The following is a 503824-nucleotide window of genomic DNA, read 5'->3' as shown; positions in this document are numbered from 1 at the left end:
TTTAATTTCCTTATTCCTCAAACTCAAAAGCAAAAATTACAACTGCTTTCATTTAAATAGCATGGAAAACAAAACATGGTTCAAGTTATCAAGATTTAATACTTAATACGTGGTTAGCCTCAGCAGGTATTAATCCATTATTTTTGTGGGTTTTTAATATAATGGTACAAAAATCTATAAAAATCAAATTATAGCAAAGTCCCAAGATTTTAATTAAAAAAGCACAGCTTGTACAAAATAAAGTTCTATACCCTAATGAAAACTTTAAGACAGGTTTTTTGTTTTTTTTGTTTTTTTAGAGAAAGCACTTAAGTCCTCCAGTATCAACTGCATTCCATATGCTAGTCTTCCTTCTGAACATAAAATTCTTCTTCCTTTGAAGTTGTGACTAATATATATTGACACTAATAGTTTTATACAGGAAAAAAAATCAACATTTAGATTTAATACAAATAAATACAGGATAACCCATATTGCATAGTGTGCTTGCTTGTCCCAAGTTGTTTCCAAAAAGGTTTCACAGTTTGAGGATTTACTTCTAGTGAAATGATAAAACTAGACAAAGCAAATTCAACCATACTTGCCATTTTCTGCCAGCCATATTAGCTAGTCTGATATCCAGCCAGAGCAGAACCATAAAGTAAGGGACATCTTTTTAGGAGGGAGGGGAGAGAGATGAGCACCACCACCACGTTCTTTCTTTAACAAACCCCATTGAAACCTAGGGCTTGAGCATAAAATGTGGCCAGAGAATTGTGCCTTATAACGTCTCACTTTTGCAGTTAAATAAAGCTCCATCCATTACCACAAATATACTGCCTCTAACACAGATATGAGTGGTGACATTTTGAACTCCAAACTAGAATATGGAAGAGGAAATGTGTGCCAAGTCTGTCTAAAGTCATAGTACTTTTAGGATTGGCCTGTACTTGAGGGTGAGTGCCTTCACCACTCCTCCTGTTGCTCCCTGGGTTCAAGGAAGAAAGGAACAGAGCAGAAGATGGTGGAGGAGAATGATGAGCTAGACAGCATTCACCAGCCTACCACTCCCTGCTTCTCCACACCTCCCCTCTATTCCACTCTTTTCAAATCCAGGGGGGAAGAGGAGTGGTGAGGCAGCAGCAGAAAACATACCACCAGAGTATGGTGTATTCCTCAGTCACTCAGGCCAACCCTGAGCACTTTCAAGTCCCTTTGCAAGGATTATTTGGGTGAATTGCAGACTCCAGCACACAATCCAAGAATTGTCAGTGCCCAACTGAATTGTCAAATGGTGCCCATTTAGGCACCAACAGAACTGGAGACAGCCTTTTTGTATTGCAGCAGGCAAGTTCTTCACCCACAAAACATGTATGTGTGATGTAGGTGCTCCATATTAGCTTCCTCCCCTTTTGTGCTGCTATTGTACTTCAAAGGAGTGGGGGGGGGGAACACACAAATGAGGCTTCCATGCAGAACTCCCACATCACACATTATGTTTGAGCACAAGAAGCTTGCTCACACTTCAGCCATACAAAGACAGTTGACAGCTGGGAAAAGAATTTGAACCAGGTTGGATTTAAAGCTTGTCTGTAAAGCATGGCACCTAATATTCCTCATGATGAAATTCTTGCACCACTCCAACTCCACCTGTATGTTTAAATCACATGGATGCTAAATGCAAGCAGCAGCCTGGGTTTGGGGCAGGGGCCAACGCTGGTGTAGGCATTACTGCCATGATTCCCTTCTCCCACGGTTCAAACAAATATTACTGGAGTGACATTATTCCTACACCATGGGGAAGCAAGTCCCATGCCCCAAAGCTAACATTTGATTTGGCCCAGAGTCCTACTGAAATCAATGGGATTTAAATTGCAATTCAGTCCCACTCCACTGCTTTCAATGGGACTAATCCTTTACTGGATTGTCCCCTTAAAATTTTGCTATTACAAAGAACAGAGACAAGCGCTCTTGGACAATGTTGTGGCTTAGATCCAGACATCCACAAACTACATTCCATTCACTGTTTCTGTCTCCTTGCTACACCCACCTGAATACCCTTCCAGCCACTCCTAAGGGTTAAAGAATTTTCTAAAACAGCCTGAGCATGGCATGCAGAGGGCTGAAGGGGAGAATGCTGTGGAGGCAAAGCAGCCCTTTTGATCCAACACATTGGGGGTTGGTAATACAAGCCTCCCTGGAATCCACAATTCCCTGCTCCCTCCCATCACCCTTTATGTTCATTACAGTTGTGCTAAATGTCTCTTGCTTTAACAAAACAAGCAGGCACATAGCCTCTTGCAATTACTGTATGTCTTTTGCTTTAACAGGCAAGCAGGCAGGCTACAATGGAGAGTGAATGTGAACTTCCTGTTAACCTTATGAGAGTTAAGGTTCACTCTCCCCTCTAGCCTGCCTGCTTGCTTGCTTGTTTGTTAAAGCAAGAGACATATAATGATTGTACAGAGGCTGTGCATGCCTGCTTGTTAGGTTAAAACGAGATATTTCGCGAGACTGTAATGAGCATCAACAAGGGTAATGGGCAGCGGGGCGGGGATAAGGTTCCCCCTTATCTGCAGTTTCCAGTATCAGCATGGGGGACACACACGTATGCCCTACGGATATCAAGGGACACCCATACTTCATTCAGTGCTACACTGCAAAAGGTGGAGCCTCTAACAGAGAGCACTCTAGGCTGGTAGAGAAAAAAAAGTGAGCCACTGGATCAGATCCCATGGCTTCCACATCAGCTGAGATTTAAGCACAGACAACCACTTTATTGGATCTGTTTCTTGTATCAAGAGAGGCATTTAAAGAGGGCAGACTGGGTGAGTTTTCCCTTCAGCTCCCAACTCAACAACATAACTCACAGCGATGCTTTTTAAACCACTTCATTGTTATGGCTTGGATCCTATGGCTCAATAAGAGAAACAACACAAAGAGAACCAAAGAATAATATTCCCACAGTAGCAGAATTTTCAGACAGAAGAACATATTAGGCAACAAGCAAGAAAAAGAATCACCAGGACTTGTACACAAGTACACGAATGACCTTGCACACCCATTCACACATACTCTATGCTAGCATAAAGCTCTGCAGTCCATTATTAACCTTTTTGTCAGCTATGTCCATGGAAATGCTTTTTTAAGGCAGGAAGTATTTAAGTTAAGGTAAAGATACCTTTATTTAATTCTTTGTACCTGTAAAGTCATTTGTACAGATTTTTTCAATAACAATCGCAGAAACATAAATAGTAAACCTTTTGAACATTTCCTAAAATTAAGCTGCAAAAGTTCTCTGGAAGACATTCATTGAAGGCCATCTTAATACTTGGTTTTGTTTTAAATACAAATCGCAGATGGATTGCCCCAGCACAGGAAAACAAGTTATTGTAATTCATCATGGAAATGAGCCACGGAGCAAAGGTGGGATAAAACCATCACTCCATGGATTATCACTTAGCTGCAAAACCAGCATAATTGTAAAAATAAAAATCAATACAGTCTGCTGTAGCAATCTGATCACTACCCAGGTGCGCCTTTTTCCAATGAGTTTCATGACCCCTGGAGGGTTTAAACAATCCAAACATGTTCTAATGTTTTGGACAAATCATATGCCAGCATAAAACCTAATGGATGAAGCTTTCACCAGCAGGTTTCTGCTTAAAATAATGAAATGCAGGACAGTACTATAAACCCATGGCAGCAGCCAAGAGCTCTGTGGGATTCAATGCACACAGAGCTCTAGGCTGGTAGAGAGAGCCACGTGAGCCACCAGAGGCACTGGATCAGATCCCATGGCTTCCACATCAGTTGAAGTTTAAGCACAGACAGCCACCTGATCGGATCCATTTTTTGTAGCAAGAGAGGCATTTCAAGGGGCAGGTAGGGTGAATTCTCCCTTTAACCGCCATCTCAACAACATAATTAACAGTGATGCTTTTTTTAAAACTACATCATTTTTCGTTACGAACACAGACATTTGTTGCTTTTTTTTTGTTATAGTTGGTTGCATCAAACCAATAATCCTGTTTTTTTCAAGTCTGGGATATTTTCCATAATGAGCCAACTTGAAAAAGGAAAAAAATTATTTGAAAAATATATATTTTTTAAAAAAATCACTTGGATTGTTTTTGCACATGGAACACTAATGGTTAAGTTTGTCTTGGATCTCCAAATTCCACAAAACGGCAGGAAGTCATCCAGATAAGCTTGCATGCGAATTAATCCTCCGATGCACGCACCAGAGGAGGCACTGTGCATGCCGCCCAGTGAAACAGGCCAACTCTGACAAAAACAAGGCCTGTAGAACACCCTTACCCTCAATACTGTCAGCTTCAAGCGATCAACCTGAAAAATCCTTGATATAGAGCGAAGAGGATGCCACACTGCAAACCTGTTAGCTGTTGCACCTAGAGTTACACAATACCATTTTGCTCAAGTTCTTTCTTTATGCACCATTGATTCAGCGCAGGAGGGGTGAAATTCATGGGTTTTTTTTGCTCTTCTTTCCCAGTCCATTTTGTGTAACGGTCTGCTTTGATACTGTCACTCTGAGAAAGAAGCCACAAGAGCCCTCATATTTCAGTGTGATGGGGAGGGGTGTGGTGGGGGCTGCCTGCAAAGGTCCGTTCCTGCGTCCTTCTGCCATCCAAGCAGGTTTGTAAATGATTGCCATCAATTTTGTCATAGATTCATGCGCAAGTGCTCTGGTCGTTTGGAAATCATGGGGAAGGCTTGTTTTTTGTATGGCCCAGTGTTTGGTTGCCGGATCGGAAGCGGAGCAGAGGCCTCTCCACATACTGTCACGTCCATTTGTTCTATCCCACCTGTCTCCATTGGGTACTCAACAGATGCCTGAGTGTTTGCCACACTAGCAGAAGTACCTCGTCCCCAGAAGTCCCCATGGGAGAACTTGACAGGGCTTTAAAGACAAAACATTTCAATTAAAAGAGTTTGACATAACAAACGAAGTTTCTTTTGAACTAATGAACAGAAGTATCAGGCTTGACAGGTTTTAATTCTGGCTCCTTTTTCTGCCTTTGGAGCTATTTCCTACTCAAAGCTACTCTCAAAAGAAATTCAGCAGGGTGTAGTACATCAAGCACTTGGAACAGGTCAATCATGAGCTCTCTATGAGTGGCCTCAAGCAAGTTGCTTTCAGCCTCAGTTTCCCATTTGTAAGTGTTCCTCCTAGGAACATAGGAAGCTGCCTTATACTATCAGACTATTGGTCCATCTAGGTCAGTATAGTGTACAGCAACAGCAATCCAGGATTTCAAGACCAGGAGGACTGATCCTGGGACCTTCTGCAGGCAAAGCAGGTGCTCTGCCACTGAGCTACAGTCCCTCCACATTCTCAGATGGATCACTTCTGAAAACAATTTCATATAAAACAAATACCCAGCATTTATATATTGTTTTAAACTGTTTAAAGCACTTAAGTCACATTGTAAGGTCTGATCTATATATGCAGAAGAATGGGATGAGATGTAACACTTTGGAACACAGGTGGGGGAAATCACTTTTTTTAAAATGCCCCCCTGTTTTGGTAGGGGAACCTTCCCACCATGCATAGAAAATCAGCACAAAAGGAAGCAGCTGGGCTAGAACCTCAGAGCATTCAAAAATGATATTCCCCCCACCTCCGCTTCAGAAGTTGTTTGTTCCCATGGGCTCGGAACGTGTCACTTCAATCTGCCAGTAAGTCTGACCACAACCCTGGATGGCAGCTCAGGATACCATAATCTTTTGAACTAAAGATAGTTCATCACTAAAGACGGTTCATCACATAACTACAGATAAGCAGACATCACTAGACTACATTGGTATTATTGTTATTAACAACAGATTTGTTTCTCATTTTTCCTTCACTAAGGTCATGTTTCCAACATCAATTTTTTAGAACCCTTCCATTCTGAATGAGCTGAAATTCTGGGGTGCCTGATGTACAAGGGCAAGGGAGACACAATATATTAATTTTCTCTTTGGCAGCATCAAAGCTTGCAATCAGCAGTCTGAAAAAAACTGTGTTGGAAAGTCAACAGAATATTCAGCATATACCCATAATGTGTTTTATCCGGCAGACTTCCAGGCCCCCTCCTCCACAACTGCAAGCAGCAAGACACACTAAACACAAGTTGCACAAAGGTACATTAAGAGCTGCCAAGGGAAAGATCCTGACTTACAGCAGTGATGAGAGACATTTTGCTGCTACTCACTAAGCAGAACAACCACAAAGATACCTGACTGGTGTCCGTGGGCTGCCAATGAATCTGCGAGGTGATCGGATTTTTGGTTCAAAGGAAAACTTCTCTTTTACGCTTTCAAGTACAGATGGAGCCACATATGTAAAACCCTACATAGGAAAATATTAACAAACAAAAATACTTGGGTTTTTAGACAGAACTAAAACTTGAGGTCAGAACCACCATAACCCCCCAAAAACCTATCCCAAACACACCCCAGTTGTGTTACCAACAGGAACTAAAAAACACATACTGTACTATCAGGCTGCTGGTCCATTCTTGCCGACTCCCACCACCAGTGGCTCTCAAAAGACACTTCCCAGCCCTACTACCTGAGACTCTCAACTGGAAATATCAGGGATCTGATCTGGGACTTCCTGCATGCAAAGCATGTACTTAACTCTGGACCAGGGACAGAGTTTTATTTTATCAGGAGGTAACAAAGTTGCTTTTAGGCCCCTTCCCAAAGGGGTGTGTGGCAATGGGAGTGGCCAGAATGTGGGCAAAACAGGCAGGGGGAAAGTGGCAACAGCTGGAATAGTCTTTGGAACCCAGGTATACCAGTCTTCTCAATGCAGAGCTAAGGTCTACCTGTCTCCCCGGCATTGGCAGCTAGATACAGTAACATGGAAAACCAAACACACTCCTAAGTCTCTTTAAAATCTTTCAAATATAGAAAATCATTGCAGGAGATTAGTTATCATTGTATTAGACTCACACTAGAATGGAGAGTGTCCTGTGTACACCAAAACTGATTTCTACAGCAGCTGTGGTCCCACAGCTCTGTGGCTGAGCCACTCTACACTCCTTCATGGTAATCTGGATCCGCAAACCAAACAGCTACTGTAGCAGATCAGTTTCCTCCAAGATGTGACACTGTTAAGGAATGTAAGCATTCCTGGGCTTGGTGTATATGGCTTGTGGCAGTAGTCTGCCTGCCTGCCACCTCTGCCTGCTGCTCCTGCAAGCCTGCAGTGAGGGGGGGGAGGCAGCGCTGCGTCCTGAAGCAGCCCCTTGGCCAGCCGGTGTGCTCTGGCTGCTGTCCAGAGGCTGTATTCCACGGGAAGGCAGCAGGGAATCAACCCCCCTGCTCAGAGAAAACAATCAAAGCAGGATGCCTAGAAACCTGGCTACATGTTACAACCACTGCAGGAAAAGTTGCAGGGTTCTAACCGGTGAGAACTCTGAAGCTTATGCGGCTTTAAAAACTGAGTACGCAGAAGGGTCTATCAATAACTACTAGTCTCTATAGCAGCTACTGCTAGCCTGCACTAAGTAGGAAGAACAGAAGGCTAGCAATCTGACATGTATTTAAGTTTACCAAGCAGGCATAGGGAGATTCAGAAAAAGACTAGCTTTCAGAAAGCAGGGCTGGCGAAGACAGGCAACTTCTTTCTTACAGGTTGTTCAAGAATTTGCATTATGGAACAGGCATGCACTGCAAACTGTAGGACAAGGGACTAGGATTCTGCCAATTTTTGGACAATCCAGTACCTTGTCCCATATTCACTTACCAAGAAGACCTGGTTGGCACTTTCACTGAGAGTTGAATCATCAGGGCTATCAACAGGAGTCTGACGTGTAAACTTTGCATCAAACTGGCTCACATCCTCTTCGGATTGCTTTGCAAAAACAGAATGGATTAAGGATTGTGTGTTACAGATTATCAACCGAAAAGCCTTGAGTAGCAAGTGAGGAACCAAACTTCAGGATGGAGGAGTGTTCTACATGAGGAAAACCCTAGAGGAATGCAAGAGGAAAGGCTCCTATGGACAAGTACACTAGGAAATAAAGGCAAGGCAGGAAGGAAAGAGAATCACAGATCAAAAAAACAGAACATAAGTTTTAAACAAAGTGCTTTAAAAGCCAAGACTTCAAAGTGAAGGGGTGTTTTTTTTTGAGAAGTAACTGCCCATATCTTGAAAGAATACTATACTGGATAACTCCCTTATCTTCCATTCCCAAACCCTGCTACAGTTACATACTATTATATGAAAGTAGTTGATATTCTCATGCAAAACAATAATGTTGTACAGTGGACAAGCCTATTTGTAAGCTCCCCAAGCACTGATTAAGATGCTCTGATGTCATGGAAAGCTTTAAGTTACCCACTTTATGCTTGGAGAACTATGGAATTTTATCCTGCTGCGATGGAGGGGAAATAAGAGCACCCAGCAGTACAACAGTACCACTGCCTTTTTTAGAAGCGAAACTTTCATCTTAACCCACTGCTTGTTACATTTAAAAATAAATGTTACAATCCAAAACCACAGGGAAGAATTACTAACACGTACCAATAATGGTTTAAATGGGGGCTCCACCTTTCGAGCTAGCAGCTCTTCCCAGTTGATGTGTCTGAAGAAAGGATGAGCCTAAGAAAGATCATTAGAGCAGTCAATACCCCAACCCAGGCAGGCAAACATTTAAGAATTGCAGCTTCTTGTTCGTTCCTAGAATACAAAGTGAAGCAGTCTGTCAGCTGTGCTAAAGAAGACTTAGAATATCAAGAGAAGCACAAAATTACAGGGAAAAAAATTGTAAGAGCTCCTTTTCAGTTATTCAAGCTTTGGTTTAAGGCCCACTTACCTGGAAACAAGTTCTATTGAAATAAGCAGGACTTCCTTACAAGTAAATGTATTTGGCAAACCGGTACCAATACTTACAAACAGGTTTAGTTGTTATGCTTCCCTTCCCTCCCTCTGTGGTAACCACACTGTGTCATCCCAGAAGTAGGAAAAATGAAAGGGCACCAAGAGTAACAATGAGAAAGAGAAACCTCAGTGCACAGAGGATAGTTCATTGGGCCAGCACAACCTTCAAGACAACCAGCATACCTCTGAATATCAGTTTTTAGGAAGCAAAAGAGCTATTTGCCCACAAGTCTTCTGCACTTCCTAGAGGCATCTGGTTGACCACATGCACCTTCTTATGACCAAAAATATTTTCCACACCATCTCAGAATAATTCTAAGATGGCACAGAGCATACATTTTGTTATCTGAAGAACCAAACCAGGTTGCTCTCAAGGAAGAGTCAACAGATTCAAACATGCTGAACCAATGAACCAACTTCTGTGAATAGAGACCTGGAATTCTCAAAGTGCATAAACATCTACAGTTTCTCCAAGTTTACTGGAGAAACACAGGACAGTTAACTGGTTTGAAGCCAATCCAACTGGTAATATAATGTAGACATTACACAAGTCCCTCAAATTGTTATCTAACCACCTCTCTGGATCTAACAATGTCCACAGCATGAAATGACTTCCCTTGAATGTTTTGGAAAGTCTTTCCTAATGTCCCATTTCAACAAGATCAACCAGCAAAATATACCTGAACTTCTCCAGCATCTCCAGAACCAGCTCCTAGACGTGAGGCAGCATTTCTCTTTAGCAGCTTAGAAAAGAGAAACATTAAGTTAGGAATGTACGAATTATTCAAGAAAGGAATACTGTATTGGATGCAAGGAGCTACCTCAGTGTTATTCAAACTGTGAGGCGCGGCTCTTTAGGGCGGCTCCAGGAACTCATAGAGGAGTTGCTCAGCTGCGAAGAGTGACTGCTGCTGCTGCCCCGCCCTCTTCTCCCTCCACTCCGAGGCTGCCGCCTTCTGTATTTGCTGCATGTTGTTTCCAAAGCTCTTCAGACTCCAACCCCCATCTGGCAAGTACTGAGTATGCTCAGCTTGCAGTCCTTAACCCTCACTGATCCTTGTCTGGTTGGTTCCTAGTTCCCAGCCTGGGATCCCTTCTCATCAAAGTGAAATCTCTCTTTTCAACCCCCTCCCATTTCCACTCCCCCCTTTCGATCTCCAAACCTTCCCACTTTCCTCCCCCTCCCCAAATAAAATGCTTCCTATTTTACCAGTCATCAGGACTCTTAAAGTTGCTTCCATGCAGTTGGCAAAAGGGGAGAGGAGAGACAAGCACACACTTTACTTGGCCAGGAGCAAAAAAAGGATACTGTTTTTAAAGTGATTTATGAATCTTGTTGTTTGACTGAAGAGGAAAGGCTGTATTTTTAAAGTGATGAATCTTGCTATTTGAAGGGAATACTTATCAGCCACTGATGAAGTGATTGCCAGCCCAATCCTATCCACACTTTCCTGGAAGTAAGCCCCATTGACTCTAATGGGACTTACTTCTGAGTAGACATGCATAGGCTTGAGCTGTGCATCTCCTAGTATAGGAGACAAATCAGCTTCCTAACCAAACCCTTATCAGCTCTGGTCATAATATTTCATGGTCTATTTTTGTTTTCCCCACCAGCTGCTGGAAAAATTTAATTTCATTAAATTAATAAAGGGTTCAATCCTATCCAAGGAGAAAGGGAGAAATGACTAGTTGGATTGGGGTCCACAGGTGTGTGTGTGTAATGTTGGTCAGACTGGTTGTTCACAAAGTTCATTTGATAAAACAATTCTATTGTTATGCTTACAAAGTTTTAAAAAATGAGTCCTCCTGGACCAGACAAAATCTACCTACTCCAGCATCCTGTCTCCAACAGTGATCAGCAGCTGATCATTTATAAAGTATGTATATTGCTGTGTATTAATAATATATTTTTAAGATCTGCATTTAATTAATGATATGATTGATATAATTAATATAAATATAGTTATATATTTAATATATTATAATAAATATAATATTATAATATTATATTTAAAATAGTTAATATTTCTGGCCACTTCCTGTTTAATGATGTCACTTCCAGCCCTCAGGAACATGATGGGGAGTCATGGCCAACAGCCACAGGGTCAAGGGAGCCACTAGCCAGAAATGTTTGAGTACCACTGAACCACCTTATACTGAACCAGAATATTGTCCCTGTAGTCCAGTGCCGTCTACTGACTGCAGCTGTTCTCCAAACACTGGGGCTAGGTATTCCTCAGTCCTGTTAGCAAAAATCTTTCTACAGGGCAACCCCCACTGGTTTAGCCCAAGTCCCTTATTTACTAACAGGCTCACTAACAAAATATACTGCAGGTATTTCCTTTTTTGCCCTGTTTTTTTTTCCTGTCAGGCTTATTAAAGAAACAAAAACAAATCTATCAGGAACACACCAATTATTCAAAATAAAACATCAAACCCAAACAGCCATACACTGAACTTTGTTCCTATAAAACAAAATTCACTGTTTTCAGTACTTGAAAGAGCAATAAAAGCAAGAAAGGTAATTTTACTCTTTATGTATCTTGAGGCTGAGGAATTCTAGAGGTAGTGCTCCAGAGTCAGAATTAACAATGAAAACAGGAACATACATGGCTAAGATATTTATAGCAAACAAGCAATGTATTCATTGTTTTTTAAGCAGATTAGATTCTTACCTTTTTAAGCAGATCTCTGGCTTCTTGTGTGAGGTAGGGAGGCAAATTGAGTTTACACTTGAGAATCTTGTCAATAGTTTTCTTTCGGTTCTCCCCAGTGAACGGGGGCTGAAGAACAAGATTGCAAAGCAGGAGACAAAGAGATGGGGGCGGGGAGAAGGCAACATAAGGATATTTACATATACAATAAGATTAAAAATAAAGTCAGCTTCAAAGCTTTGTTTTGCTTTTTATAAAGCACGCATTACAATAAACCCAAATTTCTGAGCATGGCCATTATAAAAAGTTCCCTACTGTACAACTTTTGGTGATAGTTCAATTCTTGGGCCTCAAGACAATAAAAGCAGCACTAAGTTGGTATCTAGGAGATTCAAGTGTAAATCCCCTTTGAACCTCAGTGCTCACATGATAGTTCTGGTCAGGTCTATGTACCTGCCAATAAAGTGGAACACAGATGAGAAAATGCAATGTATTATCAGCACATGTTCTTTTAACTATGTACTACCATGAGAGAAGAGGTGGCAGAGATATGGGAACGCTGTTTTCAGCAGCACCCAGGTGTCTCTGGTAACATGTTGTTCCTCAGTCCAAGAGTAAGAACTGAGAAACTGCTGTGGACTTACTTCACCATTAACAAACAGCTCCAGGATTTTGAGTGAGTGAGAGACCTACAGTCCTGCCCACTCCTCATCCCCAACACATCTTGATCCAACTAAGAACACCCTGTTCATGTCACTTCCATCATCGTTGTGAGCTATAATAGGAGAGAAGATCTTGCTCCCAGGACACAAGGAAAGACTAATCAGCATTCAAATACTGCTAAGCTTCCCTAAACCTACAACACCAATAGTCTGCTTGGCAAGTCTTTCAAAACTTTCATTCATAGGAATCACTGGCAGCTGCTAGGTTCTGGTACCAGCTATGAATCCCTAACAATAGGCATATATAGTTCCAAGCAGAGCAAAATGAATTAATGCAATTCTCTCTAGTGGCATGAAATAAAAAACACATGCAGTTTTTAAGTGTGCACCTACTGCTCCAGTCAGCATGTCATACATTAATGCCCCCAAACTCCACCAGTCCACAGCACGGTTGTGCCCACTCCTCATCAAGATTTCAGGGGCCCTAAAAGGACAAAAATCAAGAACAAAAAAGTAACGTATGGAAGTGTTATAGATACAGATAAATACCCAGCTTTAATGTGCTCTCAACAGTATACTGATAATGTAGCAACACCACAGACACTGCTTAATACCCTGGTAAACAGTGTTAAAAACCAGGCTTGAAAATAGCCCCTCACATGAGTAAGACTGCCTGCAGGAGACTAAACAAAGTGGTTTTTGCAAGCTGAAGTTGTTTTATATGGATCTGTGGCTAACATCAGCCTGTCCCAATACAATATAAAGTTGACCTAGTGCCAACATGACCTTGGTTCAACATATCCTGGAAAAGAGAAGGAAAGTTTGGGGGGGGGGACAATCTACTCACTAGAAATGCTCAATTTCAGAATCCTGAGTTGCTGGAACTGCATGTAAAACTGTAAGTTTGCATCTCTTAAACATGTGTTCCACATTATGACCTGTGGATCAAGAGCCATTTTATGACCCTGACTTGGTCTGATTTTTTGATATCATGAGATGTATCAAAATATTACAAAATTAGGCCAAGTCAAATTTTCAAATTACACAGTGGTTTGCATCATGGGTTGCCAAATGTCTCACAACTATCTCTGTTATACACAGATCACAAAGTGCGCAGCACATATTTACCTGCTGCAACCTTGCAATGAAGATCCAATGACTCCAAATTTCTAACATCAGAATTCTTATCGAGTAGACTATGTACACTGGCATAAGGTCAACAACAGGATACCAAGTCATCAAAAATCCACAAATGATTAACACAGGAACATGCAGGCAAGTAAACTAGAAGCTATTTTTGAGGGCAGGCTAAGTAGCTTTTAGACCAGGGGCACCCAAAGTTTTTGGCAGGAGGGCCACATCGTCTCTCTGACATGGTGTCGGGGGCCGGGGGGGGGAGAATTAATTTACATTTAAAATTTAAATAAATTTACATAAGTTTTCATAAATGAATATATTAAAGATGAATTTATATGAATGAATGAAGGTCTTGCAATAGCTCAAGGCCTATAAAAGGACTTGCACAAAGCAAGGCTGGCCTTTCCTTTGCTGCCACTACTGCATCACAGATGTGAAACAACAAGCAGTGGAGCGAGTCCTCATCCCACAACTCACATGAGAGGTCAAACAGTCGCCCTCACTTTGAGAGCAGTTGCGTCGGGCCAGTGCGGGCTTCAACAAATCTCTGGAGGGCCAGAGGCTCATTGGAGACTGGGGGTTTCCTGAGGGCCGCATTGAGAGGCCTTGAGGGCCACAAGTGGCCCCAGGGCCGGGGTTTGGGCACCCGTTTTAGACCAATTCACATATGCCCCTTTAAGATATTCTCTCAACATTTACTCCATTCCTTTTCAAACATAGATAATGTTGATTGACCCCTATTAGGCATTCTCAACTCAAATATTCATAAAAATTGAATCCAGAAACACCTAAGGATTGGCTAAGAAACACCTAAGAATTGGCAAAAAATCTGAATATTGAGCCATCAAGTTTTTAAAAAGGTAAAATTTAGCTATTACCCCCAGACCAGAGTAATATTTTTCTGTTTCATCATGTGGGCTCACATGTATTCTATTGTTCCACAGAATGTATGCGTCACAGTTCCATCGTGAATGGATTCTTTACACAGTCCAAAATCAGTAAGCTTAACATGGCCTATAAGGAAAGGTGGGGGAAGAAAGTGAGAGAGAGAGAGAAGCATGTCATTCCAACAAGCAGTATCTAGGAGCACAACATGATGACATGTTTATACACTTTACCGCACACTTTCCAGCTTAAGAGCCCCAGGATGGTTAAAAAGTAAGAAACCACCCAAAACAAGATTCAAACATGACTCCAAATGCACAGCAGAATAAATAAGCAACTGCCTTTGTAAAGGTGCAAACAGTTGTACCGAGCAGGTTTAATTACATCATCAAGTTACCTGACTGGAGGAATGGAACCCACCTGGATTCTTCCCCCCAAACACACTACCTGGACAGACAGGCTTGCTGTCCAATTGGCAGGCAGGTCCATCTCTAGGCAGACTAGCTCCTCAAGGCAAGCAGTAATTTTTCCAATCCACAAATAAATGTGGCTAGTGCACAACAGAGTTTCCAAACAAAGGACAAGAATCTGCCAGAAGATTTTCCAGCGGCAATGATGGCTGGACCTTCACAAGAGCTTCCAGGGAGTTAGAAGTGCCCCAAAATAAGGAAAAAAGGCAAAAACGGGGGAGGGGGAACGCAAAGTATTGATTACACTTGCAAGGAAGCAGATGGTTTCTTTCCTAACCTTGATGATTGAGCATGATATTTTCTGGCTTCAAATCTCGGTAGATGATCCCTTTCTGATGCAGGTGCCCTAAAGCCATTGAGATTTCAGCCAAGTAGAAACTGCAAAGCAAAGACTTGCACTGTTAAACACTAATAGTTTCATAGAACTTCTCAGTACAATAACTCTGTGGATCACTTCAGATATTGCACCAAACCACAGCATGCACTAATTGTGACACAGAACCCAAACCATCTGTTTGAGGTTTCAAACAGAATCCTGCAAACCATGGTTTAAAGTTACTTGCTCACTTTCACTCTGCCCATTTAGCACTCCAAGGTCCAAAGGCCACAAATGTGGTCAATTCAATCATCACATCAAACCATGAATAGCACAAGTCATGGTTAACCCATTTTCGCCCAACCCACAGGTGTACACATTTGGTCCTTGTTGTGTATATGCAACGATGAGCAGAAATGGCTTAAATTCATTTTGAATCATGGACTCAAGATATTAACCAAATGACTCAAACCCTGTATTCCCCTGGGGATCTAGAATTAAGAATATTTATATACCATATTACAACAAAAACTATTCAAATTTTTGCCAAATAATCAAGCTCCAATTATCACTTCGACTTATCTCTGGCTCAGTCAGAGGGCAGAGCTTTTCAACTCTGAAAAGTTTCCTTTCTTGCTCAATTAGAAGCAATGCAAAGATTAGTTTCTATAGTAACTTTGCTGGGAAATTCCAGCCAAAGTTAACCTTTTATTCTCCTCTGTTCCATTTTGCAAATGCTGTTGCAGCCTGGTTTTGTTTTGCAAAGGCTTGCATTTAGCAGAGATCTGTTTTTTTCAACACCAGGATGGGATCCTCTTTTCCATTTGAAGCAAAGTCCCAGGCTACAATTCAATGCACCATCACTTAAGAATAACACTCATGGAAAGCAGTGGGTCTACTTCTGAGTAAAAAGGTTGCAAATATATGCAGCTGCATCTTTCTGCTGTGAATTGAATTGCACACTCTCAGTTATTTGTTATGGGTTGTATGTTTTATGTAGAGTTTCTGGCTGAACACACCAGACACCTTAAAGGTGGATTTGATTCATGGATCTCCTGCAGTGGTTCCCAACCTTTTTCACTTGCATATCCCTTGGCAGCCCATTTCCAAAAATTGTACCCTTCATATTAGCAAAATGTTTGTAATTAATAATACAAGCCCTCATCTCCTCTCTATGAAAGCCCAGACTTCATGTATTTATCACAGTGTTTTCTCTTTTTATCTGTTTGAAGAACAGAAGACTCTGCCTTTGCACTGTTTTGCACCAGAAGTTGCTGAGAAATTCTGGGTGATTGATCACTTTCCACATTATGTTTCAGCTTTTTTACTGTGCTGGTTTTCAATCACTGATTCAAATATGAATTGATGACCAAAAACTAGCTATTGGTGGGGCTTTCACAGCCAACTAGCTACCTTCCTTCCTGCCTTGCTGGCCCTGTAAAGCATTCTGGAGCAGGACCTGCCTTTTTCTGCCATTCTTTTTCAAGTACCCCTAAAGGTCCTGTTGAGTGCCCTTGGGAGTACATGAACCCCAGGTTGGGAACCACTGTTCTACTGGTATGTTGTTTACAGTGCACGGAAAGTGTTTACAAAAAGGTGGTGAAGATCAGAATTTAAAAAGAATAAAAATGTATCTTATGATCTTTTACTATGTTTTTAAAATATTAGAGACTATACAGTTCTTAGGTAACAATTAGTGGTAAGTTATTTTTCAGGATCTGGCCTCTGGTAAAATCAGTCAAAACTATATTCAGACCCCCCCCCCCCAAGTTTAAACCCCAACTTATCCGAGGGTCATAGAAAATTCCATGAATTTTTTTACTCAAAACCTGCCCTTGACTTATCTGTGAGAGTGACTTATAGGCAGGTGTCTGTGGTAGTTTACACAGCATGATGCAGTACAGGTGGGGCCTCTTTAGCCGCAGATTCGGGACGAATGGTTTTACCTCAATGCAGGTCCTGAACCTGTGGATCTCCCTATCTGCTGTCCTCCAAGCGTGACCAGAGCACAGCTTTGGTCACATTCGGAGAACAGAAGGTGGGGAGATGTGTGGACGGATTATCCATGGGTTTCTGAATCTGTGGGGGTTCGGGAACGAATCCCTCACAGATACCAAGGCACCACTTGAATATATATTCTGCATATAACTTGCTGTTCCTTAAAACAGCAAATAAAAACCAAAATTCTTTGCCCTGGAAGACCTTGTGCTAATCACATCTCTCAGTCTCAGGTTCCTCACCTATATGCCATGAGTAATAACTGGTTTGCTGCTCTGCAAAACAGTTTTAAACTTCTGTGCTAGAATAACTGATCTGCAGTAAAACAAATGAAGATTTACACTTGCATATGCAGGTTAACGTACTGTATGATTCATTAGATGCAGTAGAAACTTGACTCTGCCCCCTCAGCCGCTATTTTGTTACAATGGTGGACCTTGGGACACAAGTCAAAAGCAAAGCAGATATTGCAAGACTAAAGTCTGCCCACCACTACATGACTGCCTACCAATCATGACTCAAGCACCATCTTTTCAGATCCTTTCTAAGTCATTGGACAACTATCAGCAGCCCGGTTCCATTAGTTCTTAATGTGCTAAAGAGGACCAGCTAAACCGTTGTCTTTATAAATACGAATGTGTACAAGACCTACATGGTGCAGATCCAGTAACTGGGTTTGCAGAACAATTTGGTAAGTATCTGGAAATCACAGATACTCGAGCACTATAGGCTTAACAGTGCAGGATGCACTGTCAGGAACACACACTTGCAGGGCCTTCCCCCTTGCCTACAAAGGCCTGTGCTCTAATAGCTATGTTTTTTCTTAAAAGGTGGCCTGAAATCTTTTGTACAGCAATAATACTCTCCCTCACTCCATTCAACCCCTTCTTGCACCGACAGAGTCTTCAGGTCACATAATATCCCACGCAATCAAGTCCTAAAACTGGCCATGGAAGTTCTCATCTTGAGCCAGTCTCACAGTTTTGAAGAGTGCAGCTCATTTCTCTTACCAGGCTGTGTCTTCCATAAATATCCCCTCTCTTTCTAACTGCATGAACAGTTCTCCTCCTGCAATGAAGGGAGAAGAAAGATGGCTTAGAAATCAGTTGCACTGCTAAGCAAACATGCAAAACAGACTGGGCTAGCCACTCCAAAAGAATCTGGAGTCAGTGAGTGCGTTCGTAACAGTTTGCTGTGTTTGTTCTCTGGGGCAGCCACGATCTTGTGTTGATTCTATCAGAAGCCATTGAAAGACACTGGTTCTGCAGGCTACAATACCAAAATCCGCATTTTGACTATCAGTTACATTCTTACCACTGAGATACTCAAGAATGAGGTAGAGTTTTCCACCAGTCTGAAAGGCATAAATCAGATCAACGATGAACGGATGCTTGACTTCTTCCAAGATGTTCCGCTCTGCTTTTGTGTGAGCTGTATCTTTTGCGTTTCTTACAATCATTGCCTAAAAAACAGATTTTTCAATAATTAAAGACTCCCACTATCAAATCATAAGAGTCCACAACAAATTTTTACCCTCCCTCAAAACAAACATATCAATAGCTGTGGGTATCAATGAGAGCTAAGGCACAATGGTTGAGTTCGCATTTAATGCTCAAATGCTGTTTGAATTGGGACTATGCCTTGACTCACTCTCCCTCTTTGGTTCTCTGCAAGCTGAAGAAAACTGACCAAAAATATGGCCTGAAGTGGGTTTGCTGCATACCAGGAAGTTAGGGAAGAAATCTGAGCATGCAAGGAGAATAGAGGGAGGGAGGATATGTACCTAAAGCACACTTGTTACAATCAAGCCATGGTTTAGATATTACTTATATCGTAAGTATCATACAGAGATACACACTCAATAAAAGAGAAGTCTTTATACAAAGTTTGTGGATCACTTCACTAGGGCATAGCAAGAATATACTGCCTGGCCTCTTCCTATTATTTTATCATTTACGGCACAATCCTAACCAAGTTTCCTGCACTGGAATAACTGTGCCAGTGAGGCATGTGCTGCATCCTGCAGTTGTGTAACAGTCACAGAGGCCTCCTCAAGATAAGGCAATGTTTGTTTTCTTACCTCAGAGTCGAATTGCCCTTACCTCAGTGCTGGAAAGTTGGTTAGGATTGCGCTCTTAGTCTATCAATTATCTAGACTTCACAGTTTCTCCTCTGCTCACCACCACTCCTCATTTTTCTTTCTTGCTCTTCTTTTGTATTCTTTGTTACAAGTTAATTAATGACAAAGGGCATGATCCAGAAGAGCTCACCAAGTGATTAGATATCTCCCATTTTGAAATCAATGGGACTGTAGCTTACCTTGGTTAGACTACGCCTGCAATAATTAACATTTCAAGGGTTCTATGCCTTTGTTGATTTTTTAAAAAGTCAAAGAGTTAGTTACTTTGCTATATTGAGATAATATATTAAAAAATCCAATAGTATGACTATCTAACAGGCAGCTTGATCACAACTACTGCTGGCGCAGCCAGGCTACATGGCCTGCGCTGTATCCAGCACTAGCTGGGAGCTGGTTGGAGGTGTCCTGAGGGTAAGGGGATTTTTTTCCCTTACCCTTAATTAATACCCAACCCTACAGGGCTACTTAGATCTCCGTCAGCTATATTTCCTCTTTGCACCTCCCTGTTTTTGTTTTGTTTTCTCCTCTTTTTTCCTCTCCTGTGTTGCACTTCTCTTCTGTAAAAGCAAGGCTTTTAGTGATCTATTCAAGCATAGATCACCATCTTCAGCCTTCTATTTTTTGTAGCTGCTCTGCAACTCCCCCTTCTTCACAAGCCCTCCAGCCAGGCAACCTTTGCTTCTGGTATGCAGCTTTTCCCACTCGTGCCAGCTCAGAGAGCAACAAAGGTGGGAACAGGAAGGAGAAAGAAAAAAAGTCCCCTTTAATACGGCTGAAGTGTAGAGTGAGAAGCTCTGCTTTGGGCACCTCTCTTGCCCTTGCAGTCAGCGGGAGGGTAGAAAAGTCGAGTGGGGGAAGGAGGTTATGGATGGGGGCTCCCCTACTCCCTTGTGCTCCTTCCTTTAAGCACCTCTCTCAATGCTAGGGAGAGGCTACAAGAAGGAGCTGCAAACCCTTCTATCCATCCATCTCACCATCTCTCAAAGAGACAGGAGGTGAAGGAGGAGGAGGCAGCAGCAGGGAGCAAGCGGCTGTTGCAATGATCATGCAAGCACAGAGGGGCGACTGCTACTGTGCAGTCTCCTTCTATGGCGCCTTCCACTTGCCCGACTGTCATGTTCTCCTTTAAACAACATGAAAAGCAAGAAGGCTTTTTAGCTACCTAAGCTTGAACATATCACTGAAAAGGGTATGGGGCAACTCCCCTTAAAGGGGAACTCGATAATTGGTTAAGCAGAAGGCACCACAGAGGGAGAAACTGCCTGAATAGACACAGGAAGCAGCTTGGAACATCATGCTGACGTTCTGGCAGTCTCTCCCTCTATCAGGACTTCTGCTTGCTGGATCCTCGCATTCCTGCAAATGTAAAAACAAGACAAGCTTTTTATTAACTGAGAACAAACGGTAATGGAGGGTCTCTGATCCACAGATAACTGAAACCATGGATATGGGTTCCACAGATACGGGGCCTCCCTGGTATATAAACCAATAAAGAACTTCTCAATCATCTGAAAAATGACTGACAAATTTTCCAAAGGAAGTTTGTTTTTAAATAACACCAGAAGAAAACTCACCTTTTTAAGTACTTTCATAGCAAAAATCTTTCCAGTATTTGCTCCCGTAACTTTTCGGACTTGAAAAACCTGTATAACAATTTTTTAAAAATGGGAATTCATGTTAATGGTAAATTCACTGCAATGGATAACATTTTAAATATTTCTAATACCAATGAGTGGCAAAACTGAACTGTTCAGTTTCAAGCTGGCTTTAATATGAGTTGCTCTGGGAGCCTCTTTGCTGAATGTCTATCACAAGTACAGTAAGTCACTCATTAAATAATATAAGCCAGAAGTACTCTCAACATGGTCCCAGGTTTATATTACTTAACATAAAGAGTTTGTATTAGCTTAACTAATAAGAGTTATGTTTAGACTTAACAAGATGTTCTAGCCACTATCAACTGTAGGATGAGACAAAAGGGCAAGCGTTGAACTTCTCTATATGCACATCATGAATAACCAACTGCAAATGACTGTCCCAGTCTGAATATTTCCACATTCTCCTTATCATGTTCCTTATACTCCACAGTTCACAGGAGTATTTCGGAACAGAGGAAAAGCAACAGTTGGGAGATGCTGTGCCTCCTGCCTGCAGCTGTAAGGGAAAACACTGAGGAAGGACCTGCACTCTCTCAAAAGCATGCATGAAGTTGCGCATAAGGAATGAAAGGTTCAAGGTTTCTTACCTTCCCATAGCCACCTTTTCCAAGAACACGTAACAACTCAAAGCACTCTGGGCGTATCTTTTCTGGGCCTCTGTTCACACTCGTTTCTGAAATCTCAAATTTTTCACAATGCTCCATACCACTACAAGAAAATAAAATTAGGACAGTCTAAAAGTGCAAATAAGCACAAACTATCCTTTAGAGCTCACGGCCTTCCCATTAGATGCCCAATAAGAGGGATGGGTGAATGCTGTCACATCAGAAAAAATGGAATGACTTGTTGAAAATCTAAGACAAGTTTAATACAAACTAGATCTGCATATCAAGAGCGAACCCAACAACACACATTACCCTATTTTGGTTTCCACTTCACCTGCAAAAAGTTAACATTCACAAGGAGCATTTACTAAAACAACCAATAATGAATATTAAATTATATTGATCAAGTATAAGTATTCCTGAGTACTACCATCTGAAGATATTTTGCTTGCATCAGAAAAATACCAACTTGGGCCAGTGTGCTATGCACACGGAGATTAGACCTAGCCATTTTCAGTAACTGGGAAAACATTTTGGGCTGGAATAGAACAATGGGGTCACATAGGTGCAGCAACACAAATGCTAGATAGGTTGAATTGTTCTATGCAAGAAGAAACATTTAAAAAAACCATACAATTTCTTTCAGAAATTAAGTAGTTTTTTTTTTAATCAGGCAACTGAAACTATTAACATCACAGCATATGTCTAACTTGTACGAAGTCAAACACCCTTGTACACACAAACAGGCTGCCCAAATATAGCAGATCAGCACTGCCCACTCCAATACAGCCAATGGTTGTTTGGGGGAAGACAGAGGAAAGGATTCAGATGAGGGTACCATCAAAAGACAACACTGACAGAAAAGAATGGGAAAGATCATTACATATGGACAAGGGGAGAAAGGAGAGACTTTCAGAACTTTGAAGCTCAAGCCCAACCCCCCAGGTATAGATTTCTGTTCCCCCAAAACATAATCATTTTGTGTCATATAACCCATCTTGGATGTCTGTTTTCATGCGTGAATGAGTCCTGCTAGATCAAGGCAATGTATTTAAATCAGGATTTTTTGCTTGTTTAGATATGCCTACGGTTTTCAACAAGCAAAATATTATACCAGGGAGATCAGTAGCTGATGGTTAAATTCAGGTTACTAAATACCATGCTTTTTCTCCATTCATCCACCCAACAACTAACGGAGAGTATATGGAGATGCTCAAAGAATACGTGACATAGACACCCTGCCGGAGCAAAACAAGCCTTGATCTGGTTACAGCTTGGGCAGCAAACTGCCTGTGAACCCCATGTATGCCACCTCAAGTTTCATGATGAAAAAGGGAGTAACTGAAATTAAGGGGGGGGGGAGGAGAGATGACTGTACTCTCAAGACGACCTGGCTTGGCACTCTCCAGCATCTGCTTAAAGCAGTCTTCCGGTAGAAAATAAAAGCTGTATTGCTAGAGCAAAATAGTCATAGAAATGATTGGAACAGTTTATCAGAAAAAAAATATTTTTCAAATACTTCTACAAGACTGGATGGTTTGTATCCGTCCATTAACACTATAGTAACAATAAGTTATCCTAAAGCAGGAACAGCAACCTGTGCACTGACTGAAAAAAGATGATATTGTCCCCCTATCTTCAGCCATTCTACCATTATATGAACTGAATTCTCATTTAACTTACAGTTCATAAGGGCCAACTCCTCCATGGTCCATGCTTTCACTCAAGTGACCCTAAAATGAACATTAAAAAAAAGAGTCATTACATCATTGTAAACAGGTGTGGTTTAGAAAATGTGACAAGTTTCAGATTAAACATTAACTCAATACTGAAGACCAACAGCATTGCAAGGTTGCCTACGTAAGCATAGTTAGTGACGAAACATAGTAATTCGTTCACAGGGTTTTGGGGGAACATCCACAGAATTCTATAGAAGAGTTACTGATCCTTCAAATAGCAGTGCAGGGAGTCAGTGCTCTTTAACTGACTGCACTGTTACCAATTTTGCATGAAGTCTGCAGTTACAAGCCTTTACTCCAAAAAATGAGTACTCAGTGTAAAAACACCAGGACCCACAGCATTAAGAATTTATAGCAGTGCACACACTGACAACTTTCACTGTCAAGTTTATACAACATATGCCTCACACAGGCCTGTTTTGCTATATCTTAGGCCCCAATCCTAAACAGTAAAGCATGTTTGTGAGGCCCAGCACCAGTAGATCACCAGTGCTCTGACCGCACTGAGCCGCAGAGAGGTAGGTGGGGACGTGCGGGGAGGGAGGTGGAACCTGAGCCTCTGTCAGGTCCACCACCCGACACAGAGGCTCTTGATTCTACGGTGACCCAAGGGTTGCCACAGAATAAAGAGCCCCATTGCACGGCTACTTGCCATACCCAGGGGAAGGGGATGAAAGTCCCCTTCTCCGGAGGTGCCGCCAGCACTGCCTGGTTAGTGCTTAGGATGCTGCAACAGCCATTTTCAGTGCCTCTGCAGCCCCACGCTTCGCGCAGCATAGGATTGGGCTGCTCATCATTTATTTTACTGACTCATGTTTCTCCCTTCAATATAAACATTTCCAGGACATTCTGTTACAAGGTTAGGAGTACCCAATGTGCCCCCCATCCCAAGCTTAACCATGGTGTGGCATTACATCTACACCAAGATGACAGTTAAACAGTTAACTTCAAACTCAGGTTTCAGCCTTGATAATGCGTGTCACTGCAAATGCTGAAAAGGAAAGGGAGTGTGCAAGCATACAGGGTGTGCCCAGTCTCTTAATCACGGTTAAGATATTGGAAAATGCTATGTCTACACCAGGCTATAGAGTAAAAGCCTAGGCAACATCAGGAACCAATATCCAAAGTTTTGCATAAAGTATATAAAAATGGAATCATTTGCAAGGTCCTCTCAAACGTTTTCAAAACTTGTTCAGTTTCCTAATGTTCACTTCTGATATTTACAGAAAGGTATCACATGTAAAGCCTAATTCTCACAAACAGCAGTTGATGAACTGTGTTTGGACTGTACCACTCCAGACAGTGGTTCAAGTAAATGAATGCTCTTCCATTAAAAAAACATTGTTTAATATTAAAAAATGTTTAATATTCTTTGTCCCTCCATTTGTGGATTATAGAACTGCCTCCAATGATTAAGTCTGCCATATGCTCCATCACCAACATAAAAAGCCAGACTCATATTTTCTGGGAGTCCAATACAATGGTTCTCAGGGCTCCCTAATCACAAAAAAGATTACCATGCTATTGTGCATATCATGCTAGCTCTTACACTAGCAATATAACATTCTCCCAGGCAGTACAATTATTACCACTGTCAAGAATAAATAAATTCAGGCATTCCAAATAAATTACCATAGATACTCCCATATAAATCAATCCACAGACAAGGACAGGTTTTGAGCCACGAATCACGGAATTTTCTGACCCTTGGATAAGTCGGGGGGGGGGAACTTAGGGGTGTGCAAAATTCTTTGAAACTGACTTACCAGGAATTGTTCTAAGGCAGCAGCAAAAAGGAAAAAAGGAGATACTTTACATGCTTCTCCAAACAGGAAGGAAGATGAAGGTGCTTAAGACAGTTGTAGGCATTATGAAGAGTACAATGCTGCACTTCCATAGCAGCAGCCCTCATACAGACTACAGTTTCCATAAGCATCTTCACTCTTCCTGCATGGAGAAGCTAAAATGGCTATTGTTTTTTGTCTGCTTTCCGTTACAATTACTGGTAAGTAAAATTGCTCCTTTCCCTTCCACCACCCTATGTTCTGCTTCCCAGTCTGGTTCCACCCCCATCTCCTCACTTGGTAGCTGCTCTTAGAAGCTTTATTCACTGTATTGACCTGTGTATAAATCAACCCATGCTTTCAGGGTCAATTCTAAGGCATAAATTTTTTACTTATGATACTCTTCTTATCCTAGAAAATCTTGTGGCTCTTATGTTTTACACATATTTGCACCATTAACTATTACCAAGAACTAAAAGTAGTGCTTGAATATGCATTCACTCCCAAACAGCAATAAACTGTGTGTACATTGGGGGAGTAGCAACTGCCAAACAAGTTGGCCAAGTATGTCAGCTCTTAGAAGTTGAAAACCTATTTAATCCTAACACAGGAAAGGCTCATTATGACCAAGTATGAAAAGCTCTGCTACAATGCACAGACAGAATACATGAATCTACAATAGCTGAAACATGCACATTAACAAGAAAGAATAATGAGAACAAAGCAAACTTATGCAACAGTGGAAGGATAAAGAGCAGCCTCAAAAAGCAGTAGGATTTTTATTTACAAACTCAGGGCAGTACTTACAGACTCAAGGCAAATCTGAGTTTATAATGGCACACTTAACAGAAGATATTTTATCTTTTGTAGATAACACACTAATTCAAAACCCCAATGCACAGTCTAAGAGACAAGGTCTTTTAACAACACTGATGATGACAGGAATTGAACTGGTGACTTCTATAGGTTATTGCATTAAATGTCCCTTTGCTCAGCAATTTAAAAATAGCCTTGCGGTCCTTTGTAATGCATAACAGAAACATGAGGCAGCCCCTCAGGCAGCAGAATCAATAATTCTGTCCAGAAGCTTAGAATGGCTTCACTTTGAAGCAGGGACCCCTCCCTTCACCAGAGGGCCATTCTTGCAAGAATGATTTGCATTCTTTCAGGGGGAAGGGAGGGGTTGCTTGCCTGGGAATGAAACTGTTCTAAGTACCTGGAAAGAGAATGATTGATGGATTGTCTGTCAATTGACCTCTCCCACACAAAGGAGGCTATTGTTAAATGACTTGTTTTCTATGTTAAAAGCCCTTGTCTTCACATTGAGATAAACCATGGGTGAAAAATCAGTGGATAATTAGATTATACCTGCATATGCAAGGCATGTGATTCAGGGTGAGTACAACAGATATGGCCCCTCCCAGGGAATTTATCCCTTCTCTTTCAGCTAGGGCTAAACACATTTGGTTAAGCATTTAATTTATGTATTGGGCCTCCTATAACTTCACACTGTATATTATTTCTTGCTCCTTTTGCTTTTCCACAGATGCTGTTATATTGTTTCACTCCTGGTTATATTGCTAAACTGACTCTGAAGACCCTCATTTTTTTCCAATATATTTTATGTTCATATACTTTATGTTTTCATGAATATTTTATGCATTGGGCATTTGCGTTGGCAAGGGAAAGCCAGGGTAAAAATATTTTAATAAGTAAAATGAATTCACCACTGAGATAGAGACATTCCCAAGATTAGTGAAACAGCCTCTTAACATTCACTTGGGTTAAGTGAGGTCATTCTCACTGTTCCAAGGATGCCACTATTCTGGAGCAGCCTGAGAACCCAAGGCATTTTAAAATTTCAAGGTGGAATAGGAGTACTATATAAGCTACTCTCAACTCCAGTCAAGACAGGCAATATGGTGTCCATGTACCATTTGATCAGCAAAAATCCAAGTAAATTAATCCAACTTAAGTTAGTCATGATGACTCTTCGTGATTAAAATGCTGCTCAGTGATGACAAACTTTTTAAGGATACAATTCATTACAGTTCATTTCAAAAATCAATCAAATACATTTTCACTAAAGACCTGAAAAATATATACTAACAAGCAAAACTAGACTTGCTTAGCTACCTATAGGGTGACATCTTAACCATGCCAAAAACGAAGCCCCACAAAAATTAAAAGCAGCCAATTTCAAGAAAAGGCATGACTAGAACTTTAACTATGTACAAGTACATAGGATATCCACAAAACTTCTGGGTTGCTCCCACTACTCTATTAAGATTGAGTATTAACAAGCTCATTGCTTTACTTTAGAAAAGTATTTCAACATCCCTAATAAATTCCACAGGCTGCAGCCAAAAAATGCTTAAAAATAAGGCAGCAGAATCTCCTGGCGCCTTAATGACAGCATTTAAGCATTTATTGCAGCATAAGGTTTCCTTGGGCTATAGAACCTACTTCATCAGGTGCACAGCATACAAGAGAATAACCCTTCAAGCATATAATAAAATGGGCTCTAGAGCAGGGGTGCCCAAAGTTTTTGGCAGGAGGGACAAATCATCTCTCTGACACTGTGTCAGGGGCCAGGGGAAAAAAAGAATTAATTTACATTTAAAATTTGAATATATTTACATAAGTTTAAATAAACAAATATATTAAAGATGAACTTATATGAATGAATGAAGGTCTTGCAATAGCTCAAGGCCTATAAAAGGCCTAGCACAAAGCAAGGCTGGCCTTTCCTTTGCTGCCACTACTGCATCACAGATGTGAAACAACAAGCAGTGGAGGAAGCTCTCATCCCACAGCTCTTGCGAGAGGTCAAACAATTACCCTCATGCACAGTGCAGGCTCCAACAAATCTCTGGAGGGCCAGAGGCTCACTGAAGACTGAAAACTCCCTGAGGGTTGCACTGAGAGGCTTCAAGGGCTGCATATGGCCCCAGGGCTGAGGTTTGGGCACCCCTGCTCTAGAGCAGGAGTGTCCAAAGTTTTTGGCAGGAGGGCCACAACATCTCTCTGACACTGTGTTGGGGGCCAGGAAAAAAAAGAATTAATTTACATTTAAAATTTGAATAAATTTACATAAGTTTTCAAAAATGAATATATTAAGAATGAACTTATATGAACGAATGAAGGTCTTGCAATAGCTCAAGGCCTATTAAAGGCCTTGCACAAAGCAAAGCTGGCCTTTCCCTTGCTGCCGCAACTGCATCACAGACGTGAAACAGCAAGCAGTGGAGGAAGCCCTCATCCCACAACCCACATGAGAGGTCAAACAATCGCCCTCTCGCTGAGAGCAGTTGCGTAGGCCCAGTGTGGGCTCCAACAAATCTCCAGAGGGCCAGAGGCTCATTGGAGACTGAGGACTACTTGAGGGCCGCAAGTAGCCCCAGGGCACCCCTGCTCTAGAGTCACATACCCCGGCCCTAGGGCCACATACAGCCCCTGAGGCCTCTCAATGCGGCCCTCAGGGAGCCCCAGTCTCCAATGAGCTCTGGCCCTCCAGAGATTTGTTGCAGCCAGCACTGGCCGGACACAACTGCTCTCAGCGTGAAGGCAACTGTTTGACCTTTTTGCGTGAGCTGTGACATTAGGGCTTCCTCCACTGCTTGCTGTTTCACGTCTGTGATGCAGTTGTAGCAGCAAAAGAAAGGCCAGCCTTGCTTTGTGCAAGGCCTTTTATAGGCCTTGAGCTATTGCAAGACCTTCATTCATTCATATAAGTTCATCTTTAATATATTCATTTATGTAAACTTATGTAAATTTATTCAAACTTTAAATGTAAATTAATTCTTTCTTTCCCAGCCCCCCCCCCACGCAGTGTCAGAGAGATGATGTGGCCCTCCTGCCAAAAACTTTGGACAGCCCTGCTCTAGAGCAACAAAGCTCCCGCCACAATCAAACGCACTTAGAAGCAAGTCCAACTACTGTATACTTTAGTAGTTCTCAAAGTTTTAAGCATCAGTACCCACATAAAAAAACTTTCACTTTACCAGCTGCTCTAGTCTCTGTGGCTATAGGTGATTGGGCAGCAGTGCTCCCCCCCCCCTGTAGCAGGTTGTTTAACCCTTGATGCACATAGCCCAGAATGTGCCCTGTCAGTTTTACAAACCACCAAAAGTTGGGTTGACAGGGACCCACAGTTGGAGAACCACTGGTGTATCCATACTTAAGGCAAGGACTTAAGGCAAGGGGTGCATACAGGAATGTAGTCGAGACAAAAAAAGGAGCTCTTAGTGAGGCAATCAGATCTCCCACAGTCTATTTACACAGCAAAAAAGGTGCTCTTAAGGCAAAGAAGAAGCCCTCAGTCTCCAGCACCCCACGTGTCAGAATGTCTGCTGTTTACACAACAAAGGAATTGGATGGTCGTTCAACAATCTAATCGCATAACAAGGGGACTGGAGACACAGCCCTGTATCTGCCTGACAGCAGCTGACCTGCACAGCCTGCCCTGCCTATGGGTATTCAAAGGCTGCAATCCTACCCACGCTTACCTGGGAGTAAGCCCCACTGACGATAATGGGGCTTACTTCTGAGTAGACGTGCCTAGGCTTGGCTCTGCTCCCTGTGCCGGGGCAGCTCAGCCCCAGCCCTGCCAGCCTGGAGCAGGCTGCAGCAGGCACCCGAGGCTGAGGAGGCCCCTGTGCCCAGGCCAGCAGGCGCAGGAGAACCAGCACAAGGCTGCGGTCCTCTGCGCGCGCCTTCCTGGGAGGGAGCCCCGCTGAGCACGACGGGACTTGCTTCTGAGGAGACGGCGTGGACTGGGCTCTCGGGCTGCAGGCCCACCGCGCTCGCCCGGGAGGGAGCCCCGCCGGGTCTGAGGGAGACTTCCGAGGAGACGTGCCCAGCACAGCCGCCCCGCCGCCCGCCCCACTCACGCCCTCCTCCAGCTCCTCGTCCGAGGCGGCCTCCTCGGGCTGGTCCAGGTCGATGTCGAAGACGCCCGCCATGGCCGGCTCGCGGGCTCCCGCGGCAGGGGCGGGGCTGCGGTGGCGCGCGGGGGGAGCGGCAGGGCCGCCTCATGGGCCCGCGACGCCCGCACCGAGCGCCGCCATCGCCACCGCTCGCACTACGCCTGCCTCGGCCCGGACGCCACTGCACACGCGCCACGGGAGGGGACGTCGCACGGTCCAGACGTCACTGCGCACGCGCGCGGTGCGAAGCCCGGCAGGCGCACACAAGGGCGCGCATGCGCACAAAGAGGGCTGGTCCCAGAGGGAGGCGGGAGTCGACAGCCGACCTCGCGCACTTGCTCGGAAGTAAGGCCCATTATACTCAATGGGGCCTGCTCCCAGGAAGGTGTGGGTGGCACGGCAGCCTCAGAGCCCAGTCCTGGCAGCTCTGTTCGGAGGCGAGTCCATTGTACTCAATAGCAGTTCAGGAGCAGGTCCGTGAACACAGCACGCGTGCCCGCGTGTGCCTGGTGCTTAGAAGTCTAGGGGCAGGTCCACACGTGCAGTGTATACGTGTACATATGCGCGTGTGTGTGTGTAGCGGTTAGCCATCTAGGAGCACCTCCCCGGCAGCCCCAGCGCCGCAGGCACACGCGGCGTTTCTTCACTGGCAGGTGCGCACGCGCAGTGGTAGCCGTAACCGCTGCGCATGCGTCAGCGCAGGCGGGGAGTAACAGAGATAAGTAGACTAGAGTGACACGAAGAGTTCCGCACGCGGGATCCGGACTGCAATAGGAAGTGGCATTTTCTCCTCCGCTCGGCGAATGCCGGAGCGAGGCCACCCCTGCACCACAGCCTTTTGCAGGGGCTCGCCTCCCCCCCCAGTGGGAACAAAAGGAACCCGATGATATCTCGGAAGTGCGCTTAAAAGGTTTGCGCCTGAGCACTGCGCGCTTTCTAAACTTCTATGAAAATGTTCGCCGTGCTTCCGCGGTCTCCCTTACCGCGCAGGCGCACACCGGCCCGTTGCGCGAGACGCCCGTTCCGTGACGTCACAGGCCCCCAGCCAACAGCGGGCGCAGCCGCCTTCGCGTCTCTCCCTCCCGCGGCGCCTAGCAGGTTTCCCGCCTGATCCTGCGCATGCGCAGAAGTCCCTCTGGCTGGGGCTGAAGAGCCGGTAAGGTGGTCAAAGAAAGAGGGGTGGTGGGCACTGCGCATGCGCGTGGAGGAATGCTTACTAGTAGTAAGTAGTTAGTTATAACTACTAATAGTAATTATGTCACTATATTACTAGTAGGTATCAGTGCTATAGTAGTACAATACTAGTAGCAGTTAGTAAGTAGTAATACTAATTATTTTACACCATTAGTATCTGTACTTACTAATATGTACTAGTGACTGTTAATCACTATGTACAAAATAGTATACTACTAACTACTAGCTATTAGTAATATAGTAGTAATAGTAATATATAGTATATTAGTTTAGTAGTAGGAGTGTATCATATAAGTAGTAGTATAACTATAGTTATTAGTAAGTAGTAATACTTACTAATTATTTTACAATCGGCCTTTTCAGCCACACTAGACGCTGTTCCAGAACCACCATTCAGAGCGCGATACCATAGTCTTTCAAGACTGAAGGTTGCCAACAACATTTTACACCATTAGCATTACTACTTACTAATAAGTACTAGTGACTATTAGTCACTACTTACTAATAACTACTATACTACTACTAGCTGTTAGCAATATAGTAGTAGTAATAATAGTATTTAGTATAGTATATTATTATAATAGTAGTATATTAGTAGTATATAATAATAATACTGTCTAGAATACTGCTGTAAAGGCTTTATTATTATAAACATATATATATATGTATATGTGTATGTATATATATAGAATGTCTATCATCACAATACAACTTGGACAGTGTGGCAACCAGGTTGGTTATGAAGTATTTGATGCCATCTGCAAGGACCTCCACAGCACACGTGGATTGTGCTCCAAAAAGGAAAATGACTCCTACCAGGCAGCCTGCAAAGAGCGATTCTTCAGCGAGGAGAAACCTGGAGGTAAGATTCCTTTCCCCCTTTTCAGTCAAGACAGCACATCAGTAGCCACCAGAGTTCACCTTCAGCATCTGAGATTCTGCACATCATCAGACATGGCAAAACGGCTGGTTTTGTGGGTCAAAAGAGTATCTCTGCTGGCAAATTGTGTTTCCCCTAAAAGTCTAGAAGTCCTCTTGGTCTGGCGTGCTGGAATGCTAATTGTAAAGCATCACAATTTTTTTTAAAGTCACAAAATACTGTGACTTTATGATACATTGTTATAATAAAAATTACAATACATTGTTAGGTTAGAGTTAGACAGAACATAAGAACATCCCTGCCAGAACATCAGACCAAGGGTCAATCTGGCCCAGCTTCCTATCTCACAGTGGCAGACCAGATGCCTCTGAGAATAAACAAGACAACAAAAAATCTGTATCCTGTAGCCACTCCCTTGCATGTGGCATTCAGGGATAGGCTACCTCTAAAACCTGGAGGTTGCATATTGTCAAAATGACTTGTAACCTATGATGGACTTTTCCTCCCATAAATCTCACAATCCCCTTTTAAAAGTATTTAGGTCAGATGCCATCACAGGTTTTTATGTTCTTTCTCTTCAGTTCCAATTGCTCGGGCTGTTCTTGTTGATATGGAACCTAAAGTGATTGGTCAGACTATATCGATGGCCTCACGATCTGGCAGCTGGAAATATGGCCATCATTCTCACTTCTGTCAAAAGCAAGGATCAGGGAACAACTGGGCAAATGGGTATGCATGGTTGTATCAATGCTGGCAATGCTTATTCTCATTGTTTATTACTCAGATAAATACTCCATTAGTGTAGCTACAAGAGATGCCATACAATTAAGCAAAGGCTGAGTGCACACATTGCACAAAGTGATAGTTTGAGCATCTAAATTTTCCAACAAATAACCATGGTTTAGACCAGCAGGCACCAAACCCCAGCCCATGGGCTGGATCCAACACCTGTTGCAGCCCTTCCTCTGGGTGAATGGAGCTATTCTGCTGGGGAGCCTCTTTTCTGTGCCTCCAATCGCCCCCAAACTTTGCACCGGCCAGCCGCTTCCAGGTTTCATTGCCCCAGCAGGCTTTGTGCATAAATTTCCAGGCAAATGCACCTGGCCAGTGTGAAGGTTGAGATCTATCTGAGACACAATGGAGAAACTCCCGGGTGGAATGGTGAGCACCATTTGCGCAAGCGAAGGATTTTGCGGTGTGTAGCAGTCTCCACTTTGGAGACTGCTGGTTTAGACTAAACTACTTGTCTGCTTTAATTTTCTGTCTGCTTAGCACTTCAGACTGCAGTGCTCTTCAGAAATGGAGTTCCGGCCATAACAATGGTTTGTCAGTTCAGATGTCATTCCAAACCATGGAATCATGGTTCCAAACCATGGTTCCAAGCACAAATCATGGTTGGCAAACTGACTTCATATGATGGTTTCCAATTCCAGTTTGCCAGTTAATTCCAGACCTTGGACATTACCCAAAGTCATAGTTAACCCTTCTTAACCAGGATTTGGTGCAATTGAGTTGAAGTTATACAGTCATAAATATTTAAATGTAGTAAATGCTAAATGAAGCACAATGTGCTCAATATTAAATCTGAAGCCAATGAATAGTAGCAAAAAACAAAATGAAATCCTATACCCCACTCTGGAGACCAAATTTGACATTAAAATATTTTCAACTATTTCTAATGGAGCATGCCTTGTAGGACTTCTTCAAGACAGTGTTCCCTAGGACAGGCCCCAGTTCTGAATAATGTTAAGCTAACTGCGGAAGGAATCTGAACAGAGTGAGAGCAAGGGGCACTTTGAGACTGAATGGCAATATTAAAAAAATAAGCCCCCTGAAAAGCCTCTAAGACTTACAGTAATGGTTAACTACCAATGAACTCCTCTTTGTTTATTGTAGTGTTTTGACTGACTCTCAGTTCACTTATGTTCAGTTTCCATATATTTTCATCCTGCACAATCATCTTGTCTTATTCAGCTGAGTTCCTACACAAGACCACACCAGAAACCAAGCAAGCAGGCCCTAAAGTCTTAGTCCACCAATAATTAACCTTCACTTACTAATCAAGTAATGCTTATTTAGTCCAGTTCAAATGATCTGATCATGATTTAGCTATAGTAAATAAGCTGTAGTGAGCCTCAGGGTAATGTGCTCCTCTACTCCTGAGCACATGAGAAAAGACTGAAAGCTTTTAGTTTTGACTAGCCTAGCCACAGTTTCCTGTTACACGGGTTCTTGAAACAACAAACCATGGTTTGTTGTTGCATTTAAGTTGGGCTGTAGTTTCTCTTAAGTGCAAGATAGCTTAGAATTTTAGAAACAAATACAGCCGCTCACTCTTAGAAGGAGTACTTAACTTCAAAGAGATATTTACTTTGTCTGTTTGGGAATCTGCATTTTAGACTACTGTTACAGTACAGGTTGAGCCTCATTATTCGCATGGGTTCAGTTCCAAGCACTGGGATGGCAAAAAAATGCACTATAGCAAATCAATTTAAAAAACAAAGTTTCTTTGCTCCAGTGATTTAAAAACAGCCTTGATGACCTTTGTGATGTAAGATAAGAGTCATTAAGAAGACAATCCATCAATCAGTGGTCCTCCAAGCACTTAGAAAAAAGGCGCTTCATTCAGCTGTTCCCTTCACCAATGCAAAGTGATCACCTTTCTTTCAAGTGCTCAAGGGAGGGGTCTGCTGGAGAGAGCTAGATTGTCAGCCAGCTACCCCCCCCTCTCTCATTAAGGAGGCTTTTGTTAAAGGACTGTTCAGTTTTTTAAACTGATTTTAAAGGGGTGCATTTTTCCCCTTCTCCAGGGATCAGCACATTCCTTCGCAATTGCAGTGGCCATTCGTGTTGAGTCAAATTCGTGTATAAAAAATCTGTCTATAAATAGGCTGGACCTGTATGTGTGACAATAAACATTCACATCCCATCACTTAGTTTGGTCTGGAAGCAATGGGTATGCTAGCTTGTGTTCCACATAAGTTCCGTTTTTGTTTTCATTGTGGTGCAGAAACCACTCTGTCATTCCCCTCTCTCCCCCAGTTTCTGTCTTCATGGGCCCAAGCACAAAGAAGCAATCATGAACCTGGTCCAAAAGGAGGCTGAGAAATGTGACCGACTGAGTGGGTTTTTGACCATCATGAGTATGGCTGGTGGGACAGGATCAGGCCTTGGAGCCTTTGTGACAGCAAGCCTGCGGGATGCCTATCCAAACTCCTTTCTTTTAAACCACGTTATCTGGCCCTACGGAACTGGAGAGGTGAGTGCTGCTGCTCCATGAAAGCATTTGATTTTGCAAACTCTCTCAAGCAGCAGTGGCCCCTGTTGCTTGTTCTCTAGCCAGCCACTTCTGTTCATTCATACTTAAGCCAAGCTACTCAACTCTGCCTAACCTGGAAAGTTAATTTTAAAATATCATGTGCCACTATTTAAAATGGATTTTGCTATATTTCTGCGGGCTGGGTCCTTCATTTGGTGGAGCCATTGAGTGGTGCATGGACCATCACAGGCCTCTAATACTGCAGACTCAACTTCCATATCAACTCTAAATGCAAAGATTTTTCCTGTAAAATTAGTTCCCATATCCAGGGACCAAGCGTTGAGAAATCATGGTATATGTACAAGTCAGCCCTTGGTCTCCCGTGTCTGATCTGAAACATGCAATTGTATCCTATTCAACTGTGGTACAGGGTGCACACAAATCTTAAATATTGGGGTTTAGTGAGTCCCAAGGGCATGGTTTTGAGGGCACATGATAGAGCCAGCTTTTTGTTCTAAGCACATCAAGGACTGGTCAGTACCTGGATGGGGAAATGCCATGTATGTTGCATTGAGCTCCATGATAAAGGAAAGGTGGGCTATAAATACAATTAATTAAATGGCATGTGATAGGGAAGGCAGAGGGTGATCAAGTAGAGACGTGCCTAGTGGTTAGTATACCCCTGATCTCTGTTTTATCAATTTACTGAATCAGCACCTGAACCAGGGGGGATGATTCTATGTATTGCCACCATCCCAGTTGTGGGAGCATCTGGGAGAAACTTTCTCTCCCAGAGGAGCACAAAACTCCACAGTTCTAGTTTAAAACCAGATCATAGTAGTGTCCAGGAGCTAGATGTGACAAACCACGGTATTACCGGTGAGCATAGTCTAGGTAGGCAAGGAGTTAAGATATAACTATGTCATTAAAAATCGAAAAGAAAAAGGAATTAACCCATTTCTGCCCAGCCCACAGGTGTGCACATTTTATCCCTGTTGCATATATGCAATGTTTGGCAGAAATGGCTAAAAGAAAATGAAGAAGCAGTAGAGAAAAAAAACAAAAAAGTAGGTTGGTGGAAAATGCCTGAATTTGGCCTGATAGATATAATGAGCTTGACCAAATTGTATGCAGTGACTCATAAGGGCCAGCAGGAGGAGCTAGAAGCTACTTAAAAGAAAAGCTTATAAAATTCTGCTACACCAGTGAAGTTTGCTGGCTGTTTTGTGGTGAAAACAGCAAACAACTTAAAATTTAATTATCAAAATGCATTTAGGTAGAACACAGTCTCTGTTGCTAGCTGCTTACATAGCCCTAGAAATCCTGACTTTCAGCACTTACTGGAGAATCAGTGCATTAGCCTTCTGCAAACCAGCAGCTTGCACCAACACCATATCCAGCAAAACACATGTCCCTGGTATCCCTGTGCTTGATCTTAGGAAACCTATATTTGTTTGTGCCATAGGTTACCTAACTGGATGGGTGGAAATCACCTGGCCACTCCATCCTACCCCAAGCCACATGTGGGCTTTGTTGCCCCATTGGCAGACACATGCCAGTCTCATTGAGAAGGTTGGTTCAGGGCTCCTGTCTCTGGGGAAAGCCCAAACATATTGTGACATCCATCCATCCACATGTGGCCATTTGGGAATGGCATTTCAATCAGAGGCTACTGCAAGAGGTTGTCCTAGCAGCTGTTAGTATGCTGAGCCATCAACGAAGCCTCAGGGCAATTGTCCAAAAATAAGGAAAAATGGAAGAAAAACAGGTCATTCATCATGGTATACTAGTACTAGTTATGATGAGAGAGCAGTGGAATGGCAGGTGGCATTAAGCCAACACTGTTGCTGCTACCAGAGAAGAAACCTATGGCTGTTGCCATACCTGCCACCAAGGTTTGGGGAGGTTTGTCCCTTCAGCTCATGGCTCCAGTTGGGGACTGGGCCCAATCTTCTCCAAGGGGCCAAAGTTGGAGTGAGAAATACCCTTCCTTTGGTGCTTGGTTCCCAGCAGCTGCGGGAGGGTGCTGTGTCCTGACACCAGCCATAGAGAAGTGCTAAACTCTTAATTTCTGTCCTTCTCTGTGCTGTGTCAATTGAAGGACTTCGCTCCCAGTCCATCTTATATACTAGAACTGAGCCAAGACCACGGAAAATCATAATATGGGAGGCAGTCACCATTGGAGCTGAGCTATCACTTCTTGTATCTTTACCTTTCCAGGTTATTGTTCAAAACTACAACTCTGTGCTGACCCTCTCACACCTGTACCAATCCTCAGACGGTCTCTTGGTTCATGAAAACGATGCAATTCATAAGATCTGTTCACAGCTAATGAATATCAAGCAGATATCTTTCCGGGATGTGAATCGAGTCATCGCGCATCAGCTGGGAAGCGTCTTCCAACCTGCTTATTCCTCCAAAGGTGCCACTCAGTACAGCAGAAGCCCCTTAGGTGTGTGATGTTTACTATAGTGTTTGCCATTTTCCTCTTCCTGATAGTCTCACAAATTTCACCCGAGTCACAGATTATTATTTATGAAGTGCTGTCAACATGCATGGTGATTGATATGGGCCTTTTTGACCAAAAGAGAGCATACAAGTACTAAAATACATACCCAAAGAAAGAAAGGTTAGGCTGAGACCTTACAATGTACCTTTCAAAGTTTGGGGTGGCAGCAAAAAGAACAGCAAGGGTTATAAGGGGCAAATATGAGCAAATGGAATTAACACATACTTCAGTTTCATTTCAATCTTCAGTGTCATTCCCCTTCTTCAGGAGACCTAATGGAAGCTCTGGTCCCCCATCCTGAATTTAAAATGCTGGGACTTCGGAATATTCCTCAGATATCTGAAAATTCCCTTGCCTACAGCACCTTTGCATGGCCTGCACTCCTGAAACACCTGAGGCAGATGCTCATTGCAAATGCCAAAATGGAAGAAGGTAAAGACTCTCCGGATGAACTCTTAATCTGTTAGCTGTTTTGACAAGAGGGAAGTGTTTTCCTTTAAAACTCTTCCAACCATTCCTGCAACCCTTCTGCCAGTGAGTGTGTAGATAATTCTGAGCTAAATGGAGTAAGGTCCTAACATGGTATAAGGCTTTGCTCTAAGCCTTTTTATGTTTCTGCTCCTGTTCCAATTACAGGTATTGATTGGCAGGTGCGGCCTCCATTGCCTGGACTCACACTGTCTGAGAAACAGTCTCTGAACAAGATGGCTCATTTTAACACGTCCATCGCTAACCTGGTTACCTTGCGAGGAAAAGATGTACAAAGTGCAGATCTAGGTGAGAAATTGGCGTGGGTGGAGACTGCAATAGTTGTCTTCTCTTCTCAGAATCCTCCGCCTTCATCACCAGACTTTTCCAAAGTTATCTGCAGTGCACATAGGTAGTGTTGGGGCAAGGGGTGCAGCATGGAGGTCTATGATGGTGCAAGATTTCATGTATGAGGAAGAAGCATTTATGGAAGAGCAGGCTGATTTTGGACAAAAAGGCCAGTGGGAGTTAGTATAGGCAAAATATGAGTAAGAGAACATTTGGGAAGTGCAGATGCAGGGCAAGGTGGTAATCCAGTAGCCTTCCCAGGACCTAGTCACCCCAGGCAAATAGCCTCCGAACAGTCTGTTCTCTATAAGACAGGGCACGGGTCAATCACATCAGTTTTAAACTGCAGCCACTGAGCCTATACAGGCTGCCTACTGTACTTGCAACCAAGAGGGCAAACACCCAGGTCTGCCAAGTCCAGTTCAAAGTCACATCGAGGTGAGGGATTTTGAAGCAGAATGAGCTTGTCCCATGCATAAGGTGCAGTAACCTGCAACCCTGTGAAACCCTTTCTTTGCCAGAGAGAGAGCGAGCGAGCGAGCGTGATGGTTAGTGTGTTGCACAGGGAGACCCAGGTTCCCATCCCCACTCAGACATGAAGCTCACTGGCTTTAAAAAGGGATGAAATAGATTAATGGAAGAGGAACAGTCTACCAATGGTTATTTAGTTAAATAGAATTTCCATGAAAATAGGCAGTCTCTCTGAATACCGTAGGGAGAGCAGATTGCAGGAGCCCTGTTGCCTTTAAGCCTGGCTTGCAGTCTTCCTAGCCAGTTGGCTGACTTAGCTGGAAACAGGGTGCTGAATTGGCAGGGGCCCTCCTGCAGATGTTTACTGAGAAGTAAATCCCTCTGTTCAATAGTGCTTACTCCCTTCCTTAACAATGTGGTTAGGATTGTAGCCTAAATGGACTTAAGCCCAGTCTAACAGAGCTTGTTCAGTGGTCTCCTTATGACTCCACTCAATCAAACTAATCTCCCTCACAAGATTGTTGTGAAGATAAAATGGAAGGTGATGGGCACCAGGGCCATCCATGATTGGTTGGTGCATCCACCTTCCCTGCTCCTTCCACTCTCTAGATTTGAAATGGAAGAGGAAAATAGAGGAAATGTGGAGAAAAGGAGAGTGATGAGCTAGAGCGTGAGATGCTCTAGTTCTCCTGTCTCCACACTTCCATAAGAACAGCCCCACTGGATCAGGCCATAGGCCCATCTAGTCCAGCTTCCTGTATCTCACAGCGGCCCACCAAATGTCCCAGGGAGCACACCAGATAACAAGAGACCTCATCCTGGTGCCCTCCCTTGCATCTGGCATTCTGACATAACCCATTTCTAAAATCAGGAGGTTGCGCATACACATCATGGCTTGTACCCCGTAATGGATTTTTCCTCCAGAAACTTGTCTAATCCCCTTTTAAAGGCGTCTAGGCTAGACGCCAGCACCACATCCTGTGGCAAGGAGTTCCACAGACCGACCACATGCTGAGTAAAGAAATATTTTCTTTTGTCTGTCCTAACCCGCCCAACACTCAATTTTAGTGGATGTCCCCTGGTTCTGGTATTATGTGAGAGTGTAAAGAGCATCTCCCTATCCACTCTGTCCATCCCCTGCATAATTTTGTATGTCTCAATCATGTCCCCCCTCAGGCGTCTCTTTTCTAGGCTGAAGAGGCCCAAACGCCGTAGCCTTTCCTCATAAGGAAGGTGCCCCAGCCCCGTAATCATCTTAGTCGCTCTCTTTTGCACCTTTTCCATTTCCACTATGTCCTTTTTGAGATGCGGCGACTAGAACTGGACACAATACTCCAGGTGTGGCCTCACCATAGATTTGTACAACGGCATTATAATACTAGCCGTTTTGTTCTCAATACCCTTCCTAATGATCCCAAGCATAGAATTGGCCTTCTTCACTGCCGCACATTGGGTCGACACGTTCATCGACCTGTCCACCACCACCCCAAGATCTCTCTCCTGATCTGTCACAGACAGCTCAGAACCCATCAGCCTATATCTAAAGTTTTGATTTTTTGCCCCAATGTGCATGACTTTACACTTACTGACATTGAAGCGCATCTGCCATTTTGCTGCCCATTCTGCCAGTCTGGAGAGATCCTTCTGGAGCTCCTCACAATCACTTCTGGTCTTCACCACTCGGAAAAGTTTGGTGTCGTCTGCAAACTTAGCCACTTCACTGCTCAACCCTGTCTCCAGGTCATTTATGAAGAGGTTGAAAAGCACCGGTCCCAGGACAGATCCTTGGGGCACACTGCTTTTCACCTCTCTCCATTGTGAAAATTGCCCATTGACACCCACTCTCTGTTTCCTGGCCTCCAACCAGTTCTCAATCCATGAGAGGACCTGTCCTCTAATTCCCTGACTGTGGAGTTTTTTCAGTAGCCTTTGGTGAGGGACCGTGTCAAACGCATCCCTCAGTTCTCAGTTCCACTCAGTTCTCTTCCTCTTTAAATCCAAGAAAGAGGAGGAGGAGGAAAAGTAGGGATAGTGGCAGTAGCAACTGGAGTCACCACCAAGCAAGAGAGGGGCAATGAATGAATGAATAAACCTTTATTAGGCATAGATAGAGAAATCGTAAAAGCAAACATAATTAGTCCTAATCCCGTTTATCAAAAATGGAGTTAAGATACTAAATTACTAATAAAACATTTACAGTTCAACATAAAATATCAACATTTTCAACAAATTGCATTAAGAAGTCTTGGAAATCACCAAAAGTAAAAATTTAGAAATTCCCTCTGGCACATCTGGTGAGCAGTCATTTAGGAGACACTTCAGTTTTGCCTCATCCGAAAGCCCATTCATTTTGCCGAGAAGTGGAGTCATGTAAGTGTGGCGGGATCTAGTGTGCCGAGGACAATAAAAAAGAATGTGTATGATTGATTCAACATTTCCCAAATTACAAGGGCAGAGGCGTTCTTTATATGGTATTTGCCTATATCTGCCTTCTGTGACCTTGGATGGAAACACATTGAATCTTGCCAAAGAGATTGCATGACGTTCAGAGGGGTTGATCAGAATACTCAGATAAGGAGCCATTTGCCCATACTTTAGCGGGATAGAGAAATTAAGAGGGGAGCAAATTCTAGAAGCAAGTTGAAAGAGGTTTTGTGCCTCAATGTCTAGCATTCGTTGCTTTACCCTTTGATAAACTTCAGGGAATGGATAGAAACTTAAAAAATCCAATGAAAAACCAATTGATTTGATTTTTGATTTAATTTGACTATACCATTTAGAAGAGCCAGACTCAGATAGCATTCTGGATAGGAGACTGCCTGGTTTCACGTTATAATGTAAGTGGAGCCAATAGCGTATGGTTAAAAGCCATGCTCTTGATACTAAGAGCGATTGTCCGGTCTCCAAACATAATGCAGAGCATGGTACAGATTTAGGTAAACCCAGGATAGCCCTCAAAAATTTAGCTTGGATACTCTCAAGGGTGTGATTTATAGAGCTAATCCAGATAGGGCACCCGTACAGGAGCTGTGCCGATACCTTGGCATTAAATACCTTGAGAGCAGCTGGTATATAACGATTGCTCTGACTAAAAAAGAATTGATTGGTGCTCTGCAAAGTGACCTGCAAAGTGACCCTGCAAAGCCCAGGGAAAGCTCCTGGGCCAGATTTGGTATTGTCAGAGATCCTGAAAGTGGACCCCGAATGGTGGGCCCCTATTCTATCCTCATTATTCACAGTGGTGGACCAAACAGGTATAATACCAGCTGAATAAACAAATGCTACTATAGTGCCTATTTACAAAAAAGGCGACCATCGTGATCCCTCCAATTTTAGACCTATAAGCCTTTTATCAGTGGGGGGAAAACTTTATGCAAAACATCTCTTAAACAAGCTGCTATCCTGGATGGAAGATCTGGGCCTTCCAGGGTGGGATCAGATACGATTTCGAAAAGGATCTTCACCAATTGATCACTGTGCTGTTTTAGCTCATCTGATTGACAAGTACACAAGGCTAAAAAATCAAAAATTATATGTTGCTTTTCTGGATCTTAAAGGAGCCTTTGACTCCGTTAATAGATCGCTGCTATGGGACAAACTAGTTAAACTCAATATAGACCCTAGACTTCTAACTCTTATTCAGAAACTTTATACAGGCATCACCTGCCAAATTAAATTTACATCTTCGGGGAAATTGACCCCCAAAATTCAGGTTGAAAGGGGAGTGAAACAGGGGTGCATTTTAGCACCCACTCTTTTTAATCTTTTTCTACACGATTTTACCCCCTTTTTGCTTCAGATAGATGGACATTTTTCCAAACTAGGTTCAATGCATATTCCAGCATTGCTTTATGCAGATGATGCAGTGCTGGTATCCTGTACACCTATTGGACTTAAGCGACTTTTAAATAGAACTTCTGACTATCTGAAATGTAACAAACTTGAACTGAACTCTCAGAAAACCAAAGTTATGGTCTTTTCAAAATCATGGAGCCCAGTTACTTGGAGGGGCAATGTTTGGTAGGCAGCGCCAGGTGCTGGGAGGTCTTGGAGGGAGCATCACATAGAGGGTCTTGGAGGAAGGGCATGACAGAAGCACAGTAAAATAAAGGGCACAAAACCGAAGATGCACTTGCTCATTGCAGGAGGCTTCCAAGACCCTGCCTTGTACACCTCCTGGCTATGTGCTCCAGATGCCTTGGCTGTCTGGAAAAGCCCAAGAGCCTTTAATAAGTATGAAAAGTCCGCATCTCTGGTCAGCAACAGCCAGTTTTTGTTGAAGCCCATTGACAGCATTGTGGGAAAAGCCTGGAAAATGTTTGCTTCCAAGTAAGTGAGGGAAGGGGATGTGTGCTTTCACTGATGTGCTACAATCGAGCTTTGCCATTTGCATGGTGAGAGGCGTAGTGGAAACACTATTAATCAGCTGGAGCCCATGGGGTTAAGAGAGGAGGGATGTGTTGGGAGGACATGCTCACTCTGAACTCATGCTTTTAAAGTATTGGAATAACCCAAACCCAAATTCTGCATCTTGTATGTATCATGCAAATATGAAGTTTCTTTACTTATAAAAAGTCCCATAACAGCATCAGTACATCCCAGAGGGTGAAAGGACATTTTTCCACAAACACTGTGTGTGTGTGTGTGTGTGTGTGTGTGTGTGTGTGTGTGTGTGTGTTCATGCTCCATATTTTTTCCTCCTGCTGTTCCTCTCCCCATTCTCCCTCTTTTCACTCCCTCCTCTGAAAGAGCAGCTTTGTAATTTCCTGTTATTTTCTCTCCCACATAGATGTCACCTGAGCTCTCCCTTTGGCTAATTGGCTCCGTGAGCTCCACCCACAGAGTTAGTCTAATTCTTTGACTGACTCATAGATTGTCTGTCCTGTTCTTTCAGTGCCATGTTGTATAGGGGACAGAATCAAGTTGTAAAGCATTTCCCCATCCATAGGGTAGGGAGTAAAATGTTTGAAAGAAACGTTGCAAAAAAAAAAAAGGCCTTGCATGTAGAAAATAGCGTCCCTGAAAGCAGTCTGAACCAAACCCTTTCTCCTGACATGCTGTTTTTCTGTACACAAGGAGTAGCAGGGAATGCATTCAAAAATACACAAACATCCATCCATCTGGAGTGTGGTGTGGTTCAGTGCAGGAAAAATTGTGCTACTTCATTCTGGCAGTTGTGTAACCTGGTCTTCACATGCTCACCATCTCAGCTGTAATATCCTAGTCCCTGTTTAATCATTGCCATGCTTGGGCAGCCCCTGGTACTCTACAAGGCTGCCAGAGAAGGTTCAAGCTCAGAGTTTGTCAGGTCTCAGAAAAAGGCAGCAGTCTTAGCTCCTCTCCTAGGTGCCCTTAGGGCGGAAATGTGAAGCTCTTGTCCCAGATGCAGCTAATCTCAGTCACTGAAATTCTTACACTGCAACTTTTAGTTTAGCTGGAGCCAGGGTCCTCTTGCTGCACGGTTGTCTCCCGCTGACCAAATTTTCCGGTTTGTTTCTCTCCAGGGCTTATATTCACCAATACACAAAGTTCGGAATTGAAGAGGAAGACTTTCTGGACTGTTTCACAGCTCTAGAGCAGGTTATTGCCAGCTATGCCAGCCTCTAAGTTCAAGTTTGTCTTTGGCCAGCCATTGGCTGGACAGGTTTGAAATTCTGTGGAGGGGAAGATATCTGTAAATCCACAGTGGGTTGCAGGCATCTTGCAAAAAGCACAAGCATCACACGGCCTCTGTGGGGCTCAGAATGCCCTCCGGAAGCATTGAAAAGCCATTTCTAGTTTTCTACTGTGAGTCGGAATGCACAGATTTCATTATCTGTGAGTTTCAGTATCCATGGGTGGTCCAGAAATGGCTCCCCCGCAGATACTGAGACTACACCTGTATAGTATATTATTGTATATAAATTGGAACAATCCAGTTCTCTGGTTTCCTGCAAGTGTGTTTTCTACAGGCAAAGTTGTATTTATTTTGGATATAAAATAAACTTTGTCTAGTAATAGCTTTTATATACTTTTAAGATTTTTATCCTGCACTTTCCCCTCACATTAGCATTAAGAAGCATATTTACAGCTAGGTACATATCTACTTCCTCCAAGAAATACAGAGCTCAGGGTTATGCTGTTTTATCCTCATAGCAACCTCAAGAGTCAGCTGAGAAGTGGCAACTAGCCCAAGATCATCCTGTTTTGCAGTGATACTGGGATATTGGAACTTGTGACTTCCCCATGCAGGGGAAAGACTCCAGCCTCGCTCTCAAAATGTGCACGGGCATCTTTTTGCTACAAGATAATGGCTGTGATAGAGACATCTTGGGCATATGGTGCTTCTGTGGGTTGCAGTACTAAGTTGGAGCTCTGCCCACAGCCATGGATGTGTCCTCCACTTCTTGCCAAAGAGAACTTGCTTGCACTTGCAGGGCTATGTTACCATTCAGTCTACGACTGAGCCCTGCATGATGGAGCAGGTCCTATACCACTGCATCCTCATAGCCTAGCTATTAGGTCAGCCTCACCTTGAGAGAGAACAGGTGGCCCACAGTCAGTCAGCTTTGTGGCAGAGGAGGAAGTTAAGCCTGGGTATCTCTGTCTAAATCTAATTCATTAGTCTGATGTCCCTCCCATGTGGCTCTCTGTTGTAGACTTCGTACACTCCCAGGGTTTTGGGGTGCTCAGAGTTCTTGGTTCTTGAACCCTAGAGCACTCAAGACCCCTGTTCGGTAGTACTGCCACCACCCTGTATGTGCCAGTGTCTCAGTTCAGGGACACTGAGACCCTCTAGGCTTAATTCTATCCCTTGCAGGCACTGAGCACTCTCTTTACTTACTCGCAAGCTACTAGTCCTCAATGAGGATTTGGTAGCTTGCTGAACAGCTAGGCAGGTTTCTGAACCTTTGTCCCCAACAGACAATAAAACAACTTAGTAAAAGGATTTTTACTTTATTAAGTACATAGGGTTATATGAAGTTACAAAAGGCAGCAAATGCTAGAGGCATAAAGCTTCTATGAAACATATCAGCATTAAAATAACAAAGCTAACTGGCTATCTCTATTATCCCCTAGCTCTCACCTGGGTAAGCTTTCTTTTGTAGATCTTTCCTCCAAGTTACCTATGAGGCCACATGGCCCTGGCGGGGCAGGATGTTGCACCCATGCCAAAAGATAAAGACAAAAGACTCAAGACACCCCCTTGGGCTTTGTTCTTATACTTCTCATGCTAACAGGGTGGAAGTCACTGTACTTATTTAAACTGTCCAATCAGAACCCTTGGGGACAGAATCTTCCCGAAGTGGGGCTGGATGCTTACCCCACTCAGCTCTTCCCCTCCCCACTGGAGATTTATGGGCGCCTCTCTGTCTGCTTAGGACGGTGCTACATTATCACCTTCCATTGAGTTGTAAATTCCTTGCAGCTGGGACTGCAAGCCAGTTCTCTGTTACTGGGTTACTTTGGTTCAGGCTTTGCAGTGCTACTAGGCCTAAACCGTATATATTCACGACACTCTCTAGTCAGTAACTTCCTCTTTTCTAGGTACACTAGTCTGACTGGTTTCAAAATGGAGCCCAAACTCCCGAAGCCAGGACTACAGGAAGGTCAGGCAGCATGCTGCAAACAAGATGATCCGTAGCCCACCTGTAGGGCCACCCAAGGCCTCTCAGGGCCTGAGGATGCACACGAGATGCCAACCACCACCACCACCCCTGCTTCTCTTCCTCCACTTGTTCCCTGCATTCAGAAAGGAAGAGCAGGATGGAGAGGAAGCTGGAGCAGTGGTGTCACTAGGGCTTGCATCATCTGGTACGGGAGGCAAGTTGGCTGGGGGGAACGGGTGGCATCTGCATGTTGGGGTGTATGTGTGTGAGCATGCCCCCATCTACTTTAGGGGTGAGTTGTCATCTTGCTCCATGTGGTTGCAGTCCTATCCACACTTTCCTGGGCATAAGCCCCATTGACTCAAATGGGACTTACTTCTGAATAGACCTACATAGGTTTGGGGTCTGTGTCAGCTTAACCAAGGATCTTCACCTTTTCCTCCCCTTTCGAAAAAGAAAAAAGCCACTCTTGATCAGTCAAGCTTTGTCTCCAAACACTGATTAAAAAATAAAAATATCCATTCCTTTTCAGCCATCCCCCTTTTTCCTCCTACCTCCTGGGGGGGGGGGTACTTCCCATGTTGGCTGCTATTACAAGACAAAAGGCACAATCCTAGCTAGGTCTACTCAGAAGTAAGTCCTATTGTGTTCAGTGGGACTTACTCCCAGGAAAGTGTGGTTAGGATTGCAGCCTCAGAGTGCTGGCAGCCGTTTTTTTTTGTTTCTAGTCTATAATTATAACACCTTCATCCCCATTTTGGGGATGACTGAGGTGAGGTGATGGGGAACCAGGGAAGCCACGGGCTGGAAAAGTTCAAGAACCACTGCCCTTACCCCACTGGTTTTTTGGTCATAACTTTGATAGAGATATTTCAAAGCGGCTTATTGCATTCTGCTGTAAATTGCACATCAAATGGCATATAACATGATGGTATTATTCCTACAAACTGCAATTATAGCGATTTTGGTAACTAGTGGTGTCACCCCCCAATGTGCATCACCCCCCCTCACCCAGTGAAGGCTGCACCCCCTGCACCTCCTTAGCGACACCACTGAGCTGCAGCATGGCAGGTACAAGCATGAGAGACACTTTTGTCTGCTACCACTCTCTTCCCACTTCCCTGATCCCCTCCTTTTTGAAGCAGGGACAGGGGCAGGAAGAACAGTATTAGCAGGCTTCCCTTCTCCTGTCTGAGGCAATAGGCTACATTGGCCTTGGGGGTAGGTACCCTGTTTGTGCAAATGGGACCTCTGTCTGTATTTTTAAATGCAAATAGCTGGGCAGGGCCCCAACTGGGATCAGGACTGTTGGGGGGGGGGGAATGGGATATTTTAAAGGTTTGCCCAAATGCAGCCTGCCTCCTCACTCCTATTTTTGATACTTTTGCAGAAGCTGCTTCTGAGAGGTTGAGGAATGGGTTTTTCTTTTGTAGCCACAAGATGGCATCCTTGGCCAGCCCTGTACAGACAGCTGCTCACTGAAGGTAGGATTCCAGTTAGCACTGATAAGCCCCACACACACACACATCTACAAGAAAGCCAAGGAGAACGAACAAACAAACGGGAGATGTGGCCTTGAAATTCCTCAACTTCCAGCTTCTTTCTGGGCAATAGATGAAGCTGAATGAGGAATGAATGCAGTCCAATACTGAACAACATTTCAGCCACAGTAAACATTTAGGTAGCACCATCAATACATAACACACTTCAGAAGAAAAAATCAGCAAAAACAATACAGGTTCCTGCCCCCATGAGCTTACAATGTGAGCACAGAGGGCCTTCTCTTTTGCACCCACGCGTGCAGCTGGGGTGGCTTCAAGACGTACTTGCCACATGTGGTGAAACGGTACCTCTGGTGAACATGTGCCTACACCAAAAAACATAACTGTAGCTGAACTTAACATAGGTATGTTTAACTGAAATAAGAGCTCTCTCCTCCCCCCTCCCCAATGAAAGCAAAGGAGATTGGGGAGGCTTTCTGCCTCTATGTGAGATCAACCCCAGTGGAAATGATTGTAACAATGGAGAGAAAGCAGAACATTTTGCCAATTCTGCACAGAAACCACCAAACCCCCCCCCCCGTGAAGATTTTTGGAGAGCCCCAAATCTGCAGAGTGATCCCAGCAACCAGTTGGAGCAGCACCAGAACCAAGTCCAGAGCAGCTGAAGGAAGCACCCTGGCCACCAAGAGACAATATGACTGGACTTTCTCTCTGTAGAGATGCCATTCCTGAGATCCAAGCCACTGGAGAAATGCATTTTGTAGCCATGCATGGATTTCAGGAATCATTTGATTAACTGTCTGATGGTAGGGTTGGATTATGGGGCGGTTGGGGGGGGGAGAAGTGTGACTTTAGAAACGAAAAGTGGAAGAATAAACATGCAACAATATAGCCTATATAAATACCTGTGAACTTTAGAGGCGTAGAACTTCCTTCATGCAAAAAGGTTGCACAATAATGACGCCAGGAGACAGCCCAGTTTGCACAGGCCCACACCCGGCAAGACTGTGGTTTTGAAAAGGAAAACAAAGGAAGTCAACAGGTGACAAGGGCTGGGAAAAAATCATCCCCTCATCTGTTTGGGATGAGAACAAGTAATTGGGAAACCACTCTCGAAAGACTGATAAGGCTCCAGGAAAATGGTGTGGTGTGCTGGAGGATGTGGCATGAAATCAATAAACCTTTTCTGCCAATTAAAAAAAAAACACCACCACCAACCTCTTGAGGAAGTAGTGCAAAGTGTTTCATCCTGTGTGCCTAGCCTCCCACACAACGCCCATGTTCAGAGGCACTGTCTCCCTCTTGTATCAAAAATATTGGATAGAGAGGACTGAGGTGTGAATGAGGAAGACCTGTAAGGTTGCAGGTGCAGTAGTCGAGGCTGAAGATGACCAAAGCACAAAGCCAATGTGGCGGTTAGAGTGCTGGACCAAGGCTGGGGTTCAAATCCCCATTCAGTCACAAAATTTAATAGGTAAACTTTAGGCAGAGGGGTGATAGGGCTCCAAATTGGCATCCAAGATCACTCCACAATAATATATAATTATTAAAATAATTTTCGAACTATGCTCACTTTTATTATCAATAGGGTTTAGTTAATCATGTTGCACTTACACTTATCAGCTCACCTGATATCTGGCTGCTCCCTCCCTGCCTTTGAATGGCAAAGAGACTTGCAGGCTTTGTGGGAAGGGAGGATATGCTATCCCAACACAACACCATTTTCTGCTGGAGGGGGTAGAAGCAACAGCAGGGCTAATTGTATTATACAGCTTTAAGCAAGTCGCCTTGGGAAATCTTGCCAGACTGAAAGGCAGGATAGTCAAACAGGTAAAGAAGACGGCAAGTGCAAAGGCAGGCAGCTACTTGCTCAAACAAAGCAGGAGGTCAAGTCAGTATAGCACCATTGCTGCTTCCTGTTGGCCCTGTGCCTGCAAGTCTAACACAGTGCACTGAACACCTCTTGATTGAAGGAGGAGTGTAGGAGAAACTTGAACATTGGTAGCAACGGCCCAAGACCTTTGGGTGCCTTAGGCAAGGCACAAAATGCCACTCTCCATACTTGCTGCCTTCAACCCCCCTCCTCTTTGGCTACTACCCACGTGGTTTGGTGGCAGCATAATATGATCTGCTCAGTCCTCTTACCAGGCCAGTTGCATTTGCAAAAGGAAGAGGAAATGTGGGAAGAGAGGAGAGTAGTGGGCTAGAGTGTCTCTGTCGCTGCTCTTACCCAGGGGTGGGCAAACACTTTGGCAGGAGGGCCACATCATCTCTCTGACATTGTGGCTAGGAAAAAAAGAATTAATTTACATTTCAAATTTGAATAAATTTACATAAATTTATATGAATGAATGAATTTTACAGAGCTTATTTACAATACACATGAGGACTACAGTACAGGCATGTAGAACCACATGAGAACTATGAATTGTTTGCCCTACACCTCTTGCACAGTGAAAACATACATACCCAGCCAGAAAGACACAGATACATAAGTTGCTCAGAGGCAATTGGGGGGGAGGGTTAAAATAATGCCCAGGGAAAAGCAGAAAACACACAGAGACTATAAAAGGCCTTGCTCTAACTCAGCCCACAGCTCACGTCCGGCGGTTGCAGCTGGCAGTCGTGGGCCAGCATGGGCTCTAACAGTTTCTGATGGCCAGAGGTCCATTGGAGACTGGGGGCTCCCTATAGGCTGGATTGGGGGTCCCTGAGAGCCCACCCCTGCTCTAACTCACCACTTTCCTCTTCCAGACTTCCTCTTGTGTTCTGTCCCTCACAAATCCAGGAGTGGGCGCAGCAGCGGATGAATTCAAAGTGGATAGGATGGCAGCGGTAGCAACCCCATCTCCACTAACCCACACCAGCCTGTCTCATAGAAGGTTGCAACCTTGTTCTGTCTAGCTCACAAAGGTTGACACTGATGGGCAGCAGCTCATCAGAGTTTCAGACCAGGCTTTTTCTCTGCCCTGCCTGCAGGATTGAACCTGAGCCCTTCTGCCTGCAAAGCAAGTGAGCCATGGCCCTACAATCCAGAGAACATTTAGGAAGGTTTCTGAGTACAGCCATCTACCCAAACAGCAAGGTCTTAGCATATCAACAGCACCCCCTTCAAAAGAGAGAGAACCCCACTTAAGACGTCTGACTGGAAGTTCTCAAAGGCAATGGGGGAGTGGGGTCCTGAGCCTATTTGAAGCAGTGTCGCTTCTCACACCAGCTAGCCCTGGCTTTTGCTCTTGGGAGCATTAGACTGAGCTGGTCCTGGGAGGTTTGCTGCAGCTTCTCAGAAGCAGAACACAACTGTTGCTTGTAATGGAGGAAGTATGTCCAGGCACTGAGTTCCACTCTGCCCTCTCCTTCATTACACTCTCTGCCCTTCCTGCAAAAGAGACTGCCACTGTGCCCACCAAGCCGCACCCTGGGAGCAGCTGTTTATCCTTCAGGGAAAAGGTTACCTGCATTCTGCTGACTCACAGAGCCAAATGACTCCCTTATTGTGCCATAAAAGGAAGTGACCAGGGCAGGGAGGGGGAAGGAGGGAGGGAAAGCAGAAAAAAATATACAGGGAAGCACTAAACAGAAGTCAAAGTATGAAGAGAAGATAATATGTGCTTTGCTGGACTTTCTGGGGAAAGTCCTCTGGGGACACACAAAAGGGAACATGCAAATCACGAATTTCCCTTTAATAATACTTTGCAGAGGAGGAAGAGATGATGGGTGGCTTTTCTCAGTTCCTCAGAGTGCTTGTCACCTCAGTAGTGCCTATCCTGCAGGGCAGGGCAGGCACAACTACCCTGCAATGCAGGGCAGGATACTGTTAAGCTCTGTAGCTACTTACATCCAACCTGGTCAATTGTTTATAATTTAAAGCAAAAGGAACATACAGCTTAGGAGGGAAACTAAGCCTACCCTCTGCCCATCAATGACTTTCTCATAACCTCTCCCCCTAAAACATTTCCTCCCAGTCAAGCGCATTCCAGTATTTCAAGAGAAAAACACTGGAAAGAGAGAACAGACTGCAGAGAGGAAATGGCAGGAGAGGAGAGGGCTAAGCACCCTCACCCATCTGTTTCTTTTGGTCTAAAAGTTAGATCCCACTCTCTTCCAGTTTGTATGCAATTGAGAAAGATCTGGATTTAAAGGAACTGGTCTCCCACCAGCACTTCAAATTGCCCCTTGCCTTAAGAGAAGGCGTTCTGCCATTCCTCTGTACTGGGTGCGATTTGGATCAATTGATACACAGAAGCAAAAGCTGTACAAGGAAGCTGCCTGTTGTATCTCTCCACGAGTCACTACTGCAGCCTGGTCTCTTTTCAATCTGCCTCCACTGAAAGTGGGTAACTCTGCCATGTCCTCGCATCAATTGTGCTTGGATGATTCAGTCACTCCTGATCCAGAGAAAGGATACATTTATCTACCCTCAGAGGCAGTACATGCAGAACAGAGACTCCCACAGAAATACCATGTGTGCACACGCACATGCAATTTTAATGCAAGAAAAATATGTATGTGAGCAAGTTATTGGGACGTACCGAGAGCCACATATGCTAGATGAGAGGATGAGGTTAAGGGGACTTGCTGACCCACAGCTACTTCTCTGAATAAATGATGGTAGCTCAGACCACAAAACATGACACCAGTTGATCACCTGCCACTCACACAACCATATAAAGGAACCAGGAACCCCGCACACCCACCCAGTCAAACCATGTCCATTTTCCTCCCACACAGCAATGCTCCCAGAGGAATACACAGTAATATCAATCGCCCTCAGGTCATTCCTAGTGCAAGTGGCACCTGTTACTCAGAAGAAAAACAGCCCTGCCTGAGATAACATTGTCCCAGGTTCTTTTATTGCTCAGAACTTTGCATAAAAACGGGCTCTTGATTTTCTTGATGCTTTATCTCTTCCTGTTACTCATTCCTCACCTCAACTCCCTGTGACGCAAGGCAACCAGTTCTTTCCACACAAGGTTAGTGTGGCGAAGCACAGAGGCTCTGAGGCCCGGCTGAGGAAGTAGGAAGCAAAGAAAAGCCGGTTTTTATGCAAACACTCAGGGCAGAACGGATTCCTCGGAAGGGGCAAAAGTTTCAAGAAGCAAAAGGCCTCTCTTATGGGGCAGCAAAATGGGTGAAGTGCTCAACCAGTCCCCAGGTGCCTAAGCCTCACCTCTGCCATAAGTGCTCAAAAGGGATCTTATATAAGCCTCAGATCTCTCAGCCCCCCCTTCACTATTAGCAATATTAACTCATTGCCATATTAATTGCCATCCTGAGCTGTCCAATGAGTAGGAAAAGTGGGCTTTTTTAAGAACACCTGTGCACTGTTTGGACAGGGTCACACTCGTCTTAAAAAACCAAGTATGCCAGGTGGAGACCTGCACCTTGATCTTGACCAGACGCTGCCTCTGGCTGTCCAGGTAAGCACTGTGGCCAGGAGTGTCTTTTACCACTTTTGCCTGACACACCAGTTGCATCCCTAGAAAAGTCAGATCTGGCTACAGTTATCCATGTGCTGTTAACATCCAGATTAGACTTCTGCAATGCACTATGGGGAATATTCCTTTGAAAATGGATCAGAAGTTTCAACCAGGTCACTGAGCAGCTGCTAGGTTAGTCCTGGGTGCCAACTCACCTATGCTGTTCGAACACCACTGGCTACCAATTTGCTTTCAAGCCCAATCTCAAAGTGCTGAGACCAAAAGTTTCAGGTCTTTTACGTCTGAAACCAGGCTACCTGAAGAACTGGCTTCTCCCATATCAAACTTGCCCAGTCCCTGAGATCTGTTTTTAAGGCCTTACTCTCTTTGCCACCACTAGCAGAGATCTGTTTGGCAGGTGGCAGGGACGGGGCCTTTTCAGTAGCAGCCCCACAAAGTTCTGAAACTTCCTAGGGAAATCTGAATGACTCTACCTAGTTGCTGCTTTTATAAATAAATTTAAGTTCTTTTCATTTTATAGAGCTTTCTCCCATTACATTGTGTCCCTTTAAATATCCACAGCGCCTTTAACTATCCCACAGCACCGTGGTGCCCCTTTGAGGTCACTGCAGTGCCCAAGGTGCTGTGGCTCAATACTCTAGGAACCATGGATCTATACAGTTGCAACAATGTACCAGGTCATGCTTTGCAGAGTACAGGAGGGAAAGGTCCCTACCCTAAGAGGTTTGCAGTCTAATGACTTACTTCATCTGGACAGTTTCTCTTTTTTTGGATCCAGTCTTTGGTAAATTCACTGCTCAGTTTTACTCCAGTAGTTGGCAGATGCTGCAAGGATCACAGTGGTTTTCAGGGGTTAAGGGAAATGGAGCTTCAGTTCATTGCCTCACATCGCTCTTGACTCCTTCCTGAGATTAGCAAAATCAAAATGAAAATGATGGTGAAATACCGCAGACACTTGCCCACAAGTCGGCCCCACAGATAAGTCGAGGGCAGGTTTTAAGCCAACAATCATGGAATTTTCTATGACCCTCGGATAAGTCGGGGGTTAAACTTAGGGGGGTGTCTGACTATAGTTTTGTCTGATTTTACTCAAGGCCAGATCCTGAAAAATAACCCACCACTAATTGTTACCTAAGAACTGTAGTCTCTAATTTATTATAACACATAACTGGGAGTGTGCAATTCAATTCACAGCAGAGAGATGCAGCTACATATATTTGCAACCCTTTTTACTCAGAAGTAGACCCACTGCTTTCCATGGGTGTTATTCTTAAGTAAGGGTGCACTGAATTGTAGCCTGCTTCAAATGGAAAGGAGGATTCCCATCCTGGTGTTTCAAAAAACAGACCTGCTTTGCAAGCATTTGCAAAGCAGAACCAGGCTGCAGCAGAAGGAAGGAGAATAAAAGGTTAACAAATTGCTTCTAAGGAGCTGTGCCTGCCTGCTGCTTGAGAAACTTGGCACCTGTCTGCCCTTGAGAGAGGAAACGTTTCAGAGTTGAAAGGCTTTGCCCTCTGATTGACCCGGAGATAAGGCGAAGTGATAATTGGAGCTTGATTACTTCTCAAAAATTTCATGTACTATAGGTGAGTATCTAGGTAGTTAACACACAAACACACACAGAATGATTGTGAAATAAGAGAAATTATACAATTTTGCCTAAAAATTTAGCAGAGGATAGGCAGACTTTATACTTGTGGGATCTCACTTTGCTTTTTACTACTTATTTTGCCATCTCCCTCCTCTAATTCAGACTTCTGCTCTCCCCTCTTCTTTTTCCAATCCAAGGAGTGGAGAAACAGTGCAGGCAAATGGGTGGGTGTAAGTGGGCACCCCACACCAAGGTGAAGCCTGAGACAACTGCCTCAACTGGCCTCATGGATGGGCAGGCCCTACAGGTGAAAAGAACTGGGGCTGAAAGAGATGCAGTTAGCCCAAGGTCAGCCATGGCAGTGTTTTTTTTTGTGTGTTTTTTTACTTGCAATTCTTCTCACAATTGTTTCACTCTTTGGGAGTCCGAAACTCTTACCTACTTAACAGCAACCAATTCGGAAATCTACCTGGAGATCTCAATCTAAGGTCTGCCACTCCTGTTCTACAGGTCACAAAGTACAACTCTTCATTGGCATGTCTGAGTGCAATCACCCGCATTTTCAGGCGATGCCCCAGGAGACATTCCAAATCCCTTCTAACCTGACAATTCCATAATTCTTAGGTGTGTCTCATGCAGGCAGATTATGAAAACATCCCCAAGAGGTAGAAGTGAACAAGATTCCCCTCTTGAAAGCTCTCCTTTCAGCTGAAAAGCAACAAGGCAACACCCTTGATTATCAACCTAGAGAGACTAGAAGCAAACTGAACACACATTGGCTGGGGGCAGGGAGGAGATAGAACACATTTGTGTTCCTGAGAAAAGGATGTGGCAGAAAAAGAATAAAACCAGAGACAGCCCTTTTGGTTTCCCAGCAGCACACAGGAGCCACTGACTACTGGTTCTTTCGTGAGAGCAGAGCTCTGAATGTGTCAACAGGGTCCAAAGTGATGTGTTCAGAAAGTTGTGACCTTTGGATTTGGGCTAACATAAATCGAGGCACTCTCCACCCCAGGCATTTGGAGACAGACACTTGCGCAAGGTGGTGGGGTGCGCGTAAGACAAGTTGAAAAGCCATCTCCCCACCATATGTCAACCTCAGTCTTACAAATTTGTTTACACAACTGGACTTGCTTTGCCTCCCCCCCCCCCAAGCATTTAAGTGCTTGGAATTTCTGACTTTTATGCGTTTGGCAGCCCCACAGCATCACACATGCTGGCCAAGCCCAGTTCCTTGTTACAAAGAACAGCTCAACTGGAAACCATCAGGACAAATATCAGCTGTTTCCATTACATGGGCTTTTTCTGCAGCAAACGCCACAGAGCTCCCCCTGCGACAAGATCTTTGCCTCATTTGAAAAGCTGCTGAACAAGTGTGGAGAGAGCCAATAAGGAAAACAAATAAAAATAAAATGATGGATACACACGGATTCCTTCCATCTCAAGAGCCTCTAGCACAAATAAGAGCCAGGATGGTATCATGGTTCAGGAACTGGATTTAGACCTGGAAGATTCAGGTTCAAATCCCTGCTCATCCATGTAGCTTCCGGTGTGACTTTGGGTCAGTCACTCTCACTCTCACAGGGTTGTTGAGAGGACAAAAGAAGGAAAGGAACCGTGTGCACTACCTTGAGCTCCTTGAAGAAAGGGCAATATGGAAATGTGAAAAATTAAAATAAAATGCATGTCCATCCTGAGGTAAAAGGCAACTGTAGGGATCTGGATCTGTTTTGGGACCATGGAATGCTGAACTTTTCCCCCATAATGCCATGCCACGGTCCTTATGCAAGCTGGGCCCTCATGGCAAACTGCCTTGTACTGCTTCAGACCCTTGCTCCATCTTGTTCACAAGTCTTACACTGATGGGAAGCAGCTCTCAAAGTTTCAGGTTTGGGGTTTTTCTCCCCAGCCTTACCTGGAGATGCTGCCAGAGATGAAACCTGGGGCCTTCTCTATGAAAAGCAGTTGCTGCCTCACAGAACCTCCCATTACTGTGAGTTATTCACTATCAACACCAAGCACATCAATCTGAAAAACAGGTTCAGGGTAAGGTGCAATTTGCCCTCGACCAGAGGTGCCCAACCCACAGCACATGCGCCACTAGTGGTACATGGACACTTTCTGAGTGGCACACACACAGTTGCCAAATATTTTTGAAAAACATTTAATAACAAAGAAAGCAGCAGTTTACAGTTTGCTTGATTTCTTTGCTACTCCTTACACAGCACAGCCCCAAGTTTCGAATGCAGCAGTGGGCATGTTCAGAGCTGCCACACCTGCTCCACTTGATATGCTCTGGCTGGAAAATGGGGAGAAATTCAGGAAAAGAATAATGAACAGGAGAGATAATCAAAACGGCAGATGCTAGAGAGCTGCAATCCACTAACTGGTGGGTCACTTGCTTACCCAAGAAAGTCTGGGGCGGGTTGTGGAAGGCAGTGGAGGGGGGCAATCAGGGCAACACAGAGATGGCTAATGAGATCAGCAAGGCTCCGGTGGCCCAGCCATGCAGAGATACCATCTTTGGGGAAATCATCTGCAAAGAGATTCCACCAAGATCATCTTTGAGGAGGAGAAGGTGGGCAGGCAGAAGGGCAATGGACACACCTTATATAAACTTTGGAACAGGTTCTGCAGAGCCGGACTAAAGGTCCATGCAGGCCACCTTTTAGGCATCATCAGCAGTCAGCCAAGTATCTTTGCAAAGCCCCAAATAGGAAGCAACACTCTTGTGTTTCTTGTTTTGTACCTTGTGGTACATGAAGATATACTGCCCTTGAACTTTGGAGGATTTTATTTCGCTATTGCGGTAATCGCTAAAAGCAACATTAAGGTGGAGTGGCATATTCAAGATGCTCTACACAAAAAGTGGCACATGGCATGCTGTGGGTTAGCCACCCCTGCCCTAGACAGTCAACAGGTTCCAGAAGAGCTTCCTTGTGCATAACTAGTAGTTGAGGGAAATTCTTGCCAAAGAATACCACTTGCTTGAAGAAGTGAAACAGAGAAAACCCAAGATGGGTATGACCACTGGCATCCCTAGGGGGGTGTGGGGGGTGCGGGCCGCACTGGGTGACATGCCAGGGGGGGTGATGCGCCCTGGGGGAGGATGCACTATCTTCACGACGTTAGGAGTTACCCCGTCATGCCATATACCGTTGGGTGTGGAATGGCCAGCAGAGTGCAATGCAAAAAACCCAATTGAAATTGCTCCTTTCAATCAAACGTTATGGCCAAAAAAACAGAAGGAAAAAATGCATGGAGCCCTATGGAAAGTGAAAGTGAGCTGTAGTGCGCATGTACTCGCGAGTTGGCGTACTTGCCATAGTCCGTCGGAAAGAGCAGGCTGAGAGGAATCCAACGACAACCAGAATGGTCCCAATCCAATGAATGCAGCCCCCCAAAAACACCCAAGAACTCCCCCCTCCCAGCTGCGAGTCTGAGCCTGAAACGAAGCCACGTGGTCATGTTTACTCATGAGTAGGCGGACTTGCCTTAGTTGAGGCAGGCTGAGAGGACTCCAAAGAGGTCAGAATGGTGCTGATCCAATGAATGCAGCTCCCCAAAACACTGAGAAGCAGGTCCCCCCTCCCAGCTGTGAGTCTATGGAGCCCTATGGAAAGTGAAGCAGCCTCATGTCGCATTTACTCACGAGTTGGCAGATGTGCCTTGGCTGCTGGTCAGGCCAGGCAAAGGGGAATGTGAGGACACCATAATGGTCCCAATTCTATGGAGCTGAAGTGCAACAAATGTCCAGAGGCAGCCTCCCCCTCCCACTAAAAAGGACAAAAAGTGTCTTGAACTGGTAAGAAGTTTTCTATTTTGCACTTGCAAAGCCAGGTGGGTCTTTATCTTGATATGCCTGAAATAAAAGAACTTTAAACTGAGCACTTCGAGGGCTGGAAATCTCACTGATTCTTTTTGGGGGGTTGTTATTGCAGGCAGACTACAGAGTAAGCTCCATTGACCACTATGGGACTTACTTCAGAGTAAACATGCATAGGATTGGGCTCACAGGCTGCAACCCTACCCACACTTTCCTGAGAGTAAGCCCCATTGACCTCTAGGATTTGGCTCACAGGCTGCAATCCTACCCACACTTTCCTGAGAGTAAGCTCCATTGACCACTATGGGACTTACTTCAGAGTAGATTCGCTAGGTGGAACAGGACTGGCTCCCCCTTATGTAATTATTTTATTTTAATTTATTTATAATTATTTATTTTAATTTGCTTGATGATGTCACTTCTGGCCATGCCATCACTTCCAATGGAACCTGGACAGATTGTCATTCTAAAAAGTGGGTCCCAGTGATAAAAGTTTGACAACTGCTGCAATAAGGTGTTAATACGTTGACACGGGTGTGTGTGTGTGTGTGTGTGTGTGTGAGAGAGAGAGAGAGACTCTACAAGTTTTCAAAAATAACTAAAATCAGAGTGTGGAGGAATAAGACCATCATGTTATATATCAATCAATGAGTAATTTCATGCAGAATGCAATGAAATAAACCACATTGAAGTATCTGTGTTATAACAAAAGGTACAGCCAAAAAACCGGTGGGGGCGGGGCAACAGTACATCACCATGCCCACCTGGGGTGTTGCCCCGCCCACTGCATGGGGTGACACGCAGGTCTCCCACACCAGGTGACTCGAATCCTAATGATGCCACTGGGAATGACGTGGGAGTTTTAAAAATACACAATAGAAAGAGTCCTGATTTCTTCATGTTCCCTTGTTTGTTAAGGTAATCCCATCTCAAAATCTCTCTCTGCTTCACAGCCTCACATCCCTAGGCCTTATGGGAGATTATTCTCATATAAACAGAGGTTGCATCCAACTTCTCCATCTGCAAGAGAGGTGACGAAAAGACCTACCGTAAACATTTGTAAAACACTTTGAATACTCCTAAATATTAACTACAGCAACAGTCCAGAGGATGCCCTTTGTAAGTTTGGGTTAGGGACCAGAGAGCTTAGAGCAATACACCATAGAAAGGGAAATTCTCCCCTAAAAAAACTAATACAAATCCAAGGTTTTGGATACTAATACAAGGTTTCTAGGGACTGTATAAATGCCATGCCCTGCACTGGTCTTAGAGAAGGGGATTTTCTCTCATAAGAAACAATGGGGTAGGGCAGGGGTGCTCACACTTTTTTGGCTCAAGAGCTACTTTGAAACCCAGCAAGGCCCGGAGACCTACCAGAGTTTTTTTTTACAATGTTCGCGCCATCATTACATATAACATTTATGTGTATAATGGTGTACCTTGAGCCCCACTGAGTATAACAGGACTTACTCCTGAGTAGACATGCCTAGGATTAGGCTGTGAGGCTGCAATCCTAGCCACACTTACCTGGGAGTAAGTCCCATTGAGTACAATGGGCCTTAACCCCGGCATTTCCTCCCAGAGGCACCTGAAGGGGGGGTTGGCACTCCGCGATCTACTCATTTTGCCTCGCGATCTACCGGTAGATCGTGATCCACCTATTGAGCACCCCTGGGGTAGGATAAGGATAGGGACTGTAGAGAGTAGTATGCAATCCTGAACATGCATAAACTAGAATTACCCTCTATCCATTCATAACAACCCAGAACACAACACCTACATCATCCATTTTGAATCATTAATCATTTTAATTATCCTTACACTGATTTTCACATTAATAAGAGTATTTTTTAAAAGTTTCATGTGAAACAACACTAGCCAACATTGCTAATACCATTAAATCATGGTTTGCTGAAAGGCGCTCTGCATTTGCCCGGGCTAGCCCCCCCCATCTCATTGTTCCCAAAAACTTATTTGCGATCTATCCTATATAAAAACCCTCTCTAATATGTATTATAGAACTATAAAATAAAATAACAAAGTCAGTCCTTGCCCCCAAATCACCTCTATTTCATCAACATGATTCCTCAGAGAGCATGCGGACGAGACAGAACATTATGTGCATGCTACAAGCTTAGTGGACATAAAGGACTTAAATGCGGGGAACTTTATATTGGGGAGACGTAACAGGGATCTCCTGTATCTTTCTCACAGGTACCGCACTGCTCACCAGAATTTAATTGCTGAGACTTTCCTCCTGCAAGAGTCAGAATGTTTGTGAACATTCCGTGACATCATACTTGGGCCTGTGAAAGGAACAAGGGTCTCAAACTTCTGCCCAAGGTCAGTGGCTCCTGTGAATAGTAGACCATATCCAAGGTAGTAAGGAGAGAGAAAAAACAGCAAGGGAACCACATGTGTTTGCATGGGGGACAGCAAAAGGAACAGCTGGGCAATGGCAGCTTCATTTCTGGTTTGGCCTGTCCCCACCTGCTAAATATGCAGGGCAAGACAATCTGCAGGGAAAAGGTTTCTCAACTCAGGCCCCAGCCCAGCAAGTGAGCTTGTTTGCAGAAAGGAATGTTGGTGATGGCAGAGAAGAGATACTGTAAGAAAGATTGCTCCTAGCAACCCTTTGTAGCTCACACTGTCCCGTTTATCTGATATTTCTGGGATGCAAACAGAGAATTAGGCAACAGAACAAGGCATGGATTTACAGTTCTAAGGAGACAGTGAGCCTCCCTTCAAAGGCAAGGCTTTAGGATATAAAGTATGAAGATGCCTCCTAAATCAGTTCAGCTATTTGTGTTTTGTCTACTCTGACTAGCAGCAGTATATGTTGACAGTATACCAAGTACCCTGACCCAGTTGGACCAATGGTCTGACTGTGCATAGCAGCCATTTTCAAAATTCTTCTGCTTATGCCACACCACCTCTATGGTCTTCACCTCTTGTGAAGTCACTTCCAGCTTCCAAGAGACTGTTCCGGGTTCTGCCACTCGGTTTTTAGGGCAATTGTCTGTAGTAACGAATTGTCAGTCCCTCTTCCTCCGCCTGCAGAGCTGTTCATAGTCACCCTAAAAACAGAGCCACAGAACCTGGAAGAGATTTTCAGCAATTTTCAACCACTGTGTTCCAAACTGCGGACCTTTCACGGCACCCCAATGTAACATGGCACACTCAAAAATCACTGCTAGATAGGACAACTTTATACGCTGCAGTTGCATATCTTGGGGCAGGAATCCTCAACCAACTTTCACCCAAGTCTCCCCAGAACAGTATTTGAAAACAACAGCCGTAAGTACTGGCCCATTGCCAGAATGCATTCATAATGGTAACCTATTTCAAGTGTAAATTTGCCAGCCAGGTAATTGGTTTCTCAGTGTTAATTCTTTTCCACCAAGCAGTTTTTTTTTCCACCAGCCAACCTGCTCAACTGGTAAGAAGAGCCAGATTCATTTCAAATCAATGAGGACCAGAGGGATTAGACCCACTATGGAGCCTGCGGTTTGCAAATTATATGTTTGGAAGTGACAGGTGGATTGTAGTACCTTTGTGGGTGTATTTTAAGGCAAACACAGGTGTTGGGAACCAACTGGGAGGGTGACTTGTCCAGCTCAGAGTCTGGTCCTGGAGTATTCAGTTTGGTAACCTCAGCTGTAAAGGCACATGCAAATCTAGATTTATTTCCAAGGCTGTCTTCATAAACATTAACTTCAGTTTAAATCTCTCACAGAAAAGAGACAGCAACAAAACACACATTTAAAACTACCCAGTTCAGAGTAAACATCTGCCAGGCACATTATACAGTTGCAACCCTTCTACCTTCCCCCACAGCAGGGCTTCTGTACAACAGGTGTGCGATGGGTAGAAACATAAAGGAGTTAAGCATATCCTATTGCTGCTTGTCCCTTACTGGAAAAAGTTGGAACCGTTTGATTGTAGCTGGTTGCGCCAGCTGCTAAAGGCACAAAGTCCCAGATAAAAAAACAAAGCGAAAACCTCCAATGAGTGTCTGAGCTTGGGCACATCCACTCTCTGAGGCTAAATCAGTTTGAAAATGGGTTAAATATCACATGATCCTCCAAAGCATCTTGAGAAATAAAGGGTTTTTCCCCCCTTTTAAGCTGCTAATAATTCTTGTAACAGGGAACCGTAGCCACTTTTGCTGAAAGACAGATCCCAGCTACTTGGATTGAAACAGCAGTCTGAATGGTTTGGAACTGGTTATTATGTACACATACCCCTAACTAACCCTGGCCAAATCAAACAGAGAATACTATTAATGATTGTTATTACGCACTCTTTCTTAAGTGCCTTGAACATGAATTAAAGACTCATGTTGATGGAGGATTATATGCCTTCTGAACAGCATTTACTGATAAAAAACAAACTTAAGTTTTCTTCATGCCTTCAGATAGTGAGTTATACCACAAATTTATTTTAGTTATAGCTAAGGAAATTACCAGTAGTCATAACTAAGATTCATTGAATTCAGTGGGACATAATCATTCCTAACTAGCTTTAAAATACAGCCAAATAGTTCTTTTCATTATAGAGAGTTCTTTTCTAAACAAAAAAAGAGCAATTTTTCAAACAAAGAGGCAGTCATAGAAATATGAAAAGACTGGAGTGATACAGTCTGAACTTCTGGCAAAAATTACAAGTTGCCATTGGCCATGATTCTCTAGACCAGGGGTCTCAAAACTTTCAGCCAAAGGGCTGCATAAAATATCTGGCACAGTGTGGAGGACCCGAAAAAAAAATTGAATATAAAATTTAAGTAAATACATTAGAGATGGAACTTAGATGAATGAATTAATGGGTTCAAATGTCCAGGATTTCTCCAAGCACCAACATAGCCAAGGAAATAAAGCACACACAAGCACAACTCTGGTTCTGTTTGGTCAACTGGGCCAGAGGCTAGCCACAGGCCAAATAGAGGCTCTCTGTAGGTGGCATCTGGCCCCTGGGCTGGAGTTTGGAGACCCGTGTTCTAGACCAGTGATTTTCAACCAGTGTGCCGCAAATGGTGTGCCACAGGAACTTGGGAGTGGATCATTTATTAGTAGGATCACTGGGGGCTGTAAGTCTCCCTACCAGCAGCATGGTATGCCTCTCAATTGTGTGTTTTGTTTTTTAAAAAGAACAATTTTGTGCCTTAACAATTTTAGCACCTTGTCAGTGGGCTGTATCCTCTGGGGGCTGGGGATAAGAATAGGCCCTCAGTTTAGCTGTACTTGTCGTAAGAGGCGACTAAACAGCCACCAGGTAGATGGGACTCGTCAGCCTGGGAAGGCAGCTCATCTGAGAGAAGGAAAACTCTGATCCCAAACCTCCACTGCCTTGTGGCTACATCCAGTTATGGAAAAGGCTTCAGGAGTCAACCTCGAGGCAAAATCCGGAGCCGGAGTCCCTGAGGCAGTTCATGGCTGAACAGTCACGTTCTGGCAACTCCTGCAACGCCACTGGAACCAACCATATTGGCCTCTGCCTTTCCATTGGACCATTTCAGCGATGTGGAGAGGGTGGATTTGCTGCAAGGGTAACAGCCTATCCTCCATACCTACTTTACCCAGGCTTCGCACACTGGAGAGGACACTCTGTTCCAGAACCACCATTCAGAGCGTGACACCATAGTCTTCCGAGACTGAAGGATGCCAACAACAGTGGGCTGTGAGTGAAAACCACTGCTCTAGACACGCCATGGATTTAAAATATTATTTTTCCCACATAAAATAGGACCTGCATTAGAGAGAGCACAATCTCCTCTTTTTATTGCTACTTTTTGTTTTGGACCAAGATACACTGCTGGCTGGCCACATGTTAACATCGTGGCTTTCTCCTTAGATGTCCATGGGCAGCTCTTGCTTCCGGGGGGGGGGGGAGGTGATGGGGGGCAGAAGAGACGAGAAAAATGCCTTCTAGCATGAGCCACTGAAGTCTGCTATTCAAAGAATGAGATGAGTCACTGGTATTTTCTCATCTGTGTGACACTGATGTTAGAATTTGCAAGGAATTCTGGGGAAACAGCAATGAGGACCTCTGGGATACCATCCCACAGCTTCACTGAACTGGATCCTTCTTATAGGGAAAATGTGAGGCACATATGTGTGTCAATGAGTGAACAATACATAGAATTTACACAATTCACCATGATGTGTCCAAATGCAGTCTAGATGGATGTATCTGTTAAGTCAAAGGTGATCTATCCATAAACTCATTTGCAGACTGAGGAAAATTTCCCTTGTCAAAAGGAGAAAAATATCAACATTTCTGAGTTTATGCCCATTTTAAGGCTGCTACTTCCATTTTCTGTATCCATTACAGCAAATACAAAATGTGTTTTGAATGAGAACTCTTCTCCATCAGATCTCTCAGTAAAACTCATGTTTTCTGTTCAACCTTAGACTTCTTAATGCTCAACGTCAACTTTAATTAAGCCTAAATACATGGAGTTGCATTTATTTTCAATTTTCTTCTTTCTTTGGCTGTATCGCATTCTCAGAATATATACTTCAGGCTCTTTGGGAACAGAGACCTTATGAAACTATGCAAATCATCATGCACACTAGCTACTTTCAAATTAAATTTCTAATTTCACCCCCCACACACAAACCCACCCACTTAGGGCTAGCCCAAGAACTCATGACACAGAAGGCAGAGGACTAAATTTTGCTCCCTTACCTAGTGGCAGATTTGCCATCACCTCCCCTGCTGCTCCTGCTTCCTGGATTTAAAAAGGGAGTGGAGGGGAAAAGGAAGTGGGAAAGAGCATCATGGGGAGTTTACACCTCTCCTCTTCCCTTCTGCTCTATATTGCTCTTCCTTTTTGAATTCAGGTAGCAAGAGGAAGAGTGAAAATGACAGGGACAGAGGTGAGTGATTCCTGCCAATCTACTGTCATGAGGTACGTGCCTCATGGATAAGCCAGCCCTGAAACAAATCAGTCCAATTGACAGACATTTCTGTAACAAGGATAACTGATATGCTATGTTGTTGAAGCGTTGTGCTCTTTTGTGCTTATTTTCCACTACTATAGAAAATGTATGGAGACAACCTTAAGGGAATTTTTGTTCCATGAATCCAGAAGCATGAAGAGGACAGTTTGATGAAGAAAATCTTCAGATGTTTAATGAAATCCATTGGGCTAGATATTGATTAGCACAGCTTGCAGCATTGCAGCCTGAAGCTGTAGGAAGAGGCTCATGCATGCGTCTAACCCCATCTGCCATGCCAGCCTGCTCTTGTTGCCCTTGAGCCGGGGTGTGAAACTCGTTTCATACAGAGGGCCGAAGTTAGCATTCAGGGCGCCTGCTGAGGACTGGAAGTGGCGTAATTAATCAGAAAGTGACATCGTTAAGCAGCTGATGGCCAGAAATCAGCATTTTGTTCTCATTAACTGCAAATGACAGAAGAGAAAATACGCAAATCTTGATCATATTTCAAGATATGGGAGAGCCCAATTTTCTGTGGGCTGCTGTTTCAGCAATAACACCTCAGGACTGCTCAGCAGCTGAGAGCCTAAGGGCCTGATAAAAAGCTTCCAGGGGCCACATCCAGCCCCTGGGCCTTATGTTTGACACCCCTTGAGCTTCCCAAAGGAGCAATTGTCTATAAAGCCTTAAAAACTTTGGGTCTAGGATAGCTGCTTCCACTCCATGCTCCACTCTGACTACACATGTTCTCTTAGAGATGCAACATGTGCGTTGAATCAAATCCACATGACTTCATAGACAGGTGCTCTCAGTGGCTGCCCCATGACTTCGGGATTCTCTTCTCCTGGAGACTCACCAAAGCCAGATTCTCAATATCCAGGGCTACAATCTGAATGCATTTGAAATGAATCAAAGGAAAACATTTTGCCACCAAAATGCGATTCATTGTTTATTTGACCAACCAGACAAGGCATTTATTTGCAATTCTTTAGTTCTTAATTCAATGTTAAAAAACTTGGTCATAAAGTAACATAAGAGCATTTCCCCTCCGCCCTTCTCCCATCATTTAATCAAAAAGAGGCACATAAACCAGATTAAAACAGGAAGCATCAAATCAAAGCTAATACTTACAGGGAATCTTGCAAAATAATCTAAATATACACACAGACACAAATACAGAAGAGTGAGAGACTGGTTATTCTGCAGGACTTGCAGTGCAATCCTAGGCTTGTCTACTCAGAAGTAAGGCCCATTAAATTCAATGGGACTGACTCACAGTGTGTACAGGATTGCAGCCTTACTGAACTCCAAAGACTCTGGACAAGAATAAGGGCATACAAGAACTTGTGGGAATTCCTATTAAGTTATGTACTATTAAGGGACAGAGCATGGGAGACTGTCCTTGTGCCTTTACTCCTAACAATACAAATGAAGCCAAGACTTCCAAAGAGCTTTGACTCTGGTGTCATTGCTATGCACTCATAACCTCATCTCTCCGTTTCATCCCATTCACCACTCCTTCATACAGCCATGCATGGAGGTGCTGCTGATGACCAATAGAAGGCCAATAGGAGATCCTTCCTTGACTTTCCAGATGAAAAGCTCAGTGGTCCCAGGATAGTTTCCTGTTGCATCCTCAACTCCTATACATAGGAATAGCGTGAATGCAGGACAGAGATGTGAGGGGGCATGCTCAACAAATCCTTCCGTCAGGCAGCTTTTTTCCAACAAATTCTGCCCCTCCCTTTCACTGGGCTTGTTTCTAATCTTGCAGCCCAGCCTGGGAGAAAAAGTTGCCAAGAGAGGAGTTGGAGAAAAGAGGCTGGCAGGAAAAGAGTTAAGAACACAGATCGTTGCACTTAGACTGGTCCTCTTAGTATAGGGCAAACCACCATTCTGAAGAGAAGGGTGGCAAGGACTGCAGGCCAAAATTGAGGGAGGCAGGAATCTTAGGGCATGGCATGAAGCAAGGCTTCATGCTTTGGAAGTGCAAGGCTACATACACGGTGCTTTGGGCCCTATCTTTCTGTAAAGAGAAGTACTTATTCCACTGTAAACATTAAAATCAATTGAAGCTTTGTAGCTGATGTACTGGACTAGGATTTCTCCTTTGCCTGCAAAAGGCTTTCTCACCAAAAGGCCTTAGAGACAGCACCCACTCTTTATGTTTGGTTCTTTGATCACTCTGAAAACATACCTGTAGGAAAGACTTAGAAACATTACCCCAAACATGTCCCAGGATACGGTGACTTCACTAGAGGAGAAACGTTTGGTACAGGCAGGATTTCCTTTTCACTCATTTTGGTCTTAAAGACATACATACTAAAGACATCAGAGGGTGTTCGACAAGAGCTTGGAGATGGATGAACAAAACAGTCAAGATGAAAGATACCAAAATGTCAGACAGCCTACCGACTGTTGTTGCCATGACATCCAACAGTCAACATCAGTCTGATAAGCTATCCAACAGAAAGGTACGAGCCATGGAGATGTCACGACGGTAGGTAGGTGGGCAACACGAGCAGGAGTGAACAAACACACACCAACAACAACTTGCTTGACAAACTGGCTAACATGAATGTTGAAAGAAAACTAGTTGGTATTCAGAAGTGATTCAAGAGTTGGCAATAGAGAAAAACGTCCTAGGCCTTTATCTAAAACAGAGCTGTGAGAACGAAATGGCCAATGAACTCAACCTTAATTAGATGCTCACTCTAAAACGTGCTGATGCCCTTGAAGGAAAAGAGCCTTATCTAGCACAGTTTCAGAAGCACTGTATTCACAAGGGTGGTTGTATGCTTGATTCCTGCAAACTTAAGGCAAACCAGTTATGGGCAAGTTGTTCACTCTTGTACATCAAGGAAAAGGGAGGGAAACAGTAACAGTGTGTGACTAAAGGAGTACCGGGGATGTCTAAAATCAAATAAATACAAGGCACATAAAGCAGAGACATAGTTCTATGTTACAATGTTGGGAGTGGGAGGAGTGTTACCACTGTGTGCAATCAATGTGTACCCCAAACAGAGCAAAACAGTGGTCAATGAAGCTACCTCTTTCAGAGGGCCTATCTCATGCTTTGGAGAACTACCAAGGTCTCCTGGAGGAAGAGCAGAGTTTGGGTCGGTGGGAGGAGAAATAATCTGCAGGGGAGTAAAACAAAACCCAGAAATACACCGTTTTGTAGCAAAATTAAAAAAAAAGCAACTTAAGGGTATATTTGAATGATGTTTATTCCAGTTACCCTTGCCGCACCTTACAAGACACCTTCTTTTGCATTGTCTAATGATGCTATGCAAACACTGCAGAAGTTAACAATTTAAAAAAAACAAACACCAACACCAATTAACTGTCAGTTAAATAAATTAAAATGGACTGAACTGTGTCCAGAGATTTATGCTTTCTACATCCTTTGGATGCGTGAGAAGCTCTCAGGAAAATCCAAGAACAAAAGGCTCGGAAGGATCACAGGAAGCATTCAATGAAACAACAGTGGGGATCAATAATGGAAAGAAAAAACACAAGTAAAAAGGAGAAGAAGGGGGAGGAAGAGGATGACGAACGAGTTTTAAAAGACCAAGACAAGGAGGTCTGGAATGATCTAAGGTAAGTTTATAATAATAATTATTTTTTTGTAGCAACGTCATTCTAATATACAGAATTGAAAACACTCTAAACAAACAGAACTCCAGCAGTTCAACGATACCAGTCCGTCTGCTCACAACCATTATCAAGTTCAAAAATGTAGCATCCTTACTCCACCCACTGCACGCCTGGGGACGTGCACAATGACATGGAAAACTCCAGAGGCCCGCATGTTCCCACGAGGGACATGCAAAGTCCGTTAGCCAATCTAAGACTACTCATGTACGGTTCGATCGAACCTGGTCACCACAGGGGAGATGGTGCTGCCAACCTGGGCTGTTAAAATTTTGTGGTGAGCAGGATGCAACTTATTCAGGAAAGTCCGGAATTGTGCTGCTTGTTAAAAACCAGTGATTTCAGAAGTAAATTTAAGTGGAAAGCACCTATGTTAAAAACAAGAGCTTAACATCCCCTGTTATGTTTAACCTCAATGGATTGGAAAACAAAACCATGTACTTTACCGTTAATGTACAAATGGCAGTCAATGAGAATCATTTACTAACGGCAGAATTACAAAACCCAGGATGACTGTAAAGTTCTCTCCTTAATAACCCCACCTCCCTTTTTCTTCAAATAATGCCAATTTTTTTTTTTTTAATATTCCAAGGCTGGTCATCCAAATTAAGCTGGTTCCCTACCCCCCTTTTCCACCTCCACCCCTCACAGCTCATTTGGTTTTCTCCTCCGAGTGCATCTGCTGTTGGAGGCGCTTGGCATAACTTTGAGCCATGGAGTTAATAATGGACAAGATGAAATAGCACACCATAATGATAACTAATTTCTCGAACATCCACGACAGCCAGTTTTCACCCTGCGGAAATAAAAACACAAAAGGAAAGGGGGGGGGGAATGAAGGTTAGTTAGAATGCACTGAAAAGAAATAAGCTCAGATTGACAGGCAAGGGTTAACCAATGAGCAGGCATGCACACACTTACACATTCCATTGTCCCCTAAAATCCAGTACTTCAGTGATTCTCAATCTAACCACCACAAATTGACTAGTCTGCCTCAGAACCCCTGAATGTTGGCATTTGTGGGAAATATTTGAAGGCTGCATTCTCTCTGTGCCTGTTTGTGTGACTGGCCAGGGTTTCCCCATGTGGACTTTGCAGTGTGTGCCAAAGCACATCTAACAGCTCTCTCTTGCTTTGCTGGAGAGGATTTGCAGGACTGGGCAAGCTGGTTTTCAGGAAAGCTTTTGGCTTGACTGATTGTCTTATTGAGGAACTCCTCGATAAGCTTCCAAGGAACGCCTGGGTTTCGTTGGAATCCTGCTTGAAAACTCTTGCTGTGATTCCCCAGAATCACACTTGCACATACTTGTAAACAGAAGCCAGCTTAAACCTTGGCAGGCTCTCTCTTCTGGACTTTAAAAAGCTACAGTTGGCTTGGCAAAAGAGATCGCTACATTATTAGCGTGCGAGGGGTTAATGAAATGTGCACTGACATTCTGTGTTCTGCTCACTATCTGGCATTGATTCAAAGAGTTCATGCTCGGGACAACTGCGAAAAAACCTCAACCATCACATACATAATGCTGTCAATTGGCTGGCAACAGCAGTCTGCAAAGGGCCAATCCCCTTTGGGATTTTTGTTTGCTGCTTGTTCCGGTTGGCATCAGTTGTGCAACCAGCAACTGATGTAGCAGAAATAAAATTGCTATTTAAACGTTTGCCAGAAAAACATGGGAGGGGGATGGGACAGGACAACTAGCTGTGCTTCCCCTTTGGTCAAAAGAGGGCAGCATTCACACTTCACCCCAGTCCTCTCAAGCCGGATTTCCTTTCCTTTCCCTATCCCTCTTAGATGCCCACCTTTCAAAAGCAATTTAAGGCAGGGCATGTAAGAGGGCGACAGCAGGATGGCAGATCAAGCCAAAGGCATATTAGTGCTAAATACTCTTAATATGCCTTGATAAGGGTTAATTAACCTTCCAGGGCTTGCAGAGATAATACAAATCATTAGGATATTCCAGCTGGAGACTCTCTGATTTTAATCTTATCTAATTATCACGTTAACATATTTTCTCTTGAACAGCCAATAGGAAATAACATGTATTTGAATCTTCATAACAACCCAGGATACCCCTACTCACTTTCTTAGCTTGCTTCTTATAGCAATTTGGATTAGCAGTTCAGGCAACATGGCCCCAAAAAGGAATTTTTAAAAGGTAACATTTCAATGCCAATTATCATTCCAATAATTTCTTTCCCTAGCAAAGTTTTCTTTGCTACCCATAGAGTACGCAGGTCTCTTTCATTTGAACTGTGAAGTCAATCCTCTGAACAAAGTTTTGATAAGAAGAAATCTGGGACAAGGAAATGGGAAGCAGTGCCTTACCTGGGGTGCCCCATCTGCTCGGTGATGGAGTTTCATCCGCTGAGCTTCCAAATATTCTTGAAAGGGTTTCTGGAGTGAAGGACCTATGCGTGGGACAGCACTAATGCAGCCCAGAGGACCAGGCAGAAAATTTGGAAAGGGGAAAAAAGGAAAGGGAGGAAAGAGGGAAAAGGAATATAGGAAAAAAAAAGATTAAAAAAACTTACCGCCAAAATTCAAAACCACAGCTAAGGAGAAAAATCACCCCCAATCAGAACCATGTGGAAGACCCACAGGGGAGGAAAAAAAAAAGCAACACACGTGCTATCAGTTCTGTGGAAGAACCAGGTCTCTATCAAGAGAGAGAGACAGGAAAAAAAGCCAAAAAGCAAAAAGTTATTTGGCAGCCAAGTGCCTGCGAAGATCAGAGGACCAGCAGCAGCAGCAGCCGCTGCAGCAGTGTGGAGAGGGGAGAGGCTGAGGTTATATGCTAACTGTACTTCCTGAAAGCTAAGACTCAGCTGAGCTAGGAAAGCAGTGTGCACCAGGGCAGTGCCGGGAGTTCAGTGGAGTAACTTCTGAGAAGTCCCAACAATTTATCACCAAGGGTTCCTGTAAGAACTGGTTTGAACCGATTAGTAAGGAAATGACTTGGGCTTGTGTCATTCGCCCCAGTTTAAAAAAGAAACTGCCCGCCCCCCCCACCCCTCTGACTTGCCCCCATCATCTCAAAGGGAGGCGGGCCCTTGCTCAAACCAAGTCCTTATTAGGACAATTCCTGCGTCATCCTTGTCCAAAAAAGAATGCATTAGCCTATTCCAAAGACACCTCCCACTGAAAGCCAGGCAATAAAAGAAGAAAAAAAATACCAAGAAAAAGAAAAGAAAAAGTGGGTGATTAACAAAAAAGGAACAAAGGAGGAACTGTAAACCTTGCTTCTGAATCATTATGCTTTTTGACGGATGACTATGCAGAGAAACTACAGTCACTGAACACACCTTGCCCCGGGAGGAATAAGGGACACTGATAGTTTCTCAGAGATAGAGACCTCTGGAATCCCAACAGTGCATGCTGTCAGGAGGGGGGCTTGCTGCAATGTAGAGATCTACTGCAAGTATTTCCTGACAGAGATTTTTTTTTTAGGGGGGGGGGGAGGATTGTCCTCATTATTTCCAGGCCAAAATCAGATACCATGTACGTATCCTTTGTCACCAAAAGGAAAGAAAGAGCTCAAACAAGATGGAAGCATTGCTAGTTAAGTGGTTGTAGGAAAAAGCTACAAGGAGAAGTGAACCAGGGAAGGGGAAGCAACCAAAGCCTCTTCTGATGGTACCATGCAAAGCCCCAGAAAGGCTCACAATGATAAGTTCCATGTGGCTAGATTAAGCCTCAGATCCCTCACCGAAGTATAGTCCACTAACATCAAATGGATCTATACAGTGTATGACCTTCAGAATTAGGGTCCAAAACTCCAAGCTGATGGACAGAATAAACTTGGACCAGGTTAAAATCCTTGCTTATTCATGAAGCTCCCTACCGGACCATGGACCAGTCATCAACTCCCAGTCTCTAGCCTATCTCATACAGAATGAAAAAGGGTGTGTCTTGAGGGCGTTTTAATGAAACACCACCAAAAAGGAAACCAATTAATTAACAAACCAAGGGACAATTAAAGAAATTGTTACCTATAAAAAAATTATGGCAAAATTATGTATGGCAAAAATAATTGCCACTTTATATGGTCAATAGTGTTCCAATATTAGCCTCAGGTCTCTTTTCTTTGAGGGGGGCTGTAGAGGAGAAATTTTTTATGAAACACTACCAAAATTTTATCACTGCTTTTTTAATAATAAACACACAAAACTTTAAGTACAAATGCTATTCCTTCTTTTATCCCTTTCTTTGACTTACAAATTCTGTTTGGTTCCAATGGAAATTTGTGTCAGGCAACTCTTAAAATACCTACACAAATTTTACTGAAAAACTTGTTTTATGGAAAAGTTGTCAGCCTTGAAGCTGGTTCCTTATTTGTACCATATTCTTCACTAGTCCTTGAAAAGTAAAAGTGATTTTAACTGTAGCTTGGTTTTAAATGTTAAGATAAGATTGTGAGATCTTTTGGGACAGATAGCCATTTAATTATCTATCTGTAAACTGCTTTGTGAACTTTTTTGTTGTTGCTGAAAAACAACATATAAATATTCTTAATAATAATAAGTACAGTTCAAAATGGGTAACTCTGAAAGTGGCCAATTTGCCTTTAAAAAAACCAAGCAAATGGGTCCATACATTAAGAGAAAAGTTATGTCAGCTTTCCCAAGCTTTTAAAAAGGTTGAAACATAGACCAAACTGAGACTTAACATCTCATAGCAATTCTCCAGGATGACTCGTTCAGCAGAAACAAGTCACCACACTAGGGTCTAAATTTTCAGATGACAGAGAAGCCTGACAGAGAAACTTTCTCAAGGTAATTCTTTGCTGTAGCAACCTGTAAATGTGAAAATGCTTCGATAGTGAGAGTTGAATGACGGGTGAGAATTATTCAAGCCTTTTAACTGCAAGGGCTAAATCCATTCATTGGCCACCAAAAGTTAATTGCTGATCAAAGTTTACAACCTTCTTGATAGGAAGATTTCTTTCTGATGAATAAAGCTCTGTTATTTTTGCCCTCTTTTATCTCCTTATTCCCGAAATAGAAGAAAGTACAGAATGACAACTATGTAAATCCAATTGTGCAGTATTAATTTTAATGCAATTTTTTGGGCTTTGGGGGCAATTCATGAAATTACATAATTTTTTTAAATATCTATTAAATGTACAGCTTTGTCCAGAAAACACAGCATATGTGTTTAAAGAAGAACTATTAAAATAAAATAAAAAATTTAAGCTGTGGCTTCTGTTCACACAAACCATTATTTTCAATTTATTTTGTGTATTTTAACACCTATCTGGAATTAGTTTAGATTATGAATTAAGGGTCTCAGTTTTGGATATTTATTTCTCATTTATGTAATCTTTCAGAATGCTGCTCAGAAAAATGAGCTGCTGAAATACTTTTCAGGAAAAAGAAAAATGCATTTCTGAACTTTAGTAAAATGGCAGAATTTTGAGTACAGCAGGTTTAAAAAAGTAAATCAGCAGTTATCCTCAAACCTGGGCTCTTTGAAATGTATAGTTTATAGACATATCACCCCCCAAAAAGGTGTTATGTCTTCCATTGATGGGACAAATATTTCGGCTACTATCTGCGCAGCCGCGACCACAGAAGAATCAGCGGCTTACATCACCAATCTGCGCCTTTCAGAGATAAAACTTCTTGAGCTGCGGAGCAGTAACCCAGTTCTGCCTTTTTGGGTGCAAATTTCTGGGGCTTACTGGACAACGATGTGAACAGATGAAAACATCTGTTCTACTTTCAAACTGGGGCTATCAGCCCTCCAGTTCAAAAAGCTAAGAGAAAGTCAGAGAAAGTTAATTAGGAAATGGCAGGTACCGTTATAAAATTAAAAACCTGGTATTGGGGAATATCAAGCCAGTTGTTATAATTTGAGAAAAATGCTCCTACGAATTCTTGCTATTTTTAATTAACATTATTCCAACCAAGAAAATTATGTGTTTTACGGACATTTTGCCCATATTGAACCCTCCAAATTCACCTCAGATTTCACTTTAGAAGAAATTCAGGGACAGTTAGTTATCATGCTGAAAGATATTCCTATGGCCATTTAATTTATTATTTTTAAAATCCATGCAACTGCAAAATAACCTTATCACTGATTGTAGATGCCAGAAAACACTTTTGAACTGAAAATGATCAACAAGAAGAAAAATTGTGGATTGAATTATTGTGACCAATTTGACTGCCTTAATTTTATTATCCCAAGAAAACCAAGATTACGAATAAGTCAAGCACTAACTAAACACTTCCAAGCCACGATGAGTTCAGGAGAAGTCCTTTAAGCATGGGCTTAACCATGGCAGTGAAATCAATGGGATTTAAAAGTATTTAAATCTGATTGGATTTAGCCCCACATATATGAACTGGGCTTAATAGGTTCACTTTCAAAATGTAATGAGGGGCCACAATCCAACACAGAATTACAAATGTGTAAATTATTGAAATAAATTAGCAAAAGCATTTTTGTAACTGTGTTGGATCATGGCTACTGTTTACTAAATGTGTAATAAAAATAATATTTAAAAAATCTCTTTTGTACCATCCTAATTTTATGAAATAGGTGAGAATACTGTATAAACAAAACACCACATTTTACCTTTTTAATTTATTGCACAGTTCATTCTGCATTTTTGATTAAGGCAAACAACAGATTTCTGTCCAAAGTCTACCAAGAATCATAATTGCACATTTTGTACACCTGACATTTAAGATTGAGAAATACAAAATGTATCAAATACAAGTATATATTTAATCAGGATTTGTTTTTAGGCTAGCTATGTAACTCACAAAAAACGGACAAGATTTTTGGATAGATAAATCGCATTCAAAAAGGTTGCTCCTTTTGATCATTACAGCACAATACCTCTAAAACCTGTTTTGTTGTTTTCTTCCACTCTAAAGTTCTGTTTTCCAAGCCCATGCATATACAAAGACATTTCCAATTCCATGGCTTACATTTTCCTGTAATATGTGTCTCCAATTTTGCAACAATATTAGAACAGCTTGTTGAACTCTTGGCCAGATCAGAAACTGGAACACATTATTTATAATGCTACCTGATTATTACAGTAAGAGGATTTCTTCATATCATTGTTTTGGATTGCACCAAATGCATCTTGCCAGAGTTTAAAGTTAAAGTCTCACTGATTTCACTGTGATTGTATCAAAGGAAAGTTTAATGGGAGAATGGTTCCTCCCACTGAGACTCAATAGTGTGTAATGGGCTGGACTGTATCTGAAGTATATATCACATCTTTATTCTGTTGTTCCTCCAAAGAGCTCAGGGTGTCACCCCCCACACCCATTTTAGATGGTGAATGGGGTCTCCAACTTCATCTTCACAATGACCCTGTGAGGTCAGCTAAGCCAAGAAAAACCTGCCTAGGAGGGATTCGAACTCAGATCTGCTCAGTCCAAATCCTGTGCTTTGTTCACCACATCATACTGTCTCCACATTTAACACAGAATTTCATAAATTCTGACATTTCTAACCCTGCTTAGAACACAAAGCACAATTCACACATTTTTGGGATTTCCCCCACCCCACACAGTGGCAAACCAACCTGTGAGTCTCTTAACATGTTAGGTCTGTCACCTCCCTGTTTAGAAATTACATGTTTAGATGCAGCCCTACAGAAAGCCCATCTGAGTATTTCTTTCCCTAGAACTCATGCCATCAAGTGCTGGCCGTATCAGCGACTCTGAGAATCAAGTTTATACAAAAGAAAAAATGGGGAAGAATTTTCAAAATTTCAGCCAGCAAAAGTATGCCAGCTAGAGAAAAATGATCAGTTTCATGTATGTAACAGAAATCTGCTATTCTGTGGAATGACAATACTTCTGTATTAAGAATCTGGAACTGGTCACTGCCAATCGGCTAGACTGGACACTGTTCTTTATTGTAACAGCCAAATCAGTCAATGGCCTCACCGTGCCCAGTTTCCCTTCTCTGGTAAACAATAGACAGAAAATAATTCCAATTTTCTAATGAAGCAGCAGCATCCAACCATACAGGCTGAAATCCTAAGTACAGTTAAGCTTATTGGCACTTCCTTTGAAAGTCAAATAGATCTTTCCCAGAATTTGCTGTGCTTTGGACTTGTGTTTTGCCTTTAAGAGATTCTTACCAGTATTACTGGCATGATAAGACACATTTTCCTTAGGGACATTAGTGTCCTTTCATGGCCAGCTATGCTATCTGATTCCCATTACATGATCCCTCTTGTCCTAAAGCAGTGGTCTTTAACCAACAAGTCAACAAAACCTTTATTAGGCATAAACATTTGATAGGTGAAGACTCTGTACAGAAATTGTAGAGAGAGTATAAACCTAAGTAGGGTCTTTAACCTTTCCAGACCAGACCCTAGTTGATTTCTAACTTCACCATGGTTAGATCATGAAACTGTAGCATAAAAAAATCCCTCCCTCTCTCCCTTCCTCTATTTTATCTCCTCTTCACCTTTAATTCTCTTTCTCCCTTTCTCTGATTGTACCTATTTTTGTCCATTTTTTCCTTCCTCCTAGCCTTCTTCAGCAGTAGTTTAGGATACTATATAACTGCACTCAGAAGGTTAATTAAACACAACCACGTTCACACCCACACCTACCATTTTAATCTGCCGTCTCTAGGGTAGACCCAGGTCTGTTACTGCCGCATCTAGGTTTGGCCCTGAGACAATATCTCAAATCTCAACATTTTGTAAATTCTCTGTGAATCCGTATGGTGAAAATGACATGATGAAATGAAAAATCTGGTCTCTGTGAACCAGTATGGTGAAAATGCATTGGTACCAAAATGTAAGAAGGAACACTGATCACAGAAGTGGAAGCACAATGATCTGGGCTTTTGTACTTGTTTCTGTTATAACGGAACTATCTAACAATGAACAGACCATTTGTCCATCAAGTTCAGTGCAGTTTGTTCTGACAGCAGGTCTTCTTTCCTAGCCCCACCATCAGAGATTCTTCGGTCAGAGACACTGAGTCTTGATTATAAAGAGCGGAGGGAATAGAGCAGATAAAGAGAAACTTTCTCCATCTGCTTTATTCCCAACCACTCTTTATAACCAAGACTCAGTGTCTCTGGCCAAAGGATCTCTGATGGTGGGGCTAGGAAAGAAGACCTGCTGTCAGAGCAAACTGCACTGAACTCGATGGACAAATGGTCTGTTCATTGTTAGATGGCTCCATGGGTGAACTTTAGTCACCCTATGAAATGACTGGAAGAAGGTTCTCAGTGAACAAAAGCAAGACTATATTTGTGAAACGCATAATTTGCTTGTGGAATTCATTGCCACAAGATGCAATTGGTGGCCACTAGCTCTGGGATGGACAACACATTACCCTAAGGATGCTTTGGAAATTACAGAAGGCCTGAGCATGATGGACACCACAGCTAGCCCTCAACTTGCTTCAACCATTCACTGCTGCTGGATCAGACAGGCCGAGCATGGAGAGACTCCATGCCAGGCAGAAGAATTTCACAACGGGTGCTACCTGCTATGGCACTGGCATGGAGATTCCATCCTGTGGAAGTCATTTCCCAGTTCCCCAATGAATTAATGTGCAAAACCATGGAGAGGCAGTACTATCAGTGGTTAACAGGCAGGAACATGATAGATACAAATGATAAGAAACAGTATACTGCTTAGTCTTTGATTACAGTGTGGGGTGGGGCAAACAAGAGGAGAAAGGCCATTATTATTATGTTCAGCTTGTGAGCTTCCCAGGGATAAATACTTGACCACTCCTAGAGACAGAGTGTTGGTCTGGAGGGTCATTTTGTCTTACCTAGTGTGATGTTTCATATGTTCATATAAGCTTATGCATAATAAATATATGATCTGCCATCCAGTCATGGCCCCTCCAATACACAGGAAATGGATGGTGAAAGGTAATTCTGCAATCTGTCAGGATTAGCAGTTTAACAAGTACTGGCGAGCCATACAGAACACGTCTTAGGTCGCCCACTCCTAGGCCTAGGCTCTGTGCCACAGTGGGGTTGGGGAGTTGACCTCATAACCCTGAGGCCCCTTTCCAACTCTTGTTCTTTGAGAACATGGTGAGTCAGGACTGTAATCCTCAGATGTGGCCAACAAGGAATGGCATAGCCCATCCCTTTGGAAATTGTATCATAGAAGGGGATCATTGAAACAGGTTGTACTGAAGGACTGAAGGAAAATAGCTCAGCCATAATGACAAGTACATTATGCAAACTATACAATCAAGATTTCCAAAAAGGCACATACTTCTGGATGACTTAAGACTGAGTCACCAAGTCACAGTTTTCTGAATACAATCTTTTTAATTGCACCAACCGTGGTATAGAACTGCAAAGAAAAGCTGGCCAATAAGACAGTGATATAATGATGCAAACAGCATATAATTCAAGAAATTTGCTGCTACAAGATGTGGTGATGGCCACTAAGCTTAGATGGCTTGAAAAAGGGAATTAGACAAATTCATGGAAGAACAGAGGGCTACTAGTCATGCTGGCTAGATGGAGTCTCTAAATATGAGTTGCTCAGGAGCAACAGAGAACACAGGATTTTGCCTTCACCTCCTACTTGTGGGCCTTCCAGAGATGGCAGGAAACATAATGCTGGACTTGAACCTCTGTGCTCTTCTCAGGTTCTTATAGAGGTTGAGAAGGGTGTTAAAAAGCTGCAGTGCTGCCTTGTTTTTTGGATGACACCGTGGTGCAAACTAGGTCTGATGGCTAATGCAGGGCTGTTGCAGAAAACAGCAGTCCTATATCTCCTTCCCCTCTCTACTCCCCAACAGACAGGGAAGCTCAGTGGCACCCTGCTGAATATCCCTAGCAGAAGAGGGCGAGAATGAAACACAGGACTGCTATTTTTGGAGACAGTCCCGCGTCTGGTATAACGTCTGCTTTCACCCTGTTCCACACCTAACATGCCTTGCAGGAAACAGATCCTAACACTTAAATTTTGCTTTAAGTTTCCAAGGTCTCTCTCTCTATGGGGCCAAACATATGCCAATGACTGTATAGTACTGCTTTAATAACTCCACATCAGACTCTATAAAAGACTGCAAAATAAACAAGATCATCAGAGGCCAAATAATTGAATAACTTCTCAGCAGAGCTCCTTAGTCTGGTTACAGGGGGGTAGTTTCTGTCTTTCTTATAAAGAGATTTTCAGTGAGGTGTAGGGCCTGAATTCAGATCCTCCAGTCCAATAGCACAACAATAGCATAAGAGCAGCCTCCTGGATCAGACAGAAGACCCATCTAGTTGAGTATTCCACTTCTTAAGTGGCCAACCAGATGCCCCCAGGAAAACCACAAGTTGCTAATCTCTAGACTGAAGTATGCAACTTGTCACTTAAAACAGCCACAGTGTCAGAGGATTGGAGGAAAGCAAATGTCACACTGATCTTTAAAAAAGGAAGTAGGGGGGACCTGGAAAATTATAGGCTGTTCAGCCTAACATCTGTTCCAGGTAAGATGGCGGAATGCCTTATCAAAGATGAAATCTTTGATCAGGAGAGAGATCTTGGGGTGCTGGTGGACAGCTCAATGAAAGTGTCGACCCAATGTGCAGCGGTAGTGAAGAAGGCTAATTTCATGCTTGGGTTAATTAGATAAGGCATTGAGAATGAAATGGCTAATATGATGCCACTGTACAAATTAATGGTAAGGCCACACCTGGAGTATTGCATCCAGTTCTGGTTGCTGTATCTCAAAAAGGATATAGTGGAAATGGAAAAGGTGCAGAAGAGAGCGACCCAAATGATTACTGGGTTCGGGTACCTCCCTTATGAGGTAAGGGCTACAGCATTTGAACTCTTCAGTCTAGAAAAAATGCACCGGGGGACGACATCGGACATGATTGAGACATTCAAAATTATGGATGGATAGAGGGATGGACAGAGGGATACTCTTTTCCCTTTCACACAACACCAGAACCAGGGGACATCCACTAAAATTGAATGATGGGAAAGTTAGGACAGACAAAAGAAAATATTCCTTTACCCAGCATGTAACTAGTCTGTGGAACTCCTTGCCACAGGATGTGGTGATGGCATCTGGCCTGAATGCCTTCAAAAGGGAACTGGACAAATTTCTGAAGGTAAAATCCATCACAGGTTACAAGGCATTATGGGTATGTGCAACTTCCTGATTTTAGAAGTAGGCTACCTCAGAATGCCAGATGCAAGGGAGGGCACCAGGATGCAGGTCTCTTGTTGTCTAGTGTGCTCCCTGAGGCATCTGGTGGTGCCACTGTGAGATATAGGAAGCTGGACTAGATGGGCCTTTGACCTGATCCAGCAGGGATATGTTCTTAAGCAGAGCACACAGGCAAGAGCCATCTTTCGCTGCTGTTCTTCAGCAACTCGTTTTTGGGGTAAACTGGCCCCACACATGGAAGTTTTATTTTGCCATTATGACTAAAGCAACTGGCAGACCTCCATGAATCTGCTCGACACACCATTCACCGTGCCACAAAGTTAAAGTGATCTTTCCCTGGACCTTACAGTCCCTTGGAGATGCCTCAAGATTCCTTCTGTCTTTTTTGTTACATGTGTGACAAGACAGGTTGGCGTGGGTGCTCAGATGTCTAGCTGAAACTTGAGCATTATTTTTTCAAGAGAAAAAATAACCTGAAATCACAATTTTGAAAGTACACAGCAGTTCAGATGTGTGGAAAGCTGTAAGCTGAGGGGCAAAAAACAGAAGATTGTAAGGGCTTTAGGGGAGCCACATTAGCACAGATTCCTGTCTAACTAAACGTTTGCAAATTCTCCTCAACTAGTAAAAAGCTGCTGGTAGTAAGCCACAAGCAGGCTGCAAATTCCATACAAAGGCACCCCTCCTAAACTCCTGAAAAACAGGTTCCTTGCAGGGAAAAAAACACAACTGAACTGAGTGGGTGAAGGTCAGTAGTTGGTTTATTTCCATCACCTCTCTCTCTCTCTCTCTCTCTCTCATTCCCACCTCTTTCCACCTGGGTTATATGAACCTTGAAACGATGTATTCCTCCTCCCCCCCAGACGGTGATATAAACAGCCTTAACGGTCAGTACTTTTTAATGAGTTGTCATTTCCTGTAATGATAAAAGATTCTCGCAGCATTTAAAACCATCCGCTTCCCTGACGCTTTCCCACCAATACCAGGGCAGACGTGGTGTACGGTGATTCAGAACAAATCCAAGAGTCTCTGGGAGCCTGAGTCAGCCGTAATAGATTAGATTGCAGCAAAAAAACCTGGACTGGCTCCAAAGGAGGCCTGCCACTTCGAACAATGCCACCGTGGGGCCTGCTTTTCCAAAATCAGAGGGTGCTGCCGCTGGCTCATTCTTCAGATTATCTTCCATTTTAGCAAACAATTTGTAGTTTAAATCGCTTTTATCTGGTGTACCTCAGATACAGCAGGGGAAAAAATGGAATTGGGGAATCCAGTTCAACAGATCTACTTGTCTTAAATTATTTATGACTGAGAGAGATAACCCTAGTAACTGGGAAACTTTTTTTAAAAAAGTAATATTTAGCAGGGGAAGATCAACTACCCTATTCATTCCAGCACAGGATCCCAGGACTTTCCCAGTGGCTGTCTGTTGGTATCTCATTTTCTGTCATTCCTGATGAGACCCTCTGGGATGGGGAACCACATTTGCATTTCTTCTGCAATATAAACCACTTTCTAAACTTTCTTGGGCCATTGTTCTTGGAAAGCAGCATATAAACTAAATAATTTGAAGGGTTATTGGGGTCAAAGTGAACTTTCCCCCTCATCGGATCATGTAATTTAAGTGAGATCTTAAATGAAACCCCTCAGCAAAACCCTGAGTTTCAATATATGAGAATGAAAAGTCAGTTTCTTCAAAACCCACATAAATTGTGAGGGCTTTGACTTCTGCTGCAATCCTATACTGTACACACTTTCCTGGGAATAAACCCCACTGAATACAATGGAACTTGCGTTTGAGTAGTCATGGATAGGCTTGTGCTCTTAATTCCTCAGTCCTCTTGCTAAACAGAAACAAAGGCTACGCCTGGGTCATTACAGTTGCTTTAGTTCATTCCTTGTTATTTCTTGTCTCTGCCTTATGCCCCATGAAATTTGGACTATAAACCCCTTCTTGTGGGGTAGTGACACCTCTTTTGTATATGCTACTCTTGTGAATCAACATCAGCATTTGGCTTCTGTTATATTTGTCTATTTAGGCTAGCAATTTTCAAACTTTTTCTTCTTACATTTTTCTGCTTATGGTCATTGACCTCTATGTCACTTCCGGGAGATTCTTCAGGGTTTTTGGCTCTGTTTCTAGGGTAACTGTCTTTAGTAATGAATTGTCTGTCCCTCTTCCTCCTCCAGCAAGGGACAGACAATTTGTTGCTACAGACAGTTGCCCTAGAAACAGAACTATAAAATCCAGAGTATTTTTTCAGCGATTTTCAACCACTGTATTCTAACTGGGAGTTTCAGTTTATAGATGGCTGGATCCAATTCCCCTAACACAGTGTTTCTCAAACGGTGGGTCGCAATCCGATGTCTAGTGGGTTGCAAAGAGCAGTGCGCCGCCATCTTGGAAGCTGGCAACTGTGTGGGCGCCGCCATCTTGGAAGCTGGCAGAAGCTTTCCACAAGGGCCAATGGTGCTGCCACTGCCTGCAAAAGGGTCCCAAGCGGCTTGGAGGCAGAGGGAGTGAGAGCGGCAGAGGTGGTGTGATTGCCACCTCAAGGTGCCAGAAGCCCTAAGAGGAAAGGCTCTGGAGCGGCTTGTGGGGAGGGTGGGAGAGTGGCAGGCAGGCAGGCAGGGTGGGAGGGGAAGAGATAGGGACGGAGGGAGGGAGGGAGGGAGGGAGGAGGTGGTAGGGGGCTGCCTCCCCAAGCACCAGCAGCCGCCGCCTGGAAGGGAGACTCTGGAGCAGAGTCTGGAGCAGACTCTGGAGAGCGGCAGGCAGGGAGGGAGAGGGAGGGAGGAGGTGATGGTAGAGGGTTGCCCCCCAAGAACCAGCCACTGCCGCCGCCACCTAGAAGGGAGACTCTGGAGTGGCTTGTGGGGAGGGGGGAGAGCGGCAGGCAGGCAGGCAGGGAAAGGGAGGGAGGGAGGGAGGAGGTGGTAGGGGGCTGCCCCCCCAAACGCCAGCAGCTGCCGCCTGGAAGGGAGGCTCCAGAGTGGCTTGTGGGCAGGCGAGCAAGAGGACGGGAGAGAGGCAGAGGCAAGGGGCTGCTGACCCAAAGTGCAGAGAGAAGAAGGCTCTGAAGCGCTTTGAGGGGGGAAGGGAGGGGGGAGGGAGAAGCAAGAGAACTGCCACGGCTGCCCCAAGCACCTGGAGCTGCCTGGCTGGGGGCTCAGAGGAGTTTGGGGTTTCCCTGGCTCATTGCTTCCCTCCCCGCTCTGTAGCTGCTTTTTTTTTGGGGGGGGGGGATGAGAATTTAGAAAGGGATGAGTTGGGATACAGTACTATCCACACTTTCCTGGGAGTAAGCCCCATTGACATAAGGGGACTTACTTCTGAGTAGACATGCCTAGGCTTGAGCTCTCAGGCTAAAATCTTAGCCACACTTTCCTAGGAGTAAGACCATTGACTAGAATGGATGTACTTCTGAGTAGACATGCCTAGGCTTGGGCTCTCAGGCTAAAATCTTAGCCACACTTTCCTGGGAGTAAGACCATTGACTAGAATGGATGTACTTCTGAGTAGACATGCCTAGGCTTGGGCTCTCAGGCTAAAATCCTAGCCACACTTTCCTGGGAGTAATCCTCATTGAGTAGAATGGATGTACTTCTGAGTAGACATGTCTAGGACTGGATTCAATGAGAGACAGCCACACTCAAAGGCTACAATCCTACCCACGTTCCTGGGAGTAAGCCCCATTGACATGCTTAGGATTTTGCTTTTGATCCATTATGGCAGCCACTTCCTGCTTGGTGACATCACCTCTGGCGCTGGCATGGCACTTCCTGGCTGATGACGTCACTTCCAGTCATGACATCATTTCCAGGTTCATGACATCACTTCCGGTGGGTCCCGGACAGATTGTCATTTTAAAAAGTGGGTCCCATGCTGAAAAGCCTGAGAACCACTGCCCTAAGAGGTTTCCTATCCCACTGAAACGAATGGGACTAGTACTAGAGTGTGGTGGCCATGCTTTTGCACAGATCCCATTCTTTTCAACAGGGCTTATACAGGTGGATAGGGCCCATTATCTATGTAGTTTCAACATCACCAACAAGCATTCTAACTGCATGCCATCTCAAATATCTACCAGCAAACATCAAGTTAAATCCGTGTGGGCCTTTTCTCAACCCCACTATTACCGTTCTGTTGTGATCCATTTAAAAAGGGTTTAAAGCCCTGTGCATCTAGAATTTCCTCTACATCTGTGCCTTCTTTTCAAATGTTTGGATCTAAAACAAAACCAAATCTTTCCCCCTCCCCTTCTGCCTAAGTTGTCGTATTGTGTACAGGACTGTATTAGGGACATATAATTCCACTGGTTTCTGAGATACTTGTGGGAGGTGAAAGTTTTGCTGCACTGAGAGGAATTTTACCTGAGTTACTAAGAGTCCTACGGCCCCTTAAAGATAAGTAATTCATGACAACATAAGCTGTCATGGACTCCATAGTCCACTTCATCAGACACTGAATCATTGAAAAATGTCTGAGACCATTTCCATCTTGGGAGGCTTTGTTTCATGTGGTCCAACATGTTGCTTTAGCCAAGCACTAAAGCAAATCCAATTAAGATTACCCAGTTTTAATTCTTCCTGTTTCTTGGCTTCAAAAAGTATTTCAAAACCTGATGGGTTAATGGCCTGTCTGTCTACTTTATAGTCTTTTATTGATGCTCTATTCTAGAGCATAGATAAATAGATAGTGTCTAAAGAAGAGTTTTGTGTAATCTGGAAGCTCATTTTTTGAAATATGAACACTAGGCTGGTCTGATAAAATTTCAATTATGGTTCTTTGTCAAAGAAAAAAGTATGGGGGGGTATGGGGGGGGCTTTTAACTTAAAAGACAGTGTTACCAGTTTGGAAGACAACACCCTCCTTGCCCCATCAGAAAATGGTAAAAGTGACACAATGCTACACAGTCATTGCTATGCTCAGGAAAAAAAGGCTCATTCACACATACTCCACTCAAATCACATTTTTACTTACTCAAATCACTCAATACTTGACTACCTGCAGAACACGTGAACAGACTCCACTGAAAAACTCAGTCCGAGGCAGGGGCAGATCTATTATGAAACTATAGAAAGAAGCTTCAGGGCCCCTAATCCCAGAGGGGCCCGAGAAGCGACTTTAGTCCACATTGCCTAAAAATATTGGCTGCACTATTACAGTAATGGCTAAATTAAAACAATTTTTTTCGTGAGCTGCTACTGAACAACTCCACTGAAGAAGGAAACAGTGGTTACCAATACCTCACTGCTGATTGTGAAGGGCCCCCCAATAACAGTTCAAGCTTCAGGGCACCCCAAAAATGTAGGTCTGCCACTGGTCCAAGGCACTATAATTTAACCCGTGTGAACTGAAGCATGTTTAAATCAGGCCCTAGTTACACAGTGATAGAATTTTAGACTATACACTTCAGACCAACAGTAGGAGACTGGAGTTACATTTTAAAAAAACACACAAAAAACTCCCCAAATGTAGAAAACTAGCATATAAAGGGAAACAGCTTCAGCTTTCTCTCTGATGTGCTAGCTTACTATGTGCAGTAAGTTTCTTCCCATATTCAAAATTAAACTCTCACCTGCAGTAAGAATTCTGGCCCATATATTTTTAGGTACCTCACTGACCCAACACTTGCTGGACCCTGAGAGTGTCAGACCAGTGCTGCCACCACCACCCCTTACCTGGTGGCACAATTATCTGCTGTATCTGCCATTTCTGCTCCAGGTGATTTTGAAATTACAGGTGCGGCCTGTTTCCCTAGATTTGCCCCACTGCGAATGCTGAACCCTTGGATTGCCCCGCTGCAAACCTACCAGATGCAAAGGGAACCTTGTTTCCGTTGCATCTGGGAGGCTTTCTAAGCCTTGGAGAGACTGCGCGCCACCACACACCACCTTGCATGGCCTCTCCAAGGCTCCCGTAGAGATTTTCAGGCAACTTCTGGTAAATCCAGAAGTCATCTGAAAATTGTTCTGTGGGTCATTCTGAGCCTCAGAGAGGTTGTGCAAGGTGGTGTGCAGACTCTCTGAGGCTCAGAAAGCCACCCGGAGAGGCCACATGAGGTAGTATGTGGGCTGTCTGAGGCTCAGAATGGCTCCGAACACAGGCAGAGCAAAGCTCCAGTCGCATTAGGAGCAAAGGTGGGCTCTGAAAATCAGGGATTCTGTTATCTGCAATTTTCAGTATTGGTGTGTGGTCCAGGAACAGAATCCCTGCAGATACAGCAGCGCCACCTGCATAGTTCTATTAATGAGGCCTAAAATCACACTAGAATAATTGGCAATTGAGTCAAATTGCTAGCCAGCTTGTCCTCAACTGCAATTCTGAGATCCTTTTCATGCCTAGTAAGGTATTCCCTGTCTACAAATGTGCATTCAATTTCACTCGAATCTGGGACAACTACAGAGAAACTCATATTTTAGGTATAGGGCTACTTTTGGGGTACAACCTCTCTTCTGCCTAACATCACAAAACAGTTTATGAAAGTTAGGAATAATCCCCAGTGTAGATCTAAAATGGTTGTAAAAGGGATATATTTTCTCTCTTCCTTTCGGTAACTAAGCACTAGAAACTCATTCATCATAAGACAACAGAGAAAGAGAGAGTGTTTAAAAGGTTCTGTGTTTTTTAGTAAATCTTACAAGGGTACAGGCTGCCAAATTTAGTACATATTTGGGTTTGAGAAACTGCCTTTTTTTTTTAGAAGGATGCTGGGGATTCCTCATCTTGCACTTGAAAAACTCCACTTTAAGTAAAATATAAGCACCTGTTACACGCAGTAATGTAGCTAAAGGTTAAACAGGGGAAAAATATACTACCATCAAATATAATAATTTGCTTGCAATATGTTTTTTAATTAAAGTTGCTCAGCTATTAAAATTGGTTTAAAAACCAGAAAAAAGTATGCCATTCATTACTGGCTTCATCAGAATCATCCTTTCTTGAGCTAGCGGGTGGTGTGGAAGGCAGCCAAAGAGTAACAAAGGTTGCAGCCCTTGATAGGAATGGGTGGTCAATTTTATAAAAGGAAAGTTTTAAAAATATTTGGCGTTAAATATTTGGGATTTTAAAAAGGTGAGGTAAAAAAGCAAAGAGGAAAAAAGTGTGCATTATTACCTTTGCAAATATAAATTGACCCAAGCACAAGTCCAGAACTTAAAATGAATATCAAGAAGCTAAAGAAGTACAGTTACAATGTTAATACTGCAGACCAAGATTCCAGGAGCCTTGTGCCATACATGCACAAGGCGTTTCCCTGATCAGGCATCCCTCTAGAGCAGGGGTCTCCAAACCCTGGCCCGGGGGCCAGATGCGGCCCGCAGTGAGCCTCTACCTTGGCCTGGCCAGCCTCTTGTCCCCTGAAAGCCTCTGGCCCACTTGACTGAACATGACCAGAGCTGTGCTCTGATTGCATCTGGAGGGTGATCTGAGGGCTGGAGAGGCTGAGTGAATGAGCCCACTCATTCATTTATTCATTCATCTAAGTTCCAGCTCTAATTTATTTATTTAAATTTTATATTTAAATTTTTTTCCAGCCTTCAGCACTGCGCCAGATATTTCATGCAGCGCTCTGGCCAAAAAGTTTGGAGACCCCCTGCCCTAGAGCAAGGATGGGGAAACTTCAGGCTTGTGGGATGTACCCTGTAGTATACTACAATCCTGAGGTCCCTGAACTAGAACCAGGCAGCAGAGAGTTCATTCCTGACTGCATGGTATCCCATGCGACACACACACAGATGACCTGCGCAGCCAAGTACAAATGTACATCTGACTTAAAACAGCAAGGATTCTGACAGTCTGATTCAGAAAAGAAAAACTTTTTGACACTGCTGTTGTTAAGCAATTGGGAGTTGAAATCCTTGTAAAGTTGGATAATTCCCTTGAATCCTTCCATTTGCTTCTAGTGGGGCTCTGTGGGTGCTCGAGGATGTTTTATTATCTTCAAAAACACTCTAGGGCAGTGTTTCTCAAACTGTGGGTTGGGACCCACTAGGTGGGTCCCCACTCATGTCACTGTGTACTTATTATTTTATATATATTAGACTTGATGCTACCATGGTATGTGACTGCATTTGGGGAAATGTTACAGATCTGTTCATTTAATAGGCCTCTATTTATATGCTTTTATAGTAAAAAAGCATAGTACACATGCTTTTTTACAATGTATATGCTTTTAACAATGACAGTCAATGGGGCTTGCTCCCAGCTAAGTATGGATAGGATTATAGCCTTTGGGATGTTTGGGGATTTTGTTGTTTTTTTTTAAACAGATGAGCAACTGCTTGTTAGGAGGGTTCTTTTTTTTTTTTTTTAAACTTACACTTATTGTAAACTTTTAATTTACTTAATTTAATTTGATTTTGTCATATGGGGGTGTTAAAAATTTTCCTGCTTGATGATGTCACTTCTGGCCATGACATTGCTTCCAGTTAATGACATCACTTCCAGTGGGTCCCAACAGATTGTAATTCTAAAAAGTGGATCCTGATGCTAAAACAGTTTGATAACCACCGCTCTCGGTGTAGTGGTTTGGGAGGTGGACTTAGACCTGGAAGATCCAGGTTCGAATCCCCCCCAGCCATGAAACTTCCTGGGTGACCTTGGGCCAGTCACTTTCTCTCAGCCTCACCTACCTCACAGGGTTGTTGTGAGGACAAAAGGAGGGGAGCAGCTGTGTACACCGCCCTGAGCTCTTAGGGCGGTATAAAAATGTGAAAAAATAAATAAAAAATAAATAATGTTTCTGGTATATCTCACTTACCAATGAGAATTAAGTAAAGTATTTTGAATGTGAATTAAGTACTCTATTGCTATTCAACTTTAGTCTCTGGAAAAAGGGAAGCTAAAAATCTGTAAGTAATCTGTCCTGTAGATCAGCTGGGTAGTTACATTTTTATCCCATTCTTTCCTCCAAAGAGTTGAGAGCATTGTACAGCATATAGTCTCGCCTTTGCATTTTATACTCACAACAACCCTGTGAAATAAGGTTAAGTTATGATAATGGAATTGGTTCAAGGTAGGGAGAATAGAGTGGTGGGCTGGAGCGTCATATGTTAGAGCGTCATATGTTAGAGCGTCATATGTTAGAGGTCTACGAGCAAAGGTGGGAGAACTGGAATGTCTGGTGACAAGGGAAAATATTGACATAGTGGGCATAACGGAAACCTGGTGGAATGCGGAGAATCAGTGGGATACCGCAATCCCGGGCTATAAACTCTACAGGAGGGACAGGCAGGGGCGTGTTGGAGGTGGGGTGGCCGTTTATGTTAAGGAAGGGATAGAATCCAGCAAAGTAGAGATTGAAGGTGGGTCCGACTCCACCGTAGAATCTCTGTGGGTTAAATCACCAGGCTTGTGCAGTGATGTAATACTGGGGGCGTGCTATCGTCCTCCAGACCAGAAATCGGATGGGGACCTTGAAATGAGGAAACAGATCAGGGAGGTGACAAGGAGGGACAGGGTTGTAATCATGCGGGACTTCAATTATCCTCATATTGACTGGGTCAATTTGTGTTCTGGTCACGATAAGGAAACCGGATTTCTTGACGTGTTAAATGACTGTGGCTTATATCAGCTAGTCACGGAGCCCACCAGAGGACAGGTGACTCTGGATTTAATATTGTGCAGTACGCAGGACCTGGTTAGAGATGTAAACGTTACTGAGCCATTGGGGAACAGTGATCATGCTGCGATCCGTTTTGACGTGCACGTTGGGGGAAAAATACCAGGCAAATCTCTAACAAAAACCCTTGACTTCTGACGGGCGGACTTCCCTCAAATGAGGAGTCTTGCCCTAATGAGGAGAATAAAAAGGAACATAAACTGTGGCAAAAGAAATGTAAGAAGGTGATATGGGAGGCCAAGCGAGACTATGAGGAACGCATGGCCGGCAACATTAAGGGGAATAATAAAAGCTTCTTCAAATATGTTAGAAGCAGGAAACCTGCCAGAGAAGCGGTTGGCCCTCTGGATGGTGAGGGAGGGAAAGGGGAGATAAAAGGAGACCTAGAGATGGCAGAGAAATTAAATGAGTTCTTTGCATCTGTCTTCACGGCAGAAGACCTCGGGCAGATACCGCTGCCCGAACGGCCTCTCCTGACCGAGGAGTTAAGTCAGATAGAGGTTAAAAGAGAAGATGTTTCAGACCTCATTGATAAATTAAAGATCAATAAGTCACCAGGCCCTGATGGCATCCACCCAAGGGTTATTAAGGAATTGAAGAATGAAGTTGCAGATCTCTTGACTAAGGTATGCAACTTGTCCCTCAAAATGGCCATGGTGCCAGAAGATTGGAGGATAGCAAATGTCACGCCTATTTTTAAAAAGGGAAAGAGGGGGGACCCGGGAAACTATAGGCCGGTCAGCCTAACATCCATACCGGGTAAGATGGTGGAATGCCTCATCAAAGATAGGATCTCAAAACACATAGACGAACAGGCCTTGCTGAGGGAGAGTCAGCATGGCTTCTGTAAGGGTAAGTCTTGCCTCACGAACCTTATAGAATTCTTTGAAAAGGTCAACAGGCATGTGGATGCGGGAGAACCCGTGAACATTATATATCTGGACTTTCAGAAGGCGTTTGACACGGTCCCTCACCAAAGGCTACTGAAAAAACTCCACAGTCAGGGAATTAGAAGACAGGTCGTCTCGTGGATTGAGAACTGGTTGGAGGCCAGGAAGCAGAGAGTGGGTGTCAATGGGCAATTTTCACAATGGAGAGAGGTGAAAAGCGGTGTGCCCCAAGGATCTGTCCTGGGACCGGTGCTTTTCAACCTCTTCATAAATGACCTGGAGAAAGGGTTGAGCAGTGAAGTGGCTAAGTTTGCAGATGACACCAAACTTTTCCGAGTGGTAAAGACCAGAAGTGATTGTGAGGAGCTCCAGAAGGATCTCTCCAGACTGGCAGAATGGGCAGCAAAATGGCAGATGCGCTTCAATGTCAGCAAGTGTAAAGTCATGCACATTGGGGCAAAAAATCAAAACCTTAGATATAGGCTGATGAGTTCTGAGCTGTCTGTGACAGATCAGGAGAGAGATCTTGGGGTGGTGGTGGACAGGTCGATGAAAGTGTCGACCCAATGTGCGGCGGCGGTGAAGAAGGCCAATTCTATGCTTGGGATCATTAGGAAGGGTACTGAGAACAAAACGGCTAGTATTATAATGCCGTTGTACAAATCTATGGTAAGGCCACACCTGGAGTATTGTGTCCAGTTCTGGTCGCCGCATCTCAAAAAAGACATAGTGGAAATGGAAAAGGTGCAAAAGAGAGCGACTAAGTTGATTACGGGGCTGGGGCACCTTCCTTATGAGGAAAGGCTACGGCGTTTGGGCCTCTTCAGCCTAGAAAAGAGACGCCTGAGGGGGGACATGATTGAGACAGACAAAATTATGCAGGGGATGGATAGGGAAATGCTCTTTACACTCTCACATAATACCAGAACCAGGGGACATCCACTAAAATTGAGTGTTGGGCGGGTTAGGACAGACAAAAGAAAATATTTCTTTACTCAGCGTGTGGTCAGTCTGTGGAACTCCTTGCCACAGGATGTGGTGCTGGCGTCTAGCCTAGACGCCTTTAAAAGGGGATTGGACAAGTTTCTGGAGGAAAAATCCATTATGGGGTACAAGCCATGATGTGTATGCGCAACCTCCTGATTTTAGAAATGGGTTATGTCAGAATGCCAGATGCAAGGGAGGGCACCAGGATGAGGTCTCTTGTTATCTGGTGTGCTCCCTGGGGCATTTGGTCGGCCACTGTGAGATACAGGAAGCTGGACTAGATGGGCCTATGGCCTGATCCAGTAGGGCTGTTCTTATGTTCTTATGTAGAGCCCCTCCCCAGTTCTTCTGCTCTATCTCCCTCTTCCCTCTCCAATAAAGGAAGCAAGAGGAGCAGAGGCTGGCACATCACTGGGTAAGGGGGGCAGGATTTATGTCCAGGAGCCAGTTTGTTTGGACCTAGTCCTGTTACTAACCTTAAGAGATTTTAAGCACAATTTTACTGAAGTCAATAGTATTTAACTGTCTGAAAAATAAAATTAATTTAAATTAGTTCTATGACCAGTTTAACATTAGCATAGTGTGAGAAGACATTTATGTTTTGTATTTGACAATGACTAAGAAATTCTGAGTCTCGTAGTGGTTACACATGTTTTTATATACTACTATGGAGAAAAAATTGATGAGGTAATGTTAGAGACAGCACTCAGAGGGGAAAAAATTTAAAAAGTCAAAAGATATCAGGACATTCCAAAAATCTTCCCATCTCCAGAGAACATTTTTGAAACCTGACATCAACTTTCTAACAACATTCTGAAACCAGCAGAGGTTTTGCAATGACACACGCAACGCAAGAAGGCAAAAAAAAAAAAGGCTGATGGATAGCTGTGGAGGGAAACTACTACTTGTCTTGGATCAAAGATTATGTGTTTTAAAACATTCCTCAATCAGCATAACATCATCTCGCTGCAAAGGTAGCAAAGAGTCAGCCACTGTATAGCAACTTGCACATCAAGGACAGTCATTAATTAATGTAGATTAATTAGCTTAAATCTTTTTTTTTTTTTTAAAGCACAACAAAGATCCGTTTTGAAGCTCCGGAAGTTATAAAAACCAGATTTGTTCCAACACTGAAGCATTGAAGAATGTTACTTCAGACGCTCAGACTTCTTTGTATAATGCTACCCAAGTCAAGTTTACATATTTCCAAAGCAATTATTTCCAGACATTCCAGTTCTGAAAAGTATTCTCAAGACAAGCCCCCCCCCCAATAAAATAAAACAAAAAGATACAAGAGAGTAAATCATGGGTATTAGCTCTATCAAGCTACATGCTGAGCAAAAACTACAGCTTAGCCTTAGAGCATCAGAGTTCAGCTGGCAAGTTGGAAGACAAAAGAAAGCCATGGGTCAACCCAATGCAGGGTTCCGACCACTATTTTCTGTGATTTTTAAACACTTTTCTTTTTAAGAGTAGGGAAAGTGAGAGGATAAAGCAGAAAGACAGGGGATGGCACAGAGAGAGAAGAAGTGTGAGGAGAGAGAAGCAAACAGATGGACACATACACTAAAAATGAAACTGTGAGCCTTTCAGCTCAAAGACTATGGATTGTATCCTAAGACAGTTAGATGTGACAAAGCATCAGGAAAATCAATGAGGCAATTTAGTCGAGAGTAATTTAAGGGCCCAATCCTATCCAACTTTCCAGCACTGATGCAGCTACAATGCAACCCTGAGATAAGGAAACAAACATTCCCTTATTTTGAGGAGGCTTCTGTGACTGCCCCCCACCCCACAACAGAGGATGCTACATTGGCATGGCTGCATCAGTACTGGAAAACTGAATAGGATTGGGCTCTGAGTCTCATTTCCATGGAAGTTAGGATACAAACTCCTGTGTGGGTTAGAGTACATTATATATACAGCTCTCAGGATACTCTGTGCTCCCATAAAAACACCAAAGAAAACCCAGATTCTGTGGGACCAAAAGCTGAATTCTGCAAACTGCAGAAATGGGGAAGGGAGATCAAGCTCATCTGCAAAAATTGGCATTGTTCATTCTGCTCATGTGGAGCAGTAAGGAGAAGCAGCCAATTGAGACAACTTCCACTGTATCTGGTTCTTGACCAGAGGCCGCCAAACCACAGCCCGAGGTGCTCTAGAATAATAATTCCGGGTACGGCGCAGCAGTGGCAAAGCCTTACCATTCCAGCATTATGTCAGCAGTTTGCACACCCAAACATTGCTGATTCTAGTGCTGGGGAGCTGTTTCCCCAGGAAATCACCCCAGAAGGCTCTGCACCCTTATTTCCCAGGGATCAGCAACATTCAGGCAGTAAAACTGCTTGCAGCGTGGCAGAATGGTGAAGCTTTACCACTGTCACACCCAGAATCATGATTCCAGAACGCCGGATCCAGCCTGTGAATTGCAGTTTGGTGACCCACATTCTTGACATTTCATCAGACAGTGACCACAGCAGTCAGACTTAAGCCTATTATGGTTGCTACAAGAACTAAAAACCACTGGCTAATGCTGGTGTCTCCTCTTGCACCTTTTTCAATTGTGAGACCTCTTGGGACAGAGAATCTCCTACTTGGCTGCCACCAGCATTAAGGGCACAAAATGCACTCCCTGAATCAGCCTCACGCAGGGCAACATGGAGTTTGGGTGAAAAAGACCACATACAACCCAACTCTTAGACAGGTACATGCATGCCCATCTTTATCTCATTGTGAAAACATGAGAGAAATTGGATGTGTTGATCTTGTAGAATAGATTCAGGAGCTCCCATCCCCCAAACCCATCTGACTCAGAAGTAATACCACTGTTGTTGTGTTCAAATATTCAGCTAACATTATTCATGGAAAAACAATGAACTTTCCAACTGAAATTTCCATTATTTCCAAAATGCCATGTAGGGCACTACATTATTTTTAACTAAAAATCCAAAGGATATCATGATTTATGCAAAGTCACACCCAGTTGCTGCTGGGTCAACACTTTTGCAAGAGGACAGGCCATTTATTGATTCCCCCCCAACACGGGGGATGGTATGCATGGGAAATGAGCCCAGATTTATTTTAAATTAACAATAATTGCAAGCTTGTTATCTACACCCTTGCTCTATTTCCTGCTCATAAGAGTCAATAAATTCTTAGTTTTAAAACAAGTCTGAATCACTTCCTAGCAAACATGGACACTCATAGGAGAGGAGGGGAAAATATTTTTTTCCTCTTCTAGAACAGGAGTGGCTTATCCATGAAAAATGAGCAAGTTTCTCTAATGAAATAACATTCTGGCAACAGACTCAACAACTCAACTCTCATTTTGCAGATGGCTTCTTCAACATTTTGTAACATATTCTTGTACCAAGTCACTCTTTATAGGGGCTTTGTGTCTGCATACAAATAACATCAACTATTCATTAATTTAGTTATTTAAGCCACTAGACCAGTGGTTCTCAAACTGGTGGGTCATGACCCACCAGCTTGTGTAACAATGCCCCATTCCCTTTAAGGGGCAGGGGCAAGGGGAAAGCAGCAAAGCGATCCCCAGGATCGCGCCCCTGTGGGGGGAGGGGGTCTATTTTTTTTAACAAACCATAAGTGCTCCCAGGGTCTGGGGGTGTGGGGAGCCCTGCAGAGCGCTTGCAGGGCTCCCCGCGGCTTCTAAACAGTGAAAGTTCCAAGCACAATTAAACAGGAAGTGGAATTTCCAGTTTTGTTGCGCTTGGAACTTTCACTGTTTAGAAGCCACGGGGAGCCCTGCAAGTACTCCGCAGGGCCTCCCCATACCCCCTGGACCCTGGGAGCACGTACGGTTTGTTAAAAAATAGCTCCCCCCCCCAGGGGCACGATCCTGGGGATCGCTTAGCTGCCCCTGCCCCCGCAAAGACTTACCCCGCGAGTAAATCTCCCGGGAAGTTTGAGAACCACTGCACTAGACCATACTGCTGATGGTTTGGCTAGCAGTGTCCGACTGTACAATGAGTGCAAAATGTAATTAGCCGTTATATTTTGCCTCACCCAGGGCTACACAGGATGAATGGGTTATCCATCTAAACTCAGTGCTATCAACACAGACAGGGAAACAACTCTCTAAGATTTCAGACAGGTCTTTTACCAACCGTACCTGGAGATGCTGCCAGGGACTGAATCTGGAACCTGTTGCATGCAGCAGAGTGCTTGCGGCATCTCCAGGTTGGCTTAGAGAAGATCTCTGTCTGAAACACTGGAGAGCCACTGCCAATCAATGTGAACAATAACCACCTAGGCAGACCAAGGGTAAGAAAGACCTTACTCAATAGAAGACAGCATCATATAGGTTCATGTTGTGTGCTGACCTAGACCAGTTTCACACATATGTACATATAAATAAATAAAAGCTAAACAATCCAACCATTGTGCAGTCCCAGTAGCTTCTAAAGCTAGCTGGACTGATCCCAGCAGGGCTCTTATGCACTTTTTAAAAAAGAAAAAAAATTACACACATTCACAGAAGGGTCTAGCAGTGGCTATTTACTGTGATAGCTAAATGGAACCCCAACGTACGAAGACAGTATACCTCAGAACCCTAAATGCTGGAGACAACTAAAAGAGGAGAGACAGCAGTGGGAATATAATGCTGGACCAGAAAGACATTTAGTTCAATCCAGCAGGCCTCCTTATGACACCGTTGCTCCTTGCCCCTAAACCATTATCACAGCAGAAGCAAAACTATACAAAGTAAAAAGTATGCCAAGGTGCTTGTCTGATATTTCATTTTAGCACAACATACATGAGGTCCTGATTAATCTTCTCTTCCCTTCTTTCTCAGACACTATTGTTCTTAGACACTATTGGACAGGGATGACATCACTTGTGGGCCTTGTGCTCGGCCCTGTACACAGCTGGCATTAGAGCAGAGTTAACAGTAGTACTTTTCAATTTAACAAATAGAAGCACTAGACAGCGATAAAGTTACTCACCCAATTAGAGACACCATCTGTTCCACTATATGCTTGCTGAATGTTATAATCACAAACAGTTTCTGTAGGAAAGAAAACATCAGTCAGAGAGAGGTTTAACTAAAGTGGAAGCCAAAACAATAAACTATAACAGAGCTTGGTTTTGATGCAATTAAATCAAACTATTCAGCTTTTTTGTTATCCCTTTGCTTTTAGCTTTTTTCCAATGTTAGGGCCAAACTAGACATTGCACTAAACATGCAGCTACTGCTGAAAATGGCAGCTCAGGTTTAGAGTTGGTGTCACATAATGGCTAAGGAAATGAGCCAAAGAAGCAGATTTCACTGGCTCAAATCTTTCCTCTACCATGAAATCACTAGTTCGCTTTAGGCAAGCCACTCCCTCTCAACCTCTGTCTACCCCATCTGCAAAATATGAGGACAATACTTAACTTACAGGATTGTGTGATGGATTACATCATAATAATATATGTGAAGCACTGTGCACACTCAAAAAAGCACTATTTATTTATTTATTTATTTATTTAAAGTGGTTATATACCACTTTTCTCTGTTATTTCATAAGAACATAAGAACAGCCCCACTGGATCAGGCCATAGGCCCATCTAGTCCAGCTTCTTGTATCTCACAGCGGCCCACCAAACGCCCCAGGGAGCACACCAGATAACAAGAGACCTCATCCTGGTGCCCTCCCTTGCATCTGGCATTCTGACATAACCCATTTCTAAAATCAGGAGGTTGCGCATACACATCATGGCTTGTACCATTTCACAGCATTCAAGGTGGTTAACATAGGCAGGCGAATCTTAAACCACCATTTTTCAACTGAGTATTTACAATAGTGACCTAAATATTATTTTATTTATCTTCTTAGAATGTTTATATTCTGGATTTTGACCTTGATCAAGACAGAATTCACAGACATCACAGCAGCTTAATAATGTAGAACGGAAGCAAGAAAAACGCATATCATGACATCAAAACACAAGTTTGACTAAAAGCGCAATCAGTGCTGGGCCAGCGCAAGTCCCTTACACTGGCCTGGGAGTGTTGCAAATGTGCCATAAAGCACTTTGGTGCCTCTACTGGAGTCAGCTGGACTGGCACATGGAAGTGTTCTAACCCACGGAGGCCCGATCCAGCCTCCACCTTGATGGGACAGGGTACGTTCGTGCTGGCCAAGTCAGGGCAGTGTGGGGGTCGGGGGGGGGCGTGGGGAACGCAGGGAGAAGGTGTTTTGGGGCAGGGAAGGTGGTGGGTGGGCCCATCGGTAGGCAGGGTTGAGCGGGGGTGGGGCCAGGATCCAGCACTTATGCCAGACCCTAACCCCGTTCCGGGGCAATCCAGGGCAGCTCGGATCTGCACCACCTCTTTAGGTGGTGCAGATCCAAGCAGACCCATTGGGGTTGCTGCAGCCTTACCTGGGTTAAGGGGAAGAGATTCCCCTTGCCCCAGGTTGAGCCGCAACTGGCTCCAATCTCATGTGGGATGTGGGGCAGGCCTGCCGGCCTCCCCGTTCTAGCACAAGTTAGGATTAGGATGCCCATTCTACAGGGAATGAGAATGGAACTGGACACGGGCAGACTGGTCAAACATTTTCTAGTGCTTAAGGTGATGCATCAAATGCTGCGGCTGCCCTCCTTACTTGGAAGTCCGTCATTCCTCCTCCTCCCTGGAATTCAAAAGGAAAGAAGAAGAGGAAGCGAGAAGGAGAGGGGTGAAACATTTTGGCACACCACTCTCCTTTCCTCCACAATTCCTTTTCCCAATCCAGGGAGTAGAAGGAAGAGCTGTGGTGGAGGAGAGGCAGAAGCCAGGGGCTCCCCTGCCAAACTGCCAGCTGGGTTGACTGCCTCAGTCAGCCTTGTGTATGAGTCAGCCCTGGACACAAGAGTTTCAATTTTCATATCCAGTGTTACACATCTAGTGTTGCCCTTATTGTATTCCAGAATTTAAAAGCTGTGAAGAAAAAGTTATTCCATTTTTTAAAACCAATTGCCTTTCGTAATGCTGTTTGCATTTTCTTTTCAGTTTGGGTGTCTATGCAGGAACATAATCTCAAGCCAGAAGACCAAGTCACTCAGAAACATGAGTAACTACTTTAGGGAGAAAATGAAAACATTCATCACGTATCAGGACTGGCTGATTTTATGACATCACTCTCCTTACAAATACACATGAAGACAAAAAATGCAAGATTCCAGGAATAGGAGATCTAATCATCTTTCAAAGTCTCCAACTTTTTCCCCTCACTCTTAATGCTTATTTTTATCATTTTAAGGATATGACTCCAAAAGTGAGGGCAACGAGGCTTTCCATGCAAATAGCTCATTGCCTGGTATACCTATTATTGCACTGCACTACTTTAGATGGCAGTTGAGTAATTGCCATGACAAGAGGCAGGTGAGAAGCCTTTCCCTGCTTCTATTTTTCATGTGCACTTCTTATACCAAGGAACATTCTAACAAACAAATTTCCAACTTGTTTGAAATGGTACAGTCCAAGCCCAGTTTTAGCACTTGATAAGCCACCTGTTGAAAGAGTCTCTAAACTCAGTTATTCGAATTTGATAAAATCCGTCATGTCCTTGTTTTAGAAGTATCCTTGATCAAGGAAGGAGAAACAAGCAATTTTTTTTAGAAACTGGAAAATAGTTTCAGTAACTGAGATTATATCCCACAAAACTAGTGTGATTAATGTATTCTGTGGTTTGAGCCTATGTCCTAATCTCTTACTCCTTCATGAAATCTGGGGTGAATGAAGTATAACTTGGTTGTAACCACACTCTCTTGGGAGAGAATCTGTCTCTATCTGTCCACCTGCTTTCACTGCTTCTTCCTCTTCCTGTCTGGTGGATTTTAAAAGGAAGAGAGGAATAGACAAAATGCAAGTAATGAGTTAGGTTAGGGAATCTCACTGCTAGTGTTCTACCAGAAATAGGGTAGTTGGTGCACTGTAGATTGGGGGTGGGGGGGGTGACAGCATTACCTCACCACCTCAAGCACCAGGTTGTCTCTGGTTGGCTTTTCACACATCACATTTTGATAAAGCATTCGGGTTTTTTTTTTTTTTTAGGAGTGGCACATTGTATAGCATTTTGAAATGGGGAGAAAAATTGTGTAAACTGGATTTTGTGGTATGGATTAAAAGGCCAATGAAATGCAACGGTAAAACAGGCTACTGTGACAGCCCCAGAGGCTTCCTGTCTGGGACGGAGGATAGGGGATTTCATAGTAAATCTTTTATGACCTCAGTGTTTTCTAAAATCCTCAAATATGGTAGGAAATACACTTTTGAACTGTGGGTGTGTTTAAGATGTTGCCACATAATATGCTTGAATAAAAGACACACAAAATATAGTTCCAGGTTGTTTGAAAACACACACACACACACACACACACACACTTTTATGACAACTGAGTGCACAATAGCCTGGGAAAAAATGTTAACCCCCCTTCCCTTAACCACATGAGTATAGATCATTATAACTGACATTCTTTAAAAACAGAATAAAAAGCAAACACAACCAAAAACCAGCAGAACAGCATGCCCTCCACGATCTCTCTCAGCAAAGCAGGGATTTTCAGATTTCTAATCCTCAGGGAACGCTTCCTAGATTGTTCTATTCTTCCCAGCAATGTTGTGCATTGCAGAAGATTCTGCGGCAACATTCTGGAGTTGTGCTCACAGTTCACAAAGACAAACGGTCAGACCCGACAGACCAGGACTGTGTTCATATAAGCTTATAAAACTGCTCTATACTGAATCCACCTCACTTGGCACCAAACGCACTGACTGGCAGAGGCTTTCCCAGCCTTACCTGCAGCCAGAGAGTGACCGTAGGATTTTCTGCATGCAGAACTGGTGTTCTACCACTGATCTTGGAACGCTCCTGATAGAAACAGGAAGCCACCTTTCTATTATCAGACCACATGTTTCTCCAGTTCAGTATTGTCTGGCAGTGGCTCTCCAGGATATCAGATGGGAACTTTCCTAGCCCTATCTGGAAATGTTGTCAGGGTCTGAGCATGGGAACTTCTGAATGCAAAGCATACGATTGGTAATGGTGGACAACTTAGCTGCTGTTAAAGTTTTCTAATAAAAAGGTTCAACGAACTCCAGGGTTGTGTGCAACGTTATCCAAAAACTGCACTGACCCAATTCAACTGTTTGACCTCTCGTGTGAGCTGTGGGATAAGGGCTCCCTCCACTGCTTACTGTTTCATGTCTGTGATGTAGCAGCAGCAGCAGCAAAGGAAAGGTCAGCCTTGCTTTGTGCAAGGGCTTTTATAGGCCTTAAGCTATTGCAAGACCTTCATTCATTCATATAAGTTCATCTTTAATATATTCATTTATGTAAACTTATGTAAATTTATTCAAATTTTAAAGGTAAATTAATTCTTTTTTCCCGGGCCCCCAAAACAGTGTCAGAGAGATGATGTGGCCCTCCTCCCAAAAACTTTGGTCACCCCAGCTTTAGACCAATTGTTTTTTCTCATGTGCAATCCTATGCAGATTCAGTCAATTAATCAACTGACTCAATTTCACACAATTAATCAATGATGAATTATTTAATAAGGTGATAGCACTAATGATGATGTAATAAAGACTTTGTAATAATAATAAATAGTGCCAGAAATACACTATTACTTCTATGTGTGGCAAGACATTTTATTCTTGATAGTGAATGCAGCAAGACATTTTATGGCACCATAAAGACTGTATATGAATGTGATTTTTGTGAACTAGTGTCTTCTTGCATCTGAAAGAGGGGACTCTAGTCCAGGGGTCTCCGAACTTTTTGGCCAGAGGGCCACATGAAATATCTGGCGCAGTGTTGAGGGCTGGAAAAAAAATTTAAATATAAAATTTAAATAAATAAATTAGAGATGGAACTTAGATGAATGAATAAATGAATGAGTGGGCTTATTCACTCAGCCTCTCCGGCCCACAGAACACCCTCCAGACACAATTAGAGCACAGCTCTGGTCATGTTCAGTCAAGTGGGCCAGAGGCTTTCAGGTGACAAGAGGCTGGTTGTGGGCCAGACAGAGGCTTGCCGCGGGCCACATCTGGTCCCCGGGTGGGGTTTGGAGACCCCTGCTCTAGTCCATGAAAGTGCAGGTCACAATCTGTTTGCTAGCCTTTAGGGGGGCACAAGGCTCTTCACTGTTACAATAGACTAACACAGCTGCCCCTCTAGAAGCTCTTAGAAGTGTGTTGCTTTTTGCTGCTGTTTTTAAGTGTAGTAAGCTGTCATGCTTATAGAGTAAGCAAGATACAAACACCAAAATAAAGCATCTCCATTTTTCTTTTTAAATCATGCAACAAGTTCTCCAAACCCTTCCTCACCACCCTTCACACTCAAGGAAGGCCATCTTCAGAGCAGGATGAAAATGAGTGTACAAGAATGCGACCAAAAAAGGTACATTCACTATGACTGTGTGGTACCTTTTCTGTTTGAGTAAGAGGAAATTAAAAAAAAAAAAAGGTCTACAGTGCTCATGAGCAGAGATCACTCAGCAGTCCAAGTTTAAATAATATTTCAGTGAGTCTCTTGTTTAAGTTTGCCATTACAATTTTATTTGGGAGTATTGTCTTTGAACTATGTTAAGCATCAAACTTTGTACAAATGTTACATACATGGCCTGCCTTTTCTTGATGTCATCCATGCACTGCAATACATGGTACATGCATTGCAGACTGCTTTTGAAGATCTGTTTGAAACTCTAGTTACTACAAAATGCGGCTGCTAGGTTAATAACTGGGAGTAGTTATACAGAGAACATCATATCAGTCCTTAAACAGTGACACCATCTACCAGTTCATTTTTGAACACAATTCAAAGTGTCAGTGTTTACGTATAAAGCCCTACACATCTTGGGACCAACTGGAAACTCTCAAGGATCACCTTCTAAAATGGAAGCATGCCTGGATTCTGTACTTGTCACTGGAGGCTTTCTTCTGGGTTCCTACATCATCTGAAGTTAGGTGAGTGGTAACCTGGGAGAGGGTTTCTCAACTGTGGCACCCAGATTATGGAACATCTTTCTCACCAGGGAAGCTTGTCTGGTGCTGTTTATGATGCCATTGTGGTGCCATGCAAAGTTATGTTTAGCCAATCAGGAATTGCAGCACACAGCATATGCTGGTTTATCCTCTCTGCTAAATGTTTACACTGCCTCAATTTTTTTTCTTCTCTCTTGCTTAACTGTGATTTTATACTCTCTTAACTAGCATGAATCACATAATGTGATACTACGCCATGTATGGACTTAGAGGTAGAGCCTGTACTATTTCCTGGAACTTAGTGTACCTACCCACAAAAAGGGAAGGCAAATTTGACACAAACAGTCATATGCTCCATAATGCCTCAATTATCATGCATCGAAGGGGGCAGGATTAACATTCCAGGAGCATGGTTTAAACACTGGAGGCAGCAAGTGCTCAAACACTGGAGGAAAGGTGGGGAGGGGGAATGATTAAGAGGCCAACCTGGCAGCCATTTCAAAACAACAATGCATTGCTTTTCCAGTCCCCAAAGTGTTTTCCATACATCATTTCAGTAATCTTTACAGCAGCCTTGTAAGGAAGTCTAGTATCATTTCCCATAATTCCTGTGGAAGGGGCGAATCATGAGATGGAGTAACCTAGGGGTTTAGAAGCAGAGGCAAGATTTGAACCACGGACTTACCACTACTGCCAACAGGAAACCATATGTGATAGTTGCACTTACCAGGTGAAGAATCACAATTTCCCAGCAACTGCAGGGAGGGCTGCAATTGTCAGGCAACAGTGAATGGTGGGGTACATCCTCTGGACAAATCTGTGATAGAGAAGGGAAGTTTGCAGACCAGGCTGCAGTGTTTTGGTTAGAAGAGGCAAGTGTGATTACCTGGATGTGCATTTTGATTATTGCTTTTCCAATCAGGGTGGCACCGAAGAAAGTCCAAAAGGGAACTAGGAAGTGTCCACATGTTATTCCTGCCAGGTCGAAGAGAGGGTTTGGAATCTGCAAAGTTAAGGAAAAAGAAAAGGAGGTTGAGATGTACAATTACAAACTGTGTTTAAATTTATCAGATTATATCAGATCTATTTTTTCTAGGTGCTGAAGGGGGCTGTAGATTTCTCCCCCTTTTATGTTCACAACAACCATGTGAGATAGGTTAGGCTGCGGGAGAGTCAAGGCCACCCAGAGTACATTATGGCTCAATGGGGATTTGAACCAAGGTCTCCTCAGTCCCAGTTTAATACTCTAATCACTAAACTAGGCTGATCTCTCATGGATACTTTAATGATAAAAGCCACTAGGATTAAGATAAATTCCTAAATGGTTATTATTAGTCATGATGGTGAAATGAAACCTCCCTGTTCAGAGGCAGTCTACCTCTGCATAAGCAGCTGATAATTAACAACAGAGAAGGGCTGTGGCCTTCATGCCCTGCATTCTCCACTTCTTAAAGGCATCTGGTTGGCCACTGTGGGAAACAGGATGCCAGACTAGATGCAGCTCTGGTCTGAACTCACAGAGCTGCTTTTAGTGGTCTTAACTCGTTGGGGGAAAATTTAAACATATGAACTCTCCCTTTTTAAAAATAATTTTTAAGTCTTGTGCCCAAGAATGTTGGTATTGCAGCATATAAATTAAATAAAATTTAGAGACTTCAAGCTAGACAATGATCCAGACAAACAACAGATCCTGCTTGATTCACTTTTCTTATCCCCAGATTAGAAACAGCTAAACAGACGTCTTCCATATGAAATGCACAAAAACCACAGTCAGCCATTTTTATAGCAATATATCAACTATTTTCCCCCAACAAGTGTTTTGGCCCAGTGACTCAGCCTCTCAGACTGATCTCTTGTGAATTGCATCTGAAACAAAAGAGGGAAAAAAATCATAAAGCTGGTATTTACTGCAATGTGTGTTCAGTCTTTAAAAAAAAATCCCCCCAAAGATCTCTTCCATCTTTAAAAGCACAGGGCCGTAGCTGAAAATTATAAAGTATTGTTAACTGTTCTGAAGCATTCTGCCTTGGATTTTACAGACATATTATCATGGAACTAGGACAGAGATCAGCAACCAGCAATTGGGCATGCTGTGAGAGACCATTTGCCCCACCCACTGCCAACTCAGAGGCCAGCAACAACTGTGACAGTGGGACAAAGTAGTCTATTCTGAAGAAGTAATGATGGGTGGGCCAGGATTCCTTCCTCTACAACCGATATGGGTGGATATGGCAGAGTCTGCATCTTGGTGATAGAGGTGACAGGACAAATCCACCCACTCTTACTTGGGTTGCTCCAGCGCTAGCCTTTACTACTCCTCCTGTCCTACTTCTTGGATTCAAAATGGAAGAAGCAAACAGAATATAGGAAGAAGCACAAAGGAGGAGAGGAGAGTGGTAGCCTAGAGAGGAGACTTCATCTTGCACTTTGTTTACTCTTCCTTTTTTAGGAGGAGAAGAAGTGAAGGGGAGCAAACAGAGGCAGGAGCCCCTCCCATATCTGCTGCCTGAGGTGACTGCCTCAAGTGGCCTCATGGACCTGTTGGCACCATTAAGCAGAGATCTAAACACACCTTCATGTAACTGCCAAGGTGCGCAGTACTTGGTTTGTGGGTGCAAGACGCAGCATGTTAGATTTCTCTATTAAAATAGTCTATATGTTTGAGGTTTTTGTTTTTTTAAGTTTATTTCACTTAATAAAACAAACACTTGAGTCACTTTTTTCAGCCTTAGCGTAAAATCTTTATTTTATCCGTTTATTTAAAACTTTTTTCCCACCTTTCCAAGATTCAGGGCAGCTTGCAAAGAGTCCAAAGTGTAAAACAAATTAAGAAGGTCACACAAAGCTACAGCAAAAAGATTTTTTTAAAAACTTCCACATCACAGTGCAAGATCAGTAGAGTTAAGAACTAGCCATGCAGAGCAAAATCCTGCTGAAAAAGATGCACTTTACAGACCCTCCAAAAATGAGCAAAGAGATGCAACCACAAACTCATGTGCAGAGACTGTTCTACAGCCTTGGGGCAATTGTTGTATGGACACTTTTTCTAGCTACAATACCCTGTGGCAGTTGGAAAAAGGAAGAGGGTCTACATAGTCAGGATAACAATATAAAAACTTTCTCAAGGCATGGGTTTCCCCAGTGGTCACCCATCTAGGCAATGACCAGACCTAGACCTACTCACAGCCCAATCCTGACCTCGCTTGGCACGTGGCTGCAGCGGCAAAGAAAATGGCTGCTGCTGCATCCTGTGTACCAACGGCGGCCGTGGGCGGCATCTCCGGACAAGGGGACTTTCGTCCCCTTCTCCTGGGTAAAGGAAGTAGCCCTGCAATCGGGTTACTTGATTCACCATCGACCAAAAGGTCGGCAGTGAAGTAAGAGCATTTGTGTTGGGCACTGAGCCCCACACGAACGCTCTAGATCTGGTGGAGCAGAGATCCACTGGACCCGCCTCCCTCCCCGCTCCTTCCCCTGGCATGTCACCTCCCCGCCTCCCTGGAGCGCCTCCTGCCTGCCCCCCACCCCCGCTTTCCTCTCCGTGGCTCAGTGGTCCGTGCGACTGCTGAGTGGGAGAGGCCGGGTGCTCACCCGGCGCTAGCCCAGTGCTGGCCAGCGGTGGGCTAGCACGGGCACTCACCCGATGGAAAGCTTCGCAAATGTGCCTTACGGCACGTTTGCGACAATGTGCGCCGGCGGTAAGGCAGTGCGTCGAGTCCAGGATTGGGCTCTCAGTTTCCACAAGGTGGATGCATCATGTGTTCTCAGACCATGCCCAGGTGGTATGGGAGCGAATAAAGTGAGAGCAGCTCTCTCAGTAACAGAGCACCACATACCAGCCTGTCTTACAGGGTAGTTGCAAGGACTAGACACAATGCATAGGAAAGACTTGAACTAAACTGCTATACAAATGGTAATTATATAGCTCAGTTATTGTCAACCACTGTGCGGCGGCACATGGTACAGTGCGAATGTTCTGTAGGTGTGCTGTGGGAGTTTGGGAGAGGGGGTCATATATTAGTAGGGCAATTAGGGGCTGTGAGCTCCTGGTGTGTGGTGTGCCTTGTCAATTGTCAAAAATCTGATGGTGTGCCTTGATAATTTTAGTGCCTTTTCAGTGTGCCATGAGATGAAAAAGGTTGAAAATGGCTAATAGAGCGCCATGAAGCTTTACAATGAATGAGAAAAAAGGGACCCTGCCCTGACTGTCTTGCAATCTAGAAATGCACAAGAGAAACAATGGAGGAAGGGAAGGGAAATGGAAACAGAGATAAGCAAGGGAAGAATATGCTATTGTCTCTAATATACATACTTCAGTTTATTCACAGTAAAGGAAGAGGATTATTAAGTTGCCCTAGCTAAATTGTCAGCCTCAGCTAAATTGCCCATAATAAAATATTGCCTGCCACATCTTCAGGAAGAGTGTTGAAATGAATTACACATATTTAAATGTAACTCTTTATCCCTAGTCTAGACAAGGTATGCAGGAGAAGCATACCAACCCAGACTTAGTCTAGATCAACACATGCCTCCAGTCAATAGATTCAAGAGTGGCAGTCAGAGTTACAACGATGCCCCCAGCTTTGTGGCTCTTCTAGAAGAGAAGAAATATGGGCAAACACCCATCCCAAATCTCCTGCTATTTTACATGAGCTGAATTTTGCAGAGTTAGTAAACCCATAGGAGAGCATTGCTAAGTAAACCAATTAAAACAGGCTCTTGTAAGATACCAGGAAGATGTTGGTGTCCCATGCTGTGATTACTTTCATAGGCTTTAAAATAACTGATTTCCTTCTATTTATTTATGTCCTTACTAAAACGTTACTGATACAAGCCATAGAGAGTGACAAATCCATTGCTCCTGCGAGCAAAGCCTAGAGGATGTGTTTACTCATACTGGAGAAGGGCAGCACACAATGTTCTGTAGATTAAGCCTTGGATGTCGTAATGTACAGGGGAGGGAAGATGATTTGGGAGCATGTTCAAAACCAGAATCCCTTTTGCAAACTTAAAATAAAACACCACACACCAAAATCTGGACAGCACAAGTTCTTTCATGTTCACTACAAGTGAAATAAATTGTATGGAGTATCAATTTTCAGAGAAATCTTGATCCCAAGCTTTCATTTTATGTCGGTTTTCTGGGTTTCCAGGGTACGTGCCATGAACACAGAACTCTGGTCTACAGCAGGGACACCTGAATGGCTGGCCCAGCCATGAAGTGTCCTGATGCGGCTTTAGAGAGTGGCAGATGGTGGGGCAACAGATTTGGTGCCCCTTCACTCTGAAGTTGGCTGTCATCTCCTCTCCAGCTTGCCATGGATACTAGAGGCATCGACCCACTTCCTCACCATGCTCTGTTGTGCACTTTTTGCAAACCCGGAAGCGCAGGACCTCCAGTTTTATTTACTGGGATTGTGGCACTAAAACAGCTGGAAACTAGAATAAAACTGGAAGTCAGGAGCCTGCCAAAACCACGCAACAAAGCATGGCAAGGGGCTTTTTTTCTTAACACACTGCAGCAGAGGTGGCCTCAAGGTGGCATTCCTGGCTGTGTTGCCCCAGAAATCCATTTAGTGACCTGAACGTCAGCCTTTACTCTAATTTACCTCCAACAGTATCCCTACTAAACATTAATGAAGGTGTGGTGAAAGTTTTGCTCACATTTTCATTTGTAGGAAAAGGAACCAATGAGCCCCAATAACTCCCAGGTCCCTTCAGACCTTACATTTGTGTGGTCGCAGTCTATGCATTTGAAGCGGTGCGTGCTCAGCATTCCAGATCATGGGATCACTGCATGATCTCTGCAGACAAATGCTGCATGTGTGGAAGCAGGGCTTCAGGAGCATGTTGGAGTCAGGGCGGGCCTTGCTAGCATGCTCCTGCTCCTTTCCCATGCATGACTATGATCACACAGATGTAAGGTGTGCATTTCTATTTCACACTAAATTCTGCCCCTTGAATAATGGTCGCTTTGATGGTCCATCTGGCTGTGGTTCTTTAGGGCTGTTTATCCTAGCTCTCCAGCACTTTAAGCTGGAGATCGAACCTAGGTTCTTCTGCATGAAAAACATGTGCTGCCTCACTGAGCAATTACAGTCCCTCAATTGGGGGTCTCTTTCGGTAGCACCTCTGTGAAAAGTGGGGTCATAGCTCAATTGAAGAACACTTGTATTTCACACAAAGGGTCCCAGGTTCAATCCCTGGCAGTATCTCCAAGAAGGACTGAGATAGAACCCTTTCCATATGAAACCCTGGGGAGCTACTGCCAGTTAACACAGACAATATTGAGCTAGATGGACTAATGTCCTGACAAGAGAAGGCAGTTTCATATAATGTGCTGATGTGGACCAGACTAGGTTGTTGATGTTCTTCTTGCATATGAAGTCTTTCACTTGTGTGTTATGTAAACAAACAAGAAAAATATACAGCTACCTTGTCCCAAGTCAGCCTATAGGCCCCTCTAGTACCATCTACAGTGACTGCCAGCAGCTCTCTAGGATTCAAGCTCAATTCTTTCCCAACCCTATCTGGAGATGCTGCCACCTGACAGGTCTTAGCCTGTCAAGCATGTGCTCTATCACTGAGCTGCCGCCCTATTCTCATACATTCTTCATGCTTTAGCTATGTGAACATAACAGGAGTCTGACACACAGATACTTTATGGTCTATTTTCTCCTATGTGTGCTCCTTGATATTCTGTTCAACATCTGAGGTCCTGCTTTCTATGTTTCTGCCAAATCAAGTTCAGCAGGTTCTTTGAAGAGGAGGGTCTTCTTGCAGGTGGTTTCAACTTTATGGTATGTCCTCATCCCTATATGTCTTCAAGTATCAAGCCCAAACCTGGCTTTTAAAGAAGGTTTTTGGGCTAAATGAGCCTGGCTCATGGAACCACAGGTCTCCGATATATATACATATATTTTTCTAAAATATGTGTAGAGCCATCATATATAAAGCCATTCCAGAAGCACTGGTTAAATCCTGAGATCATGTCTAACACTTAGAGAGGCTGATTAAAATGAATCTGCCTGATTCCATATTAAGACTTGTATAAAATGCAGACTCCTATGGAGGCTATTTCATTAGGTCCACTTTCCCTCTCCCTGCTTTGGGTTAATTTCTCAGTTTCTTATGCCCAATATTTAAGCGAGAGAGAGAGAGAGAGAGAGAGAGAGAGAGAGAGAGCAGCAGGATGGAGAAGATGCTATGCCCCAGCTGGAAAAATTGTACCAAAGAAGGCACTGACAAAGCTCCTTACGAAGTAACAACCCAGACAAAGAAGAAAAGAAAGGGACCCACATACACACAAGGACAGTTTGCATATCTTGATGCCCCATGACTTCCAGTTAATATCTGACACTTCACTTTGGCTCAGATCATTGCAGCTTATTCAGAGATGCCTCATGAGAGAGTGACTGCGAGACAGTGAGTCAGACCCAGCAACAATATGCTATAAAAGCTTAGTTAAATTGAGCAAGTGAAAGGAGCTAGGCTAGACAACACAGATTTGCATTTGGAACAAGAGACAAAAACTAGAAGAAAGAAGAACTGAACAGTAAGAAAACTGAGATTGAGACACTGGAGAGGAGATGACAGTGATAATCTTTGACCGTTAATTATCCTAATCTCATTCAGATGATTGGATTAGTGGTTGATATCAAAGAATTCCAAGGTTAAACAAAGAAATTAGGGCCATGATTACTTAAACGGGATACAACATGCACTGCACGCATAAAGTTGTACACTTGAACCTCAGTCAGATATCTTGGAGAATCACCATTAGTCAGAGTTGAAAGAGCAGGGCCAAGACCTTGCAACATCTGCTCAGTTCCCTTCTTTCTTTTCAAAGCTAGGAAGGGAGAGGAAGACGCAAGTGGTAGAGGCAAGTGGGTGGGCAGAAAGACCCACTGAGAAAATTGACATGGACCCACTGGCCCCGCCTGAGATGATAATCTGAACTGGCCTCATCAATGGGCTGCCTCTGGCAGTATTGTTCGTTCGTTCAACCTTTATCTGGCATAAATATTTGGTAAATAAGGTCTCTGAACAGATACCATACCGAGAGACCTAAGCAATACACAGACAGACAGACAGACAGACAGACAGACAGACAGACAGACAGACCAGCCAAATTACAAACAGCCAATTACAGACTTTGCCAGGATGTGATCTACTCAATGGTTACTTGGGACCAATAGCTTGGCTTGGTTCAAGTTACTCAGGTTTAGAAACTGTGCAACTGAAAGGGTTATATGCTCGTCGTCACCCCCCCGAAGGTATTGAATTATAGCATTCTCTGAAAGCCCTGTTTTAGCACTGAGCAAGGGAAAGAGAAATTGATGTCTTAGCGTTTGATATTTAGGACAGCGCAGCATAACGTGTATAGATGATTCTACTTTGTCTAAGAAGCAGTTACACAAACGTTCTCCCCTGGAGGCATTTCTAAATCTGCCAAGTAGGTTATTAGAGGGGGTCACATTACAACATGCCAGGGTGATAGCCCTCCTCTCCGGGGGGCATATTAGGAGGGACAGATATTTTGGTTGTTGACCAAATGTAATTTTAAGTTGGAAATTCAGCAGGGAACTTTTTTTTGTGCTGCGCCTAAAATCTCTTGCGTCTGTATGTCATGTAGTCTGGTTGTCATAAGCCTGATAATAACCTCAGGAGAGGGAGCCCTTTGTAGATCAACCTCAAGTCCCATCTGTTGGGTTTTTTTTATAGAATAGGGCTAGGCAAGGAGTTATCATTGGATCGGCCAACAGCCCCTTTAGTAGCAAATCACAATCAGCCCTGAAAAAGACTTTGGCCCAGTATTTTAAAAAACTGGACCATGCATGTAGCTCCAATCTATGTTGACCTGACTCCAGGCAGAGTGCTGCATGCGGTAAGCCAAAAATTACCAATGCGGTCAGTCAAAAATTTTATAAAGGAATTTAGACTGGACCCTTTTGATTGTATCATTTAATGCCGGCATCCATACAGGCATGCCATACAAAATTTGAGGTATGACTTTGGCATTAAAAGCTTGCAAAGCAGCTGGTACAAATGAATTGCCCCCCAAAAAGAAAAAACGAGTTATGGCTTGGACAGCTGGTTTCGATGAATTAATTGCAATTGAACAATGGGAGGACCAGGAATGCTTATAATGAAACCGAAGGCCAAGGTACTGGAATACCTTGACCTGCTGTATTAGTTTTCCATTGAAAAGCCAAGACTGTGATTTCTATGAGTTCCCAAAAAACCACTATTTTGGACTTTTCATAATATATCTGCAGAGAGTTAGTTGTGAGAGTATTGTTTTAGACTAGGAATCAATGCTCAGACAACTTCATAAACTTACATGTAAGAGAAGTGATGATTCCTAGAATGGCTTTTGTGACTACTTGATGGGCAAATCTTTAGTGCTAATAAATCATATTTGCAGCTTGCTAGCCAGAACTAGTAAATTCAATGATGCTGCTAGGAATCAAACTCAAATCTAAGTTTAAGCAAATGGCGGATAAATTTCATTTAATAGAGGATGTTGGGTTTAGTTTTTTGTTTTGACTGAGTGTGAATGCCTGTATGCTGGCTTTAAACACTTGTTATCCATCCCAATCTCTAAGCAGAAGAAAGTAAATTGAATAAAATGTTGTTCCCATGGCTTGTTGGGAGCACAGTGGTCCAAACTGTAAATACAATGCCCCCCATCCATAATGGCTTCTTTTTTTCTTTTCAGAGAACAGGACAGCTTTGTCCACAAGCCCTCTGTGACCTCACAGGCACTCCCTACACTGCAGCATACATCAAGGAGTTGGTCATGCTCACTGGAGTGCCCATGAGGATTGTTTTAGAGAGGTAAGGCATTCACTGAAGTTCCACACTGCCATTCTCGCTTGGAACAGGGCACCCCAAAATTAGCATGCGCTCTCTCTTTCATATGTCTCCCTCACCCAAATCCTGGAGCTCACACTCTTGGGACAAGGTCAGACGTACACATTATTTTATTAACCTATTCAATGTTTATCGCTGAGAACTTACTGAAGCACATGCCAGGATGCCAAAAAATCCAACCTTCTGCACCAGATTCTGGACTGCCAGTTTAGCACGAGAGGCGAAATCCTGTGAACAAGGAAAAGAGCTAGTTAAGAAACAAGATGGGGGTGGAGGAACCACAGCTGGGAGTTATTTGCCAATCCCACAGGATGACAGTACCTCACACCTCTCCCTCCCCACCCTGCATTGTGCAAGTGTGTTTAATTAGAAAGCTTTTATTTAAAAAAAGAAAAGAAAAAAGGAAGGGGGAGTGAGAGAGAAAATGAGAACACAAAATTGACACATTTGGTAAACCAGACATCCGGCATGCTGAATCAAGTTGAAATTCTGAACAGCCAGATGCTCAGTCGCAATTCTTTCCTGCCAGCATGACCTGCTCTCAGTATCATGACACAGAGAAAGCTTACCATTCAAAAAACAACACACCCCTCCTAGCATTCCCGCTGACCCCGTCCGCAACCTTGAGCTGAAATTGGCACTGATACATGAAGTTTTGAGAAAGTCATAAAAATGTAATTACCACCCAATTAGCTACCGGCAAATCTTTGAATATCACTTTGGAAGGTGAGGATCATGAATCAGGAGTTCCAGGAAAGTCCCCTACAAATCTACCTGTGCTAACCCTGACACAATTTGCTCCTGCATGGTCCAAGGATGCAGAATGGGGTTCTACCTTTGCAAGGAGAAGGTACAAGACTTCTGTCCCTAGCATCTCCGCTTAAAAGGAGTCAGCAAGAACGGGAAAGACTGAAAGTGACCAAAACCTTGGGACATCACTGCCAGGCAGAACAGGCTAGATGAATACAGTAGATTCTATCTGCATTTCACCAATGTAATTTATATTCCATTCTTCCTCCAAGTTGCTCAAGGGCAACACACATGACTCCCCCGCACTATTTATTTTAAAAAATTCATTTCCTGCTTTTCTGAAAGAAATAAAGGCATCTAACAACCATTTTTAATGATACAGTCATTTATCCTCACAACCACCCTTAAAGATAGGTTAGTTGAGAGAAATGCTATTTCTTTGTTCTGTAAACCACGTTGATAATGTTTTTAATAGTGGCATATAAAAATTCTTAATAATGAAGATATAGCAACTGGCTCAAGGTCATCCAATGAAGTTGAGTAGAGATTATAACCTGGGTCTTTTAGGGCCAAACTCTATCAATTTTTCAGTGTCGGTGCAGCTATGTCAACGGAGCGTACACTGCATTTGGTGGTGGAGAGGCAGTCACAGAGGCCTCTTCAAGGTATGGGAACATTTGTTCCCTTACCATGGGTCTGCATTGTGGTTGCACCAGCACTGGAAAGTTGGATAGGATTGGGCCCTCAGTCTGACATTCTAACCACATTTATCCATCCCACACAGAGATATCTAGAGGAGATTATGTTTGCAGAGGATTCTGACGCAAGTTCTGGAGTACAGGCTTGGTTTGCACTGGTCAGTGTTCACCATCAACACATACAGATGGAGGGCGTAAAACACACATCATCCTCATGAATCTCAACACTTTACTGAGATGTTGGTCCAATGAAGCAATGTATGGAAATTCTGAATTAGAAATGCTAAAGTCTGACAACAGATAACCCCAGTTAAATGACTAAAACAAAAACTACGTAAATCCACTTGGGATGGCAACATGTTGTATGTTTTTGGCAAACTTTGCAATTCTGGGTTTGAGACTCTTATCATGGAATAGACAAAGCAACATGGGGCCATAAGGATAGGTACTTGATGCAAAGGAAGAAGCCACATCCAGCTTCCTTCTAGTTCCTAAGCATATGGGGGGGGGGGAAACAGTTATACATTCATGTCTTTCACTCCTCAGCTATGAGAACAAGAAACTTGTTCCTTTTTCCAAAACTAAAAGAAGAGTATATGGGGCAACGAACAACATTTCTGATTTTACTGACATTATTTCTGGTGTTTGAAGCAAGCTCAACATTGGATTGCTAGACATGCACACATTTACACCAAATTCATTGTGTGTGTCAGAACAATAGAAATTCCATACAGTTAATTTACTAAATGTTAAATTTATAACCCATCCAATTCCAAAGGGGTTCAAGGGCTCGTGGTATAGTTTTATAAGACACAGCGCTGCTCCAGAGAACATGACAATAAAAACTTTGACAAAAAAAATATAGCTTACTAATACAAAATAAATCTGCAACACATACATTGGTAAGAAATATAGCAAGGAAGAAATTCTCTTATTAATCCCAAGCAGAGCACTTGCACATTGCTTCTGGAAAATGCAACCACTTAATGTATTTAGATCACACTATACAGGATATATTCCACCAACGGCCTTTGAGATGGCTCACAAAAGCATAGGAAGTACAAAAATTAAAAGCCATTCAATAAATTTCACTAAAACAAATTCATAATTTAATAGTAATTAAAGATCACTACATAAATAATGCAGCAGCACTTTCTAACTTGTTTAAAAATAGCTGTCTACCTCACACTTCAGATACTTGCAAGAAGTAGGCCTGGTGTGTTTTTCTGAGGAGGGGGTTTCCAAGAGAGGGGGCACCACTGCTGAGAAGGCCCTAATCCCTGTTCCCATCCAAAGTCAGACAAAAAACGGATCTAGCATGGGAAGTGAGGATAATCTGCATTTTCCCCATCCATAATACTGCTTGAAAAAAAATTGTCTTAGATACAGATTAGCAGCTGGGCATCACCACCTGCCTCCATCCTTTGTAGTCTTGTATTCGGGTTTCCTGGAGTCAAAAGGGAAGCGGGGAAATGGAGAGGCATAATGGAGGAGATAAAAGCCACCTAACTGGTGGTTAAGCTGGAGGATAATGGGATGCCAATTCAGATTTGGATGTGTGTGTCCCCTGTTGTTTTACTAATATAGGAACTATACTTACTACCAGAGGAACTAGGTTAGTGGCCTTCAGCCCAAGTAACTCCCAACACAGTTACTGGTTTTCAGGGTGAAATGCAGTGTTCCTCAAACAGCAGGTCAGGACCCACTAGGAGGTTCATGAGCCAATTTCAGGTGGGTCCCCATTCATTTCAATATGTGTTTTATTTTTAATATATTAGACTTGATGCTACCATGGTACATGACTGCATTTGGGGAAGTGTTACAGATCTGTACTTTAAAAGGTTACTATGTATATGCTTTCAACAATGATAGTCAATGGGGCTTACTCGCAGGTAAGTGTGGATAGGATTGTAGCCTCTGGGGAATTTTTTTTAAACAGATCAGCAACTGTTTGGGAGGGTTAGAAGGGTTCTTCTTTTTTTTAAATGATTTTTTGAACGTATAGTTATTGTAAACTTTTAATTTACTTAATTTAGTTTATTTTGTCATATGCGGGTGTTAAAAATTTTCCTGCTTGATGATGTCATTTCTGGCCATGATATCACTCCCATGTTAATAACATTACTTCTGGTGGGTCCTGACAGAATGTCCTTCTAAAAAGTGAGTCCTAGTGCTAAAAAGTTTAAGAACTACTGGGCTAATGTATTCTTTTTACCTGTAGTATTTATGCTTTGTTCTTTTAATTTAGCTATCTGACCTGACCTGCCTCTCTCCTTTCTTCTTTGGTTCTTCTTTGGTAAATGGTTGTGGTGTTACTCACACAACCTGCCTTCAATAAGCTTGTGACCGAGTTGGGTGTTGCGCTTAAACCGCTGAATGTAGTTAATTAACCCACTGAATGCCAATTCATTAGGAGGTGGACAATTGGGAGTCTGGAGGTTGAGATGATACAATTGTTGTCTCTATTCAATTTCAGAGGGGTAGCCATTTAAGATCCCAATCCTATCCAATTTTCCAGTGCCAGTGCAGCTGTGCCAATGGGGCATGCACTGCATCTTGTGGTGGGGCAGCAGTCACAGAGGCCTCCTTAAGGTATGGGAACATTTGTTCCTTTACCTTGGGGCTGCATTGCGATTGCAGCGGTGCTGGAAAATTGGATAGGATTGGGCCCTATGTCTGTTATAATACCACACACAGTCTTGTAGTCTTATAGCTTAACTGTAGTATATGATTGTGGATTAGAGTCCATTTTAGCAGAAGACACTTGTATCCATAAAGTGGGCTCTAAGTCCACTAAGCTTCTGCCACAAAATGTTTTGTCAGCCTTTAAGCCATGTCAGTCATATCCCATTCCCTCCCCCCACCCTTTTTAAACTTTTGGGAACTTCTTCAACAGCAAATCTTAAGGATATGGGGTTCAAGTTCTAAATTCCAAAAAACCCCTACCCCCCATCCCAAATAAACTTGCCTTAATATCTACACTAAAATTACCACCAAAACTTGCTAATGCTTTAATTGCCAAACAAGCTTATATTGAATGAAGATTTCTGTGATTTTAGCAGGTACTTCTAGGCATAAAATACCTTACAAATATGCTCTTGGTATGGACTGCATATTTTTACATTCCCAAATGCAAACATTTTATACTTTTATGAATCCTTGCATGTAAATAGTCACACACACACACCCTTTATTAAATTAGCTATAGATGTTAACTGGAATTTGGAGAAGAAGATGGTCATTTTTTAAAAACAAGTCTAAATGGAACAACATTTAAAAACAAAACCAAATATGTTGTGAGCAAATATTTATGTTTAAATCTGTTACAAGTACAAAAATGAAGCAAGGAAGCCTTCAATGCAAATATTAATGAAGAGTACTAGTAATGAAGAGTTGCTGGGAACTGTTACATTCTAATCTAGTGTATGTTCTGTTTTCTATACTATTGCTAGGTTGCTACTGTTGTGAAGCTTTAACGAATTTTCTGGTGGCTTGAATTGTCTGTACTGATGACATTCAATTTATTGCTGATTTATTGAAAATCTTGTTGACATATCCTTTTATTTATAATGAATTGCTTTGATGTTAAATATTTTACATTATGTTTTATTGGTTTGATGTGATCCTCCCAGGGCACAATTTTATGCGACAGCAACACACAAATAAACTGACTGGGTTAGTTTGCAATACCAGGTTTGTCAAACACACCAGTTGAATCTGATTAGACTGGGTTGAATCCTTAGAAGATAGTCACAACTGAATCCCGTTGAAATTAATGAGTCATTACTAATGACTAACTTGTCTCATTGCTTTCAGTGGTGCTTAGTCATGAACAATGTTCTTAGGATCAAACCCCAGATCTATACATAATTGAGAACCATATAACCAAAGGGTATGCATATTTTTTCTTTTAAATAATTTTGGCAAAAATGCAGTTCATAAAAAATGCTAGACAATTGGCTATCAAGCAAAACAAAGGGTTTTATATTTCATAATGCCCTTATCACAGCTTCAAGGTGTAACATTTCCCCCTTCTCCAAGGTACAAAATCTACTGCTTGGGATGAAAAAAATTGAAAAATTCTAAATTAATTTGTGAATACATAGATAACCCCTCAGAATCAATACCTTACAGTCTCCAGAATGTTTTTTTCTAGACCCCAAGAGGGAATTTTTGATATAAACCAAATTTACAAATGGCTTACAGCCCGATCCTATGCAGGTCTACTCAGATGTAAGTTCCATTAGAGTCAATGGGGTTTACTCCCAGAAAAGTGTGGATAGGATTGGGCTGTTAGTCTTAAGTGAAAACTGACAGTAAAAAGGTTTCTCACATAAACTTTTACCTTTTCCCAAGTAGGCATGATTCAGCTGCCTTTAGATTTCTTGACAAGAAATGTATTAATATGAATTCTTAGCAACTTTTCAACCTTTAATACTGAATTATCTCTATTGAAATTTTTTTTATGATTTATTGATTTGCTTAAATCTTGTGTATTTAAATTTTATTTAAATGCTTTGTTGTATGTTTAATTGTTAAGCTTATTTAAATCTTATGACAATGCGGTTAAGGCTGTTAACCTACACATTTACCCTACCTTACACAATTTAAAACAAAACAGAAGATACTTCTGATTAAAAAAGGCTTTTGACTTAAAACTTGAACATTTTAGCCTAATCAAAGTTTACTTAGAGATATCTAGAAAGTAATGGTATTTTTCTGTTTCTCTTACTAATAATAATATTTGGGATGAAAGATGAACAAATGTCAGATTGCTAAACAGTTCCAAAAGATTTAGGCTTGATAGATGAACTCATCTATACTTGCAAATTTTAGCTTCATGTTTGCTAGTTATGGTGGTCGTGGATGGGTAGGTGTATTTAATATTCCAGATTATAAAATAAAACTTGTTTATTGGCTTTGTAAAAGCAAAACAATCTTCAATTTCATTATCTGAACATCACTTTTTGTAAAATAGTGGGACTGATTTTGAGAATTAACATTTACCACCCCCACTCCCACTTTTTAAATAGAAATCCACAACCAGACTAGCTGATGAAAAAAGGGTGCCCTGCTAGAAGGGCTAATCGTCTAGATCCAACAAGGCAATTCTTATGTCCTTATTTATGTTAATTTCCAGACTCGAAAGACAATGACCTGCACTATTTTATGTACAAACGGTGCATTTATTTCGATTGCGTATTCACATTAAATGCTGTTAATGACTAGATTTTGCTGGCTGCAGCAAACAAGTAAGTTGCAAAAAAGTGGGAAAACTTTCTCATTTAACAATACATTCTGAAAATGGACTAGATAAGTAGAAGTGTGCTACATGCCTTAATCAATTAACAGTGTTAGCTAAGATTTTCTTTAAAACATTGGTTGTAACTAAGCGTTGAATTAAAATAATCATTAACAAGAAGTCTGTTCTGCAACCAAACCCTTTGGCTACAAGTTTTGAGGGGTGCAATGCTTGAATTAAGGGACAAAAGGCAGGAGGGCTCTTAATGAAATACACAAGCTGCTGCCAACTCCCCCCAATATTAACCAAAGAGGTATCTCTTTGCTCACTGCTAACTGGGAAAGATACTTTTTAAAGTGATAGATCTCATATTTAACAGGGGGAGAGCAAGTGTCCAAATTCATCCCCTCACAGCATTTTCCCCCCAATGGCTGCTGCTCTCTCTCCCTCTTTAGATTGTGAATCCTTTTGAGACAGAGAACTTTATTGCTTTTACTATGTATACTACTTTGCAAAGTTGTTTTTTTTTTCCTGAAATGAGATATATAAATATTCATAACAATAGCCTTTTAAATAATCTTGAAATACAAAGCAAATCCAATAGCTAGCGAGGCCAACACAAAAGTTTGAGGGGCAGATGGCCTCCCCTCCCATAACTCGAATGCTGTTGATGTGTATGTATGTGTACCTTTGTATAGATTAATACAGGAAAATGAGGAAAAAATGTAAGCTAATAAAGTCTCTTATATGTTCCTTCTGTGAAAGTGACTGACATTTAGAGGTGTAGTAATGAGAAAGGCAATGTTTGCATGCATGCCGCCATCATTCAGGAGTTATTAATCTGCAAAAAAAATGAGAGCAAGGGCATGCTGTAGACTTGCTCATCCTCTGTCTAATAAACGCCAACCCTTGTGGTTTAGTGGAAGATGCTATTCACGACAACAAAACTGTTTAGGCACACCATTTGATTCTCCCTCTATAAAAATGTTAACACCACAGACTTCAAATTGGGAGCACTCAGAAAGCTTTGGCATTTGATGCCCATGAAACCTGGCAGCAGTGGAAAACGGCGTACCTCTACTAAGCCCTCTTCCTAAAAGCAGGCAGGGGAGATGGAAACTTCGTGAACCCAGTAGCAGCAATGGAGCATCTGGATTGGGACCACAATATACATACACCTGGTGTTTGTAGACATGAGAAACTGTCTCTCCTGACCCACAGAGGTTATGTGCAATGGGGGGGGGATTGCATGCAGATTGCCCCTTACTAAATCGAGACCCATAATTTTAATAAAAAGAAAGTCAAAAACAGAAAGGCCAGAAATACATTTCCTTCTGCTCAAGGATTTCATAAGAACTTTCCCTGTTTGCATTACAATGCTAGATTTGAGCATTACATTCTCAGTTCTCTATTTTGCCAGAACTATTTCACAAGGCACAGGCATTATTGTAACAGTTGCAATTTAAAAAACCTATGGTCTTTGATTGTGTTGCAAAAACCTACTTGTAGAATACAGTTAAAAAGACGTTTATAGGATGTAAACACCAAGCAGGTATGAGATACAGTACACACACAAAAATTTCCTTTGGATGTATATATTTTAATATCCCAGAATTCAATATACCGGTAATTGCCTTAGCAAAAGGGACTTAGGGCACAATCCTAACCAGGTCTACTCAGAAGTAAGTCCTATTTTGTTCAATGGGGCTTAATTACAGGAAAGTGTGGTTAGGATTGCAGCCTTATTTAGTTACATGCAATAAAGGATTTAGAGAATTATACTGAAAAAAGTGATAAAAAGTTTGAGAATGTAAAAGAGGAAAAACGCTAAGAAACAATAATGCATTTAAGTTTTCTGTGCTTGGAGAAAAGTCCTCTTCATGTGGGTATCTCAATCCTAAAGACCTTTTCTTAGAATGGAGCTTCCATGGTACTAATAAGTACCATAGATTTCAAGGAGAATTACTTCCACAAAAAACATGTTCAAGGTAGAGTAATGGACAACTAGCTACACAAAATAGAAGGACAGACAAATCTTGATTTATAAAAGGGATATCAAAACTACCAAGTTTAAAATAGGGAAAGGAAACTAAATTTTCCCTTGTAATTTTCAAGTGTTTTACAATGCAAACAAATTCTTGGCAAATTTTTTCACCTTCCAGATTAATTTTTTCTTTTTTCTTTTTAGTTTCATTTTAAAAAAATCAAATAGTCCAGGAGCTGCACATTCCTCATCACACATTCTAAATAAGAATTAAAGTCACTATTATATATTAATGACAAATTAGCTCACCTATCACAGGTGTCTTTTAAATTATATTTTTCTTATCACCCTCTCTTTCAGATTCTAACAACTGCAAAAGTTGGAAGCAGAACATAAAACCCAGCACAAAACCCAGCATTACAAATATAAAGACCTACTGAAAGCATATGGATCCCTAATTTTTGGAGGTAGAGAGTTTGAATTCTTCCTAACCCTTTTAAATTCAACTTCTAACCAGTTCTGATTTTATTTTTTTAATGAGAAAATAAAGACATTTTTTAAAAGATGTTTTAAAGACATTTTTTAAAAGATGTTTAAAAGACATTTGTAGTAATGAAAAAGTTCAAAGTTTCATTTCTCAGATGCTAGAAGCAGTCAGTCTCACAACTTTTTAGCCCTTGTTAAAATGCAAGAGGATAAAAAGAAATTTCACTCTGTTAAATACTTGTGTTTCTCCTTCAAATCAAGCTCACGTTTATGTAAGGAAAGATATATATTAAATCTTTAAAAGTTACTTACTGGTACAACATATTTTCCCCCAAATTAAAGAATTTAGACTTTCTTCTCCTCTCTTCCTGGCTACTGTGATTCATTTTCTCTAATGTAACTATATATTTTTTCCCCTCAAACTGTTCCTAGCAAAAGGATGACTGCTTTAGGCCTGGCAAACAGTTTCCTGCCACTAATGCCGTACTGGCTGGGAATAGTTAAATGATTAGTTATTACTTCATTGGATTAATCATCAGATCTCAAGAACTGTTCTGGGAATACACATATTCAAAAAATGAAAAGGATGTTGAAATAGGTTCCAATTCACAAGCTCACAATTGCAACCCTTTGTTTCCTCACATAATTCTATTTGCCCTCACCCGCAGACTTCAGTTTAATGGAAACTAAAATTAAAATCGGCACGAGCTTCAAAGTTAAATCGGAGGATTTCAATTTTTCTTCCCAAAAAAATTAGTTTCCAGCAGTGCAATCTTATGCATGTCTACTTAGAAGTAAGTCCACTAAGTTTAATGGAACTTACTCCCTGGTAAGTTTTTAAGGTTTGCAGTCTAAACGTTCTTTTGAAAGAAGAAAAAAGCCCCTGATCAGAGTTTGATTATCAGAGGAAGGGGCTCTGAGGCAGGAGTGGGAGAGCTCAAGTGGAAAGGGACTAAAGTTGGAGAAGAGTGTGAGTGAAGGAGATGCATGTGTGTTGGAAAAGAAGCCTGTTTCCTATCTGAATTTGATATTTTTACAAACAGCTTTCACCAGTTACTAGCTTTTACAAGAACACAAGGGACCTGGGGTCACCCAAAGCCCATCAGGTCCAGCATTCTGCTTCCTAGGTTCCCAAGTGGATGCCCTGGGAAGCTTCAAAGCAGGGCTTGCAGGTAATAACCCTCTGTTTAACCACTCTGTTTAACCAGCAATAACCACTGTTTGCTCCTCAGTAATTGGCATCCAACAGAATCTTGGCAACTCCATTTAGTTATCATGACTAAGAGCATTGCTAGACCTCTCCTCCAAGAACTGGCTTCACACCAATTGCAAGAGTTTGTCTGAAACTTTCACATGCACTGAAGTAGAGGTGATGTTCTGTTCCTTTAATGTATTTTGCATTTAAAGTATGTAAACCAACATTGTGACTGCAGGCGGAAAGGTGGGGGAGAGAAAAGAAGGCACGAGGCGCACGCAAACATGGATTACAAACAGGCCACAACTTTATTAGCTCGTTAGAGGTTACAGAGGCATAAGACAATAGGCATACTGGAGGGCAGGGACTCCCTAAATGTGCCAGTCTGACTGCTGGCAGTACAGTATTAATTCTCCGCCTGTCTGCTGGGAAGTGACTCCAGGGTGAGTGAGGTCAGAACAGCATTGATGTAAGGCAGCAAGCCTCTCTACACCCTCCCTCCAATGTGGGGGATGGAGAGTCAGCTTTGCAAAAGCCAGTTGGCCCCCCACGCCACCCTGCAATTCCCCATTGGGGGACACTCTATGTAAGGGACAAGGAAAAAACTCATCAGTTATAAAACATATTTTTTTCAGCGCACAAAAATGTGTAAAGTATACAAAGTGGCCCTTGTATTGAAAAGTTTGAAGATCCCTGCCCTAGATCATTCTCACACAGCTGCAAAACCAGGACATCCTGTGGGTACCTTGCTGCTGCTTCACTTTGCAGGAGAGGAACCAGCCTGTCCTAATATAGAGCCAGAACTGCAGGAGCCAGTGCTTAGGCAGACCAGTCACAGTGACGTTGTGGGAAAACATCAGCAAAAAGGAGAAAAGACATTCATTGGCCTGCCTACCTGGTCAAACATCTGGTTGGAGACATCCTTTCACCACTACCTGGATGACAGGGTTGCTGCCACCTGCCCAAAGGATGAATGGGTTTGCTCTCTTCTTGATTTCCATGAAGCCCATATGAGGACCAAGAGCCCTCTTCACAAGTTCGGTGGGACTTTAACAGTAAGGTGCTCTTAACAAATAGGAACACCAGGGTACAACTTGCTAACAAACATGATTCCCCGGTATCCAACCCAACCCTAGCCAATCCTTGACAGTGCCTCCTGACTTTGGCACTGTGCTTCTTGCAGGACCATGTCTGAACTAGACCATCCCACTGTAGCCTCTTTTGACACTTGGCCAAGGTATGATACAAGGTTCTGCCAGTACTCTATAGCACAATCAGCACTCCACATGAACCTTAAAACATGCACTAGAATCCTCTCCTACACTGCAAGCATTTGTTTAAGCCAGGGTGTTTAACTGGGGTGTCGCGATGCCCCAGCCAGAGAGCCCTGGCCACTTTCCCCTATAGGGGAGTGGGCAGCGGGGAGGCAGCAACGCGATCCCCAGAATTGTGTCACTAAGGGGGCTGCAGAGACTGGGATGCACTCACCAGTACCTGCAGCAGCCTGCGAGTGTCTGCAGGGCTCCCCGCAGTTTAAAAAGTGAAAGCACAGCAATCACGCTCCACTTCCGGTTTCGTAGAAGTGGAGCGCGATCGCTCCACTTTCACTTTTTAAGCCCTGGGGAGCCCTGCAAAAAGTTGCACAGGAATCCCTGCACCCCTGACAGGCTGCTGCAGGGACTGGTGAATGCATCCCAGTCCCAGCAGCCCCCGTAGTGATGTGATCCTGGGAATCGCGTGGCTGCCTCCCCCGTGCCCCCACAAGAACTTACTGCGGTCCAAACTCTCCTAGAGCAGTGGTTCTCACACATTTAGCACTAGGATCCACTTTTTAGAATGAGAATCTGTCAGGACCCACCAGAAGTGATGTCATGACTGGATGTTACATCGTCAGGCAGGAAAATTTTTTAGCAATCCTAGGCTGCAATCCTACCCATACTTGCCCAGGAGTAAGTCCCATTTATAATATTGTTAAAAGAATATACATAGTAGCTTATTAAAAGTACTGCATAGGTCTGTAACATTTACCCAAATGCAGTCACATACCATGGTAGCATCAAGTCTAATAAATTAAAAATAAAATATTGAAATGAATGGGGACCCACCTGAAATTGGTTCACGACCCACCTAGTGGGTCCTGATACACAGTTTGAGAAACACTGTCCTAGAGAGCTTGAAAATCGCTGGTTTAAGCAGACCCATCAGTTCGGAAAGGGTTCCTCAAAGGTAGAAAGCTGCTGGTGTACCCCAATTAATAGCAGCCTTCCCCAGTTCTGCTTCTTGGCATACTAGATGTCAGGGACTGGCATCTGCAGACATCCATGTTTGGTTTTCAGTTGCAAGTTTTGGGTACAGTTTTTGTCTTTCAGTCTAAGTGCCCCTGGCTATAACCAGGACTTAGTGCAAATATGCCTGCCTTTCAAGGCAAGTCCATTCATGTGAGCAGGTAAATGTTTTGTTCAGACATTTACTACACCCATCCCAACTTTATACACAGAATACATAACTTTAAAAAAAAAACCCATGGTTGAAAAAAGGATGCTGCAGGTTTGACCCTCCACAAAAGTATCTCATGGCTTTGCCCACATATCTCTGAACTCTCTCTGGCTCCACAGCGGGGCAATGAGACACACTGCCTCTGCACGCTGTCTATCAAATTCTGAGTTGGTGGATTTCATTTTAGGGATGTGCATGCCTTGTGTAACTACTCCCGCTATAGGGACTGGAAATTACATGGGATGATTTCTACACCAAAATTCACACACGCCGTAAGTCTTGCCACAAGATGCTCAGAGTGAGATACAAGTGGGGAAAATAATGCTCGAACAAGCGATACGAAGAAAAGGTCTGTAATCCCTCAAGAGTGAAGGAGAGTGAGCCAGCACACAAACATGCTCCCTTCCCAACTCAGAACCAGTTACTTCAGGTGGGGGGATTCAAGATAGCAGGCTCACCAACGATGCTCCTGCTGGTTCTTGCTCCTGCTGCAGCCATTACTTAGTTATACTTATATTCTATCTTTTAGTTCAAAAAGGAACCACCACCCAGCTTAAAATGATTGATTAAAACAACACAATTCATAGTACTTGCATAGCGCTTTTTGAGTGTACAAAGTACTACAGATGTTTTATCTTGCTGTTAACAGTTACTACAAACCTGTAACAAATGCACCACCATTATTCTCTCTGTATTGCAAATAGGAAGGCTGAGGGGCAACCCAATCCTGAGCTGCCCAGAGTGTGGAGTTGCTGTGGCAGCAAAAACAGCTGCCATGGCATCCAGCATGCCCCAGGCAGCTGCCACCGCCTCCTTGGGAGAAGGGGATGGGGCTACTCAATTCTACGACAGCTCCAGAGGTGCCACAGAATCAGAGAGCTCTGTGTCGGGCCACCGGGCCTGACATGAAGCTCAGGATCCAGTGGAGCTGAGCTGTGCTGGTCCCGCCCTCCTTCCGTCCCTCTGGCACACCTTCTCCCCACCTCCCCCACCTACCTCTCCGCCACCCAGTGGTTTGGGTGACCACCGAATAGCAGAGAACCAGCTTTCCACCAAGAGTAGCCCAGCTTCGCCTGGCACTGGGCTAGCTCCAGCACTGGGGGCTCACAAACATGCTTTATGGCACATTTGCAACAGTGCACACAAGTGGTGATCCAGCATGCACTGTTTAGCATTGGGCTTTGAGTTGCTTGTTCACCAAGCAAGTTTATAGCAGAGGCAAGATTCAGATGTGGAAATCCTGTTTTCCAACCCATGTTTTTTAGTTCGCTTGTTACACCAGCCTCTACCACTTAATACAGTTGGTATCCTAAAAACTGGATCCTAATCCTATCCAGTTTTCCAGTGCTGATGCAGCTGCGATGCAGCCCCTAGGTAGGCAGGGAAGGGAACAAACATTCCCTTAGCTTGAGGAGGCTTCTATGACAGCCCCTCCAACACAGAGTGCAGGGTGTGCCACATTGACACAGCTGCATCAGCACTGGAACATTGGATAGAATTGGGCCTGCAATTACATAAAAATTGCAATGAAATTAAAACAAGCTATTCTGTGCATAAAACTCTATGTACTATACAAAGAATCAAAATGGATCAGTCTCTGCCAAAATGAACGGTTTATAGTCAAAGGCTAGAACTAGACGTTACAGCAGATGTGGACTGCTGCCAAAACCAGCAGCCCTGTGTCTCACTGTCCTCCTCTCACTAGTAATATCTAGTGCTACAAAACAGGCTTGCAATGGATTACAAAATGGGTGATGATGTTGCATTCTCCCTGCCTTTGCAAGTGGCTGCCAGCAAAGTGAAGTGAAATGAGAAAATTCATGGGGCAACCACACTGTCCCCATGTCACCTGGTATGCTTTGTATCCAGGGCCAGCCTATCCAGGAGGGTGACTGAGATGGTTGTCTCATTCAGCATATTAGTGACAGTGGTAGGATGCCTGTCACACACCCAGTTCAGTTCAGTAAGACCTTTATTGGCATAAAATACAGAGAAAGAACAGAACAAGACAGGAATGTACAAAGACAACACAACATAAGCAAAAACATCAGTCACTGCCCAGAGTCCCAGGGCTCTGCCTGGCTATTACCCCAGATAAAAAGGAAGCAACATTATCCAGAGTCTCAGGATCAGGAGTGGAGAGGAGAGACTGAAGCATGGTTGAATCCTCCCAGCCCTGCATCCTAGCTAACAATGGACCTAGAAATTTCTTGCGTGACACAACATGTAGCGGGCAATAAAAAAAGGTATGCATTAAAGTCTCAACGCAATCCCTACCACACTTGCATTTCCTCTCTAAGTAGGGGATACCGCTGAACCTGCCCATTAACAAGGCTGATGGAAGAGCGTTACACCTTGCCAGTGTGAAAGCTCTCCGGGCCTGTGGGCACACCAGGTGGTAAAAGAAGGAGGCCGGTTTCCCAAAACTGACTGGAATATGAAGATGGAGTGGAGAACATGTGGTTCTGGCGGCACTAAACAGCTCTTGTTGTTCAATATCTAGAATTCTTCCTTTGACAATTCTGTAAGCTGCATCACAACCAATCATACCTAACTCTTCAGTGTCCAGCCCTATTGACTTAATTTTAGTTAGAAGATCAGTGATCTCAATAGGCAGGACTGGATCCGATAATAATTGTTGCATTAGATCAGAAGAGGTGGGGTTAAATAAAATCCTAAACCAAAATTTCAAAAGTCTTAACCATACAGTAGTCCTTAGTCGAATTAACCCCACCTCGAGACACAGGACCGAGTAGGGAACGCACCTGGGTAAGCCCAAAATCTTCCGTAAAAAGGAGGCTTGGATGCGTTCTAGTGATTGGTTAATAACCTTATACCAGACAGGAGAACCATAAAGAACCTGGGAAAGAACCTTTCCCTTAAACGCCTCCAGAGCAGCCGGAACATAACCATTTCCGCAGGTGAAAAAGAAACGGGAAATGGCTGAGGAAGCTAGTTTGGATGCGTTCTGCACTGCCCTGCGATGAAAAGCCCAAGTGAGTCTGTAATGGAAGTTGATACCCAGGTACTTAAAATGCTTAACCTGTTCCATTTTGTTACCATTACAAGACCACTTAAAAGCTTTCCATCTATTAGCAAATACCATTATCTTAGATTTAGCATAATTGATCTGCAATTTGTTGGTCAGAAAATACTCTGTGGCACGACTGAGCAGACGTTTCAGGCCAATCCTAGTACGAGATATCAGTACTGCATCATCCGCGTACAGAAGTAGCGGCACTTGGCTTGTGCCAAGCTTTGGACAATGGCCATCTACTTCCTTCACGGAAGGGGCAAGATCATTTAGAAATAGGTTGAAAAGCATGGGGGCCAAGACACAGCCCTGTTTGACCCCTTTGTTAGTGATGATGGAGTGAGTTAGATTCCCCCTCCAGGAGCATCTAACCCTACACGAGGTATTTAGATGGAGGGGTCACACACCCATTTGACTCCTCCTGCTCCCCTATATTTGAAAAGGAAAAGGGAGATGGAGTGGGAGAAGAAGTGTGAAGAATGGTAGATTAGATGGCAGCAGCTGGCACCTCACCAGAGAAGGGGTAGTAGAATTTGGCATGAAACTTCAAGTGTCAGGAAGACTTGAACTGTCCCTGTTTCTATCACTAGAAGTTATAAGGGCGAGAGGAGGATGGCCTGGGTGATGCAAGGCCCAGTTTAAGCAAAAGCAAAGACGCAGCACAAAAGGGATAAGAGACAGCAAATAAAAAAGCATATGTATGTGGAGTAAGGTAATATTATTTCACACATTACCAGGTGGAATGGTCACTGATGCTAGTTAGAAGGAGGAGCTCCATCTCTTCTTCCTATCTGTCACCACTTCAAGTCACCAGGTCTTGCTGTTCTTATCAAATGTCCATAGTTGGTTCCACTTGAGAAGCCATCTTCTATGTTGCCCGTCATCCCTCAGTCCACAAAAGAGGAAGCCCACAACATAGGGTCATTTTCTACCATCAGCCAGAGCCAGACCAAGATCTGAGGCAGGGGTGCCAAATGCTACTGCCATCCTTACCTGGCACCACCAAATGGAGCCCTCTTTTTCTAGTGGCACACCAGTAGGCATGACAGGTGCCACCATTCTATCTTTTTTCTGCTCCTGAACTTGCTGTATTTGGAAAGTAAGAGGAGAACATAGGAGAGGAGAGAAGAGGAGAGTGTCTTCTCCTCTTGGTGATGGACCAGAGTGTCTTCTCAGGGAAGCTCTAGACCACCACTTTCCTCTAGTTCAGGGGTGTCCAAAGTTTTTGGCAGGAGGGCCACATCATCTCTCTGACATTGTGTCAGGGGCCGGGGGAAAAAAAATATTTAATTTACATTTAAAATTTGAATAAATTTACATAAGTTTACATAAATGAATATATTAAAGATGAACTTATATGAATGAATGAATGTCTTGCAATAGCTCAAGGCCTATAAAAGGCCTTGCACAAAGCAAGACTGGCCTTTCCTTTGCTGCTGCTGCTACTGCATCACAGACATGAAACAGCAAGCAGTGGAGGGAGCCCTCATTCCACAGCTAACGCAAGAGGTCAAACAGTTGCCCTCACACTGAGAGAAGTTGCGTCAGGTCAGTGCGGGAACCAACAAATCTCCGGAGGGCCAGAGTTTCATTGGAGACTAGGGACTACGAGGGCCGCATTGAGAGGCCTCGAGGGCCGCAAGTGGCCCCAGGGCTGGGGTTTGGACACCCCTGCTCTAGTTCCTCTTCCATGTTGTTCTCTTCCTTTTCAAATACAGTTACCACAGGGTGGGCTGGGGGAGAGGAGAAGTGACAGCAAGGGTGGCAGCCAAGGAAACTGAGGTGGGCAGTGGTGGCAGAGGTGCCCAAAGTCCCCCCCACCAAGCAGTCCATCACCACATTACGGACAGGCAGACCTGCAACCTGCAGAAATTACATGGAAAATCTTTTCCTGGGTAATAGAGCTGATGGCTACAGGTGAGTGGAGGAATGTTTGAATGCTCTCATCACATAGCAATCTCCTGATACACAGAAAACTATCATGCCAGGGAGAAGATTTCAGTCTAGAGTTCTCTTTAAACTTTTAATTGATTTATTTATAACTCCAGGTTTCAGCCAGGACTGGCTTCCAAAGTAGCTTCCAATTTAAGAAACAATATATTAAGACAGTGATCAAATGCTAGTTTTCTATGTTTATGGAGTTTTCTCTGTGGGAAGGGCATTTTCAAACATGTAGCTTCTTATTTGAAATAGCACAATCCAAGAAAAATACTCAATTTCTTCAGATTGTATGAACTGCCTTGAGATAACAAATATCAATGGATTATCCAAGTTATCTAGAGAGAAGTCAATTCTCAAAACACTGATAGAGTAATAAAAATGTGCTCAAATTTTGCCAGATGGATGGCAGAGGGGAAAGGTTTTATTAAAACAGATGCAAGGACAGATTGCTCGGGGGAGGGGAATGTTGAAAATATATTGGGTGATTATTTCAACTATGGACTCTGAGGCTTCAGAGAAGGACAAGAGACGGACAAAAGCAGCTGACTGTTTGCACAGGAGAAGAAAGAAGCAAGAGATGAAGAAGAGGAAATGAAAGTCAATAAGGAACAAGGAGTGGAACAGTAGAGGGGGAAGGGAAGGGGAGGAGCCAATTCAGAAGACTGTTATAGAGAAATGGTGACTCCCAAACAATTGAACAAATAGTAATAAAAATGTATTTTAAAAATCAAGCCATTATGTCAGCTTAATTAAACAATTATATCTGCTGGTTGCTTCCACCACTCTTCTGAAATCAGTTCCTTGGATTCAGAAAGAAAGAGGGAGCACAGCATCTTCAATGCCGCTTTCCTCTCCTCCTTCAGCATTCCACTTCTTCTTTCTTTTGGAATCTAGAGAGTAACAGGAGGAGGAACAGCAAAGGCAGGTGCCTGTTGTTTAAGAAGGATGGCCCTGCCAGGAGCTCTGGCTGAGAGACTCATTGCTTGCCTAAAGCTGTCCAGCAAATCCATGGCTCAGGTGAGACTTAAAGTGCAGATGGCAGCAGGGGGAGGAGCTCAAACTACACCAGCTCACCACCACCCGGCATGGAAACTTATTTAAAATTACAGGAGTGACAGTAGAATGCTTTAGATCAGTTATCATGATTTATTGTTTCCTTTACAACATAATTCTCCCAGCAAAACTTCAAAGTTAATTTGAAATGCTGTGCCCTGCCCAAGGCCACCCGGTGAGCTTCAGGGCTGAGCAGGGACTTGAAGCTTGGACTCTTCACTTTCCCTTGGAGATACCTGTCTCATCTTCCAAATGAACAATTTGATAATTACTTCTTACTAGGCAGTTGAAGAAGCATGTGTGATGTACGATTCGTTCCAAACTCTCCAAATTTCCTACTTGGATGATGAAAGGCTGCTTTGGAGGCACTGGCATGAGAAGTAAGAAACTTGCTCTCATAGCCTGGGAGTTTTGAAACTCCATTTTTGAAGTTGCTGTTTCCGGGTTGGAGGGTAGGAGTGCATGGTGGTGGGTTAGAGGTGGCGGATCTCACTTGGCTGTCACTGTGCTGGAATACCAGCTGCTGGGGGATGCAACAGCGAGGGGAGGCTACTGCCTTCATGCTCTTCTTCTTGTGGACTTCCCACAGACATCTGGTTGGCCACTATGGGGAAACAGGGTGACCTTGCTCTGATCAAGCATGACTTATGTTCTTAAGGAAAAGGGGGGGACACGACATGCACAGGAAAAAATACTTAGCACACATTCTCAATCCAAGGCTGGCTTCCATTTTGCAAACCACAATTCCCCCAGAGCCAACATTATTTCTTCATGAGGAATTTAATGGAGCAAAGCAGATCAGGTCAAGAAGAGTCTTACTAGCTAGGCAGGGAATAAAATTGTTAAAAATAGAGGCCAGCAGCACAGCATCTCAGCTACATCCCTGCAACTATTTATTTTAAGAAATCAAGACTTCCAACACAGAAAGAGAAGTAAACATAATAGACTTTTTTTTGAGTAGGCTGACATAGCCAACAAAAAATCAAATCAGGGAACTCCTGGTATACATAAACATTTTGAGATAGCCTCCAAAAAGCCTATTTGTAAAACAGTGAAAATGGCCTGTTGACAAGGCAGTGTTATTCTGAGCCCTCACATCTCTGCAGAAGGCTGCGTCCCAGGTAGACAGTGCCAAAAATTCAGTAATGAAAGCTGCAGTTAAAAAAAGAAAAAAAGGGAAGTTGCTCTAAATAAGATGGAGCCAAACCATCCTCTCCCTGTTGCTTCCATAGCTGACTGCTTCATCCCACCTGCAGCCAAAGGCCACGGGCTGCATATACGTCAAAGAGCTAACTGGTAATGACAGACGCCCAGAAGAAGCAAGAGACAATTAAAGGAAGCATGGTGCAAAGGAAAAAGGAAAGAGTTTTCCATTCCAGCCTCTTTATCAGGCCCATCTGCTGGTGTTGCCACCTCATCCCCAGCTTGTCTTTCTTCAGGTCATGTGACTCACTCCACTTTAACACCTGGGCCTACATCCAAGCAGCCACTTGATGTATAACTAAGGACTTGCATGCACTCAGTGTTGACAAAACTGCTTTGGGAACTCCCCTCCCTTTCAAAAGTGGCTTGCTGTTTGCAAAAGACAGCTTCTGAGTCCCACCAGTTTGGTGGAATTTGTCATATGGCTCCTTAGCACCCAATCTTATTATTTCTGCCCTTCTCCATCTTCAAGGTCTATTTTCTGCTCTGTTAAGTTTAAAAATTCTAAGGTGGTCTTTTTGTTGTACACCTTTCAAAACTTGGTTCCCAAAATGGTTTTGTCAACATGTCATTGAGGGTGGGAGTTTTCTGTCATACGGGAAATAAAAGTAGTAACATCTTACTGGGTACATACAAGCCCTTGGCTGCGCTGTTTGGATGCAGGCCCTTCACTGTCTGATTGTAGGCTTCCCAAATGTATTTGGGAAGCCACTGAGGGATGCTGGGCTATTTGGGACTTTGGCTTGATCCAGCAGGGATGTTCCTATACATTTTTATTTTCCTGCCCTAGCCTATGGCTGACATTTGATCCCTCTTGGGTTGGGGGAGAAAATGTCAGAACCAGGTCCATAAGTTAGGGAGCTGTCTGCAGGTTTCAAGATCTTAATGCACACAGAAATTCAAACGAAGAGAACTTGTGAGTGCCTGATTTCTGGAAGGGTTTTTAGTTCACTCCTTTCAAGTCAGTTTAACAAAGGTAACTTAACACAGCCCTCTCGTCATCTTCTATCCTGCATACTGGGCAACAGGTGTGTGTGAGTCAAGAGAACACGACCAGCTTGGGAACACTATGTTCTCTTGCCGACAGCCAAAGAAATTGAGCAACGGAAGAAGAAAAAAAGTAGTGTTACACATTGGTTGCTCAGCACTTCTGCTGAAAGATGTCTTGCTGGTTAACTCATCAGTCACCCATTTCACTTGGGAAAGCACAAAGGCAGCTGCTTCACTCAAAACGTGACTAAACAAGAAAATAAGTCAGGAGAGTAATCCCTTGGACATCCTAAAATGGCCTCTAAAGAAAGAGGGTGAAGAAGAGAGTGGGATCCTGTGGGGCTTTGTTTTAAGCAATTGGCAAACTTAGGTCTAGCATCCTGAATGCACAAACTGGGCATGCATGTAAAAATGACGCTCACAGCGTATCATTATGCAAAAATTGCTCCCTTTTAAAAATGCTGGTTACAGGCTGAATACAGGACTAGGGGCATATAGTAAATACTTGAGTGTTTTTATTAGGTAAAGTTAACACAGGGCCATCTCCAAGAGTCCAACTAGCTGCCATTTCAATGGTGTGGCTTTAAAAAACAGTATAGTTAAGATTAGCCACATCTTTCTTTAAAAAAAAAGTTTTGCTGAACATAAGAACAGCCCCACTGGATCAGGCCATAGGCCCATCTAGTCCAGCTTCTTGTATCTCACAGCGGCCCACCAAATGCCCCAGGGTATTATTGGCAACCTTCAGTCTCGAAAGACTATGGTATCGCGCTCTGAAAGGTGGTTCTGGCACAGCGTCTAGTGTGGCTGAAAAGGCCAATCCGGGAGTGACAATCCCTTCCACACCGGGAGCAAGTGCAGTCTGTCCCTGGTCTGTCTCCCTGGCTATGGGCCTTCCTTCTTTGCCTCTTAGCCTCAGACTGTTGGCAAAGTGTCTCTTCAAACTGGGAAAGGCCATGCTGCACAGCCTGCCTCCAAGCGGGCCGCTCAGAGGCCAGGGTTTCCCACTTGTTGAGGTCCATCCCTAAGGCCTTCAGATCCCTCTTGCAGATGTCCTTGTATCGCAGCTGTGGTCTACCTGTAGGGCGCTTTCCTTGCACGAGTTCTCCATAGAGGAGATCCTTTGGGATCCGGCCATCATCCATTCTCACGACATGACCAAGCCAACGCAGGCGTCTCTGTTTCAGCAGTGAATACATGCTAGGGATTCCAGCACGTTCCAGGACTGTGTTGTTTGGAACTTTGTCCTGCCAGGTGATGCCGAGGATGCGTCGGAGGCAGCGCATGTGGAAAGCGCTCAGTTTCCTCTCCTGTTGTGGGCGAAGAGTCCATGACTCGCTGCAGTACAGAAGTGTACTCAGGACGCAAGCTCTGTAGACCTGGATCTTGGTATGTTCCGTCAGCTTCTTGTTGGACCAGACTCTCTTTGTGAGTCTGGAAAACGTGGTAGCTGCTTTACCGATGCGCCTGTTTAGCTCGGCATCGAGAGAATGAGTGTCGGAGATCGTTGAGCCAAGGTACACAAAGTCATGGACAACCTCCAGTTCATGCTCAGAGATTGTAATGCAGGGAGGTGAGTCCACATCCTGAACCATGACCTGTGTTTTCTTCAGGCTGATTGTCAGTCCAAAATCTTGGCAGGCCTTGCTAAAACGATCCATGAGCTGCTGGAGATCTTTGGCAGAGTGGGTAGTGACAGCTGCATCGTCGGCAAAGAGGAAGTCACGCAGACATTTCAGCTGGACTTTGGATTTTGCTCTCAGTCTGGAGAGGTTGAAGAGCTTTCCAGATAACAAGAGACCTCATCCTGGTGCCCTCCCTTGCATCTCGCATTCTGACATAACCCATTTCTAAAATCAGGAGGTTGCACATACACATCATGGCTTGTACCCCGTAATGGATTTTTCCTCCAGAAACTTGTCCAATCCCCTTTTAAAGGCGTCTAGGCTAGACGCCAGCACCACATCCTGTGGCAAGGAGTTCCACAGACCGACCACACACTGAGTAAAGAAATATTTTCTTTTGTCTGTCCTAACCCGCCCAACACTCAATTTTAGTGGATGTCCCCTGGTTCTGGTATTATGTGAGAGTTTAAAAAGCATCTCCCTATCCACTCTGTCCATCCCCTGCATAATTTTGTATATCTCAATCATGTCCCCCCTCAGGCGTCTCTTTTCTAGGCTGAAGAGGCCCAAACGCCGTAGCCTTTCCTCATAAGGAAGGTGCCCCAGCCCCATAATCATCTTAGTCGCTCTCTTTTGCACCTTTTCCATTTCCACTATGTCCTTTTTTGAGATGCGGCGACCAGAACTGGACACAATACTCCAGGTGTGGCCTTACCATAGATTTGTACAACGGCATTATAATATTAGCCATTTTGTTCTCAATACTCTTCCTAATGATCCCAAGCATAGAATTCGCCTTCTTCACTGCCGCCGCACATTGGGTCGACACTTTCATCGACCTGTCCACCACCACCCCAAGATCTCTTTCCTGATCTGTCACAGACAGCTCAGAACCCATCAGCCTATATCTAAAGTTTTGATTTTTTGCCCCAATGTGCATGACTTTACACTTACTGACATTGAAGCGCATCTGCCATTTTGCTGCGCATTCTGCCAGTCTGGAGAGATCCTTCTGGAGCTCCTCACAATCAGTTCTGGTCTTTACCACTCGGAAAAGTTTGGTGTCGTCCACAAACTTTGCAACCTCACTGCTCAACCCTGTCTCCAGGTCATTTATGAAGAGGTTGAAAAGCACCGGTCCCAGGACAGATCCTTGGGGCACACCGCTTTTCACCTCTCTCCATTGTGAAAATTGCCCATTGACACCCACTCTCTGTTTCCTGGCCTCCAACCAGTTCTCAATCCATGAGAGGACCTGTCCTCTAATTCCCCGACTGTGGAGTTTTTCAGTCGCCTTTGGTGAGGGACCGTGTCGAACACCTTCTGAAAGATTTTAATTTTTTGTCTTCAAAAAATTGAAGATTTTCAATTTTTTGTCATAAATAGCACACTTCCCCTCTCACCTTCCAAACCCATTAGTTCTTTGTTGCCTAAGTACAAGAAAAAGGGATCTATCAACCACTAATAAATAGGAAGCAAATAGCTGATGCAATATTGACTTATATACGGTTGTAATAAGAGCAGTAGGAAGAAAGCTAAACAATATGATCCCCGCACCCAAAACTTAACATCCATAACAAAAGAGACAGCGGGGGTGGAAAGAGGAAAGAGAAGAACAGCTAATACATAAAAATCCATACCCTCATACAGTCAATAGGGTAATCAAGTTAAGCCATTCTTCAAACAACATTCTCCACATACCAGAAGGGTTGTCACACAGAAAATGGGAAAGGCTTGTTCTCTGCTGCCCAAAGGACAGTAGATTTTGCCTGAGCATTTGGAGAAACTAATTAATGGGAAGAGCACCCAACAACAGAACCAATTCTCTAGCATGGTGGTCCGTTTTCCATTGGTGAAGGTCTCCAGGTAGAGAGTAGACAGCCATCTGTTCTGGATGCTCTAGTTCTGGATTTCCGGAATCAAGCAGGAGATTGAAATAAGTGGCCTTCAAGGGCCTCTACAACTTTATGATACATCACCAGCCATCTCTCTCTCTCTTCTTTAAATAAAAAGTAACTACTGGGGTACCATAAATTGGGACTGCTATGCAGGAAAAGAGGGGTTAAATACTAAAAAGAATACCCACTTTTAGTTCTTAGTTTTAAGTTATTACTTGAGTTTTCAGTTTTAATCCTTAGTTTTAGCTCTGAGTGTATTTTTAGTTGTTTTTTTTTTAGCTTTTTTAGCATTCAGTTTTTAGTGCTGAGTGTTTGTGTAGAACATTTAGCTGTTTAGGGTCCATTTAGTTTACTGGTATATTATTTAGACCACAGCACTTAGCCCCAAAATCATTCACTGTTTTAACATGGACTCCAGCCATGAAAGCTTCACTGTGTTTACCCCCCCCCCAATCTGTTATTTGCTGCAAAGAGTAGTTTTGGAAGCAAGATTTTCAGCACCAAAGCACCACACAAGGATGGGACAGAGCAGTGTTCTTCAACCTTGGATTTGGAACCCCAATGGGGCTATGAAGCCTCAGTTGTGGGGTTGCAACAATTTACGGGAATGAAAAAGGAAGATCACTGGACTAGAGCACCACCAGGTAAAAGGGGAGGCATCTGATGTACCCCTTCAGGTACTAGGAGACAGGTACCAGTCCTGCTCAGGTTCTTAGCAATTGGGCTAAAAATAGCTTTCACTAGTGCCAGGCTTCATGGTAACTTTTTTTGATCTCTCTAATAAGAATATTTGGTTACAATGAACAGTGCTGGGAGGGCAATAACAAGGCAGGAGGTGGGTGGAGCAGGTCCCAGGAGGGGGTTGGGATCAAAAGTGGGTCCACAGTTTCTTTCTTTTGGGTTGTGGCACAAAAAGGTTAAAGACCACTGGAATAGACCACCTCCGTTCAGCCCCAATTCAGATCAGAGATGCCGTGTGGCCATTTTTTTTTGTATAGAAAAAAAAATGGGTAATCCCATATACACAACTAAATGAACCACAATGATTCAAATATTACATCTGCCAAGAACCTAGTAGGTGGCCCAAGACAAACCACTCCTCTCCATCAAAATATTGGGTAAACACTGACTTGCCTTAAAGGATTGTTAAGATGTAGACAGAATATATGTGCCACAATCTCAGCTCATATTGCAGTAAAAGTAAAAAGAGGATTACACGAGCAGCAGATTCTCCATGTCAAATTTTTGGGTTATATGAGTGGCAGAATCTCCATGTCAAAGTATCACACAGTATCCAACTAACACTGTCAAATGTTATGCCTCAAATACAAATTTTTATGCCCATTTGATGAGATTATGCAGCAGTTCAACAATTCTGGAATGAAGTGTTAGAAAAAAAACTAATGTAATTACAGGGGAATTGCATTCCTTAAACACCACAGCTCTTGTTAAATATTCTTAGAAAGTTCGTGAGGAACAGAAACAAGGTTTTTGGTGAGCAATCTTTTGGCAGGTGCACAAGCGCGAATCGTGAAATGTTGGGAACATTAAAATGCAGGAAGGCCAGGACAGTGCAATCATTTTGCTTAGAATGCATTAGGAGAAATGCATGCTGTTCTGGAATACCGAACATCTCAGGGAAAGATACTTGTTCAGAAAGAATGCCTATGGTATTACTAAGGTTGTTGTCAGTGTGGTCACTGGTTCAAAAAATGCTAGTATCTAGTCAACCTAGTTCAGCAGATTGAATTGCTAGTATCTAGACCGCTAGTCAATTACTTTTTTCCCCCCTTCTTTGCATATTTCCCTATTATCTTTGAATGTATATTTCTCTTATTTGTATGTGCTCTTTTTATTATCCAAGTAAATTATTTTAAAAATTGAGAATACGTGATACAAACCTGACTATAAATGCAAAGTAGGACTGTCTAATCAACTTCTGGAAATCCAACTACACTCCCTTATTGGGAACACACTTGCTTTGCATGCAGAAAGTTCCAGGTTCCACTCCTGGCAGTATCTCTAGGTCGGGCTGGGGAATATCCATCTGATACCCTGGAAAATGTTTGTCAGTCACTGTGGACAACAGCCAGAGGAATGTAAGAAAATGTGAAGAATCTTGCTGGACAAGGCCATGGGCCCATCTATTCCAGCTTCCTGTATCTCACAGTGGCCCACCAGATGCCTCTAGGAGCACACAAGACAATAAGATACTTGCATCTTGTTTCCACTCCTTTGCATCTGGCATTCAGAGACCTCTAAAACCCAGAGGTTGCATATAGTCATCATGGCTTGTAACCTTGATGGACGTTCCCGCCATAAATCTGTCCAATCCCCTTTTAAAGGCACCTAGGCTAGGTGCTGTCGCAACATCCTGTGAGAAGAAGTGCCACAGATTAATTACATGCTGGGTAAAGAAATTTTTTGGCCTGGTCCAACTCTCCCGCCAGACAATTTTAGTCAATGCCCCCTTGTTTTGGTATTGTGTGAGAAGAAAAATAACTTCCCTCTATTCATTTAATGCACGGGTGTCCAAACTTTTTGGGAGGAGGGCCACATCATGTCTCTGATAATGTGTCGGGGGCCGGGGGGGGGAAAGGAATTAATTTACATTTCAAATTTGAATAAATTTACATAAATGAATACATTAGAGATGGATCTTATATGAATAAATGAAGGTCTTGCAATAGCTCAAGGCCTATAAAAGACCTTGCAAGGCCAGCCTTCCTTTCACTGCCACTGCTGCATCACAGATGTAAAACAGCAAGCAGTGGAGGGAGCCCTCATCCCACAGCTCATTCAAGACGTCAAACAGATGCCCTCACGCTGAGAGCAGTTGTGTCAGGCCAGCGTGGGCTCCAGCAAGTCTCCATTGGAGACTGGGGGCTCCCTGCGGGCCGGATCGGGAGTCCCCGAGGGCTGCAAGTGGCCCCCGGGCCGGGGTTTGGGCACCCCTGATTTAATGCATCATTTCATATCTCAGTCATGTCCCTGCCACAGGCACCTTCTTCCTAGACTGAAGAGCCCAGGTACAGGTCTTTATGCAAAGGGCCATAGCTCAATGGTAGTGCAACAGCTTTGCATGCAAAAGGCCTAAGGTTCCTTCCTTGGCAGCATCTCCAAGTAGGGCTGAAAAGGACTCTTTTTGTCTGAAAGCCTGGTAGCAGCAGCCCACTACTCACCCCTTCCTTTACACCTTCTCTTCCACTCCACCCCCTTTTCCTTTTTGAATCTAGGGAGCAAAAGGAGGTAGAGAGCCAAAGGTAGCAAGCAGGGCAGGAAGAGGTGGGTATCCTCTTGACCATTCCTCTGCCAATCACCTCATAGACAGAATGGCCTTGGGGAATAGCCACCCCAAACCCCTCCTTAGGTGTCCTGGCTGGGTGCACTGGATACAGAAACTCCAAGAAGATGGCTCTTCCCCCCCTCCCCAAAAGACAGGCTTCCAAAGGGGAAGAAGCTAGAACTAGGCACACTGTACTTTTATGTTGAGTTTTGGCCCAAAGTTGAAAGGGTTAACACAATCCACCCCTGCATGTATTACCAAAATGAATGCCTCAAGGTCCTGGAATGTACAACATGCAGACAAAACTTCTGGTGGCCACCCATTGAGGCAACAGAGGCCAAATGCAGAGAACAATTAATAAAGAAGGGAAACTGACTGAGGAGGAGGGCAGGAAAGAGTTGATGAGAAAAATCCAAGAGACAGCCAACGGTTGGCATTTGATGTTGGGTCCAAATCAATGCCCTTTGGGTGGCCGGAAAGGGGGGAGGAATGGAAGAGAAGAAGCGGAATCTCACTGTTTCCTCTGTCTCAAACATGGTACTCTCCTATCAACTTTCCTACTCCTTTTGTGAAATGAGCTTGTAAACTATTTTAAGCATGCCTACAGCTGGTTAATGAAGAAGTCACAGCAACAAAACTATACTGTCTGGCAACCAAGAGAGTCTTTTAGAGCGGGGGAAGCAGAGAAGACTCAGAAGCCAATTGGAGCAGATTTTTATGCTAATCAAGAAACCGAAGTTTGGCAAGTGGAAAGAATTACGTACAGCAAAAGATGTGCCCAGCTTAAAACATTCTCAAAGAACTGTGTAACTTTTCCACGTGTCTAGCAGGGATTTGGACTCCTGTTGTAATTTTTTTTGGTCACATTCGCACGTGTGCACACACAGCCAGCCACTTTGGAAACAGAGAGGAGTTTCAAAAGCAGTTTGTGACAGGACATGGGAATCAACTCTTCCAGTTGCTTATGGGAATCAATTCTTGTTAATTGCTTACATTTTCATTCCTCAGGGATCAGCCCCCCTTGCCTTCAATTTTAAGTTAAATCTCTGAATTGAGATTTTCTCATTCTTATTAATTAATTAGAGGGGCATGCCTCTAGCATCTCTAATGCACATAAATGTGCACATAATCACTAAGAGCACAATGGTATCATTTCACACAGTACTGCTAATTTTAAAATTATGAACATTAATTATGAATAACAGGATACTAAAGGGCAGTGCTATTCAAAAGTGGTGGTGTGTGGCCGTGCCAGTTTGCAAGCCACTGGCTGCCAGTCCTTAGTAAACTTACAGGAAAGAAAGAAAAAGCAGTAACAAGATGATGCAGATATGATATTGGTCCCATGAACACTGAGGGGTAAAAATTTCTGATCTGCCACATTCGATAGTTGGGGAAGAAATGTCATGGGGCATTTATGTTTTTCTTGCATACCTCTAATACCTTACAAATGCTTTCTTAGCTTTTAAATCAGAGAGGCCAGAGTGAGAGCAGAGGAGATGCAGGAAATCTAGGAATGTGTCATTTCACCTTTCTATCTGTGTGGAAGACTGTTCCTATCAGATATCATAATACAATGTCAGAAGCAGCTGTTTACATCACTAAAACCAAATAAAATCTAGAAACAGATTGAGGACAGTTAACTTAGCGAACTTTATAAATGAATGATTTAGCCAGAAACTCCACCTTTAGACGCACACACACTGTTGGGAGCTACACCTGCCACTGGGCAACCGTTAAATTGTCATGACTGTTCACCTAATGCCCTCCCAAGTTCCTAAAAGTGAAGGGAGTTGGGTGTGGCTGGTGTACTTTGTACACTCAGCGGCAGGAAACAAAAAAAGAGAAGAGAAACTTCACGCTGATAGGTGGAAAATGAACAAGTTCCCACTAAAGCTCTAAGAAATGCTTAGAGAGAGAGATTTCTCTGGTAATGGTCTCTGATTCTAGGAGTTCATCATTTTAACTCGTTGCAGATGCACAGTCCATCTCACTCTCTTGGGCAGGAAGTCATCTCATAGAACCCATGATGCAACACTAACCTGAAGACTAACAAGCTTAAGCTGAATATGAAAAAAAAATAGATATATACATCCCCCCCCCCCTCTGGAGTCCACGTTGACAAATTCTTTAACAAGTCCTGTGGTTACAGGGAAGCTGGTTTCATTCTGAGTCATCCCTGTTCAAACAGTTTACTGGAAATGGAGGGGAGGGGGAATTTTCAGAGAAATCATGTGATGGCCAGACAAACCACAACCAGCAAAGGTTCAGAGGAGTCAACGGAGGAGAAAAAAACCCAACCCCAGGCCCTAGGAACAACTGACACTCCATCATTCCCAACCAGTCCCTGCTTTATCTCTCTGGGTTTGGCTGCCTTAATCCTTCTCTGCTTTTGTATTTTTTTAAAGGAAGACAAGACAGAATTGAGAGAGAGTAAACAAAACAGCAAGCCACTGATAGTAACACAGGGCAACTGCCAAATATTTTTTTTGGCCAGGGAGCTCAATTGCACGGGAGCTGGAAGTCTGTGCGTAACCCGCGTATCCTTGAGAGATGGGAGTGTTGGGGTGGCTTCTCACGCAATGTTTTTTCTGCCACAAGGTGACTCCAGTTCGCTTTAGCCAGCGATAGATACCAAAGCTTCTTATGTGAATGGACAGCAAGTGCAGCTGGCTGCTTAACAGACCCATGAAGTGTTAGCATCTTTTGGTTCTCAGGTCCAAGGTCATCAGGTAGACATATAATTCCTTGTAGGTTGCATGTGTGGCTGAGTAGTAGAGCACGTAGAGTGCATGCAGAAGGTCCCAGCTTCAATCCAGGTAGAAATGGGAACAATCTCTGCATGAAACCTGAGACAGCTGCTGCCAGTGGACACAATGCTGAAGTATGCCTGACTCAGGCATCTACAGCCTGAGTATCTACAGTATCTACAGCCAGACTCAGGAGATAACAGCTTCGTAAGTGTGTATACGTGTAAAATATTTTAGACAGGAAGTGTGTACAGCTTCCAGGGGCCAGAGGAAGGAGGATTAAGGCGATTTATTTATACGTATTTCTTGAGTATGTTTGTATCCCAGTTTTCTTCTATCACAGAACTCAAGGCAACATGCAGAAGGTGCCCAGTCGGTCTCCCACCCAGGCTCTGACCAGACACAGACAGGCTTATCTTCAGCAAGGCGGCTGCATTGTGTTTGATTTGATTGTTTCCTCAGTGCAATTTCTTGCTTTTCATCCCAGACATCATAATCAGAATCCTGTCTTAATTCCTCAGGACTGTTTTACCCACTGCATGTAATATACCCAAGTTTGATCATCAGGCATACCAGCAGTGAATTCTAGCTCTCTGACGTGTACCTCTATGACATGTGCTTTCAAAACACCAGCATGTCATAGTCACACTTAATTTTTTTGAGCATATACCTAAAAACCCTAATATGTAAAGTGGCTCTCAAGGCTTTAAAGCCAGGGGGATGAACAAATGGGTGTTATGTTAAGGCTCGGAACCCCATGGATTCAAGAGGGGGCATCCATCTGCCTGCAGCCAGTATAACCCCCCCCTCCAATCCTCTCCCTGCTCTATGAAATCTTACATTTCTCCTACTTCCTTCCTCTCCCTTAGTCAAGTTCCTGCAAAGGCAACATTCTAAAATCTGGGCTAGTGACAGAATGGGTTCATTTTGCAACGACTTGAACAAAAAATTAGCCCAATTTATTCATGTTTGAAATTTTGTCTTCTTGTGAAGATAAACTCTAGACAAGTGATCTTGGCAGGTAAATTCAACAATCTTTGCCTCTCCACCCCAGGTCAATAGTTGCTCTGAGCTGAGAATTAGTAGGGGGTGCCCACTACTGTCTGCCCCAACCCCTCCACCTCTCCTCCTTTCACTCCCTAGATTCAAAACGAAAGAGGGGAACAGAAGGGATCTTAATTGTACCAAACTGCCCTTAAGCAAGGAGGTCCCCTCCCTCCAGCAGCGATAACTCCTTTGCCCAGATGAAACACTGTTGGTGTAAAATTTCATCCTCAGGATGCCCTTACTTGAGCAGTCTCTGCATGTTCCAGCATCTCCTCAAATTCCTGGTACTCCTCATCATCAGGTTCTGCTCCAGACAGACGGGCTGCTCTAGCCATGAAGTATGGAGGCAGCTCCCCAATGGCTGTTCCGGCACCCTGGAAATGGGCAGGAATAAAGAAACCATCATTTTCTTCCCTTAAATAAATTCTTATTAATTTGCTTCATTTACATATTTATATCCCACTTTTCCTGATAATATCACCACAAAGCAGCTTACAAAAGGTAAAAAGACACAAAAAGCCCAGTATAATGAAAACATATTGATTTAAGAAAAAACAATTAGAGAGACTCTGTGCATACACACCACACAGGGCTGATTAAAATTTAGAACACCAAATGGAATCAATGTCTTCCATTTTCATTTAAAAATGGCCCAAGAGAAAGCCAGGTGGACTTCCCTGGAGAAAGTACTACAGGGCTGCGGCACCATCAGTTAAAAGGGTCTCTGATGCTTGCCAGCTGAATCGCACTCAAAGGTAGGCCCGTGAGCCTCAGTAGTTCAGGGCCCAGAACAAAAATGTTCTGGATTAGAAAAAATGAAAAAGAAGTTGTTTTGCTGTCTTCTTCAATTAGCAGCATGCAGATAATAATCATGCCCAAGTTTTAAAGTTTTATTCTGTTTTAATATAAACACTTAAGAAGAGACCAGGTCAAAAGATTATGTAGTCCAGCATCTTGTTTCCCTAGTGAACAGCCAACCAGGTGCATCTGGGAAGCCCTGAAGTTGGAAATGAAGGCATTCTCTCTCACCTTTCTGAACATGGAGGTAGCATATAACCATTATGACTAGTAGCCACTGGTAGTTCTGTCGTCGTCCCCCCCCCGCTCCCCGTGAATTTGTCTAATTCACCTTTAAAGCCATCTAAGCTAGGGGCCATCATCACAGCTCATGGAGGCAAATTCTGTTTTACTGTGAGACTTTGGAAGACTGTTCACAGCCCAGATCTTTGGAAAAATCAGAGAAAAGTACAACAGATAAAACGTATCAATTATATTTATAACCTCTTTTGTAGCCTGTCTTTTCCCAAGAAGTTCAGCACGGTGTGAAGGTGCTATGGTTAGAAGTGTCTGAAAATGGGGTTATGTTACTCAGTAGTAAGCCCATTGTGTTCAGTAAGACTTGGGCTGTAAACCTATCTTACTCCCTGGAAATAAACACCTGTAGCGATGATCCCATTTAATATTGACTAGACGACCGTGCAGGGGTGTTAGGTTGGAAGATGGCAACTTGCACAATGGCAAGCGGGAAAGCTTTGCAGCCAAGAGGGCATTTTAACTTCAGGGGCAACCTGTTCCAAATCCAAAATGATACCCAATCCACCAAATAAGAAAGAAGAATTTTGGAATGGGTGGGAAACAACAGTGAACCCCCTTGTTTTATGTAAGCTTCTCCAGCTGTATGGTGCATATCAGTTTAAGCAAGGGAATGCCAGCCCTGACATTCCCTCCAGCAATGAAGAGTGATCAGGGATGTCAGGAGTCAAATGAAGACAACGGTAGCAGAGCTCAGTTGCATTTCTGCTACAAGGGAGAAAGTGGTATTTGTTTTTCTCAGGCCAGAACAGATTGTTTCACCCTGTCGATTAAAGCGCACCTCTTTGGGTGTTTCCGTCCAGAGAGATCCGCATTGGCCATCTGGCTAATCAAAGGTTAACGGAACAGGAAGCTTGGATCAGATTCAAGCAGTGGCTCAGAATGCAGGAAAGGTACAGAGGACAACAATCGGACAGCTGGCAGGAGGAGGGATATACCTCAGCCACAGGCAGATGTCTCTGCTCAGAGCTGCGGCTGAGTGACACATGCTTTTATCGAGTCCCTTTTCAAGCAGCTCTATAGCTCTTTGGCTTTCTTTGTTTGCCTCCCACAGGCAGCTGCTGGGGAGAACTGCAGCTGCTTTGTCTCAACCTAACAAAATCATCAGCTGGTTTTAAACATTAAAAATAAGATAACAATAACAGACAAAGATGAAGATGCTAGGATAACTGCTGAAGCCTGCATTTGGTTACAGAGGAAAAAAGTAACACACACACACACACACACACACACACACACACACACACACACACCCAGCCATAACACTCATGTGTTTACATTTCCATTATTATCCAGATGTGAACAAATTGCATTGAGGGAGGGTGATGTGTTCAGCGCAACGGTGGAAATTTTGGTCACTCCATACTCCGACCTGTCTCCTCAGTCCAAAATGTGGGGTTTCAAGTCACAGATGTAGGAATGATCTGTGCAGGGCTGGCCGAAGACCGCCTGGCACTTGAGGCAGCCTGCCAAATGTCGCACTGCCAGGTAAGAGAGTGTCGGCCACTGCCTCCACTGCTCCTCCTGCTCCCTGAATTTGAAAAAAGAAGAGAGCAAGAAGAGAGCAACAGAGAGTAGAAACGGAAGCAATGGAGAAGAAGAGAGTGGTGGGCTAGCATGTCTGAAGCCCTACCGGCCATTCTCCTCTCATTCACACTTCTTCTTCTGTTCTGTTCCCCTTTTCCTTTCCAAATCCAGGGAAGTACAGTACAGGCAGACATCTCCAGCAGTCTGCGGCCTGGGATGACCACCTCACAGTTGGCCTCATGGGCAGGCTGGTCTTGGACATTTCACACATTCGAATCACTAGAGTCTTGCAGTAGTGGGCAGCATATGCTTGTGTGGGGAGATTACATGTGATCAGTCGACATAAACATTTCTATGTGAACACCTTTGATGCACATGATTTTCTCCCCTGAAAAGGGGGGGGGAAGGATAGTACATCCTAGTTGTTTGTGCACCACGTCTACAACTTTACCTTCAACATGCAATGAGAGTTACTCAAAGGTCTGCATGCACACTGGGCATGCCAAATTCTCTCCTGACCTTGGTAAACTTGACCCAAGCTTAGAATGAACCAGTTCTAAGCCTCTTGGGATTCTAACTAGCTCTCATGGAGTCATGGTAAGAGAAGCTACTACATGGTGTGCAGCCTACAAGTTTTGTGCCCCTGATATGCAAGAATAAGAGATTACAGAAGGGACAAACACATCTTCTGCCCCCAAGGCCCTACTACTTCACAGATGGTCTCCAAGAGAAGCACAGTTGGGCTGCAGAAATGTGCCCTTAGAGGAAGTGGTTCCAGATGACTCAAAGCAAGCCAGTCAGGCTACACATGGCTGGAGATGTCAAAACTTAAAACCTGAAAAAGACCACTTCACCAAACCCCAACAGTGCGTTTTACACGGGAGAACATTTCATCCAGACCACAAACATGACTAAAACCTGCCAACCAAGTAGCACCTTTTAGTGATGCTTCTTCACTATATTTAGCAGGAGGAGAGCAATTCATTCCAGCATAACATCTCTTGCAGTGGCAGGTGCTGGTATCTCCCTTGCTTCTTTTTTTAAAGACTGTGAGCCTTTTTGGAATGCAGAACAAATGTTTCTATTTAATTTTGTTACGCAAACTACTTTGTGAATTTTTTTACCCCAGAAGCGATACATAAATATTCTTAAAAAATAATTTGTCAGAAGCTGTACATGAGAAAAAAATAATCCAGGCTCCAGGTGCTTGGACAATCCTGGTTTATTTACTTAACCACATTTCCTATCCCTCTAGGGCAGCTTGCAATCTAGTTCTAAAAACAATTTCAAATTATGAAAATCCACAAATGAAACAGCAACATCACAAGAGAAAAAAAACCAACACAGAAAAAAGTGAATCCACTAAAACAAATATTCAGCAATAGCATTAAGTTCCTTGAATAGCCTTCATAAAGCATCTAATAGCACCTGAAGGATTAACAAATTTATTTAACCCTTTTGTTTAAACAAGCCTTCTGAGTTCATGGCCTTTTTAACATCTTTTTAACATCTTTTAGTATTTTTTACAGGCCTGTGTCCTCTACGATCTGCTGCTTTATGCTCTTTTTATCTGACTTTTTATCTGACTACTGTTTTTATGGTATCTGTTAATGTGTTTTAATATGTTTTTATCTGTTTGTCAAATTATGTTTTAATCTGTTTTTAACATGTTGTAAGCTGCCCTGGCTCCCTTTGGGGAGAAGGGCGGGGTATAAATAAAGTTTATTATTATTATTATTATTATTATTATTATTATTATTATTTCAGCGTAAGTTTTGAAGAATGTTCCACAGGCATGAAGACATGAATGAAAAGACCATGTGCATCCATCCATCTCACCTCTGACGAGGAAACACACTACAGGCTTAGAAAAAGATGGATCCGCATATAAGCGACAAGGTTGTCCTTCAGACAGCTTTGTCTCAGGTTGCTATGGTCTCTAAGCTCAAAGAAACACATCAGTAGGCAGTTCCAATGGAATAATTATCAGTTATTAGTAACCAGTTCCAACTCCTCAATAGTGGGAGCAACATTCTGGTTCCTCTCAAATTTAAGATCTCCTGTATGTCTTTGACACCTGCTTGCTGCCGAGAAAGGCAGCCTTGTATCAAGTTCACTCATGTCATCATCCTGGTGTCGTTTCCCCCCCCCCCCCAAAAAAAACTGCCTGTTACTGACAGGAAAAGAGCATGGATAAGTGTGCCTAAATATTACAGAGAGAGAACAGTCTTGTGCAGAACTCAACTTCCAGTTCCACCCTAACAGAACAAAAGAGGAGTTTAAAACAGCTTATTGTGTACAAAGCTGTAATCTTCCTGTTTGCCAATGATGATTCAAAGCATGACTCTGACAACAAATGGTAGGGATTCTAGCCCCCTCCCACATCAACACGGAACTGGGAACAAGTTCTTGGAGTGATGATGCAAAAGCGAGGGGTGGGGGGAAGGTGTTGTTCCACAATAAAAATGCCACTTTGTTTTGGCTTCCATGTTGCTAACCTAGAGGAAAATAAAAAGCTGCTCTGCATGTACTGGAAGTGAACTTTCTCTGAATTAGCTGGGTCACATGCCGAGGGTTGCAAAACAGCTCAGACGTGCATGGAGATCATATGATCCCATGAAACAGACCTACCTAATAATAGTGTTTTCCAAACTTTTGACAGAGGAGGAACCTTTCTTTGCCTGAATTAAAATCAGAGGCCCCCCTTCATCCTTACAGACCAAAAGGTCTGCTTTAGAATATGAAGCCACCACCTGCCCTGGGAGAAGCCTGTGTGCTTTGGCACAGTCTCTGTTCAAGGTTGCTGGGGGGTGGATAATTCTGCTAACTCTCTTCCTTGACTGAGGTTGGATGTTGGTACAGAGGAGGAACAGAATTACCCCTCCCTGGAAGAGGCTGAAGAAGGTAAGTCCAGGGCAGAGATTCAGCCTCCGCTGAGGATAGGCAATTCTGGTTGAGTGTCAGTATCGAATGTTCCAGTCACAGCTGATGACAAGACTCAGCAGAGCTATCTGATTCTAGAGGAGTCATCCATGCAGAGACACAGCAGGGCAGCCTCTCCTGTTGGAGTTTTTAACAGAAGCTTTTAATTATTTGATTTGTTTCTCACAATACACAATTTGGAATCTCCCTGGATCAAGTCCAATGCTCCATTCATTATACCACACACAGCTTCTGATTGTCTGAATCCAGTATCTGTGTATAACAGAGGGAGAAGCTGGATGGCAAGTAGGAGGCAAGTCACTTTGGGTTCAAGCTTTTTGTGACTCATTCACAATTTTGCTTCATTTTGAAAAATTTACTGTATATATATTAATATTTATTATTAAATAAAAGAAATATTAAAGCAAAGGAAATATTAATTAGCAACACATTCCCATAGAGCAGGTACAATTCCAGTAAGTGATTGGACAGAAACAAAAGCCAGAGAACTTTTCCAATACTGGTTTCTCCAGAAAAAGTGTAGAATTAGAACAAAGGGGGGGGGAGGGAGAAACACTGAGAGATGCAGCTGCCAGCATCATTTAGCTTACAGGAAACTAGCAAGCAGTGTTTGTGCATTCATGTAAACAAGACCAAAAAAACATGTCATGACATCAGATAACAGTAGCAGGCGGAAGAGGATCCCCGCGGGGAAGAGTCATACGATGGCCTTCACTGGGAAAAAAGTGTCAGGACAGCCTTTATGGAGGATGCTCTAAAGCAGGGGTGTCCAAACTTTTTGGCAGGAGGGCCACATCATCTCTCTGACACTGTGTCGGGGGCTGGGGAAAAAAATTTACATTTCAAATTTGAATAAATTTACATAAATTAATATATTAGATGGAACTTAAATACATGAATGAAGGTCTTACAATAGCTCAAGGCCTATAAAAGGCCTTGTATAAAGTAAGGCCGGCCTTTCCTTCGCTGTCACTGCTGCTTCCCAGACACGAAATAGCAAGCAGTGGAGGGAGCTCTCGTCCCACAGCTCATGCAAGAGGTCGAACAGTCGCCCTCACGCTGAGAGCAGTTGTGTCGGATCAGCACAGGCTCCAGCAACCCTCTGGAGGTACACTGGAGACTGGGGGCACTCCACAGGTCAGATGGGATTTGAGTACCCTGCTCTAAATAATATACAGTATAGAAAGAGAGATTATAAACCTGCTGGCTGCTTTTATAGATAAGCTCATTTCATCAGGATGTAATGCTGTGTCTGTACTAGCTGTCTACTGAGAGCATACAATATATCAATTTAGATACACTTAATGCAGGCTGGTGTGACATCATGTAAATGCAACACTTACACACACCCACACCCACACCCACAACTCAACTAGGGCTGTCAATCAATTTAAGAAATGTTAATCTATCTAATCTGCATAGAAGTGGAACCATGCACACTGCCCTGAGTTCCTTGAAGTAAGGGAGGGATAAACACATAATTAACAATTACCAATAAATACCACAATAGTTCTCAAGGTATGCAGGTGTCATAGTCAAAGACATCTTATAAAAAGTAGACAAGAGCAAAGGAGAAATGCTAAGATGGCAAACAAGAGAACAGCATTGAAAGCCAAAAATGAAGATTCTGATGGGTGCAAGAGATCATTTAATGACAAAAGATAAGTACATTTTGAGCCATGCAGCTCTTGTTCAGAGGATAAAACAAGGAGGACAGGAGACAACAATGAGGATTCAGGTTCAGTACCTTCCTGCAGAACCATTTCACTCAGTAATAATCATTCCACCCCCTGAAAACATTCAAAATGTGTTGGGATTGCTACTAATTGGTGGGCTAGCCAGGGCCTAGGAGACGGGCGTAAAGGGGGTAATTTGTTCCTGGGCCCAGGGTCGGAAAGGGGGCCCAGGAGTAAGAGAGGGGGTCCAGAGACTTCCTGGAATCTTACATTTTCCTATCTCACCTGAACTGCACATGATGCTGGGGTCACAAGCGTGTGCAAGCAATGGCAACTGCTGCTGCAAGCCATGCACTCCGGGTCCAGGAATGCATTCACGACCCTCTTTAATAGAGTGTCAAATATGGGAGGAAGCTGACCTGCTACAGTAGCTCATTGGCTTGTGGATATGATAACCATGAAGGAGTATATAGGAGCTCAGGGATCCAGTTGCAGGGCTACAACTGCTGCAGAAGGTCATTTTGGTGCACAAAGTACACTGTCCATTCTAGTGCGAGCCTAACTACAATGATGCTGATTTTCTGCAATGGATTTTATATATTTTAATGATTTTTAGAGAGACTTAGGAGTGTGTTCGGTTTTCCATATTACTTTAGATGCCAGTGCCACATGGGTGGGTAGACCTGGGCTCTTCAAGAATCCTGGTAGACCTGGGCTCCAACGACTATTCTGGCTATCAGCACCTTCCCACTGCCCTATTTTGCTCCCTGTTCTGCCTGCCTTCATTGTCCCCCTCCCCCTTTGGGAAGGGGCCCAAAAGAAACCTTGTACCCCCTGATACAATTCCTCTCAGAGGCCCTGGGGCTAGCGAGAGCATCTCCCTTCTTCTTCCCCTCTGTTCTCTTCCTTTTCAAATCCAGGAAGAGTGGGAGTGGCAGTAGTGGAGGAGGATGTGGCCAGCAGCAGTGGCTCTTTCTGCCTGTTGGTGAGCCACTGAGCACATCACCCAGTAAGGGAAAGAGTGCCACGCAATGCCCTGCCTGTGGTACATCTTGGGCCAAAAATCTGCAGAGGGGTGGGTGAGTGGGCTTCCCTGAGGCTATGGGGGGAGGGAATGGACTAACCATTCTTATTTCACTGCTAAGACGACAATGAATAAATTGTTTTTCTTTTATCCTCAAATGAGCTCTTCCGTAGAGAAACATGCACACATCGTTAATAGCCACTGAGAAGTATTTAAGGCGCACCTTAAAACGCCTGTCATGTGCTGCTTTAAACATCAATTGCAGTTTTGCCCCTTCAAGCAGTCAAGGTACAATTCTGAGTATTTTCTCTCTCTCTCTCATTACAGCATGTAAATTTCACAATGCTATTTGCACCTGATCATCAGTGGTGAGCCAGGTTCACCTTCAGGAGGCCAAGCAAAGAATTGGTACTTCTTTCTTTCTAGCTATTGAGATGCCAACAAGCCCTAACACAAGTATGACTGGGTTGGACGAGCCAGTAAATATTGCAGACTGTTAACTGTTACAAAGGTATTTGCAAAGCTGCTCAAACTATAACGTTAAGCAAATTAAAGTGTTTGTTTCTTACCCACATGCACGCCTCCAGCCTCACTTTCGAAATGATAGTCCATAAAGAAATTGATCCCTCAACTCCCTCTACATCAGGGCATATAATGCGGTCAGGATAAGGTGGTTCAGGAAAATCGACAGAATTACATTCATAAGCAGCAAGTGTCACTGATGCTATGTGTGGACCCTGCAGTGGGGAAAGGAAAAGAAATAAACAAAGCATTACAGGAGAAACGTGATGCTACAAACAAAAAGTGCCAAACGTAACATTTGCGGACATATTTTACAAGGCTGGTTATCATTATCCATAATTAACCCTCAAGAACTTGGGCACAGCTTTCAAGTACCAACATTCTACTTGGCAAATGTTGTAATATAAGCACCTTGCAGGATCAGGCCAGAGTCCAGCATCTAGAAACAATATCCTGTTTCTCATAGTGGCCAACCACTTGACCCAGTGAAGCGCACAGACAGATAATGAAGGAAACAAATCTTCCATGCCATTGCTTTCCTGCAACTGGTATTCAGAGGCCAACTTCCAGTTGCTGAACCTGGACATACAATATAAACCACCATGGCTAAAAGTCAAACTAATGGCCATCACCACCGCTTGGGGCAGCGGGATTATGCGCTGTGTGAAGGAGTGTCTTTTAACCCTCCTAAAGCACATTTCAATTAATTTGAAATGTTTTCCTGGAGGAAAACCTCAGATTTTGGTGCTTTAACCAGCACAAAAAATCTCTCTCTCTCTCTCTCTCTCTCTCTCTCTCTCTCTCTCTTCACACTGCGCTTGATTGATTAGATTGCAATCAAGTGCCATCCCTCCTCTCCTGATCGCATAAATCTGTCACATAAGGAGGTGACAGAAATGCAGCCAGGCTGCCAAGGCCTGCACCAGATCCCAGTGAGCTTCTAGATTAATTATAACCAAATGGGTGTAGCGTACAGTACAAAAATATTTAATTTTGTGTTTTAAAACACAATTAAGCAACCCTAACAAACATGAGAAGCTATTTGATTTTTAACAGTCAAGTTTACACTAGCCTTTTATTATTTACTTAATTTTGAGAGTGCATTTATTGCCTCTGGTTTTTAAGTACTACAAGCAGCATACAAAAGAGACAGTGTGAAGTAACGGCTACAATGCCAAACTTATTTTAAGATGCTTATATGCCACCTTTTGGTCTCATCTAAGGGACCACCCCCTCAAGTACAGTAGCTTATAACAAAAGCTTGAAATCCAATAACAGCAATAAAACACAATTAAGAGCAGACTGCCAAACCTAATTAAAAGCCAGCACCACTGGATCCAACCTCAGGCTAAAAATCCATAACAGAATAAGTAAGTTTTAACTATCACACATCAGCATTGAAGGGGTCCACTTGGACGCCTCTGGGGAGGTAATTCCATAGTCTGGGTACCACTTCTGAAAAGGTCCTGTCCTCCATCCCCAGCCAATCAGATTTCCAGTGGCAATGGAACATGGAATAGGATGATGAATTCAGTGGATATGCAGGATGCTTTCTAACTAGAGGTGCTTGGGACTGAGCCTCAGAGCCTATACATTGCAAAGTGTGTGCTCCACCATGGAGCTATAGCTTCTCCACCCCAACATGCCAAAGAACTGCAGTGAGATTTTCTGAATTTTTACTTTGCACCGAAGTGCCACATAAGCAGCTTTTGAATTCTCTTTAATTTCTCTTTAAATTCTAATTAAATTAAGAGAATTAAATTCTCTTTAATTTCAAAAGCACCATGCGACTTGGTTGGTAAACACAAGCCCAACGTAAGAATTAAATGCACTATTCACTGGAAAATAGGAGCATATCAAGCTACCTTATATATACTGACTCAGACAATCGGTCTATGCAAGATCAGCACTGTCTACATTGACAGGCAGGGGCTCTCAAAGGTTTTAAGCAAGGCTCTTTCCCAGCACTACCTGGAGATGCTGACACAGACAGAACCTGGGACCTTCTGCATGCAAAACAGGTGCTCCAGTCAAAGAGCTTCAGTTCCTCCCCACTGGATTCTGGTCCTAGCAGAGAAGGAGCATTTTGCAGATTCTTCTATTAATTATAGGGTGCGATACTGTCATAGTCTCTGAAGGAATCTTGTCAACAGTTCGCACTAGTGCTTTCCTCTCCCTTGAGTGATTCACAGCCTGTTTAGACAGCAGGAGGTTGTGTCAAGTTCCCAAAGTAACCTCTCTTCCTCTGGAGAAGGGACTGGAAGAGAAGACTGGTGATTCATTCACACCTCCACCCCCATCTTGCATGACAACTTCACATCCATTTATAAATTAATACTACAGCAAAGATTCCCAAATGCTGGGTCATGAGCTACCAATGCTTCCAGTTCTCTGGACAAGGTCAACAGCTGTGCAAAACATGAGGTGTGGGTTTGATTTGTCCCAATCCAAAGATGAAGTGGAATACTCCATGTGCAAACAAGCCAATGCATATACAGTCCTGGTCCCCAGTACCAAAGTGAAAATGTGCATTTGGGTGACAGAGGCACGACTCAGTTGCGTACATGCATGGGGAGAATAGCTCTTTAGGGCAGTGGTTCCCAAAATTACCTGGGTCACAACACCCCCACAGCATCTTATTCCTGGCTCAGCCAGGCACCCTTGGATATCATGAAATCTTGTGAGATCTAAGATGGCGACACCCGGGGGGACGATAGGTAGGAGGGGCTACCAGGGACATCCCACTGCGCACCTGTGCGTGTGCTATGACACTCTAAGGTGTTGTGACACACTTTGAGAGCCCCTGCCTTAGGGTGAGTTCTCTACATCTGACACTGTTGTACTCTGAATAGCTGTGCAACATCTGGTACACTGAATAGCTATGTTCAGTTTGACACTGGAAGCAGAAAACAGACTAGGACTTCTTTTATATAGAAGGGGACTTAAAACACAGGCCCAATCAAAGCTGCCTTACACAGAGTTCAACATTTGGTTCACCTAGCTCAGCACTGTCATCAAACCCTAGCAGCTGCTCCCCAAAAAATCTTTCCCAGTCCTATTTGGACATGCTGCCAGGGCTTGAAGTTGGGATCTTCCACACACACAAAGCAGATGCTCTACCACCACCTGGGCTACAGCACCTCTCCTTAAAAAATAACTGCCTGCAGCAGAAACAATTCTGTCATCCTGATCCAGACATTGCTATCTGTTCTGCTTCCAGATATGATCTAGAGGATGATGGTGCTTAAGAACATAAAAAATAAGAATCATCCGACAAATCTGACAAAAAGTCTATCAAGTTCAGCATCCTGTTTCCCAGAGTGGCCAGTTGCCTCTGGGAAGCCTCGAAGCAGGAGATGAAGGCATATTCCTCTTCTGCTGTTGATCCCTTTCAACTGGCAAACTCTCCTGCTTCTGGGAAAGGTTTATTGTATGCCTACCTTAAGCTAGCCAAAACCTGAGTAGATATCAGGTGTAGGGTGAGAAAGTCTATTCTAGGGCAGAAGATGGAGAAGCTTGTCCCTTCCATAAACAATTTTATTCAAATATGTCTGCAAGCCATCTTGAACACCTAAGGCTTCCACTGCTTCAGTCCTAAGCAGTGGAACAGAGGAATATAAATCTGGTAAATTGTAAAAAGTACCCAGATTCTATTGAACAGGAGAGTAGGAAAGATCAAACTGTACCATGCTGTAAATGCCTCTCTCTTAAAAACCACAAAGAGTAATCCTTGGCAAACCAACACAAGTTAATTGACACTGCATAAACCCTGTTCAGAAGTCCCTGCCAGTCCTTTGCATGTACAGTGGCCAGAGGGAGAGAGCAGGATCTACTTCTATTGTATGCGTATCAAATCATAGATACCTATGCATGGAGGTAGCATCTTCTGTCATTAGGGACCCTGAAAAGCAGAGTTCATGATTGCACAGAGGGCTGCCTAAGTGCGTGTGGCTTTGTAAACATGGGTTTGCACACATGTACAACAAAGCTGAAGCATGTCACCTCTGCCAGATATTCATTCAGTATACATGCAAAAGTAACATCTGAACAGGGTGACAGTGTTGCTCAATATATTAAACAGAAGACACAATAATTAAAATGTATTTTTCTTACGACAAATGAAAAATGTTTAAACCAGAAAAAAACCAGTTCTAAATAATAACTTTTATCCTTGATCAACAAAACCCACAACCTCTTACATGGGGCTTTATAAGGAATTTACAAAGTTGCTTTATAGCGAGTCAACCTGTGGGTCCTTCCAATTCAACAATGTTGACACTGACTGGCAGCCCGTGGTGTTCCTAGAGAGGTTGGGGGGAAGCCCTAGAGCACCATGCTGGAGGAGTGGCAAAATTCTCCGCCCACCCAGTTGCAGCCACCCTTGGAGCCTTTCTGCACCACTCAGGGGGCCACCCTCATCTTCCACTATTTTTTTTAAAGTGGAGGAGAGTGGGCAGGTGGCTTGGTAAGGCTCAGAGAGTGGCTGTGCAGGTTTTCAAGTCACCTGCCCACCTACCTGCCATCCTCTGCTGCTTTTTAAAGCAGAGGAAGGAGGGTAGGTGGGCGGGCAACTTGAAAGGCTCCAAGAGTGCCTGAGATTCCACAGCCATTCTCAGAGCACCTTTCCGTGCTGCTCCATAGTCCCCCTTTCATCCCCTTTAAAAAGGGGGGGGAGAAGGAGGCAGTCCAGAGCGGTGTGGAACCACAGCGAGAATGGCTGTGAGCTCGCAGCCATTCTCAGTGCAGTTTGGGAAGTAATTGCAGTGACAGAATGATGTCACTGCAATTACTTCCAGGTAGGGGGGAATCATTTGTTCTTCCCAGCGTCCCCCCCCCCAACGGGGCACAGTGGCCAAGACTGCCAGTGCTGGCAGCAACTCTCTAGGATTTCAGGCAGGAATTTTTCCCTGTCCTAGCTGAAAATGATGGGGACTGAGCTTGGGTCCTCCTGCATGCAAAATCATGTGGTCTCGCCACTAAGTTACAGCCCATCCCCATCTTTGTTTCAAAAATAGTTTGCCATACAGCTTGGAATGGGGTGTGTATGTGTGGAGGAAGGCAGCTACTGTTCAAGAAGCACAAACCGAAATCCTTGTGGCTCACAGAACTTACTTTTAATTTTTTTTTTCATCCTATGTTATTTGTATCCCACCTATTTTTCTACTTTCTTCAAAGGACCTCATGAGATGACACATTTTCCCCTCCTCCCATTTTAATGTCACAAAACTCCTATTAATTATACTTCAGATAGTGAAAGGGGGGGGGAATAAATTTTGCTGGGGTTTTGAGGGGGGGAGAGGAGGAAAGGAGACAAAATTTGTGTTTAAGAAGATGCAGTGGCTCTGGTGTTGGACTTAGACCTGGAAGATCCAGGCTCATATCTCCCCTAAGCCATGAAGTTTTCTTGGGCCAGTCACTCCCCCTCGGCCTCACCTACCTCATAGGGTTGTTGTGAGGACAAAAGGAGGGAAGAAACAATGTATACCACCCTGAGCTCCTTGGAGGAAGGGCAGTATAAAATACGAAAAATAATACATTTGCCATAGCAGACTGGGTAATAATCATTTCCAAGAAGCCTCAGAAAAATTTATTTGTTAAGTGCATAGCCTGCCTTTTGCCAGCAGGCCCCAAAGTTGCCAACACGACATTAAAATACAAAAAAAAACTTTTGAAAAAATAAAAGCCACCATAAGAAACAATTCAGAGACAGAAGAACATCCAGAGAAAACAGTAGCAGTTATTCAGCAAAGGCCTGACAAAACAGCTGGCCCTCTTAAAAATTTTAAGGCCCTCTTAAAAATTGAAAGGAAGGGCACATTCTAAATTTCCCCCAGAAGAGAATTCCAGAGCTTGGAAACTATCACAGAAAAGGCCCTGTCCCAAATGCAAATTGCGGAAGACTTCATTGTTTCCATGTGGGGGAAAATCAGCCCAAAAGGTGGTTTCTGAACTTGGGTGCGCAAGATGAGAGTTATATGGCACCATGCTGGGGCTCTGGGATATAGTTCTAAGACATTGCAGAGACAAGGAGCAGTAAGGGAGAACAGAGTTTTGAAGGGACAAGAGAATTTGTACAGTGCAATGGTAACGCTTATAAATGAACAAAATGTGAAAAAAATTGAGAAATAAAGTGACTTGGGAAAAGTCATATATATCGCTCCTTACATACATAAAAAGTCATTATCTTAAAGAACAAGGAGAAAACTGTCCAGTGACCTTGGGTCAATGGTCTCATTGTTGGTTTTAGTCCAGTTCGGACATTAGAGGGGAACTCTAAAGCATTAATAATAGTTCATTTTTAAAATATATTTACACAGTATAGGCAGGAGTTGACCAGTGGAAATCACATTTCAGAGTACAGCTGTAAACATCCATCAAAACACCTGAAGGCTGGACCAATGGAGTAAGCTTCTTCTACTGAAAAGCAAACAAATCTATAAAGGGGGGGGAGAGGTTGGCGTTGTGGAACCCACAGAAACCACACTGCAACTGGAATGAAAAATAAGACATAAATGGGTAGTTTATAACGACAACCAAGTATGGAATATTCGGATTCAGAGAGGCAAGGAAACCAGTCTCCAGGCCCTTCTCTCTTACAGTCCTAGCACTCTCAAAGACAAGCAGCCCACATACCATGGTTTGGCATGAACTTACAAGAATATTTCCATCTGTTCTTCTGCGAGCTTGCACTTAAAGACCACATATGTATATACGAGGGACCTGGATTGCAATGTGTTCATGTTCTTGTTTATTAAGTAGCATTTTCCCTTTTGTACTCCAATGGTTAAAGTATAAAACTGTGGCCTTAGGCCATGGTAATGGCATGGTTTGCAAGCTTTTTGTTGCATGTGTGACTCTCGGGCTCATGTACTACCCCCTCCCTTTGCATGTGGTAACCGCTTTCCTCCTTCCCTACTTTGAGAGAAACCAAAAGTTTGCCATGCCCCATTCACACAGTATGCAGAGTGAGATGGTCAAATTCTGGTCTGCTTAACTTCAGACTTTTAGAAAGCTTTCCTGTGCAAAGACAACCCTCAGTGTATGTAATGTCATGGGTAAGATTAAAGAATTGTTAGATACTCAGCTATGAGTCACCCTTCAAACTTACACCCAGCTATGTAAATTTGAAGAAAGGGTGGGAATGGCAGCTTGGCTTTGAATTTCCCTCCCAAATGGCTAAATGAAAGGGGTGAAATTAAGCAGCCCTAAAGGGCCAGCACCTAGTTGTTCTGTGTGAAGAGGGTCAGAACAGAAGGGTTGTATCAATACTAGATTGCCCTGTAGAACTGAGAGGAATACCACTACCAAACTTATCCTTGTAAATAAACCTAGTTTCGTTTGAAGAGAGGTGTTAATTCATTCCTGCCTTACATGCTGGAGGAGTATCAGCTTATTGGAGAGTGAGCTGGATTCAGAGGAGTTGAGAAGGGAAGGGCTCCTACTCCCTCAAGACCTTGCAAAGAATACAGCCTTGATAAGCTAGGGACTAGAAGCAGCGGAAGAACCACCAGACAGGTCAGTGTCCGCACCTTGGGGTCCCAAGCCAGGAACTGAAAAAGCACCCCAAGCAATTGGAAGAAAAGTCTAGATCAGACCTGCCCTGGATGTTCTGGTTTTACTACATGCAGGATGCTTTGTTATCCAGTGGAACACTCAAAAATGATTCCCCCATCTACAGCCTGAGGGGGTCCAAAATTCTAACACTTCAGCGTATCACCTCACTCTGAATAATGTGTAAACTGGGTCCCAGTTTGGACACCACGAGAAAGGATGATTTGCCACAGGCCAGGGAAGAGAGGAAGAGTGTGTCAGCCTAAGAATCCAGCTAAGCTTCTTCACATAACATAAAGACTGTAGTTCATCTAAAACCACCATAGTGTGTTCTTTCTGATAAAGTTCTGCTCCAAGTAAAGCTGAATTTTGCAACCTATATAAACAAACCATGCCAGATGAAGCAAGTTGTTACTGATCAGGGATGTCAAACCCGTTTCATACAGAGGGCCAAAGTTAGCATTCATGGTGCCTGCTGAGGGCCAGAAGTGACATCATTAAGCAGATGATGGCCAGAAATAAGCACTTTGTTCTCGCGCAGAAACTCATTAGCTGCAAATGACAGAAGAGAAAATGTGCAAATCTTGTTCATATTTTCAAGATATGAGAGTGCCCAATTATCAAGCTGGGAGAGCCCAATTATAACGCAGGCCAGTTAAACTGCTTGCAGAGGGCCTCATGTTTGACACTCCTGGTATAGACCTATAAATCAAGAAAGAGCTTGCTGAGTAACCCAGGTCCATTCAGTCCTGCATTCTGTTTCCAAATGAAATTAGGATAAACAGCTCTGTTCACAAGCAAGGCAGGATGTTAAACAGCCATCCTTAAGTTTGCCTCCAGCATCTACAGTTCAGAGACACATAGAGGGAGTCTATGGAAGCTGTGTGCAGCTATCATGGCTAATCAGCAGAATATCTGCTCATTCTGTATCATGTATTCTGTCTTTGTTAGTCACAAGGAAAGGCAGAGCATGCTGTACAACACTGAAGCACTGTGCCTTGTTCCCTGGACACCCTGCTCACATTGTCACTACTCACATGCTTTAAAGCCTATCTTTCCAGTCATCAGGACTTAAAACAATTTTTTTTCTTAGAAGTTCAGTGCTTTTATTAGCAGCATATACAAAGAGATAGCATCTAATGTTATCGCACATCATTATTACAGTTAGAAACTTGTTTGCTAAATATTGGAGAAGATCCCAAATATGTGTGAATGAGAACACAAAGTACATGACTATGCTGTTTTATATGCATAGATACAACTGCCTTACACTGTGGCAGAACATTGCTCCATCTAGCTCAGTGCTGTCTATGCTGACTAGCAGAGGTAGGGTTTTGGATAAGGGTCTTTCCAACCCTGGATAACTTGCACACAAAGCATGCCCTCTGTCCACTGAGCTCCAGGCCTCTCCCCTATTCTAACAGCCCCTATCTTAGCTTGCATGGTATGAACCACATAGAAAGCAACACTGCAATACACTGTCAAGAAACTGCCACGTCTTTACTGATTGTTAGAAAATAAAAGCCAAGCTTATTTGTATTCTGCTTATTATGACATGTTGTACATGTTGGCAACCTTCAGTCTCGAAAGACTATGTTATCACGCTCTGAAAGGTGGTTCTGGCACAGCGTCTAGTGTGGCTGAAAAGGCCAATCCGGGAGTGACAATCCCTTCCACACCGGGAGCAAGTGCAGTCTGTCCCTGGTCTGTCTCCCTGGCTATGGCCTTTCTTCTTTGCCTCTTAGCCTCACTCTGTTGGCCAAGTGTCTCTTCAAACTGGGAAAGGCCATGCTGCGCAGCCTGCCTCCAAGCAGGCCGCTCAGAGGCCAGGGTTTCCCACTGTTGAGGTCCACTCCTAAGGCCTTCAGATCCCTCTTGCAGATGTCCTTGTATCGCAGCTGTAGTCTACCTGTAGGGCGCTTTCCTTGCACGAGTTCTCCATAGAGGAGATCCTTTGGGATCCGGCCATCATCCATTCTCACGACATGACCGAGCCAACGCAGGCGTCTCTGTTTCAGCAGTGAATACATGCTAGGGATTCCAGCACGTTCCAGGACTGTTGTTTGGAACTTTGTCCTGCCAGGTGATGCCGAGGATGCGTTGGAGGCAGCGCATGTGGAAAGCGCTGTTTCCTCTCCTGTTGTGAGCGGAGAGTCCATGACTCGCTGCAGTACAGAAGTGTACTCAGGACGCATGCTGTGTAGACCTGGATCTTGGTATGTTCCGTCAGCTTCTTGTTGGACCAGACTCTCTTTGTGAGTCTGGAAAACGTGGTAGCTGCTTTACCGATGCGCTTGTTTAGCTCGGTATCGAGAGAAAGAGTGTCGGAGATCGTTGAGCCAAGGTACACAAAGTCATGGACAACCTCCAGTTCATGCGCAGAGATTGTAATGCAGGGAGGTGAGGCCACATCCTGAACCATGACCTGTGTTTTCTTCAGACTGATTGTCAGTCCAAAATCTTGGCAGGCCTTGCTAAAACGAACCATGAGCTGCTGGAGATCTTTGGCAGAGTGGGCGGTGACAGCTGCATCATCGACAAAGAGGAAGTCACACAGACACATCAGCTGCACTTTGGACTTTGCTCTCAGTCTGGAGAGGTTGAAGAGCTTTCCGTCTGATCTGGTCCAGAGACAGATGCCTTCTGTTGCAGTTCCAAAGGCCTGCTTCAGCAGGACAGCGAAGAAAATCCCAAACAAGGTTGGCGCAAGAACACAGCAGCCCAAAAAATTTTTTTTAATGTTTTAAACAACCAACAATGAAAGTTCAGATTTGGGAGCCTGTTCTCCATTCACACTGAATTTTACCTCACACCAAGAAAGGAAAAGCACAAAGAGTATGTAAAGGTGTTAGAGACTAACACCACCCTTACAATTAATTTTCTCTTTATCACAGCGATTTGGCATGTGTGTTATTAATTGTAAAGGCAAGTACTGACAAGAGAGGGGAGGTGGGAGAAAACTATCAGGAGTTGCATTAGACAAACCTTTGATGACTTGGGCACAAAAAATGTAGTTGCCGCACACTTGACAGGGGGCCATCAGGAGCCTGTGGTTAGTCTGGAATCTGACTTGTGAGGAATCTGAGGGCGAGCTATAAATTAAAGAGAGACTAGGGCTGATCATAAGAAGCTTGATTAAATTTCTCAGGAGAAAGCATTTTTTCTCTTTTGCCAATCATAGGGGGATTTCGCAACATTTCCGTACAGTGGACTGTTGAAAATAACAGTGCCTCAAAACTTACAGGACCATGCTAGCCTCTAAGCAAAGACCTACAGAGTTCAAAACTTTCAGATATTTGAGAGTGTAACATAAGAAATCTTCCACAAGGTAATCAATTTCTGAAAAATGGGAGAAACCAATTGAACCTCTTTACCTAGATTGTCCCCACCCTTAAAAAAAAAAAAAAGACAATGAACTAAGCAGAAGTTATTATCATCAAAATGCTGACAAGACAGAGAGAGGAATGGAAATTCTAAAACAAGACTTTAGAAGACAAAAGACCATAAGAACTGAGATAGTCCCTCTTAAGGCTGTGTGCTTGTTGTAAACTTAGGGGGGTTTGGGGTGCTCAGAGTTCTCGAACCCTAAAGCCCTCAAGGCCCCCCGTCCAGTAGTACTGCCACCACCCTGTCTGTGCCAGTGCCTCAGTCCAGGGACACTGAGACCCTCTAGGCTTAACTCTATCCCGTGCAGGCACTGAGCTCTTTCTCCAATTAAAGCTTCAGTCCTCAAGTTACTAGACCTCAATAAGCACTTGGTAGCTTGCTGAACGGCTAGGCAGGATTCTGAACCTTTGTCCCCAACAGACAATGAAACAACTTGGTAAAAGAGATTTTAGTTTATTAAGTACATAAGGTTACGTAAGTTACAGTAAGGCAGCAAATGCTAGAGGCATAAACATCTAGGAAACATATCAGCAATAAAATAATAAAGCTAGCTGGCTATCTCTATTAATCCCTATCTCTCACCTGGGTCAGCTTCTCTTGTAGATCTTTTAGCTCCAGGCTACCTGTGAGGCCAGATGTCCATGGTGGCCAGGATGTTGCACCCAAAAACTCTGCCCAAGAAGGACCGGACACACCCCTTGGGGCACTCATTAGTATACTTCTTATGCTAATAGTACTGAGGTTCTTATTTAGACTGTCCAATCAGAAACTTTTGAGGACAGAACCTTCTCGAAGTGGGTCTGGTTGCTAGCCCTCCTAGTTCTTACCCCACCCAACTGGAGATCCATAGCTGCATTCCATTCCACTTGATCAGATGCCCCTCAGTTTACTGAGGTGTTAAACATTCCAATGGGTTGTAATTCTTGTCTGTCCTTTCTGGCCAGCAACGGAGAGACAACAATCTTTTTGTTTACTCACATTCTTGCAGCTAGGAAACACTAGCCACTTCTCCGTTACTGTATTTATTTATTTTCACATTTTTATACCGCCCTTCCTCCAAAGAGCTCAGGGCAGTGTACACTTAGTCTGGTTCAGGCTTCACATGCTAACCTAGGCCTAAACTGTACATATTCATGACAGTGCTTTAATCAGTTTCACTGGAAGATGAATCACTCTGTTGGTCCTACAGTGGGAGCCAATTTTTACAGGGGTGGGCGGGCTGTGAACTATTGATCTATTTCTCTGTGGTTCAGGCCATTTTCGTTCTGATGCTTTAGCATTAACAGGGAATGAAAAATTTATAAAATATAAAAATCCATCACACACACATGCAAATAAAAAAAGCTATGGCTTTTCCTTCTAACACCAAGTGGCAGTGCTCACTTGTTGACTGAATCAGTTTTTTGACAATCCGCTTTTGACCCTTTTCAGTTATAACCAGAACCCATACATGTGGCCCTCTTTTGATCTATTTTGACCTTCCACACACTTCTATGACCACACACTGCTTTTTAACATTTATTTTATTTATTTACAGTATTTTACCTTGCCTTTTTCTCTCAATCAACTTGGCACCATCTATTTGTTCAGTCTGTGTACTCTATAGAAGTTGTTCTCGGTGCACCACTTCAAAATTGTACACAGAGTGTCTCTTATATTTGCACTATGTTGTTTTTGCACGCATTCGCAAGTGATATTTAATGCGTTATTTATTATTTTTGGTGGCTACAGATGTTACTATCACCTATCAAGTAGCAAAGTTTGCCAAAGCCGCAAAAAAGATCCGTGCAAAACTCCATAAATCTTAAGGATGAGTGTTTTTATTGGTTATTGTTATATATTTTGTTGTTGTTTTTCTTTTAATGTATTGCGACGACCTATGGTTTTAAGCAAATAAATTGAAAAATTGAAACTGAAACTGGTGGCCAAAATGCATTAGCAAGCTAAGAAAAACGCATCCCTTTAAAATCACAGTTTAAAAAACTGCTTTTTACTACAGATGCCTGTAATATAGTTTTTTCTGAACTTAAGTATCTATACTGAAACTTTTGGTCATATGCAAATACAGGTCCAACCTTGTTACACACTGATTTTTTATACATAGATTTGACTCAACATGGATGGCCACTGCAAATGAGAAAGAATGTGCTGATCCCTGGAGAAGGGGAAAAATGCATCCCTTTAAAATCACAGTTTAAAAAACTGCTTTTTACTGTTGTAGAGAGACAGTTATGCAAGTGATTACAGGTATAATCTAATTATCCACAGATTTTTCTATATATGAGAAGTACCCTTTAAATTAAAGGAAAATAATCCTTTAAGAACAGCCTCATTAACGCAAGAGAGGGCAGCTGGCTGACAATCTATCAATCATTCACTCTCCAGGCACAAGGCAAATCTCTCCCTTCCTCCTGAGCAGGTGAATGAAGGTTAAATGGCAGTGATTATCACCTCTATTCTTTCCCCCTCACTGTGGCTCCTGGTGAAGGGAGGGATTGTTGCCTCCTAGTGAAGCCTAAGCACCTGGAGAGAGACAGATTGCCTCTGTGTGCATTACAAAAGGTCAGCAAGGCTGTTTTTAAATCACCTGAACAAAGGGACTTTGTTTTTCAGTTTGATTTGCTTTAGTGCATTTTTTCCAATCCATGTGAGTTCTGGGAATGGAACCCTCACAAATAATGAGACTCAACCTGTATATTTACTATAACCACCAGTTAGTAAAATGGGCAAGATGATTAATCGACTAAAAATGCTTTCCATCTGTTGATAGACCATAATTCTCATATCTATGAATGCAAATGGCATCATTCTCAAGGATCTGCTCAGCCCTGAAGGGGATGGGGGACAGACCGGTTCCGCAGAATTACTGGAAATATCTTTTTTATTGTATATCTAAGATGACTCAAGCAGATATCATTGCTTATTTTAAAGCTGGCTTCATGTACCAAGAAGAGGGGAAAACAACGCAACTAGGGATAGCACAATGGAGATTCACAACATACTGTAACCTTGCTATCAATGAAACACAGTTTCCCTCTGGCAATTTAAGTCTTTGGTGCAAGACTTGGGGGGGGGGCTGAAGTGTGTCATTTCATGTCTGATGAAGAACTTATTTTCTCATGGGAAATTAGCCTAGATACCTGACCACAACCGACGACTCATCCCACCATGTGCTGCCCCTTCTTAAAACCCATGCGAGCTTGAATGACACCATATTTTATATTTAGGGCAGGCAAGGATTCAATGCAGAGCCAACTGTTCAGCTGAACTCTGGAATAGGGCTTCTCAGATTCTGTCCTCTTCTTTCCTCCCTCCCCTGCCTTGCATCCTTACATGGATGAAGGACTCAATGAATAATTTACTTCCAAATAAGTGAATCTGAGATACAACCATTCAGAGTCTCTGAAGGAATTAAGAGAAACACAATGACTAGGATCTAAAGAGCTTCATGACTTAATTCTGGGTGTCCAACAAGGCACCTTGTAACAGTGGTCCCACTCCATGCCATATGGGTAGATATTGTTGAAACAGAGGATAGTTTCCAAAAGAAGTTTTTGATGTGGGATGGTGCCCTATGCTCAATGGGGGGGGGGGGGAAAGCAAAAATCACACCAGGGGCACCTAAACTGGTGGCTGTGTTATACTACAGTTTGGGTCCAATCCTATCCAACTTTCTAGCACCGATGCAGCTGCAAGGTAAGGGAACAAACATTTCCTTAATGTGAATGGCCTCTGTGGCTATCCCCCCCCCACTGCAGAATGCAGCAAATGCTCCATTGGCATGGCTGCATTGGCACTGTTAAGTTGGACAGGACTGGGCCCTTTTGTTTTATTGCGCATTATGCTCTGGACTGCTGCTTCATTTTATTTTTCTCCAATGTGCACTGCTTTAAGCACTTAGGAGGAAAAGCAGTTTATAGGTTTAATAAATTAGTTCTCTGCACTCAGGTCCATGTCTGGGTGGCAACAGGCTACCTCAGGTGGCAAATCTGGGAGTAATTTTTTTTAGCCCCTATGGGTGTGCTCTTTGGAATTATTGCCTCACATCAAGAGGTCTTGAGCTGGATGTTCTCTGGTACAATTGTGGTTAAAGGCGTCTGCTGTGGCACCTTATACAATTGATTATGGCATACTTTCATTGGGAATGGAGCCCACTTAGCATTATTTACATACATCTCATGCATCTAAGACGAAGCCTAGACACAGTTTCTTACTTAGACTAAAAAAAATAGGAAACAAGTGAAAGACCAAATTATACAAAATGTGCACCCTTTGGAGACAGGGAATTATTTTTTGATTTATTTTAATATGTAAATTGCTTTGAGAACTACTCTTGTTGAAAAGCAGTTTATAAGTATTCTTAATTATAATAAAATACATACTGTATACTTATATTTTTAAATCAAAATAAGAAACCTCTGGAGAACTCACTTGTTAAATGCTCCTAGTATAAGATAGTAAGACAACAAGCAAAAAGGGGGCTTTCAATAGAGCCAAAAAAGTCCACAAAAGACCCCCCCCACCCGCAAACCTTACTGTTTTGTGGTACTTTGCTGCTGCTTGTTGCCCCAAAGGGCTGCAACTTCAGCACAATTTTGTTTGTCTGAAAATAGTCTTCCTTATAGTGACAGTGATGTTGCTATGCAGCCATTCAGATTCAGTTACACAATGACAACACCGAAGGCAAGCAAAATGAATTTGGGTTGAGGGCAGATGCTGAAGCATCTGTCAGTCAAAGCTGCAAATAACTCAATTCTCAGGCATGAACTATCAAAATGGCAGTATAAATGCTGGGGGAAGGCAATGCTGGGGGAGTAGTATTGGGGGGTATGCTCCTGCTGCACACACTTGTTCCTACCCTCTGACTAAATCACCAAGAGACATAATTGTAGGGGAAGAAAGCAGTTGCATTTCTAATTGATAATTGGTAGGGCTGAGCTGGAATGGATAGCAGAGAGGGAGATGGATTCTGCATCATCCTTCTTTTTGAATCTCTCCAGGATCTCCCCCCTCTTATGAAGGAGGGGACACAATGACAAGTTTAGTAGGTTTCTGAGGATATAGCTCTGCAGCTGAACATATACTTGAAATGTTTCCAGTTCAATCTGATTGTTCTGGAGGAGCAGGGCTGAGAAAAGACTTGGAGAACTCATTCCTGATCATGATAGACACATACGGCTAGAAGAACTAATGGCCTGACTTAGGATAAAGCAGCTTCCTAGGAACATACAAGCCCTGCCCTCTTCAATATGCCAATCTTCAGTAGGAAAGGAACTCAGGTACAGATTTTGCCTACTCAGTGTCCCAAGTCCGGGGCTCAACAAAAATGTTATGAAATATTGAAATGACAAGCCCAAATTGAATCACACATCTGGCGATGAACAGATGGAAATATACAGTCTGGGTGAGTGCCATTTGCTTGGGGCAAAGCTGGCTGACGTGCAAGCAAGTGGAATCAGCATGTTTCTTGCAAGAAAGAGAAACAGGAGTTATTTCACGTTACAAGGGACTGAAGCATAGATCACTGGCTGAAATGCAAAGCCCCAAGGGATTTCAGGCCACACACCAGGTAGAAAAACTGGTAAGAACTGCAAGTTTCAAGACTGTGCCGCTGTCTAGGATTTGAAACTGTGTTCCTATAAATTCTGGAGGCTTCCAAGAAGATTCCCAGGGATTCCTCAATAAGAAATTCACCTGGGTCAGATGAAAACAATATTTGGGTAGCATTATCCTGTTGTAATCCTTGCAACCACCCTGTAAGTATTTTTATCCCCATATTACAGGTGGGGCACTGAGGCAGAGAGAGTGGCTTCCCAAAGGATAGCCAGTGAATTCAGGACAGAGGCAAGATCAAGGCAAGATCAAGGGTGAGGAAAATCCCAATACAGTGTGCTGCACTAGTCCTGAAACAATTATTTCTGGCCATTACCAATCTTCCCTTGCAAAAATGTACCAGTTACATTCCAGGACAATCCAGGCCCTTTAAGGACACAGAATTCAACACTCTGAACACTCATCTTTTCTTTCTAAAGATGAGGTTTCTAGACTCTATGATAACCAACATAAGCATGAAAATGTGCGCTTTTGACTCGGTGAAGTCTCGGAAGGCAGTGTGCGCGTGCATGAATGACAGAGAGGGATTTCCAGTTATCACAGGTGGGGTTTCAGTGTTCTGAATGCCTCATGCCCTTTGCTCATATTAATCACTGTAATTTTACTTCTGGTTTTTCCCCCCTTTCTTTCGTTGTCTCCCTCATAGTGGAAATTTAGACTGTAAGCTCTTTGGGGCAGGGACTTTTTTTTACTCAAATTACTTTGTAAAGCTACATCTATTTTGAACACTCAAAAGGTGCTATATAAATGCTAAATTATCGTTTAACAGAAATAATATCACCACCACTACCACATTCTTAAATGGCTGGCAGAATTGCACCACAAAAGTTAAGTTCTTTTCTGTTGCAGTCCCCATCATATGCCCATCACTCCTTGCCAAGGCAGGTTTGCCTCTTTGATATTTATCTGTCACTGCTTAAAAGTATATTTATTCTAGAAAGTTTTTCAACTTTCTATTATATTGCTTCTCCCATGGATTTTGTTTTTTTTTCAGACTTTGAAATTACTTTTGTTGATAATGTTTTAGTAATTTGATATTGTTATATTGCATTTTTTCCTTGTTAGCTGCTTTGGACACTTCCACAAGGAGGGGTAAAGTAAGGTATAACTTTTATATAAATAAAACTACACAAATTTTACCCTGTCTGCTGGATTTAATCCAACTTTCTTTTTAAACAAAGATTCTAGCTTTCCTCATTGCAGAATCTGGCTAAACTTGGTACAGAAGTTGCATTTCTCTGGGACAGAGTTCACACAGTCCCAAGCTCAGTTTACGCGTTGCCAGCACCTCTGGGAACATATTCCCCTGCGGTCACTAGGTCACTATCACAGACTGCACAGAAGTGATTTTCTAGAATTCCATGCTAGCAGCAAGCGTTCCAGGAAGTTTCAGCCCATTGTGAATCGCATAAAGACCAGAGAGAGGAAGTGTCTGAAAATCACGAAGGAAGCCCACGAGACAGATGGAAGTCACAAAACAATTCTCATACAAAAAAACACCCCAGGCTTAGTTTCAAGATTTTTTACATCATGTTCCGGATTTTCTCTCTCTAACCCAAAGGCATTCTCTCCAATTTGCTTGCCAGTAACCTGACCTCTGTTAAAAACACTGGTGGTGACTTACTTCGGAGATTAGCGCAAGCCAGTTTCGCAACACAGACATGCAACGGGAGAAACGAGCTACAACAGAGAAGCAAGTTACACTAAAGTCATTGAAGAACTTTTTTTTTTAAACAGAATGAGAGAAGCAAGATGTAGTCCTCAAACTTAATAAGAACTGTAAGCAGTAGAACTTTCTGGATATGGAGACAAAACCAGTGGCATGCAGGGATGTGCACAGCTCAGTGGTAAAGTGTTGTGTACCAAAGGATCTCAGGATCAATTCCAAGCATCTCTAGTTAATCTCAGATACAGGGCTATGGAAAAGCTGCTGCCATTCAGAATAGACACTGGCTGAGCTCCTGCTAGGCAGAGTAGAACCACTGTGCTACATGGTTTTTAAAGTTATTTTTTCAATATAATTTAATTTTATTGGATGCAACCAAAACTCATTAAAATCTATAGAAGTTTTGCCACTGACAAGAGGTGTGGGGATTACACCGCTATTGCAGAGGGCAAATTGGTACAGATAAATAACAGCTCTGCAAAAAGTGGCATATAATTTTTAACCAAACTAAAAACTGTGTGCCTTTCTTATATCCCCTCCAGTCAACACGCCCTTTATTACCCTCCACTGTTCCTTCTCTTCCAAAGAATTAGAAAAGCAAACCTAATTTCTGAGAAAGAGGAAAAAAGGCCATATGGCGGTTGTGCAACCAGATCACAACAAACCAAAAGGAGCACCCAGATGTACAGCAGCCTCACCAGTCCCCTTGCTCAGCACAACCTTCTCCCCTTGACTCTGAGGAAAGAAGATTTCATGCTTTGCTGAGCTTTGAAGTAGGAGTCTGCTTGCTCCAAATAAAGGGCACCAGGATGCAGGTCTCTTGTTGTCTTGTGAGCTCCCTGGGGCACTGGGGGGGCCACTCTGAGATACAGGAAGCTGGACTAGATGGGCCTAGGGACTGCTCCAGCAGGGCTGTTCTTATGTTCTTAAAGCCTAGCATAAGGACAGTATGGCAAAGTGGTTAGCATGTGCAACAAGACGTGGGGAGACAGAGGTTCCAGTCCCCACTTGGACACAAGGTTCACTGCTTGATCTTGTGAAGATCAGTGAAGGGAAGGTGTGGACAAACATGAACAGCTCAGTTCATGAAAAAGGGGACCCCCTCCTTTGAGTTGTCTGGCACACCTAGACAACTTGCAGGAGGGGTGGGGACAAAGGAAACTATTCATGACTGGCTAGTAAGCCAAGCCAAAAATCTGTGGACCTCTGCAAGTACAGATCTAATTTATGAACGACCTAGTCTCAAGACACTCAAATTTTTAAGCCATCTTCTAGATTAGAAGATAATCTTCACCCCTCTTCAGTCAGTTAACATCATAATGTCACAACACAAAATCTTTACATTTACCAGTCCAAACTAAGCTATTCAGATCTCCAGTTATAAAATAAGGGCTTGACCCCTGCTGGATCAGGTCAAGCCCAGGATTCTGCTTCCCACAATGGTCAATCAGATGCCTCTAGGAAGTCCATAAGCAGGGCATGAAAGCAGCTGCTGTTCAGAGGCATATTGCCACTGAATCTGGAGGAAGCATAAAGTTTTCATCACTAGTAGCCACACTGTGTTTAATGTTATGAGCCTCAATCATGCATCATCCACCCCTCAAAAAAAAATGAGATCCTCCATTGTGGACATAGCAAAGGTGACTGCTAATATCAAAGCTGACAGAGAAAGCTGTATGTGCTCAAAGTGATTGCCTTCATACTGATTTTTGTTTTGTTTAAAACTACCCAAACGTAGAGGAGACAAACACACATGTACAGAAGAATTTGCAACCATGTTCATTTTTTTTTAAACACACAAAACACTTCCACTCCATTTCTTCCAAATCAATCTGGCCCTGCTCAGAGGCACTTAGTCCAAGGTGCTTGAATTTCTGAAAACGGCAACCCTTCTAACACCTTGGCAAAGTACAGCTTCTGGTATGTTTTAAGGCAAAACAAGGAAGGTGCGGGCAGCCTTTAACTCTTGTGGAATTTACTTTGGTGTTTTAATAGATCTCTAAGATCCATCAGCTGGATCCTAAGACAAAATATTGGCTGGGATGGTAGATGACGGCAGAGTCAGATGCAAAACAGTGGCTTGGGGGGTGGGGCCAATTACCTATCACACCACGTGACCACCCTCTTGTGTTATCCGCATATAGTGTACACAAGTACAAATCTACGCCAGATACTACAGATCAGGGATTCCAACAGTCTAATTTGGATTTTTAAAAAGGCTTTTGTTGTTAAAGATCTGGGAGTCGGAAATTCTTGCTGACCTACCGCCAATCAGCGAGAGAGCCATCAGCAGATCTTTTGCTCATCTCTGGACTAGGGAGCCTACGTGATTGTTTCAGCCCAAACTTGTGACTTGCAACTTTTCTTGGTGCCCATCATATTGCATGGCCGTACCCCTCAGTTTCAGTGGCACTGCAAAAGCCTGGGTACGATTGCATCAATTGTGAATTAGCACCGGTTCTGTGAAAAAAACCCTCTCTCAATCAACAGTGCTGCACAGCATAAGAAAAGCAAAGCAACAGAGACCTCTAGGAAAAGCAGTCAAGCAGGAGCTTCGTTCAGTTCGTCAATCTGGCTTAAGACTGCCATGGCTCTATTGGGCTCTGTGAATGGCTTTCAGGTGAACAGGAGGAGGGGGGGTGGTCTGTGCAGCCAGACAGTGGAGGAGGAGGGGTACTACCCCAAAAGAGTTCAACAGCTAAAAACAAAACATGCTGTGGGCTGCCTTCTTCAGAGCCTTGATGCCTCCAAAACCACTGTCAAGGTGGAATTTGGCTCAGCTGGGTTGCCACTGCTAAAACACACAACGATATGGATGTTACAGGGGAAGACATAATTTGTTGCTACGTTAACCACGGCTGCCAGATCTGCTCTCATATATGCATCTCGACAAGTTCCTTTTCAAAAGTTGTTTGGAGAAATTCACATGTGCTGGAACCCACTAGGAGGCTACAGAGGTCTACTAAAACCATTACAAAAGTAGATGAACTGAAGGAGCCTCTTAAGTGAGTCTGCCAAGAAACCAGGTGTGGAAAAAGAATGGTAATTGTCACCATTGCCGCTCCTGGTACAAATTAAACCATGCTGCTGGAAGGAGCTGCTTTTGAAGCCGAAGAACAGCTTGCCTCATCAGCGGCACAAAACACAGCCAGAGTAATAATAGCTAATATAGGAAAAAATCAGCCACACCTAGTACGCTTCTCATCTGTTATCTAATGAAGGTTTACAACAGCCCTGTAAGGTAGGTCAGCAGTAACCCCTATATGGCAGATAACGGGAGCTTTGAAGCAGAGCAATATTGAGAAAGCACACAATGCTGCTGAAGTGCCAGGGTTCATTTGCCTGCATGTAAGAGGTGATTTGGGATCGTGGCCTTATTCCATGACTGCTTGAATCCCAGCCCTGGATGTGAAAATAGCAGGGTTCCAATCTCAGCCGAGATATGAAGCTCACTACAGGAGCATGCCATGACTACAAGGACCAACTTGCCTCACAGGGCCATTTGCAGCTATAAAACTCTTCCCTGAGCTCTTTGGGGGGAGAAAAGGGATACAGATGGATGAAACAACATCATCATAAATTATTGTTCTGTTGACCCTAACAGTAAGTTCTCACTTCGAAGAAACAACGTGCTAATCTTACAACTCTTTTTATACCTCTGACCTCCAAGCGACTCAGTATACCTCTCACACTGTTAGCAAGGTTTAATTTGCACCAAGACATAGTGCTTGGGCAGATGCAGAGTCTTTTCCAACATGGTTAAGAGCCCACAGTCCCTAGCACCCATCAGAGATTGAGAAAAGGGTTTCCAGGTGACAAAAACAGTGGAGTTTCCAGACAGCCTCATGCTTTAGCATCCTTTTTTCTGCAAACTTAGCACTTGTCTTTCTATGCAGCTGACCATTTGCTGTCAAACAGCACATTTTAAATGCAATTAAATGCAATTGCCGCAACCGGTTTGCTTTATTTCTGGCACAGACACTAAAACCAAAACCATGAGGAAAGAGGCATGTGACACCACTCACATAGGTGACTAGGACAATGGCTCCACCTAGTGTCTCTTATTAAGAAAACAACCTTCAAGAACAAACTTTTTTCTCCCCTAAGCCAAGCAATCTGGTCTCAGTTTAAGTAATTTTAAAGTATAATTCATTCATAACCCAGTGCGCTAAGAGACACCAAGTGGTGAATCTGGAAAGTATTATCTTTGTGCAATTAAGACCTGTGGAAATAGCTATCCATAGCCAAAAACAGTGTGTTTTATAGAACAAATATTTACTGGCAAAAAAGCAAGTCTGCTTTCTGTACAACACAGAACGCTTTCCTTAACTTTCAGCCACTTTGAAGAATGCTGTGTAAACTCTGAAGCTGGCATATTACTGTGCCAATAGAAGATGGCTCAATAAAAGATTAACACCTTGCATAATTTTTGGAACTCATTTTCTGGGAGTAAATAAGGCCTGTCAATGCTAACTAAGACTGAATTTGGACTCCAAACTGGAGAAATTTTTTAAAAAAGAAACCAACATTATGAGTATGTGGGGCTCCCCAGTCCCTGGCCCAGGTTGGAGAGAGGGCGCCTCCCTTGTGGTATTTGTGGCATTCGCTTGCTGGGCCTCGAGGTCATCCCCCTGCATCCACCTTGGAAGGATCCTGCTGCTTGGCCAAGAGACCCTTCTCCCTGTTGCTTCAGATTGGCTTTGAGAGGGTTATATAGCACCTGCTTCCTTCACCTCTCTCCTGCTTCCTCCACTTCTCCCTTCCTCTGAGCCTCTCTGGGTACTGCCTCCTCCAATAGTTTTGGAGACAGAGTCCTCAGCCTTGCGTCCTGCTGCCATTTCCTCAACACTGGCACTGATTGCATCCTGGGGCCTGCCTTATGGGCATGTGGTTTGACTCCTCCCCTTTCCAGTCCCAATCCTGCCTCCCTAAATTTGCTGTCACCCCAGCAACCAGGAACCCTGACTTGGGAGAAGAAGCACAGTCGCAGGACACAACTGTGGTCCACCTAGTGGCTGCAGTGCTTAATATGGGGTTAGTGACTAGTTTGAAAGCAGTGTGCTACTCACTTAGATTATCTAAGTGAACCCTAGCATGGGTCACAATGGCTGTACACAGGTGGCGGCAAACTCTCCCAGAGACTTGGTGGGTACAAGGACACAGCTACATTGCTCCTGGATAGAGTGGAATAGCAGAAATTAAAGAAGAACTTTTAAAGAAGGGGTGGCTAGTTGGCAGCCTTCAGACAATTTTATTTGGCTCCAGGTGGATGTTGTAAACATTAGTCTACATGAGACTGTTCTCAGAGGCTGAACAATTCTTGGACAACCCAGGATGGTGTAGTGGTTGTGGTGTTGGACTTAGATCTGGAAGATCCAGGTTCAAATCCCTGCTCAGCCATCAAACTGCCTGGGTGACCTCAGGCCAATCACTGACTCTCAGCCTAACCTACCTCATAGGGCTGTTGTGAGGACAACAAGGAGGGAAGGAACTATGCATACCTCCCTGAGCTCAATGGAGGAAGGGTGGTATAAAAATCTGAAAATCAATAAATTTTGATATTATGGGGAGAGCTTATATCCGCGGATCCCAAGCTCCCCTCACATTCAGAGGGTCCTCTGAGCCCAGCAGAGGCCATGGACATTCCAATGCCCTATAAGGCATGAAAAACGTCACTTCCTGTTTCACGGAGAAACTCTATGATATTTTTTCAGCTCTAGGGTTCAGTCTGAGCCCAGCACAGGCTGCAAATGGATGTCTGCAGCCTCTGCTGGACTCAGACTGAACCCTTTGGAAGCAAGGGGAACAAAGCTCCCCTCAGCTGCAGAAGGCAGGGGGAGAGGTGTTCACCCATATCTGAGGTTTCACGTAACTGTAAGGGGTTCCAAAATGGAACGCCCGCGGATATAAGGGCATGACTGTACATCTCTTTTTTTGGTTTTGCTTGCACTTTAAGGCTGCAATCCAAAGAAAATCCCAACTTTGTAATCAAAATGTTATAATCTTTGATCAAAATCCACTAAAGTCAACAAGGCTTGCTTCCAAGTAAACAAGTTAAGGACTGGTATTTACATCTTACTCGGAGTGCTCAAGAACTAAAATGCCACCAAATCATGTACTGAGCACAGAATTCAGTTTCATGAGGATCTCCAGTACAGTAACATATTGGGGGGTGGGGAGAATGGGATTGTAACGGCGGTGAATAGCACCTCCTTTTCATGGAAAAGGTCCCAGTGGCAGTGTCTCCAGGAAGGGCTGAGAAAGACCCTACCTGTCTCTCTGAAGAACCACTGCCAGTCAGTGCAGACATTACTGAACAAGATGGACAGATAGTTCAACTCAGTAGAAGGCAGCTTCATATGTTTTTGGGTACAGAAATATGCCAGAAAAAAACATGACCAATGTCTGCTATGATCTCAGATGACAGAGGAGTTGCGAAACACAATTTCCAGCAGTGGGCTGAGAGAAGAGGCTTTGGGCACCTGTTCAAATTTCTTACCTTTCTTGATGAATAGCAGAACCATGCAAAGTAAGACAAATGATGCAATTTTCTTAATCTCCAAAAAACAAAGAACTTAACTCTTCTTGCTGCAGAATCCAAATTACCTTTATGCTTAAAAGTTTATATCTTATATTAAATTCTGCAGTGAGGACATACAGACGTAGAACACATTTTTGTACACAACAAAATACAGACATAGATATTGTTGCTTACCAAGTAGAGCAGAAAAGTATGAAGACCTGTTCCAAGTCCAACCGAGGATAGAATGCCTAAGCCTACCCAGTAGGCACACCATAAGAGCTTTTTCTCCATATACTGCACATACTGAGGAAAGCCAAAACAAAAAAAAAGGCAACAGATGAAGCTTTCTCACAGAAGCAGAAATCTCCATGAGATAACAACAATGTCAAAATAAGCAAAAGCAGAATTTTAGACAGCCAAGAAGCATGACCTATAGTGATACTCAAGCATAAATCCCCTTACCCTAATGCAGCTGAAACTAAATTTGTATACCTAAAATAGCAGCACATTCTTCCCCTGTATACCCTTTGCTGCCTCTTTCATCCCCTTCTCTTTTGTTTCACTTGTGCCTAACTGCAAACTCCTTGGGGCAGGAACCTGTCCTCTCATTCATGGCAAAGAGCCTTGTATAGAGGTAGGAGAAAACGGTTTTATTTTTCACAGATTTTGGTATTTTACAAAGTTAGAAGTGCAGAAAGAGGTATTATGTGGTTTTATTCAAAATTTACATTATAATCACTTTAAAAGTAGGTAGGTCTGGTCTAGAGGGTAGAGCTTCCATTTGCCTGAAGATAACATCTGAAGGTCGCCAGTTCGAGGCCACCGGCACCATGCGACCTTGAAGCAGATGACAAGCTGAGCTGAGTTATTCCATCTGTTCTGAGCGTGGGAGGATGGAGGCCAGAATGTGAAACCAGATCAAGAAAGTAACACCTGAATGTTGTGGTTCTTGTAAGATAGAACATTCTTTCAAATTGTAAAAATCCCTACGGGGATTTAATAAGCCTGCCTATGTAAACCGCCTTGAATAAAGTCTTGAATAAAGACCAAGAAAGGCGGTACATAAATACCTGTATTAATTATTATTATTATTAGTGAAGTCAGTGTACTAGGTAGGTGATATAGCTAGTATAGTGTCTGCAGATGCAGCCACAGTCATTACCCATGTACTCCCCATTAAATAATAAATAAAATAAAATAAAATAAAGTGTTTCCTAGATTGAGGTTTTTTGTTTTCTTTTCCAGAAAAATGAGAAGTACAGAAAATGGTATTATGTGTTTTTAACTCGTTATCACTATTTTCTCTCACCTTCAGTCATGCATATAAATGGCAAGGATGATGTCTTGCTTAAGTTGGTTATGGTAAGAGGGGGGTATGTCCCTATTTCCTCAATCTTGGGAAAAGCTCAGGAAGCAGTAGTAAGACGCCTCACTAACTGGTGTCCAGCAGACTCCTTGGGGTCAAGCAGGAGGCTAAGGAATCCTCAGATCTTCTCCAGACTTGGGTCCTTCCAGAATAAAACAAGTGCTTGCCACTGGCAAGCTGTGGTGGACCAACTGGTGGTGTTAAGAACGTATCCAAGTACTTTGAACATTTGGAAAGCCTTGCATCACAAGTCAAACCCTTGGTCCATCCAGCTCAGTATTGTCAGCACTGACTGGCATTGGCTCTTCAGAATTTCAGAAGACAGGGGTCTTCAAAAGACAGGGGTTTTTCCTGGCCTATCAGGAGATGCAAAGGAATGAACCTGGGTTGTTTAGCATGCAGAGGAGGTGCTCTACCCCTGAGCATTCTCACCCCCAAACATTAAGTGGTATAATTACCTGTTGATGTGCTCCTTCAATATAATACGCAGACGTAAGAACTGCAAGTAGCAGTAAAAGAGACACCACGATACTTCGACGATGCCACAATCTTGGAGGAGGGAAAATACAAACTGCAGTTAAAATCATAAGGCTGGCAAAGGACCATATAATCATCAAGCCCCAGACTTCATCCCTGTCATATCGGTGCCTTGTCCACTCTCACAATGGCTTGTGTAATCGAGACTAAAGGCAAAAACCATTAAGAACCAACTTGCTGTATCATGCCATGTGAGAACCTGACAACAGCTAGTTAGAATGCGTCTGCGAGGTTCACAAGCAAGGTACAAAGGTGATAGTTCTTCATTTGCCTTCAGTAATCAGATGCAGACTGCCTCTGTACTTGGAGGGATCATTTAATTATCACAGATGACAGGCCTCTCTTCACTGTTTGATTTGTCTTATCCTTTTTCAAAAGCTGGGAAAACGTGCTAATCACCATCTCCTGTAGTAGCAAATTGCACACATCAATCAATCACTGGGGGAAGAGGTGGTTCCTTTCTGTCCTAAGCCTAGCTCCAATCCTCAGCACTGCACAACCATGGATTTTAGCATTACATGAGGGAGAAAGGTATCTCTCACTTCCTACCATTTTAAATTATAAGCTCATTTTATGCAACTCCTTAATCCAGTGATTCTCAAACTTTTAGCACCAGGACCCACTTTTTAGAATGAAAATCTGTCAGAACCCACTGGAAGTGATGTCATAACTGGATGTTACATCATCGGACACGAAAATTTTTAACAATCCTAAACTGCAATTCTAGCCACACTTACCCAGGAGAAAGTCCCATTTACTATCATTGTTAAAATCATATACATAGTAGCCTGTTAAAAGTACAGATCTGTAACATTTCCCCAAATGCAGTCACAGACCACGGTAATATCAAGTCTATTAAAAACGAAATATTGAAATCAACAGAGACCCACCTGAAAGGTCCTGACCCACAGTTTGAGAAACACCGCATTAATCATTTGTTGAAGTTTTTTGCAGAAGGAGCAGTGCCACCCCCCTCCCAGCACACAGCAAGGTGGTTTTGAACTCTGAACACACAGAGCAGGCCACTCTCTCAAGCACAGATATGAGCAGCCTGCACCACACAATTCAAGATACAGTTTGCTTTTTCATTTCCACTTTGACTCACCAAAGCAGAACAAAGAAAGCACAAAACACTTGGGAGGGATCTGTCCATTTGAAATTAGCCAACTGTTACAATGAACTCAGGACATTTCAGGCTTTCTGAAGTTTTTTCCTGTGAACAAGTTCATATAGCTTCATAGCAGTACAAGAGTGTTTGTTCAGTAGAGTGAAGACTGCACCGTAACCTCTTTTGGCAATATATCCCTGCTGCCACAAAAATCGTAACTCATGCACTGGGCACCTTAGGGAGATAATTCTGAAGAGAGGGGGTGGGATGCCACCACTGAAAAGGCTAAGCAGATGCAGGGAGGGGACACAAGAAGGTACAGCAGCAGGCAATCCTTGGACTGTAAAAGGCCAAAGATCTAAGCATCTCAAGGTCTGTCTGGTTCTCAGTGAGGCAGCAAACCTTAATCTAGACCAGGAGTGTTAAACTCACGTCATACAGTGGGCCAAATAGCACTCATGGAGACTGTTAAACAATAGCAACTTTTCCAGGATTTCACACAAGGGCCTTTCTCTACCATGGAAGCCCTACCAGGAAACATCAGGGATTGAATTCAGGATCTTCTGCATACTTCAGCCCCATCCCTTAAATGCACTCTCTCCCTCCCCACCAGCAGTCTGAAGTGGTACAGACCAAACACAGGTTTACCATCTCCATAAAAACTAGTCCAGATACTCTTGTCCAGAAGTGCATCTTCCTGCTCCCCATCCCATTGTAGTACTTATGCTGGAGATTCACTACCCACATATTAAACAGCACATCATTCACCTCAGGACCTCATTGCCATTGGATGCTGCAAGGGCCACTAGCCTAAACAGTTTTTTAAACATGGAAGAGAAACATTTATGATGGGAACGAACAAGGAAGAATGGAAAGTGCAAATCATTCTCTGCTTCTGAAGTTCTCCTAAGGAACGTGACCCTCCACTGTCTGTGAGTTTTGATCTGGCATATAGATTTGAAAATGCATGTCTTTTTCTTATTATTAAACATGGCAGTTTGCGAATAATGCCCAACCAGCTTAAATCTTATTCAGTTCAAACAGTACAAAGAACTGTGTGGATAAGGACACCTATATCAATTATTGTCTACGGCACAAGCAAAACAGTAGTTTAGGGACAAAGTTCTTTCAGATATTTCAAGCAAAAGTTCCACATAATCCTGAACTTTGCCCTGACAGCATGTTAACAGAAACCACTTAAGTTGCAAATGTTATCTAACAAAAATCTGACCTATCTAATTGACAACTTAATACCAATTCCTCTATTTGTTCTTTCCCAAAGTTCTTAAGGTATGTTTTAGACAAGAACATGGCTTGGAATCAAGGTATTTACTACATGTGTTTCTCAAACTGTGGGTTGGGACCCACTAGGTGGGTTGCAAGCCAATTTCAGGTGGGACCACATTCATTTCAATATTTTATTTTTAATATATTAAACTTGATGCATGGCATGTGACTGCATTGGGGAAATGTTACAGATTTGTACTTTTAACAGGCTACTCTGTATATGCTTTTAACTATGATTGAAGAGGCTGAAAGAGAAGATGTTTCAGACCTCAATGATTCATCGGGCCCAGATGGCATCCACCCAAGAGTTATTAAGGAATTAAAGAATGAAGTTGCTGATCTCTTGACTAAAATATGCAACTTGTCCCTCAAAATGACCATGGTGCCAGAGGATTAGAGGATAGCAAATGTCACATCAATCTTTAAAAAGGGAAAGAGGGGGGACCCGGGAAACTATAGGCCAGTCAGCCTAACATCTATACCAGGTAAGATGGTGGAATGCCTCATCAAAGATAGAATCTCAAAACACATAGACGAACAGGCCTTGCTGAGGGAGAATCAGCATGGCTTCTGTAAGGGTAAGTCTTGACTTACAAACCTTTCAGAATTCTTTGAAAAGGTCAACAGGCATGTGGATGCGGAAGAACCCATGGACATTATATATCTGGACTTTCAGAAGGCATTCAACATGGTCCCTCACCAAAGGCTACTGAAAAAACTCCACAGTTAGGGAATTAGAGGGTGCTTTTCAACCTCTTCATAAATGACCTGGAGACAGGGGTGAGCAGTGAGGTGGCCAAGTTTGCAGACGACACCAAACGTTTCTGAGTGGTGAAGCTCCAGAAGGAGCTCCAGAAGGATTTCTCCAAACTGGCAGAATGGGCAGCAAAATGGCAGATGCGCTTCAGTGTCAGTAAGTGTAAAGTCATACACATTGGGGCAAAAAATCAAAATATCACATATAGGCTAATGGGTGCTGTCTGTGAGATCAGGAGAGAGATCCTGGGGTGGTGGTGGTCGATGAAAGTGTGGACCCAAAGTGCAGAAGCAGTAAAGAAGGTCAATTATATGCTTGGGATCCTTAGAAAAGGTACTGAGAACAAAACGGCTAATATTATAATGCCGTTGTACAAATCGATGGTAAGGCCACACTTGGTGTATTGTGTCCAGTTCTGCCATATCTCAAAAAGGACATAGTGGAAATGGAAAAGGTGCAAAAGAGAGTGACTAAGATGATTACTGGGCTGGGACACCTTCCTTATGAGAAAAGGCTACGGCGTTTGGGCCTCTTCAGCCTAGAAAAGAGACACCTGAGGGGGAACATGATTGAGACATACAAAATTATGCATGGGAAGGATAAAGTGGATAGAGAGATGCTCTTTACACTCTCACATAACACCAGAACCAGGGGACATCCACTAAAATTGAGTATTGGGAGGGTTAGGACAGACAAAAGAAAATATTTCTTTACTCAGCGTGTGGTTGGTCTATGGAACTCCTTGCCACAGGATGTGGTGATGGCATCTGGCCTGGATGCCTTTAAAAGGGGATTGGACAAGTTTCTGGAAGAAAAATCCATTATAGGTTACAAGCCATGATGTGTATGTGCAACCTCCTGATTTTAGAAACGGGTTATGTCAGATGCAAGGGAGGGCACCAGGATGCAAGTCTCTTGTTATCTGGTGTGCTCCCTGGGGCATTTGGTGGGCCGCTGTGAGATACAGGAAGCTGGACTAGATGGGCCTATGGCCTGATCCAGTGGGGCTGTTCTTATGTTCTTATGATAGTAAATGGAACTTATCCTTTTTACTATTGGGGGTGGGAATTGCCTTCTGCAGCAGCCCTAAAGACTGTTACAGCCTTTAGACTGCTGCCTGATTTATAAATGCCAATGGATGTGGTGATTGGGTAGAGGTGATTGGCTAGTGGTAATTGGGTAGAGGTGCTCCCAAGTAGCACCTGGTTTAACCCTTGATGTGCATAGCTTAAACTGCCCTGTCAGTTTTGCAACCCACCCAAAAATGGGTTGTGACCCAGTGATGGTTCCCAACCCACAGTTTAGGATCCACTGTTTTAAAGAGTATATTGATTTCTACTTTTGGTATTTAAAAAAACAATATTTTTGTTGTGAAATTCTCAATCTTACAATGAAGAATTTGAAGACCTTCAGCAGAAAAGCAGCCTAAAAATACAAAAGTTTTATTTTTAAAAATCATGATTAAGCACCACTGAAATTAACAGAACTTAAGTTAGTTGTGGTTCACTAGTCTGACTGAATTCAATAGTGCTTAGTCAGGATTCACTTTCTCTGGACACAACCCTTAAAATAGAAACAGATATTACTGAGAAATCTAAAAATGTCAATTTTTTCCTATACAAGGAATTTTAGATCAAGAGGAAAGTGGATTCTAGTGAGTGTTAATGGGACACATTTTTAGATCAGTACAGGTTTGAAACAACATGGAAAAGATTAACACACCAGCAATCAACTAAAGTCCACAACAAATATATGGCAAAGAAATCTGAAAATAAAAACTTCTGTGATTGAGACTTTCCCTGGACAATGAAGCAACTCACATTTTAAACATGTTAAGATCTTGCACCCCTAACTTAGAGTTCTCTGGACCCCATAATTAGATGGAAAGGATTAAGTTCCACAGTGTGCTTTAAGGCAGCAGTTCCCAAATTGTGAACTGCGGTACACTCACAGAGGCAGAGCGCGATGACCCCAGTCGCCCTTCTTACCAGGTCTCCTGGGCACCATCATCTGGGATCTTTGAGATTTCACTAGCTGAAATCTGAGCCAGATTTCACTCAACCGAGCCAGAAAGAAGAGGCTGCAGGAGTGCCGTGACCCTGGTAAGTTTGGGAACCACTGCTTTAAGGTTTTGGCAGGAGGAGCTCAAGATGAGTAGCCCATCTCCACTCCTAGAATTTTCTATCAATACTGCCATTCTGATGAAAAACCAACAAACTAGTAGAACTGCTCAGAAGGATAGAAGAGTAGTTCTGCAGGATCAAACATCCCCCATCCCTTCAACTAATGAAGTCCTGTAAAAGTTGGACTCGGATGGGGAGAAAAGGAAGCTAGGGACTAGTTCATGCCTTTTACTGCTGAAAGCTTCTGCCCCCCACTCTCTGAAAGGTGAAAATGAAAGAGAAGTAATCTTTACTTTATGGTCCATTCTTTCAAGTTTATTAGTGCTTCCAGGAAAAAATACTGCAAGGTAAGGACTGGGTTCCTCCAGAGTACAATACTCTGCCGCTCTTCTCGTTCTTTTCGCTTCTGTTCACTTGGTGAAGACGGCTCTGCAAAAGAGAAGTGGGGGGGAAAGGAGGATGGAAGAATTAGTTTACAGAGTTACGGGAAGAGACAGCATCCAGTAGCCCCAAGAAGTCTCAACCCTCTGGGTGAAATGATAATCCTCATCTCCTCTTGAAAAGGATTTCCTCTGGGAGTGGAAGCCAATCAATTACATGCTCTGTGGACAGAGGACTAATAACTTGAATTGTCATTTGTCCCAACCATTGAAAGACTACCAGCTCAAGGGCATAATACTGTGTACTGAAATATGCCAACACAGGGCATGGAGAAACAAGAGAACGGAAGCCAGCAGAGAAAAACCTAAAGCTACTACTGACCTTCTGCCTGCAAAGCATGTACTTTGCCATGGAGCTATGGGCCTTTCCATAAACAGAAATGTGAAGTCGTCATATTATGAATCAGTCACATGATTCACATGAGTCACATGACTGGTTTACTAGAGGAACCAGTCACACCACTGGTTCATCTAGCTCTAGTAGAAGCTCTTCAGTGTTTCAGGCAGAAATCTTTTCCAACACTACAAGGAGATGCCAGGGAGTGAACCTGGGTCCTTAGGTATGCAAACGAGGTGCTCTACCACTGAGCAATGGACCTCTTACATCAAACTCAAGACAAGTACAGAATTTAGTAAAAGCTGCTGATTTAATGTTCAAAGAAGCTCAAATTGTTCGCGTGCGTTTTTAACCACAAGTTAAAACACCAAGTTTCCAGCCCTTGTGGACATAAACAAAAGCCTGAAAGTACGTCAGTGATGTTGGGGAGGGGAATCACCCAAGATGTGGATGAACAAAATTTGCAGTGACCAGAGGTTGTAGTAAGGCTTTGCACAGCTCCTTATCCCTCTCTCCAAAAATCAACAAGATCAGAATTAAGAAAAAAAATGAAGAATGCTTAGTTTACAAAACTTAAGTAGGTTGCACTAAGCTGGCTTTCTTCAGCACAAATGCTTAAATTTCTTTTTGGCCTTGGACATCGAGAATGCACAGTCCCATACTTAAAAGTCCCTCTCTCCCGCCTTTTTAAATAAGTGGTTTACGTGGAACCTGATTTGCATTATACTGCATTATTGTCAAGAAAGTCCCTTCAGTGTCAACTGTGGAACGAGGTATTTTTTATATACACTCTTATTAAAAAGACAGCTACGCTGGTTCATTGGGGGAAAATTAGGAACTCCAAAGTGACTCAGCATAAAGGATTTCTTTTACGTGCCCTACCTGTAAAGTTTCCATTGTGCTGTTCTTTGCTCATTCCTATGCGCCTCTGGTCACAATCTGTTCCATTCTCTGCCATTTCATAGATCAGTCACTTATGGGGACCTGACAAAGATAAAAACCAACAAAAGGTGTTAAGTCAAACGCTGCTGATAACAAAAGCAAGGCACAATAAACAACGGTTCAGAAGAAGGGCCCACTCTGACTCTCCTATGCAACAGGTTCTGCAGGATCAGAAGTTCAGGCAATACATTATACACATTCATCAGAAGGACTACTTCTATGTGGTCAAATATCCACAGCATCCCAAGATTTGTTTTAAAATGGGAAGATTCTAGACCTTGAATGTGCATAGGTAAGCAGGAAATTTTCAAGGTAAAAATACTACTGCCTGTAAGCATGTAAAACGAAGCCTAAATTGATTATATTTTCCAGTTTGCATGCTGCCTAAAATTTTGGGAAGGTACAAGATTTTATACATTTGATACAACAATTTGTTTTACTTCCAGGAAAAGGGCAGTAAGGCAATTTCCAAGGTTTATTAATTCAGTTATATAAGTTTCTCAGAACGAGTACAGAGAAAACACTTAGTAGCCTTAACCTGGTTAACCTAACCTATAAGCAAAACCAAGGTTTACCATGTTATGCTAAGTCTTGGCCTTAGCAGACATGAATGGGGATATACTAATGGATTCCACTTATCAAAGGGAAGAGAACTGCTTTAACATGTTTTGCTCAGAGCAAATGCAATGCTTAATTATGGTTTTTGCAAATCCACTTCATATCAGAGATTCATATCTTGGTTTTTGGCTAGCTCTTAACCATGGTTTCAGCTCTTAAGCATTTGGATGCAACAGTCATGTTAAGGAAAATAAGACCATGCTTAATTGTTCTGCTGACACAGGGCCTAGAATCCTAAGAAGTCATGATCTCATTTTTCTCCCTTTACAGCAAATATACTGTAAAGAAATGTGAGCATGTGATGGCAATGACCAAGCAAGTTGTTCAATCCTTAATATCCTTACTATAAATGCATCATGTCCCCCAATTCCAAGCAGGGCATCTCCAATGTTTAAAGGATACTCAGTTTACGTTGACTACATGCAGTTTCTTCCCATCTAAAATGTTCAAACTTGCATGCAGAACATCATGCACAAATGCAGGACCCATGTTTGAATCATTCCCAGTATGGGGAACAAAGACCATTATCTTCCTATTCCTTCATATCTATATGCTTGGAGCTGTTTACATTAAAGTGATACAGACTTCTGTCCACAAGGGATCCTTTGTGGCCATTCTGCCCATTTCAACAATGCTCCATTCAGCCTTGGCACATCTCATAATATAACTTCTTCTAAAAGTCAGTGACTGCTAATTAAAAAGTTGCTTTGTCGACAATAGCATCAATTACCCAAATTGGGCCCCTGGCTTTAAGGCGAATTCGCACATAAGAGTGCAATCATTAGTTTTGGTGCCCAAAATGTTTCTTAGAGCTTCCAAGAAGCTCAGAATAGTATGTTTCCCGCTTATATCATCACAACCACACTGTGAAGTAAGTTAGGATGAGGGTGGCAACTGGCCCAAGACCACTCAGGGAATTATATGGGCTCGGCAGAGAAGTGAACCCAGAGCTCCACAGTCCAAGTCCAACACGCTATTGCTTAAGCTGGAACACCACATAAGATAACAAGTGATTTTCTGAGTTTTTTTAATTTGAATTATTTAAAAACATAAGAATAGGCCTACTGGATCAGGCCAAGGCCCATCTAGATCAGCTTCTTCTACCTCACAGTGGCCTATCAGATGTCTCTGGGAACACACAAGACAACAAGATGCCTGTATCCTGTTGCCACTTCTTTGCATTCAGAGACAGATTACCTCTAAAATCCAGAGGTTGCATAAAGTGACAGACTTTCCTCCATAAATCTGTCCAATCCCCTTTTAAAAGCATCTAGGCCACGTGTCATGACAATGTCCTTTGGCAAGGAGTTCCATTTGTCTTTAAGCATCCAGTTCTACTTGAATTCACATAGCTGAGGCCTTCTACAGTGTGGCTAGAGTGTTAACCTAGAACAGGTGAGACCTGGGATCAAATCTCCACTCAGCCATCAAGTTCACAAAATGACCTTGGGTCCATTTCTCACGAGGGTAGCCATGAGGATAAAATAGAGGGAGAAAGAAGCATGCACACCACCCTGAGATCCTTGGAGGGAGGAACATAAATGAAAACACTAAGTATTGCATTTTGGGTAATTGTAGAATTACAATGGTAGCAAGTGTCTCAATTACACTATTGGTTCAATCATATTATTGATTTAAAATGTTTGTTGATTTTTTAAAATTTGAATATTCAGGTATTTTGTGGTATTTTAGGCACTATGTGCTTTATAAATACAAAAATTATAAAAAAATAAAATAATTCAAAAAGCAGCAGCTGCAGGGATCTCACTTCCCTCTCTACATGAAAGAACTCTGTTCCAACAGCCAGTTGTCCAAGGGGAGCCATCAGACAGAGGACTGATGGGGCTCCAGGGTTGCTCTGAATTGTTATTGCAAGCCACCTTAGGGACTATTTTGATTGAAAGGAGAGAGATAAATCTATAAATAACTATATACATTTTTTACAACCTGGCTTCAGTGCCCCTGTGTGCACACAGATTTCAAGAGGGACAAATATTACCTACAAGAAAATGATGCATATGTCAAGTCTAAGCACAAAGAGCAGGAACATAAATGCTTGCAACAAAATTGCTTTTTGCTAAATATTACCCCTCAAGACATCTCCAGATCCAGCCATTCCAAACTAATGCTTGTTCTTGCCCCAGCCAGGAGCATAAAATCTCATCTTCAAATCAAAACCTCCTTTTTATAGAAGGTTGTTCAAGAGTGACCTCCTACAGATGAGCCAGCATCATGCTGGAAAATGAAACATCCAGCTCTAAAACCCCACTGTAGAAATTTGGTCCCCTGGATTGTCCCTGGGCACAGGAATCCTGCCCACATACACACATAAACACTTGCCACAGGGAGAAATGAGCAGCCTAATGAGAAATCCTGCCATTATTTAAAGGCAGGATTTTCTCTAATCCTAACATCTCTCATCAAGGAAAAAGAAGTGCTTGAGACCCTGTTTTCAGTCTCCCTATGATCATCTACCTGTAGCCTAAGTTTGATACAAGCAGAGTTTATTTTGCACCGAGCATGGCTAAGTCAACATTTTCATTATTTTGTTGGTCCTTAAAAAGGTATTCTGCTATTCCTGCTTTTAGATTTCTTTTCCTTCTTATCAGCCAATGTGGCTACCAATACCCCACTGAGGTCCTTTGAGGAAAGGTGAGATAGCACAGCTTAGTGTCTTGTTCCATTAAAGTTAATACCAGTTACCAGTTAACTCTTCTCTGTCCAACTGCCCTTCACCCACTGCCAGCACCAGTGCCCTCCTCACTCCCAATGGTGGTATAAGCCCACTCCCTAGTTTGAGTTGCACCAGATTTGACCTCCAAACTGACCCTCAGGGCCCTGCTTGCTGCTGTTTTATACATCAAAAATCCCCTGCATAGATGTGGAAGTGCCAGCTTCCAAATTTCTCCAAAAGAGGAGCTTTCAGCATTACCCTCAAGCAAGCAGTGAACTCCTAAAAGCAATGGAAGTCAGACAGCAGTTGCTCTCCGTGAATAAAGTATGCTTAGGGCCAAGCTTTGTGTCACATAGCGGTTCCTGAATTTTCTACCTTTAGGAAATCCTTTCCATAATAAAACTGCCTGCCATGGAACTCCCTCCCTCTGTGTCTTTGCAACCAATTTTAGATTCATTTTAGGGTGGACAACCTTTCCAAATCCTGAACTCACCTTTAATCCCAACCTGCACCATGAGGCATACTTCAGGTTGCATTTTGTTTTGTTTAAATAATAACCACTTGTTTTCTTCTTTTTTAAGTGACCAGATGAAAAGGTGAGTAGGGCCCCATATTTTGGCGGTATAGGAGGAGGAATTTTTGTGGGTGCAGCTTTTCATAGAGGGATGAAATGTAAAGTGATACAGGAAGCTGCCTTAAACCAGCGGGAATATATCAGTTTAGTTTATCTCAATGTTGTTTACACTGACTGGCAGCAGCTCTCCAGAGTTTCAGACAGCCCTACCTAGAGATGCCAGGGATGGAATCAGAGACCTTCTGCAGGCAAAACATGGGCTTTAACATTGAGCTATATCCCCATCCCATGAAAAAGGCACAACTCCCTAAACAGCTTCTTCTACCTATAACAAATAAAATGTACTAATGTTCTTATTTGCATCCAGTCACATTTCGCAGGTTACAACATCCTTGCTTAGGCAAGCTGCTCCCTTTCAGCATTAGCTCCCTAGCTGCAATATGGGATAATACTTACCTAACAGAGTTGCTGTTGTAAAAGGTACATCAAGATAATATACGTGAAGCACTTTGCACACTCAAAAAGCATGATACAAAATGTTGGGTATTACCACAACTACTGTTCAAACTTTCTTCACTTTTGAAAGAGATTTACCATGTGGCGGGTGGGGGGTGGGTTTACAAGAAACACAATTCAAACATTTCTTGGGCACACAGAACTAGTCATGCAGTTACTAACATCAACCAAATGGTGGTGCCACTGGTGTTTCCCAACTTAGATTGAAGCTTTATCTATGTGTAAACTTTGATTCATCAGCTGAAGACCACTGCCCCAGGCATCGGACACAAGACCCTAAATGGGGAATTTGCTCCAGTGTAGGTGTGGGCAGGCATCAAACTTATAGGATCAATTTATTAGAAACCCCAAGGTCAATTAACTGGATGCCAGAGCAAAATAATGACTGAGGAGAGAGAAAGTAGATGCCTCTCCACACATGCTTAAACCAAGGATTTGTTTTCACTATCGGAAAAAAACAGAGTTTTAACTGCTCCTATTGCTAAGCAATTGGAAGTGAGAAATTCTTGAAGCTCTCCTCCAAACTACCCAGAGATTCACCAATAGATCCTGACTTGTTTTCTGCACCCCATTCCTCTAGCCCAGGGCTCACCAAACTTTTCCGCAGGAGGGCCACATCCTCTCTCTGACACTGTGTCAGGGGCCGGGGGAAAAAAGAATTAATTTACAATTCAAATTTGAATAAATTTATATAAATTTACATAAATGACTATATTAGAGATGGAACTTAAATGAATGAATGAAGGCCTTCCAATAGTTCAAAGCCTATAAATGCACAAAGGAAGGTTGGCTTTTCCATCATTGTCACAGATGTGAAACAGCAAGCAGTGGAGCTTAACCAGTTGCCCTACGCTGAGAGCAACTGCCTCGGGCCAGCACGGGCTCCAGAAAGTTTCTGGAGGGCCAGAGGTTCATTGGAAACTGGGGGCTCCCCGTGGGCCATTCTGGGAGGTCCTGAGGGCCACAAGTGGCCCCCGGGCTGGGGTTTGGGCACCCCTGCTCTAGCCTAGAAAAGACTCAGAAAACACTCTCCTTTAGCTGTGCATGGCAGGGAAAGACCGGTAGTGCTGGGTAAGATATCTTGCAGGGAATCTTGTCCACCACTGCTATCTCATCAAAGAACCCTGATAAGCTTCTCAGAACACAATGTTCTAAAGCAATTTAAATCATAATCGACTATGCAACAGAACAAGCTTTCACTAAACCACATTTAAACATGGTATGTTCATTAAACAATGCAGCAACAGCACCTGCAGTTATAACACTGCCTTCTTCCCCTCTCCTTCAAAGCAATACTGGAAAAATTGTTCAGGAAGCGAAACTTTTGCAGAGTTGAGAAACCATTTCAATTCCTAGGCATCAGAGCTTCAGTTTTAGGAATACAGGTGACCCAACACTTGGGATTTCCTTGTCCAACCTTAGTAAAAAGGCAAACTATTGACATATAATTGTATATAATTACACATCATGCACAAGTTAATCAGTTAAAGTAAGCCAAATGACAGAATAAATCCAAATTCCCCAATGAAATGTTAATATACCACGTCGTGGCCTCTGTCTCCCAGGTTTCCGATCAAGTTCTCTGCCTAATCAGTGCAGGTGGACCTTCCTTCTACTAAATCAAGAAAGAGAAATGGGAACTTGCCAGAAGTATGATGTAGAATGAATATCATTGAGTTTTTCAAACTGAGGACAAGAGGTTTTTTAATAAGCTTTTAGGAGGTGTGGATGATAACTATAAAAAAAAGAGCAATTAAACTATTTTTAGTTCTGTGAATACCCAAAAGGAAACACTCAATTAGATTAGAAATTAGAACAAGAACCAGGGCATTTCTTAAAGGCATTCCAAACTGGCACAGAACTACCTATGAACGAAGTAGTTCAACAGTGAAGGGCATACAAGCCATATGTCCCAACTAAAACAGTTCATCCTATTCCAAAATATTGTTACAGCCAATATATGCTGCAGATCTCAGATCCAGTATGCAAAGGTAGTAATACTTGAGATGGTAGCTCTGCTACAGAGTTGGACTGGCTCACTATCCTGGACCCTGCTATCAGAATTCCCAGTGTGAGACACCTGGCACCTTATATCTGAGTTGGCAGGATACACTTAGGAGGGTATTCATAGCTCAGTGAAAGAGTGCCCGCTTTGCATGCAGAAGGTCTTATAATCCCTTGCAGTATCTTCAGGTAGGGGTGAGGACAGATCCCTGTTTGAAACTCTGCAAAGCTGCTACAACACACTGTAGGAAATACTGACCAGCCCAATGCAACATTAATCCCTGCACAGCAATGCAACAGCACTGGCGTGGGGTATGCTACATCCTGCAAGGGAATTCTGGCTGCTGGTGATCTTCTCGGGGTGAAGGAACATTTGTCCCCTTGCCCCAGCAGCCACAAGGGGTCAACTTGGACCTGTGTCAGCGGTATTGCTGGCTCAAGTCAAAGTTGATCCATGCAGGCGGATCAGTCCTAGGAAAGGCCTCAGGATTTGGCATGCGCTGACCCTGCCCCACTCCCAGACATCCACTCTCCCTGTTGCAGCCCTCTTCCACTCTCCCCCATCCCATTCAACCCACTTTCCTTAGGCTCTCTGAATTGAGCATGATTGCAGAAAGACCATATAGGCAGGCAGGCAAGCAGATTCATTGTCTTCTTTGCCTCAGTTCAACCAGGACAATAGCTCTAGCCTGCCCACCTTCTAAGACTGGCATGCATCAGTCATTGGGCATCCGAGTCCACCATACCAGTCAGAGGGCAAGTAGGAATGCCCAGTGGGCATAAATCATCCAATTGGGTGGTTCAATGACATAACTGAAGCTAGATTTCTTAAGGTCAAGCCCAAGGATACTTGGGTGTGTTCAGTTTGGCTCCCTCAGATATTTTGTGTTTCGTTAAGCTCCCACCTGCCTCTTGGGGAATCAGAGAGATATGATGGACTCTTCAAGCTGACCTTGGATTAAGAACAGTCAAGGAACAGTGTGAATTAGCTGCATTAGATAATTATTGCCAGCAGTCACCCGATTTTATGTTTCCTAAGCTTCAAGCCTGGGCACTGCCAACTTGCAAACTATTTTCCAAGCCTTCTTGTATTATTATGATTAAATCCTTCTCCACTTGTATATTTAATAAACTCTCATTTTACATTTTAACACTTTATCTGCCTGTGGCTGCTTATTCTTGTGCCTCGCTCCAAATCTCCATGATACTTTGCTGCGTACTACTAGTTAAGTTCGAGGGCAATTGTCCATGTAATGTGGAGGAAGACTTCCAAGAACAATTTTTCTTTGCCAGGTTTTATTCTTCTGGTAGCGGTAGAGGCTATTGATTTTGGTCCTGGCAGAGAGACAGGTCAGAGGAATGGAGGGAAGGACCAGCATCAGGGCTTCTCTCCAAAAACCACAGAGTACCAGAAACCATTTGGATCAAAGACAACCAGCACAAAAGCTTTTCAACTACAATTGGTTAGAATAGGTCATGTGGTACTCCTGAACTCATACTCAAAGCTTCTAAATCAAACTAGTTTGCTGGTTTGAGTAAGTAGGAGAAAATCCAACACTGGTTACAAACTTATTTCATCCCACTTTCCTCTGTTTTGTCTCACTCTGTCTTACTTCCAACTTGACAAGTTTCACGTTTTTTTTTTTACATTCACACATAAAGCACTGATATCACAATATGGTCTTCCAAATATCCCATCAGAGGTACCAGCTCCCAAAAATATTTAAAAGTCAATCTGCCCACAAATTTCTGTATGAATTATTTTTAGTCTAAAACAACAAAAAAACCCTCAATTTATATAAAGATGGTCACCAGGAAAAGATTCTTACTCGCCATAGGAGAGCAACTATTTGCAAACCTGCATCTTTAAAAACCCAGTTTGGCCCTCCCAACAAACCACACAAAAATGTAACTGGTGACTGTTACCTGCAGTAGCACAGAATTCAAGAAGTTGCTGCATTAAAGAAAGAAAAACTTCCACCTAAAACCAGCGAGTTTTCTTCAGTTGTTGCAAATAAAGTCGGAGCTAGTTTGCTTGATGAGTGTAAAATTCAATCCTCTGAGAGCCCAGTCATGCAATATTTGGAAAGGACATCAGGGAAGCTGTATCCCCTTAGGTGACCTCTTTGAGCAACAGGTGGTGGTCTCCTTCCAAGAGCAACTGCCAAAAAGACACAGCTGTCCTTGAAGCACACGGCAAGTGGCTCTCAGGTTTGTTGTCCCCACCACCCCCACACAACTGCCAAGCAGCATCCCAACACAGTACTACATGCTGGCACGACATTAACAGATGGAAGGCAAAAACACAATCCTTAAGCTGCACATTGCGTAAACACCCCTGGATTTTCCCTTCTCCAGTTTCCCCATTCATTGCTCTATTTGCTGATGTCGCAACAGCTTCCCCTCAGAGTTGGAAGAGGCAGCAATGTTTGGAAAAGGTCACGTTGTCAGTTGTGCAACGGAGCACATTTTCTCAGCATCACCTTTTAATTTGGGCCAAGCAGAACGTCCTACTTTTCTAAGCAGCAGAGGCTGGCAGTTCACTGGGTGGGGCTGAAGAAATGGTATCAAGTTATGCCAGGAGGTAGTGGAGTGGAGAAGAAAAAGAGGTAGGTAGGTTCACCTACAGTGAACAAGCATATGAAGCTGCCATCTACCGAGTCAGACCTTTGGTTCATCTAACTCAGTATTGTCAACACTGGCTGGCAATGGCTCACCAGGGATCCAAGGGGTCTTTCCCAGCCTTAACTGAAGGTGCTGCCAAGATCTGAATACGTGTGCAAACCATTTGTTCTACCACTGAGCTATGAACCCAATAAAAAGATCTCCAGGCTAACAGCTTTGTAAACCAGAACTCATTCTTGCCCTTTTCAGCCAGTTGATATGTCACAGATGACTAATGCTGACGTGTGTGTACCAGCAGGCTATTGACTTTTGCAACATCTGGCTGATCACAGAAACAGCACACCACATGGGACAGACTTTTGATTCAATACAGCTGGGCACTTCTTGCATTCTTAATACTGTCTATGTTCCCAAAAGTCTGCATTCATCTTACATTCTGACCTGGAAGTTAACTTGCCCTGGCTCTCTTAATTCCAGACCACTGTGGACAGAAGACAATCCCTGCTAGATCAGACCAAAAGTTTGTCTAGTCTAGCATCTCGTTTCTCACAATGGCCGGCCAGCCAGGTGCTTCCAGGAAGTTTACATCTGAGCATGAAGGTAAAAACTCTCCTCTGCTCTTGCCCCCCAGCAATCAGTTCCTACAGAATACTGTACTGTCTCTGAACTTGAAGGAAGTTCCATTTAGTTACCTCATGGCTAAGAGCTGGAGACTTAGCCCCCTTCATGATTTTGTCTAGTCCCTTTTCAAAGTCATCTCAGGAAGTGGCCATTACCTCATCTTTGGGCAGGGAATTCCAGAAATTAATTTGGTCGTCTACTCCAGTGTTCAATCTGGGAAAGGTCTGCTCCCAGGGAAGTACAGGCGTGCCCCTGCACCTTCAGGGAATCCGTTCCAAGGACACTCCCCCCATGGACACAGAAACCACAGATATGGGGGAACTCTATAAAAATAGAAGCTCCAGCACCACCTCCTATGCAAAGTTAACAGCTTCCCCCTTAGCACTGGAGCTAGTTTCATCAAGCATTCAGGCTGCCAGCAGCCTGCTCTGTAACGTAAGTTTAAATACCTATCACAACCTGTTAAAACAAGGAAGCTTTGCCCAGATCAACTTTTTAACAGTGCTAATGGGTGGGGGTGGGGGGTGTTTTGCAGATACAGGGGCCTGTCTGTATCTTCTTTCCAGCCCTGCTACTTGTGATATTTTTAATTGGAGACATCAGGGAACGAACCTAGGACCCTCTGCATAGATAGCATTTGCTCATTTACTGAACAAGTGAGCTGATGAGTACATTGACTAATCTCCTACGACTTAGGAGGAGAGCCAACTGTCAGTCCTTTTTCTGCTGGACCTGGGATGGTGGTGGACAGATCCAACATTGCTTCTAACCTGTTCTCATCTCCTCCCCTCCATTGCCATACTTCAGGAAATCCCACACTGAAACTGGCTACTATCAAAAACCAGGATATTAAATGAGGGAGGTTGTTGGTCTAATTTAGAATCACCTGAAGAGCTATCACAAAAAAATGACCTGCTGTATCATCACTTGCTGGAGGTCAGAATATCTGTTCCCTTACCTTGGGGCTGTACTACAGTTGCATCAGTGCTGGAAAGTTGGGCCCTAAGAGACTATAAGAGAAGTCTCATGGTCTGTTCTTGGTGCTGCTTCCTAATTTCACCCTTCTGCATCAAATCACATGCCTCAGATACATCTGGCAGTACCTCTCACCTCTCCCAAATTGCATGCTAAGACATATTAGCATATCACCATAAATCATTAATCTCTGCATGAGTCATTGCTCCCAATCAGCCTCCACTAGGTAAGGGAAATTCTGACCCATCTCTCCACTGATCTGGTCATTCAATAACTCCAAATGCAGCAGAATTCCCTGCCCTCAGAGGAGGATGCCCCCTTCATCTCTGAAATGCCACCGCAGCAAACTGTACAATCAGCTTCCACAGTTGTTAGATAATTGTGCTGCTTTTCTGCATCAGAAGCAACAGTCTACCATCTTAGGAGGTTGCCTGTTACTTCTCTGCCTGAGCTGCTGCTTTGAACTTGCCTCTTTTCTATCAGAAGACACATCCAGCACCATTACACGAGCTATGCTCAGTCCCCTCTTACAAATGAAAAGCATGTCATTTTAGCTTTCATTCAGAAAAACAAACATGCTATGGCTCTTGTCAGTATAAGAAACAGTGCTTCAGATACTCTTGGTTGTTTTACCTCTCTTCAACCTGAACCATCTCTCTTAGTCAAAAGCGAGCTATATTTAGCTCATGAATGATTCCTCACAAGTGAGGCACAGCAGCCTCAGAATTGTTTTGCTTCTAACCACTTCAATTTAGAGCTGTTTGTTTCCAGCCTGCAGCAATGAAATAGCCAAAGAGTGAATGTAATGTCTCAGCATTAGCCACAGGGAGGGGAAAAACAAAAACACCCCTGAGCAGACACTGATATAGAAAGTTCAAGGCTCCTGACATGCTTTCAATCACTGGGTCCATTCACATCTCTAATGCTGCAACTCTAATGCTCTCTTCCCAAGTAATCCAACATTAAAGTCACTGACATCATGCTGAAAAAAAAAAATTAGGCTACCATTTCAGGTTTTTACAACGATAGCAAAGAGACTTTTGGGGGGGGGGGGAGGAAGAAAAAAGTTATTGGCAAGGATCCTCAACCCAGATACATGCAAAATTAAAGTAGGTCCAAAAAACAAACAAAAAAAAAAAAACCCTGGGTTCTGAGAGATTTGTTGTTCTATGCTGTAATTTTATGAACACAGGTCAAACTTATACACACCCATTCTTTGGAAGCAAAAGGATTTGTGACAACGATATGTGTATGTAGTGCACAGGTTCACTTTATAAAACACTTAGGGTCCAACAGTGATGTTCCTGGGGGTCCCTGTGCCTGGGGCAACCCCCAGGATTCCGTGCCCCACACCCCGTTTTGCCCCCCTTCTCCACCACCCCCGCGCACCTGACCCGGAAGTAATTGTGGTGACGGTGACGTCACCGCAATTACGTCTGCGCAGCTACCTCCTCCGTTCCCCCTTTGAAAACAAGGGGGAACGGAGCAGGCAGCCGAGGCCCCCACAGAGACTTCCGCACTGCGGGGGTCTCCATGGCAGCGGTCTGGGGCCCGGTCTGGTGATCTGGGCTGGGAATCTTCCCCTGTGCCACGGAGAGATGCACTCTAAGGTGCAGGAGGGGCGACCCGAGCCAGAAAGCTTCCCTTGCGCCACAGAGAGACACGCTCTGAGGTGTAGGAGGGGTGACCCGGGCCAGGGGGCTTCCCCTGTGCCATGGAGGGACGCCCTCCTAGGTGGAGGAGGGCCGCCCCCTCCCCTCCTCCTTTATAGGAGGAGATGAGATGGGCACCCTAGAGTGTCAGTGCCTCTCTAGGGTGCCTGTTTCCTATCCTCCTATAAAAGAGGAGGGGAGGGGCAGCTCAGTCGGTGCCCAGGCACTGACAGAGAGGCAGCAAGTTGCCTCTCTGCAGTGCTCCTGGGTGCACCTCTGGGAGGGGGGGACAAGGCTCCGAGGCGCCTCTGGAAGGTCGGCGTTCAGGGCATTTGCCCTGTTTGCCCCCCCTAGGTACACCAGTGGGGTCCAAGCCTTTCCAGCTTTCCACGACTAATGCAGCCATGCCAACAGGGAGTGTGCTGCATCCTGAGGTGGGGGGGCAGTCACGGAGGCCTCCTCAAGGCAAGAGAACAAAATTCACTTACCCTGGGGCTGCATTGTGCCTACACTGGTGTTGGGAAGTTGGATAGGAATGGGTTCTCAGTGTCACTGAGTGGACAGAACCAGGTAGCTACTGAGAAATATAGAAGTGATCACATCTGGCTTTAAATACAGGAGGAATGATGGCTCCCTCTGCCCTCGCTAAATATTGCAGATCATCATAAGAACAGCCCTGCTAGATCACAGCAAAGATCCACCTAGTCCAGCAACCTAATTCACTCAGCTGCCTCTGGAAAGCCAACAAGCGAAACATGGAGGCAATTGCCCTACCCTGCTGTCGCCCCCCCCCCCCCGGAACTAGTATTCAGAGGTGTAGGACCACTGAACATGAAGGTTCCAACAGTCATCATTACCATTAGCCACTAATGAAGCCAGTAACATCCCTGATGATGATACTTAGCACTTTTTAGAGAACATATAATGTGATCAAAGTTCTTCACCCATGTTCTTTTAAAAATCATAACAGCCCAGATCTATTATCCTTATAAAGGGCAGAACAAATGGCAGGATAAAGAATTGGCTAAAATCAGTTTATACACAAGGCAAGTTTATATACTGCCTCACTGTTAACTACTACGCTACAGTGGACACCAGCTCTTAAAATAGGGTAGCAGAAACAGAAGGAGAAAAGAACATCATATACTGCAAGGAGTTTCACTATCAGGAGCAAAAGACTTAAACTTTGCTCTGTGAGAAATTAAAATGAAGAGCCACGTCAGTCTTTTGTAGCTATACAACAGAGACTTTGTACCACTTCAGAGCAGGATAGCTTAAGAATCCATGAGATTCTGTAAACTTTGGTCTACTTCAGATATACAAGGCAGCACTATCAACAGGCAAAGCATCTAGGCCAGGGGTGCTCACACTTTTTTTGGCTCGAGAGCTACTTTGAAACCCAGTAAGGCCCGGAGATCTACCAGAGTTTTTTTTACAATGTTCGCGCCATCATAACATATAACATTTATGTGTACAATGTATGTTGGTGTACCTTGAGCCCCACTGAGTATAACAGGACTTACTCCTGAGTAGACATGCCTAGGATTAGGCTGTGAGGCTGCAATCCTAGCCACACTTACCTGGGAGTAAGCCCCATTGAGTACAATGGGCCTTACTCCCTGCGTTTCCTCCCAGAGGCACCTGAAGGGGGGGTCGGCACTCCGCGATCTACTCATTTTGCCTCGCGATCTACCGGTAGATCGCGATCCACCTATTGAGCACCCATGATCTAGGCAAACCACCCACAAAACACTAACAGTTTTATGTTCTTCAAAGTATTTGCCAGTGTAGAAGCTGCTTCCCTTCCCCCTTTCTCACCTTTCTCATCTGCTTCCTAGCAAAGTTCCCAAAGTAGTCTTACACTTCTGCTTCTGAACATTCACAGAAGACTAACAGGCAAAGTGATAATATTATGCCCAGGAAAAGATTTATGTACCCCACAAGCAATGTCAGAAAGCACAAATCTGTCCTAGATGAAATCCACGAGCTGAAATCGGGGACAGCACAGCAATGAAGACTGTGTGGTTAAGCCTTGCCTCAGTCAGTGGACTAGGTGTCAAGTCACATGCCAAGTTTCAGTGTCAAATCCTATCCAATTTTCCAGTGCTGGTGCAGTTGTGCCAGTGGGGTGTGCACTACATCCTGCAATGGAGGTGCAGTCATTGGGGCCGCCTCAAGATTTGGGAACATGTGTTCCTTTACTACAGGGCTGCATTGTGACTACACCAGAGATGGAAAGTTGGACAGGAATGTGCTCTCAGTCCTTCATCTACTATAACACTACCAAACTAAATCTTTGCTGAAATTTAGTTAGTTTTATCACTGCTAAAACTAACCTAAACATTGCAAGGATTGCTGAAATCAGTGCATGTGAACTAGAATTTATCAGGAAATTTTACTCTATTCCAGTGTTTCTCAAACTGTGGGTCGGGACCCACTAGGTGGGTCGCGAGCCAATTTCAGGTGGATCCCCATTCATGTCAATATTTTATTTTTAATATATTAGACTTGATGCTACCATGGCCTGCAACTGCATTTGGGGAAATGTTACAGACCTGTACTGTTAACAAGCTACTATGTATATTCTTTTAACAATGACAGTCAAAAGGACTTATCCCTGGGCAAGGGGTAGAATTGCAGCCTAGGATTGTTAAAAATTTTCCTGCTTGATGATGTCACTTCTGGTGGGTCCCGACAGAGTCTCATTCTAATACGTAGGTCCTGGTGCTAAATGTGTGAGAACTACTGCTCTATTTATCTTGGTTTGGACAAAAGTGAACGTTTCCTGTCTCACTATGTAATTAAAAAACTACATTCAGCCAAAAAATCTGTAATCACCTATCACTGGTGATGCAAATACCATCATACTTATATCATTTTTAGCATTATTAGAAAAATTTGTATCCCACCATTCCGATGCTGAAGCAAATGCCCAAGGCAGCTTACAAAGCTCAATAAAAAGTGCAGTGTATAACACACACAGCTGAACCATGGGGGGTGGGGTGGGATTTGGTCCAGAAAGCAGCTAAGTCACAACACTATTACAAAGAAAGAGGGCAGACATCAGCCCATCACCCAAACACCAGATGAAACAGACATGTTTTGACCCCTCGCTGAAAAGCCATGGGGGGGGGTAGTTCTTAATTCCCTCAGAAGAGAATTCTATAATTATGGTGCTACTTCAGAGAAGGCTCGCTGTCACACTGCTCCCCTCTAACTTGGAACAGAGGTGGCACTGGAAGGAGAGCCCCTTCTGATGACCTAAGCGGACAGGCAGGAGTGTATAGGAGAAGGTGCTCCCTCAGATAACCTGGTCCTGGACTGTGAAGGGCTTTTAAGGTCAATACCAGCACCTTGAAATGGGAGCAGAAACAAATAGGTAACCAATGCAATTGCTAGTGCAGCAGTCCAACAGCGTCAAACCATCTAGTTCCAGTAACCCCCCTGGCTGCAGTTAGCATTCATGAATTTAGCTTCACATAAGAATTTCTCTCATTCCATCACATCCATCATCTTCTGGTCCCTTTGTTTCCAGGTATGGACCCATCCTTGTAGATGGGTCTAATACAAAACCATTTTTCCTGCCTCAGTACTTTAGTCAATTAACTCAGTGTATCTTCATCTACTATTATTGGTGTTGATATGTAAAGTGCAGTGACCATTCACTACTTTACATAACAGTCACTACCTGTACCTCTTCTATTCCTTACCCTTTATCTCACACCTTTTACAATTCTTTTTCCTTTTTCGCTATCCCCTATGAACAGAGGTTCCCAAACGGGCATCACAATGTGTTCCCAGGGGTGTCATGGACCGTGCGCTGGTCGAGCTGCTCAGCAGTGCAAGTGGAATGCGATGAAAGAAACTGCCGAGTGGAGGTACAGAGTGACAGGCTGGACTCTCTGCAGAGCTGAGGAAGGGCCAACTCAGCTTCCCTGGACCCATTTAATGCTATTTTTAGGCCTTTTCAGTGCAACCCAGAAGTAAGTGGCACTGACATCAGCACTTCAGCCTCACTTATTTCTAGGTCTGAAATAACACCTTGAAAAGGGTGTTGCCGGCTCAGTAAGTTTGGGAAGCACTGCCCTATGAGTCTAAAATCTCCTTATTTTCTCTATCCCCAACCAAGTATAAAAACTTGCCAAATGAGAATGACACTTTGTGCATTGATGAAATGGTCTGTGGTCCATGTGAGCTTATGTTAAAGTAAACGGGTACATCTTTAAGGGGCTACAAGACTTGCTGTTGCTTTTCTTGCAACAGACTAACCAGATCACCATCTAGGAGTGTGCAAGCACTAAAATAGTACTACACAAATGCAAAGTCACAGAATTTTGGAAGGACCTACAAGACCGCCAAGTCCAACCACCCCCTGCCAACACAGGCAATCCACAATGACAGCATCCCTGATAGAGGTCCAGCCTTCTAACCAAAATATTGGAGGTTTGCCTCCAATAATGGACAATCTACAGCTTCCAAGGCAAACTGCTCCACTGCTAAACTCTTCATACCATCAGGAAGTTTTTCCTAATATTTAATCACAATCTCCCTTTAACACTCAATTTTAAAGTGTTAAAATTACTGTCATTGCCACTTTAAATGGTATGTTTCCCTTCGAGGATGCTAGTGATTCCTGCTTCTACAATGCCCTCAAAAACATTGGTACATCTTTATGTATAATGCCAATCAGCAATACAGCTCAGTCCTACACTTGTGACATTTGGAAGCCTCTCCAGGAGGTTGTTCTTTGAAAACAGGGCTTAGGAGAACTGCAGCCCAAAGTACTGGGAACAATTCTAGATTCATACGCTAGAGGGAGCAAATGGAGGGAAGGAACATTGCACAGGTGTGAAGGTTCTGCAGAGGAGACAGATTCTACCTCAAGCTGACCTTTTGAAAGAAAGGACTGCTGTAGCTGTCAGACACAAGAGCCTTAATTAGAAACAAACTCATTCAATGTCACAAAACACTTTGCCTGGGATTAACAAACAGGGAAGAGGGGCGAATCCAAAAGGAAGGTTGCCTCTTATTGAGAACACCAGAAATCTAATGGCCATATCTGATTTTTTTCCAACTTGTCTTGACAGATCCCAGTTACAAGAAGTGACAACTGCCACATACAAGAGGTTTGGAAAGTAATACTCCCAAAGTTCTTGGAACCAGGGAAGAGGAAGTGTGTGCATGTGATGAATGCAGATGGAATCTGAGTTCTCAATAGACTGGGGGGGGAGAATAAACAAGAGGGAGGAGATCAGCATTAGGTTTGCTACCCAAGTAGGATTTGCAAAATGCAAAAAATGCTGGTGATCTGTCCTCAAGATATCTTGGTGGGACCAGGTGCTATGGAGGACAGATGACAGAATTGGCCAACTTCTTTGTGACAAGGTGCAGAAAATCCCTTTTCCCCATAATTATTACAAGGTAACCTGTAATGTTCTCACTTTATGTCTTGACACCCAAAACCACTAGCTCTTTTCTCTGCAACTGTGAAAGCAAGAGATGAGTTTTTCCCCTACAGCACACCATGCTCATCTCAGCACATAAGGCAAGCAGGTGCCAAAGAGAACAGAGCTTCTGTCCTTCTGAGTTGGGTAGTGTTTTTGGCAGGCACAGACTTTTATCACCTCAACTACACCAGAAGCTACAACTGCAGAAATCATCTTCTCTCTAATTCTTACAGTGCAATTCTATGCATGTCTACTCAGAAGTAAGTCTCATTGTGCTCAGTGGGGCTTACTTTCCTGATCAGGGTGTTTCCTTATAACTTTCCACATAATGGGAAAGTGTTACAGCATTTCAGAATAAGAAGATCTTGGGGAAGCCTTCCCATAACTGTGTCTGCTCACCCTACCAGCAGCTAAGCGAGGAGACCTACTTCAATTAAAGAGTCCGCTGTCACAAACCCCACAATCTTCACATACTCAAGGGAAATGAAGTCTTCATACAACCAAATGCATTTGCTGGCCTCCCTCCCACATTTTCATCGACTCTTCCGTTCCTCTTTGAGTTGTCTCCCAATACTGTCAAAACACTGAAAACTCCTTGGAGTAAAGACCTATATCCTGTCAGCTATGCCAAGTGATGTGCGACTGGGGTATTTGGTGGGCTACTGTGAGACACAAGAAGTTGGACAAGATGGGCCTATGGCCTGATCCAGCGGAGCTCTTATGCCACAGGAATAGTGCTACATCCAACAATGATCACCACCACAACTACTTGGAAGAGGAGGGGATGCAAGCCCAGTTGTTATTAGACAGGAGAGGCAGTTTTGTGGCTTGGGGCATAAGAACATCAGAAGAGCCCTGATAGATCGGGACAAAGGCCCATCTAGTCCAGCTTCCTGTATCTCAGAGTGGCCCACCATATGCTCAGCCATCCCCAGCACAAGGCCAAGAGACCTGCATCCTGGTGTCCTCCCTTGCGCCTGGAATTCTGACGCAGCTCACTTCTGAAATCAGGAGGTTGCACATCCCCATGATGGCTTGCAACCTGTGATGGAGTTTTCCTCCAGAAATCAGCATCAGACCCAGTGAAAGCCAGAGTGGTGTAGTGGTTTGGGAGGTGGAGTTAGACCTGGATGATCCAGGTTCAAATCCTCCCTCAGCCACAAAGCTTCCTGGGTGACCCTGGGCCAGTACTTTCTCTCAGCCTCACCTACCTCACAGGGTTGTTGTGAGAACAAGAAGGAAGGGAGGAGCAGCTTAGCTCTTTGGAAGAAGGGCGGTATAAAAAGGTGAAAAATAAAAATAAGTACATCTGCCCAATCCACTGATAAAGGCATTCAGGCCAAGTACCACCGCCACATCCAGGGGCAAGGAGTTCCACAGACTAATCACGTGCACCCATCATGGCTTGTGACCGGTGATAGACTTTTCCTCCAGAAGGGTGTCAGATCCCTTTTTCAAGGCATCCAGGTCAGGCGCCTTCACCGTGTCCTGCGGCAGGGAGTTCCACAGGGTAACCACGTGCTGGGTAAAGAAGTGTTTCCACCCAGCTCTCCCAACAACCAGTCTGGGTGGCTGCCCCGGCCCTGGTGCTGCGTGCGAGGGCAGAGAACACGGGGTGGCCGAGGCGCCTCCACCCACCGCGCCCAGTGGCGAGGAGTTCCACAGGTTAACGGCACCTGGGCGAAACAGCAAGGCATGTCAGTGGCCTGCGGAACTCCCCGCCACTGGACCTGAGCCAGGCTCTCCTCAGCCGGCGGGAGGGTCTGCGCCTCCCCGGGCAGCGAGGGAGCCCCGCCGCCGCCTGCGGAGACCGACCCGGCTAGGGCGCCTTTGTTCCCGGAGCCGCCTCTGAGAGATCCTCGCGCGCCGCGCCGTCGCACTTACTCCCCTCCGGCGCGCGCCCGGCTTCTCCGCTCGGCTTTGCTGCTGCCGCCGCCGCCTCCTCCTGCAGCCGCTGCTCCTGCCTGCTGGACTCGGGCCAACCCGGAAGTCGGCGGCGGGCGCTCTGCCCAGCCCCTGCTCGCTGGCCGGAAGCGGTACTCCGCGCGCGTCACTTCTTCCACGCGGCCCCCTCTTGGGTCCCTTGCAGTGACGTCATTTCCGGTATGAATCTTTTTTTTAAAAAAACTCTTTCCATCTCTCGCCGCCGCGGCGCGGAAGAGAAAGTCTAGCAGACGCTCTTCCAGAAATATAAATCAGGATTGTCAACTAAACCCAAGTCGTGGGACGCTTCCGGTCCGTTCTGGCGTCCTGATTGGCAGGAGCGTTTGTGACGTCACTGGAAGCCCGCCCATTGACCGTTGGGACGGCGCTCGAGGAGTGCCACGCGCTTGGTCAGCGCTGCGCTCCGATTGGCCGGCGGCACTTGTGACGTCACCGTCCCCACACAGCGTCTTGTGCGCTGCTCCGAGGCGGAAGAAGGGAAACGCTTCTCAGGGTGAGCGGGACCGGCGGGCGCCGCGTCTCTGGAGCAGGTGGGGAGTGCTGGGAGCGGCTTCGTTCCCGTGCAGGAGGCGCAGGGTCGAACTATGCAAATTAGTGCGTGAAATGTAAAATTATGCTAATTTATGCTATTTTTCCCCAAAATTGGTGAGAGTGCGAAGGAGGGGACAGAAGGGTGTGTATGTGAGGATATACGTGAATACCTGTGACGTGTGTGTGTATATATAGGTCATTATAGTATATATATACACACACACATCTAGGTTGGAAATTGGCATTATATATAATGTATATAATATATATATAATATTATAATATATATATATAATGTACGTATGGCTCCCCCATGTATGGCTAAGAGGCACTTTTTCAAGTGGGTGCTCCTTTTCTTAGCAGGGGGAGAGTAAGTGGCCCACCTCACCCCAGCACTGTCTGTTCTAGTGGCTGTCTGCTGGCGTTCTTTTGCATCTTTTAGATTGTGAGCCCTTTTGGGACAGGGAGCCATTAGTTATTTGATTTTTCTCTGTAAACCGCTTTGTGAACTTTTAGTTGAAAAGCAGTATATAAATACTGTTAATAATAATAATGTTTTATGTATTATAAAGTTGATTTGTATGAACTCACTCTAGTGGAGTCCAAGATTTTTAATTTTTTTATTTTAAAAGGTTTATTGGTTCTTTCCTGCAAGAGGGGACCCAACGAAAAGGAAACTAAATTGTTTTTGAAAGTATGAAATGTAATCGCTTAGGTGGAGTATAAACACACATTGTGAATTCTTCCAGCATGACAGATTATTGCAGAGTCCCATGGAGGGGTTTTGTCCTGTACCCATGACCTACTGTTAAGTAGGTCTCAGCCTTTAACAAAGGATTTGAGTGGTTGCCTACTCAATGCTTTAATTATGCTGAAGGTAGTGGGTGTGTTATTTAATAAGTGTTCTCTGATACATTAAATAAGACCATAAGTTACTAGTCCACAAGTATTCTTCCTGGGGTATATTAGGGTGTAATCCTAACCAACTTTCCAGCACTGAGGTAAGGGCAATGCAACTCTGACGTAAGAGAACAAACATTCCCTTACCTTGAAGAGGCCTCCATGATTGTCCCCCCAACTGCAGGATGCAGCATGTGCCCCACTGGCACAGCTATGGCAGTGCTGGAAAGTTGATTAGGATTGCACCCTTAGTCATTGAGCCCTAAAAGGAACCAATGCAGCCAGGTTTCTCGAGGCAGCTTCACTCCTACATCTGCTTATTCACCACCAAGTGGCTGGGCATGGACAAACCAGAATTGTTTTTCATGCTTTTGTTCTATCTTTTTTCTAAGGCATGCAGAGTGGCATTTGTGGAGCATTCTCACTTTATCCTCACAACAGCCCTGTGAGATGGGCTGGGTTGAGCTGAGAGAGTGACCTACTTAAGGTCACTTTGACCTTCTTGGCTTAAAGAGGGATTTGAACTCAAGCCTCCCAGTCCAAGCTGAGGACAATCTCCTGTGTAGCACACAGACTGCACAGTGGTGAACGCTGGAACTTTGATTCTCCTGAGTGTTTCAGTAGTTGTGCTGACATTTCTCCTCTCCTTGATTTCCAGATGTGCCATGGATTACCTTTCTAAGACAGGTCTTTTCAGTATCATTGCTGGAGTTGCCTGTGGGGTGGGCCTGGGCTGGGGCATTCGAGCACGGCTATTCCGCCCACCCAAAGCCAAAATGACTCTGCTTGCCAATGAACTGGGCAACGAAGGCAGCATTATGGGCGAGAGTGGAGAATTCAAGATGGTGATAGTCGTCCGAACTGACCTGAAGATGGGAAAGGGCAAAGTGGCTGCGCAGTGCTCACATGCAGCCGTTTCCGCCTACAAGCAAGTTCAGCGCCGAAACCCTGAACTCCTCAAGCAGTGGGAGTACTGTGGGCAGCCGAAGATGGTGCTGAAGGCTCCCGATGAAGAAACTCTCATTCAGCTCCTGAGTGAAGCAAAGTTGCTGGGCCTGACAGTGAGTTTAATCCAAGATGCAGGCCGCACTCAGATAGCCCCAGGCTCCCGGACAGTCCTCGGCATAGGTCCAGGACCAACTGAGATTGTGGACAAAGTTTCTGGCCATTTAAAACTCTACTGAATGATGCATGCCTTGCTTAGCCATGAGGAAATAACTATTGTGTACATTTTTTTAAAGCAAACTCCAAAACAATACCATGAAACCATCCCAATTTTTCTCCATTGTTTTCTTTTATTATCTGGTGTACATGAACACACCTTGCTCCTACCTACTCCTTTGTTGTCAGCTAGTTAAAGCAATACCACATATTCAGATTTGGAGAAGAAATATTTTGGGTGTACAAGTGGCTGAAAATAATGCATGAATGTAGTTCTGGAGGGCAGGCTGATGGGTTCTTTAGTTGCTTTCTAAAAGATCTTCAGTCTGCAGCAAGAAAAAGCAAGACTATGCTTATCAAAGGCTCAAGCTAGAGGACTAGCTAAAGCAGGGGTGCTCAATAGGTGGATCACGATCTACTGGTAGATCGCGAGGCAAAATGAGTTGATCGCGGAGTGCCGACCCCCACTTCAGGTGCCTCTGGGAGGAAACGCCGGGAGTAAGGCCCATTGTTCTCAATGGGGCTTACTCCCAGGTAAGTGTGGCTAGGATTGCAGCCTCACAACCTAATCCTAGGCATGTCTGCTCAGGAGTAAGTCCTGTTATACTCAGTGGGGCTCAAGGTACACCAACATACATTGTACACATAAATGTTATATGTTATGATGGCGCGAACATTGTAAAAAAAACTCTGGTAGATCTCCGGGCCTTGCTGGGTTTCAAAGTAGCTCTCGAGCCAAAAAAGTGTGAGCACCCCTGAGCTAAAGGAAAGATGCCTCTAGTGAGTGCAGAAGTAGGCCCCACCAGTGCCAGGCACTATTAAGTGCCATCTAGTTTTCTTTTGCCTATAGTAAAATCTGGTCTGACCAGTGGTACAGTGGCTGTTCTCAATTTTAACTATAAGCTGTCCTTTGGTTATAAGTATGTGCGGTTCTCCAATGGTACTGTTCTAATAGTCAGGAAATGGCTTTCTTGCACCAGTATGCAACCTCTTTCTGGCAAGATTAAGGCTGCAATCCTATATACTTACCTGGGAGCAAGCACCATTGAATAGAATGGAATTTCTGAGTAGACATGCATAGGATAGTGCTGTAAATTAGCCATATGTGAATGATATCACTGTGAAGAAGGCAGAGAGTTGCAGCCTCTAAGGCTGCAGTGTTTCTGGCTAGGGCAGGGCTTCCTTTAGCTGCCCTTGGCAAAAAATAGGTAGTGCAGGAAAGGTGAAAAAAGGTTGTTCAAGTTGCAGCAGAGTTGTGGATAATGAAATAGATAAAAATGTGTTATAGGCATTATGCAGCAGCAGGCTTGTGCAAAGAATCTTGAGAGTCATTCAAGGCAGGCAAATTGGTTAGCATGTATCATACCATACTGATTCATACCATTAGTCAATCTAGCTCAGTAGTGTCTATAGCAGTGTTTCTCAAACAGTGGTTCTGGAGTCAGGATCCACTAGATAAGTCATATAACACCTAGCTCAGTTAAAAATACAGGGAACAGTGCTGTTGGGCAGTTAGGGCACCTGGTGGGAGAAAGGCCTGGTACTTTTCCCTGAATAGGTGGGAAGATTGGATGCTGGAAAGAGGCTGTGTGGTTGGAGAAGGATCCAAATCTGTTTTGACTTCTGAGCTAGGCAAAGTAACACAAAAATGTGTTGTAATGAAATTGTATGCTGCCTTGGGCATCTGCTCGGGCAAAGGAAAGGTGTGGTAAAAATACTTTAAATAAATAATGGGACCTTTTGGCTTAGATTTGTAGCCTAAATTGATATCACTTTGGCCATGACATCACTTCCAGTGGATCTGAATAAATGGTCATTCTAAGGAGTGTGTCCTGGGGCTAAAATGTTTGAGATTCACTGGTCTATAGGGAGTAGCAGCAGAACACTCAATGATCTCCAAACCACCAGACTAGTGCACTGTAAAAAGCTTCCCAGTTGTGTGCAGTACTTACTGGTCCACAATGCTGCCTCTTCCGAGGGTCGGTATTGTCAGAAAGTCACTCCAAGCAACTGTTTCTGCCCTGAAATCAGGGCACAGATCCTGCTGGCAGAAGAAGCAGCTGCCCAGCATGACTTTCAGACAAGATCAGCTGGGAAGATAAGAGGTAACAGCACAGAAGAGTAAGCAGTTTACAACAGGGAAGGCTTTTTCCAGGCACTGGCTTGGGCCTGCAGACTGTGGTTTGGCACCTGCTTATCAAAGAAGTTTGATAAGTAGAGATGCCAGGGACTGAACTTGGGCCCTTCTACATTCAAAGCATCTACTCTGCCACCTTACAGCCCCCTCCCTTAAGTCAGGCTTTTTGATCATACAATTCGCTTTTCTGTCTCACTCTAGGGCATTCAGGCTTCACTGAGCTTAGGAAAATAACTCCCTTATGAATTTGTCTAATGTTTTAGAACTGTTAAGATAGGAACTGGCAAACACAACTATGAAATAAATTTCATAATACATTGTGCAAAGCAATGTTTGTGTTATCAATTGTACATCTATTTTCATTTCTAATAAGTAAGCCTGAGTGCAGCTACTAAGACAGGTAACATTCACTCAGTACTTTCATAAAAATCTCTTTAAATGTTTGTCCTTCCCAGTACTACCCATCCATTGCTTTAATTTTACCATATAAGGGAAGCTAATCAGAATAAAGTTCTCCTAAAGGGAAGTATGTGTGATGCTTAGATACAGTTTTGCTGTGTCTCCTTGCCACTCCTGGAGAGAGGTGGTACAGCTACTGTTTGGTTTTAGAAAAATGCAGCTTAACTGGTGCCCGGGGGAAGACAGCAGAGCCAAGCAGAGCCAAAAACAAAGAGCTGTTACATTAGCAACTACCTCTACTTGAAACATTCATGCAAGAAAGCAACTGATGCAACCACATGTAATAGAACTGGCAGGTTGTGTTCTTTCCTTGGTAGCATTGGATCCAGTCTTACCTGTTCAGAAAAGAGTATAGATGCTGAACTTGTACTACCCTCTGGTGGCTAATTTCTGTAGTAGCTGAGATGCCTTGAGTAGATAGGAAGAGCTGTTTTGTACTTATGTCTCCACAAGGCTGATGGCAGCATAAGACAGTTTTCAGTTTTTCAAAAGCCTGTGATCATGAGACCCCCCCCCCCCCAACCCAGAACACTTTATAGAATGGATTTGAATCTCAACATTTTTCTTGAAAGGTGTTAACTTAGCACAGGCCTGTCTTGAACCAGAGAAAAAAGTGACAAGCTCATCCTTTCATCCAGAGCAGCCCTGCTAGGCCAGGTAAAGGTCTGTCTTACCTAGCATCCCATTTTCAACACTGGTTAACCAGATAAGCCCCAGGAAGCCCACAAGCAGGAAATGAAGACTATAAGCTTCTTCCGCTGTTGGGCTCTTCCCCCGCATGCTCACTAGCAGCGTGGAGGCAATATGCAAGCAGGCTCCAAACAGCAGTTATATCCAATTTCCATTTACTAGGCCACACCAGTTAATTTATCTAATCCCATTTTATAGCCATATAGGTAAGTCAGCCACTTAATTTTACTGGGTCACTTAGTACAAAGTAAACACCTCAAGGAGAGGTGTGCTTTTTCGCAGGTTTTGTTCAACAAAAATGCAAAGTGCAGAAAGTAACGTAATGTAAATGCGCTCTTGGCATAAAAACACATAACAAGTGCTTTAAAAGTATACTAGTCCGTCAATATAGATAGTATAGTGTCAGCAGATTTAGCTATGTGTATGTAGGTGTTAAGAGAATGGTTTTATTTTTTCCACAGATTTTGGGCTCAGGTTTTTTTTACAAAAATGTGAAGTGCAGAAAGCAGTGTTGTGTTTTTATTTCATTGTCAAAAAGCTCATCTCTACCCCTAGGTGCATAATTGTATAAACCTCAAATTGTGTTGCCATCTCCTCATTACTCAGAGGGCAGAGGTTGTATAGTGAACAAAGATGGGCAATCCCAAGCATCACCTCTCCCCCAAACCTTTGAATAGTTCCCTCCCTGGTTGGGGTTATGTACTTGCCTCCTGGGCAGAGCTTAAGGACCAAGCTTTGTCCCTACACAGCACATTCCAGCCTGCAGGACCATTTGACTGTTACTATTGGTACTTGGGGCTAACAACTTCAGGATGACCTTGAATTTTCCAGGTTTTTGTGACAGGTATTTTGGACAGCACTTCCATTTCACCCAAAATACCTCTTAAATTTTGCTTCAACCCTAATACATTACTTTTTTCTTAATCTGCAAGCCTCTAGGAGACAGGACAGGACTATGAACAGTAGAACCTCTACATTGGTTTGAACCAATGAGATAGAGTAGGATATAAAAATCAAATAGTTTTTCAACATCAAGGCTGTAATACACTGAAAATCCAACATTGCCTCTCTCAACAGCAATGAGAGTGCACCACCACGTTAGATGCCTCTGGAAAACAGGGATTGCAGATAGTAGTCTTCATTTCTGCTGCAAAGATATAACAAGCAGTCCTTGGATGTGAGATAGCAGCTGCTACCTATGCAAGAGCTGGATGAGTCTATAGTGTTGATGGCAAAGACATGCCCAAGGGATGGCTGCTCTTCCAACTGTCAAATTAAATTCTTAGCTTCAGAGTTTCTCCCCTGAGATTAGATAGTTGCTCACTGCCCTAGGTAATCCCTTGAGAAAGCCAGTGCCATGTTTTCCATTCACTTGGAAAAAACTAAGATCCATTTAAAAACATGGCACCAGTGAGAAACTGATCCAGCCAGAACCTCTCTCTTTTTAAGTCAGTCTTTTTAAGGCTTTGAGTTCACCACAATTATATATATATATATACAGCAAACATACTGGTTTAGCAGCTCCCAGAGAACCCCAAGAATCCAACTACAGCTTCCAGGCTTCTTTGGGGGAAGTCATAGGGTAAATCTGTGGAGTAAATAGGGCCCTCTATGCTTTATGGTTTTATGAAGGCCAACTGATTATGGCAGGCTAGAGCCTCTGCTCCGTCTATTCACTCTTGGAATGAAACAGCCACCTGTTACAGGATTTTAAACAACTTACATAAATCTGATGATATACAAGTTATATAATGCTTTTGTAGTTCATGCACAGGTCTTAAGTAGGTCAGGATTAACCACCATATTGCAAAAAGGGCCAAGATGGCATACAGTTAAGGCCACTCAATGACTCTATTACAGAGGCAATACTGAACCTTTCTGGTTCATTGAAGGATGCAAGGCACACAGCCTAAACCTGGTGGTCAGAACTCTGCTGGTACTGATAACTGGCAGTGTCAGACCATTTCAGTTTAAACAGTGATGCTACTTACTGCTTCCAAATACATTTTTGTGTTTCCATTATCTCCTCTGAACGCCTCTTCCAGTGCCAACAGGTGAACTGAATCACTGAGAGGTTGCTGGGGTCATACACTAACCATACAGGCCAGACTCTTCCACACAAGTCTGCAAATACAGTAGTTTGGCTTCCTTGCTCTGCAGCTGCCCCTTGTTTGCACTACAAACATGACAGTATTCAACAGCATTGAACATTGAAGTCAATTTTATTTTGAAGCTAAATATATTAAGGCAACTTAACATACCTATAACATGATCTTTTGTCAAATTTTAAACTGGAAACACTCAAAACTACAACCCTAAGCTGGTTTTCACCTGGGTAAAAGATGCTGCCATTGGCCCAGCTATAGCCATCTGTTGAAGTGCTATCATCTTTCTCCCTGTCTGGTGTATAGTCCCATTGAAATACACATTTCTTGTGTCATCTCTTCAGTGCAAGACACCTACCCATAGTCTCCTTAGTAACAATTTTGGTATTTTGCTAAGTTGCTGGTCCCTCCCTTTGACCTTAACACTGTTCAACCTTTGAGGCCGAGCACACATTGTAAGAGGAGTTGCAATACATACTGAAAAACTACTACTATAGAGTATGTCCACAGTCCAGTAATTTATTTTTTCTCTTCAATTTGAGTCATTTTAAATTGCACAAACAAAACTGAACAGCAATTGGTTCCCCTCCCCCCACCATCCTGTTTGAGTTCTCTCTCTCTCCCCTTCTGTACACTCAGGAAAACAAAGTGATCTTGAACACCACAATATCCAACACACACAACCTCAGGGCAGGGTTAGTCAAATACACGCAAGATTGGATTCATGGTGCTCCCTCTTGTTCCTCAATAGAAAAATGGTCCCCACAAGAAAGCACAGGGTACAGCACAACAGAAGGGTTATTTGTTACATGTGGAGTGAGCAAACACTAACGCTCTCTATGAGTAACTGGAAAACCTGCATAGGTTAAAAGAGGAACAAAAACTCCTAGGCTTGCTGTTTTTAAATTCAGGAAAGGTTGTCTGTACGCAAGTTCCACCCCCCTCCCCGGCATCGCTAAGCAATCCAACTGGGGTAAGATATGTTAATTAGTGTTTCAACTCCAAATACAAATAATTCTCTTGTTTAGCTTTTTCCTCCCCCTTCAGAATACAGAATGAGACTTAAATGCATTTTAGATAAGACAGTACATATTTTTGTAAGCTGCTCACATACACTGAACTTAGAGATTCAATAGTAGAGTTTAAACATTACAGAGTGCAAATTGGAAGTCACAAGAGACCAGGTTTAATGTCAATAAGCAGTCTTGCAAAAAGAGAAAGCCCACTTGGAACATTTAACTATTCCGGGGGGGAGTTCTAAGTGAAATGGAATGTGAAAAAAGGATTATGCATAAGTGGGATCCAAAGACCTTGCACAGGGAGGGGGAGAAAAACAAAACACAGTCCTTCATAAAGTAAAGGTTACAAGGACACAAGGCTTTTCCCTGTTGAGTTGAGGTGGGAGGGACAGTGGAGTTTCAACAACAAAACGATGCTAGCTCCAGACTGACTTGCTTCTTACATGGTGTACCCAAAACCAGGTTGAGGTTGCCCATATGGAGGTGCAGTGTAGCCATAGCCAAAAGGTGCTTGTGGGGGAACAGCGACACTGGGACCTGCTGTCAACATGAGTTGGGGCTGACCTGGAGACAAGAGAAAGGGCAAATTGTTAACACAAGAGCTGCCACTCATTCAAGTCCAAGTTAACTTCAAAATTCCAGCTCATCAGTAAAATCTCTACACAAAAAAAAGTATACACTTCGATGTTCTCTCTCTTCCTCCCTCTTCAGTGTGTGAGGGCGGAATCCCTGTACCATGACAGAGAGACTGCCTCTTCTAAAATGGCATCTACCTCGCTCTGTAGTCAAGACTACCTAGTTACTCCAAATAGTGGTCTCCAACCTTTTTTGTGGCACAACCTAATAAATGAAGTATGAAACTGAGGACTCATCACCAATCTCACCCCCTCCCAGAACCTTACCTACCCACCCTACGACTTCCTGCCCTTACTATGCCCTTCCAGCACTGTTCAATGTAACTAAATATTTATTAGAAAGAGCAGAAAAAGTTACTATGAAGCTTGACATTAGTGGAAACAGTTGCCAAGAACCTGAGCAGGACTGGGACACAACCTTCTGGTATGTGAAGGGGAACATCAGATTTCTCCCCTTTTACATGGTAGTGCTCTAGTCTAGTGGTCTTCAACCTTTTTTGTTCCTGTAAGTTGCTGCAACTCCACAACTGAGGTTTCACAACCACACTGGGGTCCCGACCCCAAGGTTGAAAAACATTTTGATTTAGAGCAGTGTTCATCAGCTCATTTTACCTCATTCCCATAGCAATTGTTACATAAAGCTTTCTACCAAACCAGAGAGAATGATGGAAGTCACTGCAATGAAAAGTTCTTCTCTATTTACTGATCAGCCACAAAAAGGCCTCAGCAGAAGATCGTCCTGTACAGGGTGGTTTGCTTGGGAATGGGACCCTTAATGTATGCTAGCCCCAAAGCTACCGAGACCTTTGAGAGGTCAAAATCAGCACAGTGTAAACATTGCTCCTAAAAACTGGCAGACAATGAAATCTTCTGAGTATCAGAATACGTGCTTTGTTGTCTGCCCCAGCTTTTACTTCTGCAAATCTTGTACTCCCAATTCTTGGAAAAAGTTCAAAGGTGCAAAATGGCAAGTTTTCTGCAGGTGTCTCCCCCTTATCTTCTTTTGCCTCTGACTGACAGGTTGAAGAACCAACAATCATCCAAGGTCTAATGTGGCAATGGTCTGCCCTTATTAAGCCCTACTGCAGATCAGTGGGAAAGCCAGTCACAAGTTGTTACCATAAACAATGGGCTGCGTCTCTGTAGCTTGCTCCTCCTCTTTCCTCAGAGATTCTGAGGCATCCAGCTTGTCCACCTAAAAAAGAAGCAAACCCAATAATCAGAAAAAGCTGCATGAAGCCCCCTCCAATTCTGTGTTTTGGGGCAGAGAAGTGGAAAAGCCTTCAGTGGGTGTGAAACAGTCAAGAAAGGAAACCACTTACAGAGTTTAAGCTGGGGGGCAGCACGGGGTGTAACAGCAGGACTGCTACAAGGCTGTCAAACATACCACCATAAGGTTGGGAGAAAAAGTAAAGTTTTGTCCTAGAGATGTCCCCCTCCAGGCTGGACACTTGGTGTTCAAGAGAACCAGCTGGGAAAGAGGAGACAAACACACAACCAAGCAACAAACTGACTGGAGTTTAAATACAATATGTGATTGAGATCTCCAGGGAAGCTAATAGACTCCTCTGAAGCACCACCACCTTGATGAGTTATTGAACTTTTTCAAGCTGTTTGTTCACTGCCCAAGCCTAGCTGTGACCCATTGCTATTACTTTTTAACCAGTGGAACTAGTACTGATAATGAGACTTTGCAGTACGGCAGGTGGTACTTTTCCCCACTGCCATAATGATCACAGTACTTCCTCACTTGGTCTAACCCTGCTGGAAGTGGAGATGGCTGAAATGACGGTGCACCAATGGGCAAAATGTGGCTGTGTCTGGCCCTCCCAAGAGGAGCACAGTTTGGGAAGAATGTGGATAGATGCCTCAACTGTGATGGAAAGCCACCCACTTTCTGGTACCAGTAGTTGTACCTAGAAAAGTGGTATGTGCACGAACGAAGTCCAACCTATCAGGTCAACCATAAAGGGAGACTGTACCAAGCTTGTCTCACAGGAGGGGTGACATAGGAATCCATTAACATGATTAAGGGCCATGCCCTCACACTGTATTCTTGGATATGTGGGTGGTCTGCCAAGGCAATACCATTACTTGACCATATTCCCAGCTTGCAGTTCAACTCTTGCTACCAGTGGATTGGCTTTGACTCACTCAGGCCACTTGCTATAGTTCTGCAGAGACAGAACATGGGTTCAGTTTGGTTGTGCTGCAGACCAAGTGTACCATGAAGCACTCTACCCAGTTATTTGTTGGAAATTCAGAGAGGCGATAGGAGTACTTTGTTTAAGTCTAAGAATTAGGTGGTTTATGTCTGGGATTTCAAGTTAAATGCTTGAAACTCTATGCCTAATAAAGGTTCATTCATTCATTCAAATGCTTGAAACAGTCATTGTAGTTGTATTTTAAAGTATACCGCCCCCATGATCTGCACTATCCATTCCTTACTGTACTAAAGGTCTTCAGCAGGGTCCAAAAGCTATCCTTTATATACTGCAGACGGACAGCAGACTGAGACAGCTGCGTGCCAGATTACAGGAAGATTCAGTATAATCCTTCACTTCCATCCTCTGCTCTTCCTCCCTAGCCCTCAGCCTAGATGCAAGAGTCAGAAGACTATGGACTGTTCAGCATTCAAGGATTGCATGAAGTTTCCAATGAATGGACTATGCTACAGCCAGCTTGCATACAGTTTCTAATGCAAGTTTATACAAGCCTGGCAGCCTCCATGTCATACTAATGTTGATGTCTTGAATAATGTACCTATTCTGATGGTTATAGGATTTAGAGGGACACACAGGGCAGGTGTCTGGCCTTCTTCCTTGCCTGCTGGTAGCGTCAGCTTCTAGCATTTCCTACTCCTACAAACCAACCCCCAATTTGGAGAGCTGTTTGCTATTGCTGCATAACTAAGTCTCTAGCTATGAGACTCAAGAAATTGTTCCTGCAAACACACCATGACCACACGCGAGACATATGGAGCCTGTTCCTCTCATTTACTTTCAAGATGGCCTTCAGGCTAAAAGGAACATCCAACATATGCCCCCTCCCCACATCTCTAGAAAAGCTACTCCATGAGTCAACATGCTAGGCCAATCTGCAACACAGACACCTCAAAAGAGAGACAGAATGATACAGAAGCAGGAAGGCCTGACTATGAGAATCAGGCCTGCTTGCTCAATGCTGTGTTGCTCCCCAGCTTTGCAGACTTGACACAAGAGCCAACTTATAGCATGTAGACTAAGAAGGCTGCATGTGTACTGCACTGCATGTTTAGATGTAAAAACTTTATTCACATGTACTGTAAATGTGAATGTGACCAAGAACTTAAACAAGTCCCACTATTTTTCAACAGGTTTGATGCCCAGCCCTCCTCATTTAGTTTTTACTGTACTCCTGATCTGCATAAAGTATGCCTCTGGGAAGCAAAAACTATCACTCACGGTAATAGAAGTCACAAGAGTTTCATAGTTTCAAGACATACTCTAAACTTTGGCCTAGGTTCAAGCACCCACTGGCCTATGCAGCAGAACAAAACAGCAACAGCCACTTTCCTCAGAACTAAGCTCCAGCCAACACAGATGTGGCTTAAGGCCAACCACTTTGTTAGCCTGCTCCCTGAATGCTTCCATAATGCCAGATTTCTTGCTACGTGCAAAGGCTACAACTAGGTATTTTGGTTTTTTTGCAAGGGACACTAATAACTGGCTGGAATTTACAGTACAAGCTACTATACGGGGAATGTAGTTCCCACATAACCACGGTTTCTGGGCAGTGGCGCCATCTCATTTATAGGGAAGGATTCCAGACTAGATACATAGGGTTAGGTGAATAATGCACAAGCTGAAGGCCAGTAACTAAGCCAACCCTTTCCAAATTCCAGTCTGTACTGAACAGATCCTGCATTCCTACATCAATCAATGCTTCCCAGCACACAGGAATTTACAATAAGTAGAGAACCAGAATAGCTGGGAGCGTTCGAGGTGCTAAAGCACAGATCCAGACAAACAGAGAGTGGATGTGGCAGCAGAACACAAGCTAAGCACAAAGTCTGCACAAGGTTGGCCAGCTTCCAGACCAGGCCAGCTTTAAGCTTGCCAATTTTTGACTCCATTCAGATGGCTATTGACAAGGAGCTTAGAACACTGTTAATGAATGCAAGCTTGTTAAGAAGGGGAGGGATGCTAAGAGAAGCTGTTCCTTATATAAGCCACACTGTTTGATGCCCTGCTGACAGGTTTATTAAGTGCATAAGACTTCAATTAAAGGCTTTTCCACAGAGACTGCGATAAGCTGCAGAAGGAAAAAAGTAAAAAAATAAAAAGAATCACATGCGGTCAATGTTATATTTTTGGTGTTATAGGTGCATGGAAAAAAGGCAAAAGAACTGAAGCAAGGAGTGAGGTTGGAAGATGGCGGCCATACAGGCTCCCTCCTACCCCCCACCCTGCCCCCAAAAAACTTCACGGCACGCAGACAACCCCCACCCTTCCCCACAGCAATGCTTGGCAGCTTCAGGGAAAGTGAGATGTACATCACAATGACTGTCGAACATGCTCAGTTCAAGAAAGCAAACACTGCAGTTCATTTACCTTTTTTCACACCACACTTTAACCATCTGGACTTACTAGCTGCTGAAGGACTTGACGCAATGCTTTTGACGCAGGCTCACAACTGGTTCCAGTGGCTAGGCAGGGAAGTGGATCAAGTATTCCAAAAAGGGGGCCAGCTTTGTTTTGCAGAGTTTTGAAAAATTTCATTCCTAAGAATACTATTCTTCCAAAACATGAAGTTGAAACTCAGAAGTCTCCGATTCTTTTGTGTTAGAACTCTAGTTAATCATTTCTGCCATTACACCAAAGACTCTTGTCACCTTACAGCCAGAGGACTAGGTCCAAGGAATTGACCTTGGCCAGGGGGAGAATTGCCAGCTGGAACCATGAGAACCAAAAGCCTGGTTAAAACACAAGGAACAGTCTCTAAGCAGCTAGTGTTTTAGTTTTTGCCTACTGTCAGCAAGAGACATTAGTAAGACTTGAGAGATCAGATACTGGATCACAGTCCTTTCCAAGGAGGCAAAAAGATGCCATTAAGTGGAGAACCAAACCACCACTTTGTTTATACAGGCCGGGGGGGGGGCAGAGAATGCCATCAATGATAGCATTTGCAACTCTTTTGCAATTTCTTGGAGGGCAGAGTTCAACATCTTGTGATCTCTCTGGTAAACTGTGATCCGACTGATCGCTTCTGACCTTCCTGGAGAATCTATTAGCCAATTAGTGTCTACTGTTTTGTCCTACAGCTATGGCTATGGTTTTTAACTTGCAGAGGCTTTAGTGAGTTTTTGTTGGGGGGGCGCGGGCGGGCAGAAAGCAGTAGCAGCAGTGTAGTAAAGGTAGGAAGGAGAAAAAACTCATGCAGATATCCTTAGACTTAGGTCTCCAGACTTAAAGATGGAAAAGAATCAACTTTCACCTTTTCCTTTATTGCATCAACCTGCAAAGGAATTCAGAAGGTGCAGCTTAGAGAAAAAACCAAACTCCATACTGAGCATTTTTTTTCAAAGGTAGAATCAGCAAAAGAGCAAGGGAGGGAGAAGCCAGTCCTCAAACAGTACATTGGAAATATTAGCTGAGAAAGCCAAGATGGACTTTCTATTCCAAGGTTGGCTGGCTTAACATCTCAAGTTACACGCAATGCAGTATGCATTAGTATGAAACTTGTGTACTAACACAGGATGTTCAACTGTGTCACAGAATTCAGTAATAAGCCATCAAGGCTGCTACTGCAGAAATTATTCCTTCTAGAATTTGCATACACAGGAGACTCCTTTTTGAAATGTAACCCTATTTCAGAGTGGATAAGATCTCAGGTATTAGAGGCCTAGAATTCAGTCAAACAATTCATCCACTGATGCATGAGAACTACTCTTAGGCTTTGTCACCTAGATCACTGTGAATAATTACTTTCTACCTCATAAGGAGGAACAAGGGACAAAATTCTGGGGAACACAGTAAGACCAACGTCTATCCACATAGTGACTACCCAGCTACTGCTGAATGCCATCACAGCATGAAGTATTTCACAAGAAACGTTTGCTATTTTAACAAGAGCCATATTGTTCATTACAATAAGCACCACAAATTTCCAGCGAAGTCCAATATGCAGAGTAACCCAACACAGCTACTGCTTGCTTTTCTCACTTGTAAAGGATGGAATCTTTCAGCAACTGTCCAAATAGCACAGCTCAGGAGAATCACCAAGTGTGTTTTAGATGGGGAGAAGGAGATGGGGCTGCTGTAGAAACATGTTATATAGGAGCAGAAACTGGGGAATTCCTGGTTCAGCCTTGCTATTTTCAGCCTCAGTCTCCGAAAGTTTACAACATTGCTGCGAAGATTTTCCAAGATTACAATGTAGCCCCTTGAAATCTATTAGACTAGTGCCACACACCACGCAAACAAGTTGAAAGCCAACTGCATAGGCTAGACTGCTCCTTTTGAAAGGATCACCTAGGATCAGTCCAGAAGTCTATCCACAGCAAGATCAACTGGAAACAGCCACTCTGGCAAGAGCAAATCAAAATCTAGCTACAGTAATGTTACTATATCAATTGCTACAGGCAGTTCTGCAAAGCTTCAGAGTGACAACACTTTTAGACAGGTTTTTGCTCAACAGCTTGGCACACACTTCAATGCCAAGAAAAGTTGATCCAGTTAAGGCAGGAGGGAGCACCCCCAGCCCTCTGGTTATGTTACAGAAATAGCCAAGACAGAACAGGCAAGACACCATTCTGTTTTTCAGAGTTTAGCCTAAGAGCAAACCTCCCTCACCACAATACACCATGCTCTTGGACACAGTCCAACACATGTACAACTTGGTGCTAAAACTGGTTGTGTGGCATGTTCTTTAAGAGACAAATGGAGTTCCAATTCCTGTTCGTTTACCATCTTTCTGTGCTCAAGGGAAAGACTACACAAAAATATGGACACTTAGGTTCATGTTGTGTTCAAACTTGAGTTCCATGTTTATTAACTACCACTCACATTGGTTCCAACAGCCTGTTCTGCAAGTTCTACCCCAACTCACCCCCATTCCCATGACTGGTTTCAGAAACAAGGAGCACCAACATGGACAGACATTCAACGAAGCCATCATGGGTGTTAGCAGCATAAGAAAAAACAGCAGAGTAAGCAACTAGAAAGGGTCTCAGGTTTTCAGTGGATTGTTGGCCCTTACCTTGCTCAAGTATTCTTTCATGACCTGAATGAAGTAGGGCATGGCAAAGTCCATGATGTTGTGCCTCCAGGCGGTTTCCAAGACAACATCCGGCCGGAGGAGATCGTAGCAAGTGAAGAGGCAAGCTCCGAAACACTCCCGCTTGCCCTCCTGCAGGAACCACTGCAACAGCTCTTCTGCCAGTTCAGTGTCTTTGGACTCTGAAGCGTACTGCATGGCATCCTGAAAGACAAAATGTGTATGAATGCCAAAGAGGTCTAGGCTCTCAGATGGTAGGGCAAATCTCAGGAAAGGACACCCATGCACAGGGGTTGAGTGCACTGGCTGAACCCCAAGGAACTCTGCCAAGTAAGAGCTTAGGAAACACCTAGCTCCTGCCACAAAGAGCAGTTAGATGGGCCCAAGTGCCTCTGTCCCAAAGCTTGCTTCTGGCCTAGATAGTTTTTTCATCCTCCCCCCAGATGAGTGGATAGTGTTCACCCCTCAAGCTCTACCTTGTATAGCCTGTCTTTCTTGCAGAGTTCAACACTCTGCTTCCAGCGGTTGTTGCCTTTGAAGAGATATGCAGCAATTCTCCTGAACTCGATTAGCTCATGTTTCTCCAGACGCTGAGCAAGGGAGATGTTGTCAAAATTGTCATAGGCATCTATTGATGTCCTGAGAGCCTGGGTGGGAAACGTATGTTTTAAAAATTGTGCTCTAGGATGAATCAGACTCTTAAAACCTGGGATTTGGGGATACTGGTGACTTGCCTCCACCTTGGGACTGCTAAATGGAGACAAAGTTTCCGGAAAGCTTGCACTTTGCCCCACACACAGAGCTCTGAATGCTATTTCATCCCTCAAATCCGCCACCTCTTCCATAAAGTCTTCAGGCCAACTCCCAGTCCCCATACCCTCCTGTAACCAGGAGTATGCATGAATATATGCCACTTGCATGTTCTTCCCGAGCTTATCCCTGTCACCCTTCCTTCCATCATCTCCCTTGTGGTTTTTAGATTGTGAGCTGTTTCGGGCAGGGACCCATCTTCTCACTACAAGAAGTATCATACACATGGATAGCACTACGTAATACAGGTTAGCACATTAGGTGCTCTAATTCATACATACTTCATTATAGAAAATCTGAAACACTTGAACAACTAAGGGAAACAATTGAAGAGATGTGTGGAACTATTCCAGCACATGTTGGTGGATGTCTGCAGATCCCTTAGGTCAAGTGATTTTCAGTCAGTGTGCCACGGCACAACAGTGTGCCATGGGTGTTTGGGGCAGGGTAATTTATCAGTAGGGCCATTGGGTATGTGAGCTGCCTGACAGCAGTATGGCATGCCTCGTCAATTGTCAAAAACCAATGGTGTGCTGTGAGATAAAAAGACTGAAAATTGCTTCCTTAATCAATGTCTTCAGCAGTATATATACACCAGTGGGGAATATTTTAAACACTTGTTCCAATTTGTAACTAGTTAAGTGGGTCAAGCAACTGTTTCTGCATACATGATATGGAGTATGTGACAAATGCATGTGTGAGTTCTAACATAACACATCTGACACTATCAAGTCTGTACAGTTTGAGGTAACCTGTAGAAATCATTCTGAAATAGTACCTGGTAGTCTTCTTCTGTAATGAAGAGGTTGTTCAGAGATTCATTCACTGCTTTGTTATTGTGATTCTGAACTGAGCGCAAGTAAGGTTTCACCAGTGGCAGCTGTTTAACCTGCAAGAGAACAAGACCATTTCCTACATGATCCAAACCAACACAGCCAGAAATTACCAGGGCTGTCAGTTTAAAGTCTAACCATTTTAAATCAATTTACTTAGCATATAAAGGCTAATGATTTTGAACGAAAACATGCATTTTTAATATGTTGATGCAGCCGTCTTCAAAAGAGACATTCCCCCCCTCTGGGTGGTGGATACCTCTTCTAAAACATGCTTTTCATCTGCAGTTAAGTGCACTGCTTAGCTAAGAGGCCCTTTTAATTGACTAAAAAATCTCCAATTATAGTACATGTTATAGCATGGGCATCAATGTATTTGGTCCTGCTGTAGTCTCATTTAAATGAACTACTGTTGGTCTATCTAGACTGGCAATATCTGAGGTTTCAAAGCAGTTTTTGCTATAGCAAGGAAACCCCTACAAGGTAGGATCAAGCCCTAAGACACATCCTTTGTACTGTAGATATTGGCCAGGATCCAGGTGGTCACGTGCTACATTCTTTGAGTTCCTCTAAAAAGAGGGGTTGGATGAAGTATGGAGGCAGCAATCCTTGCAGAGAGCAAAGCTTCTCCAGTACAGAATTGTCTTCAGCTGTATTTGGAAGCCCTTGTGGCTCTTTGTTCTCCCTGCTCTGAACTGCTTCACCTCTTGGTCCAAGAACCAAGATTGACGTGTCAAACCATGGAGACGTGCATGCATTAGGAAGTTCCCAGTAATAAACTGAGAACACCCCTTGTCTAACAGGTGCACCTACCTTGCTGAAGAAGTTGACTGCACGGGTATGGTCAAGTCGGGGAGACAGCACCATCAGCAGATCATTGAGTAGCAGGGGTTTGAATTCTAAGTAAAACTGAATTGCTTTGTAATACAACTCCACATTGGCCACCTGTGGAAGGACAGAGAGGTAGCTGTTTCCATCATTTGTGTATGTTTGCGAAGAAAGCTCATTATGACATTTAAGGTAGTTAAGACTACTTCAGGTCCAATTCATCCCTTGCCTCAACCGCATGGGCCCTGCCACCTACCCATGACCAACTTCAATACTGCATCAGTAACTGCTGTGATCATGTAGGTACTCTCCCAGTGAAGCATCCCCCAGGGGATAAGAGGAGGAAAGTGGAAAGGGACACACCATGATCATAACATCCATACATGAAGCAGCACAGATAATAGTTATATGGTAGAAGCCACAGTATAAAAGCAGCCAACCAACTGGGCTGAACAAACTAATAAAGACATTCTTGTATCAAATAATGGCCCCCAAAATTTTTGCCGTTGGAGTTCCTCAAGTCAATCTGCCACTGGCTTCGTTCACCAGGTGGAGGTAGGAAGAAGAAAATCTGATGCAAAAATGAAGCAAGTACACCAAGGAACCAACATAGATCATTTAACATGTCCCCAGACTTGCAAATACTGCACTAGTAGAAGCGCCGTTTCAAAACATTAGTTATTCAGTGTCCCTTGACATGCTGATATTCCAAACTGAAAGCCTTCAGTCCTGCTTTCAGGGCAGTCCTTCCTGGCTAGAGCTTCTACTTGGAAGCAGAGACGCTTCATTCAACCTTTACTTGGAAGATGTCATCCTGTGTCCCAGAAAACTTCGTAGTATCCATCAATGTTGATGGAAATACACCTTGCACATGTGCGTGCAATAAAGGTTACTGGACTGGACTACTCTGCACATGCGCAGACGTAGCTGGCAGTGTGGTTTTCAAGAATGGTTTCCATGCAGGACAGAAGAGCTACAAAGCCTGAGTTAAGCACCTGAAGTGCCACTATACAGGTACCCATAACATCTTACAAACTACTACTCCATCTTCAACAGCAGGCACACTTGCAACAAGATCTACTTGGAAGATCAGGCTAAGGGCAGGGATATCATTAATTCTGTGTGCTCTAGGGGGAAAAATTAGATTTCCCCTACCTGGGCTGCTGCTGTTGTTAAGCACAAAATTTAAGAAGTGGAACCAGCAAGAATGCCATTCTGTCTGGCAAATTAGGCAGTACCTTAGTGATGATATCTTTGAACTGGCCTTCCTTCCAGGCATCTGTTGGGTGGTTCATCATTGTGATGATGGCATTGTCATATTCTTCATATTTGTCGTACAAGAAGACCAACTCTGCCCAAAGGTGAGCTTGTTCAGCCGCCCTCAACACCTACAAAGGAATAAGAAGTTTTTCAACATTGGAGCCAAGGGGAGAAAAGAGGAAAGTCTCATAGGCAGAATCCAAGGCCCAACTAGAACAGCATTTTGGTTTCCTATAGCAGCCATCTGCTTGGAAATTCAGGTTGCAACGTTTTTCCCATCCTCTAACAGATGAGACAGGACCAGACCACATGGGACATTTTATCTTGCTATCATGGTTAACAGGTCTCTCAGTGCTATGCTGTATAAAATAGGACTGACAGCTTTCATCACCCCATGTGAATGATGCAGTGCACTAACAAGTATTTCCTTTTGTCAGCCAACTCCAAGCACTACACTGGAGCTAGGCCCAACAGCATAATACTCTTCTGCCAGCATGTAAAGATCTACTTTTAACAAAGACTGAGTCAATTCTGTCTGCAGCTCTCTGTTGGAGCTGCTACCTAACAGATGGTGCCAAAGGACAATGCCAGGGAAGATTAAGGACAAGATACCAAGAATAATCATGGCAACATGTGGATATTGTCTTAGCCATTACAATTTTAAATTGAGAATTTTGCACAAGCCTTCCTTGACAACCAGGATAAAAATAAGTACCAAGGCTCCTTGTTTGAGGGGCTATTGTAGTATCTGCAATCCTTATATTTGCAGTTTTTCATCATTACCTTAGGAATGTTGACTCTGGACCAGAACAGTTCTAAGTGCTCCCTCATCTTCTGTGGCTTGAATTTAGAGTAGAGAATGGCCAGTTCTGTAAACATTCCCATATGGGCACGCTCCAACCCCAATGCTGCTTCCAACATGGTTATTAACTCTTCAAAATAGCCACGGTCCTGGGGGAGAGGGGAAAGAGACAAGTTAGAGGCCAGCAACACCTAAATCTTCTTCATGAATGTGTCATGCTCAATGCAGAAATGAGTGCTTTCTTCCATTACCTGATAATAATTGATAAGTTCCTCTAGCTCATCTGCATGAACCACAATGTGAAGGCCGCACATCTGGGCCAAACGGAACTCTTTTCCATCAACGCACGCGAAGCAAACCTGAAAAGTTGAAGCAGATTGTAATGTATTTTCCTGGAAGAACTAGGAAAGCAACAGCACTCCTTTTCCTAACCCAGTTTCAATAGTAAGCCCTGCCACAAGAGCAAGGCACATAGGATTTGCCTTCTCTTCCTTTATTTTCAAGGTTTAGAAGCATCCGGAAGCATGCCATCAAGCCCAGGACACAGCTACTTATATGTAAATCGCCTTGCTGGAGACTACCAAAGATGCATGTTATTCAGCAGCCTGAATAATTGCATAGTCAAACCAGCTGCCTATGAATATTAACTATGTAGGCCATGAATGCAATAGTTATTCCCCCCCACACACACACACACTCTATTTAAACATAGCTATCACAGATGGACCTCATCCTTCTCTAGGAAATTGTTCAATTTTTTCTTCATGTCATCTAAGCTAGCGGCCTACACACATTTTGCAGTATTAGATTACACATCACACAAAGAAAACACCCACCTCCTTCCATGTGCGAGTGCTGTTTGCTTTCCGAGCCCCATCAACAGCTGCTTGGTATTCACCAAGGTGGACCAAAGTGGAAGCCAAACGACCAAAGTTGGACACATTGTTGTAGAGCAGTTTGGCAGCATCGTACATCTTCTCTTCATAGCAACGATCGCCAACCTAGAAGCAGATGTTAGTCTAAGAAAACCATTTGTCCAACCACTGAGATAAAACACTGTTCTGCATGAAAGAAAATGCCTATATGGACATACATGCACTCATTCCATTATTAAACACTGGCCAGTTTCTTACAAAGCAGCTACTGAGTTTACAAACAAGACATTGTCAATGAAAGATGCCTCCAATTCTAACAGTAATACAGACCTCTCCCACCGAACTTATCTTTGCAGCTGAAGTTACTGGACCCTGTCCAAAATCTAATGTTGACTAGCAGTAACAAAGCACGCCACTTCCCCAAGCCTTGTGGAGACAGGAGGAGCTGGACAGGAGGGCTAACACACTCCCAACATTCATGTCAAAAACCTGAGAGGCACTCACTTGCTGAATATGGGCATTGTTGGGTCCATTGATGAATTCTTCCAGCTCAGCCAAGCGGTTGGTTTTGGCCAGGGCAAAAATAAGTTCTGTTTCCACGTAAGACTCCCGGGCCTTCCTGCGCGCCATCTGCAAGTACTTCACCAGCTCTTCCCAGTTTCCTATATAGGGGAAGAGGCAGCTCAAGGTCACATGTTAAATGAGCAACCCACAGATTGCGAAGAAGTTTGCTGCAAGCCCGAAAACTCCCTGCTTTCTAGCCATTACTTCAAAAAAATGAATCTCAACCCAACAGGCTTACCCAAAGAGGGATGCCTCCCCCCAGGACAATTCCCCAGCACGTGCAATACTGGCAATAGCAAAGGGACAAGCCACCAGCGTACTGATTAATTTGTACTTAGACTTGGGGCTGTGTGTGGAGTTGTTAGAGCCAAACAGTTGCTCATTCTTACTGCATGGAACACAAGCTTCCCAAAACTGGGGGGGAAAAAATCGGGTCAGCTGAACAATCCACTCCTTTGTCACGCACTCCTTATACTGAGCGAGTCTGTTCACACATCTGGTAAAGAATAAATGCATTTCACCATGAACTTGGGTCCCTTGCCATGGGGGAGCAGCCGGAAAAGTTGCCTTTGCAATTCTCTAACTATTTAAAAGAGCAACTGGGCAGGGGGTTGCAAGGCCTCCCCTGGAGTTTAGCAGAGGAGGAAAGACTCTTCTCTCCCTACTACTTTTAGTTTATTCCAGAGAATGCAAGGAGTAAAGAAAGAGGACTTTGTACAATACCCAGTTAATGTTACAAGACCCCTACACCCTGGGGTGTGCTCTGGTGACCTACATTCTTCCAAGAGGAAGACTGGAAAGTGAAAGGAATGCTTCCTGTACAGAGGACTGCAATAAAAAACCCTTGTGTTGCCAAGACTTTCTAGTACAGTGGTTCCCAAAATGTGGGTCTCAAGCCAATTTTTGGTAGGTCATGAAACTGACAAGACAGATTAGGCTATGCGCATCAAGGGTTCAACGCAACCTGCTACCTGGGGGGAGCACTGTTGCCCAATTACCATTATAGCCAGAGGCTTAAGCAGCTGGTAAAGTGGAACTTTTTTTTAATGGGTCTCAATGCTAAAAAGCTTGGCCACTGTTGCAGTAATCAGGGAATGCCAGACCAGAATGCTCTCCCCCTTTGTCTTGCAAGCACTCCACTTGTACTGTGCAAGCAAAGTACAAAGCAAAGCCACTCTTCCATCACCAGAAATACAAGCAGAAACATGGATCAGGAAAGGGAGGCACTGGTTCTCTCCCATTTTGTTAATCAAGAATCAGAGTTCTCAGCCTGGTGTGTCAAGGAAGGAGGTGGTTAGGCAACTTTGTTAAGTACAAAACACTGCTTGAAGCAGAATTTAGGCTCTGGTGTGACTAGGAAAGGGAGAGTAATGCTGGCGATATTAGATCCTATCCTAATAGAAGAGAGGACAGAAACCCTATCCTCCATTAATCTTCCCCACACCCTTCTCATGAATATTGTTACTTCTTGCCATAGAGCATCTAGGAAAGCCACATGAATTCATAATTTTGGTAAACTGTTTATTCTTGATCTTTATAATTTTATTCCAAGTCCCATTAGGAGTCCTGTTGGTTCAGAATCCAGAGTTCAAGTTCACAGATTTTACGAACATCTAATGTGCTTTAAGTTAACTTTTTATGCAACCTGAAGTTAAAGCACTTCTAGTGTGTCACTAATCCAGCAAACACACTCTACATGGAGGTGCCAGGTTGAGTCGGTTGATCCTGGGACACCAGTTGCCCGTAAGCCAATTTAGAAGCTAGGGAAAAAAATGCAAGCCTTACCACTCGTGTTGGCGGCTTGGACAACTTCCATGTAGGATGAAGGATCATCCGCTTTGATGTACGAGTCGATTGCTTCCTTAACCATTCCTTTGTGAAGCTGAGCTTTGGCAAGCTGGCTCCACACAGCAGGTTCATTACAGCGCTCAGCAAACTCATAAGCACGATCCAAGTTCCCAATGTGTTCAATCAAAACCTGGAGAAGGGGACAACTGTCATTAAAGCACTGAGACAGTGGGTTTTTACATTCCATTTTTCATCACAGATACTCAAGGTGGCTGAACAGTGTTACCATAGTAGACACCAAACTAAACAATTACCTTAAACACAAAGAAGCATAGCACTCAGGAACACAGGTGGTTTGTAAAAGAAGAAGCTTAAGCTGCCCAGTGCAAGCAAGCTATGATGGGAACAGAGAACTGCCAGGTTCTGGGCAGAGGTGGCCTCATCTCTCTGCTTAAGGCATGACATATACATCAAGGAGAACCACCAACAGTGCAAGTCAAAACCATAGGAACACAGCATTAAACCTGTTATGAAGCCTGACCTAATTGACGCTGCTAGGACATAGAACGTACAAGGAGTACCATACAAGGAAAGCTTCAAGATGCACCCAGTGTGCTGAAGGACAGTAATATGTTAAAGGGCAATAATCTTGAAGCCTTTCTATGTAAGTGAACAGACATCGCGCCCATGTCCATTTAGCAGGGGAACAAATGGATGCTTGGCTATCTTGGATCTTGAAATCCTAGAAGTTAGTTTTCTGGAAGCACTTGGAGGTTTACCCCATCTTTTGATTTAAAGAGATCCCTTCAAATATAATACATTATGCAATATTATGTATAAGCTGAAAAGTTCTGATTGGGAGGGGAACTGGCTGAAGCCTCCCCCCCAATGTCCCCACCCCTGCTGCCCTCACAAGCCTGGTGACAATCTCAGAGGAGCTATTAATATGCTGCCCTTTCCAACTCCTAAGAGGACCTCAAGGCAGCTCACATTTGGTTTTAAACACCATTCAGCTTTTAAAACCACAGCAGGAGGTGGCAGTAAAAGAAGTGGAAGGTCTACATTTTGCTGTGTTCCCTTTTCTTCTAGGACAGACAGATGGCAATTGTAATAGGGGGAAGGCACAGTTCAGATAGCTTTCCTTCAGCAAGTACTATAAATGATGCAACTTTGCCAAAAATGAAGTGACTCGGAAGCTGTCTGCCAGCCTCTAAATTCTAGACGCAATGAGACAGGACAACTGCTAATGTGCAAAGAGGCCAGGTAGAGCAACAAATCTGGCAGCTGCTACCCAGTTGGAACAAGTGCCATCTACATTAGAAAAACAGAACACACCAGGGTTCAAAGCAGCCCAGCTTGCTGTGAAGAGCACCCCAGATCACAGACCCATGGTGAACATTACCTGCACTGCAGATGTGTTTACGTCAAACTTCCTGAAGATGGCAAAAGCCTCTTCAAAGAGCTCATTGCTGATAGCAATGTTGGCAATATCTGGAGCATCATAGTTATCCAAGCGATTGATGTATTCCATGACACGGGTACGGTCAGCCTTGATGGCCGTCAAAATGAGGAGGTTCTGCAGGTTCCTAGAAGTAACAGTGAGCAAAGAGTAAGTCACCCATCATTGTTTGAGAGTAAAGATCCAGCACTGTCCCATCAAGGTCTGGGTGCATTCTTCAATTAAGGATTTTTGGAAAGGCAACTGAGAAGAAACCTGTCCCGTACTGAGCTACATGAACCACTCCGTTTACCACCTGCAGTGAAGATCTTATTCCACAAGTCTATTGCCTCTTGAGGTTTTGCCAGGCATTTCCCTACTACTTGTATTTGCATCATAAGGACTAGAAACTTGGTTTCTTTTAAGTTACAATGAATTCTGTAATCATGAACAATTTGCAGCTTTTCAGTATTCCCACAAAAGCTTCACCACAAACAACTGATGATGTTGAGATCAGTACCGGGCCAGCAAGTTCCCAAATCCCAGTAAGCAGCACTTTTTAGTTGCAAGGAGTTCAAAATCTACAAAAAGTAACTTTAGTGGAAGGAAGGACTTTCCATAAATGTTCACTCTCCAGTGAATGAAGATTATCCTGGAGTCTTATTCCTGCTTGTTTCAGGGGCAGGACGATTTAAATCTCTGCACAAGCCTCCCAGTTCCAGACTGCCAGATTCAACAGTACTGTCACAAGGAAAGGCTTCTCCCACTGAAGGAGACCAGAGAATCATCTGCATAGCCCTGCCAATGAAGTAGGAGTAACAATCCTGGACAACCAACATTAGGAGAAGGAAATAGTACTTCCTTTCAGGACTCCCTTTGCTTTTCCCATGACTTCTAGAAGGCACTGCCCACATATGCTGCCAGAGATTCTGCATGCAACTACAATGAATACTAAAGGCTTGAGGATTTTCAACTATTGGGCTCTTAGATGTGCTGCGACCTAGAATGCACAGTTTTCACTTATAAGTTAAATAGCCTGTGTATTTCAGTTGCTACACTAGTTTATACTCCAGATATTGCAAGAATCAGACCACAAGCTGTGAATTTAGCCTATTCAAATCTCACCTCAGCCAAGAAGTAATTCAGCATGCCCCAGAGCACTATGGGGATAGATGGTGACCTACCTCCCAGACTTTATTCCTGCTAAGGGGTCAGCCCTGCTGTGCCAATCCCTTCACGTGCTGTGTGGCAGCTCCTCAGTTTTTCTGGACGCACAAATGACATCAAACATCACTGCTGGACTTTCAGGAACACCAAGCCCTGCGCTGCATGGAGCTTGGCTTTAGATCTTTAAGCTTGGTGGCTTAATGGAAACAGTGCTTCCAGGATCTTTGATAAGTTACCAAGGGCAGTTCTCAGAGTTCCTTTTCTATGGTGATTCTTTTGCCAAGACACCCCTGCTAGTGTTGAAGAGGGATTGCAGGAATGTTGCAATGTACACTCCAGTCCACCCTGTCAGGTCAGCTGAAGGGGTTGGGACAAAGTGCCGCCTTTGTCCCAAGTGAGAGGGGTGGCCGCATGGGGACAGGCCTTCCCTGTGGTGGCACCACAACTATGGCATGATCTCCCAGGGGAACTGAGAACTCATGGCTTTTCGGCGAAGGCTGAAAACATACCTGTTTCATCAGGCATTTGGTTGCTGAGAGTACCGATTTTCACTATGCAATGTTAAAATAAATGTTTTAATGCCTTGTTTTATGTTTTTTACTTGTTGCAATACTTTGTACTTGATTATGAAGCTTTGTAAGCCACCTTGGGCATTTGCTTCAGCATTGGAAAGGCAGGGTATACATTTCTTAAATAAAATAAATAAGTTCACAAAGGGTACTGGCCAGTGTCCTGAACCTCACTTTAGACTTGCAAGAAGCAAACTGAATGTCAGCACACACTAGCACTATCTTTGCAACTACAAGGAAAGATCAGTCATGGTAAGCAAGCCATTTTCAGGGGATCATCTCTGCTGCTAATCCCCTGATCTTCTAAGAAATCCTAGGTTCCTCCAGAGAAATTCTGAAAGCCATGGCCCTATAGTGCTATATGAATGCCAAGTCTTGGGAGAGAAAGAGAGAAAGTACCAACCTGTGTTCACTGAACACCGAGTTATCAAGCACAATTTTCTCCAGCAGTTCAATTAGTTCATTGGGAAGATCAGCCGTCATGAAAGCCTTGACGGTAACAGACACTTCTTCAGGGTCTTGAGTCTCAGACAGCGCAGTCTGCACAACCTGCCAACACAAGACAATGGGTAGTTAGTTGTAGTTGGCAGCCTGTATGCCTCTTGCCTTTAAACACACCCAGTGCGCAAGAGAATTGTCAACAGGTACCTGGTCAATCAACGGCCTTCTGTAAGGGTTACTTTCCAGCAGCACACTGGCCCATAGCTCAGGATCCTTGCGACGCACCAAGTAGCGAGAGAGGCTCTTGAAGAGGGAATTCTCATTGCATACCTGAAGTGGCAAAGAACAGAGATTCCAGTGGAGGATTTATACTGCTGTAGAGAACACTTTATAATTAAAATCTGCATTCTGGAAGCACCTGGAACCAAGGTAACAAATCTTCAAGACCAGCTACCAACTAGAATACTACAACCATGACTTTGGGCAAGTCAGTTCCTTGCTTTTAGTTGCCAGACTGTACAAAGGAGAAGGCTGACTCACCCTCGACAAGAAGGGTAGTCAAGCTGTACACTGCAGAACACATGTTTAAAGTGCTTTACAGGGGCAGTGCATTTCCACTGTGCATGGTGAAACTGTTTCTGCAGAGTACAGAACTCAGGCCTTCAGTTTAAACATTCCAGTGCCAAGGTATCAGAAAGTCAGGTTGGACATTATGTCCTTAACTATAATACGCTGCATTTCTAACTAAGTACAGATTATCTGCTCCTTGTCCAGAGGCTCACAGTTTACACAATCAGAAGCTGCATAGTACGATTTTCACCACACTGGGGGCCTGCTTTAATTTACATGGATGTTTCTCCAAAGGTAGGAGAAGTCCAGCCCATTCCTTTGAATGGACTTAAGATTCCTTGGAGGCTCAGGATAAAGTGACTGCTTCCTTGTGGGGCTACTAGGTTGCAACTCAAACGATAAGCTATTGATCAACTTTAAAGCAGGACAGGCAAGGCTGCTCCTCCCCAGTCTTGCATCCACTATCCTTCCTCTGCACCTGCAGTAGCAAGCAGGACTTGGAAGTTTGTTCTGAATAGCTTTTGAGCTCTAAAGCATCACATGGTAGCCCCTCCCCCATGCAATTAAGCTTCAGACCCTCTCATCTCAGTCACAGCCTACAGATATACGCACATGAATAAGCTCCAGGTCACACTGCCCACGCTCATAAGCCACACAGGCCAGATGTGGATCTCTCTTTTCACAGTACTTCCCCACCACACGGCTATCATAGTAGGGGTTCTCACGCAGGAACCGCTCAGGGTTATTGTTACTGTCAATGTAGATTTTAGCCAGCGCATTGTGTGTAGCCGGCTCCTCACAACCCTCATGAATTCTGGCTTCCAGCCACGGCAGGAGAAGCTTTAACCTAAACAAAAGAGAATGGATTTGTTGGATAGGTCCCATTAGCCACACCTTCCTTCCACTGCCTTCCAGTAGAGCAGTGGAAGGAAGACAGTAGAGCTTGACTACTGCACAAGTGTCAACGTATAAACCACGGAAAGCCCCCAAACCTGCTTGGTCCTAATCTGCTTCCATTTCCCCAACCATAAACAGACAGCTGCCGAGAACTTTTACACTAATGCATATTGTTTCTGTTCAGGAAAGATGAGGACAAGGATACAGTACCTGAACTTCTGATGTAAAGGTGTCCTCAACCTTTACAAACAGACCAAAACTTTAGGGGTTAAAAACCACAAGTTCAGAAGTCCATGGAAGCTGGGAGAGGCTACCTTGTATGTTTGTGTCCAAGACAAGCCACTATTCTCAATCTCAGTTTCCCCTCCCATTACCCTCTTGCTACAAAATGCCAATACTGGCTTTATAGAGAAGCTGGCATTTGTACATGCATGGATAAGTTACAGAAATGTACAGGTGTTACAATCTGCTACGTTTGTCCCAATGAAGCTATTTTGAGAGCCTAACAATACATTTAGTGCATAGGCAGAAAGGTTTCAACATTCTTGGCATTAGCTTTGACAAACTACATATTTGGGAGCCATTAAAATTCTTGCTGGCCACATGAAATACCTGTTCCTTTTCTCTACTTCGGCAACAAGTTCATCAGTGGAGAACTGCCCTCTCACAACCAGCATTAGGTTCTTTATGACATCTTCAGAGCAATCAACATCCAGTAAGCCTCCAATGACCACAGGTAGACGGCTTGGGTTCACCTGTAGGAAGATGGTGTTAAAGCCATTACAAGGTTGAACTTCCCATTCCATAATCTAGTACTGACCAGATCCAAGGCAAGCATCATCATTTCCCCATATAGCTAAAGTTGGCCAGGTGTTGCAACTCAGGCAGCAATACTCAAGCTGCTGATGCTGTTGTCAGGGCAAGTACTCTGCATATGGGTCATTCAGGTGATTTGAGATGGGTGAAATTCTCAAATATAAAGAGCTTTAAACTTAAAGCTCTTTATATTTGAGAACATTCATGGAATATCCCCTTACATATCTGAAAGAGGATAAGAGCGAGACCATACTTGAGTAGCTGCAGGTCAGTTCTTCAGTGCAGTTTGTCATGTAACCCTTCTGTACTGTGCCCTCCTGTCCTGCAGGGGGCAGTCCTGCAACTTCCAACAGGTTCCAGTCTTTCCCACAAGGATTTCTCCTTTTGCTTACCAACCATCCATCATACTATTAAGCTAATTTATACATGGCTTATTAAAACCTGCTAATATTTAGTACTTATGACAATGACATCAGTGCACTATGTTTTCCCATCACCAACTTCACATGTCAGAAGGTATTCCCTTTCTCTTTGCTGCACTGATCCTATCAGCACAAGAAGCTACCAGCAGGGTCCTCACCACCTGCAGACTTTGAATGTCCTGCAGCAGAGTCACTCATGACAAAAATGCATCAATATTAGTGGTTCAAAATCAGTAACTCCTTAATTTTTCAAGATTATAAATTTGAGACCCATCAGCAGTAAGCCAAAACAAGTCATTCAAGTCAGCCTGGGGCATAATTTAAGCCAGGGGTCTCCAAAGGTTACAGCCAGAGAGCCTCAAATATCTGGCACAGTGTCAAGGGTCAGGGAAAAATTTTAAATATAAAATTTAAATACATTAGAGATTAAACTTAGAGGAATGATTAGGTTCAAATTTCCAGGATTTCTCCAAGCACCAACAGAAATAAAGCACACACTTAAATGGACTCCCATTCCCCACTCCCAAGCAGCTTATTTAAGTATATAGGAGTAAATATCTCAGAACCAACACATCATAGGAAACACCTGGAGCATGTTCTGAGGCCCAGAGAGCTCTTCCTGACCCCCAGAAGGTCTTCAGAGGACACAGAAAACTGCTTACAATTTTTCAGGAAAACCAGCAAGTGGTTTTTTAGGTCCTCGGAATACTCTCCGGACATGACCGGAGCGCAGTACCAGTTGTGTTCAGTCAAGCGGGCCAGAGGCTTACAGAGTACCAGAGGCTGGTTATGGGCAGGATAGAGGCTCACCGCGGGCCGAATCTGGCCCCCAGGCTGGGGTTTGGAGACCCCCGATTTAAGCCATCACAGCTACTTCCTGCATCAGTGTTTGAAAAGAAGCAGTCACTGTCAAGGTAGTATATGGGGGGAATGAAGATCTTTCAGAGATAATCACCTGCCTCTTACCTTTTGCACGTAAATCTCAATGTATTTTTGAAGGTTGTTTCTGTACAAGTACAGCACCAGATCATGCACAAAATCAAAGCGGTCACACACGATGATCAGTGGAAGCTGGTCAGTCAGTTTGGCTTCCTGAAGAAGAAAAGCAGTGCACTTTTGAACTTATATTCAAAATTGCAGACTAGCAGCACAGTGAAGAGCAAGTTGAAAAACTGAAACACTTCTATTCTGGGGACAGGTATCTATTCAAATACCTAGAAAGCACATTAGAGGCTGCGTTGTTGAAGTTTCAAGATCTCATCCCATTCCAAGTTTCCAAAGTAAAAAGAACTATCAGAATTCCAGCCACTGCTTCTTGACACGCTCACATTTACAAGAGACACAGGACAAGGATTACAAGCCTAAACTAGGCCAGTTTTGTCAGCTGCAACAGTTATTCGTGTGCAGGATCAACTCTGGGATTGCAATGGCTGAGAAAGTAGAGATCACCATGAAGACTAAAGGCTGGCATGTTTGAACTCAACCCTACTCCTGCCAAGTCAAGCATGTGCTCACCTGTGGTCAAACACTAACTAAGTGACCAAGCAGCCAGGTTTTTGCTAAGCTGGAGAGTGTTCTTCCTGGCTTCTGTTCTCTTTGAATCAACATGGGCAAGCTGGCTAAACTTGCCAACTTACATGCAACACTGAATTATCCCAAACTTGAGATCCCCATCCAATTTATCAAATAGATGCTGAAAATGTTCAGTGGGTGGGTCTGGTCCTGCCCCCAATCACCTCTAGTTTTAAAGTACTGTCCAGGCAATTCACAAGTGCAGTACATGTTCACTCTCCAATCAAGTAAGTGCTCTCCTTCCTTCTTCTTCTCCTTCCCTCAACTGTCTTATCAAGCTAAACCCATTGTAGGTACCTTAGCAGCTCCTTCCCAGCTGAAGTTGCCCACAGACTCTGGACCAAGACAGAAAGAAAGACAACTATGAAATCATCCCAATTTTAAGATGGAATCTTACAACAAAGCCTCAACTTTGGTTTAACACCCTAGAAATGTCAATAGGAGTAATTCCTTTCCATGTTTGGTTCAGTTGCCTTTAAAGAATGAATGTCAGAACTACAAAAATGGGGGTTGTGTTTTAAAAAGGAAAAGTTAAGCCATTCACATGAATAGGTTTTCAAGAATGCAAATCCCAGGATATAATCCTATACACGGAGACACTGAAGGAGTTCACAGATGGGGAGGCCTAAACTGGGAGGTTTACCTGGTACATGTCCTGAACATTCCAGAGACACAAGGCACAGCACAAGAAACAATGTTAGTTACAATTAACAAGCTAGTATTACCGTACACAACTCACTAGTTCTCTCTGCCCTTTATCCCACCTTTAGGCTAGTGCAGATCCATCCTAAGATTTTTTAAAAGAGCAAAACTATGCATAGACGAGATGCTGGAACATGCAATACAAGATACAGAGTGCTACCTAGAGATTCAGCAATGCTAGGAAGATTATACACAACCACAAATTCATAGGGGGGCTCCTCAAGAACATGTCAAATTCAAGACTATTCACAATTTTCTTAAAGTTGTTAACAAGACTTGCAGGTTTCATGTCACAAAAGTTATGAATTTCTTCTATTTATAATTTACAATATAACATGTCTTGGTTAGGTGAACTCTGCATCATTCAGTACTCTTGAAGCCCTTTAACTGATACAAAAACTAGTGGTCTGAAAAGATACTTATTACCTAGTATATGGATAATACACTAAGGTGCAAAGTGCTCCACAAATATCAACATAGTCTTTACCATGCAGGGTAAACACTATTATGTCCATATAGCAGCTGGGAAGCCGAAGCCAAGAGAAGCAGCTTGAACACCTAGTGTATCCAGGGCAGAGGCAAGATCCAAACCAGAAAAATTCCAGTCTGCAGCTCAAACTCTTAGCCACTACACATTACACCAAATATGAGTACAGCAATGCCCAAAAGCTTACTTAAATATTTCATTGAAGACTCATGTTCAACTCTGGAAAAGATCTCATATGGACATGGGACAAGGGCAGTAATCCCAGAGTATGCACCAGGGCACATTAGCAGTCCTCTTGCAGCACAACAGTGCACCATGAGAAATGAGTGTACAGAGAACCCCACTCACAGAACACTGCCCACTGTATCTTTGAACAATTTCACTTGCTCTGTCCTTGCCACCTTCCAATCACTCTCCACTAGGGCAATACACACAACACCGAGACAATCAAAACAAAAACAACTGCAAACAGAAACTGAGATATATCTGTTTAATATAATTACATGCGATTTGCACTTGAATCCATATAACAATTAATGCTAAAACACAGGAAGTGGGATCCAGAGGTTGAATAGTTCTTACTCCTATGTACTGGTCAGTAAATCCTTTCTGCAAGCTGTGTGGCTTTCAATTTTAAGTATGGAGTGCAACAGCTTCATTAAGTTTGGGCAATACTACCTTACAGCTAGTTCTGCTGTGGTTCATTTGGTATTTTTTATCATTTCAGCATACCCCAGATTTTTTGTAAACAGTCGTATGCCCATTCCAGGAGAAAAACAATTTCTTTACTCCACAATAGCACTGATGGACCTGAACTATGCTTCCAAGAGACCTCTGTCATCAACAGATTAGGCAACTATGAGCACATCAGTAATAAGTAGCCCCCACATGAGAAATAATTCTATCATACCTTGAGAAAGTTCTTCACACGCTCTGGGTCATAGCAGTTGCTTTCTCTGCAGATTCTCTCCACTTCTTTAATTTGGCCTGTCTTACAAGCAGCTTGGATGTATTTAAAGTGTACATCTGGGTCCTGGCTAAAGTTGACAATAGAGCCAAGGAAATAGAAGAGACCTGAAAGGGGCAGATGGGAAAAATTAGATGATCAGCAGTACTTGAAAATCAAGTTAAGTGTTATAAGCAGCAAGCAGCTGCTGCTACTTCAAGGTCCTTCACTTTTAAGCTGGAAGGATCACAACAGTAAGACCTAGCCAAGATAGGATTTTAATGAAAAAGCAGAGCACTCTAGTGCCTTACACATTTCTCAGAAGCTCGAAGCCTTCATGCAGAGAACACATTACTGTTCTTCACACACTGCCAACACCTCTCCTTTAAAATAGGCTTCTTAGTACCTGCATGGCAGTATTGGCTGAAAAAAACATAGCTCTCACTACACCCTCCTTAAGTAAAGAACCTCCCTAAGAAATAAGGTTACCACTTCCATGATCAACCCTGCCGGGTCTCTAACAGCATCGGTCAAGAAAGCCAAGTACGTGTGGTAGGCCCAAGGGCCAATGTGAAGTTGTCTTATGACAAGCCAGACCACTGGTCCAGTTAGTCTACTCCAACTGGCAGTAGCACTCTAAGGTCTCTACCACCCGAGTTCATTTTAACATCATATACTGGGGACTGAACCAGGGACCTTCTGCATTCAAGGTGTGCTCCACTAGTGAGCTGAGGTTCTGTATGCCAAGAAAAGCTTACAGACCAGCCAAGCAACTGTAATGAGAGGATTAAGGATGCTTCCGGCACACGTGCAGGGCCTGCACATCTAGCCTCCTTACCTTCAAAACTCTTGAAAGATTCAAAGAGTTCAATGAGGGACTGCGTCGAAAGCTGCTCATGGTACTTGGAAGCAACTTGAACGCATATCTGCAAATTCTGGCGGATGTTAGCAGAAAGCATTGCACGCAGGCATTCCAAGGAGTCTTCAACAGACAGGGAGCCAAAGTAGTTCACCAGCCACTGAAAAGTTAAAACAAACCATGCCTTGGTTTTAATCTTCCTGTACCAATCAAGTATTCAAAGCAATACTCTGGAATTAAAGGAACCAACCACACTCAAAATGCAAATGCAAACACAGCCAAAGCTTGCTACAGTTTGAAACTATACCTCAGGATTGAGAAGGTGAGTGTGAACAACTGCGCGCTTGATATCATACAAGTCGGTGAAGTGTTCAAGCGCTCTCTGAAGCAGACCTGCTTTCTCACACAGCTGGGCAATGTGAGCTCGATCATAGTGAGTAAACATTTGGTTTCCTAAAATGGCATCTGCAACCTGGAAAGATATTTGACAATCAAATTGGAGCTCATTTTAGACTCTGTTGTATCACTGGTAAGAATCACTTGACTACAGACAAAAAGCCAGTAACTTGATACAGAAAGGCTCCCACAAACACAGGTCAGATCAAGTTCTGTTCCAAGGGCCTCAGAGATCAATACTGGTAAGTATGAGGAATGGAGGCTTTTCAGGGAGGACAACTACTTCAGTGCAATTTGTTACTTAGGAAGGTAAGCCAGACCTGCTTACCTCACATAGGTTTAAGAAAATAACAAGAGCTTCTCCAGCTACTGGATACCATATTGCAAATTGGCTTGCCAGATTTTATTGTAAAAATTGAAAGCCCGTGACATAGATTTAAAAAAAAAAAGTCAGACTGAAGCACTTAGGAAAGGCTGCAGAAATCTGATTTCCATATGAAAATTAAAACTGCACCGTCCAAACGAGTTACACATGTAGATTTTGTTTGTTTAGAAGTCCACTAAGCACTACTCAAATAAGCAGTTCAACCCCCATTTGCTGTCTCACTGGGCCACGCAATACTTTCTGGCAGCATCTCTGAATCCCTTTACAACCCCTCCTCCAAGGGATTTTGAAAGTGTAATAAAGGAACAAAGGTGACAGCCTCAGAGCTTGAGTTCCAACTGTTCCTGGTGCCAGGTTTTCCTAGCATGTATAAGACCTACCTGAGGTGCATGCATTAGGTTCATTTCAAGCAAACGAGTTTGCAAGGGTCCCTCAGAAGGGCGATTGTTTTTCAGGGCATCCAACAGAAAGGCTGTACACTGCTGAATCAGGTTGTACTCCATGAACACATCCACAATCTGAAAACAGAAACAACTCACTTTATATACCACCTATTCTTTATCTCAGCACAAATCAAGTCAATCACTGCAGTCTGTTCCAAGTATACTTCCTCATTGAGCAGAATGTGAACTTTGGAAGAATACCCAAGCTACCCAGTCCTGAAACTCTCAAGCAGATTTTCTCCCCCATACTTCATCTCCACAAGGGGGAATAAATTCCAGAAACACACCATCAGTACGCTCCCACCCAAGTCTTATGCCGAGCAGACTAGTGTCGAGCACTATCTCAGTTAGCCCAATCAATTGCTTTTAAACACATTCCTTGATCAGAAAGATGGGGCAATTCCAGTCCATCCGGTTCTATTACAACCCTTCTCAGACTAGGTAAAGCAATATTGTGGTGGAAAGCCTGTTTACTACTTGAAGCAAACACACCATCAAGAGGAGCTATCAGGTAGAGATAGCAGTTCAGCAACAAGTTGCACAGGCTGATAGGCAATGCAAATAGTTCTGCCTATAGGATAAACAATGCATATTTTAGAGCCACTGATGATAGAGAGGGTCCACTTTCTTCACTTACTTGTGTGATATCAGCAAGAGGTTCTTCGTCTTGAACTAGCATTTGGGCAAACTGCTGTCCTTGGTCAGGGCTGATTCGCATTACGTTCCTCAGAAGAAAGATCCAGTCAGGAGTGTAGCCAACCTAGGAACCGCAAATAATAGGAAGATTACATGAACCAGATGGTTCAGAGAGGCCTGCAGAATTCCAATCACTTAACACCTCTCATGTTAAGTGATGCAGTTCTATGCTGCACATTTGAAAGCACAGAAGATTTTACCCCAGTGAATCTTGGTGCACGAAAGCAGCTTAGGACCTAACTGTGGTGCTCTCGATGTACTCAGTGCCAACAGCTCGAATTAAGCACTTATGAACAAGACTCCCCTCCCTGGCCTACCAGGCTGGCTGAATTTCATATGTCACTACTACAGCCCAGTCATTCTGCTGGTATCACTGGCTCACTTTCTCCCTTGGAATAAACTTTGGCTTAAAACAAGTAGCATCTGTTCTTTGGTCTGCACTGCATATCAGAACCCACCACCTGTCTCCTACTTTAAACTGAACTCTCAAACTTACTTTCCCAATTACTTATAGTGTCAGGCAAGACTGAAGTAGTGTTGAAGAGTTACAACATAACCCTATTTGCAGCCCTTAATAGAATGGCTGCTGGGGTGGCTATGGAAGCGTCCTGCTTATTAATAAGCCTGTTCTCCTGAACAGATAGCCAGATTACAGAAAAAGCAAGTTACTAAATGGAACAGCAATATCTTCTGCAACAGTCTTGCTATACTGTTTTGTTCCAAATATCAGTTTTACAATATTATTAAAGGTTAAAATTTATTAAACTATTCAAAAAGATCGGTGCAGAGAAATACAGCTGCCTGGGCTATGTTTTCAGTCAACAGAAGCTGCATATTCTAGCTAGCACTTTCGCCAGTAGGAGCAATACATTCTGGCTAGCACAGGCCCAATCACTTGCTATCAGGAAATGTTTCAGGAGAGAGCAGGCAAAGCCATCCACACTAGATGCCTTCAGCAAGAAGCCGGTAGCACCCCATTTTCCACCACCGCCATGTAGGACAAGAAACAGCAGTGGTCCTCAATTACATAGCTGGCTCTGACCCAATGCACTGGTGAGGACAGTATTGTGAACTCATCTACAGTAGGACAACGATATACTATAGCTCAGAGCAACGCCATCATCTATTGAACCAACAGTATTGCACGTTTAGACTTTCAAAAAATGTTCCTGAACTACTTGGAAATAAAGTTAGTCCCAGTCACCTTCTTTGCATACAGTACAATCTTCTGTACTTGACCCGTTTCAGCAAAACACTGGATGACTTTGTTGGGAACATTAGCCCTTAGGTAGACACTCAGAGCCAGGGTTGGATCCACAGACTTCACCAGATCTCCCAATTCTTCAGAGCATTCCAGCTGTATTTAAAAGAGTCAAGAGATCACACAATGTTTTAAAAGCAATTTTAAAAGGCCGAAACATGACAAACTTCTAAATTCAGGGACAGTAAGGTTTGATTAGAGGACCTTATGCTCCCTTTCACACCTCTACAACTCAGATTTAAGACACACAGTGTAGCCTCACATGGCATTCAAGCTTTCTAGCTTGAGTTCTTACATGGCAAAAAAACTGAAGAATGTTCAAGGGGCATGAGGCAGTGGTCTGTGACAACTCATGAACCAAGAGAATGGCCCAGAACATTCTGCCCCTTGAGCAGCAGGCAGTCTGTCCAGGAAACTCACCTGCCATTACTGATCTTGTTAGAGAAATCCAAAGAACTTCAGGGTTTCTTGAACAGTTTGCTTTAAGACGTATATAGGCCCGATAATAAGATGGATAGAACCTTTGTCCACATATGGGCGACACTTCAGGCACGCACATTCAACAGCTTCTTGGGATTATCAGGTTTTGTTTTACAGACTCTTCTGCTATTTCACAGCACTATTGTGCTGTGTGTGCTCGTGTGTGTATTACACACATGTATTAGAAGGCAGCTACTATCCTTTACATTACCTTGTCTTCCTTTAACCATTTCTCCAGCAACTGCTTGCGTCCTTGCTGGAGCACCGGCCTGCAGAGTTCCAAGGACTCATACTTGTTCAGTTGACCTTGGTCTAGCAGGATTCCAAAATATTGGAGTAGGGGAGAAGTTTGACCTGGTTGTGCTGGGACACTCTGGAACCGGCGGATGGTATCTGGGGTACGCAAAATTCCCTTTAACAAAACAAAATGCATCCATCATCCTTTGTAACACCAATGGAATAGCCAAGCAAGAGGTGCTAGTTCACTGGACAGATCATCTATTACTACTGAACTCTAGGTTCAGCACTAATCATCCCTCTGTCCCAGCAGGGGTATAGTTTCACTATTCATTTTTATCCAATTTAAGATTACGAATATTCCATCTGCAAGTAGACATGGCTGCTCCAGGGAGTCATCCAAGATTCCCTTCACAAAAACTTTTCCTACCTTTAACTTTTATAATCTAAGAGGGAGCTTGCATTTTAAGCAATGGTGAGCTACTGCAGACCAGAAAGGGCTAGTTCCACTTTTCAGAAACAATACTGACCCACCTGGGCACTCAAGTTTTGTATAACCAAAGCTAGGATTACCAGCTCCCTTTATAGACTTTTCCTTCTGTGATGCATGTACCATCCTTGCAGCATCTCCCAATTGAATTGAGAGCTCATCCACAACCAAAACCAGTTTAGAAGCTGGTCTAAGTTTCCTGGTAGCCCTCAAAGAACTATGATTGCAGACAGAGACCAAACCTTTATTGGTATATGACTAAGCCCCTTTGCAGAACTGCCAGTTGTCTTATGGAGAGCCACAGCAAGTGACTAGTAGGCTTTTGTTACAGAGACTTGCCCAGTATTTTTCACACATACATCACTAACTGTTCGGTAGAGGTGATTTACAAGGATACAATGCTCTAAAAGACATGCATTCATTCCTACCACCTATGCAATTAGAAGGGTTGCATAACATAGCTCAGGGGTAACATTACCTCAGACTCAAAAAATGAGGGAAAATTTAACCAAAGAAACAAGTGTGTTGCAAGCAATGACACCAGCATCATTCCCTAAATAGCCCATTTCCACTGTACAGGTGCAAAGTTGGTGCCAGGTGAACAGGTGCCACTTTATACCTTTGGAGCATTTGCTGCCACTTTTGCTGCTTCTGAATAGCTTCCTTGAGCAAAAAGCGCATTGAATTTTCTGGCAAAGAGCTCTTCAGCACCAGCTAGGTTGTTACGGACAGCCATTCTCAGTGCCAGGTCAGGGTTCTGCAGCACATTTGTAATGTAAGGAATGATGTTCTCTTCTTCTACACATACTGACAAGACCTGCATCGAGAGAGAAAGAACGTGGTTTTCCCCATTCAGCAAAACAAGTAATGTTTTGAAACTGACAGCACTACATTAGAGTTTCCCTGCTCAGGAAAGCAAACTTTGAAAGTTAGGCACAACGGAGATGGTGTATTGGTAGATTTGTGCCAGGGATTCAGACCAGAGGCAGAAAATATGCCCTTGCATCAATTCACCTCCACACCTACAGTCTAAAGTGATCTAGTCCAGAGTTCTGTGTAATATGTACAATGGCTCTAAACTGGTGAAGGGTTTTCTTCTCCTGTGTGACCACCCTTCATACCACTGGCTTTTGAACTTTAAGCCCCAGAGAAAAGCGACAATCGTCAGTCCAACAGCAATGATTCATCCACATCTCTTATGCTCAGAGGCACACAGTGACCCAAATTCAAGCACTGGGTTTATATAACCACTTACTCAGTTTACCAAGGGGTATTTGCATCCCAGATGGAGGTCCCATGCTTTCAGGGCAAGTTTGCATGCTGTACCAAGTCTCAAAGAGATGCCTTTCAGAAGCACACAACGCACACCATGACTGAAGACAGAATTCACTAGGCTTAAGGGATTGCACACAACTTTCCTCAAGGGAATCATGTGCAGACACCCACCCCTCTCAATGAAGACTGCTACATGGTGTGGCAACTGTTTTTAAAGAGACTTTTAAGAATAGAAAAATCCAAGGACCCCAAGTCCACCAACAGCCACTTAAGAGAGCAAAATGGAATCTCTATACTAAGATAGTAGCTCTTTGAATGCCAGATGAGATTTCATGTTATGCACAACTTCCTACATGCATGGCGTCACTGTGAAAGGACGTCACTGTGAAAGGTATTTGACTAGATGAGAACTGAAGAATCCCCTTACTGGTTAACACCAATGTGCAGGATTTGAAAACTGGAAGCATTCTAGCTTTTGATATTTGCGTAATACTTTGCTCACTCAAAGTGCTTCATGGGTAGTACTACCATACAATCCTTATTGTCACCCTCACAAGGAAAGTATTTTTCTATTGCAGAAGGAGAATAAAGGATGAAAAAGAAAGGACCACCTAGTGAGTTCAAGGCAGAAGATTCAAGCCAGAAAAGTCTCAGTTTGCAGCTCAGTTAACTTGGCCACTAAGTTACAGCACTTCTGCTCTTTAGCAAAGGTTGTTCCAGCTCTCATAAGTGCAGAGATAGGTTTGGGATTAGAGCACCACAATCTGGTACACTTTCTTCTATAGTTTGCTCTCTTAAGATCAGGGGAATACAGCATGTTCCGTGTCCTTATTTACTGAAGGATGGCTGGGGTATAGGGTGAAGCCTTTTTATGGCAACGCTACCCATTTTCTAGGGAGATCTATTCCGATCCAGTCATCATGCAACACAATTATTCCCCCTAGAAAGTAGTTAGAGGCACAATTTGAATGGTCCCATAAAAGGAAGATCAGAAACCCCCAACTGGAATTTTCTACTCTGAACAGGACTTGTGGCATGCCACAACAGCCTTTTTGGCATGCATGCCAAACTAACTGTGTGGTTCTTTGGATCCAGGCCTAAGTTTCATATATTACACTGGATTTTTGTAAGGAGCACTAAGAAGCTGAAAATTAAAGCCTACAAACTCCCATCTCCATAGCACTGCAGATCAGAAGCTTATTCAGAGAAAGTCATGAAGCTGCTGCTCTCCCCAGACCCAGCATCCAGCTGCCAGCAGAGGCTTTTTGTAGCCACAGCAGCTTAGCAGCAGATTAACACAATCCAAGGGGAGGGATGCTAGCTATCTGAGAAAGGTTCATTTTAATCTTTGAGAATTGCAGCAGCAATGCTGACACAAGCTCAAAAGGAGAGTTTGCTTTTAGATGGATATCCAAGATGCATTAACTATTACCCCTTCACATTCTTGCAACATCCTGAATAACTACAATAGGGTAGATAAAGTGTTAATGATTGCATGTAGTTTGTATGACCAATTACATGAGCAATGATTTACTTAAACCATTATTTCTCCCCTCTGGCCAGGATGGGACACCAAAAATGACAAGTTCCTATGACTTACAAGGGCAATCCCCCCACCAACAGCACAAAGTGTATTGCAAATATAATGCAGATACAGTACTCTGGCACTTTGGGGGAAGGAGAGAGAACCACCTAGACTGAGAGGCCTGAATTGTACAAATAGTAACATTTTTGCTTTGGTTTCACTCTAGCTCAGCCATTTTCAATCACTGTGCTGTGGCACACTGGTATGCCGCGCGTGGTTCACAGGTGTGCCACAGGAATTTGGGGGAGAGTAATTTATTAATAGGACCAATGGGAGATGTGAGCCCCCACTGCCAGTATGGTGTGCCTTGTCAATTGTCAAAAACCTGGTGGTGTGCCTTGACCATTTTAGTGCCTTGTCAGTGTGCCATGAGATGAAAAAGGTTAAAAATCACTGCTCTAGCTACTAACACCGCTAGTTAAGAATTTAAGTCCTATGTTAAACTGGCCAGATATAGAAGAGGGTGGGTTGGCACTTGTATTAGAATTAAGGCTGACAAACAACTTACAGGTCATTTGCCTGGCTAATGCTTTATTTAAATGGGCGTGCTGCCAAACCTCTGAACATGTTGGAGGAAATGCAAGATCACTCAACAGAAGTTACCACTTGTTAGGAGGCTGGTCTTCCCATTCCCTATGACAATCCCATATCAGAACCAAAATGTTTTAAGATACACATGGCTAAAAGACATGTTAATGCTTTGGTGGGTTAATTCATCAGGACAATTAGAGACCCTAGTCCCAGAGGCACAGTAAAGAGAGAAATAAGTTCAGATACGGGGAGAGAAAAGGTGCACACATACTCGAGCTGACAGGACAAAGCTGAAGGCTTTGCTGCAGTTCAACCATAAGCTTTCTCATGGAGTGCCCTCATTGTTCCATGCTGGGTTTCTTTAAGAATCCCTTGCAGCTTAATAGAAATCCCCATAAAACTACATGATTGATCTGCAAGGAGCATTTAGGAATACTAGGTAGCCCATCTTGCCATCAGGTTGAGAGTAACCACAGAGAAGCAAGAGACCACCTGCATGATTCTCTGAAAGCACACGATGCAATTTCTAGCTCAGAAAGTTGTGGATTACAGACCCATATTGCTCAAAGAAAGATGGTATCCACCAATCTTGCCCATTATGGTTGAGAAAAGTAGTATATAAATATTGTAAAATAAATGTGTAGTGCCTCAGTTCTCTCAAGTGGGTCTGAAACCAGGGCAGGAATCTGGAAACAACTTGGAAGTTCTCAGCTCCTGGCTGAAACTGGCATGCCATCATCTTTAGTGAACCACTAGTCTCCCAATCAAAGTAAATACCACTTGTACAGAAAGAAGCTTCAAGCTCAGCTGCGTTAAATATTGCCAAGAGACGGTTCATCAACAGCACTCTCTGAACTCCTACCTACTAATGCTCAAAAAGTAATGCTTCAATCAGCTTTATGGAAGGCAAACAATTCTGAACATAGTATTTGAATAGAATAAATGGGACACTCCAAGAGTAAGTCAGGGTGACAGAGAAAACTCCATTACTTGTCCTTTCCTGTTGACTCCAATGATTCCAGCCGTTGCTTCATGGGGTGCAGTGACAAAGATCGTCTCTCCACTGATTCGGTTCATGTAGATACAGGTGCCCGTTTCGAGGTCATACAGATGAATATAACCGTATTTTGTGATCAAAAAGACCACATCATGTTTTTCGCTAATCTGCAGGAGAGTGGAAAGAGAGGCAATCCTTGAACTTCAACTATTGCCACCACCTGGACATACATTCTGCACTACTGCTGAAATTCTCTGCTCAGGCAACTTGACTTAATCATATAATTTATAAGGTATTCATATCATACCTTCAATAAGCATTATCCCCAGGGCAGTCTTATCATACAGGCTTTGTTTGTGTTATTTATTCTTGCATGTTTAGAGTGATACAACGGCCACAGGGGTAAACTACTGACAGGTTTCTCATACTTTAAAGAATTAGGCATAGATGCAACTTTGGAATGGTGGTTCTTATCTTCAGCAAGGACAAGAACAACAATCCTTACTCATCCCAGCATAACATCTCTCCCAGTGGCTAGTGTCTTTCTTGCACTTTTAAAGTTATAAGCCCTCTAGGAAAGGGATTTTTCCCCCCAGTTTTGACACATAAAATCTGAACAGCTGCAAAACAGCTATTCATAAAGTCTTTGGCCAGCACCAGACAAATAAGTAGATATCAAGCAACCATCCCTGGTATAACATTCCATAGATAGGGTTCTATAGCTATGTATGTGCCAAGGAAAGATGAATGTCCCTTATTTACAAGTTAAATTTAAAGTCAGTCATCTCATTTTGCCTATTTCTTTTTGCAAGCAATGGGGAAGAAAGAGCAAGAAACCATTAGCAATCTTACTCAACCATTCCTCTGGTTTGTGATAGATACTGCCCATTTACATTTTAAGTAGTTCTTTAGAGCTTTTTTTTTTAGAGCCACAGGATACTGTGCTGTTCACCCCATACTGCCACTCCTTGTGCTCCCAACACAATCCCATGGCTCACATAACATTCTTTTGTTACTGCATTTGAGTTGTTAGTGTGCAAGTGTCAGGCAGCAGAGCAAGCTCAGTGAAGCAACCAGCTACCCCCATGCTCTTCTAAAAGCCAAAAATATCTGAACTTTTGTTCTATAAAAGGGAAGGCTAATCAGCAATTAAAGACAGCTTACAATGCTAAATCCAAGGCTTGCCTGTGTCTCTTAGGCTGCTCCATTCTTTAGTGTTTTGAAATTCCTTTAAAAACTCAAATTCATCCAAATTCACCCCCTGCCCCAGTACTGCACCATACCTGCATTGCTACTGGAAAGTCATTCTGTGCTTCAGGTGGGAAGAAGACATCAACAGCTTTCTTGGGGAATGGCTGGTTTCCCGTTGGAGGTGTGCCGACTTCAATGATATGCAACTGTATGGGAAGTGATTGGATTACATCTTTATCTTCCTTAGTAACAAGCACATGGACTTCCATTCAAGTCTTCTAACTCAGAAGGCAGCCGGAAATATCAATAAATCAAACAAAACTGCTTTGTGAACTTTTCGTTGAAAAGCGTATATAAATACTGTTAATAATAATAATAAAAAACAGGCATCCCACTATTCCAAAGCGCCAGGCTGTAGCTCTGTCTACATTGGACTGTGGCCAAGGCAACATGTACAATCAGTCCAAAAGCAGGCAGAATTAGCCAGGCCACCATCTTCTCCATTGAGAAGTCTGTGGCTCCTGCATCTCTCCAATATGCTTCAGAAAAGTGTTCTCATCTGAAATCACTATGGCTTCTTTCCCAAGCCTGGCAGTTAACCCTCTTACATCCCATCCTTGGTACCTTGTATCTCTATCTTCCTGTGTTCAGCAAGAGACCTCTGAAAAAGAAGCTTCTCATTCACACAGACATACTGCCCATCAAGTATTCCAAAGTAGTGACAATTTGCTACTTGCTGTATTACGGGAGAGGAGACCACGTTTTTCAAAGTTAAGCATTTCAGTTTAACCTATAAAAAGGCAAGTTTCAGGACAAGAAAGATCATCCTTCCTTGCATAGTAGGAGAGAAAAATCAAAGGCTTACCTTGCCTCCAGCTTGTCCTCTCACTGCAAAACAGAAGAGGGTGGATTCTTCAGCATTGCCTTCCATCTTGAATTGTGCAAAGCTAGCTGCATGACCCTCAATTGGCTGGGATACTTTCCTATCTACCGAATACAGCTGCATGGCTCCTACTACACGGTTTTGCTTAAGAAAACACAAGGAAAGTTTTTTAATGATCACCACAATCTTAGGTAACAGTTTAAACAAACAGGTTTAAGCAGGGTAAAGAGTAAAAATGCTGTGATGAAGCAGAGGGTGCTATTGTGTTCTAAAGTAGAAAACTACATGATTTCCTTAAGGAGAAACCAAAGTGCTTCAGATTTTGGAATGTTTGCATATACATAATGAGATAACTTGGGGATGGGACCCAAATCTAATTTATCTATACACCTTATACATATAGCCTGAAGGTAATTTTATACAATTTTTAATTGGGCATGAAACAAATGTGTACACTGAACCATCAGGAAGCAAAAGTATAGCTATCTCAGCCACCCATATGGACTACATATTAAAGCTGAAGTGGGGCTGGGAAGGTCCCTTTAGGGGATGCTGAATAAACTGTTGGGTGCCTGCGTTTTGACTGAACACATCAGGTCAAGTATTTTGTAATGGAATTTTCCATTGCTGGCATCAAACTGGCAAGCAAAATGTTTTAGATCTTCAGATTAGGGACGCTGAATCTGTACTACCAAGGGGCTTCTTTGCTGTGGCATTGAGGAATGTTCCCATCACACTGAATCTAGCAAAATTCCACCCATGGTTTAGCCATCTTCACTGAGCCACATTAATTCTGCCAAGAGAAATAGCAAGGTTTTGCTAGAACAGTGCCAAGAGGATCAAGGTGGTCTTCAAAGAGAAGGCAGTAAGTAACTGACCAGGAATCTAACAACTTGTAATCAGTATTATAGTAGATGGCAGACAAAGCAATGCCTGGAAAGTTTAAAATATACAGTATTACCTGTGCAGATATACCAGTCAAAAGAAGCCATTTCTGCTTGGCATCTGTTCGGTAGTTGATGATCTGGCAGCCTGCAAGACTAGAATGGCGGTCAAACATTTTCACTGGCTGAGACTCTCCTTCCATGCTCCAGTGGTACACAGCATTGTCAGTGACCAGTGCAACCGTGTTCAGAGAGATCCACTTCCAAAACGTGACATCGTCAGTCATGGTATGAGCTTTCATTTTGCTCTTCATTTCAATATTAAAGATCTGGAGGGTCTTCCCAGCTGAAAACAAATGCCAACTCAGTCAGCAGATGTTATTAGCAGTGGTCATCCATCCAAAAGGGCCCAATGAGCAGTCAGAATGTTGGAGCTGCACTACAGGGTTAACTTTACCAGCCATATCCCAAAAAGATCATGCATTGTTTGGCTGCAAATTCCCTAATGATCAGACAACTTCTGAATCCCATACCATCTTCTCTACTGTCACATCTAGTACTCCAATAGAACCAATTGTCAAACTGGTCAGGACGTCACAGCAGGTACTGCACACTGAGCTTTGTTCATAAGCAGAATCAAGGTATTTGACACTTGTCATGCTAGGTTACTCACCCTTAAGTAGCAGCGACTGCAAGTCTCACTTGAGAAATAAAAGTACACCAAGGCATACAATGGCATTGCTATATACATATTATGACTGTATCTAGTACAAGTACAGAAAGAACACAAGACAGTTTCCACAAAAATGGGAAACAGTAGTCACAAAAGTGGACACTTTGTTAGGTTGGTAGGTAGCTTGGTTTTCAAATGAACCAAAGCCTTAACAAAGTTTCTTTGCTGTTGCATACTGCTGACTAGCGTGCACTACACAGGGGTGTGTTAAGATGAGAACACAATGACAACCAGGCAGGCAGGGCAAAAGAGCAAGAGAAAGGGGAAGTGGTGCTTCAAGTCAAAGGAAGAGAGTGAGTAATTGCATATTGGAAGTTGATCATGCTACTGCCTATGTCATCCTTACTGGAAGTAAAGAATCTATGTGGTACTGGTGATAGAACAAATCTTGGGACACTGAGACCTGGGTTCAAGTCACTGCTCAACCATGAAGCAGAATGGACAGCCTTTTGCATTTCAACATGCATCTGCTTAACATACCTCACAGAGCTACTGAAATAAAAATGGCCCGAACACCTCTGCCGAGCACAGCCAAGAGACACAAGAGGGGGGCAAGAAGGCAGCTACAATTGTTGCTTAGTGAGAATTCTGACAGTTTTCAAATATAATCATACATGGCCCAATGTATGGAGCTGGTTATTATTGGTTGGCAACCTTCAGTCTCGAAAGACTATGGTATAAGCCTACAGCACCCGGTATTCCCAGGCGGTCTCCCATCCAAGTACGAACCAGGCCTGACCCTGCTTAGCTTCCAAGATCAGACAAGATTGGGCATGTGCAGGGTAACAGGAGCAAATTGTAGCTAAAGTGTATTATGAATTCTATACAACCCTTCCTGTATATCAAGATGAAATCTAGGTGTATGCTAGCTCACATTTTTCCTAAGCTAGGTTCAAAATAGAAACAGAAAAGAGAAAGGAAACAGGGCCACACAGCATGTTTTGAAGTAGCCAAGAGAGGTTTATGGAACATGAACAATCCACTTTCACCCTAGTACTAGCCATAAGGAGTGGCTCATTCAGCAACATTTACTTAACAAGAGGCTAACTTTACATTTTGGGCCCTAGCCCAGGCATGATACATGAGGCAGGGCCTCCTCAGTAACTGTCCTGCACCCCAGAGAAGCCTACCTGCCATTCTGAGAACTAGTGGATACAAGTAGCAACAACAGGAGCAAGTAGGCTAGAAGCAAATGTGTCAGACTTCATCAGGTTAACAAATTGAAGAGGAGGGGATACAAACTACAAGTAGTTTCAAAGACATTACTAGCTTCACATATTGACACAATCTTTACTGCAAGGGCACACAAAGCACAGAAGCTATGCAAGTCAGACTATTCAAAGCCATTAAGAACCAAGTTTCAGGGTTAAAGGCTAAGCTACAAGTCCACCTAGACACTGTATTTCATTCTCCCCAGAGCTTGGGTTCAAGTTAAGCCTTTTAAGGTAACAGGTTAGACCAACTATCAAGTGGTCTGGGGGAAGAGAAAACCCAAGACTACTTCATTAACATTCAATCTCACTTTCAAATGCTATACCTTCCACTAGAGGATCTTGAAACTTAGGGTGGTAGTAACCTAAGATATTTTAAAGACAGACTATGGTTTCATTTTTGTCCCACACTACTTGCAGAGAACATGAAAAGCAAAAAATACAGCCAGATATGAAATTGTAGAAGTCTCAGTCCTGTTTATAAAAAGCCCAATGCATTTCCAAGTTCAATGCATTCAACCAAGCACATTTTACAGCTCTATATAGAGATACTTACAAGTCCACTACTAAAGAGCACTTGTGTTTTGAGGAGTTATGAAAAAAGGTTATCAGTGAAAGAGCATAGGTCCATGCCTACTCCTCCACCTTAATTATTCAGAGATGTGCCCCGTTAAGCCTTTAAGCTGGTAAGCCTGTCTGCATTCTCTTTTCATAAAACAGGACAAAAACAGATACAATTTGAAATGGAAGTAACTCACCATCTGCACACACAAGAAAGCATTAAGAAGTGTGACAAAAGTGATACAACATTAAAGCCATCAGAAAAAAAGGAAGCTATTTAATGAGACAGTTTGAGAGATCAGTATAAGAGTTTAGTTTCTATACCAGGGAAGGAACAGAGGTTTTAGTAAAGACATGTGAGCAGTGTTTTTAAGCACTGTAGTTTGAATGCTTAAGGGAGGGCAATTAATGACTATCTAGAGTACAGTTTGAGCTGGGATTTGTGTATGATTTTTCCTACCTAGGCCTATTTTTACTAGTTTATTGTGCAACAGGTGAGATGCTGTGGCACAATTTGCTATATCCTTATGAACTCATCCAGGGCAGGAGGTCTGGTCTAGAGGGTAGAGCCTCCATTTGCCTGAAGATTAACATCCACAAGGTCGGCAGTTCGAGGCCACCGGCACCGTGCGACCTTGAAGCAGCTGGCAAGCTGCAGCTGAGCTGTTCCATCTGCTCGGAGCGTGGGAGGATGGAGGCCAGAATGTTAAACCAGATCGGAGCGTAACATCTTGAATGTGGTGGTTCTTGAAAGAGAGAACCTTCTTTCAATTTGTAAAAATCCCTGCGTGGATTTAATAAGCCTGCCTGTGTAAACCGCCTTGAATAAAGTCTTGAATAAAGACCAAGAAAGGCGGTATATAAATACTGTATATTATTATATTATTATATTATCCGACAGGAACATGCAAATGGAGGTGCAAGGAAGTCTGTGGGCCCTCTTAAATAAGACCTGCAGAGCCACAGTTAATTTGCATAGGGAAATAAATGCCATTTGCACATCACTCTATTTGACATATGCTATGCTATACAGCAGAAGCATTTAATATTCTTATTCAGAAATCACTTTAAAATAACATTTATGAAAGACTAGTGTTATTTAAAGGTCATTTTAAAGGGGTTCAGGCATACAACCAAACAGAGTCTTTAAAACATACAATTCTGAAAGCAGGTATATGCACATCAGGGGAGTGCAGATCCTCTACTGCAGAAAATCCACAATTGCCTCTGCTTGACACACAAAGTGATCTTGCCCAGTAACCCTGGATCCCAACTAGACCTCTATATTTTATCTTGTAGCACTTTTGCCATCTCATGCTCAAGTTTCTGAAGGATAAGGAGAACAGTATCCTCTTCTGCAGTGTAAGCCAATGTTCAGGATTTTAACATCGTCCCATAAGCTCCATGTTCCTGTTATATGGAAATCTAAAGAGGTCTTTTCAGAAAGCTACTTTGCAGAGTGCAGTAATCCTAGATTTGTACTCTTCTGGTAACAAAACATGTCCAAATGAATGAGTCCTCTCAGAGCCATTTCAGGTACTTCCTGGGACAGTGTTCTACATCTATATTGCAAATAGGGCAACCAATACTTACTAGCCTGTTTTGCTACATTAGTTATCTGTTACCCAAATTTATAGCCTGCCTGACTGGTTTCCTGGGAGGCAATTCACACAAAGATCCTTGTTCAGTCTTTGGGATATTTACAAGCCTTTCTGATGTACTAGACTGCCTTCAGTATGTGGGATTTTTTTTTTAAAGATAAGGTTAGCTGTTTCCTTGACCATTATATGGGTAAGGGGGAAGGTAGCAGAGTGGAATGGTTCATGGGATGAAACAGAGGTCACCGCTATATGCCCTTGAAGTGGGAAGTTTTAATATGTCACTTATGGCTCTAATCTGTATTGCCATCCTGCTGCTACAAGTAGCTAAGAGACTCATTTTCAACTGCTCCAGCTACAAACAAACCTCACTCAGATTTCTGTGGCAGTCTATTCTTGTATTATAGTTATTAAATCTACTTCAAAATCTGTACTGTATTCTGAACTACTTTGAGAGATGTTGTAAAGCAGTATACATGTCTTGTAAAATAAGCTAGTCTTGTACTGACAAAATCATCAAGGAGTTACCAGCTATAATTATGGTTAACCTATAGTTCTCAAACAGTATCATGCAGGGCAAGTTACAGCTTTTCATCGTTTAGGAAAAAAATTTGAGTAACCTTTATTAAAGTGGCTTTCTAGGCTCTGGGTGGAAAGAGAAATCCGTGCACCTTTTACATTACAACCCACCCCCCCCCCAACACATCAAAAATTGAACTCTTGAAATACATTCAATTCCACAAGTATTAAAAAGTGTTTTCCATACCTTTCAGTGCAATGACCTTGCTGGCAGGGTTCATGATAGCACTGTCAGCTGAAATCGGCCGGCGAATGGGGTTGCTGGGGTCATTCATGTCGATGATAACGACTTGGGCCTGTTCTCCCACCTTCTCTCTTATGCAGATAAATTTGTCAGACTCCATGGTAAGAGTACTGAAGCCAATGTTTGCTGGGTTAATGCCCAGGTTCTGGAGCTGGTAAAGAAAAGTTGTTCAAAATCACTCTCACACTCTGAAAATTGTTCACACACCCACCTACCTTACAATAGTCCTTCTCTTGTCAATTGTCCAATACCATACCATACTTTGCTGCTTTGGAATTTTAGGCCTTCCCACTGGAAATTCCAACTCACTCCATCCTACACTACAGACACAATTTAGAGACAGTTTAAATACACATATGCCCCACCCCAACAAATCCTCCACACCCACCCACGTCCCCAGCAAAAGTGCTCTTCAATATTAACAGGCTGTTCTCCAACCCACAAATGCTTCAACAATCTTGAGGGAATCCAGTTTTGACATAGAGTTAATGGTTCTATCAACCATCAGTTTCATGCATACTCCAAAAACAGTAGGCTGGGGCTTCCACATGGAAGTCATCATGTTAGCTACACTTGGAAGTGGACCAGTTCCAGACAACATATTATGCAAACCAGACCTTGTTATCAGCTTGAGAGGTCTTCAAAGAGGCTAGGCTGGTACCCAACAACAGTCAAATCATGCCGCACTACTTTTTGTATTAAGTTTCAGAGTCTTACAGTTTGAACAGTAGCCAGGGTCCTACAGGTGGTAAGTTCTGTCCCCAACTTGGAGCAGTTGCTTTGGACAAGCCGAACCCCCATCTTAAGCAGTTGCCTTTGGTCTCCCACATTTTTACCTGCTCTTTTGTCTCAACACTCCCTTTCTCAATCCCACCACCTTTCAAATCAAAGGGTATACAGTTGCCATGCCACTCTGACCCAACTTTCTGTCTGGCCTGGAAAGAAGTAGAATGACTCTAGTAGTACAAGTTGACTAGCCATCATTGAGTGGGAAAAGAACCATGGCTGCTCCCCCACCCATCCTCTTACCCACTGGGATCTTTAAAAGTAGGCTCCATGTCCTACAAAGACATGCCAATCCTACTACTGGAACATCTCTTCAACTGGGAGGTGCCAGAAACATATCCTGGAATCTCTAGCATGCAGAGCACAGTGCACTATTACTCCTCTGCATTTAAATCTCAACTCTGCTAATCATGACCTTGAGCAAGCCAATATGTACTTTCATTTTCCGGATCACCAAACTGAAATGGCAGTAACCTATGTAAAGGTGAGACAGCTTTCACTTTCAAAGTGTGAGTAAAGTTCTATATACTAGCAGTGGTGCAGATGGATGCCCAGGACCAAATACATCCAAAGGCCGTCTTCCACTTGAACATGTTCTACAGCTGCTGGTTTATCAGCACATGGTAAAGGAGGACCTAGGAATTGTGTAAAGCTAGTCAGTTTTTTTTTCCAAATCTTATTTTCCCAGGGCTTCTTTCTGGAGAACAGCAAAGACAACTTCCCTGAAAGGGGCTATTTGCCTGCCACTAACTAATCTTCATCTGCATTTCAACCACAAGAAAAAATATGTCATGCTCTAGGTGTGTTCTTAGTGTACATGAGACTAGGAGAACCAACATTCTACACAAACCAAGTTGTTCACCACAGAAGACAATGCATTTATACACTGTTTTTAAACCAAGTTCTTAAAGCACTTTACAAAAGAGGAACGAGAAGGTTTCTGTCCCAAAGTTCTCCATCTATGGAAAACAAGAAGCACAGGTAGTGAAAAGGGAAGAGAAATTACACATTCACATCTGGATAAGAGGAAGGGATCATTTTCACCTTCATAGGCAACCTGCTGAAGGGGAAGGGGCATCCAGAGAAAGGAATTTCACGTCCATTGGGGAAATGGCTCACTTCACCCGATCCTAGATGAAAGAAATGCAGTTCCTTCAATCTCTTCCTTGGATGTAAACCATTGAACACAATGGCATTTGAGGTGGTAGCACAGGTTATTAGGCCATATTTCACCAATGCCATATGCCAGGCTTTGTGTCAAGTACTTGATTCCATTTTGTAGAACAAGCAGGTACCAACACATCGTTAATGTAAAATGAAACATTTAGTATCTAGAAAAGCTAAGCTGACATCCTGCCAGTAACACAGAAGGGTTGCAGAAGGATTGGGCAAGCAGCCTAAGAACAGGGACATCTGAGCAACCCATGCTGAACCATCAAGGGAACACATCAAGATTTACATATTGGTAGATACAGACTCTGCATTCAATTCTTAGCTGAGCCATTCACCTATATGCAGTTCTTTAAGGATACATTTGATCATGATCCAAGTACTAGTTGAGTTCAAAATCTATTCTAGCTTTTCCAGTTAACACTTGCCACTGTGCCAAATGAGATCCCAGAACACCAATAAAGCCCAACTATGGTAAATTGAGTTATTGCCTGGTGAATGACAAGTTAAGACTGCCAGCTAAGCAGTGTGGTCAGACAGCTCAGTATCTTGAATCCCAATATATTCAGAAACTGAACAGAGCCAGTATAAGTCTATAGGTTCTCCAAACTAGACAAGGTTGAAAGCAAAGCACAAACCTGCAGCTTGAGATCTCCAAGGCTAGCACTGAGCTGAAGGAATCCTCTTCCCCCAGTGTTTTGCCAGATTCCCAGTCCAAGCTCCACCTGGAGAATTATGCCTACTTTAAGCTAATTAGCTCCCCTTCTTTCCTCAAAAATGACCCTAGTTCTGCCCAGCAGCACTGCTGGACCCCTCAACCAGGGTGGCTCGCTTGTTCCACCTACAGAGGTCCTCCTTCCTCCCCTCTCCTGCCAGCAGCACCTCCCGCCACTACAGCAGCACATTGGTCCTCCGCAGGTCTTGGGCATGGCAGCCAAACACCAATCTCAGTGTCTCCAGCAGTCTGTTCCAGCAGTCTCCAAAGTCCATTCACCAATCATTCCAGCCACAGTTCCCGTAATCCATTAGCCATCAGTTCCTCAGTCCATTAATCCAGTCTCTCCTTCTGCTACCCACACCCAACTCTCTATCAGGTGCTTTTATGCCTGAGGGCCCTATTGCCTTCAAATTGCTGCAGCTGTGCAGCACACCCTCTGCTGAATGCCCAGGCCTTACCCTTAAAGGGGCCACTGCTGACACATCCTACCTCCTCACCAGATCTTCCACAATTCCAATACACCCCTTTAGAAATTTAATGTGGTACAAGGCCACATTCTGCAGTGTAAAACAGTTGTCAGCTCTTGCTGCAGTTTGATGCCCATGGACAAATGCTGTTTCCATGCAATTTTGAAACTTGGAATCAACAGAAACCAATGCACAAACATGGCAAAATGTACTACTGGGACACAGTTCACAGATCTCGTCACAGCCTATGGAAGCTGGGCAAGTAAATGAAAAGGCTCAAGAGGCCTCCTGATCCAGAATGGAAGAGATGGTACTACTGATACAGTAGTCACTGACAGACTAAAATCACTACTGGAATCAAATGCAGAGGTTGGAATCAAAGAAGGTCAAGCAGCAAACACGTTCACTGCATTATCTGTCCTAAAAATATACCCCAGGACCCTTTGCAGTTACTGCTCTGCTAAGGAACTTCAGGACAATGTGGAAAGTGCTCCTTAAAGGTAGACAATGTGAAAGACACTGCTATAAATTAACCCTGTTATGCAATTATGTTATTGACATTTACCAGGCAAACCATCCATGGTTGTGAAGGACCTTCCAGATCTTGGATAATGATCCTAGTATCATTTCATAGAGGTGGAGCTCAAAAGTCATATACAGCAATTAATAAGGAAGTCACATTTTACTGTTTCAACTTGATTTACTTACAGATTAAGGAAATTTAGAGAGGATAAAATGGCATGAATAGTACACTGTGAAAGTTCAGAGTTTAAGATACCATTGCAATTTGGATGAGTGGGACTAGATTCAAATACCCACTGAGCTCAATGCTACCCAAAAAAACTGTAGAGTTCATCACTATCTCAGCCTACTCTACCTCATAGGGTTGTTGCATTTAAGTGGGGGATACCCCCCATGTATATCATCTAGAGATCCATGGAGAAAGAACAAGATATAAAATGTGAGATTGTAGCATGTGAAGCCAAACCAACAACTTCTGAAGGGGCTCTTCTACAGTGTTCCTCTTACAACACTATGCATTTTCAGTTCCTTATTTGTGGAATAGGATAGTCACCTACCAAGGAAGAATGATTCATTCATCCTCTATCAGATAAGGGGGTGGAGACTAGAAGCAAATGTTTTGCAAGAGCCAGCAATTTTTCCCCCTTTAGCTGAACAGGCAAATATTTTACCCTTAAGATTAGGGCTTAAAACCATAATTCTTTAAAGAAATTTCTGCAGAGGACATTTGGACATGGAAGGGTGTGAATCCATTGAGCATCCTACCATTATCAGTGCACTTTCATGTGCCTCAACTAAAGGCTCCACCTTCCCTAATTCTGTTTTGTTGTTCCTTGTAGCCTCTGATAAAAGCAGGGTGTGTCACAGTTCATTTCTCTTCCTCAACTGCTGCAAAGTTCTAGGGTAACTAACATAGTAGAACAGCCAAAGGCTTCAGTAAGCAAGGTTATTTGGGGATTTGCCTTCCTTGACAGATCAACTCAAACCCTCTATTTCATGCTGTTAAGTTTAGAGTTAGATCAACTGTTTATGGGACAGCACTGAGACAAGTACTTTTAATACTTACTATAGAGGAGCCAAACAGGCACAAAGCCCACCTCTGATGTACAAATGGCTTTGGGAAAGTGATTCAACCCTTAACTCTCTCACTAGTGAATGCTAAAATACAAGTAGTCTACAATTATATCACTGACCTACAGCAGAATCCAATAAAGATAAGTGAAATATAGCACACTAGAGGCCTTTTACTCATCTCCAAATAAAGACAACATCAACTCTGTTATACTCTCTCTCACACACACACATTTCATCTTCTCACTGCTAAGAGTGGGAGGAGAAGATGGCTTCCTATCACAGCATCATACAGAATGCAGTTGCCCTTATTCCAATCTATACAGAAACCTGACCAATTGCACAAACTGGAATTGTCACTGGATCTGCATGTTAAAGAAGTTCATGCTGTATTTGTAACACAAGGACAGTTATGTTCATAACTACATAGCACTTCACAAGTGAAATTAAAATGCAAGGCACTTCTGTCCACATTATGCGTGCCTTTACCGTGTATCTTATTTCCATAGCCCTTCTGCAGATTGATTTTTAAAGTAAGATAAACCACTATGTCTCTGAAACTAACTACCCACCACTGAAAAGTCCATCTCAGTCAGAAGTGTCCAAACCAGAGCAATACTTCCACAAGTTAAAACATGCATGCCTTCACCAAACTGGTGAATCCAAAACTACAGCAGCTACAAGATGCCTGCCTATAAAAAGGGGAAATGCAAAAAATACCATCTTTTGAAGTAGAGGGCTGCACTGGATCTTCTAGCTCCCATCTCAGCTTTTAAGTCAGCCCAGCAAATGTCAAATTTGCATCAAATTCATGAAGTTTAACATGAAGTTTATTTGAAACCTGATGGAGATTCTCAGCCACCACATTCCCAAGCAACTAAGTAGCCATGAAGGTTTAACATAAGCTCCCATTTGTATCCCAAGGAGAAATGTTAGTTTAGCAGTCTGGGCAAATCAAGCCTAAGGTAGCATCATTAAATTTCTGGTCAAGCACATATTTAACTAGGTTCTCCACATCCAAACCCAAACAGCACTACAACCACATAACTTGGTTTTTAAGACTAGCAAGGCTTCTCAGAATTCAGAGAGTTTCACATGCAAGGATGCCTTCAGGCGGTGTTGCACTGACCAGTTCAGTATGACACAAAAAAGTGAACTACAATTCATACACTGCTACGCCTCGAATTGTTTCAGCTCCCCACAGAAGTCTAACTGTACCATCAAGTTCTGTTTTAAAGCCACACCTTTGTAAGTAACCATTCACAAGCTATTAGTAATGCACCACTCCCTTACTATAGGTACAGTGCCAACCTAGTACAGTACTGCTATCTAATTGCCAATAGCAGACTAGGAAAGAGATTGCCTACACACTTACAGTTCCAGTTTCTTTGCACTCTTGCTTCCAACTTCAACATGCCAACCACCAAACTCCAGTTACATGCAGTTTGAAGAATTCCCAGCTATGCTACAATACCTGCTATAAATTCTTCCACTATACTTTAGGGACACAGACACACTGTGTACCTCCCAGGATCACACTGAATCCCCTAAGGATATTGGGAGTCACTTCTTGGTCAAACGTCAAGAACTCCAGTATCCCTGTCTACTTTTCACAAGTCATTTTACATTAGTACAGTCTTGTTAAAGGTAGTTCTTCATTTTTGGACTTTCTCTGTTCCAAACATATTTCAGCTGCTGTCTTCCTTCTACTTCTTGTACCTTTCCTGCTCCACTTCACACTAAAAGTAGTATACTAAACCCGCAATTTAGCAGAGTTTGGAAATAATGGATGTTGTCTGCTTCAAAAAGAACTAGTCATTTATGTTGTGTGCACTGTCACAAAATCATTCAGATTTAATGGAATCCCCCTTCCCCCACATTAGCCTGTTAAACCAAGGATTCATTGTATTGCTTTAGGCCTGGTCATTGGTGAAGAACTAAACAGAGGAGCCAGATGTTGTTCCTGTTTCACTGAAACTTCATCTGACACAGAGCTATGGGTAGGCCCTGAGTCACTGAAGATATAATTCCAGGAATCCCTTAACCATACCAGAGGCCAGGACAGGTACCCAAATTGCACAGCCACTCTACACAATAAGGGCCATCTACCTGCCTTAATCACAGTGAAGTGAATTTTTATTACTGATGTTATCCTTAACCAGCAACAGGAACAAGACAACAAGGCAACACAAATTCTGGAGACCACTAGTAGTAAAGAGCTTCAGTGTTACATCTGTACCAGCATCCAACATTTGTTCTTTTCAAATTTTACTCCCATGGTTAAGAAGTTAATGCCAACCTAAGTAGACACTAGACTACAAAACTTAAAACAATGTTTTTTAAAATATCACTGGCTACTTTGAAAAGAAGCCTAGCAGATGGCAAGTTACTCAAGTGAAGACCAAGCTTGGTCACAGTAAATAAGCAACATGCCTCAAGTCAGATTTACTTTAATGATGGCCATCTGCTAAGCAGCACAGTGAAGTCTTGTAGAACCCAGGACAGTGAATAGCAGTGAACCCTACTCAGATTCCCCCCTGCACCCAAGACTATCCTCTCTTCATTTGCATTTGCTCTCTTCAAAGCTTCGTGAAAAGATTTTTCTTCTTTTCACTTTGGAACAGGAAGCAAACAGCAAGAACCTAGACTCATTAGCTATAGGTACACTATAGGAAGCAATTGAGAGAACACTAACAAAAAATCCTCTACTGCCCACCTGCCATTAGCGTTCTCACTATCACCTCCTGTGGCATTCCTCCAAGCAGCTGAGTGAGTCTAGGCTCTTGCCAACTGCTTCCTGTTGCAAAGTGAATGGAAGAAAAATCTTCACAAACCGTTTGCAGATGAAGAGAGGCGAGTCATGAGGGCAACAGGAGGGATTTGAGAACCATGGATAAGTAAAACCACAGATGGGGTGCCTGCATTGAGATGCAATAAGCCAATAATGTGAACAGAAAATTTTAAGTTTTGCTTGGAAGTTTACTGGAAGCTTGTAAATATTTTAGCACAGGAGAATTAATAGTCCCCTTACATGTTGAAGGGGGCTGTTAAAATAAAGGAACTAAACATAGCAGACACACTTGCTAGTCACTACTTGCTAGTCAAGAGCTATACCTTTATGAATGCACGCATCCTACATAGGAATTGTTACCAAATAAGTTACAATTCTAACCACTAGTTTTAGAATGCACTAATGATATAAACATGGTGCATCAATTCTGAAGCAGTTGATCCCAGTACATTTTCAAGTTGTTAGAAGACCTGTCAAACAAGTGCTGCTGAGCTAAAGAGGGTAAATACCCCACTAATGCCTCATGTAGGAATGTGGCATTATCCCCAAAAGGTTCAAGAAAGACAAAGCCATGCTAGGCAACAGAACAGAGGCATATTTCCTAGATGAGGACAATATGATACAGCAACAGGTAGACCAGGAATATCAAACATAAGACCCTTGAGCTAGATTTGAGCCATAGAAGCTATTCAGCCCCCTTATGATTGGGCTTTCCCAGCACTATCATCAGCTGCTGAGCTGCTAAGTGGCACACTGATAAGATTGGCACTGCTGAAAGTGGGGTTGAGAGAGCCCAATTATCATAATGGCCATCCGTTCAGCAACTCCACTTCTGCTGAGGCATCACTTTGCAGAACACCTCTCAACTGTAAAGCAATGCCCCAACAGAAGCAGTGCTGTTGAAATTCGAGACCCTAATTATCATGCTGGCTGCCCTATCTTGAAAATGTTGGTCAGTATTTGCAGATTTTCTCTTCAATCATTTGCAACTAACGAGTTCCTAAGTGTGTGGGGGGGGGGAGTGCTTATTTCTGGTCATCACCTGCTTCCAGCACTCAACAGGCACCATGAATGATATCTGGCCCACTATGAAACAAGTTTGACACCCTTAACTAGATCCTACTGCACTGTAGACATCCCCAATTCTGTGCACTTAGTCTGAGATTCAGAAGGGAAGGCTGGGCACTGAGACACCAACTCTTCTTGGTAAACATTTTTGGAGGGTTAACCATGTTCATCTGTTGCTGCAAATGTCAAGTCTTGTAGTTTGTTAACTTTAAGTTATCACAAGACATCTTTTTAACTCCTGCAGTTTTAGTCTTGTTTATAATGGGAGCTGATGGTTTTTAAAAAGTGTATGCCTCTCAGTTTGAGAAGAAACTGCCCTAGGTATCTAAAGGTTAGGAAGCAGTGGTCTAGAAAAGAAGCTTGCAACACGCAAACTGGTCACGTCTGCACTTTCATGAAGATAAATATGTTGGTGTGGGGAAGGGAACCAAGTCTCCTGTCCAGGAACAGAACAATGGCTGCATCCGGTCGAGTCCTAACAAACTTGCAAATGTTGCATTCTCAACAATTCTGAACTTCCTTTGGAAGATGGCAGCTCAGACCCCTTTCCTTCTAATAAAAACTACTGTTTGCCTGAAAGAGGTCACTAGGTTTGCTACTGTCAGCACTTTTCTGGATGTTGAGTGTTTTGCAGCCATGGACAGGCAGTGAAAGTATTGCTCCCAGACTCTTAAGATTTTACTCTAGCACTTGTGGGGGGAGGGGAATGGTCCTAGCTTGTGCAAGCTGTTGCTTGCTACAATGTAACGAAACCCTCCAATTATGCACTGCTGGGATATAGTGCAGCTTTGTTAAACAAGCCATTGCTCAAGAGTAAATTTGATGAAATAGCATAATTATATAAATGGCAGAGCTGATACAAAATTGCTTCCTGAGAGATTAGGAATATGTGTTGTCTTTAATTGCATGCTTATACAGGTACTTGTGGCCAATACATATACATACGCACATTCCACCTCAAGTGCCCCATTATATGAACTTTCTGGCCATGTTGGGATCTGAAGCTGCTACTGAAAGTACAAGTTTAAGAGCAGAGTGCTTGACTATGAAATATCAAAGTGACAAGATGGTACTGGCACAGGGTTCATTAATCTAAATTGCTCTTCAAGGAGGCTCTTATGAATCATTAGTACTTTCCTGGTCCTAAAATGCTAAGTGTTAAATGTTCAGACTAATTCAAGCTACCACTAGATTTCACTTCTCTTCCTAGTGAAGACCCTCGTTCCCAAGTCTGTAGGTTGGAGTTCTAGAAATATGGGATCAAAAGTTGCATGGATGGAAGCAAGAAAGGGTTCCTGCTTATCATTTACCTGGTTAAATTTTCCATTCAAGGCTTAAGGAAGGCAGAAAAATGTTTTTTAAAGTTAGTTCACTGGCACATCCATGTTCAAAAATAAAAAGGGACCGGCCAGATCAGACCCAAGCTTCTACTAGTCCGATTACTTACAGTGGCCAGGTGTGAAGGTTATGCCTCTCTACCATCACTACTCCCATGCAACTGGTAGGGGAGGCATATAGTCTCTGAACCTGGAGGTAGCTTGTAGCCCAGGCATGAAGCTACTGAGAGATTTGTCATCTATGAATTTATCTGTTTCCCTTTTAAAACCATCAGAGCTAATGGCTATTGGCACAAATGGCATAGGCCAAAAACCAGAAGTGCCCTTCTAGGACCTCCAGAGGCCACTCTGAGATCCATAAAGGCCATGCATGACCTCTATAGGCCTCAGAAGAGACTCTGGAGGCTTCGGGTTGGGGCAAATCTGGCTGAATGCAGGTCCAGGAGACCTACATGGAGCCAAATCTGCAGATAAGTAGGCTCAACGTGTACTTTTTTTTAAAATTTCCTACTGTTCAGTTTCAGTGAATGACCCCTGGTACCTGTGTGAGACAAATGTTTTGATCTACTTCATACCATGTGTGGGTTTACAAGGCTCCATTGCTGTGCTTTTCTTCTACCCTCTCCCCATCAGTTTTCTTATCCAAGAAGCCTCCAACAATATAGCTGTTTCTTGTAAGGAAGGTTCTGAAGCTGCTGGTTCCCTCTAGGATCACGGAGAGGTAACTATCAGATCTAGCCAGGACCTCTCAAAACACTGTTTGCTAAAAGGAGTTGTAACCCAATAATAAAGCGGATTTTGCTCAAGTATCCCTCTTTGTCTGCTAAATTGCTTTCCCCTACCAACAGTCTGATCATCAGCTATGCAACCTGAAGATCTGGTTACACATCTTGACATTGCTCTGCATGCCCCTTTCTGTCACTCCCAAACTTACACTTACTAACTTATTTGGCCAAATTCAGCATTGTTACCTTTACTAGGTGCTCCAGGACTTGACATACTAGATGGGGATGACTGGATCTCTTTAATTTTTTCACTAATACTGCTGTACTTGTATTACTCAAGACACTATTGCAATGATGTATGGTCCAGCCGAGGGATGTCAAACTCATTTCATATAGTGGGCCAAACAGCATTCACAGCGCCTCCAGAGGGCTGGAAGTGACATCATTAAGCAGGAACTATGCCATTAATCAGATGGTGGCCAGAAATATGCAAGTTGTTCTCACACAGAAACTCATTAGCTGAAAGTGACACAAGAGAAAGTATGCAAATCTTAATTACATTTTCAAGATATGGGATAGCTCAATTATCATGCAGGCTGTCCTTTCAGCAGTGCTGCTTCTGTTGCAGCATCACTTCATAGATCAGCAGCTGGGAGGTAGTCTGAAAAGTGACACTACAGAAGAAGCAGTGCTGCTGAAAGGGCAACTGACATGATAACTGGGCTCTCTCAGCAGCGTCTCCCTTTCTCACCCCTCTTGGTCTGCCCCTTCCCTATAACATGCCTGGACTTCTAAGGTTTCTTTTCATCTCTCCCTCCCCTTTCCAGCAGACATGGCCCCACTGAAAAGACAGCAATGGGAAAGCCCAATTATCATAGGGTCAAGATAAAGAGTTTCTGGATGCTACATCTAGCCCACAGGCCTTATGTTTGACACCCCTGCACTAATCCATGATGGCTGCATCCACCAGCTGTGTTGTGGTAGGGTGTAGGAGTTTCTAGCAGAGTGAAAAAACAAACAGCAGCACAGCAGGAACTCGAGGCTAATGTCCAAGGCAATCCCTCAGGAGACAAAGAAGTACTCGACACAAAAGTTAGGTTCCATCAGCAAGGTATATTATTTACAAGGATATTTACCATAACATGGTCGAACATACAGCAACACACATATACGACATCCTGATTCCTATGCCCCCTAACACCCAATTGAGCATTTGTCAGCAGCCTTGTTTTATGCACAAGGTACGCCCACAATCAGGTGCACAGAGTTAGCAATCAGTAACAGCTGCTACTTACTACAGACTATTCAAACATAGTGCTTGTCACATTTCCTCCTGTGCACAGGACCTGAGTGATTTCCTGGGTTCAGACCTCAACAGGCTGCATTCATAAACAGAAAAATGTCTGTCTAAGGTCCCACTCCCAATCTTCTTGTATAAACCATACTAAACACGGTTATCAATGATGGTGGCAGTCAACTCTGCCAAGTTCCATTCTATTAAATGTTTGCCATCAAGCCAGCTGTCTCTGGAAGAGCTGTGTAGTAGGAGCAGCACAGGCCACTCAACTCAAGACACTGTCATCTCTTTTGGACTTTATCTGGAGAACAGGTGCTTCCACAAAAGTTGCTTTGAGCCCTACTACCATGGATAGGACTACCATAACCTTAGCTTTTTTCCAGAATGTAGACTGCTTTGAGAACTGAGAGCAGAGATATTTCCATTGGAATGCCTGCTTTTCAACAATTTCCCACTTTGAAGTTATGACTGCTCATTTCTCTATTCTCACATCTATGCCTACAGCTATTCATGCCACCACCAATTTGAGTTCTCCTGCAGATTTGCTTTATGGATAAAATATGCAGGTATAACTATTCAGGAATCAATCCATCTTGCCAGGGGACTGGACAGAGGTCATGCAACCAAGCTGTGTATGCGTGCTAGCACCATAAGTTAAGCATGCCTTGGCCTCCAAAATTCAGAGATACTTCCCCTTGGATATGCTGGCATCCTTCAGTCTCGGAAGACTATGGTATCGCACTCTAGTTCTGGAACAGTGTCCTCTCCAGTGCGCAAAGCCTGGGTAAAGTAGGTATGGAGGATAGACTGTTACCCATGCAGCAAATCCCCCCTCTCCACATCGCTGAAATGGAAAGGCAGAAGCCAATACAGTTGGTTCCAGCGGCGTTGCAGGAGTTGCCAGAACGTGACTGTGTTCAGCCACGAACTGCCTCAGGGACTCTGGCTCCGGATTTTGCCTCGAGGTTGACTCCTGAAGCCTTTTCCATAACTGGATGCAGCCACAAGGCAGTGGAGGTTTGGGATCAGAGTTGTCCTTCTCTCAGATGAGCTGCCTTCCCAGGCTAACGAGTCCCATCTACCTGGTCAGAGATACAGTATTGCTTCAAAGGCATGGAGCAAAAGACTGCTTCCAGGCCACAAGGCAGGAAAACTTCACAAGATTTGGCTTGTTTCTTTCAGCCCACAAGTGTATATCTATACAGATAAACTAGTAAGATCCATAGGTAGCAACTTGCAAGTTCTTACTTTCAACACTGGAGTAAACCAGAAGATCACAATCAAAAGTTTTGGATATTTTCACATCCGTACAAGAACCTGAAATTTGTTACCTTTCAAGACCAGCCTTTATAAAGCTTTGTTCTGCCCATTCTCATTTCCAATTCCCTTTTCCTTGGTCTGCTATTATCTCTCCTCCTAGATCTTCTGCATTTTCAAGTTTCTTAATACGATTTGTACAAAAGTGATTGGGGTCTCTAGAAGCAAGGCATTTTTACATTTGTAATGTTAATATTGGAGCACGTTTCCTCAGTCCCCAATTTAGCTGCCTACTGTGTACACTCTTCAATCCACCCAATGGCAAACCCTCCTCAGTTCATTAACTTTAGACCAATGTGAATAAGTCTTCAGAAGACACCTAAAGTAAATGTGCAATGGGACAACAAGATTATGCATACTTTGACTGCCACTTTTGAGTTCATGCACACAATTGGGAGGAAAGATACATACCATACATTTCAGAAGGGAAAAGGGTTATGCATTATTGAACTGACACACTGCAAATCCCACGTTATTCTGACTCTCATGTCTGCCACTGGTACCACTCCCCCTTCAAGAGGTAGTGGGTAGAGGTGTTGAAAACAGTGTTATTTATTTTACTCAGAAGTAAGCCCATTGTGTTCAGTAAAGCTTAGAGGCTGTAGTCCTCTCACTCACTGGAAACACCTCTTGTAGTGAGATTACAAGAGGGAAACATGAGCAAGTCTTCTGTGCTGTTGCAAAATATATTTATGCTAGAGAGTTCCATTCCTTCGAAGCCTAGTCAGTTGGTTGCCTTATGCCAAAGCACTGGGAGTCATGCTAGCTGAAGGGTGGGGTACAAATGCTTATGAAAATTTCTGGAATCCACTGTCTTTAGAGAATTTCAAATCACTCTAATTTTGCACATGCTGCTATATTTCACTCATTATGGGAGGTGTAAGTAATGGGGCCAGACAGATGGGAGAGGGAAATAGAAGGTCAACCCTTTCTTCTAACACCTGTGCTAAGCAGTCTACTACCAGGATTAATCTCTTGCTGCCTCACCATGAATTCCACACATTTGCAAATGGATTTGTTTTTCAAAGCCATTCCAGGGGGAAAACCTAGTTCCTAAAATGGACTGATACCTAGAAATAGCAGCATCTGAGTAAAGCCTTTTACGAAGTTTGTCATTTAGCCTCAGCTACATCCCACAGGGAAAATTACTGAATATACTTTAGCATGAATGCAAAGACACACACAACAGCTGCTCCAGCTTTGATTTGTATCAAGAGACATTCTAGGTCCATTATACAATGTTTGAGGAAAAAGACTGAAAATCTGCATATGGCATGTTTACAGCGTCAAGAGGGCACCAAGCCTATCTTAGTAGATGCTCTGTTGCTAGCATTATTTTACTTTATCAGCCCACAACTCTTCTTCAAGCAACAACATATAAAAAGATATGTCACTAAATTATCTAGCACAGCAGTTCCCAGTGTTTGTCCCCCGCTGTACCACCTTGCATGGTTCACCCATTGAAAGTACCTGACGATTATGTTACTGCCAGTTACTTCTGTATTTGGAGACCAGACACAATGCAAACACTGGTAAGAGGCTCAAGGAAGATGGGAGGGCTTCTGAGTGCACTAAAAGTGCACACTGGAACTCTACCTGCCAAGCCAAGCCACCTACCACTGTTGCACTGCATTGCTGATCTCACTGTCATGCAGCAAGAGTCTGGGGGTTCTGCAAGTACTACAGACACCATCCCAAGTACCACTAGCAGTAAAAGTACCACTAGTTGAGAAGTGCTGGTCTAGCACGGGTCACCAAACATTTTGGCCAGAGGGACACACCAAATATCTGGCATGGTGTGGAGGGCTGGAAAAAAAATTTAAATATAAAATTTAAATAAATAAGAGATGGAACTTAGATGAGTGAATAAATGGGCTCATTCATTCAACCTCTCTGGCCTTCAGAACACCCTCCAGACACAATCAGAGCACAGTTCTGGTCATGTTCAGTTGAGTGGGCTAGAGGCTTTCAGGGTACAAGAGGTTGGCAGCGGGCCGGAAAGAGGCTTGCTGCGGGCCGCATCTGGCCCCCTGGCTGGGGTTTGGAGACCCCTGGTCTAGCACATGTTGCTGTTAGAGAATTATGTAAAATAGTAGCCTTGCTATTGCCATCTACCCAAATTGCTAACAAGCAACACTTGGGAAATGATGCTGGAAAATAAACTTTTTAATGATCATGTTGTCTCCACACCAGGTAAGTACGAATTTTTAAGTGTTGCACAATGCAGAATATCTCCAGGACACTGTTCTAATCAGGGACTACCAAGCATATTGCTGCTGCTACATGGCAACAAGACCTTTGTACAGGTGTCTTCAGCTTGCTTCCTATCTGCCTTAGATTGGCACTGGTAAGTGTTTGAATACACTGGCATTTGGAAAAGTTGAGACGCTTGTTTCATAGCATGTGAGCACCTACCTCTCTGACGTTAAGAGTGAAAGTTCAATGTCAAGTAGTAAAATTGAGTTATTTCAATAAAGGATAACAGGACTTCAGAATGACTAGTTTTCTCTGTTACCATGGCATAGCTGAACCCTATGCATGTTTATTACATAGATGTGGTTCTCACACTTTTAGCACCAGGACCCGCTTTTTAGAATGAAAATCTGTCATGACCCACCGGAAGTGATGTCATCAAGCAGGAAAATTTTTTAACAATCCTACCCACACTCATGCAGGAGTAATCCTACCTGCACTCCTGCAATCTACACACTGCAATTCTACCCACACTCATGCAGAAATAAGTCCCATTTACTATCATGGTTAAAAGCATATACAGAGTAACCCGTTAAAAGTACAGATTTGTAACATTTCTCCAGTGCAGTCACATGTCATGGTAGTATCAAGTTTATTAAAAATAAAATATTGAAATGAATGGGGACCCACCAGAAATTTGTTTGCAACTCACCTAGTGAGTTCCAATCCACAGTTTGTAAAACATTGTTTTCAGCCATAATTGCTTACTTAAAGGCTATTTATTCTCTAGTGTATGCATAAACTTAAGCATACAAAACACCAACACATTAGGAATAGTTTTAAATTGCCGGCTAGTCTGTCTGTATGTACCAGTATTAAACACATGGCCTGCCTTAAAGAACCAAATATTTTCTGTTTCCAAAAGCTTTGTTGTCACTATATATTTGAGATGTTATGAACCAAATTTAAACAAGAGAATTTGACAGAAGTTTGAATGGAACATTTTATTTTTCCCTATTATACTCTGAAGTTTAAGAAAAGCTTCCTCCCCAATTTGATGGCAGATTTTACTTGCCACACACTGTTACCCTGCACATGCCCGATCTCGTCTGATCTCGTCAGCTAAGCAGGGTCAGGCCTGGTTAGTACTTGGATGGGAGACCGCTTGGGAATACCGGGTGCTGTAGGCTTATACCATAGTCTTTCGAGACTGAAGGTTGCCAACCACCACACAACCAAACATGGTTGTTCACAAGTTTCACTGCCATTTGGAAATAGACAAGCAGCATGAAGATGCACCATTCATAGGCTTGATATCTGAATCAAAGGAGAAGCAGTTCAATACCACTATCCCCGTATTCCTCTTTTACTACCATTTTAGAAGAGGTGAAAAATGAGCAGGTCATCACCAATGCATGCATAAAATGCAGCAAATGCTTAATGCACACCAATGAAAGTTATTTCTCTCCATAGCATGTACACTGTGGAAAAGAGGCCTTTTTAAAGACTTTATACAGACCAGTTCATGGGCCAGCACTACAGATAGCTATGGGAGCTGACTATCAGCAATGAAAATGAGCAGGGATGCAGGTTTCATTTGTCACTTCAAGAGGCAACAGTGGCTGACATGCACAGCCTGCATCTTGAATAATGCATCCCAGGTCTGTTTTCCAGTCAGCTAACAGAAGCAACAAAGGAGACTTTGCCAGGAAGCTAGCCTGTTGCACCTGGAAGCTACCTTACTCAAAATAATCCAAATACCATTGCTGGCATTTTAGTCCATGAACTCCCAAATGACTGAATATAAAGTACTACAAGAGTCCAAATATGAACTTGAAACTCTTAAGACAGAGTTGACATTGAGAACTTTAATTTCATAAAGCTTATCAGGGGTTCCTCAAAGAGAAGGTCAATATACAGATGACCCTGAAAACACAGCTTGCTCATTGCAACTCACTCTCCCAGTCAGTACATGTGTTCAGAGATGCTCCCAGCACACACAGATGAGAGGGTCAACAGGCTGGCCAGTGCAGTGCAAGACATGTGCCACAGAACAGTGCTTCTCAAACTGGGGTCCATAGACTTGTGCCACTACAAAACCACTGGCCACTGTCTATGCCTAATAAAGGTTTATTCATTCATTCATTCATTCACTGGCCACTGATCCACGGCATAGCTCCTGTGTGACTTCAGGCTTCAGGAGATTAAAGCTGTTCAGTCTCGAGGCTTGCTGTGGGACTTGGACATGTGCCAAGCCATGTGAGAGGCTACAAGACAGCAGGAGAGAAGGTGAGAGTCAGTTTTTTATATATTTTGCCTGTCCCTGGCACATTGGACAAAAGAGTGGCGGCCCACCAAAGCAGACAGTATGAGAAGCACTGCCCTAGAACACAGTCCAAAGTGCTCTATAATGTGTGGTGGGGTTCCTTCAAGTTCAGGACATTTTGAAAGGGACTGCTTAAAAAATATCCACCATTGCACTGAAGATCTCATTTATTATTTGTATGACTCAGTATCTTAGTGCTGTCCAAGTCACTTGATGCATAATTTCCATAGTTAAGGCAAGATCCCACTGCAATTAAGTCTTATTTGGATGGCTTCTGCTCCTCACTCAGTCATCCATTCAAGTAACAATTAGTGACATGAGTAACCTTTATAGAAATGCTAGTACGACTACATACAACAAAATCCCCTGGAACATTTGTGCCAAAGTAGTGCTTCAGAAGACTGTAAGCCCACCTCATACCCAAATCATTTCAATGGCTATTCACAGGTTTTTGCAGCCATGACTTCCCCTCTTTGCTGTTGCTTCAACACCTTATCTATTTTAGCCCTCTTTGAGTTATTCCATGCAATCAGAGGGCTCAGCACAGCAAGTCTGTTTTTGGCTTCACATCAAGGTGGGGAAGAAAAAATGGAGAGAATATCTCTCCACTGCAGGGAGCATGGTCCTAAAGCACATGTAGCAACCTTTTTGAAACTACGAAGGTCTGGGTTTTTCCACTGCTTGGATGGGAGGCTACCAAAGAACCTTACAAAGGCCTTATTTAAATTCCATCAAATAAGGAGCAACAACTCCTTATCTATCACAATAAAGCAAGACAAGGAGTATCAATTCAAGTGACATGGGTCCCTGCAAAGGTTTAGATCCTCTTCAGCTTCCCCTCCCCCAGTCACAAAAGTGGACACTCCTAAATACACACAACTGTAATAATTTGCAAGCAAGTGAGCCATTTCAGGAAAATTATTATTAACACCTAGTTTTCTTCCCAGTCTTGGTGCACCATTTCATCTTATTTCAGAAAGATTCAGGTGAAGGGAGTCCCCTTCTAAGAGTTCAGAAGACCTTAGAAAGCAAAGCAATGAAACAATTGCAATCACTTGATTGCTGAGCAACAAGACAGCATTGCCCTACACAGGCTCCATCACCTCTTCCATGTGCACATTTTGCTTTATCATCCTATGAGGGCTTCTTGGAAGATCTTTGGCACAAACACAAAATCATTTTACTGAACCAGCTACTTGCATATATTAACTAGGATTTACCAATATGGAAAGGTAGCTCTACAGTGAAAGTTATCCAATCACATCTTTCCTCTAATTACTCAAATTTCCTTTACAAAGTACTTAAGATGTGTCACAGAGGTGGGCTCTTCCCCCTCCCCTTTTCTACAGAATCACAAGGAGTGCTGCTTTAAAATGGAATGTTGCTTTGAAGTGGGAAATGCTCTGTTCTGGGTTCATTTCTGAATGCCTTGAAATGTTTAAGTTCTTCCTGTAACATCTAGTTGAAATAAAGCGTGAATTTGAAGTTGGCAGTTTTATTCCCTATCAGGGGAGATCCCTGGCTAATTCAGACAGAAAATTGCTGCCTGAGAATCTGATGGGAGGATCTCACAGGTGGTAACTATCAACCCAGTAACTGATGGACATATGGTCTTCAAGGACAATCTCCAGCTGATCCTAATTTGGAATTAGTCCCAATATCTGTGCTACATGCCCTGGCAACTAACTGGTCAGTCATGACTCAGAAGATTTTGGAATCATTTGATTGGGTTTGACCCACAAGGGCTTTGTCTATTGGGGAGAAAGATCTCAGCACACTCTTCTCATGCCCAGGTTACTTCAGGGCACTCTGTCCATCTGACCATTCAACCTGCACAACAGAATATTTCCAGCATGTAGTAAGTAGATTAGCTAGTTTTCTGCTGTCTATGTATTTGTATATCTACTCACCATCATGGGAATTCTCCTTTTAGGAACCCGGCATGGACTCCTTTGACTTACTAACATGTTTAATTCTACTTTTTAAGCCATTCCTGCCCAACATTGCATGTTACATGCAACAGGACCTGTGAGTCAGATAAAAATTGGTTAAGTAAAGTGACTAGAGTGCCATGTGATGGATTGACCAGGGAGAAGTGGACTACCTCAAAAAACTTTGGAAGTATGGGTAACAGCTTGCAGACCTGGCATTCTTCATCCCCTTGTGTCTGCCACCTAGCTTGGTAAGGAGAGGTGCAAATAAGGAAGGAGGAAAAGGAGGAAAGCACCTCACGGTTTGTGGGTTGATGATGCTGTGAGGAGATGGGATGCAGGCTGTTTAAGCTTGGCGTCTGCGTAATTTATGCTCCCTGTGGCTCAGGACCCCCTGGGAGCTATTGGCCTCTGAACCTTCTTGCTTCAAACCAGGGAGATCCAATTTTTTCCAATAAGGATTTCTTCTCAGGGGAATCCTTCACCCTTGGTGAAAGAAGAGAACTGCAGAAATATGGGCAGCGATTCCCCTGTGAAAAGTTGGGGCAAGGAATCACAGTCGTGTATATGCCCAAACCAGGAAGTTTCCTGTGCTAAGAAGGGCAAAGCCTCAGAAAAACACCATCCCTGTTAGCAGACAAGTGCTCCTGGGATTTATGCAGACCCAAGAAGCCTGCCAAACTACTATTGGCAGTGAGGGAGAAGAGGCTGGCACGGCTTGGGCCCTAAGAAAGCCCTGGATTGCAGTGAACATGTGGTTGCAAAACCAACACAAATTAAAACCCACACATGCGACTCACAGGTGTTTCATCCCACAGAATAGCTGAACAATTGATGTGGGGCTTAGATTTGAAATCTCGTCATTTCACAGCTGCTGCCAAAATTCATATTAAGTGACACCTAAAGCAAATTTAGAGTATCCTGCTCAGGCAAACATCTGTAGAAATTCCAAGGCTTATAAAGGTAAGGCTTATCTATAGTACAAGGCGTTCAGCAAGAATGCAGCATCCTGTGGTATCTCAATGCACAAAGTTTTGCTCACCACTGTATATGCTGCTATACTTAAGACCAGTGCTTCTCCTTTCCCCTTGCCACACAGAGACATGGCAACCATCAGCTATAAGAGAAAGCAAAATAAGTTCAACACTGAGGTGGGGACTAACCCGTTGCCCACCACTGGTCACATCTATTATCTTCTACATAGCCTACTCCTGGCTTCTGACCATGCTGAACTGGGATGATACAGGGAAAGGACATTCTTGGGGAAAGGCCCACATCTATTCTACAGGGTACCTCAGGCCCTACTTATCTGAAAGATATTCAGTTGAACCAACCCATTAATAGAGCAAAAGTAAAACACTGGTATGTCGAGTTCTAGCACCATCGTTTACTGAACAGCAGCACAGAGACTCCAAGGTTGCTTTGTCAGAGCCTGTAAAGGAGGAAAGAACACAGCAGCTTGACTTATGTACATGGTGCATCCCAACAGGTAGAGAACCAGGAGCCATTTTTAGTGCCAGAGTTCCACTCAGACTCCCACTCAGTTTAAATACAACTAAGTAACAGTTGCACAGCAAATATTAGAATTACTTTTGTCCATTTGAGGGGTGCTCTGACTTCAAAGAGAAGCTTATTGGTTTCACTTGGTTGAAAACCTTAGTGATTACAGCCAGACAGGAGATGCAGCAAGGAAGAGAAGCCTTCCTCCAGCTCACCCCCTCCTACAATACCACACCTCCCAGCAGGTGCTACAGGAGGCAGAGAAGCAATATCACTCACACAGTATGGTTTAAATACTCTTGTTTAAGAATATGGTTTAAAAACCACAACACATGGATACTTGACCAGATAAGCTTCCCCTCCCACCCCCAAAATGTTAAGGGCATGTCTGATCTTAGGTCAGGCTGATGTCCCTCCCTGTCTCCACCCTCCTTTAGACATGGCATAGGGAAATAAGCCTGATGAAGCAATAGTATGAATAAAGGGAAGGAAGTCTCGGTTCCAAGAAAAAGCTTTCAGCACTAGCAAGTGAAGGGAGTGCATTGGGGGAAAGCAAACCAACAAAGCAAGATCAACTACCTCAACATTTTACATACAAACATGTGTGGGAGTAGCTGCATAAGGTCACCCCCCACACAACCCCAATGCTAGAATACTTAACAAGGAAGAGGAGCAGCTTCTGGGAAAAAGCTGTCCTTGGCAGTGTATGCTGCAAATGCAGACAAACTCTTCTTATAGGATAACAGACATTTCAGCAGTTGAGAAAGTCAGCCTCTAGAGAACGGCAGCATGTTTGTTCACTCCTCCCACTTCACGAACTCCCAGGACAGTTTCCCCAGAACCAGTGGCGTCGCTAGGGAGGTGCGGGCTGCACCAGGTGATGCGCACAGGGGGGGTGATGCGCACTGGGGGTGACGCTAAAATCACGGTGTTTAGGGGTAACCACATCATATTATATACCGTTGGATGCGGAATTCCGAGCCGAATGCAATGCAAAAACCCAGAGTGAAATATCTCCTTTCTATCAAAAGTTATGGCCAAAAAACCGGAGAACAAAAACTGCATGGATCCCCCATGGAAAGTGAAAGTGAGCTGTATCACGCGTTTACTCGTGAGTAGGCGAACTTGCCTTAGTCCGTCAGAAAGGGCAGGCTGAGCAGAATCTAATGACACCAGAATGGTCCTGATCCAATTAATGCAGCCCCCAAAAACACCTGAGAAGGAAGTCCCTCCCTCCAAGAAGACGGATGTATTGAGCCCTATGGAAAGAGAAACTAAGAGAAACTATGTAAACTAAGACCGGCGTACATATTTACTCATGAGTAAGCAAACGTGCCTTGGCTGATGTGGAAGATCAGGTGAAGAAGAGTGCAAGGCTACCAGAATGGTCCTGATCCTATGCACATGTTTGTGCTGTACTTGTAAGAGGCGACTAAACAGCCACCGGGTAGATGGGACTCGTCAGCCTGGGAAGGCAGCTCATCTGAGAGAAGGAAAACTCTGATCCCAAACCTCCACTGCCTTGTGGCTACATCCAGTTATGGAAAAGGCTTCAGGAGTCAACCTCGAGGCAAAATCCAGAGCCGGAGTCCCTGAGGCAGTTCATGGCTGAACACAGTCACGTTCTGGCAACTCCTGCAACGCCGCTGGAACCAACTGCATTGGCTTCTGCCTTTCCATTGGACCATTTCAGCGACGTGGAGAGGGGGGATTTGCTGCATGGGTAACAGCCTATCCTCCATACCTACTTTACCCAGACTTCGCGAACTGGAGAGGACTCTCTGTTCCGGAACCATTCAGAGCGCGACACCATAGTCTTCCGAGACTGAAGGATGCCAACAAACTACGCACATGGAACTAGTGCTCCAGAAGGCAGCCTCCCCCCCCACACACACACACTAAAAAGGATCAAAACAGAGGCTTCAGCTGATAAGGTGAACTTTTTTGAGACCTGCAAAGCCAGGTGGATCCTTACAGTGATCTGGTTTAAACAGAAATTCTTAAATTGAACTGGGCACTGGGTAGGGCTGAAAACCTTACTGGTTTTTTTTTTTTGGGGGGGGGTGTTATTGCAGGCAGGCTACAGAGGAAATTCACTTGGTGGACCACGGCTGGCTTCTGCTTATTTAATTATTTGTTTTACTTTAATTATTTATACTGATTTATTTTAATTTGCCTGAATTCACTTCTACCATGACATCACTTCTGGTGCGCCTTGGACAGATTGTCATTCGAAAAAGTAGGTCCCAGTGCTAAATGTTTGAGAACTGCTGCAATAAGGTGTTAGTAAGTTGACACCCTTGCGGGGGGTGTGACACCACTAGTGACTAAAATCACTAAAATCATAATTTGGAAGAATAATACCATCATGTTATATATCAATCAATGCGTAGTTTCATGCAAAATGTGTTCTATCAAAAGGTACTGCCAAAAAACCACGTACATCACCACGACCACCACCTGGGGTGTTGCCCCGCCCACTGCATGGGGGGTGACACGCTGGCATCCCGCACTGGGTGACATGAACCCTAGTGACACCACTGTCCAGAACCAATGAAGGCTGCATTAGACTTCACCCTCAAGTCCTGTAATGCTCAGATCAGCCGTTTTCGCACATAAAGGCTCAGCCTGCTCCAATCACCAGGATCCTACTCCTCAATCCCTGAGGACTCACAGCACCTATCTGCATTTTTTTCAGTCTTACACACCCCTAAAGTGATCACACCATGCCCTCTGAAGTGAGATTTCCAACATAATAGATTGTCTTAATTCTGAATAATGCCAGCTCAACACCCATTTCCTGAAGACAATCAAATCGATTCTGCTGAGATGTCACCTGACCTAGACAGAATCTCATATGCTTTTCCATCTTCCTGTCCAATCCCATTCTCCAGCCTTAATCCCCTTGTAGCTTCCCACAGTAGCTGTCACATAAGTGGCATTGAGGGACCAAGACAACCAAAACACAGGATACAGACCAAAAATAGAGAGCATGCAAGAAAACTGATATGCTGGCTCCACTCTGATAGCCCATGCCCAAATGCAACCTGCTTTCTTCAACCAAAATCCAACCCACAAAGCAGATGCATCATCTCAACCTAGCCAAACCCCCACCACCCACAAAACATGTGTGCTCTTTCTCAGGTTCTAGTTCTTAACCTTTCCAGCATGTCACCTTCCAACAACCCTTCAGTATTAGAAACCTGGCTGACTTTCCCATAAGTGACCTTACTTCCTTTAGCCAGCACCAATTCATCACACAGGCAAACGAGGCTTAACAAGGCAAAATTTAGTCATAACCCCTTCTAAATTAGCACAAGACCACTCCTACCAACACTAAATACACAAGGTCCAGCCAAAACACTGAAATGCACCCCCAGGTTTCAGTCACCTCAACCTCTCCATTACTACCAACACCAGGCCCCACTCTTATCTCAAACACCTTCACCACCCCTTCTACTTAATAGCCTCTCTTGAAGTACTCCAGTATCTCCACCTTTCCAGGTTAGCAAGCACCTCCTTCTAGCGTAGTATTCCTCCCTCATATACACAGTCCTCTCCCTTCCAAACCCCAGAAACTTCTTCCTAACCTACCATACAAAGATGACAGGTGTTCTTCCTGCCTTAACTATAACACCCATTCCAAACTACAGTAAACCAACACTCCCTTCTAATAAGTATTCCAAGTTACAGTACAGTAACACCCAATATTTTGCTCCCCACTCCCTCCCAGCCCACTCCCTTCAATCCTATTCATCCTCACCCAGCTACCAGGCCAAAAGACCTCATACAGCAATTCCCCCCACATGCACTTTAACCTGTCACCTCCACCTCACCCACTGGCTCCCAGTTCCCTAAAACAGGATTTTCCCCCTCCCCACCAGCTACCCCCAAATGCCTTCCCCCAGCTTCCAAAACACCTTCTTCCCTCCACTAGCCATGCACACACACACCCTCCTTCCAGTCACTTTCAGTCCCTCCTTAACAAGCCAGACTCAAGTCTCTTATACCCTCCTGACACCCAGTCATCTTCATCTCTGCCCCCATGCCTTAACCCCAACCCGTCCCCCACTCAACTGTCACCAAGATGCTTTCCTCTCCTTCCCCCCAGCATGCTACCACTCTTCCTACACACACACATACCACTGTCAATCCCACTTTAACCTCAGTCACCTCCACCTCAGACATTGGCTCCCAGCTCCCCAAAACAGGCCTTTCACTCTCCCCACCATTTACCCCCAAATGATTCTAAAACATCTTCTTCCCTCCACTAGCCATATACACACACTTCCAGTTGTCTCCCTCCTTAAGGAGCCACAGGCTCTCTTATAGTCTCTTGACTCCCAATCACCTTTGTTTCTATCCACCACCCAACTGTCACCAAGATGCCTTCCTCCCCCCCACATCACGCTACCAGACTCTTCCTCCTCCACACACACACCTTGCTCCCCATGCCTTGCAGTCCGCCGCCCCACCAGAGCCCCCCTTTAGCCCCAGTCACCGCCACCTCTCGCACTGGCTCCCAAGATCCCCAGAAGAAGCCTCTGAACCCTCACCAGCTACCCCAAACACCTTCCCCCTGCTTCCAAAGCACTTTCACACCAGCACCCCTCCCTCCAGGCACTTTCAGTTATCCCCCTCCTCAAGGAGCCACAGGCTCTTACACCCCCATGACACCCCCAGTAACCTTCATCTCTGCCCCTCCCCCAGCCCTCAACCCCATCCCCTCCCCACCCAACTGTCACGTTCCTCCCCCTCCCCACGTGACGCTGCCAGGCTCTTCCTCCTCACACACCTCGCTGCCCTCCTTCAGCCCCAGTCGCCTCCGCCTCACCCACTGGGCCCCAAGCTGCCCAGAAGAGACCTGTCACCCCCACCCGCCCCGCCACCAGAACGCCTTCCCTCCACCAGCCCCCCCCCCAGGCACCGTCAATTCTCCCCTCCTCAGGGAGCCGCAGACCGACCCCTGCCTCCCAGTCGCCCTCAGCCCAGCCCCTCCCCCAACTGTCACCAAGGGGCCTTCCTCCCCCAGAGCCCCCCGGCCTCACCTGGAGGTGCTCCTGGAAGCGGATGGGCAGGATTTGGGCCATGGCGGCGGACGCGCTGCTGGGGTTTGGGGGCTCCAGCCCGGCTGCGGGGGGGCGGCCTCTCCTGGGAACGGGGCACGGAGGGCGCGAGGCTCCCAATGGCGGGGAAGGCGGAGGAGGAGACGGCCGAGGCCCACGAGCGATCCGGAAACAGCCCGCTTAGCGGAAGGACACCTCTCGGCCGCTCCTCAGCAGCAGCAGCAGAGCAACGACTCGCCCTCCGCCGACTCACCTGCCGCAGATTAACACAGCGGCGGAAGGATCTCTCGCCCGGGCGCGCCACCCACGTACAGGATCAGTGAGAGAGGCGGAGAGATACCGAAACCGGAAGGGACTACTTTTCTCTCTCCCCTCCAACCGCTCGGCTCTTCTTTCCTGGGCAAGCCCCGCCTCCACCGCACTGGAGTCTCCCCCTTTTTTGCCACATCATGCGACCCGGGTGTGGGTGACATCACTTCCGTTCCTAGAACTCTCTCCCGCGCACACCTGAGCCGACTTTTCCTGGTAACGTGATAGGGGAAAGGGAAGGAGGAGAGCAAGGTGGTCTCTGCCGGGCGGAGGAGCTCTCACCTTACCCCTCCCCCCCGCTGGGCGCGGGCAGAAGGCGGGAAACCCCGTAGCTCAGTGGGTTAAAGGGGGCGTGTGCTAAAGAGACGCTGCTCGTCTTTGCGGGTTCGAGTCTCTCCAATGACCTTGGACCAGTCACCTTGCAAGGGGAGCAGCTTTTTGAACTGTACCTTCTGACATGCATGTCTACTCAGGAGTAAGTCCCATTAAAGTCAATGGGACTTCCTCCCAGGAAAGTGTAGATTGGATTGAGTGTTGGGAGAGTTAGAACAGAGCAGAAAATATTTCTGTATCAGCATCTGTGGAACTCCCTGCCACAGGATGTAGTGATGACATCTCTTAAAAAATTTTGTGGGGGGAAATTCCATCACAGGTTACAAGATCATGCAACCTCCTGGTTTTAGAAGTAGGCTACCTCAGAAGGCCAGATGGAAGGGAGGTCACCAAGATGCAGGTCTCCTGTGTGCTCCCTGAGGCATCTAGGGGGCCAGTGTGGGATACAGGATGCTGGAGGGGAAGGGCTCTTCTTATGCCTGAGGGATGTCAGCAGAGTCTTGCTGGTTTGGGGTTTCAGTAAGGTGGCACTTGGGGGGGGGGGTCATCTGCTAAAATTGAGTGACAGGAGAGTTAGAACAGACAAAAGGAAATATTTCTTTACCCAGCATGTAATTAGGTCTCCTTGCATGTGGTGATGGCACCTGGGAAATGCCTTTAAAAGGGAATTGGGCAGATTTATGAAGGACTATTTACAAGGCAGTAGTAAGCCATTTGGCAAGTGAGGGACCCACCACATCTCTTTCAAGGCCAAAACAAGCAGTTTGAGAAGTGGCCATTCCTATCTACACTAATCCCAAGAAATGGACAATGCAAAAACTGAGACCTATGAGTAAAAATAGATGGGGTTGAGGAGAGTCTCCTTGTACTGCCCAGGAGAACAACACAATGGAACTCCTGAACTGCCAAGAGGCCTTCAGGCAGCCTAAGTACTGGCACTCAGTTCTGTTAAATAAACAAAGTTACACTGACACTTTAAGGTGCAACTACCAAGCTGTAATCACAAAGCACGGTTACTAAGACGTTCCACTAAAATTAGTAGGTCTTACTTCCACATAAACAGGAGCATTAACAACAATGACAGCCAAACTGTATGGAAGCTCCATCTTTTCCTTTCTGGCAGCTGTGATGACCCCCCAGTTTGGAACAGAGCACAGCATATGGTGAGTTTAACTCGCCTCTGGGACTGATTCCCTAATTATATATCCCTAAATTTCCTCCTCTGCTTAGAATAAGGGGACTCATTGAGCGTAAGCCTCCTAAAAAGGCCCTTGTAAGCCCAGAGCCAACCAAGTCTGATGTTCTAAAAACACTCAATACACAGACAATGTATGCAGGAAGGGGTTCAACCAGAGCAGTCCAATTTTATCTATCAAATGTAAGAAAATTCTCTCAATTTTTTACACACAAAAAAAGATAGCATTTTACAATTCAACGGCTATTTAAAAAATTACAGCAGGAAATATACCAAAACATGAGATTTTTCACCTGCTCGTTAAACAATTCTCTCATTTTTAAAAAGGAAATGTGGCAGTATGCCATTTCAAAGTGCACCATCCATCTAAATATTAATAGATGTACAAAACAGAAAAAAAAACCACAAACAAGAACCATAAATATTTTACATTTCTTTTACAAAAGTCTTTTTGGGAAGTTAAAAAACACAGCAAGTTTCATTTACATGCATTTGCTTCCAATCACAGACCAATTTCCTTGTCCCCAGATTCTGACACATCAAAAAGTGACTCACCCCAAGGAAACATGGGAACTGTTGTTCTCAGAGGGGCATAAGAATTCAGTTAGGTACTCATGACCCCTCTTCAAAAACTGCAACCCCCAGGCTTCACTGGTGAAGCTGGGGACTGTTAAACCAGCTTCTAGTTGTAGTGTAAACATGACCTTAGTTAGAGACACCACTTGTCTCAAGATTGTAAAAGGAGCTCTAGCATCTATTAGCAACCATTACAACATGCTTGCTTCTATGCATGAATGTAACTGAGCCTCCAATACCCAATCTGTTCCAATAAGGTAAAAGGGAAACCCCGTGGGACGGGAACATCACCTTCTGGGGCTCCCACACTTTAGAGGCCTTAACTGGAGCTTCCATATCATAGACCAACAATGTGCTAATTCTGAAAGCCACTGCCAAAAAGCACAGCCCAGTACCCACTTCCTGAAGACAATCCAATCCAACTGCCCTTGCCTAGCCAGAATCTCATATGCTTCTCCATCTTCCTGCCCAATCCCACTCCCCAGTGAAGCTAATCCCCTTTTAGCTTCATGCATCAGCTGTCACATGAGAAGGCGGTGCAGCAGGTACATTGACCTAGGCCTGGTTTCAAAAAGGGGGTCTGGAAGCCAAACAGAGGGAAGCCCGAAATGGGATCTCTGAAAATCTTTGCATATGTTGTGTGAAGACTGGCATTCTTGTTTGGTGTGGCTCAACGTAGTTTTATATATCATAATTTGTAGATATTATGATCCAATGGAGAAGGGGCCTAAAATAAACTTTGCACCCCCTGATAAAATTTGAAGCACCCTGCTTGGTGCTTGTTATCTGCATTCTGGGGCTGGGCCCTGGAAACAGCATTGACGGAAGAGGGTCTTAGAGCAACATACCATCTCCTGGACAGGGTCTGCCCCTGGCTCTTATCTGCTTTCCCCTCCCCACCAAAATGCCCACCAGGCTGGTCTGGCACATTTTTTCCTTGACAAGCAGGGGGTGCACCAAATAACCAAAAAGGAAAAAATAACTGCTTTATGTAACAAAAAGTGAATTTCTTTAACTCAGAATGGACCAATGAGGTGGATTCTTTCAAGAGCCAATGGGGATGAGATGGAACAGATCCAGAGTCCAATCCTATCCAATTTTCCAGTGCCGATGCAGCCATGCCAGTGGGGCATGCACTGCATCCTGTGGTGGGCAGGCAGTCACAGAGACCTCCTCAAGGTTTGTTCCTATACCTTGGGGCTGCATTGTGGTTGCACCGGTGCTGAAAAGTTGGATAGGATTGGGCCCCCAGTCAGGTACCTCTTCCCGTCACAGAGGGAATAATGTCATAAGCCCCACAGAGTGTTAAAGAACATGAGGCATTTCTAAGAAGCCAAAATGAGCATCCAGGAAGAAGGTGATTTGTTCTTAGAAGATCTTTTAACAGGAGGTCTGGTCTAGAGGATGGAACTGCCATTATGCCTGAAGATATTATCTGAAGATTGCCTGTTCACCAGAAACCTCAGGAGCGGCAAGACCTTGACAAGCTCTTTTGGGTGAAAGCCAAAAGAAGCTGGCTCTGAAGCTCTTTTTCTGTGTGGGAGAAGACAGCAGTCAGAATGTGACCAGACTGTGAGAAGATCTACCTGGAATGTTGTCAGCGCTTGAAACATAGAACTTCTCTGTTCATAGACTGACTTTATATAATGCCCTGCCCCGCCCCAGCTTGTCCCAAGGTATTGCATGACAGCTCAGGTGCACCAAGTCCAACCACCCCACTGCTTCCCCCAATTCTGCAGTGTGTCACTGAACAGAAAGCCAGTTGCCATCTGCCCTACAGTATCCCCAGAGAGAAATCCTTGCAGAGATTTCATACTCAGAGGGACTTTCCTGATCAAGTCTCACAAATGTGGGCCACACCCAACTGTACAAACCATCTTAAATTCCTTTCAAACCTAAAACCGATAAGGAATACAACACACACATTAATCCATGTTTGTAGGGAAACATATTTGGTGATGACAGGAACCACTGGCACCTCTGAATTTCATTTCCTCCCAACCCTGGGCACAGCAAGCAACTCAATTAAGAGTCCTCTCCTTACGCCACAGACTCAGTTCAAGCAAGTGACGCACTGTGGTGAACTGTGTGGTTTGCATGGTGCTGCTGTCAGTGTGCTAGCTGGTTTCTTTTGACGGGGTATTTAATCGCTGCATTCTCTGCTGTTTCCTCTCCAAGTACCGCACACGAGCATCCATTATGGACTGGTCGTTGTTCCTCTTCTCCATCTTTCTTCCAAAATCGCTTGTTTTTCCTAGAGGCAAAGAAAACCACCCATCCAAAATCAGCACCAGAAAATGAGGCAATTAAATTAGGAAAAATTGCACTTTGTCTTCTGTGAGAGGGGTCCAGTGCCTTCTCTGCACAGGATCAGGGGCTCTCAGAAGAGTAAGGGAGACATATGAACCTCTTCCCACCACTACCACAACCATTCTTCAATGTTCTTTCAAACTCCTCCCTCTGGTCCTCTCTTCTTCCCCCAAGGTAGCTTTGAAAGGTCCCCCAAGGTAGCCTGCAACTAGGGTTGGCACTGACATTTTAAAAAAGTGAATTTCAGAATCCCTCCCAAGAAGAAACAATGGTATTTCTCTGGGTCAGGAGTTATGCATCTCTATTTAAAACAGACCAGGCAACAGGGCTGGGAGAATGCAATGCTAAAAACTCTCCCCAGCTTTCTGTAGTTTCTGCTATTGCTGTCCTCAGACCTGCCACAAGCTCAGGACATGTTATCCACCATCTCTAAAATGCAGGTGTATCCGGGACTACTCACACTGGCCAGAGGTAATTTACAGATAGAAGCATGCTTCAATCCCTTATTCCAGTGGTTCCCAAACTTTTTCAACTGGCGGCTCCCTTAACTGAGCCGCTGGCCCCCAACAGGGTTACAATCCTATAAACATTGTACAGGGCAGTGGGTTTTTAGTGAGGATTCCCCGGCTCCCTTGGCTGGTTTCCATGGCTCCCCAGGGAGCCACAGCTCACAGCTTGAGAACCACTACCTTATTCAGACAGTTTTCTTTAGAAACTGTAGGAGTTACACTCCCTTAAAAGCAGGCAGCACAGGTCACCTCTTGGGTTTTTGTGCGATTTTGTGCGAGTCACTGTCCTAGGCATAACCCCTGATTGGAAGCAATGACTCGTGAAGAGACAACCTGCACCTTCCTTCCACAGCAAGTCACTCTGCAGCATCTCCATATTGATTAAATTCTCCAATCACATCCAACACAGAAATAGGATTTAGCCATTCCCAGCCAAGGCTGATTAAAATAAAGCAAGGCCAGAACAAAATATCATGCAGAGCTATAACCTTCTCTGAAAGCTCACAGAGAAGTTTTTATTCAATACAGTTTGTTCTCATGGCACACCAGTAGTTCTCTTGCAACACAGTAGTGTCCCCTAGCCCCAAGTTTGGGAACAACCAATACATGGAAAACCCAGTCCATTTTGCTCACCATTCTGTCTCTTGAGGTCCTCTTTAGTTCTCCACTTGGCCATTTCTTCCTCGGTCACCTCCTCTCGTGCCATGCTGCTCAGTTCATAAGCATCAATTTTGTGCAGCCTTGGCAGCAGGTCCTTGACCCACTCGTAGCGCACGGGGCATACTGTCCTCACATAAACCTTGGAGGTCACCAGGACATCATGGAAGAGGATCCATTCCAGTTGGGTTTCCTGATCGCGGAGCTTAAAAGACCCACACATGGAAAGTTAGCAGGAGACAGACTGCAAAAAACTTGATGCATCTTTGTACAGCTTCCTTGTACCATGCTGACAACCATGCGCAGTGCTACATAGCCCCTTTGCCAGAAGTCTTCAAACATTTTACACCGAGGAAAGCAAGTGTAATACCAATACTTGGCACCATAGGAGGGCTGCCAAAGATCCAGTGGCGACACCAGGATTTGTGTCACCCGGTACAGGAGGGCTGCACATCACCCCATGTAGTGGGCGGGGCAACCGTGATGTACCATCGCCCTACCCCCACTGGTTTTTTGGCTGTACCTTTGTTAGAACACAGATATTTCAATGTGGTTTGTTTCATTGCATTCTGCATGAAATTACGCATTGATTGATATATAACATGATGGGATTATTCCTCCAAACTCTGATTTTAGTGATTTTGAAAACTTGTAGAGACTCTCTCACACACACCCGTGTCAACTTACTAACACCTTATTGCAGCAGTTCTCAAGCTTTTAGCACTGGGACCCACTTTTAGAATGACAATCTGTCCAGGACCCATTGGAAGTGATGTCATGGCCAGAAGTGACATCATCAAGCAAATTAAAATTATAAATAATTAAATTAAAAGAAAAGAAATAATTTCATAAGGGGGAGCCAGTCCTGTTCCACCAAGTGAACCTACTTGGAAGTAAGTCCTATTATGGTCAATGGGGCTTACTCTCAGGGAAGTGTGGGTAGAATTGCAGCCTGTGAGCCCAATCCTAGGCATGTCTACTCTGAAGTAAGTCCCACAGTGGTTAATGGAGCTTACTCTGTACCCTGCCTGCAATAACCCCCCCCCCCCAAAAAAAAAGAAGCAGTGAGATTTCCAGCCCTCCCCAGTGCCCAGTTTAAAGTTCTTCTATTTCAGGCACATCAAGATAAAGACCCACCTGGCTTTCCAAGTGCAAAACGGAAAACATTCCCCTTACCAGTTCAAGCCTCTTTTTTGTCCTTTTTAGTTGGGGGGGGCTGCCTTCTGGAGCATTTGTTGCACTCCAGTTCCATCAGATCAGGACCATTCCTCACATTCCCCTTTGCCTGGCCTGACCACCAGCTAAGGCATATCTGCCTACTCGCGAGTAAACACGACTGTGAGGCTGCTGTGCTTTCCATAGGGCTCCACAGACTCACAGCTGGGAGGGGGGGATCTCCCTCTCGGGTGTTTTTGGGGGCTGCATTCATTGGATCATTACCATTCTTATGTCCTTGGAGTCCTCTCAGCCTGCCCTTTCCGACAGACTAAGGCAAGTCCGCCCACTTGCGAGTAAATGCAGCCACGTGGCTTCGTTTTGGGCCCAACAGACTCACAGCTGGGAGGGGGGAACCTCCTTGGGTGTTTTGGGGGGGCTGCATTCATTGGGACGGGACCATTCTGGTGTCGTTGGATTCCTCTCAACCTGCCCTTTCCGACGAACTATGGCAAGTACACTTACTCGCGAGTGAATGTGCGATACGGCTCACTTTCCATAGGGCTCCATGCATTTTTTTTCTTTCTGGTTTTTTGGCCATAACTTTTGAAAAAAAGGAGCAATTTCAATTCTGTTTTTTGCATTGCACTCCGCTGGACATATCGCATCCAACAGTGTATGGAATGACAGGGTATCCCCTAATGCCACGATGTTAGCATGTCACCCCCCAGGGCGCGTCACTCCCCTTAGCGCGTCACCCGGTGCAGCCCACACACCCCGCACCCCCCTAGCGATGCCACTGCAAAGATCCACTGGTGAAGCCTGCTCTCACATCCTCACAAAAGGAATGGCCTACGCTGATGCTACAGTTGGGGCACTGAGATGAAACATGGAGGCCAAACAGATGGCCAAAGTACCATCACCTTGAATCAAGGTTAAGTTCTCTCCCTCCAAAAGACCTAGGCATACATATCCACACAGGAGGGGCCCACGAGAGAGCACTTCACCAAGGGCCCCATCAACCCAGGAGTCAATCTGTAGGAAAGCCTTTCCACAGCCACAGCTCAGCAGGTCTGCCACAGAGCCCCAGGATGATGCAGGGTATTTGGGGGCATGTTCCAGGGCACACACACTGTTCAGGTGGAGCACTGACTGGCCAGATCTTCTGTCAGACTGGCTGACCTTAACTGTTGCCCCACCAAAACTAAAAACATGACCCAAAACACTTCCTGAACATCCTTGTAGCTATGCATGGCATGGGGAACATACACAGAGGTGGGGATCATGTTTTTGGAAAAGTTTATTTGCTATCACTAAAAGTATGTGTTTCCTCTGAATAAGATGATTACAGCCCAAGTCTTACTGAACACAATGGGCTTACTTCAGAATAAAATAAACATCATTTTCAAACACCTCTATCTATGACTGATCTTTTCATTGAGGGACTGCCATAAGCTACTGAGGAATCTGCAGGTTTCCCCAGAACATAGTTTGAGAACCGCAATTCTAAGCTAGAATGGCGGGGGGGGGGGGGGAAGAATCAGAATTCTATGTAAGCCAATTGTACAGCAAGAAAAACTGGGATTCTGCAACATACAAAAACTTGCAATTTAAAAGTCAGACACCTAGTTTTTACCACCCAAGTCTCAGGGCCAAATTGGATGTTATGTTAATAATGCAAGTCAGAAACTTGATCCATCTTGCTTAGTATTGTCTCTACACTGTTAGTGACTCTCCTGGGTTTCAGACAGAGGTCTGTTGTAGTTCACATTGGAAATGAGGTCTGACCCCGAGACCTCTACACAAAAAGCAGATGCTTTAGCACTGAGCTACAGCTCCTTCCCAAAGCAAAGCCCTGATGTGCTCCTTTTTACAATGCTCAATTGCAGTCATGGAGGTGGGAAGCAGGGCAGTAACCCAGATGGAGGGAGGAGGTTTTCACCTCTGCTAACTGGACACAGAGGAACTTTTAAAAGTGGTGCTCCTCATGTATTTAGCAGGTAGAAAGGAACAGTCCCTCTTAATTACAGCATAGCAGTTTTTCTAGTGGCTGTTGCTTCATCTTTTTTCTTTTTTTTAATTTGTGAGACCATTATAAAAACATTTGTTTCTTTATTCTGCTCTGTTAACCACAGTGTGAACTTTCTTTTGTCTGGAAGCAGTATACAGGGTGACCCAAAAGTAGGTGGACAGTAGGTGGAATAAATGTTATCATTACTGTCCACCTACTTTTGGGTCACCCTGTATATTCTTAAAAATATTTTTTTCTAGATTGCAAGCCTGTTGGGGCAGGGACCTTTCCTCTTGTTCTCTGTAAAGTAGGTACATGGATGGCACTGTATAAATATCAGTAACAAATTATATTGGCTGAGAAGTCAGGAGTGCAAAGAGTCTACTCAACTAACTTCTTCTGTCTCTACCAAAAAGAACAAACCACTGAACCCTCCAACAATTATTAACAGAAAAAGGGATCTTACAGCCGACGAAGGGTGAATGTAAACCATGCTGCCATGCCCATCCATTGTGCAGAAGGAGTTGCCTATGGATCTAAAAATAAAGACAGGTGTAAGAGGAGACTTTTTAAGACTACTCAAAGCCCCACCAAAAATCTCTGCTACCTTTTGGTACAGTTTCCCCTGTGATACTTTTTTTACCTTCTTGCAATGTTGGCAAAATAGCCTGCACAAAGACATCTCCTTAGAATCTCACTTCTGGAACCATCAAAATGCTCTCTTGGGAAGTCTGGCAGCTAGAGCAATAAGTCACAGATTAATAGATTATTTTTTATTAAATAATGTTTGGGCAAGAGTCATCAAGGAGAGAATTACTTCGCTGGATCACACCAAAATGTCCTTCTAGAATTCTCTCCCCAGTAGTGCCTCTGGGAAGCACCAAAGCAGGCATCAAGGTAATGGCAGTCTCCTGCATGTCCCAGTACTGAGTTCCAGTACTGAGTACATACATGTATACTGCCTCTCTACATGAAGGTTCCAACGCATCCTCGGCATCACCTGGCAGGACAAAGTTCCAAACACAGTCCTGGAACGTGTTGGAATCCCTAGCATGTATGCACTGCTGAAACAGACGCCTGCGTTGGCTCGGTCATGTCGTGTGAATGGATGATGGCCGGATCCCAAAGGATCTCCTCTATGGAGAACTCGTGCAAGGAAAGCGCCCTACAGGTAGACCACAGCTGCGATACAAGGACATCTGCAAGAGGGATCTGAAGGCCTTAGGAGTGGACCTCAACAGGTGGGAAACCTTGGCCTCTGAGCAGCCCGCTTGGAGGCAGGCTGGGCAGCATGGCCTTTCCCAGTTTGAAGAGACACTGGCCAACAGTCTGAGGCAAAGAAGGAAGGCCCATAGCCAGGGAGACAGACCAGGGACAGACTGCACTTGCTCCCAGTGTGGAAGGGATTGTCACTCCCAAATCGGCCTTTTCAGCCACACTAGACGCTGTTCCAGAACCACCATTCAGAGCGCGATACCATAGTCTTTCGAGACTGAAGGTTGCCAACTACTACATGAAGGTTCCAAATGGACCTTTTTCTCCAAGGCAAATGGCAGCAGTGGAACCCCTGATCCAAATCAGGAATGTAGCAGGAGCAGAGAGTAAAGCTCCATTCACTCTGTGCCACGGTTTCAGTCCTACTGCTATTTATGGAATAGAAAACAAGCTCTCCTGCTCATGTAAGTAATTTAAGCTCATGTAAGTAATGTAAGCTCATGTAAGTAATTTACTGTTTGACCTTAAGAATCTCAGCTAGCTCTCCTTAGTTTCCATTTTCTTTCTTTAAAAAACTAAGTTCCTAACCCTCATGGTTACAGAGGCACCACAGGAAGTGCATGAAGAATGCATGTAATATTTCATAAGCCAGAAGGGTGCCTGAATAAGAGCTCCACTGATTCAGGAGCAGGGCTTTAAGATTGTGCTCATTCCCATGACCTGCAGATTAAGAACAAATGAATTCTAACAATAAAACACTGCAGAATGGGCTTCTTTACATAGAAGTTAAAGTTACCTTGGTGCAAGATTTGGTACTCTTACAGCCCCAGCTCGGAACACACTCCGATATGGAATAAAGGTAAAACAAACAACACCCTCAGGTTCATGCAGAGTGAAAGTCGACTCACCTGTTTAAGCCTACTGGTGATTTCCCGAAGCTGACCTTCCACACTAAATGCCAGTTTCAATGCTCTCCAGTGGACCCAATTTTCCCGACACCAAGATGAAGGAGACTTGCTGGGCAAGAGCAGGGAAGAGATAACACAATTTGTTATCAAGGGATAAGAGCAATTTGTAACAAAATTACAAAAAAGTATTTTAAAAAACCAACAAAAAGCAGTCTGTCTCTTACTGTGTGTACCCTTATACCAAGATAACCCCAGGGGCCCCTGTGGCTCAACTTCTCAACTGTGCACACACCTTGATTAAGATGCCACCTCCCTTGTTGCCCCTTGTTCCCTGCCACTGCCTGCCCCCAGCTGCCCATTTCTGATAAGGAACAGGGCAGAAGGGGAATCAAGCTGGAAATTGGTGGGCCTTCAAAGTTAAGAGGGCTATCTGCAGCTGAGACCCTGAAGGGCAGCAGGAAGGAAGTCAGCAGCTTCCTGCCCTGGAAAACTACCACAGCAGTACAGAGCAAGACATCTGGGTCCCACTGCCAGAGTCCCTAATTAGAGAGATGCTAGTGTCTTGCAGCATTAAGCACTCCTAATGGCAGTGTTCATACTCCACTCATTTTCCAGCCAGTCCAGTCCGGGTACCTTGATTTGCACTGTTCAAAGATGTTCAGGAGAGTTGCAAAGTCATTGCATCCTCCTGCTTGCAAGGACAGCTCCTGATGCCGGAGCTCAGCTTCTTGCTGTCTCTGAGGGTCTCCTGAAGAAATACAAAGCTGAGAGTCAGTTTATTAAAAAAAAAAAAGATTTTCCTTGTTCATTCTAAATATTTGTATCCCACCTTTCTAGTTTCTAAAAAGGTGATGACACAAGGTGATGAACAAACAGATTTTAAACTGCAATTAAAAATAAAGGGAACACATGAGCAGCAAATAAATATCAAGGATTACAAAAATTACGATTAAAAAAAGAATGTACCCACAATGCCAGCCAAAAACCTGAAGGAAGAAGTCTTCAGGAGGTGCCAGAATGTTACCTGAAAGGGGATCATATGGACCTCTTGAGGCAGAGTGTTCCAAAGGGTCAGTACCACAACTGAAAAAGCCTAGTCATATCACCCATGGTTTGTTGGTGCTAGACTCTCAGCTTCACTTCTACCAACTACAAACTGGTTAACAATCACCCTTGCAAGAAGAGTTAATAAGGAAAGGTTTGCAAATCCTCTGATCGCAAGCGGCCAACTTACAACAATGGTGGCATAAGTGAGACAGGTAACAAGGGTTTGTGGCTAGAGGGCCTGTAACCAAGCTATGGTATAATTGGAAGCCTGCAGTCAATGGCAAAACACTTGTTTGTAGGCAAATAGTTCCTTCCAGGTTCAATTCCTGACATCTCCAGGTAGGGCTGGGAAAGGTCCTAACTGAAATCCTGGAGAGCCACTGACAGTCAGTGCAGGCCAGAGGCCTTCAACCTCTCCCAGGTGAGTCCTGCTGGCATTCTGCTTTGAGACTCAGGCCTGCACAGTTAAACATTAATCAGAACCACAGTTCCTAGAGGAGGTAAATCCTGCCTTAGACTTTGGTTCTGGAGAGGATGCGTGGGCTTAGCCACCTCTCATCTTCTTGGACCCCCTCAACCGCTTGCATGTCCATCTGCTCTCCCATGAGCAGCACTTCCTCTGTTCTCTGACCCACCTCACTTCCTTTCTCTTTGCTTTTCAGAAAAGAAACAGAACATTAGAAACTCCCAAAATGGCTCCATGAACTTCCAAGACCTATGGAATGATGGGACTCTAGTCAAGGTGCCAGTTTTAATAATAACTTTTAAATTGAAGAGAGCAGAACAAAAGAGCAAACTTGCCTGCTTGAGCCCCTAACAAATTAAAAATAATATTCTGAGACGGGGGAGATTGAGGTGATGTGATGCATACTAAAAAAATCTATCCTCCTTCCACCATACAGCAATACTGCAAGAGGAAGAGGCATCTTTTTCCATTTCATGCTCCCCAGACCTACCCCCCGTGCCATATAGCACTAAAATGTTCAGGCTGGTAAACAGCCCCAAACCCGACCCTCTATTTCTAAACAGCACAGCTGCAAATGGGCTGAAAAGAACGTGGGGGGGAAGTGCCCCCTCTCCTTTTCCATCTCCTAATACATTGTTGTGCAACTGAGCAGCACACCAAGGGGCCTATTCCAGGCTGGCTGAAGCTGTGAACTACTTGTAGGGATTGGGACCAAGGGGTAACGTTTTGTTCCACTGGTTATCCTTTATCACCAATATCAAAAGGAACGTGTGGCCTTTTGCTGCTGAGCTCCAAAGGCCAAAGTTAATGTGTTACAGAGATAACCCAGACACTACCGACAAAGGTGGGGAGGGAGCTGTTGGCAAAGAACCTTTGCCCTCTTCCTGCGCAAGCGTCTCTCCCTGTCCCAGACTCTTCAGATTTAGCACCAGTAAAATGGGCTGTACTTTGCTTCTCTAGGTCAAACTCTACGTTCAGCCCATCACTGATGAGTTAACACAGGAAATGGACCAGATGTGTCACTTTAATTTAAAAAAAACAAAACAAAAAAACAGATGCAAGTAGGCCCAAACTTGGGGGCTCAGGTTGAACACTTCCCCCTGCAACATTTTTCCACTGAAAATTCTCTCTTCAAGCAGCTGACAGCAGCCAATTAAATTTTAACATCAAACTCCTCAGGGTAAGGATCAATTCTCTTATTCTCTGTACAGCAACGTGCACATTTATGGTGTGTCATAAAAAACAAAATAAATAATTCCCCATTCTAAGCTAGGTTTGTGTAAACTGTAATGACTGCATATTTTTCACCTGTTTGTCCCTTCCTTAAATTTCTTTCCCTTTTCTCCACAGTCTTCCTTGTATCTGTTTCTAGACTGTCCAAGGCAGAGACCTGTTGTAAATTTGCCATGCACACTGACAGCACTATATATACGCAGTAGATTTACATTTTAAAATAACCTACCAGAGCATAGAATTCAACTTCTCTTGATGCAGAACATAGCTTACCTTGGTTCATCATTTTTATTTTCAAATAGTACACTAAGGGCCCAATCCTAAGCCAGGGCAGTGCCAGTGGCTGGCATGCTGCCCTGGCAACCACCGTCATGCAAGTGCCATAAGGCAGGTTGCCGCCAGTGGTAAGCCCTCCACACTGGGAGGACACATCACAGGAGCTCCGGCCAGTAAGTGTTCCTGTCAGACAGCAGTGAGTCTTATTGTGGCAAGGGGAGGATGCAACTGGATGGAGGGAGGGTGGACTAAGGGGAGCATCAAGCCCAGGAGGGGGGTGGGGATGGCAGTAGAGTATGCCACTGAATCCTATGCCCCCTCCCAAGCCTGAAAGCAGAACATGGTTCTGCGCCTCCTTGGTTCTGCATTCATGCTCTGTGCTGAACACAGAGATTGACACAGGGGAAAGGAACAACCATTCCCTTACTCTTAGGAGACTGTGGCAGCTGCACCGGCCCCACAGGACACAGCAACTGCCATTTTGGCACCGCTATATTACTGGGGCATAGGATTGGGCTGCCTGACCTCTTCCTTGAAAGCAACACTCTTACCCGGAAAGGATCATCACATGGGGAAGGATTTGCATCTTGGATTCTGCTGAGGGCTTGTACCTTGAAGCTGGTAGGAAGAGCTCTCCCTATCACTCCATCCTCTTGGCCAGTGTGGTGCAATTGTTAGAATGCTGAACTAGGACCAGGGAGACTTGAGTTCAAATTCCCACTTAGCCAATGAAGCTCACTGGGGCCAATCATAATCTCCCAGCCTAAACGACCTCAAAAGACTGTTGCGAGTATGAACAAATATGCTGCCCTGGGCTCTTTGAAAAAAAGGGCAGGGTACAAACTTGAACAACAGCAACAATAAAAATAATACCAGGTCGAATGAAGACTTTTTCCACCGATAACATGGCCGCTATTGGGAGCAGTAAGTCTTCACAGTTCAAGGAAGCGGATTTTATGACGGCACAAGTCAGGTTTGGAGGGAGTGGAAACTGCACCATGAACTCGCCCAGTCTGGTCACATAACCTCTCCTAAGTTTTGTGAGGAGAAAAACACATCAAACAACAAAAACAGCCACTGCCTTTTCCACTGGTGATTAATCTGGAAGACCCTGTGATTTTCTTTAGGCCAAACAGGAAGCACCTTGGCACTTGGAGAAACCTTGGAGATTCCTCTTGTCAAAAAAGCAACACCCAAACAGCAGCGAAAGAGGAGGGACCTCCAAACCAGTGCATTACTAGGTATTTTGAGATAAATTTGAAAAGTCTAATGCATTTTGGCAAAAAGCCTTTTTGGAGACACTAAATAACTCATCAAGATGCTCTGAAAGGTTTCTTACAAGTCTTTGCATATATTCTTTATAGAAGTATTTTGTCTGTATGCATTTCCTATCTAGTCTTTTTCATGTCCTTAAGAGCACTCACACCTCCTTAATTTACCTGTCAATAGCACCGCATTGATACAACTGCTTGAGGGCCTCTAAAATGCGCCTTTCTTCAGGGCGGTCCAAATATGAAAACCTAAATGGGGAGGAAAAAAACACAATCATGTCATCATGGATAATACAATACCCCATACAGGTAACCTACAGTCAACCCAAGGTCATCTGTGACAATTGGGACAGAGGACTGTTTCAGAAATATAGGCAGGCCTAACTTAAAATTATCTTTGCTGCCATGAGGACTAGCCACATTACTTTCTTAAAATGAAAGTTGGGGTTCTGTTGAACCAGAGATGCAAAAGGATAAGTTCTCTGGTCAATTAAGGAAGCCAAACAAAAGGTGCTATGCCAAATGTTATAGCCATCAGGAAACTTAACATGTCTGGACAAATATCCAGGGGATGTATGTATCTTAACATAGGCTCTTTTTTCAGAGGCTCCTGTTCTTTTGCTATTAGGAACATAGGAAGTTAACTTTTGCTGAGCCAGATAAGGTCCACCTAGCTCAATACTGGCACCACTGGCTGGCAGCATCACTCCAAGGCTTCAGGCTTTCTCAACCCTACCAGAGACTAACCTGGAACCCTCTACATGCCTAGTAGCTGTTGTATGACTGAACTGTGGCCCTTATTCCTCCAAATGACAGTGCACCTAGTCAGAGGTGCATGCATATGCCTTCATTAGAAATATTTTAATAGCGAATGATTGTATCAGCAAGACTGCAAGCCATTTAAAATACAAGTCATTTTGGGGCCTGCTCAACTTGCATCTGACCTAAAAGTTGCAAAATTCCAGGCTTACATTCTATCCTAACCTTTTTTTACTCAGAAATAAAGCCCTATAACATCCAAGTCACTTATTTCTTAGCAAGTATGCTTAGAACAGAGGCTCTCAAACTTTTTAGCATGAGAATCTTGTCAGGACCCACCTGAAGTGATGTCACAGCAGGTAGTGACATAATCAACCAGGAAAATTTTTAACACCCCATACAAAATCAAATCAATTAAGTAAGCAGCTGTTACCCTGCACATGCCCGATCTCATCTGATCTCAGAAGCTAAGCAGGCTCAGGCCTGGTTAGTACTTGGATGGGAGACTGCCTGAGAATACTGGGTGCTGTAGGCTTATACCATAGTCTTTCGAGACTGAAGGTTGCCAACCATAAGTAAGTAAGCAAATTATGTATTTACTCTCCTAACCAGTTGCTGATCTGTTTTTAAAAAAATACCTGAACAATCCAAAGACTGCAGTCCTTTCCACACTGACCTGAGAATAAGTCCCATTGACAATCATTGTTAAAAGCATATACATAGTAGCCTGTTAAAAGTACAGGTCTGCAGCATTTCTCCAAATGCAGTCACATATTATGGTAGCACCAGGTCTATATATTAAAAATAAAATACGCATTGAAATGAATGGGAACCCACCTGAAATTGGTGTGTGACCCACCTAGTCAGTCCTGACCCACAGTATGAGAAACACTGATATATGTACATAAACATGTGCTCCAGAGCAGTACCAAAACAGTGCTGGACAGCCTAATCCTGACTGGGACTGCTGCATGGGGGGGGAGGTTAATCCTTTCCTATTGTACCATTTCCTGTGACAAACCTTCCCCAAAGGTTGCTAATTGGTCCATTTGCCCCGCTGCATGTTCTCCATGAATGCCAGCAGTTGAATGCCAGCAACTCCATGAATGCCAGCAGCAGTCGCCAACAGATGGCTGCAGCTTACGACTGCCAATCTTGACCCCTGCTCACCCCTCAGTCTGCACACAAGACTGGTTACCTTATGACATCGTGTATAGCAAGGCACTTCAAGGTAAGGATCACAGAGGTCAAACTGGTCCGTCTAATCTCTGGGACCATGTGGTCAGGCATACACTGCTCCCAGAATTCCTTGCTATACACCCGGTAGCATATCCCAGAGGCCGTTCTGCCAGCTCGGCCTGCCCGTTGCAATGCTTCGCTCCTGAAGAGAGAGGGAGAGAAACACAGACACATGTAAATAAAGAGACCTAGATTTATTTAAATTTGTAGTCTATCAACAAACTGAAAGCTCTGGCCAGATGATGATAATGTGAAACTAATATATTTTAAACAACAAAAACTATTTTTTAAAAACCCTCCTTTTTTGGTAACTAGGTTTAGCAGGACTTGCTTGTCCTCAGGCCTTAGCCTGGAATGTAAGCTCATCTGAGGATGTTCCCAGATGCTCCTGTAAATGGATGGGCAGGACTTGCTTTTTATCCAGTTATTCAAAGTGGGTTGCCTACCCTGCCAACAGCCACTTCCTGCTTCAAGCAGCTGCTGGCAGGGTAAGCAACCTACTTTTGATAACCAAGCAAAAAGGAGGGCCAGCCCATCCATGAGGCCAACTGAAACTGCTGCCTCAGGCTGCAGACAGGTGGCACCCATCTCTGTCCACCTGCTTGCCTCCACTGCTCCTCCTCCTCCTTCCACTCCTTGCATTGGAAGAGAAGGGCAGAGAGGAAGAGAATATGTGGAGGGGAGCAGAGTGATCAGCTAGGACACTGGAGAGGGCAAGGTGCAAAGGCTCGCACATTGCTAGGTAATGGAGGGGGCCATATTTGACATGCTGCCACAGGACGACTTGGGCTGGCCCTGGCAAACAGGTATCTATTAGGTGTTGGTTCATTTACACAGAGCAGCTAGAGAGCGACTGTCCCTATTCATTCCAGAACAGCATCTCTTCCATTGGCTGTTTGCCACTGCAAACTGTGAGCAGAGAGCTCCTTTATTAGACTGTGAGCTCCTTAGGGCAGAGAATGATTCTCTCTTTTTAACATGTAAACCACTTTTGGAATTTTTTTATTAAAACACAGTAAATAAATCATCTTTCACTAAGTTTTATTGCACAATGGGTTGTGTCCTGATGAAGGTTTCTGCTGTTGGGAGCTCACTCTGCAAAGGGAAACATGCCCCATGAATGGAAGGAGCATTTGGCTTCTTTCTGACCTTTCTGTCTATGAGTAGATCACTGCTTCTGTTCACAGAGGAAGCTTTCATTTGCAGAGTGAGCTCCCAACAGCATAGGTGCTAATTAGATGCCACCCAAAATATTGCTCCATCTGAGACACTGGCCCCAACAACAGATGGAGGAATAGGGGACTTGTCGGGGTGGGGGGGAAGGATTGGATCTCTCCCCACAACCTGTCAAACTAGGTGAGCTAGCAAATAAAATCACGGCTATTTATGGCACTGAGAGAGCTCTTTATTACTGTTATTATGTGCAGCAAAACTAGCACTTCAGATACAAGAATGAGAAAAGGCATGAAGTGCTACTGTGCAGGGCAAATCCTGTACCCTCATCTCTTGAGAAGGGAGGACCTAAAAGTCTGCTGATGCATAAACACCCAATATGTCAATTACTGTCTCCTATGCAGGTGAGGTGGAGGCCCATTCCAACAAGGAGTTTGGAAATAGGAAGGGGAAAAAGAGACAATACTGTGCTTGTCCTTTCCAAATGCTTTATTTAATCTGATATTTTAGGTGGGTGGCATCCCCTTGATTCCTATGGGAGGGAAAAAAAGAGCCACTGTGGGGGGAAGAGAATGATGAGATAGAGCAAAGAAGACAGGAAAGAAAGGAGAAAGTGGCATTAGCTCCATAATTATCATTTTAAAACTGATAGAATGCCCTTAGATTCGTAGTCTCTTATAATAAACAAATAATCCATCTGTAATTCAAAACAGGTGGTTCACTAAGCTATGGCTTCTTCCCAAGGAGGATATCTTGCTATGTTATGTAGCCACTTCAAGGGCCCTTCTTTCAGCGGAAGATGCAAGCTATAACTCAACATAAAGAAAGGTTTAAACACCATAACTGGTGACCAAAATTCCTCCTAAACTGTTAATTTCTTCACTAACCACAGGATAATGCAAACACTACTTCAAACTTACTTGGAAATGGGGACCACCTCCAGCATGTCCAAGCCCACTCTTGGGTTATGGTTCAACTGCTTCACAAACCCACTGTCAACCACATACCTGAAGAGGAATACAAATGTGGTTCATGGCATCAAACAGCACAGAGCTCCTATGTTCACAAGGTAACATCAAGTTCCTGAACATGAAGCCACCGGAAGAGGTTTGAGGTATAGCATCATCAGCATACCAATGGTGCCCCAATGCTCACACTCTCTCTTCCCCCCCCCCTCCTCCAGGGAAGCTGTAGAAACCAAGCCTGAGATCAGGGATGAATTGGATGTGGGCTAACCAAGTCAAGCTGAACTCAGACAAAATGGGAGTACTGACTGGCTAGTTTAGTGGTTCACAAATTGTGAGTTGTGGCTCCTCGGGAGCTGTGGAAACCAGCCAGGGGAACACAGAATCATTGTGAAAACCCACTGCACTATACAATTTAGAGCTGTGGCCCCAAACTGGTGGGTTGTGACTCACCAGCCAGGGAAACACTCTGCTCTGGCCCCCTCAGGAGCAGGGGAATGGCAGCATCACTATCCCCAGGATAGCACTGCTGCCTGGGCTGATCGGGAGGGGGATTTATTTACTATCTGTAGTGCCAACATCCAGGGGGTGCAGAGAGGCCCATGGAGCCCTATGCAGGGCTCCCCAAGCCTCTGTAAGTGTAAGAAACATGATTGGAAACCATTTCTGGTTTCCAATCGTGAAACTGGAAGTAGTTTCCAATCACGATTTTTACACTTACAGAGGCATGGGGAGCCCGGCAGAGGGCTCCACATGGCTCCCCACACCCCCTGGATGTTGGCACTGCAGATGGTAAGTTAACAAAAAACCCCAGTCAGCACCAGGAGCAGAGCTATCCTGGGGATTGCATTGCTAGCACCACCCCCCCCCCCCGCCACCAATTTCTTTTCTACAGCTCTTCTACTGTCATGCTTTATTGATCAACTATTCCTTTAGTGGCCATTTGGGGGCTGTGAATTATTAGCAGGTTTCTATTAGCTTCAAGTTGTGTTCAACCTGGTTGTAGCTGCCCTGGGGGATATGCATTCAGGCACAGACTGACAGGGAAAAAATATCTTAATTAAATATAAACACAACGTGAAAGAACATACTGAAGAGGAATGAATTGCATATAAGGCCCAAGCATGGCTAGACAATGATGATGCAGTTCTGTTGCTGAAGTAAACAGATCTGGCCCAGGCCAAGAGTCAGCTCTCAGCACCACCAGGGAACCATCAAGACATGGTGCTCCAGCAGGACTCACTCTTGTTTCATAACTTTGGGTTCCTTCTCCCTGCCACCCAGCACAGAGGATTAGGCCCAGGTGCCATTTGCTGGTGGATATTTTTGTTCCACATTGTCCCTGAGGTAGCACTGTTCCAGAGCATAGTGCATGGGGGTCGGGGGGGAGGATTGCAGCTGTCATGGTAAACCCACATCACAAACCCCAGAAGAGGACCCAGTAGAAAACACTTTGCTAACAGCCCCCTCAAACCTGGAAGCTGCTCTGATCTGGCCTTCATAAGTTAACACAGTCAACCCATTTGGAATCTTGCTCTGCTATATCCAAACATCCAACACTAAATTCTTGAGCCTTCAGTGGCTCTCTCGACCATCATTCACAGAATATTAACCTGATTCCATCCACCGTCAGAGATGTTGCTGCAATGTTGGTAGACACCACACATTTTCTGATGCCGGGAGGAGGAGGGAGAAATATTCTTTTTTGTTGATCTAAATAAGGAAATCAAGAAGGGGCAGGGAAAAAAGTAGCTATTAAGTCAAGTTTTGCTGAAACTCAACACTGAAAATATTACCCACCAGACATTATTGTTTGTGTCTGGTGCCACTAACTGTACATGTTCATGGATTAACATAAAGAGAAAGGAGAGATCCCTGCCCCAAGGATATTGCAATGTAAATGTTCAACAGTGAGAGAGAGAACAGAGGGAGGGGAGGGGAAAGGAGAAGGAAGGGATAACAACTGTATCTGCTCACATTCATCCTTTTTTAAACCTTGACTCTCTCTTCCCTCCCCATCTGTCTCACAATCAAATATTTAAATTATATATCCTCTTAAGGTCCTCTCTCTCTCTCTCTCTCCCTCCTATATAGTTTCAGTTGGAAACAGAGATTGAGGGGTTAAGCTAAAGGTTTCACAGAATTGAGGACATTGGGTTGACATCAAACAGAAAGGTGGCTTCATGTGCATGTTCTAGGAGGGGATTCTAGGTACAAAGGGCAACAAAGAACAAATAGCAGATGTGTTCAAAGAAGCAGGAGACTTTGGAGTGGTTGAAAATGGAGGAACAAGGGCCACTGGCAATGATAACATGGGAACCAAAGGCAGAAAATAGCTGGTGGACAAAACTGCTAAGTGTTTGTGCTGAATGCAGAAGGGATGTTAGTGCTTCCAGGACAAGCACTGTTTTATGCTCTGCCCCCTCTTATCTATTTGCCCAGAGAGACCTTGAAATAGATCTGACAAATTCTCCAAAAAAAATGCTCCTCCTGAAACAGTATCTCAATCTCACATGCACAAAGAGCTGACCTCACATTCCTCTGGATCTTTCTCCCACAACAGCCAACACGCCAAGCAAAAAAATTGTTCTAAGTGCATCGTTATAAATGGACCACGAGCCATTTAGGACGCAGATCGCAGTCTTGGGGTTTGAGAGACAAAACAGATCAATACAGAAAGCCTAGTTGCTACTTAATGAAGGGGTACTGCAGGGCACGTGGGAGGAGAGCCCCAAGGCAATCAATCAGATGCAAGTTTATACAGCAAAAGCAATTTGTCTGCTCCGGTCTCATCATCACAGGCAGCTTCTAGCACAGGGCTTCCCTTTGTCCTCAACATACCCTGGAAGTCTAGCATGACCAATACAAAACAGGGAGCAAATTCACAGTGGCATCACTAGGGGGGTGCAGGCTGCACCAGTGATGCACATGGGGGGGGGCAACACCACTACACACCAAAAAATTTTAAAATATTGGTGTTTTTGAATAATACCATCATGTTATACATCAATGAATGCGTAGTTTCATGGTTAATGCAATGAAACAAACTGCGTTGAAATATCTCTATTCTTTCAAAAGTTATAGCCAAAAAACCAGCAGGGGCAGGGCGATGGGAGGAGATCCACCCAAGGGTGACATGCTGGCCTCATGCAGCAGGTGATGCAAACCCTAGTGACACCACTGCAAATTCATCTTTATATGTCCAGCCCCCTCTCTCAAGTTTGAGAGTTCCCCAGGCACTAGCCATGCACCTTACAACCAATGTGTTGAGGTCTGAACCCAGGAAATCACTCAGGTCCTGTGCACAAGAGGAAATGTAACAAATGCTATGGTGAATAGTCTGTTTGTAGCAAGTAACAAGTAGCAGCTGTTCCCGACTGCTGACTCTGTGCACCTGATCGTAGGCGTGCCTTGTGCATAAAACAAGGCTGCAGACAAACGCTCCTAGAGCTGGGGGGAATAGGAATCAGGATGCCGTATATGTGTGTTGCTGTATGATTGACCAGTGTTGCTGTAAATATCCTTGTACATAATATATCTTGGTGATGGAACCTAACTCTCGTGTCAAGTGCTTCTTTGCCTTCTGAGAGATTGCCTTGGACATCAGCCTCGAGTTTCTGTTGTGCTGCCGTTTGTTTTTTGCTCTGCTGGAGACTCCTACATACACCCTACCACAACACAATGATTTACAAACACACGGGCTAGAAACTTGGATTTTCACAAAGCAATATGCCACTGTGAAAAAAAGACTCACCTGTTGGCATTGACCCATATAAAGGCAGTATGAGTAAGCCTTCAACAGAGCAATCTCGAACATCGAAACGGTAGTCAATAGACTCAGCCTTTTGGAAAAGCAACTCACAAGTTCGTTCAATCTCAGACTGACCTGAAACAAACAAGAGAAGCTGAGTTTAGGGGGGGGGACGACTCCAAAATTGTGAGCTAAAAATGCTTCAGCTGTGACTGGGTTGCACAGCATACTAAAAATATGAAATTAAAATTCTGCACTGAGGCCATCCAAATACTGCAACTTGTATAAATTTTGCAAATGTTACAAACCCAAAGTAAGCATTTAAGACTGTTGTACACCCTGAATCTGTGTGTAACAGCACCACTTGTCCTCACTGCTCCTTTTCATCCAACTCCCTGGAAAGAAAAGGAAGAAGGGGACAAAGAACAGGAAGTGGAGAGAAGGACTACAGCATCCACACTTCCTTCACCATTCTGCCTCCCCCTCTTGTTTTCCATCCCAAGGAGAAGAACGAACAGAGGCTGGTGCATGACTAGGTAAAGGCAGGTAGCATGTGGCATCTTTGCCTAGCCCTACCTCTCAGAAAGGCTTGCAATGCTAAACAACAGGGAGGTTCTGGTCTTTGCCAGTTACAAATTATCTTTATTTTGCCCTGTCCACTGTTTCCCAATGGATAACCAGCTGTCAACAAAGGAGATGTTGCTGTTGGGATAGGATTGGTAAAATCAACCAGGGATTCAGTTATTACAAGAGGTTTAGCCTAAACCTTCAAGAACAGGCAGTAACACAGCATCTATTCTGGACTCCTGACCACAGTGGGCTGCTGTGCAGGATTTATCGAGAAACTGCCTCCGGCTTACGACACAAGAAGGATGTTCAAAGGACAGTGCAGAGGACAACATGTCAATCACAGAGCCGGGGCAGGGGCGGAGAACGGGACCTATCAGTATCCAAGCTGCATTTTTTTTTTTAAACTTCACCATTGAAAGCAGTCCTCCTGCAGAGGATAGCATCAAGCTTTTGAACAAAGGATGAAACTCTCACCAGTCAGAAAAACCAAGATGTCCCCAGCCGAGCCAGTCAGGTGGATGTCCAAGGTCACATTTACAGTCTGAAATGAGCAACGTTAATGGGATTAGGAGCTCAAATTAGATCCTGTTTCACCTAAGACCAATGAAGGCCATTCCCCTTCTCCCTCACGCAAACACGCATATACCCAGGACTTGACTGCAATTATAGAAAGTTGTTTCCTGCCAAGCCAAACCATTCATTCATTGTTGGCTCAGTGTTGTCTACTGAGACCAGCAGGGGCTCTCTGAGATCTCAGGCAAGGAGCAGTCTTTCCCAGTACTGCCTGAAGACAGGGGATCTTCCAGCTGCAAAGCAGGTATTCTCCACTAAGCCTCTCCAAAGAGAAGAGGAGGGCTACCACCAAGCAAAGACTGAAGAATATGGAGAAGTTATCAGAGGCCAGGACGGATAACCCAACGAGAACCTTGAGCAGTTTCTTCCTGTCTACTGTCTTCCTCTTAGATTGAGAACAAAGAGGAAGCATCACCCTTCGCCATTGGAGGCTTCAGGATTTTATACCCTACCTTTGTTCTGTAGCCTGAAGTGCTCTGTACTAGATGATTTCCTGTGAGGTAGGTCTTGTCACCCAGTGATGACACTATGCCATTTCTGCTGGTCTGCCCACCAGCCTTTTATCTGTCCCTATGCAAATACTGCAATGGATGCTGCTGACTACCCGCCTCCCCCCCCTCCCCGCTTTTGGAAGGTCTAGACCAGTGTTTCTCAACCAGTGGTAGAGGTACCACCAGTGGTACTTGAGGTGGTGTCTGATTGTACTCATAAGACCTCTTGACACCTGCTGCCTGGCAGTGACACCAGGAATGCAACACAACAAACAGGTAGGAGGCTCGGCTCGGCAAACAGAGCTTCAAAGCATGCTTTTCACAGCCGACTCATCCATCCTGAGCCTCTTACAGGTGTTTGTCACATCGCATCTGGCCTCCTAACCCAGAAGTAACTGGTAATGATGTCACTGCCAGTTACTTCCAGTGGTATTTCAAATAGGTGGACCATGTGAAGTGGTACAGTGGAGCACAAACACTGAAAAATGCTGGTCTAGACTCTTCCTGGTGACCACTTAGAAGCCCATAAATAGGAAACTACAGCGCTAGGAAGGGGAAGGTATGTCTGTTAATGCCAAAAGTCCACTAAATTCGACTACTTTTATGACAATGCACGTGCACCAAACATATATGACTAGTTTTTAAAGAAGTAGACAACATACATTATTGTGAAGTCTTGTTAAATTATTATTTTTCTTACGTTCTCTTACTTTCCTCCAGTTTCTCCCTCCCTACATTCCAGACCACAGACAACAGAGAGAACAAAAGGCAGGTAGGAGAAAAGTACTCCAGACACCCAAGGTAACATGCTAAATGCTGTCCCCCTTACCTGGTGATGTGCTGGCCTCTGCTCCTCCCACTCCCAGGATTCACTCTAGCCCATCACTCTCCTCTCCTCCACACTTCCTCTTCCACTCTCTCCCCCTCTTCCTTTTTCAAACTAGGGAGTGGGAGGAGGAACAATGGAAGTGAGTGGGCAACAGAGCTGGGCCCTCGCCACCTATCTGCTACCTGAGGCAAATGCCTCAGCTGACCTCTTGGATGGGCCAGTCCTGCAAGAGATAGCTTGCGGTCTCATGATACTTCTGTTTAGCCCACAAGCTTCCAGTTCCCAACCACTGAAGATGAAAGTAAAACAATATCCCCCCTGCAAAAAAAGGCTACATAATCAAACCAAGAAGCAAGGTACCTCTGTAATGTACGCAGAATTGTCAGCATCCCTTGGGCCCACAAAACCACAGAATATCTCCTTGACTGGGTAGTTCCTTCCAGGAATGTCCACTACCAAACAGCGATTGAAGAATGAAGAGAGTTTGTCAGTGTCCAGGGTAGCAGACATCACCACCACCTTCAGGGGTCTCTTTCTGTCTGGGAGTTCCTTCTCCTCGAAGATTCGCTTCAATAAGCCAAACAAGATATCCTGAGAGGAAAAAGGTATCCAAGAGACAGGAGTTGAATTGTGGGTTTCCAGAGATGGAAGAAGATCAACAAGAGTCACTCCTGCTGGAAAGGCAACCAACCACTTAGAAATCTCTCTTCACAAGTCCTTTCCTGAATAGTGGTTTGGATTAAAATCACAATGAGAAGCAGCCAGGCAGATCTTGGGAAAACAGCACTGTACATTTTCTAACACTAGATGGGAGCATTGGCCTACCAGCCAAGAGACTGGGAAGCATTCAAGCAGAAGAAAACCTTTGAAGGGGAGACCCTTTGAGTCAGGAGCCTCTGCAACCTGCACCTCTTGAACCTGATGCCCCCCAGAAGCCAGTCCTACCCACAATGGCAACAGCTTGATCCCAGGGGTTATGAAACAATCTTCTAGGGCAGCAGTTCTCAAACTGTGGGTCTACAGCCACAATTTTTGGTAGTTTGCAAAACTGACAGGGCAGATTAGGCTATGTACATCAAGGGTTAAACAACCTCCTACTGGGGCGGGAGGAGCACTGCTGTTCAACCACCATTATAGTCACAGAGGATAGAGTTGCTGGTAAAGTGTAACTATTTTTTAGGTGGGTCCTAATGCTAATAAGCATGGGAACCACTATTCTAGGGGGAAACACTATCTTCTTCTTCAACCCCGAGTCTAAAATCAAGGAGGGGTTTGTAAATTACATAAAACTCACTTCAGAGCAAGAAAAAGAGGCTTTACTGGGAAAATATTTGAGGGGGAAACACATACACTACAGTCCCCAAACACCACCTATACAAAGCATGGTGGGCAAAATACAATAGCTTGTACTGGCTCTGTAATATACCAGAGTATCTCAAGAATTGCCTCCCCCTTGGCTTTCTCTGTGCATTTGTTTGTTGATGTGAGAAGCTTTGGAGGAGATCTGCCTAGCTTGTTATGGAAATATGAGTGCATAACTCTAACTTTATAAATCTAAAATTTGTTGGATTACAAATTAACCGTCTTGGAATACAATTATTGTTGTGGAGTATTCAGTTTCATTTTCCTGTGGAGAGCTTGTGGAGTGCCTGTGGAGAGCAGCTGGAGACCTGCATTTTTTGTTTTGTTTTACAAAAGTGGCTGATGGTTTACATTCCTTTGATTATCTCCTGGAAAGGAATGCAGTTGACAAAGAAACAAATATAAATAACAGAAATAAGATATGAACAAAAATAAGAACATCAGGGACATCTAGTGGACTAAAAAAGATACTACAGGGACAAGAACAGAACTTGACAAGTGAAATAAGAAGAAAGAAGATCTAAGAAGGAAGAAAAAGGATGACAGGAAAAGGAGCGAAAGGAGCTCTTCTGCCCTGGAGTCCAGCTTGGGAAAATTAACACAAGAGGAACCAAAAGGGAAAGAATGGAAGCAGACAATACAAGATAATATAGAGAAATTAGTGGTGATGGGACAGCAACAAACAAATCAATATCTGCGGGTTCAAGCTAGTTTGGATGCGTTAACTACACAACTAAATGATCTTAGTGTGCAACTTAAAGATGTTATATCCAAATCACATGAGAAAAAAAACAAAGGATTATGGAAAAGTATTGGAAATGGGAAAGCAACACGCAAATCAATATTTACAAATCCAAATTAGCCTGGAAATCTTAATTCAACAGACAAATGAGTCTAATAAGCAACAAACAGGAGAGGATCAACAACAGAGCAAAGAAATGGAAGATCAAAACACTGGAGACAGGACAAAACAAACAACTGGAAGAGACAACGTTATTGGAGATAGCTTGGAAGATAAAGACTCAAAAGTCACCAGACCACAAATGAGAAGAAATACTTGGACTAACTGATGCAGATTGGATTGATCAAGCGAAGGAGATGATTCATCAAGATGTTCATTTAGCAAGAAGGGCAAGTACATTAAACTGTGATCTGTTAAGAGGAATTCATGTGAAATTTATTAGAAAAAAAAAGATGGAAAGTTAAAAGTCTAGAGAAGAGAAGAGATTTGGCAGACCCGTGAATATTTAGGTTGGAGACAAGGGAATAGATAAAAAGACAGTAATGTATTAATTTTGTATGTTAGAAATTAAAGTTTATTAGATGTCAATGAAAATTTATATAAGTTTTATAGGTGATATGTAGTATGTATAAAAAATTTAGTTAGCTTGATATTAATAGATGTTAGAATTTTAGAGGATATTTTTAATGAATTAGAATTAATTTTAGGTGATATTGTTTGGGATGTTTACATTTATGTTTATGTATTTAGTCATGAGGATATATTAATTTTGGATGTTATAGAGAAATGATATATGTAATTATTAGGATATTAAAAGTTGTTAGAATTTAATATGTTCGATATTGGATTATGATATTAATTCTTGTGAGGATTTTATATACTAGATATTGGAAAGACATGAAGATCCCAATGAAAGATGAATTAATAGTGAAAATAATGAATGTGGTGGAAATGGATAGATTTCTAGAGAGCTTGGATCAACAGTGAAACCAATATGAGTAATGAAAATTGTTTTATGCTTGGTTGGAAATAAAGTTGTAGAAGTATAAGATGGGGTATTTAGATGAATATTATATATAATATGTGATATGATAGATAAATGATAAATGATATTAAGAGGCTAACGTAGAAGAGGAACTGGATTAGGAAGTATGTAATGATTTATTAGTTATAGTGATGTATTATATCTTGCACCCTCTAATACTGTGTTTATGTATTGTATTATGTGTTGTGTGTTTGTTATTTTTGTTTTTAGAAAAATTAAAAAAAATTAAGAATTGCCTCCCCCTTGCCCAACATACATTTCCCCCTCCAGTCTTCCTCTGTATTCCCCCCACCAGATATACAACAGGACTGCAAAAGATAGGGCCTTTTGTACTGTGGCACGCAGAACTGGAAGTAGTTTCCCCAAAAGGAATTTGCCTGGCTCCACTGCTGCTTGCATTTTGATGGCCAGCTTTATTCCACTAGGTGTTTCATTAATGTTTTTAATCCAAATTTTGATTGCTGCAGCCACTTAAGTAAATTCTCGTGTAAACTGTTTGAAATTATTTAATATGTGTTTTCCTAGTCACTTAATTTTTTTCTCTAATTAGCTGCCTTGTTTATCTTTATATTTATTTTATGAACATGAAAACATATTTTGCGAACAGGGTAAATGTATCAGAAATTAACAAATGTAAAGGTTCTCTGCCTGGTTTCCTGGAGGCAGTCCCTGTTCGCCACAAGCGACCAAACTAGTGGCTATTTATATCCCTGCAATATCACCACCTACCGTGCTCAGGCTCCGCTCATGAGCTTCATCGAGGATAACAACACTATACTTGGTAAGGTGTGGATCTGCCAATATCTGTCTCAGCAAGCAGCCATCTGTCATATATTTGATTGAAGTATCCTGTGCAGTTTAACACATTACAGCAATTAGGCAGGCATTTTCTTAACGCTGCATAGTTGGTGCCCAGTTTTTCTCTGGGTCAAAACTGGAGGCCCACTTCATTGTCACAGATAAGACAGATCAGCTTCCAGAAAAAATAGGCAGACATTCTTCTTGCAACCTGTATCAAAAGTCTGAGCTCTGATGGATCAGAATAAAATATAGAGAAGTATTTCTCAGCATTTATCCTCCACTGTACCACTTCACATGGTCTACCTGTTCAAAGTACCATCAGAAGTAACTGGAATGACATCATCGCCAGGTACTTCTGGGTTGGAAGGCCAGATGTGACAAGACAAACACCAGTAAGAAGCTCAGGATGGACCGGAGGGCTTTTTCAAGTGCTGAAAAGCATGCTTTGGAGCTCTACCTGCTGAGCTAAACCTTCTACTGCTGTTTATTGTGTCACATTCCTGGTCTTGATGCCAGGCAGGGGTCTCGTGAGTACCACCAGATACCACCTCAAGTACCACTGGTAGTACCTGTATCACTGGTTGAGTAAAACTGATATAGAGCCAATATAGTGTCAAGGTTAGGCCACAGGACCCCAAACTACACCATCTATTCCACATCCAACCAAACACCACATTTTTACTGACCCACTAAGCCCAGGGACATTATCATTATGTGTGCCCAACTCCTCTTCCCCCCACAAACACACCTTCTTCCTACTGGATGAAGTAACTGCTGGGCATAGTTATTTCTGCTGAGAGAGAGAGAGAGAACCCTGCAGTGGCAAATATTTTTCTCCTATTGTGAACATTCTGAAAGTTATGTAAACAAGCACATACAACATTCTACAACTGACCCACTCTGTTGCTCCCATAAGAGAAAGACTAGATGATGTGGCCCAGGCAGCTAGAAGTTTGGGGTTAGAGCAAAGGTTCCCAAAGTGTGTGTGGCAGCGGCGACACAGTACACTCACTGGGGCACCACAGGATGCCCCCAGTGGCCCTTCTTACTGGCTTTCCCAGGTGCTGTCATCTTGGATAGCACAAACTCTCACGTGATCCCAAGATGGCTGTGCCCAGATCTCACAAAATTTGGGCATTGCCATCTTGGATCACATGAGATCTAAGAAGAGATTGTGGGGGTGCTGTGACCCTAGTAAGTCTGGGAACCACTGGGTTAGAGTGTTGGACTAGGAGTGAAGAGTTCCAGATTCAAATCCCTACTCAGTCATAAAGTTTGACCCAGGCTAGCTTCTTGCTCTCAGTCTAACCTATGTCACAGCTTTGATGTGAGGTTACAATAGGGAGGGGAGAAAACTCTGACCACCATACTAAGCTTCTTTGAAGTCTAGAATAGAAGTTAACTACTACTGCCATCAGAGGTTCATCAAGTCCAGCATCCTGTTTTCCCACAGTGGCTAACCAGATGACTGTGGGACGCCCTGAAGCAGAACATGACAGCAACAGACAACCCCTCACTGTTGCTCCCCAGCAGCTGGTATTTTGCCTTTGAAACATGGACAGTCCACACAGCCATCAGGACTAGTGGGAGCTTTTCTCTTGGGACAAAGAGCAACTGCAGGTGCAGGGAAAGATTTGGATCAGGAACATAGTGGAAGCAAAGGGTCAATCCCGCCCCTGTTTCAGTTCTGATCAAGACTGGCTCCCCCACGAGTGCAACTTAAGTTAGAAAAATTAAGCATTCAAGACTAAATTATGCAACAGCCATATCATCTAATTTGGCCCACATGGGACAACTGAACTCTTCATTAGATCAATTCATACCTCTGAGATGCAGTCATCAAAGCGCACCTGATACCCCACAATGCTTCCCAGGGGGCAGTTCATCTCTTCTGCCACCCTCTGAGCCACAGACATGGCAGCCACACGCCGTGGTTGTGTCACTCCAATCATGCCATGCTTGGCAAAACCTGTACAAAGTAACAGTGGCTCTGTTCAAATTTCAAAGGAAAAAATAAAGGCAATGAAGTGATATTCACTTATTTTTAAACTCATTTCATTAGGGAACTTTTTCACATATCACTGGGAGCCAGAGTGGTGTTAGTGCTGAGGGTTCTGGACTAGGACAAGGGTTCAAATCCCTTTCCGATTTCACAGCTTGACCCTTCACAGCTTGACCTGTCTTACAGGGTTGTTGTGAGAATGAAAGATAGATTAAAATTAAATGAATAAATAATATCCAGACAGTTTACAACACATTTGTAGACAGACACACTAAGCTGATGGTCTTGGGTTTATCATCAATGCGCATATTCTCTGTTTTGTTCTTTGCTTGCTGATAACTAGCATTGCTAGCCATACTTGCAGGATAGGATAGGTTACGTTAGATTATAACTGATCATGGTATTATATGCAGAAGCATATAACTTGAAGTGCTAAAATTTAGCACTGTAAATCTACAAACTTGACCTGTGGAAGCACCAGAAAATTACAAAAAACAATGCCTGATGGCTATCAAAAAATTTCTGGCTACGTGAAGGAGGAATTGTATTGCCTTCTATGCCAGATGCTGGAGAACTGCATTTTCTGGATATTAAAGGGTCAGATAACAAAGCTTTTAAATATAACTGCTGCTTTAAGTAATGAGTTTCTTTCCAAGCATCATGAAGAGTGAATTATAATTACCTTCTTCAAATAAGTATTTTGGGAGCTGGGTGGTTTTGCCACTCCCTGTTTCACCAGTTACTATAACAAATGATTTAGCTTGAATAGCCTCAATTAATTTTCTCCGATATCTGTGAATCGGCAAATCTGCAAAGCTCAGATTCTGTTCTCCTTGTGGCAATTTGGATCTTCTCTCCATTTTCGAAAAAGCCGATCTACAAAGAAAGGCGTAAATCAATGCACATGTCTCTTTACTTGGAATAAAAAAATAGATCTCTGCCTCAAGGGGTTTACAATCTAGATACCAAAACAAGTGAGATAACAGAGGGAAGGGAGTGGAAGCCAGGCATTACTTTTGCTGAGAGTCTCTTCTTTTTTGTTGATATTGTTTTTATGTTTTTGAATTTCAGTAGCCTCTCTATAGATTCTGGTGTGGTATTGCTAGTCACCAAATAAATTTTAATCAGACGCAAGTCTTTTCCATGGTGCAGCAATACCACACCAGAATCTATAGAGAGGCCACTGAAATTCAAAAACATAAAAACAATAACAAAAAAGATGAGACTCTCAGCATGAGTAACACCTGGCTTCCAACACTTAAAAACACTAGAATTAAAACCTTGAAGGAAAACCTTGAAGGAAGCAAAGATGAACAGGCAAAGAATGTTGGCATGCCTTTAACAACTGAAAGCAGGATCTGGCAGTTAAACTGGCAGCCAACTAACAGGAGAGAGGATGCAAAGTCTTTGCAACCCCTGAAGATGCTTTCCATTTCAGACTAGATCCCACAATATACTTGAATCCTTAGCTTAAAGACTTGAGAAACATTTCAAATTGTGTTTTAAACTTACCCAGCCAGGAAAGCCTGAGTGTGTTTGTTACATTTACTTACTTAAACACAGAAGTGGAACAAAAACAAAATGCAGCCCTTTGTGTCTCAAGTATTGTCGCATCAAGGACTGGAGTGTGCAGACAACTCCAGTCTGAGAATCAGACTTTCCTCAGAGGACCCAAATCCTTATACCGGTACAGTATTGCAATCCTGCCCCTCACAGGCTAGTCAGAGGAAGGCACTACCCTGTTGAACTTACACCTGCCAAGACACAGCTGTGCAAAACCCAGCAGCCCTGCCAACCAGGTGGATGTTTTAAAGGTGTCAGCCCTACACACGCAGACAGAGGGGGGGAGGGTGCTGCCCCTGTTGAATTTCCACCTGCCCAGACACAGCTGTGCAAAACCCAGCAGCCCTGCCAGGTTTAAAGGTGTCAGCCCTGGCAGCACACACACAGAAGGGTACTGCCCTGTTAAACTTTCACCTGCCAAGGCCAAGACACTCACACTGGGGCAGAGAGAGCACTCCCTACCCAGAGCCCACTCCCTGGCACTTACCCCAAGTGGGCGCGCGGGCGCGCACCTTCTTCAGGTGGAGACCACGTGACAACAACAGCTCCTGAGCGAGACTCTCTCCTCCTCCCTTCTCCAACCCGGAAGGCGAGTGCGGGAGAGGAAAGCTATGCCTCCGCGTGACGTCACCGCCCGCCTTGCCAGAGGCCACGCCCCCGAACATAGTTCTTTCCAACCAGAACGATGCCCTGCAGGGTCTGGATACAGGATGCTCCTTTCATGACCAGTAAGCCCCATTGATTATAATGGGACTGACTCCTGAGTAGACACGCAGACATTCTAAGTCCTACTCAATTCAGTTTAGGCTGCAATCCTGTCCACACTTACCTGGGAGTAAGCCCCATTGTCTATAATGGGACTTACTTTTGAGTAGACATGGGCTCTATGCATATCTACTCAGAAGTATGTCTCATTAAAGTCAATGGGGATTACTCCCAGGAAAGTGTGGATAGGATTGGGCTGTAAGGCTGCAATCCCATCCACACTTACCTGGGAGTAAGCCCCGTTGACTACAGTTACTTTTCCTTTCCCTCAGCTTAAAGAGAGGCACTTTTCAAAGACTCAAAAAACATTTTCTTTTTTAAATTATCATCAATCAGTCCTGGGGGGGCATTGGTGTGAAATACACATGGGGCAAATCCTTCACCCTCAAATGCACTTTGTCCCTTTTGTGTGTTCCCCTCCCCCCAATATTTTTCTGCTGCCACCATCACTGGGTAGTTGCCACATTTAAAATAAAGTACTGGGGTGAAGAAAGATGAGAGACAGAAACTGTGGTTTAAAATGAACCCCAAAAGCAGACATGGGGGAAAAGACACTCCAATTTAAAATCAGTTAAAAGCACTTTTGTAAGCCAAAAAACCTATACAGCAAATAAAACCTGTCTCCACTGATTCCGAATGTTATCTTCCTGTTTTCCTTACAGTAGCTCTTACCCAGTTTATTTCATTTATTTATACAGGTTGTTGGCAACCTTCAGTCTCGGAAGACTATGGTATCGCGCTCTGGATGGTGGTTCTGGAACAGCGTCTAGTGTGGCTGAAAAGGCCAATTCGGGAGTGACAATCTCTTCCACACTGGGAGCAAGTGAAGTGTGTCCCTGGTCTGTCTCCCTGGCTATGGGCCTTCCTTCTTTGCCTCTTTGCCTCAGACTGTTGGCCAAGTGTCTCTTCAAACTGGGAAAGGCCATGCTGCACAGCCTGCCTCCAAGCGGGCCGCTCAGAGGCCAGGGTTTCCCACTTGTTGAGGTCCACTCCTAAGGCCTTCAGATTCCTCTTGCAGATGTCCTTGTATCGCAGCTGTGGTCTACCTGTAGAGCGCTTTCCTTGCATGAGTTCTCCATAGAGGAGATCCTTTGGGATCCGGCCATCATCCATTCTCACAACATGACCAAGCCAATGCAGGCGCCTCTGTTTCAGCAGTGCATACATGCTAGAGATTCCAGCTCGTTCCAGGACTGTGTTGTTTGGAACTTTGTCCTGCCAGGTGATGCCGAGGATGCGTCGGAGGCAGCACATGTGGAATGCGTTCAGTTTTCTCTCCTGTTGTGAGCGAAGCGTCCATGACTCGCTGCAGTACAGAAGTGTACTCAAGACGCAAGCTCTGTAGACCTGGATCTTGGTATGTTCCGTCAGCTTCTTGTTGGACCAGACTCTCTTTGTGAGTCTGGAAAACGTGGTAGCTGCTTTACCGATGCGTTTGTTTAGCTCGGTATCGAGAGAAAGAGTGTCGGAGATCGTTGAGCCAAGGTACACAAAGTCATGGACAACCTCCAGTTCATGCGCAGAGATTGTAATGCAGGGAGGTGAGTCCACATCCTGAACCATGACCTGTGTTTTCTTAAGGCTGATCGTCAGCCTTAATATACCTGATTTATATACAGGTATATAAATATATTTATATACAGGTATATAAATTTTTTTTTTATTTATATACCGCCTTTCTTTGATCATCAGATTTCTCCTTGGACTTTAATCCAAGGCGGTTTACATAGGCAGGCTGTTCTAAACCCCTGTAGGGATTTTTACAATTGAATAGTTCTAGTCTTTCATAGTACTCCTCTTTCCAGTTGGATTCCTTCCCGGTCTTGTCTCTCTCTGGCCCTTCTGGTCTCTCTCTGGCCCTTCGCCTCCCACGCTCCACTTGATGGCAACTCCTCTTTGCCACCTAGGGTCAACTCATCAGTATATCATCCTGTCCTCAGTTCTCAGGTACTTCTGGTTATTTTAAACTGGCAGCCTCAGATCTTCAGTTATACAAGGCGGCAGCTCTACCAACTGAGCCAGACCTCCTGCCCATCCATCCCATCCCTGCCCATCTCTGCCCATCCCAGTTCCATCCATCCGTGTGCCTGATCCCTGCTCCAGGGGGCTTAGTCTAAAAATTGACACAAATGTAAAAATAAGATTCAATAATTAATATCACATTGCTGCTTTTATTTTGCTGTTTTACTCCTCTCCAATTTTCCAGTATCTGTGCTGCTGTTCCTATGGGGTATGCACCGCTTCCTGTGTTGGGGAGGCAGTCTTGGAGGCCTCCTCAAGGTATAGGAACATTTGTTCCCTTACCTCAGGGCTGCATTGCAGCTGCCCTGGTGCTGGAAAGTTGGACAGAATTGGGCCCTCAATGTATATGTTCATTGACTAAAGATTCTAATATATTGTTTTGCTATCTTCTCTTTTTTGTTTTGTTTTGTTAATTATCCTGATAATTACTCTTGCACTGTGGTATAAAAATTAGATAAACTCCTAATCCTTTCCCTTCATCTGCACTGCTTCTGCCAGTCCATATGTAAAATCATGCGTTTGTAGCCCATCAAATTTCATATTTAACACCCTCATATATTACTATTTGTGTGTTTTCCTCTATGCTCCATCATCACCTCCATCTGACCTTCACTTTCCCTCCCCCCCTTAGTTGAATTTCTCAACCAGTTTTCAATGTGTACTGCCACTCTGCTCCCCATTTACACCCAGTTTTGTTTTCACTTGTGAAATCTCTCATCTAACCCATTGCTGTGCAGTTCCAATGATGGTCTGAAGGTGGCAAACGAATTACGCTTATTAAAACAACAACAATCACCATTTCTGGCAGAAGTCTGGTGGACTGAAAGTCTTATTCTCTATTGGCAGACACACACGCTTCTCTATATTTAGGTCTCCTATAGATGATTCTGCCCTTTGTTGCCTCTTATGTATGGAATTGTTTCCCAGAACAGTGATGTGTTCTTAATTACTTCCTTAAACTTACTTCCTTGAAATTTCTCCTTAAAATCTACCAGAAAGCTTTTGGCTCAAGCCTTTAATCTGAATACCATTCTCTAACTAAGCTCAGGTACAGTGTACAGTAATTGCAGTCTATTCTTCCCCTCTTTACCTGGTCTCTGTTTCTCTTAACTTCCTCTGTTGTCTTCCTTGGGTCTTCTAGATTGTAAGCCCTTTGGGAGCAGGGACCTGTTCTTAGTAAACCACCATGTACATGGATGATATTACCAACTGTATAGATCAGGGTGTCAAACTGGTTTCATACAGTGGGCTGAATAGCATTCATGGGCACCTGCTGAGGACTGAAAGTGATGTCATTAAACAGGTGATGACCAAAAATAAACACTTTTTTTCTCACTTAGGAACTCATTAGAAGCAAATGACAGAAGAGAAAATCCAGTGTGGGGACAAAAAGACATGAAATGCAAGAGGTACCCTGCTAATTAGGCAAAGAGGCCCATTTTAAAGTGTTGGCTCCTGTATATTTAGCAGGGAGAAAACTCCAGTCCCAGCATAGTCTCTTTCCCAGTGGCTGTTGCTGGCTTCTTCATCAACATCATCATGTTCTACACTCTCCTGCAGTTGAAAAGGAAGAGAGGAATAGAGCAGAAGCGGAAGTGTGACAGAGAAGGCATCTTGGCCAGGTTGGGCCCCTGCCTATCAGACAGACCATCTGGCCAGGGTAAACCCCTGAGCCTCAGTACTATAGACCCTGGCAATGCCCAATGCACTTTTAGAGAGAGGGTGAGGGATGCTGTAAGGGCTCCAGGACTGGTCTGTGTCCCGGGGACCCAAACAACCTAGCACTGGCGGTAGGCTGTAGCACCTCCCAGAAGACCCTCCAGGTTACCTCTCTCCTAAGACTGGTAGTGGAGGAGGATGTGGGTAGCCATTCACCATACTACTTTGTAAGGGGGGGCAGCAGCTGGTGCCCCACCTCAGACACCGGCAGATTTTTGGCTGGGTCTGTGCAGGTTTTAGTCCTATTGATTTTGACAGATCCAAAGCACATATGAACTGTGTTAGATAGCAGTCTTGATCCATAATAATTACCAAAATGGGATGCTTATTATACGTGTTAATTTTCATTTGGGAATGTAGCTTCCCAAGCAGGTGCTCCTTCTCAGGCTATTTCCTCAGTCTGTTCCTGCCACCTTAAAATATGCATGACTCGATGAATCTGGGCATTAAACAATTTTCTAATTAATGAATCAGCTGCACAGCTGTTTCCAAGGCCCCATGTGCAAAAGGAACCAGGTGCAAGCTGTGAAGGAAAAGGTCACTTGTTGCAATGTGCTTAGCTTGTTCCTGGATTTTTTTTTCAGTGTAGCTCCTCTTTGCAAAAATTGCAGAAAACAAGGAGGAAGGTTCAGGTGCTTTAGTACAGATGATTAAACACACAGTTTCAAAGGCACGTGGCAATGTTTAAAACCTGAGGGTTTGATGAAGTGTTTGTTAGATGACAAGCAAGCACTGCCACCTTTTTTTTTCTTTTGTACTAGCTCTGCTCCTGAGCTTTTAACAGCAGCTTGGCACCCAGAAATTTTTGGGCAGGAAAACAATACCAGGAGAAAGACTGGTTCATCCATGAGACCAATTAAGAAGGAAGCCTCAGGCAGCAGACTGGCAGGGGGGTGCCCACTTCTACCTCCCACTCCCTGAACTGGGATGATGAGCAGAAAAGCAGAAGTATTGTGCAGAAGAGAAACAGGAAGTTCATCTACATTTCCTCTTTGGAGCAGGAGGGGGAGAGGCTGGTGCATCACCAAGGAAGGTGGGGGAGCAATCTGGCACGCTGTCTCAGGTGCCGGGCTAGCCCTGCTCCCACCTCATGCAATGCCATTCTAACCTGGATCAGTTCTCCACCTACCCCCACCACATGGTTGGGAGGAGAGGTGTTTTCAGAAATAAACACACATTTCAACTAGCTATCTGGTTTGAACTAGACCCGGGTCTCTTCCTCAAACACACATGCTCATGCACATGACACAAATGCTTCCGGCTCAGATGTCACTGTCATCGCCTTGCCCTGGAGTTCAGCCCTGTCGAGGAGGGCACAGTCAGGTCAAAAAGACAGCCTTGGAGTGAATTCTATGCCCGCCAGGACACAAAGGCTGCCAAACTGCCCAAAAGGACCCATTTTCCCTGCTTTTTTCTCTTTTTTCCTAGGCAGGCAGGAGGCAAAGGTTAATCTCAGTCCCCACTGGGCCCTGTGTCTTCACCGCTGTTGCACTCTAGTACCAGTCTCCCCACATACTGGGCATAGGTTGGCAGGCTGTGTTATCACATACCCCAGCTCAGAAATTTCAGCTTACATCTCAGGGATGCATCCAGCAAGACACCCTTAAAGGAGACAACAGAGTTGAGGATCCCATAGCCAGAGATTCTCAAGTAACTGATCTCTTCCAAACCAAGATGCTGATGCTCTGCCAAGCCTACATACCATCAGCTGGCCAGAAGGGAGCACTACAGCAGCATGAGACTCCAGGCCACAGTGCTCCCTTCTAAGCCTCTTGGCAGACAGGTGGGAGGAGTTTGTCTACAACTCTGACTTGTCCTGCATGTGTTCCTGCTGGCAGGGCAGGGCAGTCATATGCTCCACCTGTCTCTGTTTATCTAGGGGTTTATTGTACCTAAGATTTACCTTTTCTGTATCACACACTATGTGCCTTGGAAATTGGATCTGAAGCATCAACTGCTTCAGAGCTGCGTGGAAGCTCCTGGCGGTCTGACAACATGACACTTGCAGTAATAACATTCACTGCCAGTTTGTTTCTGGGCCCAATTCAAAGGGTTGGTTTTGACCTTTAAAGCCGAACAGGATCTGGTGCCAGGTTCTCTTCAGGAGCACCTGCTCCCATGAGCCTTCTTGGACTTTACAGTCTACTTTGCAAGTTCTGACACTGACTAAATTGATGAGAGACAGATTTTTGCAGTGGTGGCACTGCACAGAATTTTGGAATTCTGTCTCAGGGACAGATGCTACCAGATCTCTACCCTTCCTGCCTTTAAACAGGCACTTAAGATCTATCTATTTCATGAAGCTTTCCGATTAAAATAAACAGGGCAGTCCCTATATTCTGATCCATATTGGCCCTCCCACAAGGCCATGGTTGGAGGATGCCTGGTGCTTGACTGACTCCTCCATGCCTCTTCCTCCACCTGCTTTCTGGCTCCAAAAGAGGAGGGGAATAAAGCATCAAAGCTTCCTTCTCGCCTCACTGCTTCCTCTCCCATTTCAACAAAGTCCCTTTTATCTTTTTGAATCCAGGTAGGAGAAGGTGAGGCTGGTGCGCTGCCATGAAAGCAGGGAAGATGGTGGCCTCGTGTGCCAGAAGGTCTTGTGCTGGTCCCTGCCCTTGCAAAAATATTACCCCTATTTTGTTCCCCATATGTGCCTTTTGGCAATGCTTCATGTCTCCCACACTGTCCCTTCTTAGACTGTAAACTCCTTGGGGCAGAGACCTTTTTTCTTTTTCTTTTCCAGAAGAGCAGGGAGGATTACTTATTATTTTAAAGCACCGCATATGCTGGTAGAGTTGCAAATAAGTACAGTTGTTATTTTCTGTGACATCCAGACCGTTGTGTTTTTTGACAATGCCATCATCCTGCTTCTATGCTGAGCTGACAGCTCAAATTGTGCTGACATTTAAGAGCTTTGGGTAGACTTCATATGCTTAGAGGCTCCAGGCTTTGTGTATCTTTGTTACGACAGAAAACATGCCTGACTTTCAGGCCTTCTCAAAATAGCCGCATCATCCATCGAGTCAATGATTTGCCAGGCACAGAACAGTCATCCTCTTGGGGGTTTTTGTTTGGTTTGTTCACTCTTGATCCTTTCAGTTCAACTCTCCAGGATGCAAAGCGACCAGACCTTAACTTTAGCATTACCAACTTATCCATAGATAACAGCCTGGCCTCCTCTTGTGCCTTGAACATCAGCCTGATTTACAGGAATCTGCAGATTAAAGCATCTGATAGCTTAAAGATTAAAATTGCCATCTGCTAATGCTGATAGATCAAGCCACAAGTTAGGGGCACAGGAACAGGCTTCAGAAAACAAGTTGGTAACCCTACTTTACTTGTATAACGTTTTTCTATCCTAAGCAATTGCCTCTGCTATTTGAAGGCGTCATTATACCACCTTAAGAGGGTTGTTCTTGACGAGGGCAGAATAACATTTATCACAATGAGAGCAGACCCATAGGCAAGCATTATGTGGTAGAGGGGCTAAGAGTTCACAGAAAGGTGACAGTAACTCCTGGCACAATCCTAAGCAGCTCATGGGCAGTACAGTGCACGCTTCACCAGTGCTAGCTGTCACAAAGCTGTCGCAGTAAAGCACTTTGTGATGGCTTCGTTGCCAGCCCTGGCACAAAATCCCATGTTGGCCCATGTTGCTGAAGGAGCAGTACACACCGGAGAAGGTGAGATCCACACTGAGCAACATGGAGGTGTCAGGGGAGGATGAGGAGAGGGTGAAACAGGGCAGGGAGAGGGCAGCAATGGGAGCAGGGGTGAGAGGATCAGCAGGAGCCATGCATGCTGTTTCTTATCCCCCTTCCCAGGCCCGATCTGCCAACACAGGTCCACTCTGATTTGCACCAGCTATTTCGCTTGTGCAGGTCTAGACCCACTGCAGCTGCTGGGGCTTACCCCCAGCATATGTCTTCTTACCCTGAGGAGCCTATCAGCATTCCAACTTCCCCCACAGGATATAGTGTGTCTGTGTGCTGGCCCCATTGCATCAGTACAGGGGGGGAGGTTGGATAGGATTGGACTGTCAATTAAAGAGGACAAAAACTTAAACCAAAAAAATCACTGAACATATTTAGAGTTACTCATTTTAAGAAGTTCAAAAATAAGTGCCACCACCTTGCCATTGCACTCATAGGGTCTTAGGACCCACCCAGGATTTGTATCTGCTGTGGAGCTGGGCCACCTGGGTAAGGGAACGGAGGCAGGCACCAGTGCCACGGCTGGGGGCCTGGGGCAACATCACCTCCTGCTGGCACAGTGGGAGCGACCACTGCGCTGGTAACTGAGTGTTCAGGAACTGGCCCAGGGTGGAGGGCCCTCTAGTAGACATAGGCCCCTTGGCCAATACACCAACCAACCGCTCTCAGACACCACCCCTGCAAGATGAGCAGAGCACCCTGACTGACTCCACCACCCCCTTGAACCCCTGCAATCTGATGCTGATGCAACCCACATCAGGTGATCGCATGAATGGTCCAGCAGGGGGATAAGGGTTACATCAAGATAATACACATGAAGATATCATATAAAGAACTTGGTGCCATCACTGGGAGAAAGGCAGGATAAAAATTCATTAAATAAATATATTGTACTTAGGAAGTGCTGTACTTAAGTATTATCATTCACTTTACATTTGACATTTTCTGTTTTGTTTTTGTAATACAATAACTCAATGCGAATGAGAAATTTGAAGTTGGAATTGAACATCAGAATACACCCTGTGTTTCTGATCTGAACATCCTTTTTTATCAGATAGTGAAGTACACAGACAGAAGAATGGTGAGTCTCTTCATTGACTGGCAGCAGGTTCCCAGAATTTCAGACATGGTCTTACCCAGCCCTTGCTGAAGATGCTGCCAGGGATTGAACCCGGAGGTTCCTGAATGCAAAACAAGTGCCTAACTACTGAGCTTAAGCCCTTTCCTATTTTTAATGGGCACTGACTTGGAATTGGAAACCATTATAGAGTAGAAAGGTAGTACAGGTATACACATTTTAAAATAAAGACAAAAACAAAACATAAATGCTGTACACACACGAGATAAAACGAGACACAATGATAATAAATTAGCAGCGAGTCTTAATGCATTAATTATGGCTCCTGAGCCTAATATTAAATTCAGACCTGAACACCCTTCAATGTACTCACAAGAGGTCTATAATGTTGCAACAGAACACGGTGTCCTGAGTTTAAAAAACAGAAAACATCAAGCTTGGAGGATGGGATGCTAACAATCAATAATTTAGCTATCATCAGCCGGCCTGGAGGGAAGCAGCTGGTGCTTTTCCGTTAAATCTTTTTGGAGAGGAAAAAAGTGAGTTGTTTTATCCTGTTTGATGGTGCTAGCTAGCTCATCATTCTGTTGCTAGGCAGGCTGGTGGTTCTCAGCCCAGGATGGCTGGTTGATGTGTCCTCCATGACTGTTAATGGTCAGGTGCTAATCTCTCTGGACATTTGCCCCATCGGCACTTCAACAGAGGACACCCACACTTATGCTCTGCTGTGGGAAAGGGATAGGAGCTCAGTGCACAAAGTCCTGGGTCTGATGCTGCTGCCCATCAAGACAGGTAGCAATGACTATATGAACCAAGGCATTAACTTGGTACAAGACAGCTTCAAGTCCTCACAAGGAGCATCCAGTAGTGAACTAGGAGTTTTGCTTGCAAAAGTTCCGGATCTAGTCAGAGGCATCTGCAGGTAGGCTGGAAAGACTCTTCTGCTTTCTGAAACACCTGAGAGCTGCTGCCAAAGAGTGAGGACAATGCTGAGCTAGCTGGACCAATGGTTTGTCAAAAGCAGGTTCTGTATTTGTAAATAGAGTCAACATTTATTTACAAATCCCTGTGGCACATCAGCGTCCATAAGGCACGTCCACGACACCCAGAGAGAAGTGAGTGCTGGCGTCGGTCCAGCACGAGTTGGCGCTGAGCCCAGTGCCGGATGGACACCACCTTGATCACAGAAAGACCTCTGGGCAGCAGTGAGGGGGAAGGTGTTCCGGGGCAGGGGGAGTGACCAGCCTGGGTGGAGGGTGGGACCAGCAGAGGCCTCCTCTGCTATATCCCATCCTCTATGTTGGGCTTCAAAACCCAACACAGAGGCTCACACGTCTGCACTGGCAAAATAGCCGGCACAGACTTGAGAAGCCCCATTGTGGGGCCTGGGGCACTGTGAGACCTCTGGTGGCCCTGGAAGTGCCACTGGATGCAATGGTAGCCATTTTGGCACCGCTGCACCCAGTGGCAGTGTCCAGGATAGGATTGGGCTCCCCGGCTCCCCTGAGATCTACTCTTTCCCTGCCATCTCCTATGGAGCAGAGCAAAATTTTGGCTTCCCATCCACTTACCAGCTGCCCACAGATTCTCCCCAGAAGGGAGGTTTTGGGAGAACAAACTTACAAACAAGACTCATCAGGTTGCCTCTGATGAATAAGGGATTTGCGGACAGGTGAATAACAATGTTTGCGCCTCCATTTCTCTTCTGTGGGCTTTGTAACAAGACTGGAGAAAAGGTTACCTGTGAACAGGTACAAGCCCACCACTCCAACCCACCATTCCCCTCTTCTACTCCCTTCTGCTCTTCCTCTTCTAATCCAGGAAGTGGGAGGGGGTGGCAGAAGTTGGCACACTTCTGCTTTAGGATGGCACTAGTTGGCATAGCACTTCAGCCCCTGAACTTCAGTGCTGCAGCCATGGGAGTTCTTGCTTTTTCCTTGCTGACAGATCCAAACCCTCCCCCCTCCAGCACGTTCCAATTAAGGCTCTCTTCAATTTTACTGAAACTCTCTTAACTGAAAAGAGATTTTTTTAATTATCACACACATTAGGGTTTAATCAAAGTACTGAATGGGGCCCCAGAGGGCTAGAAGATCACAGGAAGTTATTGGACTATGCTTGAAATAACTCCAGGCTCTCTTTTGCTAGAGTTCTTACCTTTGTTTTTAAACTTGCATATCTCAATAAGCCTAGTCAGCAGCAAGTTTAGCAGGGGGGCTGGACGGGTGAACCACCTGCCCACAAATCTGCCTCTGCTAACTCCTATTGCTGATCCATTTGCACCCTTCATTTATCCTTAATCTTTTTAGCACCATGACCCACTTTGTTGGCCGTGTTGGCTGGGTAGCATGCCAGAATGCCTTGCAGCGTCACAGCCGGTGCTGGCCTGCAACTTTTTTGCCACCCACCAAAAAAATCAGCTCACAACCCACTGGTGGGTTGTGACCCACAATTAGGGAACTATTGCTCTAGGCCTCTCATCCACACCTCCTGTTTTGCTCCATTCCCCTCCTTCTTTAAATGCAGGGAGCATAGAAGGAAGAAAGGGAGAGCAGACATTGTGGCAACCCCATGGAATGATGTTGTTTCTCAGTCTGCCTCAGCAATCTGAACCACATCTTCCACCACCACCACCCCCCCAATTCTTTTGGTTTGCTGCCTATATTGGAATGCCCCACACATGCGTGGGCGGGCGGGCGCTCACTCACTCACTCACTCACTCACTCCCCTGTCCTGTTTGGCAATGCTGTTTTGCCTTGGACCCCTTCAGGCCCTGACAGCATTCTAAAATGTAAACAAGCCATTCCAGGTAAGCATTGTGTGAAGGCTTTGCATGCTTACAACTTTGAACATAAAAGTGATCTCCCATGTACACTTGTCACCTCGACTGCGTAAATCTGAAATCTTCTTGACTCCACAGACAGGAATGTATAAATCTCTCTCTGATCTCCTTTTAGCACCACCACCTTGTCAAGTTCTCTGTCACGCACACACAAACACAAAAACAGGCAGTTCATAATGTTTTAAGAACAGCGACTAATGAAATATTCACCTTGCTTTTTGTTTCTCCTTTAAACAACTTAAGAGCATTAAAGCAAAAGGCAAGATGAAAGAGGAGCACTGTGGTTCACTGGTTCTTGCAAATCCTGCTGCCAATATAAGGCCAAAAATATATTACCTGTATTTATGAATATCAGGGCCCAATCCTATCCAACTTTCCAGTGCCAATGCAGCCACAATACAGCCCCGAAGCAAGGGAACTTTTGTTCCTCTGCCTTGAGGAGGCCTCCAGGACTGCCCCCACCCACCACAGGAAGCAGCACACACCTTGTTGGCACAGCTCCACCAGCACTGGACAGTTGGATGGGACTGGGCCTGCAGTCTATCAAAACACTTGGGGCTCAATGAGTTGTTCGCTCCTACAGTTTTGAAATAAACTGATTTCTGCACGTTCCAATCTGTGTTTGTGCTGGACTGCAGAACACATTTGGACAGTGGTGTCACTCGGGTTTGCATTACCCAGTGCAGGAGGCCAGAGCGTCACCCCATGATGGACCTCCTTCCATGCAGTAGGTGAGCAATGCCCTGAGTGGTGGCCATGGTGATGCACCATCACCCTGCCCCCACTGGTTTTTTAGCTATAACAATTGATAGAATAGAGATATTTCAATGTGGTTTGTTTTGTTGCATTCTTCATGAAATTACACATCAAATTATATATAACATGATGGTATTATTTGAAAATACAAGATTTTAAAAGTTTTGACCAGTAGTTGGGTCATCCCCCAGTGCAGGCTGCACTCCCCTAGTGACACCAGTGCATATTGACTCATCACATTCATAAAAAACCAGTGGTTCCCAAATTGTAAGCCATGGCTCCCTGCAAAGCCACATAAACTAGGCAAGGGAGCTGCAGAATCTTCACAAAAACCTGCTGCCCTGTACAGCATATAGGACTGTAGTTCAGAGAGATCGCCTACTTCCGTACAATCCAGCTCGTCGTCTTAGGTCATCAGAGAAGGCCTTTTTACAAGTGCCACCACCTAAGGAGGTATGTGGGGGGGGCGGCAGGAAATAGGGCCTTCTCAATAGTGGCACCAACATTATGGAACTCCCTTCCCCTTGACTTAAGAATGGCTCCCTCTCTTGAGATTTTTCGGCAAGGCCTGATGACCCTTTTGTTTAAACAAGCCTTCTGAGCTTACGGCCTTTTTAACATCTTTCTACACTTTGTAGTATTTTTTACAGGCCTGATTCCTTTATGATCTGCTGCTCTATCCTCCTTTTACCTGGTTTTTTTAATCTGACTACTGTTTTTATGATATCTGTCAATATGTTGATGCTTTTATCTGCTTTTTAATATTATGTTTTAATCTGCTTTTAACTTGTTGTAAGCCGCCCTGGGTCCCTTTGGGGAGAAGGGCGGGGTATAAATAAAGTTATTATTATTTTTTATTTAGCTCTAATGGAGAGTCACAGCCCTGTAGGTCAAGGGAGCCGCCAGTCAAAAAGTTTTGGGAACCACAGATATAACTCCTTTCTGTCCATGAAGGCAAGGAAATTTACAATACTGTAGTAGTTTCCAGTTTAAGAGACACAACACAAAAGGAAAAGGGGGCAGGGAGAAGAGAGAAAAATAAGCATATCTCAGTATTTGTGTAGGTGTTCTAGGAAGGGAGCAGCCAAATGACAGTTCTTATTGTTAGGGTCATTTACAAGCCCCATCAATCCACATGGTGCTTTCCAAAGAATGAGAGGTTAGGTGTCTGCCCCAACAGGCATACAATCTTGTTGTTGGCAACCTTCAAGACCTGGATCTTGGATCATACCAAGACCTGGATCTTGGTATGTTCCATCAGCTTCTTGTTGGACCAGACTCTCTTTGTGAGTCTGGAAAACGTGGTAGCTGCTTTACCGATGCGTTTGTTTAGCTCGGTATCAAGAGAAAGAGAGTCTGAGATCGTTGAGCCAAGGTACACAAAGTCATGGACAACCTCCAGTTCATGCGCAGAGATTGTAATGCTGGGAGGTGAGTCCACATCCTGAACCATGACCTGTGTTTTCTTCAGGCTGATTGTCAGTCCAAAATCTTGGCAGGCCTTGCTAAAACGATCCATGAGCTGCTGGAGATCTTTGGCAGAGTGGGTAGTGACAGCTGCATCTTCGGAAAAGAGGAAGTCACACAGACATTTCAGTTGGACTTTGGACTTTGCTCTCAGTCTGGAGAGGTTGAAGAGCTTTCCGTCTGATCTGGTCTGGAGATAGATGCCTTCTGTTGCAGTTCCAAAGGCATGCTTCAGCAGAACAGCAAAGAAAATCCCAAACAAGGTTGGTGCAAGAACACAGCCCTGCTTCACACCGCTTTGGATGTCAAAGGGGTCTGATGTGGAGCCAATCTACATATCAACACAAGAGAGACAACAAGGAAGGTGGAGGGAAATGGAGGGAGGGGTAAACAAGGGAAGAACATGCAATTATTTAATCCACACTAGCCCCCAGTTCACTTCCAAGCCCAAACCAATGTCCTGAAAAAAAAAGTTGGAGGCTGGAGTTGGACATTGAAACATAGAATTGTGTCATGAACACCAACATTCATTCCGGTCAGTCTTGAAAGCGAAGTTTGCATTAACAGTGACTTTTTCATCTTTCTTGGTCCTGCTGGAAAATGGGTACAGGTGTTCAAACTTTCAATGTCCAACTCCAGCTCAACCCCCAGACTTGTTAATCACAACTGTTTACAATACAGAAACATCTTTTGAGCACTGTCACACATAGAATTAACTACATATAATATTGCTTGGCTGGTAAAAGGGGCACAGCTTGGAGTGTTGAATATACCCCTTGTGCCCCCTCCTTATTCATCTTCATTGCTGGTAGCTTGTGTATAAGGGCATCATCCTGAATGGGATGAAACTAGGTCACACCCCCACCATTGCAGCACGTAAAGACTTGACTTCTTCTGCAATGTAATTAAAAGTAAATAAGCAAAAATACTTCCCCATCCTTTGATCTCACCAAGTGTGAAGCATTCAATTTCCCATCCTTTTTGATCTTCCAAAAGCAGGAATCATTTTTATTTATCTGTAGGAATGGATTTTAAAAACTCAATGTCTTGAATTCCACTTAAGGAGGACCAGAGGCAGCCAAAGCAGAGCTAATCTAGGATGCTTGCAACAGGACCAGCATTGTTGGGCAGCTGATGGGAAGCTTCTCAGAAGGGCCCACCGCCCATTCTGGAGACCACCTGTGTCCATCTTGCAACCATATTAGAGCATATCTGTCAAGCTGCTGCAACAGTCAACCAGGCTCATGGTTGGTCTGGTTTGCTGGAGAAAAGGTGGTCCAATTTTATTGAAGATGAAGCCTGCACTGATAGATACCATATTGGTGTGTGGATGTATGTGCACGCCTATAGCCACACACATTTATTTTTCATGTCACCCTTCCTCCCAGGGTGGTGCACACAATCCCTTCCTTCCCTTCTTTTGACATCACGGCAACCCTGTGCCGTAGGCGTGGCTGAGAGATGGTGGGTTTTTTTTTCCCCAAAATTGACCTGCTCAGGTCACCCAGGAAGCTTCATGGCTGTGCAGGGATTTGAACATGCACACACAGAACATTTTTGCAGCTCTGAGCCCTTCATCTACCCACCACCATCACAGCAATGGGTATTTTGCTGGTATCCACACAGCCCGAGGCGTAACACACCGCCCTAGCATCCGGGGCAGTGACATCACTATGTCACATGACATCACTTCGGGTTCTCCCCAGAGGAAGGGCTTCCACAGGAGAAAGAGTGCCACAGGAGAGCACAAAGCCTCCACAGGAGAAAGAAAGAAACACAAAGCTGCCAGTGCCTCCTCCATAACTAGGGTAGAAACTGAGGGACAGTCATGTGCCCCCTCTTGGCATAACACCTGGGGCAGGTGCCCCTCAGTCTCCTCCCTAGCTAGAGCACTGCATTCAGCAGAGTGTACAAGATCCCAGTGAACTGGCCAATATGGAATGCTGTAATGCCAGTTAATTTCTCTACCAAAGGCCAGATCAAATTTCCCTATAGAGCAATCAAATAGGAAAATGTACCTGGAAGCCAGTTTTTACTCTCCTAATGCCTGCTTTGTCCTGGCAGCAAAGAGATCCTGCCTGCTTGATCATCTACATCTATGTGCAGCAGTCACATAATCCTTGTTATACTAAGCACAGCCTGGCTGGGCAAGGTCAAGTTTCCCCATCATGTTCCCGCAGGGAACAGATGACTTAGCTCTGAAATGAAAGGATAGACAAACAGAAATAGCTCTTCAGAGACTTGGGGGCTGCTCTTGCAGAGCTGTCAGTGATTATGACACACACATTATTTTTCTGTGCCCCTGCAGAGTTTCAGGTCAAACTCAGTTTGTGGAGGGGGGCATTGTAGTACTTGACGCTATTCCCTGAATGTCAAAAGAAGCTCTCGAAGTGCTGGGGCTCAAGCAGTCAGACTCGCAGTATATTTATGAGATGGTTGCAAGGGTGGACAGATTTCACGCTTATGGAATCTATTTTTTTCACATTTTTATACCACCCTTCCTCCGAGAAGCTCAGGGCGGTGAACATAGTTCCTCTCCTCCTTTTTTTCCTCACAACAACCCTGTGAGGTAGGCAAGTCTGAGAGATAGTGACTGGCCCAAGGTCACCCAAGAAGCTTCATGGCTGAGTGGGGATTTGAACGTGGCTCTTTCAGGTAAGCTCCCCCAGGCAGTGCAAGAGTGGGTGGAGGGGGCGGAGGAGGGTGGGACAGGATGGGATTGGCTGTACTGGTACACAAGGAATCCTATAACCCATTCCAGACCTGGAAACCTGACACAGGACAGCTCATACTTTCACTGGCCATTTTGAGGCACAGATCCAAATTGCCCCATTGTGTAGGATGGGGCTTTACACAGAGTAAGGGAACAAATGTCCCCTTACCTCGAGTAGACCTCCAACCTTCTGCCTGCCAACGTTGGATACAATATGGAGGAGGCCCATGTAGCCCCACTGCACCAGTGCTGGTTAGGATTGGCCCTCTACCTTGGGCAGCAATCCTATCCATATTTCCTAGGAGTAGGCCCCATTGAACACAATGGGACTTACTTCAGAGTAGACATGAGTAGGATTGGGCTGCGGGCATTGCTAGCAAGTTGCCATTCACAATTTGATTCCTCTATACCAGCATTTTTCAACCAGTGGTATGTGGACCACCAGTGATACTTGAGGTGTTGTCCAGTGGTACGAACGGCTCCCAGGGGACACCTGCTACCTGGCAGCAAGACTGCGACGGAGTGCTATGAACTGTGGTAGGAGGCTCGGTAAGCAGAGCTCCAGCGTGTGGTTTTTGCATGCTTGAAAAAGCCCACCCACTCACCCTGAGCCTCTTATCACTATTTGTAGCATCACGCCTGGGCTCCTGACTGAGAAGTACCTGGTGATGACATCATCACCAGTTTCTTTCTATGGTACTCGGATAACACAGACCAACAAACACTTTGCTTCCTTAAACTTTACACCAATTCCTGGGCATATTTGGGGTGCCGATTCAAAAAATGGCATCCGTTTTGCCCTATCACATCTAGTTTTGGAGACACGGCATAGCCTCTTTAGTGAATGGAAAGCCTACACCATGGCTTCCTCATGAGGAAGCTGCTTGAACCATGCACTAATGAGGCTATACTATATCTCCAAAACTAGACGCGATAGGCAAAACGGGTGCCATTTTTGGGAATCGGCACCCCAAATTCATATCAAACCACCATAAAGTTTGGGAGAAACTTTTCTGTCCCTCAATTTTGTAGGCCTGTGTAATTAGACCACAAGAAGTGGTACAGCAGAGGACAAAGGTTGAAAAACACTGCTCTATACCTATATTGTTGTAGGAATTAAGAAGTGAATTTGGAGTGCTGATTATCAATTAATTTCTCTGACATGCTAGAATACTAGCTGGCCAGCTCATTTGCTCCTCTTTCTGCTAAAATGCAAAGACAGCAGAGTAGCTGATGGTTTTAACTATTCTTGATGGTTAGCAGGGGGCCTAGGGTTTTCTTAAACAGATTACCAGCTGTTCATCCAGGAAGCCTCTCTGAACATTAGGCCTCTGCTGGAGAGCTGATGGAAGTCATGAAGGCAACTGAGGAAAGGGGCTGAAATGAGAGTGTGAAGTTACTCATCCTTCCCTCTGTAGATGCATTGAAAAAAAAATAAGGATAGCTAACAGCTTCTGAGTAAGGACTGACAGGAAGATCTGACATGGGAGAGGCAATGCGAGACTAGAATGGAGAAGCTGATGAAAGCAAGCCGAGACACAGGGCAATGTGTCAACTAAAACCTGTTAACTGCTTGTAGAATTGACTGCATCCAAACACTCGACCAGTTATATTTGTAAATAAAGCAAATAAAGACTTTCCAAAGACAGTCTCCAGTGCTCGATCCTCTCAAGGAAACCAGAACCCAGCCTGTACTGTACCCACGGAACTTCTTGCTACTTGGGGAAGTGGAACACAGACAAGTCACTACCTGCCCACTGAGGATTACTCTTCATGCTTATGATGATGGACTAGAGTCCCCAGCAGCTTCTCACACACTACACTTTTGTTCTTTAAGGTTCTGTTTTGCCAGATCCCCAGTCCAAGCTTTGCTTAAAGAACCTTTGCCCACTTTTAGCTAATTAGCTCCCCGTGTTCCCCAGCAAGGGCTCTAGTTCTGCACTGTGGGACCCCACCACCAGGGTAGCTCACCTGTTCAACCTGCAGAGGTCCTCCTTCCTCCCCTCCCCTACCAGCAGCTTCTCTAGCCACCACAGCAACAGCTTGGTCCTAAGCAGGTCTTGGGAGTGGCAGCTACACACCAGTCTCCAGCAGTCTCTGTTCCAGCAATCCACAGAAGTCCATTGGCCCATTAGTCAGTTAGTCCATCAGTAAGTCCAGTAGTCCAGCAGCCATTAGTTCCTCAGTCCATTAATCCATCAGTCCAGTCTCCTTCCTTCCTCCAAGCTTTCTTCCTCCTCCTCCTCCCAACCAAATTCTCCCTTCATCAGGTGCTGCTTTTACCCCTGAGGGCCCTATTGCCTTCAAGAGGTTGCAGCTGTGCAGCACTCACACTGCAATAGGAGGCCCTGGTGTTAACGCCATGCTTGCTTGCCAGAGCAAGGGCCCACTGTTGACACCACACCCTATCTCCTTGAGGGATCTTGCACAGTTGCCACAGGACTATAGATAAGCAATTCTAGTACAATGGCAGAGCTGCTAAAAAGCAACCAACATATCAATACCAACAGTGGTGTTTGAAAACAGTGTGGTTTATTTTACTCAGAAGTAAGCCCATTGTGTTCTGTAAGGCTTAGGCTGTAATCCTATGTTACACACCAGAAACAAATACCTCTACCAATACCTTGTCAAAAGGAAACCAACGAATACAGTGAGCCCTCAGTATCTGTGGGGATCAATTCCAGTACACCCCACAGAGACCTAAATCTGTGGATACTGGAATCTGCAGTGGGGGCACTGCAATTACTCACCTGAAATTCACAACTGACCCTCTGGAGGTCACCCTCAGAAGGCCTCCTGGACACAGCCAGAAGCCACTTGTAGTTTGTGACAGTGATTTTTGGTCATGATTGGAAGGTGCACCTCAGAACACCACCAGATGCAACCAGACATCATTGGCATGAACTAGAAGTGACTTCCAGTCACATCCAGGAGGCCCACTGCAGTGTAGGCTTGGCATCTACAGATGTCAAACCCACGGATAAGGAGGACCCATTGTATGCCTATATTCCAGGTGAGAAGCACTGAGGCTGAGATGGAAGCAATTAGCACAGAACCAGCCATCAAAACCCAGAAGGGCCACAGGTGCTTGCTGAAGCCAGGGGTAGCTAAAATGGAGAGAAGACTTCCAATGCCCGAATGGGCACGAATCTCAACAGCTAAAAATAAGTAAAATTAACAACAAAAACAACCACCCTGAGTACAAAGCATAGCCATAAATTGCTAAATCTCAGCAATCACCTTTAAACCCAGGGGATTAATTTTCATCCCACTAGAATCTTGACAAAAATAGTCTTCTCATTGCTATGGCTAAAAGGTTATGAATGGAACAGGGGGAACAGGGAGAGTAAACATTGTTTTAAATCTCTTTAAAATGGAAGGAAAATAATATTTACAGACCTGGTCTATGGAGACATAGAACATCAGAGCCGAAAAATGAATGGAAGACAAGCACATGGGAAAGACAGATTAGGCAAATTGGTTTAAAACCAATAAGCAAAATGCAAACAACATTATTAGTTATTATAAGGTCTGCAATCTATAATTGATTAGATTAACCAATTTAAAAGATTTTTAAATGACCAGGAATTCATCCTGATTAATTAGGCAAAACATTTTTAATATGTAACTAAAACCAAACACTTAGAGAGCTGCAGATGGTAGCCATCATGTTAGAAGAAGCATTCTCTGTTTCCTTTCATACAGGTGAGAATGCCACTTCCAGGATGAAACATGCAGTGACATATACCTGCACCGCTGAAAAACAAAGAAAAAAAGCAAAGAAAAACTATTGTTTATGCCAATCTAATCAATTAAAAGTTTTATTACTTGACTAATGGCCCAATCCTATCCAACTTTACAGCACTGATTCAGCTGTGCCAATGGGGCATGGGCTACATTCTATGGTGGGGGGGAAAGTCATGGAGGTCCCCTCAAGGAAAGGTGATTTTTTCCCCCTACCTTGTGGCTGCCATCAGTGCTGGAAAGCTGCATATGATTGAACCCTAAGTTTACAATCCTATACATTCTCACCTGAGAGTAAGTCCCATTGAACTCATGGGACTTACTTCCCAGTAGACATGGATAGAATTGTGCTGTAAAATTTCTTTGATCAATCCACAGCCCGAGTTATTTTTCTTCCACAAAATTAAGATGCATTATAAGTTATAATGTGTTATAATTTATAGCGTACTTCTAACAACATTGGCTAATTTAAGTTGCAATGCTAGGCAGACTTATCTATGAGTCTGTGTGGTTTACAGCCCAATCCTATCCACACTTTCCAGGGAGTAAGCCTCATTGACACTAATGGGACTTACTTCTGAGTAGATATGCATAGGATTGGGCTGTTAATCAGCCTCAGTCCTGCCTTAGGAGATGCCTTCTGAGAAGTCCAAGTAGAGCTCACTCATTTCCTTTGCATGTTGCTTGCTTCCAAAATATTTTAAAAATCTTTTTCCTATCAGGCTGGCCTCCTGCCCTGTAACACTTTGGATCTAAACAGAATGACCTAGAGGCAATGTTATGTGAGGATGTTTTTTTTTGTCCCTATCTAAATTTAGATTCAAGACTGTATCTAGGCAAATTTAGGCAACAGTGATTCCTTTGCAGCCAGTACCTACGCTGAGAATTGAATAAAGTTTATTTAAGACCTTTGGAGGAGGGAGTTACACATTTTGTACAAATAAGTTGTTTTGGTAACATTTGCCATAATTCTCCTGGAAACCAAAGGCTTCTTCTCTCCAATAAGGTCATGGAAAACAGTAACATGTATTTAATTTGCCTCCAGCTTTCTAGCCTGCAGTGTGTGTGTTTGTAGCTTGCCCCACCCCTTGACAGCTTCTCTCACTCACTTCTCTCACTCAGAGACTTCACTGCCACAATTGTAATACAACATAAGTTACATGCAAAAAAGGGAAATAAATCAACTTGACTGCTACTGGAAATAACCAACTCCCTGAAATCCTCCATCCTGAAAATTGTTACAGCAAGCAAGAGATGCAAACATCACCCCTGCCTGCCTTGAGGCATCCAAAACAACCAGTGGGAAGTGGGACAAAGGCACTCCTAATGGTTCCAAAGAAAGGGAGCCATCAGAAGTGATGCAGTCAAGGTGAAGTAGAGCTATAGGACCTCAAAAAGCTCTGGGGAAGCAATTGCATCAAATAGGGTCCTAGGTCCAACTCAACCTTTTGATGCCACCCAGCCATTACTATTTCTCCCAGATTCCACCCTTTTAAGGCAGAGTGGGGTTCCTTAAAGAGGCAGTGCACAGATTTGGGGCCAAGCCCTTCACCACTTCTCAGCTCCCTCTTGAGTTTTGGGCATTCCCTGCACCAATTGGTGGGCAGTGTAGGACAGGTGTGTCCAAACATTTTGGCAAGAGGGCCACATCATCTCTCTGACACTGTCAGGGGCCAGGGAAAAAAAATTAATTTACATTTCAAATTTGAATAAATTTACATAAATGAATATATTAGAGATGGGACTTATATCTTGCAATAGCTCAAGGCCCATAAAAGGCTTTGCCCAAAGCAAGGCCAGACTTTGCTGCTGCTGTTGCATCAGATGTGAAACAGCAAGTAGCAGAGGGAGCCCTTGTCCCACAGCTCACGCAAGTGGTTGAATAGTTGGCCGTCCCACTGAGAGTGGTTGCATCAGGCCCTCACGGGCTCCAGCAAGTCTGGTGGGCTAGAGGCTCATTGGAGACTGGGGCCTCCCTGAAGGCCGGATTGGGAGTCCTTGAGGGTCACAAGTGGTCCCAGGGCCGGGGTTTGGGCACCCCTGGTGTAGGAGATGAGACCTCTGGCATGCAGATGTCAGTTGCTTTGGGTGAGTCTAGCTCAGGAGGCTGAGAGTTCAGATTCCAAGGGCTCTTCATTACCTCAGTCTTCACCCTCAGAACCTGCGTTCTCCACCTCTGCAGTTGGTACTGGTGTCAGAGATCTAATTGGCTCCTCTCACTGAGTCCTGTCAACCAAAGTTAGAGCTATGCCAGGCACAATCACTGCCACTGGGACTAAAGTTTGAGGGACTGGCCAGGTGAGCCCTCTGATGGGCATGGGCTCTCCTGGCCAATCTCTGACACCACCCCAAATTCACAATCAGCACTCTGATCTATGCCTTGCCTTGCTCTGTGCTCAAAATGGCAAAAGGTCTAGTAAACAGAATGAGTTGGTTATCTGTGCACCTAAATTTCAGCTCTCTGTTTCTTATTATTATTGTATTATTATACTTTATTTTTACCCCGCCTTTCTCCCTGAAGGGACTCAAGGCGGCTTACAAAACAAGGTTAAAACAAGTTAAAACATAATTTAAAAGCAGATAAAAACGTAACATATCATAAAAACAGATACTTTCTTATGAAAGTATCATTTTAGTACCCATGTCAGTTAACAAGTGAGGTCCAAGTGACTTAAAAAAGTAGATAGCACTAATCACACAAAGGCCCAACTGGAGCTGAAATAAGGGCGAAATCTAATTCAAGGTCCATATATTTCTCTTGCCTAGTCCAGGCTACTGCCTGCTCTTGGATGTAAAGTTATGTGTTCTGGATGCTGTGCTGGATGTAGTTAAGTCCTTTTACTAGTAATTCTGCTGGTCTGTGCCAGACTGTTTTAAGTATACTTTATACTAAGAGAGACCAGAGAGGAAAGTAAATATTATTTTTAACCAAAAAGGAAATTTATATTGTGTTTACATGTCGGCTGAAACTAGCTCTGGTCGAATTTCCTCCTTCCTAACTTAATATTTACTCAGCTGAGGAGCAAAGTTCAGACACCTTTATCAATGCATGGCTTCAGCCATTCCTTAAGAAAATAGTGGGGCGGGCGCTTGAGAGACGATGGTGGGATGCGTGGCTTGCAGGGTTATTTTCAATAGCATAATAAGCCGTGGATGCTTGGCACCTGTGATCACTCTGTTCCCCAGGCAAAAATCTGGCCGCTCCATCGGTCACAGGTGATCCAAGGCACAATGGCATATCTAGGAAAAATGACACCCATGGTGTGCCCCAACTTCAGGGCCGGCTTTTAGGTAATTGGGGCAATTTTGCCCAGTTGGGCCCTGCACATGGTGGGGGCTCCGAACTGCCCTTCCGCCCACCGCTGCTTCTGATTGGCCTGAAATTGGGGCACTTCAGAAGCAGCTCCTGGAAACCGCCACTTCCAATTGGTCCAAAATTGGTGCTATGTAGGCAGTAGCACGTGCACCTTGCTCTTTCCCCACCCTCACAGCTCCCAGTGCCATCCTCTCCCCCATCCCGCTCCAGACCAGGCTGCTGCAGATGGGGTGGTGACAGGCAAGAGTAGGGAGAAGAATTGCAGGCTACGCCACTAAAGGTACAAGAGTCCTATCTACGTGCACAGAAGTAGCAGATTTTTTTTTTCTTGGTCTGGCTCCATTCATATTAAGAGCTAAAAAATTAGTAGAGGGGCCCCACAAAAGTGTTTGCAATTGGGCCCCACAGCTCCTATGGCTGGCCCTGCCTATCTCAGTCCAGTCCAGCAGGGCTCATCTTACGTTCCTCATCGTTCGTTGATGGGTTCATCTTATGTTGACTTGAATCAAGACCTTAGCAAGGAAACCACTGCTGTACCAACCGCGGAAAGCTTTTTGGCATGGAGTCCGTAGGAGCACAAGAGGAACAACCTTCCCTGCGTCTTAACTTGTTCCCTATTTTCAAGTGCTTTCTGAGCCAAGCAAACCCGTGAATCATTGTAGGGTTGTCAGGGAAGTCGGCAAATTAAAAATAATTGTGCTACTAAGAGTTTCAACAACAAAATAATTATCTCTGTGAAGGAGATGGTTTCACCTTAATCGTGTGCCCAGGGACAGTTTCATCTGCTAGAGGTTTCTGGGCAAAAAAAACTAGCATTGTTCTCGTGGAGGAAGGAAACCCCCACATTTAAGGGAAAGTGAATTGTTTCTCTTTGAAGGCAGCAATTCATTTTGCAAACAAGTAGCACCCTTTTGAAATTAGAACATTAGTATATATTTTAGTGACTAGAGCTGCATTGCCCAAACACTAGACAGCTGCTGAGTCACACTATCTTTCTGAATTAAACATTGGAAACAAGCTTCACTCTTGCGCCCCAAAAGATTTACTTTCAGGATCAAATTACACATTATATGAAATGGGTAACTGGGAATAATGCACAGCTTTTATTTGTTTTGCACATTTTTATACCTCTCTTCCTGAGTAATAAAAGGAACTCAGGTCCCTGTACATGGTTTCTTCCTTGCTTTTGTCCTCTCAACAACCCTGTGAGGTAGATTAGGCTATGAGATAGTGACTGGCCCAGGGTCACTCAGGGCTGAGCAGGGATTTAAATCTGAATTTTCCAGGTCTGCGTCCAACACCAGAACCACTAAGCTATCCAATAGCAGCTGGGGAGAGTGCAGTCTGGATCAGGACTGTGGCAGGTGAGGAGAGTTTTGCCCCTATTGGGATCCCAGACCAGACCCTTCCCTTTTTGTTGTTTGCCTTGAGAGGAGAGCTCCCATGAGAACCAGCGGGAGTTTGTTCCCGGGGTCAACAGCAGCTGGGGTGGTTGACTTGGATCAAGACCATAGCAATAGGAGAAAGGGAATCACCGTTTCCAACTGCTCCATTTTCCCATTTGAAATATCCCCACCTCCACTGAGTGTTGAAGACCATTGAGCTAGATAGATGCCTCAGGTGTGTCGATACAGTTAGACCCTGTAGTTTTAGCATGGGGTTACTTAAAAGAATGTATGTGGAAGATAATCTGTAAAGATTTCCCTAGAGCAGTGATTTTCAATCTTTTTTGTCTCATGGCACACTGGCAAGGCACTAAAATGGTCAAGGCACACCATCAGTTTTTTGGCAATTGACAAGGCACACTGTGAGGTCAATGGGGGGCTCACATCCCTCAATGGTCCTATTGATAAATGACCCCCTCCCAAATTCTCATGGCACACCTGGGGACCATTCAAGGCACACCAATGTGCCACGGCACAGTGGTTGAAAATGGCTGCCCTAGAGCAATAAAGGCCGGAAATATAATACACTGTCTCTTGATGCATGGTTAAAAAAAGTTTGAGCTAATATAGCAATGTCAAAATTGACAAATCTTATTACATTTACAGGAGAATAACCAAGCTCATTGGAGAAATTAGGAGTTTTTCAAATAGGATGATTGCTATTCAAGAACATTACAGACATATTGAGTTATGTAATGCAAACCACAAAAGATATACTGTGCACTTGATTTGGTGCTGGCTTTGGCTTATGTTCAGATTGTGATGGTGTGTGTTTTATTAAGATCATGTAAAAAGAGATAGGAAAAGAGCAACCAGATACAAGCAACTCAACATGTTCGGATCTCTAGAGCAGCTATGTTCAACCATTATGCTGTGGCACACTGTGCCGCAAATGGTCCACAGGTGTGCCATGGGAGTTTGCGGGAGGGTCATTTATTAATAGGGCCATTGGGGAACGTGAGCACTACCCCCACCAGCAGTGCAGCGTGCCTTGTCAATTGTCAAAAATCTGCTGGTGTGCCTTGACCATTTTAGCGCCTTGTCAGTGTGCATTGAGATGAAAAAGGTTGGAAATCCCTGCTCTGGAGGGTGAATTGGCACTACAAAGTTCAGTGAAGTACTAAACCTCTCAGAAGGGGAACAAAGTCCTTCTTCGTGACAGCTGTCTTTCCAACAAGACACCATCCCTTAACCCATTTCTGCTCAGCCCACAGGCGTACGCATTTGATCCCTGTTGCATATATGCAACATTGGGCAGTAATGGCTTAAACAGAAGCCATTACCTTGCATTGGCATCAGTAAGTGTAACCTCCCATGTACCTCCATGTTATTAAAAGAGTTCACATGGTAAATCTTGCATTTCAAACTGCTGCTAAAAGCAGAAAGGCATGGTTGGGGGTGTGTATTTTATTTCATTTTTATTTTTGTGGCTGGCTAGCAACACAAGTGCAAGCGAATTGCTTTCTTTAATAACAAAAAGCTAAACATTCAGAGCAGGAGCCTGGAGTATCTCCGGCGGGCAAATCCCTGCAGCCTGCCTCCCCGCAGGTCGATCCCTGACAGAAAAGCAGAGTTGTTTTCCATGGCTTATTATTTATTACAAGGTCTTAGCCAAACTGCTTTAGTTTCCCCTGGATAGTCCTTCTTTGGGGCTTTGTTTTGCTTGAAACTGAGTTTCTTCCAGCTCAGCAAGGAAAACCTTTATGCAACTGGGACTGCAAAAGTTAGAGCTCCCCCAGCATCGTAAAGACTCCAGACCTTCATCCAGAATTTCAAACACTGATGTCATTATATACACTGCACGGGCAGAATATGACCTGAAAGCATTGGGGAAAGGCAAGTGATATGGCAGCGGTAGAGGAGCTGCTTTCAAGATACAGCACAGCAAGAGCATAGAGTTTAGTACTGGGGAGTCTTTCATTGCCTTGCCCACTCATTCCCCATTCCCTATGTCAAGGGAAGGCAGATATCTCGATGATTTACAGCATATCAACAAAGGCCCAGTAGAACTCCCAGTAGAGTGTTTTAAGTTACTATAATACATTTACATCCCACCTTTCTTCCATCATGGAACTCATGATGATATCATCGTTGGTACCACTAGCTTAGAGAAGTGTCAACAAACTTCTCCAGGGGTTCCAGATGAGATCTTTTGCTCTGGTCTATGTGCAGATACCTGGGATTGAAACTGGGACCTGCAGAAAGCAAAGAATAGGAGAAGACAGGTCAGTCAAAATGTCTGCTTCAGGTGGAAGCTGAGGAAGGCAGCAAGCTCTCATGCCTAGCCCACCAGCCTTCCCATCTTCTTGCATACTATCCTTAGAGGATGCATGAGAAAAGGATGAGGATGGGAGAACTCACCTCCATCTCCTGCAGAAACACCTACTGGACTGAAAAGCATCTGCTTTGACACTGCCACCATTCAGGAGAAACAGAACCACAATTCCATCAACACTACCTGGTATTCTGGATCTACTGTTGTGAGAACAAGGAGATCTGCTTGCCAGTATGATTTTGTTATTGTGGCTGCTTTGGGAATCCCTTATGGCTGAAAAGCACTGTACTATGCAAATAATGTTTGCAATAAATAAAATAAGGCAGCTAGATGAAATTCCCAGGTGGTCTCCCATCCAGACAGTGATCCAATCAAGACTTGGTGCCAGCATCATGTGTTCTCAGACTCTGAGGCTTTGTTTCTCTTTCTAAGTTGCAAACGACATGTTACATTAAGGACTTCACTGACTCTGGCATGCTTGGTTTGTTTTCTTAAATAGCAACTGTGGGAAGGTGGTGTGTGCGATCTGGACCATGGCATAGGGAAAGAGAGCTTTGACCTTGCCATAATCTTAAACTGGATCACATACATACACCCCAGGTATCTGTCCTGGAAAGGGGGCATACACCAGCATGCCATGGGCATATGTTGCTGCTGTTGGGGAGGGCAATATTAAGCACACCAAAGCTGATACATATAACATCAAGCATGTCTGTTTGCTCCTAAATTAGCCAGCTGAAACTAAGGAAGTTTGGAGAAAAATCCAGAAGGGGATTTGTTGAGTGGAAGGACTGTGATCTCAGGACTGGAACAGAAAACAAATTCCTTAATATGTGCTCAGGTGCATACCAATCCTTCATTCTAACTATACATCCACCCCAGCTACTTACTGCATTTTGCACCTGTATTTTGCACTAGACCGCACGGTCCTATTAAAAAAGCAAGTAGGATCTTGATGCAAGCCTTACATTCTTGATGCAACACCACCTCTTGTTCTAGGATCCTATTTACAACCAGAAAGTACTGCAACACATAAGCACCACCAATAGATGCTTCCCCAGCCACTGCACTAATTTAAACCAATATTAAGACATCACAGATCTCCCATGTCATGTCTAGTGTGGCCCAGAGTGACTATTATCATAAACCATTAAAGGAGCGCATGTGCTACATTTGTATTCCAAAGCTGCAAATCCCCCTTTTCCCCTTTTCTCTGTGGCAGTAAAATGGTGGTTCCTTCAAGACTTAGTATAGTAGCATAAGCTCACAATAGGGCAGGGGTGCTCAATAGGTGGATCGCGATCTACCGGTAGATTGCGAGGCAAAATGAGTAGATCGCGGAGCCCTGTCTCTCCAAACTGTTAATATGTCAGTCTAGTGACTAGACATATTTAGCTGACACTAAACTGACACTGAAACTGACACTTTAGCTGCTCTTCAGGCATGCAGCAACAAAACTGACGAAACTGACTAGACTCCAGCAGGGGCTCCATACATTAAAGGGGGTGTCTGTCAGACGCTTACTTCCCCCCGGTAGATCTCCAGTCCTTGCTGGGTTTCAAAGTAGCTCTCGAGCCAAAAAAGTGTGAGCACCCCTGCAATAGAGTGTTAGTCTTTAAAATGCCAGGACATTCTTTACTGTTTCTGCTGTAACAGACACTAACTTCACAATCCTTCTGCGGGAAAACAAACTACTGGGCTTGTATTAATAAAACTGACTTAATTGTGTGGTATATTAAAAAAGGATTGGAATCACAAAGTTCTTAAATATACACATATAAAAATATATATGTTTAATTTTAATTGCAAAAAATGTATGTAAAGTTTTGTGCATAAGAACTTTATAAGCATATAAAGTTCTTAATATACACAAAACTGTACATACATTTTTTTGCAACTAAAATTAAACATATCCAAGAGCAGGGGACAGCCCGCAATTTAGTGGCAGAGCATCTGTTTTGCATGCAGAAGGTCCCAGGTTCATTCCTCAGCACCTCCATGGCAAGGCTGAGTCACAGAGGCCCCCTCCAGGTAAGGGAATGTTTGTTCCTTTTCCTCATGGCTGCATTGCGGCTGCACTGGCATTGGAAAGTTGGATAGGATTGGGTCCCAAGCTAGGTAGACTAATGGCCTGATTTGGTATAATGCAGCTTCCTATGTTCCAGCAAGACACTCTAGATTAGAAAATCTTGATTTCCCCCTCCTGATCTGAAGTGTTCTGCCTCCTATAAGCCTGAGGCAAGCCCAAAATCTGACCAAGCAGTGTCCTCTTTAATAAAATCAAGAAGAATCACAGCTCAGCTGGGAAACCTCTGCGCTAATCCATGGAGGAGGGGGGGAGTGACCTTAAGCAATTCCTTAATAACAGGAAGATCCGTATCAACAGCAAGTTAAAAAGGTACCAGTGGGTGAACCAAATCCCTCCAGAAACCACAGCCACTGACCTCCCTGTTTATGCTTGATATCTTCACACCCAAGAAAGCTGCAGTTCAGTCAGATAGTAGACTCAAAAGAGTGTGGAGCAAACAAACCACAGGCCACAAAACCAGATTTGGGGAGATAGAATCAGTGACGGGTCACCCTGCCAAAAAGCTGCATGTCAGCCTACTAACAGCCTCTTCTAACTTCTTCTTGCAGGGGGCTGATGGGAAAGGGGGTCAGATGCATCCAAAATCTGAGCTTTCTAAGGCCCTGGGTCTGTCACCAAAAGCTGTTAACCCTTTAAAAAATAGGCAAGGAGAAAAAATCTGGTGCTGGGGCAGAACCCCGAAATGGCCTGAGATTAACCTTTGTTGTTCATCTGTCTGCCATCTTTTCTAAATGCTGTTTTAATATATGTTCCAGTAATAAAATGCTATACCCTTTGTTGCTGTATGTCTGTGAGGCAATGACATGGGCATTGTGTTACTGGCGCACACACACACACACACACGCACACAAGATGCACTCACCAAGGAGAACTTTGGAACTTTGGACCCTTGGGACCAAGGTAAACCCCCTCCCCCTGGAGCATGGAAGGACACCAAAGCAGGCAACTAAGGACCCCCACAAACTTGGAGCTGGCCCTGATTCAAATGAAAAAGGTTGTTTCTTAATCACTCAGTTCCTACAGTGTTATAGAATCCTGAACATCTCCAGGACGTTTGGCCAACAGAGGGTTCCTTTTCAGCAACATGCTGTGCAACATGGTCAGAACAGAGGAATTGTCACACTGGATGATTCAGGCCACAACCTGAATATATTAAGCCAAGCAGTTCTGCAGAAGAGCGTGATCGCTTCCGTCCAAAATTTACATCATCTCAGTGAAGCTTTAATTATCTCACTCTCAAAGGAGTAGAACTCAATGGCAGTAGTTCTGTACACCATGAATTATACACTTCCAGCAGGTAGATATTATTTCTGAGCAATGAGGCTTATGTGTCTCCAAAACTGGAAACTGTCCATTACAAATTACTGGTCCATTATTGGCCTCTCTGTTCCTGCACTTTTAACTGTACTCCGATGAGCAAATGAATGAGGAGTGTGCAGGTGGGGCTGGGGGGAGATGGCAGGAGCAGCATCAGGGGACTACCAGGTCAGGCACTGGCTGAGGTCCCCTGAGGCCATCAAAAGGCCTACCTAACTAGGTTGCCTCCTGAACCACTCATGAATAGTGACAGAGTGGCAGAAGGATTTATGCTGTGCCAACATTGCACCCTGCCTCTGTACCTCATCACAGGGCCTCTAGGTGATTCTTCCACCCTCCTAGGGTGGCATCCAACAGGTCCATTGCAGGACTCCATCTGGAGTCTTTAGCAATTTCTCACAGCATGTTGGGCTAGCTACTGGGGGGGGGCATGATAGGATCTACACTCGCGGGATGCATCTCTGAGCACATGACTTTTAAACTTTATTTCTTCACAGGGAACGCTGGGAATTGTAGTCCTATGAGGGGGCTAAAGAATACTTAGGGTAGTAGTTCCCAAACTTTTTTGACTGGTGGCTTCTTTGACCTACTGCCACAGCTCCCCGTTTGAGCTAAAATCCTGTACATTCTATAGGGAGGGTTTTTTTGGTTTTTTTTTGCAAGGATTCTGCACTCCCCTGTTTGGTTTCTGTGGCTCCCCAGGGAGCCATGGCTCAAAGTTTGGGAACCATTCTCTTTAGAGAATTCTCACCACTCCAACCAAACTGCATTTTCCATTATTATATAGGTGCACCCATGATAGATATAGTTGAATAAAAGTATATCTTTATGGCCTCTCTTTGATCCTGTTTGCTGCTTCCTCTGTCTCCTGAAACTAGCTTCTGTGTCTTTTTTTTTTTTAAAAGAGAGACCTCCTGCAGCCTTGATCCTGCCAAGCCTTCAACCTGCATTCCAGTTGGCTCTGATCCTGCAGAACCTTTGCTGTATCAGCACTTAGTCATCTGTCCGTGGCCTGTCTGCACTGGCTCCTTCCCCCTCCCCCCCAGATGAACAACAAAGCACAAGAGAATCCAATACTTCTCCTACCCAGCTTTGCACTCATACAAATTCAGGACTCTGCTCTCAGAGCTATAAATGTTTTCATTTTTACTAATAAAGCCTTAATAAAAATAGCACAATTATGGGAAAATCTGTTTCTCTTCCTCCCCGCAAATGGAAAAGAAAACATCAGTCTGGCTTTCACAAGGAATGCTGTTTAACACACACACACACACACACACACACACACACACACACACACACACACACACACACGCCTATATTATTTTGTTATTTTTGTGAAGCATTCAAGGTTTTGAACAGAAATGCTTGGCATGAAGATGTATGTATTTTTCATTTGCACTGCTTCTTAAATCATTGCAGTTGGTTCCCCCTTTGTACATAGCCTCAAGCTTTCCCTCCACCACAGACAGAGTGATTTTTGTCAGAAGAATAAAACATTGCAGCAAAGCTATGCATTTTACAGTGATTCAGTAATGCTCCAACAGCCAGAACAAAACGGTCACGGCCCTCAACGACAGCAATAACAGTTGAGAATTGGATAGCATTTTCTTAGCAGAGGGTATCAGAGAATACTCTTCAGTTCAAAAAGGCATCAAGGGACAGGCAAAGGTTCAACAGGGGGGAGCTACCTTTTGAATCACTGCCTGATGTTCAGCTATTCCCAGGAAAGATGGGATACAGTGGAGTCACTACAGGGGAGCAGCTGCACCGGGTGACACTCACCGATGGGGTGATACCACTACTCACCAAAATTTTTAAAATCTTGTTATTTTTGAATAATACCATCATGTTATATATCAGGGGTCTCCAAACTTTTGGGCCATAGGGCTGCATCAAATATCTGGCATGGTGTCAAGGGCCGGAAAAAACTTAAATATAAAATTTAAATAAATGCATAAGAGATGGAACTTAGATGAATGAATGAATGGGCTCATTTCTCCAAGCACCAACACAGCCCAAGAAATAAAGCACATGCTTAAATGGACCCCCATTCCCCCACCCCACAAGCACAGCCCTGGTTATGTTTGGTCAACTGGGCCAGAGGTTCTCAGGGGATCAGTGGCTGGCTGCAGGCCGAATAGAGGCTCTCCGCGGGCTGCAACTGGCCCCCGGGCCGGGGTTTGGAGACCCCTGTTATATATCATTCTATGTGTAACATCACGCAAAATGCAATGAAACAAACTGTCTTGAAATATCTCTACTCTATCAAAAGTTATAGCCAAAAAACTATGGGGTGACTGATACTTAGCCCCCAAGGGCCAGAAGGAAAAGACTGCCCCCTCACTGAATTTTGCACACACCTGCCCATTGGTCAAGTCCATCTTTCTGATCATAGCTGAGGAAAGGTCCTGGGGACTGGGCCAAGTTTCTTATGATTTGAGCATCCAATGAGAGAGGCAGAATCTTGATCTCCCTTAACTCCACAACAGGGGAAGGACGGATTGAGATGGAGCCCAGTTTGTTTCAGCACTTTCAAAGTTACTTGTACATTACCATGCCACACCCCTGAGAACCCTGGAGCTTATAAAGAATCTGACCAACAGAAACTCTTTATCCAGCCCGCATAAAAATTGGGCTCTCCCAGCCAGTGGCATCACCAGGGTTTGTGGCATCTGGTGTAGGAGGCCAGCACATCACTCCCATCACAAGGACCTCCTCCCACACAGTGGGCGGGTTAATGCCCTGAGTTGTGGGCATGGTGATGCACCATTGCCCCACCCCCCTGGTTTTTTTGGCCATAACCATATCTCTATCCAAAGTTATAGCCAAAAACTTTCATTGCATTCTGCATGAAATTACACATTGTATGATACGTAGAAAACATGATGGCATTATTAGAAAATATCAATATTTTTAAAATTTTGACAAGTAGTGGTGCCACCCCCCCCCCATGAGCATCACCTGGTGCGACCCACACCCCTAGCACTGCCCTTTCAAGCAGTGATGCATTTACTGAGGCTCTGGGAGGGAGAGATGGAATGAGACCTCAGAAGGCAAGGAACACTACAGGAAAAGGGGCAGACCAAGAGAGATAAGAAAGGGAGATGCTGCAGATGTGCTGGCAGAGCCCAGTTATCACATGGGTCACCCTTTCAGCAGCACCACTTCTGCTGAGGCGCCACAGGGCACCCCTCAGCTGCTGAGCTGCAAAGTGATCCCGTCACAGAAGCAGCATGGCTGAAAGGGCAGCTCACACGCTAATTGGGCTCTTCCATATCTTGAAAATATTACAATACTTGATCCTATATTTGATCCACTTCCTTTGAGTACTATTGATACTTGATCATCAATATTCATGATCAAGGTTTGCATATTTGCCCTTTTGTCATTTGCAGCTAATGAGTTCCTACATGAGAACAGAGTTTATTTCTGAACATTGTCTGCTTAATGGTGTCATTTCCTGCTCAATGATGTCACTTCCAGCCCTCAGCAGGTGCCATGAGTGCTATTCGGCCTGCTGTATGAAATGAGTTTGACACACTTCTTCAGGGGAAGAATCTGAGATTATATAGCTGTGCACAAGCTAACAACATCCACATGATACAAGATCTATCTGTGCCATATGGAGAAACAAGTTCCTGTTTCATTATCTTCCCCCACCTGACCCCTGCTGTATTGAAACATAACTTCTCCCTTGAGTTTGCTTGATGTACCAGTAACTCACAGAGGACAAAAGCATCGGTCTGCCCTAGCCCCTTGCCAAACAGATGATATCTGCTCAGACAACAGAAAATGCCACAAAAAGGGCTCCATCTGTTCTCCTCTCCCAAGAGTCATCCTGCCCTGCTCAAGGCCGCTCACCTGCTCCCAGGTAGCTCCCCATTCCTGCTGCATTTGGGTTTCTTCACGGACAGCATATGACACAATGGTTCTCTTCCATTAAGACTTGACCAGGCTGCTGTGTTCCCCTCAAAGCTCTGGTATTGGAAGCAAGGCTGACCTTCTGTAGACCACAAGACATCTACTTGTGATGATGTCCCTTTACTAGAGTCAGCTGCTGTGCAAACTTTACATTCCTCCACTTTAAAATCTTGCATGATCATCATGGGGCATAAGAGTGTTACACAAACTATCAACTAAAATCTAGTTCAGGAGCCTTTTGCTAAGCATCCCTGCAGTTAGATGGCTAGCTACCAGAGAGAGTGGGCCTTTTCAGTGATGGCTTCCTGAACTTCCTCCCAAGACATATAACCTGGTGCCTTCTTTACTATCACCCCTCCCCTTTGCAAATATATGAGTCCCTTTGGGACCAAGAACCTTTCTCTTCATTCTTTTTGCTATGTAATCTGCTTTGTGATCTTTTGTCTGTTTATGGAAAAGAACTATATAAATATTCATGGCAATAAAAATATCTTTTAGGTACCCAATGAAGTCAGTCCTGCACTTTTAGAGTTTTAACCATACCCAGGACCCAGTGGCATAGCTAGAGGGGGTGCAAAGCACTAAGCTTTGCAGGGAGCCTCTCTGCAGCATGCAAGGGGCCCCTTCCCTTCGGAGCCATTCTGCCTCTGTTTTGTTCCCACCACATGAAATAACTTGGAAGGGGAGGGGGAGAGGCCCCTTGCACACTGCGGTGAGGCTCTCCCTGCAAAACTTAGTGCTTTGCACCCCTTCTAGCTACACCACTGCCGGTACCCTTTCAATTCCCTTTTTTGCAGTGTGTTTATCAGCTAGTTTTATTGTTTTATCTGCTGCTTTGATGGCTCTAATTGTTGGCATCTCTCTTGGTTGTTTTGGATTTGTTATCATAACATTTTGATATTTGATTATTATAATAATTCAATGGTGACAGGATAACAATGTTATGAATTACTAAATACATAAGCAAAATGAATAGGTCAGCCACTATTAGCCACGATAGCGAAATGGAGAACCCGTGTCCAGAGTCAATTTACCTCCAATCACTAGATGCTGGGAACAACCTACTGCAGAAGGCAAACTTTTCTGAGTGGTGAAGACCAGAAGTGATTGTGAGGAGCTCCAGAAGGATCTCTCCAGACTGGCAGAATGGGCAGCAAAATGGCAGATGCGCTTCAATGTCAGTAAGTGTAAGGTCATGCACATTGGGGCAAAAAATCAAAACTTTACATATAGGCTGATGGGTTCTGAGCTGTGTGTGACAGATCAGGAAAGAGATCTTGGAGTGGTGGTGGACAGGTTGATGAAAGTGTCGACCCAATGTGCGGCGGCAGTAAAGAAGGCCAATTCTATGCTTGGGATCATTAGAAAAGGTATTGAGAACAAAACAGCCAATATTATAATGCCGTTGTACAAATCGATGGTAAGGCCACACCTGGAGTATTGTGTCCAGTTCTGGTCACTGCATCTCAAAAAAGACATAGTGGAAATGGAAAAGGTGCAAAAGAGAGCAACTAAGATGATTACGGGGCTGGGGCACCTTCCGTATGAGGAAAGGCTACGGCATTTGGGCCTCTTCAGCCTAGAAAAGAGGCGCCTGAGGGGGGACATGATTGAGACATACAAAATTATGCAGGGGATGGACAGAGTGGATAGAGAGATGCTCTTTACACTCTCACATAACACCAGAACCAGGGGACATCCACTAAAATTGAGTGTTGGGAGAGTTAAAACAGACAAAAGTAAATATTTCTTTACTCAGCGTGTGATTGGTCTATGGAACTCCTTGCCACAGGATGTGGTGATTTCGTCTGGCCTGGACACCTTTAAAAGGGGATTGGCAAGTTTCTGGAGGAAAAATCCATTACGGGTTACAAGCCATGATGTGCGTGTGCAACCTCCTGATTTTAGAAATGGGCTATGTCAGAATGCCAGATGCAGGGGAGGGCACCAGGATGGGGTCTCTTGTTATCTGGTGTGCTCCCTGGGGCATTTGGTGGGCCGCTGTGAGATACAGGAAGCTGGACTAGATGGGCCTATGGCCTGATCCAGTGGGGCTGTTCTTATGTAAGTTAGTCACTTTTAAGCTCTGCTTGACAGTTTCCTAGAAGCACCTGCCTGGCTGCTTTTCAAAACAGGCTGCCTTTGATCTGAACCAGAACAGAAGTTCTTACGGTAGGTGTTTGCATTCATTAGGGGAGAGTAAGAAAAGCATGAATGGCTGTCAAGATTTTTTAAAATGTACATGTAGTAGAGAAACATATAACTAGTTAAGTGCTTAAAACTCCCTCAGCAAATTGGAAGGATATCCAATCAGATAACACAGGCTTGCAAAATTGAGAATCGGAAAAACATTCTTCAAAATTTATGATAGTTTTATATGCATTTCATATGTAGTTTTATATGAAGCCATGGCACAGGAAGCTGCCTTGAACCATTCACATAAGAGGCTATGCCATATCTCTGAAAGTATACATGATAGGGCAAAACTGATGCCACATTTGGAATCAACACCCCAAATATACCCAGGAATAGGTGGAAGACAGCAAAATATGTGTTGGCCTGTGTAATTGGAGAAAGGTAACCAGTGTTGGGAGGGGGTGCAGGGATCCTGTGCGGTTAACAACTGTGTGATATGCACAAATTCAGGAAGTGAAAATTTATCCCTGTTGTTTGTCTGTAGAGATGGTGAAAACTTTACCTGTTTAATTTCTGCCTGTCATTCAGCTGTTACAGCACAGTGTGACAGTGCCTAGCCAGATTTCTGGGATTTTGTACATGAGCAGAGTTATTTGAGCCTGTTCTGAGCATGTACAGAGTGCTTGGCTAAAGTAGGCCCTTGAACTTGGTTGTTTGGTTCAGCTGAATGCTTGGACATACCCCTGTGTCTGTGTTAAAGAGGACATGTTGTTGCAGACACAAGCTTTGACCTCAAGAAGTTGTTTTGCAGAACTTTTGCAGTTAAAAAGAAAACAGGAAACTGCTAGCTTAACTGCAACAGACAGGTGGTTGGAAGAGGAAAGAGACTTTTTCAAGCGTCTTATTAGCTAATACAAGGAGGGAGAGATGAAACTTTTGCACTTAATAATTTTTCACAGCTTTCTTAAATACCATATAGAGTAGGACCTGTTGAGTAGTGGAAGGTGCAGGCAGAAGCGAAGATTCACGTGGTGTGCTGAAGCTGCTGAGATAGTTTGCTTGTCATATGTCAATCAAAGTTAAATCTGACCTGTATAAAAGCTAGGAGCCCTGAGTATTTTGTGGCTCAGCCTTTGGGAATGATCCCGCTGAGACGCATTGCTAGCAATAGGAATAAAGGTTTGCTCCTTAACCTCTTTTGTGTGCACCTTAATCCTTGTTCAACTTGCAACAACAGGACCCCTCTCCCCCCCACCAAAAAAGTTGGCAGCTCTAGATATGAAGGAGGCAGGTCTTGTTTGCATCCAAGTGCACAGAAACAGCTCCAGCTTCAGACTCAGATATGAACTTTCTGAGACCCTGGTCTGTAACAGGATCTACGGCTTTGCTCCTGGAAATACGTACAAATCTATGAGGGGTTCGCAATGTGCCAACAGCCGGCGCAAAGCCTTTTGGAAAACAGTGTAGCCTAATGGGAAACTATCCCTCCGGAACCAGAATAGTGCTGTGTGACCAGAACAGGTGCAGGAAACAGATTGGCTATCAGATCATTCCAGTGTTTATAAAGGTACTTGCATCTCCCTCTCTCTCCCTCTCTATATGTAGAATCTCCACATGATACAAGATATATGAGTGGGGATTCATTTGTTTGAAGAAGTAGCTGTAACTATCAAGAAAAAAAAAATTGAAGGTATTTAAACAAGAGTCTTGGGATATCTTTTGGCCTAATAGTTGTACTGTGGCATTCAGTGAACCAGAGCCCAGTTCCCCATATGTACAAGTCGTTATCTTCAATAGAGGGGAGAAAAAAAGGTAAATTGCGTAGCCAAAAAGCCTTGAAATTTTATGTACTTCATGACAAATAGCAGCCACCAGTGCCTGAGATTTCAGGGAGAACTGTCAAAGCCAGTGATCACAAACCCCTTTGCTCTCTTCCACAAGGCCTGAAAATGGCTCAGACAGCACCCCAACTTTGCAGTCTACTAGGGATCGTCCAAGATCTCCCTGTGCCTGAAGGAGCACACTTAATGCCACAGTGGTGTGCCAGTTACCACCTTAGCCATTCCTCCTCTTTCCACTGCCTGGATGAAAAAAGAAAGAGGGGAACGAAGTGGAAGAGGAAGTGCGAAGGAAAGGAGATTGGTGAGCTAGAGCAGGAGTTCTCAAACTGTGGGCCATGACCTGATTTTTGGTGGGTTGCATGGCCCAGAAGCCGCAAGGCATTCTGTTGAGCCATGTTGAGCCCCATAATGCCTGCAGCATCCTGGTAGAACTGGCATGCAACCCATTTCATTGGTTGCATCGTGTTCCAGAATACCTTGCATTCTGGGGCACAACCTGGAAGCCATAAGGCATTCTGGGGTGTGATGTGACTCCACAGCCGACTAAGTGGGTCATGTTGGTAAAAAATTTGAAAACTGCTGAGCAAGAGTATCTCTGAATCACCTCTCCTAACCTTCACAGGGAGCAGGACGAGGACTGGCAGTGGATGGCATGCCAGAAGGTAAGGTGGAGGGGCAGCATTTGGCCCAGGAGGCACTAGGAGTCTTCGGCCAGCCTCATCCAGGAGCCCTTGGTTGAGAATTAACCTGACTTGAAATTGTTTTAAATTTGCAATGGATACACATTTTCAAGTTTAGCCTAGAATTCAGGCCACTTTAGTACACAATTTGGAATTATGGGGTGTTGGGGGAGGGGAGAGGTAACCCTGCCTGTGATGCCTGCAGAAGCAGGTATGTCATCCTCACTCCCCGACAAACCATTTGGCATCACCCCATCAACGGCAGGGTGCACTGCCCTCTACGTGACCTCTCCATTGCAGCTGCTTGCTTACTGCAAGGCATTTAATCTAGCTCTGCCCATCGGCCTGGGGAAAGACTAGCCCAGTGTGCTATTTATACCCCGAAGCCTACATCCTGAACAGAAATAGCCCTAGGAACATTAGTACACATTCCCAAGCTTCAGTCTCCATTATAAAATCTTCTGTCATCAGAAGCAACACTATCCACAACATCACCTAAATATCGTTCAGGGTTGGGGAGGCGGGTGCAGAGGACTGGAGAGGAATCTAGTGACTGTTGTTCCCAAAACCACACAGCTCCCAAAATTAGACGCAGCCAATTCACCTGCACCCAGGCTCTGGTATCCTTGGGATCCGGTTATCATCCTGGTCTGATTTAATGTTTCACGACAAGGGGGACAGATATCAGCCATTGCTCTCCAATCCAAGCAGACGTAAAGGCTATTTGCCTTGTTTTGTGTTCCAAGATATTAATGTATAGTGATTCACATACAGGGTGGATGTTTGACATGCAGATTCACTCCTTAATGATCACTCTCCCCAAACATTTGATACATTTGAACCATGGACCTGAATGGACTGAAGGGATTCTTTTAAATGAAAAATTCTAACCTACCTCATCTCCAGGGTTTAGCTTGGCTAGATTAGAGAAAGTGGGCTATAAAGAAGCTGAAAGAAACAAAACAATCTACCAAAATAGTAAAGGTGGGTGTTTCTAGCTGCTGTTTATGTCAAGTTTTGAAATTCTGATTTTAAGTGACTGGAGCTGGGCATGAAACAGAGTTAGCAGCACTAAAACAAGGAAGAAGCGAGACACTGGAAGGTACAGTTTATCATGGCTCGGAGAGATGACTCATTCAATGCCACAGATTCATGGAGCAGCTTTCTTCCTCACTTCTGAGGAAATTAGGTGTTCACTGCCAGTTCAAAGGGCAATGACACATGGTGCTGGTCCCCAAGAGGCTATTGTGTACTCCATGTGAAAAAGAGTGAGACTGTGCCAGAAAAAGCCCAGTTCTGGGACCTATATAACTGATGTAAGTTGGTTTTGATCTCCTTATTTTGCCTGATGAACAAAGCCAAACATTGGAGGGGCAGAGAACCTATGGGCATCCAATCCATCTGTCTACTACCCTTTCTGACCTGCCACTCCAGTCCTCTTCCATCACAGGAAGAGTGAGCTGGAAGAGGATTGCGGCTGCAACATCCCCCTTCTCCCACTAGTACTGCTGGAGGAGTTTAAGAAGAAGAGGGAAGGAAATAAAAAAAGCCGCCACCGCTGTGGATCACCTCTCCCCACTGACCAATGCTTATGAATTGCCAGGTGGGCAGGGACAGTGTTTTGGAGCCTGCCCACCCCTTCTCTGGAGCTTAGCAAACAGCCTGCCTTCTCTTCATCGCTCTTATTTCTAATGAGTGAATGTTCTCACTGGGAACCCAGCATGTTCTGCTCCCAGCGTGCTCCACTCCTGTTCATTCAAAACAGGAGTGGCACAGAGGAGAAAAGGTATATGCCCAGGTCCAGGTAAGGGGATGGGAGAACATCTCTCTTCCTTATCAAAGCGGGGGGACGGGACATGAACACACACCTACGTTTACCTACTCACTCTTTTTATCTGACAATGGGCAGGCAGGCATGCACACTCCAGGGACAGCAAAATTGGGGGGAGGGATTCAGGCAGCTAGGGGGCATGAGCTGCCCTTGCGGAGAAACTTGGGGCAAGTCCAGGAGCTATGTAGGACATTGAGACTTTGACTTCTGATCACTGCAAATTCTGCTCACTCTCCAGATCCGGATCATCCATGAGGCTGTTTAAGGTGGTCACCTCTGATAGTGGATTGACACTACTGGCCTCTGGCGCTCTTCCGCAGGTTCCTGGATTTGAAATTTTAAAAAGGTACAAAGCAGAAGATGAAGCATAGAGGGGAAAAAGAATGGTGGGCTAGAGTGTCTCTAACTCTCAAAACTCTCCACCATGCTTCCTCTTTGTTCTCTTTCTTTTCAAACCAAGGAATGGGGGGTGGAGTGCTAGAAACAGCAGCTGGTGTCTTCACAAAACTTGAGTTCACACATCCAAGCATAGCACAGTGATGTGAATTCATGAGATGATCTTGCACAAGGCATTATTGCTCAGCCTCAACTTCCTCACTCACCTGCACCTTTACCTCTCACATGGACATAATAGCAGCCCACTTATAAGTTACAGTGCCTTTTCTGTGGTGGCACCAAAGCTGTGCAATCTTCCCTAGGGAAAATACACAGCTTTCCACCCTAATGTATTCTGAGCAGACTTATTTGTTTTAGTTATTTCTTGTGTACATGTTTTGTTTTACGACTTATGTAAGACTGTAATACTTACAGTCCTTTTACCACTTACCTTAGCTAGTAGTTAGCCACAGAAGAACCATCCAAAGAGGACATCATGAGAGTGGGAAGTGAGCTCTTCAAAGAATCTATTTGCCCTTTGTATATGTTCAAGGGAACTCTTGGCAAGGTACCCTCTGGTACATCCTGTCTTCCACAGGTTGACCCCACATGCAGCACAGGCCTGCAACGTTCATGAGGACTTACTTGGGCAGCAACAGAGGTGGGTCTTCTTTCTCCCTCTCAGCTGCCTCATACTGGTGGTTGCCATTTCTCTCCCCTCTCCCTGACGTAAGCATTGCTCATGGCATTGTGGACAAAAGTGGCACCCCATCCTTCCCCATTAGTGGCCACCATTTCCTCCCACAATGCCGTATCAGGTGTCAACACTGGGCCTTGACAGCTGCCCAGGGGTGCCATGTGCCAGCATCAGGCCTCCACAGGTTAAGAGACCACGTCCTTTTCTCATTTTTCATACACAGTTGAGCACAGAGGAGTTGTTTTCCCTCTTTTCTCTTTGATAACACAGCTCGTAGTCTAGACAAGGTAAAAGTAGGTACAAGGGTATCTTCTGTTGCCATGGGAACAGCGTAGAGGCTTACAGCACCCAAGGATGCCATCCTCACCCTGCTGTCATGGAAACACAAAGCTACCAGTGGAGAAGTGAGAACAAAGGTTCTCAGCAGTCAGAAATATTTTTTTTTTAAAGGAGGGAAATATGGTAGCATTGAGGAAGGTCAAATTTTTTGACCTTTTGAGTGGAGTATGGTTGTGGGCCGATTCCAATGCTGAAAGCAGGAGTGAATGGGCTGAGGAAGCCCAAGATCTCTTGACACTGAAGGCTGAAAGCCAAGTGCTGCCCTCCAAATTACCTGGGGATGTGCCAGCCTCTCCTCCTTCTATACTCTGGATTAATAATAATAAGGGAAAGGAGCACAAGAAAAAAAAATTAAGGGAAAGGAGCATAAGAGAAATGTGCAAAAGATTGGTGGGCCAGAATGTGTCTACCCACCACTCTCCTTTCCTCTACACTTCCTCTTCCGCTCTGTCTCCCCTCTACTTTTTTTTTTATCTTGAGAGCTAGAGGAGGAGCAGTGAAGGTGAGTGGGTGAACAGGGCACAGATAACCTCCTGCCAATCTGCTGCCTAAGACAACTAGCTCAGTTGCACTCACAGATGGGCCAGCCCTGTGCCTAGGACTGACAACGGATCAAAGAAATCAGCAGGTGAAGCTTTTCATGTAAAGCAAAGGGATAAGCATTACAGCTTCCTTCTACCAGCAGGTCAAGTTACTATTGGCTCAAACATTTTTCAGAGATAGCACATCCATGAGGCTTGACTGATGTAGCTACCTCAAGTGGCAAGTGTTGCCCAGCCGCGGACCTCCACAGCCCCATGCCCGGGGCAAAGTTCCACAATGGCTCCCTCTCCGTGTGCTAACGCCACCCCCCCAGGCAGAAATCCATCCCCCCCCTACTCACCAGAGGCTCACAGAGCCTCACGCGCCAGGGAAACCTCTGTGAGGTTCTCCAGCACTGTAAACTATGCTTCCAGCAAACCGGAAACAGTTTCCGCCCCTGTCGGGAGCCTGACAGAGGCTTCCACGGGGTCCCAGCGGCTGGCGCTTCGGGCATTTGCCCCAGGCAGGTCTATAGTAGGCATGCAACTGGTGTTGCCTACCACCTCCTCCTCCTCTCACTCCCTGGATGTGGAAAAAAACACAGGGGAATCAAGAGGAAGTGTGGAGGGGGTGGTGGATCATAGTATCCTCAACACTTCCTCTTCTACTCCACTTCCTTTTCAAACTCAGGGAGCAGGGTGAGGCAGGCATGCCAACAGATAAGGTGGGGGGGGAGATTTGGTGTATCACCTCATGTCTTGGTTCACCTGAGGTGTATCACCTCAGAATCTTGGCCCAGATTCTTCTGCCGACAATGGGCTCCTGGTATTCCTTCCATTAGTCCAGCAAGGCCAAAACAGGAAATGCTTTTAAAAACCAAGATAAAGAAAACCAGACCCGTATGTTGATTTTTTTTTTTAATATTTGAAAACTTTTATTTTTCTTTCAAATGAGCACCAACACATACCGTAACTAGGACAAACAATGCTTCCTTCCTTCTAATACTGAAGTACTATGTACAATATACAAACACATGACAAGGTGAAGACAAATTCTGAAATAAACTCCAAACAATTAACATTTATTACTAAAGCAAAAATAACCTGAAGAATATACAAAAAAAAAAAAAATTAAAATAAAATACAAATAAAATTAAACCAAGAAATAAGTATACACAGTTTTGTAAACACAAGAGCGTCAACACGACAGGCTGGTATTGGAAATATTGTCTCTTCTTTTAGGGAAAGCTTTAAGGTGCCATTGTACCTTACCCATAATGCTATGCTGCTTGGACTGAAGTACGCAGCTTTTTATTTAAAGTTAAAAATATATTTTCTCCTTCAACAGTTTCCCACTCTCTTTTTTGTAAATTTAAAAAGGATTCCTGAAAATTAACACACCATTATTCAAAAACACCCCCCCCCCCAACCAGGTCTCTCTTGGCAACTAAAACAATTTCTTTAGTTACCCACTAGTATGATTCTTCTGCCAACAATGGGCTCAAACTGAAAAACAACATGATTCTTCCTTATCAATCAGTGATGCTATGAAATGTATACCTGATGCATAATTATCTCAATTTGAAAAAACACAGATGCTCACACACACAGAGAACACTGATGTGTTCACCACAAGAAGCAACAGATTTCATTTTGAAAATCATTGCCTATGTCCTTTGAACAGTGTGTGTACCAGAAAACAAGAAAAAAGGGGAGTGTGCCATATTTAGCATTACTACAAGAGGTGAGCAAAGTGCAGTCCAATAATTTGTGCTATTGGTCCACTTGGGAGATTTATAGAAAAATACAAATTGGGGAAAGGGGAAAAAAAAGGGACCATCATTGCTGGAGATGAAAGCTCTTCATTAGAATCTAGATACAAAAGCTTCTATCATTTGCCGAGCCAGGTTGGACAAAATTGTGGGTTGCCACTTAGCCCCAACTGCTCTATCTTTAAACAGCAGTGGGACATGTTGAAAGTTTCCGGGTAAAAGCTCCTTGCAAATGAATAATTTGTCTTATACTGAAGGTCATGGGTCTGTATTGCCTGGCAGTTGCTTTCCAGGGTTTTAGACAGAGAAGGGACTTATCCTGACTCTGCTAGTGATTGAATTGGGACCTTCTGCATGCAACAACTCTGGTCTACTATTAACTATGACCCCTGCATCACTTTCTCCCCATGCCTGAAAAAGCGTACTTGCAAAATTTGTGTTGGTCAGGATGCTATAAAAAGCACAAGAGTGGAGCAAGGAGAAAGTGATGGCAATCCTACATAAGACTCCTTCACTTTACCCCAAAATCTGAAATAGAGATGAACAGTCACATTCGTTCAGACCCACCAATGTTACAGATATGTTTGGCTAAAACAGCACAGGGAGTGGTCTGTGCCAACAGGGATACAGAGGTAACTCATAACGGTATTTATCCGTTATGATGTTTATAAATAGAATTCCCAATACTCAGTATTAGCCATACAGAATTTTGACAGCACAGATAGTCCCTGGATATAAGAAAGAAAAGACATGTTTTAGTGATGGTGGGTTCTCTCCAGTCTCATCCCTGCTAGACTCTTTTCTTGACTCAATTCTGTTCTATGTAGACAACCTTGGTACACTGCTCTTGGTGTTCGCAATTGTGTTTGGCCCTTGGCACCGATCCACATTGCTACACCAGCTCAACACTCTAGTTCAGCCATTTTCAACCACTGTGCCATGGCACATTGGTGTGCCACAAGTGCTCCACAGGTGTGCCACAGGAATTTGGGGGAAGGTCATTTATTAGTCGGGCCAATGGAGGATGTGAGCCTCCCGCTGGCAGCATGGTGTGCCTTGTCAATTGTCAAAAACCTGATGGTGTGCCTTGACAATTTTTGTGCCTTGTCAGTGTGCCATGAGATGAAAAAGCTTGAAATTCGCTGCCCTAGTTTGTGACATCCACACAAGACAACCTGCCATTCTCAAAGCTTATTTGCCAGTTTAGGTGGGATAACTTGGGGGCCTATTTTGCACCCACCAGAGCTCCCTCAAACTTCCAGGGACAGAGAGGGGTGAGAGTTGAAACACTATCATAGGAGATAAAAGCTCCTGAATATTTTGCCACAGAAAGTTCCACAGCCTCCAACACAAGAAAACACAGACCACGGAGATTAGAGAATTTGCAGCACAGAGATCCATGAGTCTACCTATTGAGCTTTGTTGCTCATGTGGATGGAAGACTCTCATGAACACGAAAGTAACTTAAGACAATGGGTTGAATTTATTCTTTGGCGTGGTTCAGAGTAGTCTCTAAGCGTGTCGACAGAAATAGTCCAATACATTTAGTGCTGAAGGTCTACTGTGTCCTCTCCCATTGCAGGAAAAACATAATATAATAAATAATTGACCACTTCCTACACTTTAATGAAATAATTCCCAGACTTGTGCTGAAGCACACTCATGAGAAAATTGCCAATGCACTATGAAGAATTAAATAACTAAAATACCCCATGAGTTTGAAGTACTGTACTCATCCAATGAGGAGTTGCCCGTTGCATCTCTGCATGATTCTCTGTTAATCTCATCACCATCCAATCACCCTCTGCTGGTAGGTAATTCTGCCAGCCTCTCCATAATTTAATCACTCGTATTACACAGGCCCAACAGAGTTGCCAGCCCCCAGAGGAGGCCTGCTACATGAGTCACTGCTTTGGGCTTGCCACCTTCTAGCCAGATGGCACTCTTAAAACAGTGACTCACAGAGAAATACTGGTGATGGCCTTCTCGGGGGCAGGTAATTCTTTTCTGACACCTTCAGAAAGAAACCATTTTTGGAAAGAAACAGCAAAGCAAGCATCCAGTTTTAAATTCAGAAGAATGGGGTGCCTTGGCTATTTAGAAGTTAAAGAAAATTCTACTTTAATGAGAAATCTGCTGCCTGAATTGTGCAGCAGCTATGCACAGTGGAATTTCACCCACTCCCATCTCCCAGTTGTCCCTATTCCACTCACACAGGTCTGCACAGCACAGTCCTTAACTGGCATGAAATATAGACAATGATTGCATGCTTTGAGCCTGCACATATTGGATTTATCATTTGCAAAGAGTCTACATTGCAGTATCCAATGCACCAATGTCTGGTGTGCCTGTATGCTTGGCAGGCAGGTGGGCGCGATCCTTTTACTCCACATGCAGTCATTACAGAAGTTCCCCTAAACTGGAGATTTGTGGCTAACGTTATATCTATTGTAGCTCATACCAATATAAGCCTCAGGTACAGTGAGCAAGACTGGGGCTGTGAACAAGTACAGAAAAGGCCTTCATTTAAGAATAAAATGATGTCAGGACTGAGCCAGACCTATCTTGGGGCATGTGACTCCAACTCAAAGGCAGCCACCAGTCCAAATCCCAGAAGGGGAAAAGACATAATCTTTCAGCAACTGCCTACAAGTGCCAATAAGGATCTTGACTATGAAGGCTAAGAACTAGGTTGTACTTCCACAGCAGATGAGAGGTTGCTAAACTTTCAAGGTTTGTCTTCTAGCCTCCCAAAACCCTGGCTATAAGCGGGGTAGGTCTGAGGCAGTTCAGAGACCAGGAAGCATCCACTTAGTAGCATGGGAACCTGTTTCTTTAAAGAGAGTTGACATTCCCTGTAAAGTCTGGCATTTCATTGGACTAAGAGGCCTTTTCCAGCCATCAAGTCAGGCTGTAAAAGAGTAAAACCTAGGGGTATTTAAGTCCTCAGTTGGGAACCAACCCTTTCTGAACAAGGCATCTATCTTAAGTTGGCAAAGGACAACCAACTCCCCAATACTGAATATAAGTCAGCACACTTGTTCATTGGCCACCCAATGCTCAAACCACAACAGATGGTTTTTAGATTATAGATTCCAATTCATGTGCTCTCTGAAGTCAATGGCAAAACTTCCATTAGTGGAGCTAGATCTACTCTGTTAAATCTCTTCATTGGTTTTAAAGTCTGTTTGGATGCTTTGGTTGTGCCTTGAAAGCATTGTTTTTACCACATCTGTCATTCCTAGTCATTCCTCCAAGGAGCTCAGGGAGCTCAGGGCACATACTGGGTTCCCATGTACCCTCCCCCCCATTTTATCCTCACAACAACCCTGCGAGGTAGGTTGGCTAAAAGCTACAGAATTACCCAGTGAGCTCCATCACAGAGTGGGGATTTAATATTATTTCACATCTGTATAGCGTTTTTTGACTTTTGCAAAATATCTCATATGAGTTATTTTGTAAACGTTGCAACAGTGCTATAATTTAAGAATTCTACTCCTCATATTGCAGCTGGGGAGCTCAAGAAGAAAAGAAGCAGCCTGCCAAAGGCCACCTAGCAAGTTCACAGCACAGGTGAGATCTGAATTGGTTAAGTTCTGGTTCATAGCTCAGACTTTCACTCACGACACCACACCAGCTCTACAAAGCCTGATGCACATCCGGCATCACATTCACTGTGCCATTCTGTCGTGTTTTCAAGCAACATGAGGACTAGAATCTCAAAAAGCACCGCAGGATGTAAAAGCTCTCAAGAAACAGGGACTTAAAGAGATCAAGGCACAAGGCTTGGAATAATATCATGCAAGTTAGAGGTGCATTCTAAGCCTTTCACGGCCCAATCCCATCTGGGCTGGCTGTCGTCAGAGCGCCTGTTCTGCTGGCACTGATTGCCATAAGGCAGTCAGGGCCAGTCATAAAAGGCACTGAATAGCACACAGGCAGGAAGGCTGGAGCCTTCCTGCATGTGTTGTCAGTTCACCCACCATCGGCAGGAGCAGGTACATCAGTACGAGAGGGCAGGAAGAGTGGGGGAGGGCAGAACAGAGGTGGGGAGGGGTGAAACAGGGCAGGAAGGGGGCATAACAGGGGCATGAAGGTTGCAGGACGTGGTGGATCCAGCAAGCTCCTCACACCCTTTCTCTCCTCAGATCTGAGCTAGCAAAATTGTGGAGCAGGATGCTTACAGAGGTGTAAGTGGATTTAAATCCCCTTTCACCTCTGAAGCTTCCTGATCCCCCCCACCCCACTAGATACAGCGGACCCGTTTTTGGCATGACTATACCATTGGGTGGGTTGGACTGGGCTTTAAGGTTACAATTCTATGCATACTTTCCTGGGAGTAAGCCCCATTGAAGACACTGACACTTTTGAGTAGACATGCATAGAATCATACTGTAAATGGAGCTCACTGTATCAGGAGGAATCTATGTACACGCAAATGCAAGTTGCCTGCAAAGATACTTCAGCATATGCTTCTACATTCAACAATGTGAGTAGTCCTTGAAATTACTAATACACTGTACTTTGAAACTTTCTGGGCAACTTTTCTTCTTCAAATTACTTACAGTCAGTTCCTTGCAAATCCTACTGAAATCCGCAGGACTAATCACAAATTAGGGGTTTCAAAACTACATCACCCAAAACATCTTCTGGAACCAAGCCCATTGTTCCTTGACAATCTGGCCTGGAGAGGTAAAACTTACTGCCAGGTGATCCTTCATTTTTGCTACATTCCTGAGAACCCAAGAAAGGACTGTATTCTTTCCCTTTAAATAATAGTTTGCAACAGATACAAAAGGGGGGGAAAAGAGAGTATAACACTGTAACACAAATGGGTTCTCAGAAGCTGAGGAAAAAAAATGCACCAAATATATTATTCTTATTAAATATTATTTACAAAAAAGTAAATATTTCACAAGATAATGTTTTGAATGGTCTGTATATATTATCATCTGCATCATATTTTATACATGAATCGGGAACCCACACAGATCTCGTCAAAGGGGGAAAAACCCTACCATATTGTGGTATGCAGAGGAGTTCTTTTCACCATGCAAGCCCAGCTCAGTGGACAATGGTTTGTGTTTGCACCTAAAGCATGTAACATTTAAGTAACAATTGTCCTAACCCTCAGAATTAAAAGAGAACTTCAGCTCCCATTGTGTTATAGGATCTCTTTTAATCTGTCCCGTTGCATACTGGGATAGGAACCCTCTCCAATCTGAAAACAGAGGTGTGCCTCCACAGCCCAGCCCTCGCCGGGACAAGATGGCAGCTTTCAACGGACTTGGGACGTAAATGGCCAAGTTCTTTGGTAGTGCTGTGAGCAGAAAGATCACATTTCCAAAGCCAGTTACAGTATTTAGAATGTGGTGGTTTTGTTATGCATGTTAAATGAAGAGACTTATACTGCAATCCTAAAGGCAGTTGAGCTGCACTCCTGAAACTGTTAAGGATCAACATTCTAACAACTGCAGTTTTAACTCTCTTTAGGATTATTACCTTGAATGCTGCTGTTCTGTGGTTGAATGTCAACACTGTTGAGAGCATGTACAGCAAGTCATGGGTGACTTAGCAGCGGACCTAGCATAATTAAGAAGCACTTCAGGTTTCAACACACAGAGAGAAAACAGGAGCCTAATTTTAACAGACTGAAAAAATAAAAACCTATCTCTGAAGTAACTGCCCAAGGGAAGGCTCTGGAGTGACATGTTATAGCAGCAACATCATCCGCTAGCCACTGGATAACAACCACATTTTGCCTCTAACAGGATGACCTGTCAGGTACAGAGTTGGCAGTAGATAGACTGGACTGTGATTTAAGAGACTTTAACTTCAAATCCCCCACCCCCCGGTCAGCCTTGATGTGGCAATTTTGCAGGAATAGCACAGCCAACGCAGAAATATCTCCGGCCTCTCTGTCTACTGACAAGATCAACAGGCAAGTAATGGATCTTGCCCTCGGAAAGTTCTGTGTCCTGAAATGAATACATAAACTCTACAGATCAGGGGTGTCAAACTTGTTTCATCTAGTGGGCCGAATAGCATTCATGGCGCCTGCTGGGGGCCAGAAGTGACATCGTCAAGCAGGAAGTGACATCATTAAGCAGATGACAGCCAGAAATAAGCACTTTGTTCTCATTTAGAAAGTCATTTGTTGCAAATGACAAAAGAGAAAATGTGCAAATGTCTTGCTGATAATTTCAAGATATGAGCCCAGTTATAATGGGCAATTGCTTCCAGGGGCTGCATTCTGCATGTGAGCCTTATGTTTGACACCCCTGCTATAGATCTGACCATGGCGAGCAATTCATACTTGCACCTGCTATTCATGCTAACAATGGGATGCCTAAGTCATCCTTTAGAACAGGGGTGCTCACACTTTTTTGGCTCGAGAGCTACTTTGAAACCCAGCAAGGCCCGGAGATCTACCAGAGCTTTTTTACAATGTTCGCGCCATCATAACATATAACATTTATGTGTACAATGTATGTTGGTGTACCTTGAGCCCCACTGAGTATAACAGGACTTACTCCTGAGTAGACATGCCTAGGATTAGGCTGTGAGGCTGCAATCCTAGCCACACTTACCTGGGAGTAAGCCCCATTGAGTACAATGGGCCTTACGCCCGGCATTTCCTCCCAGAGGCACCTGAAGGGGGGGTCGGCACTCCGCGATCTACTCATTTTGCCTCGCGATCTACCAGTAGACCGCAATCCACCTATTGAGCACCCCTGCTTTAGAATATCAACTCACAGGGTATCCATAATTTATCAGTTCCCCAACTATAAAATGGGAACAAAAAATGACCTTATTAGATGATCCCGGGTGGGGGGAGAAGGGGGTCTAACAAGACTGTAAAGCATTTTGTGCTGTATATGCTTTTTCTTCTATTGTTATTATTAATAACAGTGGTCATGGAGGCACTGTTCTTAATTGTAATATTAAAGTCAATTAACCACCATGCTCACTAGATTTCAGCGGCCAGGTAGAGAATAAATTTCTGCTGTGAACTCTGTGCACTCTCTTTGTCATCCTCCATTCACTGGAATTTTCCAGTCCCCCTATTTTGCTGCTACCCTTAGTACAATCTCTGCAGGAAAAGAAGCCCAGCATTCGGCCCTAAAAAGTAACAGAACCAGCAGACAGTTCCATGGCTAGCTAAGAATTGGTGTCGTCCTAACAAATGTGGTATACGTATCATTCTCATTCCCAGATTGCAAAGGATTTGCAAAGCAGATTATCCTACACAAAAGCTTTCTACAAACAAGGAAGCAAGCAAATGAAAAGAAAAAGATGGGGGGGAAAACCCCAGATGGATACAAATTAATTCCATGAAAAAAGCCTTATGGTACACATCAGATACTGATTACTCTGCCTCAGGAAACAAATTCACAGTGTCATTGATAAGCAATGCAACAAGACTCAGACTAGCCCACAACTCACCTATGGCTCTCAAAGCAGACCCCTTGTTGCTTTCTAGCTTCTCCAAGTATTAATTTGACCAGATGGTGGTCTGGGAACAGACTGGGTGGATTAAAAGCGGACTACCCTGCACATAATCCTGCCTCTTTCATTCAACAAGAGTATCGGCAAGTAATACTTCCTGCCTGAAGAGCCTAAGAGACTATTAAAAAAATACTGAGCTGGATCATCAGTGGGGAATGCATCTTTTAATCCGGCAAGAGGTGGGCTGGGGCTGTCTAAGGGGCAGGGGCTTCAGAGGCAGTACGAAAGCGAAAAGTCTTGTTGCTTTCCAAGTTCTTTTGAAGTTCAGCATAATATCAGGAGTGAGAACCTGTGCCTCCTGAAATGCAGGGGGGAGGGGAAGGAGACACAGCTGTGGCTACCATAAATTTCAACTGTGAAACAGGAAGAACCTGGTACATGAGCTATTATTTTTTTCCAGGAAGCTGAATAGCACCACAGCCAGCAAGCGGTGAGAGGGTCACAAAGTTAGAGCCTGGCACTCTTCAGGTATTTGCTAGCATGCAAATTCTTTACCTGCATCCCTACCAGTACAATGTTTAATTTATAAAACCCAATGCAGAGATTCACTCTGTCTTTTGCTTCCTGTTTGAAGGTATAGGCCATTATGACTGTTCCTGCCTTTTATCCCAAGGGTATAATATAGGTAGGCAGGTTTAAGACCCTTGAGAATATGGACCGCCCAGCCTGCCAGCAGCACAGGAACTCAATCGGGCTCCCTCTGAAGACCTCAGGCGAGGAACCTCCTTATTAATACAACTCAGCCATTGATTTTCCTGTGCAAGCAGAGACAAAGGGCTCTTTAACCCTTTCCTCACCCAACAGAAGGAAGAGCAAAGTTCTTCCTTTATGTACTTTAGCTACTCATTCCTATGCATGAGCTCAAAGAAAACAACTTTGCTGTTTGGGCTGGAGGGGAAGGAGTTGAAGAGTGAGCAGAAGCGAGTTCAGTGGTGCAGCCATCTTGCTGACCTCAGAGCCCTCTTGCAGTTCAAAACACAGTCCCTGTTAATTTCCAAACAAGAATTTTTAACACATTTAGATTCTGAAATATTTCCCCAACCCCCAAGGGTCATAACCACCACCAGAGACCTCAGTTGCACCATAACCTTCAGCGGTACTCAAAAACCAGCACTGATGGTTGATTGTAATAGTTACACCATTAGTCAAGACTTTTATCATGCATCACAGTGATAACTGGACCCCCAAGCAGACAGAGGGCTACAAATTGCCACTAATGGGTGCTCTTACAAGAATAGATGTTGCTTCATCTCCCCACATTTACCTGTACCTGTTTGTTTTGACAAAGTCCACGTATTTTTGCTTTATCTGCTTGACCTTCTCAATACAGGTTTGCATCTCCTAGAGTAGCTACCAGGGGCCAAAGTCACAAATCCCAAGGCCACCAAAGTTATAGATCCCAAGGCCACCATTGTAGCATTTGGATGGACCCATTCACTGGATAACAAGATGCCAGGATGGGAGGAGAGGGGGAAGAGACCACTAAAAATTAAAACAAAATCAGGAGTAGGCGCCAGTCTGGGGACATAGTTAACAAGGAGATTTGGGTTACAGTTTTGAGATGCGGAGAGAATACAGCTATGAGGTATATTTTTATGGTCCACAGGTTTCAAGCCATAGTTTACCAGGATTTAAAGGAAAAAAGGGCAACCAGAGCCCCACTCGCTTTTCCCTCCCACCCACCCACCTTCTGTCCATAAATGCAGATCTCCTTCCCATACGCCGGGCCCCTCAGTTAAAAAACACCCCATCAAAAGCCAACCTTCAGTTTGTACCGAGACATCATCGGTTGTGAAATAGTTTACAGGCATTGGGGCTCATTCCTTCTTTGTTTTTTTAACCAATGCCAGAACACAGAGAGAAAGAGAGAGAGAGAAAGAGAAGAGAACCAGGAGTTGACTCACAAACAGATACAAAGCAAAGAGACAGAAGTATCAAGGCCGGTCACCGATATAGATGGACAAAGGGTGCGAGGACGCGTCTCAAAGTGACGACAACAAAGCCCCCCACCCCACAATGCATGGAACCAAGCGTTTTTTTTCAGTCACTCTCTCATTCTTGGAGTTAAATGTTCAGTTTGGATAGCATTCTCTCTTGGTCTGCAGGCATGCCTCTCTCTCTCTCTGCTTTTCAATCCCAGCCGTTATCCTTGATCATGTGAGCTAATTCAATGATATACTTGCCTTCTTTATACTTTTGACTGCTTTCAAATGCATGTTCCTAAACAAAGAAAGAAAGAAAAGGGGTTTCTTATCAGAACACAATATTCAATGAAAATGTTCACTTTTATGTGCTATTTCAATAATGCAGATGTTCACTGGTGTACATAATGCTGTTTGCACTTTTTTTAAAGCATTTTAAAATGATGGCATCAGAAAGGGGAGTGTTTCTGTTTTTAAGATACACATCCAACAGATTAAAACAATTCAAGCACTATTCATTTATTACATTGTAGGCATATTCAATCTGTGTGCTGTGTACACAGATAGTTGATTGGTTAGTCCACACAGTTATTTACACATTATCCTTCTTAAGAAGTTCTACAACTTAGTAACTCTTCAACTTAATACCATAAGAACAGCCCCACTGGATCAGGCCATAGGCCCATCTAGTCCAGCTTCCTGTATCTCACAGCAGCCCACCAAATGCCCCAGGGAGCACACCAGATAACAAGAGACCTGATCCTGGTGCCCTCCCTTGCATCTGGCATTCTGACATAACCCATTTCTAAAATCAGGAGGTTGCACATACACATCATGGCTTGTAACCCGTAATGGATTTTTCCTCCAGAAACTTGTCCAATCCCCTTATAAAGGTGTCCAGGCCAGACGCCATCACTACATCCTGTGGCAAGGAGTTCCACAGACCAACCGCATGCTGAGTAAAGAAATATTTTCTTTTGTCTGTTCTAACTCTCCCAACACTCAATTTTAGTGGATGTCCCCTGGTTCTGGTGTTATGTGAGAGTGTAAAGAGCATCTCCCTATCCACTCTGTCCATCCCCTACATAATTTTGTATGTCTCAATCATGTCCCCCCTCAGGCACCTCTTTTCTAGGCTGAAGAGGCCCAAACGCCGTAGCCTTTCCTCATAAGGAAGGTGCCCCAGCTCAGTAATCATCTTAGTCGCTCTCTTTTGCACCTTTTCCATTTCCGCTATGCCTACCGGGTAGCCAAATAAAGGGGGAATGGGAGTGTGCCGATTAGCCTGGCTTTTACCACCAACAGATTCTTAAGCCATGCCTGCCCTTGTTCAGTGCTCATACGCACATATCCCCTCTCATCTCTGATGGTTTACAAACAAAAGGTAACTCAATTATCTCTCTCATCCATTCGCTGCCCTGGACATTTCCATAACCGGGCATCCTGGACTATTCAAGGTTTTATGGTCTTTCTAGTGTGAATCCCAAAGTGTTCTTTTGCAGTAGGATCAAGTTCATAGACTTATTCAAACCCTAAGGCTAAGGTTTGCTCTCAGTTAACTTATCCGAAAGTTTGCCAATCACCTAACCCAGAGCCAGGTCTTGCTAAGACAGAAAGGTAACCTTGGGCATTACATGGGCAAAAAAACAGATTTCACAGAAAAGGTAGGTTGTGAGGAGGAATTTCAACAAAGTAAGAGAGATGGCGTGAATGAGGTGTTCTCGAAGGTAGTTCCAGGTATAGGGGCAGCAGGAGAGAAAGGGTTGAGTGATTTATGGTTAGACAGAAACCTTGCCCACCACTACCCAACTTCCCTTGTAATGTGTACCTGCAAGGCATGCTGGGTACATCCACAGTTCACATGGGGCATCAATGAGGTCCAATAGGCCAGGCTCAGTATGAATTGATTGGCGATCTAGAACATGCCCCACAGTCTACTACAAAGTGCAAGCATCCCACAGGTAATACCCCAGGTTTCCTTAGCAGAGTCATGGACTCTTTGCTCACAACAGGAGAGGAAACTGAACGCTTTCCACATGCGCTGCCTCCGATGCATCCTCGGCATCACCTGGCAGGACAAAGTTCCAAACAACACAGTCCTGGAACGTGCTGGAATCCCTAGCATGTATTCACTGCTGAAACAGAGACGCCTGCATTGGCTCGGTCATGTCATGAGAATGGATGATGGCCGGATCTCAAAGGATCTCCTCTATGGAGAACTCGTGCAAAGAAAGCGCCCTACAGGTAGACCACAGCTGCGATACAAGGACATCTGCAAGAGGGATCTGAAGGCCTTAGGAGTGGACCTCAACAAGTGGGAAACCCTGGCCTCTGAGCGGCCCGCTTGGAGGCAGGCTGTGCAGCATGGCCTTTCCCAGTTTGAAGAGACACTTGGCCAACAGTCTGAGGCAAAGAGGCAAAGAAGGAAGGCCCATAGCCAGGGAGACAGACCAGGGACAGACTGCACTTGCTCCCAGTGTGGAAGGGATTGTCACTCCCGAATTGGTCTTTTCAGCCACACTAGACGCTGTTCCAGAACCACCTTTCAGAGCGCAATACCATAGTCTTTCGAGACTGAAGGTTGCCAACAACTCCTTAGCAGATCAAGCAATATGGTAAAGATCCTTTGAAAATTGAAAGTCTATAAAGCACTCCCTCAAAATAATTGTTACGTCATTTTGTTCTGCAGCTGTTGCTCATTTGTAATGGGGGATCCAGAAATATTTTCTAAACAGAGTACCTCTGGTATGGTCATATATTCCCAGCACTCAGATCACAAAAGATGGTGAGAAAATGCAGTTCCATCACCAATGACCATACAGAAAGCATCACACAAAAAGGAGAAAGAACAAGAACAGAGAAGACAAAAAAAGAGATAGATACTCACATATTTCCAGCCCAGCGTGGTTTTGCAATTTTCACAGTAAATGTCAGCTACCGCATGCAACCCCGTAAGCAAAACTCGCTCTTCTGCAGGACCACAGCCCACGTTAACTCTGCAAGCCAAGGGGGGAAAGACGACTTAATTCCATGACTGCATTCTTGTGCCAATCTCACTGGAGCATCACATTCCTGTTCTTGTCACAAACCGACTCTTTGTTGCATCGCACACTCCAAAGCATCTCTCTCTCTCCCCCCTTTGGATTTGTCTGATGCACCAGTATGGCACTTGGGGGAGCGGGAAGCTTCACATTACAATTGTTATGGGAAGCACCCATGCTTCATGCAGCTAACACATTAACACACATGGACACAAATATTTAAATATCAGGGCACTGTAGAGCTATTCACACATTACACATGTACAATTTGTGTACACAGACTGCAGATTTATACACGTGTTCCACTGAACATATTATGCTCAACATACCTGCAGTAGTATCCACAGCTTGTGCCCTCTATTTGAAGGGCCTAACTCCTGCATTCATTTTTTTTAAATTAATGCACGTGCAGCTATTCACATCAGAACATGTGCACATATCTAGACACCTGCACGTGTGCAAAACATAATGAGTGAACAGTTCTTGGGTTTCTTTTGAAACCATGGTTTCTTTTGGATGTGCTAGATAACTGGAGAATGTATATGCCCTGTGAAAGATCATAAGAAATAAGATGCCCATCCTGGTTAATAAGGTGGGCCTTCCAGATATGGAAAAAATTAAGCTATTATTAAAGAATTGCTCACCCTCAGAGTTGAAAAAGTTTTCAAAATTCTTGATGGTAGTGATAAGCCGTAACAGCTGAATGATGTGTTCAGTCCTATCACCAAGAGGGTGGCAGGCTATCCGTAGCTGATGGTGGCAAGTAGACCCAAGAGAGGTTATCGAGTATATTTTATATGTTAGGCCACTATGTTTTATATGGGACAAATAGACCTGATTTATTCAGTTGTGATGTATCATAGGCTTGTACTCACTACTGTTGTTCTCTTTGCTGTGTTTGTTATATGCCAATAAAGGTTCTTTCTTTCTTTCTTTCTTTCTTTCTTTCTTTCTTTCTTTCTTTCTTTCTAATCTCTCTCTCTCTCTCTCTCTATCAAAATGAACAGTGATTGTACCAAAGAATTGTGTTTTGAGGCTTGTTTCTTTGGGACTGGGTGTGGGAATATTTTGCTTTAAATTTCTTCAAAGACCACCTTAGATCGTATCATACAAGCCCTCCAGAGCCTGCCTGTTCATGAAATAGGCTTACAACACAATCCTATGTGTTTACTCAGAAGCCCCAGAAAGGTCAATGTGGCTTGCTCCCAAGTAAATGTAGACAGGATTGCAGCCTTGGCTAGTTGATATATCAGCCGCTGACACCGCTTCTCCTTCTATTCCCAGTCCTTGGATTTTGAAATGAAGAAAAGTGGAACAGAGCAGATGAGAAAGTGAAGGGGAGAGGTGGACTAGACCAGGAGTGTGAAACATGAGGCCTGAGGGCTGGATACAGCCTGTGGAAACTCTTTATCCGGCCCATGTGATAATTGGGCTTTCCCAGTGCTGCTTCTGCCAAGGCTCTGGGAAGGAGAGATGGAAGGAGGCTTTAGAAGGTAACCAAGGTAAGCATCAGATCAAGAGAGGTGAGAGCGGAAGATGCTGCTGAAGTGATGGGACAGCCCAATTTTCACACAGGCTGCCCTTTCAGCAGCACCACTTCTGCCAAGGCACCTCTTCACAGAGCACCTCTCAGCTGCTGAGCTGAGAAGTGACACCTTGGAAGAAGCACCACTGCCAAAATGGCAGCCTGTGTGAAAATTGGGCTCTCGCAGTGTGATAATGTGTTCACTGCCAGATAAGGTGGAGGGGGTGTGCCTGTGCTGCTGAACAGCATTTGGTGTGGCAAAGCACCGTGTAGCACCTCAGGTGCCAATCAGGGGCTTGGCCCAGCCTTGGAGCCCCCTCCCATATGTACCCAAGTGTGCGCTCATGCAAGTGGCTGAAACATGCAAGTCAGGTGCACTCCATTCTTGGCAATGGACATTTCTCAGAATCTCAAAAGCTGGAAAACATCTTTCTGATACAGCACGAGCTGTATTGGCAAATCCTGAGAGATTTCACTATTTATATGTTATGGTGGCTCGGTGTAAGCATGTGCTCCCATTAAGCGTGTCCAGATAAGCCAGGAGGATTCATGCAGTACAATCACTGAAATGTAGTCCCAGAATTAGCCCCACCACCTTACACTCTCTAAATGAGGGGAGAAAGCACCTGCTTCTAAATATTCAGAATATTTTGAACTACATGTGCACCAGATGTTGGCTTTCAAACTTAGTGATTTGATACTTCAACAGGGAAATTCTACGCACGCAGACTCAGGAAGTCCAACTGAACAGTGGGCACTTATTTCCAGGTAAAAGGGCATAGAATTGCAACCCAAGTCTGACAACAGCCCCAGCCATCTTAATCTACATCAGGGTGCTCCAAACTGCAGACCGTGGACCAGATCCAACACCCTGCCTCCCCCCCAAGTGAATGGAGCTTACTGTTACACAGGGAAGGCTGCCATTGTCGTCACCAATACCCCCCCATGTTTGCTCCACCCCGCTGCTTCCATGTTCTGATGCCCCAGCAGGCTCTGCACCAGGATTTCCTGGCAGACGTGGCAGGGCAGAGTGAACATGGGGGGTGGTGGAAATCGGAAGCAACAATGGCTCCCCCGGCAGAACAGTAAGCTCCGGTTACACTGGGGAGGCTGTTTGCAGCACACAGAGGTCTCCAGTTTAGAGACCACTGACCTACATGGTGATATCTAAAAATATTAAATATAAAATTTCACTGCTTTATCTATCTTGAAGGGTTGTGTGCATTCCAAATTCATGCTGAACAAGCAGGAAAACTGGCACTGGGATGTTATTCAGCATTCAGAGAAGCGCGACTTTATTCTTTAATTTTTTAATTTCAAGTTTCTAGCATGTAAAGTTGCAATGACAGGCTTCAGCTGGAAGCATGAGGGGACCCTGTTCCAAGTGCAGTCAGAGGAGTGCCAGTAGGACAGGGAGCCCAGATCACAGACCAAGCATGGACCCAGAAGCCAGAACATATAGGTGGTCAGGACCATGGACGGCTCCAAGGCTAGGCCAGGCACAACAAGAAAGGCAGGCTTGGATGTTGTTCCAGCAGAGGTGTGAAGCAGACTGAAAGTTTAAATAACTAATTAAAGAATAGAGGGTAGCCACTTCTGCCTCTTCCGCTGAGACGTGAGCTGTTGTTTAAGTGGTCCTCACCAGATTCTGCAGTTGACAACTATGGTGACATGGAGCAGAATATGGTTTCCTTGCTTGCTCCTCAAGAGAGTCTTCAGATTTGGAAAAGGAAGATAGAGGCATGGCTGGGTTGAACTCTGGGGTACCCCCTGTATAGGAGGTTCTGAAGTAGGGGTTTCCAGGGGCTGCACTGCTGAAATTCATTCCCCTGAATCAGTCTTCTCAAATTCACCTGCCTCATTCCTCAAGTTCAGGGGTTCTGTTTCCTCAGAATGCCTAATTTGGGGGGGGGGGAGGCAAATAAGCAGGATTTCTATCAAGAGGCAGAAAATGTTCAGTGTCCTGCATTTGCCACTTCCCACCTCCAACTAGCAGAATTATGCAAAATAGTGTAAAAATGTGTCAATGAGCTTACATCAATAATGTATCCAGTTTTCAAAATTCATAAGAGAAGTTCTGTTGGACCAGACCAAACATTTAACTAGTTCAATATTCTGCATCCAGTGGCTAGCCAGGTGTTTCTAGGGAATCTACAACAGAATGTAAAGAAAACATCCCACTCCTATTGCTTATCCTTAGGCCAGCAGGTTCCACTTAATTATACTGGTTAACTGACACCAGTGAGACTTGCACTTCATGAATTCGTCTGATGCCCATTTCAATACAGAGTCCTGTATGTATGTATTTACCTGTGTGTGGGTGTGTATTTATATGAGAGAGGGAGTTGTAATGCTGCAGTGATATTTTACAAAAAGCAAAATAAAAGAGACACTCACACTGAATTGAAGAGGTATGCCCGGCCTTGGCTTCCTTGGAAAGACTGCAAGGCAAGCAACAACAACAAAATCAACAAAGTTGGTTTTGTAAAAAAGCTACGCTGCCCACAAAAATTTGATACAGCCACTAAACTATACACAGTCTCCAATATCACTGGCAGTGATGAATCCAGGATCTTCGGAGCACTCGGGCACAATATGGGGGGGGGGGGCGCTTAAAGAAGAAGAAGCTTGGACTACAAACTGGGAATTTCCTTACCCTATCCCTGATCACCTTAGGTGCTCCAAGCAAAAATAGCAATGCTTTGGATTGGTGGCTTAACTCCACCATTCTGTGGAACCAGACACTCCCTGGAGCCAGCCATAGGGTGAGTGGCTGCATCAATTAGGAGTACTGCATTCTTATTTTATCAATATATATATTTCAGTCCCAGCTTTCTGTTCCCCGCAGGCATGATCACCAAACCAAGTTAGAAGCAAAAAAGAAAATAAAAATCTAAGAATATTAGACTTTAAAAAATACAATGCAGTAGGTCCAGCTGCAGCACAGTGTCACCCTTAACTCAGGAGAGCAAAATGCACTTGTTATACATGTCAAAGTCACACTGGAACAACATAATTTTCATTTGGCATCAAAGCATCAGCTTCATGGAATGACTGCACCATGAAGCAGTTAAGCGATCCTTGATCTGGGTGCCACAACTGAGAAGGCCAATCCCACAAAATGTGCCTCTACTGGCAGTAGGACAGGGAGTAGGTCTTCCGCCAAAGATACTCTTCCACCAAAGAGTGAGGGCAGGATCATATTAGAGGAGCCAGTCCTTTAAAGCAGGAATGGGCAAATTTCAAGCCTGTAGGATCTACTTTGGTTTTATTCCCCAAATCCCAAGGTTAAAAAATGTAGCTTGGGGGACAGACATAGAATTGAGTATAGGGTGCCTTTGAGCAGATGCCCAACCCATACATTTGTTTTCAGTCCCAAAACTGACTTTATAGTCCTTCCACACAAAAACCCACTCCTGGTTTTTCTCCAAGCTTGCTTCCTTCAGCGATCTTTGGAGGGGGGACTTTTTGTGGTTATTACTTTTAACTAAAAGGGAGTCAGAAAACCTTGCTTATTCATCCTTATTCTGAATTTTCAAATACTGACATTCCACCTTTCAAAACAATTTACAATAACCAAATTTTAAAAACCCAATAGAAAAAATCAATTGGCTGCAGCAACATCATAGGAAATCCAGGAGGGCAAATGAAAGGAATATAATAGGCCGTGAAGGGGAACAAGTTAGTGGAGATCTGCAGTTAGATCCTGATTCAACTTCTGTCCACCTCTGCTTTAAACAGCCTGGTCTCAGCAAGAACTTTCAAGGAAATGTATATTGTTACAATATGTAAATCAGAGAATGCATCAAGGAAACAGACGGGAGAAAATGAAATATTATCTGGGCTAGGGAGGGAGGAAAGAAGGTCAAAGTCTGTGCTTCACTAGCACTGGGCAGTGTTTCTCGGAAAAAAAAAGGGAAAAAAAACAATATTTCCAGTTCTTCCATCATAATTCACATAGCAAGATTCTTGATCCATTTTTGAAAACCACTGCAAACCTAAAAAGAAACCCAGGAGCCCTTGCCATTAGATCAGAACATCACCTGCTCTCCGCAAATGGTGTTCACAAGCATCATTCACAGCCAGTTCTCATATGGGCCACCACACCAGTGGTGAGACACCTTTGAGTTCTCTCTAGCCAATCACATAGCTTGCCTACAACAACAAAGTGACTCAGCAGCAGCAACCCCAGTTTTCGAGATTCTCCCCATCTGGGCTTTCATAGAGTGAAAAGCCGTCCGTAGACTCCCTCTCTCCTTCCAGCTCTGATGCCTTCAAAGAGGCATTTGGTTTGCATTAAAAGTTATGACAAGGAAAGTTTCCGTGCCGTGCAAAGAGCCTAAATACGCCTTGCAAAGTATGTTTAAAAACAGGACATAGGAAGCCTGGCTATGGAAAACAACAGCTTCTGACCTAAAGATGTGGGTGTGGGTGTGTTTAAAAAAAAATAGCTCAAAGAAAGAAAAAGGACCAGGAACATTTTCTCTACTGGTACCAAAAAGGGAACCACCATGAATTCTCAACATAACCATCAGTTCCTTCTGCGTCTGGCCTGAGATGCACCTACATTATAATCTCAGTTCTGTACGAAGGTAGCCCCCAAGTGTCCGTCAGCATTTGTAATCCCCTGCATAGCTGTACAAGCTTATGTTCATTATTTATTGTACATCAGTGACTTAAAAAAATAATTACCTTTGGGCCAAACTACATGTTATTTTAAAGGCATTCTAATAAAGTGCACTTAGGAGTTTCTGAACAAAATGTAGTAGCTGTCAGTCCTGGTTCTGGTCATGACTACGGCATGCGGGGATGTTAACCCTTTCCCTTTGCTCCATTTTCTGTTTTTAAAAAAACTCCTCCCTCACTCCATTGCTGTTTGTGCAAACTAAACTCAGCACCTCTTATCTTATAGTGTAAACAAACACACTTGCAAACCTGGTCACCTGGAGAAATTCTGACTCGCCACAAAAGACCAAGGCAGTGGCTAAGTACAATCAGTTTCATTCCCCATATTATGAGTGGGGGGGGGGGAGGAGGAGGATACTGGGAAATGCTTGACCCACCTGTGATTGAAGGAAAGTTTAGATCAGGGGCTTCCCAGCTCATTCTCTTACCCACTATGCTACACCAACTGTTCACATTATAAATAAGAAGCACTGGTCATCCATGTGCACAACACAGTTATGAATTAATTTGCCGCCCACAGACTCAGTCTTTAAACAAAATCTGTCCTTTCTTATAGCTCTCAGAAACAATTTCTTGCCTGGGTCTCTGTGCTGTAGAATGTTAGATGCCATAAAACGAGAGATGAATCTAAGCAAGAGACAGGAGACTAATTCATTCACAGCTATTTTCCCTCACATCACAGTAGGATTTGCAGCCAGCTAAAAAAGACCATCTTTGATTAGCACACTGCAGAGGGACTCAATTGCCATAGAAACACTTAACAGATTTCAGATCTGGAAGGTCAAATAGAGAGCTGTTGATCCCCCTCAGGTCAGATCAAATGATTCAGATCTATTTTTAAACTGTTTTTCACAGTCCCCATCCCACCACTTCTGGCTCTCCATCAGACTCTTGAAATTTCCACATACCCCCCTTCACGGAAACTAGGCACAAAATATTTATGGATTTTGCAAACTTTTAGAGAAGAAAAAAAAATAAAGAAGATATTTTACGTTCATTAAAACAAGACAACAAAAAGAAACAGATCAAGAGAGCAGGGAAAAAAATACGAGAAAAGGCAAAATTGTAAACAGAGAAAATGACCGAACAACATTGACATTTTAAAATATGAAAGCTCCCTATAAAAGGACCCTCCCATTTTCCTCTAAGGAGCTCTAAGCACCACAAATAGATCTTCCCAACCCCACAATACTTTCACAACCAGTGCCATGCCTAGGGTAGGGTGAATTGGGCCTTGTACCTTGGAGGGCCCAACTTCAGAGCCATAATGCACTGTCTCAGTACCTGGGTAGTGACATCACATGACATCGTGACATCACTTCTGAGTTTTCTCCAGAGAAGGAGTGCTCACTGCAGCAGTTTCGCATCCCCCCCCATTCCTTCTACTGTGGATGCTCCTATTCAAGGAGAGCCTCCACAGGAGATGGAACTGGGGGCATGAAGCTGCTGGTGCCTCCTCCATAACTACAGCAGAGACTGAGGGGCAGTCATGTGCCTGGGTGCAGCACCTGGGGAAGGTGCCCTTGAAAGGACAGTAAGTAGGAAGAGGATCAAAGCAGCAATAACCCACCTCTGCCTCCAGCACTGATGCCATGAGCCATTCATGGCAGTGGGGTGTGGGAGGAAGGAGGGAGTCCCTGTGATTCTGTTCCCAATGCTCTCTTTCTGGAGGCCCAATCAGAACAGGGTTGCAGGCCCTCTTACCTCCACCACTGCCATCACCTCCTCCACTGCCTGACCACTGATTCACAGGGTTCAAACTGCTATAAAAGCACTTTTGCTAGGCAGAGAGATGCTGAGAGCAGAAGACAAGGCCCAGTATCCTTTCGCCCAACCTGCCTTCATGGCCCCCTTTCTAAAAGAAGAGTGGGAGGTAACCATAGTTCAGTGGTAGAACAGCTGCTTTGTATGCAGACAACCCCAGGTAGCATCCCCAGTGTTGCGAAAGACCCCTCTCAAAAACCCTAGAAAGCCACCATCAGATAGACAATAGCTACACTGTTAAACTTTGCAAGCTAATATATGGCAGTACATAGAGATGCCCTGGGAGGCTGTTCCGGACACAGGAACAGAACAGGAGAATGGGAAAAGGATAAGCCCTTGGAAAGGCTGCAGACCCTCAGGGTGGTATAGCTGGAGAAGCAAAGTTCATGGGCAGAAACAAATTGAGAGATAAAAACAGGATGATAAGAGCTGAGTAAGGCCATGCAGCAAAGAGAAGGAGCCTTTGTCAGGACATGGGACTGAATGATAAGCCAGTGTAGCAATTTATCATTCATAGTCTGAATGACAAAACCAATGGACTATTTTGGGGGACAGAGGTCTGGACACAGGTAAGGCAAGGAAAGGCCACAGAGAAGGTTGTGGTAGTCATGGCCCAAAATTAGCATACTCAAGGCTGGCGTAACCTTTGAATTCTTCTTCTTGAACTTCTCAAATTCCTACTTATTATGCTGCAACACTATCTTCACACAAAACCCTTACCATCCCAACCATAACATACAGCCTTTTTTCCACTTTCAGTTTTCAGCAACCCCAGTTAGGCTGCATGCATGCATCCCTGGGATCTGCTTCCCATTTTTCCTGATGTAGTTCAATTACTGTACAAACAAAAAGACTTTTTAAAACAGTACAATCCAAAACTGAGACCTGCAGTGAAGTTTTGCTGGCTAGCTGTTTGTCATCTCTACAAAAAGGTTCTAGTCCACAAGAAATGCTTGGCACAGGAACAGTTTCTTTCAGATTCACTTTTTGTGGCCCTGGCTTTGAAGGAAGAGGATTGAAAGCTATTTTATATGTAGCATCATGCTTCTAATTTGCTTCCATTTTATGCACTCCAGGAATGCAGAGCCAATGAGATAATCAGCAGCTGGACAGAGCTGAGATTTGGGTCAAAAATATAACTCTAGCGCCTGCTGAAAGAATGCTTTCGGGGCTCCATTGTCCTACTTATTCCTCTACTTCCAAACACTGACAATCTTTTTCCTCAGGAAGCCAGTTCAATCATTGTGGGTTGCTTTTCATACTCCCCCCCCCCACTGATCCCAGATCTTGAGGCAACTGTCAGAAATCCTAGGGCTCCACTTCTCCCCCCTGCCATAAAAGCCACGCAATCAAGTTCCACTTCATGCCAACACCCCACAAAGCAAACAAATTTATGACATGGTAACCCCGTTCATGAATTGTACAACTTCAGACTGCAGGAGGAGAGGGAGGACGCACATTTGAAAAGAAGAGGACCTTACATGTAGAAATCTAGCATGTCTGGGAGAGGACTTGGCTGCAGCACTTCTCCCCAACATGCTAATTGTCTACATGTACAGAAGTGATACATTCCAGAAATCATTTTGCATCATGCTATGAGCTATGTTTTTGTGAATGTGGTCTTAATTTCAGCCAGGCCTTAACCCTAGAACCTGTTCGCAATAAACAAGTGCTCTAAGCATGTGCAGAATACATTTGTTTGTGATATATAGTATTAACAAATACTGTACAGTCTATCTGTATCCAGCACGGACTGTGAAAGACAGGCTCCCAGATGAGCAGCTGTAAAGCTCCATCCCCATGGTAGGGGATTATGCTTTCTTACCTTGGTGGCTTCAGGGGGGGGGGGAGGAGGATTGGGTGCCCCCACTAGTAAGCATGTCAAGCTCTGCTATGCCTCAACCATGCACATGGGAGTACCATGCACATGGTACAAAAAGGGGTGGATGCTTTCACTATGTTCCTCGCCCATGACATTCCTTGTAGTTTCAGTTGCACATAGTCTGCACTGCCCATCCACAATTCCACTCTGCAGCTTTGCTGGTTTTTTACCCCATCACGCTAATCAATTTGGGGAAAAATGCCCTCAGTTTGCCATTAATCAGCCATCATGTTAACACAGCGATTTTCAACCTTTATTATCTCAGGGCACACTGACGAGGCACTAAAATTGTCAAGGCACACCATCAGGTATTTGATAATTGCCAAGGCACACCATGCTGCCAGTGGGGGGCTCATAACCCCATTGGCTCTACTAATAAATGAACTTCCCCCAAATTCCTGTGGCACACCTGTGGACCATACATGGCACATCAATGTGCCATGGCACAGTGCTTGAAAATCGCTGTGTTAGCATGTCAACTTGTCAGATAATGGGGAAGACTCTTCCTAGATGCACATTTATTGCAGTTTTTTTAAAATCAATTGCACTGCTTCTGCTTGGTTGGGAAGCCAGGAACCCAGGAGTGGTTTTTGTTCAGGAGCTTCCTCCTCCTCCTCCTCCTAACATGGTATGATGTAGGCAATGAGTAACAGTTTAATTTGTGAAGTCCTCACAATCTGCAACACACTGGAAGTGATTTACCTACCTGAGCCTTTCCCTGGCTGCTTGTATCTCAGCTGCACTCCAACTGCATTTCTGGTTTTAGTTCCCTATGGTGAATAGATAGCTTTTTGTGTTGGGCTCTTTGCCATTACCGGATAGATGGGACTCGTTAGCCTGGGAAGGCAGCTCATCTGAGAGAAGGAAAACTCTGATCCCAAACCTCCACTGCCTTGTGGCTACATCCAGTTATGGAAAAGGCTTCAGGAGTCAACCTTGAGGCAAAATCCGGAGCCGGAGTCCCTGAGGCAGTTTGTGGCTGAACACAGTCACGTTCTGGCAATTGCGACGCCACTGGAACCAATCGTATTGGCTTCTGCCTTTCCATTGGACCATTTTAGCCACATGGAGAGGGGGGATTTGCTGCATGGTAATAGTCCATCCTCCATATCTACTTTACCCAGGCTTCGCACACTGGAGAGGACACTCTGTTCCAGAACCACCATTCAGAGCGTGATACCCTAGTCTTCCGAGACTAAAGGATGCCAATGATCTTTGCCACTGAACCCACCCCAAACAGCTGAGATGTCCCCTCTCTCCCTCATCAAATCAGTTTTAAGTCTTGCTCCTAAAACAGAGAGAGATCAGTTCCAGGATGACAGGTACCAGAATGTTTTATTTCAAGAACGAGCTCAGCTACAGACACAGCTGTAGGTCAAGACAAAGTGTGTACAGTATAAGCAGTGGTGTCTCCCTCAAACTACCTTTTGACTTTTCCTGAAAAAAAATGTACTGTTACAGCTGTGCCCTTTGACAGAGTAAGATTCTATTCTCTCGGCTCCATTATGGCTAACCTATGGCTAACATTGGAAAATGTATTCTGGATTAAAACTAAGCAGTTTCACTGCTCTAATGCACATGGTGGTGTATATATACACACAACCTTATTGTGGTTTTGGCTGTAGTGTACGAAGCTGAGGTATCATGTAGGAGCACAGGCCTACTAGGGTTGGCCCAAGACCTCCCCACACCTTCCTTACCTCTCCTCGAATTGGAAAGAAAAGGAAGAGCGGAAGAGAGGAGAGTGCTGAGCTAGAGCGTCTCAAGTTCCCTTCTCCTCCAGATTTCCTCTTCTGCTCTATATCCATTTTCTTTTTTCAATCCAGGAAGCAGAAAAGCAGTGGCAGTGGGCAGACAGGCATAAGAACACCCACTGTGATATCATGGACAGCCAGTCCAGAGGCCTGACTCCTCAATCCTCCTCCCCCACGGTGGGAAGTGGTCTACTTTTGGCCACCTCCTGCTGGATTCAGTTTGGGATTCTTTTGTTCTAGTAAGGGGTGCACCCCAAAGGAAGCTGAGGTGGAAGAGACATTTCTGTGTACAGAAACACCTAAAGCAGTTCTTTGGACCCCAGCTTCTGTAATTGGGAGCACTGGAAGCAAAGAAAGAAGGGAATGAGCTCAGTCCTGGTTCCTGATAGGGTATGACTCTAGGGCAGTGTTTTTCAACCTTTTTCATCTCATGGCACACTGATAAGATACTAAAATGGTCAAGGCACACCATCAGTTTTTTGATAAATTACAAGGCACACCATGCTGTTGGTGGGGGGCTCACATCTCCCAGTGGCCTTACTAATAAATGACCCTCCCCCAAACTCCCACAGCACACCAGTGTGCCACAGCACAGTGGTTGAAAATGGCTGCTCTAGGGTGTGATAGGGTGTGACTCTAGGTCTTGCCATCTCTTGAGGATACTGAAAATGCCCAGAAGTAAAAAGCTCAGTATTTATTCTTTCTAAACCTTCTTACACTTAGATTTCAAAACAAAGAGCGACAAGAAAATGGGTAAGATTGTAACAGGTTTCAGGTAAGATTGTAACAGTATTTCTAAATTATTATAAATGGTTTCATTCTGAGTAGTTGATGGTGTAATGTAAAAAGCCAAAATATATAAAAAGTATTTAAGGAAAAACAAAACAGACTGTGGGCCCAATCCTATCCAACTTTCCAGTGCCAAAGTAACCATGCCAACAGAGCATGGGCTGCATCCTGCGGTGGGGGGTGACGACACTGAAGGCCTCTTCAAGGTAAGGGAACTTTCGTTCCTGGAAAGATGGATAGGATTAGGCCCAGAGTGTATGTAGCATAGTGACTGACAGGGCAAACTTCTGCAAGTTTACTCAGAAGTAAGTCCCATTCTGTACAAGAAAGTTTGCACAGGATTGCAGTTTAAGAATACAAGATAGGAGGTTCCCGATTCAAACATTACTGTAGTCATGGACTCACTAGATCACCATTAAATAAGCTACCCAGGAACACATTTAACATAATATGTGCTTCACAGTGGCCCTCTTATTTAAGCTGGGATGTGAACAGGATTGGGACAATGATGTGACAGAGAGTTTTGTTTATTCCAACATGTCCTGATCTAGATAGCAGCTATGGGGGGCACACACAATTTCCCAGCAAGAGGGATATTTCCACATTGGAGGGGGGGGGGGAATCTGGATCAGGGCTGGTGGAAAGAGTTCAACCCCACAACCCCTATTTGCAGTACAGAGATAAAAATTCTGTCCATATCTTACAGTGTTGTTGCAGGTCTTATTGACACAATATACAGGACAAGTTCTGAGCACCCAAAAGAGTTTTATAGAAATTTTAATTATTTTTATATAAGACTCTTCTTACAGGGAGCTTTCCGTCTTCAGAAGGCAGCCTCGAAAACACAAACATTTCTGCTTTGGGAAGATTAGAAAAGAATAGCAGTTCAGCCCAGCAAGACGGGCAAACACACAAAAAATCAAACTATACAGACATCATGCAACTTTACACCCCCCCCCCACCAATACACTTTAGCAAGTAAACTGTTTTGCTTTGCAACAAAAGCCAAGATTTGTGGTCTTGGCAAAGTACAGAATAATAAGTGCAAAACAAACCCCCAACATTTTATTTATGTCTAAATATAATCCTCAAGCAAAGGATTATCTGAACAGCATAGAACTACATGAAAAAGATGTTTCTGGGGTTGTGCTACCTTCCTCACCTCCCATCCCCATCTGGAGGTCTAGGAGCCAGGGAGGCCACATGCTGCTTTCCTGACCCTCTGATACCTTCTGAGGCGATTTTTGGCCTTCTAGAGGCCTCATGAGGTCTTCAGAGGGCCAGGGAGGCAGCGGTTCCCTGGCTCTCTGAAGGCCCCTGGATGGTGGGGAGCAGGACTCGTGGGGGGTGCAGCACCCTGCAGTCCTGGCAGGTGGCACAAGAGCCTGGATCATCAGTTCCCCTGGCACCCAAGGTGGTATGCCAAATACTGCATACCTCTTTACCTGTTGATATGCCGGTGTCTACTCTTCCCACTCCAGAGAATGAGATGGCAAGGGGGAGCAGAGAGGAAAGGGAACGGTGGAGAAGGCTCTAGTCACTCTGTTCCCCTCCACATTTTCCCAAACTTCTGGTAACTGAAACACACTTCTTAATTAATGGAGGAACTCATCAGTCTTACACTGCAAGTACACCGCAAGTACACTGCATTAGCACACAAGTAAAAATGAGGCACCTCGAGGAGAACCTGCCACCCTGTGTCTCGGCATGAATTGCCATTCTTCCAAGGGCAGCTTATTTTACTGCATCAGGATTATCCAAGGACTCTTGGTGCAGAGAGAGACAGCAAACTCCTTGTCCAGTAGAAGTTGACTGAAAGAAGGCCAGGCAAGAACAGTGACTCATGCAGGCACAAAATGGACAGTCTCCTCAGAGAGTTTTGCTGCATCTCAATATCAGAAGTAAATGGTTCACTGAATGACACCAAGTGCAAAGAGGAGACAGAATTATCTGCTGTCAAGGAAAGTGACTCCTGGGAGACTGCCAGCTAAGTAAGAGGAGTAGCACCTAGTGGTTAGTGAGTACACATCCATCCCTGCTTTCCCTTTATTGGACCAGCATCTGAAGAGGGAAGAAAAAAAAACCTTGGTAGTTTGCATTCACTGTCACCATCCCAGGCTACAGATAACAGGTGGGGGGGGGGCTGTCTCAAAAAAATAACCCTCCAAAGAGAGATCCCAGGGGTACTTAGAGACATTACAATCCTCTGAATTACCCAAGCATGGAGCAAGCAGACCAAGAGTCAAAGTGTAACTATTAAAAGTCAAAAAGAAAAGGGAATTAACAAAATGGGAAAAGGTGGGTAGTAAAAGTACAATCAGGCCAATGTAAAACCTGAGCTTGGTCAGAATCAGTGGCGTAGCTGGAGGGTAGGCGGAGCAGCCAGTCTGGCGGGGAGGCTCAGTGGGGCAGGCAAGCGGCCCATCCCTTCGGAGCCATTCCTGGCAGAATGGCATTCCCGTACGGCTCCATTTTGCTCCCTCCGCCAGGAATGGCTCCAAAGGGAGGGGTTGCATGCCCGTCCCGCTGAGCCTCCTCGCCAAACTGGCTGCTCCACCCCCCTCCAGCTACGCCACCAGTCAGAATGCAAAAAGAAAAGTTTTCACTAAATTGATGTAGTAACCAGGAAGGCCCAGCAGGTAATGCTGGCATGCTACTCAAAAGACACAACCCATACAATTCCCTCCCCTCATAGGTCACTGCTTTAAAGGTAGTTTGCATGCTTGCTGGCATCACCTAGCAGACAAAGCAACAAAAAGCTCCTGATCGCAATCAGATTTTTTAAGCCAGACAGTTCCAAGCTTAAGCTACTTACAACTGCTCAAGGAATCCCCAGACATTGTACTTGCAAGTGAGCAAGTGGGTGCTCCTTCCTGACCTCCCAAAGTATGGATCACTTGGATGATTGGCAGAAAACAACCAAGACTTCCAGGGGACTGGGAAATACAAAACATGGTTTTGATGATGTCATCAAGGTACCCAATAGGAGGACTGGAACCCATCTGGTCACTCCATCCCACCTCCCTGACCTAGATAGACAGGTTTGGTTGCCCAGTCGCTAAGTGCATGTCAGTCCTTTCCAGACTGGAAAGAAGATGAATACACTAACAGCATGTGTTTGCGAATACTGGAGTTTCCAAACAAAAAAATACAAAGGCTGCTTGCAAAGAATGCTTCCAGCAGCTTTTCAGGCTGCTGAACCTGCACAGGAGCTTCTGGAGTGTCTGTCTTAATATACAGAAAAATGGGGAGTATAAATAGGGCATTCATCACACCTGCTCTCAGTCTACCAAAAGCAGGCAAGACCAGAGCAGTGAGTCATGCAGAGACACAAAGAGGCAGCCTCCTCAGTAGGTAGGTATGTTCCAGGCCCTTTAAATCAATTTCTCACAGCGGAGATATGGGCTTTACTGTCCTAATTCCTTGGCTCTGGGACATTGGCAGATGTCCCTTACCAAGAATGACTCCTAAGAGAGCTGCAGTGAAAATTTCAAGGGGGCACAGCTGAAACTCCTACAGAATCTCCAAGCCAACATGAAAGAATTTTGCACTGTCTGGGTACTTGGACCAGGATAGCCCATTGGAATGGGGGGGGGGGAAAGAGCGTGTAGGAGGCCAGCAAAGCATTCCCTAAATATTTCCATAATCAAGTGCATTGCTGTTGGATTATTGCTTCTTTTTGGAAAGAAAAACAAAACCAACAGTGGCATCCAGGGTAAAAAAGCAGATTATTGTTAAGACAGCGCTCATGTCTGCTGCAACATTTAACTGTAAAGCAAAATGCTCTCTTGTTCAGGGCCCCAGAAGCTCTGGTCCATAATGTAGGGCATATATGTTTGAAGGAACTATTCACTGCAGCAGAAAGTACGGCTGTTCACGTGCGGATTGCCCTTTTCTTTAGCACTGAAACAAAAAGGTTTTTAGGCAGATCACTGGTTTGTTGAGGTGAGACTTCATCCTTGGAATCATGCCCTTTTTGTAAACAAAGAGGAACTCAACAATGCACCTGGAAATATTGGATTCTAGAAACAAAAGACCAGTTTCGCTCCAAAACCCATTCAGTTCACCGACAGATAGGGGGAATCTAAAAATCTGTACTGCTACAGTAACAATGCAAGAGCACCCCTGTTGGATCAGATCAAAGTGGGTCCATCAAGTCCAGTATCCTTTTTGCACAGTCTCCAAGCAGATGTCTCTGGGAAGGCCACAAACAGAAGGCATTAGACCTTCCTTGAGGTCCCTGTCCGGTGGCTGATAGTCACTGACATGCTGCCTTTGAACCTAGGAGGTTCAGGCATAGACAGCTCCTCTTCCATGAATTTGTCTTATACCCCTTTAATCTACACTAGTGGCCATAAACACCTCTTGGGGCAGTGAAATTCATATATAAATTGTGAAGAAGTCCTTCCTTTCCTCTGTCCTGAATCTCCTGACAACCAGTTTTACTGGATGATCCCTGGTTCAAATGATGAGGGAGAGGGAGAAAAATGTATCTCCATGACAATTTTATAAACCTCTGTCATGTTCATCCCACCACCTTCTTTAGTTGCCTTTTTTCTCAACTACAAAGCCACAAGGCAACTCTTATCCGGTGGAAAGATGCTACACCCCCACCTCTTTCATACCACTGAATGCAGAATCTAATCAACTCTGCAGGTTGATCCTGAGAACCTTCAGTTTCGTTTCAGAAACCACAAGTCTCTAGCACTCAGGGTTACAGAGAATCTAGTGCAGCAAAGGCTAGAGGCAATGTAGTTGACATTGCACACCTGGACTCCCAAAAAGCTTTTAATCTGAACAAAGGCTCTTAAGAAAACTAAGACAGGTAACAGGTTAAAAAAAGAGGTAGCAAATAGTAAGAATAAATGAGTGAGTTTCACAATGAAGGAAAAGTCCCCAAAGCAGTGGTTCTCAAACTGCTTGTGTAAAGCTGCCCTGTTCCCTTTAAGGGGGGAAGCAGCAAAGCGATCCCCAGGATCACGCTCCTGCAGGGGGAGGGGGGGCTATATTTTCACAAACCATACATGCTCCAGGGTTCAGGGGGTGCAGGGAGCCCAGCGCAGCACTTGTGGGGCTCTCCATGGCTTGTAAACAGTGGAAGTTCCAAGTGTGACGAAACCAGAAATTCCACTTCCGGTTTAATCGCGCTTGGAACTTTCACTGTTTACAAGCTGCGAAGAGCCCCACAAGTGCTGCGCTGGGCTCCCCGCACCCCCTGAACCCTGGAGCATGTATGGTTTATGAAAATATAGCCCCCCATCCCCCCGCAGGGGCGCGATCCCAGGGATCGCTTTGCTGCCCCTGCCCCCGCAAAGACTTACCCCGGGAGTAAATCTCCTGGGAAGTTTGAGAACCACTGCCCCAAAGGATTTATACTGAAACTGCTGCTTTAACTTGTCCAGCAATGACCTGAAGTTAGGGGGAAACAGAGAGAAGGCAAAGTTTGCAGATGCCCCTAAACCAGGGGAGTCCAAACTTTTTGGCAGGAGGGCCACATCATCTCTCTGACATTGCGTCAGGGGCCAGGAAAAAAAAGAATTTACATTTCAAATTTGAATAAATTTACATAAATGAACATATTAGAGATGGAACTTATATGAATGAATGAATGAATGAATGAATGAATGGTCTTGCAATAGCTCAAGGCCTATAAAAGGCCTTGCACAAAGCAGGGCCAGCCTTTCCTTTGCTGCTGCTGCTGCATCACAGATGTGGAACAGCAAGCAGTGGAGGGAGCCCTCATCCCATAGCTCATGCGAGAAGTCGAACAGTTGGCCATCATGCTGAGAGCAGTTGCATCAGGCCAGCGTGGGCTCCAGCAAGTCTCTGGAGGGCCAGAGGCTCATTGGAGACTGCGGTCCCCTTGAGGGCCGGATTGGGAGTCCTTAAGGGCTGCAAGTTGCCCCAGGGCCGGGGTTTGGGCACCGCTGCCGTAAACTATGCACGGTGGTAAAACCAAAGCAGATTGTGAAGAGCTCCCAAAGGATCTCTCCATACCAGAAAAAAAGGGCAATCAAAAACAGTTCATTGTGAATGTAAAGTGATGCACACTGGAACAAAATATCTCAATTTCAGAAAAGCACTGAAGAGATTAGAGCCACCGGTGACGGACCAGTAAAGCTCTCAGGATCATGGTGGATAGTGCAATGAAAATGCCAATCCAGTGCACAGCAACTGTGGAGAACATAAATTCCATAATAATGCCCCCATACAAACATATGGTGCAGCCATTTTTGGAATACTGCATACTCACAATTTTGCATGAATCCATCATATCTGAAGAGAGATATTACCGAGCCATAAAAGAGAGCAACCAAAACGAACAGAGGCAATTGGTGGGCCACTGTGGGAACCAGAATGCTGGACTTGATGGGCCTTTGGCTTGATCTAGCAGGACTTAATATGTATTGTCATCAGAACATAAGAACATACAAGAATTGACAATACAATTTCCTCTGCAGTCTCAGGTCTTTGTATGAAGGACATCAGTTCATGAACTTGGGAGTTCTGGGTTTGAGTTCCAACTGATCCCAAAATAGTAATTCCAAGTATTTGCACAGAAGAACTGAAGTCACTGCACGAGCCTTAATCGTACATAGCCACTGCATTAAACGTTCTTGCAAAAACGATACCAGGAGAACCCACAAAAGGAAAAAAACCTCCAGCTGCTGCCTGACAGTCTGTTGTTCTCAGGCTCCTAAGAACTTTCTTGGCCAGACTGCAAAAACCGCAACTTAAGTCTTCTTACAGATCAGACAGAATGCAGTTAAAACAAAAAAGAAACTTTCACCCTCGCATCTGCCAGAGACAAACAGCCCAATGAACCAGCAAAAAATATCCCACATGCCATAATTTCCAGGCACTCACTCCTCAGAATGGATTTGGGGACCTGGCTAAAAGCTTTGGCGATTGATTTCCCTCCTTGAAATAGCAAGTGCTGATTAAGGACCCCATTTCCCTTTGAAGAAGGTACTTAGGCATGGGAAGAGCTGCAGCATCAGTTTTTAGAAGGGTGATGGGATGGAGAAGACAAAAGACAAAGCTGAAGAGTCAGAGCTCTACTTGTCTCCCAAGCTGAACCAGCCCATCAGCCATGCATGGGGGTTCAGTGGGGGCTAAATAAGCCTTCGATTTTGTGATTGCCCAGACTGCAAACACAAGAAGACTGGTGAGGGTCTGGCAGGCCACATAAAGGGTTATTAGGCAGCATTCTTATGTCCCACAAAGAGGGCATTCTAACTGGCTTGGCTGCCACTGTTACAGTTCAAGCCTCTCCCAAGCAAGACTGTCCCATGCAACTGGAGCCTCAGCAGCCTTAAGAGAGACATTTATACAAGATACATATATCCTGCTTTCACATGGGGCTGTCAGTGGTCTCATAGATAGCTGCCTTTGACTGAGTCTCCATGCCACTCTCTTCCAGACCCTCATGCTGTGCTCCCTAGATTTAAACAGGAAGGAGGAGATAGTAGTAGGGAGACCTTCTAGCCTACCACTCTCCTCCATTTCTTTTTCTGCTTCATCCTTCCTTTTCTGCTCTATCCCCTTCTTCCTGTCCAAATCTAGGGAGCACAGGATGAGGAACTGGAAGGTTTATGCTGTTAGTAAACAGGAAGACAGGGATGAAGCAGAAAAGGACAGGGAGAAGAGGAGAGTGGTAGGCTAGAATGTCTCCCCATCACTCTTCTCTGCTTCATCTGCGCCTTCCTGTTTAAATCCAGCAGAAAGAGTAAAAGCAGCCAGGCAGTGGCGACAACACAGCCCTCGTCCCTGCCATATACTGCTGCCTGATGAAACAACCTCCGTTCACCCCACGGACAGACCAGCCACATGCATGTACATGGAAGCCAAGGAACTGCGCTATGCACAGCCTATCATGTCACACCCAAGGTTCATTTTTAACTATTTAGGAACTATTATGGCTTCATCTTGTTATCTTTAATCCAAGGAACCAACACCTGAGTTTTTAAAACAGGACAGGCTGGGTCTGAATAAATTAGGATGAGGATGAAAGAAGCAGAGGCTTCAGCAAGTGTCTAACAATTTAGGAATGGGGCTGGAGCAGCAAACCTTGGTGTGAGCCAGCAATTTTCAACCAGTATGCCGTGAAAGGGTTTGGGTTACAGCGGTTGAAAATTGCAGAAAAACTCTTCTGGTTCTGTGGCTCTGTTTCTTAGGCACTGCAGCTCTGTTTCCTTGCCAGCAGAGGAGGAGGGTCACTCAATTTGTTACTACTGACAGATGCCCTAGAAACAGAGCCCCACAATCCAGAAGAATCTCCTGGAAGCCGGAAGTGGTATTACAAGAGGGGAAGACCATAGAGGTCAGTGTGCTGCAAGAAGAAAAAGGGTGAAAATCGCTGGTGTGAGCACGGGTGGCCCTGCTGTCACTGATCAAAAGTGAAGCACTCTTGACTTGTTAACACATGTGGAGAACCTACCAGAGGGCTCTAGGCATCATCCAGGGAAACCAGAATTCCCAAACTTTGAAACAAAGTCCACTGCAGGCCACGTACCTTGGAAATGAGTTCGTCATGGTTGGCAAGGTGGGCTCTGCAGTGGATGCAGCTGTAGGTTCTGTGGCACGAAGGCAGGTAAGCCTGGAATGTCTTGGACCTTGTCATCTTCACCATTGGAGCCACCGAATGCTGTGTGAACTCGGGGGTGGCCCACGAGGCGCTCCCACAGGATGGGTCGCACGGGAAACACTGGAAGACGCAGGTAAAGGCCGTGATTTGGCAGGGGGCGGGTGTGGGGCAGGCTCCACACACTGGCAACAGCTTCAGGGTAAGACAACCTGTAGCAGGGACTAGTCGACTCGCACAGACCTGAGGTGACAAAACACAAAACAACGTCTTAAGACAATATTAACGGTCTTTTATGTTCCAGTTCTGAGCAAGGGAGCTCAACTGGAAATGCAAGAGGTGGGGAGAAAATTTTTTTTGCAGGGTTCTTCCCCTTTACTGCTAGTTCCGTACAGTAGTTCCTTACAGTACAATCGTATGCAGGCTTACTCAGAAGTAAGTTCCATTGAAATCAATGAGGCTTATTTTGGAGCAAATTTTAATAGGATGATGCTGTTAGTGAACCTATATAGACTGCAAGTTTCCTCTTTAACTGCAGACTGGGGAATGCCTCGATGAAGATGATGATAACAATGCTCTTCTTTCAGGGAATTCTTGGAGAGGAGGAAAAAGGCTACCACCAGCTGCCAAGAGAATACACCACAACTGCAGAACTGGTGTCAAAGTCCTCCCCCAAAGCCCTACCTTTTATCCTTCACACAACCAAGAATTTCTGACTCTGCCTCAATCTTAGAGAGGCATCCCTCTTTTTACAAGAAGAAATACCATTTCCTCCAAGATGAGATTTGCTGTGACACACACATGTACAAAATCTAAACACAAAAAATGCTTGCTTTTTTCTACCCAAGCAGCATTATTCATTTGCCAATTTTTGCAGATTAATGGATTAAAACTTGGGTGATAATTAACTAAGATTTATTTAATTAGGTGAGAGCCCTAATAATGGCAGAACAACAGGTGTCAAGACAGCTTTGGGCTCTTGTTGGGGAGGTGCAGGTTTGAATCTTTGGCTGCGAAGATTATGGGTTTGTCTCTGTTTGCCTTACTGCAACTGCACGGCTGTTGGAGGGATAAAAAAAGAGGCCAATGATGTCAACCTGATCTCTTTGGCAGAAGGCTGGGGTACAAATGCAATACAACAAAAACAAGCATATGTGTTTCAGTTCCCCAGACTAAAACATATTACTGTGTGATGACACACCACAAGAAAGCAACAGCTTTTCAGCATCATCCATCTCAAATATCCTGCTTTTTGGCCCCCAAGGAGAGCTCAAAACCACCTTAAAATGAGCAACTCAATTCATAAAAACAATATAAAAGGTACTATTAACATCAAAACCAGCAATAAGAATAAAACTACCAAGCTGTGAACAGACACTGAATAGTGGAAACGGAACAAATTCAGTAGGGGATAATCCAATTAACTGAAATGCCTGAAAAATGAATGTTTTAAACCAAGAGTCGAAGAGACAACGTGAAGGGGGCAGAAATAGGCCTCTAAGGGCAGGGAATTCCAAAATCTGTGGGTTGCAACTGAAAAAGCTTTGCAGCCCCCCAGCTAGACTCTGCACCCATTTTATTTACTGAAGTTGGGCCAACTAGAAGGGGAGATTCCCTTGCAAATGTCAACAAGGAAGGGGGACAGGAAGAATTTGACCCTAAGACAGCAGAACTAACTCGCCAGGAGCAAAACTGATGGTCTTCCTGGTCAGTTTCAGGTGATCCAGAACTGCATCCATTCTGCTGAAACTCCCCAACGCAGCTCCAATAAAGTGAGGCTGCTGAGCAGGTTCCACTGCTGATGCTCAGTAATATAAAAGACAGCCAAAATGCTACAGGGGAAGGGGATGCTGGGAGCGCAGAGCAATCCTGATCGTTCCAGCCACTGTGCGTCCTCCTATCTCACTGAGGAGGGCAAGATATGCCACAATAGCAGGCTGGACCATGCTAGAATCTCAGGAACAGTCAGAGGACTCAGAGTTATCACCACAACTCTCATTTAGAATCTGAGCTTCCTACAAAACACAGATCCAGCAGTTTCCTCTGATGGCAGATTAGAGGGAGTGGTGCCTGCCACCTTCCTCCATCACTCCTCCTCCAGGCTGGCCCACCCACAGTGAGAAAGTCAATTTGTGGGAGGCACCCACCTCCATCCACCACTTGCCTTCACTGTTTCTCCTTCTGCTCCCTGGACTGGAAAAGGGAGCGGGGGTCAGAAAGGAGGAGGAAGTGTGGAGAGTGGTAGACGGGAACAGGGACACAGATGGTCCCACAGTCAATCACTAGCATCTCCAGTAAAAAGGTAACAGAGCCGGGACACTCTCCAATCCCCCTAAAGCCTGGGAGATTCAGGATGCCAGCCAGCATAGGTCCTAGCCTGTTCTTGGACCTGCAAATTCAACCTGACTTTGTAGGAAATGGCCAGGTGAAGTGAACAACATTATTGCTAGCAGTTCAACACACAGCTACAGCAGCTGGTTGCCAACTTCTGAAGCTCACTGCCCAGATGACTGTGCTGCCAGCTAAGGATGTGTGCCTCCACCAACTCTGGAGAGAGACAGGAAGGGAGTGCCTGGGGGACAGACAGTCAGCACAGAAGGAGGCCCTGTCCAAGATGCAGAGAGGAGGAACCTAACCTACTTTTCAAGCAGTCTAGGCATTTCAATCAAACCCAGCTGCAAACAGCTGGAGGGGGCATTAATTCAAGGGAAGCCACTATTTAAAGACACAGCAGTAAAAAACAAAACACGCCCTGATCTTGAAATACTGCTGCACCCCTTCCATTGTGGATGGAAACAGAGGGCTGTTGCCTTTAAATAGCTTGCGAGAGCTTTTTCCATCCTGTGTCCCGAAGTTACCAGAAGCCAGCTGAAGCAGCCCAGGCCGTGAAAGGCTGTGACTGGTTACGGTTTTGTGTGTGCGTGGTGTTAACAATAGCTATTTCAACACAACCATGCCAACAGGCCTTACACAGCAGCAAGGCAGAACTGCCCTCTGATCCTAATCCTTACTGACAGTTGTCCAACCCATTTGCACAGAGAAACGCTTAAAACTGTGAGGTCATTTTATAGTCTGCAGGGGTTCCACAACATCCCCAGCTGGATCAGTGTCAGGGGTTGACCAGGAGAGGCACTGGCCAAGGTTTCACACCCAGAGGACCCACCCAAACAGGGCAACCACCTGACCCCTTCCCAGCACTGGTATACCTGGGGGCCAAATGCCATATGGTACCACCCAGTGAGGGGGCAACATGAAACCCTTCCCTTTACTGCCTGTTTCTTTTTCTTGACAGGCCCTTAGAAGGACATTTCCAGAGCCTTAAGGAGAACTTCTAATGGCTGGAAGGCTGTCCTCAGAAGGCCTAAAAACATCACTTCCTGTTTTCTCAGGACCAGTTTATCACCATAGAGTTGTCCCATTCACTGAAGGGAAGGTGGAAAGAGCCACTGCTGGTCATTACCCACTACCAATAAGCTTTGCGTTAGAGCCTCCAGCAAACACCCCTTTTATGCAGGAGATTCACCCATGGTTCATCAATGGACAATGCCATCCAACATTGGTTTGATTTTCTGAAACAGCCAGCAGCAAATCCCAGAGAGTGGTGGTGGTTTCGGGGGGGGGGGGGGGGTTTGTATTGAATACGATCATCTCAGGTTATCACATTTAAAAAAATTTATACAGTTCTTATAATCTACTTTTAGGAACACCATTCTCAAATCACAGCTAACACTAAAACTACAGGAGAGTTGAACAGACCAAACTGAACATTGAACTGGAAGTGGTCAATGGATGAAGTAAAGGAATATAAGTAAGTAGCGTGGAACATGCTATCAATGCTTTTTTATGGGGTGGATGGGTACAGAAGCTGATGAAACAGTGTCCCAGGACAGACAATGGTAAAGGAGGGGTGTGAACCTGGATCTAAGTTAATAATAATAGTTACATTTATATCCTGCCCATCTCATCAAAGGAGCACAAGGTGGCATATATGATTCTTCCTGACCTATCTCATTTTATCCTCACAACAACCCTGTGAGGTAGGTTACTCTGAAAGATGGTGACTGGTCCAAGGACATGAAGTGAGCTTCATGGCTCAATGGAGATTTGAAACCAGGTCTCCCCACTTCTAGACCAGAACATTAACCTGACCACACCATTCTGGCTCAAATTCAGCTTCTGTCACTAGCCCAAACTGCCTCCTTTGACTGAAATATACTCTGATATCAAGCATACTAGACTTGGAGAGGTTGTTAACTTTAAAATGGCAATGCTCCTAAGGTTCTTGGCAGACAAGAATGCAACAAACACAGTTTCTCCCAGCATGAAGATAGGGTGATGAGGAATGCTTTGTCTGTTGGATTTCTGCCTGGTAAAGCAAAACAAGAGCCCTGTTATTCCACCTCCCCCCAGAAAGATAGCAATCCAGGAATAATAATTGTACCTACTATCACAGATCAGGTGGGAAACTAAGGGCACAAATCTAACCAACTTTCCAGCACCAAGGTAAGGGCAATGCAGCTTCAAGGTAATGGAACAAACGTTTCCTTACCTTGAGGAGGCCTCTGTTATTGCCACCCAGCTGCAGGATGCAGCACATGCCCCACTGGCACAGCTATGTTAGTGCTAGAAAGTTGGTTAGGATTTGGGCCTAAATGTCCACTTCCAGCCTGACCTTTGATGTGCCATGAATAACTAAAACAGACAGGTGAGGACATGCAGCCTACTAAAAATGTGGTTGGCTACTAACATTTGTGCTCCCATTCTCAAGGCTGAACAATCAATTTAAAATATTTCTATCTTTCTGTTCAAAGAAATATTCAAGGTGGCATGTAAAAACAAACAGGTTAAAGACCAAACAAAGGCTTTCACCAATTTGACCAGCAGAAAGGAAACACATCAACATTTTATCCCAGTACAAACAGGCCAAAAGACTCCAGTCATGAAAGAATAAATCTCTTCTCACCTGACACCTTAACACTGATGCTAAGCAGATCTGCCTGGAGAGGACTTTTCACAGCTGGTGTGTCACAACCCTGTCCCTGAAACCAATGGGAGCTTCCCTCCTGGGGCACAATAGCAACTGTAGGGGCAGGAGACAGTCCGATCAGAACTGTGGTGGGGGCAAAGCATTGTTTAAACAAAAGAATAAACCTTCCCCATGCCACAGTCCCATACTGGATCAGGGCTTCTAAAGCTGCTACTCAGTTAACAAAACTTTAAACTTATCCGAGCCAATGGTGCACTTAACACTTGTCATCTAACCATTGCAGATGCAGGCAACTTACAAGGAGGGGCCAAAACTCTGTGGTTTTACATGCAGAAGGTCCCTGGAGGCATCTCCAGGTAGAGATGGGAAGGACTCCTGCCTGAAACCCTGGAAAGCTGGTGTAGATAAGACCAAAAGCAACTTGGTTTGTATGTAACTCTATGTCAAGTGTCCCTGTTTTCCTGTTCTCAAAAGCAGAGACCCCAGCTTAGTGCCCTGCTGGAATTCCATCAGTATAACAGAAGAAAATACTCCTGCTTGCTCTAGTATTTGGTCACCAGCTCCTTAAGCTGTTCAAATGGCTAATACACACATGCATGAATGCTAATCTCTTGATGACTTGCAAGCTGAGGGTGCAATCGCAACCCCTTACGTCAGTGCTTTCCAGCACTGACATAAGGGCAATGCAGCTCTGAGGTAAGGGAACAAACATTCCCTTACTTTGAGGAGGCCTCAGTGAGTGACACCCAACTGCAGGATGAGGCACATGCCCCATTGGTACTGCTATGCCATCGCCCTCCCCCACGCAGAAATGCCCCTCCCCCACCCCCACCTTTGCCACTTGCGTCGGTGCAAGCGCACTGACACAAGCGGTGGTGCGGAAGCCGCCGTGGAGGCTTCTGCCTGCCTCCGCGCGTTGGCGCATCTAAATGCGCCGACGCGGCTCCCACCCACAGAGGCGCAAACGTGCTTTATGGCACGTTTGTGACCCTCCTATGCTGGCCCAAGGTACTTGGGCACCTTTAGGATTGTGCCCTAAACGTGTTCATTGCACATCTAGTCACTTTTTTTTTTTAAAGCAAGGATTGTGGACTAGGTGATGGTGGAGGGAACAGAAGCTTTCCCCCAGCAGCAAGACTCCCTGGTAAGTGTGGAAGAGATATTGCACTATTGCTATGCAAAATAGACTTGGGAGTGATTCTGGTGACTGTGCAGAAAACTTCTCCAAACTTCTACCACTCAGTTCAGAAAGAACTTGCTCAGTGACTGGTCCAGAAAAGCCAAGTTCCACTGTATGTTCCACATATGCGAAGTTCCACATATGAAGTAGAACACATGAAGCTGCCTTTCACAGAATCTCTTAACCCATTACAATGCCCATGGGACAGCAATGGGTGGGGGAGATGGGGACAAGTGAGATGGGTGCTTCCCACTAAACTGCTGTCCTATATAACTACCTCTATTGGCCTAGTGGACAGGCCAGCTCTGCAGACAGGGGTTCTTTTGAAGCCCTGCAACCCAAGATTCTTTTAAGTGGAGGTGCTGGAGATTGAACCAGGGACCTCCTGCATGAAAAGCTACCACCAAGTTGAAAAAAAGTAAAATTGAAAGCTGCAGGGCTTCGTGCAAATCAAACCCATAAGCTCAATATATAGCACCACCACCTACATTTCATGCACTTTAAATAGAGTGAGAAGGTAGGAACCTACCCCAAGGGGCTTACAATCTAGAGCAGGGGTAGGCAACCTAAGGCCTGTGGGCCGGATGCAGCCCACTACCCAAAACTGTCTGGCCCATATATCCACCCAGCTTGCTTCTAAAAAAGAATTCAAGTTGGTAATTCTATCTCTGTAAGGCTCACGATGTAAGCAGACCAAGGGCAGGAGCTTACTCTGAGCTTCCTTCTCCGTCTGGCATGTTCTCTCTGTGCCACAGTCACCATTTTTTCCTTAGCTCAATGGCCTAATCTAGCGTTTCATGCATGTATATTGAATGTATATGCATTCCTACTATGAACTGATCTGATGTCTGGCCCCTTTGCAGAAGAAGGGGCCAGACTCCTGATCTAGCAATCAATCCTTGATCGGGGCCAACCCCTGATCTAGCAATACTGACACAAGAGAGACATCCAAGGAAGTGGGAAGATAATCCTGACTGAGAAGAGTCCTGTGCTTTCCCAACTTTGTTTATTTGGAGTCATGCTTAAAACGGCCTGTGTCCATTATTTTTCTCTTCTCACGTAGGATAATCTCTGCTTAACTTCACATTTCATTTCAATGGTACGTTGGACCCAGCTTCTACCGTCTCTGCCCACTGTCAAGAGTTGACACATGGGCAACTTAATGCTACAAAACCGAGGGGGCTGGGCCAGCCTCAAATAGGGCCATCTCCGGAATAAAGAAGAGTCACGCGCGCCTTTTAGATGGACATTTATATATAAACGTCCATATGTCCTTGGCTTTTTGGGATCATGCCACATAATCGGCACCTCTTGGCACCTCTCCATGTGGGGCGACAGATGTTTTGCTGAGCATGCTTTGACTGATGGCCAAAAGCTTCTCGAACAAAACTCTCTCACTTTGACTGGCCTCCCCCTCCCCACTCCCCCCTCCCTCCCCCCACCCTTGTACCTTCCCAGCCCTCTTTCAATGATCCACCTGAACAGATATTGAGAGCAAGCAGCTCAGAAATAGAGGAACACAAAAAACAAATGAATATTGAGGTTTTTCCTCCCCCCAACCGATGAGCACAGGGTATCCCCTAACATTCAACAGTTGTGGTGCGCAAATGAACCACACACACACAAAACTAAGATAGAAGCCACATTTCAGTCTTACACCTGCTAAACGTCTCCTTTCAAAATTTATTCATTGCTGTTAGCACCTGGAAGAGACTATAACAATAGTCCCACACACTCATCCTCCCCTAATCACAAAAGAGTTTTCTTCCAGAGTTCCCTGGAATACTTGTTCTAGAGTAAGTCCATTGGCAGATCGGAAAGTGAAGAGTCAACGTAACAGAGACCCAGAAAACTACCTCACTCTCTCTCCCCGCCCCCCCCATAGCTGCACGCAATAAGCCAGGGCCCATCCATGGAGAAGGAGGTTCGCAAGAGGAGCGCATTGGGTTCATGGTCTGGCAAATTAAATTTGTTTCCTTGTGGCATACGACCATGTTCTTGCACAGCTTGGGAGCCGCTGGATGAATGTATCCCAAGCAAGCAAGCAAGGGTAGGGGACCAACTCTTTTAATTTCAAAACACTGGCCTCCTGGATGGGTTAGATCAGGGGTGTCCAAAGTTTTTGGCAGGAGGGCCTCACCGTCTCTCTGACACTGTGTCGGGGGCCGGGAGAAAAAAAGAATAAATTTACATAAGTTTTCATAAATGAATATATTAAAGATGAACTTATATGAATGAACGAAGGTCTTGCAATAGCTCAAGGCCCATAAAAGGCCTTGCACAAAGCAAGGCCAGCCTTTCCTTTGCTGCCGCTGCTGCATCACAGACGTGAAACAACAAGCAGTAGAGGGAGCCCTCATCCCACAGCTCACGCGAGAGGTCAAACAGTTGCCCTCACGCTGACAGCAGCTGTGTTGGGCCAGCGCGGGCTCCAACAAATCTCCGGAGGGCCAGAGGCTCATTGGAGACTGGGGGCTCCCTGAGGGCCGCATTGAGAGGCCTTGAGGGCCGCAAGTGGCCCCAGGGCCGGGGTTTGGGCACCCCTGGGTTAGATAATGGAGGCAGAACATAACATCACCAGCCAGCAACAATCTAGGCTCCTTGCCCCTTTCAGTCATTTTATTCCAGTTTTTAAAAGCATATTTGCTTGTGTTATTTGATGACCCCAGGTACCAGTCCTTTTGTCCCCCAATTTTTTTTTAACTCAAAGCATGATCAAAAGTTGTCCAGACACAGTTTTGCTGCACTTCCCTAATTCTCCCCCCCCCCCCAATGAGTACAACTCTCCCCATAACAAGTTTTTCACCAGTGTTCAGTATACCATCATCATTGGCATCCTTCAGTCTCGGAAGACTATGGTATCGCGCTCTGAATGGTGGTTCTGGAACAGAATGTCCTCTCCAGAGCGTGAAGCCTGGGTAAAGTAGATATGGAGGATAGACTGTTTCCCATGCAGCAAATCCCCCCTCTCCACATTGCTGAAATGGTCCAATGGAAAGGCAAAAGCCAATACGGTTGGTTCCAGCGGCGTCGCAGGAGTTGCCAGAACGTGACTGTGTATGTATACCAGTATACCAAGGTATTGATAATCCATCAGAGTGACAAACGGGTTGCAGCTTCAGTACAGCAACGCTTAATGCACTTAACTCCTATTTAGTTCTCTCCAGGTGAGGATTAAAAGCAAGAAAGCAGCAGGCATATGGATTTGATGTTAAGCAGCTGGAGTACTCCAGAATAATTGTAAGCATTTATAGGCTACTTCTGAATATGCCAAGTGCAGCACATAGCTTGTCTTAATGGAATACCTGTTCTTATCTTACAATAAGTACTGTTTTCCTGATCTGCAATATGGGCACGACTCAGGTTGAAGTTTGCATGGCAGAGGTAGGGTTCAAACCAGGGAAATTCTGATTCACAGCATAGCTTTTTAGGTGCTACACTGTACCAGCTTATATGGATTATTTCCCTTCTTTTCCATATAGAAAAAAAATCTCCCATTAGAGAGCAGAGTAGACCAGGAGGGGAGCTGCCATTGACCTGCAGAAACATGTCAAGAACCCTTTGTTCATGTGAACATAGACCTGTTTCCAAGCCTGGGACTCAGTCCCCAAGGCATATAGTACAATTAACCAACCTAACCAACTTTACAGTGCACAAGAAGGCACAATGCAGCCCTGATGTAAAGGAACAAACATTTCCTTGCCTTGAGGAAGGATACAGTATGTGCTCCATTGGCACAGCTGCATTGAAAATTAGTTAGGACTGGGCTCTAAGTATTTTTGCCCTCTGATCAGAGTTCTGCTTCATTGAACTGGCTTTCAAGGTTTTCTTCTACAATCATGAGGTCTAGAACCTTTATTTCTTTAAATGGATGACATCCCTCATTCTAATCACTACATCGTACCAACTCTCTCACTACATACAAAATTGTTAAAATCCATACCTTTTACATTTTAGAGTCATTTAACCCCCCCCCCTTTTTAACATTTCCCCTCTATATTTGCCTCCCTCATACACCTCTGCCAAACTGAGCATACCACTTAGGCAGCAATCCCAGCCACACTTATCACACATTCAGCTCAGTGAGATGCACTTCTGAGGCAACATGCAGAGGTTTGTGCTGCTAAATCATGATCTGTTTTGTTTTCTGTTTGACCAGACATGCCATTTTACCTTTATTATATGCATACTGATAACACTTATGGCAGTGCAGAAATGGATTTTTATTCTGCAAACGCTTCTATGGCCTGCAATAGCATCTGCAAAGGTGCCACAAGAAACCACATTTGTGCATTTCATTTGACGTTGAGTGGGACTTACTTGAAAAGTAAAATATTATTATTTATTATTATTAGCAGTATTTATATACAACTTTTCAACTAAAAGTTCACAAAGCGGTTTACAGAAAAAAACCAAATAACTAAATGGCTCCCTGTCCCAAAAGGGCTCACAATCTAAAAAGATGCAAATGAATACCAGCAGACAGCCACTAGAACAGACAGTGCTGGGGTGAGGTGGGCCAGTTACTCTCCCCCTGCTAAAAAAAGGAGCACCCACTTGAAAAAGTGCCTCTTACCCAATTAGCAGGGGTGAATACACTGCGGACCATGCTGAAAGCATTCTGCACGAAACTGCAGCAGTATGTTTTATACTGGGCCAGGATAGATTGGCACCATGGGAGTGAGTTACATGCCTGGAGTTTTCCACCCACAGTCCTTAGCTTTTTAGGGCTAAAAATGGAAGTGGCTTAAGTTCCTCCCTCTATTTAAAAAAACAATTTAATATATCCAATGGATAGAGGTGTTCGTTTCTGGTAAGTAAGACAGAATTACAGCCTTACTGAACAGTAAAATAAACAACATAATTTTCAAACACCTCTACCAATGGATTACGAGGATAGGGGAATGATGACACAGCAGCTGCTGGCTTCATCCAGTTTAGCATGCAGTGGCCTCTGCAGGGTTTGGGGAAGTAGCAATTAAGAGCATTAACAAATCAGGGCAAAGCAAGGCACCCAAGCGAGACGTGCACCTGCTACCGCTTCATGGCATCCCCCGGCTGCTCACAGAGAAGTGCAGGAGTGATTATTATTCTGCCAAGAAGCCATCAGTGCACCCCCCCCCCAAGTCTAATTTTGTAATTACTGTACATTTATCACACTTTTGCGAAAATAAAAATAAACGTTTTGGGGGACCAAAGCTGTGCTGTACTTCGTAGGTCCCCCTGTCAAAATCAGGCTCCCTGTAATTGGCAAGACTGTCCTTGCAGAAGTGATGATTTCCTCTGAGCTGCTTTGCATTTCTTAGAATTCAACAGCTGCCTGTGGCCCAGCAGCAAAATTTCCTCCAAGGCACAATGTCGCTCAATGAGATAGAGGGTGTGTTACATGCAAAAAGTCCCAGGTTCAAATCCCTAGCAGCATTTCCAGTTAGAACTGGGAAGGGCCCTATCTGAGACCTTGGAAACTCACCGCTGGGTTGCACAGAAAACACTGAGCTAGAGAGCCTAATGGCAGGACTCAGTCCAAGGCTGAGTAGATTGAGATCGCCTGTGGGTTAAGAGGACTAGACACAGAGGCAATCCCCACCACATTAGCCAACTGCTGTCTTATGGGCTCTTTTGCATACAAACTGTTTGACCTTTCCTGCCAAGCCCTTTCCCCCTCTGGCAGGGAGAGTCCTCACACTGGTGGCTGCAGGAAGCAGAATGTATGGTGCTCTCACAAGGTATAAAAACATGAGGTGGTTAGTCCATCTGTTTCCATTCAAAGCAGTGATGTGATCCTGAAGAGCTATGAGCTCACCCTCCAAAGCAAGTTGTGCTGGAAACAAAGGTGCTAGAGTCACCGCCTGAAGAACCTGTTAGGACAAAGAGGTTTTTGATTGTGTTTTGATCGCTTTAAGTGGCAACCTGAGGGACTTTCTTCTCTGGGATACATCTGCCTGAACCCTGAGACTTTCAGCTGGGTCCCTGCGCCATGTACCATTTCCAGTGGTGGCATGCAGGCTTTAGAACACCCTCCCCATGAAGCCCACCAAGCCCCCTCATTGATTGCTTTTTGCATGCAGCAAACCCATTTTTTTCTTCAGGTCAGCATCTGCCTGCTGACCATTTTATTGTGTGTTTGGTTGCTCCTTTGGTATTTTATTTATTCTAAACTGCCTGCTTCTATTTCCTATTGTACATACTTTGAGCACCCTGGTGAAAAAGCCATTCAAACTTTCAGCCAGTTTCCCTTTTTTTCCCCAGATAGAAAGCTAGCTCAACAAGGACATACCTAAACTGGCTGGCTCTGAGCACGGGATCTCAGTTCCAGGCTCACAAAGGCCCTAGGAGAGGAGCATGAGAGAGAAGGACTTACATTCCACTTCCCTTCTCTTGTTGCCCATGTCCTCACACTTTCCAAAATGTGCACAGTCTCTCCTATCTCCATTTTGGTTTCTTAGCCCAGGACTTTGCCCTGGAGGGCATGAGTTAAAGCTCTCTTAGGAAAGGGAATGCTAATCCAGGGCCATTAACTGTAGCACTGTGGGGCATGTGTGTGACCTTTCCACTTGCAAATTTGGGCTCTCCATCCTGACACAATCTCACTTGGAAACACAGGACTTACTACATAATAAATTCCAACTGCCCAGTCACCAGGCCACCTGGACAATTTTTTCAGATCTTCCCCAGGAAGCCTCTCCCACCGCGCGCGCACGCATGCACAAACCTTGCTGCACCTTTTGTCTCTCCAGAGCCTCTCTAATAGGATGCAATCAAGCCTTTGTGCCCTCCTGGAAGGACTCAGAAAACATCTAGCTGCACACCCAAGAGGTCCCAGATAAAAATGGACCTGGGTGGACAATTGTGTTTTCTTTGTCTACACTCTTGTAACTATCTCTGCTCTAGAAGCAGAATGTTGACATTTTCTTTGAAGGTGCCTATGCTGTCTGTCTGGCGGTCTCTTTCCCCATAGGGGCCTTCCTCCATTCTGTGGGCATCTTTTCTGGCAAAGGTGTCCTTGCTGCCCATTTTTGTAATCTTCTTTTGAAAGCTTGGCCTTGTGGTTATGGATCAACTTGGAGGTTCTTGGAGGCTGTTTGCTGTGCTACCCAATCAACAGTCCCAAATCTGTGAGCACTACAGTTTTGACGTCTTGCTTCTTATTGCTAATTTCCCTAATTCTGTTTAATTCTGGGTGAGACAGATCCAGAACCCAAGCATGTAGGAATAGACTAGTGTGTGTGTGTGTGTGTGTGTGTGTGTGTGTGTGTGTGAATGAGAAGTGTTGGTAACACCTTGTGCCTTGCCAGCAGAAGTCAGTGCAGGAACAGAGATTAGGAAAGAAACAACTGGAAGGGCAGTAATGGAGGTGCCCACTGAGGGCTTTCAAAAACCTGGAGATTTGGTTTAAAACGGTCTCCTTACTGACATGCTAGTTTTCCACATGCAGAGAGTTTAGTTGGAATTTATTTATTTTAAGAATTTATGTTCTGTCTTTTCCATGTTGATGCAAATGCCCAAGTAATGCTCCCATATAGTAAACACAAACACACACCCCTCTTGTCTGCATTGGTTCAGTCCAGGAAAGAATGCACCCCATTTTATTTCTGAATGTTTTAGTTAGCTTTCCACTTCACCTTCCTTACCAACCATTTTAAAATTACATGCTCCAGCAACTGATCCAACATATATCAGGAACAAGGACCAAAAGCGAATGATCAGAAGAAAGTGAAATTAATTAAAGAGGTCAGGCTTTAATTGAAGGCCATTCTTTGAGGTAGACCACATACGGGCAATTACCAAGAGTGAGTTGTATGGAACCACAATGACACACAACCTGTTGCTTTGCAACAGATTATCAATTGATTACTTTGTCATTAACCTACTTTTTAAAAAGAAATTGGAGAATGCTCATTGCAAGTACTCCAATCAATATATATTGACCCCACTCTGCTAAATTATGTCACCTAAACTCAGATCTAAACTCAGGCCATAATTTTTTGTAAATTTCAAAATGCTGTTCAAAATATACAAAACTCACATTTAAAATGTAACAAAGATATTCCAGATGCAATCCAAAACAGTTATTTACCTACACATTCAAATCCAGGAAAATCCTTCCTGCCTTATGCTTTCCCTAGGCATAGTTCTATTACAATAGGACAAGAACAGTGAGTATACTTGGATGCACAGAATCTCACCCCCCCTAAGCCTCTTTCTATGCCATCAATTTACTCATAAGCAGAACTTGCCAGATTTTTCCTTTCCAACTATCGACGCTGGGCACTGGAGGCCATTTCCATTCTTAATAGCATTTTAGCTGCTCTTAAACTGGCAACCCATCCCCCACATCCTTTCCTCACTGATCAATCAATGTCACACACAGGGCCAGTCCATCCACTAGGTCAACTGAGGCAGTTTCCTCAGGCAGTAGATGGCAGGGGCAGCCACCTCTATCCACCCACTGCTCCTCCTTCCACTCCCTGGATTGAAAAAAAGAAGAGGGGGAACAGAATGAAGAAGGAAGCAAGGAGGAGAAGAGAATGGTGGGCTAGAGTGTCAAAGCTGCTCCCCTTCACCATACTTCCTTTGCTGCTCCATCCACCTCTTTCTTTTCTAATCCAGGGAGTGGAAGGAAGAAAAGCTGGCACATGACCAGGTAATAGGGGGTTAGCATTTGGCATGCTACTTCAGGCGCCAGAAGGTTTGGGGCCAGCCCATGTAACCTAAGAGAAAGACGTCTGGGTGGAATAAGAGCTCATGCCCAGTTATTTCCCTAATAGCTGCTGCAATATCCTTCCAAAATGCCTGTACAATTGGGCTATTCAGTTGCACTGGCCGTAAATTAGACAAGAGTTCGTTTTTAAGGCAGCCCTCAAGGTAAGGGATTAAACCACTTGCAGCTGCACAAGCAAGGTTTCACCTGACCTACAACTAGTGGGGTCTTCCAGTTTTCACCAAAGCTATTGAGGTTGTAATCCTAGACTCATTTCCTAGGGTAGGGAGCAAACACATGAACATAGGAAGTTGCCTTCTCCCGAGTCAGAGACTTGAACCATCTAGTTCTGTATCACATGTTACCCTGCATGTGCCTGATCTCGTCTGATCTCGGAAGCTAAGCAGGGTCAGGCCCGGTTAGTACTTGGATGGGAGACTGCTTGGGAATACCGGGTGCTGTAGGCTTATACCACAGTCTTTCGAGACTGAAGGTTGCCAACCATTTTTTTTTTCTGTATCACATGCTGACTGGTAGCAACTCTCTAGGCTTTCAGGCTAAGGGGTCTTTCCCAGGCCTGCCTGGAAGTGCTAGGGATCAAACCTTCTACATGGAATACAGTGGGACTTGCTTCAGGGTACATAGACACAAGGATTGCATTGCAAACAAATATTTGCCAGGTGATGCTCTGACTCTTTTACAGTAGTTTCACAGGCTGAACAAAGATTCTCAAGAACCACTCACTGGGTTACTGATGGTGACTAAAAAACAAAACTGGCATAAAAGCAAAGAGATGGGGAAACTTCACATAGGTGTGAACACATTCAGTTCCTTGGATGCCCCACATAAGAACAGGATACAAGTTTAATACTGTACATTATTTTTATTTTTTAAGTTTACAAGTTGGTGACCTTTTTGCATTTCTTCATAAAAATTGATGGCACCCACTGTCAACTATTTCAGGGAATGGGGGGGAGGGACCAAGTGAGGAAATGAGCCCCTGATTATTCAAGGGCCCTTCTCTATGTTTTTGGCTCACTTAGGAACTCAAGTTAACTTCTAAATAGGTGAAGGCAGACACAAATTTTAGAGGTCAAAATGGCAATCAAGTAGCCTCATGAAGTACAAGATCAAGCTAATAGCAATACAATTTTAGCACTGATACAAATGTTTCCTAAATGTTTGAAGTGCTCCACATACACTATCTTTGTAATCAATCTTTACAATGCTTTAACATTTATATCCTGTCCTATATAGTCATCACATAACAAAAAGAACAATATATAGAACTTCCAGATGGTTTCTCACACAAGCTGTGACCAGATCTGCTTGATTGCAAAACGATATTGCAATATCTGCCTTGGACAAAGAACACTAAGATTATTTTCTCCATTTTACAGATGGAAGAACTGAGGCCCAGAGCCAGGCTTGCCTATGGGTACCCAATGACTTTCTGGCCAAGGAGAAAATTTGGACTGACGATTTCCCAGCTCATATTTCAATTGCTTAGCTGCTATGCCACTTCTCCTGGGGCAGTGGGCAAGGAAAGGAAGTCCCTTTTCTAAGATGGAGTCATCCAGACACACTGTGTGCCTGTTTTGTAGAGAGGTTCTGCAAAAGGTAGCACCATCTTACACAAGATCATGCTATCCTCTAGGTCTGACTGCATGAAAGAAGTTACTCACAACTGACAGAATTAAAAAAGATAAAAAAGGATACCACCCTATAGCAGTGGTTCAAGGATTCATCCATGTGCAATGTGCATGTGCTGCTCCATCTTGAAGAAACATCCTTTCAAATCCCTACCTGTGGGAACAGCAGGGGAGGGAGGATGTTTTCAGGAGGCTTACAGCATAATATTTTGGACAACAGCTCTGGAAAAACAAAGTGTGCCTAAGGCCACCACTTGAAGCGAATCCCCACTATGCCTTATGACTGTGCTGGGCTAGACTGGAACCTACCTCCCTCACCCACAAAGACACCCACACCCCAACCTTGAGTCATGCTCCTCTTTCCAAGAACAGCAACCAGCCATTGTCTTTCCTGGTTTTCAAAACCACAGCCTCCAAGCCAGGAGTTACTGTTGCAAAAAGCAGAAAAATCTGAGCTTCTGCTAACAGAGTAATGACTGCAGGGCACCCACCTCTGCTTGGCAGGTCACTTTCAACACTCCTGGGGATAATCGTTTAAGAGGGACACCAGCTTGGGCTGCCAGACTGCAGGAGAGAGAGAAACTAAAGCAGGCAAAAGGAACAACAATGAAGGGCTAAAGGGGGAAAGAACAAGAAAGGGCCCTTCAAAGCTCAGCCAGCATTTTCCTACTGCTCACAGCAGAAAATAAAACCCACCCCAGCTATTTGGGCTGCTGGGAGGGGAAAAAAGATTGCAAGCTGAACTAATTTAAACACAAAAGGGGATCTGTCTTCTCTTTACATTTAAATTAAAAACCCAGCTCAGCAGTCTGGGGGTAACATGATACTAGCCCTTAAACTGAATGGACTAAATTTATACCAAGCTTGCAGGATGAAAAAAACACAAAGAGAGCAGAGGCAGCCAGAGAGAGAGAGAGAGAGAGAGAGAGAGAGAGAGAGAGAGAGGCAGCAGCAGGCACAGTCAATTCCCTGCCTATTTTCCTGTGCCAGAAAAGTCACACATTTAACCTGTCATTACAGGTGTCATTAGGGAGGAAGGCTACGCCAATATCCTGGCATTAGTCTTCTTTGAAGGTTCGTTAAGGAGCACTGTGGGTGTAATTTTGTTTTCAGACCTCATGATGAAACACTAGATCGCACCCAGAAGAGAGAGTGATCTTTTTATCCAGACAACTGTTCGTTAAGCTTTTGAGCTATGCAGGAAGACAGCAGAACGGGAAAAAAGGAAGTTGGCTCTCCACGACAAATATAAACACATGAGGATGCCATCCAAGTCAGGCCACTGATCCAGCAAATGCAGCATGCTCTCTAGGCTATTGGACAAGGGTCCTTCTCGGCTATGTCTGAAAAGGAGGCATCTAGGAAACCCACAAAGCAACTGGTGGAGGCAATAGGTCTCCCTAGTTGTATCTGTAAGTCCCACTTATGGATCATAATGAAGTCATTAAGAGATCACTCCTTCTCTATGGGTTTTTCTGAGCACCTTTCAGAGTAATTTAAGCTAGGGACTATCTCCACATTTTAGGATGGGCCCATAAGAAAGAAATGCATGTAGTTTAAAGAAGTTCTTTCTTTCATCTGTCCTGAATCTACTGCCAATCAATTTCATTGAGAGAGCCCATGTTGGTAGATTATGGGGGGGGGGGGAATAAAATTCCCCATGCTCTTTTCCTCACAACAGTCTTCAAGCAGTTTCAATTATTCCTCTTCCCAATAGGATGCTTCAGCAGCTTGTAGAATACTCTGACTTTTTCTTGCAGTCCTGAGGACTAGGGACTTAGTTTTTGGATAGTTATTTAACTGTAAGCAGGATCGCCTTGCTGTTGAGCCATCATGGTCCAACATACATCCAGAGTGCTATTTCAACAAAGTGACACATGAAACGCTTGTTCAGTTAAGAAAGCCAGCAATGTATTTAGCTGGATGGAAAAAAAACACTAATTAATGCTTGCTAGATGACTTTGAAAACTGTCAAGCGGAAGATGTGGGCGAGTTAAATATTATCATCCTGTTTCCTGTCCATTCAAATGACACAGCCACCCAGGTTACACCTGGCCTTCCTTTCCACGGAGACACTCCCAGTTTCATGAGAATTATGATGCCTGATGATTGGCATGCAGGCTGAATTCACCAAGGCCTTCTGGAAAAGTGGAAAAAACAGTGCAGCCCAAAAAAGTGGCTTTTTTAGAATATTAAAACTGTACTGTGAGGTTTAATTCCCCTCTTAATCTTAATTCCATTGATTGTGTTATATAATAATTTAGAACAGAAATATATAAATATTGTAATAATAATAATTTGTCTCAGAACCAGATGTGATCTCTCTGTTAATATAGGAATACATTTTTTCTTTCTAACTTGTTGAAATGTTGATAACTTTTTTAAACAACCAAAGCTCAGATCCAGACCATGCAAAGCAACAACAAGAGACAATAATTCTCCCAAGTGAGTATATTCTTAGCTGGTTCCATACAAGTGCTTAACTCAGCATCTTTTTCTGTTTTAAGTTTCTAGTCCTTAAGGCAGCCTTGCAGATAAATTTGCAAGGATTACTAACAGGGCTGCAATACTTAAGGCGCAATCCTAACCCCTTACATCAGTGCTTTCCAGCACCGACATAAGGGCAATGCAGCTCTGAGGTAAGGGAACAAACATTCCCTTATTTTGAGGAGCACTCCATGAGTGACACCCAACTGCAGGATGCAGCACATGTCCCATTGGCACCGCTATGCCAGTGCTGGAAAGCATTGACATAACGGGTTAGGATTGCACCCTTAACCAACTAACTTGTTCAGTTAATCCACTTAAATACTTTTCATCAATTAAAATGGTGCCCCCTGTTAATCAAGTATTTAATGCAAATGTTAATAAAAATTGCAGGTGGCTGTTTACAAGATACATTCCTTCTTTCACACAGGAGGGAATGCTTGCTAGGTTATATGTGTGTCTCATCTAAAAACAAAGTTTTCTTGCACTAAAATTACTTTTATACTCCTTTGCAAATCCTCAATTACAATTTCTTAACTAAGATAATTTTAGTCAATCATTTAAACTTGACTGTTGCTTCATAAAAATATATGTGCTAGCCACCTGCTCCTGAATCCCTAAGTTAGACATTTGTATTTTATCAACATTGTAAAAGAGAGAACTCTTTACCAATTGACAAAAAGGTATCTGTGTCTCATCGCCTATACGTGACTTTTGCTCACCACAGATGACTAGCTGAATGGCTATCTACCAGCCAGATAGAGAGATGTTTGTATCTTCCGGATACAAACATGAGCTTGGAGGTGTGTGGGCAAGGCTTGTCAAGATCTCAGAATCCACTGTAAGGATCAAGATTTCCACTGATTGAGGAACATAGGAAGCTGCCTTGAATGGACTCAAGTGGTCCATCTAGGTCAGTGTGGTCAGTGCTGGCAATGGCTCTCCAGGGTTTCAGTCAGGAATTTTTCAGTACTCCATCTGGAGACCGAATCTGGACATATGCCCTACATGTGTAGCTAGAACATATGGAGATATGGCTGCTTATTCCCCTCCCTGGGGGGAGAGGGAGGTTCAAGTGCCTTACATAGAATTTTGTCTCTTCCATTGACCAACAACAAAAATGCAAATATGCAAAATAAGCACTTATTACTATTAAGCAAGTTTGCCCATAGGATCTATATAGACCACATAACTCTTTTGGTTCAGCTCAGAGTACATAACCCTAAGCCTTGCCAGCAAGTAACCACATTTGCACCTCAAAACCAGGAGGCAAGGACTCCAAGTTGTAGCATCAGGGAAGACTGAAACCGCTGGCACCTTCTCTCTTGCTATTCCCATCCCCGCTAAATACATGTCCAGGCAGATCAGCTTACAGGGTGAGGGACAGGAAGAGCCACAAGTTGTTCATTTTCCCAGCCTGCCTAGAACAAAACTAGACACTGTTACAGTAACATACTCATGGCTATCAAGATACTCTCCTGTATCTCCTTTACTACTTGTAGACAGTAGTAAAAAATTCCAGATTATCCATAAATGGGTTGAGAGAAGTGATCATCTACAGCAGAGGTAGACAATTGACAATCTGCTCCAACACCCCAAATCATCCAGCCCATAGTTCCAAAAAGATGTATCCACCCAGCCCATGGTGGTCCTGAAAAAGAATTCAAGTTGATAATTCTGTCTCTGTAAGGCTTACAGTGAAAACAAACCAAGGGCAGAAGCTTCCTTTGAGTGCCATTCTCTGTCTGGGTAAGCATCTCTCAGTGCTGGGCCCATCTCTTTTTTCTTAGCGCTATGGTCTAATTGGGAGGTTTGCGCATGCATATCAAACATGCATGTGTTCTTACTATTGATGACCCGATGTCTGGCCCTCCATGCAGAAGAAGGTTGACAACCCTGACCTACAGCATTTCTAGTTATCTGGACATCTGACTACCTGAACTTTTCAGATAATTGTGCAATCCAGATCCATCATAAATATATGCTGAATACTGACACATTCAGATAGAAAACAGCCATTTCCCAGGAAAAAATTATCAAGATAATGATTGGCAGCAAGTCTTGCAACTTTAAAGCAATTAACTCACTTAAACAATCTTGTAAGGCCTATTCAGATGAGCTCATGCCCCAGTCACTCTTCTCAACTAACTTTAACTCCTCATCTGCTTGTTCAGGGTCAATTCAGAACATGGTGATACTGGAAAATCCAAACAACACCTTAAAATTATTTGTTACATTCATATCCTGCCTTTCCTCTGTGGAAGTTAATGGGATTCCCAGGTGGTCCTCCATGCAGACACTGACAAGACTCATATCTGTTCAGTTTCAGCAAGGTGGTGAAGTGGTTAGCGTATGACACCAGGAGCCTGAATATCAAGTCCCTGCTCAGCTATGAAGTTCCTTGAGTGGCCTTGGATCACTTGCTCTCTTTCACCATAATCTATCTCACAACGTTGTTGCAAGGATAACAGGTAAGCAAGAAGAATCATGCACAGTGTCCTGACTTAACTGGAAGTGAGATGGGATAAAAACAAAATTCCAATGAGGCATGTATAGGAGAACTTCTCAACAGATTGTGCTTGGGGCTAAAACTGCCTATTCCCTGCACTTAAGAAACTAGCATGTTAGGGAAAAGGACAAATTAGAACTTGCCCCTGACAAGCTAGCTTTCTACATGCAGAGAATCTTTTGTATGTTCTAATTTAAGCATGTCAGACCTTCACGTGCAGGCTAAGGCAATACAGCTTAGACACAGTTTACCACCTCCATCTGCTTTGGTGAGAACTAGGCCACTATGAACAACCAGCTCTCCCACAGACATAGGGGGGAAGGGAGATTAATTCATTTTAAGGATTAATTGATCCTTAAACTTTCAATATTTTCCAGCTTTTGGTTAACCCCAAATTATAATATTTAAATATTCATTGGGGAGGGGAAAGAAGATCCTGCAGCATTTCTGAATGAAGAAAAAATAGCCAAAAAAGAAAGAGAGGGAGAAATGGAATGACATTTTGATACACTGTTAGTTGGGCAGGCTGCATTACACGTAACTCACACTGTAACCTCATTAGCCTACATAGCTCCCTCCATAAGCCTCTACAGCAGAGATCCTGATTAAGCTCAAGTGATCATGGCCTGGTATTTTTCCCCTGGTGCCAGAAGGGATAGCTAGTTGAAACATGCCAAGGGGACAGGTCGACTGCTGTACTCACAGCTGACTCCTGGTTGCATTATTCACTTGCGCTGCAACAAATGCAGATAAGCTAGAACTGTGGAACTCCCATGTCCTGGATATACCGCGGGAAGGGGTGGGTGGGTGGGGGGAAAGAACCATAAGAGGCAGCAAATTAGTGGAAATACCCATATTAAAAAATAATATAATGTTTAAAGTTTCAGATTTTTTAAGGACAGTTTGAATTTCATAAAAAAGAAAGTTGCCCCCTCCCCATTAACATGATAAGTTAACCAATACTACACATGGGTACTCCGAAAGAAGCCCCACTGAATACAATGATTGTACTCCCATGTAGTGTGTACAAGATTGCAATTTTAAAGTGCCGTCCTATTCACGTTTACTCAGAAGCAAATTCCACTGCATTCAGAGAGACTTATAGCTAGGTATAATTCTATGCACAGAATTGCCACCTCAGTTGTATCATTCCTATCCTGCTTATCTACCGTTTATAGACTGAAGAAACCGGAAACCACTACAGCAATACAAACACACAAAAATATCACAAGCAACTGTTTTAAAAAAGTTATAAAGCAACAAGACAGGACTGAACATAGAAAATGGAACACAGGTATGGAACACAGGTATGAGAAGGTATGGAACACCTTCTAAGTAAGATCATTAGTTCATCTAAGGGCCCAATCCTATTCAACTTCTGAGCACCAGTGCACCCACAATACAGCCCCATGGTAAATGTTCCCTTACCTTGAGGAAGTCTCTGTGACTGCTTCCCCACCACAAGATCCTGCGCACACCCCATTGGCACAGCTGTACCGGCACTGGAAAACTGGATAGGATTGGGCCCCAAGTCAGCTAGTCAACACTGACTGGCAGTAGTTCTCCTGTTGTGTTTCCGATGGGGCAGGCTCTCTGTCCTACCTGGAGACTGAACTTGGGGCCTTCTGCATGCAATACAAGGGGCCTATTGCTATGCCACAGTAGTAAGAGACCTTATCTGAAGCACATCCCTAAACAGCATCTTTTTCTAACAGTCTTCTACAAATGAGTATTGAAGGGGGAAGACATACCTCCTACAATCTGCTCAGACTGTGGGAGGTATGCCCTCCCCCTTCAATGCCCATTTGCAGAATAACTACTCTCTTTTAAGTCTACATTTGCAGTTTACATTTGTAGACTATCTATCCACTGAATTTCCAAGGGCAGATGGATGGCGAGAAAGGCCTTGACTTTCACAGAAAGAGGGAAATGGGTCATAAAGTTCCTTCAAAAATGAAGGACTCGATTTTTTCAACCACCATGGAGTAACACTAAGTATCAAACAATGTAACATTCTGTGATTTCCTCAAGATTGATAAGCCTCCCTCCAAAACTCTTCAGTAAGAGAGCAGAACCAAAGACTTATATGTGTACCTTTTTTCTTATTTGCTGTACTTTTTCCAAGCAGAAGTTTTTACACATAAAGAAGTTGCTGTAGTCCGTCCCCAAGCCCCAGAAATGGAGCAGGCTAGAAAATTAAAACAGATGCTTGAAGTTCAGACTGATCACTGAGTGGAGACCACCTTCATAGGACAATGAAAGACTGAATGACAAAGGAATACCACTGGAGAAAGAGACAGAATGACATCACAGCCAGAATATTGCATTTGGACAGGACAGATCTGCATTTAGATCTCTGCCCAGCAGATCATCTTCCGCCAGTAACCATTTCTCAGTTCAACCTACCTCACAAGGTTGTTGTGACAGAAGAAACCAAAACCCATAGAGCTGCTTAATCAATCTTTACTGATAAATAGTGATTTATCCTTTCATTACAATGACCTTACCAACTTGCTGGGAGAAAGGTTGGATACTTAATAAGCAAAATAAGAGGGTGCTAAATTTCTAAAATGAGCAGCTCTCACTAGAAGCCTCTCATTTTAGAGAGGGAGTGGATCTCTACAATCGCTGCAAGAGAAAGTCAGTCATTGACAGCACAATCTTAGACATGCCCCACTAGAACGAAGCCCCACTGTATTCAATACGGCATGTTCCCAGGAAAGTATGTATAGGATTTCAGCCTGAGAAAGAATATCTATTCAATGTGTTAATTCGAGTTGGGGATGGGGCTGCAGGCCAATGGCAGAGCCTTTGCTCTGCAGGTAGAATTCCCCAGCTTCAGAAGTCCCTGGCAGCATCTCCAGGTAGGGCTGAGAAAGTTCCCTCTCTGCCGCAGCAACCCACGCACCCACCCCCCAAGAGGTGTCAGTGAGTGTAGACAACAGCAACCAAGACAACCAATAGTATAGCTTCATATGGTCAGCCATATCCAGACACTGGAAAAGGGGCTTTAGCAAAAACCAAGACTCACTTCCTCATTTGCTCATTTGGGGGGGGGGGGGGCCAACCAAGCCAAGATCATGGATCATCCTTCCCCACTGACTACCCTCTTCCTGCTGCATGGGCCAGGATGCTCATCAGGCTGATGAGCTGCCTAATTAAATGCGTTGTCAGTATGGTGAGCAGAGTAATTTATAGCTGAACTAGCAAGGAAACAATGTGGATAGACAGGTAAGATAGTTGCTGTCTCAGCTGCAAGACAGACAGTGTTACCCAAACTCCACTTGCCACAAGCAAACTCACAGAGCAACAGCAACCAGTTCCAGCAGAACCTCAGGGGCAGTGTTTCAAGTTCACTTCCCCCCCACCCCACCCTTCACACTTGCAGAGCACTCAGCCAGATATCTGAGGGAAGCCCACAAACAAGGCATGACAGCGACACTGTGAGCCACTAGTCAATCCCCTAGCATTGGTAGCCAAAAGTTTACTGCCCTTGAACATGTATTTACTAGCTCTCTGGATTCTGGCTAACATATTTTTAAGAAACTACACAGGGTCTGCACAGTGTGAGAGGAAGAAAACACACACACACACAAACAAAACTGCCATGATTTAAAAAAAAAATGAATAAGCATGGTTAGACCCATAAGTCTTGCCACTAAAAAGCAAGATAAATAACATATAAGGGTGAGCTCCCTACAAGAGCCAATGTGGTGCACTGGTTGGAAGCAGAAGCCACACACATAGCCTGCGTCTCAAATCTAACTTCATCCACAAACTCACTTGATGACATTAGACAGGACCAACTTTAGGGCAACTGGGTACAAGTGTGTTCCACACTAGAGTGGTGACCAGTTCCCCACAGCTGCAGCTAGCACCTTACTAATGCTCCAGTATGGAATCCTCCATATCAGGGGTGCCCAAACCCCGGCCCTGGGGCCACTTGCAGCCCTCAAGGCTTCTCAATGCGGTCCTCAGGGAGCCCCCAGTCTCCAATGAGCCTCTGGCCCTCCGGAGATTTGTTGGAGCCCACACTGGCCCGACGCAACTGCTCTCAGTGTGAAGGTGACTGTTTGACCTCTCGCGTTAGCTGTGGGATGAGGGCTACCTCCACTGCTTGCTATTTCACGTCTGTGATGCAGTAGTGGCAGCAAAGGAAAGGATGGCCTTGCTTTGTGCAAGGCCTTTTATAGGCCATGAGCTATTGCAAGACCTTCATTCATTCATATAAGTTCATCTTTAATATATTCATTTATGTAAACGTATTCAAATTTTAAATGTAAATTAATTCTTTTTTTCCCCGGCCCCTGACACAGTGTCAGAGAGACAGTGTGGCCCTCCTGCCAAAAACTTTGGAAACCCGTGCTCCATATAATATAATCTGTCATATTTGAATCCTCCAAGAAATTCAGGGCAAAAAGTTCAGGGTTTATTCAAGTTTAGCCTCACAACCTTGTGAGGTAGGCTAGGCTAAGACAGCAGGCTTGCCCCAACTACAGCATAGCTGGGTAGGAATTTTAACCTAGGTCTCCATAGGCAAACAGTAGCCACCAGATTCTGCTAAATAAGCACACAAAATGCTATTTTTGTCCTCTGGCATCTCCTAGCACTGTTGACACTAATTCAACTTCCTTCTGTGGTTTCTCCGTATAAGAGAGATGACCAAGCAATCCTCCACACTCTGTTACTTTAGCACAGCCTATATGAAGGGACATGCAAAGGCGTAAGACGAAAGCAAATTCTGGAGACAGTCCCTCCCCATCTTGCCTTGGGCTGTCCTTCCGCTTGAACCACAAAAACCACTAACTTGAACAGATACTCGCACAGAACATCAACCATCTCTCTAAGTCTCCCCCCAGAGAGATTGAGCATAACAATTGCTTTCAGTAGTCAAACTACAGAAAAAGAAATAGGGGGGCCCATAATGAAATCTACAATCCCCATCACCTGACTCTCCCCCATTTCAGCCAGATGTACACTGGTTCCCCGGAATTAAAGCACTCTACTCATTCACCACACACACAAGAGTGTGCATGCTTTCCCTTCACCCCAGGTTTTAGCAACCTCTTGATTCTTTCTGTTTTGCCCTTGCCAAAGTGAGGCCTAAGAACAAGGCTGTGCTTATGCCATGATCTGGTGCAAAAGTGAATAATGCAGTACTATGCATAGAATTAAGCCTCCTAAGAATGACAGCTTTCATTCCAATTTTTAAAATCAAGTTTCTAGTCCTTATGAGTTGTTAAAAAGTACCTGTAAGCATATGAACAATGCTGGACGAAATCTCAGATACCAGGAGACAGAAGGCAAGCCTAGTCCCCATTCCTTAATTCTAGCTTTCTGTTCATTATTCAACATAGAACTGCAAGGTAGCCTGAATAAGGAACTAACATTTTTCTAACTTTGCATCCCCCAAATAAGCTTTCGGCTACTCTATATCAACAACTGGAAGGCTGTCACACTTGAGATGCACACGCATTCATCTTGGTGCAAAGCAATTGTTTTTGCGCTAAATGCTTTGACATGTGATCCCCAAGGGGACACAGGAATAAGGAAGTGGAGGTTTTGCACCCCAAAATAAGCACTGGGCCACCATAAATCTCACACACACACACACACACACACACACACACACACACACACACACACACACACACACCAGAAGAATCTAGAAACTAGGAGCCCATTTCCACCATGTAAAGCCAAAGAGGTGGTAGATTCAGATTTCCAATAATGGGAGTTGGCACACCCTGCATTGCTTTTCCCATGGCTAGTAGAAGGAAGGCATTATAAAAATACTAAACACTGCAGATTAAATTGTGGAAAATAAGGAGGGGTGGTGGAAAATACACTTTATTGCAAAACCCAGATTCTTTGGGCATGGAATTTCGAAGGCCTCTGGTTCAGAGCTTAGGGTCAGAGATGTCTGCCTACCCAGTTCTGATAAAAGTGGGGGTCCTGCTCCCCAGAATGAAAAGCTCCATAACACATCTCCTCTGCCCCAAGGGCCTCTTGTTTATTGTTTTAAAGGGCAGGCTGTGCAGCAGGCAAGCCTAGGAGTTCCCCCCCCCCATGCTCCCTCCAACTTTATGTATCAATTTCTGCACATGAAAACAGCAACACCCTCTTTAGACCTTCGCTTCAACAGACCAGGGAGTACAGTTTGCAAAGAGCGTTACAAGAGGCCTGGTCTCCAGAGACCGAAGGAGAGCAATCAGTGTTGGAAAATAAATAGAAACACAGTCACATGGGCATGGGATGGTGGGGGGAGGATATAGTTAGCAGCTTAACCTCAAGGGTTTGCTAACTGCACCAGGAGGAAGGTATAGCACCAAAGTTGGCTGCCAGAATCTTTCAAATTTGCCTATACCTCTGCTCCAGGTTCTTCTGCCTCTCCCATACTTGCTGGAAACTTTTTGGGAGTGAAACAGATTTTTAAAAGGAGACCCTTGCTGTGAGGAAAGCCTCAGCCTGAGCCAACATTCATCTAATCTTCTCTTTCTCACTCATTCCCCTATCTAAAGAAGAAAGACAAACTTCACAAAAAAGTTACAAAAAATAAAGTTAAATAACCTGTTTTAATAAATATAGTTAAATAGACTACACATGCCTCTGTAAATCATTTGAGACATATCAATCAACAGAAAGAACCACCCACTCTTTTCCTCCACATCTGGTCACCCTGAGGTAAGAACATAAGAACAGCCCCACTGGATCAGGCCATAGGCCCATCTAGTCCAGCTTCCTGTATCTCACAGCAGCCCACCAAATGCCCCAGGGAGCACACCAGATAACAAGAGACCTGCATCCTGGTGTCCTCCCTTGCATTGGCATTCTGACAGAGCCCATTTCTAAAATGTGATTTTTACTCGCCACAGCAGACCAGGCAAATGGCTAGTTACGAGTTTGCTCTACCTACACTTGACAGGACTTTCATTAAGGGTCCAATCCTATCCAACTTCCCAGCACTGATGTAGCCGCAGTGCAGCCCCTTACCTTGTTGCTTTACCATGAGGAGGCCTCCATGACTGCTTCCCCACCACAGGATGCAGTGCATGCCACATTGGCAAGGCTGTATCGGTACTGGATGGTGGGACAGGACTGGGCCCTGAGATGCCTCAGCTCTGGAAGATAGAGAAAGTCAGGGCTCTACCCTGGAAGTGCTTAAGTAATGAACAGCCTCTGAGTATATGCAGAGTGCATTCCAAGGAAGTAGCTACACTCAGCCTTCCATTTTTTTTGATTAACATGTGTCTTCTGGGTGATACCCTTGGAACTTAAGCATTACCTTTTCACTCATATACACATAACAATGACAAATTATATCAAGGGCTGATACCCTGTCAAGATACTGTGATCATATCACGGTAATCCCTTGCAAGGACTTGGATCTGGGAAACACTAGATTCAGTCCTAACCAAGCCATGGATTCCAATCAAAGCAGACAAGCCACATGCCACAAGGCAAGAGTTGAAAAAGCACTCGATGTTCTATAAAATTATGCTTAATTCTAAAATATTCTAGTGGCTTATTCCAAATAATTTTTCATTCTCACTTTAAATTGTGTTGTAATAAACGATACTGAATGTAAACAAAAATGTAAAAAGGGGATCTACATGTACTTTCCTGCACAAGCCAAGCAGCGTCTCCAGCTGGAGCTATAAACAGCTCACCCTGTGTTACAAACAGTCCTGATCACTGTCTTTCCAAACAGGGATCTGGTTTCTTGCAACCAGGGAAAGCCAATGGTTCAAACTCCTGGGATCACTCACTAGGACTACCCAAGAACTAGCACAGTAAACACAGCAAAAAGAGACCTGAGTCCAGATGAAATCAGCCCTGATGGGGGGAAAAGTCAACTCAAGACAAACAAACCCATGTTGAATGTTGGAAAGCAGAGGTGGGGGGGGGGGAAGGAACTAGCTTTCATATTTTGCCTTCCTTCAGGGTTTCATGGCATTCTTCCCCCCCCCCATCCCAATAAGAAAGACATTGTCAAGAATCTAAACTAGTCATTTTCAGCCACTGTGCCAGGGCGCACTGGTGTGCCATGAATGGTCCCCAAGTGTGCTGCGGGAGTTTGGGGGAGGGGCATTTATTAGTAGGGCCACTGGGGCATGTGAGCCCCCCCCCCCAACAACACGATGGTGTGCCTTGACAAGGAGCAAAAAACTGATGGTGTGCCTCGACCATGTTAGCAGCTTGTCAGTGTGCCATGGCATGGACAAGGCTGAAGACCGCTGATGATCCTCAGCCATCCTGCTGCCACTGCCGGAGATGTCAGTCTTGCTCCCCAAAAAGGCGACATCTGCGCAGACAGGGCTGGGGAGGAAGAGGTGAAACACGCACACAGTGGTGTCCATCTCCAAGGCTGGAACACCGCTCCAGACAGGGCCGTCACGAATGCTGCAGTTTCTTCCTCTCTCCCTCCCCCCTCCCTCCCCAACTGCTTTGGCCTCTGGGCTCCGATCCAGCCTCGACCTCTTGGGGGATCGCCCCCGATCTGGCCAAGGAAGACCCCTTCCTTCCCCCTGGAGGCACCCAAGAGTTCCCCCTGGTTGCGCACGGGGAAAAACCCAGGCAAGCGCGCGTTCTCCACCGCTGCCTGCCTTGGCGCGCATCCCTCCCGGCTGCTTCCAACTCCCCTCTCCGGGTGGATCTCCCCGATCTCCCCCACTGACCCCGACCCCAGCCCACACCTGCAGATCGAGGCTCGGTCCCCGTCCACACTCACCTGCACCTGCCCAGCGCTGGAACCTCTCCAGCCTCCCCCAAGGCAGGCAGCGCGCAGAAGGAGCAGGGCCCCCCTGGAGAGATCCAGCCTCCTCCAGCTCCCTCCCCCTTTCCAGAAGGCACCCCCTTTTTTTTTTCCAGCGGCTCCCCCTCCCTTTATAAGGGGGCAGCGGAGCCCGACCCCTCCACCCTGATGGGCATCCTTGGGAGCCAATGCCCGCGCCCTAGCGCCTAGCAACACCCAGCCGGTTGGCTGAGAGCAGCCGCTGCCCATTTTCGGGGCAGGCCAATGGGAGGCGGCAGGGGCTGGCTTCCAGGGGCCTCCCCACGTTGGGGGGAGGAGGGAGCCAGAGGCGCAGGCAACAGCTGGGGGCGCAGGCAGCCAATGGGAGGCGCGGAGGCCCCGCCAGCATGGGAGCTGGGAGGGAGGATAACAAACAGGGCTCGGGCAGCCTTAAAGCCACAGCAGGCGGATGCTGCAGCGTCCCTGAGCAGGGCTGGCGAGCCCCCTCCCAGGCAGCTTCCTCGGGAGTCATCTTCCTTGCACTGAAGGGGTTCGCCTCCAGCTCAGTGAGTCTAGCACTGCAGCCCGAAGGGCAGCACCACGGAGATTTGGAGCCCGATCCCAGGCATGTCTACTCAGAAGTAACTCCCATTAGAGTCAACGGGGGCTTACTCCCGGGTAAATGTGGATAGGAATGCAGCCTTGGCCGGGACTGGCCAGAAATCAGCAAGTCTTGGACTGGTCCAGAGTCCGATCAGACTCCATCTGGAGCCTGTAGCTGAAGGTCCCAGGCCCACAGTCCCTGGCATCTGCAGGTAGTGCACACAGGGAAAGCCTTGGGGAACTGTGGCCAGTGTTGGGGGTACTATGCTCCTCGCTGGACCAGTGACCTGATTCAATAAGCAGCTTTCTATGAGCATCCTAGTTTTCAAACTTCTTAGCACCGGGACCCGCTTTTTAGAATGACAATCTGTCGGGACCCACCAAAAGTAATGTCATTAACTGGAAGTGACATCATGGCTGGAAGTGACATCATCAATTTAGGCTTCAAACTTATGCCTTGATCAGCCACAGCTTTCGTTACACAGTGTGCTGGTGCTGTTATTTTGCATAGCTCAGAATTCAAACATTCCAGCTTGAAAGAAGTCAAAGCAGAACCCAGACTTGGATCCTTCTCCAACCACCCAGTCCTTTCTCCTTTCCATCTTTCAACCTATTCAGGGCAAAGCACTATACCTCTCTCCCACCAGGAGCCTGTCCTACTCAGCAGCTCTGTACGCTATGCTTTCAGCAACAGCAGAGCTAGGTGCTGTGCAACTCACATGAAATTGGCTCATGACCCACCTAGTAGGACCCAACCCATAGTTTGAGAAACAGTGTCCTAGATAGTTCCAGGGCATGGTCAGAGGTTGTATGAAGACTCCACTGAATTAGAGTGTTGATTCATCTCCACCACAGTATTGCCTACCCTAACTGGCTGCAGATCTTCAGGGGTCTCAGAGAGGGCAACTTTCCCAGCCTTACCTGGGGAAACCAGGGCCTGAACCTAGGACCTTAAACTAAAGATAAGCAGGTGGGTCCGGGCAGTGCCTAGATGAGTGACGGCCTGGGAGCCTTCAGTTACACTACCTTGAGTGTCATAATAAAAGAGAATGGGATATAAATGCATTACATACACAAGTGTTTTGGAAGCCCACAAACCAGGCATGTCATGATGGCTTTCCCTTGTTGTTTGCACTCAGCATCTGGGGTGCACAGATATACTGCCTCTGAATTTTGAAATTTAAAATAAAAAGGAACCATCACTAAGGCTGTAATCCTAGATATACTGGGGAGAAATGCCTATTTAACTCAGTGGGACTTACTTCCAAGTAAACATGCATAGGATCACACTGAGAGGCTACAATGCTATTCATGCTTACTTGAAACACAGTTTCATATGAACACATATGAACATTTGAAGTTACCATAGGTCCATCCAGCCTTGTTTTGTTGTTCTGAGGCCTTTGCCAGACTTGCTGCCTAGTGGTGCTGGGAACTGAACATGGGTACTTCTGCATAAAAAGTATGGGATTTGCCCCTGGTCAATGGCTTAGGTTGCATAAAAACATCAACAAGCATCTGAAATAATCCTTTTTTTTTTTTAAGTCATCCTTCTCAAGTTAAGAAAAAACTTGATATCAATAAATATTTCAGATTTACATGCCATGCTGCAAAGTTTGAAAGCACTTCACCCACATTCACTCAGCTCCGACAACAGCTCCATAAAGGAGAATATTATTATCCCTTTATTGAAGATGGGGGGAGCAAAGAGTGACTCGCTAGGGCCACCTAGTGAGTTGGTAGCCAAAATGAGATTTGAACCAAGAAAGGCCAGTTTGTACCCTACACTACATTTCTTAACCTTCTCTTTTTGTTGCATGACTTAATAATAACAATAACAATATCTGTATACCACTTTTTAACCCACAAAATAAAATGTTTTGCATAGCAAAATAAATGAACAAATGGCTCCCAGTCCCTCATGGCTCACATTTGAAGGAAGGAAGGAAGGAAGGAAGGAAGGAAGAAAGAAAGAAAGAAAGAAAGAATAGATGCTGGGGAGAATAGGGACAATTGGTCTCCCTCTGCTAAGCATAAGAACCACCACTTAAAAGGTGCCTCTTAGCAGGGTAGCAAACACAGATCAGAGTGTGTCCAAAATCAGGCAGTCACACTGAGAATGCATTGATAGATCCCTTTGTCAGTGTACACAGGGTTCTCTGCAAGATATCCAGCATAAGAGGTATAAAGGAGGATTTACTGTTCTTGTGTGCATGATGAAATAGTTGCTATTTCATTAAGAGGATTGCTTAGGGGGGAAAGGAGGCCATGCAATGGCAGAATTTGAATACAGCTCTTCCAGATCCAGCTATTTAGAAATGGAAGCTGGTGATGGATAATAGGTTTTGAGAGGGTTCAAAGTGATTTCAGAGAAGAATTTGTTTTAATCACTCTCTCTCATTTGTGCTCTCTCTCTCGCCCAGTTGTCATCACTAGTCAAACAGGTATTTTGAAACAATGCAAAAACCTGTGAAACCTGTTTGCCAAAGTGTAAGTCCACACCATGAGTAGGGATCCCTTTCAAACTCTCTAGAGTAAAACCTATCTCTAGTCTCTAGCCTAGACCATCCTGGCTCCGGACCCAAACCTCTATAAAGTTTGACTGAGAAAAATAGCTGTGTAATTTGCATTAAGCTTGAAAAACCACGCACACACACCAAACAAAGACTGTGCCAATCTAGCCAAAAGAGAGCTGAAGTAAAATCAATAGGTGCCCACAAATTCATTTTACAACAGTGTAGCTCTATTCGTTTCGTGCAGTCCTAAGGACACACTGATGTAAGAGCTTTTGAAATGCATTAACCGCAGTGTAAGTAAAAAGGTTTACGATTACAACAGCAAGCAAGGCCAAGTGAATGAACTTGTTCATGTTCATGAATGTTCATGAGGTCTAGCAGCATGCGCTTTCAAACAACTTTTGAGACAATATCAGTAGGTATCGATTCCCTCAAATCAGAATTAAGCTTTCAAAGTTAGTTGGCACAGGTGTGTGATTTTACACCATTAAAGTGCATCTCATTTCAAAAAATATTGCAGGGTTGTTTTTTTTAAATCAGAGTATACACTTTTTCAAAGATTTATACCCCACTCTTGAAAGGAATTATCCTCAGTGTAGCTTACAACTGATTGCAATAGCGATTTGCATATATGCAGTCCTACCCCTTAATCTTCTGACTGATGGCAGAGGCCAGAGGGTGCTTCCCTTTAGGTCTACAGCCCCAGGGCAACTGGTTCATGGAGCAGGACAGAGTTCTACCTGGCAGATAAGGGGAAAATTAACTCCCTAAAGTGGCTCCTCTCTTGCCAGTGATGGTCAGGCTCAGGCAAGCATACATGAGAAAAATTGGGAAACTCCATTCCCAAGTCAAAGGCCGTTATACCCGGCAAGACAGGTTTGGCTTGGCTGACAAACTTCAGTTTACACTAGCAATCTTGTATTTGGCCTTGCGGTTACCCAGGGGCAGTTTTTAGGCAACTGAGGAGATTTCAGTCCATTGGGCCCCACTCATGGTGGGAGCCCCGCGCTGCTACATGACCACCGGTGCTTCCACTTGGCCCAAAATTGGTGCCATGCAGGTGGCAGCATGCGCACCTCGCTCTTTCCCCACCCTCACAGCTCTTGGCACCATCCTCTCCCGTCTCGCTCCGGAGCAGGCTGCTGCAGATGGCGTGGTGACGGCTGAGAGTCAGCGAGTGCTGCAGGCTGGGCACGCACTCCCTCCTCCCTCTGGTTCTGCGCAATCACAAAAGGTACAGGAGTCCTATCCACTTGCACAGAAGTAACAGATTTCGTTTCTCTTGGTCTGGTTCCATTCAAGCTAAGAGCTAAAAAAAAATTAGTAGAGGGGGCCCCACAAAATTAGAGGGGTCCTCGCAAAAGTGTTTCCAATTGGGCCCTGCAGTTCCTAAGACCACCTCTGGGGTTCCCTACAGAGGACTAATGACAAGAGGACATGAGAGATTTATAAACTTATGACCAGTGCAGAAAGTTTTCTACCTTTCTACATACCTAATACATGAATTCAGGGTTATGAAGTGAAGCTGCATGTCAAAAGAAACATTCATTCACACATCATGGAATTCACTTGTAGAACTCACTCCAGCAAGATATAGTGACAGTTAATAGCTATAAAGAGGATCAGACAAATTCATGGAGGATTTGGTCTATCCACAGCTATTAATAACTATATGTGATTGAAAAGCTCCATGTTCCAAGAAAGTATACCTCTGAATGACAGGTGCTGGGGGCAGAAAATGGAGGGCTGTTCATTTACATGTAATGCTTGCAGGCTTTCCCAGTGGCATCTGGGAGGTTGCTGTATTAAACGATTTCCTGGAATTTAATTGGCTCCAGCAGAGTTAACATTATATTATTATACTGTATAAATCTTTTCAACAACAACAACACTGTTCACAAAGAAGTTTACCTGGCAAAACATATTAAACATGGTTCCCTGTCTCCAAAGGGTTCACAGTCTGAAAAAGACTGAAGGGAGACCCTGGTGAACAGCCAGTGACAAAGATGCTATGGCTGGCAGGGACAGCCCATCCATGAGGCCAACTGAAGCAGTTGCCTCAAGAAGCAGATTGGGAGGGGGGTGCCCATCTTTGTCCACTTACTTACCTCCACTGCTTCTTCTTCTCTTTCTACCCACTGGATTGAAAAGGAAGGAGGGGGGACAGAGTGGAAGAGGAAATGTGAAGGAGAGTGCCAAGCTAGAAAATTGGAGAGAAGGAGAAGCAGAGGCTGGCATAAATGTTTGAGGACATAAATAAAGGACATAAATGTTTGAGGGTCTTTTTAACTGGATATTATTACTTATAAATATATAAATAAATATTTCTAGATCTCCTTTTTAAAAAGTCTGGCAAACCTATAGATTGTTGTTTTAAAAAATGGGTCCCAGTGCTAAAAGATTTGGGAACCACTGCACTAGCAAGTCCAGCAGCCAGAGAAATGTCTCCAAAAAAAACCACACCATTGTAATGATCAGAGACAAGTTATGTGCCACCTTTTAAAAGAACATGTCATCTTTATTCATCTGTCTGTCAATAGCCTATCTAGACAATCAGTGAATGAGTGCCCCAACTGCAGTTTAGCTATTGTGCAATGATTCTGCAGGTCTCCCCATGATAACACTACCATGCTATCTGTTCTACATAAGTTGTTGTATTTTCATTTATTGCAAGAGTCTCAATACTACCTTTCTATGGGTCTCCAGAACTGCTTACAGAAACCAAGGCATACATAACAACATTAAAATCACAACACCCATTTGATGGAAATTCAAGCAGCAGATTAAAAGCAGCAGTTAACACAACTTAAGAGGACAGGGAGAACATAAGATCTGAATGGCACCCAAAAACACCAGGCAGGCACTGGGTGAGCCTCTCTGCAGAAAGAATATCACAAACAGAAGTCCACAACCAAGGTGTTCTCCTCTGTTGCCACTGCCTTATTTTAAATGGATTTTGCTCTTTAATAGATCGGTGACTCCCATCACCTATACAAGCAGGGGGGAAAAACATCTCATGCAGATAATTGCCAGCCTGGCTCTTGTAAGTCCTCCTCACTGTCAACTACACCCCCTTAAGCACTATCCTTTCTATTTGTGATTGTATCCCTTTAAAAAAAAAAAGACACTTTACCAATCTACATGTGCTTGGAGTTATGAGTAAACAGGAACATCCTTGGAACATTCTACAGTGCTACATAAATTGCTCAAGTACCATGATTCTAGTGATAATGGCAACAGTAGAGCAATATTGTTAAAATATTATACACTTTGTATATTTTCAGGATACAACTGCAGCTGGGATTGTACCTTTTTCTGAATGCATCACCCTTTTTTGTTTTATATCTCAACACCCTTATGCCTCCTGGAACTGCCTCCCAAGACAGTTGGTGTGATGCCCTCCTCTCTTAGTTCCTTCAAGTCCCTCCTTAAAACCCACCTCTTCTACAAAGCCTCTGTCACAATTGTCTAGCGCCCACTCTACCTACAGTAATTACGCTCAAGAGTGAGCAACTGAAATAGCTGCATATTTGTCTCTCATTTTCCCTGCACCTACTTTTCTCCCCCCCCCCTTCTGCTGTCTCTTTTGTTTCTATCTTGACTGTAAGACCCTTGGGGCAGGGATCTGTCTTCTCATTCTGTGTAAACTGCCATGTACATTGATGATATCTTGTGTTTTGCCATACTGTTGGGCTTAATTGTGGTAGGAAGTTCAGTTGGCTGTTGTTTTTAAGGTTGCTGTTTTAGTATAATTTCACTGTGTTCTTATAGTATTTCATGATGCCTTTAAGGATAGTGATTTTATTGGAATGGGAATGTGATATTTAAGGAGAACAGGGACATGACTTCATCTATGTCAGATCACATGGAACATTCCCCAGATGCCCCTTTGTTAATGCCTGTTCTACACATGCAGCAGAATGAGGTGGTTGGATTCTGAAATAGTAGGAAGGGATCATACCACTTCACATCATGGGTGGGATATACCAATCATAAACATTCTCCCATACAGGAAACACTCCTGCAGGTAGATAAGTAGTACCTCAGGAAAGAAAGGTTCTAAACCCAATCCTCCTCTTCCTATGTCGGTTTTCTGCTCCCAGACAACTGAGGGGTGTTAATGCAAGGAAGCACTGAAAAATATAGTTGAATCTACCTGCACTCTGAAGCGGTAGAGTTCATCTGACCATGTCATTCTACTGCATGCAGGACTGCATTGATCCTACATGCACACACACCCCAAGCAACTATCAATTTACCAGGAGTGGACTGTTGTCAGTCTTGCACCATAGTGCTCCACTAGGTTTTAAAATTTACAGGCCAGAAGTGTAGTCTCAGGATCTCCCAACAGTTAAGGCATAAGCAGTCTGGGATTCTCTTCCTCAAGGACACCAGACCAAAGTCCATCTAGGTGAACCTGCTTAGCAAGAATCACAGCAACAAACCAGCAGACCCACTTTACTCTATTGATTCTATTTCTCCACCATGTTCTTTCCATCTTTCTGGAAAGACATGCTAGGTCAATGAGTGTAGCTTCTTTCTTTTGCTATGCTCTGATATTATAATTTGTAGCATGTGCTTTGTACATTTCTTGACCTATTTGTGGGCCCAGTCCTACCCAATTTTCCAGTGCTGGTACAGCCATGTCAATGGGGCATGCACTGCATCCTTTGGTGGGGAGGTAGTCACAGAGACCTCCCCAAGGTAGGGGAACATTTGTTCCCTTATCTTGGGGCTGCATTGTGGCTGCACTGGTGCTGGCAAGTTGAATAAGATTGGGCCTTGTGACACTTTTCATATTTCTCTTTGATTAATGTTTGTTCTGCATTGTTTTGAGACTTAATAAAAGCAGTATTTTAGAAACAAAACAAAACCTTGAACCTGTGGAAACCTGTGGAGACTGAGGGCCCAATCCTACCCAACTTTCCAACACTGATGCAGCTGTAATGTAGTCCCTTGGCTGCCCCTCACTGCAGGATGTGTTAACTTGAGAGGTGGTGACTATGCCAAAGTCACTCAGTAAGCCACATGCCTGATGGAACATTTGAACCCAAGTCTCTTTACGCTTAGTTTCAACATTCTAACTACAACTCAACGTGAGCTCCTGATTGCTTAATGTGTGCGGATAACACTACTGCAGTGATTATAAAATATATTCAAAACAAAAGCTGTGACAACACTGCTTTTGTGTAAGTTAATCTTGAATGGATTCCAAGAACCAGGATTCTAAATAGGAGGAGAATCCCCATTAGGGAAATCTCTTTGCACCCGCTCCACTTTCTCCACAATTGAAATGATGCCATTCCAATTTGCCTTAGAGGACTACAACCATTTCAACAGCCCCCTCGCTCCCTGGGTTATTACCAAGATATTTCTGAAAATGTCTTTTTTAAATTGTTTTTTTTTGGGGGGGGGGGGGGAGAGAAGAATTATGGTTGGGATCTGTTATGGTTATATCCCGCTCTTCTCCACCTCTCCAAATGGTTCAAAGCCAAACCCACCGCATCCAAAGAAACAAAAACCCACGTACTGAGTGGGAGGATAATTTTGGCAGAACTCTGCAGGGTTCTTCCAGGCTAGAGGAGCATCTTCCCTCTTAAACAAAAAAATCTGTCCGCTGCATTGCAGAGCCTGCATCATTCACAGACAGCCTAGAGATACTAGCTGCTGCTGCTGAATTCTAATTCAGGGAAGCCAGCATGAGAGACACAGACAGGCACATGGGCAAAATGAGGTTACTCTGACATCTGGTGGAAGGACTGCAGTATAGCTAAATAAAACTGTACTTGCTGGTTGGTTTAAGTTGCTTGCTGGTTTTTTAAGTTGATCGAAAGTTTTGAAAAATCAACCTGGTTCTCAGATCATGGGGGAAATGCAGGGGGCTCTTAATTAAACCCTTAAGCTCCACACACATTTGGCCAAATCAGGCCCATTCATGTACACTGTTACTTCTAAAAAGCAGGTGCGGGGGGGGAGTGGCAGTCACAAAAGGTAAGCGTTCAGGTCTCCTTACACCTAGTCCAACATTCTAACCACTACTCTGAATTAGTCTAAATGATTAAAAATTACTCCCTCTTTTTTAAATAGCTGGGAGGACATAGGATTGGAATCCAACTGTTGGATCACCTTCCATCTCCTGCTTCAATTCATAAGATCTTAAGAAGAGTCCCGATGAATCAGGTCAAATGCCCATCTAGTTCAGCTTCCTGCATCTCATTGTGTTCCACCAGATGCCTCAGGGAGCATACAAGACGAGATCTGCATCCTGGTACCACTCCCTTGCAACCTTGCATTCTGAGGTAGCCTACTTGTAAACCCAGGAGGTTGCACATTCTCATCATGGCTTGTAACCTGTGATGAATTTTTCCTCCAGAAATTTGTCCAAGCCCCTTTTAAAGGCATCAAGGCCAAATGCCATCACCACCTCCTGTGGCAAGGAGTTCTATAGACTAATTGCATGCTGGGTAAAGAAATTTTTTTTGTCTTGTTTTAACTCTCCCAACATTCAATTTGAGTGGATGTCCCCTGGTTCTGGTGTTGTGCAAGAGGGAAAAGAGCATCCCTCATTGCAAAAAAGGCTAAAAAAAATCAGGGAAGAGCCTCTCACATTGCATGCAGGACTGCTTTGCACAAGAAAAACAGCCTTCCCCTTGTGCAAAGTACTATCTAGATCCCAGCCAGAGGTATTCCTCTGGTCCCCCTTGTATGGTGACCTCATACAAGACCCCTCCTGATCCCCCTTGTATGGTGACCTCATACAAGTTTGGTTTATCCTGTGGCAAAATTGTAGATTTTTCCCCCCTCCCCTCATGTTCATTACTGGTCAGTCATATTTTCTTTTCATTGGTAAGCAATTGAGCCCTATGAATTTCCCTGAAGACTTAAGAACCAACCAATTGCTTGAAAGGCACAATATGCGGTCCCCAATAAAGCTAGAAACACATTGCACATCTCTAAACATTGTGGAACTCTGAATCTATGGGATTAGTCTCAAACTCCACCAAATCTGGCAATAATGCCTTTTGTGGTCCATCAGTCTGGCACTGGAAAAAAGAGCAAGAGGTCAGATACATACTTTTCCTAAGATAACATTCATTTATAACAAGATTGTATAAGCTCCAATGCTTACATGTAGGCTCAACCAAATACTGCATGAGGCAACCTAAGGTCTGTTGAGGAGAGGGAGAATGAGAAACTGAAAAGAGAAAAGGCTGGAGAGTACCGAGCTGTTTATAGCTACCTGTTCTTGAAGTGGGAGCGATGACTTGTCACATACAAAAACTGGTACAGTCAAATTCGAATCCTGCAGGTATTAGGCATGGAGGTTGGGGATTGGGAGTGGCCTAGGTCTGAGCCTTTGTGGCCTGATCAAGAGGGAGGTACCCAGGACTCAGGTGTTGATTCAGTTCACAAGGCAAAAGGGAGTGATCTTGCTTAGAGTGCATTTGCTCTGGGGTTCATTGGCTTCAGCTTGGGGGTAGTTGGCATTTGCTAATGTGGCACCAGCATGTGGTACATAAACACAGTCAGTAGCACCCAGCCCAGGAAAATCTAACTCTCTGACTCTGGAGGTTTGGTGTTTTTCTAGTTTCTGAAGAACAGAAATGGTGCGGTCCAACAGGACAAAACACAGAGCAGATGCCCTTAGGCGGGAATGTAAGGGAAAATCTTTGGGGCGAATTCACATTTTGGAATGCGGAAGGTAGCTGGATAGGGCACCTTCCTATTTAGACAAAAAGAACATTGAAAGTAGATTGCCCAGGTTAGAGATGCATTCAAATTTCCTACACAAAGTCCCTGGGGCTAATAGTGGTGAACTTTATTGCAGGGGGACACAAAGACTTCCATGCTCTGTTAATGCATTTATCTAGGCCAGGGGTGCCCAAACCCCGGCCCTGGGGCCACATGCGGCCTTCAAGGCCTCTCAATGCGGCCCTCAGGGAGCCCCCAGTCTTCAATGAGCCTCTGGCCCTCTGGAGATTTGTTGGAGCCTGCACTGGCCCGATGCAACTGCTCTCAGAGTGAGGGCGAATGTTTGACCTCTTCTGTGAGCTGTGGGATGAGGGTTCCCTCCACTGCTTGCTGTTTTACATCTGTGATGCAGTAGCAGAAGCAAAGGAAAGGCCAGCCTTGCTTTGTGCAAGGCCTTTTATAGGCCTTGAGCTATTGCAAGACCTTCATGCATTCATATAAGTTCATATTTAATATATTCATTTATGTAAACTTATGTAAATTTATTCAAATTTTAAATATAAATTAATTCATTATTCCCCTGGCCCCCAACACAGTGTCAGAGAGAAGATGTGGCCCTCCTGCCAAAAACTTTGGACACCCCTGATCTAGGCTAGAAATGAGTTTTCTAGGCAAAGAGAATTCCTTTGGATTCTCCTTTGTCCCCAGGGCTTCTATTAGTCACGTGCACATCGCTTCTGGGTGAGGTTTCTGGCAGCCCCTGGGATGTCAAAGTGTAAACTATGGCTCTCCGCCAGAATGTTTACATAAACACAACTGCTCAAAACAAAGGTGGCTTGTCCTGGGAGAGGTTCTTCAACAGCAGCTTGCAGAAAATCTTGACAAGCAGTTCCATCTATGAATCACTTTTGGTCTGACAGCTCCCCAATGCAATGTAGGACTGTTTTTAATGTAGCCCAAGGAAGGCCTAGAATTTCCAGGTTACGTGTAGTCTCGAGATTTCTCCATGATGCACTGGGAGGAAAGGGATGGGGGGAGAGATCAGAACACACTGTAAATCCCACAATACAGATCATGATCCCTGCACACACTATTTGTCAGGGGGGGGGGGGAGAGAAGCTCCTACTGGAGTGAACACCATGTCTAGTTTGATTCTTAGAAGATGCCAACTTTCCATGCTTTGGAAGGAAGAGTGAGGTGCTGCAATTGTAAATGTTTGCATAGTCCTTGTCTCTCTTTTTCTGTGTAGCAACCAGAACTGCATACCTTGCTCCATGTGGCTGCACCACACCCACAGAGCTCAAGTTGATAACCTCGCTATTCTTACTTATGCATTGGTTATAGTGAAGAAGGGATATTGTGACACTCTCTAGATGGGGCTGCACATGAAGGCAGTAATTGGTATAGAATCCAACCACAAGGCTGTTGACTGGAGCTAGGGATCATGACCATGTCCGGTTCCTATTATACCATCTTTGTTGACTGTTGGCATTTCCAGTGAAAAACGAGAAAATTGGTGAGGACTTTCAAAAAAATGTTCATTGTTTGGAACTGAAGTAGTCGAAGGACTGTCTCTCACTGCACAAATTCTGCCCACTCTGTGAAGTCATTGAGAGAAGTTGTTGTTGACTTTGGAGTTATGATGGACAGCTACTTGCAACAGGACCTGTGAAATACACTCCAGTTTGAAGTCAGTACAACTTCATTGGTGTTGGCCTTTTGAAGGGGAGTTAATAATTTTTTAGTTCCATCATGTCTTTGTTTTTTCTCTTTGGCGTTTGCACACATTCATGACTATTACTTGCTGCTTTGTTTATCTTATTTGTATTTAGATTGATTTTTAAAATTGTTGTAAGACAGCTTAGGCTTTGGGATACAAACAGGATATAAATGTTTTCAGATAAGCTTCCTCAAGGTGGGGGATAAATTTTGCTTTAAAATTAAAGCGAATGATCTTATTCCATGGAGTCCTCTAAATTAAACTGTACCTAAAAAGGAGCAGAGGGTCATATGCATGATGGCTACAAATATTTAACATGCACTATAAACAGATCATTCAGGAGTGAGGGAACATTGAACTTGTTCATTAAGAACATTTTGACTCAATGGAACTGGGACTATAGACAGCTCTTTCATGGAGGCAGTTTTGTATCTTATTCATTAAGATGTGTGCAGAAACTATTTGGGGACACTAAATGCTGAGTAAAAAAGTTCAATTACAGCCAGGTGAGCTATTTAAATGAGCAACACTAATGTAGGTGAGGAATTACTGCTGGACACAACAAACCGAAATGGTTTCTAGACTTGGAAAATTGTTCCGAGAGTTAATGCAGTAGCCAAGGATTCTCGTAGAATTCATAGGCCAAAGAGGTAAAGGACACAAGAAAAAATACATCAATGGCATCCAAGCAAAAGGACACAACTTCCAGTTTGCTTACTAAGGCAGATAATGAAAATGGACACAATTCTGCTTCATTATTTAGAACTTTTGTTTTCTTTAAATGTCAAGAATAACATTTTCACCTCTCTAAGAATGATTGGTGCCAGAGAATTTTTGCAAGTTAGAAAGTGCATGGAGTCTTTCAGCATTCTTCATTTACAGTAACAATACTTGATTACAAAAAAATCAAGATCAACCAAAAGAGGGACACACACATCCAGGATATAAATCATCTGGAAGTTCTTACAACTATTTTCTACAAAAGGAATTTTGAACAAATTAATGCCCAGTACAAGAGAATCTTAATCCATACAATAATCAGTTTCTAGAGGAGCCAGACAACTGAACTGGGGAATGGGGAGGGGGGCAATGCCAAGACAATTAAACCAGCTTAACTGCTAGATCCTAACTGGTATGTTGAATGGAATTCTACCAATTTACATTATTATTTTTAAAAATCTGATTTTCATGTAATAGTTACAGCATGATATACATTTTTTAACACTGTTGTACCCTATTGGCTTCCCAGGAAATTTGTTCCACTTGTACAGACCTGAAGCAGCTTTCCCTTCAAAGCAACTAGTAAACTACACCTTATCAGACATTATGTAAGGAAGAAAGCACCCATTTTAGAAACTAACAGCCCAATCCTATTCAAAAAGGCACAGCAGGGCCGCTGGGCCAATGCTGTATCTAGCACTGAAACTGAGCAGGATGGTTTCCTCAGGGGAACATTTTGTTCCCTTACCCTGTGTAGAGCTTCAGCCTGCTGAATGGGGCTACTTGGATTTGTGATAGCGAAATCGTTGGTGCAGTAGCCTTATGTAGGGCTTTCAGGCCCAGGTCAGGGGCCTCTTCTGCTGTCCCCACCGGTTTCCTGGACCTCATCCCCCCTCTGCACCCCATCCCCCCTCCCCTGCCACAGAACTTACCTGTCCTGGCAGCTATTGGGTTGGATACACTGCAGGCTTTCCTGCTGGTGATGCTTACTCTCCAGGTGGCAAAAAGCACTTTACAGTGCATTTATGACACCCAGTGCCACACTACTTGTCAGTAGGATTGAACTGTTAGTCTGCTACTGCTGCTAGTTGTATTGCAGAGTTACTGCACACCAGGCCCATTACAGGTTAAGAGGACAAGTTCTTACGAGAATCCACTCTGTGGATAAAAAAGAACATGTACCTCTGAACTGCACAGAAGTCAGGCAGCAATTTAAAAAGGGTTAGACTATCCACAGTGGCTATGTATTAAAATGTTAACCTCCTAACATTTTTATAGCCAAGCCACCCCAAATGAAGAACTCTATTGAACCAGAAGCTGGGCATATGCTTACTGCAAAACCAATTGGCTCAGATTTAACATATCTTTATGTACTAGAAGAGACAACTGAAGCTCCTGTGCATTAGTAAGAGGACTTAGCTGCTTCTGAAAATGAACAAACACTGTGTTGTACTCTAAGAAAGCGACTCCTAATAAAGAACCATTAAAATCAAAGTGACACCCTTATAAATTTGTTTATAAGTCAATCTCACGGATAAGATAGCCTTTGTGAGGAACATAGTACAGTACAGGACTTCCATAGCAGCAGCCCTCATAAAGACTACAATTTCCATAAGCACCTTTTACATCTCTTCCTGTTTGGTGAAGATAAAATGCCTATTGTTCTTTTGTTTGCTTTCTGTTGCTGCTTCAGAACAATTACTGGTCAGTAAAATTACTTTTTTTTTTTTTACCAGCCCCACTGCATTCAGCTTCCCAATCTGGTCCCCTCCCCCGCCTCACCAAGCAGCTGCTCTTAGAAGCTTCACTGACCACATTGACCCATGTATTGGTCAATTCCTGGTTTCAGGTCAATTTTATCACATGATTTTTCAACTTAATACATGAGGCAACATGGCACCTAGTCCCATTAATTTCAATGAAGACTTAGGATACAATCATTGATTCTTTGCAACAGAGAGATGCAGGATATACTTCCATGATTTAAGGTAAACATTAACAAATTTAACTGTCAGAATTTTGAAAGATGTTCTTTGGTGAGAGTGCAGATAGATGCCTACGCTCTGACCCTCGGAGAAGTATGTCTCCCCAGGTTCTTCGATGAGAGGGAACATTTAAACCAATTTGAGAGTCTGTCATATAGAAGTGACTGCCATCACACACAGTGGCCTTTTATGCTAAAAATTCAATTGGTGCATGAGAAAAAGCTAAACACATCTGCATAATCTTGGATGTGCATTTTTCCTATGTATTACGGAATCAGTTGATACATGAATATTTTTGCTATTGTCTGTAATGAAGGATTAAGAGGGTTAATAAACAGCAAGTGCTGTGAAGGACAGAAAGTTGGGATAATCACACTTGCTCAAAAAGAAAAAGACTTTTTCCATTAACAGTAAAAAGCATGTTTGCAGAAGTGTGCTTATTTTGCTCAACTTACTCTGCTTCTGTCAACCATAGGGGGAGGGCAAAAAGCTTACAATGCACTGAAACATTAACCCTCTGAACAATTGGGGCATCCCATGTTTTACAAATTTTCCAACTTGTAATAAGGATATAAAAATTGTACTAAAATGAAGAACTAAATCTGTTTTAAGAAATAAACATTGAGCTACCAGGCCCTGAATTCCAGTGTACTAAAGTCCATGTTTGCACAGAGTATTTAGTGCTGCTGTGGTCAAAGCAGAAAGGCAAGACAGGAAACTGAAATCCTTTCTGCAAGAGAATGTGTTTGGGAGCAATGCTCCTCTTTATGGGTACCCTGACAATTGGCTCTGGGACCCGGGAGGCAAAGCTCCTCTCTCTGCCCCCTATCTCCTCAGAGGGTGAAGCAAGAAGGTTGCTTCCTGTGTGCTTCTGGAACATTCCAAAATTGTTTTGTGCATGACTGCTTTATTGTTAAAAAAAAAAGCAAAGGCAATTTCCTTCTCCCTTCAGCTTCCTAATCCAGGAGAAGGGAGCATAAAACCATCAAAATTATATCCCGCACACAAGGAACTAGTCACACTGTGGAACACTGAAAACTCCCATCTCTTCAGAAAAAGGCCAGACCAGAATGGCGGGGGGGGGGCCCACTAGAAGTGACCATCTCAGGAACATTTTGCAGACTGCCTCTGAAGCAAGTCGGGGAAGTAACCCATTCTGGACACACTCTTCCACCAAAAGGGAAGGAAAGAATACAGGTGATTTCTATAACCCCATTGTTTAAGAAATATGCTAGTTAAAATCCATGAGAATGATCTTTCTACATGTTTAGAAGACCAGAGTTCTTCTACATTCTGACTGATGCAAAGAAACAATTGTGGCCTTTCATACTTTTAGCCTCACAGTTGCACCTTACTGTTAGAAATCTTTCATTTTGTTCAGAGCCAACAGATGCAAACCCCACTCAAAAAAGTAACGTACAATGTTCAATATTGACATCAGTATGTCATAGCAGTAGCCTTGAATAATAAACTGGCCTAATATCTTATACCAAGTACAGATCGCACTGGCACTATTCTTAGCTTTAGGATTCGCTTTTGGTCAAACTCACAGCCTTATAAGATGGCTAGCTTCATGAACTATGCTAGAATTGAGCAACTAGAAGCCCCTGGGCCAATGCAGCCCACCAAGTTGCTAACCCAGAAACAAGAAGGGTATGCAGAGGAAGCAGTGGCTGCACTTATATGGGACGTGAAGTGGCCCACTGAGACAGAACTTCTAGTACAAAGAAATTGCTGCCAGGAGCATTTCAGAAGGAAACATTAGCCAGCTGTCAGTTATGTTTCTACCTTTCATTTTTTCCTTTCTATCTTACAGATTGCCTAAGATCACCAGATAATTTAGCCACACAAGTCAGCCTCCAGAAACATTTAGGCATCTAATGCAAGGAAACATCTTGCTGGAATGTTTTCCCACATGTAACTAGGTGAAGTTACAAGATAGTGACCCATTTAATCAACTATACCTAACATTTCTACAAATTACCCTGTCTGCAGGTCTCTTTTTAGACACAGCTATTAGGTTAGGGTAGCACCGCTAACCAAGCTATTTACAAAAACCAAAAAAATGTAAACTACACCATTAAAATTTTCAAATAAATATAGCTGTAAACAATCTCTATAAGTGTAGTGACTTAAGAATGAGGTAATAAAACCCAGCTGTTTATGTTTATCACCACAGGGTGAATGTGTTGTTGAAAAATTCAGACAGAAGGGCGGGCCTCCTTGACTTTTTTGTCCATTTTTTGTCCTTGATAAGAACTCTCTTCATTTTTCTTTATGCTGTGTAGTCATGTAAAAAGTTCTTCAGCTTTGTTGGGTAGTCTGTCATCACACCAGTTGCTCCCAAATCAAATGCTCGTTTGTATTCATGATCTTCATTTAGTACCCAGATATACACCTGGAGAGAAAACAGAAAGGAAGATCTAAACTGCGGCCATCAATAACCTTTTTTCGATGAAGGCTTTGACTTAGCTTCTCAGAGCTCCTCCACAACTGACCCTAGCTAACTGCATCACATGTGTCTGTTATTACACTTGCCCCCATCTTTGTCACCTATCCATGTCAACATAAACCTTTTGGGGCAGGAATCTTATTGCTTTAGATCAGTGTTTCTCATACTGTGTGTCGGGACCCATTAGATGGGTTGTGAGCCAATTTCAGGTAGGCCCCCATTCATGTCAATATTTTATTTTTAATATATTAGACTTGATGCTACCACGGTATGTGACTGCTTTCCGGGAAATGTTACAGAATTGCAATTTTAACAAACTACTATGTGTATTCTTTTAACAATGACAGTCAATGGGACCCACTCCTGGGTAAATGTGGGTAGGACTGCAGCCGAGGATTGCTAAAAACTTTCCTGCTTGATGATATCACTTCCGGTTATGATATCACTTCTGGTGGATCCTAAAAGATTCTCATTCTAAAAAGTGGGTCCCGGTGCTAAATGTGTGAGAACCACTGGGGTAGCAGATATGCATATAGGTTAATCCAAACTGGAACAACAGGCACAGGAAGGCCCTTACTGAAATACTAGCTCAGTCAGGTATTGGCTGACATTAGACAAGCTTGTGGCCTGACATTCACATCTATAATAGGATGACAATAGTAGCTTGTTCTACAGGACAGCTGTAAGTGATAACATACATACAGTTCCTTAATCATTACTTAGTTTTACACACACAGTTTCCACCATCACAGAGCTCTTTTTAAGAAGTTTGTCTTTTCTGCTCTCATCAGTGACAAACAATGAACTGCACATCACCTGACAAGATCTGCCTCATGCCATACCTGAATGCCTCGAGCAGTGAGGTGGTCAAACAATGCTTTCCTCATTAAAAGCCTGCAATAAAAGGGAGAGTAAAGTTATTTCCATGTCTCCAAACAAATGCTAACTGGTCTCAGAGAAGATGTGAAAGTAGAATTTTATTTTATTTTTTTATGAGATATATATTCTACCCTTAGGGGAAAAAAGTGCTGTTACTCAGTTATAGACAGTCCCACCAGAACAGCACTCAATGTGACTTACAAAAGACAAGCGTAACCTAAGAATAAATCAATGTAGCAGGCCGCAGTAAAACAGTTCAACAGCATTAATATCAGAGGAGGTTAAAAGCACAGGTGAACAGGAAAGACTCTGATCACTGCCTGGAAGGAATGACACCTAGTGATGATGGCACTAAATGATATTCTCCAACTGGGATGCCATCACAGAAAAGGCCCTCATTCCAATAGCCACTTATGTATGTCTCCAACATTTTTAACTCTGCATTTTAACTGCAGAAAGGAAGTTTAAATAGCATGGAATCAACATAGATACTTTTAAGTATATGGGTTGATTAGGCAAAGAATGTGAATAAGCAATTCTTTGAGCAAGCAAAGGTAAGAATTACCTCCCCCCATGAGTCTACCTCATGTTTTTCTGCATGAGTTACATGCCTGAAGTGAGCTTTTTGAATGAATTGGGGGGGGGGGTAGAGGGGGTTAACCCCCTCTAATGGGGGGTTAGAGGAATGACTAAGCAAAGATGCAATGGGTACTCTCACCTTCACTGAGAACAACTGAATAATCCAACTGCACTCAAATGCTGAGATGCAGCTAAATCATTTTTTCTCATGAGAGGTTGCTTTGAAGCATGCAAAGGCAAAACAGTGAATCATGGAGAAACACAGGAGACACCACCTTCGGTGGATAGGGCTTTGAGGCTCAAGAAGTTAGTCATAGCACAAGTATGTCTCAGCACCCAGTTGTGTCATATAATGTTATATAGTCTGGGAAGCTGTATGGAGGAGCTCCCAGTACTGGGATACTGGTTTAAAAACAAACGAACAAAAAACCCATTAGGTAAAGAACACTACCCTTGGAAAATCTGCAGTACAAGGCACAAGGGAAGCGGGAATAGGATCTGCTCTTCTTAGATTAGGAGAGCATGACAAAAGGGCTCAAGAAGCAAGGAAGCCTCTTACGTGTCAGTAAGCCAAATGGTAAACCGCTGGCTCTTTGAGATCTTCTCTAGTTCTTTCAGTCTAAGATTGGGGGAAAAAAACATATTTACAATTTCAATTAGAGACATTCTGTGTCTGACTGTATTCAGAAGAGCAAATATGGACATAATCATGAATTCACAATGGGCTGGGCAACAATGCCAGTGACAGAAACATTCCTCCATCTTAAAAATCAGCAGTGCTATGCATGGCATAGAAAATGTACTTTCTTAAGTCACACACAAATGCACAAACTACAAGAGAACTTCTAAACTACAAGAGTTTAGAAACTAAAATCTAGAAATCTGGAGAGTAAATGGCAAAGCTTACCTACATGTAAAGTGAGACCACACAATTTGAAAGCTACACAAAATAACTGGGCCTCATGAACACAATTCTGACATTTGTCACTTATTTACAAGGATGTGTGTATTCCAGGATTATGCAAGCACACACAGAAAGTGTGGAGAAATGTGGGCACAGAACGCAGCTTGTTGAGAATTGAAGTTTTCATTTTAAACACAAACACAAATTTCTATTCTCTCTTGGGAAGAGTAATCTCAAAAGTCAGAGAAGTTGATTTGCAAGATTTTCCAGTTATTGAACAAAACTTCTCATGTTGAAATGTGTTTAGTGAAGGCATGTCAGCCAGCCACAGAATTATACTGGACAATGAAAGTTATTATTTCAAGCATATAAAAGGCAGATTTCATTATGATGAAACTTCAGCTTCTTGAAGGCAATTTAGCTATGGCTCATGCTTCATGTGCAGAAGGTCTCCGGTTCAATCCTTGGCATCTCCATGTATCTCGGCATCTCCTTGTGCCTGAGAAAAACTCCTGCCTGAAAACCTGGGATGCTGCCAGTCAGTGCAGACAATGAGCTAGACTAGTGTTTCTCAACATTTGGCCCTTGCCATATCCACTTTGTATGATCCACCTACTGGAAGTACCACTGGAAGTAATGGGGATGATGTAATCATCAGTTACTTCTGAATAGGGAGGCCAGATGCAATGCAATGAACATCGGTAAGAGACTCAGGGCAGATGGGAGGGCTTTTTCAAGCATGTGAAAAGTGCATGCTGGACCTCTGCCCAAGCTGAGCCTCCTACCACTGTTTATCGCTTTGTGTTGCTAGTCTCACGGCGAGGATTTGAGGGTCCTGTGAGAACCAATGGACACCACCTCAAGTACCATGGGGGGGGCGGTGTGGACCAATGGTCTGCCATGGTGGAATGCAACTTCTTGTGCTCCATTTTATTCCAGAATTAAATAATTGATAACAGTTTGATCAACACTCTGAGAAAAGCCTTAACATTAAAATAAAAGTGTATTCTAGTTTTGAAAATGTAAGATGCAAACTGGGTTTAATCCAACACAACTGCCTTCTCCTCAGTCAAGCATTCTCCAGAAACCTTTGAAATCTGCACACTCTTCACCAGGAATCTTCCAAGCACTGACTGTTCCACTCAGATAGCTTTGGTCAGGGAGTATTGCTAATGCCACCATTTCTCACTCTTGTGGAATATTTGCCAGAGATACAAAACAAACTTACTTGAGAATGATGGAGGGCATAGGAATCTCCAGGAACTCCTCTGGGATGGGGAAGAAAGGAAGGAGCCCAGTATAGAACAGTCCAAGGAGAAGGAGGACACGGCGCAAGCAGAAGAGGATAGGAATATGAGCATTCTGTGAGAGAAAAAGATAAAACAAATTATAAACATACACAGGAAAAGTCATGACCAAGACCAGTTAGAACCGAGCCCAAATGGTCATCTTAATTTTGTTTTCACTTCTGCTTCTGTCAAAAAGCACCTTTGTTTTTGATGAGCCTTTGGAATGTCCCTCCATCTTACATCTATTTTTCATCTAAGTCTGCAGCACTAATCAGAGTTCAGACAACCATGTAAACATCCAGAAGGCTGGAAATCCCTTAGGGCAGTGTTTCTCAAACTACGGACTGGGACCCACTAGGTGGGTGGCGAGCCAATTTCAGGTGAGTCCCCATTCATTTCAAAGTACATTTTATTTTTAATGCATTAGACTTGATGCTACTCATGGTACGTGATTGCATTTGGGGAAATGAAACAGATCAGTAGTTTTGACAGACTATTATGTATATGCTTTTAACAATGATGGTCAATGGGGATTACTCCCAGTAATTACTCCACTACATTTAGTGGATAGGATTGCAACCTTTGGGACATGTAGGGATTTAAAAAAAAACCCGGTATATGGGGTGTTAAAAATTTACCTTCTTCATGATGTAACTTTCGGTTATGACATGACTTCCAGGTTAATGACTTCACTTCTGGTGGGTCCCAGACAGACTGTCATTCGAAAAAGTGGGTCTCAGTGCTAAAGAGTTGGAGAACCGCTGCCCTAGGGCATCTCCAGCAGGGCCTATTGAGCCTTTGCTCAAAGATCTCCAGTGAAGGAGAATCCACCACCTCCCTTGGCAATCTGTTCCACTGCTGAACTGCCCTTACTATCCAAAATTTCTTCCTGATGTCCAATTGGAATCTCCTCTCTTGCAGTTTGCACCCATTTGATTTGTGAGGCACTTCTGTGGGATTTGCAGCCATACATTCACTGCAATCCAGACTAACAAAGTGGCTTTCACAACAAAGTCAGGCTAACTAGTGGCTACATAGCTCCTACCTAGGTTGCAAGAAAAATTGCAGGCCTCCTTCTCCATGATTTGGGTTGCAATCCTATACAGTGGTTCCTTGAGTTACAGATGCCTGAATTAAGGATGGCTGCATTGCCGCTTTCACTCAGGCACAGTACAGCCTTTGTGTGAAGGTGCGATAGTACTGGGCTGGCAAGAGCCAACTGCTCCTAAATATGTACAACTCGACTTTCGTACAAACCTGCAGAACTTAATCAATATGCATGCAGAGGACGTATTAAATAAAATTTCCTGGGCATAAGAGAGTGAACACAATGGGATTTAGTTCTGGAAAGCTCTGAACTTGTGGACTAAGAGGGGGGATGAGAGGGAGATACTTGGATATTCTGTGACATTAAACCCACAGGATAAAGAAACCCAAGGGGGTTTTGCTTCCTAACTTGCACTTTTTCTGTGGAGAGTGCCCATTATCACATTGGATTTTTCATATTTGGTCTCTACCTAAGCTAATGCACATGCCTGATGAATAATGGAGTTTTGCCATTCCCAAGATTGTCTCAGCAAGCTCCAAGAAAGCTCTTTAAAAATGTAGGCAGAGTCCAATATGAAAATTTCTATTCTGCCTTTCATTTCATTTCAGGGACCATCAATTACTGACTTACAAAATCAAGTCAAAGAAGGCATGGATGAGAGGAAAGTGGACACCTTAACCTACATGATTCTCTCCTCCATGCTTCTTCTTCAGCTCCAGTTTACCCTTGCCAATATGTTGCCCTTGCAATTGCCTCTGTTGGCCTCATGGACAGGCTGGTCCTGGGAACAGGCAGGACTCTTCATGTAGACAGTATACAATACTCTCTTCCACATGTTTACAGGAAAGAACCACCAGGACAAAACCCTGGCCACATACCTCTTTGTGACACTTATCCACAATCTCGTGACTGACATTGCCCCACACAGTCAAATGTTCTCGTTTGTAATGGCTCACCAGCTCAGAAACCTGTGATCAATATTTAAAAAAAATGTAGGTATCTTATAGTTATTCAGCGATGGCTTTGGTTGTCAGAGGGATTTTGTTAATTATTCATCTGTTCTTGAACTCAAGGTATCCATGCAGCAAAGGGCAAAATGATCAGTACTAACTATATCTTTTAGGGAAGGGTGGGGAGAAGACACCCCTGGATTCATTCCCACAGTTAAAGTAAATGACTTGGGATGCACAATGTTTGGCTGTCACCAATTCAGAAGCCTGCTCCAGCAGACTTTGGGCAGCTTGACTGAGCAATAGATAAGGAAGTCTCCCACTTTCCTTCCCTTTGAACTTTGCCCCTTTGGGCTATCTCAGGGGTCAACAAAAAGGCAGAATACTTTTCAACAACCAAAAACAAAGTACTTCTCTTTCCTGCCACTGAGCAGGAAAAGGTGGAGCTTGCCAAGTTGGCACTGTGCACCTCAAGAATATAGCAACCAAATCATTGCAAGTTTTTTTACCAGCCTTGGAACTGTGGAGGAATGAGGAACAGCAGTGAACTGACAGGACAATCCCCATGCACCTCTGCAGCTCCAGCCACAGCGAGTGAAAGGCCAGACATATTTGACACAGTGCTATCCCTTTGGCATGCTGCTAACATCCAGTTCAGTTCAGTAAGACCTTTATTGGCATAAAATACAGAGAAAGAACAGAACAAGACAGGAATGTACAAAGACAACACAACATAAGCAAAAACATCAGTCACTGCCCAGAGTCCCAGGGCTCTGCCTGGCTATTACCGCAGATAAAAAGGAAGCAACATTATCCAGCTGCTAACATCCATTTCAGAGATCTGCTTCCATAGGAAGTTTGCAATATAGATCTCATCTAAGGGAGAGTAGAGAATAGAACTTCTGCTGCAGGGGCAACTCAAAACACACTGCTGCTTTTGTAATAGGGTTGTCTCAAGACCTTATAATACCCAAGGCAATATGCCAAATGCAGACCCCCCCCCCTTCTAGCCCACCACTGTATTTTCATCCACATTTGCTTTTCTGTTCCATTCCCCGATTCCTTTTCCAATTCAGGCAGCAGCAGCAGTAGCGAAGGAAGCAGGAGGCACACCTTGCCATTGCCTGAAGCAACTACTCCAATTGGCCTCATAGCCAGACTGCCCTGCTTTTCTTACTATCCTTTTGAATTTCAGACAGAACTTTAGACCATTTGTGCTTGCCAAGTTCACAGCCTCTGGAAGCATACTCAGGAATGCAATGCTGAATTGTTCATGAAATGGTTCATATAAAGGTTGGAAGTGTTTCATATTGGCATTTCAGTTTAGCAATGAATTAGTACAAAATAGCTTTCAGCACTGCATTACCACTAGTTATAAAAGGCACACTGCTGAATTTTTCATGTGGACAAACAAAATGCCTTTGCTATAAATATGAAGCCAGTCTCCCAACTATGTCTTCCCCTACTAATCCCTGGGAAATGTGATCCTGGTGTGTGGCGAGGGAATCTCCAGTCATGTTCAACATTCATAAAGAATTCCAACCCCCATAATGAGAACTTTTAGTAAAAAACAATTTGCTTTAGCTGTGGAGTTTATTTTTCCTGACAGTCCTGTTTTCCATCTTTTTCACTGTGCTAAAGATGTTGGAATTTCACAGCAGTTCTTGCTTTTCTTTTCCAGTGCACCATTTTCTTTATTGACTGCCTCCACAGTTCTTTGTCCCCTGCTCCCCATACACACAACCATCATTTCCACCTTCCCCAAGTGTCACACAAACAAGCTGCCTTATACTAAACCAGACCATTGGTCCATCAAGCTCAGTATCATCTATACCAGCAGTTGCTCTCCAAAGTTCTTGAGCAGACATTTTTAACCCTTTTCAGCTCACAGCATAGTGACAAGGCACTAAAATTGTCAAGGCACACTACCAGCTTTTTACTTACATTAAATAACTACATTATAATTAATTTTTAATTAATACAATTATTACAATTAAATCATTACATGACCACGGGCACAATCCTATTCCAGGTCTACTCAGAAGTAAGTCCTATTTTGTTCAATGGGGGTTACTCTCAGGAAAGTGTGGTTAGGATTGCAGCCAAAGACTCACAAGAAGTTTGGAGAGAAAAGTATATGTGATTCTGGAAAGGTTATGGAAAATGTTGTTATTAAAGTATAATGCCAGAAAGTGTTGGCAAAGAGAGGTCAGACTGAGCACATAGTGTGGAGTGGTGTGGGGTGAGGGGCAATGAAGACACATGATTGAAAGTGTAGGATTCAGCTGGAATGGGGGGGAGAGAATGTGAGGAAAGTGATTCTGGACTTTTGAAAGGTGTGGAGGAGTGAAGGGAGGGACAGTAAGAGAGGTGCTAACTGTGATTATGAGATTTGGGGGGGGGGGAATGTGCCTGTGGGAGGGAGTGGGGTGGGGAGAAGTGCCAATTGCTTGCTCCTGTATTTAAGAAAAAGAGTACGACCAAAAGCCCAATCCTAGGCATGTCTACTCAGAAGTCAGTCCCATTAGTCAATGGGGCTTACTCCCAGGTAAGTGTGGATAGGATTGTGGCCCAAAGCCCTTCCTCTGAAAGGCGAAAAGACAAGGCAGGAACACTCACCTTGGGCAGTTGTAGGCAACTGTGGCAGGAAAAATACTTTCGTGGACCCTATGTCAGGCCAGTCAGTTCTTGGGCTGGTGGCCTTAGCAGATGCGCTCCCTTCCAACCAGCTTGCCTGCTCCTGCCTCCCTGTTCTCACTCCGTGGACCTCCTCCCGGCTTCTCTAGCTGCCCAATCAGCACGTGGGGCGGACTTGATACCCAATCCTAGGTGTGTCTACTCAGACGTAATCCCCATAATAGTCAACGGGGCTTACTCCCAGGTAAATGGGGATTGGGTTGGAGCCTTCCTCTCGCTCAGCAGCAGGAGATGCAAAGCAGCCTCAGCTGCTCCTTTTTCTCTTTCTTTCAGCGTGAGGGAGGGTCAAAGTAGGCTGCTTCTCCCACACACGTGCAGCTGCTGCCTGTCTTCTCTGGCCCCGTGGCACACCAGTGTGCTGCGACATAGCGGTTGAAAACTGCTGTTCTAGAGACTCTGTCCTCCATATAAGATTCTGTGCCGCATCCTATTTTAAAATGCAGTTATTTCTAGTAATGAGTTCCTTGTGAGTCACATGTGGGTCCATATCAATTTTCTAAGTGGAGGGCTTCCTTTACCGCACTGAGAAACCTGGTCATTGTTACTCAAGTAGAAAGAGCCTACTTTTGCCCAAGTTGATGCAGGCAGAACACAAAGCTGAAGCAACAGAATCAGAAAAGAAACCCACCTTTTTAATCAGCACATCGTTGTTCACTTTGATGTCTATGTTGACTGGGGTGTGGGGAAAAGCTTCAAATACCTCCTTCAGGAGTGGAATGCGCTTGTCTTCACCTTCACAGTGGCACTCTATGAACAAAAGCAGAAAGACTGCTGCTGGGCTCATCTGCAAGTTATTTACAGTTAGCAGAATGAAGCCCCCTTCATGCATTACACAACAACAATACTAGGTTTGTCACCTACTACACAGATTGTGTTATTTTAGAACAGAGGTGTCAAACCCATTTCATACAGAGAGCCAAAGAGCATTCATGATGCCTGCTGAGGGCCGGAAGTGATGCCATTAAGTCAGAAGTGATGTCATTAAGCAGGTAATGACCAGAAATAAACACTTTTTTCTCACATAGGAACTCATTAGTTACTAATGACAGAAGAGGAAAATACATAAATCTTGGCCAGGATTTCAAGACATGGGAGAGCCCAATTAATCATGCAGGCTGCCCTTCAGCAGTGACTCTTCAGTACAGCTCAGCAGCTGAGAGCAGATGATGGTGGGAGAGCCCAAGGGACAGGTAAAGAGCTCCCAAGTGCTGCAACCTGACAAGCTTTAGAAGGTCTGTCAGGCACCCAGTGACTTTAAGAGAGCCCCCTTTTTTTTTTAAACATACATGTTTAAATAGGTGTTTTGAAAGGCTGTTAGGGAGATAAAGTGGAATATAATTAAATAAAATACTGTAAACACATGTTTAAATTTTTTTAAGTTTCTCTCTCTTTATCTGGCATAATTACTATTTAGTAATGTCTTGTTTCCTTCTTTAATTAATTAATTTCCTTCTTTAATTAATTCCTTCTTCCTTTTTAACATCTTTTATACATCTTTTAGTTTTTTTACAGCCGTGATTCCTCCTTGAACTGCTGTTTTATGCTCTTTTTATTCTTTTATCTGATTACTGTTTTTATGGTTTCTCTTAATGTGTTTTTAAAATGTTTTTATCTGTTAAATTATGTTTTAATTTGTTTTTTTAATATGTTGTAAGCCGCCCTGGGTCCCTTTGGGGAGAAGGGCTGGATAAAAATAAAGTTTACTCTATTATTATTATTATTAATTACCAATATTCTGATTTTATTTTATCCTGTAAGCCAAGCAATGTAAATATTTTGAAGACAGTGGTATTTAAATATAATAAACTGAACAAACTGTGTGTTCTACAGAAGACATACCAAATCCAGCTCCCTGAAAAGTGTTGCTGCAAGGCACACAAACATTTTCAAATACATGTTTGTCACGTTTACTTTTAAAAAGGAGGAAAACATACACTTACAAAAGTGTAGAGAGCTCGCCCTTGTGTATAGGCTTGGAACTTTTCAACAAAAAACTCTTTAAGCATAACCTGATTCTAAACAAATTTACTCACAAGCAAGTTCTGCCAATTTCTATGGAGTTTACTAACAAATCTGTGAGGCAGATCACCATTATTCCCATCTTAAAAGTGAGAGACACATTGACTTGCCCAAGATCATGAAGTCTAGAGCAGTGGTTCTCAAACTTTTAGCACTGGGACCCACTTTTTAGAATGAGAATGTGTCAGGACCCATGGGAAATGATGTCATGACCAAAAGTAACATCATCAAGCAGGAAGCGTTTTTAACAACCCTAGGCTGAAATACTACCCACACTTGCCCAGGAGTAAGTCCCATTTACTATCATTGTTAAAAGCATATTCATAATAGCCTGCTAAAAGTACAAACCTGTAACATTTCCCCAAATGCAGTCACATACCATGGTAGCATCAAGTCTATTAAAAATAAAATATTCACATGAATGGGGACCCACCTGAAATTGGCTCACAACCCACCCAGTAGGTCCCGACCCACAGTTTGAGAAATACTGGTCTAGAGTAAATCAAGTCAAGTTTATTAGGTTGATCAGCACATAAAGCCATACACCTATTTATCTAAAATATTAAAACCAGAGTTTAAAACCACATAGAAACAGAACTTGGCTACATCCACAACACACTCTTTACAAAGACTACTTAACAGTAATTTCAATCTTAAAGAGTTCGAAAACAGAGAATTTATGCATCCATTTCTTTAAGAATCTCTCTCTCACTGCTGTATATTTTGGGCATCAGAAAAAAATATGCACCGGGGTATCTAATTCAGTTAAAGGACAATCACAATAACGCTGCTCGAGAAGTATCCTTTGAAAACAACAATTCATTTGTGCAGTTGGTAAAGCATTACATTGTGCAATCATATAAGCTTAGCATATATGCTTAGCTTCCCTTAAAAGGCCATCCCAATCTTGAATTAACAGCTTTTCAACAAGCAGCAAATGGCTTCTTCCACTAAATTTTTCGGTCTAGAGTAAGGTTGGAAGATGAGGATTCATATCCTATTGTGTTGTAAACCCTGTTATTCATTCACTCTGTAGCATCACATTCTTTCCTTTAGGACCACCTGGTAAAAACTGTCAGTACACATGCCCTTTGGAACTTCAATTGGCAACACACTGGCAACTCCACATTTGTCAATTGCGTTCACCAATTTTAGAAATGAAAAATGGATGCTTAGCAGTTACATGTATTGGGAACAGAAATCTGAAGAGCAGTTCTGGCTAAGAAAACAGATTTAACTTCAAGCCTTCTTTTGAGAAAGATCAACCAAAGCCAATGGAACTGCCTTCTAGGCAATCCACTGTATTCTCCTTTCTTTTTAATGCAAATCGGTCAACACTGCTATTTCCAGTTATGAAAATGTCAGTATCCACTGAAGCCAGAAAAAACAAGCTCCTCATACATCTTACCTTTCTGAAATGTTACATCCAATCTGCAGAGGTACGGTGGGAGTTCCTTAAAGAAAAACAGGAGAGAACATGAAGTAACATTAGCTCAAACACACATATACAGAGCTACACAACTTGAATGCCCATTATCAGGAGGCGATATTGTTCTAATTTATCAGTCCCCACCTAATAAAAAGCTTGGAAAAAAGCCATCTCTAGTTTAAGCTTCAAGCCATGTGAACACAAATCGTTCCGAGGGGATACAAGTGAGCATTTTGGGTACACTGTGTTACATGGACACAGAATAGCCACGAAGCCATTCTAGACCTGGGGTCTTGTCTAAGGAGCAGTTCCTGAAGTTCAATCCTCCCCACAGCCAATGGTAACTGAACACTGTAACTCGGAATTGTAACCAAGACCAAATCTATACATTACACAGAGTACGGTGGTAGAATTCTGAGTTTTTCTGCAGATGGGTAGACATTTTTAAACCCTCCCAAATGCAAAAATATTCACTGCATGTAGTACACAAGCACACTAAAGGAAATGTTTAGCACACAGCTCTCTTTCATTGCTGATTCACTATAAGCAAGACATGTTTTGCAGTCTCCGTACCTGCAGTCTGAAGTGGAACAGGTCAGAACTTGATCACCTCAGTTTACTGCTCTGCATAATATGCAGGTTAGGTCCAACTGGTGGGCTTTTCCTCAAAGCAGCACCACCACGGTCACCAGCAGTGTGGAAGCATGCCTCTCTACTTGTTGAAGGATACATTGTGTTCCTGTTTCTACTGGTGGGGATCACATAAGCAGTCAACTGTTTTGTAAAATACTCTATTTCACCTATTTGTTTCCACGCAGCAAGATGTATAACATCCATCTTTTGGGGTCTAGGTGCTTGTATATAGATGAAGCTTGGAGTATACGGGAGGCTTCCATATTCACTGATTGGGTCCATGCGTCCCCACACCCCTTTCTGGAGATGAGGGGAGCCCTTCACCTCTAGAGGGACCTCTGAGCTCAGCAGATGCTGTGGACGTCCCTGGGCCTCCCAATGCTTTATAAGGCATTAAAAACGTCACTTCCAGTTTCTCCATGAAACCAGGAGTCATGTGTTTTGAGCTCTAAAGCTCAGTCTGAGCCTGGCAGAGCCTGTGGACCAATATCCATAGCCTCTGCTGAGCTCAGATGTGCCTCCGGCGGGGAAGGGAGCTGAACAATATCCAGCTCCCACAGTTTTGTGCATGTTGTGGACCGCACTCAAAATCCTATGCATCAGATTTCATATTTTAAAAACTCAAAGATTCTAGTCCTCATGGAAGTTGAGAAATGTTTAAGAGTGCAACAGCAGTACAGTCTAGAAACCAGACAGCCACTGTACAGCTTCAGGGAGGGGCAGGGGTACAGACAGAGAAGAAATACAAGTGGGTTGTGCTTGAACTCCTAGACCAGGGGTGTCAAACTCGTTTCATATGGAGGGCCAAATGGTATTCATGATACCTGCTGAGGGCTGGAAGTGCTGTTGTTAGGCAGGAAATGATGTCATTAAACAACTCAAAAGCAAAAATTAGCGCCTTTTCTCACTTAGGAATTCATTAACTTCAAATGACAGAAGAGAAAACATGCAAATCTTTATTGTATTTCAAGATATGGAAGAGCCCAATTTTCGTGGGGCTGCCCTTTTAGCAGTAACACCTCAGCACTGCTCAGCAGCTGAGAGCCTGAGGGCCGGATAAAAAGCTTCCGAGGGCCGTATCTGGCCCCCGGGTCTTATGTTTGACACCCCTGTCCTAGACCACTTGTGCCCTTGGTAAAAATCTTACATTCGTTAAGCCGTCCAACACTATCATCCAAGTGCAAAAACAAAAAATAGGTGACTGACAACCTTCAGTAAGCCTTCAAGAATTTGATGATGGGAAAGAAAGAAGAGGAGGGAGTTTTAACTTACTGAGTATCTGAGGTCGGATATATTGACATCTACCCCTGTTGACCGTTTCAGATTCTCGTCATGAGACACCACAACTTGTTCATCCTTTGTCAGGTGGCAGTCAAGTTCCAACATATCTGTCCCCACATTAACTGCACTGAAGGGAGAGAGCAATGTTTAGCTTCTTTACAGTTTTGGGGAAATTCTCTCCTTGGGCTTACAGTTCAGCCATGCTTGTTCTTGTTACAGATCAGGGTGGTTGATCTGTAAGCCCAGATCTACATGCAGCTTCCAGTTACTTAGAAATGAAAACACACTTTTCCAATTTGAGTAGTTGGAGCGCCAATAAAGACTTTTCTTCCCGTCTTCTAACCAGATACTCAAGTGCTCATTTACCCAATTGTGACAAATAGCACAACTGCAGACTTCGTCTTCTGTTTGAAATTTTAATTCCCAGATCATTTATTATTATTATTAACAGTATTTATATACCGCTTTTCAACTAAAAGTTCACAAAGTGGTTTACAGAGAAAAATCAAATGACTAATGGTTCCCTGTCCCAAAAGGGCTCACAATCTAAATATAGCCAGATAGCCATGTGCTTTTGGTCTTTATGTATGGAATAGCCAAGCCTCCTACTGAGACTGGCACATGCCACTGAATGGGCAGCGGAAAATTGCCTGTCAAAGCAAAGGGGTGGAATGGAGTGGCCAGGTGGATTCCAATCCTCCAATCAGGTAACTATGACATCAAAACTAGGTCACTCCAGTTCCAGCATGGGGATGTTTGTGAGTGTTTGCCAGGTCTGCTGTAGGAATCTAATACAGCCAGCACCTCTTAAATTATGCAGGAGTGACATTCTCGGAAATTGGTGTATATATTGAAAATGTACAAGTTGAAACTACTTTTCCCATAGGAACCAATGTCTTTGGCATAAGTTAGGGGAAACGTCACAGAGCACTCATGTTGATGACCGTCGTTACTGGGAGTGGGACAGCAAGGCTGCCAATGTTGCCAGAAAAATGATTTAATATTCATGCTGATGACTGGTGATTTCTGTTTGCCTGATAGGGCGCAGAGTAGAGACCAGTGTGGACAGAGCTTATCATTCCGCCTGGGGCCTCTCTTTGGCACTGCAGATCGCCCGTGATCTTCATGCCAGTCAGCTGCGCATGCCCAGAAATCTGGGCATGAAGCCAGTGAAAGACCTCAGAACTGACTGATGAGTACAAAGGTTGGAGGTAATCTGTGGAGTGAATGGGGCTCCCCCAAGAAATGGTAAGCATGTGGGGGAGGGATTAGGCAGGGCGCCGATCTGGCCTATGGGCTGGAGTCTTGAGAGCCCTGGAGTAGGGGTAGAGTTGAGGAGGGAGGCCACTGGGAGTGGGAATTGCTACGGATCTTGATGGCTAAGAAAGCAATGAGGAAAACAAAGATGCCAGTAAAGAAACTGATAAAGCAGTAAACAGCAGCTCTGTGAATGCGTTTTCTCTGACTTTTATCTTAAAATTTTAAAAATTTGTTTATGCAATGATTGCTATTGTCTTGGTGACTTTGAACAATTAGAAGGTGTTGTATCAACTGAATTAAAATATGTTAAATCAAGTATGATGGGGTCACCAACAGGCAGCTCCTAAGTTAAACCTAGTCCCCTAGTTTGACTATCAATACCATAGGCAGGTAAGTGTGGATGAATAGCATCCATGAGAATAGGCAATAGGTCATGGGGGGGGGTTCATTACCCCCAGCACTTCTTCACAGTAGTTAAATGGATTGCTGACCACTGTCCTTAAGCTGCATCACAAGTTCAAAATGTGAACCTGTATACCACCACTTGCATATGGAATCACCAACCATGCTTGTGATAGAACACTTGAAGTGAATGTTATTAGTGCACATGGAACCTCAACGGTCTGCCCAAAGAGAATAAAACAACTTGCATAGCATCATGCAAATCAGTCACAGACCAAAGAAAGACAGGAATATGCTAGCAGCACCATTTTCAAAGAAGGACTCCAGGGCACTGCTGACTGGTAAAGGAAGGGAAGGTGTATCCAACAGCCTGAGACTGCTAGATGGAAAAAAAGCAGAAGGCAATAGGGAATGGAGTTTGCAAAGAGGTAGCTGGGAGGGAAGTAGGAACAGTTTTCATACCAACTGCATGAGCAACACTTTTACAGTCTGAAGATGTATTGCTTAATACTTAGGTTCTAACAGCAGCTTGATAAATAACACACCTTTAGATGCAAGTGGTGCTCCACTACAACACATGACTCATTTCACCCTCAAGGTGAAGTAACAAGCAGGCTATTACATAATGGCTCTTCAAGGACTTGAACAAGTTAAGGATTTCCAACTGTTTATTTTCCACACGTAAATAAAGTTTATTGGGAAAGGTGCATTCCTTGAACTAGTTCTTAATGTTAGACCTAGAACAGACAGCCTCAGATTCAAATCCCTTTTATTCATGAAGCTCATGGATGACTCTGGGCCAAAAATAAAACTTTGGGTCTTGAATTGTTGTTGTGAGAATAAAATGAGATTGCACCTGTGTACACCTTAAGGAAGAGAGAAGTGTAACAATGCATGAACAATACAACAAAGTGGAGCCTGCAAATCAAATGTTGCATTTGATCACCCAAGTTCACTATTAGTAGATAGAAGATGATAAAAGGTTAGTTTTTCTGGCCACCTTTAACCAGGACTGGAAGCTTATTTTCTGTAACCTGCCCCCTTTGTGACTGCTACACCAGTCCACATCCTGGTCATTTTTCAGCTTGACCACTGGTGTATTTTCCTTACTGGTCTTCTGTTGTCTCACTTCAGTCCTCTCCCCCCATCCATCACTCTGTTGCAATGATCATTCAGCTCTAGTCGCTCTGACATTGCACCTCTTCTTAAATTCCTATATTAGCTTCTTGTCTGTTCCTACAAAAGCTTTTAGTATTTACTGCGAAACTCTTCTATGATTTTCATATCACACCACATTCTATGACCCAAATATCACAACACTTCACTGCCAGTGACCTTAGCTTGCCCAGTTCAACCACTTTCTGTTTGAGTCCTTAAATGACAGCTCACTCTCATTCATTTGTGCCTCATATATTCAGAACGGAGTCCATTATGTCACTTCTCTTATTTCCTTCAAGACCATCTTCCTAACTCACATTTCCTGTGAAGCTTTTGGGCCAACACTCGAATCCAGTGATTTCCAACTGGTGTGCTGTGGGAGGGTCATTTATTTGCAGCCAGTACGGCAGTGTTCCTTGTTAATTGTCAAAAAACTAATGATGTGCCTTGACAATTTTAGCACCTTGTCAGTGTGCTGTGAGATGACAAAAAGATTGAAAATTACTGCCGTAACTCCGATATTATATTATAATTAAGGGAACAAATAAAATAGTTGCATATTAGTTTATTCTTTCCCTCTGTTGTCTTCATTCTGTTTTTACACTGCAACTTCTGCAGGACAAAGGTCACTCTTCTATAAATCACCTTGCAACACACATAGCACTACATAAAATATGCCACCACGTTAAAAGTCAGCACAGTGTAACAATTCAGCACGCTATAAAGCTCTATTTGATACCTAGGTAGTGTAAACAGGAAGAATTCCTACCCTGAAGGCTTATCTCCATTTGATATGATCTAAGACACCATTTGTTTGCGCATAACATCAGGTTGACCAAAGTCTTCAGTTCATTTCCCACAGGTCCCAGAAGCACTAATGAGCTCTTTTGCCTCAGTACTGCACAATACAACAATAAAACCACACCCAACCCCAGTGAACCACCCATCTCTCAATAGTCTAATTAAGTTGTTATTTTGTAGGATGCTGTGAAAAAATTGAAATGCTTCTTTTATATGTTGGCTGCCAACACAAAGTTGCTGGAACCCAAGAAAAGTTCCACTGGATTAAAGGTCAATCAGATCCAGCACTGCTGTGAGAAACAGAGTGAGGCCAACCAGATGCCTCTGGAAGCCCTCAAGCAGGTAAACAGTTGTTCCCTACTGTTGCTCCCCCAGAAGCATCCCCCTAAAAGATGCAATTTCCACACAGCCATCATCGGTAAATGGTAGAGGGGTTCAAGCAGATATACCTAACAGGGGTCTTACTTTAAAATGGACAAGGGCTGAAGGGCTGCAACGTTAGCTTTAACGTACTCTTTCCCTGCTATCTGTACATTCACTATATGGATGTTCACTTATCTGTACCATGCACATTAAGACCACCTCTCTTTATCCATACCAAGATTTTTGGTATACAGTCTGAGAAGCAGCTGAGTGAGATGTACTGTCTGATGGGTAGTACACTGTCACACTTTCAAGGTACATGCATTACACAGTGCCTTTTACAGTGTATCTGTTTATGCGCTGTTTCTCTACAAATTACAGTGAGTATGGCCCCTATAGCAGTCCTTTGGTTATAAATGCCCTCCTCCAATTGGTTGTGTTCCCTTATTATGATCTTATTTATTGTTTTCATATATTTTGTATATTTTAATCTGAATTGTAAGCCAACCTGAACATTTGCATTGGCATAGGAAAGATGGGAGATAAATCTTTTAAATAAATAAATTGGTCCAAAAAACAGAAGATGATGAAAAAAATTCATAGCAAATGTAGAACACGGGAAATCTAAGAGAGTTGCAACAAAACCTTGAGGTGCTAAACCTCATTATGTGATGCTAGAACTTCTGCAGCATTTTCACCATTGACTTTAACACATTATTGATGTATAATATTTGATTTTATTATGCCACACAACTTTCTATTTAGGGTGATTTTTGTACTCATAATTGTAATAATGTAATAATTATACTCATCCAAATTCACACTATAAGAATTGTTATCTGAACCTAATTCATTCATGAAAACAAGGGAAGAGCGTATAAGAGCCTATGCACCAAATCTGTAGCATTAAAGAAAAATTTTTTTTTAGTGAGGTTCAGACACAGGCTCAAATTTCAAGTAACAATAGCTCCTTCTGCAAGGTACCACAGTTCCATTAAGTGAGAATGTATTAGCTATCACATACAAGCCAGCTATATTGTGCTTAACATCTTAAGTTTGCAGGCTCTAAAATCTTTTGAGGAACTCTGAACCACAGGGCATCTACTTTTTCAGAGGTCTGTTCTAGCAGAGAATTGAAAAGAAAAGGAAGGTTGTGTTAAACCCACCACCTTTAGCTGCCATAGCGATTAGAAATCCTGTGGCACATTTTACTACCACTGTTTGGTTGGGAAAATGGCTGAATACTTTCGAACAAAGTGTACTAACCACAATTATATCATTAAATAGAAATGATTAAAGAAAAAAGTTAATCCCTTCTTATACTTTCTTCACAAAGAATCTGGCTTTCTAACAAGTCCTCTGTTGAAATCTGCCATTTTGTAATGAGCAATTTGATAAATGTTAAAAGGCACTTTTACAACATACAGACTTTGAAATTCTGATGTTAATGTTGCAATCTGCAACCCACTTACTTGAGACCAATCTTCCACTAAATTCAAATGACTGAAATAGAGTTACCATGGAGCAAGTGGGTTGTTAATTGCACCTACAGTTCTTATACACAGCAATTAACTACCCAGTGAGTTTCTGAACAACAAAACACAACCTGTGTCCCATTACACATGTTCCATTTTACAGCCTTCAAAGGTAATCCCTTTTGTCACAGTGTCTTTTTTGTTGCCTTTTACAGTAAAAGAAATGAATGCCGATGATGAGCAGTGACCATGGTCTCTAAAGCAAGTGTGTGAAAGAATAGAAGACAAATTACTGGACTATTATATGGTTTGTTAGAGTTGCAACCCTTTGTCTGGTAAAGAGTTGTATGGAACCCTGGATGAGCAGGCACACAAAACAGCATACACCAGCAGAGTTCTTTGAATGCAGTGGTTATATTTCAGAGCAAGGGTTATCACAGGTAGAGTAATCAGTAAACAGTCCTAGTCAGCACGATGAGCAGTCAGTCCATAAACAACAAATCCAAATCAGTTTTCCGAGATACACAGTCAAAGTTCATTCCATGGTCAGTAACAACATGTATATACTCACATCCAGCCTCCCAAGTTACTGGCAGCAGTTCAGTAGTCTCCTACTACACTCCTACTGCTGCACTGGAAGCTCAACAGACCAAACATTAAGTAGTTGGAGTGGCCAATCAGTGTAGGCTAAGCCACACCCAGGGTGAGGCAGTCACAAGTGTTTGCTGATCCTGCTGACTCCAGCAATCTGCACCTGTTCCTGAACCACCTTGTTGGCTGTGTTTCTGCCTTATACAGAACATAGACTTGACATGGTTAAGTGCCATCCATTAACACATTCTGGTGCTCTATATGGCATGTACCCAACAGAATGAAGGAAAACAGCTGACAAAAGGTAAACGGAATGGCTGCTGCCATTAACACAATCTTTGTGTCAAGTGTGCCATTATTCAAGTCCAGGAGTATTAAACTTCCCCTCTGGCACACATCCAGCTATTCTGCCTTGTGTTTCAGCCTCTATTGACAGAACTGAAGAGCAGAAGGCATCAATGACATCAGCATAATACTAACACAGCAGGCCCAACTATACCTTAAGGAGGTCCATCATACCCTTATGTTCCTGTCTGGAAGTGTGTCAATTGCCTGCTACTTGCTCAACCTGTGACACTACTGCTGTAGGTTGGTTACCCACATGCCAATAGGAATCTATAAAATGCAGCATGAAAGCAAGCTCTTGAGATTCAAAATTGTAATTGCAAGTGCAGAAACATATTCTGCAAGTGCAGAAACAAGTGCAGAAATGAATTCATTGAATTCATATTTAATTCAAAATTAAATTAATTTTGTTTCAGAAGTTGAGAGAAATCCAGTCTGGCATTTCCTCTTTGACCCTTGCAGTTGCCTCTTTCACAATGGGCAACGGTTATGGCAGAGTTAGGGTTTAGCCCATTTAACAAGCATCTTTTTTCCTCTGCCCTCTGCTGGAGCATTTTCCAACACAGATATTAGCATGACAAGGATACCTATAAAGGAAAATTTTTGAGATGTAATTATCTAAAGACCAACATCAATTTCTGTATGGTAGTTCCAGCCTAATGCCAAGAGGTAATTACAGAATTACTACTGGACTACTCATTACCAGAAAATAAATACCCAGGAAGGATGTGACCATCTATAACTGGGAATCCACTGAACCAAAAAGAGAATGAAAAGTGAAAAAAGTGACTGCTGTTAAAAAGACAGCATTATAAAAAGCAATTTCATGTTTTGGTTTAAGGAAAACAGTCTCCTGGGTTTGCTCTCAAACTCCATTTTAAACGGAGCTGAATAAAAAAAATGGAATCTGAACTTACCTGTGAATTTCTTGAGAGAAGGAAAGCATTTAGCATTGGAGATGGGCCTTTCCCTCTAGTTCAGGTAGAAAACTCCCCAGTTTAAACCATAGGAGGAAGGGCTCCCCTTAATCCCCAGGCACTGGAACTAAGAAAGCTCTAGAATCGCTGCTGCAGTTACCTGTTCAAGTTAAGTGCAACTGGCTTAAGAAGCTGAAAACCAAAAACTGCTCCCTGTTCCAAGGGAGATTTGATAGACAGTTGTGGAAAGAAGAACAGAAATGGTCAGATAAGCCCTAAAATTTTCCCAAGGGAGGACAATATCCAGGATGAGATGATAAGATGGTGGAATGCCTCATCAAAGATAGAATCTCAAAACACATAGATGAACAGGCCTTGCTGCGGGAGAATAGGCATGGCTTCTATAAGGGTAAGTCTTGCCTCACGAACCTTACATAATTCTTTGAAAAGGTCAACAGGCATGTGGATGCGGGAGAACCTGTAGACATATATCTGGACTTTCAGAAGGCGTTCAACACGGTCCCTCACCAAAGGCTACTAAAAAACCTCCACAGTCAGGGAATTAGAGGACAGGTCCTCTCATGGATTGAGAACTGGTTGAAGACCAGGAAACAGAGAGTGGGTGTCAATGGGCAATTTTCACAATGGTGAAAAGCGGTGTGCCCCAAGGATCTGTCCTGGGACCAGTGCTTTTCAACCTCTTCATAAATGACCTGGACACAGGGGTGAGCAGTGAGGTGGCTAAGTTTGCAGACGACACCAAACTTTTCCAAGTGGTGAGGACCAGAAGTGATTGTGAGGAGCTTCAGAAGGATCTCTCCAGACTGGCAGAATGGGCAACAAAATGGCAGATGCGCTTCAATGTCAGTAAGTGTAAGGTCATGCACATTGGGGCAAAAAAATCAAAATTTTACATATAGGCTGATGGGTTCTGAGCCGTCTGTGACAGATCAGGAGAGAGATCTTGGGGTGGTGGTGGACAGGTTGATGAAAGTGTCGACCCAATGTGCGGCGGCAGTGAAGAAGGCCAATTCTATGCCATCATTAGAAAAGGTATTGAGAACAAAACAGCTAATATTATAATACTGTTGTACAAATTGATGGTAAGGCCACACCTGCAGTATTGTGTCCAGTTCTGGTCGCTGCATCTCAAAAAAGTCATAGTGGAAATGGAAAAGGTGCAAAAGAGAGCGACTAAGATGATTATTGGGCTGGGGCACCTTCCTTATGAGGAAAGGCTATGGCGTTTGGGCCTCTTCAGCCTAGAAAAGAGGCGCCTGAGGGGGGACATGATTGAGACATACAAAATTATGCAGGGGATAGACAGGGTGGATAGGGAGATGCTCTTTACACTCTCACATAACACCAGAACCAGGGGACATCCACTAAAATTGAGTGTTGGGAGAGTTAGAACAGACAAAAGAAAATATTTCCTTACTCTGTGTGTGGTTGGTCTGTGGAACTCCTTGCCACAGGATGTGGTGATGGCAACTGGCCTGGATGCCTTTAAAAGGGGATTGGACAAGTTTCTGGAGGAAAAATCCATTATGGGTTACAAGCCATGATGTGTATGCGCAACCTCCTGATTTTATAAATGGGCTATTTCAGAATGCCAGATGCAAGGGAGGGCACAAGGATGAGGTCTCTTGTTATCTGGTGTGCTCCCTGGGGTATTTGGTGGGCCACTGTGAGATATAGGAAGCTGATGGGCCTATGGCCTGATCCAGTGGGGCTGTTCTTATGATAAAAAGCAGGACATCTCTGGAAGGAAACCCGAGAGAGCCAATGCAGATAACTGGACCACGGCCTTACTCTGTAGAAGATAGCTCCATATAAAATGGTGTTTGAAAATGGTGTTATTTTACTCAGAAGTAAGCCCATTGTGTTCAGTAAGATTTCGGCTGCAATCCTAGGTTAACTCACTGGAAACAAACACTCCTGTCCATACATTTTTATGAAAGGAGGGCAAGACATCTGGACTTAGAATAGCTTATACCAGTAGATTCAAACCTTTTAGCCACATTTGACCCACATTTGAAAATGACATTCTGTCAGGACACATCTAGCTTCAAGGGACTTTAAAAAAGGCGATCGAGAAAAAAATAATGTCTTTATTTGCAAAAAACTTGATCCATTTCTCATAATGAGGCAGCCCTATGGACAGTCTCAAAGTTTGAAGGGCTTAGTTATGGAATCCAGCCTTCACATGCCCCCACTACCTGACATTGATTAAAAAAACACATCAGAAAAAAGATGCTCAAACATTTAGTACCCTATATTAATGCAAGCTTGTAAACTACAGGCCATCAGCTGTCTGCAGGGCACTTAGCAGCTATTTGATTTTTGAGTAGCTTCAGGACTTGAGGCAATTGGTTATCTGATCTTTCCATCAGCCCTGCTTTCATTGAAGGCTCTGTGGGACCCACAAGAAATCAGGTCATGACCCACCAAGCGGGTCCCGATCCACAGCTTGAGAAACAATGGTTTATACTGTACTTCACAGGTCACCATTATTCTAGTTAAGACAATTGGCTTAAAATTTTTTCTCCTTCAGCAAAGGAGAGGGGAAAATGCCCCCTTTACTCACCACTGGTTATGTCTTGACCTACTCTCTTGGAAACCTGGATTCAGTCTGAGGCATCTCCTACATTTCTTGTCTCAACAAAGTGGTTTTCCTGCCCATCTTTATGGAAGGAAAGGTCACTGGAGACAGTTTAAACATGAACCAGCTTACCTGAGGTTGAGATGGCTTATTCCTATGCTAAATCTTCTCCTCCTTCCAGAAGAGTGAAGTTATATTAGAATGATTTGATTATGTTATCCTCAAAACAGTTCTTTCTTTTGGAAATTCCAAAGGAAATTCCATTAAATTTAGAAATATCCTTGCTCATTACTTTCAACCCCTCTCAGAACATCATGTGTATAAGTGCATAACTCACACACATCCCACAATGGCATAGCTGAATAAGAAGAGTGACAAGACTAGACATGTGGGGCCTCTGTATCCATGGATTATCTACCTGTGGATCTAGCTCAATGTGCGTCCCCCAAAGCCCCAACTGTATCTAACTTCAAAATTTTTCCTGAACTAAACTAGAAGTGTGATAAGAACCTCTAGCTAACTAGAAGACTTGTTTAGAACTCACTGCAGCATTTCATTAACTCCATAATACAGAAATCATACTAAAGCAAATTCAAAGATTATTATCCAACAACAAAAGATAATGTAAAACAGCCCTATGTACATATGACAATCTATAGAAAAACAAGTTAGGATGAGAATGTTTATACTCACTGGCGAAAAGCTGCCATGGTGTTTTCCAGATTTTCTCCAGCACCTGCAGGAGCAAAAAAATATTTTTAAAATAAATGGCCAGGGCCATGAACACAATTGCTCCTGAGTACTTTTTCCTCAATCATAGTCAGAATAGTCCCTGAGTTTACTGTGAAGCTGGTAACGATCAAGTGATTGGGTAGAGATTACTTGAACAATGGTAGAGGAAGTCTAGAACCAAATCTGACAACACAGTTCAGGCCTATTTGGTGGTGATGAGAGCTGCAAAGATGACAGAAGTACTCCTGGTTACGAAACCTGCTGAGAAGGATATAGTATTTTGCCTCGCCTTGAAAGGGTTGTACTCCCCAGAACGATCTGGTATACAGCTTGAGAGTACTCCTGGATGTACAAGTAGCATCTCTAGTCAGAGATGCCTTTGCCCAGATTTGGTTGGTGAACCAGCTGCATATTTTTCTGTCTCAAACAAATGTAGCCAGGATTATCCATGCTTCAGTTAACCCGCATATCTGCTTCATATGGACATGCCTATGAGGAACACCTGGAAGCTTCAAACTAGCACAAAATGCTATATGATCATGGAAGACCTTTTGTTGACACAGCAACAAATAGAAGCATGCTGGTTTGCTGCATGGTTCTGAGCGCAAATCAAGATGTTGGTAATTACCTTAAGCCTTGAACAGCATAGGACAGTGTTTCCCAAACTGTGGGTTGTGACCTGATCATTGGTGTGTTGTGAAACAGATAAGGTGATAGCGGAAAAGGAAAATGCATTACCTTATGGAAAGTGAAATTAAGCTGCATGTTGCATTTACTCATTAATATGCAATTATTACGCAAGTTGCCCCAGGCAACTTTGAAGGACAGGCCAATAGGAACATAAACACCACCAGAATGGTTCTGATCCAATGAATGCAGGTCCCAAAAAATACTCAAGGAGGAAGTCTCCTCCCACCCAAGCTGGCAAGAAAAATGTATTGAGCCTATGACAACTGAGCCACATGTGTGTGTTTACTTGCAAGTAGGCAAATGTGCATGGGATCCTATCAAAGTCCAGGCAAAGGGATACCCAAGGCCACCACAATGGTCCTGAATCAATAATCACTCCAGAAAGCTCCTCCCCCTAGATAAAAGATAAAAAGTTTGGAACAGTTAGTAAGGTGAAACTGGTGGTTTGGGGGGGGTCTAGTATGAACACTAAAATTTTGTTTTCACCTCTCCAACTCCATGTTTCCTTCTCTTTGGGTGTGTCTCTTGGCGCACTGTGGATTGTGTGACATTATTTCAATTTTTGTGTATTGTGAGCTACCCTGGCTCTATAAAGGAATGACAGGATATAATTTTTAAAACTACTGTATATAAAAACAAATTCTCAAATGCATCAGGAACTGTTTAAGAGCTGTAAGGGGACTAGCTGAATTTTATGAATTCTGAGCAACATGCTGTAAATGTTTACAAGCTGTTGCATGAATTTTATGTTCTGGTTTTCCCATCATTGAATGGAATACTGGTACTTCTTATTTAGCCCTTGCAAGAATAACTGAAGAACCTCCTATACAGGCAAGTCACAGTGCAAATGACATTTCTTTAAACAGTGACAGAAATGTTCACGTTATCTGAAGTTTCTCCTACCCCACCAAGATTAAAACTCACCAGTCATCTAAAAACTGCTTGCAATACCAGATTTAATTACCTATGCCAAACTAGTCAACTCCAACAAAAAGTTCTTTTGTTTCTGTTATTCTTCAAGGCCTAGTGACCCTGTAGTTAGGGCCAAGTCAGAGTCATGAGTCCAGTATAGGTGCTTGCCAATTACTGCAGTTAAAACTATACAAAAAATGAGTGAATGAATTAGTGCAGTGTATTTGTGTTAGGTGAGTTGATGCCAGTTTATAGCAACTCGGTATGCAGACCATGAGGCAGCAAAGAAAAGTCAGATAATTGTACCATTATCTCCTATCTCACCCCCACTTTATATGTATTAAATTCTGCATGCAACTATGCATCTCCTGCTTTGAACAAAACTGATAAGCATAGGAGAACCCACTGGGAGACATCTGACGAGCCATAGTGAGAGGGCGGAAGGAATATGGAGGAGTTGATAGCTTGATAAGCTGCCTGGGCTTGATGTGTAGCTTTGATGTGTAGCAGGAGAAGCTATGCAACTAGAGAGAGAACCACACAATGAAAGGGATAATTCCCATTCTGGATAATGAAGAGTTCTATCTGAATAGAATAAGATTTGTAAAAACTTTATGGGGCTTGTGCCAGCCTGCCAAAAAACTGCCTTGAGTCCAAAGGCGCTATATAAAATCTGTAATAAATAAGCAAGCATATGCTATACTCTGAACTGGCTAATAAGGGCTTTGAATTATTTTAAACTGAGTTATATTCCCAATGATCTTACACCCAAGCTTCACTGAAGTTGTAGTCAGGGTCCAAACCTCCTTCGCCAAAGTACAAAAAGTTGGATCTCTCCATATACCCATGATAAAGCCCAGTTCCCAACACTCAATCAAACTTTAGGCAAATAGCAGCAGCCTAAATTCCTAGCAGTTGGGACCACCTAGGGTGGGGGAGGGGTACAAAACAAGTTCAGAGCCAACACTATCATGCTCCGAAAGCTAAAATCCTATACACACTTACCCAGGAAGAAGTTCCATTAAACTCAAAGGGGCTTACTTCTGAGTAGATATGCATAGGGTTGAAGTCTACATTCATGCTCTCACTTTCTTGCACAAGTTAATAGTTGACCAGAAAAGTGGGGGCTATTAAAGTGGGCAAGAGCGGAATCTACTCTCCAATGAGAGGCCAACCCAGCTAAACAGCAAGAGACAGATGTGCAGAATCCAACTTTCAGAATCAATGTCAACCAAAGCTCATTTGGAATCCAGAATATTTAATTGTGCTAGATTGGTGATGAGTAGATCATGGAGAAATCCAGACTTGTTATTTGCTCCTGTTCTTCTTTCAGGAATACAGTTCACATGTCACACTGAGCTTAATCAAACGTACTCTTTGAATCAGTTCCGTCTTCACACCAGAGAGAGGACATTCTGTTTGCTTTTGAAGGGGGATGGGGGAACAAAATTTTAAACATTGTTCTGATCTTTGTACATTTGATCTTTGCACAGAAGCATCTCCAGCCTTCTGTACCGTTTGTATTTCAAGGCCATTGCACCTTGAGACACTCAACAGTTTCTATCAATGTGTAAATATTGTATGCATCTGACAAATGAGGTAACAGTAGATGGTGTGGGTTTGAGGTGCAAGATCAACATATTTAACAGGCTGCATGAGGGTAGTGGCAAGACACACCTCTCTCTATTACTACTCATGAGCATTCAACAAAATTGACTGACAGTAGATGTACTGGTTTGGGAGCCTAGAAGAGCCAGATTCAAATCCCCACTCAGTCATGAAGCTTCCTAGCTGACCCTGGGTCAGTCACTATCTCTCAGCCTCACCTACCTCACCAGGTTGTTGAACATCATTCCCTCCTTGTTTTCTCACACCATTTTGAGCTCCTTGGAGGAAGGGCAGTATGAGAATGTGAAAAATAAAGAGATTTGGGAAAACCAAAGTGAGCAGCAAACAAAATGCATAATGAATATATGGAATTTAATACTACAAGAGGCAATAAAAACTTATAGCCATAGGGCTTTTAAAAAGGATTAGTTAAATTATGGGACTAATGTATTAATATGTATTCATCACATCAGCTTAATGGAACCTCCTTATTAACAGGTTGCATATCTCCAATTGCCAGATGCTGGGGGCAAGCTACAGGCGATGGCTATCTTGCGCTGTTTATGAGCTTCCCAGAGATACCTGGAGGACCAGAAGTGGTGACACATCTGGACTAAATGGGACAAGAGATTTGATTCAAGAACAGGTAGTTCTTGCGATCGACTCACTGAAAACAGGAATTACAGTTGCAACATGTCAACTAGTTGAGAAGTTTGACCAAAATTGATTGAGAGAAATGAGACTAAGATCCATGCCATAGATTACCATTTCCTACAGAGTTAATCTCTATGCAAGAAAAAGTGTAAGTAGTACGTGAACCAGCAAGTCAACTAACCTATCTATGACAATAAAAATACACTAAGGCTCAAATCCTAACCAACTTTCTAGCATTGGCATAGCTGTGCCAATGGGACCTCAAAGCAAGCGAATGTTTGTTCCCTTACCTTGAAGCTGCATTGCCCTTATGTCGGTGCTAGAAAGTTGGTTAGGATTGCACCCTAAATCATGTATGCTATTTCAGATGCTGAAAGTGTACGCTGGAAACTACAGTGAATGAGACAACATACCAAACCATATTCAGAAAAACTAGGCTCCTCACATGCACTAGGAATGCCAAACACTACATTCCTCATGGATTTCAATTATGCTTCTCCATAATTATAACCAAATGCTGCCTGCAATGAAATTGCTCCTTATAAAAAGTAAACACATTCCAATTGCCAAATATTGCTTTCCAATTAACCCTTTCCTACCCCGCCTACAGGTGTACACATTTTATCCCTGTTGCATATACGCAATGTTGGGCAGAAATGGCTTAAATCATATCAAATAGTTCCATACGTGTCTATTATTCTGTATCTCAGTAACTTTCTCAGACAGAATTTGGGGACTTCCTGATTCTAGGTTCAGTATCTAAGTCACTATCATGCATACTGTCAGCTACATGAAACAGAGGCCCATTCCCACTTGCTCATCCTGTAATAATTTTGAGGTATGCTATCACCTACCAATAGTGCTCTTCTGCTGCCTACATACAAGAAAATGACCAGTCTCTGCCTAGGAGAACAGACATAACAGAAATGGCAATATCAGAAAACAGTAGGAGAGTATTCTAATACACCTGGTCTCTACTGCAAATCTTGAGGTGACAGTTCTTAAAACAGAACTTCAAAGGGCAATCAGCTGAAGAGTTTATTCCGCATCATCTTAATTGATGCTGATGAGATTCTGCATCATCTTAATTGGCCAACGAAATGCATTTTAGCACACTACAGAGTTTACACATTTACAGCAACACCCCCTCCTCTACTGAGTATTTAACCATGTATTTAATGCACTGTGCAAAAGCTTATGATACAAGACTATTCCAGTTGGTGTGTAGACTAACACATCTATCCCTTCGGAAATTTAAGACATTATGATACAGGGTGACCCCCCCAAAAAACAGAACCCATGAAAATTTTATTAAATCCTACAAAGGTCCAGTAAATTTCGAGGAACTTTTCCTTGGTTGACCAAGACATATTGGGGAAGATTATTGTACCAATATTTCATGCACAAAGTCAACTTGTATACCCTGAAAGAAAAAACATGAAAAATTGAAATTGACAGTTTTATTCAAAGATTTGTGGGTTCTGTTTTTTTTGGGGGGGTCACCCTGTACATTGACCCTCCCCCCCCAAAAAAAAAATCACACTGCAGGGACATACATGAACAACCTTAATTATGCATTTCCAAATTTCAGAGAGTTGAACTGCAGAGCCAACAGCAGAAAGTGAGTACAAGGAACCAGATCAGCCTGAGGAAGACACAGGTATACTAATGGTTGATCTGTTTACTTCTATGTCTATAATTCAACTCTGAAGAGATACGACCTAGTTAAGTGGAAAACTCTCTCCTTCCTTCTAAGCCTACATTGTTTTGTAATTCAGGGAGAGAGATGTCCTAGAAAGATCAAAGGAAATCATTGCCAATAAATAAGTATAAATGAAGATTAAAAAACAGAAAAAACCCTAAAACTGTTGTGCAAGTTTGATTGACTTGAATGAGGCCTGCATAATACAAAAGAGTCCTTTCCGATCTAATCTAAATTCATATTTGCATCTTAAGTGGCAGTGATGCCACTTTAAACTACGCCGGTACATAACGCAGCATGGAAGAGGATCTTCATTACTTCATTACAGATACTGCCTATAGTAGGTAAAATTTTTGCCAAGTAATCAAGCTTCAATTATCCCTTCACCTTATCTCTGGGTCAATCAGAGGGCAGAGCCTTTCAACTCTGAAAAGTTTCATTTCTCAAGCAGGTATACAGAGATCATTTGTTTTTACAGCAACTGGGAAATTCCAGCCAAAGTTAACCTTTTATTCTCCTTCCTTCTGCTGCAGCCTGGTTCTGTTTTTTTCAACACCAGGATGGGATCCTCCTCTCCATTTGAAACAAAGTCCCAGGCTACAATTAAATAGTGTACCATTATTTAAGAACAACACCCATGGAAAGCAGTGGGTCTACTTCTGAGTAAAAAGGGTTGCAAATATATGCAGCTGTATCTCTCTGCTGTGAATTGAATTGCACACTCCCAGTTATATGTTATGGGTTGTACGCTGTATGTAGGGCTTCTGACTTAACACACTAGACACCTTAAAGGTGGATTTGATTCATGGATCTCCTGCAGTGGTTGCCAACATTTTTCACTTGCATATCCCTTGGCAGCCCATTTCCATAAATTGTACCCTTCATATTAGCAAAATGCTTGTAATTAATAATACAAGCCCACATCTCCTCTCTATGAAAGCCCAGACTTCATGTATTCATCACAGGGTTTTCTCTTTTCATCTGTTTGAAGAAGACTCTGCCTTTGCACTGTTTTGCACCAGAAGTGTGCTGAGAAATTTTGGGTGATTGATCACTTTCCATATTATGTTTCAGCTTTTTTACTGTGCTGGTTTTCAATCACTGGTTCAAACATGAATTGATGACTAAAAACTAGCTATTGGTGGGGCTTTCACAGCCAACTAGCTACCTCCCTTCCTGCCTTGTTGGTCCTTGCAAAGCATTCCTGCCTTGCAAGGCATTCTGGAGCATGACCTGCCTTTTTCTGCCATTATTCCATTCTTTTTCAAGTACCCCTAAAGGTCCTGTTGAGTGTCCCTGGGAGTATATGAATACCAGGTTGAGAACCACTGTTTTACTGGTATGTTGTTTACAGTGCACTTACTCTGATAGTGTTTACAAAAAGGTGGTGAAGACCAGAATTTAAAAAGAATAAAAATGTATCTTATGATCTTTTACTATGTTTTTAATAAATTAGAGACTACAGTTCTTAGGTAACAATTAGTGGTAGGTTATTTTTCAGGATCTGGCCTTGGGTAAAATCAGACAAAACTATAGTCAGACACCCCCCTAAGATTAACCCCCGACTTATCCGAGGGTCATAGAAAAATCAATAATTGTTGGCTCAAACCCTGCCCTCGACTTATCTGTGGGGTCGGCTTGTGGGTGGGTGCCTGCAGCGCTTAATCAATATTTTGGTAAGCATGCTCAGACACACAGGCTTGTGGTTAGACATTGGCTGAGAGCAAAGTTCACCAGACTCTCCATTTCAAGAATATTGAAACAAATACTTTAAGTATGCATGCCCAAAGGCATCAGTGCAACCACTTCTGAGAAAAGAGTGTGTACTTACAGCCTCATTTTCAACAGCCTGAAGCAGCTGTCTTGAGAGCTGCCAAACCAGCGGAAACTTTTCTTAGTACATTTCTGCTAATTACCTTTGCTCCTTCAACTCCATGACCCCCAAACTCAACTTGCTGCCTTAAACAATTCTACCCCTTCTCCCCTGCTCCCCCTTATGCCTGCAACTAGATCCCAGAATACCTGCATGTTTCCCTGTTAGTCTTTTAAATTCCTTCTTAAAACCCACCTTTTCTGTGGTCTTTGGTCCAAATAGCTTAGACCTCTTACCTGCTGTAATTATGTACACAAAACTGAGATGAACATATTCTTCCCATTTACTCCTGCCTCCATTCTTTCTCCTGCTTTCACTGCCCCCCTTGTGTCTATCTAGATGGCAAGCCCCTCAAGGTAGCAAAGCCCCTCAATAAGCAAAGTCTTCTTGCTCTGGGTAAAGTGCCATGTACGGTAATGACACTATAAAAATAAAAAAAATAAATTTCAGAATCCAGAATCTTTTTTTAATTCCAGAATCTTTTTCATTCATATCTATTCTAAAATTAACAGCTTGCATGCCATAGCCTTTTTAAGTCTGAAATCCCAACTGCCAAACTACCAGAGATGATACATTCAGGGCATCAGCATAAAGTATCAAGGGTTCTGTTCTCAACAACAAGCTATTTCTGAACAGCCCAGTGCAAGATTGTGCACAAATAATACATGAGGATCTTGTAAATTGAGACATGGCTTGAAGCACTCCTCAGAGAGCTTAATTTTGATGCTCAGGGTGAGATGCAGTTTGATTTCTCCACTAGATGGGAGGCAAGACACAAAAAAGCTTTTATGCTGCAGTTAACAATACAGTCAATGGCTGAAAGATTGAAAGACCTTAAAATAAAAAGGTACATCTCCATAGTTATCAGAACAGAGAACATTCATTCAGTGCAAATAGTTAATTCTACCTCTATCTGTCAAGAGCCATGGGTTCCTGCTCAGAAAGCTTTGCAACCTAAATGACAAGACAAAGGAGAAAGTAAAGCAGAAGGAGAGATGAAAAAGATGGATTGGATTCTACTGTTTTTACATCTGAAAAAACAAGTGAGATTGATGTGTAGAAAAGTTTTACAGACAGACAAAAAGGAGGAAAGGTAGCTTTACCCTGATGTCTCTTGGTATACCTCTGATTTAGGGGAGTAGAATGGAAGGTGGCAAAGAAAAGGGGAGTATAAACTAATGATCAGGAACAGAAAGAGAAAAATTCCAGGAACTCGGTCACCCAGGTGACAAAAAAAACAAAACTTAGTGACAGAAGAATTCTGATACCTAACTTCCTTGCAGATGGGTAGTACTGAAGATCTAATTCTGACAATTTTAATGTAATGAAATCCTCACTTCCCACCTTGGTGAGATCAGAAAGATCCTTCATGAAAGATGAGCTCCATGGTGGACTCATCACACAGGCAGCAGCTCAAACAAGGCATGTATTTTATTTACTTCAACCCAAGGCCATATCTGCTTGTGTATACAAAAGATGAGGGTACGTGGCATTAGCTTCTTGGAATGTGCATGCAAAGAGAAGATTGATGACAAAAAGAGAGACAGGAGGATGCCAAAAAAAGGGGGAGGGGAGAACTTTAGGAAACAAGACTGGTCAGTTCTAGGATGCAAGAGAATGGCACCATATTGAAACTAGTGGTTTTCTTATATGTACTTAGAAGAGGGAGAGCAACTGTCCCTATTCACTCCTGCACACTCCTTTCCAGCAGAGAGGGTGTATGAGTGTGTGTATTTTTAAAAATCACAAGCTCTGTCTTTTTATTTATTGAGAGCTTTTTCTGTTAAAAAGTTACTATAAATCTGTGTTTCTTAACCAGTGGTACAGGCAGTGGTGTCGCTAGGGGTGTGTAGTCTGCACCGGGTGATGTGCACAGGGGGGCGACGTGCTAAAATCACAGTGGTTAGGATTAACCCCATCATATTATATACCGTTGGATGTGGAATTTCGAGCGGAATGCAATGCAAGAAACCAGAGTGAAATATCTCCTTTCTATCAAAAGTTATGGCCAAAAAACTGGAGAACAAAAAATGCACGGAGCCCTATGGAAAGTGAAAGTGAGCCGTATCTTGCGTTTACTTGTGAGTAGGTGAACTTGCCTTAGTTCAACGGAAAAGGCAGGCTGAGAGGAATCCAACAACACCCGAATGGTCCTGATCCAATGAATGCAGCCGCCAAAAACACCTGAGAAGGTAGTCCCTCCCTCCAAGCAGATGCATGTAGTGAGCCCTATGGAAAGCGAATAAGCCTCACAGTCGGGTTTACTAGCAAGTAAGCAAACGTGCCTTGGCTGGTGTGGAAGATCAGGTGAAGGAGAGTGCAAGGCTACCAGAATGGTCCTGATCCTATGCACCTGCAGTTAAAAGTGCTCCAGAAGGCAGCCCCCCCTCCCCACTAAAAAGGATCAAAAAGAGGCTTCAGCTGATAAGGTGAACCTTTCTGAGACTTGCAAAGCCAGGTGGATCCTGACAATGATCAGGTTTAAACAGAAGTTCTTCAACTGAACTGGGCAGGGCTGAAAACCTTACTGGTTTTGGAGAAGGGTGTTATTGCAGGCAGGCTACAGAGGAAATTCACTTGGTGGACCAGGGCTGGCTTCTGCTTACTTAATTATTTGTTAGTAAGTTGATACCCTTGGGGGGGGTGACACCACTAGTGACTAAAATCATAATTTGGAAGAATAATACCATCATGTTATGTATCAATCAGTGCGCAATTTCATGCAGAATGTGTTCTATCAAAAGGTACAGCCAAAAAACCAGTGGGGGCGGAGTGAAGGTACATCACCATGCTTACCACCTGGGGTGTTGCCCTGCCCACTGCATGGGGGGGTGACGCACTGCCATTCTGCACCGGGTGACACGAACCCTAGTGACGCCACTGGGTACAGGTACCACCAGTGGTACTTGAGGTGGTGTCTGGTGGTACTTGCAGGACCCTGGATCCCTGGCACCCAGCAGTGAGACCAGTAACACGATACAGCAAAACAGCAGTAGGATGCTCCAAGTATGTTTTTCTGCACTCAAAATGGTTCTCCTGCCCACCCTGAGCCTCTTACTGGCCTTGCAACTAGCCCCCCAACCCAAAAGTAAATATGGGTAAGTAATTACCCAGAACTGGCAATTATGTCATCGCTGCCAGTTACTTCTAGACTCTAGAGGTACTTCAAATAGGTGGACCCTGTGAAACAGTACAGCAGAGGGCAAAAGGTTGAGGAACATCGATATAAATTAAATTTAAAGTCAGGTACATTTGAGAAAGATTTGCAATTAAGAGCCCCTGCTCTTAATTGGGGGGAGTGGAAGGAGCCACCCTAAAAGCAGATAAAGCCAGCTTTTATAGAGCAGCCTACATGTGAGCCCTTCACACAGAACCACCCTGCTGGGGAAGGGGGGGGTGGGCTTTGGGAGGATGGAAAAGATGCAAAGGGCTGAGATGAAGGTGACAATCCCCACCTTTGGTGGTGCTGGTGGGGGGGGGGGGGAAGATGGATGCACAGATTTCAAGGTCAACAAGCACCTGCTCTCTTTTTTTAAATTTAGAGAAAGAAGTCCAGTCTCCAGACTCCTTCCTCTGTTAAGCCTTCCCAGATATCCCACAAAAAGCCAAAATAGCCTCGAAGGAAGAATCGTCACCACCACCACCCCCCCTCCCCCCGTGGTGGGTAGGTCATCAGCACCACCACCCTGTGGTGGGTAGGTCAACACCACCCCACCCCTCCCCCAGTGCTGGGTAGGTTATCACCACCACCACCCGCCCTCGGTGGGTAGGTCATCGGAACCACCAGCATCCCCCCCCCGTGGTGTGCAGATCGACGTCAGCATCACCACTGCCACCGCCCCCCGCGGTGAGTGGGTCTCCAACCCCTTCCTCCATCCTCCAACGTCTCCTCTCCAAGAAGTCTTGGTGCCCCCCGCCTCCAAGGACGTCCTGCGGAGCTGCTCACCGCCGCGGTGGGAGATATGCCGGCATCGGAAGCGGTGGCGCTTGGGTCGGTGGAGCAAGCCAGGGTACTTCAGCAGCAGCGCCGACGTGAAGAGGTAGCCACCCAGCGTGGAGAGGAGGTAGAAGGCCGCCGACATGGCCTTCCCCTACCCCCCCGGGCGGTCGGAGCCGACGCGGCTCGCTCTTCACACCAGGAAGCAGCAGCCTCAGCACCGTCCTCCTTCAGACTGAGGGAGCCCAGGATGCTCACCTCAGCGGGCACAGCCGGAACGCCGAGCCCCACCCCTTCCAGCCGCACAGGAACCAATCACAGAGCGGCGTCGACGCTCGCGCTCTCACACGGCACCTGATTGGTCGCGGCTGGGGGAAAGGTTTTGGGCGCGCGACCTGAGGAAAAAGGGTTGGGCGCTCTGGAAAGGCCGGGCTGCTGTGACGCCACCCGCTTGACCTTCCTCCTCCCCCACCTTCTGTCAGACCAACGGAAATAACGATCACTCCTCCTCACACCCTATCTGGGAACTGGAATTCCCTTCATAATAAACATAAGTCTGTCAAATAATAATAAAATAATAATAAAAAATAACAAAAAATCAGTAATAATTTTATTAATTATAAATAATTATTTATAATATATATAGTTATAATGTAGATTTATTTATTATTTGTTTATAATGTATTTGTTTATTATTTACAATAATATTTATTTATAATATATTTTAAATTTATTTATTTATAAAATACTTATAAATTATTTATATTATATATTTTATTATTTATAATTATAAATTATTTATAAGATATTTTCATAAATATATATGTATAAATAATTCTTTATTAATGTCTAATAATATCAATCATTAATATCAACAGTAAATATTAATACTGATTGTTAAGATTTATATCAATATTTATGAATATTAATTAGTAATAATAATTAATTGTTATTAATTATTAGAAGTAATTATTAAAAGGGAAGATTTATTTCTTTATTGCCTTGGAGATTTCAAAGCAAACTTTGGTCTTTATGTAAATAATCATAATATATTATATTTTAACAATAACATAAAATATTTTATTATAATAATATCAATATTAAATTGTATATAATTTAATATATAATATAATTGAATATACTAAAATATTTATTTATTTATTGGATTTGTAATCTGCCTTTCTCCCTGAAGGGCACCCACTAACAATCAATACATAAAATACATAGTTCAAAAGATAAAAGAACATCAGTAAAAACAGGCAATATAAAAACAAAAGCAGCCAGCAATGAAATGCCTCAGTAAAAAAACATTAAATAAATTCCTAAAAACAGCCATTTTAGGGCCCTCAAAGGATTTCCTAAATAGAAATGCCTTCAGGTTTCGCTGGAAGGTTAATAAAAAAGAAGCTGTCTTTATCATCATATAATATGGTCATTATTATATGATCATATTGTGTAATTAATCATAATTTCATGAACTTTCTGTATAACAGTTTAGTCCAGGGGTGTCCAAACTTTTTGGCAGGAGGGCCACATCATCTCTCTGATGCTGTGTTGGGGGCCAGGGGAAATTTACATTTCAAATTTGAATAAATTTACATAAATGAATATATTAGAGACAGAACTTATATGAATAAATGAATTTTACTGAGCTTTTTTGTAATACCCATGAGATCCAGAAAAGGGGGGTTGTTAAAGTAATTCCTGACACATACATAACACACCTCTTCCCTGGGAAAAGTACAGAACAAACTTAAGAGGAGTCAGAGTGGGCTTTTCCCCCCCATGCAGGAGCATGTTTTTACTCTCACTCTCCCCTCCCCCCCAATCCTGGCAACAAGCAGCAGCAAAGGAACACAATCAGTCAGGGAGCTGGTGGGCACCTCAGGACAGGAGTTTGTTTCTTCTCATTCACAGAGAAGGGAGCTGCCTGTCTCCCCCTTGCAGTCCCTCCCGCAGCCTGCACCCAGCACCAAACAAACTTAGAAGCAGGCAGAGAGCTGTGTGTATTTCCCGTTCACAAATGGACCCCCCCACCTTCCTCCCTCTCTGCCAGCAACCCCAACCAGCAAAAGCAGTAGGTTTCCTCCCCATTCAAACATCCCATGAGTTCTTCCCTGCAGTGCCCGCCTCCAACACCGAGCATGAGATCTAAAGTTATAGTGCATTTTTATGGGTGTACTCAGAAATGGGCTTCACTGAGTTCAATGAGATTTACTCCCATGCGTGTATAGGATTGCAGCCTTAGTTTAATCAAAGAAAAAAAAAACTTTCAAATCACTAGCAAAATGATTCTCAGATTTTTAGGACTAGGACCCACTTTCTAAAACTTCACTCTGTTGGGACCCACCTAGGTATACCAGACTTTTTAAAAAAGGAGTTCTAGAAAGAAATATTTTATTTATTTATAAGTAGTAACGACCAGAAAAAGATCCTCAAACTTCCTCTCTATACACAAGCTTGCAAATTGCAGGAGCTCAGCTCCTTGCAGGGCAGTTAGCAGCTATCTTGCAAACTGCAAGACCTGATCTCTTTACAGGGTAATTAGCAGCTACAGTATCTGATTTTTTCCACTCGCCTCAGGGCTTGGGGCAATTAGTTATCTGACCTTTCAACCCAGGGCCTAGGAGAGGTGGGGAAGGGGGTAATTTGTAACCAGGCCCAGGGTCAAAAAGGGGGCCCAGGAGCCAAATGGCTCAAATGCCCCCCCAGGAGGGGGCCCAGAAATTTCTTGGGATCTTACTTTTTCCTGTCTAAGAACATAAGAACAGCCCCACTGGATCAGGCCATAGGCCCATCTAGTCCAGCTTCCTGTATCTCACAGCGGCCCACCAAATGCCCCAGGGAGCACACCAGATAACAAGAGACCTCATACTGGTGCCCTCCCCTACATCTGGCATTCTGACTTAACCCATTCCTAAAATGAGGAGGTTGCGCATACACATCATGGCTTGTACCCCATAATGGATTTTTCCTCCAGAAACATGTCCAATCCCCTTTTAAAGGCGTCTAGGCTAGACGCCAGCACCACATCCTGTGGCAAGGAGTTCCACAGACCGACCACACGCTGAGTAAAGAAATATTTTCTTTTGTCTGTCCTAACCCGCCCAACACTCAATTTTAGTGGATGTCCCCTGGTTCTGGTATTATGTGAGAGTGTAAAGAGCATCTCCCTATCCACTCTGTCCATCCCCTGCATAATTTTGTATGTCTCAATCATGTCCCCCCTCAAGCGTCTCTTTTCTAGGCTGAAGAGGCCCAAACGCCATAGCCTTTCCTCATAAGGAAGGTGCCCCAGCCCCGTAATCATCTTAGTCGCTCTCTTTTGCACCTTTTCCATTTCCACTATGTCTTTTTTGAGATGCGGCGACCAGAACTGGACACAATACTCCAGGTGTGGCCTTACCATCGATTTGTACAACGGCATTATAATACTAGCCATTTTGTTCTCAATACCCTTCCTAATGATCCCAAGCATAGAATTGGCCTTCTTCACTGCCGCCGCACATTGGGTCGACACTTTCATCAACCTGTCCACCACCACCCCAAGATCTCTCTCCTGATCTGTCACAGACAGCACCCATCAGCCTATATGTGAAGTTTTGATTTTTTGCCCCAATGTGCATGACTTGACACTTACTGACATTGAAGCGCATCTGCCATTTTGCTGCCCATTCTGCCAGTCTGGAGAGATCCTTCTGGAGCTCCTCACAATCACTTCTGGTCTTTACCACTCGGAAAAGTTTGGTGTCGTCTGCAAACTTAGCCACTTCACTGCTCAACCCTGTCTCCAGGTCATTTATGAAGAGGTTGAAAAGCACCGGTCCCAGGACAGATCCTTGGGGCACACCGCTTTTCACCTCTCTCCATTGTGAAAATTGCCCATTGACACCCACTCTCTGCTTCCTGGCCTCCAACCAGTTCTCAATCCACGAGAGGACCTGTCCTCTAATTCCCTGACTGTGGAGTTTTTTCAGTAGCCTTTGGTGAGGGACCGTGTCAAACGCCTTCTGAAAGTCCAGATATATAATGTCCACGGGTTCTCCCGCATCCACATGCCTGTTGACCTTTTCAAAGAATTCTATAAGGTTCGTGAGGCAAGACTTACCCTTACAGAAGCCATGCTGACTCTCCCTCAGCAAGGCCTGTTCGTCTATGTGTTTTGAGATCCTATCTTTGATGAGGCATTCCACCATCTTACCCGGTATGGATGTTAGGCTGACCGGCCTATAGTTTCCCGGGTCCCCCCTCTTTCCCTTTTTAAAAATAGGCATGACATTTGCTATCCTCCAATCTTCTGGCAGTCTGGAGTCTACTCAGACTTGTTGCCCACACAGGATGCTGGGGACACTACTACAAGTGTGCAACTGCAGCTACTGGCAAGTCATATATGCTGGGCCGAGGAATGCATACAATACACTCCTTAACAGTGTCAAATCTGGGAGGAAACAGTAGCTCTTTGGCTTGTGGATCTGCTTACCATGAAGGAGTGTATAGGAGCTCAGGGACACAGGTGCAAGACTACAGCTGCTGCAGAAGCAAGTTTTGGTACACACATGATACTTTCCATTCTAATGTGAGCCTATATACCATGATGCTAATTTTTTGCATGGTTTTCTATATTTAAAAGATTTTAGAGAGACTTAGGAGTGGTTTTCCGTATTCCTATATCTAGCTGCCAGTACCACATGGATGGGTAGACCTGGGCTCCAAGGCTTTTCCAGCTGTCTCCAGCCTCCTGCCACCCTGTTTATCTGCCCCCATTCTCCTCACCCGTCATTACCCTTCTCTGCTCTGTTTCACCCCTCCCTCTTTGCAAAGGCCCAAGTGCCTTTAGGTAGGTGAAGAGGGACCCTCTTATAAGCAGTTTCAATGTTTTAAAAAATTCAGAACATCAAATATATGCGTAAAGGAAGAAACTTACAAAATAATCCCGAAAACTAACCTTTCTGAAAAGGGCAAATGTGTTTAGGTAGGGGTGTGATGTCAACTCCCCCCATACCAGCTTTTATGTAAAAAAAAAAACAACCCTGAATTTAGTCATTTTAAATTGGCTTCACATCCTACTTTTATTTACTATTACATTTACCTGTATATCCTGGTTTTCTTCCATGGAACTTGTAAGGAGAACTCAGTAAAGCAGAAATGGCTTTTTAAAATGGCACCGTTTTAGACAGGAGCAGTATTGCATTAACACAGAGTAAAACCCTGCTTATTGGGCAAAGAATCACCTTTCAAATGTTGTCTTCTTACATTTAGCAGAGGAAGAACAATACTTAACCTTTGCACCAACATCTTTTCCAGGGGCTGTTGCTGGTGTCTGCATCTGGTTTTAGACTGTGAGTGCTTTGGGGACTTACTGATTAATTTTGCCACGTAAACCATTTTGTGAACTACTTTTTTGTTGCAAAGTAGTATATAAATATTTAATTATAAAAGGCTGGCAACCGTGGGCATTTGGCACTCATCTGCTATAATCGCCATAACTATTTAATCTGCAGTTGTTCCCTTTTTACATATCACACAACCTGTGTGTTGATTCATCTCCATTTATGAATACTACCACATGCACCATTTTACATCACAGTAAACTAGAATAAAATATCACAAATTTGTATTTGTAGTATACAATACTTACCTCCTACATGAGGCTGGTGAAAGGATTCCATTAATACGCCTGTAGCAATTTGCTTGCTCAAAATGCCATTTTAAAAGGTCAACACATTCCCCAATATTTTTTCAACCTAAACCTCAAACATAGATTATACTGATATATTTGAAGGAGGTATTACTATACTGGTTGCACACTCCAATCAGCCCTGTCAGGGGTGCGATCCTGCAGATTGCATCACTGTCTTTGCCCCTCCCCTGCCACAACTTATCCCGGTTCCCAAACTCCCGAGTATGAATGTTTCATACTACCACAGAACGCAGGGTGAAGGAGAGGAATCTGCACTGCACCAGAGCAGGCTTGTAAATAACCACTTGCGACTTGCTTAGTCAATTGTGGCGAGTACAAATCACATCCAGGCAACCAGAGAAGCAGGCAGCCCAACCCTGAGCTGCCCACAGTGCCCAGGTCCCCCCAGTGGCTCTGTGGGGGGCTGCCGCCGGATTCTGTGCCTCCCGCGGGAGGCTCCTCAGGAGAAGGGGACATTCATCCCCTTCCCCCGAGTAAGGGAAGCAGCCCCATAATGGGGCTACTCACTTTAGTGGCGACCAAAAGGTCTACAAAATGTCTCCCTCCCCCCGACACGCCTCCCGCACGCCCCCCAGACATGCCCCCACCTCCCGTTCTGCAGCCCGCCAGTCTGGGAGACAGCGGAGCTGCAGAACCGGGGCGACTGCCGCGCGCTAGCCCAGCGCTGGCCGGCAGTAAGCCCCGCAAATGTGCCTTATGGCACATTTGCGACTGAGGTCCATGGCGCGGAGCCGTGCCGCGGACCTCAGGATTGGGCTCTTAGTCAACTACTTGGGCCTCAGGCAGCCCAATCCTGAGCTGCCCGCAGCGCCCAGAACCGGCGTCTCCATGGAGGGCTGCCGCTGGATCCTGTACCTCCCGTGCCACAGCAGGAGGATCCTTGGGAGAAAGGGATGTTCGTCCCCTTCCCCCGAGTAAGGGAAGCAGCCCCATAATGGGGCTACTCACTTTAGCAGCAACTAAAAGGTCGCCCTGCACGAGCACAGTGGCCTGCACGAGCACCTTGGATCCTGCAGAGCTTGGCTTCGCGGATCCGCCTCGCTCCCTCCCCCAACACACCTCCTGCCCGCCCCCGGCCACGCCTCCTGCTGGCCTCCCCCCTCCCCGGAACGCCTCCCCCATGCCCCCGGCCATGCCCCTGCCTCCCATTCTGCAGCCCGGTGGTCCGGGAGACCGCTGCGCATTAGCCCAGTGCCAGCCTGAGCTGGGTTAGCTCCAGCACAAGCCTGGCTGTGAGCCCCGCAAGTGTGCCTTATGGCATGTTTGCGACTGAGGTCCACGGTGTGGAGTCGTGCCACAGACCTCAGGATTGGGCTCTCAGTCTCTTTTTTTAAACAGCTATCAATCTGCCACAAATAACTAATGCAGACCCATATACACACATTATGTGGATTTCTTTATAAGACTTCACAGAAAGCTTTGGCTGATGTTTTGTTTTCGATAAAAACATGAAATTTTGCAGCCTGAAACACAGCATCAAGAGACGCTCCCTTTTATTCTTTCTCTTTTCAAACCCCCCCCCCCCGTCAAAATAAAGTCCCCATCAAATTCCTTATTCTCTGCCCCTCTTTCCTTTTCTACTACTTACCTGCTGCTACAGATTATCCATGATGAGGGCAGATTATTCATGATGGTAGGTTTTTGTGCTAGCTATGAAGCTGGTCCACAATCTGCTACCTGAAGTGTACCTGCTGCACATATATTGATGTGAAGAATTCCTGCAAAAGGGAACCCCCACTCCACAGGGGTGGGGAAATTAGTTGATCTGACAAGTTTAGACTGGTACTAAACAAGGGTGACTTATTCCTTCCCCTCCCCCCCCTTCCAAGGTGGTCACTAGTATCCAAACCAAATTCGCCAATGCATTCAGGTTGTGGGGAATCAAATTTCTGGGTTAATATTTGAGATTATCCTGTCCAAACAGAATGGCCCTCATCTTACAATGTATACACAAAGAGAACCCTTAATGGATTAATGAGGGGAAGGGATATCCATTAATGCTGAAAATCTGTTAAGCTGAATGCATTTAAGTTTGTGGAGACATGCATGCGTAAACATATGACTAGTTTTAAATAAACCAGAATTTGTGTTTTTCCAAAGTCTGTTAAACTGAGGCCCATCAAATTGAGGGTTCACTGCAATTGAAATTAAAGGTGAGCACCTACCTAACTGCCTAAACATAAAACAAGTTTCGATAAACTTCTACAGGCTTTAAAATTAGTTTGAAATTTCAGGTTCAACCTTCATCAGTAACAACCAATTTCAAACCCAAATCAGTAATTTCAAACCCAAGGTGACAATTCTAAGTATTCTGAGAATGGGGGGAACTTTGTACCCATTTTGGAACTTGCAAACCAGCAACCACAAGAAAGCCAGAACAGCTCATTTGAAGTTAAACATACAGGTGGGACCTCTGTATCTGTGGATTATGTATCCAAAGATCTGACTCAATGTGGATCCCCGGGACCAGCATTGAGCCAGACTTGGCCCCATCTGAGCCCTCCTGAGTTAACTGAATCTGTGCTCTGGTCACCTCCAGAGAGCTTAAAGGGGCAAAAACCACAGATTTTTTATCTGTGGTTTTCTGTATCTGCGGGGGGGGGGGGGGGTCCGAGAACAGATCCCCTGTGGATAAAGAGGCCCCACCTCTACAGCCTTTTAGACTTGGAGATATTTCCAACAGAAAAATTATTCAACTCTGGGGCAGTAGGAGCAAGAGAGAACTTTTGGATACCAGAGACTGAACACTATAATGCCCCACGGCCATAGAGCCTCCATGTTCAGAAGCAATGTAATTCTGGAGTACTACTTACTGAGGGGCAAACAAAAGTGGAGGGTTATTATCTTTGGGCCTTGTCTGAAAGCATCTGGTCTAGGTTGTGTTGGAAAGAGATTGCTTGATTCAATGGAACGTTGGTCAGATACAGCAGGGCTCCTCAATTTCTTATGACCTTAAGTCGTAAAATAATACAGTATTTTTAAACTTTTCCATATGCCTTTATTCTTAATTTAAACCCATCTAGCACAACAAGTGAGATGTCTCCATCCTCAGCATTTTTAAAAGAACTGGCTGTCACCATTCTTCCTTGTACATGGTCTGAAATGCAGTGGGGTTACCAACAAAGGCAGCAGACAAAATTACTGTTTTGGCAGTCATCTATTTACATATAATCTTTTGTGATTGAGCGCATTCTTTTAAAATCCAGAGGTTTCTTGAATGCAGCACCATTCAGTGGTTTTTCATATCATCTCTCTCCTCTCATTACATATAAACAACATGGAACTGTAATGATTTATTGGCAGAGAAGCTATTTATGCATTATTAATTCTTCCTTCATTTTGACCCACAGATCTCTGAAAGCCAGAACTGAACTGGTCCTATCATGACCCACCATTCCAGTGTCTGCGACCCAGATATGTAGAGTACCAAAATTGGTGACTTGTAAGTGCATTGGCTTCACAAAATCAAAGCAATGATTGCTCTTAACATTGTGACTGTTAGTAATCAAAATCCATCATTTATACTGTGAGGGAAAGGGTGGGAGGTTAGGGAAGGAAAACATGAATCCCAAAACCAATTGAAGTCCAGCAACTCCTATTGTATCACAGACTTTAGTATTCCTCGGATAACTTTGTAACTCATCAACTGTTGGTTTTCCTTTGGAGGAAAGCAGGGCCCACGTTCTGTTACATAAGCATAAGGAAATCGAAGGACCCACAATCCATCAGAAGGAAGGGTTATCTCTTGTTTTTCAGGATAAAATATAGGGCAAGGAGGTGGTCCTGGCTGAACCTGCAGGAGGAAAAGAAGCAAACAGAAAAATAGTTACAGTGTCTCCCAAAACAAAGCTATTTGAGATGTTTTCCCCTTGAACAAAGGGCAATGGGGCAACATTTCAATAGTTTTAAACTAAATAAATCTTGCAGCAAACGGAGGCAACAAAATCCAGTACAGGCAGATTTCTGCAAAAGCTACTTGTTGCCCATGCACCCTTCTCTCCAACCACACCAATTCTGAACCGCTGAGATGTTATGGAAGGTGTAATCATTTTATCAGTTTTGCTTTGCCTGACAGGTACTTCCAGAGCACATGCAGAAGAATGTCTCACAGCCAGTTTCACAATGATAGAGCTATGCACATGATCCCTCTAACAAATAATACCATCTTATAATGCAGAAGAGTAATTAACAGAGCAATTCTATGGATATCTACACAGAAGATTGCCCATCAAATTCAATGGGGCATACAGTTAAGTGTGTATAGAATTGCATCCCAAGAGCCTGATGTGTGAACTAGTGCTTTGAATCCTGCCACATTCATGGCACTAGGTGACACAAGCCACCATCTCTTAGCCTCAGCCCCCAATCTGCAATGTGGACACCTTATAGGGCTACTGTGAGGGTCAGAGCCCAACACTAACCTCTCCTCCACCCCACTGGAGCAGCTGTGCTCAAAGCTGGTGTGCTGTATCAATGGGGGAGGGGGGAGAACCAGGAGGCTTCAGCAGGGAAATGGGATTTAAATTCCCTTACTCCTGTGGGAGCCTCCCAACCCACAATGGGTCTCCTTGGACCTGCACTAGCAATTTCGCTAGCACAATTGCAAGGACAGAAAGGGGGTAGGAGGCAGCAAAATCGGGGGATAGGATTGGCGTACACCAGTGGTTCTCGAACTTTTCCAGCCTGTGGCTCCCCTGATCCTTGTGGCCATTGGCCATGGCTCCCTATTACAACACCTCACCTCAGTTACCCCCAAAATGGGGATGAAGGTGTTATACACTAGAAACAAAAAAACAGCTGCCAGCACTCTGAGGCTGCAATCCTAACGACACTTACCTGAGAGTAAGCCCCACTGAACAAAATAGAACTTACTTCTGAGTAGACCTGGTTAGGATTGTGCCCTGAGTTTGTTAGTAGCACACCTGGAGGGTTTTGGAAAGGGAGGGAAGGTGAAGTGATCAATTTGCTGGGGGAGGGGAAGACTTTGTTTTGTGTATATCTGCTAATTGCAAACTGATGTGACACTGAGATCCAGAGACTATTTGGCTGCAATCCTAACCTCACTTTCCTGGGAGTAAGTCCCATTGAACAGAATAGGACTTACTTCTCAGTAGACCTAGCTATGATTGTGCCTTGTGTCTTATAATAGCAGCCAAATGAGAAGTCGTCATCCCGTCCCCCCCAAATGAGGCAGGAGGAAAAAGGGGATGGCTGAAAAAGAATGGGTGTTTTTATTTTTTAATCAATTTCTGGAGACAAAACCATCAAGAGTGGCTTTTTTTCTTTTTTGAAGGGGGAGGAAAAAGAGAAAGGTGAAGATCATTGGTTAAGCTGACACAGACCCCCAGCTTACATAGGTCTACTCAGAAGTAAGTTCCATTTGAGTCAATGGGGCTTACTCCCAGGAAAGTGTGGACAGGATTGCAGCCACACAGACCAAGATTACAACTCACCCCCAAAGTAGATGGGGCATGCTTACACATATACCCCCAACATGCCGATGCCACCCCTATTCCCTCCAGGCAAGACAGAGGCTGGGGTATTTGGACCCCCCCCCCAAGAGCAGGCTCGGCTCCCTCCTTCCCAAGCGGAGGAAAGTGCAGCGCTGCTCTCTCTAGGTCAGGCTTCCCTCTCAGTTTGAAGCCTGTCAGGAGCATGCCCTGTGCTGATGAGATGCACCACCTCCTCCACTGCCCAGCCAGCCTTCTCTCCCACCTCCCCCCACCATGTTTCACACACCCCACCTACCTCATGCTGCCCCACCCACCTCCTACACAGCCGAAGAAAAGCAGTAAGTAGGGAAGAGGCAGGTGCAGCTGAGCTGAGCAGCTGTGGCCACCTCTCTCCCAGAGGTGCCTGGCAACGCCCCTGGAGGTTAGCCATGGCTCACCAGGGAGGCCTGAAGCACAGATTGCATTCCTCAGGCGTACACTATTGCTGCTGGACCCACTCCCTCCTGCAACCGTCACACCCCCTCCCTGTCTGGTTTTGCCTACTTCCCCCCCCCCACTTCTTCCACTTTGTTAACTGCTCTGGTGGGGCATAGGAGAGCCAACCACATGTGTGGGAAGGCTCTGGCCTTCCCATCTGCATCCTGGCAGTGCACTACTCAGTGCTCTGCTGGGAGGCACTTTGCAACTGCTTTTCAGCATTCTCCAACAACAGAATATGCATTCCATTGCCAGCCAGGATCCATAGTATTGGGCTGTTAGTGAAATAATATGCAAACTTCTGCACCTGTAGCAGTGGCCAGATCCCATGGCAGTGAGGCCAACTACCACCTGTCATAGTAGGAAATATCACCAGTGGTATTTGCACTATTAATATTAATAATTACTGTTGAAAAGTACTGTTTTAACCATTATTATTATTAAAAATAATAGTATGAATACCACTGGTGATATTTCCCCAATATGACAGGTCGTAGTTGGCCCCACTGCCATGGGGTATGGCTCCACCAGAATTGGAGATGGCTGAGGCAACTGTGCACAAATGGCAAGAGGTCTGTGCAGGAGCCCTGTCTTTCAAAAGAGACAGGGACTGAACAAAGAGGCTACAGAATGGAAGAGGAGGCAGCAACAGAATCTGCAACAGAATTCCAGCGCAGTGCCAAAGGATGTTCTAATACAGTGTTTCTCAACCAACGGTGCTTCTGCCATCAGAGGTACTTGAGGTGGTATCTTGTGGTATGCAAGTAACCCCCAGACCCCTGCTGCCTGGACCAGCAACGCAATGCAATAAGCAGTGATAGGAGTTTCAGCTTGGCAGGCTGAGCATGTGCTGGAGCATGCACTCCAGCATGCACTTTTCACCCACTTAAGAAAGCCCTCCTACCTGCCCCAAGCTTAGTGTTTGTTGCACTGTGCCTGGCCTCCCAACCTGGAAGTATGACATAGTCGCCAGTTACTTCTAGTGGTACTTCCAATAGGTGGACCGTGCAAAATTTTGCAGTGGGGGACAAACATTTTTCTAAGATGTACTTAGTCCAGGAAGTGCATTGGAAAGGCCAATTCAGACCTGCCAGCTGCCCCACATGAATCAAGCAAGCAATTCAGAACAGGCCCAGCACATCCCTTCTGCAGTTGCAAATTACAATCAAATTACTTGTGGGCAAGCTTTCAGAAAAAGCAGTTTGTGAGTACTACATTTCACACTGGAAGAACCCCAGGATTCCCCAGAGCACAATTTGAAAACCAGCATCTCTAACTAAACTGATAATTTTCTCCCCAATTGCCAAATTCCTGCATTTCCTTTGCCAACAAGCCACATCTGATACCTGCTAATCTTTCTATAACTATACCGGTTTTCTTACCTGGGGTGCCAGAATTATCTGGAGCGGAGCATCAGGTACCACTACAAAGAGTCTTATCAGCTGCGCATAGTGTGGCTTCAGTCCTCGTCCTGGATTTGACGACAGGATGTACAGGGGCATGTCGGAATTGAGAGCTTTAACTGCAGATTCCTTTGGCCCTCCTCCCATCACCTTCATGATTTTCTCAGGCCCTGAGCACATGAATCTTCGGCCACGGGCATCCTCGTACTCAAAACCCACAAAAGCGCGTGCTACGTCGTCACGTCGCCTACCTCTCCCCATTACGACAGCACTTCTTTTCCCAGGAATGGCCTTGTTGGGAGCTGGCCAGGAATTTGTGTCCAGGTCCCCACCATCCTCGTCGGTTCTGGTCCTGATAACAATGTCCCAAGGCATTAAGTAGTTTGTACCCAGGATGAAACCCTGCTGGTCTAAACCAGTGTGGAAGTTGTAAGCCTTGGCTGGACCCAGTTTCACCAGTGACCAACTGGAAAATTTGGGCAGAAGACCCTTCGGGCAATTTGAATGGAGCATTCCAGGAAGGTACTCAACTGTCGAGGCCTGACGGTCTACCAAGCTGGGCCTCTTCTCCCCTTTAGATTCTGTCACCTGCCCGTGAGCCTCTGTGTTGTTCCCTCCACCCTGTGGATCAGCAGGGTAAGTACCTAGACTGTCAGTGGACTGACCCAAACTGAGAGCTAAACTCAAGCTAGTGCTCTCTCCCTGTGTTTGTGGCTCCTTCTCCTTCAGTTTTTCAGCTTCTCCTTCTGGAGGGCTGGATGATGTTTCATTCTTGGCAGGGGCTGGATCTGGTGTACTTGGCTGAAATATGGGGAAGTTGATGTGATCCAGTTTTCCACAACATTTCTCTTCCAGTAGCTGGGAGGAAAAAAGAGAAAGAGAAATGATGTTTTTAATCTACAGAGTGAGACAAAAAAGTTGACATCTAGAGGACCGACAGCTGCTGGAAGTTTGTGCCCCCCCCCAGTAAGGGAAAGATTAGCCATCAGCCAGACTACTAGCACAGGTTAACATATGTCTTGCTATCTTTTGTTAGAGACAAAATGTTTTGTTGTCTTTGGTCTAACTTTTGTTAGACCCATTCTTTAGTATATTTGGAGTGCAGATTCAAAATATGGCATCCATTTTGCCCTATTGCATCTAGTTTCAGAGATATGGCATAGCCTCGTTAATGAATGGTTCAAACAGCTCCCTTGTGTGGATGCCTACTCCATAGCTTCCTCACAATGAAGCTGCTTGATTCACTAACAAGATTCTGCCATGTCTGGGAAACTAGACATGGTAGGGCAAAACTCATGCCGTTTTCTGAACCAGCACCCCAAACTCATATAAAAACCACCATAAATTGTGAAAAAATTTTATAACCCTCAATTTCACAGGCCCGTGTAGTTGCAGAGAATGTTTGCGCCTCTCTCTCCTCCCTAAAGAGAATTCTGTTCTGCATTGACAGCACCCATTTAAAAAAATTTCATCTTTGCACTCCAACATTGTCAAATTCATCCCCCTACTCTACCTTTATTTAATTTATTACATTTTTATCTTACCCTTCTTCTGAGTTGCTCAGGGGTGTCTCCCCACTCTTTCATCCTCCAAACAAACCTCTGAGGTAGGTTAGGGAGACATTGGTCCAATATCCCCCAGTAAACTTTGCAGCCAAGCAGGGATTTGAACACAGATCTCCCAGATTGAAGTCTTAACATTCTATTTTCTACACAGTCTACACTACACTGGTTCCCTTGTGTGCCTGGTCTCTTGAAAGGTAAGCTGAAGGACAGAGGTTGCGACTTTCTTTGGTTTCTTTTCTAGAAAAGAACTGTAAACAATCTGGCCCAGCAATGTGGTAACTCCCTTATGGGCTAGATATTCTTTTGGAAAATAGGCTAATCCTTCCTATGCAGAAGTGATGGCAGGCTTGGCAGGTCCTGGAATCAGGCCATTAAGCTGCCTACAGTCACAAAACTAGAGACCAATCTGCAGGCTGTTCCGAGTATGCTTTTGGCATTAAGAGAAGCCCTGCAGGAGGAGACCAAAGGTCTATCTAGTTCAGCATCCCATTTCCAACAATGACCAACCATGTGCTTTACAAGCCCATAGCAGCAGATGAAGGCATCTGCTGTTTTGTCTCCCATCTCACGCAAATGATATTTACAAGAACACTATCTCTGAACCTGGAGGTTTCACAAATTTTGTAAAAACTTGTTCAGGTATGTTGGAAGCTCACAGCATTAGCTAAAGCAATGACTGCCAACATTCTGAAACATGCCTTGAAAGTTGCTACAAGTTGCTGTGGTAAAGAGCCCAAGGCCCCACGTTTATCTGCTGTGTTTCTCTATCAAAACAGTCAGCTCCCACAAGCAGCATCCACAGACACCCCTTAGCTAAAATATACTCACCTGTCCTGGGGCCACCTATAAGCAACACAATATGAACAGAAAGTCACCCAGAAAGGCATTGCAAATTAACACAGAAATTTATTTTGATTCTTACAGACGCAGCACACTCCCCTCCTAACTCTAATCAAATTATTTCTGTAGAGGTGTTTTAAAAATACAACCTTAGAAACTCAGACAACTCTATTATGCATTACTGAGTCATAGTCCGTCCTGGGTTAAAATGTAAGAGCCACATTTCCGTTTTAAAGGGATGGAGACTTGGCTAGCCAGTCAAGAAACTGCATAGTCTTGGAATGATAGCAAGAGATTACCTGATAGAAATCATAGTTTGCTGCTTTGATGTCAAAAGGATCATCCCGAGGGGCTTGTTTCCTCCCACAGTTGCAGGCACCAGTCGAGCGAGCCCTACTATTATGGTACAACACTGGTGGATTCCTGTCTGGTTCAGGTTTTTCTCCTTTAAAAAAGCATGCACAATAAAATCCACATGTTTCACATGTTTGGAAGAGAAGACAGTTTATCCATCTGCTTTGCTTCTTAAGTTCCACATGGCAGAGAATTCAACAGCCTGATCATCTCAGCTCTCCCCTTCCCACTCCATTTAAAAAGAAAGTTTCTAGTCCCTAGTGAAAACACATGGCAGTAATCAAACACGACAAAGTGTATTTTCTGAAAGCAATTTAGGCCCCTTTTCTTCAGCTAAGAATTTAGTGGCTAGGGATTTAATGGCTTTGCTAGCATAAATAATTGTTTAAATTGTTTTAAATGCTTTTACACAGCATAAGGCTTCAGGATAGAACACATTAAAAATTCAATTTAAATAAATTACCAGAGAGCATAAAAATACACAATACTGAAGTTTCGGCTTCCGATTATACCTATCAACCACAAACAATCCATATCTGTAGACTAACTGCATACTTTCTTCATATCAGTTTCTACAGAAACTGGAGGTTGCCCATTATTTTGAAGTCTGTTGAATTGAGAGTTACTTTTAGAGGAATTCCCTCCAAAATGATCATTACTCCAGGCCACAGATCTGATGAAAAAGGGTCATTTTTGTGACACTGTGGAAGAATGCCACAGAAAAATCCAGGAGGCCTCACAGTGGATGGAATTCTTTTGGGACCAAGTTCTTTCTGGGTGGCCAACAACCTTTAAAACATGTTAGCACTACCATCATAGTTACTTATACAGTGCTAGTTTTAACCTTTAAGGGCATTTACAACCTAGGACCAAGCTACTTTAACAACTGCCTACTTCCATATCAGCCTGCCAAGCCTGCTTTTTTCCTGTCATTGGTGGAAAAATGTGGGGCAAGCAGCAAAGACAGGGTGTTCTAGGCAGCAGGAACACTTTTTTTGAACTCTGTTCCCAGGGCAATGCAAAGGGCTCCACCACTTGCTGCTTAAAAAAAATCTTTTAAAATATTTTTATTTTGGAGAGGTTTCTCCTTTAAATTATATGTTTACTTGTCTATGTTTTTAGCTGCTGGCTTCTGTACTTGATCTGTTTTCAGCACAAGTATTTATTGTGATTGCTCTTTTTATGCTTTATTTGTAAACTATTTTGAGTTTTAATGACAAGCAGGATAGACATCCATTAAAGTACAGTTCCATCTATGTATATGGGTCTTTATAAAGTACTGTGGGGCTTCCCCTGGGGGCTGGGGATAAGAATAGGCCCTCAGTTTGGCTGTACTTGTCGTAAGAGGCGACTAAACAGCCACCGGGTAGATGGGACTCGTCAGCCTGGGAAGGCAGCTCATCTGAGAGAAGGAAAACTCTGATCCCAAACCTCCACTGCCTTGTGGCTACATCCAGTTATGGAAAAGGCTTCAGGAGTCAACCTCGAGGCAAAATCCGGAGCCAGAGTCCCTGAGGCAGTTCATGGCTGAACACAGTCACGTTCTGGCAACTCCTGCGACGCCGCTGGAACCAACCGTATTGGCCTCTGCCTTTCCATTGGACCATTTCAGCGACGTGGAGAGGGGGGATTTGCTGCATGGGTAACAGCCTATCCTCCATACCTACTTTACCCAGGCTTCGCGCACTGGAGAGGACACTCTGTTCCAGAACCACCATTCAGAGCGTGACACCATAGTCTTCCGAGACTGAAGGATGCCAACAAGAAGAGGGGCTTACAATCTAGACAGTGACCTGAACTTACCTGCTTTGGGAAGTAAGTGAAATTTATGCACACAGTGCTGGTCAGTCAAGCTTCTCTCTTCACATAACTGGTGCCCATTGCTCCAAAACTTGTAGCAGTCTTCATGCAGCTGCAGGGCATACTTGTGGAAGGCTGGCCCCCGGGCATGCTGGCTATACACCCGCAAAGCCTGTGCCAGCTGGTTCTTGTGAACAGTCATGGTGTAGTTATGAGGCAGGTTGGACTGGTAGGCGCTGTGGGCCATGGGGAGCGCTTTCTGGCAACGATTCTCTGAGAACTTTGTGTCTATATCCAGGTACCCTTCCAAAACTTTGATGCTTCCCATGATTTTGGAGGTCAACTCCCCAGTTAGAGATGAAGGATCATTGTCTTTGCCTTCAATGGCCACCTCATACAACTTCAGGGCTGTAGCCACCCACTTCTGATAGGTGGGTAGTTCAAAGTGGGATGGCTGAGGGTTCCTTCCCACACTGTCATCAAAGCCCTTTTTCCCAAGGACAAGCTCCACATGCTGAAAAAGGAATTCCTTCAAGGTGCAGTCCACTAACTGGCCAGAAGTGCAGCTACTGCTACTGCTCTCCACATGAAAAGACAATTGCTGTCGTCCGTGCCTCATCATTTGATATCTGCGGGGTCCTGCCAAGGTCAATGAGGACTCCGTCTCCCGTGCAGTGCAATTGCTTCTCAGCTGATCCAATAATGAGGCGACAGGATCATCGCCATCCTGGGCTCCGCCTGCTACAATGTACACAAAGGCTTGATTTGCCGGAACAGTGAAGAGGCAGTTAATGCTTTGGTTAGTTAACACCCGGCTCTTCCGGAAGATGCGGTAGATCTGGTCCTCTAAGGCATGCTGGAGCCGTCGCTTAGGAGAGTGTTTCTTAGGGGGAGGTTTTTCAAGATGTCCACACAGCTCCTGGCCCCTGCCTGGGGGAGGCTCTACTTTAAGGGCCCCATTGAGTTGGAAGAGGAAGAGAAGCCTGGGAGGGCATGGCCGGCAGTTGAGCTTCCAGTCTTTGCCAACAGGACAGTCCTTGATAGCGGTCTTCAGGGATGGCAGCACCTTCTGCCTCAACCCATCCAGAGCCCGGAAGACCCGATCATAGGTGATGTCAAAAGAGCAGGTAGGGTGCACCATAAGCAGGATGTGGCAGACAGAGAAGAGGTACAGGAGGCTGAGACAATGGAATTTCTCTTGGTGCTTCCAGAATTCATGGGCCTCTGCGTGGGGAAGCGGGGAACCACCTTGGGCAGGATGATGACCCCCTAGGCCACCAGGCACCCTGGCCTCTCCCATGGCATCAAGGTCCTTGCAGGCCTGTAGAAGCTGATGGCTGTCACAGATGGAAGTGAGCACCAGGTACAGCACCTTGCACTCTTGGCTGTAGTAGGCCTGCAAGAGGTTGTAATCTCCTTGCGAGGAGGGAGAGGGGGAACTGGAAGAAGAGGAGGAGGAGGAGGAGGAAGAGGAGGAAGAGGAAGGAGGAGGAGAAGGAGAATCAGCTCCTCTGTCTGCCACTCCAGGGGATGATCTGGCCTCGCTCTCCCGCTGGAAGAGAGGGAAGATTTGCCTGTCGCAGACCGTGTTCACCAGGGCCGCCTTCTCCGAGCTGAGCTGCAGGGCTGTCTTCCCGAAGATGCCCACGACGCAGACTTCTTCCTCCTCCGCTGGGGCAACAGCCCCGGGCCCGACACTGCTGGGGGTGCTGGGGCTGGGGGTGCCCCCTTCCGCCCCGGCCAGCAGCAAATCATGCAGGCTCACGGGCCCTTGCACCCCGGTCGCGCCCACCATCCTCGCCTTATGCAACGCACGCCCAACCCAGAAACGCCGCCTGCTCTCCTGCTGCAGGAGCACCACCAGCCAAACCTTGCAAGGGAGCGAAGCGCGCAGGCGTAGACAAGAACTGCAACTAGTCGCAGCGGCGGCAGCCAATCAGCTTCCGCCTCCGGGATGAAATTGATACATTTTGCCTTTTGCAACCATAGAGATAGGAAGGAAGGTAGAGTGAACATTCCATGGCCTTAAGAGGAACTTTCTGATTTATGCTTTCTTCCTCCCTTCCCCCAGGGAAGTGAGAGCCCAATCCTATGCATGTCTACTTAGAAATAAGTCCGATACTGTTCAGTGAAACTTACTCCCGGGAAAGTATGGATAGTATTGCAACCTGAGAAAGCTGCCTATAAATAGAGGTGTGTGTGTTTTTGGTGATTTCTCCCCCCCAATGTTTTGATTAAAATAGCAAATTGTGGTGTCATGTGTTTTATTCCAAGGGTGCATTTTAGTAAATTATACTTATTAATTATAATTGTCATCAAAAATGTACTAAGTGGGTGATATAGCGTCAGCAGATGCAGCCACAGTATTATTTCTAACTGGAAAAAGTAATCTATTTTAATTTCTGGAAAATATCCAATTTTCCAGTGCTGGTGCAGCTGTGCCAATGGGGTGGGCGCTGCATCCTGTGGTGGGGAGGCAGTCAGAGGCCTCTTCAAGGTAAGGGAATGTTTGTTCCCTTACTTTGGGGCTGCGTTGCAGCTGCACTAGTGCTAGAAAATTGGATAGGATTGAGGCAAGGCCATAAAAGCCAGCCATTTATGTATATGTTTAAAATTAAACTTAGCAAGTGATTATGCTCTGCAATTAAAAAATATTATTAGTTTAGCAGTTAATGGGAAAATGTATGTTTATAAGGAAAATGTTCATATGCTTAGCATTTCACAGACATACAAAAATCCATTTTTTGTTTCTGCTTCAAGCAGGCTGTAAATCAGTAAAGGAATGTTTCCTAGCAAGCTATCAAGGACTAGATAATGGTTCAGGCTTCAAAGCACTGTTTGTGAAAAGAAGCTGGAATTTCCATCTGTCAAGCGTAATTATTAGTATGATAAAATGAGACTAAACTGGACAGATGAAAACACATGGAAAAAGAACATTTTTGATTCTTAAACCTATTATTCTATTAGTTACCTTTAAACCAAAATACAGTCTTGAATAAAGACTGGGAAGAGTTATTTACACCAAAGCTTCATGTTAAAGGAGTTATTTAGAAAGTATTATACTGTATAAAGAACACAAAGTTAACATGCTTGCATGTCAATAGTTCTCTAATGCCTTAATAATTATAGAGATTTTTTAAAAAATGTAATCAACATATATAAAGGTACAGTAATGCTGTTCTAGCTGTTCTAGCTGTCAAAATAGTTTGATTAAACCATAAATACACAGAATAGTAAAAGCAGTAACATTTGACCATTAAGGCTGCTCAAGCCATGTAATTCAAATGCAACCTTGAAAAGCAAATGTCTGACAGAAGTTAATTAACAAGGAGGACTCTTATCTCAAGCAAAAACATTCCAACTCTGTAGACTCAAAGTGACAGATTTACAACTCAAAGAAAGACGGATAAGGAGTAGGCAAGATGCTCCTGCCACAATTAATTGGGAACACATAACTCTTGGCACCAAAAGGCATAAAACTAAAGGTTATATACAGGTTAGAGACACTTTAATGAGGAACAAGGCCTTGGCAAAGACAGTAAATCTGTTGCTAATTAAAATAGAGTTTGGCAGATACAGACACCAGCAGAAACAGACAGGAACAGATAAGCAGGAGAAAGTCTCCTAATTAGCAAAACATTCCTGAGAGCCTCTGTTTGAACTGAAAGCTAACAGAAAGCTGGATTTAGTTAAAATGAATAAGAAAAGTCTCTTACAATCCTTATTTACAATAAGAAGTTGGTTTGTCTTGTATTAAATATGTTTATGCCACTATGCATCACAATACCAAGTCACATAAAAGAAATTACACATAGATTAGAGGGAAAGACCAAAAAGCTTAGTTAAACAGAGGTTAGGAGAAAGCCTACAGTGATTGATGAGACCAGACAGAAGGAATTTGGAAAGATAGCACTGAGGGCTCTATCAAGGGCAGAGATAAGCACAAGACATACTAAAGGCCAATAAATGGGTAAACAGTGCCATCTAGTGGTTGTTGGAAACAATGTTTTCTATATGTCTCAAATGTAAATTTTGCCTTTTTTGGAATTTGTAACTTAAAACCAACCAATCAAATGTTTTAAATTTATCTGTGGCCAATCCTGAGAAAGCCTCCATCTCTGATGTCACACATCAGCCAATGAAA

At 43.9% G+C, this 503824-nt stretch overlaps 9 protein-coding genes and 1 pseudogene across 15 annotated transcripts; 3 read left to right on the top strand and 7 right to left on the bottom strand.

The window, feature by feature from the left end:
• Positions 1 to 2922: 2922 nt before the first annotated feature.
• Positions 2923 to 30014, bottom strand: RPS6KB1 (ribosomal protein S6 kinase B1). 2 transcript variants are annotated; one of them, XM_066634979.1, is made up of 15 exons: positions 29819 to 30014; positions 23087 to 23136; positions 21386 to 21506; positions 20715 to 20783; positions 18315 to 18462; positions 18011 to 18068; positions 14964 to 15064; positions 14255 to 14345; positions 12588 to 12678; positions 11554 to 11661; positions 9559 to 9621; positions 8522 to 8599; positions 7742 to 7849; positions 6225 to 6337; positions 2923 to 4903 (listed from the first exon to the last, which is right to left on the bottom strand). In XM_066634979.1, the coding sequence occupies exons 1-15, from the start codon at positions 29888 to 29890 to the stop codon at positions 4666 to 4668; spliced, it is 1509 nt and encodes a 502-aa protein (XP_066491076.1). In that variant the 5' UTR covers positions 29891 to 30014; the 3' UTR covers positions 2923 to 4665. The 2 variants fall into 2 exon arrangements, with proteins under 2 accessions (XP_066491076.1, XP_066491077.1); XM_066634980.1 differs by lacking the exon at positions 29819 to 30014 and adding an exon at positions 29435 to 29483.
• An 876-nt stretch (positions 30015 to 30890) lies between these two features.
• Positions 30891 to 44931, top strand: TUBD1 (tubulin delta 1). 3 transcript variants are annotated; one of them, XM_066635779.1, is made up of 9 exons: positions 30891 to 31010; positions 31738 to 31910; positions 32510 to 32657; positions 34971 to 35187; positions 37408 to 37639; positions 37964 to 38128; positions 38333 to 38473; positions 43129 to 43312; positions 44488 to 44931. In XM_066635779.1, exons 2-9 carry the CDS (start codon positions 31739 to 31741, stop codon positions 44588 to 44590), a joined length of 1362 nt encoding a protein of 453 aa, XP_066491876.1. In that variant the 5' UTR covers positions 30891 to 31010; position 31738; the 3' UTR covers positions 44591 to 44931. The 3 variants fall into 3 exon arrangements, with proteins under 3 accessions (XP_066491876.1, XP_066491878.1, XP_066491877.1); XM_066635780.1 differs by lacking the exon at positions 30891 to 31010 and adding an exon at positions 31036 to 31076; XM_066635781.1 differs by lacking the exon at positions 43129 to 43312.
• A 24151-nt stretch (positions 44932 to 69082) lies between these two features.
• On the bottom strand, positions 69083 to 207783 carry VMP1 (vacuole membrane protein 1). The gene is made up of 12 exons (XM_066635611.1): positions 207703 to 207783; positions 188053 to 188154; positions 186687 to 186822; positions 181040 to 181130; positions 179408 to 179518; positions 154523 to 154690; positions 145934 to 146065; positions 114161 to 114241; positions 105024 to 105140; positions 98130 to 98191; positions 71854 to 71953; positions 69083 to 70323 (listed from the first exon to the last, which is right to left on the bottom strand). The coding sequence occupies exons 2-12, from the start codon at positions 188126 to 188128 to the stop codon at positions 70180 to 70182; spliced, it is 1218 nt and encodes a 405-aa protein (XP_066491708.1). The 5' UTR covers positions 188129 to 188154; positions 207703 to 207783; the 3' UTR covers positions 69083 to 70179.
• A 411-nt stretch (positions 207784 to 208194) lies between these two features.
• On the top strand, positions 208195 to 212975 carry PTRH2 (peptidyl-tRNA hydrolase 2). 2 transcript variants are annotated; one of them, XM_066635981.1, is made up of 2 exons: positions 208195 to 208255; positions 209852 to 212975. In XM_066635981.1, exon 2 carries the CDS (start codon positions 209859 to 209861, stop codon positions 210375 to 210377), a length of 519 nt encoding a protein of 172 aa, XP_066492078.1. In that variant the 5' UTR covers positions 208195 to 208255; positions 209852 to 209858; the 3' UTR covers positions 210378 to 212975. The 2 variants fall into 2 exon arrangements, with proteins under 2 accessions (XP_066492078.1, XP_066492077.1); XM_066635980.1 differs by having other exon boundaries at positions 208211 to 208292; positions 209852 to 212974.
• Positions 212976 to 215843: 2868 nt separating this feature from the next.
• Positions 215844 to 286515, bottom strand: CLTC (clathrin heavy chain). 2 transcript variants are annotated; one of them, XM_066634897.1, is made up of 33 exons: positions 286230 to 286515; positions 259906 to 260113; positions 255114 to 255382; positions 254135 to 254296; positions 253362 to 253475; positions 252072 to 252245; positions 248310 to 248507; positions 247175 to 247375; positions 246427 to 246579; positions 245164 to 245286; positions 244464 to 244601; positions 243610 to 243774; positions 243282 to 243462; positions 242408 to 242571; positions 239703 to 239828; positions 238111 to 238253; positions 237214 to 237448; positions 236239 to 236361; positions 235994 to 236139; positions 233819 to 234002; positions 232414 to 232606; positions 230569 to 230726; positions 230026 to 230190; positions 229441 to 229548; positions 229171 to 229338; positions 228366 to 228515; positions 227113 to 227244; positions 226245 to 226355; positions 225133 to 225303; positions 224639 to 224860; positions 222875 to 222895; positions 218519 to 218594; positions 215844 to 217328 (listed from the first exon to the last, which is right to left on the bottom strand). In XM_066634897.1, exons 1-33 carry the CDS (start codon positions 286269 to 286271, stop codon positions 217204 to 217206), a joined length of 5049 nt encoding a protein of 1682 aa, XP_066490994.1. In that variant the 5' UTR covers positions 286272 to 286515; the 3' UTR covers positions 215844 to 217203. The 2 variants fall into 2 exon arrangements, with proteins under 2 accessions (XP_066490994.1, XP_066490995.1); XM_066634898.1 differs by lacking the exon at positions 222875 to 222895.
• A 1721-nt stretch (positions 286516 to 288236) lies between these two features.
• Positions 288237 to 318884, bottom strand: DHX40 (DEAH-box helicase 40). Of its 2 annotated transcripts, XM_066635088.1 has the most exons (17): positions 318703 to 318884; positions 317842 to 317987; positions 315947 to 316066; positions 312429 to 312659; positions 310650 to 310716; positions 309609 to 309740; positions 307468 to 307567; positions 305810 to 305896; positions 303676 to 303858; positions 301887 to 301967; positions 301321 to 301478; positions 298059 to 298173; positions 297426 to 297534; positions 295946 to 296040; positions 295769 to 295838; positions 292113 to 292341; positions 288237 to 290914 (listed from the first exon to the last, which is right to left on the bottom strand). In XM_066635088.1, the coding sequence occupies exons 1-17, from the start codon at positions 318878 to 318880 to the stop codon at positions 290778 to 290780; spliced, it is 2238 nt and encodes a 745-aa protein (XP_066491185.1). In that variant the 5' UTR covers positions 318881 to 318884; the 3' UTR covers positions 288237 to 290777. The 2 variants fall into 2 exon arrangements, with proteins under 2 accessions (XP_066491185.1, XP_066491186.1); XM_066635089.1 differs by lacking the exon at positions 312429 to 312659.
• Positions 318885 to 374170: 55286 nt separating this feature from the next.
• Positions 374171 to 398551, bottom strand: YPEL2 (yippee like 2). Its single transcript, XM_066636187.1, has 4 exons — positions 398351 to 398551; positions 381358 to 381401; positions 377282 to 377390; positions 374171 to 374692 (listed from the first exon to the last, which is right to left on the bottom strand). Exons 1-4 carry the CDS (start codon positions 398465 to 398467, stop codon positions 374603 to 374605), a joined length of 360 nt encoding a protein of 119 aa, XP_066492284.1. The 5' UTR covers positions 398468 to 398551; the 3' UTR covers positions 374171 to 374602.
• Positions 398552 to 413634: 15083 nt separating this feature from the next.
• Positions 413635 to 413754, top strand: LOC136659521 (5S ribosomal RNA; annotated as a pseudogene).
• A 29101-nt stretch (positions 413755 to 442855) lies between these two features.
• On the bottom strand, positions 442856 to 482305 carry GDPD1 (glycerophosphodiester phosphodiesterase domain containing 1). Its single transcript, XM_066636345.1, has 10 exons — positions 482097 to 482305; positions 470673 to 470715; positions 460057 to 460192; positions 458131 to 458176; positions 455332 to 455450; positions 451935 to 452024; positions 449948 to 450081; positions 448375 to 448434; positions 447200 to 447251; positions 442856 to 446303 (listed from the first exon to the last, which is right to left on the bottom strand). Exons 1-10 carry the CDS (start codon positions 482230 to 482232, stop codon positions 446181 to 446183), a joined length of 939 nt encoding a protein of 312 aa, XP_066492442.1. The 5' UTR covers positions 482233 to 482305; the 3' UTR covers positions 442856 to 446180.
• An 8621-nt stretch (positions 482306 to 490926) lies between these two features.
• SMG8 (SMG8 nonsense mediated mRNA decay factor) lies at positions 490927 to 501581 on the bottom strand. The gene is made up of 4 exons (XM_066635741.1): positions 499684 to 501581; positions 497826 to 497971; positions 495101 to 495979; positions 490927 to 491581 (listed from the first exon to the last, which is right to left on the bottom strand). The coding sequence occupies exons 1-4, from the start codon at positions 501473 to 501475 to the stop codon at positions 491384 to 491386; spliced, it is 3015 nt and encodes a 1004-aa protein (XP_066491838.1). The 5' UTR covers positions 501476 to 501581; the 3' UTR covers positions 490927 to 491383.
• Positions 501582 to 503824: the final 2243 nt, after the last annotated feature.

Source organism: Tiliqua scincoides, chromosome 8, assembly GCF_035046505.1.
Source record: "Tiliqua scincoides isolate rTilSci1 chromosome 8, rTilSci1.hap2, whole genome shotgun sequence".
In the NCBI taxonomy this organism is placed as follows: Eukaryota; Metazoa; Chordata; class Lepidosauria; order Squamata; family Scincidae; genus Tiliqua; species Tiliqua scincoides.
The sequence above is the reverse complement of the archived record's forward strand: the minus strand, read 5'-3'. Positions and strand labels throughout refer to the sequence as shown.

Bases quoted from the DNA above. Each gene is read 5' to 3' on its own strand.
- VMP1 (XM_066635611.1), bottom strand. From the start codon at position 188,128: ATGGCAGAGAATGGAACAGATTGTGACCAGAGGCGCATAGGAATGAGC. The intron at 71,954-98,129 runs GTGAGTAACTTT...GGGCTGCATTAG, and splicing joins CAGATGGTGTCTCTAATTGG to TGCTGTCCCACGCATAGGTC. The intron at 70,324-71,853 runs GTAAGGCACTGC...TTATTTCCGCAG, and splicing joins GAGCAGATGGGGCACCCCAG to GGTGAAAACTGGCTGTCGTG.
- PTRH2 (XM_066635981.1), top strand. From the start codon at position 209,859: ATGGATTACCTTTCTAAGACAGGTCTTTTCAGTATCATTGCTGGAGTT.
- TUBD1 (XM_066635779.1), top strand. From the start codon at position 31,739: ATGTCTATCATCACAATACAACTTGGACAGTGTGGCAACCAGGTTGGT. The intron at 38,129-38,332 runs GTAAAGACTCTC...TTCCAATTACAG, and splicing joins AAATGCCAAAATGGAAGAAG to GTATTGATTGGCAGGTGCGG. The intron at 43,313-44,487 runs GTAAGTGAGGGA...GTTTCTCTCCAG, and splicing joins TGGAAAATGTTTGCTTCCAA to GGCTTATATTCACCAATACA.
- SMG8 (XM_066635741.1), bottom strand. From the start codon at position 501,475: ATGGTGGGCGCGACCGGGGTGCAAGGGCCCGTGAGCCTGCATGATTTG. The intron at 495,980-497,825 runs GTAATCTCTTGC...TTTTCCTCCCAG, and splicing joins CAAACTATGATTTCTATCAG to CTACTGGAAGAGAAATGTTG. The intron at 491,582-495,100 runs GTAAGAAAACCG...TTCCTCCTGCAG, and splicing joins AGATAATTCTGGCACCCCAG to GTTCAGCCAGGACCACCTCC.
- GDPD1 (XM_066636345.1), bottom strand. From the start codon at position 482,232: ATGTCGGCGGCCTTCTACCTCCTCTCCACGCTGGGTGGCTACCTCTTC. The intron at 455,451-458,130 runs GTAAGATGTATG...TTTTGTTCATAG, and splicing joins GGATGTAACATTTCAGAAAG to AGTGCCACTGTGAAGGTGAA. The intron at 447,252-448,374 runs GTAAGAGGCTTC...CTTTTATTGCAG, and splicing joins ACCATTTGGCTTACTGACAC to GCTTTTAATGAGGAAAGCAT.
- YPEL2 (XM_066636187.1), bottom strand. From the start codon at position 398,467: ATGGTGAAGATGACAAGGTCCAAGACATTCCAGGCTTACCTGCCTTCG. The intron at 381,402-398,350 runs GTACGTGGCCTG...CTTGCCTTGCAG, and splicing joins ATGACGAACTCATTTCCAAG to TCTTTCCAAGGAAGCCAAGG. The intron at 374,693-377,281 runs GTGAGTATCTAT...TTCTTTGTTTAG, and splicing joins CCACGCTGGGCTGGAAATAT to GAACATGCATTTGAAAGCAG.
- CLTC (XM_066634897.1), bottom strand. From the start codon at position 286,271: ATGGCCCAAATCCTGCCCATCCGCTTCCAGGAGCACCTCCAG. The intron at 255,383-259,905 runs GTATGGAAAACA...ATTTGTTTTCAG, and splicing joins CAAGGTCATTGCACTGAAAG to CTGGGAAGACCCTCCAGATC. The intron at 226,356-227,112 runs GTAGGTGCACCT...GTTCTCTTGCAG, and splicing joins CAGTCAACTTCTTCAGCAAG to GTTAAACAGCTGCCACTGGT.
- DHX40 (XM_066635088.1), bottom strand. From the start codon at position 318,880: ATGGAGAGAAGATCCAAATTGCCACAAGGAGAACAGAATCTGAGCTTT. The intron at 317,988-318,702 runs GTAATTATAATT...TACTTTGTACAG, and splicing joins AAAATACTTATTTGAAGAAG to GTTTTGCCAAGCATGGCATG. The intron at 303,859-305,809 runs GTAAGTTTGAAG...CTCTCTCTTCAG, and splicing joins GAGGTGGTCCCCATTTCCAA to GAGCGAAGCATTGCAACGGG.
- RPS6KB1 (XM_066634979.1), bottom strand. From the start codon at position 29,890: ATGGCGGGCGTCTTCGACATCGACCTGGACCAGCCCGAGGAGGCCGCC. The intron at 20,784-21,385 runs GTAAGAAACCTT...ATTGTTATACAG, and splicing joins GAAAAGGTGGCTATGGGAAG to GTTTTTCAAGTCCGAAAAGT. The intron at 8,600-9,558 runs GTATATTTTGCT...GATCTTTCTTAG, and splicing joins GAGATGCTGGAGAAGTTCAG to GCTCATCCTTTCTTCAGACA.